The sequence below is a fragment of the Lepidochelys kempii genome, chromosome 6 (assembly GCF_965140265.1).
Source record: "Lepidochelys kempii isolate rLepKem1 chromosome 6, rLepKem1.hap2, whole genome shotgun sequence".
Taxonomy (NCBI): Eukaryota; Metazoa; Chordata; order Testudines; family Cheloniidae; genus Lepidochelys; species Lepidochelys kempii.
Genome location: NC_133261.1, coordinates 95,519,292 through 95,995,895, shown reverse-complemented (window position 1 = coordinate 95,995,895; position 476,604 = coordinate 95,519,292). Strand labels below are relative to the sequence as shown.

The 476,604-nt window shown below is 41.5% G+C and overlaps 1 protein-coding gene across 10 annotated transcripts; it reads left to right on the top strand.

The window, feature by feature from the left end:
• The first annotated feature begins 4,591 nt into the window (after positions 1–4,591).
• CEP128 (centrosomal protein 128) lies at positions 4,592–450,617 on the top strand. Of its 10 annotated transcripts, XR_012159510.1 has the most exons (25): positions 4,592–4,769; positions 23,065–23,225; positions 25,711–25,797; positions 33,970–34,096; positions 34,780–34,901; positions 37,593–37,684; positions 38,845–38,917; positions 54,465–54,581; positions 76,091–76,177; positions 78,337–78,411; positions 81,629–81,761; positions 84,628–84,788; positions 141,342–141,692; positions 154,374–155,024; positions 159,408–159,572; positions 180,976–181,152; positions 186,044–186,103; positions 196,706–196,898; positions 352,150–352,199; positions 379,320–379,343; positions 409,239–409,316; positions 416,246–416,359; positions 423,281–423,389; positions 437,076–437,393; positions 449,903–450,617. XR_012159510.1 is itself a non-coding variant. In XM_073349335.1 (24 exons), the coding sequence occupies exons 2-24, from the start codon at positions 23,079–23,081 to the stop codon at positions 437,180–437,182; spliced, it is 3,300 nt and encodes a 1,099-aa protein (XP_073205436.1). In that variant the 5' UTR covers positions 4,592–4,769; positions 23,065–23,078; the 3' UTR covers positions 437,183–437,419. The 10 variants fall into 10 exon arrangements, 9 of the variants coding, with proteins under 9 accessions (XP_073205436.1, XP_073205437.1, XP_073205435.1 ...); XM_073349335.1 differs by lacking the exon at positions 449,903–450,617 and having other exon boundaries at positions 437,076–437,419; XM_073349336.1 differs by lacking the exons at positions 437,076–437,393; positions 449,903–450,617 and adding an exon at positions 427,778–427,839.
• Positions 450,618–476,604: the final 25,987 nt, after the last annotated feature.

The following is a 476,604-nucleotide window of genomic DNA, read 5'->3' as shown; positions in this document are numbered from 1 at the left end:
GATTGCATATTCGTCAAGTGTCATAAGAATCATCTGTCTTCTCCCTAGTATGCTGTCCAACTGTACCAAGCACACTATCATATTTGGCAAGACAAAACATACATCTCATCTCTGTCAGATTCTACAAACACATAAAACAGTTTATTGAGAGTTTACTGTACGCTTAGCATGAGTGCAAAGATGCTGAGAATCTGATTAATAGTTATACACTGTTAGCATAAGTATAAAGAATACAAAGCCTTCTCAAAATATTTATTGGCCAACAATTTATTGACTCAATAAATGGTGATTCTGTAAAGCAACTACCAATTTGGATTTGGATTTGTCTTACCTAGGATAATGACAATGAACCGTTTTTCATAGACTATAGGAAGAAACACCTTAAAAGTCACCTGGAAGCAACAAGGGATATTGTGTGTCCTATATGATGGAAATAATCTGAGAGGACTCCAGTGTAGACAACCCCAACTGCTAAAAAATCACAAGTCAGGTCCCTAAAACAAGGACATTTAAAAAGTAATACATGTTTTCAAGCTTTTCTCTGCATCTATGATAGCTAGCAATTTTCTTTTTCTTTTTAAAATTAAAGCCAAAATTCTCATGTAATCATATGAATCCAGAAGCTAGATTTTTAAGACTACATACTAGTTATCATGAGACTCATGACAAAATTGTGAGTTGGCAACAATGGAACTCCATTTTTATTAAACTAAACTGGCCCTTTAGTACATCAACTATTTAGAGCTGCTGTAGCTCCAGTTTAGCAATCCTAATCACAGGCATACAGAATTGACTTCCTTGTGCCTTCTTCAAACTTTTTCCTCCTGTAGCTCATACTCCTCCCTCCAACTTCCATGCAGGTTGCTACAATGGGGAATACAATAAGTGAGACAGCAAGAACTTTTAAAAAAGGGAACAAAGCATGCTGGCTTCTCCAAGGTACGGCCCACATGGGCATTATTGGGGCTTAAAGGCAATGGAATGATGGAAGATGTCTTGTTGAGTACTCTAGAGAAATGTTATCCAGGGGATCTTGTGGCTCATCTCAGATGGGTGCAGGAGTATATATAAGGGAGACCTCTCTCCCTAAGACAGGGATGGGGGTGCTTTAGTAATAGCAGGCAGGACCTAAGAATGTATGTGAGGGTTGGGAAGGAAGAGTGGGAGAACTGCCTGAGAAGAGGGTAGTGTGAAGGTTTAAAGAAAAATCAACTATAGTAGAAAGTAGCCTTTAAGCAAACATAGAGAGCAAAATTAACAGCTGCTTAACTTTTTAGGAACATAGTTTACAGCTCAACCAGCTGCCACTGATCTACCCCATATCTACCTTTGAAAAAAGAGTTGTATTTATGTAGGAGGGTATTTGGTGTTTTTTTTAAAGTCCCAGCATCTGGATTCATGTGATTACAAGAGTATCTCTGCTGTTGTTTTTATTTTACATGAACTTTCTAGCCTCAATGGCTGCAGATAAAAGCTTGAAAATGTAGAAGCAAATGCATTGTAATGGCTCAGAAAGGAAATCAAAAGACCTCCCTCCTCTCTTTTTTTAATCTTGTGTTTTCTGGTCTTGATTCATGATTTTGGGGTTAGCAACATTGTTAAACACTTAGTATACCCAAAACAAAATAATAAAATTATCAGCTACAAAAGCCACAAAACTACACTGTAAGCACAGTTTTAAGCCTTTCTTGTAACTTCCATTGGAGGTTTCAGAGACCCAGGCTAAGCTTCCTGTAACAATGACTTGGCATTTATACTGATTTCTATCTTCTCTCTTTCAGACTATGCTGTGTATTAGCCGTTGTATCCTGAAACTAGAAATATTTGTACTTGAACTGTTTATTGCACAAATTCATAATTTGAGCGGATACATAACACCTTTTACACTTGGTGTAAAGAGAACCAAGAGATAATTGACTCAGAAGAGGCAAGGTAGGAAGAATTAAAAGATAACTAACAGACTTTCCTGACTAGAATAATAAAAAAACCCAACAGCATTGATTAAGATTTATTTTCCTCTAAAATGTAGTTTGTATATTTTTTGCTGTAAGGTGTGGCCAGTTCTCTGGAATGCCTTGCTGCACATGAGTATTTTGATTCATACCTGCTTCAGGACAGTTGTCTTTGTATGTGACTTTACCAGCTTGCCATGTTTTTAAAGACCACATGAAATTACTTTTAGCAGTCATAGGATTTGAATATTTTTTTGTCTCAATTGAGCTCCAGTGGACATGCGACCTTATAAAATCACCAAACAGTTTAATGCTCTTGTGCTTAATTGACAGTCTCTGAAGTGGCTTGGCAGTCTAGAGTAGCAGAGATCACAGAGAAACAATTAAAAACAAAGACACCCAAAGGACTGATAAAACAAGCAAAAACACCCAACATTCTAAATGAATCAAACATAATTTTTTTTTTTTGCAGTAGTTACTATGTAAACGCAGGATCTTACTGCTTATTTTTGGTCTTCTTCCCTGACTCCCTCCTATTGTTAAGTCCCTTATGGGCTTGTCTACACTACCCGCCGGATCGGCAGGCAGTGATCAATCCAGTAGGGCTTGATTTATTGCGTCTAGTATAAATCGACTGCTGAGCGCTCCCACATCGACTCCGGTACTCCACCAGAACGAGAAGTGCAAGCGGAGTCGACGGGAGAGCGTCAAGACTGTGAAGACACTGCTGTAAGTAGATCTAAGTACGTCGACTTCAGCTACGCTATTTACGTAGCTGAAGTTGCGTATCTTAGATTGACCCTGCGTGGTAGGGTAGATAAGCCTTTACTGTATCTTAAGTTTATGCCCTGACACTTCTGACCACAACAAACTCCATCATAGACACCAGGCACTGTTTTATTGTTGTTCTACATTAACGCCTGTAGGGCACAATCAAGATAGGGACCTTACCGTGTAAGCTGCTCCATAGGGCTTGTCTACAGTACCGTGCGGAGTTGATCTAAGACAGGGATCTCAAACTCAAATCACCACGAGGGCCACATGAGGACTAGTACATTGGCCCAAGGGCTGCATCGCTAACACCTTTTCACAGTGGTGGATTTAGAGTTAGTGGGGCCCTATGCTCAGCTTCATTTTTGGGCCCCCCCCGTGGGGGGAGCATTCTTCTCTCTTCTTCCCCCCCTCGTTTTTCATTCTTTTTTTCTCCCATCTCCTCCTGGGGCTCAGGGCTGGGGGTGCAGGATCTGGGAGGGAGTTAGGGTATGGGAGGAGGCTCAGGGTGGGGATATGGGGTCTGGGAAGGAGTTAGGAACTTAGGGTGTGGGAGGGGGCACAGGGCTGGGGCAGGCAAGGGGTGCGGAGCACTTACCTTGGGCAGCTCCTGTTTGGTGCGGGAGTGGGGGGGGGGCGTGCAGGTGGCTCTGTGCAGCGCAACGCCGCCCCCATGGCTGCGATTCTGGAAGCCGCCCCCTGCCAGGCAGGGCCGCCCGGATTGCAGGGGCTTTAGGGGCTGCAAGGCCCTGGACTGCAGCTCTAAAGCCCCTTTTGGAATGCGGCCCTACAAACATGGCTGGAGGACTCCGGAGGAGCAGGAGTGGCCGGAGAGAAGCGGCGGTTTCTCCTTCAAAGCGCTGCTTCTCTCCGGCCGGCTGCACAGCCACCCTGTGCTCCTCCTGAGTCCTCCAGCCCGCGTTTGCGGCGCTCCCGCTACCTCCCCTGAGCACGCTGTGTCCCCGCTCCTCCCCCTCCCTCCTGGAAAGTCCTAAGCACCGCCAAACAGCTGTTTGGACGCGGGCGGAAGAGCTGGGACGCAGCATGCTGGGGGTGGTGGAGGCGGGGGAACTATGGCGGGCTGCAGGAAATAACTCTGCGGGCCGCATGTTTGAAACCCCTGATCTAAGATATGCAACTCCAGCTACATGAATAGTGTAGCTGAAGTTGACGTACTTAGATCTACTTACCCTGGTGTCTTCACTGCAGTAAGTCGACAGCTGACGCTCTCCTGTTGACTCCGCTTGCACTTCTCGTTCCGGTGAAGTACCGGAGTCGCCGGGAGAGCGCTCAGCAATTGATTTATTGCATCTAGACGTGATAAATCGACTGGATCGATCGCTGCCTGCCAATCTGGCTGGTAGTGTAGACAAGCCCATAGACACCACATAAGATATTTTTTTCCTACCTCAAACAGATTACTGACCAGCGCCCTGATCTTGAAAGCACTAACATACATGAGTGATATTATGCAGATGAGTAGTTTGGACTGCTTCCCTGTGTTATAAATGACTCAAGTGCAAAATTGTTTGCAGTTGAAAAATTTATAGAAATTAATCACTAAAACTATAATTAAAAAGAATACTTATTCGCATTTTAATTATTTTAATACTGATTTTACAGTTACACTCCTCCCCCAGGTGTAATGTAGAGTCGCCGTCAGGATCAGGTCTTGCTGAGGATACTGTTCTTACACGTCTCCTCTCATGAATGGCCCTTTAAGCAATGGGTGTGGCCTGAGCCTCAGTGGGGCTTCCGTCGCGGATAGTGGCGCCTCATGCAAGCCCTAGCGGAGCAAGCGCAAGGACTTTTGGGAGTTGTAGTCCACTGAACCTTCTCCTATGATGGCGGCGTCGGAGCCTGAGGACTACATGTCCCACAGTGCTATGCGTCGGGGGCCCTGGCGCCTGAGATGCCGCTCTCTCTCCCTGTGGCAAGGCGGCTAGTTCAAGTTGCCATAGCGGCGAGGTGGGGAGGAAGCTGCGCAGAGTTGGGCGGTTGGAGCCGGCGGGGTGGGGGTGCCCTGATGCTGAGGTCTCTCGCGAGGTGAGGAGGGGGCTCGGCCCCCGTTAGGGGCATGTTGGGCCTGGGTGGCTCTGGAGTAGGACGCGGGGCCGAGTGGTCGGAGCCCAGGGGGGGCTACTGGCGACCACTGTAGGGGCTGGGCCCCGGGAGGGCCTGCGGGGCAGTGCATGGGGGCGATGGCTGTCCGGTGGGGGGCTCTGTGGTGCCTGGAGGGCACTGCCGCCGCTGTGGGGCCGGTGGGACTGTGGGGTGAAGGGGCTGTGCAGCTTGTACAGCTTGTACAAATAGCCCAACTTGATTGTCATGCACATTGTGTAAAGAGTTGTCACTTTGGATGGGCTATCACCAGCAGGAGAGTGAATTTGTGTGGGGGGGTGGAGGGTGAGAAAACCTGGATTTGTGCTGGAAATGGCCCACCTGATGATCACTTTAGATAAGCTATTACCAGCAGGACAGTGGGGTGGGAGGAGGTATTGTTTCATATTCTCTGTGTATATATAAAGTCTGCTGCAGTTTCCACGGTATGCATCCGATGAAGTGAGCTGTAGCTCATGAAAGCTTATGCTCAAATAAATTGGTTAGTCTCTAAGGTGCCACAAGTACTCCTTTTCTTTTTGCGAATACAGACTAACACGGCTGTTACTCTGAAACCTGTACAGAAGAGTGGTACTGCAGTGTTGTGTTTAGAAAGCTGGCCTTGAGCTAGACAGAGGAAACCACAGTTGCCAACTTTCACGTGGTAAATAAGCACCCTGATTTACAATAAGCCAAAAATAAAGCCAATCCCATTTCAAAACAAGGCCAAAACAAGCCAGTCCCTAAAGAACCTCAACCCTCTATGTGACTAGATCTCTCCGGCATGCAGTCTGAGACTGTGGTGGGCCCGCTGTGCACCCCTGCTTGTGCGTCCTGGCCCCTGCTTGCCAGGAGCTGATTTAAAAAAAAAAATACAAGCCAAAAACTAGCTAATAATCAACTCATAAACCAAAAACCATCCCAATTTCTGCATTTTTTTTCATGGATTTGGCATGCCTGGAGGAAACCTGCTACCCTGGCGTCAAAAGGTGGTGTAGCAGTGTCTGTGTGTTGCGTAATGGAATGAAACTGGGAGAACCCAAACTCTAAGTGTTGACAACAAACTTAGCCTTGGTCAGAGCACACAAATGATAGTATCATCCACTTCTTTGCCCCAACTAAGAGTTTACAATCTCCACAGGAGACAGGAAACCTGAGGATTCCAGAGCTGGGGATTACCTAATTGGTAGGAGCTGGGAGTCCCGGGAATTTCCCTGCTTCACGGCAGACTTCCAAGCCTGACCTGGGCAAGTCACTTAGCTTGTCTGTGCCTGGGTTCCGCATCTGTAGAAATGGGGATGATACTTCCTAATCTCACAGGGGTGTTGTGAGATTAATTACATTAAATATTGTGAAGTGCTTTGAGATCTCGTGATGAAAAGTGCTATATAAGAACCTGATATTATCATTGTTGCTATTAAATGTTATCAATATACTTGTTTCTTGAGGGAATTTGTAGGGTTTCTAAGTGGCACTTGAAACATAGCTACCTCGCATTGTAGTGTAGTGTGGGAATGTGCTCTCTCAGAATAACAATAAAATGTAGTAATCTCGGGTCTCTGCCTTGAAACATGACAAAATGACAGTGAAATGTGGCATTGTCAGGGTGATGGTTCATGCTAATATCCTACCTCCCTGCTTTGAAATTTGTTTCAATATTTGTGAATAAGATAAGGGCTTGAGTGTGTAACCTTGTCAAAAAAGGAACAATACTGATAATACAGTACTGGGGTCTGTTCCACATCAGGGTCAGTCTTAAAACCTGCAGGGACTTCAAACAAGACTAGAGTAGTAAACTGTCAAATGGGGGTGTGTGTATGTGTGTGTGTGTCTAGCTTCAAGAAACATCTCCTTGGCAAATATCTCTTCTGGCTTTCATCCTGTTTCAGCATATATTTGTACTTTTAATTACCTTGTATTTTATTTTTCTAAGAATTTCTCCTCATTAGGAGTTGAAATTAAAGACTATCATAACCATATTAAAAATCAGGATGTCAGTTATACAAACACTGAATCTCTCTTAAGCATGAAAGTGCTTGCACTTCCTCTTAGCATGCTTATCTGAATAAAGAGGAAGCTTGAAAGCTATATGAAAATCTAGTAGAAAATTGTTTGTCAGTTGAAATGTTCTCATTCAGTCCTTTTTTGTTTATTTAACACTTTATTTACTAGCCTCCTTTCAGCACTGCAGCCACTGCATTTTTTGAGCAAAACCTTGTGTTGAACAGTTAAAAATAAACCCCTTAACCTTCTATGTGGTAAATCTTCATTTCCTTTGTGCTACTTCTAGGGTTGTTTCTTTTTTCTTGACCTCATTTGGTGGAGACATTTCTTGGAACTTTATATTGTTTTTAGCAAATCAACTTCAGTGCTGTTCAGCATTACTTCTATTTCAGTGTTTAAAAAGGTCAGTAAAAATAACTGTGATCAGAACCATGCTTTTGGAAAAAGCTTCTGTGCCAGTTTAAATATCTGAGTCAAAGAACCCAAAGGTGCCTGTCTTGGGACACTTAGGCAAAGTATGATTTCTGCTCCACACTGTCTGAGTCTCTCCTCCCTTCCCACTCAAGAAGGTACATTGCAAGAGGAAAGTCAGCTGCTATAAGGACTGGCAGGAATCAGGGCACCAAATGTTACTTTTTGTTTAGAAACAATCTTGCTTATAGAAGTTAGAGGTAGAAAAGCTCTTATTTCGAAATTAAAAATTATGCGCACAATATTTTAAAATTATGCAAAATTCTGCATATTTTATTTACCAAAATAATTGAAACTGGCACGATTATATTGTGGTGTTTTGATAATTTATTTCAAAATACCTGTCAGCAAATATGTCTCTAACAATATAGACAACAAACAAGATTCAGGATCTGGTTTTTTGACAAATAGATTCCCTACTAGGCATATTAATACAAAATTTTGAGTAACAATTCATTTAAACTACAATACAGAAATGTAAGCCCTCATGTAAGCCCTGGCTGGGATGATTTAGTTGGGGATTGGTCCTGCTTTGAACAGGGGGTTGGACTAGATGACCTCCCGAGGTCCCTTCCAACCCGGATATTCTATGATCCCTCAGAAGCAGTGCAAAGGCGTGGAGGAGTCAGGGGGTAATGGAGGACCTGAGGGAGAGTGAAGTAATTGTTGGGAGTGAATCTGGTGGTTTGTTGGGTGTGCGTGGGAGAAGTGTGGAAAAGGGGTGTTTTTTAGGGGAAAGGGATTGTTAGGCAGCTGACCTTCTCTGACCTCTAGCCTCTCCCATTCAGTCAAGCACATCTGCACCTATCATCATGTGTCCCTGCATCCCCCTTCTGTCCCATCCCCATGTGTCCTTGCACCCTGACTCAGCCACCCCTCACCCCCATTCTCATGTGGTCCAGCACCACAACTGAGCCACCCTTTGCCCCACCCCATCCCCACATGGCCCTGCACCCCCACTCCCATTTAGCCCTGCCCCAGTCTATCTGCCCCACTAGCCCTTGTGAACTCGGGTCTTTGACACCCCCACCTCCCAGCAGAACTGTGTGCCCCATTCTGTCTGTGTCCTCCCTCTTCCCCCCCACCCCATGCCTCCTCACTTGGCCGCATGGGCAGGGCACTGTGAGGAACGCACCCTCTCCTCTTCCCTATCACTGGCTGCTACTGCCGGTGAACAGGCTGCTCTCTGTTCTGGTGCCACAGCAGCCCCTGGGTGGTGAAAGGTGTAACTTCAGTGCCTCTCCGGCAGAATATATTTTCTACAGAGGGGGAAAAAAATCCGCTGGGGACATGAATTCTGCACTTGTGAAATGGTGCAGAATTCCCACAGGGGTAAGATCTATGAGAGCATACAGTCCATCTCCCTGCTAATACAATGATCGTTCCCTTTTAGTACACTTTTTAGTATTTTGTCCTGCCTCATTTTAAATATTTCAAATTATTGAACTTTTTCCTGTAGCTAGGGAAGCGTGATGTGATTATTCCCTGAGTGCTGACTCCTGACCATAGTCGGGATTCTTTGTCTTTAGCTCAGCGGTGCCCAAACCTTTCCTGTTGCACCCCATCTCCCCTTACAGTAATGAAATCTGTCCACATTCCCCCCCCCTTCCCATTACTGAGCAGTCAAGGCTTCCTCAACTTGGGGTGACGGTGGAGCTGGGGGCAGAACTGGGGATGGGGGAGGAGCTGTGGCTGGGTCCAGACCTGGTCTGGGGGTGCAGCTGGGTGCGAAGCGGAGCTGCAGCTGGGGGCAAAACAGGGCTGGGTGGCACTCCCACCCAGCTCTGTGGGAGCTGACCCGGGTCCTGCCATGTGCCCCCCCCCCTGAACATTCCTCAGTTTGGGGACCCCAGCTTTAGCTGCTATGTTGTTGATAAACTTAAAGCCTCCCCATAGGGATTGCCATACCAATGGCCTGTCTAGTTCAGGATCCCTTCTCAGATATCTGTCTGTACCAGATACTTCAGTGGAAAATGAAGGAAACATGAAGTGGGCAATTATGGAATAACCTGCCCATGAGGGAAGTTTCTTCCTTTCTCCATCATTTTAGATGTTGGCATATGCCTTGAAGTAAGAAGGCTTATATTCCTTACAAACTTTTTTTGACATTTCTATCTAATGTATCTGTGGATGTTCTCATTAGCCATATGACTATTCGGTTCTCCTTTTTTGAATTGCCTGATATGTTGTGGCAAGAAGTGCCATGCTGGTTTCTTCTACTTATTTAGGCCATGTCTATATGTACAGTGCTGCAGTGGAGCACATGTGGTGAGGATGCTCTGTGCCGACAGGAGCAGCATAAGCTATGTCGGTGTTAGAAGTTCTCCTGCAGATATAGAGCTGTGCACACAAACCCTTATGTCAGTGTAACGTATGTCACTTGGGGGTGGAATATTCACGCTTCTGAATGACATACATTTTGCCATTGAGCTTCCACAAGTATGTGTACACCAGCAGGGTAATCAGACTCCTTGCTAATAGTGTAGTTATAGCCTAAATGAATACTGGAACATAGTTTCTCTTCATCCTCTCCCCACAGTCCCCCTTGAAGGAATGCTGTCAAATGACCTTTAAAATATTTTCTTATTTTCGCTTTGTCTCTTGATTCTTTCCAATCCACCCTGCCCTTAGATGTGCTTAAAATTAGATAGTTGCAAAGTTTTAGAAAAGTCATTTTCCCTAGTGCTGAAGATAAACAATCAGGGCTGCTATTATTTTTGGACCCAAGATATTGGAAATAATGTGGTGGTGGAGAAAGAAGGATGTGGGGCAAGAATTAGGCCCCAGTCCTACGATTGGATCTGCTAACTTGCACCTCTGCAGCCAGGAAAGCTCCACTTAGGTGAAAAGCTAATTTTTTCTGGTTATCTTATAGGATGTTTCTGTTCTGTGTAACAGTCCTTTTGAGCCAAATGGAAAACATGCTTATTTGATCTTGCATTCCCAAATAACATATAGCACTTCATCTTATGTACTAAAAATAATAAAGAAAACAATTCTAATCACATGCATCTCTTTCCCCTCTGGAGGGGAAGAGCGGATAAATTACATGTGGCAAACATGGATCAACTAGGATTTGTATTAAACAGGCAGCTGTCAGATAATGCTCTAAATTTTAGACCTGATCTTTTCACTCTTACCAGCAAGCCCCATCTATTTTTATCACTAGATGCAGAAAAAGCTTGGGGCAGAGTAAATTAGCAGTTCTTAAAAGATACTTTGGATACATTTGGCTTAGGCCCTAAATTTCAAAATTGGATTTCCATCTTATATTCCAAACCATATGCTGCTGTAAGAGTAAAAGGATATCAGAAAAATGCTACTCCTTTAGACGCACACACCAAGGATGCCCATTGTCTCCTCTTCTTTTTGCCAGATTAATGGAGTCATTCATTAAGTTGATAAGAAATAATCCTTGTATAAGGGGAATTACAAAAAGAAACAGGGAACACAAATTAGCCTTCTACAGATGATATTTGTTATGAATCTCTCTCACACTCTACTAGATCAGAAAGAGAAAACCTTAAAATTTGTCAGTGTCAGGATTTAGTATAAACTATGACAAGTGAGACCTCCTGGGTGTAGGTATGGGCTATGATCTACTGAAAGATATAAAAGATAAATACGAACAGAAATGGGTAGCTACTTCAGTAAGATATCTGGCAATCCACATTTCTAACAGATGGCAAAACTTATGCGCTTTTGATTAAAAATATCAAAAGAGATCTGAAAAATCGGTCAAAATATGAATTGCAGCAGTTAAAGTGAATATTTTACTCTCAATTAACTTCCTTTTCCAAACATTCCTGGTTTTAGTCCCTGGGAATTTGCTTAAACCTGGATTTCTTATTTCCCCAAATGAATTTGCCACTAATTTAACAATCCATGATAAACAATCTACTTTATAGAGGCTGTGGCAAAAGGAAGGATTGGCTCTACCAAACATTAAACACTGTTATCAGGCCAGTCAGATCATAAACCTGATGTACTGGATAACACCGACTGGACCGACTCCTGGGGTATCAAGCATAATGCCCCTGAGGCCTGTCAAGGTTCCTTCCCCACTCTGAACTCTAGGGTACAGATGTGGGGACCTGCATGAGAACCCCCTAAGCTTATTTTTACCAGCTTAGGTTAAAACTTCCCCAAGGTACAAACTATTTTACCTTTTGCCCTTGGACTTTATTGCTGCCACCACCAAGCGTCTAACAAATATATTACAGGGAAAGAGCCCGCTTGGAAACGTCTTTCCCCCCAAAATCCTCCCAAACCCTACACCCCCTTTCCTGGGGAAGGCTTGGTAAAAATCCTCACCAATTTGCATAGGTGAACACAGACCCAAACCCTTGGATCTTAAGAACAATGAAGAAGCAATCAGGTTATTAAAAGAATTTTAATTGAAGAAAAAGTAAAAGAATCACCTCTGTAAAATCAGGATGGTAAATACCTTACAGGGTAATCAGATTCAAAACATAGAGAATCCCTCAAGGCAAAACCTTAAGTTACAAAAAGACAAAAAGAACAGAATATACATTCCATTCAGCACAACTTATTTTATCAGCCATTTAAACAGAACAGAATCTAATGCATATCTAACTAGATTACTTACTAAGTTCTAAGACTCCATTCCTTTTCTGTTCTTGGCAAAAAAAAAAAAAAGAACCACACAGACAGAGAGAACCTTTGTTTCTCCCCCCTCCAGCTTTGAAAGTATCTTGTCTCCTCATTGGTCAGGTGCCAGTGAGGTTATCCTAGCTTCTTAATCCTTTACAGGTGAAAGGGTTTTTCCTCTGGCCAGGAGGGATTTAAAGGTGTTTACCCTTCCCTTTATATTTATGACAGGGCTGGTTTTGTTCAACATCTTTATTAGTGATCTGGATGATGGGATGAATTGCACCCTCAGCAAGTTTGCAGATGACACTAAGCTGAGAGGAGACGTAGATATGCTGGAGGGTAGGGATAGGGTCCAGAGTGACCTAAACAAATTGGAGGATTGGGCCAAAAGAAATCTGATGAGGTTCAACAAGGACAAGTGCAGAGTCCTGCACTTAGGAAGGAAGAATCCCATGCACCGCTACAGGCTGGGGACCAACTGGCTAAGCAGCAGTTCCGTAGAAAAGGACCTGGGGATTACAGTGGACGAGAAGCTGGATATGAGTCAGTAGTGTGCCCTTGTTGCCAAGAAGGCTAACGGCATATTGGGCTGTATTAGGAGCATTGCCAGCAGATTGGGGGAAGTGATTATTCCCCTCTATTTGGCACTGGTGAGGCCACACTTGGAATATTGTGTCCAGTTTTGATCCCCTCACTACAGAAGGGATGTGGACAAATTGGAGAGAGTCCAGCGGAGGCAACGAAAATGATTAGGGGGCTGGGGCACATGACTTACGAGGAGAGGCTGAGGGAATTGGGCTTATTTAGTCTGCAGAAGAGAAGAGTGAGGGGGGATTTGATAGCAGCCTTCAACTACCTGAAGGAGGGTTCCAAAGAGGATGGAGCTCGGCTGTTCTCAGTGGTGGCATATGACAGAAAAAGAAGCAATGGTCTCAAGTTGCAGTGGGGGAGGTCTAGGTTGGATATTAGGAAACACTGTTTCGCCAGGAGGATGGTGAAGCACTGGAATGGGTTACCTAGGGAGGTGTTGGAATCTCCATCCTTAGAGGTTTTTAAGGTCCGGTTTGACAAAGCCCTGGCTGGGATGATTTAGTTGGTGTTGGTCCTGCTTTGAGCAGGGGGTTGGACTAAATGACCTCCTGAGGTCTCTTCCAATCCAAATCTTCTATGATTCTATGAACACCAAACCCTAATCAGGACTGGCTAGAGATATAATGATGAGCTTGTTCTGCAATCAAAGTACAAACGATTCCCCTGGATAAAGAAATCCTATGGGCCAAAATCAGTATATAGCCACCCTTTTATGAAAACAACAATAGAAACTTGGGGTAGCTTTCTAAATAATTTAAGCTCATACCCCTCATCTCTTGTAACCTCAATAAAAACCTGGAAGTGTTAACATTTGGGAACTTACATAAAAATTCAGCCAACTGTTTAGAGACAATATATTTAGATCAACTGATGAAATACAACTAGCAAAAGATACCAACATTCTAGTGTCTAAATACCTACACTTGAGACTTTTCAACCCATCCCTATGAAAAAGCAAACCTAAGCAGAAAATTGATGCAATTTGAAAAACTACTCACTACCTCCACAAAACACAAAGGTTTACTCCCCATTCTGTACAAAGTAATCTCTGGTTTCAGAGTAACAGCCGTGTTAGTCTGTATCCGCAAAAAGAACAGGAGTACTTGTGGCACCTTAGAGACTAACAAATTTATAAGAGCATAAGCTTTGGTGAGCTACAGCTCACTTCATCGGATGCATAGAATGGAACATATAGTAAGATATACAGATAAGTTGGAGGTTACCATACGAACTGTGAGTGGCTAATTAGTTAAGATGAGCTATTATCAGCAGGAGAAAAAAAACTTCTGTAGTGATAATCAAGATGGCCCATTTAGACAGCTGACAAGAAGGTGTGAGGATACTTAAGGAAATAGATTCAATATGTGTAATGACCCAGCCACTCCCAGTCTCTATTCAAACCCAAGTTAATGGTATTTTACATATTAATTCAAGCTCAGGAGTTTCTCATTGGAGTCTGTTTTTGAAGCTTTTCTGTTGCAAAATTGCCACCCTTAAATCTTTTACTGAGTGGCCACAGAGGTTGAAGTGTTCTCCTACCGGTTTTTGAACGTTATGATTCCTGATGTCAGATTTGTGTCCATTTATTCTTTTGCGTGGAGACTGTCCAGTTTGGCCAATGTAGATGGCAGAGGGGCATTGCTGGCACATGATGACATATATCACATTGGTAGATGTGCAGGTGAACGAGCCCTTGATGGCGTGGCTAATGTGATTAGGTCCTATGATGGTGTCACTTGAATAAATATGTGAACAGAGTTGGCATCGGGCTTTGTTGTAGTCTCTGTTACTTACTAGAAACAACTATGTTCATGAAAAGAAGAAAAATTGCCGTAGGAATAGACACCAAAACCGAGGAATGGGAGAACATATGAAGCAATGGTCCATAATGAACACATTAACAAAATAAAACCTTGTTACCATTTTTTATCAATGGTACCTAGCGTCTCTTTAAATTAAATGAATTTATGGTGCAGGGATGGGTAATTGCTGAAGAAAATGTAATGAAATGGAAGGATTTTTCTATATATGGTGGAAATGCCCCCAAAGTAAGGCATTTTAAAATGCAATTGGAGGCAACATAAAGGAGATAACAGGGTGTCAGCTATCAGATAACCCCTTAGTATTTTTATTAAATTGCCCTGAAAACTCTGCATCTTACAAAAGCAATGGAAAATTGATCATTTATGTACTAGTTCATGCTTTAATTACTATAGCAAGGTGATGGAAGAAGAGTGACTCTGCTAAATCTATTAATGGGGATCAAAAAATCTGGGAAATGCTGGTAATAGAAGAATTAACTCAGTTTTTACAGGGCAGAAGGAAGAAAAGAGAACTACTTAGAAACCTGCCAGAATTTTTTGGAGTTTGCTGGAAGAGGGCATTGCCTGCCACCAAACCTGATGGTTTGAGAAGTTTTTTTGACTACTAAGGAAGGGGAAAAACCCTTTCAAACATAGTAAAAGTTAAACTCAAAATAAAGGCATTAAAATAGGAAGAAGGAGAAAAGCTTAATATTGTATAGAGTTTTGATAGGACAACTGATAAATAGACATCTCAATGTCTGAAAAACAGAAGTTTGGACCTAAATATGAGATGAAAGACTTTAATTGACACTATAAAATGAAAATACAAAAGAGGAAGATGAAGAGTAGAAAAGCATCAACCAATGTATGGGATCAATATCACAAAGTTGAAGAAAATGACTAGTAGCAGGTTTTGTCAGTACAACTTTACAGATTTCTGTAGGCCAATTAAAAACTGCAATACGTGTGTGCATAATACAGTTTACCTCTTAAAATTTGTTTTACAATTTAATAAGATTTGTTATAAAAGAATGGATCTATTAATAAAATAAAAAAGAGAAGAGATTATATGTGGTAGATATAAGCTGTTATGAATTTATATTCTGTAAAATTTTACCATATTTGAATACAGTTGTGAAAAATCAAGTTTGCTGAAACAATACTGACCATGACTTTGTGATCAGTGTAGACTAGGAAATCTTTTTGAGCACTGTGTCAATTAATTGTTATCAAATCCTAAAATTTAATGTTGAATGTGATTTTGTTCTCGTGTATACTAATTGCAAAATTGTGATTAGTATAGTTTTGGTGTTAACAGTTTTCAAACAGTGAAATTTTTGTCGCAGTATGTTTATCCTTCTTTGGAAGGTGCTCAGATACTATGGTAATGGATGTGGTGTATAAAAGCCAAAATAGCACGGGGATTAGTCAATGAATTTTTTCTTCACCTACCAGAGGCAGAGATCGGATTGCCTTGTGACTTTCAGGCTGCATGAAATTGTGGCTCCTCAGGTGGTCATTTGTATTACTTATGACTAACACCAGTCCTGTAAGCAAAGCTATTAATGTGCAGTGCGGTAATTGTAGTATGTGCAGTCTTGATCCTACACCAGTTGATATCAATAGAATAAGATTGAGCCCTGTGTAAGATCTACTTAATTTACAGGATTTGCAGGAAATAACATCGTATGAGCAGATTTTTAAAAATACCTTTCTGCAAAAATTATTTGTGGGTTTTTACTCAGACTACTTTGGGTGGAATCCAGGGCTTAAAGACTATACACCTTTTAAGGTAAGTATATTTTCCAGGTTAACTTGACACATGCAGTATCTCTTGGTTAACTGTGTGCACACACTGGACAGACTTGCATTCAGCTGTCTTGAAGGCTTGTTATGAAGCTTACAGTGATTAGAGATTTGTTTTTAAATATATTATATGGTAGTGACCATAACCTACTCAGAAGAGACTAACCTTTCATGGTGGGAGAGAATTCATTCTTGTTGCTTTCTCCATCTAAGCCTCAACAGTATTGTGACCACTGTGCTACATGTTATAGATCATGCTAAGATTTTATCATGGTTACTTTTAGAAAAAGTCATGAACAGGTCATGGGCAATAAACAAAAATTCATGGAGTCTGTGACCTGTCTGTTACTTTGCTAAAAATAACCAGAGGGCAGGGTTAGATGGGGGAAAGAATGGAGTCCCATGGAGGGGGGGCCTAAGAGGCCGAGCCCCCTGCCGTGGTGAGGGACGCAGCCCATACTTCAGTGGCTGCAGAGGGGCACGCGGCCACGGGGGGCACATAGCCCCCACTTCAAAGCTGGCCCAGCTTCGTGACATGGGTTCGCGGCCCTGACTGTAGCAGGGCAGGGGCACACGGCTCTGGGAAGCCAGAAAAGGGGCGCATGGCTCCCGGTGCAGCCACTGGGCTGAGGTGCGTGACCCCAGCTGCAGCCCCTAGTGGAAGCCACGGGCTGGGGCGCATGACCCCGGCTAAAGCCCTCGGCAAGCCTGGGATGCTGTTGGGCTGGGGCGCATGGCCCCTGCCAAATCTCCATCAAGCCCAGGACTCGGGACACTGTGGGGCTGGGTTATGTGGCCCTGGCTGCAGTTCCCGCCAAGCCTGTGGGGCTGGGGCGCACGGACCCTGCCAATCCTGGGACATGGTGGGGCTGGGGTGCGCGGCCCCGGCTGCAGCCTGTAGTGGAAGTTGCGGGGCTGAGGCACAGGGCCCCAGCTGCAGCCCCTGCCAAGCCTGCGGGGAAGGGGTGCATGGACCCTGCCAAGCCCGGCATGCTGCGGGGCTAGGGCACATGGACCTGGCTACAGCCCCTGGCAGAAGCCGTGGGGCTGAGGCTCAGGGCCCCAGCTGCAGTCCTCACCAAGGCTGGGAAGCCATGGGGCTGAGGCACACAGGCCTGGCGGCAGTGCCCAGCGGAAGCCACAGTTCTGGGGTTGAGGGGTCCTGGTTCCAGCCAGCCCCAGCAGGGCAGGGGCACACAGACCTGCCTCCTCCTCATGAAGCCCCAGAAGTCACGGAGGTCCAATAATGTCACGGAATCCGTGACTGCCCTGACCTCTGTGACTAAATCGTAGCCTTAGTTATAGATTTTTTTTTTTATGTGCCTTTAATTTATTGATATCAGGTATTGCTTTAAGTCTCTTTTTTTCCTTTTTTCCCTCCATCACACTAGGTTCTTCCCTTGACCCTCTGTTTTTGGTACTGTATTTTTGCACTTTTTTGCTTCCGGTTATGCCTGCAGATTGCTTCCAAGCATTGAACAGTGGTGAAGGGCTAAGAAGGCACACTTGATTTTTTTCCCAGCAACACTGAGGAAGTATGTCTATTCGCATCCGGAGATGGGCTACTTAATTTTTTGTGCCTCAGTTTCCCCACCTGTAAAATCATCATGGCTATCTTGCTTGGCTTAATTACTGTTTTTAAAGTGCTTTGACGTGCTTGGATGAAAGATGCTGTGGAAGTACAGTGTGTTATCAGTCTCCTCCAAAAGATGTTTAGTTTTCACTGTACTTGGAAGAAGAAGAATCCTTCATGTGCCTCTTGCTTAGCAAAATATGGTCGTACTGGGCCAGCCTTGTAAAATGACTTTTGTCGTTAATAGTGACCTTAAGAGTATTAAGTACAGAAGAATCCCTTTAAAGCCAAAATCAACAAAATTATTTAATTGACGTTATTAGTTTGGAGCTGTTTGTTAGTTGGAGATAGAAAGTCACAGCATTCAAAGACCCTAAGGGTATCTCTACAGTGCAATTAATAAGCTGTGACTGGCCCGTGTCAGCTGACTCAGGCTTCTGGGATTTGGGCTAAAGGGCTGTTTAATTGCAGTGTAGACATTCAGGCTCACATAAATACATTTTGCAAGCTGGATCTGGCCCATGGGCCAAATATTTGTTTGAAATCCCTGTCATAAGTGGCTAGAATGGCTCTTTTCAGGGAAAGATCTTTGTACTCATTTGTGCCCCGGTCCTGCAAGATGCTCCATGTGAGTGCAGATGTCTGCCTGTGCAGAGCGCAATTCAGGATTGTGTCCTAACTCTCCATTGTTATTTCTTCCCTTTATTTTTGAAAAGGTATTTAACTGTAATTTCATGGATGGGGTATGAATTAAACTAATTATTGCAACACTCAATGCGTGGATGAGATGATGGTATAGGGAGGAGAGGTTTAGATTTATTAGGAACTGGGGAAACTTTTGGGGAAGGGGGAGCCTGTACAGGAAGGATGGGTTCCACTTAAACAAAAATGGAGCCAGATTGCTGGCACTTAAAATTAAAAAGGTCATACAGCAGTTTTTAAACTAAGGGCTGTGGGAAAGCCGACAGGTGCAGAGGAGCATGTAATACCAGGGTACAAAATATATCTGAAGGGCAGAATAGGTCGTGTTGGTGGGGGAGTGGTACTATATGTGAAAGAAAGCATAGAATCTAATGAAGTAAAAATCTTAAATGAACCAAACTGTACCATAGAATCTCTATGGATAGTAATTCCATGCTCTAATAATAAGAATATAGCAGTAGGGATATATTACCGACCACCTGATCAGGATGGCGATAGTGACTGTAAAAAGAAAAGGAGTACTTGTGGCACCTTAGAGACTAACCAATTTATTTGAGCATGAGCTTTCGTGACTGTGAAATACTCAGGGAGATTAGAGGCTATAAAAATAAAATACTAATGGGAGATTTCAACAGTCCCCATATTGCCTGGGTACGTGTCACCTCAGGACGGGATGCAGAGATAAAGTTTCTTGACACCTTAAATGACTGCTTCTTGAAGCAGTTAGTCCTGGAACCCACAAGAGGAGAGGCAATTCTTGATTTAGTCCTATGTGGAACAAAGGTCTGGTCTAAGAGGTGAATATAGCTGGACTGCTTGGTAATAGTGACAAAATATAATTAAATTTGACATCCCTGTGGCGGGGAAAACACCACAGCAGCCCAACACTGTAGCATTTCATTTCAGAAAGGGGGACTACACTAAAATGAGGAAGTTAGTGAAACAGAAATTAAAAGGTATAGTACCAAAAGTGAAATCCCTGCAAGCTGCATAGAAACTTAAATGCATATCCGAAATTAAAATACATAGTAAGAGAACCAAAAAAGTGCCACCGTGGCTAAATAACAAAGTAAAAGAAGCAGTGAGAGACAAAAAGGCATCCTTTAAAAAGTGGAAGTTAAATCCTTGTGAGGAAAATAAAAAGGAGCATAAATTCTGGCAAATGAAGATTGTAAAAATATAATTAGGAAGACCAAAAAAGAATTTGAAGAACAGCTAGCCAAAGACTCAAAAGTAATAGCAAATATTTTTTTAAGTACATCAGAAGCAGGAATCCTGCTAAACAACCAGTGGGGCCACTGGACGATCGAGAAGCTAAAGGCGTACTCAAGGATGACAAGGCCATTGCGGAGAAACTAAATGAATTCTCTGCATTAGTCTTCATGGCTGAGGATTTGAGGGAGATTCCTAAACTTGAGCCATTCTTTTTAGGTGACAAATCTGAGGAACTGTCCTGGATTGAGTTGTCATTAGAGCAGGTTTTGGAATAAAATGATAAACTAAACAGTAATAAGTCATCAGGACCAGATGGTACTCACTGAAGAGTTCTGAAGGAACTCAAATGTGAAACTGCAGATCTACTAACTAGGAGTAGGTAGGTAGTCTGTAGCCTATCATTTAAATCAGCTTCTGTACCAAATGACTGGGGGATAGCTAACGTGATACCAATGTTTAAAAAGGGTTCCAGAGGTGATCCTGGCAATTACAGACTGGTAAGCCTGATTTCAGTACCGGCCAAACTATTTGAAACCATAGTAAAGAACAAAATTGTCAGACACATAGATGAACATAATTTGTTGGGGAAATCATGCCTCCTACTCCACTAAAATTCTTTGAGGGGGTCAACGAGCATGTGCACAAGGGGGATCCGGTGGGATTGAACTCACAACCCTGGGTTTAGCAGGCCAATATTCAAACCATTGAGCTATCCCTCCACCCCCTTATGTTGTTAACATTCAGTTATCAAAAATACTTTCAATAATAGTCTCAAAAATTTAGGTCCCAGTCTTATGAGGTTCTGGGAACTTCCTGGGAAGTTGGTAAGAAATGAGTGTTCAGTACCTCTTAGGATTGGTTCTTATTTTGTTTCTACTGACTATTTTTTCTACATTTCAATGACACACCTCTTCCCCCTACCCAGCCTACTTAAAGTATGTTACAGTAGAAAATATTGGATTAAGGGTACTCCGCTTACGTACACAGAAATGGCTTTCAGTATATGATGTGGTGAATTTTGCCTCTCAGGATGGGAGAAGAGATGTATGTTGTTTAATTTATAATGGTATATAAATTTATAAGATTTTAAGTACAGCATTACCATATATTATAATTATTTTATTTTTTAAACCTTAAATAAAGGTGGGCATGAGCTGAAAGCTGCTTTTTTTAAATACCTGAACGTTCCCAAAGCTTGGATCTGGGAATCTGGTTTGGGGCTGGGCCGGCTAATAAGACAACATAATATAAACATTCATCTTCTGTAAATCAAAAAACTTTGCAAAGAATCCATGTAGAGAGAAATTAGAAGGATTCTGTGCATTTATGGAAGCAGTGTTTAGTATTTAGACCTATAGACTGAGAGTCAGAAGACCTGAGTTATACTCCCAGTTCTGCCACAGATTCATTATGTGACCTTTGACAAATTCTAGATTTCATTCCTGCCTTCTCAGTTTCTGCATGTATGAAATGGGGATTTATGGCTCTGTAGGAAAACCTTGGATTAAAGCTGCTGTATAAGTGCAAAATATTATCATTGGTTTTAGTAAAGCTCTTAGGCTGCTAATGTATTGCAGTTATGGAGTTAAAAAGAAGACCTTCTGAAAAGTCAGGGAGTTTGCTTGCATTAATGTATCTAGTAGTTATCACATTATTCCAAAATATTGCTATATCAGTTCTTTGTCTTCTAAAACAATGTAGATTACATGATTGACTGCTACGATGTACACAATTCTTCAACAACAGTGTTATTTTTATAAACACTATTTTTATAATCCAAAACTATGCTAGGTGCTTCACAGAAAATGTGGAAAGACACGCTTCCTGCCCAAAAGAGTGTGTAATATGAATTTAAGATGTGTAAACAGTAGTGTGGCATAAAGTGAGGAAAAACAAGATTTATAGTAGTGGTGATACTCAGTTTAAGTATATGTATATTTTAGTAGTTCAATAAAAATACATAGGGAGGGAGAAATGTGAATATAATTTAATCATTAGCCATAAACATCAAGGAAAAGATTATTCATTTTAGTTAGATTAATATAAAGGGAAGAGAGAGAGTAGGAGGCAGCCTGGAAAAAAGATGAGGTCTTCATTGAAGAAGTGGACAAAGAGGTCGTCAAAGCTGGAGGAGAAAAGTGATAGATGGGTTGATGACATAAATGGTTTTAAAAGACATTAGATATAGTAGAAGTTGCATGTACCACATTGAGAATTTATCATGAAGATGATGTCTGAATAGAAAGACTTTAAAAAAAACTATGTTGCATATTTGATATGAGGAGTCTGAAAAGATATGTCTAATGAAAATTAAATAAAGCAAAAATATTAAAATAACTCTAAAGCTTCTTTTATCTGAAGGTCTCAAAGTACTTTACCACGACTAATTAAAACTTGCAACACACTGCTTGACAGATCAGACTGAAAATTGAGGCATAGGACTTGTCTAAGTGACTTAGCAAGTGACTTGTCCAAAGTTCGTGGAAAGATGGGAAGAGAACAGAGATGTCCTGACTCCAGTAATCTGCTTCCACTAATAGAAGTTAACACTTCTCTAGATTAAACAAAAAATACTAAATATGAGTTCATGCCTCATTGAAAATTTTTGAAATCTATTTCAAGGCTGTTCTGCCTAAGAAATGCTACTTTTTCCTATATATTTTTTTCTGTCGCTTCCTTCTTAAAAATTCTTTCTCGTGATAGCTGCATTTAAAAATATATTTGTTTTGAGTCTTCTTCTCTACCTATGATCACCTGAACTCCTAATTCCTCCTTTGTGGTGTTATAATTTTGTTGCTGTAGTGACAATTATGTTAGGTTTCAGAGTAACAGCAGTGTTAGTCTGTATTCGCAAAAAGAAAAAGAGTACTTGTGGCACCTTAGAGGCTAACCAATTTATTTGAGCATAAGCTTTTGTGAGCTACAGCTCACTTCATCAGGATTATGACTTCATGTTAATCTGAAGCAGGTGAACTTGTAAGAAACAGAGATCTTGGATTTTATGTCAACTTCTATATTTAATATAGAAAGAATCTCCTTCCCACTACATCTGTTCACCTCTTCCTATAAAGAGAGAAAATAGAGGCAAAACTATTTCTATATAGAATGTTTTTCATGAGGCATCAGTTGCTTCTTTAAAGTTCTTGCGTGTATCTATAGTGCAGAGAAATGTATACTGTGTTGCATCTTAAACTATTTTCATGTGCCTGTTTTTCTTTAGTTGTTTCAGCTGGTTTATGCTTCCAGAGTTGTCAGCATTCACTGTAATAGTCATCTTCCTTCACATTATTACAATCAAAAACCCTGATTCATCATAGTTTGCACACTTCTTAATCACCACTCTGAAAAATATATATTTGTGGGCAAATAGAGATGTTCAAGTTTGTTCATATTTCAATGACTAGATTTTATAATATAAGTGTGGTTACATTCAGATCTGTCCTTTTTCCCTGTTCCCCAGATTTTAATACATCAATGGCAGATTCATCCAGTGATTCAGAGAACTTTCTTCGTGGTCGTGTAGGAAGGCGGGGCCCTCTAAGAGCCACTCACAGCAGAGCCCGAAACCATGGTGCTGGAGATGTTACAGAGAAGATCCATACCTTAGCAAGCACTTTACAGGTTGTTAGAAAATGATCAGATGCTGTGCAAACAGATAAGTTATGTTTGTTAAAAGAAAGTGCCCAATATTCTGAATGAGGTGGTCTAAAGTGCTTTGGTAATGGGAAATATTACTTGCCATTTACAAACTGTAAAAAGTATTTGGGAAATAAAGCATGACATGTCTGTGTTTACAGTGAGTATTTTACTGCTATTTCTGACAGCAACATGGAAGCATGATAAAATATTGTTAGAAATGACTCATTTAAAACATTGAAAGGTCTGATAATGTCTCATTCAGTTACAAAGTTGGCAAAATGTGAACAGAGCAATCCTTTTTTTTTTAATTAATTGGAGAATTCCAACAGGATACATTAGGTCTTTGGGGCAGCGACTGTCATTTTGTTCTGTGTTTGTACATTGCCTAGCACAATGGGGTCCTGTGAATCCTAGGTGTTATCACAATATAAATAAAAAATAAATAATTACAGATGGGTGTGAAGACAAAGATCCCTTCCCCACAGATCTGATAATCTGAATAGATACTGTTCAGATGAAGGATCATGGACAGACCAGAGTGCAAAAGAGAGTGCATGTCACTTGTTTGGATGACTTTTTGGGGCAGTGGCTTCTCTGTGGGCAAAAGTAATTCGGTACAGTTGGCATTGTGGGGTTCCATGTTTTATGTATCCCTGACTCCAGCTCAAACTTGCTCAGTTTGCAAGTTAAGACTGCTTTCCAGCTGACAGCCCTGCAGATTCAAGCTGGGTTCTTTCCTTCTTTATGCATCCATCACCAGCAATAAAAATGAGGGTGCAAGTTGGCCTGCCCTGCAGTATCTTTGCTACTGGTGATGTGTGAGAAGGAGAGAACCCACGGTGAGTCTGCGGAGTTGTAACTTTAGAAAAGAAAAATTTTAAATTGAAAACAGAGTAAACTTGAGCTGGAATAAGTGAGATACAACACTGCAGTTTTAATTCTGAGCTGAAGAAGGATCTTGATTTAGATGCACTGTGTTCATCATTTTGATTAATGAATTAAGACTCAATATTTTGGTGTGAAGTATGTATTGTCCTCATTTTGCAGATGAGGGAACTGAGGCATTGAGAGTGAAGTGAATCCCAGCACTGAATAGAATCCAGATCTCTTGACTCCAGTCTTATGCCATAACTAGAAGATCACACTTCCTTTTTACTTGACAGTGTCTTATATTTTTATGTAGCCGTTGAGCCAGACAATATAACAAAAATGCCAGTATTTATTTTCAGTTTATTCAGAGTGCCTACCTATAGCTTCAAGCTCTCTCTTCCTTGTTTGTTGAACTTGACAGGTAGCTTAAGCTGTTTGCCTCTGTAAAATACAGATAATGATTAAGGCTGCGTATCTGTCACGGAGGTAACGGAACTAATGGATTCCCTGACTTTTCATGACCTCTGTGACTTCTGATGCAGCTGGCTCTGTGGCTGCCTGAGCAGCTCAGGCAGCCCCTGGGGCAGCCGCACTGACCATTGCTGGGGCAGTCTTGGGCCACCGCACTCTCCTCCTGCCAGCAGCAGTTTGGCTGTGGGAGGGGACTCAGGGCTGGGGCAGGAGGTTGGAGTGCGGGTTGGCACTTACCTTCGGGGGGCTCCCTGGAAGTGGCCAGCATGTCCCTGCAGCTCTTAGATGGAGAGACCAGGAGGCTTGCGTGCTTCCCCTGCCTGCAGGCACAGCCCCTGCAGCTTCTATTGGCTGCAGTTCCTGGCCAATGGGAGCTGCAGAGCCAGCACTCATGGTGGGGATGGCGCATGGAGCCCTCCGGCCTTCCCTCCCCCTAGGAGCTGCACGGACATGCTGGGTGCTTCCGAGGAGCTGGGCAGAGAAGGGTAGGGAGCCTGCCATCCCTGCCAACCCTCCCCCCTGCCAGCACCAGCAGAGATTTTGGGCCTTATGCTGCTGCCTGCCTCCCAGCACTAGCAGGAGTCCTGGGCCTCACGCTGCAGCCTGCCTTCCCCCAGCACCTGCAGCACCCCCAAACTGCTGCTCCAGAGCACTCTTGGCCCTCTGGCCCAAATTTTAGTAAGGGGTATATAGTAAAAGTCATGGACAGGTCACGGGACATGAATTTTTGTTTACTGCCTGTGACCTGTCCATGACTTTTACTAAAAATACCCGTGACTACAATGTAGCCTTAATAATGATACTTTGGAATCTCAATGGGATTGCCATAATATGAGGCTAAATGATTGCTTTAAGGTCCTTTAAGGTCCAAAATTTGACTGCTTAAACTTAAGCATCTATTGAAAATGATTGATTTGATTTGTTTTCATATGTGCTCGGCATCTCTAGCTCTCACAGACTTCCGTGGGAGTAGTGGGTGCTCAGCCACATTGAAAATCAGATCACTTATTTAGATACCTAATATGAGGCAAAGTATTAATGGTAAAGCTAAAAAGTAATGCATTTTTGTTTCTTTGGAGAGAAGATTTCTAATTTAACATTCTTTTTCCTCAATTTTGTTCTTAAGGATACCAACCGAAACCTGAGACATGTTGACCAGATGCTAGGACAGTACAGAGAGTACAACAATGAGCAGACTGAAGCTATAGCAACTGTGAGCAACTTTCAATGTAACCTTAAGCCTCTTCCTCCTGTATTATTATATAACCAGTTGAAAATTGGTGTTTAGCAGTGGGCAAGCGAGAGAGAGAGAGAAGTATCGGGGGTAGCCGTGTTAGTCTGTCTCCAGAAAAACAACAAGGAGTCCGGTGGCACCTTAAAGACTAACCGATTTATTTGGGCATAAGCTTTCGTGGGTAAAAAACCCACAAGCTTATGCCCAAATAAATCTGTTAGTCTTTAAGGTTCCACCGGACTCCTTGTTTTTATATATAGAGAGAGATTTAAACAGTATAAATCAATCTTTTAATAGTCTTCTGTACTACCACCTTTTGGAAGTAATAGAGTTTCTGAATGAGATTAGAACACTTTTATTACTGGTTGGCCCAGTCTTCTTTGTGGTCCCTTTAGGAAATGGCTGAAGGGCAAAATTAACCATGGTTCAGAGGGCCCACACAAGGCCCTATACACAACTTAAACCTCTGACATGGAATGGTGCTTAAATGTGGTACACAGGCATTTTGCAAGCCTTTACCCCAGGGTGAATTTAATCAGAAATGAATGGGATGATATTTAATTGTAGAGTAAAACAGGAGATGGATAGTGTTAAGGATGAACAAATTGGTTGGTACTCTGGGAGCTGTCAAGATTCCTTCCCCACTCTGAACTCTAGGGTACAGTTGTGGGGACCCACATGAAAGACCCCCTAAGCTTATTCTTACCAGCTTAGGTTAAAACTTCCCCAAGGCACAGATTTCTTTCTTGCCTTGGGAACCAGCTTAGGTTAAAACCTGGTACACTGCCACCACCAAGTGATTTAACAAAGAATCCGGGAGGAGACCACTTGGAGAAGTCTTCCCGCAAAATATCCTCCAAAGCCCTTACACCCCCTCTCCTGGGGAGGCTTGAGAATAAACAAGATGAGCACAAACCAGCCTTGGATTTTTAAGACACTAAAAACCCAATCAGATTCTTAAAAAACAGAACTTTATTTGAAGAACAAAACAAAGATAAAAGAAACACTCTGTAAGATTAGAATGGAAGATAATTTCACAGGCAGTCAGATTCAAAACATAGAGAATCCCTCTAGGCAAAACCTTAAGTTACAAAAAGACACAAAAACAGGAATAAACATTTCCTCCAGCACAGCGAATTTACAAGCCAAAACAAAGAAAACCTAACGCATTTTCTAGCTAGATTACTTACTAACTTTACAGGAGTTGGAGGGCTTGCATCCTTGATCTGTTCCTTGCAAAGGTATCAGACGGACAGACAAAAGCCTTCTCTCCCGCACCCCTCCAGATTTGAAAGTATCTTGTCCTCTCATTGGTCATTTTGGGTCAGGTGCCAGCGAGGTTACCTTAGCTTCTTAACCCTTTACAGGTAAAAGGATTTTGCTTTTGGCCAGGAGGGATTTTATAGCACTGTATACAGAAAGGTGGTTACCCTTCCCTTTATATTTGACAGGAGCTATCAAGTTTGAGATGTTACAGTCAGAGATGTATTGAAACTGAATCCTGTAATATGAAAGGAAATGTGGAAAATGTACTGTTTTGCTTGAAAATTGGCCTAATATTTGAGCACTCTAGTATATATTCATTGAATTCAATAATACAACTTCTGTAAGTTGTGTAAATTCTAGTGAAATATGCCCCTCAGTGCTCCATTGTACTATTACCAAGTACAACTGCACAATACAGATAAGTAGAATATTTAAAGAAATTAAACTTAAATATTTAAATTATGTAGAATTTCCATACTTCTACATTGTAATGTTGAATTACCTGCTATTTTTCTTCTGAAAAAGCAGTAGGAAAATTTTATTCTATCCTAGTAATTAGGAATATAACTATCCCAGTTGGGAAGCGTAGATGTCTTCAATACTAATACAGTACTCTGATTTAGAAGATAAACTTGAGTACTTGTGCCTTTGCTGATATATATAATTTAATTGCTGATTTTTACTCTTAACATTTCTCTTGGACATGGGAGACTCAAATGTAGGTTCACAGTTGGGTTTTATTAGTTTTCACTGTTTTACTAATGGAATTTATTCAGTTTTTTTTTTTTTTTTTTTAGAGAGACACTAACTTTGCAGAGTATAGAAAAACATGATTGGCTTATTTACTCTCAATATACTGGTAGGTGTTCTTTTCAGGCAGCTAGAAGTTGAACTGGGTTTTGGCTGAGCATGGCTGTGTCAGAATTTTATTTTGATTCAGGACCTTCTCTTTTAGCATCTGGATGACTGATATCTTTCTGACTGATATCTTTCTGACTTGATTTCTCTTCAAGTTGAGCAATAAAGTTTTAGGACACCTCTTGTTGGAGACTTAGAATACTAAAGTATAGTCTCCACCCTCTATTAATAAAAAACTTCATCTTCCAAACAGCTCCTGTTCACTTCCCTGAACATAAAAAAGTCATCTTCCATTACCTTCACATCCATATTCTACTTCTTGTGTACCAATGGTCTTATGCTTTCTTCCTGCCTGCTAGCAGTCTCACTTGCTTATTTTGACATGCTGCTGATTTGCTACTATTTATTTCTCATCCCTGGCTGCCGGAACCCTTGATACAATTGTCCCCTCTTATATGGTTCCAAGCCTGCTGGAACAGTGAGGAAGTTTTTGTTGGGTGATGGGAGGCCATACAAGGGAATTAAACATAGGTGTATTGTGTTGAGACTGTGTCCTCACAAGAGTCTTGCTCTGAATCCTAACAGCCAGAAATCTACCTTCTAACTCCACAATTACATGTTACCTCCAGGGAATGATCTAGTTTTCAAAATATCTAAGCTGATCTAGGACTCTGCCGTCTCTTGTTGAAACTAGAGCAAAGAGTAAAAAATATGGTTTTAACAGTTCTTTCCATTCCTGGATGCTTCTATGAGGAAGGTCAGTCCACTTGGAGGAAGGCAGTGTAGCCTATTGGCCGGAGCATGCAGCAGGCCTTGTGGTTGGGTTCAGAGCCATAGTCAGTCATTAAGAGCCAAAACCAACGGTCAAAATCGGAAGTCAGGATCTGGATGCCAGAGGGTCGAGACAGGAGCTGGAGTCAAGGGTCAAACTGGAGGTTAGGAACTGGAGCAAGCAGGAAAGGAGGGGTTCAAGGTAGGGGGAAGTACAGAGGCAAGGCTCGATGCAAGCAGGAGCAGCATGAACAAGGTAATGCAAGAGCAGGCCACAGTGATGGGGATGAGTGTTGAGAAGCCAGCAAGCTGCAGCTGCTGGCCTCTGCAGCCAATCAGGTTGGATGGCTAATCAGTCTGCAGCCCAGATATACTAATGAGGCTGCCTGGAGACTAGCTCTGCTGCAGGCCCTGATTCCTGACAGAGAAATTAGAAGAAGATTATTACAGCATCCTGCTTTGCATAAAAATACTGTAGTCTACATCCTTCTATTTTGCCTGTCGTCAGTTGCTCAGGGGAAGTTTGACTATCAACAATTAGCTTAATCATAATATAGCCATGTCTTGATTGTGAGCTGCTCCTACAATGAATGAATTTTAATCCTGGTTTTCACTTTACTTCAAAAGGAATCTTTGTTTCTTCCCCTTCATTCTCGTCCCTATGTATAAAACATTTAGGTGGGTGAATGAAGGGGGAAATGATGTCTTTTCCTTCCTATGAAGTATTAAGATGTTGGTTACTCTTTGATGCAGGGTAATAGGCTTGATGGCACAGTGATCCAGTGCAGCAAATCCTATGTTATGATAGATTTGTATTTTGCAGTGTTCTGCAGTATCCACCAAATGTAGTTTCATTATGTAAACCTTATTTACAGCTCATTGGTTTTGTTTAGTTTTTAACAAAGTCAGTCCAGAGTTGTTCTTGCACAACTGACTGTACTTCCATGCCCATCTCTTTAAACTCAACAGTTTGCGGTCTATTTGGAAAGAACTCCATATGCTTGTCAGTGACTGAGAGGAGTGAAGGCAAAAGGAAGCCACAGTGCACTACCTAGATGATTGTACTAAATATATTTCAGAAACAGAATTTGTCTGTCAGCTCAGGATGCTCAACTTGACTACGAAAATGCATGTTAGTGGCTCCCCAAGATGCTTCTTTCGTAGCTGTAGTGAAGAAGATAGCCAGGAAGGATTAGATCAGTTCTGGATGCAAGACACATATAGCAAAGACAAAGCTAACCAGGAACAATTAAATGAGGAAAAGGGAGACTCTGTAAAAACCCTAGTTCTTTCCTGTCTCTAATTTCCTTAGCCTGATTGAATCTGGTTCCTTCTAGCTAGTGAAAACATTAGACCTCATGTCCCTATCGTCACATAAGAGGAGGCAGTGTGGTTCACTGGCAGGTAGGAGACTTGGATTTCATTCCTGGTTCTAACCCTACTTGCTGTGTGGCCTCTAGCTAGACCAGGGATGTGTTTGCCTACCCTTGTGTGTCTAATAGCCACTGGAGTTTTCATTATTCTTTTGTGAAAGTCTGCCTTTGTCTTTTCTTAGCTATCAAGTTCCAATTCTTGCCTCTTTCTCTTTGGCCTGGGTAGAATTCAGATGTTTGTAACTTAAACAAACACTCCTGCTTTAAGTATCAGGGGTAGCTGTGTTAGTGTATATCCACAAAAACAACCAGGAGTTCTGTGGCACCTGAAAGACTAACAGATTTATTTGGGCATAAGCTTTCATGGGCTAGAACCCAAATAAATCTGTTAGTCTTTAAGGCACCACCAGACTCCTTGTTGTTTTCACTCCTGCTTTGAATCTCATGTGAGAACCAATGTGTTTGTCTCAGGACAGTCTTAAAATAAGTTTGCTTTTCTTGTAAAGATATGTTTAAAGGTTTTTGTTCCTGCTACTACTATCACTTTGCAAAAAGAAAAGGAGTACTTGTGGCACCTTAGAGACTAACCAATTTATTTGAGCATAAGCTTTCGTGAGCTACACCGCCTGGCCCGCTGGAGCATGCTGCAGCCATGCCACCTGGCCCAGCCTGCTGGAACATGCTGCAGCCACGCCACCTGGTCTGGCCCGCCGGAGCAGGCTGCAACTGTGCTGCCCAGCCTGCTGGAGCAGCTCCAGCCAGGCCAGAGACATCCTCCCCTCGCCCTCCCCAGATAAGGTGGGAAGGGATGGGATGGGGAGAGTGTGGGGATCCTGGGCTAGGGGTGGGGTTAGGTGGGGGGTGGTCACAGGGGTTACTCCTGTAACCCCCAGCTTCTCCCCCTCCCCCCCCCCAAATTTCCCCACCAGTTGCTGTCCCTGCCCATCAGGATAAGCAGCTGGCATGCCAGGACACTTTGTTTACTTAGGTTTACCTCCGTGCCTGCAGACGCTCGAGGTAAACAAACTATCTTGGCACGCCAGCAACTTATCCTGATGGCCCGGGAGCCACAGTTTGCTGACCCCTGAATTACAGGGTCGGTTTACGAATGGGTCATAAAATTTTTCCATTTTTATTTATTCATCTTTGGGGGGTCGGCTTATAAACGAACCGGCTTATGATCGAGTATATGCGGGTAAGTTCTACTGCATCAAGATTTCTCAGTCTGACACATACAATTTACAACAAAATTTTTTTAAAACCCATATCTTATTTGGATGTCCAGTTGTTCCATGACAAGTATTGTACCCAGGTCTTCATCTAACAAATCACCAGAATACAAATAGTGTTGTTTTTACCCTTGTCTTGCAAAAACAGCCATTCTATCTGCTAAAGTGAGGCAATTGATTAAGAGTATGAACAGATATTAGCTATTAGCCTAATAAATGAGTGACTGGATGAATGTACCACTTGTGTTCTACACCTCCTCTAATAATGTGTGTGTAACTTACTAATGTGTGATTATCTTCATGCCTCTTATGACATCTGGTTTCTTTCAGCATTTAACATAGACTAAGTTGATGTTAAACAGAACATTTTTAGGAGTCTCTCTTTAATTCTTTCTGTAGTTATTTCTAAAGGGATTTTGCTTCTTGTTGCTGTGTTGTTGTCCCTGGAGTACTTACATTACCACCTCAATTTCTCTATAGAAACAGTAAAATTAATTTTAATTGGGTGGGGGACTTCCTTTAAAGGTATTCTAAACTCATGCCCCACTTTGACTTGGGATCTTTGACTTTGTGGGACCAGAGCAGGAGCACTGAAGCCAGGTGCACCACACTATTTCATCCCATTGGCATAGTTTTCTGTATGTGCTTTTTTTTTTTTTTTTTTTTTTGGCAGTTTGCTGAGTTACTTCTTGTGTGGTATGCAACTCTGTTCATATTTGAAATATATTGATTGATGATTACTCCATCCCAGCTTCCAGCAGTCGGAGGTTTAGGGATACCCACAGCATGAGATTGTGTCCCTGACCATCTTGGCTAATAGCTTCCTGCCTGTCCTGGCACCATGGACCACTCTGCACCCCAGAAGCGGCCAGCAGCAGGTCTGGCTCCCAGGTGGAGGAGCACAAGTGGCTCCATGCGGCTCTTGTCAAGAGACACCGAGCCTTCCAGGTCCCATTGGCTGGTTCCCGGCCAATGGGAGTGTGGAGCCGGTGCTCAGGGCGGGGGCAGCGTGCACCTAGGAGCTGGACCTGCCCCCGGCCACCCCTCTGCCTAGGAGCCGGATGTGCTGCTGGCTGCTTCCGGGATGCAGTGTGGTGTCAGAACAGGTAGGAACTAGTCTGCCTTAGCTGGCCAACACCGCCGACGGGACTTTTAACGGCCCGGTCAGCGGTGCAGACCAGAGCCACCGTGACCCAGGGCCTTACATTCTGCGACCTGGTATTGGAAACCACTGGTTTAAGTACTTCCTTGTGTTTGCTGCCTATTAATTTCATTGGGTGACCTCTGGTTCTTGTGATAAGTAAAAGGTGTTTTGAGATGGATGACCAGAACTGCATGCAGTATTCAAGGTGTGGTGTACTATGGATTTATATAATAGTAGTAGTATATTTTCTGTCTTAATGTTCTGTTAGCTTTATAACTGCTGCTGCATCTTGAACAGATGTTTTCAGAGAACTATCCATGATGACTCCAAGATCTGTCTTGAGTGGTAACAGCTAACTTAGACCCCATTGTTTTGTATGTATAGTTGAGATTCATGTTTTCCAGAGTGCTTTACTTTGATCTTATAACATTATATTTCATCTGCCATTTTGTTGCCCAGTCAGCTAGTTTTGTGAGATGCCTTTGTAACTCTTCACAGTCGGGTTTGGATTTAACTGTCTTGAGCCACTGTCATTTGATCAGTGTCTATAAATAGCTACCTACATGGGAGAGACTTCCTTTTAACAGAAACTCTTTAATCTAGCATAACAGGATCCAATGGCTGGACGCTTAAGTTAGATAAATTCATCTTAAAATAAGGTGAACATTTTAACAGTGAGAATAATAAACCATTGGAACAACTTACTTAGGTATTCAATGAATTCACCATCACTTGAACTCTTTAAATCAAAATTGGATGCCTTTCTAAAGGATATACTCTAACTCAACTAGAACATACAGGTTTGATGCAGGAATCACATGGTGAAATTCTATGGCCTGGGTTATACAGGAAGTCAGACTAACTGAGCATAATAGTCTAGTCTGGCCTTTAAATTCTGTGAAATTTGAAATAATTGATATTTTTCATTTCCTTCTCAATTCATTTCAAGTTGGTGAGAGTTCTTTGGTCTTGCTGAGACTTTCTCCATTGTCTGATTAGGTTGTGGTGCAGAACAGTCCTTTGTGGTCCTGCTGCACTGCACTTTTTTGTGTGTCCTTTTATTTTAAAGATACTGTACTTAAAATGCTATGAGGCTATCACTCCTGTCTTCTTCAGACCAGTTCTACCTCTTGCCAGCAGGGTTGGAGGACTATTGACCTGTCTCCAAAACTTTCACTTCAGCAAATGTGACGTGAAGTGTATTATGATGTGGAGACATCAAAATATGATGCCTCTTTGTTGCATAGACACTGTATGCAACAAGTTTTGTCATGTCACAATGAAATTACTCTTCAGCTCTAACTGCAAAAACTGGTGTTCCTAGACTGCAACTCTACTTGTGTTTTTAGTCAATTTTCCAGATTTTTCTTTTTTTGGTTTTCAAAGCAAAACCTATTTATTTATTTTATTTATATGCTCATGCGTGTGTGCACATGCACACACTTTTTACATTCATACTTTCTTGCATGTCTGTATACACACCTTTTAACATTTTGTCATTTTACTGCAGTTAAAAGAGACACTGGAACAATCTATAGGCCAATTAAGGAGCCAACGATTGTTCAGAAATTCTGGAATGAGAAGTGCCTCTCTTTCAAGTTTATACACAAGTGACCTGGAGGGTGAAGCAGCCACAGGTAAGTGTTAAGAAGCTCTAGAATGTCACTGCATTGTAACGTTGCTTTAAGGCTAGAGAGTGAATTTACATTAAAAAGAAAAACAAACATGGTTCTACTCCATTTAAAGAAAAGTCATGATTTTAAAAATCCAATGTTTTGGGCCTATTCAGGGCTGGTAGTAAGTGCTATGTGTCTCATTGGGAAGCTGGGAATCTTCCTTTTCCTTTAATATAAATTTGCTTTTTCTAGCCTGAGAGAGCTCTGAAATACTGGACTTTAAAATTGTGATATTTTTATGTATAGGAAAACCTGACATTGCCCAGTATTGAATTTTTTCCTCCCTAGGACTTGGACAGGTGTAATTTTGGGGACAAATGCTTCACTTTTGGGATGAGAAGGAAATATTTCTTTAGGAGGTTGATTTTAAAGAAACAAAACTGTTTGAAATGTTAGACTAAATCCTGGGAAGATGGGTTAGTGGGCAGATGGCAGGTGTTTTGGGGGGAAACTTGAGAGATGAAATGCACAAGCACACAATAAATGTATTTATTGGTTATCTGTGAAATTTATCACATTGTGTCTTTGATTCCTCATATGCCTATATATGTATGTGTGTGTGTGTGTGAAGTTTTTTTTAAATTTTCCCTTTCTGCAGTGTTGTCTTTCCATTTATTTCTTTTTTTACCCCTTATCTTGTAAAGGGAGTCGCCATTTCCAGCCTACCTCACCTTTCAAGGATTATGGAGACTCTCGGAGCACTAGACGTCAGAGGTCTAAATCTGCTAATGTCCGGTTTGTCGATGAGGCTGATAATTTGGACCAGGTACTCAATACTAGTAGGAGATGTGTTCTCAAACTTCCCTTTTGGTTGTTTATTTTAAAAAAAAAAATCTGTGAAATGAGAGCAGATGGACTTGTATTTTGGCTGCTGACACGAAAGTCCTTTCTAGAGTTTCTCTAAGTATTCTTTATGCATAGTGCACTCATGTCACTTGTGAGCACAGCATATTGTGCATGTTTTTGAGGAAGGTCCTCTAAGATTCCCCTTGCTGTAGTTCGTTCACTCTCACCTCTCACTCAAAATACTAACGATGTGGGAACCGTCCTCCTGGCTAAGGTGGGCTCCTTCCAAAACTTGATCGTTTATTTATATAAAGAGTGACAGAGGCTGTGACATGCTGTATATATCCTAAAAGGTACTATTTGAAAATATCTTGATATAGGATTGACATGTAATAAATTAGCTTTTGTAATCATGAGAAAAAGATCTAAAGACTACAGCTCTTAGTGCTTTACAATTCACAATTATTTAAATAAACATCAACACAGAATTAAAACACTAGTCTTGTCCCATGCTTAATTCACCTATGCTTATCTCAAACATGCTGGGACTTCCAGTTCTCAGTCCATCATTCATCTTCATCCCAAATGTCTGCTTAAAGCAGGTCTTGTAGCTAACAGTTTTTAACTTTCACGGGCTTATGAGGAAGCAAGCTCTGGATTCAAGAGCTCCTCTGTGGGATGCCCTAGACCAGCACCATCTCTTTTAAATTAAGGGAGCTCACCTTGAGCTTTTTTAATGACTACAACTGTAGTGAATAGCCCAGGGGGAGAATCTGCTCCATGTGATTGGCCACAATTTTCATATGGTTTCATAATGTACTACACATAAAGCTACATATATGGCAATCCAAACTCATGGTGACAAAGGCATGGTGTATAGTGATATCAGAGTCTTCAATCTTGTTTGGATTAACTTCAGCCAGCTTGCCCTCATTTTCACCCTCTTACATGTAGACATTGAGTTATTTGTCCCATTGCACCAGGCAGGTGAAATGAGATGAAGATTTTGGTGTCAGTTGGTCTGTTGCAGACACCTCAGCCCATCTCTACTCATTAACTCTCCAAACAGCCTGATATACACTTTGAATGGGTAGTATAATAGGATGGATTTCTATTGTACTTCCTATGTGAGAGGCTTCAGCGCATATGAGCATGTACCCCAAATTACTCTCTGGGCTCCCCCGGGTAGATATGAATGGAGCTACTTGAGCGAGTCCCTCTACCTCTGCAGTAAACCACAGTTATGCCAACAGAACCTCACCATAATTAGTATTAAAGACAGCCGATAGATCTAACAAATCAGCATGAGCTCTTTATCTTCATTAGATGCTAGACGATCAGTTGATGTAAAAATGCAACTTTGGTACTGTAATCCAATCTAAATCTTTATTACACGGGATTAAGAGAGCCTGAGGACCCCAGAAACTACCAGAGTTGTTCCACCGTAATCTTTGTAATGACCTTTCCCCTAAAAGAAGAGTTAGTTAATCTTTTCAACAATAAAATATCTGTAATAATAAGCTCTTTGGAAAAACACTGTTTTTGTTGTGTGTATAGACAGCACTTTGTCTTTTTATGGTGCTTTCCAGAATACAAATAAGATTTTTGCATGTATAGTTAAATATCTTTCTGAAATATTTTTGTTTGTTTTGATGGTGTGTGTACATGTGTACACACACACATAGAGTGTCCTTATATGCCAATGTAAGTACTGCTTTGCTTATTTTTATAAAACTACTTAAATATTAACCATATCCTCTTATTTCAGTAAAAACATAGATAAGTTGTTGTTCTCTGGGATGGTTTTTATTGACTATGGCCATAGGCTGAATTTGATTTTTGGGATGAGATGATGCTCAAATCTCACTTACCACATCTTGAATCTTAGTATTCTCCCCTTGCCACGTTCACAATCGCAGCATTCACATTCCCTATGTTTACCTTGCCAGGTCTTCCCATATTTCTTAGATATGACAAGTCATGAAACATATTAATAATTCCACAATCATTTAAATCTGTATAAGTCTAGACTCATTTATAAATAGTGTTTTCTCAGTAGATTTACTTCCTCTCCCCCAGCAGTTTCCTACTCCACCATGCTGCTCTACACTGTAACTATACTGCTCCACGTGCTCAGAGTGGAGAACCAAAGTGAAATTTACAAGAATGCCTTAGAAAGGTAATACAAATGGTTCAGAGAGTTTAATTTCTCCACCTGTCCAGATCTGCTGATTGATTTGGAGCAGGGAGACCAGGATTGGATTGTGAAAGGGTCAGGTAACTGAAATCCATGCGCTGTAAAGCACTAGAATAACCGTGGATTAGAATCTTGTTACTTCATTTTCAGTTGCACAGCTGAGAAGTGTGGTGGTGAGATATGGCTGCTGGGAGAAAAGCTTTAGTGCTGTACTAGCACACCTGCCTAATCCAGCCTTGTACTATCAGTAAATGTTAAATTAGATATGAAATAATATAGTTGTAGTATTTAGAACCGGAAGCAGACCATAGGACCCTCAGGTCTGGAATTGTTTGACACATTTGTCATCTTTAACCTATATGTTTTGTTTAAATGTTTCTTTAAAAAGTTTTAAAATATGTTTTTCCTTTTGAAATGACACTGAAGAAAGACATTTCAAACTTTTGAGCTTAATTTGTTTGTTCTCATTTGCAGCTGCATTCCTTACACCGCTCCCTTCGAGACCTTAGCAGTGAACAGGTTCGCCTAGGAGATGATATCAGCAGAGAGCTTTCAAGAAGAAACCGGTATAAGTAGTATCCATTTCCACATCAGGCAGAAAAGATGAGCTGTTTAAAGAATAAATTAGGAAATGTAATTTAAGGGCTGTTTATAAATATAGAAATTAACTTTTGTTCCATGTTTGCTTTTTTTATATTTTGTTCCATTAACAGTCACAGGAGTACAAAATGGACAATATGCATCCTATTATAATTTTAATAGGAGGAGAGTTTTAGAACTTTCTTCCAAAATGTGCGGGAATCAAAATCTGCATGATAATAAATTATCTAAGTCGCATCATCTTCCTATTCAGTATATAATAAACACAATCCTTCTCAAAGGTAGCGTTTTTCATTGGCTAATCCAGTGGGTTAAGAGTTGGGAACCATTTGTTCTCTTCTCAACTCTTCCACTGGTGGATTGTGTTTAGGACCTGATCAGCAGCCCCCTGAAGTCACTGGAAAGACTACCATTGACTTCAATGAGCTTTGATTGAAGCCTTTAAGGTTTTCTGTAGTATCCAAAAAAAAAAAACCAAAAACCAACAGATGGACCTTGAGCAGGTCACTTATGTTTTCTGTGCCTCATCGTATAGTTCTGTGAAATGGGCATAATCTGCAAAAAGGTGTAGAAAGGATTGTTAATTGTTTGCAAGGTGCTGTCAGATCTCTAAATGAATGACAAAGCAAATATTAGCACTATCTTATTGCAAGTGTATGGGCAGCTAAAACTCAGGAATATGACTTTCTCACTACATAGAATAGCTACTATGTAATGGCTGTGTCCTCCTCAAAATCTGAATCCTAGAACAAAATTATTGCTGAAAGTAACTTGAGAAATGATTTGCATTCTGGATTCTCTTGTTGCTGATTTTTTTACATGTTAGTCATACATTTTATAGTTTGAGTGGTGGTATGTCTCACAAATTAGCTCCCCATTATCTGCACTCAAAGTGTGGATACATTTTAGTATGTGGTTTTGCCACCTGAGTCTGACCGCTGCTTTTTCTAGGAATTGGCAGACAGAGAAGATCTGTTTTTAAAAACTGCCCTAACATGCAGGCATTGCAAAAGCTTAAAACCCCAAATAAATAAATGTTTGTTAAAGGCATATAATTGCTGCTCAGTTTAAATTAACCTATGCTATTAAAATTTAAAATTAATCTTTGCATTTTTTTCCTTCTAAGGACTGATGCAGAAACCAAAAAGATCTTGGCAGACTTGTCTGAAAAGCTCACTGAATCCCAAAGACAAGAAACTGTGAGTGTGTTTTCAGCATAGCTAACTGGGATGGGGAGAAAGGAGAACAGATGTGTTACGTAGCTAGTTCAACATGCATCTTACCAATCAACTTAACACCGACATGTTAATGCGTTCTTAAAACATAGTGAAGTCTGGGTCAGGGGGCTTGAGTGCTTTCACTGTGTAGCAAAAATGTAGCATTTCATCCCTCAGATCCTTGCTAGTTGAACTAAATGGGGGCTGTGATGTTATTAACATAACCTGTGACCATATAGATGATTGGTGCAACCACTGTTATATATTTGCAGCAAATATTGTACAAAGGTTGTTGTGTAAGGTGTCTATGATTTGCTGATTATGATTATGCTAGTTGTATAAATGTATCACTCTTGTATCTGAAACTAGAAATATGAAATATAACTGAGAACCTATTGTAATTATGCAAAGTGTGGGCCATTAATGATGGTTTGGAATCTTGATGGCTCCCATCAACTAGGACAACTGACTGACTGTAGATGGCTCTGTTTACTTGTAAGTCTTCCTGTCCACCTGTGTGCTGGCAAGTGGATAATGAAGTCTTACAGTGATGTGATCATGTCACCTGAACTGGAATCCATCTTTAACTTGGTGCTTTTCCATTTAGAAGGAGGGGTGAGAACCCAGAGAGGGACAAAGAATTCCCGCCTTGTGCAAAAGATATATAAGGGGGAGGAACAGAACAAAGGGGACTGCACTATGAGAAATCCCGTAGCTACCACCTGAGCTTGAACAAGGACTGTTCCAGGGGAAAGGATTGTGCCCAGACTGGGAAGGTGTCCAGTCTGTGATAGAAGCTTATTGAAACATGTCTGAGGGTGAGATTTTTATCTGTATTCAGTTTTCTTACTGTACTAGGCTTAGACTTGCATGTTTTATTTTACTTTGCTTGCTAATTCACTTTGTTCTGTCTGTTATTACTTGGAACCACTTAAATCCTACTTTTTGTATTTAGTAAAATCACTTTTTACTTATTAATTAACCCAGAGTATGTATTAATACCTGGGGGGGGGGGTAAACAGCTGTGCATTTCTCTCTATCAGTGTATAGAGGGCGAACAATTTATGAGTTTACCCTGTATAAACTTTATACAGGGTAAAACGGATTTATTTGGAGTTTGGACCCCATTGGGAGCTGGGTATCTGAGTGCTGGAGACGGGAGCACTTCTTAAGCTGTTTTCAGTTAAGCCTGCAGCTTGTGGGGGACGTGGTTCAGACTTGGATGTGTGTTTGCAGCAGGCAAGCATGTCTGGCTCAAACCAGGCAAGGGACTGAAGTCCCAAGCTGGCAGGGAAAACAGGCTCAGAGGTAGTCGAGGCACATCAGGTGGCAGTCCCAAAGGGGTTTCTGTGACCCAACCTGTCACAGGGGCATTTTACAATTGTTTGGGGTATTTTTTTCTGTTAATTCACAATAAATTATCCTGGGGAAAGCTGGCAGTGCTGTAGTTTGAGCATTAGTAGCAGCATTTTTTAGCAAACAAAATATTCTTCTAAAGCTCTAAAAATATTTTTTTATGATTAAAAGTGCATTTTCCTTTCTCCAGAGTCAACTTGTGTGTCAGTTACCCTTTTTAACTGAGCTGTCCTTTCAAAATAATCATTTAATGTGCTTAGGATGTTGCTGTTATAAGGATTTTATGCCTTACAGTATGTGGTAATAAATAATCCAATATTGCAAAGGTGTAACATCACAGGGAGACTTTGAGATCGTTAGCTGCCTTGATACTGTCCAATTGAGTGTGATACAAAAGCATATTAAACTTAATTATTATGAGGGGAGAAAATGATTTTTTTTTAGCTTATTTCAGAAGGATCACAACCTAAATAAAAGATGCAAAAATAACCTCTGGTTTGTGGAAGGGTCATTCATTTGTAAGGCCCTGATTGGATGCTCCTCACAGCTCCTTTCCTATTGGCTGCTTTTAACACAGCTCCCCTAGGGTTCTGTTAACTCCTAACAGGCCAGTGTGGGGCAGGTGCCCCATCATACACCCTCCCCATTAAGACCAACTGTCACAGGGGGGATATTACCTTCCCTGCTTCCCACACAGCTGTGCCGACAGGATGTCCCTCTCCTGCCTCAGGCTCTTCAGTAGGAGGAGCAATCTGCCTCCCTCCTTTAGGGTCTGAGTCCCTATCGTAGCCTGTTCTGCTCCAGTGTGGGTTCCCTTGTCCGTCTGGGTCCTCTTCATCCATACCTCTATTTCAGTACCTCCATACTACCCCCTGCTGGCAGCTGGCTCCCCACCAGGTCCATGGTCATCACTACCACATCCATCTGGGCAGTCTCTGACCCAGACTGGCTCCCAGACATCCCTTTTCTACCCTGTTTTCTTCTATGGGAGCCTCTATATATGGCCCTCCTTGTGGCACTGAAAGCAACCTCTTTGCCTCCCCTGGGTCAGGGGTCTCCCATTGTCCTTCTCTTGCTCAGCCCTTCCCCTGGGTTAGCTTTGATCCTGTACATGCGGTCCGGGCACTCCCTCTGCAGGTGCCCTTGCTGCCCACAGGTCCGACACACCCATTTCCTTCCTGTTCTCCTCACAGGTGGGACTCTCTTGGGCTTTTGCTTCTTCCCAATCTCTGGGAGAGGCTTCTGTCTCCCATCCTGGTAGGGTCATTCTCCCTTCCAGTGTCCTTGCTGCCTACTGGCATAACAGTCACTTGGCTCAGCCACAGGTCTCCTGGCCCTGGTGTGTTGCTTCCCCTTTCGTTCGCTGCGGCCTCTGTGGACCCGCTCCCCCAGGAGCTTAAGTATATAGAGCTGCTGCTCAGCTAGCTGGATCATGTAGGCCTGCAAGCACTCCTGTGTCTCCCACTGTCTCTGTTGCATCTGGAGTACCTGCAGCAGCAGGGCCTGAAGCTGGCCTTGCTGCTTGTCAGCTCCTTTTCACAGGGTCACTGACTCTGGAGTCCAGTCTGGGAGGGTGTATGAGCTCTTGGCAAAACATGCCCAGTGCGGATCCATTGTCTCTCCACCTTTACTGTCTCTCAGATAGTCTTTCAAATTCCCCTTGTATCAGGGGTAGCGGTCAAACAGTCTCTGAGTCCCTCACTCAGTCCCCTTCCCTCAAGGGCAACTGAATACAGGTGTTTTCCACCATATGTGATGGGGTGCACTCACCACTGCGGCTCCTCCTGCTGGCTGTCCCAGGGATTAGCTCTGCTAGCCAGTGCACCCCCTCTTCTGGTGGTGTCTCGCGGCTGTCACTTCTGCTCCTGGACCTGTGTCGCTCTAAAGACTGTGGTGTCTTCTTCAGGACACAGCCCTCCGGCTGTGCCACACTCTCTGTACCTCCTTCTGGGGGACAGTATCACAGTCCCTCAGTCCAGCCACTTCCTCAGTGGTGAGTGGGGGCGGGGGAGACCTGAGCCCCCCCCACTACTCTGGGTCCCAGCCCAGAGACCCTGCAGGTGGCCACCACTTGCTGCGTCCCCTCCGACTCCTCAGTTCATTTCCCTGGGCCACTTCCCTGCAGCCCCCAGCACCTTCTTCGCCCTTACCTCAGGGCTTCAGCCTGCCAGTCTTAGCAGCTAGCCAGGAGCTCTCTCTAGCTTCCCTGATCCCTGCAGGCAGCACAGCTCTGATCAGGGTGCTGGCGTTTCTTCCTCCTGCTAGGAGCCTCGTCCTCCCTCCTTGAGTTCCAGGCAGCTACTGAATTTATTCTGCCCTGCAGCTCTTGTTATATGGGCCTTCCCAGCCCTGACTGGGTGCTCCTTGAGGACTTTTTCCTCTTGGCTCTGTTTAACACAGCCGTTTCAGGGCTGTATTTACCCCAACCGGCCAATGTGGGGCAGGTGCCCCATCAAAACCATCTCCCCACCACACAAAGGTTAGACTCATACTGGTCTATTTGCACCTAAAATCATCCAGCCTTTCAGATGGCCTACCTGGCTTCCATATCTGCTCTTCATCTGCCAGTGGATGGATTTTCCATTTTATCTCACCCCTCTGGTTTCCAAATTTCTGAAGGGTCTAGTCAACATCTACAGATTATTTACAGATGCTACATCTACCCATCTGTGTCCGATTTGCAGATGATACAAAACTACTCAAGATAGTTAAGTCCAAAGCAGACTGCGAAAGGTTACAAAGGGCTCTCTCAAAACTGGGTGACTGGGCAACAAAATGGCAGATGAAATTCACTGTTGATAAATGCAAAGTAATGCACACTGGAAAACATAATCCCAACTATACATATAAAATGATGGGGTCTAAATTAGCTGTTACCACTCAAGAAAGAGATCATGGAGTCACTGTGGATAGTTCTCTGAAAACATCCACTCAATGTACAGCGGTAATCAAAAAAGTTAACAATGTTGGGAATCATTAAGAAAGGGATAGATAATAAGACAAACAATATCATATTGCCTCTTTATAAGTCCATCTGAATGACCACATTTGAATACTGCAAGCAGATGTGGTCACCCCATCTCAAAAAATATATATTGGAATTGGAAAAGGTAAAGAAAAGGGCAAAAAAAAAATGATAGGGGTATGGAACAGCTTCCATATGAGGAATTAGACTGGGCCTTTTCAGATTCGAAAAGAGATGACTGCGGGGGAGATATGTAAAGGTCTATAAAATCATGACTGGTCTGGAGCAAGTAAATAAGGAAGTGTTATATACTTCTTATCATAACACAAGACCTAGGGATCACAAAATGAAATTAAGAGGCAGCAGGATTAAAACAAACAAAAGGAAGTATTTCTTCACACAACGCACAATCAACCTGTGGAACTCTTTGCCAGAGGATGTTGTGAAGGCCAAGACTATAACAGGGTTAAAAAAAAAAAACTAGATAACTTTCCTGTTCTGTTCATTACCTCTGACGCATCTGGCATTTGCCACTGTCGGAAGACAAGATACTGGGCTAGATGGATCTTTGGTCAGACCCAGCATGGCCCTTCTTATGTTCTTATGATCCAGTACTGTTATGGGACCTCAACCTAGTCCTCTCTAGATTAATCAGTTATCCCTTTGAACTTGTAGTGAGAATGTCACTGTCTTCATTGTCTATGAAAATAGTGTTTCTGGTGGCAATCTCTTCTGCAAGGACAGTTTTAGAACTTTGGTTTTTTTTTAGTGGATCCTCCTTTCACAGTCTTTCAAAGACACAATTTCTTTTAGGCCAAACCCAAAGTTTATGCCCAAGATAATAGCTTTCCACCTGACTCTCGCTATTCATATTTTTTCCAAAGCTGAAGACAAGGTCTGCACTTTAAACATTCACGGGGCTTTGGCATTCTATTTGGATCATATTAAGTCCTTTTAGAGCCTCTCTTAGGCTTTTTGTTGCCTACACTGGAAGATTTAGCGATCAAGCGGTAACAGTTCGGTGTATTTCTCACTGGATTACTGACTACATTAAGCTGTGCTATGACCATGCTAAAGTCTCTCCTGCACCAAGGATAGCAACTCACTGTACCAGAGCTCAGTGTACTTCATCAGCTTTTCTGAGGGCTTGTCTACACTTATTGGAGGATTGACGCTGTGGCGATTGATGCATTGGCTATCGATTTAGTGGGTCTAGTGAAGACCCATTAAATTGACTGCTAATCGCTCTCCCATCGACTCCTGTACTCCACCTGATCGAGAAGAGTAAGGGGAGTCGACGGGAGAGCATCTCCCGTCGACGTCGTATAGTGTGGACCCTAAGTAGATCTAAGCTACGTTGATTTGAGTTATGCTATTCATGTAACTCTCATTGCATAGCTTAGATTGACTTTTCTCTTGAGCGTAGACAAGACCTGCAACATCCATGTAGTGGATATCTTCAAATCAGCAATGTGGTCATCTGTACATAACTTTTCCAGACATTTTACCATCACTCAAGCCTCTAGATTCTTGTCCAAGTCAACAACTTGGTTTTACAATCTCTGTTCAGATGATTAGCAGCTCCCTTCAAGTGGAGGGACTTCAGATGAGTCACCTGCAATGGCATGAATATGTGCACAATCAGTTGAAGAGAAAAAACTGTTCCTTACCTGTACTGTAACTGTGGTTCTTAGAGATGTGTTGTACATATATACATTCCACTACCTACTCACCTTCCCTTCTACTTTGGACATTAAATAAAGCAGTGTGAAGGAATGGAGAGAGAAGTGGCAGATGTGACCCTTCTATGCTCTCACCCAAGAGCACAAGTTGAGCAGGGGTGCATGCTGGCAAAAGTCTTAGTCTCGAGTGCATTTGGGTGCAACTACACTTGCAGTGGAACATATATATGCACAATACATCTCATTTATCAACAGTTACTGTATGGGTAAGTGACTTACTGTTTTTTTCACGGGAAATGGAGTGGAACCATGACATTTGCTGCTAAATGAAATAAGAATAACCACTAACTTCACTGCATTCAGAACTAAATGCAAAACCTGCCCTTTGACTTGAGGTGACTTTTCTGCAGTAGCCCTCAGCAATAACTAATGATACATTAGAATACTCCCTTCATATTTTTTTAAAACAGTCTAACAACTTGAAGCTTTTTTCCCTTGGCTGGGCTGGAATAGAGAATTTGATGTTCACTTCTTGTGGAAAGTGCTAGGATGCCACAGTAATGGTTGACATTATAAAAACTTATTTGGGGTTAGAAGTGATGTATATTCTCCCTAGTGACATCATGTTCAAAGGGCTGGAAAGACATCAGACCAACCTTTTGACCAGTGGAAGACTAAATTTCTTTTATCATTAATGGGTCCTCAGAATAAGATTCCTGGATCTCTTTGTTTAATACACAGGTTTTCTTTGTTCTCATAATTTAATGTCTTGCTTCAGTGGATCTTAAATATTTATTGCAACATTCCCATTAGAAAACACCTCAAGTTTCCCTTCCAGAGAAATTTCTACTATTGTGCACAGTAACTTTTCCTTTAAAGAGGAACTTACACTTAAATGGAAAATATCTTGTTTTGAAACAGTTGATGCTTCTAGTCCAAAGCTTTCTTTTCTCACTTTATATTTCTTTTATTAAGAAATATTTGCATGAAAACAAGCTTTCATTTTTTTCCAAATTCCCCTTACTTTTGCTGTTTCATCCTTATGTGGAGTAATCAGTTTGTTGTTCTCGCTTTCCTATGCTTAGCAAGCAACTCATTTAATGAGGACAGGGTTTCAACTGTAATAGGGAATAAATAGGAGTGGATGAAATCTTCAAAATAGCAAACTCCATTCCATGAAAATCTCCTTAAAGATAAAGCAAAAGGGAAGAGAAGTGCAGAGAATATGAATGAACTGAGATACATGAATTGAGTTTTCTGATGGAATGTTTTTCAAAGTGTTCCATGAGATGAAAGCTGCTTTTTAATGGTGCGAGGATAACAGATAAATTTTCTGATTGTACTTATAGCCTCCGTCGTCTTGGTATCCGAGCCGCTGACAAACATTACTGAGTTTATCCTTCAATACCCTGGGAGGTATAGAAGTAATATTATTCCCATGTTACAGATGTGGATTTGAGGTAGAAGGAGATTGAATGATTTCACCCCAAGTCTCACAGGAAGTTGGTGGCAAAATTAAGAATTGGTCTCTTGAGTCTCATGGCAGTACATAAGTCCACAAATCACCTTTAATTTCTTAGTTATCTGAGAGTTGAACACTATTTTATTCAAAGGTGCTAATACAGGGGAGCCTCTCACTCACCCCAAATCCTATGTTTTTTTCCCCTATAAACTTAGTTCTCTTGCAAGGTATAATATAGAGAAGAGATGGGGTGGCAGCTTCAGAAAGGTGCTTCCTGCTTTAGATGGTATCCACAAGCTAATTTTTTAACTTTTTAATTTTTAAAAAGTACTAAAACAAGCTTCTTATCTCTGTGCCGGGTTCCCCCCGGCGTGCCATGTGGAACTGGGGTACCACTGAGCACCCTGATCCACCATCCTGGGCTCCCTCTCATACTGTACTGCTGTGACAAACTGCAAAGCCCTCTGGCCTGCACTCTCACCAGCACACATACAGGTAGGAACATACCCATCTGCAGTTACATGCAGGCTTGCTGACCAGCCCCTGCATAGGAAGGCTACAGTTAAGGCAACTCCCAGCTCCCCAGGTGTGCACCCCTCTGAAGTATAAACCCAAAATTATACTGTCATGCGCTACACAAGGAACTGTATAATTCATAAAATTTGCCCCCTCCCTCAATGTGGAGAGGAATATGCAACAGCCTTTGCCCTGAATTATGATTGTCACACACTTCACTCCAACTCACTGGTTGAAAAAACTAGTTTATTTAGTACAAAAGATAGATTTTACATGGTTATAAGTTATAGAAAACCGATGAAAGCAGATTACCTAGCAAATAAACAAAAAACGCAAACTAAGCTTAATATACTAAATAGATTGGTTAAGAATAGCAGATTCTCACCCTAAGAGATGATACAAGGGGCAAGCTGCACTTGCTTTACAGCTTGGACTCTCCAGGTGTTTTCATTCACAGGCTAGAAATCCCTTTCGCTTGGGTCCAGCACTTCCCTCAGTTCAGTCTTTGTTCCTCGGGTGTTTTCAGGAGTCTTCTTGTGTGGGGAGTGAAGAACCCCAGATGAGATCACTCCCTGCCTTATATAGCTTTTTGCATATGGCTCAAAAGCTTGTTCCCAAAGCTTGGTTCCCAGACTGGTCTATGGAAAAATACTGACATCCCAAGATGGAGTCTAGAGACATGTGGTCTCATCACAAGTCCTTGTAGAGTCATAGCAGCCATTACTTAGAGGCTATCTGTAGCATTTTCTGGAAGGCTCCCCAGGTGGGATTTAAGCTTCTCCTAAGGTCTATGTTTTTTCCTAATGGCCCATTGCCCTGAATAGGCCCTTCCCTACCCACTATCTAGACTGAAAGCATCTTGTCTAGTGGGCATTACCCAGGTGTAACTACATTTGAAATATAGTTACATTGGCAGTGTCAGGGTTCCCTCCCTACTCTGAACTCTAGGGGACCCGCATGAAAGACCCCCCCTAAGTTTACTTTTACCAGCTTAGGTTAAAAACTTTCCCAAGGCACAAACTTTGCCTTGTCTTTGAACAGTATGCTGCCACCACCAAGTGATTTAGACAAAGAACAGGGAAAGGACCACTTTGAATTCCTATTTCCCCCAAATATTCCCCCAAGCCCTTACACCCCCTTTCCTGGGGAGGCTTGAGAATAAACAAGATAAGCACAAATCAGCCTTGGATTTTTAAGACCCAAAAAACCCAATGAGATTCTTAAACAGACCTTTATTAGAAGAGAACAACTCTGTAAGATCAGAATGGAAGATAATCTTACAGGCAGTCAGATTCAAAACATAGAGAATCCCTCTAGGCAAAACCTTAAGTTACAAAAAGACACAAAAACAGGAATACGCATTTCCTCCAGCACAGTGAATTTACAAGCCAAAACAAAGAAAACCTAACTCATTTTCTAGCTAGATTACTTACTAACTTTACAGGAGTTGGAGAGCTTGCAACCTTGATCTGTTCCCTGCAAAGGTATCAGACAGACAGACAAAAGCCTTCTCCCCCGCACCCCTCCAGATTTGAAAGTATCTTGTCCCCTCATTGGTCATTTTGGGTCAGGTGCCAGCCAGATTACCTGAGTTTCTTAACCCTTTACAGGTAAAAGGACTTTGCCTTTGGTCAGGAGGGATTTTATAGCACTGTGTACCAAAAGTTGGTTACCTTTCCCTTTATATTTATGAGAGGCAGTATTCATAACTTCTGATACAAAAATGATGCATGCATAAAATAGGATAATCATATTCAGCAAATCATAACTTTTCCAATGATACCTCACATGACTTATTTGGCATAAATAGGGTTGCCAACTGTCTAATGAGACAAACCCAAACACCCTTGCCCCACCCCCTACCCTTCTCTGAGGCCCTGCCCTGCTCACTCCATCCCCCCTCCCTCCATCACTTGCTGTTTCCCACCCTAACTCATTTTCACCTGGTTGGGAGGGGGTGCGGGCTTTGGGCTGGGGCCGAGAGGTTCAGAGTGTGGGAGAGGGCTTCAGTCTGAGCCTGAGGCAGCGGGTTCGGGTGCAGGAGGGGGTGCGAGGTGCAAGCCCTGGGAGGGAGGTTGGGTGCAGGAGAGAGCTCAGGGCTGGGGTAGGGTGTTGGGGTGCGGGCTCTTGGAGAGAGTTTGGGTGCAGAAGGGGGTGCAGGCTCTGGGAGAGAGTTTAGGTGCAAGAGAGGGCTCAGGACTGGGGCAGGGGGTTGAGGTGTGAGGGGTACGGGCTCTGGCCGGGTGGTGATTAGCTTGGGCGGCTCCTGGACAGCGGCGCAGCAGGGCTAAGGCAGGGTCCCTGCCTGCCCTGGCCCTGTGCCGCTCCTAGAAGCGGCCGTCATGTCTCTGCGGCCCCTGGGGAGGGTAAGGGGCTCCATGTGCTGCCCCTGCCTGGAGGCTCCACCCCTGCAGCTACCATTGGCCACAGTTCCTGGCCAATGGGAGCTGTGGACTTGGTGATCGGGGTGCGGGCAGTGTGTGGAGACCCCCCGCAACCCTCCCACTCCTGGGGCTGCAGGGACAAGCCAGCTGCTTCCAGGAGCAGTGCGGGGCCAGGGCAGGCAGGGAGCCTGCCTTAGCCCCGCTGTACCACCAGACTTTTAGCAGCCTAAAATCTCCTGGTTTGGCTTCAGTAGCCTCCAAGAGATAGAGCCTGATTCCAGAAGACTCCCAGCAAACCTGGAGGGTTGGCAACCCTATGCATAAAATGAATCATAATTAGGTAATAATCGTATCATAAAAAATCACTAGGAAGAATATGGGGTGCAGTGTCACAACCTTGTTAATTTGCACACTTTATAAACCATTCTAAAAAAGAGCATTCATTCCCCAGTTCCCAGCAAGGATAATGCTGAACTGAGGTGTCTCATAAATACTGTAAGCCTTCATTATTTTTGCAAACTATATTACAGAACATTTATTAGCATATTGTGAAGTAGTATAAATATAATTAAAACTAAGCTGCAGTTGTCAAAATAAAAACTGAAACATTGTGTAACACATGGTTCTTTTAATTTTTGTTTGTACTTGCTAATTTGTAGTAATTAATCATTCTTGATTAAGTCTATGGGTGTTGTATGTACCTGAGGACAGAATCTGGCTCTGTGTATTATGCTTTACCTTGCGTTCATGGATAGTATTTTTTTTTTTGAAAGAACATATCCAGGCTCTGTAAATTAACCATTATTATTATTATTATTATTATCATTATCATCATCATCATCATAATAAACCCAAAGCAAAAACAAACTGTAGAAGTCACATTTCCTCTTACAGAATTCAATAGGGCCTTTCACTAGAATGGGCCTTTAAAGTATTACAGAATTCTGCTGACCAAGAATATAAATAAATCCAGCAGTCAGACCTTTTATCAGTATGCTTAGCTATCTAATCTGTCTAATTACACAGCAAATATTTTCATAGATTCATAGATTCATAGATATTTAGGTCAGAAGGGACCATTATGATCATCTAGTCTGACCTCCTGCACAATGCAGGCCACAGAATTTCACCCACCACTCCTAAAAAAGACCTCACACCTATATCTGTGCTATTGAAGTCCTCAAATTGTAGTTTGAAGACCTCAAGGAGCAGAGAATCCTCCAGCAAGTGACCCGTGCCCCATGCTACAGAGGAAGGCGAAAAACCTCCAGGGCCTTCCAATCTGCCCTGGAGGAAAATTCCTTCCCGACCCCAAATATGGCGATCAGCTAAACCCTGAGCATATGGGCAAGATTCATCAGCCAGATACTACAGAAAATTCTTTCCCGGGTAACTTGGATCTTACCCCATCTAAAAACCCATCACAGGCCATTGGGCCTATTTACCATGAATATTTAATTACCAAAACCATGTTATCCCATCATACCATCTCCTCCATAAACTTATCGAGTTTAATCTTAAAGCAAGATAGATCTTTTGCCCCCACTACTTCCCTCGGAAGGCTATTCCAAAACTTCACTCCTCTGATGGTTAGAAACCTTCGTCTAATTTCTAATCTAAATTTCCTAGTGGCCAGTTTATATCCATTTGTTCTTGTGTCCACATTGGTATTGAGTTTAAATAATTCCTTTCCCTCTCTGGTATTTATCCCTCTGATATATTTATAGAGAGCAATCATATCTCCCCTCAACCTTCTTTTAGTTAGGCTAAACAAGCCAAGCTCCCTGAGTCTCCTTTCATAAGACAAGTTTTCCATTCCTCGGATCATCCTAGTAGCCCTTCTCTGTACCTGTTCCAGTTTGAATTCATCCTTCTTAAACATGGGAGACCAGAACTGCACACAGTATTCCAGGTGAGGTCTCACCAGTGCCTTATATAACGGTACTAAAACCTCCTTATCCCTACTGGAAATACCTCTCCTGATGCATCCCAAGACGACATTAGCTTTTTTCACAGCCATATCACATTGGCAGCTCATAGTCAACCTATGATCAACCAATACTCCAAGGTCCTTTTCCTCCTCCGTTACTTCTAGTTGATGCGTCCCTAGCTTATAACTAAAATTCTTGTTATTAATCCCTAAATGCATGACCTTACACTTCTCACTATTAAATTTCATCCTATTCCTATTACTCCAGTTTACAAGGTCATCCAGATCCTCCTGTAGGGTATCCCTGTCCTTCTCTAAATTAGCAATACCTCCCAGCTTTGTATCATCTGCAAACTTTATTAGCACACTCCCACTTTTTGTGCCCAGGTCAGTAATAAAAAGATTAAATAAGATTGGTCCCAAAACTGATCCTTGAGGAACTCCACTGGTAACCTCCCTCCAACTTGACAGTTCACCTTTCAGTAGGACCCGTTGTAGTCTCCCCTTTAACCAATTCCCTATCCACCTTTCAATTTTCCTATTGAAATTAATTTTCATGTATATGTATTGTATAACATTCAACACATGGGAGGTAGCACTGGTTTAGTGGTTAAAGGACTGGGACTCAAACCTTGGTTCTTTTCCTGGATGTGTCACACACTAGCTGTTTGATATTGTGATATTGGACACGTCTTTTTCCCTCTCATCAGCTCTTCGTGAGGGGGAAAAACTTGGGGACAATTCAGAGATATTTCAAGGACTAGTATAAACTTTGAGACTTTGAGCAAGAGACATGCAAATATTACAAGTACATTCCTACATCTGGATTTTCCTACTTTCAGTAAATTTGTAGCAGAAGTTTAGCGTGCCAAAAAAATAAGGCAGCAGCTAGCTAGCTCCATTTACTAATGGTAACACTGCAAAGTAAATTCTGAAGACAGAGCACGTTGGGATCTTCTCTGGCAGAATATGACCAGGTCAGTGCATCTAAATCAGAGGTGGTCAAACTACGGCCCGCGGAACTGTCCTGCCCAGCCCTTGAGCTCCAGGCCGGGGAGGCTAGCCCCGGCTCCTCCCCTTCTGTCTCATTTCCCCCACCGTGGCAGCCTCAGCTTGCCGTGCCACCAGCACTCTGGCTTGCCGCTGCTGCCGGGCAGTGCGGTGGTGTGGCTGGCTCCGGCCGGCCGATGGGGCTGTGAGTTCCTGCTGCTCTGAGCGGCATGGTAAGGGGGGGAGTGGAAGGGAGGGTTGGATAAGGGGCAGGGGGTCCTGGGGGGGGCAGTCAGGGGACAGGAAGCAGGGGGCGGAGGTTCGGGGGGGGCGGTGAGGGGATGGGGAGCAGGCGTGGGAGTCCCGGGGGGCCTGTCAGGGGGCGGGGGTGTGGCTAAAGGGTGTGTGTGTGAGGGTTGGATGGGGTGGGGGTGGTCAGGGGACAAGGAGCAGGGGGGGTTGGATGGGGTGGGGGTTCTGAGGGGGCAGTCCGGGGGCAGGACATGGGTGGGGGCGGATAGGGGGTGAGGGCCAGGCTGTTTGCGGGGGCACAGCCTTCCCTACCCAGCCCTCCATACAGTTTCACAACCCTGATGTGGCCCTTGATCTAAATCCTCTGACCCAGGAGCTTGCAAATAATCTCATCCTAATAGTGGAAGCACTTTTGTTAGCAATATACCATGTCAGAGGGAGAACAAATGAAAATTACTGAATGTATTCTCTGCAACTTCTATGCAGGAGACAACAGTAATCCCTAGGACCTGTATAATTTAAATATTGGAGTCAGCTCGTAATTCCACAACACATGCTTCTCCAAAAACAAAATTAGTAGTCTTAATCCAGAACCAATAAAGCCCTCAAATAGAAAATATTCTGTTAATAAAGTAGCTAATCTGTTACATCTTTATTTAAAAAAAGAAGACATTTTTGGAGTTCACTTTAAGAGTAAGTACATAGGGCCAGTTAATGAATGAAACCTTAACACGTAGTGTTACTGTATATGTCATTTGGAGTCTTCAGAGCTTTCAAGAGCTACTTTAATCTTATATTTTTTTTTTTTGGTGAGGGTGAATGTTATTGCTTCCATAGTTTCTAAAACTATATCATTTTCTCTCCCATACTGATGGAGAATATCCTATCAATCTCAGCATCTGTGTCCTTGCGACAAAATTCTTTAAAAGATGAAGCTTTTCTTGACTTTATTCTTAGCTGATTAACTTTTAGCTGTATGCCATATAGTTTTAGCCATGTTGGTCCCAGGATATTGGAGAGAAAAGGTGGGTGAGGTACTAGCTTTTATTGAACCAACATCATTCTCTCACCAACAGAAGTTGGCCCAATAAAAGATATTACCTTACCCACCTTGTCTAACCTTTAGCTGATCACTTAACAGGAAATTGATAATTACAGAGTAGTATTTTGTTAATCTGGTGCTTGTAAAACACATTTTTAAGCCTTATGTTCTGTATTCACTACAATTATAGAGAATAAAAAAATAAACTATGTAGTCATGACATCAAATTTCATTGCAGATTGAATCCACGTAGCTCACTAGAGGGTGCTCTCTGCTAGTGGATTCAATTGAAGATACCATAAAATTATTCTATTTTAGTTACTGCACCTGTGATCCAAGAGGGAAGCCAGTTGTTGTAGCAAATCATTTGTGTATTCATATTAGTGCTGACCTAGTAAAGTTTAATAAACTCTGATATTCAGTGATGGTTTAATAAACTCTGATATTCAGTGATGATGAGACCTACCTCTTCTACAGAGCTTTTCAGCAGTAGATCTCAAAGCACTTTACAAAGGAGATTAGTATCATCGACATTTTACAGGTGAAGAAATTGAGGCACAGAGGTTAGGTGACTTGCACAAGTTTAATTCAGTGCCCTGTTGTCTGGACCATGCTGAAAAAGGTGGAAGCTCCATCACTAGAGATATTTAACACTTGACTGGTCAAAGCATAGGTACATATACTACAGAGACAAATTCTGCAGTGATCAGAATAGGGTAGACTGGAAAGATAACGGGTCTCATTCCATTTTGAATCTTTGTGATTTTGAGTAAGAATGCTCCTCAAAGCAGTTTATTTTCCATCAACTTTCAAATCCTATTTTATAAACTGTCTTCCTTTTCTTCTCCTACACCCCTCCACTCAAAAAAAAAAAAAATCCTTTTGATATGTGGAAGAAATGTCTAATTTCCAATTTTTTTTTGTGTGTGTGTGTGTGTGTGTGTGTGAAGGTGTCAGAGCGGGTAGAGAGAAGACTTCAAGAAATAGAACAAGAAATGCGCACAGAAAGGCAGCTGGTAGAAAGACGCCAGGACCAACTAGGACATATGTCTGTGCAGTTGCAGGAGGTATGGAAGATAGTTACGTTAATTTCTTGCTGTACTTGCGAGCCTGGCTCAGACAAGGAAGAAAGGGGTCAGGTGTCGCTTTTCCATGGTTAAAAGTACGTACATTAACTAGCTCTGCTGGATATACCACTGACAGTGATAAGCTATAGAGTCTGTCATTCCCTGATGCAGTGTTGCTAGTGTTAAATGTTTCTTGTTAGTGGCACACAGATCCTAAGAAAAAGTCTGGTTCCTGGGTTTGATCCATTTAAAAGTGTTTATACTGTGTTTTTTATTCTAAAATTGAACTATTTAGTAATAGTGAGCAATCACTTTTTGAGTACTGTTCTATGGGCCAATTAAATATAACGTACTCCACCTTTCCAGTGCTGTGAAATCATCTGCACTCAAAGTGAATTAAATTTGGTGAGCCACAAGAATAGTGCTGAGGAGATGACCTCAATTACTGTTCATTTTAGAAAAGAAAATTAGGAGAATTTTTTTCCCTGACTTTTTTTCCCCCTCTTTCTTTAAAAAATGTACAAAATACACAAAAGAGAGGCAAGGAGCTTGCTTCCAAAACTAATACATGAGAAACCAGGAAGACTGAATATTTTGCATTCTAATTTTTGATTTGACTAAGAGTTTGAGCTATGATTTGGAATACGATTTTTGACTGTACAATGGGGATCACTGCTGATATGAAATATTTAATATTTTGTCACTTTAAGGGGCGACCTGTATGCTTTTAAAAAGGCAACTGTGGATTATACACTGCAGTGGAAACTGAAGTGGATTAATTTATATTGACACTTTCCGTTTTGTAGAGGGCTAGAAATTCTCCTTAATGATCATATTTAAGAAGATAACATACTCTTTTAATAGGGAAAAAAATTATGCTTATCAAAACGTTTGTAGTACTTTGCCGATTGGAAGTCAGTAACAGCTTTACATTTCTACCTCCTCTTCCTGCCTTGTAGATAATGAGAGGTGGGTGAGAGTGCTTCATTAGGATGGGCAGGAATGCTGTCCCTAGCCTCTATTTGCCAGAAGCTGGGAATGAGCGACAGGGAATGGATCACTTAATGATTACCTGTTCTGTTCATTCCCTCTGGGGCACTTGGTACTGGCCACTGTCGGAAGATAGGATACTGGGCTCGATGGACCCTTGGTCTGACCCAGTAGGGCCATTCTTATGCTCTCAGAAGAGGAAAGTATTTCATAGGATTTTCTGAGAGAAAAATTCTTCAAATATTTATACATCAGTGTTCAGACTTTGTTAGTGTCCATTTTGTGGACATACGTTTAATGAGAACTGTTTGATGTATGATTTGGTACTGTTACCTGCTGACATAAATACATTTCCTTTTTTGCCCTTTATAAGGAGTAATGATTTACCTTAAGGACATTTTTGACAGTTGGGAATTAATTTTCAAATTGAAGACTGATGTTTTGCTAATGATGAATATGTTCTGTGTGTATGTTTCCCAAGAAAGATGTATGCTTCCATAATCTTTGTTGCAGCACTTTGGAACAATATTTTGCACTTTTAATGGCTGATGTTAAATTTTATGCTATTGCATCTTCTGGTGAAGGTAGAACAATATAATCTCTAAACACTTTGCTGAGTTAAACAGCAGTTTGGACAAAATGCATTCGAGAATAATTTTGAAAAAGAGCATTTTAGTACTTTAATCCTACTTCATGCTTTGAAATAGTGGTTAGATGGATCATTGGTAGTGGCTCATTGTCAAAGGCCCCAATCCTGAAATGATCTTTGTATGGGTGTAGTCCCCACGGAAGTGTGTAGGATTCTGGACAGGCCAAGGGGTCTCCCTGTATGGAGCTCACTGAAGATTGCCCCTAAGGTGGAAACTGAGAATTCTTCTTTCTCAGATTACTCAAGGGAAAACAGTGGACAGAATAGGCAGCAATATTTCAAGCTTCCATACACTGCCTCCTGGAGAAATTGCCTCACTCATTCTTTGGCTTTTTTGTTGAGACTGACAACAAGACGGCTGATTAAGGACAGTATTAAAGTGGTAGGTTTTGTGATGGACATCTGTCAGCTGGAAATTGTACTGAGATCCCCAATTTATTTCCTAAACTAGACCACAGAATATCCAGCAGATGGTGCTGACTTTTTGCTACTGCTGACCAGGGCTGGACTTGAAGTGAGAGGCTCTTTATCTTGTTACCAGTACTGGAAGAGCCATCCCCCCTAATTGCATATAAAACCTTAACCATCTGTCACAAGGTAGCTGGTCCCTGTAGATAGATGAAGCCCAGTGACCCTGGCCCAAAGCAGGTGAGCCCAATCTAGCTAATTAAAGATGGCTGGGCTATACCTGGGTCTATAAAGGGCTGCTAGTAGACAGCTGGAAGAGGAAGGACCGAGACAGGTTGAGCCCTAGGAAGGCAAAGCCACACGGGAGTGAAGCTAGCTCCTCTAGTGTGTCCTTAGAGCAAGGGGCCAGAAAAGCAGTCCTGTGGCTGCTACTCCACACAAGGAGCGGAGCTGATTGCATCTGGGAACCTCCCAGGATCTGGAGTGCTAGAAACGGCTGGGAGGGGTGGCCCTGAGGCCAAGGATTGAGTTAAGATTGTTTTCTGTTTGTTTGTTAACTATTGTTAAGAAAATAAACCTCCTTGACTGAGACTGGGTATGGCAGCGCATGCTTTGGAGCTGGGGTGAAGCTCCTGCCTGGTGAGATCAGCCTTTATAGGGAGAAATTTCCTTTTGGTGTTGTGTATATTGGTTTCAAAGGGTCAGGCAGGTAATAGTGGGAATGTTTTAGTTTTTTAAGATGTCAGGGATCAGCACTTTTCCACCTGGTCACTGCCAGTTCAGGGCTAGCTCATGAGAAGACTTATTAGTTCCCAAAGTCTTTTTATTGAGTTGCCAATAAACATTTTACAGTAGCCTCTCCAAAATGTCAATTTTAGCAGAATCTGCTATTATTATATATTAATACTTCATAATATGCTTATAAAGTATTGGTGTCCAGTCCTGCAGGAGGGTAACAGAACTATATCACTCTTTTTGCTATATCCTTAGTTTGGTGTCAGAGTAACAGCCGTGTTAGTCTGTATTCGCAAAAAGAAAAGGAGTACTTGTGGCATCTTAGAGACTAACCAATTTATTTGAGCATAAGCTTTCGTGAGCTACAGCTCACTTCATCAGATGCATACTGTGGAAAGTGTAGAAGATCTTTTTATATACACACAAAGCATGAAAAAATACCTCCTCCCACCCCACTCTCCTGCTGGTAATAGCTTATCTAAAGTGATCACTCTCCTTACAATGTGTATGATAATCAAGGTGGGCCATTTCCAGCACAAATCCAGGGTTTAACAAGAATGTTGGGGGGGGGAGGGGTAGGAAAAAACAAGGGGAAATAGGTTACCTTGCATAATGACTTAGCCACTCCCAGTTTCTATTCAAGCCTAAATTAATTGTATCCAATTTGCAAATGAATTCCAATTCAACAGTGTCTCGCTGGAGTCTGGATTTGAAGTTTTTTTTGTTGTAATTTAGCAACTTTCATGTCTGTGATTGCGTGACCAGAGAGATTGAAGTGTTCTCCGACTGGTTTATGAATGTTATAATTCTTGACATCTGATTTGTGTCCATTTATTCTTTTACGTAGAGACTGTCCAGTTTGACCAATGTACATGGCAGAGGGGCATTGCTGGCACATGATGGCATATATCACATTGGTGGATGTGCAGGTGAACGAGCCTCTGATATTGTGGCTGATGTGATTAGGCCCTGTGATGGTGTCCCCTGAATAGATATGTGGGCACAGTTGGCAACGGGCTTTGTTGCAAGGATAGGTTCCTGGGTTAGTGGTTCTGTTGCGTGGTATGTGGTTGCTGGTGAGTATTTGCTTCAGGTTGGGGGGCTGTCTGTAGGGAAGGACTGGCCTGTCTCCCAAGATTTGTGAGAGTGTTGGGTCATCCTTCAGGATAGGTTGTAGATCCTTAATAATTCATTGGAGGGGTTTTAGTTGGGGGCTGAAGGTGATGGCTAGTGGCGTTCTGTTATTTTCTTTGTTAGGCCTGTCCTGTAGTAGGAGACTTCTGGGAACTCTTCTGGCTCTATCAATCTGTTTCTTCACTTCCGCAGGTGGGTATTGTAGTTGTAAGAATGCTTGATAGAGCTCTTATAGGTGTTTGTCTCTGTCTGAGGGGTTGGAGCAAATGCAGTTGTATCGCAGAGCTTGACATTGGGTCCAGCACAGAATATAGCAAGTCCCAGATCTCATAGCTGTGATTTGTGCATTTAGATATGAGAATTCAATACACGCTTTCAGGCACAATAGACTTAGTAATTTCACTAAGGAGTTTTAAATGTTCTTATTTATCTGATTAACCTGCTCGAAAGGTTGAGATATAGAATATCAATATGACTCTTTGGTTGAAATCCTGGCTCTGTTGAAGTCCATGGTAAAACTTCCATTGACTTCAGTAGGATCAGAATTTTTCCCATCATCTTTTGTAAAACAGCATGAAAAACATATAGGAAGTTTTTAAAAAGTTTGTCTCTCAGATGAATAAAAGAAAAAGTCCTTTTTGTTTTCCAAGACACTTTTCAAAATATTGCTATTAAAAATAGAGCCTAGAAATGGGAAATATTAATTGTCCCAAAATGTCTCCATTCAATATTGGGTCTGAATGGTTTTTAAAGGTATGTTACTAAACTAGTTGCAACTGTATAATTTAGGTATTGATATTAGTTCATTCATTAAATTCATTAAATCAAACCAGTTCAAATATGCCTTTCAGCTTTTGTAATTGAGACATCATTTTAAGATTTAAATGTTGATTCTGGTAAATATTGAAGAAAATGCAATGAAGGCAACTGGCCACTACTTGTCAGTGTTTCACCGTCCTACAAAAGCCATCATACTAAATTTAACAAATGCAATTGCACACTTGCAGAGCCTAGCTGAACATGACTAACTTCTTTTCTCAGTGATTGTTTTCCATTTTTGAATGTTCAAATTTATTATTTTTATTCTACCATGTTGCTGTCATTAAATTGTTTTTTTTTTTAAATGACATGACTGTGTGTTATGTAGAATGTATTAGGAATATTTGTCCATCTTCAAATTTAACAGTTAACCCATATTTTTGAGTTTCTTTGTATATGATGTTGTGGCTGGTATGATTAAAATTTATTTTTCTAGTAGTATTTGTTTCCTTTGTTTCTGAGCTACCATGATTACTAATAGTATTTAAACATTTTGTGCATGTGAAGCAGGGTAGATGAAAATTGATGATTTTTTAAAATTTAAATACAGGTTTATTTTTAAAAATCTATTTAAAATTGAATTTGAAATTAACAGCCATTAAGACCTAAATTTATAATCTATTAAAATCATTTAGATTAAACACAAAATATTTTGTACTAGGTTTTAAAAATGTCTAGGTGCCTAAGCACCTAGAACCAGAGTCTGCTGAAGTACTAAATCAGCTTTTCACAGAAGTAGCCTCTTCTGCAAATGCAGCAACAATATTTTTTTCATTTCAGTTTATTCAACTAGTTTAGTTCAATCACTCGTTCATTCAAAGTTAAAAAACCAATTGGGAGTTGAAAAAGAAGAAAAGCTTGTTTTCTTCTACCAATCTGATTAAAAACTCAGTGGGGGAGGATGAGATCTACTAGTTTTAAAATCTTGAAAGACACAGTGACTAGAAATAATCAGTTCAATTACCTAACTACAGGTAATACTTCATTTGTTTAATAAATCAATTAGTTTTAAATGCAAAACATGTTTTGATAAACTTTTGATACTTTTTTCCTTAGGTTACTACTACATTTAAGGTAGTTTTATTTAATACAAAAATGCTGGTTTTGTGCATTTTAGCTGAATTTGTATTTCTATCCAAATAGAGCTTGATGCAAATTACAAGTAAAAAATTAACTATCATCTAGTATATGCTTCATACATGCTTCATACACCATTTTCTAAAATAATAAATATAAAATGAATCAGAATAAATGTAAATAAAGCAACAATTGCTTAAACAAAGTCTTATAGATATCATCTATACTCCTGGTTAGCAAAAAGAAGCACCAAATTTAGCTTATAGGGATATCTAGTTGTAAATCAACTTGTTTTAATGGTTACCAACAAATGAGAATCTACCATCCCTAGGAAAAGAACTAAAAAGTACAAATTCAAAAAATGATCAAAATCAATGGCTTAAATCAAGGTTTCCTGCTTGCTGATTTAACTCATGATTAAAATCCATCCTTGAAAACTTTTTTCCAAACTGTCTTCTTTAGTTAGAAAGAGAAACATAAATATGCACAACTAGTTTTTAGCATTAAGACGATGCATATGCAACTTATATTAAAAATCATATGATCTTTGTTTGGCTGATCTTGTGAGTCCTTACAAACAGAGAAATGCTGTCAAGCTGTTTGTCTAAATGGGAGGGGGGAAGAGAGAAATGGAAGACTTCGGGAGTGGAGGAAAGGAGGAAATAGGGTGCATACAGAGGCCCTGACATGAGGGAGGATATGGGGATGATGCAGGGAGTCCTTGAAGTAGAGGGGGATGGGATGATGGGACACAGGGCATTTGTGGATGAGAATGGAGGAACGCAAGGAGTCCCTGGAGTGTTCAGTGAGCTCGGCCTACAGCAGCAACTAAATGTGCAGTCCTCTAGCAGTTCTTCTTCCCACTCCCACACCACTTGTCCATCTTCACTTACTACTTGCTGCCTTATTGAGAATACAAGCTCTTGGGCAAAAAGACTTGTCTGTTTATATTTTGTTAAAATGCTGTGTGCATCAGTGGCACTGTATGAACCAAAATAGTTCTTCGAGTGCTTGCTCATGTTCGTTCCATGCTAGGTGTGTGCACGCTGCTTGCACTGTTGCTGGTGATTTTTCCCTTAGTGGTATCCGTTGGGTCAGCTCTAGCGCCCTCTGGATCTGCATGTGTGTGCACTGGTGTAACACTCTGTACCCCAAAGCAACACCCTGGCACCCCATATTTGCCATGGTGATATGATTATGATATGTTTTGTACAAAGCATGCCTTGTGAAATATCATTTTAAGTCTTGATCTGTAGAACGTTAATATCCTGTTGGATTGTATGTGCTATCATTGTATGGGAAGTTACGAAGTTTTGCTATGTGTATGTTACTGAAATATGTTGTAAATTGGAAACACCCAAAACCAGCCTTTGAGGTACAACAATGGGGTAGACAGAGATGATGGCCCATTAAGCAGAATACACACACTCAAAGACTACCTCAGGAACTGTATACAATGGAGACCTCTCAGAGAGAGCCCATAGACAATGGAGACTGCTTGACTCATATCATAGCAAAAGTTCTTTCCAGCAAGCTGGAAGAACCTATAAAGGATGGGAAGTACATAATCATTTGTCCTCTCTCCCCTCACAACACCTGGAAACACATCTGGAGAACAAAGACTTTGAACGGGAGAGGTGGTCCCAGGCTGAAGAGGAAAATTCCAGACTGTGTATTAAGGAACGATACCATGAGGGTGAGACACTACTTGATTCAGATCCTGTCTAGTTTATTGAATTCAGATTGCAATTTTACTTTTATTTCTTAGGTAACCAACTTTGAGCTGTATGCTTATTACTTATAATTACTTAAAATCTATCTTTCTGTGGTTAATAAATCTGTTTTATATTTTACCTAAAAGTGTGTTTTGCTTGAAGGGCTGGGAAATCTGCTCAGGAACAAGAACTGATGCATGTCTTCTTTGCAATGAGGGAGGGGAGGACTGGGTGATAAACATACACTGGTTAGGCTTCTGACCAGGGCAAGACAGTACAGCTCTGGGGTCCTAGGCTGGGGAGCTGTGGGGAATTGGAGCCTCTCTATTGTTGGTTCATGAGTGGCAGAGAGATCGTTCATGTAACTCAGTTGGGTGTGTCCCTGCCTGTGGATGTCTGTGTAAGTGCAATACCTGGAGAGGTTTGCAGCTTGTCACAGCATCAAAGTGTAAGAGGGAGCCCAGGTTGGTATGCCAGAAGGCTCAATGGTACCCCAGTTCCAGGTTGCAACCTGGAGAACCCGTCACGGATCGTATAAAGGGCAGTGCTGGCCTTGTACCCTCTCAATTCCGGCATCCGGAAGCAGGAGGGAACAAGTTGTGTCAGGCACCTTCCTAGCACCAGGTCCCCTGGCACCATCCAGGGGCAGGCCTACCTGATCCCGGCATCCCACTCCCCGGCATGCCACTAGTCCCTAGAACCCCAACACCATATGGAAGCGTATGCAGGTAGAGCTGCACCATGGTCCCTGAGAGAGGAATCCTCTTTGGGGTCCAAAGGGGAACCCTATGTACTGCCAAAAGCCCACTACCTGTACCCAGCCTACTCCCCACCAAACTTCACTGCTGGTCCCCCTGTGGGCATCTGGCCAGTGCGTCACTGGCTGATGCAGTGGCCCTACTGGAACCCCTGGGGGTTCCCCCAGAACTGGGGCCTGCTTCCCACCGCTCCTACTCGGTGGCCTCGGAGAGATGGGTTACTGATCTTTCCTGCTCGGCACCAGATCTAGACTCCAGTACTGGCCCCGGTACTGAAATCCAGGAGATGCCGCCAGTGGACATAGCTGAGGAAGAGGAAGGAGCCCCTCCTGTGGTGCAAGCAGCCTCCTCCTCCTCCCCAGATGAGGCTGTTGCAGGTCCCAGTAGCCTACTTCCCCAGGGCTTCAGGGCCCTTCAGGACCTTCTGAAGTGGATCACTTGAAACCTGGGTTTGGAGATAGAAGAGCTCAGTGACATCGCACAGCTTCATTGATGTCCCGATTGCAGCAGCTCCATTCAGAGTGGCCCTGCCCATCAATGAGGCGGTGATGAGACCAGTCAAGGCCCTATGGAAAACTCCTCCTTCTCTGGTTTTCACTTCAAAGAGGCAGAGAAAAAGTATTATGTTCCAGCAAGTGGATCTAATTACCTGTACTTGCACCCTCCCCCGGGGTCCCTGAGGGTGTCTGCAGCTAACAAAGGGGCCAGGCAGGGCCAGTCGAGTGCTACCCTGAAACAAAAAGACACTAAGAAACTGGATCTTTTCAGAAGAAAGGTTTATTCCATGTGTAGCCTACAACTGCATATGCCAATCAGTAAGCTTTACTGGGGAGATACCATTTTAATCTATGGGCCTCCCTCAATAAGTTCAAAGACTTTCTGCCTCAAGAGTCAAAACAGGAGTTTGCAGGTAAGAACAGGCCAGGACCTCTCCTTAGGCGGTTCTGGATGCTGCTGATTTGGTGGCTAAGATAATGGCCTCTGTGGTCACCATGAGGCGCTCTTCCTGGTTCCAGTCCTCCAGCCATCCCCACAATTCAGGACCTCCCATTTGAAGGCTCCTCCCTTTTCTCGGAGCAGACGAGACTTCATGTACTGAAGGACTCAAGGGCCACCCTTTGATCCTTAGGCTTGTACGCTCTGTCTGCCTCCAGAAAAACTTCAGCTCGCAGCAGCCTCCTGGGTTCTCTGGATCTCCAAAACAGGAGCCCTACAAAAGAAAAGGCAGAGGTTATAAATGGCTTCAACCACTCCTGCCTACCTCAGGCTCCCAGTCAGGGCCTCAGAGATACTTTTGTAGCAGGCCTTTTGAAGGTGCGTGTGAGGGTGCTGTACCAGTTGCCGCTTCAGATCTGCCCCCCGCTTTCATTTTTGGAGAGTCTGTCTCTCTTTGACCCTGCTTGGGCATCCATAACATCGGAATGATGGTTCCTGAGTACAGTGACAGTCGGATATATCCTTCAGTTTTTATCCACCACTCCCTGCCACTTTCCACCCCCCATCTTGGACCTGTATCACCTCAATGGATATCTCAAGAAACTGAGGTTCTGCATGGGCTCCCTGGCTTCTATCATTCCCTCCCTGGACCCAGAAAACTGGTATACTGCCCTTGACTTAAAGAAAACATGCTTTCACATTTCTATCTCCTGTGGCCACAAAATTTCTTAGGTTTGTAGTGTGTCATTGCCACTACCAATTCCCTTCCCATCAGCCTATTGGCTCAATCCTTTACCCTGTGTCAGGAGGCCATTGGTCTATGAGACTTGTGTGTGAAACACTCCATTCATCTTGAGGTGTCTCATCTCCCAAGAGCTTGGAATGTATTAGTGATCATTTCAGCTGGTCCTTCTCCTCTCACCACAAGTGGTGTCTTCACCCAGAGTTCATCAGTGTCATCTTCCAAAAGTTGGGGTCTTCCCAGGTGGACCTGTTTGCCACCAGTTCTGTTTTCTGTGCAGTCTCCCTCTCTGACACCTTCCTGCTCTTGTGGGCAGATTATCTACTATATGCCTTTCTCCCAATCCCCTTGGTTCACAGGGTTCTTCTGAAAATCAAATGGGACAAGCCAAGAATCTTCCTAATAGCCCCAGAGTAGCCATGCTGGCATTGATTTGGCATGCTTCTGGACCTCTTGGTGGCAGTGCCACTCTCACTCCTACTCCACCTAGACTTGATTTCACAAGACCATGACCGCTTACTTCACCTGAACCTTGCGTCCCTGCACTTGACTGCACGGATGCTTCGTGGCTGAACCCTGAAGAATAGGCCTGCTTGGAACAAGTTCAACATGTCTTGCTAGTTAGTAGTAGCCTTCCACCAGGGCTATCTACTTGGCCAAGTGTAAACGTTTCACTTGTTGGGCCTCCAAACGGGATCTCTCTCCATCTCGATCTTCTCTTCAGTTGATCTTGGATTATTTGCTCTACCTAAAGCAGCAAGGTCTAGCACACTCGTCTATTAAGGTCCATTTGGCAGCCATCTCAGCCTTCCACCCTGCAGTAAATGGCATATCGATGTTCTCTCACAAAATGATAGTCTGGTTTCTCCAGGGGATTGGAAAGACTCTGTCCTCAAGTTTGCAAACCACCCCTCTCCATGGGACTTAAACCTGGTCCTGTCAAGGCTTACTTGAGCAGTTACCATTGTGCTCACTACTACTTCTCTCCTGCAAGGTTGCCTTCCTGGTAGCGATTACCTCAGCCAGAAGGGTCTCTGAGATCAGGGCCTTACGTCAGAACCAGCTTATCCGGTGTTCTTCAAGGACAAGGGCCAACTGAGCCCTTCCTGCCAAAGGTGGTGTCACAATTCCATAACAACCAAGTCATCTTTCAGCCTGTCTTCTTCTCAAAACCTCAAAAAAGCTCTGAGGAACAACTGCTTCATATGTTGGATGTTAGGCAAGCCCTCACCTTTTATATTGAGAAGACTAAGCCCTTCCACAAATCCACACAACTCTTTTGTAGCTATAGCAGAAAGGATGAGAGAGATACCTGTGTCAACCCAAAGAATCTCATCCTGGATAACCGCCTATATTTGGGCTTGCTACGAGCAGGCAAGCATCCCGCCTCTGGCCATCGTGACCACTCATTCCACAAGAGCCCAGGCATCATCATCAGTGTTTCTTGTGCAGATACCCATCCAGGACATCTGCAGAGCCACAGCCTGGTCGTCTGTTCATACCTTCGTATCCCACTACACCATTACCCAACAGGCCCAAGACGATGCCAGTTTTGGGAGAGCAGTGTTGCAGTCAGCACATCCATGAAGTGCAAGCCCAGCTCCTGGGGTATTGATTGTGGATCACTTAGGATGGACTGGACATGAGCAAGCACTTGAAGGAAAAAATGGTTACTAACCTTTTGTTACTATTCTTTGAGATATCTTGCTCACATTCATTCCATGACCCACTCTCTTACCCCTCTGTCAGAGTTTCTGGCAAAAAGGAACTGAGAAGATGTGGGTTTGACAGTGCCCCTTATACCGGTGCATACACATGCAGCTCCAGAGGGTGCTAGAGCCAGCCCAATGGATACTACTAAGGGAAAAATCTCTGGCAGCAGTGCATTCAGCGTACACACACCTGGCATGGAATGGACATGAGCAACACATCTTGAAGCACAATCGTTTCAAAAGGGTAGTAACCATTTTTTGCTACCTATTCTAGCCCAGGCTAGAGATAGAGGCATGTTTTTATACCACAAAGCCAGGAGTACAGTTTTGGGGCAATGGTCAGAGTCTTCTCTGTTCTTCTAATAAGTGCAGTGGCGTAGGAGGCACAATGGCATATTCATTTGGTAGCAACTTGCATGGTTGATTTTCTTCAGTCCCTTGTAAATAATTGTAATACTCTTTTGGTTATTCCAGACATTTCTTTTTTTCTCACCTAGCTTTAAATTTATGTAAATATTCTGAGTTATAACAGAGTATTTTATTTGGCCCAAATGATAAGTGGTTTACCTACTCATTGTGATAATCTCTTCTCAAATTGGGTTCCGATAGATGATTTATAAGAACTTTCTAAACTAATTCCACCAACTCTGCCTCAAGGAATTCTTTCACAAGAAAAATGTCACCAACCACAACTATCACATCTCCACCAACAGTTATATAAGAAAAAAGAATCATCTGCCTGGACATCTCCAGTGGACAAAACCACACATTGGATCATTACATCGGTTGCGTCAGCGCAAAAAAAAAAAAAAAAAAGATTGTGAAATCCTCAACCAACATTACATTCACCACAATCTCTGCACCACCAAAAAGATTTCTATTCAGCCCCTGAAATTCAGCCACCAGGTAGTGATTGAAGCAACAGACAATACAGACACCATCATAGTCCTCAAAATTCATCCATCTCCTTGTCACCCACCACAACTTTACATTTTACAACAAATATTGTCCAAACCATGGGAAGAGCCGTGGATATTAGGATGGCTCCCCAGTATGACACTCTCTTCATGCCACCTCAAGGAAGAACTTCTGGAAAAATGCACACAAAACCAGCAATATACAGGAGGCACATCAATGATATTTTCTTCTTCTGGACAGATGACATAAACTACCTCAGAGATTTCCACCACTATATCAACAACCACTGCCTATCCATCAGATTCTTTCTAGAACACTCTTATACCAGCATCAACTGGACACCATGATCAGCTTCAACAATGGAACCTACAAATGACTATACAAAAGAAACCCATGTATTACCTTCAGAGATCCAGTAATCAGCCCAGCCACACTAATAAATCTGTTATCTACAGCCAGGCACTCAGATACCATAGAATTTGCTAAGTAGAGAAAGTCTGGGATACATACCTAACCACACTTAAAACTTCCTTCACTAAACAAGGACTCACCATCAGAAAAGTAAATTGCATCATGGAATGGGCCACCCAAATAACTGGAAGAATCTGCTTCAATAGAGGGGGAAAAGAATCCCTAGTGATTGTACACCACTAGTTGTCACCTACCACCCCACACTAGAACCCGTATGAGGTATCCTCAAACAATTACAACTCATGCTTGATGAAGACCACAACCTTAAAAAAATCTTTCCCAAACCCCTCTTCTGGCTTCAAGCAACCCCCACAACCTCACCATCAGAAGCAAGCTCTCCACAGATAAGAGCACACCAACTCAAAGTGATACCAGCTCTTGCCATAACAACAGATGCAAAATCTTCAGTCATATCTCCATTGCTATGATGATCCATACTCACCCTCCCCCCAAAAATACACCTTTTAAGATCCATGGGTCCTACACATGCTTATCACAACGTATGGTGTAACTCATCCAGTGCATCAGATGCCCCAACAACTGTTATGAGACTAAACTGAGACACAAGGCCATCCTTAGGCATATGCAGCATACGCAGCTGCGTAGGGCACCCGAAAATTTGGGGCACCCTGGGTCTTAGTGTCCACCCACCCGCCTCTTCCTATCCTTGTTCTGACCCTTCCTGCAATCTTCAAACACAGCTGGCTGCTGCAGCCTGGTGAGGCTTCCTCCAGAGGGGATCTAGTTCTTAAAAATAAAAAAGCCTTCCTGCCTGCAGACCTATTAGCACAACATTGAAACTGTTAAAGAGCCATTCAAGTGATAATGAAGCCATTTAACAGGCATTTGCTAACAGTCAGGTATATACTGTCAGTTTCTGAATTTACTGACCAAAACAGTTGTGCATTACTGTAATATTTACTCAGAATATGTTAGTCTACAGGACCTTACTTTAAATTTTGTTTTAAAAATATTTCATTAGTGTGTTGCTGAAGATTATAAAATCACATCTTTAAAAAATCTTTGTATAGCTTTTTAGATGAACAATCTGAGTATTCATCTTTAGCCTTAAATGCTTGGATCTTGAGACATATAGTTTGTTTTTAAAAATAAATCCTTCAAAATAAACAGAAATAAACCTAATTGCATCTTTCTAAACATTCCAAATAAGTTCCAAATGAGTAGTTCTAGGTATGATCTGATGATTTATGATCATACCTGACTTAAAGCTTCTCATAGCATAACTGCCCCCTATTCCCCTCTTTCCCAGAGAACACAACAGACACAAAAGGGAAGATTTTTTTCCCCCCATTTTAAAAAGTTCTAGCCTTCCCATTGGCTCTTTTGGTCAGGTGCCCACTCCCTTTACCTGGGGACTTTTTTACCCCTTTACAGGTAAAGCAAGCAGAGAACAGCCACCAACAAGGACTTTATAGCTAACTGGTTTCAGAGCAGCAGCTGTGTTAGTCTGTATTCGCAAAAAGAAAAGGAGTACTTGTGGCACCTTAGAGACTAACCAATTTATTGGAGCATAAGCTTTCATGAGCTACAGCTCACTTCATCGGATGCATTCAGAGCTGTAGCTCACGAAAGATTATGCTCAAATACATTTGTTAGTCTCTAAGGTGCCACAATAATCCTTTTCTTATAGCTAACTGGCGGCTAGGTGTCCATAAAAGGGGGCTACGCCCCTTCATTTATCACAGTATGTTTTGGTAAATTGAGATGGCATATTGATTTCTAGGTTGTCTTCTGTGGATTAAGGTGCACTGCTGACGTAAAGACACATACTATCCACTCTCTAACCCCAGATCAGTGTTCCTGGCATTAGCAGTGTTGGGAGCCCTAGTGTAGACTTACTGTGAACAGACATGTTTTCAGCAGACTACTGATAATTGATACAGTGTTGACAGGCATCAGGCTGCATACACCAACTTCTAATGTTGCTAACACAGATGAAGCTGATTTGGGGTTAGTGATGGTAGGAGGTAAGCAGACAAATATTCAAAATGCACAGTAATGGATATAACTAAAAAGGAGGGATTTCCCCCCTTGAATTCGTCAGAAAAGGGTCAAATTTTGAAGATTACCTTAAAAAGATTTTAAAATGTTGGGCCTTTGTTCTTTATACTATATAAAGATGATGTCAGAGCTTTTCTTTTTTAACCTTTTTTTTTTTGGAAACCTTAATACCAGGAATGTCAGCTCTGTTCTTCCCTAGTTTTGCTGGAGAACCTCTTTGGGGCAAGGTGGGAAGAGGGGAGTCATAGAGCATGTGTGTAGTGAACTTCTGCACTTTCAGTTGAAAGGCTTGGGATGTTGAACCTTTAACAAAGGTATTTGTCCAGTGATTCATTAGTCAGTGGAATTGATGTTAATACTCGCACAGTTTTACAGTAGCTGATTAAACTTCAATTTCAGTCCTTTGATTCTTGTTATGGCATAATTTCCTCAGTTTTCCAGTCATCATAACTTTATTCCAGCATCTGAATTTTTAATATATATTTTTTAAAACAGGAAAATACACCAATCTATTTTGATTAAAAACCAAAAACATAACTTCCAAGATTTTGTATATATCATTTGGAGGAAAGGGGGAAGGGGTTTAACACAATCCCAGTTTTTTCCCTCTCTTTCAAGTTACCTTTTTAAAGTCAAAATGTAAAAGGAAAAGTTTTAAGAATGAAAACCAGGCTCAATTGAAGTCCATTGTAATTTTTCCATTGGCTTGGATGAGGCCAGGATTTCACACCAAAGGTATAGTGAGGAAAATAGCGTTTCAGGCGATTGGCTGCAGTCCACAATAATCAGAGTGGGTGGGTCCCAAAAGCTAAACAAATATTTATGGATCAGGAGAGATTCCTTAAATTGGGAAATAATAGTGTGGCCCAAGAAGAACTAAAACAGGGTTGGAAGGGTTGTTTACTGCTGGAAGGGCTCTCCGCTCTTGGAAGCGGCTGGGAAATGGATGTTTTGTACTGGAAGGGCTGTCTGTTCCTGGAATCTGTGGTGGATTCAGTAAAGATAGTTGGGAAGATGACAGATGTATGAAATCTAATAGAACCCTGGATGTTGGAAGAGTATAATGGGGAGTTATTTTGGAGCTGTAATAAGCCAGCTAGCTTGGTGACAATGCAGGGTGAAGAAACACTGGTTTACAGCAAAGGAGCAAACAATTATTGATTTAAGACTTGATTCAGAGCAAGTCATATCAGTATAGTTAATTGATCTACCGAGCAGAGTCCCCAGGCAATATGTAGGGTGGGAGGGTGGGTGACATCAGTGGGGTTGCAGAGGATGGAATTTGGATATGAATATGTGTGGCAAAATGTGTGCACTAGTGTAAATAGTATCTATGATGTATACTGACATGCATGCTTGTTTTACTGTGATTCTGATCTCATACCATAGGCTCAGAGTTAAAGGTAGGAAAGATCTATTCGATAACTGAGTGTGTTCTCTTGAAGGACAGATATAGTCCCCTGATAGTCCCTATTTCCTCACAAAATTAAAAAGACATCACAACCACCATTTCAGGCACCTGCAGTCTTGTAAAACACTTTCCCTAAATTTTCAAAAGTGATAAAAGAATTTTGAGTACACAATTTGACATACCTTAGAGATCTGATTTCCTCCCCCTGCCCTGAGGTGGGTGCTCATCAGTTTCTGAAAATCAAGTCTCCTTAAGATATTTCAAGTTGGAGATTCAAAAATCAAGACACCCAAAATCAGTAATCACTTCTGAAAATTTAGGCCATGCATGTTTACACACAGATGTTTCTAACATCGTTCATTTTGGACAAGAAATACAGGTGTTGCAGCCAGTCCTTTCAGTTCAGTCTCAACCCTCCTGTAACCGCACTGATGTCTGCTCACTGAGAATCTTCGCTATTCCTCTGTACACACAACAGGCCTTAGAACAGCCCGGTCTATGCCTGGGTGATCTTCGCTCTACCCTCTTATCCCTGTGCTCTCTCTGGGTATCAGTGAGAGTTTTACTAGAAAAAGATAATGGGTTTGGGTGTGCAAATAAGTTACATATAAAATATAATATTTACGTGGAGATAGCTGTATGATAAACCGCACTTATTATACACCTGACTGCACATAGTCCACTATTTTATCTCCTCAAGCACTACAATAATTCTACATCAAACCTGAGTTTCAAACAGCTGCCATCTTTTTTTAATCAACCTGTGATAAAAATGTTTCCTTCTTTCTCCAAATATAGACTTTCTCCCCTTTGCCTTTCTAAGACAGCCAATATTCAGTTTTTCACTAGCGACAGGTTTAATATTTGATATCTTGTGATCATGCAGGATTAGAAATGGGAGCCTTACGCCACTGGAAAAGTGAGTCTCAGTTTGAACATTTTTTTGGATGAAAGGTGTTTTATATATTTATAAATTATTACAGTATACTTCTCATTGGTATACAACCAGTCAGGACTTTAAAATACCATTTATCTGGGATCATAATTTTAGTACTGCTGATATAGTACATGTGTACTGGCAAATTAATTTGCATTATTTTAGAGGGAAGAGAACTTTATACAAAGGGAAAGTCAATAAAGATAAATGTTGGATGATTATGAAAATAGAATAAGTGACAGTTGTGGGGACACAACAAAATGCTACATAGGTAATTAAGCAAAACTGTATTAAGTAATTGAGACATTATAGGGGCAGAATGAAGTTTACATATTCAGCTTTAGCTGAGACATTTCTTAACATTTGAATACTTACATTGCATTAACTTAGCCTTTTGTCTTCAAAGTCTATGTGCAGATACATCATTATGGCAGCATTTGAAGCAGTTATCTGAAAGTGGTCGATCTGGAAATTAATTTTTTAAAATTGTAATTTAAAACAAAATTAGAAGAAAAGTATTTTTAGAGAATATGTAAATGTGAGATTTCAGATTCATCAACCTTATGTTTACATTAGTGTAATATTCAACAATTTGAGTTGTTTATAATGGAAATATGCAAATTTAGAGAAAAACTGTCATTAAATATTTAAATATGCCCCAGGGGCCTTGCATTAAGGCTCTAAGCTGTTGCTGTAATTTAAAGGATTTTAAAGACAACATGCATATCAGATCAGGGCACACATTGCTTTATATCTTAACCACTTTAAAGTAAAAACAAACTCTAAAGGGAAAAATAATACATAAACTCCTATTTTGCTTTTGCTTTGTTTTGTACTTACTATGAGTTTGTGGGATCAGTATGCAAATAAATAGTATCATATAAATGAGTGTTATCCATATTAGCTGCATTTTTATGAAATGCCTTGAATTGCACAATATCTAAGGCTTTACAGTAGCATAATTTTCAGGATCCTAGTTCTCTTGTAGATCAGTCAATTATATTTTTCTATCAGTTTTAGTATCTGATGTCTTATGCTTAACTATCTGTCCCACCTTGTATTTAGCTGTGACACTCTGATTACTTTTTCCAGACCTGAAGAAGAGCTCTGTGCAGCTTGAAAGCTTATCTCTTCCATTAATGAAAGTTAGTCCATGAAAAGATATTACCTCACCCACTTTGTCTCCAATATACTGGGACACCACAGCTACAATAACACTGCAAACAACATATCTAGTTTCTTGTCATTTTACTTTCAGAGGAAATGGAGAGGAGGAAGTTTTGGACTATAACCAATGGGTAGACGGAGTTCAATGACACACACAACCATATTTTGAATGTTCTAGGAAAAACAGTTGTCCCTTTTTATAGTGAAACTCCCCACAGGAAAACTTAAGTTTCTCTTTTAGAAACAAACCAAACATACACATATGCGCGCACACACACATACTTGTCTCTGAAAAGGCAAGAGTTTGCCCTTAAAACTTTTCAGTTTTCTGCAATGAAAATTAGGGAGTTGTTGGTAGTGTTCCGAGTAGCCTCTGGGGAGGGAGTTGCAACCTCTGCTCCTCTCTCATGTTGACTTCTCCATTAACATAGCTTTTAGTATTTAATTTTTATTTTTAAAAAATACAAAAAACATACCCACAGTTCAGTGATTGAACATTAAAATGAACACAGCGATGCAAGATTCAGAATGCACTTGAAACATGATCAGGAAACAAACCCTTTATGTACAATAGAAAATAAAGACTGTTTCTTTAAAACTTTTGTAATAATTGATACTATTTCTAATAATACTTTACACTTATATTGTATCTTTTCCCTAGGATGGATTTTTAATACCTTCTGAATCTCACAGTGTGTAATTTAACCTTTGCTTTTTGAAAATATAAAATGCAAAAGCTATATTGTTGCAATGTTATATTTGACCAAACTCTGTAAATATAAATAAATCCATATGTTACAGGGTATGCTTCCCCTCTAGTGACCCCGGCTTGCCTAGGGTGGGGAGGAGCCTTGCAGGTACTCCCTTCCTCTCTCCCTCCGTTTCCCTTCTTTCAGGGCTCCTTAAGAGCTCCACTGAGGTTCAACAAGAATTCCCCTGCTGGGATTCTACTTTATTAAATACAAATAAACTTAAAATAAAGTCTCTGTCCTAGGACTCAGGGATTGCACAGCCTTCCTCCTCAGGCTTGTGATTCTCTGGGAGCTCCTCTCTAGTAGGAGAGCTACTCTCTCTGTGAACACTTCCCTGTGGGGGGAGGGATAGCTCAGTGGTTTGAGCATTGCCCTTCTAAACGCAGGGTTGTGAGTTCAATCCTTGAGGGGGTCATTTAGGGATCTGGGGCAAAAAAAAATTGGGGATTGTGCCTGCTTTGAGCCGGGGGTTGGACTAGATGATCTTCTGAGGTCCCTTCCAACTCTGATAGTCTGAGTCCATAGCTGAGCCTGATGGTCATTTTCAGGCTGAGGTGCTTGTTATTCAGTTAGATACCTAGATAGGCTTGTTCCCCTTAAATTAACTTGTCATGGGTAACCTCTGCTGGGACTCACCTTTAAAGGAGCCATCGACCCTGTGACACCATAGTTGTAGATACTGAAGCTATAATAATTATGTCTTGCTGTGTGTGCACTCATGCATGTCTGTATTTGTGTGTGTAACAGCATATACAGTCTGAAGTAATGCACATTCACAAGGGAGTTGGGTTATAACTGCTGTGGAAACCTTAGCTTTGAACACCTAACTCTTGTGTGGATTTGAACTCTTAAGTAGATTGCATGAACATATTTTTTGAATTGATATACTGCTCAGTATTTGTCAACACTGATCCGGTCACCATTGTACCTAAGTATCTTTTTAATTTAAATACAACAAACTTAGTCTCCTTTTCTCAGCCAGTAAAATAAATAGCTTGATTAACTCTCAGAATTGTTTTTATTTGTCATTGTGTGAATGGGCTTTTTTGTGTGAATGAAGAACTTTTTGAGGGAAAACTAAGTTGAAGAAATGAATTCTTAAAGTGGTAAAGTGTGTGATAATTCTTCTATCTTGTTGGAACGAGTTTCATAGTCTAGATCCAGCTGCTGTGAAAATTTTCTTTCCACACGCTCAAGCGTTCTACTGGTGGTCATCAGTTTCATTGTTCTGGTTGTACACAGCTATTGTAGGAGTTCATGGTCACCTTAGAAAGGCTTTGAATATGAAGATAGAGACCTTGAAATGACCTTTTCATTAGTTCCACAATGAATTCAGAAAGCAGATGTTTGTGGTAAACTGTTACTAAGCAGAATAGCTACTGTATCTTTGGATTTTGTAGGAGGTAGAGCTTTAGATTGGGTGTCTTCATTCCAAGGTACAAGTTGAAATTATCAACCTTTGAAGTAATGAATATGTGGAACATTGTGGCTGGGTCTGTATTTGATAGAATAAAATGCAGGCATCTGCCCAGTTACAGATAGAATTGGGTATCTTGCCATGATTCAGGTTCAGCTTTGGTATCTAATAATGACAGGTTTCAGAGTAACAGCCGTGTTAGTCTGTATTCGCAAAAAGAAAAGGAGGACTTGTGGCACCTTAGAGACTAACCAATTTATTAGAGCATAAGCTTTCGTATCTAATAATGTTTTCCTTAGTACTGGTCATAATTAATGCAGGTACATAGTTCTTGCTACTATCAGCATATTTTGGTGGGGTAGTAGATTTTCCATGTCAAAGAAAGTCTTAATATTTGCAGGAGAACCGTGCTTCTATTCTTTTTCCATGCACGAAAGGCCAGGGTCAAACTTTGGAGTCTGGAAGTTTATAGATTAGAAGAATGCCAAGGTTAATCTGGTCTCTGCACTCATAAATATTTGGCACAGCTGTGTGAGAGAGAGAGGAAAAAATAAATCTCTCCCAGCAAGAGAGATTATATTGTTTTTGTTTAGAAATATTAAGCATAGACAAAATACTTACAACATATTTTTTTTCTTAATACATGTACCAGGTGATATTTTATTTGATATTTCAGCAGATTTTATAAATGAGGATTCGGTAACTCTGCTGTAATTTCACAATATTTTCCCCCTCTAAGGCTTTAAGGAAACGAGATGCTAAAGCTGATGAAATGGAAGGACTAATGCAAAATAAACTTTTGAAATCTGAAAATGAAAAGAGCAAAGTAAGAATTTAATTTTCTGTTTTTTAATTATTTTTTTAAAAACAGTTTGTAATCTTTTTCTGTTTTGATGGTTTCCAACTGCTTGTGGTCTAGAACAATGTTTCTCAACTCATTTGTTACCAGGGACTGGCTTGCTGCCTTCCTAACCTATGTCAGGGAGATCTCAGGGACCGGTGCCGGTTCACAGACTGTCATTGAAAAACACTGGTCTAGAATGTCCAGTTTCTTATGTTTTGTTTAAGGCCACGTCTTGTAAGAGGAATTAACAGCGTGAAACCCTGTGTTTTTAGTTTTTAAAATGGCAAGGTACTTTTTAGCACCATACACTGCAAACAGCCAAAACTGAACTCCTTATCTTCCCTACAAAGCCCTCACTTCTACCCTTTTTTGTCATTGTTGACAAAACCAGTAACCTCCCAGTCAGTCAAGGCTGTAGCTTAGGGATTACTTTGACACTTCCCTTCACCTTGCCCCACACAGCTAAACCATGTGGAAAGTTATTGGCTTCCTACTTCACGGCATCTCTAAGATCTAACATATTCTTTACATCCTTGCAGCTCACTCTCTCATCTGGATTTTTTCCCATTTTAATTATTATAATCTCCTCTTCCTGGCCTCTCTGACGCCCATATAACTCTCCTATAGTCCATAGAAATGCTGTTCTAAGATTAGCTTCCTTGCTAGTAGTTTTGACCATGCCGCCCCTTTTTGTATCTCTCCACTGGCTACCCTTTCTCCACTGCATAAAGTTCAGATTTGTTGTCAATGCCTTCAAAGTTTTTGCTCTTCCCTGCTATATCCACGCATTTATTGTTTCACATTCTCCTACCTACTCTGCTCTGCCATTGATACCAGGCTTGTTGCCTATTTATCAGCTTCTCTGATTAACCTTTCTGTGCCACCCTCCCTGCTGCCATTTATGCAAATACAGTGTTCTCTATCCAAAAATAACTTTGTCCCCAGAGAGGGTCTCAATAGAGTAGTTGCAGGGATGAATTAACTGAACCATACACAGACGATTAAATGCATTAATACTGATGGAAATTGAACATCCATTTGATAATGATTTCTGGTAGTGCCCATAAAGCGCTGGCTTCCACTTCCTATCATCCTATTTACAGTAGATATTTTAATTGCATAGAAGTCTGGACACTTAAATTTAAATTTTCAGGCTATTATTTTTTTTTCTCTTCTGTATTTGAAACATTAGGAGCAGAATTACAAGAGTAATTTAAACCCAGGTTTCCCTCAGAACCCTGCAGAGCACTGTCAGTAGGCCATCAGGCGAAGCATCAACTAGATTCAGTCTTTAAAGTTTTTACAAGTGAAGCATGCAGCAACAAGAATTTTCATTTTTAAAAGTCATTTTCAGATCATATCACACTATCAGTCTATTACCTTTCAGTCTAAAATGTTACACATTTCTTCTTGGCCCTGGAGCAATACTTTTTTTTAAAGCTTGACTAAAAACAATTCAGCGTTCTCTTGTTATCTACCGGATAGTATGGAATTGCACAGTCAAGGTAACAAAACAGTTTAATGACAACATGAGGAGAAAAAAATGGAACCCATCCTCCCAAGCCTGGCCTTTCTTTAAAAATGAGTATCATATTATCTTGGACCAAGTTCTGTAATATATCAGTCATTATTCCATAGTTATTGTGTGGTATGGCTGAAAGGCAGAACTGAAGTGGTTTGAGTGCCTTACCTGTGTATTTTCATATTTTAACATGTTTGGATGTCTTTTAAACAATCTTTTATTTTGAATTTCCTGAATTTTTAATGCTTATTTTTTTGGACAATTGCATCATCTTTGTAAGGCAATTTACCCTAAATTAGCGATATGTGCTCTGAGTTTTAACTTCCATTTTAATGCTGTTTTGGTTTGGGAATGCATATGCCATTTTGTAGCCACTGGTGGTAGTACAGAGGTAAATGATTATATGATGCATGATAAAATTATAAATTTATTTTAATAATTGTAGATATGTTTGTAGCATCTTATATTACAGTTTGCTTTACATGTTCAGGGTTAGAGGTATAAGAAATTATTTTTATTTTATTTTTTAAATATAAGTTGTTAGTTTTAAATAGTTAAAATATTTTAGTACCAGGATGAATGCATAACTTTGTTTCTTCATCCTTAATCAAATTATAAGCTTGAGCAGGAGTTGAAGCGGTCCCAGAGGAAGTTAGATCAGTCAGAAGGCAGTCGAGAAGCTCTTCTGCATCAGGTAACAACTTTCATGCCATGAAAATCCTCCTCCTTTCATATTAAGCTAGGCTCAAGCCTGTCTCTTTAATCTTGCTGTCAGTTACTCTAATAACAACATTTTGTTTGGGAGAGCAAGGAAGGAAATGTACAAAGCAATGCCTACTAGACTGATCTACATAAGATCATATAAAAATGGGAGCTTCTCAGCATTAAAAATAGTCACTAAAGCCATTCCTTCAATGGCATTGTGTCATGTTGATATCTACCAAAGCTCCTTCAGATGTGTGCTGTAAAAATAGACTGGATCAAGAAGACAAACTGTTCCCGAGAGCTTCATTTGTTGCAGACATCCAGCTGGGGGATGAAGAAATATATATAATACATAATGTAGGCATTTGCATTTGTAAGTGTCTCTAAATGCATTAGTGTCTCAAACACACTTTTGTGTGTGTGTACTTTTTATCCTCCAACTTTTCAAATTAGTTGACTTTACATTGGATAAACACATGCACTGTTCTAGCTGCATTTCATAGTGTGTTTTTGCATATTGTGTATTTGTAACTGTTCTGTGATATGTGGTACATAGTATTGTTGATAGTCAGTGACTCCAGACATCCAGAGTGGTATAGAAACACTTGCTACAATAGAAATATAGTAAAAGTACTATGCAAACTGTCTATATTTGGGCCTGAACAAGGCACACTGAAACTGTTGAATCTGAAAGACCCGGGAATCCAGTATAACATCAGAAACAACGAGGAGTCCGGTGGCGCCTTAAAGACTAACAGATTTATTTGGGCATAAGCTTTCGTGTCCTCACCCAGAACCATTTCAGATTTGGGGACAATTTATACCTTCAAGTCAGCGGTACTGCTATGGGTACCTGCGCGGCCACACAGTATGCCAACATTTTTATGGCTGACTTAGAACAACGCTTCCTCAGCTCTCATCCCCAAGCGCCCCTCCTCTACTTGCGCTACATTGATGACATCTACATCATCATATGGACCCACGGGAAGGAGGCCCTTGAAGAGTTCCACCATGATTTCAACAATTTCCACCCCACCATCAACATTAGCCTGGACCAGTCCATACAAGAGATCCACTTTCTGGACACTACAGTTCAAATAAGTGATGGTCACGTAAACACCACCCTATATCAGAAACCTACTGACCACATGCCTCCAGCTTCCATCCAGGACACATCACACAATCCATCCTCTACAGCCAAGCTCTAAGATATGACCGGATTTGCTCCAATCCCTCAGACAAACACCTACAAGATCTCTATCAAGCATTCTTAAAACTACAATACCCACCTGGGGAAGTGAGGAAACAGATTGACAGAGCGAGACAGGTACCCAGAAGTCATCTACTACAGGACCGGCCCAACAAGGAAAATAACAGAACACCACTTGTCATCACGTACAGCCCCTGGCTAAAACCTCTCAAGCGCATCATCAACAATCTACAACCTATACTGGAAAAAGATCCCCCTCTCTCACAGGCCTTGGGAGGCAGGCCAATCCTCACTTACAGACAGACCGCCAACATGAAGCAAATACTCACCAGCAACCATACACCATACCAAAGAAACACTAACCCAGGAACCAAACCCTGTAAGAAATTCTGTTGCCTTCTCTGTCCCCATATCTACTCTAGCGACACCATCATAGGACCCAGCCATACCATTAGGGGCTCATTCACCTGCACTTCTACTAATGTGATATATGTCATCATTTGCCAGCAATGCCCCTCTGCCACGTACATTGGCCAAATTGGACAGTCCTCTACCTAAAAGGATAAATGGACACAAATCACACATCAGGAATGGTAACATACAAAAGCCAGTAGGAGAACACTTCAATCTCCCTGGACATTCAATAACAGATTTAAAAGTAGCTATTCTTCAACAAAAAAACTTCAAAAACAGACTTCAAAGAGAAACTGCAGAGCTACAATTCATTTGCAAACTTAACAACATTAATTTGGGCTTGAATAGGGACTGGGAGTGGCTGGCTCACTACAAAAGCAATTTTCCTTCTCTTGGTATTGATACCTCCTTCTCAATTATTTGGAGTGGACCACATCCACCCTGATTGAATTGGCTTTCAACACTGGTTCTCCACTTGTAAGGTAACGCCCTCTCTTCATGTGCCAATATATATTTATGCCTGTATCTGCAATTTTCAATCCATGCATCTGAAGAAGTGGTTTTTTTAACCCACGAAAGCTTATGCGCAAATAAATCTTTTAGTCTTTAAGGTGCCACTGCAATTTTCAATCCATGCATCTGAAGAAGTGGTTTTTTTAACCCACGAAAGCTTATGCGCAAATAAATCTTTTAGTCTTTAAGGTGCCACCAGACTCCTCGTTAGTCTGTATCCACAGAAACAACACAGCTACCCCTCTAATTCTTTATAGCATCAGAAACTCTCCCTATTTACTCAGTGCTTTTTCTCTTTTTTTTTGGAGAGCTAGAAAAAAAGATGAAATTGGTTGAGGGGGACTTGGGGCTCAGTTCCATTAGCATTCATTGTTTGAATTTGTTAACAGTACAGATTTCTGAGTTGAAAATGCTGTTTTATTTTGAATTCACCCCATTGTGTGTAGGTACCTCAGAAGACGTTATGTCTCATACATGCTGAAATACCTAGGCACAGTGGGGTGGATTAAGAATATTTTTTGCTTTAATTCTGGTTCTGTGCTTGCCTTGTTTTAACATACACATTAATGGTGCTCTATCAAATGTTCTTTGTATTGTTAATATTGTACAGTATTGTTAATATGTGACATACAATATATTCAGAAAGAAAATGAAAGCGAGCTGCAGAATCCTCTTATACTAAAGAAGTATTGATTTGTACATATCACACTTCTGATGACTGCAATCTTTATTTTCCCCCCACCCAGAATCAGATATAGAGATAAAATAAGCCAATTACAGGATGTGAAAATGATTAGAACATGGCTTGGTTTAGATTAAAGCCTTTCCTTGCAACTGGCAATGTAAATGATTTATACTAGCTCACATAGTATTTTGGTCATCCCTTTCTGACCATATCTAGGAATGAACTTTCGTTTAGTTTATGCTTGCCCTCTCTGAGCACTAAGGGATCTGCTAAAGAATATCAAGACTATATCAAGTCTTTTAATGTTTATGGTGTTTGGTAGAATTGAATTGTTTGCATTTTTGTTTTGTTTTATTAAATGTTTGGTACTTGTCTATTTGTTAGATTGAGGATCTCCATTCCCAATTACTGAGAACGGAAGCGGACCGCATGGATTTGCAGCATCAAGTTTCACAGGTTGCCCTGCACCGCCAAAGCTGCCATGATGAGCAAGAGGACAACAGGAGAATTAGATCAGGTACAGCCTTTTCCTGTTTTTCGGGACATAAATTTATGACTTTGCAAGAGAATGATCTCTGTCTTTTGAGTTGTAATCTAGATCCTCTGTTGGTTGAACTAAATACAGCTAGTTATCGTCTTGGCTCAATTAACTTTTGTTCGTATTGGTGTCAGATGTTAGTAGCTAAGTAGTTAAGAGAAACAAAAGTTATGAGAAGACTGAAATACATTATCTTCATACTGGTTATTTTTTAAAAAATCCAAAATGTATAGGATTATTCAGCTGAGCAGCATCAATGGTTTCTTCATTGAAGAGAAATTTTGAACCGTTTTTATAGTATCAAAAGATTTACTGTAAAAATTTTGATAGTATTTTTCTGAAATGTTGGTATTTCTACCTATCATGAGATTAACTCTTGCCACATTGCAGCGCAGTGCAAGATTCACCTGCCTGTGTAGATTTTTCCTTAATTAAGAAGGTTGCTAAACTGCCTGTTAAACCTCCAAATTATCCTTCAGAAATGACAACTTATTCTAGGGAGAAGTAGAGAATATAGTCTCAATCACATTCAGTTAATGCTTGTATTTGTGACACCTTACAAATGTGAAAATAGGTCATGGTATTCAGAATTTAAAAAATACATTTAAAATCTGAAGAGGTAATTGCATAGTAGGCTATAATGTCTCTAAAATATTTTTGGATAAAAAATTACAAATTGATCTGTACTTGAGCTCTCTAAATGCATCTTGACTTGTGTGTTTTTAAAAAAGTCAATATCTTCTGGAATCACTATGGTCTATCATTTATAGTGACACACTTCTGTGTGATTTAGGTGGTATGTAGGCTAGGTTCAATATCCCAATGAATCTTTCATCAGCTTGCTTAAGTCCTACTATCTATTTTTGTAACTTCATATTACAGCTGCTTAATTCCTCTTACATCCAGACAGAGTCTCATGGTCATTAAAATGGAATTGTGATTCCATGTTTTATAAAAATCTTCCCTTCCTCAGAAAACTGAAGACTCTATAGTCCTGTATCAAATACTTTGTTTTTTCAGAAGACGGTGAATTGTTAGCCATTTTTCAACCACCTGATAAGGTGACCATTTTGCTTAAAATTGAACTTATTTGTGACAATAGTATGAGAGCTTTATATTGCACATTTAAAATTCCTTTTCCACCACTTGTTTTGCAATTATAATAAGTATGCTTGTCAAGGTTCCTCCCCCACTCTGAACTCTAGGGTACAGATGTGGGGACCTGCATGAAAAACCTCCTAAGCTTATCTTTACCAGCTTAGGTCAAAACTTCCCCAAGGTACAAAATATTCCACCCGTTGTCCTTGGACTGGCCGCTACCACCACCAAACTAATACTGGTTACTGGGGAAGAGCTGTTTGGACGCGTCCTTCCCCCCAAAATACTTCCCAAAACCTTGCACCCCACTTCCTGGACAAGGTTTGGTAAAAAGCCTCACCAATTTGCCTAGGTGACTACAGACCCAGACCCTTGGATCTTAAGAACAATGAACAATCCTCCCAACGCTTGTACCCCCCTTTCCTGGGAAATGTTGGATAAAAAGCCTCACCAATTTGCATAGGTGACCACAGACCCAAACCCTTGGATCTGAGAACAATGAAAAAGCATTCAGTTTTTTACAAGAAGACTTTTAATAAAAAATAGAAGTAAATAGAAATAAAGAAATCCCCCCTGTAAAATCAGGATGGTAGATATCTTACAGGGTAGTTAGATTCAAAAACATAGAGAACCCCTCTAGGCAAAACCTTAAGTTACAAAAAAGATAGACAGAAATAGTTATTCTATTCAGCACAATTCTTTTCTCAGCCATTTAAAGAAATCATAATCTAACACATACCTAGCTAGATTACTTACTAAAAGTTCTAAGACTCCATTCCTGGTCTATCCCCGGCAAAGACCCAGCATACAGACCCTTTGTTTCTCTCCCTCCTCCCAGCTTTTGAAAGTATCTTGTCTCCTCATTGGTCATTTTGGTCAGGTGCCAGCGAGGTTACCTTTAGCTTCTTAACCCTTTACAGGTGAGAGGAGCTTTCCCCTGGCCAGGAGGGATTTCAAAGGGGTTTACCCTTCCCTTTATATTTATGACAATGCTATAAAATGTTTCTGTAAAAAATGCAAAGAAAGAAACAAAACCTATCCTGGAGCAATTTTACCAAAAAGAGGAATAGAGCTTTAAGCAAATGTTTCAACAGTAAGTAGTCTGGGGATAGAACAGAGAGTCATGCAAAGGGTTAGGGACTGAGGTTTTCTGAATTTCTATTGAGTTATAAACCGAAGAACCTTGATTGTCAGCTGAGGAACTGCTGATATAATTACTGCAATTTTTAGATAGAAATTTACCTTACAAGTTCTGGATAAGAATGGAAACTTCACATACTTACCTAGATATAGTAAAAAGTGATACATCCTGACAATTTTTTATAAAGTACTCTTCACTAATGGTATAGCATCCAGATCTTGCAACTGTGCCTTAATGTGGTTAAATTTTGGCTCTGTTGAAGTCAGTGGTAAAACTCCCATTTCATCCATGTTTTTTTCACTCCTATATGAAAACTGCCTACAAAGGAGGAAGAGAACATGAAATGGCTTGGCTGCAGTGAATAGAAGGCTAATATTTCCCTAGCTATGAAATCATACTTTTAACTTTTAGTATCTTCCAGTTGTATACTGATAAAATCAATAGCTGTGGGATATTCATATGTTCCCATTAATACCCCATAATTTATATGGGAAGAAGAAAATAGTACTGCAAAGATAGGAATGAGAAATTTAATTTCTAGATTTTAGTGCTTTCACTTGGCATATCAATTCTGTTTGTTCACAAATGGCTCACACTATTTCGTAGTTGTTGAAAGGTCTGAGCGGGAGAAGCAAGAGTTGGAGAAACAGATCCTGGAGTTAAGAGCAAAGCTGAATCATAGTGCTGTCATGTCAGAGGTAGAGGAGCTGAAGCAATGCATAGAGCACAAGGACAAGGAGAAAGCACAACTTGCAATGCACATAGAGGTAACCTTTTTCTTTATAAGTGGTTTCCCATGTGTTGTGATTGGTGATGGCCTAGGTTCGGTGGTGATGTAAATCTCCAAAACAAATATTTCCAGTGATACTCGGACCTTAGTGGTTCAGGAGCCATATTAGTGGTCAACGTTACACAAAAGAGTCACAGTAATGTGAATTCATTGTTTCATTTACTATTTTTATGTATATACAGGGCTGGCCCTAGAACAGATGGTGGCCCCCCTCCCCTCCATTTGTTAAACTTTTGAATACCTTATTTTTTATTGCATTTGTAGCCCATTTCACGACTTTGATACATGATTTGCATGCATGATTTATCCCTGTCTCATAAGATGATAAATTTGTACGCTAGGATCTGTAAGTTATGCCCTATGTAAGCAAATAAAAATAATTGTTTATAGAAACTTTTTTTAATTTTAAGAATAACTGAAATATTCTAACATGAAGAAATTGAACTGTGCACCAACATTGGGTGGACCAATATTAAATAGTGTTACAGAAGGTGACAGCCTTAGAATGTTAACCCTATCCTTCAGTTCAAAAAGTTGCTCTTCTCACCTTTTGCCCTCCCAAACTGAAGCACAGCATTAGAGATCCAAAGACTGGCCAATGCCATTTTCAAGCAATAGAATAGCAAACAATGTCAGTTTTTTCATTGGCCATCGTCAATTGAATATGTTTTTATGAGCCTGAGCTTCAAAAAGCTGCGCTCACCTCTTGTGACTATGACCAGCAGCGTGAGCAGAATCCTCAAAGTATCCGCACATTAGGAAAAGTGTTCTCCGGCTCTGCATCATGACAAAATAGGAGAACTTGAAGTGGAGAGTGCTTCCTGTATTGCAAAATGTGATTGCTGTTGTCCAGTTCAACACAGAGGTTTTCATCATTGACATCTGAACATTCTCCATGTGTCAGAGTCTGGTGAAGGTCCGTACAACTGTTCAAGTGTTTTCCTGCTTACTAAGGTCATACAAAATCCTCTAGGTCTTTTCATGGTGCTTCATTTATCCAGACCTTTCTTTGATGGACACTTGAGCAGTGTCAATGAGCAACCAAAAAACCTCCTCCTTGAATTTTTCGTCCAAGCTTCTGTGATAGACGCAGGCCAGTTGGGTACAGCAGAGTAGTAGAAGGCAGATAGTAGAAGGCCACTGGATAAACAGTTTTCTGTTCCCTGACTGACCAGAGCAGGGCTTCTCCAGGCTAGGGTGGACACATGACTCCAGTTAGCCTGCAAAGAATCAGGTGAGGCTGTTAAGCTAATGTGAACACCTGACTCTAATTAAGGCCCCTCTGATACTATAAAAGGGCTCACTCCGGTCAGGCCAAGGAGAGCCAGGGAGCCAGAGGAGAGGAAGTGTGACTGAAGGGCTGGGTAATGAAGACACCCTCAAGCCACTGGAAACGCAAAGTAAGGGTGAAGAAGGCGTTAACAGAGAGAAGCAGGAGAGCGGTAGGGAAGTGGCCCAGGGAAATGTATCAACTCTGGCAGTGAAAGGTCGGCTGCCAACAGTTGCTGCCATTAGGGTTCCTGGGCCGGAACCTAGAGTAGAGGACAGGCCTGGGTTCTCCCCAGCCCACCACTACAGAAACACCTCCTGGGAGGGGAAGACAGGCCCCTGTCAGGACAGGAGGCTAAACTGTTCTGGAATAAGCCTGTAGGGACAACAGAGGCTGTGGGAGTTCTCTCACCAACCTCCTTGCTGGCTTATGATGAAAAAACTGTAACCCTGGCATTAGAGAGAGAAGGGCTACGTGGAGGGTCCAAGTGAGCCTCTGATGCTAGCATAAACCTCCTGGAAGCACAGGACCCACGGGGACAAGGTCGGAGCTCTGCCACACTTCCTATCACCATATCTCTGACCTTGTAACCAAGCTATTTCCTCTTATGATGAATATGAGTTTTTTTAAAGTCAGGCTCAACTCCTAAGTTTTCTGTCATTTCTTTGGCAGCTGTGATGGCATGTTCAAATCCATTGTTTCTGTAGGCCACAATGAAATCAAGTCAACTTCTAATCAAAGTAGCAGTGGTCGCAATGTCCATCTACTGAGTGTGTAATGCCTTACAACATTGACTTGGAACGGGATATCATGCCAAACCACAATTGAGAGCAGAAATTTGAAGTCAGCGATCTGGTTTACCGGGCTTTGTGTCTCGTGTCAGATTCTGGCCTCTACTCAACTGTGCCAGTTCCATCAGGGCGTCATAAACAACAGTCACATGGTACCTCACTGACCTTATGTTGTCAATGCAGCTCTCTCAGCAGTGGCTTCATGGTCAGATTTACCTTGACCTTATGTTTTCAATGCAGCTCTCTCTTAGTGGCTTCATAGTCAGGTTTGTGACATTGACTGTGATATCTTCCACCTGATAGTTGATGCTGAAAACAAGACATATATCCTTTGCAGTACTCTGAAGAGAGATACTGAATCTAAAGAAGAGGACACTGCATCTGACACAACTAGGTTGAAGGAATAGCAGCCACAAGGCATAAAAAAAGCTCTTGGATTCAAGGCAAGCATCCTTGCGTGGACACCACTGTTTCTTCCTTTCATGTTTGTGCCATTGTGGTAGCCTTGGCCATGGAAATCCTGAAGCTTTATTTTTTTCTCGTTCAAAATATTCATAAACAGTTCTGGTAGGCCTTTTCCAGTAGAGTTGTCCAGACTGGAAACAGATCAAGTGTTCCCTTACTTGGATACACCCATCCTTGTCAACAAATCTTACTGTAAATGACATCTTTTACTGTGACTACTGTCAGGAGTGCAGTCCATTATTACAGTGTAGTACTTTGCTTTGCTGAGCTGCATCAATATGTTGTTAAGCACTTTCCTTGCCATAAGGTTAATCAATTCATTTTGAATTGTTTTGCTGCAGTAATGGTCCATAGCTTCTTTACAAACTAGTTGACGTAGGTGCTTAACATGATATTGTCATATTTCCCAAGGAGCTCTACAAAACCAAGGAAATGACCTTTATGTTCAGTGAACAATGTATCAGACGAGCCCCAGAAAGCCAAATTATTCTTTGCAAGGAAAAAGGTAATTCAGAACAGATGCTTGAACACGTTCCTCCAATGCTCAGTTTCTACACTGGATAATGTACTGTTTTTCTGCATCTTTGCATTTATTCAGCTTGAGCGTGGACTTGACTCATGTCCATTTGGATTGGGCTGTAAAATGGCCAAGTGACTTTTCATGTTGCTTCAGAGCATCAGCTAAGTTATGCCAGCATTTGTACCCAGAAAGCACAAGCCATAATTTGCATTCTTGTCAAATATTTTACAAGAAAAATAGATCAGTTTGTCGGTTGATTTTGAATAAACTAGCCAATGCCCATTCTGTATCTCACTCTTCTTGAGCACTCTTTTGCAGTGTGACTTTGAGAAGAGTCGCTTCTGCTCATTTACTGGAAACGTCATATTCTCGATTTTGCCTGTCTTGTTCAAAATTGTATGATTAATATTGGCAGAGTTTAGGATCACTGGCCATAAAGCAGGATCTGATGTATCAATTTGTGGTGTGCAGTTTTTCTCATTGTTGTTTCTGTCATCATGTGTGGCTGATTCTTCATCATTTCTCTCCTTTTCATGTAAACCAGATTTTTCTTTGTCATTTCTCTCCTTTTCATGTGAGCCAATTCTTCCCTATCATCACTCTCCTTTATGCCACCAGGACGATGGACGATTCTCCATCACTTTCTTTACATTTCCATTCTTTATCATCAGGAAAATCTGCTAATTCCTTAATAATAGGAATTCCATCATTTACGCTTCACTCCTCAGTTTTTTCTGCACTGGGATGATCGCTACTGCCTAAAGCTGGTCTATGTTGTTCTGTTTCAGATATTTTCCCCTTGCTGCAAACTAGATTGCAACTGAGTTTTTCGTTTCCTACTGAGCTCCTGAAGGCTTCTTTGGGGGAAAACAGACTGTATTAGGGACAGCAAAAGTCTGTTCCACAGTGTTAGAAAGTAATCAAACATTATGTATTGCACATGCCAAAAGAAGTAACAGTATTTCTTTTATATTGTTGCGTAGATAGGGGTTCATTAGATATCTCTGATGTCTCATTAAAAATGTCCTTCATTAGTCACTACTTACATTCTTTAAGTCTTAAAACACAAATACACTTTCACAATTACACAATAAAAAAAGGTTTAGAATATCGAGCGCCTTATATATTCATGAGGGCATGGCTGACAACATTCTAGGAGGTTCAAGAAAAATGTCTGGAAGGTTCCATGAGATTCTACAAAGGTCCAGAACATTTTCGGGGGTTAGTGAAAAATGAATGCATGTACAGAACACATAAAACATTTTACTTCAAATGTTCTATTTTTCCTTTTGTCGCTAACAACAAAAACAGCACCCTGTGCCCGGCATTCCCCAAGCCCGGCACCCCAGGTGGTCGCTGGGGTCATCTGCCCCTAAATCCAGCCGTGTGTGTGTGTGTATTTCTATTATTCTCGCAGCAAAATGACTGACCAAGTATTATTTTATCAGCTACAATTGTTAACATAGTAAAAAGCATCCTGATTAGTTAATAAATTAGATTGGTTAATAATTAAATCACAGTGTTTTAATATGTGCTGTAAAAAGCCACAGGATGCACATTGAAGAGGCACTTGCGGCTTGCGAGCCTCAGTCTGAATATCACTGAAATAGTCACTCTGACCCAACTCTGATATCCATTCTCTAAACCCCTTTGAACAGTGTTTTGACCTTGCAGAGTTTTCACCTGTCTTATTCTCCTTCTTTTGGCAACTGAGTCTGCGCCATTGCCCTTGCTTTCATTATCTGGTTTTCTCCTTCTCTTCCCCCTTTTTTTGCTCCTATGGTTAACACCTATTACAGTGACACATCTTTGTGCAAATATAGATCTGACATTCTCAAAGGCTGCTATCGTTGCTCTGGGGAATGATTCTTGGGCGTGTTTAGAGATCTACTGCTTCTCCCATTTCTCAGACCAAAAGCATCACGCCCAGCTCCATAATATTTTTGACCTAAAACTGGACTCCTGAGGTACCTTGTTATCTGAGATGGTACCTTCTACTACTGCTGTACTTCTGCTGAACTATAACTACAATTAACCTTTTAAGAATTAAAGAGTAGAAATTCAAATTTGTCTTTCAAACCGTAATTCTATGTATGGAAAGTATCAGTGCAATTATTAATCATCTGTATATAGTGTTTTATGTGTGCATGGTTTCTTGCTAAAGAATGAAGACACATTTCAGAGTAGCAGCCGTGTTAGTCTGTATTCGCAAAAAGAAAAGGAGTACTAGTGGCATCTTAGAGACTAACCAATTTATTTATTGTAGCTCACGAGAGCTTATGCTCAAATAAATTGGTTAGTCTCTAAGGTGCCACTAGTACTCCTTTTCTTTTAATGAAGACACAGTCCTTCTGTCAAGGAGTCTACATCTAAGTAGAAATTTGCAATCTATGAATTGAAAGTTTTATATTGATTGATTACTAACTGAAATCTCCATCCTTAGAGGTTTTAAAGGCCCGGCTTGACAAAGCCTGGGCTGGGATGATTTAATTGGTGTTGGTCCTGCTTTGAGCAGAGGATTGGACTAGATGACCTCCTGAGGTCTCTTCCAACCCTAATATTCTATGATTCTATGAAATGTCATGATATCATAAATTTTTAGATCCTGAGATCTGTATTTTTGAACTTACTCCAATTTTGTCACTTCTGGTAAAGTCCCTGAAGGATAAACTGTGTCTGTTATGCCAATCAGGAGAAATAAGGGGTACATTTTAAAAACATTACAAAGGCTTTTAGTAGTCACTTGACATTCATTGACTTAAATGAGAGTCAGTCTTGGGGCTAAAAATCCCTGCAGTGTTTTTTGGAATTTAGAAAAGTATCTTTTAATAGGTATTATTTTATCTAGCATGTAAGCCATAAAGGGACATAATGTATGTAAATTCACTGACAGTAAATTAAGATCTTTATTAGTGAGAGAATTTGGAAAACAGTATCAGACAATCTCATTTTAAATGGAGAACATAAGATTGCAAAATATAAAATCTTCTTATCTAGGAACTTAGCTGCTATTAGTGATTTCATGTGGAAGGTGTTCAGATGTTATGGTGATGGGTGGCAGCTAGCGTATCTGAAATATATTGAGATGTACTGAATTATTAAATTCTGTATAAAAATAATTTCATTCTATTCTTCGGACTCCTGGGTCTGGTACATCTATTAACTGAAAGCTAAGCCATATTGCCCAGCTACCAACTATCAGCATCAGGTCTCACCTCTCCCACCTACAAACAATCAGCTTCCATTTGCACAGAAGGGTCGGTAGACACAAGGAGCTAAATGGTTATGAGGTAACAGGGCAGAACAGGAAAATATTCATAGTTATGAGGGACATTCTAATGATGAGTTTTCTGCTCAGAGGTAGAATTCTCTCCATGGATCTACTACTGGTCTGTTTCAGACTGACAATTAGGGCAACCAACAAGGACAACCTACTCGTTTTTACACTATATGAAGGGGGTGGCCAACCTGAGCCTGAGAAGGAGCCAGAATTTACCAGTGTACATTGCCAAAGAGCCACAGTAATACGTCAGCAGTCCCGCATCAGCTCCCCGCCGCCAATCCATTCCAGCGCCTCCCGGCAGCCCTGCCAATCAGTGCCTCCCCCTCCCTCCCCACACCTCCTGATCAGCTGTTTCATGGTGTGTAGGAGGCTCTGGGGAGGGGGAGGAGCGAGGGCATGGCAGGCTCAGAGGAGGGGGTGGGAAGGGGTGGAGTAGGGGAAGGGCCTGTGGCAGAGCCAGGGGTTGAGCAGTGAGCACCCCCCGGCACATTGGAAAGTTGGCGCCTGTAGCCCCAGCCCCGGAGTCTGTGCCTATGCAAGGAGCCTCATATTAACTTCTGAAGAGCCGCATGTGGCTCCGGAGCCACAGGTTGAACACTCCTGCTATATGAAGTTACAATTTATCCTCCAGGCTGAAAGTACTCATGTCCTATATCATTAAGGACTTTGATATATCAATAATGAGTAACCAGTTAGATCCAGAAGTATATAACACTTTCAGAAAGCTAGATAACAAAGTATAAAAATAACTTGGTTCAGTTCTTTAAAAAATACTTTAAAAACCTGTCTATTGCTCTTTGAAGTGCCATACACAAGTGCTTATATTAATCAAGTTTAGATAGCATAAATGGGAAATAATAAGAGCTGCAGGATTAAAATCAATATAGGATTGTATCTGAAATAAACTGCTTAATTTCCATTATTATTGTGTAATCAAATTATATCAAATATGGATGCCCTTCTCAGAAAAATAAAACTTCCATTTTTCCCAGGACCTGTTTTTAGTAATGAATTTGTCATCTGTAATTAGAAGAAGTACTAGGTTGAGGGCTTCTCTAAGCTAAAATGGGATGGTAAGATATCTTGAGGCTCAACTGAATGTTCAAAATGCTTATATTTATAAAACCAGATGAGAAATATTTATTTTTTGTTGCTTGTGTTAACATATTTCTGGATCTCACTCAAATAGGTGCTAGCAAAATTTGCTTTAGAGTGCTGTATTTAGGATAAAATTCCCAGGCTAATGAATGATACATCCCTCACCCAGGTGCCTCAGGTTCTGGGAAGAGATTATTTCCAGTAAAAAATACTGCTTTTCAGATCTGTGGCTCCATAGGTATTCTCAAAAGTCCTTGCAGTGGTAGCCACTCACCTCCACAGACAAGGTATCAGAATCTTCTTCTTGGAGTGCTTGCTCATGTCCATTCCATTCTAGAAGTGTGCACACCCATGTGCACAGTCGTCGGAGATTTTTGCCTTAGTGGTATCTGTGGGGCCAGTCATGGTGCCCTCTGGAGTGCCGTGCTAATGCGTCTGTATATTAGGCACCACCGGCCTTACTCCCTCTCAGTTCCTTCTTACCGCCCATAACAGTTGGTCGGAGCTCCTTCCTCTTGCTTTGTAAGTGGTCAGCGGTTTTTCCTAGTGCTACTCTGCCTTCTTTTGTGTATATAGTTGTTAACACCTGATTACTAACTAGCTACTGTAAAGTGTAACAGTTAGTTAATAAGTTAGAGTCCCCATTGTGACTTTGCCCAGAGGTGGGGCATGCCCCAGTCTCCAGGTTTTAAGCAATAGACCTGTGCCTGTTAGTGACCCCCCCCAGAGCAGCTGCTTAAAGTGCTTGGGAGAGTCGCACGTAAAAGGTAAGTGCCACGTTTGTAAGAACTTTTGACCAAGAACTCAAAAGGAGCGGGATATTCATTTATGAGGCTGTGCTTTGCCCTGCGTCGGAGCCTTCCTGCTCGGATCCTACTCTCGGCACTGGAGAGGAACACGTCGGAACCGAGCTTCATCTGGCACGGATCCCCTTCACCGACGCCCAAGAAGTGTTTAAAGAAGCGAATCCCTCTGGAACCGAGCAAGGAAGGGCAGGGGGCTTTGGGCAAAGGACCAAGTACAGGCCATCTGCCCACACCAGAGCTGCATGGGGGTGCATCACCGCTTGGATGACTCAGCCCTCCTAGGGATCCGCCTTTGACTCCTGGGAATGGTAGGGGATGCAGGCACCCGATATTGCCTCCTGCGACTGAGGTGGCTAACGATCAGCGAGCCCCCCTAGCCCTGGTGCCACATACATTGTTGGAAGTGACAAAGGCTCCCCACTCTAAGGCCAAGCCGAGTTCAGGGCCATCTCAGAGGGCAGTAGTTTCCAGACCAGAGGCAGGCTCCGCATCGTAGGTCCCCGGTTAGAGAGCTTAGGATGCCGGCACTGCGATCCCAGTCTCCGTGGGCACGACGGAGGTCACCTGCAATGAGACGTAGGTCCCCCTACATCCAGCATGGTTTGCCCTCCCACCTGCTGACGCTGTGGCACAGGTCTCGTTCCCCACCATCATGAGACTGCTTCTTCTCACGGCACCGGTCTCCACGTTCCCAGCATCGGTTCCCTGCAGGCATCGCTTGCCCCACTCAAGGCAGTGTTCCCTTACGCCGAGGGTCAGCCGCCACACTCAGGCATTCACAGCCCTGCCCTGGTCAACGGAAGGGGACTCTTTGGAGTCGGAGCGGGACTTTAGCCCCTCGCCAAGGTAGCTCCAACCTCAGTGGGCCCCGGAAACCATCTCAGCTACTACAGTGCCGGCATGGCAGCAGGGCCAGTGGCCAGCCCAATGGCCCTATTGGAATGCATGGGGCATGCCAATGATTCTGGTACTGTTCTCACATTAGTGTTTCTTTGTTGCTTTGGAGAGGCATCGACGGTACCGGATTTGGTACGTGGAGCAGACTCTGACATTTGAGGAGAGGAGCAGGTGCCCACTGTGAAGTAGTGGGAGACTGCCTCAGTCCCTCCCCCAGTAGTATAATCATCATCCTCATCACAGAAGAGGCAGTTGCGGGACCCTCAGTGGCCAGCTCTCCCAATGACTTTAGGGAGCCCCAAGCCCTGCTGAGGAGGGTGGCTTCAAATTTGGGCTTGGAGGTGGAGGAAATGGCAGATGTTCAATATTCTTGTGGCATCTGCCCCCTCACAAGTCGCATTGCCCATGCATGAAGGGGTTCTCAAGATTGCCATTTCCCTCTAGCAAACCCCATTCTCCATCCCACCAACCTCCAAGCGAGCCAAAAAGAAGTATTTCATACCTGCTAAGGGTTTTGAATGTCTATATACCCACCCCCCTCTTGGTTCGCTTGTCGTTTCTGCAGCTAATGAAAGGGACAGGCGAGTTCCACACCCCAAAAATAAAGATGCCCAGAAGCTGGACCTATTTGGGAGGAAATTTATTCAACCACCAGCCTCGAGTTTCAGATGTCAAATCTTCAAGCCCTAGTGGGCAGATGCAACTTGAATTTGAGGGACTCCCTAAAGGACCTGTGCCAGGAGTTTGCCACCATTTTGGAGGAGGGTACTGCTGTGGCGAGGAGTTCCTTCCAGATGGCCTGGGATGCAGCTGATTCAGCTGCCAGGGTCGTCGCCTTGGCTGTGGTGATGAGGCGCAGTTCCTGATTTCAATCCATGGGCCTGTCCCAAGAGATGCAGTCTTCCATCCAGGATTGCCCCTTTGGGAGTGGGTTCTTCTTTTAGCAAACGGATTCGAGGCTGCATGGACTCAAGGACACTCGGGTGACCCTCCTCTCACTAGGGCTGCATATGCTGCAAGCGGCAAGAAAACCTGCCTCCTAGGCCTTGGGCTCCTCAGCAGAGCTTATCTAGGAGAAGAGACCAAAACTGTGGGTTTAGCCATCGCCCCTCTGCCTCCCACTCGCCTGCCCAGCTAGGCCCTTCGAAACACCAAGGGGGCCAGAAGCGCTCATTTTGAAGGTGCACCTGAGGACGGCACCCCAGTCAATCCTCAGGATCCACCCCCCTACTCATTCCTCAACTGTCTGAGTCCCTTCAGATGGGCTTGGTTGCAAGTAACCTCAGACCGCTGGGTACTCGACATAATATCTCAGGGCTACCCCCTGCAGTTTTTGGACTTCTCTTCCTCTTCAGGGACCCTTCTCACAAGTGATTCCTCGCTCAGGAAGTGGAAAACCCCCTATGGCTGGGAGTGGTGGAGGAGGGTCCTCGAGAGATGAGGGGAAGAGGGTTCTACTGCCGCTATTTCTTAATCCAGGGGTTCTCTAACTTCATTGCACCATGACTCCCTTCTGACAGCAAAAATTACTACGTGACCCTAGGAGTGGGGACTGAAGCCTGAACCTATTCAAGCCCTGCTGCCCTGGGCGGGTGGCCAGAGCCAAAGCCCAAGTCCGCCTGCACTGTGCGGGGCCAAAGCCGGTGGTGCCTTATATACTGACAGATGAGCGCGGCACTCCAGAGGGCGCCATGACTGGCCCCACGGATAGCGCTAAGGCAAAATTCTCCGACTGCGCACGTGGGCACGCACCCACCTAGAATCGAATGGACACGAGCAACATATCTCAAAGAACAATAGTTACGAAAAGGTAGGTAACTGTTTTCCCCCTATCTGGATGGTTGCTTAGTCAAAGCATCGACTCGAGAAGAGGCACTAGAAGCTCCCCAAAAGACAGTAGCTCTCTTCACACAGCTAGGTCTACAAATAAACTAATACAAAGCAGCATTCACACCTGTGCGGAGACTGGAGTTCATTGGGGCCTACCTTGACTGTCTGGAAGCTATAGCCTGCCTGCCCCAACACAGATTTATCACTGTAACCAATCTAATCACCATAATGCGAGTTAGTTCACAGACACTGGCCAGGACCTGTCTCCAATTGTTAGGCCATATATCAACAATGACATTTGTCATCAAACACACCAGACTGCACATGAAATGCTTGCAGAGCTGGCTCAGGACAGTATATGTTCCATGCAAACGTCTTATGATGCCAACCAAAGTAAAAAATTATCTATATTAACTACACGGTGTTTGCACAGGAGTTCCCTTCACACAGACCCCACCATCAATTATACTCACAATGGACAGGGGCACACCTGCCCAACCACACGATCCAAGACCACACATAAATATATTGGAGCTGTGGGCAGTCCACAATGTATGCTCACACTTCCTACCCAGGATCAGGCACAAGGCCATAAAGGTGCTGACAGATGTCACTTGTATGTTTTATATAAACTGATGGGAGCGGGAGGGGATGTTCACACTCCCTAATGCACAGAAGCCATACACCTATGGAACTGGTGCATCTGCTACAACATCGACATCTCAGCCTCCTACCTGTCAGGATGCCAAACACCAGTGCAGATGCACGGAGCAGAAAATTTTCCCAGGATCACAAGTGGGAAATGAACACCAGGGTACTATAGAACATACTCATACACTGGGAGTTCCTTTCCTACTATATATCTCTTTGAGACAACCCAGAATGCCAAGTGCCCATACTTTTGCTCCAGAGTGGGACTGGGACCCCGTTCTCTACACAATATTTTTCTCCTCTAATGGGATGCACATCTATTGTAGGCTTGTCTCCTGACCCCTCTCCTAGTCAGGCTCATACAGAAGATAAGGATCAACAACTCCAGATTCATCTTGTTAGCCCCCACGTGGCTCAGACAAACATGGTTTCCTTACCTCTTGAAGATGGCTGCATGCCCACCACACACACTTCCATTTCTACCACATCTCTTGCATCAAGATGCATGCCAGGTCTACCACCAGAAGCTGGCAAGACTGCACCTGAGGACACAACTACTTCATGGCCTTGAGAACAATTAAATGACCTGTTCAGAGGAGGTAAGGGACATCTTTTAAACAGCAGAAGGTCTACTACACGGCATACCTTCCTGTGCAAATGGAAGAGATTCCATTTATGGAGCCAGAGTAAGCAAACAATGGCAACTACTTCTCCTTTACCAGTGGTATTGGATTACATATTGGAACTCAAGAAATCTGGTCTCTTAATGAGCTTGATCAGAGTATACCTAATGGTAATCATGGTGTTCCATCATGAAGTGGACGAGTTCTTGATCTTCGCCCACCCTACCACTAGACGCTTCCTCAAGGGTCTCCATAACTTTTACTCTGAAATATGAGCCCTTCCCCAGCATGGGACCTCAATCTGGTGCTTCGATGTCTTATGGGGCCCCCTTTTGAACCATTAGTAACATGTTCACTTTGCCACCATTCAAGGAAGGTGAGTTTCCTTGTCGCTGTCACATCTGCCCGATATGTAGGCGAACTGGGGGCCCTCATGGCACCCCCCCAACACAATATTTTTTTTAAAAAAGTTACTCTAAGACCACATCTCAAATTCCTATCTAAAATAGTTTCATCATTCCATTTGAATCAACCCATCCATCTCCCATCATTCTTCCCAAAACCTCATGGGAACAAACAAGAAGCAACCTGGATATCTGAAGGGCACTAGCTTTTTATACTGAAAGGACAAAGTCACCACAGGTATTTGTTTCCCTTACGGAACGATCTAAGGGAGATGCCGTATTCAAACAAAGGCTGTTGCAATGGATCTCCGGCTGCATTGACTTTTGTTATCGCCATAAACTGCTACACTCCCCCCACTGGGGACCCACATGCACACACTCCACCAGAGCACTATCTACATGGATAGACTTCCTCAACAATGTGTCTGTTATGAACACTGTAAAGCCACAACCTGGGCGTCTGCCCATACGTTCACACAAAACACTGTGCCATAGAGCAGCACTCATTACATGTTCTACTGGGACTTGCGGTTTTCTCATTCACCATGACTGCAACTCTGAAGCCCATTCCTTCCACAGCGGGGAAACTGCACTACAGTCACCTAAAGTGGAGCACCCGCAGGGACGCTCTTCAAACAAGAAGAGAAGGTTACTCACCCTGTTCAATGATAGAGGTTCTTAGAGATGGCTGTCCCTGTTGGTGCTCCACTACCCTCTCTCTTCCCCTTTACTTTGGAGTTTTTTCGCATAGACTCTGCAGTAGAGAAGGAACTGAGGGAGTGTTGGTTGCACAGTGCTATGTAACCGCCTGAAATAGTGCGAGATGGAGACAGTGCTTGTGTGACCCAATCAGGCACTGCTACTAAAAATCTCAGATTACAAGCACAGGGGTGCAGATTCACCTAAAATGGAGCACTCACAAGGACAGCCATCTTGAAGAACCTCAGTTACTGCATAGGATGAGTAACCTTCTTTTTTGTTTATTATATCTGCCTGAGTCCCCTTGCTAGTTGTTATGGCTTGTTAGAGTTCAGTTTAGATTATTGATTGAGATACTAGCAGAGATTAATTGGGTTTTATTAAGTAAAACTAGATCAGTACAATACAGAAAGGGTTAATAACTTAATTAGTCCAGGGGCTCAGATTTACAGCTTTATGTCTGTTCTGAATTGGTTATAATTGAATGGGTTTTTATACATTATTTGTTAATCTCTTTCTACAGTTTGCATTTAGCTGCACACCTAGCGCCATCCACTCACCAGCAAATGTTCAACCTTGCTAGTAATGGTCTAAAGTAGACAGCTGCATATTAAGTCATAGATTCCATTACACTTTAAGTTGACAGCTTGACATCCCTGAAAAAGATTGTAATAGTTTTGCCTGTTTAACAAGAAAGTTTATGATTGTGGTTAGCAGCATAATGCTTCTTAACCAGTAATTTTGCTGTGCCCCGTGCAGTTGGTTTTCGTACTTGCTGTCACAGTATATGGCAACTGGACCTGTATTTTCTCTCCATGGTCCAGCAATGGCATCCACTCTTAGGCTTCTGGCTCGCCCAGCTGTCACCTCTCTTGGGTGGAGACATGTCTCTTTCCCTCCTGACCAGGGTATTTCCAGGCTGCACAGTTCCAGGCTAATACAGTGAATTCCCCAGCAAGTCAGATTGCCTAAGCAGACCTGCTTTATATTCTATAAACAGCATAATTGTCCACAGTTAAGTTACCACACAGTTCTTTGTAAGCAAGCATATTTGTTCTTAAATTAAAAGTATTACAGAGAAAACATTAGAAACAATAAAAGAAGCTGTGTACATGTTAACAAGTTGACCAGAGATTTTACTCCACCTCCAGCAAGACTTCTGGCAGGTGAACAGTCCTTTAAACCCTACACAGGTTTTTCTGTGGTTACAAGTTCATAACACCTTTGCTCACAACAAATACCACCATAAATAGGTCAAGTCCTTCCAATCCTTCCCAGGAAGGGTTGGGGCTTCCTTTGGACAGAAAGGCCTTTCCATTTGCTGGATTAAAAAGAAGGCCTTGAGTCAGTTTAAATTCAGCCTATTTATCCAAAAGTGCTTCCTTCATTTGTTTGGTTTTTCTAGAGAATCCAGTCTGAACCAGTATATGCAAGCTTTTCCAGGTGAGGGTACTTTGCAGGAGGTGTAACAAGTTGAGTGAATTTGCTTAATCATCCCCCTCTATTCTTAGTTCCTGGAGGGTGGTAGTCCCTCTCCCCCAAGGAATTGCATACAATCCCTGGTCCACAATGATACATAAAATTAATTCAGTAAGGTTTGTGCAGGACATTACCATATCTGTTATACTTGCGTTATCCTGTAGTTTTTTTAAATTTAAATTGAATGTAATAATTTAGTAATTAAAGTACCATGGGTTCAGCTCTTGTTGCTATAGTTTCAAGCTCAAGCTCAACAGAGCTTCTGGTGCTTTTCTCAAATTTGGAGACTCCAGGAACATACAAAGTCCAAGGATAGTGACCGCAGACAGTCATAAATACGAAATCTTATCTGTACTACAAGTTGTTTTAAAGCAATAAGTAAAGTTACAATTACCTATGCATCTAATCGTACAATCTGTATAGCATACATTAATTATATATGAAATATCATATAAATTGACCATAATACCACATAAAACAATGATAAATGGATGATAAAATGAACTAATTGGCTACAATTCATTCATATATGAATGTCATATTTGTGGTTAACATTTCCTATACATGGGCAGGGTGAATCATGTTCCCTCATAGATGTCCATTCTGTACACAATAAAAAGCTCATTTGAAGTAATTTTTCATTTTTTCTATGCAAAGTTTCAGGTTTAGTAGTTAATTCAATTCCTCCAAAGTTGTCCACCTACTTAATCCTTTTTTGTGATTTAGATTACAATTTCATAACTTGTTGTTCATGTAGCAGAACCAATCACATTTCTTATCTGCTGCAGTTGCTAGCATGTATGTTGTTAAAAATTACCCTATGCAGTTGTGTAAAAGTTGGTTATGAAAATAGATCATGACAGAAATAAATTTCCATTTTTTTTAAGGCACATCCTATATAAGCTGAAAGCAAAATTTATCTTTTAGTTCCCTTGACATAACTGTGAGAGATTCTGGCAGCACTAAGTTGTATGGCAACGGGCTTTGTTAACCAAATTTAAATACATATTCTTAAACTGTCTTTATTTTCCTCCATGGACCCTCACAAAAATAAGGGAAACCTCATTTACTGTCTGTGGACAACAGTGAAACTGACTATCCACAAAATATACCAATTGGAAAAATATTTCTCTAATCTTTTAGTTGTAGTAAACTTGTGTGCTACTTTTAAAAGTAGTAGGTGAATGAATTCATAGAGATGTGACTTTCCAAAATTTAAATTACTCTCTTGCAAATCAGGGATCATTAGAATGTGTCTGGAGCTTAGTATTCCATTGTAAAAACTGTTCATCATCACAGAAGAATTGCTTTTGCACTGAAGGTCACTTGGTAACCCTATGAAAGAATGTATGGTTCATACGCACAGTGGATGAAATTACTTGATTGACTGAAGGTTCCTAACTCTCTAATCTTGAAAAAAATGGGCCTGTTGAACAGTGTAACACTGTTGAACATTGGACCATTCCACTATGACTGTATTGGGTTTTGGAGGGGAAGGGGGAAGGTTAGATTGCTGTACTTTTGTTCTAGGATTGCCTCTTTGGGTATGTCTACACAGCAGTTAAACATCTTTGTCTGGTCCGTGTCAGCTGACTTAGATTTGCAAGGCTGTAAAATTGCAGTGTAGACTTTCGGGCTGGAGCCTGGGCTCTGGGATTCTCCTCTCCTTCACAATTTTCCAGCCTGAGCTCCACAAGCCTGAGTCAGCTGACAAGTGCTAGCTGCGGGTGTTTAATTGCTATGTAGACTTATTGTTTGTTAATATCCATGTTTTCAAACTTAAGAGAAATTTGTAGCTTCTGAATTAATTTTGTCCTCAGCTAAAATTCAGTTAATGGCCTTCCCTTTTACTCATAAGAGGGTGGCATTCAAATAGAGAATAATTGACAACTAATATAGATCAATTAAGAGGTCTAAAAATCCACAAACATAGTTATTTTAAAATTGCTTGCATCAAAGAAAGATAGCAAGTGGAAAATCCATTTATAATCACTGACCAGCAGGCACTGCAGGAACTGTATTTGACTAGGTCTTAAACATTGAATTAGTGTTCTATAATAGTGCATTTTGATAAGGTTTATATATATTTTTCTTATGATATTTGCTTAAAAACACAAATTATTCCTGGGAAGTTGAAATCTTTTAATGGATATTAGCTCTGTCTTTGTTACTGCATAAGCTTTTGCCCAATAGTACAAGCAATAGTTTAATGCTGGAGAAAAATCGAGAAGGTAGTGTTTTCAACCGAAATTAGAAGAAGCTAACTTGAGTTTTCATAATGTACCTTTCAAAACTTACCAAAGACCTTAAATCCCCATATATACTGGCCATACAAAATAAATTCTTCTGTTCTTTTAATGTCAAGTTGAATCTCACTAACTTTGGTTAGGGATTTTTTATTCATAAGAATACCAAGCATCCTTGATCAGTGGTTCTCTCTTTTCTCTTAGCTTGGAGTTAGTCTTACTGAAATAAACTAATATTTGAATTTTGCATTCACTGAAGAAACTTAAGGAGAGAAATAATAAGATACAGAATTTTAGATTAAATGGTGATAGAGTGACAAGCCATAACATTTTCACTAGAAACTGGTGACTATTGCCAAGATACTTGTGCAGGAAGAGAAAATAACATAGAGGAAATTCCTTAGATGACTAATATAATGGATGAAATGGGGTGAGATACGCCTCATTATGATTGTGTCAGCATAGAATGTTTTTGCTTACAGTAGCTAACTCTGGTATAAGGAACTAGGTTTGATTTTTATAGTAAATTGTACCAGATGATTTATCCTTATGCCCACTCCAACTTCAAATGTTCATAAGTATTTTGAAGAGTGATGCATTATAGTTGAATTTTATATACCTAAAATTTATTTTTTGATTTCAAGTTTTATGGTCATGTTGGTGGGTTTTTTTTAAAGTGAGGGTCTGGAAGTACAGAGCAGGAAGGAAAATGTACTATGTCCCATAAACCAGTATCTAAATTTAATAGTTCCTTATAGATGCTCCAAATATTTTTAGTTGAAATCTTCTGCACAGAAACCTGGATTAAAATGATGGATGTTATTTTGGTGACATAAGAGTTAAGATCAATATTCCAGTGCCTTTTCCCCAGTTTTGTTAAGAGTACTACACTGTGAAACTGTTTAAAAAAAGTAATAATAAAAATGAATGTGATTAGAGAAATTGGGACACAATGTAATGTACTGTAAAGTTTTATAGGCTGAATATGTCTCTAATTCCAGTGTTCCAGAACAGGCTGACCAGTTACTGTGTAAAATATGAAAGGGATAATGTAGACTTGGCTTAATAGGCTTTAGATAAGATTACAGAGGTTACAGGGTTTGGTTCTAAAATAAAACTAATAAGTATAGGAATATTTAGCTTTATTTATTAATAGTTAAAACTATTGTTAATTGTTAAGACCATTGTTACACATGGAAATAGTGAAATATACATATTCTTATGAACAAAGATGAAATTACTCATTCACTCATATTAAATGTTGTGGAATTGAATTGAAACTATTGTAAATTAAGTCCTTAGTGGAAATACAGTAGATAAGTGCACTGTCCTTTTTGCTTTGTTTGGGTTCAACTCTTGACTTGGGTTTCAAATTAAAACACAGCTAAAAGAATGTAATGACAATGTGTCTAAACTCTGCTCTGACATTCGCTGTTATTCCATATAGATCAAGGGGATCCCTACAGATAAAAAGGGATTGAAGAAGAAAGTAATAAATATGGAGCCAATTATAAGTACAGTAACTCCTCACTTAACGTCATCCCGGTTAATGTTTCATTGTTATGTTGCTGATCTATTAGAGAACGTACTCATTTAAAGTTGCCCAATGTTAATTTATAATGTTTGGCTTCCGCCTGCTAGTACAGTACTTTGTCCACTACTTGCGGGATTCTCTGGAAGAGCAGCCCGTTGGAGCTAGCGGGTTGCTGCATGGAACCAGGGTGGGCCAGCAGCCCCCTGCAAGCTCCCCTCCACCCTCCCTTGCCTCCTGCCCACTGGCAGGCCCCGCAGATCAGCACCTCCCCTCTCCTTCCCCGCACCTGCAGCAATCAGCTGTTTCACAGCATTCAGGAGGCTGTGGGGAGGAGGATTGGGAGAAGCGCGGACGCGGCGCGCAGCATTCTCTCCCCCCACCACGCCTCCTGTCCACAACAATCAGCTGTTTCGCAGCATTCAGGAGGCTTGGGGCGGGGGCAGAAGTGAGGACGTGATGCGCAGCCTACCCCCTCCCTCCCCACGCCTCCTGTCTGCAGCAATCACCTGTTTTACAGTGTTCAGGGGGGAGGAGCGAGGATGCGGCGCGCTTAGGGGGCAGGGGTGGGAAGAGGTGGAGTGGGGGCGGGACAGGGGTGGGGCCTTTGGGGCAGGAGTGGAGTGGGGGTGGGCCTGGGGCAGAGCTGGGGGTTAAGCATCCCCGGCACTTTGGAAAGAACAGCAAGAGGAGCAGCCGGATGATCCACCCTCTTTTACCCTCCGAATCCACCACCTCAACCAAGCTTCACACTCACCATTGCTGAGTACAGGATTAAATTGTTTGTTTAAAACTTTATACCTGTATTACATTGTTTAAAATTGTTTAAAACTTATACTGTATATGTATATAATGTCTTCTGTCTGACAAAATTTTTTTCCCTGGAACCTAACGCCCCCTATTTACATGAATTCTTATGTGGAAATTGGATTCGCTTAAAATCATTTTGCTTAAAGTTGCATTTTTCAAGAACATAAGTACAACGTTAAGCGAGGAGTTACTATAATTTTTTAAAAAATCTGTTGTGGGAGGAGGTATGTGTCTAGGCATGACTATGTTTTAAGGTGTTTTTTTAAAAGTTTAGAGTGTGCAGACTAGGGAGTTATTATTGGCAGAAGATGAGCTCCATATTCGTGGACCACCAGAGCAAAGAGTATCACTTGCCTGCTGACTTAACCCACACTGGTGGGATCCCTAAAAAGGCAGGTGGTGTGTGAATACAGATTATCATAAGGGCGGAATTTAAGGAAGAGGTCTCAGATGTAGCCAGGATTGCCACTAAGATTTTATAACCTAGAAGTGCTAACATAAAATCAGTGAAGGAAGCCAATATAAAGAATTCAGGATATGAGTGTTGTGATTGTGTGCCAAAACCTGTAAGCAAACAGGCTGCAATTACCAGAAATCTTGCTGAGAGCCCTTGTAAAAGGATTACCATATGGGCAGTAGGTCATTGTGTTGGTGCCAGTCATGGAATCTTCAAGGGCCCCTGTCAAAAGAAGATTGAGGTAGGAATCCTATCCATTAGGGATGCTATGTTTGTTAGCCTATATTAGGCCAGTAGAATCTCTCATTCTATTTTAGCTATATTTATGGCCCCCCATCACTGTAGTATCTGAGTGCCTCACACTTTTTGATGTAATTATCCTCACAACACCCTGGTGAAGAAGGGAAGTACTATTATTCTGTCAGAAACTGGGATGGAGATGGTCCTGCCTAGTGGTCAGAGCTGGAATCAGTCTGGGGTGGGGTTGGAGCGATGCTGGAGCAGGGCAGCAGCAACAGTAGGGCTGAAGCAGGACTAGGAACAGAGCTGGAGTGAGAGCAAGGCTGGAGTATGCTAATGCTTGGGGAGTCTGTTGCCACCCTAAAGCAGAAGAGAGTTCAAAGCGCTGGGGTGATGTTGAGCAGACTGAGCTGATGTTCCTCTGTGGGTCTTATGTACCTGGTTGGGGAATCACATGACTTGTGGGATTGGCTGGAGCCTGTCACTACAATCCATTGGTGATCTTCCTGATAACACCATCCTGGCCACTATGGATGTAGAAGCCCTCTACACCAGCATTCCACAGAAAGATAGACTACAAGCCGTCAAGAACACTATCCCCGATAATGTCACGGCTAACCTGGTGGCTGAACTTTGTGACTTTGTCCTTACTCATAACTATTTTACATTTGGGGACAATGTATACCTTCAGATCAGTGGCACTGCTGTGGGTACCCGCATGGCCCCACAGTATGCCAACATTTTTATGGCTGACTTAGAACAGCGCTTCCTCAGCTCTCATCCCCTAGCGTCCCTACTCTACTTGCGCTATATTGATGACATCATCATCATCATCTGGACCCATGGAAAAGAAGCCCTTGAGGAATTCCACTACGATTTCAACAATTTCCACCCCACCATCAACCTCAGCCTGGTCCAGTCCACGCAAGAGATCCACTTCCTGGACACTACAGTGCTAATAAACGATGGTCACATAAACACCACCCTATACCGGAAACCTACTGACCGCTATTCCTACCTACATGCCTCCAGCTTTCACCCTGACCACACCACACGATCCATCGTCTACAGCCATGCTCTGCGATACAACCACATTTGCTCCTACCCCTCAGACAGAGACAAACACCTACAAGAGCTCTATCAAGCATTCTTACAACTACAATACCCACCTGCGGAAGTGAAGAAACAGATTGATAGAGCTAGAAGAGTTCCCAGAAGTCTCCTACTACAGGACAGGCCTAACAAAGAAAATAACAGAACGCCACTAGCCATCACCTTCAGCCCCCAACTAAAACCCCTCCAACGCATTATTAAGGATCTACAACCTATCCTAAAGGATGACCCAACACTCTCACAAATCTTGGGAGACAGGCCAGTCCTTGCCTACAGACAGCCCCCCAACCTGAAGCAAATACTCATCAGCAACCACACACCACACAACAGAACCACTAACCCAGGAACCTATCCTTGCAACAAAGCCCGTTGCCAATTGTGCCCACATATCTATTCAGGGGACACCATCACAGGGCCTAATCACATCAGCCACACTATCAGAGGCTCGTTCACCTGCACATCCACCAATGTGATATATGCCATCATGTGCCAGCAATGCCCCTCTGCCATGTACATTGGTCAAACTGGACAGTCTCTACGTAAAAGAATAAATGGACACAAATCAGATGTCAAGAATTATAACATTCATAAACCAGTTGGAGAACACTTCAATCTCTCTGGTCACGCGATTACAGACATGAAAGTTGTGATATTACAACAGAAAAACTTCAAATCCAGACTCCAGCAAGAAACTGTTGAATTGGAATTCATTTGCAAATTAGATACAATTAACTCAGGCTTGAATAGAGACTGGGAGTGGCTAAGTCATTATGCAAGGTAACCTATTTCCCCTTGTTTTTTCCTACCTCCCCCCCTCCTCAGACGTTCTTGTTAAACCCTGGATTTGTGCTGGAAATGGCCCACCTTGATCATCATACACATTGTAAAGAGAGTGGTCATTTTAGATAAGCTATTAGCAGCAGGAGAGTGGGGTGAGAGGAGGTATTTTTTCATGCTTTGTGTGTATATAAAAAGATCTTCTACACTTTCCACAGTATGCATCCGATGAAGTGAGCTGTAGCTCACGAAAGCTTATGCTCACATAAATTGGTTAGTCTCTAAGGTGCCACAAGTACTCCTTTTCTTTTTGCGAATACAGACTAACACGGCTGTTACTCTGAAACCTGTCACAGGAGTGACTCATCACCTCACATATTCTTATTTTACAGATAGGGAGTTGAGGCACAGAGAGACTAAGTGACTTGCTTTAGAACACACAGGAAGTCTGTGACAGAGTAAGGAATTGAGCCTAGGTCTCCTGAATCCCTGGCTAGTGCCCTAACTACTGGACCATTCTTTCTTCCCAGAGTGCATAAATGCACTTCAGACCATTGACATGAAGAAAATGGCAGACAACTCAAATCTTTTCTCTCGAAGACAATTGAGGAAAAAGTGTGTTCTCCTCTGTGGATGTTTCTGCCACAGTCTCCACCTTTCCTATGAGAGCTGAGTATCTAAGACACTGATGGCTAGCAGGAAAACTAGCCAGTGTTATTGTACGCTGTTCTCCTGAAGAGCTGGGATTCATTCAGTTGAAAGATTTATCAGCTCCCTCTGTAACCCCTCATTCCTCTTTGAATACACTTGGTATAAAATATTCTTTTGGGGTTCTGTTTGACATAAGCTAAAACCCTTAAAAAGTGCACCCAACTTAATTCATTTAACACTGTTTCCCTGGGCAATGTTGTCATTAAGATGACCCTGTCTAAATGGCTGATTGCATTTCAGACTGTCATGGTAAGGCTGGTTTAAAATTAGAAGACCATATCAAAGCTTATTCCATCCAAGGCATTATGGCATGTTTTTATCTTCGATATATGCAAGATGGTTACATTGTCCTCACTCCAAACAGTTACAAAATTATTGCTTAGATTCAATTTCTGGGATTTTGAAGATGTGGGTTCTGTTTTCAGCTTTGCTTCAACTCCCACTGTGACCTTGTATAAGTAATTACTCTCTTGGATCTTCACTCCTCATATGGAAAATGGGGATAATAGTACGTCCTTCCTCCCACCCTTTTTCTGGCTTTAGATTGTAAACTCTCTGAAGCTGGGATTGTTTCTACCTATGTGATTTCACAGTTTCTAGCAGAATAGAGTCTTGATCTTGGTTGTCGCCTCAGGACGATACTGTCATATAAATAGTCAAGGAAGGAATCCTGCTTTTGGGTCCTTGGTCCTGCAGGATCTATTTCCAAAGTAGGGGAGCCTGAGCTCTCCTGCTTTCTGGAGTTTTATTTTTATACTATTTTACACTTTTTGTTAGAGTTGGCCATATTTTTTTTTTTTTTTAAGTTTTTTGGGCAGTATCTTCTAAAATGCTCACCTCCCTGGCTGGGGTGTGACTTTGGGGATAGGAGTAGTGGAAGCACTGCTGGGTCTGAGAGGGAGAGCTCTTAACTGGGAGCCACTGAGGCAGTTTCCAGGTGCCCCTTCTGCTTTCTTTTCACTCTCCTCCCTGCATTTTTTTCCTTTCTTTCAGCATGTGGGACCTGCTGATTCTCTCTACCCCATTGCCTCCATCTGTTCTCATGCCCAGTGTGTGGAGGCTGTGTGTTTTTCACATGCTTCATCTGGGGTCTGGGCCCTGGATTCGGGACCTGTCCCACCCACTGTTTTTGCCATTGGTTGGTGTGGATAGAGCTTTGGCTGAATGATTTGCTCTCAGTTTGGTGGTAGAGTGTAAGGGGAGGTGGCTGTAGTTTGCTGCCATTTTGGGCTCCCTGTTCAGCCCCACCCTTCCCATCCTTAATCTAGTTGCTGGATCTCTGGTGACGCCAGGCGATAGGATAGGTTGATCCTCATTTTGGAATCTGGAAGGGATTTTGCCCATAAAGCAGAATTGGTAAATTGCTATGTAGGTTTCCCCTCCATCCATCCAGCATCTTGGAAATTTGGTTTTGGGGGATTTAAATTACAATGGGTGAGTCAGAAAAGATGCAGTTGAAGTCCTTGTAACCCAGTGGACTTCCTGGACATTGGTTCTGGGCATGACAATACATAGTGAGGGTGTAAGCCTCCATATCTTGTGCAACTTGTAGCTCCTCTCTTCTTTCCCACATCCTGCATGGGAGAGAGGAGCAGGTCAGGATTCTGGCTTTGAGTAAGAGTCCCTTGGAAGGCCTGAGTGTGTAGTAAAGGCCTGACCTTCATACTCACCCTTAGGTTCATAGCCCGCCAGGCCCATTCATGACCATTGACAACCACAATGCAAGCAAGATCCCTACCAGGTAGTTTGGGGTGGTTAACTAAGGTAAGTAGTAGTTTTAAATAAACTGCATTTAACCATATTATAATGTCTCTGTCTCATAGTTTCTGTGTCCACATCAACAGCATGTTGCTGGTAGCTAGATTTACTTGTGGAGGAGCCTAAAATTCCAGGAGAGCAAGACAGATTCTTACTCTTACATATTTTCCTAAAATGAGACGGGATTGGGGAAAGAAAATCTAAAGGTCATTTAAAAGGCACCAAAAAACGCAAGCTTTATATTACAAAGCTTTGCCTCTGAAAGTAGGAGCTTTAACAAGTAATAACCACAAAGCATCTAAAAAGATAAATTTCACTTGAGTTGAAAATGTCTTTAAAAAAAGTTTCACATTTAATTGATTTGTCTGCAGCTTTTGCTCTATGCTAAAATAATAAAAATCTGTGTTCTGTTTAGTCTTCTTGTGTATTTAAAGTAATTATAAAGATGACTAATATCTTTGTGTAAAAGCTTGAGGCACAAAGCCAGGGAATAGTTGTGTTCTTATAGTATCAGTCGCTCTGATAATGACTTAGTCATTTCTTGACTACCACAAATAACATTATGAAGGGAAATAAGCAAAGATTTTGGAATAAAAAAGTTTAATTGTTCATGCATAATTTCAGCAAAGTTTACAGCTAACTTGTCACATGATTTTAATTTGACAGCATATCTTCTTAAATGGCAAATAATTCTTTCCTAGGTAGTATTTGCTTTAAGGCAGCCTTCCCATAATACATTTAAAAAAAAAAGATTTTATTTGGCCTAAAAAGAGTGGAGAAATAAAAAATATTTTTAAAAAATGCTGAAATCAAAATAAACTAAATTTGCAGACAGCATTTTAATCTTAACATCCATTGTCAGAACATTTTTTAGTTAAATAACTTACGACTATCTAACTCCAAAGAGAAAATTGAACTTCTTATAAGATTTTGTATAAAATGTGTAATATACTTTGTATAATGATTGTGGACTATAATTTTGCATATATGATGCAGGGTGTGCAGGAAATTGCTTTTTCTTGTACACATATACCATTTACAGCAGGTGATACAATACATTAAGTGACAAATATTTATTTCTGTGCACAATTTAGATATATGTTCATTGATTCCAATGCCAGAAGGGACCATTGTGATTGTCTTGTCTAACCTCCTGTAGAACACAGGCCATACAACTTCCTCAAAATAATTCCTGGAGCATATTTTTTTAGAACAAACATACAAACTTGATTGAAAAATTGGCAGTGATGAAGAATTCACCATGACCCTTACTAAATTGTTCCAGTGGTTAATTAACCTCAGTGTTAAAAATGTATGTCTTATTTCCAGTCTGAATTTGTCTAGCTTCAACTTCCAGCCATTGTATTGCATTGTACCTTTTTCTGCTAGATTGAAGAGCCCAATATTAAATATTTGTTCACTTTGTATTGTGGCAGAACTCCAACCTTATCCCCATAGGTCCTGCGCTTCCAGGTGGTTTATGCTAGCTTCAGAGGCTCACTGCAACCCTCCACGTAGCCCTTCTCTCTCTAGAGCCAGGGATACAGTCTACTGAGCCCTTTTCATCATAAGCCAGCAATGGAGGTTGGTGAGAGAGTTCCCACAGTCTCTGTTGCTCCTACGGCCTCAAGCCAAAACGGTATAGCCTCCTGTCCTGACAGGGACCTGTTTTCCCCTCCCAGGAAGTGTTTCTATAGTGGTGGGTTGGGGAGAACCCAGGTCCGTCCTCTACTCCGGGTTCCGGGTAGCAGCCAACCTTTTACTGCCTGAGTTGCTACATTTCCCTGGGCCACTTCCCCACAGCTCTCCTGCTTCTCCCTTACCAATGATTTGAGGGTGTCTTCATTAACCAGCCCTTCAGCCACACTTCCTCTCCTCTCTGCCTGACTGGAGTGAGCCCTTTTATATTATCAGAGGGGCCTTAATTAGAGTCAGGTGGTCACATTAGCGTAATGGCCTCACCTGGCTCTTTGCAGGTTAATTGGAGTCAGGTGTTCTCATTAGCCTGAAGCAGCCCCTGTCAGGAAACAGAAAACTGTTAATCCAGTGGCCAGTATATCTGCCTTCTGCTACTCTGCTGTACCCAACTGGCCTGGGTCTATCACAGTATATACTTATAGACTGTAATCATGTCATCTCTTCACCTTCTCTTTGTTAAGATAACTAGACCGAGCTCTTCAAGTCTATCACATTAGGGCATGTTTTCTAATCCTTTAATTATCTTGTGGCTCTTTTCTGAACCCTCTCAAATTTATCTGCATCCTTCTTGTATTGTGGGAACCAGAACTGGACATGGTATTCTAATGCCAAATACAGAGGGAAAATAACTTCTCTACTCCTGCTTGAGATTCCCCTGTTTATACATCTCAGGATCGCATTTGCTAATTTGGCCACAGAGTCAGTGGAAACTCATGCTCAGCTGATTATCTACCATGACCCCCAAATCTTTTTCAGAGTCACTGCTACTCTGGATATAGTCCCCCATCATGTAATTATGGCCTACATTCTTTAACCTAGATGTTTACATTTAATCATATTACAATGGATATTGTTTGTTTGTGCTCAGTTTATCAAGCAGTCCTGATTGCTCTGAATCAGTGACCTGTCTTCTTTTTTGTTTACCACTCCCCCAATTTTTGTGTCATCTGCAAAGTTTATCAGTGATGATACTATGTTTTCTTCCAGGTCATTGATAAAAATATTAAATAGTGTAGAGCCAAGAACTGATCCCTGCAGGACCCCACTGGAAACAACCCCCCACTTAATGACAATTCCCCATTTACAATTACATTTTGAGATCCGACAGTGAGTCAGTTTTTAATCCATTTAATGTGTGCCATGTTAATTTTATATCATTTTAGTTTTTTAATCAAAACGTTACAGAAGCCTAAGTATAAGCCTTACAGAAGTCTAAGTATATTACATCAACACTATTACCTTTATCAATCAAACTTGCAATTTCATGAAAAAAAATATCAAATTAGTTAGACAGGTTCTGTTTTCCGTAAACCTATGTTGATTTGCATTATTTACATAACGTCCTTCAGTTCTTTATTAATCTAGATCTGTAACAGCTGCTCTTTTGTCTTGTTTGAGATTGATGTCAGACTGACAGGGCTGTAATTATGTGAGGGCTTGTCTTCACTACTGTGCTAAATCGGCACTGCTGCGATCAATGCAGCGGCATCGATTTAGTGGGTCTGGTGAAGATGCGATGAACATAATTACTCCACCTCAATGAAAGGTGGAAATTATGTCAACGGGAGAGCATTTCCCACCTACGTAGCATGGTGTAGACACGGCGTTAAGTCAATGTACATTATATTGCTCAGGGGAGTGGAGATTTTTACTCCCCTAAATGACTTAACTTATGTCAACTTAGGCAATAGTGTAGACAAGGCCCCAGTCATCCTGTTTACCTTTTTAAAAACTGGTACAGCATTACCTGTCTTCCAATCTTCTGGAACTTCTGCAGTGCTCCAAGATGTATTGAAAATCAGCATTCAGCCAGTTCTTTTAAAACTCTTGGATGCAAGTTACCTAAATCTGCTGGTTTTAAAAATGTCTGACTTCAGTAGTTTCTGTTTAATTTCCTCCTGAAACAATGGTGGAATGGAAACACTATTATCACAGTCTGATGAGTCTGTACCATCTGTTTATTTTTCTTAAATACAGAACACTGTGTTTTCTGCATTATTATTGAAAATTCTACCATTTTTATCTACTAATGGACCAATATGATTGGTGGGATTCTTTTTTAGTTCTTAAAAAATTCCTTCTTATTGTCCTTAACTCTGCTAACCGTAGAGTTTTCCTTGTGTCCCTTTTACTTCTCATATTAATTTTCTACCAGTCCCATCTTCTGATGTATAGTCATTACTATCAACTTCCCCTTTCTTCCATTTGTTGTTATTTTTTAAATTTATTATAGCTGCTTTCACTTGCCCTCTAATCCAGGTCAGGTTTTTTTAAACCAGTATGGCCTATCTTGTGCATAATCTGTTATGACGTTAATCCATAAGCATTCAAGATCATTTTTTTTTTCTGATTTATCAGTGACTCAGAAACACATAATGCCATTTTGGACATATGTCATAATCATACAGCGAAGGGTAGCCTAGAATTCCTCCTTACTGTAAGGGGTTAAGAAGCTCAAATAACCTGGTTGGCACCTGACTAAAAGGACCAATGGGGAAAGAAGATACTTTCAAATCTGAGGGTCGGGGGGGGGGGGAAGGCTTTGTTGGTGCTCTTTGTGTGTGTTCCCTGGGGAAGCAGAGAAGCATCAGGTCTGAAAATTCCTTCTCTTAAAATCATCCTAAAATGAGTCTCAATATTGCAAAAAGAGTAAGTAAATAAGGCAAGGCACGTTAGATTATCTTTTGTTTTTAGCTTGTGAATTTTCTCTGTGCTAACAGGGAGGTTTATCCCTGTTTTTTTGTAACAAAGTTTTGTCTAGAGGGGAATCCTTTGTGTTTTGAATCTGATTACCCTGTAAAGTTAACTTCCATCCTGATTTTCTTTTACTTTTTTTTTCTTTATAATAAAGTTCTGTTTTTTAAGAATCTGGTTTACCTATGTGGTTGGTAGATTATTTTCAAGCCTCCCCAGGAAAGGGGGTGAAGAGGCTTGGGCGGATATTTTAGGGAAACAAGAACTCCAAGGGTTCTTTTCCTGAACCTTTGTCTAAAACTCACTTGGTGGTGGCAGCAGTACCCATCCAAAGACAAGGAAGGATTTGTGCCTCGGGGAAGTTTTTAACCTAAGCTGGTAGAAATAAGCTTAGGGGGTCTTTCATGCACGTCCCCACATCTGTACCCTAGAGTTCAGAGTGCGGAGGGAACCCTGACAACATAGAGTGCTGCTCCTCCTCCCCTTTTGTCCATTCTGTCCTTCCTAAATAGGTTATAACCACTGATTTTTAACATTCCAGTATTGTGACTCATCCCACCAGCTTTCAGTAATACAACTTGATCAAATTTATGCTCATAAATGAGCAATTTCAGTTCTTCTTGTTTACCCAGGCTACTAGCATTGGTTTAGAGAAGTAGTCTCCAAACTTTTCATGGTCATGCCCCCTCCCCTAGGGAGCTGGGGCTGGGAGTGGGGCCACAGGTTTGGCAGGGATGAGGCTGGGGTGGCGGATGGGAGTGGGTCTGGGGCCAGGAACGGAGCCATGGCCAGGGGTCAAGGCTGGGGGCGGAACTGGGAATGGAAGCTGCAGCTGGGCCACAGGTGGGCCAAGGCTGGGGGTGGAGCTGAGGCTAGAGCAAGGGGCTGGGCCGCAGCAGAGCTGGGGGCAGACTGAGGCTGGGTGGTGGTCCCTCCCCACCCGCCGTGGGGCTTGCCCGGGTCCTGCCATGCCTCCCCCCGAACATTCCTTTGTGCCTCCTTAAGGGGCTGTGCCCCACAGTTTGGGGAGATCTGAGGTAGAATTTCTTCCCTTTGTGTCCTTCTGGTTCCTTGATTAATTTTATTCTCAACATCTTGATTTTGTGCTGAATGCTCATATCTTCCCTCTTCCATCCTCTTTTGAAATTAGTTTAGCCCCCTCCTATCTATGCTAGCCAGCCTGTTCCCAAGGAAATTGGTCCTCCATATACTGAGGTGGAGGCCATTCACACTACACCGTTCCCCACAGAAGGTAGACCAATGTTCCAAAAAACCAAAACCGTCTATTCTATGCCACTTACCTAGCCAGCAGTTTATTTCAAGTATCTTCTGCCTTCCTTTACTTGTGAAACAGGAAAGAAAGCTGAGAAGACTGCTTGGACATTCTTCTTCAGCATGCTTCCAAGTTTCCTGAAATCATCTATTATCTGCGAGATATCCTCTGACATAGTGTCATTAGTGCCAATATGAATGATGACCAGTGGATCCTTGCCAATTGATTTCAGGAGCCTGTCTGATCTCAGATTGACATTTTGTGTCTTGGCTGCGGGAAGGCAGCACTCCATTCTGTTCTCCACTTATCCCTTGCAAAATGTTCTTTCGAGTCTTCTGAATATTGAATCTCCGACAAGGATCATGTATCTTCCTTGGACAGTTGGAGAACTCTTTGTGAGCAAGCTTACACCTGTATGTCGCGTGCATCTCTCTGTTTCCTTGGACCTGCTGTATCTCGAGAGGTGTCTTCCATAGTTTCCAGATTGAGTACCTAGTATCAATTTGAAACTTCTAGCTGTGTGGAATTCCTCCTCCTTCTCTTCTTTCTGGTTGACACAGTCTGTGTGTTTTCCTCCAGCCATGTAGAATGCAACTGTGACCTCTTGTGGTTTCAAACTGCCAGACCTCCTCTCTGATTTTCTTTGTCTCTCTGATTTCTTGCTGGCCAGCTCCATACTTCCTTGGATCTGGAGTACTGGTGTTTCTTGAACCTGGGCATCTGAGAACCCCTCAACTTCTTTGATTGTCAGTAATGTCTCAACTTGCCCCTCCAATGCAAGAATCTTTTCTTCCAGCGCCGCCACCAATTTGGACTTCATGCACAGAAAACACCTTTCTGGCTTCAGGCAGGAAGGAGAACATGGCACATCTACTGCAGGTCACCACAGTGGACAATAAAGGGAAGGGATGCCGATTGGGATAAGTAAAGAACACATCAAGGATCTTCAGACCAATTTAAATTCATATCAGTGGGGCCAGATGCTATTCACCCAAGGATACTGAAGGAATTATTTGAAGAAATCTCAGAGCCACTGGCAATATTTACAAACTCATGGATGATGGGAGAGATCCCAGAAGACTGGAGAAGGGCTAATATAGTGCCCATCTTTAAAAAAGGGGAAAAGGAGGAACTATAGACCAGTCAGCCTGACTCTGATCCTGCAAAGCTACTAGAGCAATGTATAGAACATTCAATTTGTGAATACCTGGAAGATGAAGTGGTAATTATGAGTAGCCACTATGGATTTACTAAGAAATCATGCCAAACCAGCTTGATTTCCTTCTTTGACAGGGTAGCTGATTTGGTGGATGGGGGTATGCGGTGGACACAATATACCTGGACTTCAGCAAGGTTTTTGCCACAGTCCCACATGACATTCTGATAAGTACGCTGGAGAAATGCTGGCTTGCCAAAACTACCATTAAGTGGATACAAAATTGGTTAAACAGCTGCCAACAAAAAACTAACTATAATGGAATGATGTTGGATTGGAGGGAGGTCTCAAATGGGGTTCAACAGGGATCTGTTTGGATCAGGTGCTGTTTAATATCTTTATTAATGACCTGGATGTAGGAGTAGAGAGCATACTGATTAAGTTTGCGATGCCACAAAGCTAGGGGGGGTTGCCAACACTTTGGAGGATAGAGCTAAAATTGACAGGAATATTGAAAATCTGGAGAACTGGGCTATATGGGCAACAAAATTAAATTAAATGAAAACAAATGTAAGGTTCTACGTTTAGGGAAGAAAAACCAAACGCACAAGTATAAAATGAGGGATAACTGGCTTGGCAGCCGCACTGTTAAGAAGGATCTGAGAGTTGTAGTGGATCACTTCAACATGAGTCAGCAATGTGATGCTGTTGCCAAAAAAAAAAAGCAAATGTAATTTTAGGTTGTATTAACAGAGGTATAGCTTGCAAGTCATGGGAGGTGATAGTACTGCTCATATTTGGTGCTTGTTCAGCATCAGCTGGAGTGCTGTGTTCAATTTTGGTCAGCAATTTATAGAAAGGATGTAGAGGAAACTGGATCCAGAGGCGAGAGACAAAGATGATCAAAGGGATGGAATGCAAGCCAGATGAGCAAAGGCTGGGTATGTTTAGTTTGGAAAAGAGGAGATTAAGGGGGGATATGATAGCAGTCTTGAAAGTCTGCCATAATAAAAGATGGAGAAAAGTTGTTCTCTCACCACAGAGGGCAGGACAAGAGGCAATGGGTTCAAACTACAGCATAACCGATTTAGATTAAATATCGGGGAAAAAATTTCTAGCTGTAAGAATTGTAGGACAATGGAACAGACTGCCTAGGGAGGTTGTAGAAGCTCCTTCACTGCAGGTTTTCAAAAGGAAGCTGGATAACCATCTGTCTGGGATGGTTTAGACACTGCAAATTGTGCATCTTGGCAAGGGGTTAGACTAATGACCCTTGTGATCCCTTCTAACCCTATGGCTCTGTGATTCTATGAAATTGTCACTGTAAAATTTAAATTAAAAAAATAAGGATGCTAAACTAGTATGTGTAATTTCATACAAAAATATCAGAAGACTGCTAAGATTTCGTGGTCAAACACTTACATATCAGAGTGAGTGCTTGGGCTGTTTCCTATGTAAATATGTTGTAAGACAATCTTTAATTACATAGTAATATGTTATTTCCTAATACAGTGTGTCAAGGTTCCTCCCCCACGCTGAACTCTAGGGTACAGATGTGGGGACCTGCATGAAAAACCTCCTAAGCTTATCTTTACCAGCTTAGGTCAAAACTTCCCCAAAGTTAAGTCAAAACTTCCCCAAGGTACAAAATATTCCACCCTTTGTCCTTGGATTGGCCGCTACCACCACCAAACTAATACTGGTTACTGGGGAAGAGCTGTTTGGACGCGTCTTTCCCCCCCAAATACTTCCCAAAACCTTGCACCCCACTTTCTGGACAAGGTTTGGTAAAAAGCCTCACCAATTTGCCTAGGTGACTACAGACCCAGACCCTTGGAGCTTAAGAACAATGAACAATCCTCCCAACGCTTGCACCCCCCTTTCCAGGGAAATGTTGGATAAAAAGCCTCACCAATTTGCATAGGTGACCACAGACTCAAACCCTTGGATCTGAGAACAATGAAAAAGCATTCAGTTTTCTTACAAGAAGACTTTTAATAAAAATAGAAGTAAATAGAAATAAAGAAATTCCCCCTGTAAAATCAGGATGGTAGATACCTTACAGGGTAATTAGATTCAAAACATAGAGAACCCCTCTAGGCAAAACCTTAAGTTACAAAAAAGATAGACAGAAATAGTTATTCTATTCAGCACAGTTCTTTTCTCAGCCATTTAAAGAAATCATAATCTAACACGTACCTAGCTAGATTACTTACTAAAAGTTCTAAGACTCCATTCCTGGTCTATCCCCGGCAAAGACAGAATATAGACAGACACACAGACCCTTTGTTTCTCTCCCTCCTCCCAGCTTTTGAAAGTATCTTGTCTCCTCATTGGTCATTTTGGTCAGGTGCCAGCAAGGTTACCTTTAGCTTCTTAACCCTTTACAGGTGAGAGGAGCTTTCCCCTGGCCAGGAGGGATTTCAAAGGGGTTTACCCTTCCCTTTATATTTATGACACAGTGTTATATCATAAAAATTGTTCTGCAACCTTACAAAAAGTGTACTTGGGCTGAGGTGTGTTGTTTGTTTTTACAGGGGATGGATCACTTGATGATTACCTGTTGTATTAATTCCCTCTGAAGCACCTGGAATTGGCACTGTTGGAAGACAGGATACTGGGCTAGATGGACTTTTGGTCTGACCCAGTATGGCTGTTCTTATGTACTTTATCCTCTGTGCACCTTAAAAATGGTGTGTGTACTCTTCTGTGTTTACACATGCACACAGTATTCTTCCTTCGGTTTTTACTTAAGAAAATGAGCAAGAATACACACCTTTTTCAGGAGAGTTCTGGAAGTGCATGTGTTTAAGTACAGGGGAGTCTGATAAGTCTCCATTGTGCCCAGGAGATAGGCAGCTGGACAGTGGGTTCCACAAAGGGGTGCCAAGTAAAAGTTCTGCACCTGAGAGTATACTTAAAGGCCCCAAGATTGGGGCAATGGCTGGACTCCATTCAGGCTCTGTAAGCTTAAAACACCAGCGGGTATCCAGATACACAAAGGATTGGATTCCCCTCATAGCAGTCCGGTGGGTAGATGCAAGGGGGCACTGAGCTGGATGTGTGACGTCATCTCCTTCCACATCCCTTTGTATGGATCCTTCTCACAAGAGCCTCTTGTAAACAGAAAGAAAAGGAGTACTTGGGGCACCTTAGAGACTAACCAATTTATAATAAATTGGTTAGTCTCTAAGGTGCCCCAAGTACTCCTTTTCTTTTTGCGAATACAGGCTAACATGGCTGTTACTCTGAAACTTGTAAACAGAAGTGTCCTTGTTACTTCATCTAGAAGCCATAGAAGAGGTTCCACAGGATTAGAAGAAGAGGTTTTTGCGCCCTATATTAGAATCATAGAATCATAGAATATCAGGGTTGGAAGGGACCCCAGAAGGTCATCTAGTCCAACCCCCTGCTCAAAGCAGGACCAATTCCCAGTTAAATCATCCCAGCCAGGGCTTTGTCAAGCCTGACCTTAAAAACCTCTAAGGAAGGAGATTCTACCACCTCCCTAGGTAACGCATTCCAGTGTTTCACCACCCTCTTAGTGAAAAAGTTTTTCCTAATATCCAATCTAAACCTCCCCCACTGCAACTTGAGACCATTACTCCTCGTTCTGCCATCTGCTACCATTGAGAACAGTCTAGAGCCATCCTCTTTGGAACCCCCTTTCAGGTAGTTGAAAGCAGCTATCAAATCCCCCCTCATTCTTCTCTTCTGCAGGCTAAACAATCCCAGCTCCCTCAGCCTCTCCTCATAACTCATGTGTTCCAGTCCCCTAATCATTTTTGTTGCCCTTCGCTGGACTCTCTCCAATTTATCCACATCCTTCTTGAAGTGTGGGGCCCAAAACTGGACACAGTACTCCAGATGAGGCCTCACCAATGTCGAATAGAGGGGAACGATCACGTCCCTCGATCTGCTCGCTATGCCCCTACTTATACATCCCAAAATGCCATTGGCCTTCTTGGCAACAAGGGCACACTGCTGACTCATATCCAGCTTCTCGTCCACTGTCACCCCAGGTCCTTTTCTGCAGAACTGCTGCCTAGCCATTCGGTCCCTAGTCTGTAGCTGTGCATTGGGTTCTTCCGTCCTAAGTGCAGGACCCTGCACTTATCCTTATTGAACCTCATCAGATTCCTTTTGGCCCAATCTTCTAATTGGTCTAGGTCCTTCTGTATCCTATCCCTCCCCTCCAGCGTATCTACCACTCCTCCCAGTTTAGTATCATCCGCAAATTTGCTGAGAGTGCAATCCACACCATCCTCCAGATCATTTATGAAGATATTGAATAAAACCGGCCCCAGGACCGACCCCTGGGGCACTCCACTTGATACCGGCTGCCAACTAGACATGGAGCCATTGATCACTACCCGTTGAGCCCGACAATTTAGCCAGCTTTCTACCCACCTTATGGTGCATTCATCCAGCCCATACTTCCTTAACTTGCTGACAAGAATACTATGGGAGACCGTGTCAAAAGCTTTGCTAAAGTCAAGAAACAATACATCCACTGCTTTCCCTTCATCCACAGAACCAGTAATCTCATCATAAAAGGCGATTAGATTAGTCAGGCATGACCTTCCCTTGGTGAATCCATGCTGGCTGTTCCTGATCACTTTCCTCTCATGCAAGTGCTTCAGGATTGATTCTTTGAGGACCTGCTCCATGATTTTTCCAGGGACTGAGGTGAGGCTGACTGGCCTGTAGTTCCCAGGATCTTCCTTCTTCCCTTTTTTAAAGATTGGCACTACATTAGCCTTTTTCCAGTCATCCGGGACTTCCCCGGTTCGCCACGAGTTTTCAAAGATAATGGCCAATGGCTCTGCAATCACAGCCGCCAATTCCTTCAGCACTCTTGGATGCAACTCGTCCGGCCCCATGGACTTGTGCACGTCCAGCTTTTCTAAATAGTCCCTAACCGCTTCTATCTCCACAGAGGGCTGGCCATCTCTTCCGCATTTTGTGATGCCCAGCGCAGCAGTCTGGGAGCTGACCTTGTTAGTGAAAACAGAGGCAAAAAAAGCATTGAGTACATTAGCTTTTTCCACATCCTCTGTCACTAGGTTGCCTCCCTCATTCAGTAAGGGGCCCACACATTCCTTGGCTTTCTTCTTGTTGCCAACATACCTGAAGAAACCCTTCTTGTTACTCTTGACATCTCTGGCTAGCTGCAGCTCCAGGTGCGATTTGGCCCTCCTGATAACATTCCTACATGCCCGAGCAATATTTTTATACTCTTCCCTGGTCATATGTCCAACCTTCCACTTCTTGTAAGCTTCTTTTTTATGTTTAAGATCCGCTAGGATTTCACCATTAAGCCAAGTTGGTCGCCTGCCATATTTACTATTCTTTCGACTCATCGGGATGGTTTGTCCCTGTAACCTCAACAGGGATTCCTTGAAATACAGCCAGCTCTCCTGGACTCCTTTCCCCTTCAAGTTAGTCCCCCAGGGGATCCTGGCCATCCGTTCCCTGAGGGAGTCGAAGTCTGCTTTCCTGAAGTCCAGGGTCCGTATCCTGCTGCTTACCTTTGTTCCCTGCGTCAGGATCCTGAACTCAACCAACTCATGGTCACTGCCTCCCAGATTCCCATCCACTTTTGCTTCCCCCACTAATTCTACCCGGTTTGTGAGCAGCAGGTCAAGAAAAGCACCCCCCCTAGTTGGCTCCTCTAGCACTTGCGCCAGGAAATTGTCCCCTACGCTTTCCAAAAACTTCCTGGATTGTCTATGCACCGCTGTATTGCTCTCCCAGCAGATATCAGGAAAATTAAAATCACCCATGAGAATCAGGGCATGCGATCTAGTAGCTTCCGTGAGCTGCCGGAAGAAAGCCTCATCCACCTCATCCCCCTGGTCCGGTGGTCTATAGCAGACTCCCACCACTACATCACTCTTGTTGCACACACTTCTAAACTTAATCCAGAGACACTCAGGTTTTTCTGCAGTTTCGTACCGGAGCTCTGAGCAGTCATACTGCTCCCTTACATACATATTTTATCATTCTGAAGAAGAAAGGAGCCTTTGTCCTATCCTAGACATGAGGTAATGATAAAAAAAAACATATGCCATCTCAGATTCAGGATAGTAATGCTTGCCTCCATGCTCAGGACTGGTTTGTAACTTTCGCCTTACAGGATGCATTCTTCCACCCAGCCCATAGAAGTACCTGAGATTCACAGTGAGGCTGAACCATTATCAGTACAGGGTGCTGCCCTTCAGAGGCAGTCATGAAAAGCCAAGCCATTGTGGCAATGCATCTAAAGAAGGACATGCACCTCTATTTGTATCTGGACAACTGGCTGATCAAAGGAAGATCACATCAGGAAAGCTCTGACAGGCCTCAAATGTGTCTTCTCCTTGTTTTTGCGGCTGCGCTTTTTGGTGAACTCTGAGAAGTTGTCTGTCACTGAATCCCAGATGATAGAGTTAATAGGAGCCAAGACAGATTCCACCATAGCAAGGGCTTAGTCACCTCAAGGTAGATTCATTGTTCTTCAGTCATTACTGAATGCAGCGATTTCACACACAGCAATGGCAATATGGAGCTGCCTTATGTTAGGCCGTATGTCCACGTATACATATGTGGTGCCACTTGTCAGACTTTGCTTGAAGACTCTATAGCTCTGGTTCAGGTCAGTCTACTCTCCTGCAAAACATTAGGTGACCAAGTCAGTTGTGGTTCCACCCCACACATCTTACACTGACCTGGTGGTCGCTTCCTGACAATGTTCAAAAGGGGTGCCATTTGTGACTCCATCACCATTTACAGCATTAATAACAGACACACATGGAAAGAGTTGGAAAGCCCACCTGGATCATACAAGGGACTTGGTCCTTAGAAGAAATGAAACTACACAAACACCTTAGAACTCAGAGCCATGTGACTGGGATGTATGTCATTCTTCCCTGTCCTGTGACACTCAGTAGTGCAGATCCTAAGAGATAATACATCCATGCTGTACTACATAAGCAAACAAGGGGACACCCACGCTTCCCCAGCACCCCTCTGCAAGGAAGCAATTGTGCTGTGGAACTAGTGTTCCCTACTTAGCATAATTCCGACAGTCCTGCACCTTCCAGGGGACAACAATGACATAGCAGACTTTCTGAGCAGATGATCGGCCACAAACCACGAGTGGTCACTGCTGAAGTCCATCACTAAGTCAGTATTCCATCAGTGAGGAAATCCAGGGTTGGGATGGTAAAACCTGTTTGCCACCAAAGATCTAAGTGCCCAAACTTCTGTTTCAGAGGAGGCACGAGCCCAGAATCTTTACCAGGTGCCTTCCTTCTTGATTGTAATCAGGGCATTGTTTTACGCCTTCCCACTGATCCCCAGGATGATTGCCAAAGCCATACTAAATCGGGTGAGGCTCATCCTCATAGCTCCCTACTGCTTGACACATTTCTGGCTGATGGACTTGCTATAGATGTCCACACAATCACCAATTCTGCTCCTGGACTGCCCAGACCTATTGCAAAACCAGGGTCAAGGATTGTCATCTAGAGCTGAAGCTGCTGCTGCTGACAGCCTGGATGTTGGCTGGCTGAACACCATGGAAAGGGACTGCTCCTTGTGTTCAGGAGATACTGCGGCAAGAAGAAAATTATCCATGAGGAAAACGTAATCCTCTAAATCAGGGGTTCTCACACTTCATTGAACCGTGACCCCATTTGGACAATAAGAATTGCTACATGACTTCAGGAGGGTGTACTGAACCCTGAGCCAACCCAAGCCCGAGGTGTGGGGGCCAAAGCTGAAGCCCAAGGACTTTAGCTCCAGGCAGGGTGCCTGTAACCTGAGACCTGATGCCCAGGGCTGAAGCCCTTGGGCTTTGGTCCCGGACCCCAGCAAGTGTAAGCCAGCCCTGGAGACCCCATTAAAATGGGGTCATGACCCACTTTAGGGTCCCGACCCACAGTTTGAGAATCGCTGCAATAAAACGGTTCTTGATGTGGGTGACCTAACATGACCTAGACATGTGCAGCCCCTGCTATCAAAGATTCTGGGTTACTTGCTTCAGTTGCAACACTCTGACTCACAAATTGATTTAAGGTAATTTTGGCAGCAGTATCAGCATAACATTCACCACTACTGTTGTTTTTGGTCTTCTCTCACCCCACAGTATCCAAATTTCTTAAGAACCTTATGCACACTTACCCATTGTCTAGAGACAGTGCTTCAGCATGGGACATCAATATTGTCCTTCACAGACTTATGAAGTCTTGTTTGAGCCCCAGAATTCCCATTGCCATCACTTCAGCTAAAAGAGTCGGTGAGCTCCAGAGGCTCATGACAGAACCTCCATATACCTTCTTTCATAGAAATAAAGTGGTACTGAGACTTCATACAAAATTCCTCCCAAAAAATGTTTTCAGAAATCCATTTGAATCAGTAAATCAATCATTTTACCTGTGTTCCACATTCAGCACAAAGGAAGAAGCAGTTGCAAACATTGGATTTTCCAAGAGTTTTCAGATTCTGCAGTGATAGGGCCAAATCTTTCAGGGCCTGTGATGGGGTGCTTCACTCACCGCTAGTCTGGTGCCTCCTCCTGGACATTCTGGGGATTAGCTGATAAGATTGATGCCCCTTCTCACAGTTGCACACCATCACTCCATTTCTTTCACTGGTGTGCAGCCCCTTTCTCTCCTCCCTCTCTCCAGGGAGTGATGGCTACCCCAGCCTGTAGCCAGGTTCCTGGGTTTATAAGACCTGCCTCTTCCTTCTCAACAGAGCTTGCTTGCAAGCAATCCCTGGCTCTTCCTCCAGGTTCAGCTTGTGGAGTTAATAGGCCTATCTGGCCACCTTAACCCCTTCCAGCTCTTTGTGGGGTGGACACCCCATCACAGGCTCCATGTGTGTTTGTGGCTACAGTTGGGATTTTCAAAGGCCTAGCCATTTCATCTCACAGACTTTCAAAATAACACATCTCGCTATGCTACCATCTGCCTGATGTCCCTCTCCTATCACAAGCACATATTCTATCAGAGCGCAAGCAGCATCTTCAGTATGCTTTTGCAATGCACCAATATCTGAAATCTACAAGGCTATTGTGTAGAGCAGCTTTCTCATGTTTGTCAAGCACGATGCACTGGACTTGGTTGGTCGATCTGGTGCAAAGTTTGGGAGGGCTTGTACTCCAGTCTTTGTTAGACTGATGAGGATACTGCTTGCTAGTCACCTACAGTGTGAATCCACACTGACACATACTCAAAAGACTGTATGGGTATTTAGCCTGCAGTAACTGCATTGAACTGTGAAGAACTGTGTTCTTTTAGATGTTCTTGTTGGTGTGAATCTCGTGACCCACCCTCCATCCCTGCTTTTGGAGTCTTCAGGTAACATGGGTTTTGAGTTGCAGGGGAACTGAGGGAGGATCAAGGCCATTTTGCCTTTTAGGCCCTTGCATGAGGAGGCACAGGGTGTAAGCACAGTCATGACGGACGCTGCTATTTAAAAGACTCCAATCTTGCATCAGTGAGGCTCATGTGCACCTATAGTGGGATCCACACTGACAATAGTGTTTCAAACACTGTTACTGTATGGTAGGTAACTGTTCTTTTCTACCTCATGTCCACTGTGCAGCAGTTGGAAATAAATTGTTGCTGTTTTTCAAAGTTCTTCAGGGCAGGTGCTATCTCTGTTTGTGTCTAATACTGCATTTGGCATGATGGCACCCAAATCTTACGATCATAATAAAAAAATAGTAGGGAAAGTGGTGGAATTGTTTTGTGGTGGTGGGGGGGTGGTTCCCTCTCTTCCCCCTTCTCCCCCCAAACTTTCAAATAATGTTTCTCTTCAGGCAGAATCAAAGTCTTGACAAATGGAGTTTGAAAGGTCTATATTTTTTTGTTTTTTGTTTTTTATTTTTGAGCTACCTTAAATGGAAGGATAGACACAGTTAACTCTGCCACAACTTAACTCTAGTAGTTGCTCTGCTTCTGCCATAATAAAATATACCTTTGGTTTGTATAATGCTTTTGTTACAAACCGTCAAATATTGTAGAGTTAGATAATAGCAGAAGGCCAGAGCCTGAGAGGTTCTTATGTGCTTACTTCAAGCTTTAGTCCTGTGAAGCTGCTAAGCTCTGTCGGAACAGAGCATCAGGCTGAAGTGCAGCAGAATTCTGGGTCGCCACATGGTTGAAATGACAACGGAGATCTTGACATCTGTAGATAAATTGAAATGACAATTTTTATAATACTTTAAAATCCTAAAACTAGAAAATTAAAAGAGAAAACAGCAAAAGTTCTGTTTGAAAAGTACAATACTATGTTTCCAACTTAAATACCAACTATTCTTTGTTTAAAAAAAAAAGTTAAAGTAAGGAAATGGAAAACTAAGAGTATACGCACTGCCATAAAATAAAATACACTCTTCCAATGATAGCAGTCATCAACATAATCATTTTCACATTCACATTATCAAAACAAGCTTAACTCACATAAAAATAAAAATTAAGGATAAAAACATTACATTATCATTTAGCTTTAGTAACACCACATTATACACATCATAGTTCTTATATGCTCTATCTACCTAAATAGCTTTCTGTTTAAAATTCTTTAAATGCAGCCTATTAACAGGCCTACAATAAGCATAGACATTACAACATACCTTGCTAAATAGGATACCCCATTCAAGCAATCACTCCTCAGAAAATGAGTACTATGACTTGTTTCACATAACATTTCCGATCAATAAATCAAAATTACATCAGATTTAAGATTGTTTTGATAACATGAATGTGAAAATAATTTTGTAGTTGTTTGCTGTCATTGGACTTTGGTAGTCTGTTTTATTTGATGGCAGTATTTATGTCCTTAAATTGTCAGTTGCTTAGTTTTTAACTTTTTTTAAAAAAAATGTGGACTAGTTATTTATGTTGGAGATGTAGCATTGTACTCTTCAAAACTTGAAGTTTTAAAAGTGTTTCGTTGCTTTTCTTTTCTGGATTTAAATGGGTGTTACATATTTTTAATTATTTTTATATATTTTTAGCTTTGGATTCAGGATGCAAAAATGATAATTAAGGGTTTGTATTATTGCTGGAAAAATTATAGTCACAAGCTATATTACTGTAACAACCTATTAGTATATTCCAGTTAACTGGTTTGTTGGATAATTCTAAAAAAAAAAAAAATGGTCAGGAGTACAAAACCATTGGCCATGATACATTATCATATGAAAAAACAGACCATAGAACAAAAACAAGTTTAAACCGTACAGTTGAGAATACTGTCCACTTTATATAATTTCTCTCAAGGACCCTCTGGTTAACTTGTATATCTTTCAGCTGAACAATATTCAAATATCACGAGGGAAGACAATGCTAGTAACAAAGAACCCTATAAACATATGAAGTTCAATTTTAGCTTGAACAGAGCCTATCAAATTGAAAATTGTAGTTTTATAGCCAGTAATGTAGAGTCAGATTCTATCATACAGACCGATCAGATGTTACGTTGGTATTCAAATGCTCTATTAGTTTCTCAGCAGATCCTGATAAAGTGGTTTCCCATATTATTTTACTTTGTGTTTTGTAGGTTTTGGATCACTTCCTCCATTTCTTTCCTGGAAACCCCCCTTTAGCTGAAGAAAAGTGTCCCATCTTCCTTATTTCTAAGGACATGGTATTCTGCAAAATCAAGATTTTCTGTTCATTTCAGTTCAGGTCTTTAGATAGAAATCTTTTATCACAAAAGTCTGTCAAGTGCATGATCGTGGGTTGGTTAGCCTCGCCCATTCAGGTGAGGCATCTTGGGTGCTATATAGTAAGCCACATGCACACCAGAAGTCATACTACCCTTCCCCAGGGGCTTCAAAGTCCATTAATTCACTCTGTTCTCTAGTTTCAGAGTAACAGCCGTGTTAGTCTGTATTCGCAAAAAGAAAAGGAGTACTTGTGGCACCTTAGAGACTAACCAATTTATTTGAGCATGAGCTTTCGTGAGCTACAGCTCACTTCATCGGATGCATGCCGTGGAAACTGCAGCAGGCTTTATTTATACACAGAGAATATGAAAAAATACCTCCTCCCACCCCACTGTCCTGCTGGTAATAGCTTATCTAAAGTGATCATCAGGTGGGCCATTTCCAGCACAAATCCAGGTTTTCTCACCCTCCACCCCCCCACACAAATTCACTCTCCTGCTGGTGATAGCCCATCCAAAGTGACAACTCTTTACACAATGTGCATGATAATAAAGTTGGGCCATTTCCTGCACAAATCCAGGTTCCCTCACCCCCCTCCCAAAAACCACAAACACAAACTCACTCTCCTGCTGGTAATAGCTCATCCAAAGTGACCATTCTCCCTACAATGTGCATAATTAAGGTGGGCCATTTCCAGCACAAATCCAGGTTTTCTCACATCCCCCCCACCCCCATACACACACAAACTCACTCTCCTGCTGGTAATAGCTCATCCAAACTGACCACTCTCCAAGTTTAAATCCAAGTTAAACCAGAACATCGGGGGGGGGGGGGGGTAGGAAAAAACAAGAGGAAATAGGCTACCTTGCATAATGACTTAGCCACTCCCAGTCTCTATTTAAGCCTAAATTAATAGTATCCAATTTGCAAATGAATTCCAATTCAGCAGTTTCTCGCTGGAGTCTGGATTTGAAGTTTTTTTGTTTTAAGATAGCGACCTTCATGTCTGTGATTGCGTGACCAGAGAGATTGAAGTGTTCTCCGACTGGTTTATGAATGTTATAATTCTTGACATCTGATTTGTGTCCATTTATTCTTTTACGTAGAGACTGTCCAGTTTGACCAATGTACATGGCAGAGGGGCATTGCTGGCACATGATGGCATATATCAAATTGGTGGATGTGCAGGTGAACGAGCCTCTGATAGTGTGGCTGATGTTATTAGGCCCTGTGATGGTGTCCCCTGAATAGATATGTGGGCACAATTGGCAACGGGCTTTGTTGCAAGGATAAGTTCCTGGGTTAGTGGTTCTGTTGTGTGGTATGTGGTTGTTGGTGAGTATTTGCTTCAGGTTGCGGGGCTGTCTGTAGGCAAGGACTGGCCTGTCTCCCAAGATTTGTGAGAGTGTTGGGTCATCCTTTAGGATAGGTTGTAGATCCTTAATAATGCGTTGGAGGGGTTTTAGTTGGGGGCTGAAGGTGACGGCTAGTGGCGTTCTGTTATTTAGAGCCAGAAGAGTTCCCAGAAGTTACCTACTACAGGACAGGCCTAACAAAGAAAATAACAGAACGCCACTAGCCGTCACCTTCAGCCAACCTTCACCCAACTAAAACCCCTCCAACGCATTATTAAGGATCTACAACCTATCCTGAAGGATGACCCAACACTCCCACAAATCTTGGGAGACAGGCCAGTCCTTGCCTACAGACAGCCACGCAACCTGAAGCAAATACTCACCAACAACCACATACCACACAACAGAACCACTAACCCAGGAACTTATCCTTGCAACAAAGCCCGTTGCCAACTGTGCCCACGTATCTATTCAGGGGACACCATCACAGGGCCTAATAACATCAGCCACACTATCAGAGGCTCGTTCACCTGCACATCCACCAATTTGATATATGCCATCATGTGCCAGCAATGCCCCTCTGCCATGTACATTGGTCAAACTGGACAGTCTCTACGTAAAAGAATAAATGGACACAAATCAGATGTCAAGAATTATAACATTCATAAACCAGTCGGAGAACACTTCAATCTCTCTGGTCACGCAATCACAGACATGAAGGTCGCTATCTTAAAACAAAAAAACTTCAAATCCAGACTCCAGCGAGAAACTGCTGAATTGGAATTCATTTGCAAATTGGATACTATTAATTTAGGCTTAAATAGAGACTGGGAGTGGCTAAGTCATTATGCAAGGTAGCCTATTTCCTCTTGTTTTTTTCTAACCCCCCCCCCCCAGATGTTCTGGTTTAACTTGGATTTAAACTTGGAGAGTGGTCAGTTTGGATGAGCTATTACCAGCAGGAGAGTGAGTTTGTGTGTGTATGGGGGTGGGGGGGATGTGAGAAAACCTGGATTTGTGCTGGAAATGGCCCACCTTAATTATGCACATTGTAGGGAGAATGGTCACTTTGGATGAGCTATTACCAGCAGGAGAGTGAGTTTGTGTGTGTGGTTTTTGGGAGGAGGGTGAGGGGGTGAGAGAACCTGGATTTGTGCAGGAAATGGCCCAACTTTATTATCATGCACATTGTGTAAAGAGTTGTCACTTTGGATGGGCTATCACCAGCAGGAGAGTGAATTTGTGTGAGGGGGTGGAGGGTGAGAAAACCTGGATTTGTGCTGGAAATGGCCCACCTGATGATCACTTTAGATAAGCTATTACCAGCAGGACAGTGGGGTGGGAGGAGGTATTTTTTCATATTCTCTGTGTATAAATAAAGCCTGCTGCAGTTTCCACGGCATGCATCCGATGAAGTGAGCTGTAGCTCACGAAAGCTCATGCTCAAATAAATTGGTTAGTCTCTAAGGTGCCACAAGTACTCCTTTTCTTTCTGTTCTCTAGTGAACAACATATCTACTGCATCTTACCCTATATTTTCCTGTTTCAGGCTTTCTGGTGTTTTGGATTGGCTTCTGGCTTCAAGATAAATCAATCTGGTTCTGTCTTGATGTACTGTCTGGCTTTTCCTCCATGTAATGTAACCCTTCTGCCCGTCAGAGTTGGCAGCAACAAGGGCCGGGTTCAATATCTAGGGGTTCCATTCCAATAACACAATGCAAACCGGCTCGAGCCCCCACCCAGTGACCTGGGACAAATATATACCACCCCCGCTGGGCGCCTCCAAGAGGCAATACTTCCCCTCTCGCAAGCACATAGTCTGAGTGTAGCAAAAGTCTTTTAATAACAGAGAGAAACAATGTGGCATTATGTTGGGGAAACACCACCAACCGGATTCATAACACAACCCATGAGCAAAAACAACCCCACCCCAGGCAAATTGGGGCATGCCCTTTTCCCTTTGGTTCTTGAGTCCAGCAACCCCAAAAGTCCAATGCCCCAAAAGTCTCTGTCCCTGGTCAGGGCAGCCCCAGAGTTCGGAAGTTTATCGGCGGAGCTTTACCTCCCAACCTGGGTGGAAATGGGACGGGGGTAAGAGGCACCTTACGTGATCTGAAGCTGACCGCCCCATAGCTCCATAGCGGCACTCCGCTCCGCCAGCCGCCCCACAAAACTCCTTCGCGCAGCTGCACTCCGCTCCACCAGCCGCCCCACGAACTCCTTCGCTCAGCTGCGCTCCGCTCCGCCAGCCGCCCCACGAACTCCTTCGCTCAGCTGCGCTCTGCTCCGCCAGCCGCCCCACGAACTCCTTCACTCAGCTCCACGGCCCACAAGCAGCTCCTGCCATCCACACACTGCTCCGTGTCGAACTGCTTCACCAGCCGTCCCGCAAACTGCTCCACAATATATCTTCAGGCTCCCCCACTACTTAACACAACACTCAGTGATTTCAGCTCTTAGGTGAATTCAGCTTATAGTAGGGGAGCCCCAGTGCTGGTGCACTGTCAGCCCAAAGTGAGCTCAGCAGCCTATAACTAGACTTCTAATGAAATCAAAATTAGCTCTGATATTTCACAGTGGAGAGAGGAGGAAGTGCAATCAGCATGTAAGGCCCTCACCAAGGGGCCCATGCCACCAAGTATTAATACTTGTCCCCAGCCTCTCTCCCTTCACACAGTTTTGGAACCCATGACCCTTGCCTAGCGAGTGCTACTTAGATGATGGTGAATCCCTCCATCGTAACAAAAGGCCACGTACAGTTCCAAGCACAGTTCCCATAATCAGGGTAATAACAATTTATTCTTCCTGCCCCAATAACAGAGACACTGGGGATCCCACAGCAGCCAAAGTGACCATTTGGGCAGCTATGGTCTCATTCTAGGCGTGGTGGGTGTGCCTATGCAAATGAGATCGGCCCCTGAAGTTCTTTTCCACAACTTGCCACACCTCACCACCAGATGTCAGGGTGGAGCTCATCCTGACACTGCTTACATAATAAGCTGGCCTTCTCCCCCTCTCACAAAGGACCCACTGCCACACCCAGAGTCTCTTTCCAGGCAATTTTATTTATTGAAACACAAGCGAAACAGAGAAAATCAGTTCCTCAACCCATCCTAGGCTATAGCTCCCAGTGTTTTCGCCCCTTCAACTCTGTCCTTCCTGCTTTTGGGCTTCTTGCAGGAATCTTCTTTATGTTCACTGAGCACTGCCAGCTAGGGCTTTCTGCCTGGAGGGCCACTTTTTCCTGGCAGATTCCTACTGCCTTGTCTCCCAAGGGACTCTGGCAGCCTCTTCTAGGAGCTTCCTGCTGTGCCTGCTTTTTTCAGCTCTCTGGCTCTGACTCTCTGGGTTTCTCTCAGCAGGTTCCCACTGCCTTCCCTCATAGGGGACTTTGGCAGTCACTCCCAGAGAACTTCCTGATTCAGGTCTGTCTGCCTATTCCCAGGGAGCTATCAGTGAGAGCCCTATGGGTATACCTACACTGCAATTAGATACCCACAGCTGGCTGATGTCAGCTGATTCAGGCTTCTGGGGCTTGGCTAAGGGGCTGTTTAATTGTGGTGAAGATGTTCGAGCTTGGGCTGGAGCCCGGGCCCTAGGACCTTGCAAGGTGGGAGGGTCCCAGAGCCCTGGTTGTTTCCTGAGCTTGCAAGTCTACACTGCAATTAAACAGCCCCTTAGCCTGAGCCCTGAGAGCCTGAGTCAGCTGACATGGGCCAGCAGTTGGTTTTTAAATGCAATATAGACATACCCTATGTCTGCTGTCTTTGCCCCTTTTCAGACTGACTCTCCAGCCTGATTCATTCATGCTTCACCCCTCTAAGGCCCAGGTGTCTTCTCTTGTAGCCCAGTTGGGGTCTGCTGACCAGGCATAGGTGCACTTGCCTTGCTCCCTCATAAAGGGCCAATGTCACCTTGTGTCACCCTCAATGTATTCAATAGCTCTAATGGTAAATATGCAAAGCTAATTCTTCCCCTCAGGCAGTTCCTATTGTGCTGAATGTGGGGATGGGTTGAATGACTATCTTGGCAGAACCACAAAAATAAATATAAAAAAATGAAGTAAAGCAAGACTGGTTTATTTATTTCTAGATAGAAAGTTCTATTTCACTTGCAGGAATTGTTAAGTAAAATGTAAGAACATATGTTTGAATTAATTCTTTAGATCCACAGGCCAGATTTTCCCTGGTAGAAATCAAACTGGTTGCTGGTGTCTATAAGATAAATATGTCTCTTTGTGCATAAGGATAAATAATCCAAAGAAATGTTTCCCCACAGTGAATATTATTATTTATAAAATGGAGGTTAACATTTTACTTCTCCACAGTGAGATGAGTGTCTTCAATTAATTGAACATTGTTTTCTCTACTTTGCTTAAGCTTAGAATAATGTTTCATTAACAAGTACATGGAAAATGTAGTTATATGAACAAGATGTGTTCTCTTATGGTTTGTGGAGAAATAATTATTTTTAATGACCCAGAAAGTTTGGAGAACCTATTATTTTGGACTCGCATCCCTTATGCTGTCACCAGAGTCAGTAAATGGAAAGCGATAACAGCATATGTAATCAAATATTGTTTGGTACATGAATCAAAAGGTTAGCCATTGTATAAAAGCTGTGGAAGGGTAGGCGTAATGATTTCTGATGTTTTATTTGGCTGCTTTAATTTCTACCGTGTTCCAAATTTGAATCCATAGCCTTCAAAGGTTACGTTTAATATGCATCTTCCCTTGAAATTAAACTCATTTGGGTATATAAATATTGCTGCTTAAGTATCTTTTTTTTTTAAATTCTCTTCTCAGGCAGATTTTACAAGTTTAAACAGTTACTTTTCTTGATGAGCCAAAAATCATTTGTGTAATAGGATAGTAGAGCAAGTTTGTGATCATTCTCTATATTTACACTTTTACCAGTAGACACATTCCCATTTTACTTTGTTGATATAGCTGTAAGATTTAGTTTGGTATTCTTATTTATTATTTTAATATTTGTACAACAGTTGTGCCTAAGGGTCCCAACTGAGATATGAGTCTCATTTTTCTCATCTTTGTACAAATACATAATGAGAGACAGTCACTGTCCAGAAGAGCTTGCAATCTAAGCTGACAACACAGACAGTGAGTGCAAAGAGAAAAACTGGTACAGAGAAGGAAGTGACTTGTTGAAGGTCACACAGCAGGTCATTTGTAAAGTTGGGATTAGAACCCAGGTTGACTTTCAGTGTAGTGTCCTATTTACTAAATCACCCTGCCTCTTCATACTCATTACAAGGAATGCCCAGAGAACAATGCAAAAAGTAATGTAATCTTGTTTAGTTGTCAGTCAATTGTAAAATAAGGGTGACAACTTTGTTTTGATGGTGAAGGAGGGATTCTAGGGCTTTCCCCATTTTTACCCACTTATCATTTTGCTCCTCTCCCAAGGCCTTGCATTAGGCTAGCTCTTGCTTCTGGCAAAGGAAGACTGAATGCTGCTTCCTCTGAAATCTAACACTATTATTTTTAGATTAGCCCGAAGGAGTTGCTCAATAGTTATATGAGGTACTCTGCCAAAAGAGGTTAAGTACATTGCCTCTAACTTGGTACTTGCCCTGTGCTAAAGACAGGAGTTAAAACCATTCATGCTTATTGTTTTGTAAATTATTAACCTGAGTAGACAATGACATTAACAAATCATTGCCTGTCTCATTCATTATTCTTAAAGCATCTCATGAGTAGAAAACTGCTACTTCATAATCCATACCTTGCCTAGTTCTGGGTTGTTCAGGGTCTCTAACTCTTACTAAGGTTAATTGTATGTGCATGCAGTGAGGGAAAAATTCTGTTTGAGAAAGGCAGGACTATAGTAAAGAGATGTTGCTGTTAGCACCTGCCCTCCTCCTCTTAATGACTGGTTAACCAATATTTATATATTTAGGATTTTTCTTTTTTTTTCTTTTTACAAACTACAATAAAAGAGCATACATTCAATGCTCTGTGCACTCTTGGCAATCACTTTTTAAAATACACTAATAAGGAAAAAGACCCGTCAGTTACCGGCAATCAAATCAAGTAATGCAGCAAGAGTATAAATATAAAAAGAACTTATCAACCTGCCCACACAATCTGGAGTCCCATACCACCACTAACCAGCCCTACTGAACGCTCCTCTCCTCACAGGTGAGGGAGTAAAAAACATGTGCCCTGAAGGCTAACAAACCGGGCTATCAGAGGCCTGTGGAAGAAACAAGTTAGTGGTCTGGGGCCTTAGTGTAGAATGCCCTGCTAGCAACCCTCTCTTTCTTCACAGTGGGGCTTCCTCTGAGATGCCTTCACTGACTACAGCTGTGGCAGGATGTCATGAGGAGAGAGGATTTCTCTTAACCCTGGTCTACACTACAAGTTTAGGTCGAATTTAGCAGTGTAAGGTCGATTTAACCCTGCACCCATCCACACGACCAAGCCTGTTTTGTCGACTTAAAGGGCTCTTAAAATTGATTTCTGTACTCCTCCCTGGCGAGGGGATTAGTGCTAAAATTGACCTCGCTGGGTTGAATTTGGGGTTGTGTGTATGCAATTCGATGTTGTTGGTTTCCAGGAGCTATCCCAGAGTGCTCCATTGTGACCACTCTGGACAGCACTTTGAACTCCGATACACGAGCCAGGTACACAGGAAAAGCCTCGGGAACTTTTGAATTTCATTTCCTGTTTGGTCAGCATGGCGAACTCAGCAGCACAGGTGACCATGGAGTCCCCCCAGAATCATAGAGCGTAGAATGTGACTACGCTCCCCCTGTCATCTCCGTCCCTAAGGTTATCGCAGATTAGAAGGCGAAAAAACTGCACTGGCGATGACATGTTTTCTGAGCTCATGCAGTCCTCCCGCACTGATAGGGCACAGCTTAATGCAGGGATCGGCAACCTTTGGCATGTGACCCGCCAGGGAAAGCCCCCTGGCGGGCTGGGCTGGTTTGTTTACCTGCCGTGTCCACAGGTTTGGCTGATCGCGGATCCCACTGGCCCTGGTTCACTGCTCCAGGCCAATGGGAGCTGCGGGAAGTGGTGGCCAGCACAGCCCTCTGCCCACACCGCTTCCTGCAGCCCCCATTGGCCTGGATCGGCGAACCATGGCCAGTGAGAGCTGCGATTGGCCAAATCTGAAGACGTAGCAGGTAAACAAACTGGCCCGGCCTGCCAGGCAGCTTCCCCTGGCCTGCCGCGTGCCAAAGGTTGCTGATCCCTGGTAATGCATGGAGGCATTCAGTGGTAGAGGCCAGGAAAGAATTAAGTGAGCATGAAGACCGGAGGCAGGACACGATGCTGAGGCTAATGGGGGAGCAAACTGACATGATGAAGTGTCTGTTGGAGCTGCAGGAAAGCCAACAAGAGCACAGACCCCTGTAGCATCCACTGTATAACTGCCTACCCTCCTCCCCATGTTCCATAGCCTCCTCACCCAGACGCCCAAGAACGCAGTGGGGGAGGCTCCGGGCACCCAGCCACTCCACTCCAGAGGATGGCCCAAGCAACAGAAGGCTATCATTCAAACAGTTTGATTTTTAGTGTGGCTAAAATAAGCAATGTGGTCTTGTCCTTCCCTCCTCCCCCACCTCACCTGGGTTACTTTGTCCGTTATCTCATTTTTTTTAATTAATAAAGAAAGAATGCATGGTTTCAAAACAATAGTTACTTTATTTCGAAGCGGGCAGGGTGGTTGGCTTACAGGGAATTAAAATCAACAAAGGGGGCGGGTTTGCCTCAAGGAGAAGCACACACCACTGTCACACCGTAGCCTGGCCAGTCATGAAACTGGTTTTCGAAGCCTCTCTGATGCACAGTGTGCCTTGCTGTGCTCTTCTAATCGCCCTGGTGTCTGGCTGCTCAAAATCGGATGCCAGGCGATTTGCGTCAACCTCCCACCTGCCATAAATGTCTCCCCCTTACTCTCACAGATGTTATGGATCACACAGCAAGCAGCAGTAACAATGGGAATGTTGGTTGCGCTGAGGTCTAACCAACAGTGCCAGCGAGCTTTTAAATGTCCAAAGGCACATTCTACCACCATTCTGCACCTGCTCAGCCTATAGTTGAACTGCTCCTTACTACTGTCCAGGCTTCATGAGCCATGGGAGCAAGGGGTAGGAGCGACCACATGGTGCTGCCGGCTGAGAGAGCAGCCTGAGGCAGAAGCCTCCAGCTCGCAGGAGAGCAGAGTTGCGGCAGAAGTGGTGGAGCTGTACACCATGCCATGGAGGTTGCTAGGTGCTGGGCAGGGAAGTTGTTCCAAGAACCCCTGGCCAAGCTACATGTCCGACGAGGACGGCTACCAGTCCTACTGCACTGTCTGTTGCAGAGTTGCAGGAGAGCAGAGTTGCAGTGTAAGCTAGCCATGGTATGGCGTCTGCACGGGTAACCCAGGAAAAAAGGCACGAAACGATAGTCTGCCGTTGCTTTCATGGAGAGAGGGAGGGACGACTGACGACATGTACCCAAAACCACCTGCGACAATGTTTTTGCCCCATCAGGCATTGGCGCTTAACCCAGAATTCCAATTGGTGGCGGAGACTGTGGGATAGCTACCCATAGTGCACCGCTCTGTAAGTCGATGCTAGCGCGGTAGTGAGAATGCACTCTGCCAACTTAATGTGCTTAGTGTGGACATATGCAATTGACTGTATAAAATCGATTTCTATAAAATCGACCTAATTTCGTAGTGTAGACATACCCTTAGGTAGGTTCCAAGCCACTTAGGACTTTTTATAGGTCAAATAGTCATAAAATTTAATCCAGAAATAGACAATTACTTTGTTCAGTGATCTCAGAGTGTGTTGTTGGGAAAGCCTGGAATCCAAGAGTGGCTTCATCTACGCTTTAAACTCAGGATTTTACCAAGATAAAATAGCACTGTGTGCTTCTTTTTCTTTGTCTAGTTAATCTTGAGAATAAGCACCAAGATAATGATGCTTTGTCAACAATATTATGAGATCATCCACTTAATAAGTGCCCTGTGCTTTGCTTGTGGCCTTTGCTGGATTGGTATATCAATAAGATATAGACAGACTGTGTTTACTTGAATTCAGATGGAAATAAGTTATAAAGTCTTAGTATTGGTGGGTAGAGAATTTACATTATTAGATGATTGATAATTAATAGTAATATTTAATTAAAAGGTATAGTTGTTTATATATCTCCGTAGCCCCATGTTGATGCCTCTCCCACCTCTGAAGATTAGCCCTTCACATCACAGAACCATACAATTTGACATACCAAAGCAGATGAATAATCCATCAAATCTGGTATCCAGCCTCTGGTATCAGCCAATGCCTAAAGTTTTGTAGAAAGGCAAGTGCGCTATTCTAATGTGCTTGGTCAATAGTATAACAGTGTACATGGAGGAAAGCAGGGAAATTCCTTCTTGGTGTCCTGAAGCATAGGAGATGACATACGCACATTACTCTGAGAACCCTTAAGGATAATCCTTTTCTTTTTACCCATCCTCATGCCCTTTTTGCATGGCAATCATCCTTCCTGCTGACAGCATGGGAAGACTCTTACAGCTCTTGAACATCTCCCTTTCGTCATCTGTAATAGAACATGGCTTCTTCTGGAGGCTCAGTGTTGCAACTGTATTGGCTAGTGGGGTTAACTGTAGAGTCATAACAGTCAGATTTCTCTTTCTAGAAGCTGAGCCTATTGCCTCCCCGTGCTCTTTCAGCATCTGCTGTTCTCTGAAAAAGAGGTGAAGGTCTCAAAATCCGATGTCAAACATTCTAGAACATAAAGTTGCCTCTGGACCCATGAAGGCAGCCAGATTGGGTGAACACTAAAAATCAAGTTTCTACAAACATCACTGAAATGGGGGAAACAAAGATTACATGATACATAAGCAAAATTATTGCTAATAAATAGAACATATGAACGGCCATACTCTGTAAAACCAAAGGTCCATCGTGGCCAATGCCAGGTGCCCCACAGGGAATGAACAGAACAGGTAATCATTAAGCGATCCATCTCCTGTCACACCATCCCTGCCTATCCTGGCTAATAGTCATTGATGGACCTATCCTCCATGAATTTATCTAATTCTTCTTTGAACCCTGTTATAGTCTTGGCCTTCACAACATCCTCTGGCAAAGAGTTCCAGAGGTTGACTGTGTGTTGTGTGGAAAAAATACTTCCTTTTGTTTGTTTTAAACCTGCTGCCCATTAATTTCATTTGATGACCCCTACTTCATGTGATATGAGAAGGAGTAAATAACATTTCCTTATTTACTTTCTCCATGCCAGTCACGATTTTATAGACCTCCTTACTCGTCTCTTTTCCAAGCTGAAAAGTCCCAGTCTTATTAATCTCTGTTCGTATAGAATCTGTTCCATACCCCTAATCATTTTGTTGCCCTTTTCTGTATCTTTTCCCAATTCTATAAAATATCTTTTTTGGGATGGGCCGACCAAATCTGCATGCAGTATTCAAGATGTGGATGTACCATAGATTTATATAGAGGCTATGTGAAATTTTCTGTTGTCTTATCTATCCCATTCCTAATGATTCCCAACATTCTGTTAGCTTTTTTGACTGCCACTGCACATTGAGTGGATATTTTCAGAGAACTATCCACAATGACTCCAAGATCTCTCTCATGAGTGATTACAGCTAATTTAGATCCCATCATTTTATATGTATAGGTGGGATTAGGCTTTTCAATGTGCATTATTTTGCATTTATCAACATTAAATTTCATCTGCCATTTTGTTGCCCATGCTATTTCATGAAGCATTTGTGGAGCTTTAATATACAGAAAGATGGTTGTATAAATTGGAGAGGCTGCAGACTCATTTATGTAGAGAGCGATGAATGTCAGAATATGTAAGAAGTTTAAAATTACATTTCCTTTTGACCTTTCTATATTAAAATTAAAATAGAAGGAAAGCATAGATCAGGGATCGGCAACCTTTGCCATGCGGCCTGTCAGGGAAATCTGCTGTCAGGCCGTGCCAGTTTGTTTACCTGCAGCATCCGCAGGTTTGGCTGATCACAGCTCCCACTCGCCGCAGTTCACTGTTCCCAGCCAATGGGGGCTGCAGAAAGCGGCGTGGGCCGAGGGATGTTCTGGTCACTGCTTTTTTAATAAAACCCTTGTAACGGGGTGCAGACTTACCCAGCAGCGCCTCCTACTGGCTGTCTGGGAATTAGCTCTTTTTACCAGCTCCGGAGTGCCCTCTGACAGTGTCTTGCCATCACTGGCCCCTGTGTCCCTCCCGGACCCCGGTGTCCTTTTACCTGGGGTGCTGCCCCTCCAGGCAATACCCCACAGATCTGGGTCGCCCCTCCCCGGGAAACCCCCCACCTTCTATCGCCACCTTGCCTCAGCCTATGGACTACTGCCAGTCACCATCTAGCCCCCTTTCACTCGGGCCGACTGCAATCTGTATAAGCCAGTCGTCATGGGGTTTGGACCTGATGCCTCCGCCTACTCTTGGGCTGCCCTGTTACAACCTCAGTACCCTGTCTTAGGCCGTCTGCCAGTCCTGCAGCCTGGGGCTTTTCCAGTCTGGAGCCTCCCCACCCCTCTGGCCTTCCCCAGCCCTGCTTCACCTCAGGTACCCTGGTATGCTCCCCAGGAGCCAGGCCTGTCTCCCCCACAGCTAGAGGAGACTCTGTGTGCTCCAAGCAGGGCCCTGATAAAGCCAGCCGTGGCCTGACTGGGGCATGGCCCCCAGCTGAGGCTGCTTCTCCCAATCAGCCCTGCTCTTCCTTCCCTGCCACAGCCCTCTCCCTGGGCTGTTTTAAGCCTTTTAAGGCAGGAGCGGGTGACCACCCCGCTACAACCCTTTTAAAATTTTTTTGTCTGCTTATGAAACATTCAGGAACAGGTGGTTGAGTGAGGGAATATTTGACTTGTGATTAAGTATTAGATATTGGCCTCAGTCACAAAACTTAAGCCAGGATTTTAAGCACCAAAAGGGGACTATTTGGATTCCAGGTACTTACAGTAAAATTCAAGATAATATAAATGTACTGTTTGTGCCCTCTGTTGGAGCACTAAGAGTTGCCATTATAGGGAGATGTATTCTGTGATATAACAGGTTTTTCTATCTTTAGTTATAATGATCTTCTAAGTTGTTGCACATCATCTATAAATTGGAAAGTGATTTATTCATAAGCTACACTGTATGTTGCTTTACTACTATTTCATATTGTGTATCTCTAAGGACTGTACTTTTATAATACAATATGTTTGTATACAGGTGTTAACATCTGACTTGGAAAACAGGGAGAAGCAGCAGCAAAGGATGCTGGACCAGCTGAAGGAGATACAGAGCTGCTACAAGGCCTGTGAGAGTGAACGTAGGCAAACTGAACTCCAAACTGCTGAGCTGGCCAAGCAACTTGAAGAGTCTACTAAGGAAGCAGATCGGTACCTTGCTGAATTCAGGAAGTCTGAGACCCTTAGGCTAGAGACTGAGAAGAAGAAAGAAGAGTTGAAAGTGAAAGCTCAGGAATCCATTCGACACTGGAAGCTAAAATATAAGAAACTGGAACGTGATATGGTGAAACAGAATGAAACCATCAATCAGCTGATGGACAAGAGCAATCAGGTAAGAGCAGAGCCTTTATTTTTCCTCTCCTTTCCCTTTTTATTTTAGAAGTGGAGAGGAGGATGTGACATATGCACCTGCCATCTAACCACTGCACTGTGACTTTACATAGGCCACAAACCAAAAACCGGTATATCAATAAGATATAGACAGACTGTGTTTACTTGAATTCAGATTGAAATAAGTTATAAAGTCTTAGTATTGGTGGGTAGAGAATTTACATTATTAGATGATTGATAATTAATAGTAATATTTAATTAAAAGGTATAGTTGTTTATATATCTCCGTAGCCCCATGTAGATGCCTCTCCCACCTCTGAAGATTAGCCCTTCACATCACAGTACCATACAATTTGACATACCAAAGCAGATGAATAATCCATCAAATCTGGTATCCAGCCTCTGGTATCAGCCAATGTCTAAAGTTTTGGAGAAAGGCAAGTGCGCTATTCTAATATGCTTGGTCAGTAGTATAACAGTGTACATGGAGGAAAGCAGGGAAATTCCTTCTTGGTGTCCTGAAGCATAGGAGATGACATGCGCACATTACTCTGAGAACCCTTAAGGATAATCCTTTTCTTTCTACCCATCCTTATGCCCTTTTTGCATGGCAATCATCCTTCATGGCAGATACTAATGACTTTCTGTTGACCTATGCTGGATTCATACTGTCAGCCTAGAAGGAAAAGGAGGGGTTTAGATTTAATAGGAACTGGGCAAACTTTTGGGAAAAGGGGAGCTTGCACAGGAAGGATTGGCTCCACCTAAAGCAAAATGGAACCAGGTTGTTGGCACTTAAAAAAGTTGTTGAACAGTTTTTAAACTAAGGACTGGGGGAAAGCTGATGGGGCAGAGGAGCATGTGGTTCAGACAGAGGCATCCCTTAGGGGAGGAGCTATTAATGGAGATTCTCTATGTCCTAGTAAGGGGGAAAGGATGGAAGATGATAAAATACGGATAGGATCTGATGAGAAACAGCAAATGAAAAAGAGTCCCATTCAATTACATCGTGTAATGGCAAACAGCTAAAAAGTGACAAGTTTTAAAAGTGCTTATATACCTATAATGCTAGAAGTCTAAATAATATGGGTGAACAAGAGTCCCTTGTATTAAATGAGGATATTGATATAATAGGCATCACAGAAACTTGGTGGAATGAGGATAATCAATGGGACACAGTAATACCAGGGTAAGAAATATATTGGAAGGACAAAACAAGTCGTGCTGGTGGATGAATGGCACTATATGTGAAAGTAAGATTTTTACTTCATTTGATTCTGTGCTTTAATGAACCAAACTGTACCATAGAATCTCTATAGATAGTAATTCCATGCTCAAATAAGAAGAATATAGCAGTAGAGATATATTACTGACTACCTGACCAGGATGGTGATGGTGACTGTGAAATGCTCCAGTAGATTAGAGAGGCTACAAAAATAAATAACACAATAATAATGGTGAATTTCAGCTATCCCCATATTGCCTGGGTACATGTCACCTCAGGACGGGATGTAGAGATAAAGTTTCTTGACACCTTAAATGACTGCTTCTTGGAGCAGCTAGTCCTGGAACCCACAAGAGGAGAGGCAATTCTTGATTTAGTCCTAAGTGGAGCACAGGATCTGGTCTAAGAGGTGAATATAGCTGGACTGCTTGGTAATAGTGACCATAATATAATTAAATTTAACATCCCTGTGGTGGAGAAAACATCACAGCAGCCCAGCTGTACCATATCATGTCAGAAAAGGGAACTACATAAAAATGAGGAAGTTAGTGAAACAGAAATTAAAAGGTACAGCACCAAAAGTGAAATCCCTGCAAGCTGCATGGAAACTTTTGAAAGACACCATAATAGAGGCTCAACTTAAATGTATACGCCAAACACAGTAAGAGAACAAAAAAGTGCCACTGTGGCTAAACAACAAAGTAAAAGAAGCAGTGAGAGGCAAAAAGGAAGTTAAATCCTAGTAAGGAAAATAGAAAGGAGCATAAACTCTGACAAATGAGGTGTAAAAATATAATTAGGAAGGCCAAAAAAGAATTTGAAGAATAGCTAGCCAAAGACTCAAAAGTAATAGCAAATATTTTTTTAAGTACATCAGAAGCAGGAACCCACGGGGCCACTGGACGATCAAGATGCTAAAGGAGCCCTCCAGGACAATAAGGCCATTTCAGAGAAATTAAATTAATTCTTTGCATGGGTCTTCACGGCTGAGGATGTGAGAGCGATTACCTTGGAACGGGTCCCATATGAGGAGAGATTAAAGAGGCTAGGACTTTTCAGCTTGGAAAAGAAGAGACTAAGGGGAGATATGATAGAGGTATATAAAATTATGAGTGGTGTGGAGAAAGTGAATAAGGAAAAGTTATTTACTTGTTCCCATTATATAAGAACTAGGGGCCATGAAATGAAATTAATGGGCAGCAGGTTTAAAACAAATAAAAGGAAGTTCTTCTTCACACAGCGCACAGTCAACCTGTGGAACTCCTTGCCTGAGGAGGTTGTGAAGTCTAGGACTATAAGAGTCTTTCAAAGAGAACTGGATGAATTCATGGAGGTTAAGTCCATTAATGGATATTAGCCAGGATGGGTAAGGAATGGTGTCCCTAGCCTCTGTTTGTCAGAGGGTGGAGATGGATGGCAGGAGAGAGATCACTTGATCATTACGTGTTAGATTCGCTCCCTCTGGGGTACCTGGCATCCCGTTGGTAGACGGGATGCGGGGCTGGATGGACCTTTGGTCTGATCCAGTTTGGCCATTCTTATGTTCTTATGAGGTTTTGGAACAAATTGATAAACTAAATTGTGATAAGTCACCAGGACCAGATGGTATTCACCCAAGAGTTCTGAAGGAACCCAAATGTGAAATTTCAGTACTATAGTTTGTAACCTATCATTTAAATTCACTTCTGTACCAAATGACTGGAGGATAGCTAATGTGACACCAATGTTTTAAAAAGAGCTCCAGAAGTGATCCTGGCAATTACAGGCCGGTAAGTCTGACTTCAGTACCAGGTAAACTGGTTGAAACTATAGTAAAGAACAAAATTGTCGGACACATAGATGAACATAATTTGTTGGGGAAGAGTCAACATGGTTTTGTAAAGGGAAATCATGCCTCACAAATCTACTAGAATTCTTTCAGGGGGTCAACAAGCACGTGGACAAGGGGGATCCAGTGGATATAGTGTACTTAGCTTTTCAGAAAGCCTTTGACAAGATCCCTCACCAAAGGCCCTTAAGCAAAGTAAGCTGTCATGGAATAAGAGGGAAGATCCTATCATGGATTGGTAACTGGTTAAAAGATAGGAATCAAAGGGTAGGAATAAATGGTCAGTTTTCAGAATGCAGAGCAGTAAATAGTGGTGTCCCCCGGGGTCTGTACTGGAACCAGTCCTATTCAATATATTCATAAATGATCTGGAAAAAATAGTAAGCAGTGAGGTGGCAAAATTTGCAGATGATACAAAACTACTCAAGATAGTTAAGTCCCAGGCAGACTGTGTTGAGCTACAAAAGGATCTCTCAAAACTAGGTGACTGGATAACAAAATGGCAGATGAAATTCAGTGTTGAGAAATTACAAGTAATGCACATTGGAAAACCTAATCCCAACTATATATATAATATGATGGCACCTAAATTAGCTGTTACCACTCAAGAAAGAGATCTCCGAGTCACTGTGGATAGTTCTCTGAAAACATCCACTCAATGTGCAGCAGCAGTCAAAAAAGTGAACAGAATGTTGGGCATTGTTAAGAAGGGGATAGATAGTAAAACAGAAAATATCATATTGCCTCTATGTACATCCATGGTATGCCCACATCTTGAATACTGCATGCAGATGTGGTCGCTCCATCTCAAAAAAGATATATTGGAATTGGAAAAGGTTCAGAAAAGGGCAACAAAAATGATTAGGGGTATGGAATCGCTTCCGTATGAGGAGAGATTAATAAGACTGGGACTTTTCATCTTGGCAAAGAGACGACTAAAGGGGCATATGATTGAGGTCTATAAAATCATGACTGGTGTGGAGAAAGTACATAAGGAAGTGTTATTTACTCCTTCTTATAATGCATGAACTAGAGGTCACCAAATGAAATGAATAGGCAACAGGTTTAAAAGAAACAAAAGGAAGTCTTCACACAACACACGGTCAACCTGTGGAATTCCTTGCCAGAAGAAGGTATGAAGGCCAAGACGTAACGGGGTTCAAAAAATAATTAGATAAGTTCATGGAGGATAGGTCCATCAATGTCTATTAGCCAGAATGGGCATGGGTGGTGTCCCTAGCCTTTGTTTGCAAGAAGTTGGGAATGGGTGACGGGATTGATCACTTGATAAATACCTTTTCTGTTCATTCCCTCTGGGGCACCTGGTATTGGCCACTGTCGGAAGATAGGATACTGGGCTAGATGGATCTTTAGTCTGACCCAGTATGGCCCTTCTTATGAGTCCATATTAATTACTTGTACTCTAAGCTTTTCAGTCTCCTTTCTAAATTGGTATGATTTGTTAACAACACTTTAGCTTGTGAAAGCAAAAAAAAAAAAAAATTACTTTTCACCATTAATACTGTTTTTCCTTTTGCACTTCTGTGCACAGCTTAGATGGGGAAAAGGAACTAATCAGTTTCACTTTTTGACTGGTGTAAATTAGCTTCTGCTCCAATATTTGGGTTGCTAACACTGCAGAAAAATGTTTAAACCCAACCCCCCCGCAAAAAAAGTCAGTGTACATCATTAACATAATGCAGTATTTTAGTGGGACGGGAGATGGAGAATGATTTAAACTAAAACTACAAGGGGAGTTTTTTAATCAAGGCAGAATGTAACTTAAAAGATGGTTTTGGTAATTGCTTATCTGCTCTGAGGGCTGTATTGTTCTTTGAAGTTCTGTTTTGTCATCCCTTCTGCTCATAGAATCATGGAATATCAGGGTTGGAAGGGACCTCAGGAGGTCATCTAGTCCAACCCCCTGCTCAAAGCAGGACCAATCCCCAACTAAATCATCCCAGCCAGGGCTTTGTCAAGCCTGACCTTAAAAACCTCAAAGGAAGGAGATTCCACCACCTCCCTAGGTAACGCATTCCTGTACTTCACCACCCTCCAAGTCAAAAAGTTTTTCCTAATATCCAACCTAAACCTTCCCCACTGCAACTTGAGACCATTACTCCTTGTTCTGTCATCTGCTACCACTGAGAACAGTCTAGATCCATCCTCTTTGGAACCCCCCTTTCAGGTAGTTGAAAGCAGCTATCAAATCCCCCCTCATTCTTCTCTTCTGCAGACTAAATAATCCCAGTTCCCTCAGCCTCTCCTCATAAGTCATGTGTTCCAGTCGCCTAATCATTTTTGTTGCCCTCTACTGGACGCTTTCCAATTTTTCCACATCCTTCTTGTAGTGTGGGGCCCAAAACTGGACAGAGTACTCCAGATGAGGCCTCACCAATGTCAAACAGAGGGGAACGATCACATCCCTCGATCTGTTGGCAATGTCCCTACTTATACATCCCAAAATGCCATTGGCCTTTTTGGCAACACTGTTGACTCATATCCAGCTTCTCATCCACTGTAACCCCTAGGTCCTTGTCAAGGTTCCTCCCCCACTCTGAACTCTAGGGTACAGATGTGGGGACCTGCATGAAAAACCTCCTAAGCTTATCTTTACCAGCTTAGGTCAAAACTTCCCCAAGGTACAAAATATTCCACCCGTTGTCCTTGGACTGGCCGCTACCACCACCAAACTAATACTGGTTACTGGGGAAGAGCTGTTTGGACGCGTCCTTCCCCCAAAAATACTTCCCAAAACCTTGCACCCCACTTCCTGGACAAGGTTTGGTAAAAAGCCTCACCAATTTGCCTAGGTGACTACAGACCCAGACCCTTGGATCTGAGAACAATGAAAAAGCATTCAGTTTTTTACAAGAAGACTTTTAATAAAAAATAGAAGTAAATAGAAATAAAGAAATCCCCCCTGTAAAATCAGGATGGTAGATATCTTACAGGGTAATTAGATTCAAAAACATAGAGAACCCCTCTAGGCAAAACCTTAAGTTACAAAAAAGATACACAGACAGAAATAGTTATTCTATTCAGCACAATTCTTTTCTCAGCCATTTAAAGAAATCATAATCTAACACATACCTAGCTAGATTACTTACTAAAAGTTCTAAGACTCCATTCCTGTTCTGTCCCTGGCAAAGACGACTACAGACAGACCCAGACCCTTTGTTTCTCTCCCTCCTCCCAGCTTTTGAAAGTATCTTGTCTCCTCATTGGTCATTTTGGTCAGGTGCCAGCGAGGTTACCTTTAGCTTCTTAACCCTTTACAGGTGAGAGGAGCTTTCCCCTGGCCAGGAGGGATTTCAAAGGGGTTTACCCTTCCCTTTATATTTATGACAGTCCTTTTCTGCAGATCTGCTGCCTAGCCATTTGGTCCCTAGTCTGTAGAGGTGCATGGAATTCTTCCATCCTAAGTGCAGGACCCTGCACTTGTCCTTGTTGAACCTCATCAGATTTCTTTTGGCCCAATCCTCTAATTTGTATAGGGCCCTCTGTATCCTATCCCTACCCTCCAGCATATCTACCTCTCCTCCCAGTTTAGTATCATCTGCAAACTTGCTGAGGGTGCAATCCACGCCATCCTCCAGATCATTAATGAAGATACTGAACAAAATCGGCCTCAGGACCGACCCTTGGGGCACTCCGCTTGATACCGGCTGCCAAGTAGACATGGAGCCATTGATCACTGTGTGATTCTTCTAGAGAAGATACAAGACCAAATGGGCTGTGGTGCAACGAGCCATGTGCATTACATTCAGCTCTGTGTTGTGTCTTTGTCAGAGGTGAGTGGTATAGTGTGGGCTTTTTCAATGTCTAACTAACACTAGGATCTGTATAAGGCCATACTGACTGAAACTCTGGAGGTGATGGGTAGTGGGCTTTGGTTGGCTATGTCACAGGTAATTTTTTTCACTGTTTTTAGTGGGTTTGAACATCCTTTATTCAGGAAGTTTGGAGAGAGGATTGAATACTCTGTTTCTGAAATATCAACTGGTGGTGCTGGACAAGAATGCTCTGAGCAGAGTTAGGTGACACTGATTATAATAGTGGTGGCTGGTCTTCATTGGAGCTCCTACTGGTGGTAGTGATAGTAAGAAATTCTCCTCTAAAACAGAGCAGCATAGCTTTCCTTATTTTCACTTTGCGGGATTGGTGGCTGATTTAGAAGGAACAGCACTACCTCTTCAGTCGTCAACACAATTTCTTGCAGCACTTGGGATTTTTTTTTGGAGTTCTCCCTTCCAAGTTTTCATTATCATCTCACTCTATGCAATTTTTCAGTGCTGGTGGAATTACAACCCAAGGAGGGTGTGGTTACATGCTTAGAGTGGTATGATTAATGAAATTTTCATCTTTCAGTAATTGGCTGAAAAAATTAGCATTGTAATTGCAATTATAGAGTCATAGATTTTAAGGCCAGAAGGGACCACGAGGTCATCTAGTCTGACCTCCTGTGTATCACAGGCCACCCAGGATTCTCACATTAACCCCCAAACCAAAATTAAACCAAAGTATTACAGCTCACAGAAACGTAGACTGTTATGTGCCGGGGGCAGAGAATAAGAGGGACTGAGGTGCACTAGTGCCCGAGGTCCCCCCCCATGACAGGCAAATGATTATGAGATACACCCAAATAATCCTGGCAAGTGACCCACAACCACACAAGACCAAAAGAGGAAGACCAAAACCTCCCAAAATCACTGCCAGTCTGTCCTGGGAGAAGCCTCCTTCTTGACCCCCCATATGGATATCAATTAGACCCTGAGCTTGTGAGCAGAAACCAGCCAACCAAGTACTTGAGACAGAGAATGCTCAGTGCTACCTCAGAGCCCAATTTTGGTCAGTATAATAGGCCTTGGTCTCAGTAAAATGTGTTTTGAATAATAAAAGTTTAAAAAACAAACATGTAACCTGAAATAATTGAAATGTGATCAAACCGCATTTGTCCATCAGCAAACCGCTTTAACAGAACGTTACGGTTGGATGGGTTCAGCCTAAGATTTAAAGCTGAGGAAAAGCCAGATCAAAGATTGCACATAGAACTTTAACTCTTCCCTGTTGTATGTGTGCATTACAGTATAATCATTAATATGAACACTGTGGCAAATGGCTGACACTATTGTGGTGGGTCCCATGCTTTTCCTTGGTGTGGTGGGTCAGTGTGCTGCCCCTTGCCCTTATTCTTGGGCATTGATGCCTCCACTAGTGCCCTGGTGAGGGAGAGAAGGGGAACGGGGAAGGGACCCGGGTCCGTCCCCTACTCCAGGTCCCAGCCCCTTCAGTTTCACTGGCTCCTTACCGTCTTTCCCCTTGGGCAGGGTTTCTCTTGGTCCTCTGTGTGGGAGAGTCCCTCTGCTCTGCTTGGGCAGCGTTTGTCTTCCCCTGGTACTCCTCCAAACTACAGTCAGTTCTCTTTCCCTTCTCTTGTCTGACTGAATAGGGTTTTTTAAATTAGGTCTCTGGCTTGGTCTTAATTGGCTCCAGGTGCTCTAATTAACCTGTAGTAACCTCTCCTCAATCCATGGGAATAAGGCCCTGATCATCCTGGGGCTTATATAGCTCCCATCGAACTTATATAGCTCTCCTGCTGCCCTTTGGTCTTTATCACAACACACACACTTTCTGTGTTGTACGATTTGCCCACAACCATAGACACATATATTACATGTGTATTGTATTGTCTGTGCTAGAAAGACCTATGAAAGCCCTGTGCACTATACAAGATGAAACTTACGAAGTTGTAAATACTTTTAAAGCTGTTTTGGAGGTTTTGAGAAATAGTATGAGATGGAGCTTTTGTGCATGTACATACATCATTAAAGACAGTAATGTAATCTATATAGCTAGAGTAAAGGTTCTTCATGCAATCTTAACAGGCATTTCCTGGCTGTTTTTTAGTAGTGGTTCTGAGGATGAATAAGTTGAAAAAATTTCCATACTTTCCAAAACTTTCCATAGAACAGTAAGGCAACCTTCTCTGAAGAGAGGTATCTCCTGTTAAAATGTCAGCATTTTGTCCAAAATTAAAAAAACAAAAAACAACATACTACCTAAAGTTAGGCTCTGAAATGCATATGTAGGTATCTACATAAATAGCTAGATTTTCAAAAACTGATGGGCACCTGTCATAAAAATAAAGAAAAGGGTAGCCACCTTTCTGTATACAGTGCTATAAAATCCCTTCTGGCCAGACGCAAAACTCTTTCACCTGTAAAGGGTTAAGAAGCTAAGATAACCTCGCTGGCTCCTGACCCAAAATGACCAATGAGGGGACAAGATACTTTCAAATCTGAAGTGGGGCGGGGGGAGAAACAAAGGGTTCGTCTGTCTGTGTGATTCTTTTGCCGGGAACAGATCAGGAATGCAGCCTTACAACTCCTGTTAAGTTAGTAAGTAATCTGGCTAGAACATGAGTTAGATTTCCTTTTGTTTAATGGCTGGTAAAATAAGCTGTGCTGGATGGAATGTATATTCTCGTTTTTGTGTCTTTTTGTAATTTAAGGTTTTGCCTAGAGGGATTCTCTATGTTTCGAATCTGATTACCCTGTAAGATATTTACCATCCTGATTTTACAGAGGTGATTCTTTTACCTTTTCTTTAATTAAAATTCTTCTATTAAGAACCTGATTGGATCTTAAGAACAATGAAAAATCAAGGGTTTGGGTCTGTGTTCACCTGTACAAATTGGTGAGGATTCTTATTAAGCCTTCCCCAGGAAAGGGGGTGTAGGGCTTGGGGGGATATTTTGGGGGAAGATGTCTCCAAGTGGGCTCTTTCCCTGTTCTTTGTTTAACACGGGTGGTGGTGGCAGCTTAGGGTTCAAGGACAAGGCAAAGTTTGTACCTTGGGGAAGTTTTTAACCTAAGCTGGTAAGAATAAGCTTAGGGGGTCTTTCATGCAGGTCCCCACATCTGTACCCTAGAGTTCAGAGGGGGGAAGGAACCTTGACAGCACCCAACAGCTCTCACTTACTTCACTCTCCTTGCACTAAAAGCAGCCTAGCCTTTCCAAATGGTCCAAAAAAGCCCTACACCTTTGGGCTGAAACCAGACCTAGAAAATTTCTGTGAAGGTTTTAAAGCTCCTTTATACGTGCTAATCAACAGCTCTGTCAGGAAAGTAGTATCCCAATTTTATAGTTGGAGAAAATTTGTGACCTAGAAAGGCTAAATGAATTGCTCAGGGTCACAAGTCAATTGGCGAATGAGGGAATCAAACTACCAGTTCCCCACTGTAACCATTAGACCAGAGTCCTGATGCCATGTCTTTGTACAAAATAGCATCATAGGGTGTGGTATAGAGGATAGAGCAGTGGATTTGGACTCAGGAAATCTGATTTCTATTCCTGGCTCTGCTGCTCACCTGCTGGGTGACCTTGGGCAAGTCATTAACCTGCGTGCTTTAGTTTTCCCATCTGTAAAAAGGGTATAATGATATTTCCCTCCTTTGTAAAACACTGAGATCTGTTGAGGAACAGCAATAACTAGGTATTACAATTATTATTCACATTTATAAAGCACAATAGGATAGGGCTTTACTCAAATTTTAAAAAAATTCCCCTACCCTGAGAAGCTTAAAAATTTAAATGAAATCAATGTAGAACACTTAATCTAGACAAAGGAAAACAATAGAGAAAGGAAGGATGAGGGTTAAAACAAAGATAACATGAGTTGTATCGAAAGTGAATAATGTATGTTTTGATATTTTAAAATAAAGATGGAGATAGAGCAAACAGTGAAGAACAGTATGGGAGTTGAATACATGAAAAAGAAAAAGGAAAGAAGGAGGTTTGAAGCTCAGTTACAAGCCCACAAAACTAGTTTTTGTATAAAAGGATAGAGAAGCACAATCTTTGTGATGGCAACTCAAATAGTGCTGTAATGAGATTGAATCTTCCTACAGATATTGTATTTAAGGTTGTCTGACTTGGATTTTTCTCTTTTAAGTTTTAAATTTTCCCCATTAAAGGTGCGTAAAAATGCTAAATGGTACTGGTATGGTTTTATCCTTATTTAAAAATCGGTTTAAATCTTGTTTTCCACATTAGAGGTTATCAGCACTTTGTTAACAAGTTTGACAGATGTGTGTGACATCTGAAAAAAACTTTTTACTAGTAGATCTATAATATAAAATAAACTGCATGTCATTATGGGGACAAAACACAAATATCTTGTATGTTTTTTTTTTTTTAAATAGTGACACACACACACTTTGCATCTGAGGGTTTTAGAAACTTAGATACAGCATTTATCATGAGCTTCAGGGAACTAGTTGAAAATCATTTGGGCATCTTTAAAAATTTACAAACATAATGATCTAGTGTCTCAGATAAACTGGGATTTTTTTAAAAATACAGCATGAAGTCCTTGCTTTTGATACATTTGTTGAAAGTGATGATTGAAAAATATCAAACTTGAATTCTGAACATAATTTACAGTTATCTGAGTTTTTCCAAATATTTGCAAGCTTCATTTGCACATTGGTTGTAGCAGGCTTCCCTAGATGTAATTTTCTGCTGAGTTATCAGGATAGTTTAACAACGTCTTGGCCATGTGGTTAGCCTTCCACAGGATGTTGTTTCATTTTCTAGAATTTTTAAATTGTTATTCCTTTTCTTCTTAGCTTTCATATATTGTCTCGACAACGAGAAAGTGTATAATACATATAAAACATAGAAATATAAGTACACATTTTTAAAGTTAATGCAATGAATCACCATTTTAAATACTTGAAAAGGATTTAGGATAAGTGCTAAATTATTGTTCTTGAATACAGTCCTGCAGTCAACATGCAGTTTTAGAAAGGCTAGAACACTGATGCACTCCCAGATAAAAGTTGCTATGGTTGCTACTCTATTTTTAAATCCATATTTAACATATGTTTTATTTATAAGTAGACTCTTGTATTGATATTTGATAGCCTCTCAGTATAGTTTACTGTCAAACATAAACAAATCTCCTTCACTACTTTTAAGAATTAAAAAATCCAGTAGTGGATCTAATGTAATATAGGGAAATCTCATGCAGGCCCTTATCATTGTCTCATCTTGGTCCATGAATGTAGTGACACTCCTGATTAATAGCAGAAAGTATCGTAAGTTCCCATATACTTTGGGAAAGGAATTTTTAAAAATTATTTTATAATGCAAACAGATACTGGAAGAAGAAACAGGGGCGGTGTAAAATTATTGATCAAACAGCATCCCTGGCAAGCCAAAATACTGAAGGATAAATATTCAGGTGCCCATAAGGTAGTTTCTCTGCCTTGTTGCTGTTTATTTCTTTTTCTTCCATAGTACTATCCCGTAGAAAGCAGTATATTTCAGACTGCAAAGAGGGTGGGAAAAATGGAAGATTGACTCAAATTGGCCCCTATTCAGTGAGTTACTTAAGCACGTGCCTATCCTCAGGCTTTCGATTAGTCCCATTGACTCAGCGCAACTACTTGCAAGTTTAAAGTTAGCTAAACTCCCAAGTGCCTTTGAATCAGGGCCATAATCTGTAAACATTTTCTCGTCTTACAGTATAAAGTTTGTTTCTTGCTTCCAAACAGCATAGTTTGCACCAAATTTTGATCTAATAAATTTTTAGGTAATAATCTTTTTTTCATATTACCTAGGTCCTTAAAGAAAAGGATGACTTGAAGGCTCAGCTTCTCTCTGCTATACATCAAATAGAAAACCTTCGGAAGGAGCTGAGTGATGTGCTTACAAAGAGGGCCCAGCAAGAAGAGGAACTCCACTGTAAGGAGGTGAAGCTCAGTGAAACCAAGTCTCAACAGATAGTTCTTGAGCAAGAGATCAGGGAAGTCCAAGATACAGCAAATAAACTGGAGAGTGAGTTGCAAAAGCAGATTCTGGTACAGAACCAGATGAGAAATGAAAAAGAACGTTTAGAGGAAGAGCTTGAAACAGCTAACACGATCAATGAAAAAGACCAGGAAAGATTCTTAGAGATGCAAAAAGATATAAAAAACTTAAGTGCTATTCGAGCAGAGCTGACAAACAGAATAGCAGAGGAAGAGAAAGCCAAGAAAGAGATTCTCAAGAACTTTTCAGACCTTCAGAAACATCAGGAGTCTAAGCAAGAAGAGATGACTACAACTAGTTGGCAGCTGAAGACGGAGAGAGATGTTCACCAACAGGAGCTGGCAGATCTTAGATCAGAGTTGCAGAATGTGAAAACAAAGCATGAGAGAAATGTTCAAGAGCTGATAAAGCTCTTTAGGCAAGAAAAGGATGAGGCAGAGAACCACATTAGGAGGCTGAAGGTAACTTTTGTTGAATTCTGCTGTTGATTTTTTTTTCTATTAGGCCATGAACTTAACAAAGCATGAACTTTTAAAGATTTTTATGTATTTCTGAACACTGCAGAAAAGATAAAGCTAACAATAAAGGGGTTCATACATATTTAGTCTGGTTGAAATGGATTATAGCAAATTAGGGACTGCTTCTGCATGATCACTGAAGCCTTTTAAGAAGAATTCTGGAGTTCCAGTAAAGGTAGTGTGACAGGGTCAGGCCAGATGGCTATAGGAGAGTAATAGAAGGCAGATATATTAGCCCCAGGCTAAGTAGGTCCCTTTTCCCTGGGTAAGCTAACAAGGAAGGTTCCAGAAGAATTAGGAACCTTCTGGAGACAATTAAGACAGGCTGATTAGAACACCTGTAGCCAATCAAGAAGCTGCTAGAATCAATTAAGGCAGGCTAATCAGGGCATCTGGGTTTAAAAAGGAGCTCACTTCAGTTTGTGGTGTGCATGTGAGGAGCTGAGAGTAAGAGGCACTAGGAGCTGAGAGTGAGAATGTGGACGGTTGGAGGACTGAGGTGTACAAGCATTATCAGACACCAGAAGGAAGGTCCTATGGTGAGGATAAAGAAGGTGTTGGGAGGAGGCCATGGGGAAGTAGCCCAGGGAGTTTCCAGGAGGCACTCTAGACAGCTGTATTCCACAGGGCCCTGGGCTGGAACCTGGACTAGAGGACGGACCCGGGTTCCTCCCAAATCCTCCCAACTCCTGGTCAGACACAGGAGGAGTTGACCTGGACTGTGGGTTCAGAAAAACGGCCAAGCTGAGGGCTGCCGTGAAGCTCCAAGGCAAGCAAATCCGCCAATAAGCGCAAGACCCACCAAGGTAGAGCAGGAACTTTGTCACAGTAGATATGGGATAGATAACCTAAAACAGGACATATTTCAGAGGTATAGAGGTTGAAAGATCTGGGTGAAGCCCTATTGTGTCCATAGTAGCTTTAAGACAAAAGCCCTCATTAGTACAAAAGTAACTTTGGTAAATTAGATTGTTGGCTGCGTAGAACGCATTGGAGTTCTAACACTTTGATACTAACCTCTCTGACTACTGTCTTTATCACTGTTACCCCTGCTATACTGTGGACCTATCATGTCCCAGAGATGCTGCATTTCTGGAAGTGTGTGTATTGCACAATAGCTGAAACAGTATCACAGGCACTCCAGGAACAGTTTCTGAATATGAATCACAGTAGCATGTCGAATTTGCAAAGGTTAGTTTGAATGACTCCTTGTATTTTAAAGCATTTCCAGAGTGTACGATTTCCATATCATTTACCTAAAAAACCACCCAATAACTACCGTAAAAATATTTTATGAAGCAGATTGTTACATTTATTTAGAAATAAGTTCACATTTTTAGTGCAACTCATTTGCTGCTGACTCCAGGCTATATGACTAAAAAGGAAGAAAACAAAAGCATTTTATATTTCATAAGGCTGATCTGAATAAAACCTAAGAGTATTTAAACTGAAATGGATACTCGAAACAGCCTTATTAATTTTCAACATTTGACTTTGCAGCCGTATGATCAGTCATCTATTACATTTTTTATTGGTGTAAACTAGTGTAGGATAAGAATAATTTGTATTTATTAATAAGCATTTCCGAAGTGCTACCAGTGTACACAGTGGTTTACAAAATAGTTTGTAGAAAGTAAGCTGTTTTGGGTAAGGGATATGTCTGAAACATGTAGTACATTAAACTTAAACATACTCTTCCCAAACTGAATATTTTTTTTGTTAAAAAAACAAAAACAGGCCTCTTAAATGAATATTCTATCAATGCAACCATAAAAAAGCCAGGACATTCCTAGTTAAATCTTCAGCTATCTTTTGCAACCTACAACCCTGATTTTGCCTACTCCAAGTAACCTTATCCTCATCAACCTCCTGTAACTTGCATGGTTCCTTCTTTCTTTATACACAATGTGCAACTTCTAACTTTAGCCATGTGGAGTAGTTAGAAATGGATATTTTTTTCCTTGCTTAGAAATTTGAATTGGTGGTAATTTGAAGTATATGGTTAATGCTTGCTGTGCCAAATTTTGAAAGTTATGCTTAAGTGTTGGTTGATATGGAAGGTGTTCAGATATTAGTGATAGATAGCAGTATAAAACCTTAAAATAGGTAGATGACTGTTAATGGAGGGAGCAGAGGGAAGAGGTGTGTGTGTGTTCTAGGTGCTAAATTCCTCAGAATGGAGCTCCTGGTGACTGTTTTCCTCAATCCAGGCAGTTCAAACCCACAGTGCAGATCCTGCAGTAAGAGGCTTGGTATAAGAACCTGAATAGAACAGAAACTTAATTTTTTCATGCTGCCTCTGCAGAATCCAGTTTTACCAGCACTCTTCACATTCTTGCTGTTCCCTCCCATGTTCCCTCTACTTAACCACTGACTTCTTCCTCCTTTCCCCCTCCTCCATCCTCTTTGGCTTCCATGGAGCTGCTGCATGGTGTGTTAGATAAATGGGGAGTGAGTAGCAGGAGTAGTGAGTAGTAGTGTGTGTGTAGCAGGAGAGGCACTGGTGCATGGGAAATGTTGTGTGTGTTTATATGAGGGAACCTGGCATGGGGCAGGCTGGAGTGTGTGTGTGTGTGTGAGAGAGAGAGAGAGAGAGAGACTTGTGCTTGGGAGGAGCCCTCTGTCTCTGCACTGAGGCATCAGTTCTTGAAGGGCTCCTGTGCTGCAGAAGCAGTAGGCTTTTAGTTCTATTTTAAATAGAAATTGCAATGCTACCTTAATCATGTAGTCACTACCAGTGTCTCCATTCTAAACACAAGTAAGCCGAGGCCCAGGGATTTAAGTGGCTTGCTCAGAAGTCCCTTGGTGAGTCTATTACACACTCAGAAATAGAGCCCAGGAGTCTCGACTCTGTCCTCAGTCAGTTCTTATCCCTCCCGTCCCCTTTCTGCTTCTAAAATAATTATTGTACTTTTAGAATAACAACATGTAGCTTGCATACATAAGACATTCTCAGTGATAACTACTTAAAGAATATACACAGTGTAATTTACATACACACCACACAGATATGGCTTTTGGCTTTTTTTCCCCTCCTCCAGTTACTGTTATGGGGTCATCTCAGGTCTGGTAAATTGACATCATACCTGCTTTTTCAGTCTCAGAAATGATTGAAAATGTTGATTTTTCTTCTCTAGAGTCTTTGTGTCTCCTTGTTCTCTGATACTCTCACATTTAGTAGAATGCAGAAAACCAAGTTGATGTTGGAAGGGATTGTCTCCTTGATTGTCTCCAGCTGTATAAATCTTTAATACAGTTGCCATGTAGGGAACATAAGAGGTTGACACCATGTTGTGCTTGCACGTAAAATGGAATTGGATTCTTGCTTTCTCTGATGGGATAATTTACTTTTCAAGTTTGTTGTGTGCCTGAATCCCAGGCTCCATGAAAATATAACTCTTCCCCGAGTAGAGTGGCAATATGGAACAAGTGTGGTTTCCTTGTTAGCTTTGCATTTTTTTTTGTAATGTAGATTTTTCTCTGCAGAATTTTTCAAACCCCTCAGTGCCAGTCAAGTTGCTATTATCTTTATTGCATGCATCAACTCTACTTATTTCAGGAAGGAGAAGTCTCAATATTTTTACACTAAAGGATAACCCATTTTATTCAATCTGCCCCACCTAAAAAAATCTATTAATCTTAAAGCTAAAGTTAAAGGGGCTAAAGTTATGTCTCTATTTGTACAATAGCTTTCAAATCACAGAATTCTAGAAATTCTAGGTGAAAAAGACCATTAAATCATCTAATTCATTTCCCTTTAAGCATAGGAGTAATCTGTGTCATTGATCCTGATAAAGGAAATAATACATTTTTAGTGATTTAGTAGTGGAATGAATTTCAGTAATAGAATGTTAATTTGTTTAAACATTGAGCTTTTCATACAGAGCTATCAAATTGTACAGGATCTTGCAAGATCTTACCGAATCCCACGAAGTACACTGCAGGCATCAGCATTTTTTTTTTAGCTGATTGAACTGGTTTTGCTGTTACTCTTGTGTCGTGGATAAACAGCATGACAGATCCACTTTGTAATGGAAAAACCTTCTTTATGTTTTAACTGTTATGCGGCCAGTGTTGAAATCATATCATTATGAGTAGAGAAGCATTGCTTAGTGGTCCAGTTTCTATGTTATATATTTATATATGTACAATGCTGATGCTTATTTTTAGAAATTTAATTCCAATAAAAGTGTAACAAAGTCTTATTGATTAAATATTGGTATCTTCCCCTAATCTTTTCTGCATGGATCTGGGGCTATGCAATCTGGGAATGTTCATAAAGAACTTCTATACTGATTGTGTCTTCTGTTTTCCTACTACCATCAGACAGAACTTATAGATGAGAAAAATGTAGTAAAAGCTCAGCGTCGACAGGTGGAGAAGATGAAAACTGAATGTGATAAGCTAACAGAAGAGTTAACCCAGGGTGAAGAGGAAAACACAAAACTTAGATGGAAATATGAGTTTGTGAAACAGGAACTGGAGGAAAAGGTAAACAGGCATCCTAATCTTATTGGGCATCTGATATATAAGGGCCAGAATCCATCCAATTTCACTAGATGGTTTAGACTGCCAAATAATATATGTACGCTTTGGGAGAGCACTTGCAGCCATGCTACTTTAGGCTATGATTGTGTTAGATCAAATAAGGTAAATAAGGCTGCATGAGATAAATACTTTCATAGCACATCTCCAAGAGAAGTGTTGGTGATTTCAATAGGGAACTGCCTTCTCTTAGTCAAAATTGTACCAATCCCTGGCTTGGTATTAGTGTGCACTATACAATGGTGCTGACAGTACTGTCTTTCAAATACACCTCTAACCGGATATAACGCGGTCCTCGGGAGCCAAAAAATCTTACCGTGTTATAGGTGAAACCGCGTTATATCGAACTTTCTTTAACCTCGAGCATTTCTGTTATATAGTCACTTCCCTCCCCTGACTGACCCCTCAGAACTCCCAACCCATCCAACCCCCCTACCCCCCGCTCTCTGTCCTCGACCGTTCCCCCAAGACCCTCTGCCCCTTATCCAACCCCTTGGCCCCAGCCCGGCACCCATAACACGCCGCTCAGAGCAGCTTGTCGGAGCCAGATACGCTGATGCGCTGATCCACTGGAGCGTGCAGCCCCGCCCCCCAGAGCACTGCTTTACCGCGTTCTATCTGAATTTGTGTTATATCTGGTCGCATTATATCGGGGTAGAGGTGTATGTTAAAGTGAGTTCCTGACCATAAGTGGCCATCAAAGATGGCATTCTGCAAGAGTAGAGATATCTGTCATCGCATCCTCCCAGATTCTGATGTGGATAACTAACAGCTCTGTGTCTAACTCTTCTATTGCTTTGAGTGGATAATTTATTCTTCTTCACTTTGTCCTTAAATTGTTGTATAATGCTAAGAAGTCCAGGGAAAGTTTAAAAGTTTTATAAATATAAAGTTATCTGAGCACAATAAAAGGAATTAAAAATAACTTGGTTAAAATATTTTCATGCTTGACTATTTGAAGCATGACAAATGGAATTTTGCTCAACTTTATAAGAAAAACTCACTTTTGAGTTCAGAAAGAAACAGGAGGAAATTCAATTCAAAGGATAACTTTCTTGAAAAGCTGTAAGTGTCTGAAAATGTGAACTTTGTAGTGGGAGTAACTTCTCAACCATAATGGTGATTTCACCAAATGGAAAAGGTTAGTATGTGGCAAAGGATGTGTTTTTAAGTGGTTGAGCATCAAGTATTTTTTTCAAAATTACTAAAAACTGGTAGTTTAAAGAAACAAGAAATGACAGGTTAAGTCTTAATTGTCTCTCTTAATGCCAATTCAGTAATGTGACTTCCACTATTTTAGAGAACCCTGGGGGTTCACAAAATGTTACAGGGGGGTTCTCGGGGGAAAAAAATCCCTAATGGGAGACATAGCTGTCCCTAGGGACTCTGGGTGGAATGGGGCCAACAGCCCAGAGCCCCTGGACTTCCAAGAGCTAAGCAGATCAAAGCAAGCATATCTATCACGCTGAGGATATTTAAACTTCAAGACTCCTTATAAGGAATGGAAAGGGAGGTGGATATTTTTTGCTGTTTTTAAAATTAAATAGGTAGCTAGTATTGTTTTTAAAATTATTATGAAGAACAAGTTTAAATTTTGTTGTAATGTGTGTTGTTTGCCTGGACTGCTCAAGACCTCAATGCTTGTGTAGGAGGAACTCTTTGAGTTGGTTTCTTAAATATCTTCATGATGTTTCACATCTGATACTCCTTGATGAAACGTAGGAGCCTTGTCTTATAACAGGTTTATTCAAAGTGATACAAACTATGAAAGTGAGATCTTGGAAGAGTGTTGTCATTTTCATAATGTAATAAAAATACTGTAATTATCAATAATAATTAGTAATAAATAGTGTGTAATAAGCATGTCATAAAAACAAATTGTATATTTCCAATATCATTGCTTTTATAATTTATACTCGGATAAAGGAGAAAATCCCTAGAAATAATCATTTTTAGGAGGGGGTTCGCGAGACTTGACATTTTAGTGAAAAGGGTTCACAGGTTGTTAAAGTTTCAGAACCACTGAATTAGAAGTAACAAAGGTCTTCTATAGAATGTTTTCCAACCTTAAATATTCTCCTTAACATTTGAAGAATATTGACTTCAGAGTGTTTATGAAAGAAACAGTTCCAATAAGAATATGCCTAAATTTTTTGAGGTTTAAACTAAGATTTTGCTCTATTAAGGGGGAAGAAGGCCCATTTTGATGATTTGTTTTATTTCTCTGAGAACACATCCTGATTTTTACTCCTCTTCAATAGAGAATAGCCTTAACGTTCTTTTAAAGTCAGGATTCTGAAAGATATTTATGTCTATAAGGGGAGGGGAAGGCTGTTTTCTTGAGATAAGATCATCTCAATACAAAACAAACTTCTTGTACAAGGGGAATAGCCTGATTTCTGATAAGACAATCTCATTGGTTTGTTTGCCTGTAGACCAAATGGTTTCTTGATTTACGACCCACCCTTTATAGGATTTACAAGTTAGGATTAGACTCCTGGTAAACACTCTATACAAAGCATGAGACACAATTACTAACAGTGATATACACCTTTCAGAACATATATAAAGGAGAATAGCATAGAATGTTACAGCAAAATAGAAGTTAAAGTTGTATTTCAGAGCTTGTGTAAACACGTGTGGACTTGTATGACTGAGGAGGTGGTATTTTCCTTAGCTTGAAGATTTCATTTAATGAGAGAACTCACAAAATTACAGTTTTGGTTACTTATCTGATTCTCCAAACATCATGTGAGCTGTAGCTCACGAAAGCTCATGCTCAAATAAATTGGTTAGTCTCTAAGGTGCCACAAGTACTCCTTCTCTTTTTGCGAATACAGACTAACACGGCTGTTACTCTGAAACCTGTATTTAGGTTGTAATATCTTCAGAGAAGGGATTTCCTACTACCGTGTTTGTATAGTGCCTAGGACTGTAGGGCCCCATTCTTGGTTGGTTCTTATACACTATCATAATAAAGAAGATAAAAATAATGTATATGAAAGTAATTGCAGGTATCTCCTAAAATTCAGTAAAGATGGAGGCAAGTTTGTAATAATCTAAATAAGAATAAATTACAATTTTGTTAACAACTTTTGCAATAGCATTTAGATTTACACCTACATTAATGTGTAGACTTGTGTTCAGTTTAGCAAACTGGAGTTGATGTTTGAGAGTCAGAAAAGGCTTCAAGTTATGCTAAAGAAACTTATCTTGAATCACTTTTGGCCTTCTTTTATTTTTGTATCTTTCATTTGGGGTTTTGGCTCTGTATCATGTCCCACATTTGAGCTGTAGAAGGTTAAAGATGTACTGAAGGTTAAAGTATTAACAGCAAAAATCTGAAGAGGACATAGGAGAAAGCAGTCTTTAAAAATAAGGCTCCAGTTCTGCAATGCACTGAAATATGTGCTTAAGTACATGAAGAGTCTATTTTGACCATGTCACCCCTCCTTTTGCATCCCTCCACTGAGTCCTTGTTCTCTAGCATATCAAACTTAAGCTACCTGTCTTCACTTTCAAGGCCCTTCATGGTCTATCCACACCCCACTTATTATCTCCCATTCAGTATCAAAAAGTCAGCTCCACTCTCTAGTCAGCCCTTGATGCCAGCTGACCACTTGCTAAATTTTCAAACAAGCACCTTCTGGGTTTCTCCCATATGCCCCTCATGCTTGGAAGGCGCTCTCTATAAACCTCCATAAAACGAATTCCTCCTCGTCCTCCTGATTCCTCCTTAAAACTCTTGTTTGTCAAGAAAACTAAAAAAAACTTGACAATGATTAGATTGATGGTGTGATGAGACCACAGACTATTCTGTTGACCAATGTTGTCTCCTTGTTTCCTTGCACTTTCCCATCTGCCTGTCTGTATCCATCTGTTATCTTATATTTAGATTGTAAGATCTTCGGAATGGGGACTTTTTTTTTCTATCTTTTTCATAAGTTTTTTTTTATAGTGCCTAATATAATGGTGTCCAGGGCCAAGACTGCAGCCCCTAAGCACTATCCTAATACTCATAATAAAAGTCAGTGTTAGTTTCCAGTAAGAAAGAACTGAGTGGGATCAGGGTGGCACCATCCTTTATACTATTGCATAGCAGCATGACGCAGCAAAGGGCAGATGTGCCATCATGGTAGATACCATTAAGAGAGAAATTTTCAACACTAGTGCACTGGGTGCATACATACCTGAAGTAGGATGGATGTGAGCAACACATCTCAAAGAACAACAATTTTAGAGCCAGGGTAGTAACTATTTTTTTCACGCAATTGTCCAAAACAATAAAGGTGAGGAAGAAAATGTGATCAAATAGATTTTTTCTGAATTAAATATTTTTCATTTTCCCAAATAAAATTGATAGCTTTTTATTTTTTGGACTGACAAGGTTTTATTTTATTAAAATATTGTATAAAGTTTTCCTGATCAAGGAAATAAGGGATTCGTAATTCTGGGCAATATTACGAAGCATAACGTGAGCTAGTCCTGTGCAAGTGTTCTTGATTCAGCTCTTTTGATCTGCCTGAATTCTGACCTGCTGCATCCCCTGTTGTTTCAGTTTTAGGCTACACAGTGTATGTCTCCAGTTAAACACCTGCAGCTGGCCCATGTCAGCAGACTCAGGCTTGCAGGGCTCAGGCTGTGGGTCTATAAAACTGCAGTATAGACATCCAGGCTTGGGCTGGAGCCCAGGCTCTGAGACCTCTCCCCACCTCGCGAGGTTCCAGAGCTCTACACTGCAGTATTATAGCTCTACAGACTGAGCCTGACTCAGATGACGCAGGCCAGCCTTGGGTGTTTAATAACAATGTAGACATAGCCACACAGTTCTGCCAATGAAACTGAATCCTAACTTGCAAAGGTGAGAGAGCACCACACGCACAATTTTGAAATGGATTTGCCATTTATTACACTGGTCTACCATAAAACTATTCTTACAAATGGTGTCTCTTTTCAGTAAGAAGTCAAATACCAACTGTAGGCTTGTAAATGTTAATTTAATTTTAAAACTTTTTTCAGATGCAGTTCATACGTTAAACACAAGGATGATCACTTTGTTTCAAGGCAAAATTATGTTCTTGATACTGGGTTAGCGTTGAAGTAGATTATTCTACGCTTCTTTCTTCTGTGATTTTTAAATATTTTTAAATATTACTTAAGTCAAGTGAATGTAAATTGTTTGGTGATGAACTAGTTCCTGGTAGACATTGTAAAGTGGCTTCTCAGTGAGGATATTTAAATTTCATTGCTGGGTTCTATATCAAGAGCTGAAGATTAGAATCAGGGCATGTTGAGACTGATATGGAGAGAACTATTAGTCCTGCAGATCTTTGTCACTGATCATCATTTTATGATGATGACATTCAAAAAATAACTTGTTCTCTAGTCTCTGAAAAGATGTTAGGGTGCTGTAGGCTTTTTCAGAAGTTTCTTATGGACTACTATGACTTGAAGACACTGTGAGAGGCAAGGCAGGTGAGGTAATATCTTTTATTAGCCCAATGTCTGTTGATGAGAGAGACAACCTTTCGAGCTTACACAGAACTCTTCAAGTTCTTTTTGACAAGCTCTGTGTAAGTTTGAAAAGTTGTCTCTCATCAGCAGAAGTTGGTTCAATAAAAGGTATTACCTCACCTGCCTTATATCTTTAATATCCTGCGACCAACACAGCTACAACAGTACTGCACTGAAGACACAGTGTTAGTTTCTATCGATTTACACTTCAACAACAAATGACAACTCATCCTAAGTTCTGAGTGTCCTTGGCTGTCTTTAAAAATGTAGCATGTAAGTAATAGACTTCTTCAACTGCTTCAGAGCACAATACACCAACCATAGCAAAAATATACAAAACATAAACCCTCAACCAAACACCCATCATAGTTACGTCACACTAGCCAGGCTCACTGGTCTCCCAGTTTTCATGAGCCAGGAAGAAAAGATGGGCCTTGATGTTCTCCCTGAATCTAATTAACTTTGGCTGTTATGGGCCAAAGGATGGAAGGAATTCTCAAGGTTTGAGGATCTAACAGAGAATGCTGTGCCAGAGTTACCAGCAGAAGTCCAGCTCAGGCTCCCCTGCGGAGTACAAACATATCAGTATCTCATGGGGGGCAAGGTGATCTCTGAGGTAAGTAAAGCCCTAAATGGCCTGAGACCAAAGTTAAACACAACCAGGAAACCAGTAGATAGCCAGTGTAGCTCAAGGATCACAGGTGTCATGTGCTCAAAACAAAAACTAAAACAGCGCTTGAAGAAATGACGTTTAACAGACATTGTCAAATTTTACACGAGCTTCAGTTTCTGGGTGGACATAAGATTAAACCATAAATTGACTTCCTGGATTCTTTGTGGTTGTGTACAACTTTTTCCTCCTCAAAGAATCTGATTGTTTTCTCTTTTGGTGTATCTGAATGATATTGAATGGAAAGCAGGACATTTATCTTCCTGTTCTGCGGTTTCTCTGTTGAACTGGCATTGTAAATCCAGAAGTACTCCTGACCACCGTCAACAACAGGTTAATGTTTAGTTTGTGCATGTATACTATTAAATATTCACATGCGTTTGGACTGTTTTAACATTTTATCACCATTCTTTTGTAAGTCTATGAAGTTTTTTCTGTACTTTCCAGAGTTTTTTCAAACACATAATTGTCAGTCTTCAGCTTCTAAAGTCTTTTATTACATTGTCTTCTGATTTCTCCATTTTGGCTTCCAATTTCCTCTTCACACTATCATGGCTTTTTAATGTATTCTTCAGCAACAAGTATATTCCAGTCAATGCTGTTGGTATACCATGAGAGAGATTTCTCTCCTTGTTCTCATTCCAGGACACTGTATCTTCAAAGAGAGATTTCGTTGCACAGATGGTGATTGAATTTATCTTGACCAGTGCCAAGTACTTTGTCAGAACTTAAATTAATATTATGTTCTAATGGCAAAATTGTAAATGGAAGACTTTGTTCCTAATTTTTATGACATAAAAGTTAATCTCATGTATTAAGATTCACAAAAAGTTAAAAGGAAATAAAGTAGCATCCCACAGGAAATTACTTAGGATTTCGAATAGTCTCCAGCCCATTATGCAACTAAAATGATGCTAAAATCATTGGCTTACAAGTCTCATGTCTTATTGTTTCATGAGAGTAACTTTCAAATCTTGTTATGGCAATGTTTGTTTGGACTGCAAATGTTAATGACAGACACAACTCTGTTTGCCACATGGACGTAATTAAGAAAGAAAGAAAGAAAGAAAGAAAGAAAGAAAGAAAGAAAAAGAAAACATGAGAACTCCAAATTGACCTTTACCAACCTAAAAGATTTCCCAGGGGGAAAAAGTTGATTTTTATCCTTACTGCTGTGTTCTTTGGATCAAATCTGACCAGCTGTTCAGGATTGCTAATCCTTTTACAATGTTAAAAAAATATCAGTGTGTCAAATGTCCTTTTCTGTGTACAGGACATTCACTTCACTACAGAATCAGAATCGAGTTCACTGTGATCAAGAGTTGTCTAACTCTCGTTAGATGAATTTTACCATAGTCTAGTCAAAACTGTAGGAATGAAAAAAAAGTTCACTAGCAAAAAGGAAGAAAGAAAAAGAAATGAACCATTGACCCCCCTCCCCACCCAACAAGAACATGAAAGCCAAGGTCTTTGGGCTTTTTTCCTTTGGGCTGGACTGTACTACTTGTCCCTTTCACACAGTTCCGTACAGACAAAACAGCATGTAAAAGCAATGAGCAAATGTTACCACAAATGTATTTGTCTGGAATCAATTTTAGGTCATCTTTTCCATCCCGCATTAGCTTCTACTAAAATTTTTTAACATTGTCCAATATGTGATAATTACAAATCTCTAAGTCTCCATTTTGAGTAAGGCTGATAAATGCTATAGAATTCCTCTATGTCTTAATTCAGGCTCTCACACACATCTTTATAGACAATGTGATACAGGAGGGCCAGGGAGCAGTGGGAGAGGGGAAATATATAAACCCTAGGCTAATTAAGGTGTAGTTCCCTGTAGACTAGGGAGGGTTGCTACAAGTTAATTGGAGCAACTGTAGTCAATAAAGGCCCTGCCAGGAACCTAATAAAAAAACCCTGCTTCAGGCAGACAGGAGGAGGCCCCATCAAGGAAACCGCAAGGTAGCACGGACCAGTGGAGACCCAGAGACTGCCCCCAGTAAGAACGGAAGCACCCCAAGGGAAGGAGGGGAGACCGATCCAATAGAATCAGGCCAGATCGGTCCTGCACATGAGTGTTTTAGGGAGGACCAAGCCTATGAGCCACTGTATGGGAATGTGAGGGAGGAGGTAGTAGAGGTAAATGGCGTGCCAGTAGAAGGGAAAACCAGAGGCCCAGGGCTATACTATATAATCAAACAGTATCTGTGTTGTACTGGGTAGTGCCAATACGGGGGCAGGTGGTAGAACAGCTCTTGGTGCCTCGGCAGTACACAAGGGCTGTATTAGAGTTAGCTCACAGTCGTTTGTTCGGGGGACATTTAGGAGCAGATAAGACCCTGGATAGAGTCCTAAGGAGGTTCTACTGGCTGGGGGTAAGGGCAGAAGTCCAGCACTATTGCACCTCCTGCCCAGAGTGCCAGCTGCATAGCCCCCAACCTCAGTTCAGGGCCCCGTTGGTACCCTTGCCTGTAATTGAAGTCCCTTTTGAAAGGATAGCCATGGATCTAGTGAGCCCACTAGAAAGATCGGCCCGGAGCCACCGAAGCATACTTAAAAAAAGAAAAGGAGTACTCGTGGCACCTTAGAGACTAACAACTTTATTTGAGCATAAGCTTTCATGAGCTACAGCTCACTTCATTGGATGCATTCAGTGGAAAATACAGTGGGGAGATTTGTCTACACAGAGAACATGAAACAATGGGTATTACCATACAGACTGTAACAAGAGTGATCAGGTAAGATGAGCTATTACCAGCAGGAGAGCGGTCGGGGGTGGGAGAACCTTTTGTAGTGATAATCAAGGTGGGGCCATTTCCAGCAGTTGACAAGAACATGTGAGGAACAGTGGGGCGGCAGGGGAATAAACATGGGGAAATAGTTTTACTTTGTGTAAACATACAAGCATACTTGTCATCCTGGACTAGGCTACATGGTACCCCAAAGCCATTCCTCTAAGAAACCCCTTGTCCAAGGTGATTGCAAAAGAACAAGTCCAGGTTTTTGCTAGGGTAGGCATGCCTAAGGAGATCCTGACAGACCAAGGGACTCCCTTCATATCGAGAGTAATGAAAGACTAATGTACCCTGCTCTGCATCCAAGCCTTGCGGACCTCCGTCTATCATCCCTGCTCTGCATCCAAGCCTTGCGGACCTCCGTCTATCATCCCCAAAAAGATGGTCTGGTTGAGCGATTTAACCACACACAAGCATGATCCGAAAGGTGGTGACCCAAGACGGAAAAGACTGGGATGCCCTCCTACCGTACCTGATTGTGAAACAAGATGTTCCGCAGGCAGCTACTGGATTCTCCCCCTTCGAGCTACTGTATGGATGCCACCCACGTGGTATATTAGACATTGCAAAGGAGGAATAGGAGGAACAACCCAACCCGGGGAAGAACGTCATTGCACACGTGGCTCAGATGAGAGAACAAATAGCCCAAGTGACCCCCATACTACGAAAGCATTTGGAGAAAGCACAACAGGCCCAGTGAACCTATTACAACTGCTGGGCAAAAACACGGAAATTTCAACCAGGATAACGGGTGCTGATGCTGGTACCAGCAACAGAACTCAAACTCCTGGCCAGCAGGTGTGGACCCTATGAGATCGTGAAAGCCATTGGGAAGATGAAGCGGCCAGAGTGCCGAAGGCCAGAGCAGATCTACCATGTCAACTTACTGAAACTGTGGCTCCAGTGGGAGACGTGCCTGGCTGTCCTGCCGGCTCCACCCCAGGCAGATGGCCCACTAGGGCAGGTAAGGCTATCCTCCGAATTGGCCCCAGAACAACAAACAGAGGTCGTTGAGATGATCCAGAGGAATCAAGACGTGTTCTTCACAAAACCAGGCCGTACAACACTGATCCAGCACCACATCATCACCTGTCCTGGAGCAAGGATGACAATAAAACTATATCGCATACCAGAGGCAAAAAGAGAAGAACTTAGGGCAGAAGTAAGGAAGATGCTGGAACTTGGGATGATTGAGAAATCCCACAGCCTGTGATCCAACCCTATTGTGTTGGTCCCCAAGCCTGACGGCACCCTGAGGTTTTGTAATGACTTCTGGAAGTTAAACGAGGTATCCTAATTTGGTGTCTACCTGATACCACGTATCGATGAGCTGGTAGATCAGTTAGGCAAGGCCCAATTCTTGACCACCTTGGACTTGACAAAGAACTACTGGCAGATCCCTGTTGCTGAGGACACCAAGGAAAAAAAACGCTTTCTGTACACCCGACAGCCTCTTCCAATATACCATCCTCCCTTTTGGGCTCCATGGGGCCCCCGCGACTTTCCAGCAATTGATGGACAGATTACTTCGACCCCATGCCAAGTATGCTGCTGCCTATTTAGACAATGTGGTAATCCATAGCCCTGACTGGGAGATGCGGCTGGGGAAAATGGAAGTGGTACTAGATGCTCTTAGACATGCTGGCCTCACCACTAACCTATCCAAATGTGCAATAGGGCTAGCTGAGGCCAGATACCTTGGGTATGTAGTCGGAAGGGGCCTGGTGAAACCGCAATGTAACAAAGTGGAGGCAATACAGGAATGGCCCTGCTGGATTCGCAAGAAGCAAGTCAGAATGTTCTTAGGGATCGTGAGATACTAATGCTGGTTCATCCCGCACTTTGCCACGAGGGCAGTGCCTCTGACGGACCTGATAAGAGCTTGGGGCCCGGAGATAGTTAAGTGGACCAAGGCAATGGAAGAAGCTTTCACAGATCTAAGGATGGCCTTTTGCAATCATCCAGTGCTCATAGCCCCAGATTTCAAGAAAGAATTAATCCTACAAACAGACGCCTCAGAGGTAGGACTTGGGTCCATCCTTTCACAGATGGCAGGGGAGGAGAAGCACCCGATCCTTTACTTCATCCAGAAGCTCCTGCCCCGGGAGCAACAGTATGGCATAGTAGAAAAGGAATGCCTAGCGTTTAAATGGGCCATGGAGATTTTACAGTACTACCTACTTGGGCGCCGGTTCACTCTTGTGATGGACCACTCCCCACTCCAATGGATGCACACAAACAAGGAGAGGAGTGCATGAGTGACTAGATCCTATGTCTACAACCTTTCTACTTCCGGATACAGCATAATGCCGGAAGCCAACATGGCAACGTGGATGGCCTGTCACGACACCCCGGTCTCTCGCCCAAGTAGCCCAACCCCAGGGTGTTGAGGGCGGGGGAGATATGTGGTACAGCAGGGCCAGGGAGAGTGGTAGAGGGGAAATATATAAACCCTAGGCTAATTAAGACGTGGTTCCCTATAGGCTAGAGAGGGTTGCTATAGGTTAATTGGAGCACCTGTAGTCAATTAAGGCCCTGTCGGGAACCTAATAAAAACCCCTGTTTCAGGCAGACAGGGTGTGCGAGGAAGGAGAGAGGACTGGAGTTTGGAGTTGTGTTGCTGACAATTGAAAGACCAGAGAACCGGAGGAAGGAAGACCCTGCTCTAGCAGGGCAGGGAAACTCCCTTCTCCAGTGTCAAGGACCAAGAGTAACCCTGCCCAAGTGGAAGAGAGTAAGAAACCTACAGTGGTTGAGAGGGGCTGGGGCTCAGAGTGAGGAGCAAACCCAGACCCCTTCCCTGCTTCCCTCCTCTACCACCTTCCTGGGCCACTAGCGGGGCCCTTGGTGCCCCAATAGCAGGGGCAAGGGGTGTCATCCTAGACCCCCGCCAAGAAAAGCGTGGGATCCACCATACCAACATTGGCCATTTTGCCACAACAAATAAATAAGCTTTTTAAAAAATTGTGTATTGTCATTATTGATTTGTGGAGTTATTGGAGAAGCTCTCATTTTCCCATGTAGTCCTTCACTTTACTTTCATTTGCTTGAATATGCTGTAGCATTAGTTCTGATATCTCATTTCTGAAGCTGATTCTTGGACTTTTAACTTCTCATTGTGGACAATTTTCCGTTCAGCTCATGTGTCTAATATGTATCTCTTTATTAATATATTATACAGATTTAAGAATGTGTGATATAATCTGAATCCAGATTATTTCTAGACTGCTGCATTCAGTCTTTGTCCTCGTTAGACTGTCATTTCACTTTATAAAATAATGTTTTTAAATTTTTCAAACCGTTAATAAATCTCATGAATTCTAGATAAAATTTACATAGTCGCCGGGCAGAGTCAGCCATGGAGGCAGCATCACTTTTCCCCACAATGAATAAAAACAAGTCAAAATACCAAACACAACTATTTGATGCACACCTTGCTGCAATCCTGAAGGTTTCAACTGTTCAGTCACTGAGGCCAAACATCAACAAACTGACAGAACTGAAGCGTTACCGGGTATCTGGCAAACACTAAAAACTCTCTGGCAGGCAAAGAATTGTATAAAGTTGTATGGCAGTTTTATTATTTCTAAGAAATTCGAAATAAAAAATACAATATAAATGTTTTCTTTTCTGAACACCATCTTCAGTGACATTATTGGCCCTCTGGGAGAATTTGAGGACTGGCACTGGCCCTAAGGTAAATTGAGTTTATAGACCCCTGGTCTAATGTATCCATTTTCCCTGTCGGAATAGTATATGTGTGCCTGAATTCTGTGCATAAACGACAGCGTGGAAGAAGTAATGGAAATGTCAGTGGGAGAGAGTTAAAGGAAGTGGTTAGGTGTGAGCTGTAGGCAGAGTGAGGGGCAGGTAGTAGAGAGAAAGTAGAGCAGAGATGTAGTCTAGAGCAGAGCTATACAGTGTCTTGAGAATGGGAACCAATATCTTAAACATGATATGGAAGGAAAAAGGGGAGTCAATGGAGGGTTTGAAAAGGAGGCAAGAGAGGTAACAGGTTCGCAGTGGGTTTGCAGAAGACTTCCATGGATTTTGGACAGACTATAGAGAAGCAAGGTGGGAATTGGGGTGGTTAGAAGAGGGGAAGATTGAAGTAATCTAGTCTAGAATAGAGGTAACCAGATAAAAGTTACTGCCATTAACTAGCAAAATGTATAGTTTATTTGATATGTGAATTTTTACTTTAGATATTGCTATGCAACAGAAATCAGTGGGTATAAATGAGAACAGTTAATATTTTCATTTGGTAAATAGATTTAAAGTAATTATGAAAACTTCAGCTCAGGTATTAAATCATGCCATCAAAAATAAATGAATCCATACATTTATCTTAAATTTGCATTTAGCTTTGAAATGTGAGTGAATATCTCCAACAGATTCTTGCCAGTACATGTGCCATTCTTGCTTTTCACTAGTAGTTCTTTTTTGGACATTCAGTCCCACCAAACTATGTCTCAGCAAAATGGAGATACACATCAACGGGGGTGGGGAGGAAGGAGTTGGAAAAGGGGGGAACAAAGAACCCTTTTTTTGTTTGTGAATGCTCATGAAATTAAAGTATGACAAAATCGGCTAGAGTCCAGGCACTGTACAGGCTAGTACTCTGTAGGATTCTCCAAATAGCTTTGTCAATTTGCATCAGTCTTGGTTTGCATTCTTCTTTCTATTTCAGACCTGGGCCTCTCCTGATCACTGCTGACATTGATTCAATTTGTGCACTTTTTTTGTGTGTGGACAATTATTCGTACCACCAAATAGACTTTCACTTACAACTTGAAGCAGGATTTCAAGCCATGTTTTCAGAAGCAAAACTGGAGTACTGATGTAGGAAAAATAGGGTGGTGTTTTAAGTTTTTAAAATGGTAGGATGGGTTCAGAAATTTTTAATTATTCCACCTTTTTCTTCTTCATAAGTTACTTTGTGTTGAAGTTTTGAGAGATACACTGAACTGGTTTATCTTTTATAAATGAATTAAAAGATTAAGCAAGCTGTTGTAAAACAAATAAGTGAAATATGTTACTAGCTAATTTATAGTTTTTCTAACCTAATGTATAAAGATGCAAGTCAAATCAAGGTTATAATCGAAATATAATCAAAAAGGCAATGGTTCAATTCATCTGGCTTACCAATTACTACAATAAGTAATTAAATAAATTACTACGAACTAGTTAAGGAAAACAGTTGTCTTAACATTGTACAAGAAGGTTAAGAGGAGAAGCTGTTTCCTTTGATTTAAGCAATTTAGCTAAGAGTCTGTTAAAGACAGAGGCTATTCCTTGCCTTGGTTTTAAGGAAGTACAGCTCTTAAAATGATTTCCTGGTAACTTCTTTCTTTTGGCTGCTTCCTTCCATTAAGCTTCACTATTCACAAAAATCACACCAAGCTTTTCTTTATCTAGTCTATATCCCCATCTTTCTGGCAGTTTGACACAGATATAAAATAATTTCCAGAGTCCCATGCTTATCCCTATTTTAGAATGGCACTAGTTTAACACAGATGTGTCTTACTATTTAGATAACAGATTTAGGGTTTTACTGTCTATGCGGAACAGTTAGAGACACACACACACAGAGGCATTGGAGTGATTTGAGCATCCTCGAATTGCTATACAGAAGGATTTTCATGCCTCCTTCTTCTCCAAAGTCTTTAGCTCTTGTGATTGGTCTTAGTTTGGAGCTATGTTAATGTTTGTTGGTATTTCTATTGATGGTAGAATGAACTTGTAGCTTTTTGTATCAAAGGAGGAGTCTGGTTTTTTCTCTCTCAGTTGTAGACTTCAGGCTCAGTTGAGCTGATGGTGAGAACCTTTCACCTCTCCTTCTTTCGAGGGCTGGTCTCGGAAAGACAATAGGATACGATTCAGGTGTGGTCAGTGTTGTGAGAGAGCCCCTGCCACCTTCTGGATGGTGAAGGTGTTTTGTAGGTGTCAGTGTCCCCTTATGCTGCCTCAGAGGACACCCTCACGTCTTCAAAGGCCAAAAAAGGATTACAGTCTTGTAGTCATTGGGTAAGGAATGGTGTCCCTAGCCTCTGTTTGTCAGAGGATGGAGATGAATGGCAGGAGAGAGATCACTTGATCATTACCTGTTAGTTTCACTCCTTCTGGGGCACCTGACATTGGCCACTGTCAGTAGACAGGATACTAGGCTGGGTGGACCTTTGGTCTGACCCAGTATGGCCATTCTTGTGTTCTTATGGGGGCAGAGTCTAGGGCAAGCAAGTAACCTCACCCTATAATAGCCTTTTGTCTCCAAGCCAGAAAGCTGCTTCTAATATCCTTTTAATACTATATTTCATTAAACATTTGGCCAAGCAAAGTTAATCTGCTCTACCTCCAAATATGGTCAATATTTCCTAAGTTGATGTAAATATCTCTCTGTTTTTTTGGACTTCCTCTCAAACAAACTAAGTAGTTTTGATCCTTTTTACCCCTTACATGTTGTCATTGATTATACTTTTCTTCTGAAGTTGGATTTCCTTGTGCTGCACTGAAATATGTGAAATGTGATCGTGTCCAACTGCTGCCCATGGTTTTTACAAAAATTAAATGTGTATTTCCTAATAACATTTCACTGGAAAAAATAAAAGTAAATTAAAAAATGTGTGCAATTTAACGTAGATCCGTGGTCTGATTCTGCTTCATTGAAATCTGCAATGAAGTTGACTTCACTTGGAAAAGAATTTGGCTTATACTTTAAAACATCAATCACCTAGAGAAGTTTGACTTGAACTGGATTTCATAGCATGCTGTTTAACAGGCTAAAATGTTGTTGTTACAGCCCATCATGTTCTCTAATAATTATTTTCTTATGAGCAAATCAAAAATTGCACCCTATGCATTCATGGCTATTATGTGAACTGTATAACAGAGCAATTGTTTTGTTTTTTATAATAACACTGTAATTAGGTTTAGGGGGAAAATAATTCTGCCTTTTTAATCATTTTTAAGCTCTCATAGCCTCTTCCATCAGTATAAAAATTGTGCTCTGAGCTAAGCTCTCATGTGACTGGGAGGAGGCACTTTTCAAGTGGAAGATGTCACCAGTTGAAAACATACCTTGGTAATTAAGCATAAAATGATGTGTTAAGTGATTGTGATTTTCTTTCTTTGGTTCTAATTCAACAGACTTTGAGTTTGGTTCACTGCCTGAGTTCTGTTGTCTTGTACGGTAGAAAGTTTGCAGTGAAAGTTGGGGATTGCGGCTGTGACAGCCGCTGGGGGGGAGGAGGGGGCAGGAACCTTCCCCAAAAACAATATAAAACAAAAAAAAAACCACCCCACCTTGTTACAGTGGAGGTGGGAGCTGTTCTGATGCTGTCCAGATAGTGGATGAGAATTAAGGAGAGAGCAAGGCCAAGGTATCTAGAAGATGTACTGGTTCAGCACGCTCCTAGAAGCAGCCACTAAAAGGAATCTTAGCTATAAATTAAAGTTGCACTTACTTTGGTGGAACCCTGGCCAATGGCGGAGACTGTGCTGCCGCCTGTTCTTCCCGTGGGTTGAACTTCATTTTGGCACAACTTCCCTTTGTGAGTGCAGAGAATGCAAATTGCACTTCGTGCACCTACAGGGTTGACTCAAACCTACAAGCTTACTACTTTTACTTAAAAGTCAGTGTAAATGGCAACACTTGTAAGTGCAAGTGTATTTTCTACAGAAAACAATTAATCATACACTCTGTATGAAGAGTCATACACTCTGAGTTTGCATTCAATCTTTTGGATAAGAATTGTGCAAACATCTGTCCCTTCTACTTCAGTATCATGCCTAAAACCTAATCTGGAGAGATCAGATCATTCTAGGGATAATGGGGTTGTTGAGTTTTCATACTCATTGAGTTCTTTGACTCTATTGGGACCGCCAACAGAGTACCAGCTGTAAAGACTATGCTTTTTGTGATGTAGACACTTAACCTCTTATACTGCAACTCACAACACACTGGCCATTGAATAATCATTGGATAACTCTTGGTTGCTACATACAAGTTAAAGCTACATTTAAGTTGCTGCATAAAAAGTTAAAAAAAAAAACTTAGACAAGATAGATGTCTTGAAGTCACCAGGGCCTGATGAAACATGCTCAAGGAGGTGACTGAAGAGGTATTTGAGCCATTAGCGATTATCTTTGAAAAGTCATGGAATACTGGAGAGATTCCAGAGGAATGGAAAAGGGCAAATATAGTGCCCATCTGTAAAAAGGGAAATAAGGACAACCTGAGGAATTACAGTCAGTCACCTTAACTTCAGTACTCGGAAAGGTAATGGAGCAAATAATTAAGTAATCAATTTGCAAATACCTAGAAGATAATAAGGTGATAAGTAACAGTCAGCATGGATTTGTCAAGAACAAATAGTGTCAAACCAACCAAATAGCTTTCTTTGACAGGGTAACAAGTGGTAGATGTGGTATATCTTGACTTTAGTAAGGCTTTTGATACTATCTTGCATGACTGTGTCATAAACAAACTAGGGAAATACAACTTAGATGGAGCTACTATAAGGGAGGTGCATAACTGGTTGGAAAACTGTTCCCAGAGAGTAGTTATCAGTGGTTCACAGTCAAGCTGCAAGGGCGTGTCGAGTGGGGTCCCACAGTGATCCAGTTCTGTTCAATATCTTCATTAATGAAGTAGGTAATGGCATAGAGAGTATGTACACTTACAAAGTTTGCAGATGATACCAAGTTGGGAGGGGTTGCAAATGCTTTGGAGGATAGGATTAAAAATCAAAATGATCTAGAGAAATGGTCTGAAGAAAATAGGATGAAATTCAATACAGACAGATGCAAAGTACTGCGCTTAGGAAGGAACAATCAGTTGCACTCATACAAAATGAGAAATGACTGCCTAGGAAGGAGTACTGTGGGAAGGGATCTGGGGGTCATAGTGGGTCACAAGCTAAATATGAGTCTATGGTGTAACACTATTGCAAACAAAGCAAAACACATCCCAGAATGATTTTAGCAGGAGCGTTGTAAGGAAGACATGAGAAGTAATTCTTACACTCTACTCCAGACAGGCTAAAATTAGTGTAATGGGCTGAAACATCTCTCCTTGCTTGCTGGCGTTGATCCTGCTGGGAAAGGGTTAAGTGTCTTCTGGTTAAACATTGAGGCAGTTGCTTACCCCAACTTGAGATAAGGCTGTGTATGCAAGTGGCTTTCCAGAGAAAGACTAAGGCAGTGGACTGAGTAATCAAGCCTGGACAGAGTGTTTGGGCTAGATTTTGTTTAATTTTGAGTTCCTTATGACTAAAGCGAAAAACCAAGAAGGGTGTCAGTTGTGACCAACTGCAGTTCTGTGGATTACCACACTATCTTAGTCTTCCAGTATATCCTTTCCTCCCCCACTTCTTGTCTTTTAAATTGTCTTTATTATGTTTCATGTTAATGGGACTCAGAGGGCCCACCTGGGAAGATCCAATTGCAGGATCATGCCTTAGTTGACAGACCCCATACCTCACTATCAGTGCCTTGCTTTTTATTTTGGTTTCATTCCAACCAAGAGAAAGAGTCTGTTCAAAATCTTATACCTTAGGACTCCAGTGAGACTCGGAACAGATGTATAGATCTGCCTAAGGAGATCTCTTTGGAGGATTGGGGCTTATTTTATTAATTTTGGACCATTGTTCTTTCTTTGATATTTTAAATCCCATCTACTTGATTTTTGGGGAAAAAGTCTATTTAAACCTGGTCTAATTTTTTTAAAGTAATATCTTTTGCTCATCTGTTTTATATTATCTGTCTCCGCATTCCCACCAGACAAGAATCAGTGAGTTCAATTTGGATAAGTAATTGCAACATCACCAAACCATTGACTTTGTGAAGGCTGCTTCCAGAGACTTTTTTCAAAAGGATTTGTCCATGAATTTCCTGCTTTATGTGGGCTTTTGGGAAATTGGACTGGTGGTGAGGCACTGGGACCCAGTGTGTCCTGCTGGGTCCTAGTGCAGGATTGCTAGGGGGACAAAAAGAGGAAAGGGAGAGCTAGAATGCCCTCTGTTATTATATCATTGTCTTTTCATTATAACTGGCTCTCATTTTAATAAGACTATTATGCTGTCCATGCTTAAAAATGAGATAACATTTTTACAGCCACTATGACATCTATTTTTATCAGCACTGAGTCTTTTGAAAAGGAAATATATTATTTTTCCTTGATACTGTAATGTGATAAATATCCTGCTGCACATGTGCAGTAGCTGCTTATATTTTAGTAGCACCATTTATCCAGAAGGATCCCAAAGTGGTATTCCATAAAATATGGGAATTATTTCGTCCAGCACTGAAATGCAGTCTATGCGTGGAGAAGCACAAGACACCTGTTTAACAGTGCACAACATCACAGCAAGAAGTGTAAAGTACTGTATCCAGTTGAAACTGCAGGAGAAATTAAATAGGTAAAATGCAAGGGCACCAGAGGTAACATTTCTACTTTCACACAAAAAAATAAAAATGCTGTAAGATCTCTTTAATGACCATGCATGGTTAGGTTGTTGGATTCGTTGATTATGTAGCTCACGTGCATAGGGTGTTTCAAAGGTGGAAAATACTAATATAAGTGCTACATATTATTTCATATCTCACCTTGAAAGACTGTGGCTTGAACAACTACACAGTGTATCCTGACACCTGACTAGGGCATTGATTCAGTACAGGTAAGAGTATCACTTTCTGAATCACCCACAACATTTACTGCAACTCATAGTTCCTCCCCTCCCGCATGGCTGGAGTTCTCTGAAAGTGTTTGTATAGGAGGAAAAGGGTGATTTATTAATAGTAACACTCTTGATTTTGACAATTATAAATCCAGATAAGATGATGCAATTAATATTGCTGGTATTTGTGTATTGGATCCTCTATACTCTGCATTTGGAGTAAGCCAAATATTGCAAGAACTCCACAGCTAATATTAATTGTCATCATTATACATCTTCAGAAATGTGACGCGCAAATACATAAAGTAAAGCACCTTGTGTCTTTTTCTTTAGTGAAAGCCATTTTTTCTATAATTCTTGAAGAAATATTTATTAATTTTCTACCTTTTCTCCATCTGAGTGTAAATTTCAGTGTAAAGAGGTATGGCATATATATACATAAATAGCTTGGTTATTTTTGAAGGTGAGGATGAGATGATAGAAATCTCTGAACAATCTTTGTCCTTTTCCTTTTCCCTTCATGCATATCCCAGTTAACCATGACTACTTCCTTCCCCTTTAGTCCCTGAAGATATTAGAAGATGGGGAACTGCTGGCTGCTTGATCAAAAACAAATAGATAAAGGAAATGTAAAGTAAAATTTCAAATTAAGGAGTCATTTCTTTAAACAGGTTGGATTTTTTGGAGTGTAGTGTGATGTTCCATATTCACTCTATACTGAGGTGGCAGAGGGTACTGCTATTATAAAGCTAAATAATGCAACCCTATTACCTGCATTCATAGTAACATAGATCATAACAGTACAATCAACACTGCTGTGCTGGTAGTATGTAATACACAAAGACTAGTAACTCTGCATAGTAAAATCCTTGTGATGATTTTGATTTAAAGTAGCTGCTGTTTGTTTAATTTGGGTATTTCTATATTACAAAAAGTCAGGCTTCTCTGCGGGACACCTGTCAAATTTGTTAGCTCATCTTAATTTCATAAAACTGTTGTAATTTTTTTAATTCTGAAAGTATAATGTGTAGTGTAATACATGAACATATGTGTGTATACTGCATACTACATCTAAGTCCTATGTATATATGTGGATATTCTGTTTAGAGGTTGCCTGAGATTACGGGAATCCCTGTTAAACATAGTGTGTGAACAACTCCCCTTGCTTCCTCTCACGGGTTTTGCTGAAATTGAATTGGCAGTAGCTGTTATTTTTCTGGATTGGGTGCAAGAAAATACCAATTTATTGGTCATAATAATTTGCCACATTCTATATGCTCCCTTGACTTAGAAGGTTTAGTGAGCTTTATATGCTCAAACTGCATATTGAAAGGCAGATTTGCTATGGTCTGTTAACAGAAATGTGTTTTAGCATGAAAGTATTTTTCCCCATTTTTCCTAATTATTTGGTTAAATTATTTCAAGTCTCCCATCTAATATGGCAATAACTTGCCAAGGACATAGGTCATTAAGGCAAGCTGCTTTATTTGCTAAAAATCTTCACATTTCCTGCCTATTTACTATGAAAGTTATCCTTTTATGTTTTTTTTAATAAAGTTCTGAGAGCTATCTGGGGAAATGCCCCTTTGCATTCTGAAAGCACAATCTTTAATAAAAAAAAAAAGGATACTGGAGTTATATTAATTTAATAGTAAATCTTTTTTTTTTATTGTCGTTTCATTCTTTTGCCCCAGGATAAACAGATAAGCAGTGAAGAAGATCATTTGAGGAGGATGGAGGAGTCCAGATTACAGTTTAGGGATCAGCTGCGTTGTCTAGAGACAGAACAAGAATCCATTCTCACCATGATAGGAAGTGAAATTGATGCAGCTTGTGAAATCCTTTCCAGGGACTCTGTGGAGAAATTCAAAGTAATTATTAGTTTTCAATCTGCCTTAGATTTTTAGTTTGCTACCTAATGGATAACTATAAGGGAATTTTTATGCATGACTGCTTGTATTCACATATCCAGATAGTTTCTTAAGTAAAATATTTCAAATATGACAGGTGACACTATTTAAGAAAATATGGTATTAAGCGTATTATGGAATTGTGGAGTAACGCATGTTGCTGTGTATCTTATAAAGAGATAACATAAGCCCCCTCCCGTGCATCACCAGAAGTTATTTTCAGTTGCCAGTCTTTTTCTTCATAAATAATGGTTTCCGATTATTAGTGGTTGATGTGAAATGACGTCCCTAGTTGCAAACTGCATCACATTGGCTCATTGTTTGACACTCAACATTAACTTCCTTACTGTTTTGCTTGGAAACGATGTTCAAATCTTAAAATTGTGGGTCATACCGGTAATTCATATTGTGTCTCGTCTCTCTCATATGACAAGTGGTTAAAAGAGAAAGTGTCAGTATATTTCAACCCCTAGGGTATTTATTAATAGACCTCAGCATGCTGCTCTAGCAAATAATGAAGATAATCTTTGGTAAAAAATCTATAGTTTCTGAACAAAGATTCAGAAACTCAGTTTAATAAAGTATTCTTTCTTAAATTCAAACTAATTTTTTATTTTAAAAATTCAGTTTGTTTAATAAGATTGGTAGTACAACAGAAAAAATGTCTTATGTTTATTCTTGTGAACAATGTGTTTCAAATTTAAGTCATATTTTCTAGTATTACAAAAATGGAGAATGGAGATAGTTATACTTTATATGCTTTATACTTTAACACACATTCTTTTATCACTTAACACTATGGTTTTTGAGGAGTGTAAATGTTGCTACTGCTGTAGTGTACTTTCTTAAAAAAAGGGAAAATAGACATTTTTTCAACATGGAAATTTCTCTAAATATTTTAATGCTATTCAGACTCTGGAGTAATGAACTGAGTGTGACATCCTGGCAGACAGACATCGATCTGTTTAAATGTTTCACCACATAATAAAGAGCAAATTTCCTAACTTTCCTCCTTTTCTGAACTCCCAAGTTTTGATTTCTAAAGTCTACTGAGCAGCACAGATGGAATTATTGTTTAAATTTACATGGTTCCTAGAAATTACAGTTAACTTGGAATTTAAAAGTAATGCCAAAGTATGGAGGTTTTGTTTTCATTTTAAAAGAAAAGTTTGCATGTCAGCTTCTCCTGGCTCATCCAGTTTCATCAAACCCCTTAAGTTGCATGCCATTGGCAAGTTTAAAACATATTTGAGCCACTTGACCTTTGCTTTAGCCCATGAAGGGGACATCATTTTTATTACAGCAAAATAATTTCTTGCTCTCTTCCCATGGGTACTGAGTAGAGGTGTTGTATGGAGGCAGTGCAGTTGGCCTTGGGAGAAGTAGGGAAAACATGGCTCTCATTGGACTTCAGTGATGCTCCTCTCTCCAGCACTATGGGTTCTGTCAAGGGCTCTGGAAAAGTTTAACTCAAGTCCTTTTCTTCTACGAGTATCACTGCAATCTTGTTGTCTTGTGAGGGTTTAAGAGGAAGATAATGGTGCTATTGGAGGAAGCTAGAGAATCTCTAGTCTTCATCCATTGAATTCTCCTGAAAGCAAAAATCTGACCAGATTTGCTAGTTGTCCCAAAGTGGAGTTTTAACTTAAAGAATTCTAGATAAACAGTTGGGATTTTTTTTTCAAGCAGTCTTTTGCTGCCACATGAATTCCCCTCTGCTTCCTCTGCAAAAAAACCCCCCAAAACCCTTAAGTATTTTGACTTTCTCAATATACAAATCAGTACAAGAAGTACTGCTTGTGATCTTTTCATTTTGGCATCAGTAGTAGAACCCACTTAATAGTGTTAAAGGAATAGATTTCTTACAAAAACATAACTTGACTTGCACAAAAGAAGACCCAAAAAGGCCTTTTTGCATGAATATCAGATAAAAGTATCCCAGTCCAACAAGTATTGTAAATTAAACAATAAATAAAGTCATACCACTTTGAGATGGAAAAGAGCAGGATATATAAGGCATGATACAGGATTGTTCTCTACAAAAGAGGATATATCAGATGTTAAATGGACATTGAACTTAACTAGACTTCCATTAAAAATACAGATCTGTGCAAAACACAGATTTTTCTTCTACTTCTTTAAAAAGAAGTAATGAAAAACAACCCACTAAAAGGAATAGATTCATTAAATAAAAAATATAGAGATTAGGTATAATAATTCCTTTTTAACACATTTTAATTTGTGGTGTAGTTGGCTTTAAAAGGGATTGGTGGAAGAGAGGCCTGGCAGACCATCTGATGTATGATTTGCTAATGAAATACACAGTACAGATTTATCTTCTGTCTTAATTAGTAATTTTATTACCTTAATATTCAAGAAGGGATATGTAAGAACTTGAAATCATCAATCTCAAATACCTGAAGTAAGTATGGTATTTTCTTATAGCTGGAATGGAAGATACCATCATCACAATAGAATAGCAAATATTGAGTTTTTATTGGTGCCCACTGTACATTTCTCTCACTCTTTGATAAAGCGAGAAAAGTGTAATTAAATAAAGCAGTCAAAATCTCATGTTCTATTCCAGAAGAAAAGCCAAATTGCTAACAATGAAATCACAAGTAAGAATAGCCTGTACTACTTCTGTGCTACACGATGTGGTGCCATACAGTCTGGAGGAAATGAGGTTGGATGACTCTGAACCTAGTCTTTTTAAAAAACAAACAAACAAGTGAAGGACATAAATGTAGAGGTCAAACATAGGAGTTTATTATGTACAGTGCTGACGGAGTGTCACCTCGCTTATTAGGCTCAGAGACACTGTCAATCAATATTTTCCATGGGCAGGGAAAGTGATGGGGTAGGCAGTCCCACACCCCCAGATAGGTTTAGCTGCAAGGCATGATAGCACAGTAGCCAATGGTCAAAAGGTTACATAATGTCTCCGCCCATGGTCTCAAGTTAACAAATTAACATTTAGCATTTAATTAGTACTTTAATAAATGTATTAGTATAGAATATATGTTGGATTCAGTTTGGGGTCCATAGGAATGAAGTAGCTCCTTTGTCCAACAGATACATATCTAGGGGTAAAAGCAAAGAAGCAGTGAAAGTAAATGGCAATAAAGATTGTCTTTCAAGTTGCTTATTTGGGTTTTAAGGCAGGTATTGGTTCCTGGGAAAGGGAGGTGGGAGGAGGCCATATCTTATACTAACATGCTTGAACCTTTCATAAACTCAAGGTTGGATGTGTGGGAAGAACATCTCCCTACAGAAGAAACTAACGGAACAGAAACAGGGCTTCTTTGTTCTGTTTGCAACTTTGAATAAGACACAATTATTGCCCCCAACATCTGGCATTTTGCTGACCAGGCATATCTTAACAAAAACAAGGTTATCTTTGGTTATTCTGCTTTCTCTTAGCTAATCACTATTTGCTAGGCCTCTGACCTCTTGACCAAACTCTGGACTTTGGGTCTGTACACAAATCCATATACCAGGTTATTACATCAGCAATGGATTTTAACCCTTCAACAGGCATTTTAACATGTGATTCAGATCAATAGTTGTAAATTGCATTTCCCTGTAAATTAAACATAATTTTCACAAAGGGGCACCCAGAATATAGAATCATAGATCATAGAATCATAGAATATCAGGGTTGGAAGGGACCCCAGAAGGTCATCTAGTCCAACCCCCTGCTCGAAGCAGGACCAATTCCCAGTTAAATCATCCCAGCCAGGGCTTTGTCAAGCCTGACCTTAAAAACCTCTAAGGAAGGAGATTCTACCACCTCCCTAGGTAACGCATTCCAGTGTTTCACCACCCTCTTAGTGAAAAAGTTTTTCCTAATATCCAATCTAAACCTCCCCCACTGCAACTTGAGACCATTACTCCTCGTTCTGTCATCTGCTACCATTGAGAACAGTCTAGAGCCATCCTCTTTGGAACCCCCTTTCAGGTAGTTGAAAGCAGCTATCAAATCCCCCCTCATTCTTCTCTTCTGCAGGCTAAACAGTCCCAGCTCCCTCAGCCTCTCCTCATAAGTCATGTGTTCCAGATCCCTAATCATTTTTGTTGCCCTTCACTGGACTCTCTCCAGTTTATCCACATCCTTCTTGAAGTGTGGGGCCCAAAACTGGACACAGTACTCCAGATGACGCCTCACCAATGTCGAATAGAGGGGAATGATCACGTCCCTCGATCTGCTCGCTATGCCCCTACTTATACAATATATCTTAGACTCATAAACTCATAGCTATTAAGGTCAGAAGGGACTATTATGATCATCTAGTCTGACCACAATGCTGGCCACAGAATCTCACCCACCCACTCCTGCAATAAACCTCTCACCTATGTCTGAGCTATTGAAGTCCTCAAATCATGGTTTAAAGACTTCAAGGTGCAGAGAATCCTCCGGCAAGTGACCTGTGCCCCATGCTACAGAAAAAGGCAAAAAAACCCCAGGGCCTCTTCCAATCTGCCTTGGAGGAGAATTCCTTCCCAACTCCAAATATGCATTGTTGTTGATACAGTAAACTGCAATCTAATAATAAAACATTTAAGCATTTTGAGGATGTTCTAATCACATAGTGTTGTAGTGATCATATGGATAAAGCAGGAAAAATAACAGAATTACTATGTACCTGAGTTGCATTTTAAACAAGAATTATACTGATGGCACTGCATTCCTTATCCTTTAGTGTGACCGATATAAAATTAACAGCTCTTTAAAATATTTAGGAATAAACCTTCCAATACTGATCTTTAGTCATGATTTTTTGAATTAGTGTGCTCATTTTGTTCAGTAAATAAGAAAAAATTTCCCTCTGTGTCTAAATTTTTTTTCCAGGCAATATCACTTACACCTGGGTTAAAGAATGACCCTCATCGCTGGTTAGCAGAAACAAAGGTAACTTCATCTGTTGGATATTATTGGATAAAATAATAATAAGCTGGTTTTGGTCACTAAAAATGGTATTTGAAAATTGCAGTTAAAAAGGGGTTGAGAGAGAGAAAAAGAAAAAGTTAAAAATCTGTAACATTTCTCTGATAGGTATATTGATATTTCCAGCGTGGTGACTGGCCTTTCAAGCCAATAGATGGTAATGATTTTTTTCAGCTGAAGGTCTTTGGCAATCTCTTGCTGCGTAGCAGTAGGGGATTTCCAGTGTGAAGTGTCACCATATTTCTGAAGAGTATCAGATTTTAGCCTTTTTATTGGCCCTTTTATTGGCAGTTATGGTACTTAGCATCAATAAGCGATAGATATTTGTAGAGCCAAATTTACAGCATTTCTCCCTTAATTGTGCTCACTAAATTTGAGCACACCCAAATTCTGAGCACCCAGCAAAACGAGTGCATTTGTGGGTGAAATGATGGAAGCCTGCTGCAAATATGACCCTTTGGTCCTGGATTGCCTTTTCTCTTTTATCAATTCTTTTGGAGTAAAACAAGGTAAGTTTATAGTCCACAGGCATGCTTCTTTCTATAGGGTTATAAGAAAAGCCAAGACATGTTTTGTTTTAAGCAGTTTTGGTTTATATCTAAAGGCTTTTAGACTGGATTCTTGAAAAATGTGCTATTTTCCTTTTACCCTTCTTCTAAAGCCTATGACCCACATCATGTGAGTACACACATACTTGGAAATCTCTCATGAGCCTGCCAACCCTGGCATGTGAGCATACTGTAAGCTTTCATTTCTGTGCCTCAGCTTAATGGTTCAAAGAGATGACTGGTAACTTCTAACCCTTGCTTTTTACTTTGCAAGCTCTGTAAGCAGTCTTATCCAGTATCTTTTAATAGGATTAAGCTTCTCATGATTAAAAATAGCTTTTATACTGCATGAAACAAACCTTTTCCTCTGCAGTGTAAAAGGGTCATGACAGGGGAAGAAAAGTTGACCAATTGACTGAGGAGAAGTTGAATCTGTTTGCTAGCAAGGTGGCTTGAGGTTATTGATGGGCTAGCATGTAATATACATAGATCAAGAGTGAATATCACTATAAATAACAGAGATAAGATTTTGAATCAGAGAACAAGAACTTTATAGGAAACAGTCTCCTATTCAGATAGGTGCTGCTGACATCCTAGGCAATATTAGAAGGACCTTCCAAAGGGCATTTAGTAATTGTTTTCATAAATCTGCCAAATGAGTTTCTTTACTTATTGGTAGAGAAGACCTGAAATGAAAGGAATAGAAATACTGCAGTTCTGTAGATTTGCACGTTATATATAAAAGATTATATTTCTGGGCTGAATCTCTGATCACCTGGAATCACTTCAATTCTACTTCCAAGTCACTGCAATTGCTGTTGAATATTGTAAAGATGGGGACTTTGGTTTCTAGCATTTCTGAAATCCAAATTTTGTGTTTCCTGGTTGTTCTTTGAATGATTGCATATATGTATTCCACTCTTAGTATCAGTGCACCCAGTGCATGGCTGTCAGAAACTTTTTCCCTCAGTGGTATCTGTTGGGTGGTATGTAGTTATAAAGGGAAGAACTGCCTTTAGCCCGTCAGTTCCTTCTTACCACCCCTAACGGTCATTAGAACTCTGTTTTCTACCAGAACTGTTATTTCTCTCAGCCTTTTTGAATGTAGTGTAAGTCTAGTCTTAGTAATGTTATGAAAGTAAGTTTTAATAGTATTATAGATATTTTTTTAAAAAAATTTTTTGACTTCTTGTTTTCCCTGTTCAGGGTTTTTTTCTATGTATGACGCTGAGGTATGCCCTGGTCATCAGATTTCAAGCCATGTGTTTCTGGCTCCAGGCCTATGCCCATGAGTGACCTGCACAACAGCTGCCTAAAGTGCTTGGGAGAAGCACATATGAGGGACTGGTGCCAGGCTTGCAGGGGGTTCAAACCTAGGGTGAAGAAGGATAAGGAGGCTAGGCTGAAATTCCTGTTGATGAAGGCAGTGGTCAGGCCACTGTTGCCACTGTCCTGATCTGACTCGGTGCTGAGTGCTGCGATTTCAGAAAGCGGTGCACCTCCAGCTTTAGCAGGATCCTGGCACTGTTCTCCCTCACTCATACCGAGGAAGAAATACAGTGCTTCCACAGAGGCACTGGCCAGGGGAAAGTCTCCACCCTCTAAGTTTGGTAAGAGGGTCAAGGAGGAGTCAAGTAGAGTGCACCTGAAACCTCAGCATCCTCCTCCAACTTGATGCCTAAATCAGCACAGTCAGCTCTGGCTCCACAAGGAGAACTGTTGAGTGCGGTGTTGGAAGTAGCACCGCCAACTTCCTCAGCACCGCAACAAGCGGCCATCTATGTGCCTCCTACCTAGAGGCATTTGCAGCAGTAAGAAACCCGCTCTGCCTCTCAGTGCTTTTGACTCCTTCCTTACAGGAGTCTGGTCCCTTGGCACCACTGCCACTTTTGCCAGCAATTCAACCTCTTGTACTCCAGTTGCCTTCTTCACAGATAAGCCCCAAGGGGAAGTGGGCTTTGATGGTGTTGCTCCATCCACCAGTAGGCCCTCGGCACTGTTCCCTGGCACTGACTGGATCAGCCCCACCATGGTCAAAGGAAGGGAATTCTCATTGTCTAACTCAGAGGGGGATTTAATATATCACAGTGCTGAAGCAGGACATGCCGGTCTCTGCAGAGATCCTTTCTTTCCACCTACTGCCGTGACCCTTGAATGGGACCTGACAATTGGACCCTGCCCTGGTTCAGTGGCCATTTTGGAACTCTTGAGGGTTTCCCCCAGCTTCCAGACCTTCCCAACACTGTGCATACTCAGTGCACTCCTCTAGAAAGGCTGAGTCTACACACAGAGTGGCTCTGTTTCAAGAGGCCAGCACCAAGACTGGTATCAAGCATTAAGAGGAGGTTCCAGATCCAGAGCAACAGCTGGTAGACGAGATTCTATCCCCCCCGGTCTTGGCTTCCTCTTCAGATGAGGGCATTTGATCTGGCACAACTTCTCCTCCTCTTGATGATTTTAAGGTTTGTCAGGAGTTATTGAAAAGCGTTGTTGCAGGCTTAGGTGCACAGGTCAAAGAGGTCAGGGAGCCCTCGAGTTGTCCTTTTATCATCGGTGGGGCCCTCCACAGTATCTCTGCCAATTAACAAGATGATATTAGAGCCAATAAAGGCTTTTGGGGCAGAGTCTATCCTCTTTGCCTTGAACCTCTAAAAAGGTGGAAAGAAAGTACTATGTACCCTCCCAAGGGTTTGAGTATATTCACCCACCTTTGGGCTCATTAGTTGTCACAGCAGCTAATGAGAGAGAATGAGAGGGATACCAGGCTGCCACCTCCAAATCAAAAGATGCCAGAAGGCTGGACTTATTTGGCAGAAAGATTCATTCGACAGGGTGTTTGGAGCTACATATTGCTAACTAACAAGCTTTGTTGGGACTTCGTTTGTGCAAATTTGTTCCATGCAAAAGTTAAAGGAGCTCCTTCCAGAGAACGCTAGGCAGGAGTTCTCTTCCCTGGTCTGTGAGGGCAGACTTATCATGGGAACTTCGCTGCAGGGGGGGCTGGACGCAGCAGACTCTGCACGTAGAACCATGGCCTCTGCAGGGGCCATGTGTAGATCATCCTGGCTGCAGTTTTCTGGTCTTCACTATGAAGTCCAGACTACTATCCAGGACTTGCCATTTGAGGTTTCCTTCACTATTCTTGGACTAGATAGCCCATTCCACTCCTCTTCCGCAGGACCTATCAAAAAAGAGTTGTAGGCGTACGCCTCCCTCTCCTGCTGATTTGGCACTCGGCCCCTCAAGACACCCAGGAATCACAAAACAGGTATTTTTATGAGCCAGTTGAGGTTGTCATACCAGTCTCTATCTTTCCAGGCCTGAACCCTGTCTCTCCTACTTTTGCAGTGCTTGGTCCTGGATTACTTGGGACAAGTGGATCTTGAGCATGGTGGAAGTGGGATATATTCTCTAGTTTGCTTCTACTAATCCCTCCCACCATCCCTCCCTTTCCCTCTTCAGGGACCATTTTCATGAAAAACTCCTTATCCAGGGAGCCATAGAGGAGGTTCCATGTGGTATCAGAGGGAAGGGGTTTTATTCCCCATATTTCCTAATCCCCAAAATGAAGGGGGTCTCAGGTCAATTTTAGACTTGTGTCATCTCAACAATCCTTAAAAAGGATAAAGTTTTGCATGTTCACCCTAGCTTCTATTATCCCTTCCCTGGATCCCAGGGACTGGTATGCTGCCCTCAATTTAAAAAATCCCTACTTCCTTGTGGCAATCATTGAAGCTCATAGGAAGTACCTCTGATTTCTGGTAAATCAAAATCATTAGTTCATCATAGTACCTTTCAGCCTGTCCGCAGCTCCCAGGGTCTCTTATAAAGGTCATGGCGGTAGTAGCTTTACCCCTACTTTGTCAAAATCCAGTCCAAACTGCAAGTGCAGAGCAGTGTTGCCCCTAGCCAGTCAACATTCAATCCTCTGGAGCTGTTAATCAACAAAGAAAAAATATGCCCTCAAGTACAAGACCTCGTTTCATCGTGGGATCTAAGCTTAATATTGTCAAGATGTATGGGTCCCCCATTTGAATCATTGACTACTGCTCACTGCTGCATCTATCAATGAAGTTGGCCTTTTTGGTAGCTATTAGCTTGGCCAGAAGAGTAAGGGAGCTGTGGGCATTAATATCGGGATCTCGACATACAATCTTTGTTTAAGGACAAGATTTACCTACATCCTCATCTGAAGTTCGTCCCAAGGGTGGCTTCCTCTTTCCACATCTACCAGCCAAATTATTTGCCTGTATTCTACCAGAACCACATATGACCAGGGAAGAAGAGCATTTGCATGGCTTGAACATCAGAAGAACCTTGGAGTTTTACCTGAATAGAACTACACACTTTTGTAAATCCTCACAGCTGTTCGTAGCTGTGACAGGCAGAGTAAGAGGTCAATCAGTCTCCACCAGAGAATTTCTTCCTGGACCGCATCCTGCATACACATGTGCTATGACTTGGCTAATGTTGCTCCACCTGACAGAATCACAGCTCGTTTGTTGAGGTCACAGTTGATCTTGGCAGCCTTTCTGGCACAAGTTCCAACTGCAGACATTTGTAGAGCAGTACCCTGGTCTTTGGTCCACACATTTGCCTCTCACTATGCTGTGGCTCGAGACTCCAGAGATGATGCTAGAGTGGGACAAATTGTTCTCCAATCTCTATTGAAGTAGACTCCGATCGCACCTCCTGTCTGAAAGTGTGTAAGTCACCAAGATTTGAACGCACATGTGCAATCACTTGAAGAAAAAAATATTTACTAACCTGTTCCATAACTGTTGTTCTTTGAGAAGTGTTCCCATGTCTATTCCACAACCCGCTCTCCTGCCCCTTTGTATCAGAGTTACGACAAGAAGGGAGGGGCTAGGGATGGCTCTGCTCTTTATACCTGTGTGAGGACAACAGGGAGAGCCTGAGCCACACAACAGGTACTGTCTTGCGAAAAAGTTTCTGATGGCTGTGTGCTGGACGCACCAACACCAAGAGTGGAGTGAACATGTGTAATGCATCTCAAAGAACAACAGTTATGGAACAGATTAGTAACCATTTTTTTCATAGCTAGCTGAGGAGAAAATAGATAAAAATTGTCTGGGTTCTGGGGGTGTGTGAGTGTTTGAATGACAGAGCAACTATTCAATAATTGAGGTTACATCAAGATTTTCCCTTAGAGCAGGACTAAAAATTGACTCTGTTTCATACTGCAGTGGTTGAATTTAGATTCCACATTTGGCACAGTAATTCTTCGTTGGACAGTTGAATTTTCCATGCAATTTTTTCCACGTTTTTTTAACTAACTTTTGCAGAGGCACTGTTTTAAAATGCTCCCTTTTTGAAATTTGGTTTTGTTTTCCTCATGTATCATTAGGTTTCTGAAGCTCAATAGTCCCCACAAACTACTCCCCCACAGACATACTAATAACTTCTCAGATATAGATTGCTTTTTGAACTTTTAAAATGAAATACACAGTTTATTTCCCTTATTTGTCATAACCTAGATGATCTTCCTTTCCTGACTACAGGTGTATTGATGAGAAACAACAAATTTCAAATATATTAGGAAAGTTTATTTTAATTTTTCATTGAAACTTTGTTTTAATGGATGTTTTTAACTATTTCTCTCCCCAGTTGTGGTCTGTACATACCTCTGGTAAGGTCTGTTCATACCTCTGGGCAGCAGAGGTATATGGGGGTGGACTCTGGGGGAGGTGGTGGTGCTCTGGAGATGCATGTGGGGTGAGTAGAAATGTTGAAGATAGAGCAGGGAGTGGCGGGAAGCCGGAGAGAAATGTACTTGGATCCATGTGTGCTTCAGAAGGGCATTTGGAAGAAAGGGGATTTAACAGAGGTATTTGGGACATGTGTGAGGGAGAAGCTTTTGCATCAGGAGTGAGATATGTGGGTGTATATAGGGGCCATGGGCTGGGCAGATGAGGTTCAGTGTCCCTATGCTGCAGCCTTGCCACTTGTTCAGGGGCTCTTCTTGATACTACTGCTCTAGCTCCGTGGTGCCCCAAAGCAGCATCACTGAGGAGATCTCTTCAAGCACTGACTGATGCCTCGCTTGAAGAGACTCTGCATCCTCTGGCACTGCTGCTTTGGATCTCTGGAGCACCAGGGAAAACAAGAGTCTCACAGCCAAAACCCTGTATTCCTAGTTAAACCGCAACTTGGTCCCTCAATAACCCCAATCGCTCAAGTGAACTGAAACGCAAGTGGTTAAAATATATTCAAGTCCTGGGCTTTTCTTATTTTTAAAGTGGTTGACACCTTAAATATTTAGCTATTAGCATAAAAGCTGGTTGTTTTTAATGCTTTAAAAGTCATCTCTCAGATCACATCTTAGTTCTGAAATGATATTTTTGCTAACTGCAAATGGGATTTCTGCTTTTTCTGTTCAGTTTTATTTAAATTATGTGTATATATATTGTGACGGGGCAAGGCCAGATGGCTATAGAAAAGTAGTGGGAGATAGATATATTAGCTCCAGGCTAAACAAATCCCTAGTACCAGGTTAAGTGGAATGGAAGCTGCTCCAGGTGAATTAAGACACCTGGGGGCAATTAAGAACTTTCCAGAAGGCAGGGAGAATGCTAGGTTGATTGGGACACCTGAAGCCAATCAGGGGCTGGCTGAAACTAGTTAAAAGCCTCCCAGTCAGTCAGGTGGGTGTGGATGTCAGGAGCTGTGGAAGGAAGTTGTGCCATTGGAGAGGCTGAGTAGTACACACCATATCAGGCACAAGGAAGGAGGCCTTGAGGTAAGGGTGAAGTGGAGCTTGAGGAAGTGAGGGAAGTAGCCCAGGGAATTGTACATGTCATGTTTCTAAAAGGTCAGCTACCATAGCTGATAGTATTAGGGTCCCTGGGCTGGAGCCCGGAGTAGGGGGTGGGCCTGGGCTCCCCCCCCCCAGCTTTGCCCCCTGATTAATCACTGAGACTGGGAGACAACAGAGACTGTGCAAGGAAGGATAACTTCTCCTCACCTCCCTTGCTGGATTATGATGAAAATGGCTCAGTAGACTGTGACCCTTTTCTCTAGAGAAAGAAGGGTTACGTGGAGGGTCACAGTGAGCCTCTGAGGCTAGCGAAATCCGCCAGGAAACATGGAACCCACGGAGGCAAGCACAGAGCTTTGTCACAATATGTATGTATTATGTACAGCATTCTGTAAAACCTCACACATTTTCACTTTACTAATATGCAAATCTGATGATACTCTCACAAAACCCAGCAGTCTCATCCCATTTCACAGCAAAGATTGTAATGTAGTCTCAGCTGCTGCAGCATCAGGGACTCAGGTATGGGGACATATCTCTTGACCGCAGTCAAGGGAGGGGTAGATGGGAAATGATTTTGTGGTTCATGTGGCTGACACTGAAGGGAATGTGGTTAGAGCTGCAAGTGTTGGAGTTAGTTTTCACAGTCCTTCTATAATCATGACATTGTCATCTTTGTATAGGCTGTGCCTGAAATTGGTGATTTTTGGCTCATTCAATGGAGTGGCTCAAATTCCATTTTTAATTATGACCTGAGGCTGGAGTATGAATTCTGGACATGTTATCCTCAATCCCCATGTATGAGGACAGAATTAAACTAGTCTTTAGGTACTGAATAAAGTACTGCAGTACCTACAATTTTAAATTATTTGTTCTGCATCCTGTTGTCACATTCACTATCATTCAAGGTGGAATCTACTCCCCTTTAGAATCATCACTTTTTCTGTCCTATGTGTCTCTTCCTTCCCCATCTTCTTCTCTCTGTTTCTTCCCTTCTTCTTTAGTTCTGGGAATTTATGAGTGTAGAAATGGTTTTGTTCAGGTTTAACTCTTAAAAAATCAGCTCTTAATTGGAGTGGAGACTGTGGGAATAGGCCTTTTTTTAATTATTATTATTGTAGTTTAATCCATATACTTTAATGGATTCTTTATGTGAGGCAGGTTGGGGAGTAAATATTTTTTCACTGGACAATGCATTATGTGGTTTTCAATTAAATGTTTTTTTCACCCAAAGCTATAGGCTGACACACGTACATAGAGGTGAAATGGTTTCTGACCTCAAATTGTGAGTGGTGAAATGGTGACTTGAAACTATTACAGTCACCCCAAACCTACCTCTCCATTTGTGGTGTCCAGACCCTGGTCTGTAAGTGGTAGACCATAGGTCCACTCTTAGTATTTTGAGTTTCATAAATTTTAAAATAATAGATTTCTTGTTAGATACTTGAACTCGCCCACGGCAATGATGTGGGTGCTGTATCGATCTGTGGTACATTGCGCCATCTTGAGCTTAGTAAAAGCACAAGAGTTATTGGAACTTGCAATCTCCATACGCCCCAATTTAATACAAAGATTTAATAATTTTTTTTAAATGTACTGGGAGATATAGAAAGGTTCAGGCCAAAGCTGTATTTGCGAGTTCAATAGCTCATGTGTTCCTTCTACTGTTGGGACAACCAAACCATTTGAGTTTGGGTCAGTTTAGAGCTGGGCATTTTTTGCTTAGAAGCTCTGGTTTCAATGTTAGAGCCAGATTTTGGCAGGGCATTTTGTGTAGGTACCCTTCCCAAAAATCAGTGCCTCTGCGATGGAAATATGGGGCAGAAGTCATGCATCCCATTTGTTGTTTCCCTTAAATTTGTTCAGAGAATATTTTGGAAGTTGAGAGAGACTTAATCAAGCAAGGTGAATGAACAACATGATGGTAATTGAAATTTAATGTCAATAAATGCAAAGTAATGGAAATTGGAGGGGAAAATTAAATGGCTTATACACATTAGAGTTCTAAATTAGCTGTATAATTTCAAGAAGGGGACCTGGGCTTCATTGAAGACATCTCAGTGAAGACCTCTGTCTGGTGCAACTGCAGTCAAAAAACCAAAAAAGATGCTAGGTTTCATAAGGAATGAGGAATATGGGAATAATATAAGACCTTAGATAAATTAGTGGCATGACCTCATCTTGAATATGGTGTGCAGTACGGTTATCCCATCTCAAAAGGATATTGCAGGACGAGAGGGAGTTTAGGAAAGTGTGAGAAGAATGCTTAAGTACCTGGAAAAGAACCGAAGACAAATTGAAAAGATTGGGATTATTTTCCTTAGGAGATAATAGAGGACATGATAAAAGTGGATAAAATAATAAATGACTTAGAGAAGGTAGATGGGGAAACTTCAGCTCACCCTGTCTCATAACTCAAGAACAAAGACATTTAATGAGTGAATGGTGGTAAATTCATAACTCATAAAAGGAAATACTTTTTCACACAATATGTAACTAACCTGTGGAATTATCTGCCACAGGAAGACATTTAGGCCATTAACATAATAAAATTCAAAAAGGGATTAGACATTTATATGGATAACAAGATTATTGAAAGTTGTTATAATTAATTATAACAATGTTGTGGAAGAGCTATTAAACCTCATGCTTCAGGGGATAATCCAGTCTCTAACTGCTAGAGATCAGGAGACCTTATGTGGGAGGCAGATTTTCCCACGTTTACCTATTGCTTGTTTCTTACCCCTTCCTCTGAAGCATGGCCATGTTGCTGGCCGCTGTCAGATAGAGGTTCCTGGACTAGATAGCTCTTGGGTCAGATCCACTATGGCAGTGCCTATGTTCCTCTGCAAACCAAGTGTTGCAGGAATCATGCCATCGCATTCCAGGGTAGGGCCTGTTCACCAGGCTGCCTGTATACCCTCTGAACCAGCAATGGCCAATAGACTCTCAGCCTACAGGATTATTCTCCTGGAAAAAATAATTTACATGTTTGGCTTGAGCATGCAGTTGCTGCCAACCAAAATATATGTGCACATTTTGAGTCCATTTGCATGTTAAGTCAGAATTTGTCCTTTAATATATTTTTAATATTTCTTTTTAAACTTGTATAGCAATAGCTATTATAAATCAATAGGGTGATTCCAAATGTTCTTGTTTGTTCAGTATAGAATTTAAGTCCTAGTATTTTTATTAGAATGCTCTCTCCTTTTAGTGTTATATAAATTTGTTCTTCTCTAGACTAAACTTCAATGGATGTGTGAAGAGGTGAAAGAGAGAGAAAGCAAGGAAAGGAAGCTGCGGCGCCACCTATTGCAGAGTCGAGAGCAGCTTGAGCACTTGACACTGAGCACGGAGTGTGAGCGTCAATCTCTCTTTGAACAAATAAAAAATCAAGAACATGTCCTGGAGGAAGTTAACAGAGAAAAGAGAGGTAAGTTGACCAGTTCATTTTTGTTAATGAAGGAAGAGAAAGAAGGGAGAAATGCTGATCTTGAGAATTACCAAAGTACATCCAAATCTGCTTTATCTGGTAGTCATTAAGAAATCCAGTTGGTGGTTGCTAGTGCTAACTAGGGAAACAGATTTTTGTTTCCCCTTGGTTAAGTTGGCTTATTTTGCCAACAGCTATATTTCAGTTCAGTAAATGTCTGAAGAACACATGGGTTTGTGAAATGGGAAGTAGACATGCCAATTAGTCTTTCAGTTCTCATATTTAAGGCATATCATGACCAAAAACATTACTAGAAATTATAGAGGAGAGATAGGAGACAGCATTGCTAGGAGCTTACATTGTCTTTGCCTTCATCCTGCTTTTATCTGTAAAATAAATTATTCTCAAGTAATCTCTTTTTTGTTATACAAAAATATGAAGAACCTGTTTTGGAATTTTCCCATTTTTTATTTTAATGGTCATAACTACTTTTTGCTGTCATGAACCACATAAATAGTATTGTTGTTTGTCATAATGATGGCCTATTAAGAAGAATGGAAAATACAAAAATGGTAAATGTCAGAGGATGTCCTGAATTCCTTTTATGATGGTCTAATGAAGCCTGATTACAAGATTTATTGGTAAATGTCTTGTCTCTTACACATGTTAAAATACTGAAGAAAATAAGCTTTGCATTATATAAAATGAGTTTTAACCAGTCACATGTGGGATGAAAAAATACAAAAATAAAACGGGAGAATGTATTTTTTTAAATTAACTTTGCATGTTGGAAAATAGGCATTTAACCTAATTTAAACCAGGACATTTTTTTAATGGAAAAGAGTCTAAGGAGCCTATCTAGTCAAATGCCTGATTGTGCTGTTATATTATTAGCATTATTGTTGGTACCCTTCTTATTCCATTTTCTTAGGCCTATGATGTCAAGCACATTTGAGGGCTATTATCTCTCTTCTCTTTGAGCTTTTTCTGTGTTTACATACAGATACCAAAGAAACAGCCAATGAGGTACCTCATTACTTTTGGGGGGTTTACCTTGTATTATGATTACATTGTTTATATGTTTTCTCTCTGGCTAATTAATATTTCTTTCTGGTTCAATAATCTTATTTCAGTTGCCTCTTTCTTTTTAGAAGATTCTGTGTTGGATTTTTTGCCAAGTTATTGGTGAGTGAAGCTGGTAAAAATAGTTTGGAAGGATGGTCTTGTGATTAAGGCCTTAGAATGGAACATTGAAGATTTTGGTTCTGTTTCTGTCACAGACTTACGTGACCTTTTGCAAAACACTTCATGTCTTGGTGCTTCCATTGTTCATCTGTAGCATGGAGTTAATACTTTGTTATTATATCACAAGGATTTTGTGAGGATAAATTCACTAATGAATGTGAGGTCCTCAGGTCCTGTGGTTCTGTCACTGAAAAAACAATATGCAAAAATGCCAAACACAGGCAAGAAGAAAAGGAAACCAACACCAGGACCTAAAGAAATGTATATTTTATTTTTTGGATCTGTATTACTAACGTTTGTTCAATATTTTTGAGAGAGATCTTTATTAAAAAGATCTTGCATTTATATAGCACCTTTAATCCTGAAGGGTCCAAAAGCAACGTATAACACTGAAAAAAGCAGCAACCTCGGGGTTAGAGAGTAACAGAAAAGAGCTACTCAACAATATGTGGCAGGAACTTTTTTGGCAAAGGATACCAGACCTATGCCAACAAAAAATATCTTTACATTTTTAAAGTCTATGAAGAAATTGTGTTTTTTAAGGTGTTGACCACAATAAATTGCATAATACTCAATCTGGCTACTTCAGAAAGATGAATCACACAACTGACCATGCTTGGATTTGGCCCTTCTGTGATTTTTAACCTGTGAACACTAGCAATTTGAAACTTGAAAACGGAGAGGTATATTAGCTGAGTTGAACTATTAGAATGGGAGGATGAGTGGTTGCATTTCAGTTTTGTACGTTGCTTTGGGATCTCAGGATGAAAGGTACTATATGAAAGTAAGATATTATTTACATGATATTTCTCAGCAATAATAAACAAAAAAAAATATTGTTACATAAGCTTTAGCGGTATTGGAATGATAGTGCTTACAGCTCACTTAGGAAGGACCAGATGGTACATGGCCGTCTAAAAGTCTGTCTTGTTTTTGAGTAGGTGCATTTTGTTCATGCTGGAACAAAGTTGAAGGAACAATTTAAGGCCCCAAGTAAACCGGTCCAGAGTCCAGTTTCAGTAGGTCTAATAAATAACTTTGTCAATGTGAATGAACAGATTGAGAAGAGAGGAACTAATCAACAGAGATGTAAATCGCCCAGATAATTTGTATATAGTGCCACATATTCAGAATTGAGATTTGAATACTTTTTTTGTGGGTGAAAGACAAGCACCCATTAATCTCACAAAGGCCAATCCATTTTTATTCCTATTTTTTTAAAATAAAATCCAAGATATTCCACCATGGTAAGTTCAAGTGATCAGAACTGAACCAGAACTTTGTGTTTTATCAGGCATATGCCATCCACTACTTTAAAGTTGCTCCTACAGCTTTCTGTTCTTTCATCTCATAATATTCTCATAACTTTTGGATTGTTAACCTTTGCATAGGAATCATGTCTTGTGTGTTATGTTCATGTTCCTGAAAATTCTCCTGTTCACACCAATTTCCAGCTATTCAAATCTGTTCTTAATATGTGGCTGATTCCATTTTGTCCTAAGGAAAGATGAGTTAGAAATCTCACAATTCAGTACTTTTACTCAGATTTGTTTCTTTGTAAGTTAATGGTTCCAGAGTAGACCAAAACTATTTCAGTAGCTTGTTCTCTTGTGCCATTATGTTGTGTCCTGACACACTGAAGTCGAAATATTCACAGGACTCAACCACATCATACTATGTAAAATTGAATTCCAGATCGCTTCATGTGTCCCTTCCTGTGCCCAGTTGTTCTTTCCTTATCATGAGTAACATGATGCTATGCTTCTTAATGCTTTACTTTGCCTTATCTTTGGACCCTTACAGGATAAGGAGATGTTTATTGCCAAAGTGTGTGATATTTATTACCAAACTAACGGACCTCTTATTTACCATACTTTGTTTTATACCCTGTACTATAGATATTGCCTTTCGTGATGTGGTAATCTCTCAAAATGGCCATATTTTTCATGTGGGTGCCTAAATTAGGTCTCTGCCAAATGGGCAGTTTTAGCCGCAATTATTTGTTTTGTGTTTATTGCTTTAAAAGTCTGCCTTCAACATCCACGTTAGAAAATGTAGACTTAATGTCTTCTCTATTAATTTGGCTGAACTTATTAGAAATCTTGCATTTTTGATTTGCTCAATTTCTGTATTATGTGAGTTTTCCTGGGGGCTGTTTTCATTGAAGAATTTAGGTAAATTCATTCATTCTGTAATTAGTCACCCCAAGTTTCATGGCAGGTATTTAAGTGTTTCACATGTGTGTTGAAGAATAGCTCTCTTAAAAGCACACTTTTTTACGGTACCCATTAATCTTTCTTTAAAAGTTCATTAAACTATATATAATAGCAACCTCAGATTAAATCTGGAAATAGGGAGTGTGTTCTTCATTTCTTTGTGTTCTTCTATCTGTAGAAATATATGCCTAAACTGGGCCTTGGTGAACTATGGTTTTAAATTGAGTTTGGATATTGAACAATAGGCCCAAAGCGTGTAACCAAAAAGAATAAGATCATGAGAAAGAGGGATTGTTTGTGTTAAACTTGTAGTGACCCTTGAAATACCAGCATTATCTTATTTAAGGTTTGAGCTGAATAATTCCTAAGCCAGGGATCAAATAAAGAAAAAATGGTTAATTGGTTACCAGGTACAGTAAATAATTAGTTATATAAGTTTGCTTTAAAAAAATCTTTGTGTAATAATTAAAGAGAAATATAGTAAAGTAAGATGAGATGAAAACCTTGAGAAGAGTAGGGTTCAGCCCTAAACTTCCTCATCTGGCTTTGGCTAAAGTCTAACAACCAGGAATGACATCACTTTTTTTGTTATAGCATATAAAAAAAGAGACACTTTTTTTTTTTGTGGAGGTTCTTTCTCAGAGCTTTCCCCAACCCCCTCGGAGTCACGCCATGATGGGAAGCTTCTTCTCAGGCCTGGTCCTGTTGTGAGTACTTTGGCTAGTATTTTTAACTTATGCACTTCTTTAATGACGGGTTTCAGAGTAGTAGCCATGTTAGTCTGTATCCCCAAAAAGAAAAGGAGGACTATTTTCCACTGAATGCATCCGACGAAGTGAGCTGTAGCTCACGAAAGCTTATGCTCAAATAAATTTGTTAGTCTCTAAGGTGCCACGAGTCCTCCTTTTCTTTTTACGCTTCTTGAAGTATCCTCTGCATATTTCCACTCTTGGGGTTGGCCAGCCAGGTGCAGCTAGGACAGTGGAACCTTCTAGTAGCAGGGTGGATAGGGGTGCCTCGCCCCTCCCTTCCTTGCCTCCAGTGTTTGAGTGCATTAGGATGGCATGCCTATGAAAAGGGCGTAGAGCCCATTGCTGCCTCAGTTCCTTCCAGCCACAGCAATGATAAGACATGAACCTCTCTAGCTCCTCAGATCCATAGTTAAGTGCCTTTAGATTAGTTGTTGTTTGAAGTTAGTGTAGTTAATAGGATAAGTTCATTTTAGATAGTAGTTATAGTTGTTAAGTAAAACACTGAGCAGTTCTGACATGGCAGATCCCAATGCAAAGATGCATGATTTTAAGAGGTGCGTGTCACGTCCATTGGTTTTCCCAGCATCTGACATACACATTCAGTACCTGAAGTGCTTAGCCAAGAATCATTCACTGGCACATGGTGTTACCTGCAGCACATTTACTCCTTGAGCCTGGAAGGAGAGACAGAATAAACTTCAGGCTCTTCTGTTACAAGCGGCCTTGTCAGACAAGCTTCAGGGATCTGATAGTTCTAAAGGATCTGAAAATAATGAGAGGAGACTTCAGTTGGCTCTGATTATGTCCAGATCCAAACAAGCATAGACAGCAAAGGCTTTAGATTCAGCATCATGCTCCTGTTCCAAGTTAACTGACCCTTTGCTAGCCAAGTTCTCAGATCCAGTTCAAAATGGGGTACAGTCCTAAGTGGGACCAATACCAGAAAGACAGTCTGAGACTCCTCAAGACTTACCAGAACCAGCTATCTTGGTTCTGAGGAAGAAATAAGCACATCTCGAGTGGCTCCTCGGATTATTCACATTATATGGATCCAAGAACTTTGGATTTAGGACCTCCAGATTGCTGCGAGAATATGCATCTGAAGAAAAGATCATCAGATCCAGTCATGCCAACCCAACCACATAGAATAATAGTTACAGCCCAAATTCTTTTGGATCCACACCTGTTAACGGATCTGATTTAACCACAGTGCTTGCCTGGTAACAGAGGATCATGAGGGCTCTCCTCAGTCAATATCCTCCCGCCTAAGACTCCAGCTGGCTCACTGGTCTCTATTTTTCAGATCCTGCATCAGTTAGCTCACCTATTGCTTCAGGATTGGATCTGCAATTGGATGTTGAGCCTGATCTGAGGCTCTTACCAAAACCCAAATAATTCCTAAGCCAGGGATTGGCAACTTTTGGCACGTGGCCTGCCAGGGTAAGCCCCCTGGCGGGCTGGGCCGGTTTGTTTATCTGCCGCGTCTGCAGATTCGGCTGATAGCAGCTCCCACTGGCTGTGGTTTGCCGCTCCAGGCCAATGGGGGCTGCAGGAGGCGACAGTCAGCACATCCCTTGGCCCACGCCGCTTCCTGCAGTCCCCCTGGCCTGGAGGAGAGAACCGTGGCCAGTGGGAGCTGCTATCGGCCGAACCTGTGGATGCTCCAGCTAAACAAACCAGCCCAGCGCACCGGGGGCTTACCCTGGTGGGCCATGTGCCAAAAGTTGCTGATCCTGTCCTAAGCAAAGTCTTCCACTTGAAGTAATACTTCTGTATCAAGTAGATGACGTTGCCAGACTGGGGAATTTGGCAAGACTGATTCATGCCATCTTTGGTGCCATGGCCATATTGGCTATCTCCTACTTACCACTACCATGTGATAATCTGGTGCTGGATTCATCTTCCACTGGAACCTACAGATCTGAGGTGTACGGATCTGAGAGGTAGGAAATGTTCCCCTTCTTTGGCACAGGATGCTCTTTTGGAAGAGAAGTACTGGGAAGGATCTCCACTTGATGAATCCCAAGATTTCATGAAACCAGAAAGTGGTTCATGTCCTGATGGCAATGTGAGAGTAACAACAGCATTGTCTTCTTCAGAAGATGCAATTCAGTTTCATGAACTAGTTGATAGAATATCCATTTTAAAAATACCATCAGTGGCTTTGGAGGAGGCCACACATCCAGTTTTTAACATTTTTGGGTCTACTGCAAAGGATTAAATTTTGTTGCCTATATTAGAAGGGCTCTGGCAACCAGATAAATCCATTTGGTCTAATCTGTCATTGTGCCAACCAGTTTCAAAAAAGGCTAAATTACACCAAATACCAAAATAAACTCAGGAGTCATACCCTATGACTGGAGAATTGTTTACCTATTTTTAAGAAAGGGGGAAAAATTGATCCTGGAAACTACAGGCCTGTTAGTTTGACCTCAATTGTATGCAAGGGTCTTAGAACAAATTTTGAAAGAGAAAGTAGTTAAGGACATAGAGGTAAATGGTAATTGAGATAAAATACAACATCGTTTTATAAATGGTAGATTGTGCCAGCCCAATGTGATCTCTTTGAGAATATAACTGATTTTTGACACAGGAAATGCAGCAGATCTAATCTAGCTGGATTTCAGTAAGGCATTTGATACAGTTCCACCCTAAGAAATTATTAGTTAAATTGGAGAAGATGGGGATTAATATGATGATTAAAAGGTGAATAAGGAGCTGGTTAAAGGGGAGACTACCACAGGTCATACTGAAAGGTGAACTGTCGGCCTGGAAGGAGACTACTAGTGGAGTTTCTCAGGGATCAGTCTTGGGACTCATCTTATTTAACATTTTTATTCATGACCTTGGCACAAAAAGTGGGAGTGTGCTAATAAAATTTGCGGATGACACAAAGTTGGGTGGTATTCCAGTACAGAGAAGGACTGGAATATCATACAAGAAGATCTGGATGACTTTGAAAACTGGAGTGATAGAAATGGGATGAAATTTAATAGTGAAAAGTGCAAAGCCATTCATTTAGGGACTAACAACAAGAATTTTTGCTGTAAGATGGGGACTTAATCACTTGGAAGTGATAGAGGAGGAGAAAGACCATAGTGTATTGGTTTATCATAGGATGACTTAGAACTGCCAATGTGATGCAGCTGTGGGAAAAGGTTAATGCAGTCCTAGGGTGCGTCAGGTGAAGTATTTCTAACAGAGATAGGGAACTGGTAGTGCTAGTATACAAGGCACTGGTGAGACCCCATCTGGAATACTGTGCCCAATTCTGGTCTCCCATGTCTAAGAAAGATAAATGCAAACTGGAAGAGGTACAGAGAAGAGCTACTAGGATGATCAGAGGAATGGAAAACCTACCTTATGAGAAGAGACTCTAAGAGCTTGGCTTGTTTAGCCTAACCAAAAGAAGGCTGAGGAGAGAGATGATTGCTCTCTGTAAATACATCAGAAGGATAAATACCAAAGAGGCAGAAGAATTATTTAAGTTAAGCACCAATATTGACAAAAGAAAAATGGATATAAACTGGCCGTCAATAAATTTAGGCTTGAAATTAGATTAAGGTTGCTAACCATCAATGGAGTGAAATTTTGGAATAGCCTTCCAAGGGGAGCAGTGGGAGGAAAAACCAAACTGGCTTCAAGACTCATCTTGGTAAATTTATAAAGGGGATGGTATGATGAGACGGCCTACGATGGCATGTAGCAGATCTGCGACTGCTAGTAGCAAATATCCCCAATGGCTGGTGATGAGACACTAGATGGGGAGGGCTCTGAGGTATTACAGAAAATTCTTTCCTATGTGTCTGACTGTTGGGTCTTGCTGAAATGCTCAGGGTCCAACTGACTGCCATATTTCAAGTCAGGAAAGAATTTTCCCGCAGCTCAGATTAGCAGAGACCTAATGGAGGGGCTTTCACTTGCAGGTTTAAACTAGAGCAAATGGTGGATTCTCTGTAACTTGAAGTCTTTAAATCATGATTTGAGGACTTCAGTAACCCAGTCAAAGATTGCGGGTCTATTATAGGAGTGGGTAGGTAAGGTTCTGTGGTCTGCAATGTGTAGGAACTCAAACTAGATGACCATGATGGTCCCTTTTGGCCTTAAAATCTGAGTCTATCACCTCAAAGATGGGGTTTTGACACAGTAAAGGAATGTTATGTTATCCAGTTCAAATCCCTTCTTTCATGCATCCTCTCTTTCCCCTCCCTTTCCAGTGACCCTTCCTAGGAGAGATTATTAAGAGTGGAAACACAGATTCTGCTGCATGCAGTGGCTGTAGAAGTAGTACCATTAATTCACAGAAACAAAGGATTCTACTGTCATTACTTTTTAATCCTAAAAAAGAATGGAGGTGTTCAATTTTAGATCTCAGAGCTCTAAACAGATATGTCAGGTTTAAATTCAGAATGCTGTCTCTGGCTTTGATCATTCCCTCCCTGTCTATTCTGGATTTATTTGCTGATCTTGATCTCAAGGATTCATATTTCCATATCTCAATAATATAATCTCCCTGAAAATATCTACATTTTGTTCTTGATTCAGAGCATTTCCAGAGCTTACCCTTTGGCCTCTCCACTGCACCCAGGGTTTTTACTAAACTCCTGGTTTTGGTAGCAGCTCATTTGAAGAGGCAAGGGATTTTCATCTTCCCTTATTTAAATGACTGGGTGCAGAAAACTCCGTCCAAAAAGGAATTAGAGCCATTTAGATTACCTGTTTTCTGTCTGAGAACTTTACTCTTCTCATAAACAAAGTCTTCTGATTCCATCTCAAAAGGTTTAATTGGGGTGATCTTCAACTCCATAAAAGAAAGGGCTTTCCTGCTGGAAAAGAGGTTTTTGAAAATATCCATCACCATACAGACACTCCTTTTACAACCCCCTTAAAGAGTGATGTATTTTCTGGCATTATTAAGCCTCATGGCATCTATAACATACATGACTCATTAATAGTCACCACAGATTTATCTGACACATCTCTACACCTTTTCATCTGAGGTCTGTTGGGCTACAGAGATTTCCTGTTACACATGAATATGTGAGAACTGAGGGCCATCCATCTGGGTCTCAACATGTTTCTTCCACAGATACAGGATGCAGTAATTCAGGGAGGCATGGACAACATGTCTGCAGTATATTATTAGAATAAACAATCATCCCAGCTATTCAGTGAAGTGATAAAGCTTTGGGACTGGTACATCCTATACGACATTTACCCAATTGCCTTGAATGTCATGGAGAACCCAACAAGGTCAGAGATCTTCTGGACAGGGACTCCTACCAGATGCACTAGTGATCTCTCAAGGAGTCATTGATTGGGGTTGTACTGTATGACTGGAGAATTGCTAACATAGTTCCTATTTTTAAGAAAGGTAAAAAAAGTAATCAGGTAATAGGATGAAATTTAATAATGAAAAGTGCAAGGTCATGTATTTAGGGATTAATAACAAGAATTTCTGTTATAAACTGGGGACGCATTACTTGGAAGTAACAGAGGAGGAGAAGGACCTCGGAGTATTGGTCGATCACAGGATAACTATGAGCCACCAATGTGATATGGCCATCAAAAAAGCTAATGCAGTCTTGGGATTCATCAGGCGAGGTATTTCCAGTAGAGATAAGGAGGTGTTAGTACCATTATGCAAAGCACTGGTGAGACCTCATGTGGAATATTGTGTGCAGTTCTGGTCTCCCATGTTTAAGAAGGATGAATTAAAACTGGAACAGGTACAGAGAAGGGCTACTAGGATGATCCGAGGAATGGAAAACCTGTCTTATGAAAGGAGACTCAATGAGCTTGGCTTGTTTAGCCTAACTAAAAGTAGGCTGGGAGGAGATATGGTTGCTATGTATAAATATATTAGAGGGATAAATACCATGGAGGGAGAGGAATTATTTAAGCTCAATACCAATGTGGACACGAAAACAAATGGATATTAACCTGTCATCAGGAAGTTTAGACTTGAAATTAGACGAAGCTTTCTAACCATCAGAGGAGTGAAGTTCTGGAACAGCCTTCCAAAGAAAGCAGTGGGGGAAAACCACATATCTGGCTTCAAGACAAAGCTTGATACGTTTATGGAGGGGATGATATGATAGGATATCCTAATTTTGACAATTAATTGATCTTCGACTACTAGTGGTAGATATGCCCAATGGCCTGTGATGGGATGTTAGACGGGGTGGGATCTGAGTTACTACAGAGAATTCTTTCCTGGGTGTCTGGCTGGTGAGTCTTGCCGACATGCTCAGGGTTTAGCTGACTGCCATATTTGGGGTCGGGAAGGAATTTTCCTCCAGGGCAGAATGGCAGAGGCCCTGGGGGTTTTTCACCTTCCTCTGCAGCGTGGGACACAGGTCATTTGCTGGAGAATTTTCTGCACCTTGAAGTCTTTAAACCACGATTTGAGGACTTCACTAGCTCAGACATAAGTTAGGGGTTTGTTACAGGAGTTGGTGGGTGAGATTCCGTGTCCTGCGTTGTGCAGGAGGTCAGACTAGATGATCATAATGGTCTCTTCTGACCTTAAAGTCTATGATTCAGAACTTCTTCAGCCTTTGGGGGTTTCCGGCAATAGATCTGTTTGTCACCGGATTCAATATGAAATGAAATATGATTTTGCTCAAGAGCGGCCTTGAACAGTCTATCATTGAGGGATGCATTTCTCCTAGATTGGGAAACAGGTTTGATGTATTGCATTTCCCACATTCCCTCTAATCCTCAAAGTTTTAAAGAAAATGAAACAAGATTTGGCCAGGGTAATTTTGGTTATTCCAGCATGACTGAAACAACAGTGGTACACTGAATTACTCTGTTTATCCAACAGCAAATACAAGATGCTTCCATTATTGACAAACTTACTACTCCAGCAGGAGGGGAAGGTTTTCCACTCGGATTTCCAATCATTACACCTAATAGCTTGGGTGATAGGAATTTAACAGATTTAGAAAGATCATGCTTTGTTGTTGTGGTGCAGCAAATTCTTATTAATGTTTAAAAAGCATCTACCAGAAAAAGCTACAATTTTAAATGGAAAAGATTTGTTATCTGGGCAAATGATAGGAATGTTGACCCAATCTCAGTCCCTATAACGCTTGTTTTAGAAACAAGGGGTTTGTCTCTCTCCATTAAAGTCTACTTAGCAGCAGTAGCAGCATTCCATATTCACATTATGGAAAACCCATTTTCTTGCACAAGTTGATGAGAATTTTTTTTTTTAAAGCTGATTGCATTTGTATTTCCTGGTATAGGATTTGGCCCCTCTATGGAATTTTAACTTAGTTTTAACACAGTTTATTGCTCCCCCATTTGAATCTCTAGCGAGAACTGATCATTGTTTTGTTCTTCTATAAGGACAGGTTTTATAATAGCAATCACTTCCACTAGAAGAATAGTGAGTGGCATGCATTGAGTGAACCTCCCCTCCCCCATGCTACTTTTCAAAAAGTCAAAGTTCTTAGACCATACCCTAAATTCCTTCCCAAGGTGGTTTCAGAATTTCATGTTACTCATAGAATCAGTTTAACTGTATCTTTTCCTAAACCTCAACAAGTAAAGGGGAAACAAGTTTCATTCCTTAGAATGCCATTGTATTATTTGGACAGAATGAGGGACTTCAGGTTGTCTCCTAACTTATTTATCTTGTATGCTGGTACTTTTAAGGGTTAGGACATTTTAGCATAGTCCCTGTCCAGATGTGTATTGACAAAAGTGTTACAGAGGACACCCTCTCCTCCTGTTCCTCTTAGAGCCCATTCTACTGAAGTGGTTGCTAAATCTGTAGCATTCGCTAAACATATTTCCCTGATTGAGATATGCTGGGCTGCTAAGACATTATGATTTGGATGTGGCAACCAGAGCTGAGGTTCAATTTGACAGAGCGGTACTTCAGTCATTGTTTATTTAGTAATCTGCTCCCTCCTTCCAATTCATGATACTGCTTCCAAATTATCCTAGGAGTGGGAATATGCAGAGCAGTCTCAAAGAAGATAAAAAGGTTGCCTACTTGTAACTGGAGTTCTTCAAGATAGACTCTGCTTATTCACAGTTCCTACCTGTCTTCTCTGTGTCTGCAAAGTTCTACTTTTAGGGTTAATTGGCATTCCACTTTAGCTTTTGGAAAAAACCTGAGATAGTCACTAGCTCCATGCCCTGTTTATAACCACGCCTTCAGAATGTGCTCAACTGTTTGGAGAGAGTGAGAGGCAAGGAGCCCTAACTAGACTAGAAGGTTCCACCATCCTGGCTGCACCTGGTCAGCACGTCCCAAGAGTGTGAATATGCAGAGTCCATCTAGAAGTCCATCTAGTTACAAGTATGTAATCTTCATTTGCTAGGATGTAGTATATAGATGTGTGCACATTCTTATATTTGTAATTTGGATTTTACCAACAGTAAGTGGCCTTTGGACTAATAAAGGAATGCTTGTGTGGAAATTCAGTCATAATAAACCTTAATAAAATTATTATTACAATTATTTCCAACATTATCATTCTGCCTTCCGTATATGCACAATTTCACTCCCAGATTCCAATGAGAAACTGCTGAGCTTGAATTAGTATGCAAGCTAGATACCATTATCTTGGGTTTGAATAGAGACTGGGAGTGGCTGGGTCGTTACACATATTGAATCTATTTCCTTAAGTTAAGTATCCTCACACCTTCTTGTCATCTGTCTAAATGGGCCATCTTGATTATCACTACAAAATTTTTTTTCTCCTGCTGATAATAGCTCATCTTAACTAATTAGCCTCTCACAGTTTGTATGGTAACTTCCAACTTATCTGTATGTATATATATAATCTTCTTACTATATGTTCCATTCTGTGCATCCGATGAAGTGGGCTGTAGCCCACGAAAGCTTATGCTCTAATAAATTTGTTAGTCTCTAAGGTGCCACAAGTACTCCTGTTCTTTAATCTAATGTTTGTTGTTAGTGCTTGTGCTCTGGTGCTCTGACTACAGGAGTGCTTGTGCTCTGACTACGGGAAATGGCTTCACCAATATGGTCAGATGTGTTTTGTTGAAGATAATCTGTCATTTGAATAATATGATACCAAAATTATCAGCCTCCAAAAGCTGTCCCTTGTTCCAAGTTTCCATTTCCCAGCAATAGAAATTTCTTGCTGCACCTACAGACATCCTTTAACATGTTAATACAGCAAGAATTCACAGGAGCGAGACTGGGTATTTTATTGCTACTAATTGCATTTTACTTATGGTGCACTAGACATATGCAAATATATTGTTTTTCTAATAACCACACATGCTATTTAACATAAGAAGAGTAGTATTTACATTAGTTGTTTTTCTTCTTGTAATCCTCTCATTCAAGAATCTTCTACTCTAGGTCTAATGCTCACTGCTGATCTTTCTTCCTCTCTCTTCTTGTCCCTGTTCAACTTTTCTATTGATTCTAGATGACAAGACTTAGAATATATATATTTTAAAAGAAGCAAGTAGTACGATGGATAGTTGTTTGTTTTAGTATTCCCATACAGACTGAGCCTAGAGAATGAAAGCTACTTATTGAATGGGTAATAGTATAAGTGATACTGACAGACTGAGAAAAGCATACAGCTCTTCTTAGTGGTTAGGAGTAAAGCAAACAGTAAATATCTCAGATTAATCTTCTAAATAATGGGATACATATGAATACTTCCACCCCAGGAAGGAGTGGATGGATGCTTTCTGACTGTGGTGCATTGTATTTTAATGACGTAATATCTACTCTTGTTACTGGGAAATACATTTTTTACTGTGTTTTTATTTCTACTGTACACACAACTGTTTTAAGCAGTTTGCAGAACATATAAAAAGGCATGTTTCCTGTCCCAAAGAGTTTATAATCTATATGTAAACATGGTGATGGGTGAAATCTTCACGTAAAAGTGATAATGGGTGAGAGCCTATAGTAGGGGAAAGGATGGGGAGAGGAAGGACAAGTGTGAGAAAGTGACTTTCCCACCTGCTCTAAAACAGTTTCTTTGTAGAGTGGCGTTGGACTTTATTAGTATTGTTGTTAATTAGGTAAAGTCGATGAATTTCTGTTCTTGTGCACAAAGTTCTTATTTTGTTTCTAAAAGTTTAAATATTTAAAGCTTGCCCAAAAGATGTATTGCCATAACTGCAAAGTTAGGTGATATAGAAGGAGATGCTTTTTTGGCCTGGTTGGAAAAAGCAATCAGATCCCAGAGACACTTGTGAAAAGGATGTTGGCAGAAATAGAAACAGCAGCTTTCAACAGATGCTCTCATAACAATTGCAACTAATTTTCCAACTGAGATATCACTGTAATGTAAAAGCATATTAGTAGAATAAAAAGCATAATGCAAGTGATGGTGCCAAGGATAATGAGAAAGTTTGTGTGCTTAGATTTTGAAAGTTTTAAGTTCTTTTTTTAATCAGCTAAACACCTCATTTTGTTAGTGGCATCAGGTTGCTAAGTGGTATTAATTTTTACAGATACAAAACCAGTAATTTAAAACTACAAATTAAAGGAAATCTAATTCCTTTAAAAAATAAATCAAAACATCCTTGTCAAATAAAATTGCATTTAGATGTATTATGTTGTGCAGCTTTTAGAGATTTTTCTGGCCAAATGACTTTCCCTCTTACAGATTTCCCATCTTCAAGTGAACTTTCCAGGTCAAACAAAAGTCTATTCTTAAATAACAATTTAGCTCTCAAGTTCCAATAGTTCAGTTGCTACTCGTGCATCTTTCCTTCTATTTTCTTTATATTTATTAGTTTGTATGATTATATTGTTTCTTCCCCATGTCTATCTCCAGTTCATATTGGGCTCAGGTCAATAGTAACCAGAAAGTATTGTCATGTGATAGATGCTTGCTGCTTTTTGTGAAATAAATTGGTGGTCTCAGTTCAGTTTCTAGTACATAGTTGTTCCTATCACAGAAACTGCCAAAGTAGTTTATAGTAGTTGGAGGTGTCTTCGCTGAGGTTAAAGAACATGACGTAGAGTGGGGTATGTGTGGTAGAGGTAGGAGAGATTCCACGCAAAATCAGATTTGTTGCCTTTTGGTGGAAGGTATTTTTAAAAAATATACGTTGTCACTACCCATGTTGTACCCCTTCTTTCGATAAAGAGAGGTGGTTGTTCACTGCTGTAAATTATGCACCTTTTCTCAACACTAAATAGACTTTTTGAGGAAGCAAATATATATGACATTAAAGCATAATTTTTTTTAAATCCTAGGGCACTGTGTGCCACGTGAAATTGTCATACTCACAATGGTCAATGTAACTGACCTGATGGTCAATGTAAAACAATCCAGTTTTCTGCGCACAATTATTATTTAACTCCAGCAGTGTACTTAGCATTTTATAGAATAGGGGTGGCCAAACCACGGCTTGAGAGCCACATGCAGTCTTTTACAATTAAAGGACAGCTTATGGAGCACCCCGCTCTCCCATTCTCTACTTACCAGACTAGGGTGGTGGGGCTTAGGGCTTCAGCAGGTGCGGGGCACACCTGCCGGGGCTTGGGACTTCAGCAGGAGCAGGGCTGAAGCCCCAGCAGGTGCACCTCGTGGGGCTGAAGCCCAAAGACTCTCCTCGCCACAGGGCAGAAGCCCTGAGCCCCACCACCCCGCTGCAGGACTGCAGCCTCGTTCTGGCAGATCTCCCCCACTCTCAAACTCTGAAGATTGTCTTATGCAGCTTGGAGGGTCAGTATATTTGATCACTTCTGTTATAGAACATAGATCTAAGCTACATTCCATGAATGAAAGGTTCTGAAATTCCTCCTAAGACAGTAATGTTTCAAAATAGGGAAGAAGGGAATTATGTTGAAAAGCATACAAATAATGCTGAAATCAAGTCTTAAAAACTCCAGTGCCATTTAGCAAAAAGAAAAGGAGTACTTGTGGCACCTTAGAGACTAACCAATTTATTTGAGCATGAGCTTTCGTGAGCTACAGCTCACTTCATCGGATGCATACTTGCTTGTCATGGTTTAGAACGGTTTGTCAGTTGGGGTGGTCAATAATTTTCCATTAAAGTTGTTTGTTGAGGCAAAATTGTTTTTTTGGAATTTTCACAAACTTTTTTTTTTCCAAAAAGAGTTTTCTTTCCATGATTATTATTATTATTTTTTTTTACTTTTTTGGATGAAAACATTAGTTTTTTTAAAAACAAATTGAAAATTTCTGTGGGCGGGGAGGATTTCTGCCTAACTTTACTATCGGGGTTCACTTTCGCTAAATAAATTTTCACTGATGGAAAGCAACATGATCTAGTGGGCTCAGAACAAATGAGGGAGCCAGAAACTTCATGAGTTCTAATGTTAGCTCAGATTCTGGTTCACTCTGTGATTTTTGGATGATCGCTTACTCTCTGTGTGCCTTAGTATTTTCATCTGTAAAACGAGGATGATAATTGCATACCTCAAAGTGGTGGTGTGAGGATTAAAGTTAAGAAAGCAGTTTGAAAATGCTAAGTAAAATTATTTATTTGTAAACTTGAGAGGAATTTGAATTAAATTTGTTTTTTTTCCTACTATTTTTCCTCTTTCATTGTTAGAACACTTATTATTGTTCATGTAATTGTTAGCCAGCTTGTGAGTGCAAAGTTGTTGGTATAAATTTATTTTTTACTTGACTGTGTAACCATGGTAAGATTAAGGCTTTTCTTGCTTTTTTCAATGGAGCTCCCTACCATACCTTTGTTGGGGACACTGGGGCATGGCCACTAGGTAACTCGAGGAAATAAAAAACCACGAGTGTCAATGAAGCCCCCTCGCACTAGGCCCCGGTGTCCTTGGCCCCCCCGTCCTGCCTGGAGGCACTTGCAGCAGCTCTGCGTGCTAGGCTCAAGTGTCCTTGGCCCCCCCGCCTGGAGGCACACACAGCAGTTATGCTGAAAATCTGCAACAGTATGCTGCAAAATCAAACTGCCTAAAACTAAGCAAAGCCAAACTAAAAAAACAATGCTAAATAAAGCAGCTTTATATATAGTTTAACAAATAATACAAAAAATCAAAAAACTAGCTAAAAACTAAATTGGCTGGCTATATAAATACTTAAAGCAGCTTGCTATTAAATAAATATGCTAAAAAAATATATATATATAAAAGCCTATGTAACTTTCTGCTCTGTTGTACAGGATTTGAAATTCAAATCTCCCTGTACCTTTTTGAAGCTTCAAATAAACTTTTCTGCTTCTCCACCCCGTTGTAATTATTGGGTGCAGCACACCGGGTAACGAACCAACTCAAGCTGTTGTTCAGCCTCTCGGCACTGGGTGCCGGCAACAGCTTTTGGCGTCCCTGGGTGGGCTCGAGGCTGCAATTTAGCCTTGCCCGGACCCCTCCTGGAGGTCGAGGATTGCGGCGAGAACTGACGCCCAGCGCGCACCGGTGAGTTCATCAGGGGCCTCGGAGGAGACGCGATTTGATTGACCCCAGAGGGCACAACGGTGCAACGCACTCATATAGTGGAGAAGCACCTTTTTTTTTTTTTTTTTTTTTTCCCTTAACAGCAGCTTTTTTATCTTCACATCGCGAGGAGATCTTCCATACCCTTGCAGTACTTGCGGGATTCCCTTGAAGGGGAGACGCAAACTTCTACCACTGGCTTTCCCACAACTAGCTAACTGCCTCACTCAGTTGCTCACTGCCTCTTTTAACAAGTTGATCACTCTCCTCTTCTGAAGAACATAGCAGACACTGTTGTCAGCCTGCTTTCTTGTAGGTCAGGGTCAGATGAAGAAGATTCCTCCAATTTCAGCTTTAGAGCACAATGTAAATCTGAGAAATATACATATATATCACAAATACCTGCCATTCCCTATAGCAGTCCTGTTCTTTTCATGGTAGTTCCATAGTAGCAGCAGTGGAAGTTTCTAGAATGGAATTTCCTTGGATATAGTTATGCCCTGTTTTAAAAGAACATGTAAAACACATTTAGAAATAATATGAACACTCAACCAGATATAAGAAAAAAAAAGTTTGGAACTGCTATCTTCTACAGTGTCTGTTTTAATCTGCATATTCTTGTAAGTGTATTTTTACCAGAACAAAGGGGTCTCATAGTTAACCTTCATTTTGCAAAAGATCATTGCTCTGTTTGACTTAAATTTATAATAGGAATGTTGCTGCCATAATGTCTGTTATGAGCATCTGTTAATTATATAGTTGTCTCATTCTGGTTTCAAAAATTTCAAATATCTAAAACATTCCTCATACCACATTAATTCATTTTACAGCGGAGCCTGATGTGCAGCAAGGTTAAGAAATTTTTTGGGTTGTTTTTGACCTTCAAAATTCAGTCAGTTGTGGTGTATAGGATATAATATGCGGATCTTTCAAACATGCCTTTTAAATTTTCAATCTTCCATAGCGAGCCTTGAAGTGGAATTGTCAATTCATTTTGTATTCAATTTAAAACAAGTAAAAGCAACATTAAAGAAAAATAAATCTTCCAAGCTATGTAACTTTTAAAAGCAGCTTAGTACTAAAAAAAGGAAATATAAAAATAAAAAAGGAAAAGGAATAGTAAATATTCTCTTACTTGATAACCAAAATGAAGAATAATTTTTGACTACTAATAATTCACTAATTGGGTTAGAGTCTTCTGTTCAAAGGGGATTTTCAATAGCTGTAGCACCATTTTCTCTTTCATTTCATCCAGCCCCATCATTGAAGGGCAATTTTCTCTTTTTGAGTCTGTAATGTGGATATCTTTCTTGTTCTGAATGGAATTCTTATTGATGCCAACTGTATGTGGAACAACTATAGATAGATAGATCCAAAGTGAATTAGTTAAGAGAATTTGGCCCTCCAACATCTTTCAGGATTAGTTAATCTGATTTTGTTAATTGTTGAACAAGTCCTGTGCAGTCATTGTTGTCTTGTTTTTTTTTAAAAAAAATCCTATAAATTTCTGGTGATCAGAGGAAACCTTACTACACTGCACCAGTGACAGAAATTTGGGGCTTGTTTACACAGCAAGCTACTGTGCATCAGTTTGTGACTTGTAAAATTAAAAAGGTCATAGAGCAATTTTTAAATTAAGGGCTGGGGAAAAGCCAACAGGTATGAAGGAGCACGTGGTTCGGATAGAGACATCCCTTAGGGGAGGATCTATGAATGGAGATTCTCTATATCCCAGTAAGGAGGAGAGGATAGAAGATGATAAAACACGGGTAGGATCTGATGAGAAGCAGTCAAATAGAATCCCAGTCAATTACTTTACATAATGGCAGACAGCTAAAAAGTGACATTTTTTTAAAGTGCTCATATACAAATGCTAGAAGTCTAAATAATAAAATGGGTGAATGTGAGTGCCTCGTATTAAATGAAGATAATACTGTAAAAAGGCATCAAAGAAACTTGGTGAAACAAATATAATCAACGGGGCATGATAATACCAGAGTACAAAATACATCGGAAAGATAGAATAGGTTGTGCTGGTGGGAGAGTGGCATTATATGTGAAAGAAAGCATAGAGTCAAATGAAGTAAAAATCTTAAATGAATCCAGCTGTGCCATAGAATCTCTAGGAATAGAAATTCCATGCTCTGGTAATAAGAATATAGCAGTAGGGACACACTAACAACCACCTGACCAGGATGGTGATGGTGACTGTGAAATGCTCTGGTAGATTAGAGAGGCTATACAAATAAAAAGTTCAGTAATAATGAGGGATTTCAACTATCCCCATATTGACTGGGTACATGTCAGGATGGGATGCAGAGATAACGTTTCTTGACATCTTAAATGATTGCTTCTTGGAGCAGCTAGTCCTGCACCCCACAAGAGGGGAGGCAATTCTTGATTTTCGTCCTAAGTGGAGCACAGGATCTGGTTCAAGAAGTGAATATAGATTAACTGCTTGGTAATAGTGACCATAACATAATAAAATTTAACATCCCTGTGGTGGAGAAAATACCAAAGCAGCCCACCATGGTAGCATTTAATTTCAGAAAGGGGAACTACAGAAATATGAGGAACTTAGTTAAACAGAAATTAAAAGGTACAGTGCCAAAAGTGAAATCCCTGCAAGCTGCATGGAAACTTTTAAAAGACACCATAATAGAGGCTCAATTTAAATGTATATCCCAAATTTAAAAACACAGAGACCCAAAAAAGTGCCACCGTGTGTAAACAACAAAATAAGAGAAGTAGTTAGAGGCAAAAAAGCATCCTTTAAAAAGTGGAATGTAAGGAAATTTTCCACGAACATGTGGACAAGGATGATCCAGTGGATATAGTGTACCTAGATTTTCAGAAAGCCTTTGACAGGGTCCCTCACCAAAGGCTCTTAAGCATATAAACTGTCATGATATAAGAGGGAAGGTCCTCTCATAGATCAGGAACTGGTTAAAAGATAGGAAATAAAGGATAGGAATAAGTAATCAGTTTTCAGAATGGAGAGAGGTAAATAGTGGTGTATCCCAGGGATCTCTACTGGGACCGGTACTGTTCAGCATATTCATAAATGATCTGGAAAATGGGTAAATATCTGGCAAAATTTGCAGATGACAGAAAACTACTCAAGATAGTTAAATCCAAACTTGACTACAAAGAGTTACAAAAAGGTCTCTCAAAACTGGATGACTGAGCAACGAAATGACAGATGAAATTCAATGTTGATGAATGCAAAATAATGCACCTTAGCAAATATAACCCCTACTATATGTATGAAATGATGGGATTTAAATTAGCTGTTACCATTCAAGAAAAAGATCTTGGAGTCATTGTGGATAGTTCTCTGAAAACATCCACTCAATGTGTAGTGGCAGTCAAAAAAGCTAACAGAATGTTGGGAATCATTAGGAAAGGGATAGATAATAAGATAGAAAATATCATTTTGCCTATATATAAATCCATGATACACCGACATCTTCAATACTGCATGCAGATCTGGTCACCCCATCTGAAGAAATGTATATCGGAATTGGAAAAGGGCAACAAAAATGATTAGGGGTATGGAACAGCTTCCATATGAGGAGAGGTTAATAAGACTGGGACTTTTCAGTTTGGAAAAGAGATGACTAAGGGAGGGATATGATGGAGGTCTGTAAAATCATGACTAGTGTGGGAGAGTAAATAAAGAAGTGTTATTTACTCCTTCTCATAACAAATAACTGGAAGTCCATAAATAGCTATTAGCCAGGATGGGCAGAACCATGCTCTGAAGTGTCCCTAGCCTCTGCCAGAAGCTGGGAGTGGGTGACATGGGATGGATCACTTGATGATTATCTGTTCTGTTAATTCCCTCTGAAGCACCTGGCATTGGCACTGTCAAAAGACAGGATGCTGAGCTAGACGGACTATTGGTCTGACCCAGCATGACCATTCTTACGTTCATCAAGGCAGTGTGTGAATCTACCACTCACCAGCTTGCCATGTAATAACATCCCATGGCTACACTGCAGTGAAAGTCCATGCAGTAACTTACTATGGAGACAAGCTGTTAGCTAATAAAATCATTACTGTGTAGTATCTTTACACTTTTTCTCTAAAGAATCTGCAGGTGTTCATTGTGTTAGTTTTCTTCAGAAAAAATATTTTTATTGAAATGTTGAGATGTGAAATATAGAAACCTAAATTGTTCTTTGATTGGACTTTCATTCTTGTGGCTTTTACTATATGTGCCTGAGTGCCCAAGGGCGTCTGCCTTTTTAAAGCCTGCTAAGAAAGAAATAATTGCTTTTGAAGGCAAAGTAGGGAAGAAAGAGTTCTGTTTCTCAGAGTAAAACTGATATCAGTTTTGGCAATAGCATTAGGCAACATAGGTTAAATTCAAATCTTATCTTTGCTGGGTTTATATTCATTAAAGCTTTGTATAGTTACTTCACGTCAGAATTCTGAGCAGCGGTTGAATAACATTCAATTAAACTGATGTTTTAGAGGGAAATTATTCCTGCTAGTGTTTGTTCTGTATTTTGCCATGCTATGGCATATAATGCACTCAATTGGTATTTCTAGTAGTTCGCTCTAGTAAGGTGAAACTTCAACTACAGAGATACTCTCCACATGATGAAGCTCATATGATGGCATGAGAAAAAAGCAATACAGCAGGAGGCTGAAAAGACGTATGATTAATTTCTTTAATATAATATTTCCTGTTATAGCTTTTTATTTTTCAAAATTACTTACAAAACATGAGTGAAGCTAAAACATCATAAACTCCTTGGAGTTGGGACAGTATTTTTTTGTTCTGTGTTTGTACAGCACCTAGCACAATGCGGTCCAGGTCTGTGACTGGGGCTCCTAAGCGTTTATGGTAATGCCAATAATAATAAATATGTAAATCAGTGTGATATTTTCTATTGCAAAGAGTTATGAAGTCAGTATTTCACTTTCTTGCTTTGTATCTGATAGTATTAGTTAGTCAGATACAGTCTTTGGGCCTTATTCCACAAGCTGATTCTCACAAGCAGACCCCTGAACCTGTGTGAAATCTACTGATTTCAAGATACAGTCCCTCCTACAAACCCCATCCAGGGCCTTCGAAAACTCCATCTACAGTGCATGACTTTCATTTTCATGTATTAATGGGGCAGTGGGTAGGAAGAGTTATACAATGATTTAGGAAGTGCTCTGTTAGTAGACATTTGGACGGCTTTCCAAGAGGGTGACAGAGAAAGGATATGTACAGTGGAGCAGGAGACATTATTACTGAGTGCTGGAGTTGGGCATATTGTGTGGCCTCATATCAACGATCATTCATATAGTCTTGTTTCCACACCACACAGCAGAAATGCCTGATGGCCCTGGAGAACGTCTCTCCAGCTAATCTCTTCTTGATAAACCATTCGTGGTTCCTCCATTGGAGACTTTCAGACAATGATCCACAGGGAGCTTGGCAAAGTTGGCTGCTGTCAAAGTTGCCAAACAGATAGCTGCACTGCTCAAAGCTCTTCAACTCCCTCTCTCCTGTTAGGTTTGTCAGAGAGAGACTGGGATGTGATAAGAGTGTGAAGTTGTGCTGCTTTCAATCAATGGTAAAAGAGAATGTATGATAAAAATCTGTGTAGCTTATTTGTGTGTGGATGAGAGAAATAAGTGAAAACCTTGCTTTCAGTTGCTCCAGTCATCTCTTAGACCATGGAAATGAATAAGTTTAGCTAAAATAGTACGGTTTCAGAGTAGCAGCCATGTTAGTCTGTATTCGCAAAAAGAAAAGGAGTACTTGTGGCACCTTAGAGACTAACAAATTTATTTGAGCATAAGCTTTCATGAGCTTCATTGAATGCATCCGATGAAGTGAGCTGTATCTCATGAAAGCTTATGCTCAAATAAATTTGTTAGTCTCTAAGGTGCCACAAGTATTCCTTTTCTTTTTGCTAAAATAGTACCTATCCCTTTGTCCTTGGAAATTTTCAGACCTATCAAATGTTGGTTCCAGTATGCAGTCATTGTTCCCATCTTTAACAAGTTCACCATCTCTTTACCTAGCTAGAACCTTAAAGAAGGTTTAGAAGAATTCTTTTCTAGATTAGAAATGTATATGGACCCTGTGGTAACTGTTTTTTGCCATTAAGTTTTCTTTTTAAAGTTTGTTTTCATAGTCTTTTACTTGTTCCTTCACTTTAAACACCACATTCTAGAGAAATCAGTAATACCTTTTCTTTTTTTCTTGATGTTGAAGCAAATTATATCTGCAGAGTCCTTAAGGAATCCTCTTGTCTCATTCTAAAGTTCATGTAAGAGGTTAATAGTAGGTACTTTTTTTTTAAAATTCAGCTAAGGCCGTTCATTGGATTACAGCATTAACATCCATAATTGTTAATTGTAATAACTTCTGTCAAATAAGGTGCTCAATTATATATTATGATGCATCTGTTGGTGTTATGGAGGCACTGGTTGCAAATTCAGTTAAGGTTCACTTCCATTTTGCACTTAATACAAAGGTTGAATTCCCTGCTTTATGAGAGGCAACATACAGTGCATCTCCCTCAAACTTAAAGCACTTACTCTGAATAAATTCACTAACTAGTTTCAATTAAAATTAAACTGGGTCTTTTAAGCTGTACAAAGAGGGAAAATCATCTCCTTATATTAAAATTTGAGGTTGAGAATGAGCAGCGAAAGCAGCTAAACTCTTAAGAAACAAAGATCCTATTTGCAGACTTATGTCTCTGATTAAAAAAAAAAAAATCCTAAAAACCGTGGAGAGAGAAATACAGAAAATTTGACATGTATTGAGAACTACTTCTTGCTAGAGTTGGATTATAAATTTTCCATTTCTTCACTTTATCCTTTGTGTCAAATTATGATTTGGAATCTTTGATTTGTTCTGGTTGTCAAACTTTGCACAGAACTTTGCATCCATCTTTCTCCGGGTCATCTCAATTATTTCCCTTACCTGTTCCCAAACAGAATACCTCTAGAGTTAAGAAATGCAACCTATATTTAAAGAACAAAAGCTTTAATTTTCAAAAGCACTTTGAGAATAATAGTTAGGAAGCAAAATACATTACAGTTATCTCTGGACCCCAGGATCTCAGTTAAATAAATGTGTTTTCATAGAATGTAAATAATAAATGTATTTTCATCTTCAAAAAAGAACTAGATAAATTCATGTAGGATATGTCAATGGCTATTAGCCATATGGGCAAGGAGGGTGTCCCAAGCCTGTGTTTGCCAGAAACTGGGAATGGGCGACAGGGGATGGATCACTTGACAATTACCTGTTCTGTTCATTCCCTGTGGGGCACCTGGCATTGGCCGCTGTCGGAAGATAGGTTTTGTGGAAAAATTAACCACGCCTTGTGTTTGGATCAGAACAAAGCCTGAGGGCCTCTTTATTTAAGCATGCACATACAGAGAGAGTCAGCCGGAGCTGCTCTGCCGTAAACAGAAAATACAGGAGCTTATATAGCTGAAAACCACAATCTGTTAAGCACACTTCCTTTAACAGCATTTTCTTTATTTGGCAAATAGTGCAAGCTTCAACAGTAGCTTTGCCTTATTTGGAATATAGCAAAACAAGTTTTACCTGTTACTGACAGGTGCTTCCTTTGTGGTTAACAGTCTTTTCTAACTTCTAGCGGTTGTGGTTACATTTTTAAGCTGAGCTGTTGCTATTTGCCTCTTAATGGAATTTTCCTTACCCTCTTCTTATGCTTTATACACACAGTTAGCTTGACCAAAGTTTTAGGCCTATTAGTTTAGGCCTAGTAGATTTTCCTCCACATTCCCCCCTTTGATGTCTTTTTTGGCACCACTAGTTGGGCCTAAACTTCCATACCCATGGGCCTGTTAATTTCCTCCTTTTAGTTCTCATATTCTTCTGCCCAAACTGTGTCATACATTTCATTTACCATCATTAGTGCCACCTGCTTCCTTGCACCGAGGCTGGCAGGTTTAGGGCTGGACAGGCAATGGTAAATATATTTTTTATAGCAACAATAACACAATCCTATGCTAAACAGCAGTAAAAGCAACAACATTCCCATGGCGATAATATGATGTGGTTGGGATTGCCGAATAGCTTTAGTCACAAAGCACAATACATCAGTTTTGGTACACAAAGGAGACATTCTGTAGGCAGTATAAAAGGCGTTCTTTTCAGCGTGTTATATGTTTTGAAGCATGTGAATTTGCCCCTGTTGTTCGGAAATTTTTTGAACCTCCAATAGCAGTGAACGCAGATTTTGGAATCTGTCAGATACTAGAGTAGTCCAGTTAAAGGGTATCTGGAACCTTAGGGCAAATTGTAGAGCTTTATCTGCAGGCCAATACATTTTATGATTGCCTGCAGCTGTGGTATGTATGTCATTTAAGGTGGTGGTCTCAACATGCACACAGCTATTATTAGCTTGGAAAAGTAAGCATCCTGTCAGGGTAGTCCCGTGTCCCATACCCTCCCAACAAATCTTGTCATGAACAGTGACAACCTCTCCTTGTTTTAGTTTACGTACACACTGAAGTTGAGGAGGTTCTAACGGCCAAAGTGTCCATTGGCTTCCAACCCCTAGCCAAATGTCGGGCGTTATTCCAGGAGCACTGACTATGAATCGGTTGGGCAGACCAGGTAGTTTAAGTTCCCAAATGTTTCGGTGAACTATCCAATCCCACATGTATCCTCGCCATGGACCCAGCAGGATTTGGTAGGTGGAAGTCCATACCCCTCCGACCAGCACATATGCTTGGAAGGAGCACTGTGAATGTCTGCATCTCCACTCAGAAAATCTCCAAGTATGTTTCCACAGCCACAGATTAGATGGAACTCCTGAGGTATTTGTAAGGGCAATAGGCCACACCTGATGCTCAAGATCCTTCTGAATGGCCGTGAGCTGGTCATTCAGAAAATCCTGAACCTCCGAACAAGCTAGATCCCACTGCAATGCCTCTCCATCGTTGGTGATACCCAGTATCATCTCTGTTAACAGCTTTTTGGTCATTGAACTAAGGGCAGAGATAACATATAATTCACCAACACCAGCCTGAACCTGGGTTAGCTGTGCTCCAGTAATAAGACCTGTGGCTTTTTCCAACTGTCCCAATTTTTCCTCATGCTGCTGACCTTTATAGATATTACAGATTGCAGCCACGCTATTTGCACCATCCAATAGGTGTCCAGTCAAGTGCCTTTTTTTTTTCTAGCGGAAGCCTAGGCCTGCTGCTGTGCCAACCTAATGGCAGCTCCCTTTGAACAATTAGGATATAAGAGGTAATCTGAAAACTAGATAAGGGCAGTGTAAATTTTATAGTCCGTTGTCCAGGTTCATTCCCCACTCTTAACTCCAGGGTACAGATATGGGGACCTGCATGAAAACCCCCTAAGTTTATATTTACTAGCTTAGGTTAAAACTTCCACAAGGCACAAACTATTTTACCCTTTGCCCTTGGACTTTATTGCTGCCACCACCAAGCGTCTAACAAATATATAACTGGCAAAGAGCCCACTTGGGAAACGTCTTTCCCCCCAAAATCCTCCCAAATCCTACATCCCCTTTCCTGGGGAAGGCTTGATAAAAATCCTCACCAATTTGCATAGGTGAACACAGACCCAAACCCTTGGATCTTAAGAACAATGAAAAAGCAATCAGGTTCTTAGAAGAAGAATTTTAATGGAAGAAAAAGTAAAAAGAATCACCTCTGTAAAATCAGGATGATAAATACCTTACAGGGTAATCAGATTCAAAACATAGAGAATCCCTCTAGGCAAAATCTGAAGTTACAAAAAGCCACAAAAACAGGAATATCCATTCTATTCAGCTCAGCTTATTTTCTGAGCCATTTAAAGAAATCATAATCTAACGCATATCTAGCTAGATTATTTACTAAGTTCTAAAACTCCATTCCTTTTCTGTTCCTGGCAAAAGCATCACACAGACAGAGAGAACCTTTGTGTCTCCCCCCACATATAGCTTTGAAAGTATTTTGTCTCCTCATTGGTCATTTTGGTCAGATGCCAGTGAGGTTATCCTAGCTTCTTAACCTTTACAGGTGAAAGGGTTTTTCCTCTGGCCAGGAGGGATTTAAAGGTGTTCACCCTTCCCTTTATATTACAATTACCTGAAAGGGGGTTCCAAAGAGGATGGATTTAGACTGTTCTCAGTGGTAGCTGATGACAGAACAAGGAGTAATGGTCTCAAGTTGCAGTGGGGGAGGTTTAGGTTGGATATTAGGAAATACTTTTTCACTAGGAGGGTGGTGAAATAGTGGAATGCATTACCTAGGGAGGTGGTGGAATCTCCTTCCTTAGATATTTTTAAGGTCAGGCTTGACAAAGCCCTGGCTGGGATGATTTAGTTGGGGATTGGTCCTGCTTTGAGCAGGGGGTTGGACTAGATGACGTCCTGAGGTCCCTTCCAACCCTGATATTCTATGAATCTATGACATCCCTAGTGTAGCATTAATTATAGTCCATCGAAATTCCAACTCATTTTTCTCTGATGAAGTATAGTACCACAATTGATGGCTGAACACCTTTATATGCTTTTGAGAGGCCTCAGCATCAATAGCATAGGACGGGGCGTACTGCAATGTGGTACAGTTTAAATTATTAGTTATTTGGACATTTTCAGTACAGGAAATTTTTTCAGCAGCAGAGCAGACTTTTTGGGTACTTGTTTGATTTACCAGTTGGGTGACCAGATAACAATGGGGGCCTTTTTGATTTATCATGCTACAAACTCCGGGAATGGCCATCATATCTGTCCTGCTACGAGCCCCATCAATTTCAATTTCTGACTTTTGGGGCTTCGTAGCAGTGATATGATATATTTCTATTTCCACCACCCCGTCTGTTCTCCACTCAATCATTTGCTCATATGAACGGTCCTGAACCTTAAAAAATAATTTCTCCGAGCAAAATTTCCATAAATCACTTAAATGTGAAGGTTTTGGCCATTGGGCTTCATTTGAATATACGGTATCGTCTACATTTGGGTAGGTTGTGGGGGCGGTGGTGAGGCCAATGGAGGAAAGGATGTTGGATTTGGTGGTTATGGTAGCAAGGCATTTTTGATATTCATTGTCTGGAAGCCAATTAGGGAGAGCAAGGTGAAGGCACTTGTCCAGAAACACAGGGTGCAGCTTGTGGAATAAACCCCAATACCTAATCAATACCACATTCCCAAGAATGGTACCCACAAGTTCCTCCTTGCCAGTTTACAACACTCCGTCTTTCCACCAGGGCCAGTTCTTAATGTCTTTTGTGGTCAGAAATTCTTGTACCTTGGCTTCAGTAGAGTGGATGTTCCTTTTCCTTTCTTGGAACGTCGCTGGTTTAACATTATACAAGGGAGAGGTTACTGGCACTGCATCCACTTCCTCAAAGGGGCCTTTCATTGGAGCATCTTCGCAAGCAGGCTGGCTAACCTAGTGAGGAGGGCTTTAAACTAGGTTCACTGGGGGAAGGAGACCAAAGCCCTGAGGTAAGTGGGGAAGTGGGATACTGGGAGGAAGCACGAGCAGGAGCGCGTGAGCGGGGAGGGCTCCTGCCTCATACTGAGAAAGAGGGAGGATCTTTCTCAGTATGTGAGAAGTGACTAGTGAGTTATCTCAAGTGCCTATACACAAATGCAGGAAGCCTGGGAAACAAGCAGGGAGAATTGGAAGTCCTGGCACAGTCAAGGAATTATGATGCGATTGGAATAACAGAGACTTGGTGGGATAACTCGCATGACTGGAGTACTGTCATGGATGGATATAAGCTGTTCAAGGAGGACAGGCAGGGCAGAAAAGGTGGGGGGAGTTGCATTGTATGTAAGAGAGCAGTATGACTGCTCAGAGCTCAAGTATGAAACTGCAGAAAAACCTGAGAGTCTCTGGATTAAGTTTAGAAGTGTGAGCAACAAGGGTGATGTTGTGGTGGGAGTCTGCTATAGACCACCGGACCAGGGGGATGAGATGGATGAGGCTTTCTTCCGGCAACTCGCGGAAGTTACTAGGTCGCAGGCCCTGGTTCTCATGGGAGACTTCAATCACCCTGATGTCTGCTGGGAGAGCAATACGGTGGTGCACAGACAATCCAGGAAGTTTTTGGAAAGTGTAGGGGACAATTTCCTAGTGCAAGTGCTGGAGGAACCAACTAGGGGCAGAGCTCTTCTTGACCTGCTGCTCACAAACCAGGAAGAATTAGTAGGGGAAGCTAAAGTAGATGGGAACCTGGGAGGCAGTGACCATGAGATGGTCGAGTTCAGGATCCTGACACAGGGAAGAAAGGAGAGCAGCAGAATATGGACCCTGGACTTCAGAAAAGCAGACTTTGACTCCCTCAGGGAACTGATGGGCAGGATCCCATGGGAGAATAACATGAGGGGGAAAAGAGTCCAGGAGAGCTGGCTGTATTTTAAAGAATCCTTATTGAGATTACAGGAACAACCCACCCCGACATGTAGAAAGAATAGTATATATGGCAGGCGACTAGCTTGGCTTAACAGTGAATTCCTTACTGATCTTAAACACAAAAAAGAAGCTTACAAGAAGTGGAAGATTGGACAAATGACCAGGGAAGAGTATAAAAATATTGCTCGGGGATGCAGGAGTGAAATCAGGAAGGCCAAATCACACCTGGAGTTGCAGCTAGCAAAAGATGTTAAGAGTAACAAGAAAGGTTTCTTCAGGTATGTTAGCAACAAGAAGAAAGTCAAGGAAAGTGTGGGCCCCTTACTGAATGAGGGAGGCAACCTAGTGACAGAGGATGTGGAAAAAGCTAATGTACTCAATGCTTTTTTTGTCTCTGTCTTCACGAACAAGATCAGCTTCCAGACTGCTGCCCTGGGCAGCACAGCATGGGGAGGAGGCGACCAGCCCTCTGTGAAGAACTTACACTTACACGAGAGGAAAGTGATCAGGAACAGTCAGCATGGATTCACCAAGGGAAGGTCATGCCTGACTAATCTAATCGCCTTCTATGATGAGATTACTGGTTCTGTGGATGAAGGGAAAGCAGTGGATGTATTGTTTCTTGACTTTAGCAAAGCTTTTGACACGGTCTCCCACAGTATTCTTGTCAGCAAGTTAAAGAAGTATGGGCTGGATGAATGCACTATAAGGTGGGTAGAAAGTTGGCTAGATTGTCGGGCTCAACGGGTAGTGATCAATGGCTCCATGTCTAATTGGCAGCCAGTGTCAAGTGGAGCGCCCCAGGGGTCGGTCCTGGGGCCGGTTTTGTTCACTATCTTCATAAATGATCTGGAGGATGGTGTGGATTGCACTCTCAGCAAATTTGCGGATGATACTAAACTGGGAGGAGTGGTAGACACGCTGGAGGGCAGGGATAGGATACAGAGGGACCTAGACAAATCGGAGGATTGGTCCAAAAGAAATCTGATGAGGTTCAACAAGGATAAGTGCAGGGTCCTGCATTTAGGACAGAAGAACCCAATGCACCGCTACAGATTAGGGACCGAATGGCTCGGCAGCAGTTCTGCAGAAAAGGACCTAGGGGTGACAGTGGACGAGAAGCTGGATATGAGCCAGCAGTGTGCCCTTGTTGCCAAGAAGGCCAATGGCATTTTGGGATGTATAAGTAGGGGCATAGCGAGCAGATCGAGGGACGTGATCGTCCCCCTCTATTCGACATTGGTGAGGCCTCATCTGGAGTACTGTGTCCAGTTTTGGGCCCCACACTACAAGAAGGATGTGGATAAATTGGAGAGAGTCCAGCGAAGGGCAACAAAAATGATTAGGGGTCTGGAACACATGAGTTATGAGGAGAGGCTGAGGGAACTGGGATTGTTTAGTCTGCAGAAGAGAAGAATGAGGGGGGGTTTGATAGCTGCTTTCAACTACCTGAGAGGTGGTTCCAAAGAAGATGGTTCTAGACTATTCTCAGTGGTAGAAGAGGACAGGACAAGGAGTAATGGTCTCAAGTTGCAGTGGGGGAGGTTTAGGTTGGATATTAGGAAAACTTTTTCACTAGGAGATGAAACACTGGAATACGTTAGGTGAAACACTAGGTGAAACACTGGAATGCGTTACCTAGGGAGGTGGTGGAATCTCCTTCCTTAGAAGTTTTTAAGGTCAGGCTTGACAAAGCCCTGGCTGGGATGATTTAGTTGGGGATTGGTCCTGCTTTGAGCAGGGGGTTGGACTAGATGACGTCCTGAGGTCCCTTCCAACCCTGATATTCTATGATTCTAACTGGTGGTGGCTTTGTGCATCCGAAAGAACATAACAGTATCATGAAAATTCAACAATAGTAGGAAGAACATGATAGGTTTCAGAGTAGCAGCTGTGTTTGTCTGTATCCGCAAAAATAAAAGGTGTACTTGTTGCACTTTAGAGAGTAACAAATTTATTTCAGCATAAGCTTTCGTGAGCTACAGTTCACTTCATTAACACCCGCATTTTACCTGTAAGGAAACCTGGCAAGCAGACTTGGTGCTTTGTCCAGGAGTTGTCAATGCTGCTGTTCTCCCTACCTACCCAGTTGTCCCAAACCCTGCTACTGTTCTCTCCTATATTCCTTCCTCTGCTGTTTATTTCACAGTTGTTGACCTCTGCTTGGCTTTCTTCTCTATCCACAGAGATTGTTAATATCTGTTTGCTTTCACCTACCAGGGGTGTCAATACACTTGAACCAGGTTACCCCAGTGTTACATCGAATCGCCCACCTTGTTCTTGCAGATCCTCAAAAGAAATCGAGTTCAAAATGGGGTCCACTCTATTCCAGTACGTAGACGACCTGCTATTGGCATCACCGTCTTTAAAGGCCTCTAAAACTGATTCCCTTACGCTATTGCAAGCTCTAGCCGAGAAGGGTCGTAAAGCCTCCAAGTCTAAACTGCAGTTCTGTCTGCCAGGGTCCACTATTTGGAACATGATATTTCAGCTGGAGAGAGACACTTGTCCTCTGCGCGAATACAAGCCATCCTCCAGGTCCCGAAACCAACCACTAAGAAACAAATGCGTGGCTTCCTAGGTATGGCCAGGTATTGCCGACAGTGGATCCTTGGGTATACAGCTATTGTTAGGCCTCTGCAAGAATTAACCATTGACAAGGTCCCTGAACCCCTTCCATGGACCCCAAAAGCCGAAAAACCATTTAGTAAGATTAAGGAGGCTCTTACCAGGTCCCCTGCCTTGAGCTTACCTGACTACCAGAAGCCCTTCACCCTTTACTGCCATGAGAAGGAGGGACTAGCCTTAGGGGTCCTTACTCAAACTCACGGTGACAAACGACGCCCCATAGCATATTATAGCTCACCTTTGGACTGTGTAGCAGCTGAACTCCCTCCTTCTCTGTTGGCGATAGCTGCAGCCACTTCCCTTGTGGAGGCTTCTGCTACTCTCATTTTGGGTTCCCCCTTACATGTTGCTGTCCCACATGCTGTGGCCGCCCTGCTTCTAAAAAGCAAACCCAGCATCTCTCTAACTTCAGATTAGCTAAGTATGAAATGCTGCTTTTAAATGCTTCAAATGTAACTCTTACTCACTGTCCTGTCCTTAACCCCGCTTCCCTACTTCCCACAGCAGCTGAAGGAGAACCCCATGACTGTTTAGTCGAGACAACAGAACTCTCCACTCCTAGGATTGATCTAAAGGACACCCCGCTTCATAATCCTGATCTACTATTCTATGTAGATGGGTCCTGCCTCAGAAATCCTGCTGGCCTGCTTGTGGCCGGCTGTGCTGTTTGTTCCCAACACGAGCCTGTGGAGGCCCACTGCCTCCCGGGAGCACGCTCAGCCCAAGTCGCAGAGCTTGTCGCCCTTACCCATACTTGTACTTTAGCCAAGGCCAAGTCTGTTACCATCTACACAGACTCTCAATATGCCTTCAGGGTGGTTCATGATTATGGGCAACTATGGAAACATTGAGGATTTCTCACTTCGGGGGGTGGGGGGAGATTAGTAATGGGCCTTTTGTTGATGCTCTTCTCTCTGCCCTTCAACTCCCCTCTGCCATCGCCATTGTAAAATGTACTGCTCACCAGAAACCTTATGATGATGTTACCAGAGGAAATGCACTGGCAGATGCTACTGCCAGACAGCCCTTTCTGAGTCTCCAGCTCCATTTGATTTTATTTTCTTCAATTCACAGTTCCCCCCCATGCCTGCTTCTCTCCACGATTTAGCTCTTATGCAAGATTCGTCCCCAGAACCAGAGAAGGACAGATGGAGGCGGGATGGATGTACTTTGCATCCGGATGCCTTGTGGCACTCCCTAGACGGCCGCTTGGTGGCGCCCAACGCTGTGCTCCCCTATCTCGCCCATGCGTCCCATGGATTGGCGCATGTGAGCAAAGGGGGGATGATTGCTTCAGTACTGCGTCATTGGTATGCCCCAAATTTCTCCATTATGGCACAGCAGTACTGCCATTCTTGTCCGATCTGCCTAGCCCACAATAGCGGCAGACCAGTTCAGACAAAACCCGCTGCGCACCGTACTCTGTGGGGACCTTTTGTAAATATGCAAATTGATTTTATCAACATGCTGAAATGTTGTGCTTATGAATATGTTCTTGTTTGTGTCTGTATGTATTCTGGTTGGATAAAGGCCTACCCTTGCGCCAAGGCCAATTCCCTCACCGTAGCAAAAAAAATTGTTACAAGGATTTTATTCCTCGGTTTAGTCTACCTCTCTCTATTAACAGTGACCGAGGTACCCATTTCACAGGCCAAATCATGCAACAGATTTGCAAGGCTCTTAACATCACCCAACACTTGCATTGTGCTCATCACCCCCAGAGTGCAAGGGCGGTTGAGAGCAAAAATGGGGAACTAAAGAACAAAATCTCGAAGATCTGTGCTGAAACCAACCTTAAAAGGCCTGATGTCCTACCCCTTGCTCTCATATATATGAGGAGCACACCTACATGCAAACATGGCCTATCCCCATATAAAATCCTTATAGCCAGACCCATGCGTATGCCGGCATCCCCTCCCCCACTCCCTTGCCCATTGGACCTGCAACTAAACAATGATACTGTTATGACGTACTGTCAGACGCTAATTCGTTGCATTAGGTCTATCCACTCACAGGTCAAAAGTGCCCTGGTGGAATCAGCGGACACACCATGCCACACTCTTCAGCCTGGAGATTGGGTTGATAATAAGGTATATCAAAGAAAGACTTTGATGTAGTTTGCATCCAGATGCCTTGTGGCGCTCCCCAGACGGCCGCTTGGTGGCGCCCAAGGCTGTGTTTCTCTATCTCGCCCGTGCGTCCCATGGATTGGCGCATGTGACCAAAGCGGGGGGATGATCGCTTCAGTACTGCAATTCTTGTCCGATCTGCCTAGCCCACAATAGCGGCAGACCAGTTCGGACTGTAGGAATAATAACTCCTCGCCGAATTAGGGAGGTAATCACTGGGCGGATTCCCTCTTCAGCCTCCCTTGAGAGAGGGTATTGCTGAACTCTAGGAAGAGGTTTTGCCGGATCTAGGCGAATTTGAACTGGTTGGGCAGTCCTGATGCACCCTACCTGGTCGGCATGCTCGGCCCACAAACAGGGAGGAACCTTGGCCAGCAATTCCTGTTGCAACAAGGAAGGGCTGGGGTCGGTCTCCTCCTCTGGAGCACCCAATTGCAGGACTGCCAGGACCTCATTTTGACTGGGATCAGGAACATCCAAATACACACCGTCTGGGGTACAATAAATAGTACAATTTAATTTGCACAAAATTAAGTCTCTTCCCAAAAGGTTAACAGGTGAGCAGGGGCTGAGGAGGAAAGCGTGTTGCTCAGAGAGAGGACCGATAGAGACAGTCAGAGGTGAGGAGACAGGATGGGGAATAGGAGTGTTGCTCACTCCTACTGCGTTTACTATTTCTGAGGTTACTGGAAGGGAAGGGAAGTCGCTCGCGCGGAGGGTGGACCGCGAGGCACTGGTATCTAGCAGGCAAGAGGTAGGTGTGCCATTAATTATACAGTTTACATATGGTCCTGTTTGGTTTAAAGGGACAAGCGGAGAGATGGTGTTACCTGTCTCCTGGCTATCCTAATGGCTTTGAGGGCACAAGGGAACAGGGGAAGAATATTGCGGTGCAAGGGCACGGTCGATTGACTGGTCAGGGCGATTGGGACAATTGTTTTTCCAATGGCCTACTTGTCCACAATTGAAACAGGTATTATTAATTTTTCCCTGGGTAGGGAGACAGTAGGGACCTCTGTTGCGTCTTTCTCCTCTTCCCCTTAATGGGCAGTTGCTGTGGGGTTTCTGTATATTCTGGATCTGGAGGGTCATTAATTTAGTTTTGATGTCGTCCTTTTTCTTTTCTAACTAATGGTAGTAATGCTGGGTGACTGCCAGAATTTCATCTGGGTTTTTTCCTTCCCAATCTACGATACCAATTTTTAATTGGTATTCCAATCGTGGATTGAATCCTTGGACAAAACTGACCACTATGGCTTGTTTAGCATCTTCCTCTGCATTATTTATGCCAGAATATCTCTCAAAAAGCTGTTTAATACACTGCATATAATCAGCAGGGTTTTCTCCTTTATTTTGTTTACAAGAACTAATTTTAGTCCAATCCGCCTTTTTGGGGCAGATTTTAAGAACTGCATCCAGCAGGTTGTTCCTGTCTGTGTTCAAGTTCCTATTATGGCCTTGGTCATCGTTGGGACACTGGGCCTCTTGTAGGAGGCGATTTAATGTTTCCCTGGGCAGGACTCCTCTTAGGAGTTGATTTAAATCTGCCCAGTTAGGGTTGTAACAGCTTATGACTGTCCTTAATTCTTCTTGAAATTTGATGGGGTCGTCCCTTATTTTATGAAATTTTTCAATCAAATTATACAAATCCGTGGGAGACCAAGAGGAATGTACAGTCACCAGGTTGCCTGACCCCAAGCATCAACACTTGGGCCTGGGAGTTGGTGCAAGGGGAACTTTGTTTCATGATGGGGAGACAGGGGCTGAGGGCTGAACATGAAGGACCCCTGGGATCATAACTTCTGTTGTCTAGTATTCCCTGCTGGCGGTCTGGATGAATTTTCCGGCAGTCCATCTAATCGGTCACATAGGTATTGGTCCGAGTCTGCTTCGGTAGTGATTGGTCTTTTTATGGGATTTGAGGGTGACTCAGGGGAAGGGTTGAAGTAAATGCTGACATTGGTGTTACTGCTTGGAGCGGGAGTCCCTGGATAGTGGAGTCAGCCTCCAGACTGCAGCCTGGTGGAGACATGTAGTCTGGTGGAGATGTGTGGGGTCCTCTGCCTGCTTGATTTGTTCTGCCCTGAGTGGATGGACCTGCACTCGCCTGTCTAGGTGTTGTAGGGGCAGTTAGCTGTCTGCATTCTAAGTATAACTCTATAAGATCTGCGGATGGGGCCTAGGCGATTTTTTGAAGAGATCTTGAAGGCTAAAGGGGTATTTGCTGGCCAGGTGAGGTTTGGGGAAGAGTTAATTTCTCCTTTGCCTCTTTAAATTGTGTTTTAAGTTTCTCCTCAGAGTCCTTGAGACTCCTCATTTGAGATTCACAACACTGTTTTTCTGTTTCCCCATACCAATCGAAATATGCATCAAACTGACCTTGTCCGACATTATTGGCAAGAGGTGTGCCTCTGAGGTGCACAATCTTGTCAAGGTTGAAGCTTCCCTCTAAGGGAAACTGCAATTTCGAATCATCCCTAGTATACCCGTTCAATTTCTCTAAAATCTTGCAAGTGAAAGGACTATAATTTGCGCACATGTAGTACGCCGGGGTGCCTTTTGGTGTGGCGGTGATCCTTTTTGGCTCACCGGCCCCCATCTTTTTCTGGCAAGTGCGGGAATCCCTTTTTGGACCCCCTGGCTCCCAGAATCCCTATGGATCTTTCATACTCGTCACATTCACACAGGGAAGGTTTTGTTTAGGGTCTCCATGACTGTCTTACAGCCTTCCTTCAGCAAAGAGCATCGGCTGGTGCCGCATACTCTGTCGCTTCAGGCGAGGTGATCAGATCAGTCAGTGGCTTGTCAAACCGCCTTTGGGGCGGGAACTAGAGATGGGAGGAAAGAGAGTACGGAAACAGACCGTCTGAGGATGGAAGGGATGGGATCACACACACCTCGACCCAGACAGGCCCCTCGCTGGTCATGCCATGCAGAGGGAAACTGCCAAGGTCTGGGCATTTATTGCGATGCCCATTAGATGGAGTCCCAGGGCTTGCGTTAGGGAGTCCTCTGCTGTGCAGGGAGCTCTGGGCATCTTCTTGTGACTCACATTCACACCAGTTTACTGACCTTCACTTTCACACTGGCACACGGAACCAGGTCTATCCATGACCTGCCCAGCCACACCCAGTGGCTCTTCCCAGCGAAACCAAACCTGGATGGGACTCTAACCCATCCCAAGGGCGTCAGGCGTGTCTGGCAGCAAAAGTCCGGATAGAGTGTACAACTCACCCATTCCCAGAGCCTACGGGCAGTCCTCCACTAGAAACCCAATATAGAGATTTCAAAAGGTCTCTTACCTTTCTGATGGGCCTGGGGTCTGGTGGGGAACAGCTTGCGGTCGTCCGGCTCTCGGGGGGTCACCGTCTATCCGAGTCATGGCACCAAGAATTGTGGTGGAAAAATTAACCATGCCTTGTGTTTGGATCAGAACAAAGCCTGAGGTCCTCTTTATTTAAGTATGCGCATATAGAGAGAGTCAACCGGAGCTGCTCTGCCGTAAACAGAAAATAGAAGAGCTTATATAGCTGAAAACCACAATCTGTTAAGCACACTTCCTTTAACAGCATTTTCTTTATTTGGCATATAGTGCAAACTTCAACGGTAGCTTTGCCTTATTTGGAATATAGCAAAACAAGTTTTACCTGTTACTGACAGGTGCTTCCTTTGTGGTTAACGGTCTTCTCTAACTTCTAGCGGTTGTGGTTACATTTTTAAGCTGAGCTGTTGCTATTTGCCTCTTAATGGAATTTTCCTTACCCTCTTCTTATGCTTTATACACACAGTTAGCTTGACCAAAGTTTTAGGCCTATTAGTTTAGGCCTAGTAGATTTTCCTCCACACAGGGTACTGTGCTAGCTGGACCTTTGGTCTGACCCAGTATGGCTGTTCTTATGTTCTTAAGTCGTTAAAATTTTTTGTTTTGAATCGAGCATGCAGTTGTACCATGTGTTTTCTGGCAAAAGAAAATGCAATTTAATAATAATTCATGGTATTTGCTATCTTTTCTTTTTTGGTGGTGTATGTTTGACTTTGATATCTGACAAAAACTGAATTGGAAATCTATACTTTATCCTGGGCTGAGGCTGCTGCACACAAAACTTATTCTAAAAAAGCTTTTATATAAATAACCTTTTTTCATTTTAAAACAGTGTGTTGTCCTGCTTAAAAAAAATATCTGTTGGGGAAGTTGAGATAAATTAGAACCTTTTTTCTTTTTTCAGTTTTGGGAAAACTAAGGCAAATTCTAGACAGGACATAAATACCGCTTGGCTCAGCATGCCTATTCTCTTATAAATTGATCTAGACTCCATCACCATGACACTGGGCTCTTCATTCTCCATCCCTCCTTAAGTGTCCAGCTGATTTAACATCATATTCTGTGCTTTTATTGGCTTGTCAGTGAAATAAGTCTGCCTGAATCCCCTGTTTACTGTTAGCTTGGTAATTTTAGGGTTCATTCCCCTCTTCCTCCCCCCCTTTTTTTAATATTTCTGCTAGGATATCTTGCAATTTTCTGTTCTATGCAAATAAATTCAGTTTCAGTACCTTAACTATCTCAGACCTGAGTAATAGAAATTAGAGATGTGAAAAAGATTTACTAGAAGGTCAGATCTAGTCAATATATGGTGACCAGGTGTCTGGGTTTTGACTGGAACACCCGGTCACAAAGGGACCCTGCAGCTCGGGTCAGCACTGCTGACTGGGCCATTAGAACTCTGGTCGGCGGTGCTGCAGCACTAAGACAGGCTATACCCTAGCTCCATGGCTGGCACCACGCTGCACCCCGGAAGCGGCCAGCCAGTCTGGCTCCTAGGTGTGGGGCCACAGGGCTCCGCACGCTGCCCCCGCCCCAGCACCGGCTCCGCACTCTCATTGGCTGGAAACTGGCCAATGGGAGCTGGGGGAGAGGGGTGCCTGTTGGTGAGAGCTGCCCGTGGAGCCTCCTGGCCCTTCTGCCTAGGACCCGGACCTGCTGGCTCTTTCTGGGGTGTGCAGAGCTCAGGGCAGTGCCAGGACAGGCAGGTAGCCTACCTTAGACTGCCCACTGTGCCGCTGATTGGGAGCTGCCTAAGGTAAGCCTGTGCCCCAACCCCCTGCCCCATCCCTGAGCCCCCCCAAATGTGGAGCTCCCTCCTGCACCCCAACTGCCTGCCTCAACCCTCAGCAGCTTCCTGCACTCTGAATCCCTCGGCCCCACCCCCAGTCTGGAGCCCCCTCCTGCACCCCAAACCGCTCATCCCTGGCCCCACCTCAGAGCAAGCATCCCCTGCCCAGAGCCCTCACACCCCAACCCCCAATTTGCAGCCCCCTTCTGCACTCCGAATCCCTCAGCCACATCCCTCCTGTACCCCAACTCCTCATCCCCAGCCCCACCCAAGAGTCCACACCCCAAGTCAGAGCCTGCACCCCCAACTCCCTGCCCCAGCCCGGAGCCCCCTCCCACACCCTGAATCCCTCATTTCTGGCCCCACCCCGGAGCCTGCACCCCCAGTTAGAGCCCTCACCCCCTCCTGCACTCCAACCCCCAGCCCAGTGAAAGTGAGTGAGGGTGGGGGAGAGCGAGCCATCGAGGGAGGGGGAATGTAGTGGGCGGGGCCTTGGGGCAGAGGCAGGGCTAGGGTGTTCAGTGTTGTGCAACTAGAAAGTTGCCAACCCTAAGTCCATCCCCTCACCTTTCTAAGGGAATAGCAGCCTCCCAATGGAAATACTATTAGGACCAAGACTGTTAAAACATATTAACCAGTGACTGACTTGTTATTAATAGGTTATAATATTAATATAGCACCCAGAAGCCTCATGGGACACAGTTGCACTGGGTGTTAAACTCATAGGGAGTGAAACACATATTCTGCTGACAAGTACATTAACAATATTACTTATGGACTGAAACACACCTTTTTATAGTTGTACCTATATCTTTTTTTACTGCAATTTTACAGTATGTAGATGGTTTCATATATTTTGTGCATTGCATTGTATACACTTTGAGTTTGACCCCAGATTTATTTTTTAAAATTGGGCACCTTTAAACATCTTTTTCACTTCCCTGGTTACTTAAAATGCCTAAATCCTGTTAAATGTGGTTATACTGTTCCTCTTCATTTGCTGTGTCACAGATTGAGAAATAAACAGTGAATTTACATATTTTACATTTGACTTTTTTATTCCAATTACTGTGGTATAAATAGGAGCAGTTCAAACTAACAATTGCCTCATTTTGTCTGTTGTTTCCAAGAGGAGAGTTATGATTTGCACTGAACTACCTGTTTTTCTGTTTAGGGGTTGGGGGTCAGGGCTGAGTTTCTTCAAGTACTGAATTTCTTTTGCATAGGTTGTCTTCCTATGGCTGGAGTAATCAGTGAGGCTGGCACAGAGGGAAACTAAGTTCTGTTGATATTTAACATTTTGGCTAATTGAGCAAGGGAAAAATAAAATAAAATTTAGCTTTTCTAGTATCGATCTTTTTCTGGCCCGGCTATTTGTAGATACAAACTGAACAAGTTAGTAAAGGTAAAATAAACACACACTGATTCTCAGAGACCCATTTGCAAGGCTGGCATTGTGGTATTGACCCATTGTCTCCACGCACAGTGAATGCTATTTTAGCTGCCTGTAAGTTGCCAATATCCATTTGTCCTTGTGAAATGGTTTCCTTGTGTAACATACTGATATCTTTTTGTGGACAACTGAGCATACAATTAATTCCCATTCCAAGCCACTTTTATGGGGCATTGGCAGGAGAACTACTACTTAACCAAACATGTCCAGCCTTTTTGGCTGGCTGGGCTTTTGTCCCATTCATTTAGGAAAAAGCAGAATATAATTTTACAGAAAAACTTGGTATATTTTTAGTCTTCTCTTCCAAATAAGTATATAAGACAGATTTTGAATTTATACTCCATTAATCCTGTTAAAGTGTAATTGTCTTTAAAATAAATAAAAAAAAGGCAATTAACATTTGTAGAAATCCCATGCAAAAATATCACTGCATATGATCTTTTCTTTGTGGTTATCAAAAAGTGAGGTCAAGTGACCTCTGCTAACATAGAGCCTCTGGGGGGATTAGAATACTTACTTGTGTCAGTGGAGTGAAGTATAGGAATTGAGTGAGGATGGGAAACTCTTATGGTGGTTCAAGCAAGTGTGACAGGCATGAGCCTTTGTTATTGTTCTGGGAAACCTTTTCCTTTATTTCTGCTCCTACAATTGTCTATTGTGTTAGAGGTCTAGTCAAGCCTAATCTTAAAGCCCAACTCAAACCTGACTAGACCACAGCCGATCTGAGCCCAAAAATGTCAAGTCATTGTAGTTGGGTCTCATTGGGTTCTTGTCAAGTTGCAGGGTCAGGTGTAGAAGTGCAGAGCTGGAGCCTGCGGAGCAGCATGACCAGGGCGCTGCAAACAGACCCACGTGCTTCTGCCTTTCACAAACTTGCCCTACTCATGCTCCCCACCCTGCATCCTCTCCAAGAAGTCTGGGGCTGCCCACATCCCAGTGGGGCCACAGCCCACTAGACCAACAGCCGGGGCAGCCAGGTGGCAGGCAACCTCATTGCCATATGGTCAAAGGCTAGTCTTCCTCCTCCTTCCCCTCCACCACCACCTCCCATCAGGCCCTATTGCAGGGCTGTGGGTGTGGGTGGTGTAGGCCCAGCAGGGCAGAGCATCACAGGGTCATGTCGACCTGCAGAGCCTCCCATCACCTGTTTTTCGGATTTCATGAAGTGCTTCACTGAGGGCACCTTTTGCACAGGCAGCATGCTAGGAGGAGTACAGGAAAGAGGGTGCCCGATGCAATATCCCAGCTGGTTGCACCATTCTGCTTATAACTGAGCCATGCTGTGTGTGTCTCAAGGCAGGAAACAGCTGGTGTGAGCGCAGTACTTGCTTCCCCAGTGACATAGCCTGCACCAGCCACTGGCCCATGTAAATAATGGACTATTTGTTGCTGCCCCAGCCTCTCTGCCTGTGACCCCATGTTCACCCCCACCTATCTTTAAAGCCTGACCTGAACATGTTGCACATTTTCATGCCTGATCTGAACCCAATGCTTCTAGTTCAGTCCTGCTGTGTGCAGGCCCGGGTTGTAACAAAGCTCTCTGCTGCTATTTTATGGCCTCTTTGTTTCCAAGGAGTGGAGAGAGATTGATGAGCTCTTTTCTCACTGCCTTAAATAGAAAAATCAGTATTTTGGTTGTCTGTGCTGGGGAGTAACTCCTAAGCATTACCATTATTAATTTTATCTGGATTTCCAATAGTAGATTTTTCTTGCCTTCCCTTTTCTTCACATGGTCACTTTAAAGGTCTTGCATCAACTTTACACCTCTAGATTTCTGCATAGCTTGGGAGATAAAACTCTACTACTCTGGCATGTGCAGATCCTTCTCGTTGCAGAGGCAATTGTAGGCTCCCAGGCAAATGTCCCTGTCTTCCTGTAAAGGACTTCTTGGGTCCAGTGCTGCCACTGGTCAATTATCAACTGCAGTGTTCTAGTAAGATTCACTTGAGTTAATATATTATCTGTCTAAAATTCTGTCACCTTAATTGGATAATGTATTTTTGTTTCCTGACTCATAGGTGGCTTTGGTGCCATTGTAATGACTACTGTGTTCCACCCCAGAGATAACTGCATCTTGGTGGTCAATGTAATATATAGGTTTTTTATACACAGACATACACCAGGCTAAAAGAACATTATTACAGTTGGGAAGTCAATCACTCAAAAGTTAGGAAATGCCAGAATCAAAGTTGTCAGTGCAATCTTAATTCAACAGTTTTTGCATGTACATTATGATAGAGTCTTTAATTACATGATCAGATACTGTTTTTTCCCCCACGGGGCTCCTGCCTCATTCAGTGCCTGGGATGGACTGTGCTCATGTAATGACCAGCTACTCAATATTTTGTCTTATTCTCATTGTTCAATTGGTGGACTCATGCCTTATTGACTATACTCTATTTAAACACAGCTCTGAAAACAGAGTTTTTCTCTGGAGATGAATCATGGTTGTGTAATAAAGGAGACTTGCCTGTAGGATCCCTGCCTTATTTGTCATGTATAGTGTATGAGGCAAAAGATTGCAGGAAGAGAAAAAATAATCTCATAGTTAAGGCAATTGAGCGCTGCTCTGGACAACTAGATTCTATCTCTGCCTCTGTCACAGAGTTCCTATGTGATGCTAGACAAGTCATTTAAACCAAACTTTTCACAGGTAATTGTGTAAAAAGAAAAGGAGTACTTGTGGCACCTTAGAGACTAACCAATTTATTTGAGCATAAGCTTTCGTGAGCTACAGCTCACTTAATCGGATGCATACTGTGGAAAGTGTAGAAGATCTTTTTATACACACAAAGGTTGAAAAAATACTTCCCCCCACCCCACTCTCCTGCTGGTAATAGCTTATCTAAAGTGATCACTCTCCTTACAATGTGTATGATAATCAAGTTGGGCCATTTCCAGCACAAATCCAGGTTTTCTCAACCCCCCTCCCCCCACAAACCCACTCTCCTGCTGGTAATAGCTTATCTAAAGTAACCACTCTCCTTACAATGTGTATGATAATCAAGGTGGGCCATTTCCAGCACAAATCCGGCGTTTAACAAGAACGTCTGGGGCGGGGGGGGGGGTAGGAGAAAACAAGGGGAAACATAGGTTATCTTGCATAATGACTTAGCCGTGTGTTCTCCCTCAAGTATATTCCACTCAGATGTGTGCGTGCCCAACTTGCTGGAGCCCCAGAGACTTTTTTTGCAGCAGTACTCATTAGGGCAGCACACACATCCTACACATTGTTGTGGCCTCTCTCAAGGTTATATAAGGGTGGCACCACTCAGCTCCCCACAGTTATTTCTCACAGCCTATGTCCTGAGTTGGAGCTCTCCATGAGGTTTACTTCGTGGTTTTCCTCTGTGTCACTAGTGCTAGTTTAGCTTTCTCCTTATCTGTAAATAGTTAGAAGTATAGTTCTTGTTTTATTTTTTAAAGCTTGTTTTATTATTGTAGTCACTTTTCTGTGCTGGGCACTGTTGGTATGCAGCGCTCTCTGGGCTTTAAGCACTGCTCATCATGAGAGGTGTCTATCCCAAATAGAAGCGCCCATACGCAGTGCCTTTTGTGCCTTGGTGAGGAGCATGTTACGGAGAAGTGCAGTCTCTGCTGCTCTTTCAATAAAAGAATGCAGATTTCTGGAGACCTGTGATTCAGACATCATCTCCTGGAGCAGGTGATGAGGACTGCTGCAGCTCTGGGCCCCTCCTGTACTCAGGGTACAAGTATGTCTGAGGTTGTATCAGACATACCTTGGACTCTGTTTCTTTCCATGAAGAAAGAGGGGTCAGTCTTCTTTTCTAGGATGTCCCCAGAGAAGGACACACAAGACAGACCGTGATCACTCAGAGTCTGAGAAGAGTTCCTTGTCTTGGAAAATGAAGCCAGAATGTCATTAATACTCACCTGGGACTCAGGAAAGAGGTGGGTCATCAACCCATGATATTCCAGTACTGCCTTAGGAGGACTTCAGTATTCTAGAATATCTCCAGCACCATCTGCAAGACAATAATAGAATCTGGTACCAATGGATGCTGTTTCATTGCCAGCCTTTTCAGTAACAACAACACTGGAAGTTTATAGGACAGTAGGGGGTTTGCTTTGTTTCTCTGTTCCAAGACACTCCTGTAGTCAGGAGACAATTGCTTTGTCAGCACCTCCGTTGGTACTGGGTCCATCTGTCTCTTCAGCTCTGATGCAGAAGCAGTTAGTGATCCAATGTCAGGACCACCTAAGAAGTATGGCAGGGGCTTAGCTCATTCTTCAGTACTGTCTTTGACACTGGTGCTCACTATGTCCGCATCGGTACAGTTCTAGGCCTGTGTTTTGATGTTGGACTCTTTTTTGGCACTGACTGTTTCGGTACAGTAGTGAACATCTACTTGTGTACTGACTCCAGTTTCTACCATGTTACCGACCATGAGGCCTTTCCCAGCACCATCTTAAGACAATATACCATCAACGTCTCATGAAACCTTTACAGTATTATCATACCTACCTTGATACTAATGTTGACCTCTTCACAATGGGTTAGAGATTGATCAGGTTGTGTAGTGGACTTATCAGATTTTGCACGCTTGATGCCTGATTCTGGTAACTCCTTGCAATCTGGCTTGATGTCTTCCAACAGTTCACCATCCCCTCCCAGACACAAATGGCCTAGCAGATCATCCAGGCTGCCTCCAGAAAGGGAGTATTAGTCCCAAAAGCAGGACAGATCATACAGGACAGATTCATGTTACTTTCTGATTCACAGATTAAAAGGAGGTCTGAGACTGGTTCTGGAGTTTTGAGATCTTATCCAGTCCATCATATACATATGGTTTTGCATGGTCTGTCTATCATCGATTATTTCTTTCCTAGATCACAAGAACAGTTTTGCTGCTCTCAATTTGATTATTTCCATGTAGCAGTTTTGCCAAGTCACAGAAGTTTCTAATGTTTGTGACGTCAGGACAACATTATTGGTACAAAGTACTTTCCTTTGGCCTGTTGTTGGCCCTGCAGGCATTCACAAAGTGCACAACAGTGGTGGTGGCCTACCTGAGAAGGAAAGAAATTCACGTTTTCCCTTACCTGGATGATTGGTTAGTTTGAGGAAGATCTGAACAACAGATTCTTCACAACATCCAGTACATTCTTCATCTCTTGGATCATCTGGGACTCATACTGAACAGGGGAAAATCTGTTTTAATTCAAATGCAGAAGATCGAGTTCATTGGGGCCCCACCACAAATTAGACTGCCTATCTCCCTTATGCGAGATTTCAAACCATTCTCCATTCTGTGTGTGTCTGACAAGTGATACCACCACCACCACCACAGTTTGGTCCTATCTAAAATTAGTAGGCCATATGGCATCATGTACTTACATGACTCAACATACCAGGCTTCCCTTGTGCATCCTCCATAGGTGGCTGAAGTCAGTCTATCAAATGATTAGACCCCCCCTTAGACAAGTTGGTCAACAAGCCTTCTACAGTTCTAGCATCTTTTAAATGGATGGACCAGAATAACCTGAGCAGGGATGCTCCATTTTCTTGTCCCTTTCCATCCAAGACAGTTATCACTGATGCATCCATGTTAGGGTGGGTGGCTCCATGGAAGGGTTTACGCATACAAGTGTTATGGACAGAACAAGAAGCGTCCCTTCACATCATTGTTGTCAAACTTTGGGCAATTCGCAAGGCCTGTTATTCTTTTCTCCCTCACATCAAGGGATTGTAGGTCCAGATGCTGACTAACAATACAATCACAATGTACTGCCTAAACAGACAGAGAGGGGCACCATCCAATCAGCTTTGTTAAGATGTGATGAAATTCTGGGACTTTTGTATGGAGGAGGGCATTACTCTCATTGCCTTCCTCTTACTGGGCTCCTTAGAACCTGTTGGCCAGTCATCTCATCAGGAGATTTTCCCAGAACCATAAGTGGTCTCTGAAGAGTAGTACGCTCAGAACCATTTTCCAAACCTGGGTTATACCTTCAGTTGATGTATTTGCAACAAAATGACAACAGGAAATGTCAGTTCTGCTCTCAAGTAGGTCACAGCCCAGGCTTGTTGACCAAACAAAGCCTCATATATGCCTTTCCTTCATCCCCCTCATCCCACAAGTGATCCTCAAGTTGAAGCAAGACCATACCAAAATTATTATTCTGGCTCCAGTATGGTTGTGACAGTACTGTCCTCAGATCTTCACAGCCTCTCTGTTAGACCTCTATGGATATTCCCTCCACTCCCAGATTTACTGTCCCAATAGCCCGGGCAGCTGTTCTATCCAGAGCAAACAACCTGCACCTAACAGCATGCCTAGTGAGTGGCCTGATGAAGCAGGGAAGGTGTCAAGACAGCTGGGTGACTGGCCCTGGCTGGAGTAGAGGCAAGAACAACCACAGGGTGGAGGAGGCAGAGTCCAGGCAGCTGGGGATTATCCCAGACCAAGGTACTGATGTTCAGCAGACTGCCTTCATTAGGTGCCTATATACCTGCCTTGGGTGGTCACTTGATCAGAACCATGCTTGTTCATTAGCTGGACCTTTGGACTCGCAGGTAATTAGCTGAGATGTCTCATCAGGCTCAGAACACTCAGGTTTAGGGATGACTCATTACAGAAGCACTGTTCAGTGTCAGTTCAGAAGATATTAATTAATAGGAGGAAGCAGTTCACTAGTTCTGCATATTTAACCTAGTGAAAACCGTTTTCAATCTGGTCCATTCTCCATAGTGTATCTCTAGCAGAAGCTTGGATTCAGGACATTTTAAAGCACCATTTTTAATCTTTGGGTCTTTCTTTAGCTTCCCTGCAAGTCCATTTAGCAGCAATTTCAGCAATTCACCCACCAGTCCAGGGAAGATTGTTGTTTTCCTAACCTGATGGTTTCCAGTTTTTTTAAAAGAACTGTGTGGCTTTTTCCTTTTGGAGAATGATGCATTGCCTCCTTGGAATTGTAACATTGTGTTAGCTTCATTAATGTCCATATGAGCCAATGTCTACCTGTTCCTTGTCTCACCTGTTAGAGAAGACATCATTTCTCATAGCAATCACATCTGCCAGAAGAAGGGGTGAGCTTCAAGCTCTCATGGCAGGACCAGTTTATCAAGTCTTTTTCAAAGGCAAACTCTCTCTGAGGCCACACCCAAAATTCATGACTAAAGTTGTATCTGCTTTCTATGTGAATCAGATGATATACTTACCCAAAACAAGACCCACACAATGTCAAAGAATGCCTACATACTTTAGATGCAAGATGAGCATTAACTTTTTATTTGGTTAGGACTAAAGCTTTCAGATTGTCATCTTGTGTATTTATTTCATATGCTGAGAGAAAGAAAAGACAAGCACCTATAGCCTAATTTCTAGATGGATTAATTCCTATATTACCACAGTTTATGGGATGACAATCATCCTTTCTCCACAAGGGCTGCTGGCTCATTCAACGAGAACTCAAGCTACTTTGGTGGTTTTTCTCAAGAATGTTTCCGTAGTGGAAATTTGTAGGGCTGCCACCTGATCCTCTGTATGAACCTTCGCTCATCATCATGCCATCATGATTTCCTTGAGATCTGATGCAAACTTTGGGGAGTCCGTGTTGCAGTCACTATTGCAGCAGAGTTCAGTCCCCACCTCCTTATGATACTGCTAGGGAATCACCTGAGTGGGATACATGCATGCAGTACTTGAAGGAAACAAAAATGCTTGCTTACATGTATTGTATCTTTTGCTCTTTGAGGTATTGTTGTACATGTATTGCATGATCCATCCTTCATTCCCTCTGGGCTGGAGTCCTTTTTGCCATGTTTCTGGTGCGAAGGAACTGATGGGGGTTGGGATCAGTGTAGCATCGGGAGTAGCTCTGAGGATGCACAAGTCTATCCTTTGGCCTGATGGGTACTGTTGTGAAAACGCTCCAGCATCCTGGGTGCGCACATACACTTGTGTGGAATACACTTGTGCAATATCATCTTGAAGAACAGCAGATACAATATAGGTAAGTAACTTTTTTCCTCATTTTCTGGGTGCCCAATTTAATATCCTGAGGTATGATTTTCAGGAGTTCTGAGCACGCAGTTGCATCTGAAGTCAATGGGACCTGTGCTTTGAAGGTATGAAGTGCTGTAATAATGCTACTTTGAAAAACTAGATTTGCTTGTCTCAAATTGGGCACTCTAAATTAGTGGATATTTTGTCTTAACCTCTCTTTGATTCAGTTCTCTATCTATAAAATGGGGATACCACCACCCCAGGAGCTCACAGCGATATTCTGAAAACAAATTAATATCTGTGAAGCAATCAGATATTACAATGATGAGCACCATAGAAAATCCCAGGAGGAAATTAGTAAATTGGTATGCAGAGCAATTTTTGAATAGTGTGCAGTAAATGTCGCTACACACTGAACAATAAGCATAAAGCTAAATATTGAGTAGTGGCTCAATAAGAAATGCTGATTTAAAAAAAAAAAAGCTCCAAAGGCAATCATGGCAATTACAAGCTGGTAAACCTAGCTTCAGTACCAGGCAAATTGGTCAAAATTATAATAAAGAACAGAATTGTCACAAACATAGATTAACATGATTATGATGAGATCCCCAGGGTATAACTTGGAACTGTGGGACACTGTGCCCCCTTAACTCTACAGCCAGGGCTGTCTCTCATGATGCTTTGCTAGTGACAAGCAGCAAACCCCTCCAGGTGCTGTTATCACTCAGCCATCAGCATCACACACCCAGCTAAATTGCATGAATGCTCTCTAAGCCACTCATGGACCATACTCAGGAAAACACCAACAAATCCCTCCAGCCCCCAACCTTGTCCCCCAGAAATATACCGTTTTACGCTGCTCAAGACCTTCTCTTGAACAATGTAAGTTCATTAATTAGTTTGCCACTTCATCAAAGGATAGTGGACATGCACCAGCCTTTATAATCTGAGCAGATTCCCCAAGCACTATAGACAAACTCACTGGTAAAGATAAAACATTACAATAAGTTTATTGACTATAGAAAGATAGATTTTAAGTGATTATAAGCGGTAGGCATAAAGGCCCTAGCGAATTACCTAAGAAATAAAAGTAAACATGCATTCTGAATCCGAATCTTTATCAGACTCAGTAAGATTTGAATCAAACAGCTTTTCTCACTCCATGGGATGTTGCTGGCGGGTTACACTTCTTAATACACAGGCTGAATTCCCTTCTCAGCCTGGGACCAATCTCAGTTCAAAATCTTTGTCTTCCCAGCAGTCTTGTTGCCTTCAGAGTAGGTGGGGGAGGAGAGAGGTGGTCTCTTGATGCCACTGTCTCTTATTTTATACTCTCAGTTCATGTCCCTGGAAAAATACTGGTCCAGACATGTCCTGGTGGGTCTTGCTGAGTCACAGAATTGAGCAATCCCAATTATGCTGTGTTTGTGCAACTGTCTCCTATAGAACTGTAAATCTCTTGATTACAGTTCCCCTACTGGTCAATAGCTGGTGATGGTTGTTTAATGCCCACCTGGGTACGGGTCTCCTCCTTTGTTGCTAGCTGTGGGCATCTCCTAGCCTCACAACATACTTTAATAATAACCATATAGCAAACTCTCATAACTTCATACACAATAACGATATACATACTTTGACAAAACAATGAGTTTCAGCAGATAAAGACCTTTCATATGTTACCTTCAAGGCATGCTTTATAGGAAATACCACAACCATATACACATGATTAATATGGGGGTTACAGAGTGCTATTTTGAGGTACAGTGCATAACAATAATATGGTCAGGAACAGTCAATGTGGCTTTTGTAAAGGGAAATTATACCCCACCAATCTACTAGCATTTTTTTGAGGGTGTCAACAAGTTTGTGCACTAGGGTGATCCAATTGATATAATGTACTTGGACTTTCAGAAAGCCTCTGACAAGTTCACACACCAGGGGCCCTTAGGTAAAGTAAGCAGTCCTGGGATAAGAGGGAAGGTCCTCTTATGAATCATTAGCTGATTAAAAGATAAGAAATAAAGGTTAGGAATAAATGGCCAGTTTTCACAAGGATCTGTACTGGGACTTAGACCATTCAAAATATTAATAAATTGTCTTGAAAATGGGGTAAGCAGTAAGGAGGCCGAGTTTGCAGATGATATTAAATTAGTCAAGATAGTTAAATCCAAAGCTGACTACAAAGAGTTCCAAAGGAATCTCACATAACTGGGTGATGAGGCAAGACCATGGCAGATGAAATTCATTGTTGATAAGTATAAAATAATGAAACTGAAAAAAATAATCCTAACTATACAAAGTGATGGATTCTAAAGAAAGATTTTGAAGTCATCATGGATAGTTCTCTGAAAACATCTGCTCAGTATGCGGCTGCAGTCAAAAAACCTAACAGAATGTTGGAAGCATTAGGAAAGGGATAGATAATAAAACAGAAAACATCATAATGCTACTCTGTAAATCCATGTACACCTACACCTGAAATACTGCATGCAGTTCTGGTCGTCCCATCTCCAAAAACATATATTAAAATGGGAAAAGGTACAGAGAAGGGCAACATAAATGATAGCACTCCCAGCTATCTTCGAGGCACCACTGACTTCCAGAGGAAACTACAGTCCATCGGTGATCTTCCTGAAAATGCCATCCTAGCCACTATGGATGTAGAAGCCCTCTACACCAACATTCCACTCAAAGATGGACTACAAGCCGTCAGGAACAGTATGCCCGATAATGTCATGGCAAACCTGGCTGAACTTTGTGACTTTGTCCTCACCCATAACTATTTCACATTTAGGGACAAAATATACCTTCAAATCAGCGTCAGTGCTATGGGTACCCGCATGGCCCCACAGTATGCCAACATTTTTATGGCTGACTTAGAACAACGCTTCCTCAGCTTTCGTCCCCTAATGCCCCTACTCTACTTGTGCTACATTGATGACATCATCATCATCTGGACCCATGGAAAAGAAGCCCTTGAGGAATTCCACCATGATTTCAACAACTTCCATCCCACCATCAACCTCAGTCTGGACCAGTCCACACAAGAGATCCACTTCCTGGACACTACGGTGCTAATAAGCGATGGTCACATAAACACCACAAACCTACTGACCTCTATACCTACCTACATGCCTCCAGCTTTCATCCAGACCACACCACACGATCCATTGTCTACAGCCAAGCTCTTTGATACAATCGCATTTGCTCCAACCCCTCAGACAGAGACAAACACCTACAAGATCTCTATCAAGCGTTCTTACAACTACAATACCCACCTGCTGAAGTGAAGAAACAGATTGACAGAGCCAGAAGAGTACCCAGAAGTTACCTACTACGGGACAGGCCCAACAAAGAAAATAACAGAACGCCACTAGCCATCACCTTCAGCCCCCAACTAAAACCTCTCCAACGCATTATCAAGGATCTACAACCTATCCTGAAGGATGACCCATCACTCTCACAGATCTTGGGAGACAGACCAGTCCTTGCTTACAGACAGCCCCTCAACCTGAAGCAAATGCTCACCAGCAACCACACAACAGAACCACTAACCCAGGAACCTATCCTTGCAACAAAGCCCGTTGCCAACTGTGTCCACATATCTATTCAGGGGACACCACTATAGGGCCTAATCACATCAGCCACACTATCAGGGGTTCATTCACCTACGCATCTACCAATGTGATATATGCCATCATGTGCCAGCAATGCCCCTCTGCCATGTACATTGGTCAGACCGGACAGTCTCTACGTAAAAGAATAAATGGACACAAATCAGACGTCAAGAATTATAACATTCAAAAACCAGTTGGAGAACACTTCAATCTCTTTGGTCACTTGATTAGAGACCTCAAAGTTGCAATTCTTCAACAAAAAAACTTCAGAAACAGACTCCATCGAGAGACTGATGAATTGGAATTAATTTACAAACTGGATACAATTAACTTAGGCTTGAATAAAGACTGGGAGTGGTTGTGTCATTGCACAAAGTAACACTATTTCCCCATGTTTATTCTCCCCCACTGTTCCTCAGATGTTCTTGTCAACTGCTGGAAATGGCCCACCTTGATTATCACTACAAAAGGTTCCCCCCCACCCAGTCTCCTGCTGGTAATAGCTCACCTTACCTGATCACTCTCATTACAGTGTGTATGGTAACACCCATTGTTTCATGTTCTCTGTGTATATAAATCTCCCCACTGTATTTTCCACTGAATGCATCCGATGAAGTGAGCTGTAGCTCACGAAAGCTTATGCTCAAATAAATGTTAGTCTTTTAGGTGCCACAAGTACTCCTTTTTCTTTTTGCGGATGCAGACTAACACAGCTGCTACTCTGAAACCAATAAATGATTATAGGTATGAAATAGCTTCCATATGAGCAGAGATTAAAAAGGCTGAGACTGTCCATCTAAGAAATGAAAGAACTAAGGGTGAATATGATAGAAGTCTATAAAATCATGAATAGTGTGGAAAAAGTGAATGAGGAAGTGTTATTTATAACACAAGCACTAGAGGTCACCCAATTAAATTCATAGGCAGCAGGTTTAAAACAAACATAAGGAAGTACTTCTTCACACAATGCAGTCAATCTGTGAAAGTAATTGCCAGGGGCTCCAAAAGAGCTAGCTTCTGAAGGCGTCCAGAAACTGCTGAAAATAGGTGAAACTTTACCAGATAGAGTTAGAAAGGAGATCATTGGGGGAGACAGAAGATGACAAGAGGGAGGATCAGAGATGCCAGAAAGAGGAGCAATACTATATAAAGCAAAAATGTGAAGATGGTCAAGGCCAGAGACATGTCTAAGTGGCAAACAACAGGTATTTAAGACCAGAGATTCCAATATTCATAGAGCTCCTTCTGACAAAGTTATCTGTAAAAGAAATAGGCTTAGTTGACGAAGTATGAGACAGCAGGGATGGCCTGCCAGTTGCTTGAGATTCAGTCGATAATCCAGCTGTATGCTACCTGTTGGGGAAGGCACAAAAGGCCAATGGTAGCCTGACTATACCGCAGGCAGATAATTTCTTGTGAGGAAAGGAAGTAATCTTGTTTTCAAAACAACATTTAAAAAAAATATTTTGTAGATGGTTCCAAATATATTGCTACTAGCAGGCAAATGGACCTTGAGAAGTTGGGACATACCTTATTGAAGTAATAAATGGATGCAGCATACAAGCAAGGCACTGCTACAGTCTATTTTGAATCTCTTTATGGTAGCACATTGGGCTACTTCTTAGACATCTCAGATTGTCATTGCTCTTATTGAATCTGGGCAGCAACAGTAAGTTGGTTGTGATTTTTTAACTTGTAAAGGCCAATAACTTAGTAGGATTCACAAAATAATTATACATTTATATAGTTAATGAGAACATCCATAATTGCATTAGTTAGGATAAATTTTTATGAGGGATGTACCATTTGGGATTTGGAAGAAGAAATTTCCCTACAGGGTTTTTTCCCTTTTCACTGAAACATGTCGTACTGGCTAGTGCTTAGGGTACTGGACATGATGGACCTCTAGTCAATTTAATCAGATTACAACAATTGCTATTTTCTAAACATGATGGCATTAACTGTGTTGGACACAATTGGTGTGCATTCAGACTGGACCTTGGATTCACGTGTACGTTATTTGTCACAGCCTCAGGTGGCTCACTTTTTAAATTTCTTAATTATTTTAATAGCAGTCTGTGTTGCTGAAAATATGTGTATAAAACAACCCAGATTATTTTCTTTACAGGAACAGAGAGATCTTAAATTCCGGTCAGGATTTTCTACTTACCCTTTTGTATAAAGAGCTTTGACAGAGAACACAGCTTAATCCTTCAAGCTTGAATGTTCCCATTGTGATCCTTTATTTGTCCAAAACGACGGACGGATGCTGAGACCTTGATGTAATCTTAGTAATAAGTTTTAATGATCTTGAATTACACAAGGCCTTTTTCAAATGATCTCCCAGAGTCCCTTGCTGCCCTTTTAAATTTAATTGTAAGAAGCAAATTAGGCTTTTTGTTTTGTTTCATGTTATAGCAGCACATGCTTTGGTTAAGGCTTTGTCAGAGTTTCACATCATAACTCCTTTTTATTTCAGGAGTTATAGCTACCTTGGAAAGTTTCTGTGGGGGAAATACTAAACCCCTCCCACAAAGAATGGTTTTCCCTGTGATTGGTATATCTGTTAAGAAAGATTAATTGGTTTTCGCTGTTGACCAGGACATATGTCTCATGTTTTCTGTACTTATGTGGAACATTTAGTTTGCTTTTTTCAAATTTGGCTGATATTTTGCATACAAATGATGCCCTGTATGTGGCAGCATAGAAGAAACAACAAGGAAGATGGGTGGGGAGGTTTAGGTTGGATTGTGGAGGAGGTTTAGGTTGGATATTAGGAAAAACTTTTTCACTAGGAGGGTGGTGAAGCACTGGAATGCATTACCTAGGGAGGTGGTGGAATCTCCTTCCTTTGAGGTTTTTAAGGTCAGGCTTGGCAAAGCCCTGGCTGGGATGATTTAGTTGGGGATTGGTCCTGCTTTGAGCAGATGGTTGGACTAGATGACGTCCTGAGGTCCCTTCCAACCCTGATATTCTATGGTTCAATGAATGGGGTATTGAGACTAGCATAATTTTCATAATGGAGGGTATGGAATGTGAGACAAAAAGCGAAACATTTATATATTTATTTACATTTAAATAATAAATGTACAGGCACCTTAACACCATAAATATGGTAATAAAATAATATATAATTCCAGCAACATTAAAGTAATCTTTTCAACATGAACTCAGTCCACTATCTACAGAAATGGCCTTCTGCCTCTTTCATCATTGTGGGAAGCATACTCTCAACTCTCTCCAAAGATCCTATCAAACAGCAAAGTGTATCTGTGAATGGGGTGGGGCAGAATTGCTATAATCCACCTTCCAAGTAGATTTTCCTCCACCAGTGGCCCTGCACCCAGAGTTACTTAAGAATTCACTGATTATGTAAGAAAATATATTTGCTGCCAGCAATTCTATTTATCTTTATTTGTTGGGGAGAGGGAGGGCGCGGGGTGGGGTGGTGTTGGCAGGAAAGAAGCAGTTTAGTCCTTGATCCTGCAATTGAATCCATCCAGGTGAAAGTCTTTCTGAGTGGATCCAATTACAGGGTCAGGGCATAAAATATATTACTAGAAAATCTATTGTTTAGATTTCTGTTTTTAATAATTGCTGTTAATGCAGCTTCATAGATTTTTGTATTTCTGTGGGAGTAGGAAAGGGGCAAAAGTGTTCATACTTATCATACGTTTCGCAGCCAATCAGTTCTTCAGTTCTAGTCCATCTGTAATGTTGTCTTACCAGGTCACCCAGTGGCTACATATAGGTGTTGAATAATGTAGGGGAGAGGACTGAGACTAGTAGAACTCTGCCGGTAAGAATTTTGGGGAGTGGAGGAATAGGTGACCATAATCACCTATTGGTTCAGGTTGAGAGGAAGGACCAAAGCCATTTCATGACATTTCCATTCATCCCTGCAGTTTCCTGGAAGTGGGACAGTTTTATTTGTGATTTCCAGTATCAAATACTGCATAAAGAGCCAGAAGGCTGAGTATGAGGTGTAATCCCCTTGTTGCTGGACCGGGGATGGTCACTCACTAGAACAATAAGAACTGTCTCATTACTATGCCCTGGCCTGAAGATTAATAGGTGCTGTTGGGAACTTTATTTCTTTGTAAGCTTCTTGATTAGCTTGCTTAGAAAAGGGAAGGCTGGCTAGATGATGGATAGTAGTTTTGTATAACATTGAATGGAAAGATATTGCACATAGTAGAACATGTTAAAATATTGAATTTTTTTAAATCTGAATTTCATCTGCATGTTCTACAGTGTTTTTAATACTTTTATTTCGGGGGGGAAACAATGACTAGACTACAAATCAGATCAATATTTGTATTTGTGAGCTTGTGAGATTCAAGTGGAAAGAAATGAGTAAATGCATGGCTGCTAGTATGTGAGATTCAGAAATTAACTAGGCTTTTCGTTTTCCAAGAGATGGACATTTTGTAATATTTCCCTTCTGTACACATTTTGAATGTTTCAAATTATTTTCTTTCAAAGGTATAGAAATAGCAGAATCTCTGTACAGACAAAAGGATTTAAATGGAGCATTGCAAGAGCACTTTAGGTCTCTCTTAAGTGAGCATTTTTTATGAAGAAATCTTCACTATAAATATTGTTTGCTCTCAGACATCTGCTATTCAATTTCCTGAGAAAATACTCTTACAAAAGACTTGACACTTAAAATTTTCTTTTTATAAAATGCCACTAAAAATCAACCACAAAGTCTCTTTAGGACAAGCCCAGGAAAATACCAGCAATGTAAATAAACACTTCTTAAAATTAGTGATAAGTGACTTCAAAATGAAACTTGAGAAAGATTAGTGAAATTAGAGCACCAAATACACAGTAGAAATTTTGAAAAGGGTAAGGCTGTGTGGTCTAACTTTCTGTCAAGAACAAGCTGCCAAGCTAATAAAAAATATAGCTAAACAACTCAAATTAAGGATGCTTTAAAAAAAAGTAGCATGTATAATTTTGTTACAGAACCATCAGGAGTTTACATTATCTATTATGGATAAAGCCCAAGTACAGAATCAAAGCAATTAAAGATGGGACAGATCAATTATAATTAATGCTGTCAAGCGATTAATCGCACAGTTAAACAATAATAGAATACCCATTTATTTTAATATTTTTGGAAGCTTTCTACATTTTCACATATATTGATTTCAATTACAACACAGAATACAAAGTGTACAGTGCTCACTTTTTATTTATTTTTGATTACAAGTATTTGCACTGTAAAAAAACAAAAGAAATAGTATTTTTCAGTTCACGTAACACAAGTATATAGTGCAATCTCTTTATTATGAAAGTTGAACTTACAAATGTAGAATTACGTACAAAAAATAACTGCATTCAAAAATAAAACAATTAAAAATTTTAGAGCCTGCAAGTCCACTCAGTGCTACTTCAGCCAATTGCTCAGACAAACAAGTTTGGTTATAATTTGCAGGAGATAATGCTGCCCACTTCTTGTTTACAATGTCACCTGAAAGTGAGAACAGGCGTTCACATGGCACTGTTGTAATTGGTGCTGCAAGATATTTACGTGCCAGTTGTGCTACAGATTCGTATGTCCCTTCATGCTTCAACCACCATTCCAGAGGATGTGTCCATGCTGAGGACGGTTCTGCTCGATAACTATCCGAAGCAGAGTGGACTGACACATGTTCATTTTCATCATCTGAGTTAGATGCCACCAGCAGAAGGTTAATTTTCTTTTTTGGTGGTTTGGGTTCTGTAGTTTTTGTATATGAGTGTTGCTCTTTTAAGCCTTCTGCAAGCATGCTCCATACCTCGTCCCTCTCAGATTTTGGATAGCACTTCAGAGTCTTAAACCTTGGGTCAAGTGCTGTAGCTATTTTTAGAAATCTAACATTGGTACATTCTTTGCATTTTATCAAATGTGCTGTGAAAGTGTTCCTAAAACGAACATGTGCTGAGTCTTCATCCGAGATTGCTATGACATGAAATATATGGCACAATGCAGGTAAAACAGAACATGATATTATACAATTCTCCCCCAAGCAGTTCAGTCATAAATTTTAATTAATGCATTATTTTTTTTAACAAGCATCATCAGCATGGAAGCATGTCCTCTGGAATGGTGGCCGAAGAATGGAGGAGCATATGAATGTTTAGCATATCTGGCATGTAAATACCTTGCAATGTCAGCTACAAAAGTGCCATGTGTACGCCTGTTCTCACTTTCAGGTGACGTAAACAAGAAGTGGGCAGCATTATCGCCTGCAAATTTTAACCAAACTTGTTTGACTGAGTGATTGGCTAAAGTAGGGTTGAGTGGATTTGTAGGCTCTAACGTTTTACATTGTCGTACTTTTGAATGCAGTGTTTTTTTGTACATAATTCTACATTTGTAAGTTCAACTTTCATGATAAAGATATTGCACTACAGTACTTGTATTAGGTGAATTGAAAAATACTATTTCTTTGGTTTTTTGCAGTGCAAATATTTGTAATAAATATAAAGTGAGCACTGTACACTTTGTATTCTGTGTTGTAATTGAAATCAATATATTTGAAAATGTAGAAAACATCAAAAAATATTTAATAAATTTCAATTGCTATAACAGTGCGATTAATCACAATTAATTTTTTAATCACGATTAATGTTTTTGAGTTAATCATGAGTTAACTGCGATTAATTGACAGCCCTAATTATAATAGATGAGAATCAATCTTTCACAGAATCACAGAATATCAGGGTTGGAAGGGACCTCAAGAGGTCATCTAGTCCAACCCCCTGCTCAAAGCACGACCAATCCCCAACTAAATCATCCCAGCCAGGGCTTTGTCAAGCCTGACCTTAAAAACTTCTAAGGAAGGAGATTCCATCACCTCCCTAGGTAACGCATTCCACTGTTTCACCACCCTCCTAGTGAAAAAGCTTTTCCTAATATCCAACCTAAACCTCCCCCACTGCAACTTGAGACCATTACTCCTTGTTCTGTCATCAGCTACCACTGAGAACAGTCTAGATCCATCCTCTTTGGAACCCCCTTTCAGGTATCTGAAAACAGCTATCAAATCCCCCCTCATTCTTCTCTTCCGCAGACTAAACAATCCCAGTTCCCTCAGCCTCTCCTCATCAGTTATGTGATCCAGTCCCCTAATTATTTTTGTTGCCCTCTGCTGGACTCTTTCCAATTTGTCCACATCCTTCTTGTAGTGTGGGGCCCAGAACTGGACACAGTACTCCAGATGAGGCCTCACCAATGTCGAATAGAGGGGAATGATCACGTCCCTCCATCTGCTGGCAATGCCCCTACATATACATCCCAAAATGCCATTGGCCTTCTTGGCAACAAGGGCACACTATTGACTCATATCCAGCTTCTCATCCATTGTAACCCCTAGGTCCTTTTCTGCAGAACTACTGCCTAGCCATTCGGTCCCTAGTCTGTAGCGGTGCATGGGATTCTTCCATCCTAAGTGCAGGACTCTGCACTTGTCCTTGTTGAGCCTCATCAGATTTCTTTTGGCCCAATCCTCTAATTTGTCTAGGTCCCTCTGTATCCTATCCTGACCCTCCAGCGTATCTACCTCTCCTCCCAGTTTAGTGTCATCTGCAAACTTGCTGAGGGTGCAATCCACACCATCTTCCAGATCATTTATGAAGATATTGAACAAAACCGGCCCGAGGACCGACCCTTGGGGCACTCCACTTGATACTGGCTGCCAACTAGACATGGAGCTGTTAATCACTACCCGTTGAGCCCAACAATCTAGCCAACTTTCTATCCACCTTATCGTCCATTCATCCAGCCCATACTTCTTTAACTTGCTGGCAAGAATACTGTGGGAGACGGTGTCAAAAGCTTTGCTAAAGTCAAGGAATAACACATCCACCGCTTTCCCCTCATCCACAGAGCCAGTTATGTCGTCATAGAAGGCAATTAGATTAGTCAGGCATGACTTGCCCTTGGTGAATCCATGCTGACTGTTCCCGATCACTTTCCTCTCCTCTAAGTGCTTCAGAATTGATTCCTTGAGGACCTGCTCCATGATTTTTCCAGGGACTGAGGTAAGGCTGACGGGCCTGTAGTTCCCAGGATCCTCCTCCTTCCCTTTTTTAAAAGATGGGCACTACATTAGCCTTTTTCCAGTCGTTCAGGACTTCCCCCGATCGCCATGAGTTTTCAAAGGTAATGGCCAATGGCTCTGCAGTCACATCTAGCATTCTCGGATGCAGCGCATCCGGCCCCATGGACTTGTGCTCATCCAGCAGGTCAAGAAGAGCTCTGCCCCTAGTTGGTTCCTCCAGCACTTGCACCAGGATATTGTCCCCTACACTTTCCAAAAACTTCCTGGATTGTCTGTGCACCGTCGTATTGCTCTCCCAGCAGATATCAGGGTGATTGAAGTCTCCCATGAGAACCAGGGCCTGTGATCTAGTAACTTCCATGAGTTGCTGGAAGAAAGCCTCGTCCACCTCATCCCCCGGTCCGGTGGTCTATAGCAGACTCCCACCACGACATCACCCTTGTTGCTCACACTTCTAAACTTAATCCAGAGACACTCAGGTTTTTCTGCAGTTTCATACCAGAGCTCTGAGCAGTCATACTGCTCTCTTACATACAATGCAACTCCCCCACCTTTTCTGCCCTGCCTGTCCTTCCTGAACAGTTTATATCCATCCGTGACAGTACTCCAGTCATGTGAATTATCCCACCAAGTCTCTGTTATTCCAATCACATCATAATTTCTTGACTGTGCCAGGACTTCCAGTTCTCCTTGCTTGTTTCCCAGACTTCTTGCATATGTGTATAGGCACTTGAGATAACTCACTGATCATCCCTCTGTCTCAGTGTGAGGCAGGAGCCCTGCCCTCTTGCACGCTCCTGCTCGTGCTTCCTCCCAGTATCCCACTTCACCACTTACCTCAGGGCTTTGGTCTCCTTCCCCCGGTGAACCTAGTTTAAAGCCCTCCTCACTAGGTTAGCCAGCCTGTTTTCGAAGATGCTCTTTCCTCTCTTTGTTAGGTTCCGTCTCTGCCTAGCACTCCTCCTTCTTGGAACACCATCCCATGGTCAAAGAATCCAAAGCCTTCTCTCTGACACCACCTGCGTAGCCATTCGTTGACTTCCATGATTTGACAGTCTCTACCCAGGCCTTTTCCTTCCACGAGGAGGATGGACGAGAACACCGCTTGTGCCTCAAACTCCTTTATCCTTCTTCCCAGAGCCACATAGTCTGCAGTGCTCCATTCAAGGTCATTCTTGGCAGGATCATTGGTGCCCACGTGGAGAAGCAGGAAGGGGTAACGATCCGAGGGCTTGATGAGTCTCAGGAGTCTCTCTGTCACATCGTGAATCCTAGCTCCTGGCAAGCAGCAGACTTCTCAGTTTTCCCGGTCAGGGCAGCAGATAGATGACTCAGTCCCCCTGAGGAGAGAGTCCCCGACCATCACCACCCGCCTCCTTCTCTTGGGAGCCATGGTCGTGGAACGCCCCACCCTAGGACAGTGCATCTCATGCCTTCCAATCGGCAGAGTCTCCTTCTGTTCCCTTCCCACAGATGTATCATCTAGTCCACTCTCCGCATTAGTACCTGTGGAGAGAACATGAAAATGGTTACTTACGTGTATCTGCGTTGCTGGTACATGGACGCTCCCCTTTCTCCTTCTGGAGGTCACATGCTGCCAAATTTCTTCACCGTTGTCCTGTCCCTGCTGCGCAGCCTGCTCTGAATCTTCAGAACGTTGTGCCCGTAGAAGCATATTCTGACATCTGTTCAGGAAATCTTCAATTTCTCTTATGCAATGCAGGGTCGATACCTGTTGCTCTAGACCTTGAACCTTCTCTTCCAGTATGGAGACCAGCTTGCACTTTGTACAGACAAAGTCGCTTCTGTCCTGTGGAAGAAAGACAAACATGGCACATCCAGTGCAGGTCACAACAGCTGAATACTCCCCATCCATATTACCTTCCTTCTACGAGCTTCCTCAGGAGTTGTTGTAACTACTCAGAGAAGCCGGCAAGATGTAAGCCTCAGCAGGCTCTCCCCAGGCAAACTCCCTCAGCTGGTTCGCAGCTGACTGGCTTTTTATACAGTCAGGCCCACTCAAGGCTCACCTGGAACAAAGCACTCCCAATTCACACTTTTCAAACCACCAATCAAGCACACGGTCAAACTGTCCCCACAACAGACAGTGATAGACGGTGTGGTTTATTAGGAAGGTTTATTTATATCTCTGTAGATAAAGATGATGGTATTCAACAAATAAATCACTTAAAGTGAAACACTTATCCTAACACATAACAAGATACAATGTAAAATGAGTCCTTGGGTTTAAATTCACTTGGAAGCAGATAAAAGATAAAAAACAAGATGGGAAAAATTTACTACTTTAACAATTAATTTGTTGATGCCTCTCCTAAAATTGTTAAATATTCCAGTGGTGTTTTTGTGGGAAAGAGAAGAAAGAGGAAGCAAGGTTCATGGTGGAAATATATGAGCTAGGTAGTAGTATTATTTAGTGTCAAACTGCTGCATTGAGGGCCGTAGCCACATTCCAGGAACCTTTACCAAATTTAATACTGTGAACTTAATTGCTGTGTACTCTTCCTGCGTTTCCTTCCCCATCTTGATTCCTTTCCAAAGTTTCTGTGAGTAAAGAGAAGCCTTTTCATTTCTGATCTGCTGGCTCCTCTTTATGAATTTCTTCACATAAGAACATAAGGGCAGCCATGCTGGGTCAGACAAAAGATCCATCTAGCCCAATGTCCTCTCTTCCAACAGTGGTCAATGCCAGGTGCCCCAGAGGGAATGAACAGAAGAGGTAATCATCCCTCATCCCCTGTTGCCCATTCCCAGCTTCTAGCAAACAGAGGCTAGGGATACTAACCCTGTCCATCCGAGCTAATAGTCATTGATGGACCTATCCTCCCTGAACTTATCTAGTTCTCTTTTTAATCCTGTTATAGTCTTGACCTTCACAACATCCTCTGGAAAAGAGTTCCACAGACTGACTGTGCGTTGTGTGAAAAATACTTCCTTTTTGTTTGTTTTAAATCTGCTGACTATTAATTTCATTTGGTGACCCCCTAGTTCTTGTGTTACGAGAAGGAGTAAATAACACTTCCTTATTTACTTTCTCCACACCAGTCATGATTTTATAGACTTCAATCATATCCCCCCTTAGTCGTCTCTTTTCCAACTTGAAAAGTCCCAGTCTTATTGATCTCTCCTCATACAGAAGCTGTTCCATACCCCAATCATTTTTGTTGCCCTTTTCTGAACTTTTTCCTATTCCAATATATGTTTTTTGAGATGGGGCGACCATCTGCATGCAGTATTCAAGATGTGGGCGTATCAGGTTATTTTCTAGAGGCAATATGATATTTTTGTCGTCTTATCTATCCATTTCTTTATTGTTCCCAACATTCTGTTCGCTATTTTGACTGCCTCTGCACATCGAGTGGATGTTTTCAGAGAACTATCCACAATGGCTCCAAGATCTCTTTCTTGAGTGGTAATACTAATTTAGACCCCATCATTTTATATGTATAGATGGGATTATGTTTTCCAATGTGCATTATTTTGCATTTATCAACACTGAATTTCATCTGCCATTTTGTTGCCCAGTCACCCAGTTTTGTGAGATTCCTTGGTAAATCTTTGCAGTCTGCTTTGTACTGAACTGTCTTGAGTAATTCAGTATCAGCTGCAAATTTTGCCTCACTGTTTACCCCTTTTTCCAGATCATTTATGAATATGTTGAATAGGAGTGGTCTCAGTACCAACTCCTGCAGGACACCACTATTTACATCTCTCTATTCCGAAAATTGACCATTTATACCTACTCTTCGTTTCCTATCTTTTAACCAATCCATGACAGCACCTCCCCTCTTATCCCATGACAGCTTACTTTGCTTAAGAGCCTTTGGTGAGGGACCTTGTCAAAGGCTTTCTGAAAATCTAAGTACACTATATCCACTGGATTCCCCTTGTCCACGTGCTTGTTGGCCCCCTCAAAGCATTCTAGTAGATTGGTGAGGCATGATTTCCCTTTACAAAACCAATATTGACTCTTTCCCAACAAATTATGCTCATCTATGTGTCCAACAATTTTGTTCTTTACTATAGCTTCAACCAGTTTACCTGGTACTGAAGTTAGACTTACCAGCCTGTAATTGCCGGGATCACTTCTGGAGCTCTTTTTAAACATTGGCGTCACATTAGCTATCCTCCAGTCATTTGATACAAAGCTGATTTAAATGTTAGTAGTTCTGCAATTTCACCTTTGAGTTCCTTCAGAATGCTTGGGTGAATACCATCTGGTCCTGGTGACTTATCACTGTTTAGTTTATCAATTTGTTCCAAAACCTCCTCTAAATACACCTCAATTTGGGACAGTTCCTCATATTTGTCACCTAAAAAGAATGGCTCAGGTTTGGGAATCTCCCTCACCTTTTCACCTGTGAAGACCAATGGAAATAATCCATTTAGTTTCTCCACAATGGCCTTATTTTCCTTGAGTCCTCCTTTCACATCTTGATTGTCCAGTGGCCCCACTGGTTATTTATCAGGCTTCCTGCTTCTGATGTACTTAAAAATTTTTTTGCTATTACTTTTGAGTCTTTGGCTTGCTGTTCTTCAGATTCTTTATTGGCCTTCCGAATTATATTTTTACATGTCATTTGCCAGAGTTTATGCTCCTTTCTATTTTCCTCACTAAGATTTAACTTCCACTTTTTAAAGGATGCCTTTTTGCCTCTCACTGCTTCTTTTACTTTGCTGTTTAACCACGGTTGTACGTTTTGGTTCTCTTACTATGTGTTTTAATTTGGGGTATACATTTAAGTTGAGCCTCTATTATGGTATCTTTAAAAAGTTTCCATGCAGTTTGCAGGGATTTCACTTTTGGCAGTGTACCTTTTTAATTTCTGTTTCACTAACTTCCTCATTTTTGTGTAGTCCCCCTTAATTAAATGTTACAGTGTTGGGCTGATGTGGTGTTTTCCTCACCACAGAGATGTTAAACTTATTTGTATTATGGTCACTATTACCAAGCGGTCCAGCTATATTCACCTCTTGGACCAGATTCAATGCTCCACTTAGGACTAAATCAAGCATTGCCTCTCCTCTTGTGGGTTCTAGGACATTTTAAGGTATCAAGAAATCATAATCTCATCTATGGTGGAGAACTGACAAAGAGGCTGAAAAATGGAGGGGAAAGAAAATAAAGAAAAATACATTTAAGTTTACTGTGGGGACTCAGAACTGTTTGCAAAGTACGTGATCTGTAACTAATGATTTCTTAACAGTAAATGTGACATGGGTTAAGGAATTTCTTGGCTAAGCCTGCATTCCTTGCTTGCATGTTACGTTGCCCCTGAAGGATTAATTGAGACACTTAAGGTGCATAGCAAGATGGAACTCTGAGGGAACATGTTTAGACACGTGGAGGCTCAAGTGTGTTTCATTCACAAAGAAAGAAACTGAACCACTTTGAATTGAACAAGTGGAACTTTATTAAACCCTGTTCAGTGTTCTGTCCATGTAGGTGAATTACTTTCAGTTTAACTCTCTACATTCCTAGTTCTACTGCTGTCCAATCAATAATAGTACCTCTAGGGAACATGGGCCCTCTGACTCCAGTTTCACTGATCATAACATATCTTCTGTATTTTACAAACATTTTAATATAAACATTAAAAACAAATAATTGATGTGCAGACCCCCACCCTGTATTCCTTTGGTCAGAGATTGCTAGCACATAGGCAATTTGGAGTCTCGTCTTTACCACTGACTTAGCTGGTGACATATTCTGTTTGATAACCTACTCCTCAGGTTATTCTGTGCCACAGCATGCGTGCAGAATTAATGTTCCCCCACAGATTTCTTTTCTTCCCCACAGAAAAAATGTCTTCGGACATGGAAGTAAAGGGAATCCACAAGGGCGGTCACGCGCTCCTCCCTGGCAGCACAGCCATGTCAGTTCAGGATCCCAGAGGAGACATATATCACTGCCGGAGAAGAGCTGGACATGCATGCATGGGGAGATGTCTGTCACCACTGGGGAGGGGACAACTGGGCAGGTATGCATGCGAGTGAGAGGAACTCTGTCCCTCTCTCTCGCTATTGCGGCATGCCCTGTGTGGAGGCGCACGGCTTTGGGGTTGTCATAAGTATAAAGAGAAGGGTAAACACCTTTAAATCCCTCCTGGCCAGAGGAAAAACCCTTTCACCTGTAAAGGGTTAAGAAGCTAGGATAACTTCGCTGGCACCTGACCACAATGACCAATGAGGAGACAAGATACTTTCAAAAGCTGGGGGGAGGGAGAAACAATGTCTGTCTGTGTGATGCTTTTGCCAGGGACAGAACAGGAATGGAGTCTTAGAATTTAGTAAATAATCTAGCTAGATATGCGTTAGATTATGATTTCTTTAAATGGCTGAGAAAATAAGCTGTGCAGAATGGAATGGATATTCCTGTCTTTGTGGCTTTTTGTAACTTAAAGTTTTGCCTAGAGGGAGTCTCTATGTTTTGAATCTAATTACCCTGTAAGCTATTTACCATCCTGATTTTACAGAGGTGATTCTTTTTACTGTTTCTTCTATTAAAATTCTTCTTGTAAGAAACTGAATGCTTTTTTCATTGTTCTGAAGATCCAAGGGTTTGGGCCTGTGGTCACCTATGCAAATTGGTGAGGATTTTTATCAAACCTTCCCCAGGAAGCGGGGTGCAAGATTTTGGTGAGGATTTTGGGGGGGGGGGGAAGACGTTTCCAAACAGTGCTTTCTGAAAAATAAACCTGGTTAGACGTTTGGTGGTGGCAATGGAAGTTCAAGGGCAAAAGGTAAAATAATTTGAACCTTGCGGAAGTTTTAACCTAAGCTGGTAAAAGTAAGCTTAGGAGGTTTTCATGCAGGTTCCCCACATCTGTACCTTAGACTTCAGAGTGGGGAAGGAACCTTGACAGGGGTGCTTTATGAGGAGATAGACATAGGAGGTTCTGTACCCTCAAGCAGAGCAGAATGTAGCCGTCTGCCCTCTTGTTGAATTGTTCCCATTGTTCTTAGTGAATTCCCCCAGGAGTATAAAACAGGTGTAAAAGTTTTAAGGCTCTTTTACATTTCCAGAGTGGTGTAAAGGAGCCTTATTGTAAATGACAGTATGGCCTCATAAATGCTTATGGTGCTTTAGTGATTAGAACTGGCCTCATTTTTTGGACTGAAAAATTTGCCTATCAAAATGTGTTCCATGAACTATTCACTACTGACTTTTCTAGAGATATAGATTGTGAGTTTGATTCCCCAGTCATCACATGTTCTTCAGTTGCCTATGAGGTAATAGTAAGCATATGGCTGCATATATTTGTTGACTAATAAGTAGAAATAAAGGTCAAACCTAGCTTTATTATTATTAGACAAAGGGGGTTTGGGGATTTCCTCTAGTGCTCCCCACTGCCATTCTCTATCCATTGTATTATAGTTTAAATAAATTAGCAAACTAATTTAAACTGGTGTGATTATATTCATTATTTTGACAAATAAAATGTACAAAATTGTGCAGAATTTTAAAATGTAGTGTGCATACTTTTTAATTTTTTGGTGCAGAATTCCCCCAGGAGTAGAGGTAGTTTGGTATCCTCAACGGATGACCATACTGGGAGTTACCTGTCTCCATCTCCCTGGCACTTGTCTCTGAGTCTAGGAAACTCTTTGCAGAGTCAGTCTTCCTGTGGCTGGCATCTGGCTGATTTTCTGCCTCTTTGTTTTGTGATGATCTCTGTACTCCACCTACGTGTTGTGTTTGCCAGTTTGTAAAATGTCTCCAGTTCCTTCAGATCACTTGTCCCTCTTGCATAGTTACCTTGTATGACCCACATGCCACTGCACCCCTCGTGATTTCTTTAGTCTGGTCCTACTGTTTCTCCAATGGCTGGATCCCCTCAGATAGCTCTTTGGCTGCCTGACATAAATCTAGTGCCTGCTTTCTCTCTACTCTCAATGGTGTCCCCATCCTCCTATCCGTAACAGGCCTCCCTCACTGGTAACAGGGGTTTGGCCCTTTGTCCTATCTGTGCCTACACTGGACTATTTCAGTACTCCTATGATTTGGTATTCATATGTGCCAAAAATGCTAACACAAGGGTTTTGAATCAGAAGAAGCAGTCTTGTGTAACAATCTCTTAGCTGGTTTCAGAGCAGCAGCCGTGTTAGTCAGTATTCGCAAAAAGAAAAGGAGTACTTGTGGCACCTTAGAGACTAACAAATTTATTTGAGCGTAAGCTTTCGTGAGCTACAGCTCACTTTATCGGATGCATTCAGCTGTTTAGCATTTAGCTGTTTTCATGGCTAATTCCAACTTAACATTACTCTGTGGGTATGCTGGCGAGGAGGATGGTAGTCAAACTCCCCTTTCACGTGCAAATACCTGGAACTCTTTGGTGTCAAATTGGAGTCTGTCACCAGTGAATACAGTGTCCAGAATGCCATATCTGACAAAGTGGGCCTTCAGTTTGCCTATCAGTGACTTGCTTCTTGTATCAGGCAGGGCATCGACCTCCCCAAATTTTGAGTAGTAGTTCATTGTAATCAAGTGCTGCTTTTTCTTCAAGGTAAATAAGTCCGCTCCCATCTTTTCCCATGGTCGGGTGGGCAGCTCTTGTGGTAACAGTGTCTGTTTCTGCTGGTGGTTATTAGATGGTATGTCACCTTTCTGTCAAGGAGTGGAATTGTGTATTCATTACTGTTCAATAATCTCACTCTTGAGCCTGTCTGAGACAGCTGTGTGCCCAGATATGAGGTATATATTTTTCGCATGACATCCATAGGTAATGAGCTTTCTGTCCTCAAAATATTATTTCATCCTGCACACTCATCTTAATTTGAAAATATGTTTCTGCTCCTGCCACAACTTGGCTTTTGTCTTCTGGCCACCCTCTCTTTCTCTTGAATGCCTGTTGTTGGATGTTCTTTTCTGTAGCCTCCCTGACTTCCATCAGCTTCACTGTTGAAATGGTGAGATTGAATCCATTAATATGTTGCACTATGGTCTGATCCCCTTCCCCCAACTCAATGATGCTGGGCGTACATGCCCTGCTTAGGGTGTCAGCTAACACCAGTAGTCATCCTGTACAATATCTGATCTCTACCTGCTAGTGCTGAAGGTGCATCAATATCTGCTGCAATCTTTTTGGAGCACTAAGAAAGGGCGTTGCCATGATTGTCTCTAGTGTTGTGTGGGTCAGTTGCATTATTTCTGGGTGGCCAAAGGTGTGCCGCTGGAATTGCTCTACTCCAAATACCGCACCCAGAGGCTCTTTTTTAATTTGGGCATACCCCTGTCCAGTATCTGACAGGGCTCTGCTGGCATAAGCAACTGGCTGCTCCTGCAGAAGAGCGACACCCAGTCCTTTCTCTGATGCATCATACAGGTGTGTCAGTGGTAGTACTTCAAGACGGTGGCATCCATTATCATTTGTTTCAAATGCTTACTGTTGGGGTCCTTCCCAGTCCCACTCAGTGTCCTGCCTTGTGAGCTGACGTATGGGTTTTGCTACTGCAGTCAGGTGTAGGCAGAACTTGGACAGAAAATTTATCATTCTTACGAAGCATTCTACCCCTTTCAGGTCTCTTAGAGCAGTGGTTCTCAAAGCCGGTCCACCGCTTGTTCAGGGAAAGCCCCTGGCGTGCCGGATCAGTTTGTTTACCTGCCGCGTCCGCAGGTTTGGCCGATTGTGGCTCCCACGGGCCACGGTTCGCCGCTCCAGGCCAATGGAGGCTGCGGGAAGGGCGGCCAGCATTTCCCTTGGTCTGGAGCAGTGAATCGCGGCCCGTGGGAATCACGGCCGAACCTGCAGTTGCGGCAGGTAAACAAACTGGTCCGGCGCACCAGGAGCTTTCCCTGAACAAGCGGCGGACCGGCTTTGAGAACCACTGCCCTAGAGCAGGTATGTCTCTGACTGCTTTGATCTTGTTGGGATCTGCTTTCAGTCCCTCTGTTGTGAACAGATGTCTAATAATATATGTCACCTCACGCTGTTTGAGTCAGATTTTTTCTGGGTTGAGTTTTATGTTCTTGTCCCTGCATCACAGTAGATGAGCTTGTAGTTTTCTATTCTGGTCTCATTCAGCTTCTGTATCACTGCTCCTTTCATCTGCAATTTACTTTCAACCCAGGCAGTCATTCCAGCGCTTGGATGAGTCTTCTCTACAACACCTCCCATGCTGGGTTTATGTCCATTGGCATGCACAGTCATCTATAGTGACCAAATGGTATCACAAAATTATCAGCATTCTGGGCTCTTCATCCAGTTTTATGTACCAAAACCCATTCTTCACATCACAGACTGTGAGGATTCTGGCTTTGGAAAGTTCCGTCAAAGTCATCAATTGTGGCCACAGGCTAGTGGCATCTTTCCAATGCCTAGTTCATTTTGGGTCTGTGCAGATGTGTAACTTGCCTGCTGGCTTCTTCACCACTTCCATGCTGCTCATCCAAATCGTATTGGCCTCTACAGGTGCTTTGATATCCTTGCTCTGCAGACATTCAAGCTCCTTGAGATTATGTAGTGCCACTGGTAAGCACATGAGTTCCATTTACAGCTTTCCTTTAAGGCACCCATTGCCATATGTTTTAAAATAATCTCCTTTTTCCCTGGGACTCCTCATTTGCTTCTTGCACTATAGCTATAAAATTCTAATCAAATCTGTATGACTGTATTCTCCAAGAGGGGTCTGTCATGCTTACCGTCTGCCACCACAAACTTAGTATCATCTTATTTTTCGGGGTAATTACTAAGAGGTCACTTTGTCCTATGGGCTCCATTATGCTCTCATAGATTGCACCTGCTCTTTGTAATGAGTGCATCAGAGCACATAAGATCCAATGGTTGGGTCCACTCAAACAATCTCTGTCATCTGTTAGGGGATGAGCTAGGTTGTGACAGTAACATTATCTGGAATAACTTGTGTAGGACTATCTATCTTTCTAGCTCTGTATCCAATCTATCTATTTTACTTATATGTCTCTCATTACTGTAGTATCTGAGCACCTCACAATCTTTTCTGTAATTATCCTCATCACCCTTGACTAAGAGCCAATTATTTTAAAGGTATGTAGATGCCTAAATACAGAGACTGGCACCTACCTGCATTGATATGTACTTTGATAAAGTTCCTCCTCTATCTTGGAGGGTCTTGCACTTATTGGTGGACTTGCTCACCTTGGAGCTTCACGGCAGCCCTCAGTATGGCCGTTTTCGTGAACCCACAGTCCAGGTCAACTCCTCCTGTGTCTGACCAGGAGTTGGGAGGTTTGGGGAGAACCCGGGCCCACCCTCTACTCCGGGTTCCAGCCCAGGGCCCTGTGGAATGCAGCTGTCTAGAGTGCCTCCTGGAACAGCTGTGCGACAGCTACAACTCTCCATGGCCTCCTCCCAACACCTTCTTTATCCTCACCATAGGACCTTCCTCCTGGTGTCTGATAATGCTTGTACTCCTCAGTCCTCCAACAGTATGCGTTCTTGCTCTCAGCTCCTAGCCCCTCTTGCTCCCGCTCCTTACATGCGCACCACAAACTGAAGTGAGCTCCTTTTTAAACCCAGATGCCCTCATTAGCCTGCCTTAATTGATTCTATCGGCTTCTTGATTGGCTGCAGATGTTCTAATCAGCCTGTCTGTCTTAATTGTCTCCAGAAGGTTCCTGATTGTTTTGGAACCTTCCCTGTTACCTTACCCAGGGAAAAGGGACCTACTTAAGCTGGGGCTATTATATCTGCCTTCTGTTACTCTCCTGTAGCCATCTGGCCCGACCCTGTCACAGTACCTAAATACCTTTAAAAGCTGACTCTAAGTGATTTGCCTAAGGTCATATAAGAAGTTTATGGTGGAGCAGGAAATTTAACTTGGGTCTCAAGTCCCAGGCTACCATCCTAATCAGTGGTATTGCAAAATTATAAAGGGTTCAGAGAAGAGCAATACAAATGAAGTAGGGCCATAGAAAAACTCATATGAAGAGGGATTAAAAAGTTTGGGATGGTTCTTTTAGAAAAGAGAGGAGAAAAAAGGGATATTCTAGAAGTATATGAAATGAAGTATATGAAGCCTTTGAGGCCAAAAATGTAGTAAGAAATGAAAAAAAAGGATGGGATAATTTATGTGGATAACAAAATTATCCAGCGTTTGTATAGCATGCTAACAAATTTTTGGGAAGTGATCTTAAACGACATGCTCCAGGATTTAGCCAACATCTTACTACTAGGGATTAGGAGGTTTCTTGCACCTTACTCTGAAGTATCTGGTGCTGGCCACTGTTGGAGACAGGGTACTGGATTAGATAGATCACTGATCTGATCCAGTGTAGCAATTCTTAAATATGAGCTGGTTAAATTAAATATGGTGAACCACAATTCAGATTATTTTTCACCTTTAGATAGAGGTGAAACAGATACAGTATAATATAAAATAGTGTTTTTTCATATTTTATTTTCAAAGAGGCATGAACAAACACAATTGTGAAGACTCGTTTATAGATATTGCTGCAATGAAGGGACATCTGTATCTATTAGTATTGCTTTTGTGTGAGACTCTATAATTTCTCATTTTATTTAAAGAATCTGCCTTTAAAACTGTGGACTCATAGCAGCTATGTGATGTCTGACCCTCTGTAGAATCTAAACAGTTTTTTAATTGCTGAGCTGCAGATGATGAATCTTTCATTTCAATCTAAGTTCCAGACTTAAATTGTATAGTAGCCAGCCTTTTGTTGGAATCCTCATTTGAAGTGAAAAATATTTCTACACATGTAACTTCTATCAAATACGATTATAAAGATGATTGGAGAAAACAATTGACTTTATTATAGACCTGAGCCATTTAATTTAAACATCTTGTTTTCTATTACACATTGAGTTAATTGGCATTTTTTGTATATTTACAGATTTTGATTTTACTTGTCCCATTCATGTTAGGGTCATATTTATCTGGTACATGAATGACTGTAGATGTCAGTAGCATAACCTGATTGCTCAATTGTATAATGTGCTCCAAAATGAAGTATTTTTCAGCTTTGCATTTTGAGCCCACTTTTAAGAATCAATATAAGTTAAATGTCTTCTGTTCCCCTTCTAATCTGTTTGGTGTTTATGTGAGTACCTGTTTTTCTCTAGTAGTTGTAGACTTCTTGGATACTCTGTATATCACATTATGTCATTGTTGAAATATCCTGTTTGATTTGTTCATATCTAAAAATGTAGATCCTGTTTAACTTAACTAAAAATGTGAGGAAGGCTCCTTTGCAAGTAAATTCACCACTCTGTTTTATGGCGGGAGTGCATTATAATGAATAGCACACACAGCTGGAAGTCTACGTTCTACTCTTGCTTCTGACATTATTGTGATCTTGAGCTATGCCTTACTATGTCTTCTTTTCACCATGGAAAAGGGGATAATTAGTCTAATTCTCCTTTGTAAATGCTTTGGGATCTGTGGATGAAAAGCATTGCATAAATGCAGAGTAGTAGTACTATTTGTGTCTTTCATATGAACTATATCACAGAATCACAGAAGATTAGGGTTTGAAGAGTTGACCTCAGGAGGTCATCTAGTCCAACTCCCTGCTCAAAGCAGGACCAACAGCAACTAAACCATCCCAACCTGGGCTTTGTCAAGCCAGGCCTTAAAAACGTCTAAGGATGGAGATTCCACCACCTCCCTGGGTAACCCAATCCAGTGCTTCACCACACTCTCCCAGTGAAATTGTGTTTCCTAATATCCAATCTGGACCTCCCGCACTGCAACTTGAAACCATTACTCCTTGTTCTGTCATCTGCCACCACTGAGAACAGCCTAGCTCCATCCTCTTTGGAACCTCCCTTCAGGTAGTTGAAGGCTGCTATCAAATCCCCCCCTCACTCTTCTCTTCTGCAGACTAAACAAACCTAGTTCCCTCAACCTCTCCTCATAAGTCATGTGCCCCATCCGCCTGATCATTTTCATTGCCCTCTGCTGGACTCTCTCCAATTAATCCACATTCTTTCTGTAGTGGGGGGCCCAAATCTGGATGCAGTACTCCAGGTGTGGCCTCACCAGTGCCGAATAGAGGGGCATAATCACTTCCCCCGATCTGCTGGCAATACTCCTACTAATGCAGGCCAATATGCCATTAGCCTTCTTGGCAACAAGGGCAAACTGCTGACTCATATCTAGCTTCTCATTCACTGTAATCCCCAGGTCCTTTTCTGCAGAACTGCTGCTTAGCCAGTCAGTCCCCAGCCTGTAGCGGTACATGGGATTCTTCCGTCCAAAGTGCAGGACTCTGCACTTGTCCTTGTTGAACCTCATCAGATTTCTTTTAGCCCAATCCTCCAATTTGTCTAGGTCACTCTGGACCCTATCCCTACCCTCCAGCATATCTACTCTCCCCCCAGCTTAGGGTCATCTGCGAACTTGCTGAGGGTGCAATCCATCCCATCATCCGGATACTTAATAGAGATGTTGAACAAAACCGGTCCCAGAACTGACCCCTGGGGCACTCCACTTGATACTGGCTGCCAACTAGACATTGAGCAGTTGATCACTACCCGTTGAGGCCGACAATCTAGCCAGCTTTCTCTCTACCTTATAGTCCATTCATCTAATGCATACTTTTTTAACTTGCTGGCAAGAATACTGTGGGAGACCAGTACCTTAAAATGCTTTACAGAATTCAAGAATACAGTGAAATGATAAATTATAGCACTCTGTAAGAAACTGAGTGAGTGGTGTACAATCCTTACTATTTATTTAAAATGTGGACATTAAAGTGTTTCTTCAGATTGGGAAACTGGTTTATATCTTAAGTATTGTAAAGTATTTTATTTTCATCTTATTCATGGTAAGGACTGTTTTCTACCTTTTTAAATATCTATATTGTTGGGCTGAGTTAAAAAGATGGAAATTTCCTTTCAAGACAGGAAGTGAAAGTTCCTGTCTTAAAATTAGGATTGTATAGAAGGTGTTTTCTCAGACTTTTAGGTAGCTCATATAGTAGACGATGTAGATAGCATTTCTTGTCTTTTTCTGCAGTCCTGCTGAGTTCCTTCAATGTTAGCTTCGAATGAAAACATGTTTTATGCTGACTGCGCTGTATACATGCTATTCCATTTCATTTTAATTAGTATTCTCTCCCCTCTCCCCCCCCCGCTCCCTCAAAAATCACCTGCAGAAATTTTGTATTTAGTTTATGGTCAGTTCTTGTGAGTTTATATTGCTCATTAAAAATATGGGAGATATCTGTATTATTTTAATGAACATTATATTTACCTCTGTTTGTTTGATTGTTGTCTGCCATGCGGTGACTAGAAGGTTAATTCCTGCAGGAGTTACCCAGATATCCCTAGGAAAGGAATTCAGTGTCTTTACATATCCAGTCATCTACCAGCACTTACAAGACAGTAACTGGACTGTTCTCTTCAATAGTCTACCTCCCTCCACCCCCTCCAGTATGCTCAGCAGATGAGTTTGGCAAGAGGAAGGAGGGCCCAACTTATGGACAGAGAACAAAGGTGCCTGCTTGGTTTTAAAAAGAAGCTCTTTCTTATGCTCAGGGAAGACTATCACAGAGGCAACATCTGCAGGGAGACAGATTGGAATCTCAGGTCTCAGAAACGGGATAAGTTCAACCTGCCCAAGCTTTGAGGGAAATGCTAAGCTTTACATAAGAAATATGCATATAGGCCTTTTGTTGTGTTAACCTTTTTCTCATTCCTATGGGTAAATAAATAGTACTTTGTTTTGAAGAAGTTACCTGCTGCTCCTGAAAGGAAGTTTCTTTCAAGTTCCAAACCCAGTTGTACCTGCTCAAGAAACATGGTTAGTAAATGAATGCTGCAGTCCGGTACCCAACCAGAGAATGGAGGAATTCCAAGATTCCACCCAGAGAAGAGTGAAAGCACAGGGCTTGTCACTCACTGGAAAGGGTTCACTAAGTTAGGGAGATATTTAAGAGGGTCAAAGATGCAGCTTGCCCTGTAATTGTGACACTGCTATATACTTTTCTGTTGAAGGTATCTTTTTTAGCATGTCATTCTCCCAAGAGTTTCTGTGCTGAAACCTATTTATTATTATTTATATTACACTAGCACCTAGAGGTTCCAAACGAGATCAGATCCTCGTTGTGCTAGGCACTGTAAAGGTGCATAGAAAAGAGAAGTCCCTGCCCCCAAAAGCTTACAATATAAATAGACAAGTTACACAAAGGGTAGGAGGAAAAACCGAGGCACAGAGAGGTGAAGTAACTTTCCCAAGGTTGCAGAACTAGGAACAGAGCTCACATTTCTTGGGTCCCACTCCAGTGAACTACATTGCATGTCCTAAACATGCAACAGATAGCAATCAGTTTATTTAGAGTATGTTAGTAAAAGGAAGCCAGAAAATGATAAACTTTTTGTAGTCTTCTGACTTGCTGTGTTAGATCTCACAATGTTTATCCTTGAAAATGTAAAAGTTATAATAGAACAATTTCCTTATGTTCCCTGGGAAAAAATAGTTTCCTTTGCTGCCCAGTGCCCTTAAATCACTTTCCATTTTCATTCCTTTCTAATTCTGAAATTAGTAAGCAATAATATCAAACTATCCTTTGTGTGTAAGCAATGCTGGTTTATTTTTCTTTGTCTTTGTTGTATATTTAAATCCTTAACTTCTGATTATAATCAGGCTTAGCAATGTTTAGCTTGTCTTAGATGTGAGCTGTGGTTCAAATAGCCTTGGGAGCCATTGTCCTGGAACATCTCATGTTTCCAAAAAAAAAAGAGAGAAAGAGAGAGAGAAGTCTGGTAAGTGTTTTAAAAACACTGTTTTACTGAGTTCAGGCCACGACCTTATTTATCAGTGCCCTCTCTTGATCCTTTCACCTCACTTTGCTTTTGTAGGACTTTACCAGCTTTAGACATGCACTGTCTGTGTCCCAGAATGTTTGTAATCTGCAATTTTGTTCTTGAGACAACTGATCCTGCAAACAGAGAGCAGTTAAAGTAGATGCTGATTGCTTAATTAAAAGAAACAGTGAGATGAGACACTGAAATATGCCGGAAAGCTTGGTATGATATCACTTAGACATGTTTAAAATGTTGCATTTGATTTGATTTGACCAATGTGATTTAAAAAAAAGGGTTAGTCATGTGGTATTGGTCAGATAACAAGCATGAAATGCTTACATATAAACCTGCTTTTAAACTCACAAATATGGGCCATAGTCTTATTTATACTAAGGACTGTACACTGCCAGAATGGAGTGTAGGGAACTTAGTGTAAAAAAGACTCAGGCCCATAGTCCTGTTTAAGATCACATTTTGAACATATTGGTGAAAAAAATCTACAAAAAATACTGATCAAAGTTGTAGTATTTTTATACTTTCAAATGGAATAAAGGATAAATGGATAAATTGCCTGAACAAAAATAATTGTTAGGCTTTCATAAAAGTATTTTACCTAGTCCTTTAGTACAATTTAAACAGTTCTTTCCCGTTCATGCTAACTTCAGAAAAAGCTGCTTTAGAAAAGATTTGGACCCTCACCCAAGGTTTCCCTGTGTGTTAATGGAGACCTTTTCTGCACTGATTTTTTTTTAAACCAATGTTGTTCTACCAATCCAAAACTCTATAGTGAATTTGCTTTTTTCTAGTGCAGCACAACCTGCCCTGATGTTGCTTACACCAAATCTGTAGCATAGACTTGATGCGAACGGTGCAGCTTACATACAACCGCAGGTAAACTATACTTTATATCCGTTCAGTGCATATACAATAGTAGTTTGCACCTGTGCAACTATCACTGTGTTGCTACTCTAGTGCAAATAATTCTGTTTTAGCTGAGGTCTAAGGCTGCTAGTGATTTCAGTCATGATCTGGAGAATTGGTTCTTTAGACATTTTTACATGCCAATTGAGTTTGTGGCCCTTTTCTCTTAGCGTTGTATTTATCATTCATTGTATTTTACTTGTCCCAAAGCAAGGGGTTGGAAAAGGCAGAACTCCTCACATTGTCATCCACCAAACTGACCAATATTTTCAAATTAATTTTAGGGAGATTTGTCGTGGTACTCTGTCATGGTGGAGGGGCAGCCGGGCCAAACCTGAGCAATGTTGAGAACCCATGCACCAGGTCGTAATGCCACTCGCTCAGATTTGGCACAGCCACCCCCCATTGTGATGTCAGTATTATTACTTTCCTCATGAGCTTGTGTCTGGGGGTGAATCATGGTTGTGTAAAGCAGACTTGTCTGTAGGACCTCTGCCTCATTTGTTGTGCATAGTGTATGGGGCAAAAGATTGTGGGAAGAGACAGGATGGTCTCATGGTTAAGGCAGTTGAATAGTGCCCTGGAGAACTGAATTCTATCCCTGCCTCTGCCACAGGGTTTCTGTGTGATGCTAGGCAACGCCCTTAAACCAAACTTTTCACAGGTGGTTCCTAATTGTGTGGTGTTCTTCAAATGGATGCATATGTGTATTCCATTCAAATGTGTGCACACCTAACTTGCTGGAGCCAGAGTTTTCTGCAGCAGTATCTCTGTGGGCAGCACATGTGCCCCCAGACATTAACCTGCTCCTCCCACAGTTACTTTTCACTGTCTGTGGCCTAAGTTGGAATTCCCCAGGTGGTTTATCTCATGGTTTTCATCTGTGTCATCAGCTAGTTTAGCTTTCCCTTTATCTGTAAATAGTTAGTTACCAGTTAGTACCTGTCAATTAAAGTTTTTTTTTATTTTTTTAAGTTTGTTTTATTGTTCAGTGATTTTTCTGTGCTAGGCACAATTGATATGCAGCGCTTTCTGGAGTTTAAGCACTGTACGTCATGTGAGATCTCTTTCCTGAATAGTGATGCCCATACGCAGTGCTATTTATGTCTTGGTGAGGGGCACATTAAGGAGAGGTGAAGCCTCTGTCACTCTTTCTTTCAAGAGAAGAATGCAAATTTCTAGAGATACCAGATTCAGGCACCATCTCATGGAGGTAGGTGATGTGGTCTGCCTCAGCTCTGAGCCCCTCAGGACACCACCCAGCCTTCCATACATAGGCTACAAGTATGTCTGTGGTTGTCTTGGACAGACCCCTGAACTCATTTTCATTTTCATGAGAAAAAGAGGTTGGTCTTCTCCAGGGCCTCCTCAAGAAAAGGACATAACAAGAGAGATGGCTCACTCACAGCTGAAGAAGAGTTCTTCTTTGTGAAAGGAATCACAACATCATTGGTAGTCATCCAGTACCCAGGGTAGAGGTGAGCCATCAACCCGTGGCTCCCCGGTACTACCTCTGGTACTGAAGTACTCCATGCTGTTGACTCCAATACCATCTGCAGGATGATCATTGAGTCCAGTAGCAATGGATGCTGTTTCATTGCCGGCCTTTTTGGTACCAACAACCCTGCAAGTTTGTAGGGCAGTACAGGGTTTGCTTTGTCTCTCATGCGTTCAGGAGATGATTGCTTTGTCAGCCCCTCCTTTGGTACTGGGTCCGTCTGTCTCTTCAGCTCCAGTGCAGAAGCAGGTTGTGGTACAATGCTAGGACCAGCTAAGAAGTATTGCAGATGCTCGACTCATTCTCCAGTACTGTCTTTGATACCGGCACTCACTGTAAGCATCAGTGCAGTCATAGGCCTCTGTTTTGGTGTTGGACTCTTGTTCTTCACTAACAGTGTCAGTATTGTGGCAATCATCCACTTTGTTACCAATTCCATGGTACTGAGTACAAGGTCTTTCCTAGCACCATCTCAAGACATTGTACCATTGTCTTCTTGTGAGGTGTTTACAGTACTGACTGTCATACCTGCCTCGGTACTGATGTTGATGTCTTCACAATGGGTTCAAAATTGATCAGGTCATCTAGTGGACCAATCAGACTTTGTACCACTGGTGCCTGATTCTGGTGACTCATTGAAATCTAGCTTGGTGTCTTCCAGGAGTTTGCCATCCCCCCACAGACACAGATGGTCTAACAGATCATCCAGACTGCCTCCAGACAGGGAGTATCAGTCCCAGGAATAGGACAGAACATACAACAGGGAAAGATCACTCTGGCCAGATTCTTACTGGCCCCTGATACTTTATACTCTTCCTAAGTGGCCAATTTGGAATGCTTGGGGTGTCTTTCATCCCCACCCAGAACACATGATGACAAAACTTCCAGAGGCATCTGTTTTTGAAGTACGGAAAGATACTGTTTCCCCCAGAGCAGCCAGTGTACCAGGTGGATCCCTTGCCTGGGGAGTAGAATTTATCACAGGAGGATCCATTTGCTCCCGTAAACCTGTCTTCTTCCTTGCCTGATGACTTGGTGATCTCAGAATCTTCTTCACTTCTAGATGATTGTCACTTCTGAGAAGAATGGCTGCATCTTTGGGCATCCAGGCAGAGCTTAAGAAAGAAAACACTCACGAGTTTTTAGAAATTTTTGGGTTTCTGTCCTTGCAAAGGTAGCCATCCCAAATAATGAGGCTCTTCTAGAACTGAAGACTTGTAGTCAATCTGACATGTATTGCAGCACTGTAGCAATGACAGCCAGAAAGTGCAATAATTATAAACTCTGTGAAAATGATGAGTGTGTTTTCATTATCCAAATTCACAGAAATGCAAAAAGAAAACAAACTGCATAAGTAGTGAAAAATAAAATATTTTAAAATATTTCAAGTTTAATAAGCTATTATGATTAATAGTAAAGCAGGTGAGCTACTTTAGAATATAATTTTAACCTGGTAGTGTCCCTTTAAGATTATTTGATTTTTTTTTTGCATGTGACCTCATGTTACCTTTTTAAAATGTCAACACAATCCTTTCCATGCCAACAAATGGGATGGCATAGACACATTCTGAGATTCCATATTATTGAATTGCTGTTGGAAGCATCCAGTGAGAAAAGGTCTCAGTCTGTGTGGAATAAATAAATAAATAAAATCGATGAGACTCTAAGGAAACTGAATAAACACTCCATAATAAGTACTACTGATGCTGATCCACAAACACATCAGAGGTAAATGTAATTTCTGTTCAAACAACCTATTAATTTTTATAGTGGGCTTGCTCTTTAAAAGTGTGTGTGTGTGTGTTTTGCTTTGTTTTTGTTGTTGGGGTGTTAGGATTTTTTTTTTTGGCTCTTTTTGTTTGTTTTTATTGTGACTTCTGAGTTATTTTAAAGTTTGCTGAAAAGAACCTAGATTCAGAGTATTAGGGGAGTGGAAATCAACCCAAACCATTTGGAAATCTCTAATGTTGATGTAGTGGAAGAGTAGAGAGATCAGTTCTTGGATGCACTAGCCTAATATTTATACAGTTTTGTCTTTGCTTGCCATTGTTTTTATGCAAACGTAAAAGTATGAAAGCCAGGGTGAAAAATGAAAGGTAAGATGTTTGATCAAATTATATCTTACATACTGCTTTAAAACCTAAGTTGATTTTCTTTCTTTCCTGAACCTGTTTTATAATTAATGATTATCTCAAAAATATGGACTTATGATAAGCTAAGGAGGCATGATGTGTTCTTTCAGTTTTCTATGTACATTAATACCAAGGGGATATCATAATTAATTTTTATCACTTGGTTTAAATACACTTGCAAGAAACTAGATCAAAATGAACAAGAAAAATTTGGAAGAGGGGAATTTAATGTCTAATATTTTACTAGTTCTCCTTTTGTGAATTGGGACTTGTTTTAAACCAAGCTAAAAAATTAATGATCTAAGAAATATTGTTTCATTTAAAACTGTTGAAATGGTGTTGGGACGTATGTGTATGTATATGGAGTTATATACACAGTGCATAAGGATATTTGGTTTTTCTTCTGCCTAACGAGGAAGATCTTGTAAACAACCATGGTACTTTATCAGAAAAGAAGACTTGCAGGGCACAAACGTTTCCACACTTTGAGGAAGTAATGAGGGAAAAATCACTGATTTACAGAAGAGAAGAAATTGCAGGCACACTTTTTACAACTTTTCTATTCTGAAATTTGAATTATTTGCCTGAACTGTGTTTAAAGGAAATATGTCACCTTTGACTTAGCCTTCATGAGATGAAAATACTTATTCTTCATATGTAACTGTCTAACCAGTGATAAAATGTCCGTTTCATTAAATATACTCTACCCTTTTTGAAATTAAATTAATAAAATGGCTCCATGATCTTCCCATTACAGATGGGGTGTTAGACACATTTGTATAAGAGAATAACAAGTAACATTGTAAATTTGGCTAGAATAAACAAGAAAATCATGTATCTAATAGGATTTGTAAGTGTAAAAGATGAAGTAAAGGCTTGAAACAGTGAAAAAAAATTATGTTCTGAATACTGTTTGTTACATTAACATCTTTAAATTTTAGTTACTGTATCTTCTTTTCTTACCTAGCTAGGGGATTGTCAGGCCCTATTATAATACATGTAACTCATTGTAATTTCTCTATATGTGTATCTGACAGCTTTAATATCCTATTAACTGACATCCTTGTTCGGTTGAAAACTCTCTTTTTGTAAAAGGAGTGCTCAGATACAGAGTTTTGCAGCATATTCTGGGAATTGAAGTTTTAGTGCTTTGTCTGGTACCAGAGCATTTTTGTCTTTGCTACAAACATCAGCACCAGGAAAGCCTATGCTCAATGTTGATTGTGTAGTACAGTATACTTTTAATTATAGTTTCAAGAATATAAGCTGAATTCCTAGAAAATGATGAAAGGGCAGCTGTTTTTCTTTACGAATATTATTTTTAACAAAATAAGCTTCAGCTGGCTTGGCTTATTTTCCTTCCAGTTTTGGAGATGCACAAGTTTAAATCTGGCAAATTGCATAGACCTCTAATTAATGTAGTCAAAGTTAAATAAAGCTGTAAACCTCTTATTCATAATTGGTAAATTGCTGTACTTCAAAATCAGATTTTATCAGTGGCACCTCTTTGGATTGGATCTGCTATCTTTGCATTTATCAAATGGGGAACTGTGAAGGGTGATTTTGAACCTCAAACACCTATCAGTTTTGATATGTGGGAATAATTTTGAGGATTTTTTCCATAAAACCAATCAGGGCAAACAGATAACTGTACAGATAATACAATAAGGGATTAGTGGTTGTGAACAATAAGCCACAAAGTGATATCCCATATAGTCAATCAATCCTTCTTCATAGTTAATAGAATTAAAAGATCCAGTTGTCCTCTGCTTGCGAAAGGAGTAATACATTCTAGTGAAGCCTGTTCATGTATTCAAATATTAATTTGTTTACTATGGAAAGGAGAGTGTTAGTGTAGTTTTTACTCCCACTACATCAGTTTAACCTTTAGGTTAATATGATAGCTGTTTTGGTCCTTTTGTATGTGTATACTCTCTTACCTTGTACATTAAAGGAGCACAGTTGCTAGTTTTGTGAGAGACAGTGGTGTTGAATGGTGTTAATACAACACACAAGTCCATTTCTGAGGTCAGATTATGTATTTAAATTATGTATTGGCTTTTCGATGCTGCTTATTGCCCTAATATCTGAGCAGCTTACAAATAGCAAGAGATTTATTCTCATAACATCCCTGTGAAATAGGGAAGTGTTTTCCTTACTGTACAGATGGGTTAACTGAGGCACAGAGAGATTGATTTACCTACAGTCATACAGGAAGACTGTGGGAGAACTGGGAATAGAATCCAGGTCTCCTGAGTCCTGGTCTAATGCCTTAAGCAGGAGACTGTCCTTTATTTTCCAAACTATGTATGAACTGTTTTAGAAATCTGTGAGTTTCTATTTGTCCATCCCTATGGTATCTCAGCACCAGAGTGGCCTTTTCTTGCTTTGAACAACAGGTGTACTAACTGTGACTAAACATGATTTAACACAAGCCCTTTAATGTACAAGATATTTGCCACATTAGATACTGTAACTTCTCACTATGCGTCTTTCAAATAAGACTCCATTTTAGGTGTTCTGAAATATAGACTATAAGTCATTGTATCTAGCAATAAATTAAGTATAAAAACCAGGCAAACTCACTTTGTTTAAAATGAAACAAATACATGCTCAACTGTTTATTAAATGTCTGAACAAAAAACAGTGCCTTTCTGAGCCCAACTGGTGGTGACTTACTGCCTGTAAAATATTACTATCTATATGATTCTCAGGCTATAGGCTATAGCGTTTTCTGGAGTGAAAATTTAGTAAGGCCCTGTCTACAATGGCAAGTTTCTGCACAGTAAAGCAGCTTTTTGCGCTGTAACTCCTGAGGTGTACACGCTGCCAAGCCACTTAGTGCGTAGAAACTGCTCAGTTGTAGCACTTTAAAAAACCACCCCAAGGAGAGACGTACAGCTTTCTGCACCGGGGCTAGAGCGCTGCACTGCCAGTATAGACTCCGAGGCGATTACAGTGCTGCAATTGGCCTCCGGGAGGTGTCCTGCAGTGCCTTTTGTCACCTCTCTGATCATTAGTTTGAACTCTACTGTCCTGCGCTCAGGTGACCAACTGTCATCCCCATCCTGTAAATTCTTTTGGAAATTTGAAAGTCCCCTTCCTGTTTGCTCAGTGATGCACTCAGTGGTCTCAGCGCATCTTTCCAGGTCACCGTGCCTGCTCCACACACCAGGCGATCCCCCCTGGATGCCCCCTTAGAGCAATGCCGAGCTGCTGGACCTCATCAGCATTTGGGGAGAGGAGGCCGTCCAGTCCCAGCTGCGCTCCAGCTGTAGGAATTATGATACCTTCAGACAGATTTCACGATGCATGACAGAAAGGGTCCAAGACCGGGACGCATTTCAGTGCAGGGTCAAAGTGAAGGAGCTGCAGAACACCTATCACAAGGTGCAGAAGACAAACCGCGGCTCCGGTGCTGCACCCACAAGCTGCCAGCTCTACAAAGAGGTGGACAAAATACTCAGTGGCAACCCCACCTCCACTGTGAAGGCCCCTGTGGATAATTGGGTGGCTTGTGTGCCAGTTGACAGTGGCCCAAGCCAGGAGGACGAAATTGTGAATGAGGATGTGGAGGGGAAGAGGGACCCAGAGGCAGAGGGATGACTTGGAGGCCAGAGATGCATGCAGCCAGAAGCTCTTTTCTATCCCGGAGGAGGGTAGCCAGTCACAGCTGTCGGAGCTTGACAAAGCACAAACAGGAGAGGAGGCCCCTGGTAAGTGGCTTTGATTTTGGGAATCGCTGAAGCGAGTTGTTGGGGACAGGAGGGTTGCAGAAAGCAATCTTGTCTCCCACCGCATGCCTAGTCTGAGCGGCGGAACAGACTGTTGATTGACTCCCTCACTTCATGGGAATCTCCCTCAGAGATTTCCAGGAAACTCTCATAGAGATATCGGGCAATCTGCTGCTGCAGGTTCTTCGGCAGAGCTGCTTTGTTTCTTGCCCCATTGATGGTAACTTTCCTGCACCACTGTGCCATCACAGGGGCAGAAGGGGGGATCATTGCTGCACACAGGCGAGACGCATAGGGGCCAGGGCGGAAGCCACAGGCTTGGAGAAGACCCTCCCTTGATTCCCTGCTCACCCTCAGCAGTGAAATATCTTCCATAATGATCACATTCTATGGAAAGTGTGGGGGCAGGAATGATTGTCAGCCCCCTTCTCCCACTGCCTACAGTGCTAGCTCTCCCCAAGAGCAATGTGCCCAGTGTACAGCAGGATCCAGGAAGAGAGATTTACCCTGCCTATGCGGCTACTCACCATTTTGGGGTCCTGTGGCTCATTTGTGCTTGCCTGGGGTCAGCCAGTTAGTGACAGGTGTGTGAGCATTGGCTGTGTTTTAAGTCACTGAATCAGTGTTATCTGTGTTGCAAACAATACTGCTTCTGTTTAAATGTTGCATTTAAACTTCACAGAGATGACCGCTTTGTTATCGGCGGCTGGACGGCTGCACAGAATTAGAAAGTGGCCAAGAAGAGCTAAGGAGGACTTTCTGCATGATGTTATGATGCACTCCGCTGCCAAGAAACAGGAATTGAAGGAATGGCGGGACAGTGAGAAGAGGGACCGAAAGGAGAATGTGGCATACCAGAATTAAGCCACGGAGCGGCTCTTAAAGGTTAGGTAGCGCCAAGCAGACACAATACAGGCGATACTAGCTCTTCAAACCGAGCAGCTCCATGCCTGCCCTTCCCTGCAGCCTCTGTCACAAAACTCTTTCCCATGCACCCTCCAGACACCGCCAATACACTCTTATCAACCTCCTGGCTCCAGTCTATACCATGGCATTCCACTTCTCCTCCCTCACAGTCCAGCATTGTGGACTCCCACTGCACTCAACACCCATCCCTCTGCAGTTTGGTTCTGCTGAAGTACAGTACCTGCTGCAGTGTACTCTAAAGGAGAAGGTTGGATATGATCCCTGGACATATACAAATCTTTAGCTGTCCCAGGACCACTCCTCCTCCTGGGACCTTCCCTTCCCCCATTCCCATCCCTGCTGACATTTTTTTTGTTTGACTCTCTCCTCTGGTTGTTGTCTTTTAATAAAAGAATTGTGTTGCTTTGCAGGGCTCTTTTTGCTTTTAATTAATAGACCAAAGATTGCTTTCAAACCAACATACAATTACGTTAATCTCTCTTATTGCATCATATGCACCAGTCACCTCCTAGCATTACAAGCACTGCAATCCCGAGCATAGCAACAAATATTAGTGGTTTTCAGCTTCAAATAGCAGTTTCCCCATGCTGTGCACCTGTAATAGCCCTGGTCTTTGGCTGTTCAAACTCAGCTTCAGGCGCTGAGCCTCTGTGGTCCGGCGCTGAGTGAAGTTTTCACCCTTCCCTTCACAAATATTATGGAGCGTACAGCATGCAGCTATAAGCATAGGAATATTGTCAGTGGCCAGGTCCAGCTTCCTATCGAGGCAGCGCAAGCGGGCTTTTAAACAGCCAAAAGCACACTCAACAGTCATTTTGCATTTGCTCAGTCTATTGTTGAACCACTCCTTGCTGCTGTCAAGTTGCCTCGTGTCAAGGTTCCTTCCCCACTCTGAACTCTAGGGTACAGATGTGGGGACCTGCATGAAAACCTCCTAAGCTTACTTTCACCAGCTTAGGTTAAAACTTCCCCAAGGTACAAATTAATTTTACCCTTTGCCCTTGGAATTTCCACTGCCACCACCAAACTTTAACTGGGTTTACTGGGAAACGTAGTTTGGACACGTCTTTCCCCCCAAAATCCTCCCAACCCTTGCACCCCACTTCCAGGGGAAGGTTTGGTAAAAATCCTCACCAATTTGCATAGGTGACCACAGACCCAAACCCTTGGATCTTAGAACAATGAAAAAGCATTCAGTTTTCTTACAAGAAGACTTTTAATAGAAGTAAAGGAATCACCTCTGTAAAATCAGGATGGTAGATACCTTGCAGGGTAATTAGATTCAAAACACAGAGAATCCCTCTAGGCAAAACCTTAAGTTACAAAAAAGACACACAGACAGGGATAGTCATTCTATTCAGCACAGTTCTTTTCTCAGCCATTTAAAGAAATCATAATCTAACACATACCTAGCTAGATTACTTACTAAAAGTTCTAAGACTCCATTCCTGTTCTGTCCCTGGCAAAAGCAGCATAGAGACAGCCACAGACCCTTTGTTTCTCTCCCTCCTCCCAGGTTTCGAAAGTATCTTGTCTCCTCATTGGTCATTTTGGTCAGGTGCCAGCGAGGTTACCTTTAGCTTCTTAACCCTTTACAGGTGAGAGGATTTTTCCTCTGGCCAGGAGGGATTTTAAAGGGGTTTACCCTTCCCTTTATATTTATGACACCCCGTGTATAGTTTCATAAGCCACGGCATTAAGGAGTAGGCGGGGTCTCCCAGGATCACAATGGGCATTTCGACTTCCCATCTTCTGGTGATCTTCTGGTCCAGGAAGAAAGTCCCTGCTTGCAGCTTCCTGAACAGGCCAGTGTTCCAAAAGATGCATGCATCATGCACCTTTCCAGACCAGCCTGTGTTAATGTCAGTGAAATGGCCACGGTGATCCACAACCGCCTGGAGAACCATTGAGAAATACCACTTGCGATTAGTGTATTTGGTGGGTAGATGGGCTGGTATTAGAATTGGAATATGCATGCCATCTATCGTCCCTACACAGTTAGAGAAGCCCATTTGTGCAAAGCCATCCACAATGTCTTGCACGTTGCCAAGAGTCATGGTCTTTCAGAGCAGGATGCAATTAATGGCCCTGTGCACTTCCATCAATATGAGTTCAATGGTTGACTTTCCTACTCTGAGCTGGTTAGCAACCGATTGGTAGCAGTCTGGAATAGCCAGCTTCCACAGTGCAATCGCCATGTGCTTCTCAATGTTGCACTTCTCTTGCCTTTGTAGTCTAAGGAATAACTCCACTGCCACTTGTGACGTGTTATTCAGAGCAAGCAGCATACTGGTGAACAGTGCAGGGTCCATTCCTGCAGCCCGAAGAGGCTGGGCACGCAGTACACAAACCGTTGAAAGATGGAGCCACATGTGGACAGAAGCACAGGGATTGCTAGGATACGAAGCGTTACGTCATGGGGCATTGGGACAGGACCCAGAATGCCCTGTGACCCCCTCCGCCTTCCCACAAGTCTTAGCAGCGGAAGAGAAAGAGGTGCTCTGTGGAGTAGCTGCCCAGAGTGCACCGCTCCAAATACCGCTGCAAGTGCCACAAGTGTGAACACGCTATTGCGCAGGACAACAGCAGTTTCCGTTCAGCACTCTCTGAGAGGTGCTGTTGCCAGCACTGTAACTTTGCCAGTGTAGATGTGCCCTAAGTTAAATGCCCAAATGACTCTCCTTTCTTAAGGTGCTACATCAGATACAAAATGCTTTTGCCTCTACCAAAATGTGCTCAAGCAAACTTAGAGTACATGTTTGGATAGACAGCTGCTAAGGTTGTAACGTCCATACTCCTGCTTCAGCACAATCTGTGGTATACTATCAACATTTCTTTAAGTTACGCTGTGAAACTTGGAATGTTCAGATTCTTAAACTCATAGGGAAGCTTTTCATATTTTAAGCTAAGTGGAAATTGTCCTTTCTCTAACAGCTTATGTTCCATAGAAGAAATGCTATGGTTGTAGTTGTGCATTTATAGTGGGTTACTCAACATAGTAATTAGGCCCCCATTACATAATTCAGAAATACAGTTCCTCACAAAAGGTGATTGTGAAACACAACTTTTGTCTCCATATTGTGATAAGGCAATCTCAAGTTGATAATACTATGGGTAGTCGATTATAGAATTTCAAAAGGCCAGAACATATCTGAGTCTTGCATTGTTCCCTAGGGGAGGGATGACAGTGACTGAGGAGGATCTTCAGAAGCAGTAAATTCCACAGCCCTCCACAAAAACTATCCTCTCCCTATAAGTTCCATGCTGGAGACAATCAACAAAAGTATGCCTTATTGATTACAGCAGCAGCCTGTTGATTGAGAAGATATCTTTGCAATAGTCAGATCTTAGCGCATTTAGGACTTTGAATAGATAAATATTAGAGCCTTCAAAGCCAGTGCAGGTAATGGTGCTTTTAAAGTGTTTGACCTATTGGCCTGTCTAGAAGGTCACCTACTCCACTCAGAACCTGCTGCAGTTTCTGAGTGGATTACAAGTGCAACAGTAGGTTTAAACACTTTCTGCCTGGATGTGGACAAAGGCAGTTGTATAGATTAGTATCCAAGATGAAGGAGTAGTCTTACTCTTAAAAAAAAAATTCTTATTTTTTTTTTATTTTCTTCATCCTTTTGTGGTTCCCATATTTTTAGTCCATGTCATTGAGAATTCTGGTTTATCATTGGTTCAGAGATCTGGATCTATCCTTGTTACCCATTTATCTTCATATCAGAAGAAATGGAAATTTTCAAGAGCTTGAACCCGAAACTTAAAGTGAACCGTAAGGGCAAGAGTGGGGGGGGGGTAAGGGAAGTTTAACTAACTTTTTCCCGACACCCTTTAAATTTTGTCTGTGAGACAAACTTGTAGTGCTCAGTTTGCATAGTGTTTTGCTACCTGTCAGTTAATTTTCAGGAGCACTAAAGAGACTATGGTATGTATTTTTAAAAAGTAGCTTCTTAAATAAGAGTGGAATATGAGTAACTTATTACAGGAAAATCCCCCTTAAGTGTTGAAGTCAAGTTAAAAATGTATTCTTTATTCTTTCACAACTACATATACACAGACAGACTCCCTGCTCATGACATTGCAGCGTAGATTACAATGGAATTCATGCTGCTAGGAAAGGAGAAAAAATAAGAATTTACCAAGAACTTACTTGGAATCTTTAACATTTCTTGGAACAAATATTCTGAGTCAGGAATCAAAACATTCCATCTCTCTTTGCCATATATGAAAGAGGGAGAGAAAAAGCACTCTCATGGCATGATAGGAGATCTAACTGAAGGAAGATGAGACTCTAAAACCTAAAATTTATTCTTGGTTGATTTAGTTGTGCTTAAAACAAATCCATTTTAGTATTTTATATGCTTACTATGCACTACAGCTGAAACTTTTATTGCTGATGTAGACTTCAGCACCTTGACTCCTAACTTATGTAAATGCTATTACCATGTAAAATATCTCAGTAGTCTTGTTGAAGGTAACAGATTAATTTTATTAGATTTAATCAGATTATTTTTTCAGAGTAATGAATTCCAGTAACATACAATATTACTTCTTAAAAATGAGAATCAGTGTTAGTTTGCAGATCATTCAGCAACATTGAGTACTCTCCAATTTTTTCTTTGATAGTCCTGTCCTCAGTGTATAGGTGTCATTATGGTATTCAATTTGAGAGCTAAAGAACAGGAGTTAGAGTAAATAGAGCTTGGAGTGTCCCCAAAATACAATACCTTATTGCCTTAAATCATAGATTACAAAGTAAGTGTAGCTTAATTTGTTTGATTATATAACTCATTTTTGTTCCCACATCCAGTTTGAACAAATTTTTGCAATTAACTTTTCTTTATTAAAATTAAAAATCAATCATTAATTTAACTTCTTGGTGAGTTTATCCAAAGAGATCTAAATTGCTGTTTGTTAATCACTTGAAGTGGTAATTTGCCATCCTTCAGTAATGTAATTTATATATTATATGATTGATATAATTGAATAGCATTAGAATATTGGGCCAGGTCCTGGGGACCAGTTATGTTGCATGCATCCTAGTTCTGGAGGGAAAGAGCCGGGGAGCTGGTAAGCCAAAGTAGGCTGCTGGTAAATCACACTGGTATTGGGACCAATTATACGGTCCCTGACACAAAACAAAGCAGTCTCAGGACTCTTTTGTCTTATTATTGGCTGCCTATGACCCCTTTCTTCCTCCCCTATCCCTCCATGAGTTGTGTGGCAGTTGGGGATTGGATGGAAGTTGTAGCTCCCTAGCCACTATCCCTTTCCTAGCCACATCTCATATTGTGGGGACAATAAAAAGAGACTATGCTTGCTCTATGCCTCCTGAGCATTGCTTAGGAAGCCAGTTAAACTGGTTTTAAGTCTACCTTGCACTGCCAGAGCAGTGCAAACAAGCCTCAGTAAGTCCAGAATCTAGCCCAGTGTTGTAACCATGGGTCAAATGCCATTAACCTTCAATCTGAATTTACCATAGTTAGCAGGTATACAAGATCAGCCCCTACCTTGATGACTTTACAGTCATTAAGACAATAGACAAGACAAGATAAAACAGTAGGTGAGCTGATTCAGAACACAGGTGAAAATATGTATTTTAATAACTGAAGAGGATTAGAGTTTGTGTTTTGTGTGGTAGAACTGAGTGAGCCTTTACAACATTGAATGTGGATGAGTGGGTATTTGTTGCACTGGGATTGGAAGATTATTCTAAGCGTAAAAGGCAGCATTGGAAAAGGCACAGTATTTAGGTAGCTTTGACTCCATTGTATAAACATAACTTCTGCAATTTCAAAGGTAACGTCTGCTAAATGGCTGTCTTTGATATTTAGGTTCGGTATCTTGATTGTTAATTGGTAGTTGTTCACACAGAAAAAAAATTTCTTCCACATGTTAAATAAGATCCCTTATGAAATAAGTGTGCAGGCACCAACGTCACCATGTCATAATTACATGAAGTTACACCAGATACAAGTACTGGAATTAAATTACAGAATGCATGCAAAGGGATATGGTCTTTTGGAGAACAGCCAGAAGACAAGTATATAAAGCAAAATCAGCTTTTCACTCTGGTTATTTCCTTGTTTGCTGAAAGAAAGGTAGTGAGGTGCAAGACCTCATTTCTCAGGTTTGCTGTATACCTACCCTGTAAATTCCCATTACAGAGTTGAAAAAAATTCCCAATTAGAACTGTTTTAGGAACAGAAAAGCTCTCAAATTGGCTGATTCACCAGTTTGGCTGCCTATAATTCTCTTGCTGATGAAATAGGGTGTCAGACTCTCAGCGATCTTTTGGGTAATTAGTACCAGAGTCCTGCTTAGTGTTCAATACCCATGGCAATGTTTTTTTTATATGCTCGTTTGTTAGCATAGAAATAGTTTTCTGATATGTTACTGTGGGGCACACAAATACAAATGTACTGTATAGAGTACAGTATTTCCATAAACCATACAGGGAAGTAAGATCCTTGTTCCATAACTGTGATTAATTGTCCTGTTTACCCACTTGCTTGTTCCGCTCCATGCAATAAAATATGACCATCTCCTTCCACTGATCTTCTGTCTTTGATCTGATGTTAGCTATCCTGTCCATAATGCAAATCTAGTGGATATCTGCAAATCACAATACGTTAGCGGCCCACACAGCCCCCTTTATAATTTGTAGGTTTCTTTCTTTACAAAATTCTCCACATCTGAGGGTGAGGAATTTTCCTTTTATCCCCAAAGCTTGCATATTAAAACATATAGGCTGGTCCTGGAAAAGCGAGTCTTCATATATTGTAATCATAGGACTGGAACGGACCTCGAGAGGTCATCTAGTTCAGTCCCCTGCACTCACGGTAGGACTAAGTATTATCTAGACCAGCGGTTTTCAACCCGTGGGCCACATGAGGCCCAATTAGCATACAGCTGTGGCCCATCTCAGCTGTGTGCTAAAGGCCCCAGGTGTGCCCGGATTCCCAGGTTCCCAACTGCCCGGGGGGAGGGGTCTGGGCTGCCCCGCTGCCTAGTTCAAGGGATTGGGCTCCCAATGGGACCTGCAGGGTTGGGGGCTCAGGGCTCCCTGCTGACCCTGGGGGTTTACAAGTTCTGGGGTCCAGGGCAGCCACCTGGCCCTGCAAGTGCCGGAGGCCAGGGCAGCTTCGTGGCTGGGGACTGGGCCAGGCAGCCGGACCGCCCTGTGTGGCAGGAGTCCCACGCGCTCTGAGATCTGGAGCATCTGCACAGAGGGGGACCGGGGCGGGCAGTCAGCCGGCTCCCGGGTTGGCGGCAGCGGCCCATGCGGAAAGCGTCTGGGGCTATAGGGTCGGGGTCTGGGCTGCCACTGCCCGGCCCCTGCGGCCCATGTTACACATTGTGGGCCGCATATGTGGCCCACAATGTGTAATATGTTGAGAACCACTGATCTAGACCATCCCTGACAGGTGTTTGTCTAACCTGCTCTTAAAAATCTCCAGTGATGCAGATTCCACAATCTCCCTAGGCAATATATTTCAGTGTTTAGCTACCCTGACAGTTAGGAAGTTTTTCCTACTGTCCAACCTAAAGCTCCCTTGTTGCAATTTAAGTCCATTGCTTCTTGTCCTATCCTCAGAGGTTAAGCAGAATAATTTTTCTCCCTCCTCCTTGTAACAACCTTCTATGTTCTTGAAAACTGTTATCATGTCCCCTCTCAGTCTTCTCTTTTCCAAACTAAACAAACCCAATTTTTTCAGTCTTCCCTTATAGGTCATGTTTTCTGAACCTTTAATCATTTTTGTTGCTCTTCTCTGGACTTTCTCCAATTTGTCCATATCTTTCCTGTAATGTGGTGCCCAGAACTGGACACAATACTCCAGTTGATGCCTAATCAGCGCTGAGTAGAGCGAAATAATTAATTCTCATGTCTTGCTTAAAACAGTCCTGCCAATACATCCCAGAATGATGTCTGCTTTTTTTGCAACAATGTTACACTGTTGATACATATTTAGCTTGTGGTCCACTATGACCCCCCAGATCCCTTTCCGCAGTACTCCTTCCTAGGCAGTCATTTCCCATTTTGTATGTGTGAAACTGATTATTCCTTCCTAAATGGGGTACTTTGCATTTGTCCTTATTGACTTTCATCCTGTTTACTTCAGACCAATTCTCCAGTTTGTCCAGATCATTTTGAATTTTAATCCTATCCTCCAAAGCACTTGCAACCCCTCCCAGCTTGGTATCGTCCGCAAACTTTATGTGTGCTCTCTATGCCATTATCTAAATCATTGATATAGATATTGAACAGAAATGGACCCAGAATCGATCCCTGTGAGACCCCATTCATTATGCCCTTCCAGCATGACTGTGAACCACTGATAACTACTCTCTGGGAATGGTTTTCCAGCCTGTTTTGTACCCACCTTATAGTAGCTCTATCTAGGTTGCATTTCCCTAGTTTGTTTATGAGAAGGTCATGCGAGACAGTATCAAAAGCTTTACTAAAGTCAAGATACACCACATCTACTGCTTCCCCGCTATTCTCAAGGCTTGTTACCCTGTCAAAGAAAGCTAAAAGATTGGTTTGACATGATTTATTCTTGACAAATCAATGCTGACTGTTACTTATCACCTTATCTTCTAGATGTTTGCAAATTGATTGCTTAATTATTTGCTCCATTATCTTTCTGGGTACAGAACTTATTTGGTTTTTGGCAGTAAGGAGATGGAAGTCAAAGAAGCAAAATATAAAACCAGTTGGAATATAGCAAGCTTCCGGGATGCCTATTGAGTGTTCTAAATGGAAGATACAAGTAGCTCTTCTTAGATTGTAAGCTCCTTAGAGTAGAGACTTGGTATCCTGTGTGTTTAAATTGACACCTCCTCATCTATTGTTGGGAGTGGACTACATCCACCCTGATAGAATTGGCCCGGTCAACACTGGTTCTCCACTTGTGAGGTAACTCCCTTCTCTTCATGTGTCAGTATATTTATGTCTGCATCTGTAACTTTCACTCCATGCATCTGAAGAAGTGAGGTTTTTACCCATGAAAGATTATGCTCAAATAAATCTGTTAGTCTTTGAGGTGCCACTGGACTCCTTGTTATAAAAGGACTATGATACTTATTCGGGCTTTTAGATACTACTCTAATACAAATGTTTAATCTATATTCCTCTATTGATTCCTCAAAGAATCAATCCTGAAGCACTTACGTGAGAGGAAAATGATCAGGAACAGTCAGCATGGATTCACCAAGAGAACGTCATGCCTGACTAATCTAATCGCCTTCTATGATGAGATTACTGGTTCTGTGGATGAAGGGAAAGCAGTGGATGTATTGTTTCTTGACTTTAGCAAAGCTTTTGACACGGTCTCCCACAGTATTCTTGTCAGCAAGTTAAAGAAGTATGGGCTGGATGAATGCACTATAAGGTGGGTAAAAAGTTGGCTAGATTGTCGGGCTCAACGGGTAGTGATCAATGGCTCCATGTCTAGTTGGCAGCCGGTGTCAAGTGGAGTGCCCCAGGGGTTGGTCCTGGGGCCGGTTTTGTTCAATATCTTCATAAACAATCTGGAGGATGGTGTGGATTGCACTCTCAGCAAATTTGCGGATGATACTAAACTGGGAGGAGTGGTAGATATGCTGGCGGGCAGGGATAGGATACAGAGGGACCTAGACAAATTGGAGGATTGGATCAAAAGAAATCTGATGAGGTTCAATAAGGATAAGTGCAGGACCCTGCACTTAGGATGGAAGAACCCAATGCACAGCTACAGACTAGGGACCGAATGGCTAGGCAGCAGTTCTGCGGAAAAGGACCTAGGGGTGACAATGGACGAGAAGCTGGATGTGAGTCAGCAGTGTGCCCTTGTTGCCAAGAAGGCCAATGGCATTTTAGGATGTATAAGTAGGGGCATAGCGAGCAGATCGAGGGACGTGATTGTTCCCCTCTATTTGACATTGGTGAGGCCTCATCTGGAGTACTGTGTCCAGTTTTGGGCCCCACACTACAAGAAGGATGTGGATAAATTGGAGAGAGTCCAGCGAAGGGCAACAAAAATGATTAGGGGTCTAGAACACATGACTTATGAGGAGAGGCTGAGGGAACTGGGATTGTTTAGTCTGCAGAAGAGAAGAATGAGGGGGGATTTGATAGCTGCTTTCAACTACCTGAGAGGTGGTTCCAGAGAGGATGGTTCTAGACTATTCTCAGTGGTAGAAGAGGACAGGACAAGGAGTAATGGTCTCAAGTTGCAGTGGGGGAGGTTTAGATTGGATATTAGGAAAAACTTTTTCACTAGGAGGGTGGTGAAACCCTGGAATGCGTTACCTAGGGAGGTGATAGAATCTCCTTCCTTAGAAGTTTTTAAGGTCAGGCTTGACAAAGCCCTGGCTGGGATGATTTAGTTGGGGATTGGTCCTGCTTTGAGCAGGGGGTTGGACTAGATGACCTCCTGAGGTCCCTTCCAACCCTGATATTCTATGATTCTATATGAATTGTCCAATCCTGCTGATTGTAGAAGGGGGAATCTCAGTGATAAATCATCACAGTGTCAGTTTTAAGGCCTGATACTGTAACTCTTACTCATAGTTATGCAGGTTTCCTTTGAGGATGAGAACTGATAGGTCAGATATAAAGTGACCGTTTTGTGAAGTGTTCACCTACAGGTGATGTGGTGGTTTTGTCTTTTATCATTTTCCTGTGTGAGTTCATCTGAGAGAATAGTGATAGTCTGGTTTCACCCACATAATTGTTGTTGGGCATTTTGTGCACTTATCCTCAAAGGAAATTTGCATAGTACTTTCAAAAGACAAGCCTGGAAGCTTAAATTCATAACTTTGCTTGACACTAAAAATTAGGGTCTTAATAAGGACACTAGACTTATGGCTTATTACAATAATCTGTAACCTACTAACCCTCCTTTTTATTTTATGACTACCGGGATGTTAACGGGTCACTTCACTTTGAATGGTTCCTTGTAATATGTGCTAACTACTTATGCTAAACTATGTGTTTGATCTTGTATTTAGCTATGACACTCAGAATACCTTGCTCAGACCTGAAGAAGAGCTCTGTGTAGCTTGAAAGCTTGTCTCTCTCACCAACAGAAGTTGGTCCAATAAAAGATATTATGTCACCCACCTTGTCTCTCTAATATCATGGGACTGACACTGCTACAACATTAGAATGGGCCATTTCCTGTGGAGCACACTTGTTTTTCCCTTCAGTGGTCTCTGAAAGGAAAAAGGTAGTATTCTTCCACCAGTTTTGTCTGGAAACGTTAACTAGATGTCTGTGAATGTGCAAAATTATATATTGTTTGGATAGTGACAATAGCAGATTTATTAAAAAAAACTTAGGGTACTTCAAGGCTCTGATAACTCTTATCATAGAAATTCTAATGCCTGTGAATAGCAAAGCCAATTTTATGTTGTGAATATGTAAACTGCCCAGTTGCTCTTGGATGTGAATCTCTCCATGTATCCTCTATTACATTTGTGACAAAAATCCTTTATTACCCTGTTTCACACTGAAGGCAACATAGTTCCTCTGGTTATGTGTCTGTCAGTTCCTGCTTGCATTTTAGGAACTAGAATTGTATTATCAGACCTATAAAATGTCTGTAATAAACAGAAAATGGATTACATACAACAGCAGAAGAGGAAGAGACTGGTGGTACTGTGATGCTGAAGTTGCAAAATCTCTCCTATACAAAAATTTCTGAAATGCAGAAATTCCTCTGCAATGTGCAGTAGGGCACATTTTTGTATAGCATCTTTCATGCAAAAGTTTCTTCATATGCAGCCCAGCCAATTAGTCTTCACCTGTGTGTACGAGCAGAGTGTGGACTTCACAACATCAAATATATTATCTAATAATATATTATTAGGATTTTAAAAATAATTGTTTATGATGTGCAATAGAGCTGATCCAGTTCCAAGAAACCTTCGTGTCCTTAAGGCAAAAAGTTCACTTTCTCATTTGAGAGTAGGGAATTTGGATAGGATTATAATATAACTAAGAAGTTAACGATTACATATTCTTGATGATAATCTTTATATAGCTCATATCTAGTGGCTGCGTAATCAGCTGTTGACCAGAATTTGCCACAAAGTTTGAATCTGTGATCTCTGATATGCACTCAATAAACACAGTCTTTATCATATGCTGTGTGGCTTGGGAACGTTGCAATTAAAAGAGACTCTATTCTGGCTATGTCGGGTATTGTACTTCAGTCAAGACCTCTGAGACAACCTGATACAGCACATATGGTAGTCTGAGTGCATTGCTGTAATTGGGAGATACTGGGGTGCTGATTTGTCATATAATTACACATCCAACTTTGGAAATATGTGTTACTATTACTTAGAATGACTATACATTTTACCATAATAAACCAAGTGCCACTAATGTCTATCTGTTTGCTGTTGCTTATAATGCAGTGTCTAGTGAAAAGGTTGTGATATTGGTATTGTTCCTTTCAATGAAAAAATACATTTTCAGAATAACAAGGTTAGCTAATGTTTAATTGCCTTGTGCATTCATCACATTATTTAACTTTAATGTTTGATATTCTTCTTTTTTTTTAATCTTTCTCTTTTCTTTTGTGCTCGGAGGGAATCTTTCCTTACTACTAAGTTTAGTATTGTAAATCTGGTTTGTATATGATATTCTGCATATTTTACTTGGACTGTTATGTTGTGGTTGTTCCACAAGATTAGAAAAAAAAATCTGGTTAAGTTAATTGGGCTGCCAATCACCGCACACCTTAATATTTGAGAACACAAGCCAACCTCTATCTGAGGCAGTTCACAAGAAACATGTATTATGATAGTTTTTCGTAATTGCCCACTTTGGTTTCTTGCATTTTTTCCCCAAAGCATGTGGATGCTGACCACAGTTGGGAGATAGGATACTGCACTCCCTCTAGTCTGATTTGGTATGTCAGTTCCTAAGCACTGGCAGTTAATGGCTAGCTAACAATTATGGGAAAACTTCTATTAGCGGTGGCTTCTATCTATGTGACTAGACCTAGAGTGCCATTTGGGGAGGGGAATATAAAGAAGAAAGCAAGGACTTTGAGAGAAAAGAAGGGGAACAAAAGAAAAGACTATAGTTCAGAAATAGTTCTTTATTCTTTCTCACTGTAGTTGCAAAACTGTTGGTTTGGGTGTTTTGGGATATTTTGTATGTAATTTGGCCAACTTGTATGTATGCATTATGATACTATCTTCATAATCACATACTACATTTTCCATAGGACCTTTGCTTCCTTCAGTGACGGGATGGATGGTGTTCACTATTCAGTATTTCTTTTATCCTCATCATTCAGCATGTGGCTTCAGGCATTATTAACTACTTGTTATTGAAACCCTGCACAGAATTAAGTACCATTTATTTCTTCTTGGACCTTTCCATTGGGCTGTCATTGTAGTACCATAGTTCTTTACAAACATTAAAGAATTTATCTTCACAACATCACTGTTTAATTGAATTGGTATTATCCTTATTTTTCAACTAAGGAACTGTGGCACAGAGATTAAACCCACAACTATTAAGTATCCACTAATTTTGGGTGCCCAATTTGAGATGTATGTGATCTGATTTTTCAAAATACTTAGTATTTTTATAGCACTCTGTGTTCACAGCAGAGTAGCAATTGACCTGGAGGAGCTCTTCAGACACTAGGTGTCTCAAGTTAAGTACCCCCCAAATGAGGAAAGTACAGTGGCTATGTGTGAAATATTTTGCTTCTATGACTTGTGCAAGATCACATAGAAACTCTGTGGCAGAGGCAGGGATAGAATACCATTTTCCAGGGTGATATTCAATTGGCTTAAACAGGAGACCATCCTTTCACTTCCTGCATTTCCTTGTCTTATTTTCCACACTCCTTTCAACTTCTGCAGTAATTGAGGCAGGAGTCCTACAGACAGCCTCCTTCAGTGCACAACTCTGATTCATTCCTGTGCACTGAACAAGGTGGGGTCCAGTGGAGAAAACAGTATGTGATCATGTAATTAAAGACTGTGTCAAAATGCATAGGCACAAAGATGCCAAATTAAGGCTGACCATGCATACTTCTGGCATTTCCAAACTTCTGAGCATTTGATTTTGCAACCTCAACATTCTTTTAACATAGTTATTTGGATGTAATTTCCTATGTCTTTTAAAAACGAAAAACTGAAAAAATTCCATCATATAGAGCCATAACAACTCCTAACTTGGCTCATCAGCAGAACTGGGATCTTTAGATCCACAGCACAATCCTCTACTGCATCAATTCTCAAACCGTGGGTCGAGACCCCAAAGTTGGTCGTGATCCCATTTTAATGAGGTCGCCAAGGCTGATTTTACACTTGCTGGGGGCTGAAGCTGAAGCCTGAGGGCTTTAGCTCTGGGTGGTAGGGCTTAAGCTTCAGTTTCAGCCCTGGGCAGCGGGGCTCACGTTACAGGCCGCCTGCCCGGGGCTGAAGCCCTTGGGCTTTGGCTTTGGCCCTCCTGCCCGGGGCAGTGGAACTCGGGCTTTGTCTCCCCTCTCCCCGGCCTGAGGCAATGGGGCTCAGGCAGCCTCAGGCTTTGGTCCCCCATCCAGGGGTCATATAGTAATTTTTGTTGTCAAAAGGGGGTCACGGCGCAATGAAGTTTGAGAACTGTTGCTCTACTACTTGAGGTAACAGAGTAGAAATCTTCTATGTGAATATGCTGCTAAAGAGGAACAGGGAGACACTTTGCCAGTGGATTTCACAGCTTCTTGCTGCACAGCAAAGTAATGTTGACTCAGGAATCCTTAGTTCAATTTCAGATTCTGTAGGGGAGTGTTCCCCTCTCCCATTTCCGGCCCTAGCTCCTCTAGGCTTCTATCCCCACCCTGGATCTCTTTTCCCTCCCTGACCTGTTTCTCACCACTCTGCATTTGAGTTAGGCACATTCCTCCTTCCCCTTCTTCTCACTGCCTGGGCACCACCAGGGCAGCACTGAGAGCAGAGGAGAGAGAGTCTCCCAGCTCTGAGTTCCTGTGTCTGTGTTGTTTCCCCCACAATCTAGAGCAGCCATTACGGGAAAGTCCAGCTTCGTTCTTGTAGCCTTGGGCTGGAGCATGCTTTTGTTCTGTGCAGATGGTTCATATGAAGTTCAGTCAGCACATAGGAGTTGTGAAGGAATGGAGCATGTTCAATGTAGATGGAATTTTCTGAATATTTAGCTGTTCAACTCTGCAAGTCTGTACTGAGTATGTACAAACTGAGTTGTTGGGATTTGTTTTGTTTCGTTTTTAAGAGGCTCAGAACTTGGCCAAAATAGGACAGTTTTTCACTGGTAAAGCAAAAGGCACTTTTATAATATCAGAGTGCCCCCTTGCAATATTTCAAGTCCATACTCTAAAGTGTGCGGTCAATAGCGATGCTTAATGAGACAGTTGCAAGACTTTCTTTTACACGGGCAAAACAATGCATTTTTCCCTAATCTTGTTATCAGAAGTAGCTGTACCATTTTAGCTGAAACATCCCCCTAAAAATCAGCTAGAGGGAGACACTTGGCATGAAAAATTTCAGCCGAAACAGGTTGCTTGGAAAAGTTTCATAATACCCTGTTTTCAGTTGCTTATAATAAAGTGTTGGGCAACTTCAACTGTAGGTGTCATTACCTTCTCTGCCTATGGGGGGTGTGTGTGTGTGTGTGTACCTCACTTACATGTGCATGATGGGGAGAAGATGACTAGGGGAAAGAAGCAAACTCCTCAGGAGAATGTTTACAACCCAAACATTATAGTGTTCTGCAAATGCTTGAAAACAAAATAGACTAGAATAGAGGATGAAACTATTTGGTCAGTTTTCATTATCCAAGATGGATAAAATGCAACATGGAAACAAATCCCCTAAATGATGACAAATAAATTAATCTCCAAATTATTTGTTTTATATATCCAACATTTGAATATTAACCTTACATTCAAAATCATCCATTTTCTTGCCTATGTATTAATTTTAACCTGATGGTGTCCCTTTAACTCATGAACTTGTGTTCACTTTAACATATTAACCTATCTGTAGCACTGAACATGGGGTTTCCAACACAACTTCCAAGTGCTGTGGGGAATGTTTTTCTTGCTAGTATTGACAGTGAGCCAAGTTCAATCTTTTTAACAGTATGGTTGACCCTAATAAGGGTCAACCATGGCTTCTTACAACAGATGTGGAACAAAACCTAGCCTATCTGTGGCAACAGAACAACTGTTTTCAGCACTGGCTGTAGGGTGGTGGTAGAAAGAAATCATGTTTGACACTTGATATAAAAATCAGCTGATTAAGTTCTGGAACAGCCCCAGATAAGAAATAACTTCTTTTACTCCTTTCAAACTATATTTTGCTCTGCTGAAAGATACCAGAGTATCATCCCCAGGAAACTAAAGTCCTTTCTTTAACATTATGGAACAACTAGAAAATGGGCAGCAGCGGTGCTACTATATGGATGTGATGTACTGACCACTTCTGTTTTCAAGCCAATGCAATCAACCCCTTTGGAATGGTTGGTTCCTACAAGCCTTGTTTGTGCTAAGTGGTAACATTTAATTTATTTTTAAAATGTTGACTCTTTCCAAGAAACAATAAAAATAGACTCTTAAAGGAAGGGAACTAGAAACCAGGTCTGGCCCTAGGCATTTATCAAGTGGACAGCCCCACAGAGCCCTATGCTTTTGGGTTCTTTGTTCCTTAAGTACTTTCTCAGAGCACACAACCTATTGCATTACTTTCTTTCCTTGTCTGGTGTGACCCTCCTTCTCATGGAATGATTTATGTGTGGGCCCAGAACCTTCCAACTTCTCGCAACAAATGCCCCAGTCCAGCTGTTTATACTCTAGGCTGAGTGTGTTGCAAATGGATTACTTTGCAGTGATTGGCAGCCCAATTAACTGCTGAGCTCCAGAGAAGTTATTCGTCCAAAAGTATGAAATGCCCCTAACCAGAAAAGCCTCCTGTATCCCCCAAATGATAATCTTCTTCAACAAGCCCAGTTATGAAGCTCTTCTCCTCCAGATAAACTGCATTGGTTACTGAAGTGTGTTTTTTGGTGCCAAAACAAAGGCCAGCTGATAACAAGTCTCCTAGAAAGCAGCCCTTGCTGCTGAGCCCAGGACGAGCTTTGGTATATTCTTGGGAGTAGAGATAAACAGCTGCCATTATGTAGCCAAGAGGAAATTTGCTGATGTATAAATATGGATAGGGCAATAAAGCATGCAGACAAAACAAAACACTATGATATTAAGACAGAAAACTTATGACAGAATGTAGCATTCAATTTCCTGTCATGTCATTTTATATAAACCATACCGAAATTCTTATATAACAGCCATGCCCATAAGCAATATCATCATCATTTTCTAAAACCAGAAATGACAAATTACCTTTTTAAACTTATACTAGGTGAATTAAAACAAATTAAGTTTTAATTTCTTTCTCCTTGTGCTTGGAGGATTTAAATCATCTGGAAAGGAAATTTAGCTCCATTTGGAAGAGAGCTTTTTAAAAATTATACTATGTGCAGATTCACAAAATAGGATGCTTAACTAGACTTTCTACTTAAAATGTAGGCTATTTCAGAAGTATAGCTTTGAAAACCGTCCTTGGTATATTTAATTATCCTACTTAATGTTAATTCACTAGTTTTCCTTCTTGGTTACAAGTTCTTTCATGTTACTATGAATCATATACATAGCAGAAAACACCAGCGGCCAGTTAGACTCTTAATGAAAGAGGCTCCTGACTTCTCTTTCCCCCACCCTCACGTAAACTTTTTGTTTATTTTCAAGCAGTATGAGGAATTATTTGTTTAAACTTCATGTACTGAGACTTTGTCTGCAATAGGAACATTTTTACTTGTGTTCTAGCAGTGGCTGACAGTGTTGCTGCTTTGCTGCTGCTAAGCAATGGTATAAATAATAGTGCATGGCAGACAGGATATAATCATTTTTACTCTTATCTCATGAAAACTTGTTATAAGCTGCACTTTTGCTGATATCCATTGGAATATAGGTACAATCTTTTTTTTTAGAATGGATGTGTCATGAAAATTTATGCTTTTAAACATGCCTTGCTTGAATTATAGCAAAAATGATTTCCATTAGCTACTACTATAACAAAATTATAGAAATAGATTTCTTGTTTCATAGATAAACAAGGAGCATTCATTATTTTTCTATTTCGATCTGTTCTTGGTTAATAGATAGGTAAAAACATGCCAGCATTTTCCAAAGTAGTTTCCAATTTTTGGCATCTCAGGCTTGGGTGCCTAACTTAAAACACCTAGAGTCTGATTTTTTTCAGGATTACCATGCACCTTTGATAAGTCCCTTGGCATCCAAAAATTGAGGGACCTCAAATTAAATGGTGCTTATGAAAATTTGGCACTAAACATTTAGGTTTTGATCTAGTCCAACTTGACTGAACTTGCTCTTTAGACTAGAGAACCTAATTTGGTTCTTTTAATTCTTAAGAAAAGTTCAATTTTAGGCTGAGATGAGGGCAGCTGAGAACAGGGAATTTCTGTCAGTGTCTTCGTGACTTGGGCCAATCTAAAATGAATGAAAATCTGCCCTTTCATGTTAACTGCAGATAAGAGAAAATCAGCAACATAGAATATTGTTGTCTTGCAGGTTTGGTCATGAAGAACAAAAAACTATGTTTACCATTTTTTAAAAGCAAAAGTAGCCTTGGTTTCCAGTTTCCATACTGAATCCAGGTATAGATGTGTTTAGGGCACTATGTATAGGGCAGGTAAATTTTGAAATAAATCATTTGCACAACTAGTAAATAGAGGTCAATGCCTTCCTTCTTAAGATATATTTTCAGGGTATCCTTATACAGAGGAAATGCTACAAGGACACCCTGAAAGTATATCTTAAGAAGGGAGGCATTGACCTCATGAATTGGGAAGAGCTGGCTGGCAATAGACTGCAATGGCATTGCATCATACAACAAGCCTTAGCCCATTTTGAAGAGAATCACCCTACTCAAGAGGCTGAGAAATGGCAGAGGGGGAAGGAAAGGGTACAGCATCCTGGCCAGTAGTTGTGCTCTTTCCAAGCAACCACCTGTCACATATATGGAAAAACCTAAATTACGAATTGGACTCCTTAGCCATCATAAGTCTCACCAATGACTTTTCCCCCAGCAGACATCAGCCTTGTATTGAGGGATAGCCGATGAAATGGAGGTGTACAGATAGTTCAGGGGTCTGGGTTGAATGGAATCCACTGACTCTTCCCCCCCACCCCACCCCACAGGCTAGAAAACCTCTACATCAGTGGTTACCAAACTTTAACAACCTGTGAACCCCTTTCACTAAAATGTCAAGTCTCGCAAACCCCCTCCTAAAAATGATTATTTCTAGGGATTTTCTCTTTATCTGAGTATAAATTATAAAAGCAGTGATCTTGGAAATATACAATTTGTTTTTATGACATGCTTATTACACGCTATTTATTTTTAATTATTATTTTTAATTACAGTATTTTTATTACATTATGAAAACAGCAACACTCTTCCAGGATCTCACTTTCATAGTTTGTATCACTTTGGATAAGCCTGTCATAAGACCAGGCTTCTATGTTTCATCAAGAAGTATCAGATGTGAAACAGCATGAAGGTATTTAAGAAGCCAACTCAAAGAGTTCCTCCTACATAAGCATTCAGGTCTTGAGCAGTCCAGGCAAACAACGCATGTTACAACAAAGCTTAAATTTGTTCTTCATAATAATTTTAAAAACAATACTAGCTGCCTATTTAATTTTAAAAACAGCAAAAAAAATCCACCTCTCTTTCCATTTCTTATAAGAAGTCTTGAAGTTTAAATCTCCTCAGTGTGATAGATATGCTTTGATCTGCTTAGCTCTTGGAAGTCCAGGGGCTACGGGCTGCTGGCCTTGTACTGCCCAGGGTCCCTAGGGACAGCTCTGTCCGCCATTAGGGAATTTTTTCCCGAGAACCCCCTGCAACATTTTGCTAACCCCAGTTTCGGAACCACTGCTCTACATGGATGCTGCTCCCTCTTGTGGCAGCTGTGATCCATGGGTGACAGCCCTGCACTCCATTACCTCCACAAATACCTTCCTAGAAGTGGAGTTGTGCAAAACACAGCTTCATAACCAGTAGGGGTTGTGCTCCTTCTGCTTTAGCTCTGTGCAGCCTGCATGCCTTCTCCACACAGGTGAACTGCTCCAATTCTTCTTCCATTTGGGCAACAAAGCCCTGTGGACAAGGGGTGAACTGAACAGAAGTATTTGGGTCTAATTTTCTAAATAAGAAGGGAGAGAATATATTTCAGTGAATATAAAGATCAGCATTCTAGAGCCAGGCTGTCTCTGTTGACTTCAGCTCTTCTTAGACTGTGGTGTTCAATTGTACATCAACAAATATCATATGCGTGCTATACTGATGCATAATATTCAGGTGCTGGGAAGATGAGGGCCAAAATAGCTGTCTTCCAGGATTGAGCATCTGCTCCCCAACTGGTCCTGGATAGCTTGTGGAATATATTGTTCTTAGCCTTTATCTTAGCAGCAGTCTTTGTGGGATGTTGGCAACATGTGAGGCTGTGTTCTAGGATCACTGCAAGAAATCCTTTTGCCTGAGTTTCATGTTGCAGAAGGTGACATATAGGTACTTTTTTACATGTTGGTTGCTCAGGTGACATGCGGAAACAGCTATTTTTTGAGGGTGTGATTGGAGTTGACATAACCAGTGGTGGTACTCTAGTTTTTTCAGCTCTTCTGTTGGGATGCATTCCACCTGGGTGAAATTGGTTGCTTGGATGTTGAGCATAAGATCATCCACTTATCTAAATTTCCATGGCTAGGTCAATGGCATGTCACTGTTATAAATATTAAATAGTAAAGGTGCCAACTCAAATCCCTGTGGGAGCTCATTGTTCAGCAGGTGAAGTCTGCTGGCCTGTTTCATTAGATGTACATGAAATTTATGATTTGTGAGCATAACAGGACAATGGCAACCTTCACGCATTCTTCCCTGCTAAGAGCTTTGGCATGACCACTGCCATCAACATGGTGACTGAACATTAACTGATGGCCTTGCAATCAAAAAATTAACTCAAACAATGATTCAGGTGATGAATGGATCTCTTGTGCCCTTCCTATTTTGTACTACTTTAATCTGTCAACTGCTATAGGGATATTTCTTATGTAACCAGACAAGCCCTCCCTTAGCTCTTACTAATCAATTGACAGCTGCTGTTGACGTTTCAGGTATGTCCAGTTAAAATGTATTTACTGTACCACTGTGAATATACCAGATATTATACAATTTCATACTGTGAAAACTACAGTGTTGCAAATTTCAGTCTTAGGTTTATCTACAGTCTTTCCTAAATCTAACTGGAGAGAACTGAGCGCTACACATTCTACATTTTAATCAAATTCAGTGCATGCAAATTCAGCACAGCCCTTTGGCTATGGGCATGTTGCCAAAGTGGCTCTGGGCTGGACAAATGTGTATGCCACTGACTCATCACGACCTTTCCTGATAAAAGAAATAATAAAGGCTAAAATAGCTGAGGAAGGAAAAAGTGTATAACAGAGATAGTACAAGAATGCAGACTAAAGCCTTTAACTGAGCATATTATACAAAGAAATTCTCTGTTACACCAATACACACACACTACATTCAATATCAAATTGTTGCTTCTGCAAACTTCCGTGGCACGTATATGAAACTAGCTGAAAGCATTTAATTTTCTGATGCACTCTGAGTGCATATGATCACACACCAGCTGACTTCCACACCTTCCAAGATGCTTTGATAGATGAATGTGTCAGAGGAAATGTTTTAACATTTGCTCATCCTTTCACACTTCACTGGAATGGACATTGGCAATGATGCATTCTCAGAGGGTGGTATTATAGTTTAGCACCTCATTAGAGATCTGTTTTGTTTTTTTAATCTTGGGTCCAGCTGTGACCCACTTTTATAACTCAGGCTGCCTCTAGCCTACATTACATGTGACAGAAACATATATTACAAATTGTATAGGTATTCATATGGTGTATTTTTTGTCAAACTCCCCTTTTTGCTTTATTACAATAGATGATGAAGCACTTGATACTGTAAGAGTAATCAAAGAAGGCACTGTCAATTTATGTGGGCTTTTATTATTACAAATGAAAATGTTAAACAAGTGATTTCTTATTGTGAGTTTTGGGAGATCTGAGGTAAAGGAATCTGATGTCATGTCAAAAGCTTAGAAATATGTCACTTGTTTTGTAACTTTCATAAGAGGATCTCTGCACTGTACAAACTTTAATGAATTAAGTCTTTAAGTCCTGTGATGTAAATCAAGTATTAGCCCCAGCTCTCAGACAGAAAGATTACAATGCTCACCCAAGATCACAGAGGAAACGTGGCAGACCTGGAAATAGAATCCAAGTCTCCTGCTGCACAGTCCTGCACATTAAGAACAAGATTATCCTTCCAATATGTACTGAATATCCACTTTATTTTTCTCAAGCCATACAAAGGCCTACTTGTCCTATGTTGTTTGCTAACGTCTCTGAATGATGGACCAGCATGCACTCTGTGCTGCCATGACATCCATCAAAGAATGCTGTTGGAGCCAGCCTAAAACAGTCTTGCAAGTGTCAGGTCTTTTCAATATGGAACATGTTTGCACCAAAATATTCTTTAGAACTTGTGTGGTATGCAGTAATGCTAAGATCTTTGCAAAAATGCAGGCTATTATGTAAATAGTCAAATAAAACTTAATTGCTTTAGAGATTGCTTCCAGGCATCAGCTGGACACTAGGTTCTGTGACTGATGTCACATCGCTATGGTGGGAGACAGCAAGCGTCAGTGGATACACGAACACAGCACGTGGCATCAAGTCTCCAAGCCCAGGTCAATAGGCTCAGGCTCATGCTACTGCGCTAAAAATAGCTGCATAGGCATTCTGGCTCAGGCTCTGAAGGGTAGACACAGGCATGGGCTTCAAAGCCCAAGTTCCAGCCTGAGCCACAACTTACAGGCACCGTCTACACAGCTGCTGTTAGCGTGGTAGCATGAGCCTGACTCTGTTGATCATGGGCTGCTACTGTCGGTGTAGACATACCCAATGGGACTAGATATTATATCTAAAAGACGAAAAATGAGGTTGTTTTAATTATGAGTACCCATCCTAACCTTGTATTAAATTACTTGATGAATACTAGTATTATAGATTTATGTGCAGTAATTATATTTATAGCTCAGTATTCCCCCTCCCTCAATCAGATCATAAGTCCCCCAAGTATAGCATCTGCCTTTAATAGGGGCTTGATGATTTAGATGGGTACTTCCTCTCCTTCCCTCCACACCACTCCAAGTAAATGCATCTTTGGAATTATGGAATTCATTGCATGAGTGAAAAAAAATGTCAGCAGAATGAGTAAATAACTTTATTATCTGAAGTATAAGATTTCATTCCCTTACCTTAAAATGCATAAGTAGGGCCAGCTCTAGGCACCAGCAAAACAAGCAGGTGCTTGGGGTAGCACATTTCTAGGGGCGTCATTCCGGCACCGGCCCTGCTGCCCCAAGAAATGTGCCCCTGCTCGCCTCTGCCTGCTCCCCTGAGTGCGCTGCTGCCACTCCGTTTCTCCTCTACACCCCCCAGGCTTGCTGCGTGCCAAACAGCTATTTTGCGCATCAAGCCTGGGAGGGAGGAGAAGCCGAGCGGTGGCGCGCTCGGTGGAGGCAGCGGTGGTGGAGCGGAGGGGAGCTGGGGTGAGGAGCGGTTTCTCTACCCCGCCCCACATTATTTCTTGCACTCCCCCCCACCCTCACTCACCTCCGCTCCGCCTACTCCCCTGAACGCGCTGTCTCTCCCTCGCCTGAGAGGGACGGGGGAGAAGCGGAGCGGTGGCACGTTCAGGGGAGCAGGCGGAGCGGAGGTGAGCGAGGGCAGGGGGTTGCTGTGCGGGGAGCCACAGGAAGCAATGCGGGGGGGGGGAATGCGGCACACCTGGTGGAGGAGGCAGAGCCGGGGATTTGGGAAAGGGGTGGGGAAGGGGCGGAGCTGGGGGCACAAAAAAAAGCGGGGGCGGCCAAAATTTTTTTGCTTGGGGCGGCAAAAATCCTAGAGCCAGCCCTGTGCATAAGCTACACATGTCCATTCTGATCGTAAAATGTATCCTGTCCATCTTTTAAATCTAGCTGCAGTATTTGATTCTATGACAAAACACTGCATTAACTTCTACACGAGTTACAGGTGCTAGCATTTTTGTAAATCAGACTGCTTTTATTTAGATGCTTAAGTTTATGCCATTACACTGGAAATTTATGGACAACATTTAGTAAGTAGTAAATCCATAGCCTACAACTGCTAGGGTGAAATCCTGGCCCCACTCCAGTCAATGGGAGACTTGCTTTTTACTTCAGTTGGGTCCAAGTTTTCATCCATAGGTTTTAAAATTATGTATTAATCTGGAGTAAAATTTGCTAAAGCAGTTTAGAGAAGGTGAACCTTGAAAAAAGAGAGGTTCTGACATTGATGTTTCTAAGATGATGGCTGTGAGGAGTGAAGGAAAAACTGCTTTCCAAACTGTTCTGGTATTTCATGCTGCTTTGTACTATGAAACTATTCTTATGCACGGAATTTTATGCTGTTATGTCCTAGTGCTTCTCAGTGTATTATGTCTGTGTAGCAAAAATATAAATTAGAAACAAAATTATAATGTGATATCTGCAATCCTATGTGACGTGATAAGGTTTATGTTCTTCAATTCAGAACTGTTTGGCAAGACAGCTGGGTATTTTTTTTCTTCTGGTTTTCTTTTTGACTATACCATTGAGGATGTATATTCTCCTTTGAAAGAAGGTATACTGCCCAACCAATTAAAACATAAGAATGCCCATACTTGGTCAGACCAATAGTCCATCTAGACCAGTATCCTATCTTCCAGCAGTGGCCAGTGCCAAATGCTTCAGAGGGAATCAACAAAACAGGGCAATTATCCATCCCCTGTCATCCAGTCCCAGCTTCTGGCAGTCAGAGGTTGAGGGGCACCCAGCTGTGTCCCTGACCATCTTGGCTAATAGTCATTGATGGACCTATCCTCCAGAACTTATCTAAGGCCAGGTCTACACTATTAATTTATATCGATATAGTACATCACTCAGGGGAGAAAAATCAATGGCCCCTGAACAGCACAGTTATACTGACCTAAACCAGGGTGTAGACATCACTATGTTGACAGGAGGCCTTCTCCCAACGACAGAGCTACCGTGTCTTTCAGATGTGGATTAACTGTGCCGACGGGAGAAGCTCTTCCGTCGACATACGAGCATCTTCACTAAAGCACTACAGCAGCACAGCTGGAGTGTTTTAGGTGTAGACCTGTCCTAAATTTTTTAACCCAATTATTCTTTTGGCCTTCACAACATTTAGCAATCAGTTCCACAGGTTGATTGGGTGTTGTGTGAAAAAAGTACTTCCTTATGTTTATTTTAAATCTGCTGCCTATTTGTTTTATTGGATGACCCTTTATCCTTGTATTTTGGAAGAGGTAAATAACACTTCCCTATTCACTTTCTCCATACCATTCATGATTTAATAGATCTTTATTATATCCCCCTTCAGTCATCTCTTTTCTAAGCTGAACAGTCCTAGTCTTTTAAATCTCTCCTCACATGGAAGCTGTACCATACCTATAATCATTTTTCTTGCCCTTCTCTGTACCTTTTCCAATTCTAATATATCTTTTTTGAGATAGGATGACCAGAACTGCATACAGTATTCAAGATGCTGGTAAACCATGGATTTATTATGATGTTTTCAGTCTTATTATCTGTCTCTTTCCTAAGAGTTCCTAAGATTGTTAGCTTTTTTGGCTGTTGCTGCACACTGAGCAGTTGTTTTCAGAGAACTATCCATGATGATGCCAAGATCTCTTTCTTGAATGGTAACAGCAAATTTAGAGCCCATCATTTTTTATGTATAATTGGGATTATGTTTTCCAATTTGTATTACTCCATAGTTATTGGTTTCAGAGTAGCAGCCATGTTAGTCTGTATCTGCAAAAAGAAAAGGAGTACTTGTGGCACCTTAGAGACTAACAAATTTATTTGAGCATAAGCTTTCGTGAGCTACAGCTCACTTCATCGGATGCCATCACCTTCAGCCACCAACTAAAACCTCTCCAATGCATCATCAAGGATCTACAACCTCTCCTGAAGGATGACCAATCACTCTCACAGATCTTGGGAGACAGGCCAGTCCTTGCTTACAGACAGCCCCCCAACCTGAAGCAAATACTCCACCACACAATACAGCAACCACACACCACACAACAGAACCATTAACCCAGGAACCTATCCTTGCAACAAAGCCCGTTGCCAACTGTGTCCACATATCTATTCAGAGGACACCGTCATAGGGCCTAATCACATCAGCCACGCTATCAGAGGCTCGTTCACCTGCACATCTACCAATGTGATATATGCCAACATGTGCCAGCAATGCCCCTCTGCCATGTATATTGGTCAAACTGGACAGTCTCTACGTAAAAGAATAAATGGACACAAATCAGATGTCAAGAATTATAACATTCAAAAGCCAGTCGGAGAACACTTCAGTCTCTTTGGTCACTCGATTACAGACCTAAAAGTCACAATATTACAACAAAAAAACTTCAGAAACAGACTCCAACAAGAGACTGCTGAATTGGAATTAATTTGCAAACTGGATACAATTAACTTAGGCTTGAATAAAGACTGAGAGTGGATGTGTCATTACACAAAGTAAAGCTATTTCCCCATGTTTATTCCCTGCTCTCCCCCCCCACTGTTCCTCAGATGTTCTTGTCAACTGCTGGAAATGGCCCATCTTGATTATCACTACAAAAGGTTCCCCTCCCCCGCTCTCCTGCTGGTAATGGCCCACCTTACCTAATCACTCTTGTTACAGTGTGTATGGTAACACCCATTGTTTCATGTTCTCTGTGTATATAAATCTCCCCACTGTATTTTCCACTGAATGTATCCAATGAAGTGAGCTGTAGCTCGTGAAAGCTTATGCTCAAATAAATTTGTTAGTCTCTAAGGTGCCACAAGTACTCCTTTTCTTTTTATAGTTATCGACATTGAATTTCATCTGCCATTTTGTTGCCTAGTCACCCAGTTTTGTGTGGTCTCTTTGGAACTCTTTACAGTCAGCTTTGGACTTAATTATCTTTGACACATTTAGTATTGTCTGCAAATTTTGCCACCTAACTGTTTAGCTCTTTTTCCTGATAATTTATTAATAGGTTGAACAGCTTGGGTCCCACTACAGATCCTTGTGGGACCCCCCCCCCCCCGCCATTTACCTCTTTCCATTGTGAAAACAGACCATTTATTCCTACCTGTTATTTCCTATCTTTTAACCAATTATTGATTCATGAGAGGACCTTCTCTGTTATCCTAGGACTGCATACTTTGTCTAAGAACTTCTCGTGTGTGATGTTGTCAAAAGCATTATGAAAATTGCAGTACACTATATAAACTGGACCCCCCCCCCGCCCCGTCCACAAACTTGTTGACAATCTCAAAGAATGCTAATAGATCGGTGAGGCATGATTTCCCTTTACAAAAGCCATGCTAACTGTTCCCCAACATATTGTGTTCATCTATGTCTCTGGCAATTCTGTTCTTTACAATAGTTTCTGCTAATTTGCCTGGTACCGAAGTTGAGGTTACCAGCCTGTAATTGCCAGGATTGCTTCTGGAGCCTTTTTAAAAAATCAACATTACATTAGCTGCCCTCCAATCATGTGGTACAGAGGCTGATTTAAGCAATAGGTTACATACCGCACTTAGTAGTTCTTCAGTTTCATATTTGAGTTCCTTCAGAAGTCTTGGGTGAATTTCTTCTGGTCTTGGTGATTTATTACTGTTTAATTTATCAATTTGTTCCAAAACCACCTATACTGATACCTCAGTCTGGGACAGTTCCTCAAATCTGTTACCTCTAATTTACCTCAGGCTTCCTTATCAATGTACTGTAACATCGGGTTAAAGGAAGTTCGCTCTCTATGCTCATCGATTTGCAGGCCTTTCTACTGGCATGACCAGTAAAATGCCAATTGTTATCGTGGTTTGTCCACTGACAACTGGACTTAGATAACCAACTCACTTGACGTAGACCACTGAACAGTCTACAGAGTGACACATCTTTGCTGTTATTAACCTGAATTGAATTCGAACCAGATACATATTGCATTACTAATTAGTTCTCTGAACTATCTTGTGCTCTACTAATGTGCTCTTCAGGAACTGTAGGTTAAAATAATATTAAGAACCTTAGTAGCTAATTGTTTCTGTTAACTGTTTCACTGCTGATCATTTTAACACTGATGTTTAAATTTAAAACTCTGAGATGAATGTGGCTGTTAAATGTGGCTCTCAGGACTATTAGGTCAAATCTTAGTATAACTCCACAAGTATCAATTGAGTATTTCTATCTGCAGACTCAGTTCAGAAGGTTAAACTTCACAACCAAAAGGTCTAGAAAACCTAGGGCTCACTTATGCAAAGTTCTGAGGCTTTCTTAAGAGGTATTGAATTTTCAACTCAGAGCCAACTTCATTGGAGCTAAGAGTGCTCCTTAACTTTATTGAGGTTCTCAGCATTTCACAGAATTGGACCCTTAGGGTTTTTTTTTTTTAAATTTTCAAAGAAAGCGTAAATTCTTCCAGGAAGAATTAGGGCCACCAGAGCAGTGCTGGCACTCTACTACTGAGTGCAGTCTGACTTCTGGCCTATAACATGATAGACAAGTTTCAGAGTAGCAGCCGTGTTAGTCTGTATTCGCAAAAAGAAAAGGAGGACTTGTGGCACCTTAGAGACTAACCAATTTATTTGAGCATGAGCTTTCGTGAGCTACAGCTCACTTCATCGGATGCATACCGTGGAAACTGCAGAAGACATTATATACACACAGAGACCATGAAACAATACCTCCTCCCACCCCACTGTCCTGCTGGTCACTTTAGATAAGCTATTACCAGCAGGTCAGTGGGGTGGGAGGAGGTATTGTTTCATGGTCTCTGTGTGTATATAATGTCTTCTGCAGTTTCCACGGTATGCATCCGATGAAGTGAGCTGTAGCTCACGAAAGCTCATGCTCAAATAAATTGGTTAGTCTCTAAGGTGCCACAAGTCCTCCTTTTTATGATAGACAAGGAATATACTGGGAATACCTCTTCAGGGATCATGCAATGTTCAAGTTATGGACAAATTGGTAAGTAATAAAAATGTCTTTTCACTTCGCTACTACCATCCTTTTGAACGTTGCAGAGCACTTTGCACATATTACCAAATTAAGTCTCTCAGAAACCCTGTTAGATAGGTAAGTATCATATATTAGCATTTTAGAGATAAATTGAAGAAGAGGTATTTGCTCAAGACCGCACAGTTTAGCCTTTAGTAGAGTTTTGTTTAAAAGCCAGATTTCTTGACAGATTGAATCTGACTTTTCTTGTTTTTCTCATGTTAAGTCTGTCACTTAATTTTTGTACACAAAATTAGTTTTTTTCTGTTGCAATGTAATAATTGCTAGACCAGTCTGGTGGATAATATGAGTTACACACATCATGAGCCCTAATTTGCTTGCTTGAAAGATCTTAACCAATGTATTAAAAATTGAGTTAGGATGCTTTACAGCTTTGGCATTATTGGGTGATGGGAGGGAATTCAGTTACGCAAATGCTTATATTCCTAGGTGAAACATGAGTGCACCCACTACTTGTCTTAACTTGCCCCTCATCTTTCACTCCAAACCTTCTATTTAGTTGTTATCTAGAAGCACATCATCTTCTCTTGAACATTTTGCTATTGCTTGCTTCAGTGACTCTTTTTGATAACATATCTGCACGTTTGTCCTCTATAAAATATTGCTTTGTCTGAACTCTTCTTCTGAACCACACCTTTTGAGTGTTTCTGCAATAATGAAGAGATGATTTGGATTACATTTGTATAGTAACTTCAGTTAAGTATTGAAAAAAGCCTTTATTTCAGTGAGAATAATTTGAAGTTGGATCTTATTACTTGATAAAATGCAGAAAAGTAGAATTTGGATTTAGATTTTGCTTTTGAAAAAGGTACATAATGTGATTTACAAATGGTCATGGTGGATTCTCCATCACTGGCAATTTTCAAATCAAGATTGGATATTTTTCTAAAAGATCTGCTTTAGGAATTATTTTGGGGAAGTACTATGGCCTGTATTATACAGGAGGTGAGACTAGTTCAGCAGTTCTCAAATGTATTTGATTGGGCCCCCATTCTTTATGTCTGTTGTTTTTTTACATTCCCTTCCCCACAAGTACATATACTGCCACCCAGATCTAAAGGCAGAGTGGAGAGCAGCGGCTGCTGGCTGGGTGCTCAGCTTTGAAGGCAGCTCTGTGCCAGCAGCAGATCAGAAATAAGGGTGGCAATGTGAAAGTTATCAATATCACTTTTCACAGCAGTCTGAGTACCCCCATTTCCACCTTTACTTTTGCGCTGCTGCTGCCACCCTGGAGCTGACAGCCAGAGCCCTGCTGCCTCCCAGTGAGGGATTTGTGGGGAGGAAGGAAGGAGAGCCTGAGCCTGGATTGCCTTCCAGTGAGGGACTGAGGAGGAGGAAGGAGAGCCCAATCCCAGGTGGTGAGGCTCTGGCTGTCCCTTTTATCCCTGCCTCCCAGGTGAACACGGCCCTTCAGCGTGTACCCCAGCCACCTGGGGTTAATATTAACCCCAGCCACCTGGGGCTAACAGCCAGAGCGCATGCACTCTCTCTCTCTCACGCACACACACTCGCCATCCTTGGGAGGCCTGCCCCATAGTTGGAGAACTGCTGGACTAGATGATTACAATTGTCCCTTCCAGCCTTGGACTTTATGAATCAATGTTAAATATTGGGAGGGCTGCCCTGAATGTAGTAGTAATACTAATAAATTAACTTTTAGGATGTTAAATGCTTTATCAGTGATTTATGATGACTCATGGTTACTAGCTATTGTGAGATTTGGCGTTTTACTTAAAGCCTCAGCCTCTGAGACAAGTGATTACATGAGAATCTCAGCTTTCATTTAAAAAAAGAAAAGTTTCTGTCCTTTATGGTTGTGGAGAGAAGTTTGAAAATGTGACCCAAGTTCACCCTAAAACCCAGAAAGTAAATGAAAAGAACCCAAAACTTGAAAAACAAACAAACAAAACCGCTCATGATTTCTCATTATCTGGGTCCTGACTCATGATTTTTGAATGTTTGGGATTGGCAATATTGATATTATGTATTGTTCATCACACTTCTGTGAAAAGTCATGCCCCCTAGTGAATCATTGCCTTTTTTGGAAACCATTGTGTTCCAATAGTCTCATATTGCTATTTACACATCTGATAACTTGGAGGCACAGATCTGTAATTCCAGACTTTGGTGACCCACATAAACAGCTGCAGGTAAAGGGCTTGCTGTATGCCTCCAAGGAGGACAGCTTTTGCTGCCCAGCCCATGCTGAGTAGCCTCTACTGTCATCTTCCTTCATTTGAATCTGCCTTCTATCAATAGAAACTTAAAACCATCTTTTTCAAAAATAGTAAGTGTAATTAACTGTAATACACATGATTGTATGGTCACCATGCACACTCATATGAACTACAGACTGATAAAATTGATGCTGAACTAGTTATTGAAATGTTATCTTTACTTTAGCTTAACTGTTCATTCACTTTGGTGGCTTTTTCAAATTATAGGTAGGCATCCGCTTCCTTCAGCTTGTTTTGAGATATGGAGTGTTTCTAAGCAAGTTTTTTTTTCTCTTCTCCTTGTTCCACAAAGAGAAGATTCAGTTTTCCTGCTTCTTTCTCCCACAAAGATAAATTAGAGATCTCTAATTCTAACTCTTGAGATTATATGATGAATTTTTGCCTCTGCCTTGATGTGTAAAATGTCTATTTGTAAATGATGATTAGTAAGTATAGGCCAATACTGTCAACAGCATTGTAAATGATCTGTTAGCTAGTGTCCTTACACATAAGTGTGCCACATCTTTTGATGTAACAGTGCCACCCAGCACTTTCTGTACTTTATTACAGCTTTGAGAATAGGTTGAGAATAGTTTTACCGATACCTAGGAATACTATTTTCTGGCCAGTATGCCTCAACCATATTGTTACACAATGGAAAAAAACCTTGAATTAACCTTCTTTGGAGGTACTCAAAAATCTGTTACACCATGATTTATTAGGAACTGTTTAATGATAAAGCACCCTTATTGAGGGTGATATGCTGAATAATAAAAATTTTCAATGCATTTTAAAATATCAAATAAAAGGGCACACTAACATTTGTAAACAACCGGAAGGTAATAAATATGGGCCAACATTCTTCATACAGCACCAGAAACACCTTTGGAATAAAAAAGTTTAAGAATTTTTTTTAGCAATTATCTATAATGCAATGAGTTTAGGTATTTAGATTTTCCAACTGAACTATCAAAATATGTAGCTCACAAATATCAGAAGAAGTCTTTTATCCATCCTTAAACTATGTCACCCATAATCACACTTCTGAGGCAAAAGCCTACAAGAAAAAAGTATGCTCCGGAAGCCAACAAGACCGCCTCTCCTGGTGCAGTGAGAAGCAAATTCCAAATCAGTGGACTTTTCAGTGAAAATGCCCTGTCGACAACCCCTACTCAAATGCCCTAGGCTATTTCAGCTGCTGCAGTTGTAAGCTGGGAAAGAGGCAAACTCTCAAGCAACCAGTATGCAAACTATGCAAAGCTTTACAGAACAAATACCATACATTTCTACAGCCCAGCATCTCCCACAAATTTGGATATCTTGGTTGTTCTCCTTCTCTGCAGCTCACAGAAGCAAATCAATGTTCTGTTAAAGCACGATCAGGCCATGCCCCTCTGTTCCTGTTGGGTTCCAGATTCTCTGCCTTTGCTCCCACCCTTACTCCTCCTCCCTAGATTGTTAATCCTTTGAGAGTTTAACTAGGGTGACCCATATGTCCCATTTTGGCTGGGACAGTCCCTTTTTTAGGCCCAGTCCTGGCCGACCCATCTTTTTTGGCAAAACTGGGCATTTGTGCTGTTTGCTCTTGCCAGCTGATCATCAGTTGTCAAGAGCAAATGGGACAAATGCCCAGTTTTGCCAGAAAAGTGGAGTGGGACCCTTAGAGGTGCATGGAGGAACATGCGGGTGTGGGGGAGTGGCAACACCAGCCCTGCGCTGGAGGGAGGGCTAGAGAGAACATCTCAGGCCAGCCTGAGCAGGGAGAACAGCCAAGAAAGCACCAGCTCAAATCCAAGTGCTGTTCTTTTTGTTAGGCAGCCTTCCCAGGCTTCGCTGACTGCAAGTTGAGCCCACCCTGCACCCAGCCCTCAATCCCTAACTCTGTTAGGGATGGGGTTATGAGCAGTGTTCCCTCTAATTTTTGACAGGCTGTGTGCACAAAAAATTTCTTCTGTACAAATTGTTGTGCTTCTGTGCAAATTTCTGTGCGCGCGGTGTTTCGCCATGTGCGTTGGCTTTAGGATCTGTGTGCGCGTACACACGCGCACAGCTTAGAGGGAACAGTGGTTATGAGTCAGACAAGAAGGTGGGGTCCCCTACCTATTGAGGCAGCTGTAAATTCAATGAGGGAAAAATGGATCTTGAACCTCAGTGCAGAGCAAGTAGAGGTTCCAAAAGCAGGGTGAACCCTGCCCACTTGACTCAAGGGACCTCTGCAGAACAAAGAGGGAAGACTTGTGGGGCCATAAGTCTACACCACCCCAGCGTGGGTCCTGACTGTCCTCAGGACAGAAGCAGAGGTTCTAATCAGACCCTTCCCTCCCAAGTTGGCCAAGAGGGCTCTGACAACAAGTCCACCCCTCCCAGGAGGAATGGGACGCAGTAGGAGAGGATCCTGAGACAGACCCCTTGAGAGGGCTCCCATCCCAAAGGAAGGCATGCTTCTATGCTCCCAAAGCATGCCACAAAGGTTTAAAAATTTCAAGAGTAAAAATGGACAGTAAATGCACAAAAAATCCAGGTGATATGAATCCTCTGACTCCTTTTCCTCCTCCTCAGAAAGCAATGTTTTTGCCATTTCAGTGAAAACTGTTTAAGAATTATCCGGGAAGACAGACACATTCTGAAACCCACAGCATGTCTAATGGCCAGTGTAATGGAGTATACCAGACCCTCTGAGGCTCTCTGCTGGAGCCCTCGTACCCCTGCCACACCCTACCCAACCCCCAAAAAGGGCAGTGGAGAGGGTCCTCCAAGTTGCCTAGAGTGGCTGTGTGGGACACAGCAAATCAGGTCCCAGCAGCCTAATGTAAGAAGAGCTGCAGGGTCAGAGGCAGTTCAGTTCTTTGCTGGAGCTGTAGAAATGTGGCTGGTGTACGGCTCGTTGACTCAGATACAAAATCCTGGACAGGGCAGTGCTGCCAGAAGCCGGGGAGAGCAAGAAGGAGCCCTGAGCTGGTTGCTGGGACTCCATTAGGACAAGGCCCTGAGGGAAGTGGCCCTGCGGGGAAGTGGCCCAGGGAATTGGAGAAGCCATGTGACATAGTTAAAGGGTCCCAGAAGACACTTCTATCTACAGGGTCCCTGGGCTGAGACCTAGAGTAGTGGGCGGGCCCATGTCTCCCAACCCCCCATTACCCACTGGGGACATTGAGGCACCCCAGAGGGGGAACTGAACTATAGTGGCCCACCTGGAGAGCTGTAGACAGGAAGTCCAAGAGAGTGAAGACATTGTCTCCAGGGGGCGAGCTGCTCTGTCCCGGGGCGAGCTGCTCTGTCCCAGAGCAGGGACAATCTGAGAAAGAGTGTGCAGGCACACGCAGTTGGCGAAGGGGCTGCTCATGAGAAGTGAGGGCACCCCATTACAACCAGTTCTCCTGACCAGAGAAATAAGGCTCTCTTGATGGAAACCTGTGATACCACTTCCCAATATGGCCTTTGACTGTACATTTGTAACATTTTCCACCTAGGGACATTTTTTTATTCTGATACCATGGAGAGTCCTAAGGGGAATTTTTCATTGTGCTATCCAGGCCAGTAAAAATGTACTACAAGAGTAAGCTCTCTGATTACCTCTCTTTTTACTGTCTTCTTGAAAGGATGTGACACTTGCAGTACTATGAGCACCAAGCCTACTTGAGAATGAGAAGACGGAAGCAGAAGAGAGGAAAGCTGAAGAAAAAAGGGTAGCCAAGCAAATTCTTTCTGTGGTAGACAAGCACACATTTTGTTAGACTTAACACACACTTTAGGCATTACACTTTTTGGTATACAGAGAACAGAAAGGAGTGCAGAATAGCCAGACATTACGAAAGTGGTTCCCAATTTTTTCAGGTACATTGCATTAGTTTGCGGGACTACATTCATATATCTCTGAGGTGCACTTTACAAGAATTATGCGTGTTGCCTTTGCAACTTCCGGATTGGATTATTAACTTCCAAGTTGGATTTGCAACTTCCAGATTGGATTACTTCCGGACTGGAAAAAGGCTAATGTAGTGCCAATCTTTAAAAAAGGGAAGAAGGAGGATCCTGGGAACTACAGGCCAGTCAGCCTCACCTCAGTCCCTGGAAAAATCATGGAGCAGGTCCTCAAAGAATCAATCCTGAAGCACTTGCATGAGAGGAAAGTGATCAGGAACAGCCAGCATGGATTCACTAAGGGAAGGTCATGCCTGACTAATCTAATCGCCTTTTATGATGAGATTACTGGTTCTGTGGATGAAGGGAAAGCAGTGGATGTATTGTTTCTTGACTTTAGCAAAGCTTTTGACACGGTCTCCCACAGTATTCTTGTCAGCAAGTTAAGGAAGTATGGGCTGGATGAATGCACTATAAGGTGGGTAGAAAGCTGGCTAGATTGTCGGGCTCAACGGGTAGTGATCAATGGCTCCATGTCTAGTTGGCAAGCGGTATCAAGTGGAGTGCCCCAAGGGTCGGTCCTGGGGCCGGTTTTGTTCAATATCTTCATAAATGATCTGGAGGATGGTGTGGATTGCACTCTCAGCAAATTTGCGGATGATACTAAACTGGGAGGAGTGGTAGATACGCTGGAGGGGAGGGATAGGATACAGAAGGACCTAGACAAATTGGAGGATTGGGCCAAAAGAAATCTGATGAGGTTCAATAAGGATAAGTGCAGGGTCCTGCACTTAGGACGGAAGAACCCAATGCACAGCTACAGACTAGGGACCGAATGGCTAGGCAGCAGTTCTGCGGAAAAGGACCTAGGGGTGACAGTGGACGAGAAGCTGGATATGAGTCAGCAGTGTGCCCTTGTTGCCAAGAAGGCCAATGGCATTTTGGGATGTATAAGTAGGGGCATAGCGAGCAGATCGAGGGACATGATCGTTCCCCTCTATTCGACATTGGTGAGGCCTCATCTGGAGTACTGTGTCCAGTTTTGGGCCCCACACTTTAAGAAGGATGTGGATAAATTGGAGAGAGTCCAGCGAAGGGCAACAAAAATGATTAGGGGTCTGGAACACATGACTTATGAGGAGAGGCTGAGGGAGCTGGGATTGTTTAGCCTGCAGAAGAGAAGAATGAGGGGGGATTTGATAGCTGCTTTCAACTACCTGAAAGGGGGTTCCAAAGAGGATGGCTCTAGACTGTTCTCAATGGTAGCAGATGACAGAACGAGGAGTAATGGTCTCAAGTTGCAGTGGGGGAGGTTTAGATTGGATATTAGGAAAAACTTTTTCGCTAAGAGGGTGGTGAAACACTGGAATGCGTTACCTAGGGAGGTGGTAGAATCTCCTTCCTTAGAGGTTTTTAAGGTCAGGCTTGACAAAGCCCTGGCTGGGATGATTTAACTGGGAATTGATCCTGCTTCGAGCAGGGGGTTGGACTAGATGACCTTCTGGGGTCCCTTCCAATCCTGATATTCTATGATTCTATGAATACACTGTACATGGGGCTCGTCATGGAAGATACAGCTAGAGTAGAATGTAGCAGGGTGGTAGTGTGAACCACTGGCATTATATTACACCCACTCTTTAAGAATGATGGTGCACCCCAGAGGTGGTATTTGATTACAAGGGAACAGAAAATTTCTTACTGATGATTTCCTTTCTAGAAACATCTCCCACAATTCTAGTTGTCTGGGCTGGTCTCCTCTCTCTGCAGCTCATAGAGGAGAATAAGCATTTTGGTACTGCCCAGTTTTGCCAGGCCTCCCCTGCTCCCACTTGCTGTCAAATGAGTTATTCCCAACCTGTAAAATTCACAAAACATCATTATTAATAAATATTCCAGAAAACAAAATAGCTATGTACATTAGACCAAGGAAAACAGTCATATGATAACAATTCTGCTTAATATCTGACCCTTGATTCATAAGCCATGCAGGGTGGGTAGAATTATGGGAGACACTGCTAGCAAAAGGAAATTATTGGTAAGAAATTTTCCATTCTGTAGCCCAGAGTTTCCCACAATTCTGGGTGTCTGGTTGTCCATAGGGGTTCCCTTCATTATCATGCCACCCATAAAGATAGTAGGGATGCCTTTCTGATGGGAGAGTACCTGGATAGCCATACACCTTAGATTCCCTGGACTCTACAAGACTTGAGATTACATATCAATCTTCTCAAGCTTCAGGCCATACACAAGGCATGCAAGATATTCCTACCCTTCATCCAGTTAAAGATCTTGTCCAGGTCAAGTTAGATGACATGACTACTAGTTATTCTATAAACAAATAAAGGGGAGCAAGGTCTGCCCCATGCTGCAGAGAAACAATTGAGCTCTGGCACTGGTGCATCCAACATCATAGTACCCACTCAGCAGTAATGAACTCCCTGGCGGACAGTGTCAGCAGGCATTTTCACAAGGATCATTAATGGGAGCTTCGCTCTTTGGTGATTCAGTATATTTTCTGGCAGAGGGGATTTTCCTCAGACATCTTTGAAATCAAAGAAACAAGAAGTCCCCATGTTATTGCTCTCAAGTCAGCTCAGGCACAATTCCAGGGGTGATGACTTCCTGGTACAGTGGTTGGACCCAGAGATTGAAGTTTTCCCACCCACTCCTCTACTACCTCAATACTCAGAAAAATCAAGCAAAGCAAGGTAACAGTAATTCTCATAACGCTGTGGTGGTCAAGGCAGTTCGGGTTCACCGCTGTCCTAAAGGTGGCCTCTTTCCCCTACATACACCTCCAACTGAACTAACTGTCTCAGAATGGAGGCAGAACCATCCATCTCAGCCCAGCATCCCTCTATTTGTAGTCTGCTTTTTGGATGGACAACAAATTTAGAGAGGTCATGCTCACAAGAGTTATGATCCATTCTTAACAATAGCAGGAACCCTCAACAAGGAAGTGCAAAGTGGAAGCAATTCTCCATTTGGTGTCAGCAGCATCATTTACCTCTGAGGAGTCTGGGATCCTTCTTATCCTGGATTATCTTCTCTCCTTGAAGACACCAAGCCTATCTGTCTGTTCTATGTGTACATTTAGCAGCTGTTAATGGCTTTCAGTCTTTGGTGGAGAACTGCTCAGTTTTCATCCAGCCGACAACCATGAAATTCCTGAAAGGCATTATCAGAACATTCCCTCCAGCATGAAAACCTGCTTCTATCTAGGATCTGAGCCTGGTGGTATTGGCACTTATAAACTTGCCATTTGAGCCTTTGGCCTCCTGCTCCCTCCTACACGTCTATGAAGGTGGCCTTCCTTATGGCAATAACCTCGGATAGGAGAGTGGGTGAGCTCTGTGCTCTCATTACATGGTGTATCACAGGGATAAAGGATCTGTGAGGTTGCATCCCAAGCTCCTCACAAAGTTACCTTCTGAATTTCACCTAAGCCAGATTGTTAATCTGCCCATCTTCTACCAGAAGACTCATGATAACAGGGAGGACAGGAAGCACCACTTCCTGGATGCACATAGGGCCTTGATCTTCTATTTGCACGGGACAAAGTCCTTTAGGAAATCTATGAGATTATTTATTTCCATAACCAAAATGTTGACCAGGAAAGTAATTGCTTTCCAAAGACTCTCTAGATGTATTTTCAGCCGCATCCTCCTTTGCTATAAGTTTATGGAAGTGTGTCCTCCTCAGTATGTCAAGGTTCAATCAACCATACCCCCAGCTGCCTTGGTGATGTCCCTACAAGGAATCTCACTCTTCAAGATCTGCAGGGAAGCAGCTTGGGGCTCCATTCACACTTTCACTAATTATGCCTTAGTTCATGCTTCTGCCCAGAATGCTTCGTTTGGTTCAGTAGTCCGGGGATCTGTGGTCCAGAATATTTCCACGCACCTTCCTCCTGAATGAGCATAGGGACCAGTGCTCAAAAAAGAAAGGAAGGTTACTTACCTTATAGTAGCTGGAGTTCTTTGAGATATGTGGTCTTTATGGGTATTCTATAACCCGCCCTCCTTCCCCTCTGCTCAGATCCTCCCTTGATTTGCAATAGAGTAGGAACTGGTCAGGTGATCGGTCTACACTGCCCTTTATACCCTCGGTTCAGAGCACGAGGAAGTATAGGGCACAGGTGCTGACCAACAGACACTGCTATTGCAGAATCTTCTGGTCCCACAAGCACGGAGCGTATGTACGCACACAGTGAATCCCATAGGGACCAAACATCTTGAAGAACTTTGGTTACTATCAGGTAACTAACCTTCCATTGAGATGTTGTCAGTGTGCATCCCATGACTCTCCCTCCATCCCATGCTGTTGGAATCCTCAGCAAACACAGGTTTTGAATAGCGAAGGAACTGAGGGATGGTCGCTGCTGCTCCACCTTGCATACTCTTACACAGGAGCATGAGGAGTCACAGGATGTAGCTGCGTCCCCAGTGGGCACTGCTGTTCAGTTGATTCTGATGTTGTATGGATGAGGCTTGTGTGTAAATACAGTGGGTTCCATGCTGACACAGCATGTCAAAGAACCACAGTTACTGCAGGGTGAGTAACCATTTCTCCCTAATGCAGTAGTCTCTGACAGACTATTGCTGAATGATTTTCTTACACTTAGTAGGAATAGGGCTGTAGTGTATACTACACGTATTGCTTCTGTTGCTCCTGGCATTGGCCTACACACATAACTGTAGGATGCCTACTGGGTGGGAGGTTTCCAGTAGCACACTTGTCATTGTCTTCAGTGAATGTTGTGCTTCTATTAGTGCCTTTAGGTTTCTTGAATGTTTTAAGTTTAATTATATTTTTAAAAAGCCTTTGAGCTCAGTATCTCCCTTGTGCATCTCCCTCATTTTAACTACTTTTCTTTTTATGATATTAATCCTTAGTTTCTATCACTTATCTTTTTGCTTTAAGGTAATTGGAATTGATTTTGTAGATGATTCAGTCAGGTTAATTGCTTTTGAGATTTTTGCAGAGGAAGAACTTGAACACACACACACCCAGGAGACCTAGTCATTAGTCAGGTAAAGACTAAGCAAGCATCAAAAGCCAAGGGCTGCAGATCTATGGACATAACCTTTCTAAGGGCTATTTTGAAGGGTTTCTGGACTCTCAGGATGCTGGCAGTTTCCAGATTACAATCCAGAGGAACACTGAGAGTTTGTATACACAGGATATTAGTGCATGGTAAACCAGGGTGTGAGTCTGAAGTGTACTAGTTTGATGTCCAGTTGTGTCTCATGTAGACACTATTATAGCACACTAAAAGTTATGTAGTTCACTTTAACATACTTCCATTTCAAAGTATGTCAAAGTGCAGTATTGAACTTTTAGTGCACTTGTATCACAAGACATTACTGCACTGCAACCTAGAGCACTGTAGTTTCACATCCTGGTTTGGTGCACACTAATGTTCTATGTAGACAAGCCCTATGTGTTTAAATGGATTGTAATCTGGAAAATGAGAGCATTCTGAGAGTCCAGATATGCTTCAAAATAGCAAAAGGATAAATGTTTCAATTTTTTTTAATTGTATATTTTAACTTTCCCGGTGTGCTGTTTTTGTCTGATGTGTCATACTATATTTTAAAATAGACAAGGTGGATGAGGTAATATCTTTTATTGGACCAATTTGTTGTTGGCGAGAGAAAAAAACTTTTGAGTTTACAGAGCTCTTCTTTCAGTTTGGGAAACTATATATTTTAAGATGGCAGAAGTTAGGGCATTCAGAAAAACTCTCAACTTACTGAGGCTATTTCCTATAAATCTACTATTGTTTTGATTTCATGTACCATATTTATTTCTGTTTTTATCTTTCACCAGGGACATTTCTTCTTTCTACTAGAATAATTCTTGAATTACAAACATATATTTATATGCTATATTAATTTATAAACTCATTGAAGTGAAGATGCTAAGACAGAAAGATAGTTGGTAGCACAGTATTGGTTTACTTTGGAAAACCTAGATTTAAAATCCAGTTAGTGCTCAATTAAAAACTGACTTGATGGTCTCATCCTAGTACATTAACAGACAGTAGAAGGCCACAACGTCATTTGCAGTATCTCATAGTCTCTGTCCAGGATTGGAATAGCAGGCCAGGTGGCAGGTCAGGATTGAGGTTCATTGACTAAACTGTTTGGGAATGCAGAACTGGAATACCAGGGGTCTTATTTGACATGATTTAGATACTTTTGCATCTTTGTTGGAGAAGGTTTACTTTGTACTTTGTGAGCATTGCTCTGTCTCTTGAAATTGCTGTTAATTTCTTACTTTCCTCAACACTAACTTCTGTTTTGAGCAAATCTGAACCAAAAAATCTGATGTCTTTCTTTGTCTTTCTTTCGAGTAATCATTCTGATTGATTGTTTGATTTTTAATGTCAGAGGAAATAAAGATATCTTTTCTAAAATCTCAATTTATCAGTACTATTTTACAAAATTACCCTTTTTTCTTGTTTTCAAATAGTTGTAATGATACAGATTAGACTTAATGGCTTCCATCCCGTTTTCTAAGATCACTAGCCATTATCTCACTAGCAGCAGGTGCTTTAATTAATTTCTAAGCTTTTAAGAACAATGTTTACTGGCTTCTACATACTTTACTATGCTCAATGTTCTACTAATATTTAACAATTTTCTCCCAGAGCAATGCTTTAAATGAAGCTGTCATTTTGTCAAGATGTTAATTTATTTAAGGAAATCACTATACATCATATACCATACTGAAGTTCATGTTACTTTGAATCATCCATGCAATTTACATTAGGTTTCACTGCTGATTTGTTTGGCCAGAATCCATAATTTGTAATTATTTTTTCTTCTAAATTCATAGCTCACATGCATGTTGAATGCTATGGAAGTCTGCAAGTCATTTACACTTTCATTTGGTTGAGGCATTACTTGGTACTAGGATTTGATTGAAGTGGTAAATGTTGTGGGTTTTGTTTCATCTCCAGCGTTGCTTCTCACGTTAACTTAAGCCTTACAACAACTCTATGAAGATAGGGAAATATTTCCCTGGTTCTTTTTTACAGAAGAATAAAATGAAGCATAAAGACTTAGTGATTTGCCCTGAGTGATGCACTGAGACAGCGTCAGAGCCAGGAATAGAATCAATGAGTCCTGTTCGACTACTAAAAAATAACCATTTTCCTCTGGATGAAGGCCTTTTTTTCAAAATATCACAAGAAATTCATTACTCTATAGTTGTTGGTCAGCTGTTTTGTAATAAGTAATGCCTTTCTTTTCTTTTTTTCTTTTCTTTCTAAGTAAAATTTTCTCTTTACTTAATTTACCATATTCCAAATACACAGTATTCCAGGGCAAGCACATTTAAGGCTAGTCTACATTAGAAGCGCTACATTGGCGCAACTGCTCTGCTGTAGCGTATCTAGTGAAGATACTCTATGCCGATGGGAGAGAGCTCTCTCGGTGACATAATAAATCCACTTCTGCGAGTGGTGGTAGCTTTGTCGGTGGAGAAGCTCTCCTGCCAACAGCACTGTCCACACCGGCACTTAGGTGAGTGTAATTTATGTCATTCCGGGGATGACTTATTCACACCCCGAACGACGTACATTGTACCAAAGTAAGTGGTAGTGTAGACCTGGTCTAAGGATGTAGGTACTGCATGTAAACATATTGTGCACTGAAATTGTGCATACTCAAAAGTAAATTTGTGTTCACTTCAGGGTGTAGAATATGGTGCCATGCTCTGTGCCAAAAGCTTGTGAAATTTCATTTTGGACATCTCTGTATCATGAAGTATAATTAATTTTGATGTGGATTTTCACAGCACTGTCTTATATGTGTAAACTTGCTCCATATTTTGTAGAATTTACAATCTAAGGCAAATAAAATAACAGTTCCGGTAAGGACAGTAGAGCGATTAATGGTGAGGATGGCAAATTAGGAAGGATTCTTGGAAGAAGTGGGCTTGAAGATGACAGAGAGGATACTTAATAAACAGGGAATGGGAGACTAAGTATAATTGGCTGTGTGAAACAGGTGTGAAGCTGAATGGGAGCTTAAAGGAACAGTGCAGAGCATAAGGAACAAGAGGGGAAAAAGAAGAAAGGTGGTCCAAAGTTGTAGGTGGAAATGAGTTTGTGGCAGAGAGCCAGTAAAAGTGGGAAGGAAAGATGACTTTAGGAACAGCGGTCTTGAAGGGATAGAGAAAGAAATGTGGAAGCCATCAGTGTGAAACATGACCAAGTCATGGCCATGGGTTTTAACAGTAGAGATAGTGAGAAAAGAAAGTTAGAGACAGAGCTGGACAAGATGAGGAAGGGGAAAAGTTCGATGAAAAGGAGTGGGAGATAATGGAAGAAATCCCCTACTAGTCAGGTTTATGATTTTTATGTTTGTTTTTTGAGATAACTTAAACTATTCCAGGTCGTCTCCCTACGACCATCTCAGTCATAGCTTAGCTAAGCTATATGTAGTTAAATTATATGTGATGAATTGCAGCTATATTTGTACAAAATGTGAATTTTGATTAATATTGTCAAATTGTATTATGAAAATCTGTCCCTGTTCCAAGAAGTGTTAACAGACTGAGAGTCAGTGCCCAGGAAGTGTGCCAGAAGGGCTAAGGGAGGAACCTGTGCTACTGCCTGCCGGGGATGTAGAAGCTTAACACTCCCCAGGAATCCAGAGCACAGAGACTTGGATTACCCTTTCAGCAGTCCTAGTGGGTGGTTAGAGGGGGGAGCTCACTAGGATCTGTGGCACTCTACATAAAGGAAAAAGAGATTTATGTGTATATTAAATTTGCCTGTTCTGTGTTACTTTTGTTTTTTTCTCCAAAAAAACTGATTTAGTTGCTTTTCATATGAGGGAGATATAGAGTAGGATGGCATTCGAGATGTGAAACTTTAAACGTCTGTGTTTAAAAACTGTCAAACCTACCTAAGCCTGAGGGATTAGAGAGCAAGTACAGTACATTCTGGTTCCTGAACAAAGATAAGTTTCTTCTTTGGGGAATCCAAACAATGACTGTTGTCCGTTTCTATCCCCAGATTGAGAGTTTAAACTCCTCCTTTTCTGTTTGTCTGTTATGGTTATATGTGCTTCTTCAAGTTAATGCAAACAAAGCACATTGCTATAGAACAGTGGTTCCCAAACTTGTTCCACCGCTTGTGCAGGAAAAGCCCCTGGGGGGCTGGGCCGGTTTGTTTACCTGCCGCATCCGCAGGTTCGGCCGATCGCGGCTCCCAGTGGCTGCGGTTGTCTGCTCCAGGCTGATGGGAGCTGCTGGAAGCGGTGGCCAGTACGTCCCTCGGCCCTCGCCGCTTCCAGCAGCTCCCATTGGCCTGGAGCAGCGAACCGCAGCCACTGGGAGCTGGGATCGGCCGAACCTGCGGATGCGGCAGGTAAACAAACCGTCCCAGCCCCCCAGGGGCTTTCCCTGCACAAGCGGCAGAACAAGTTTGGGAACAACTGGTATAGAAGGTTGGTTTCAAGAGTCTGGCAAAACTAAGCATTGTTGGTCTATAAAAACACACTTTTAGTCTGTAAAGCATAAAACTCCTTGAATGTTGAACATGCAGCTGAATGGTATATGACAGAATCTAATACACTGCTACATTTTATGTTAAACTTTGGGGATTTTGTGGGGAGTGGGGTAAAGGGTTACTTTTCTGACACAATTCTGCGTATGTGTGTATTATTCCTGTGCACTGATGGGAATGCTATAGGCTCAGCCTCAAATAAACTGAACTATTTCTTTCCTCAGTGCTGTCACTGCTTACAATGATGAACACTAGGGGGGAAAAGTTAATTAAAATCTATGAAATAGAGCCAAGGAAACCTTTAAAGATAGGCAGTGCAAGGTGGGCAGTGTTAATACAACAATTTGTTAATGGACTAGACAGCTGTAATCAGTATTAAAAATTACTTGAGGCTTTTTATGTTTAGCAAAAGCTACTAATTAAAGAGAGCAACGACCTGTGAGATTGGCCATGAAAACCATTAGCCATCTGAATATTACTCCAAAGAAAACATTAGCTTTGGAGGCTTCTCCCAGCTGTATCTTTCATACACACATTGGAAATTGTTTCACTTTTCTTTGCTTTCTCTGAACAGCAGTTGCACATTTTTTAATTCTTAATGCTTAAATGAAAAATGAATTTGTAATTCTCATTAATAAGAAAGGATGAATGCAGCACAAATTGCAATCCTTCTTTATATTCATTCATGAGCTGTTACAGTTTGGAAAGCTGATATGAATTTGTGTCTGGCTTCAGGAATAGCTCATCTACTTTTTTTACTTATTACTATTTATTTGTATTGTAATTATGCTTAGACATCCTAAGACAGTCCCTGCCTCAAATAGCTTACAGTCTAAATAGGGAGAAGGACTATGACAGGTAGGTGTATAACACAATGAGGTGAGAGGACAAGGACGAATGTAATAGGAATGTAAGGCTCCATATACAATTTGGAGGCCTCCTGAATAGTTTTTTCTCTTAATAACTGAACAACCAAATGAGGAAAGAAATCCTGTTACATAATGTACTGTGTAAAGGAATATTGGATAAAATTCACTTCCACTGGAAATAATTGATTGAGATAGTTTAGAGGGATTTTAAAGGAGTTTAGATCAATGTTGTGGAACTTTTAGATTATTTTTAAGTTAATTAAGCTTCACAACCCACATACAGTAGGTGAGAAATTGTTTCCCTATTTTACACACACAGAAAGATGGCCACTCACAAGACGATACAGTGAGGCGATGGCAGATTCTAGTCTCTTAACAATACAGTGCTATTTCTAGGTCTCTCCTAATTTGAGCCTTGTCTACACTAGAGAAACTTACCATTCTAATAACTATTTGTTCCTACTAGGTCCCTGTAAAATGCTTCATGTCTACATGCAAAAGTGTTCTAAATAGTTTACGTGCATGCTAAATACTGTTTGGATTAAACTTTATAGAATCATAGAAGATTAGGGTTGGAAGAGACCTCAGGAGGTCATCTAGTCCAACCCCTGCTCAAAGCAGGACCAACGCCAACTAAATCATCCCAGCCAGGACTTTGTCAAACCGGGCCTTAAAAACCTCTAAGGATGGAGATTCCAGCACCTCCCTAGGTAACCCATTCCAGTGCTTCACCACCCTCCTAGTGAAATAGTTTTTCCTAATATCCAACTTAGACCTGTCCCACTGCAACTTGAGACCATTGCTCCTCAGTGGTGGCAGATGACAGAACAAGAACAGTTGAGCTCCATCTTCTTTGGAACCCCCTTTCAGGTGGTTGAAGGCTGCTATCAAATCCCCCCTCACTCTTCTCTTCTGCAGACTAAATGAGCCCAGTTCTCTCAGCCTCTCCTCATAAGTCATGTGCCCCAGCATGCTGATCATTTTCGTTGCCCACCACTGGACTCTCTCCAATTTGTCCACATCCTTTCTGTAGTGGGGAGCCCAAAACTGGATTCAGTACTCCAGATGTGGCCTCACCAGTGCTGAATAGAGGGGAATAAACACTTCCCTCGATCTGCTGGCAATGCTCCTACTAATGCAGCCCAATATGCCGTTAGCCTTCTTGCAACAAGAGCACACTGTTGACTCATATCCAACTTCTCATCCACTGTAATCCCAGGTCCCTTTCTGCACAATTGCCGCTTAGCCAGTCGGTCCCCAGCCTGTATCAGTGCATGGGATTCTTTCTTCCTAAGTGCAGGACCCTTCACTTGTCCTTGCTGAACCTCATCAGATTTCTTTTAGCCCAATCCTCCAATTTGTTTAGGTTACTCTTGATCCTATCCCTACCTTCCAGCGTATCACTCTCTCATTGTAAGGAGAGTGATCACTTTAGATAAGCTATTACCAGCAGGAGAGTGGGATGGGAGGAGGTATTGTTTCATGGTCTCTGTGTATATAATGTCTTCTGCAGTTTCCACAGTATGCATCCGATGAAGTGAGCTGTAGCTCACGAAAACTTATGCTCAAATAAATTGGTTAGTCTCTAAGGTGCCACAAGTACTCCTTTTCTTTTTATCTCTCCCCACCGCTTAGTGTCCTCCATGAACATGACATGGGTGCAGTCCATCCCATTATCCAGACCATCAATGAAGATGTTGAACAAAACCAGCCCCAAGACCGACTCTTAAGACACTCTGCTTGATACCAACTGCCAACTAGACATCGAGCCATTAATCAATACCGGTTGAGCCTGACGATCTAGCCAGCTTTCTAGCCAGCTTATAGTCCATTCATTCAATCCATACTTTTTTAACTTGCTGGCAAGAATACTGTGGGAGACGGTATAAAAAGCTTTGCTAAAGTCAAGATATATCACATCCACCACTTTCCCCATATCCACAGAGGCAGTTATCTCAGCATAGAAGGCAATCAGGTTGGCCAGGCATGACTTTCCCTTGGTGAATCCATGTTGAGTGTTCTTCATAACCTTCCTTTTCTCCAAGTGCTTCAAAATGGATTCCTTGAGGACCTGCTCCATAATTTTTCCAGGGACTGAGGTGAGGATGACTGGTCTGTAGTTCCCCGGATCCTCCTTCCCTTTTTTAAAGATAAACATTAGATTTGCCTTTTTCCAATTGTCCCGGACCTCCCCCGATCGCCACGAGTTTTCAAAGATAATGGCCAATGGCTCTGCAATCACATCAGCCAACTCCCTCTGCACCCTCAGATGCATTAGATCCAGCCCCATGGACTTGTGCATGTCCAGCTTTTCAAAATAGTCCTTAACCTGTTCTTTTACCACTGAGAGCTGCTCACCTCCTCCTCATAACTGTGCTGCCCAGTGCAGCAGTCTGAGAGCTGACCTTGTTTGTGAAGACTGAGGCAAAAAAAGCTTTTTCCACATCATCTGTCACTAGGTTGCCTCCCCCATTCAGTAAGGGTCCCACACTTTCCCTGACCTTTTTGTTGCTAACATATCTGTAGAAACCCTTCTTGTTACCCTTCATATTCCTTACTAGCTGCAATTCCAATTGTGCTTTGACCTTCCTGATTACACCCCTGCATGCTTGAGCAACATCTTTGTAGTCCTCCCTAGTTATCTGTCCAAGTTTCCACTTCTTGAAAGCTTCCTTTTTGTGTTTAAGCTCACCGAAGATTTCTCTGTTAAGCCAAGCCATATTTACTATTCTTTCTGCACATCGGAATGGTATGTTCCTGCACCCTCAATAAGGTTTCTTTAAAATACAGCCAGCTCTCCTGGACTCCTTTCCCCCTCATATTAGCTCCCAGGAGATCCTGCCCAACAGTTCCCTGAAAGAGTCAAAGTCTGCTTTTCTGAAGTCCAAGGTCTGTATTCTGCTGCTCTTCTTTCTTCCTTTTGTCAGGATCCTGAACTCGACCATCTCATGGTCACTGCTGCCCAGGTTGCCACCCACTTCTACTTCCCCTACCAATTCTTCCCTGTTTGTGAGAAGCAGGTTAAGAGGAGCACAGCCCCAGTTGATTCCTCCAGCATTCGCACCAGGAAGTTGTCCCCAATACGCTCCAAAAACTTCCTGGATTGTCTGTGCACTGCTGTGTTGCTCTGCCAGCAGATGTCCCTATATTCTTTCATTTTCAACCATTTTAGTGCCAGTGTGGATTGTGGTTGCTTGCATAATATTTCAGACTGTTCAAATTCTCCTCCTGTTGTTTTCTCACAGTGTATCTGTGGCCTTTCAAAGTCTACCAGAAGCCACTGCAAGATCTCTGGTATAGATATTCAGAGGGCATTGCAACAGAACAGCACTAATGTGGATACATGGTAAAACTGCAGTGGCACAGAATGAGTATGGCTAGTGTAGACATACTAAACTGTTTGTGCTTAAACTGGTTTGTCATACTGGTTCAATTAGGAATGGCTTAGTTCTTTAAGGTAGACAGGGCCTTAATGTTAGAGTGACAATGTGAAAGGGAAAATGTACAATTGGCATAACATATGATTCAACTCTGCTCTGCAGATTTACACAGGATGGTTAATTGCTAGCTGTGAGAAACTAGTTTATTCAGCTGCTTGGAAATTCCAGGACAAATGCACTTCCAACACGATGGAAAAACCTGCTTGGCTGCCTTGGGAACCTACAGGAACTCTTCACAAACTGCTTGGAAAATTTGTAGGCTGCATATCAAAGTAACAATTCAAAACTGCAGAAGTATGATGTATGTCTGAAGCTAAAATGATTAAACCTGAGGTAACCTATTGACCTACAGCAATTTGTGATCAAAACAAATTTAAAATTAAAATGGTCAGAGAATCTAGTCAGGTGTTTCCTAATGAAACAGTTTGTGCCAAGTAATTGCATAAAATGTAAGTTTCTCATTTTCTTCATATTGAAAATATGGAGGTCAAGAGGTCATCTCTGTCTTGGTTCAGTGATGGATAGAGTATACCATTACTATTCTCTGATTGTGCCAGTCATGTCAGGGAGGGGTAGGAGCCAACATCAGAACTTCTTGTTTGTAATAGCATGATGTGTAATAGGATTGTGGTGCTCTGTCTTTGTGAACCATGGGGAAAACTTGCAGAGCTTCTAGCTGGTACTAGGAGTCCTTCTTTTTTTTAGCACTGAAATTATAGAATTGTTATCTATTAATACATAACACAGATATATAACTCACATATACTATAAAAATATGTTCAAAGCACTGTATAAACATTAATTATGCCTGATCACCCCTTGTGAAGTAGGTAATTAAGTACTTTTCATTTTACAGATGTAAAAATTGAGACACAGGACCGAAGCAATCCCTAATATAACTCTATTACCTTTATTGTAGTTACATCAAACCCAGGAAGGTTAAGTGACTATGTTCATATAATCTGTGATAGAGCCAGGGATAGAGCTCAAGAAGTTTTGGCTCCCAAATCCTTGGTTGGTCCACCCGGCCATGCTACTTCTAAGTACTCACCATCTGTACACTCTGGGTGCTACACAGACCATATTAAACATACAGTTATCACAGTACCTTAACAGTATTGATTAAAACACGTTATAATGTGGTAAATAAGAACAAGTACCAAGATCCTAAATCCAAATTGAACACCATCATTGAGTAAAGGGAAGGGGCAAGGATTGCTACATATGATCTTAGAGTGCTATGATTTTTTAAATGGATATTTTCTGAGAAAAATACTTAACATTAATTAATACTGACAAAATGTTGATTGCCTTACTTTGGGTACAGTTTCATATCGCTTTAAGCTCATATGTAGGAACCCCTACTCCACCTTTTATTCCCTTTGTTGTAGTTTCTGTTACTCAATTGATAAAGGGATACAGATATGCAGAGCACCTGCCCAAGGTATATTCTATCTTCCATTTTTAGTTTCTAAAGAGGAAAATCATCATGCAAATAGTGACCCTATAATCTTAAAGTGAGAGTTTTGAATCCAGCCCCAGGTGGACAATGATTGAAAGTTGGGTGTCCCATCTGAAGTGAGCGGGTGGTTTCAGTTCAGGTCCCATGGGCAGCTGTTCCACTTCACAGAGAATACTATCACAGTTGACTTCCTTGTCAATAGCCTCAGCATAGTGACCATGGACTGAACTGCCTTTTCAATACTCCAGAACTGAAGTATGGAATATTAATGAAGTAGCCAGTGTAGATAAGCCTGGACTGCTGCTGTCTGTTTTATATGTAAAGGATGTTAGTCTGACACTGTTCACCAACAGTGAATTCACTGAAAATAGAAACTCAAGAGAAGGAAAAGCAACCACTCTGAATAACTATACAATTGTTTTTCACACACACAAGATGTATGATCAGCTATAAAATCCTCATTTATTGGGTAGCGTGGAATTTGTCTGCAGACTGCCATGTTGTTTCAGTGTCAAAAACAAACCACAGAGGGTATCCATTCTTCTGGAACGTTGTTTTAAATTTTAACGTGCACATTTTCTGCAGTGACTTCTGATCAGGGACATCTAAGCTACTGTGTTATAATATCTAGCATACCCAGCTGTGCACCAGTGGGTGGCAGTAGACTGAGACATAAGCTTAGATTATTTAGTTATGCACAGTAGTTAAGCGCTCTTTGAAGGCAATACATTAGGCCTAGGTCCAACATACTTCTTTTTTTTTTTTTTACAAGTTTTAAAATATGATCCCTTATTTTTCCACACAGTATCCTGAATTTGCTATTGATTTTGGTTGATATTAAAAAACACCTGAAACTCGTGATTGTTTGGAATAATTTGGGCTTAAGCAGGGGTTTATTATAATAGTGTTTGATTTTTATTGGTCTAATAAAGAGAAGAAAAATGTGCTAACGAATGTTTTATTTTTAAAACTCAGATCAGTTGCCAATCCTTTTAACTCTTACCAATGTGTGTCCTTTTCTGAATGTTAATCTTATACTGTGGGAGAAGCAAGCCATATGTGAAAGTGCCCTCATGATGGCTTTCCACTAATGCAAACTCTCCTTTAAAAGTAGTGAATTGATGTGTATTTCACAGTGCATGAGTGTCACAGCCGGCTCATAGGCAGACAGTGGTCAGAGACAGAGACTACGGTTGACAGGAGTCAAGAGTCAGGCCAAGTCAGGGTACCAAGGGGTCAGAGGCAGGAGACAAACTGGAGGTCAGGAACCACAAGCCAGACACCAGGAGTCAAGCTGGGTTGCAGTGCCAGGAAGCCAAGCTGGGGGATGGGGAGCGGGAGCAGGAAGCCCAAGGCACACAGTCCCGTGCAGAGTAGAGTCTAGTTGTTTTGACAGCTTTCTATTCCTGCTGCTGGCTTCAGTAGGGGCCAGCGGGCCAATCAGCTGCTCTGGGACTCTGCCAGTTAGGACCTCTGGGGTAGAACCTCAAACTGGGACTGGGCTTCATGGGTCCTAGATAAACAGTTGTCAGCAAGCTGCCAGGTGGAGAGTTGGAGTATGGCCACTCCCCTGAATCCTAAGGACGTGAGTTTAAGGTCTGTGGGTCATGACAGCTGTTCCTCCCCTAGGGGATCTCTCAGGGCAATGTAGGTCAAGGTTTCTCAGGGTGGCTCCTGTGGAAGGCCCAAACCAGGGCAGGAGCATGAACATTTTCAGCTGGCTCCCAAGTGCTTTCCTCCAGGCCATAACCTTCCCAGTCAGTCAGGTACCATAATTTACCCCTCTTGATCTTGGAATCAAGGACTTTGTGAACAATATATTCCTCCTGATCTTGTACTTGCACTGGCGGGAGTGATGATTGGGTTGTACGGGCCAATGTGTTCTCAGTGTAGGGTTTTAGAAGTGAGACATGGAATACAGGGTGGACTCCAAGGGATTCAGGGAGCTGGAGCTCGAAGGTGAGTGGGTTGATTTTTCATGAAATCTGGTACAAGCCAAAGGTACTGGTATTCTAATTTCTGAGAGGGTGTGGAGGTGTTCAATAGACAGCCATACCTTTTGTTCTGTGAAGTACATGGGCCCTTGTTGCTTACGCTTCTCTACCTGCTTTTTGTAGTCCTCCTTTCCCTTCTCAAGGTGGTCCTTCACCTCCTCCGGGAATGTGATGGATGCATTGTACTAGGTCCAAGGCCAATGGGTTGGGGGAGGATGTGGGTAGTTCTGAGTGAAACTGGGGATAGTATCCGTAGTTGACAAAAAAGGGGCTGTGGCCCGTGGATGCATGGTCTGGATTATAATGTGAGAATTCAGCATATGGTAATCGGGAAGACCAGTTGTCCTGGTGATGGTTGATGTAGCATCAGAAGTATTGCTGTAGGATCTGATTGATTCTTTCCCTTTGGCCATTTGACTGAGGGAGGTATGCAGAAGACAGGTGCACGGAGACCGCTAATAAACATAGGGCTTTGTGCCAGAAATGAACAGTAAGCTGGGCCCCCGGTCAGAGGTGATGTAACCCAGGGGGCCAGGAAGACTGATTATATTGTTTATCCAGAGCCAGGTGGTTTCCCCTGTGTAAGGTAAATCATGCAGGGAATGAAGTGGGCCATTTTAGAAAAGTGATCCACCATGGTCAGAATGGTTATGAAACCACTTGATTCTGGTAGTTCCACCACAAGGTCCAAGGAAATGGCCTGCCAGGACTGAACAGGGTGTTCAGAGGCTGGAGGAGATCACAGGGTTTTTGGCCTGGGATCTTAGTGTGGGCACACATCTGGCAGGAAGTGACAAAAGTCTTTATAGTGGTGCACATAAGGGATCACTAAAAGTACCAGGACATTAATCATTAGGTTTTATATCTCCCCAAGTGTCCTGCACTGTGGAGTTGTGCCACCTTCTAATTCATCTTCTCTCAGCAGTCTTATTACCAAGACCCTTGCACTGGTCAGAGGCCTAGATTTTGGGATTCATCAGAAACAGAAGGTAGCATTGGTTCGTGAAGCCCCAGAACCACTAGTGGTTCCCATTGAATTGTTTGGGCAAGGGTACTGCTCCTCTGTGTTCGGGGCAAGGTGCTGTAGGCTTTGTGTGCAGCAAGGTGTTCTTGGCGCTGAGCTGCCTCACTTGCTCCTGCAACCACTGGTTTCCCCAATGAGCTGCACAACTTGGGCCTGCAGTGTTTGATTATCCTCCTGGAGGCAGAGGGCCTATTTGGACGAGTCTGATGCTTATGGTGGCTGTGGTGATGCTACTGGGTCCATCTTTCTCACACCTGTCTTGGTCCCACATGGATATTGTGATCCAAACAAGCTGTCACAGTCTGATCATGGGCAGTGGTCAGAGCCAGAGTCCACAATTACAAGACAGGAATCAACAGTAAGCTGGGTCAGGATGCCAGGAGATCAGAAGCAGAAGATAAACTTGAGATCAGAACCACAAGTTAGGAGCCAGAGTCAGGCCGAATCAGGATACCAAAGGGTCAGAGGCAGGAGACAAACTGAAGGTCAGGAACCACAAGTCAGACACCAGGAGTCAAGCTGGGTTGCAGTGCCAGGAAGTCAAGCCAGGGGATGGGGAACGGGAGCAGCACCAGGAAGTACAAGGCACACAGTCCAGATCAGAGTGGAGCCCAGTTGTTTGACAACCTCCTGCTGCTAGCTTAAGTAGGGAGCCTCAAACTGGGGCTGGGCTTCATGGGTCCTCGGTAAACAGTTGTCAGCAAGCTGCCAGGTGGAGGGCTGGACCTCTCCCAAGAAACACTGTGGACCCAGGTTTGTGACCCATAAGTCATGACAATGAGAGTTCTGATATAGCACCTTTTTAACCATTAGATTACATCAGGCCTTGAAAATAAGTGATGGTTTACTAGGGTCTGAAATCTGGGAATTCATAATATTGGGCATCTTCCTTTCAGCAAAAGTGTTGTTAGAGCAATACTGACATTGTTCACACAGGAAGTGGGAGATAGGGGAGAAGGGGGCACAGAGAGCTTTCTCTATTGGCTCTCTGCAGGATGTCCTTGTTTGACTCTTGATCCAGTTGTTAACTCCTCAGACTCGTGGTAGCTTGAAGTTCTACTCAGCCAGTGTCTTTGTGAGGAGGATGTGCTGAACACCACCACAGTAAATAAACTGAGTTGATTTATTTTACAATTTATAAAATATTCCCATGCCTAAGTAATTGGGCAAATATACACATCTATAAATCTGCCCAGAAAAAAACTATGTTAAAATGGATTGAAGGTTGAGAATACGTCTATCAGTAATTTAGGGTAAAATACATTACAGGGATGTTCCGATATTAATATCATCCAGGATCCTGCTTTTGAGCAGGGGGTTGGACTAGATGACCTCCTGAGGTCCCTTCCAACCCTGATATTCTATGATTCTATGATTGCTATTGTCTGATACCAGGTGCTATATTTCTTAAAGGACCAATTTTTAAATTAATTTTAAACATATTTTTTACAAAATTTACTAAATTTAATTCAATTTAACCAAATGAAAAAGATATTTGTAAATTTTTGGAAAATTCATTGTGTTAAAAATTACAACACTTGCTCTTTGAGATCACATTCTGTATTTTTCCTACATAACAGAGGCTGAATCACCACTTTAAGTGCAAAAGTCAACTCCATCTTAACTATGGAGCTGCAAGTTGCACCTCCATAATGTAGATATATAAAATACAACAAAAAATCATATTGACCATGGTCAGCGAAACTAAATTTCTTTAGTACAAGAAAGAAAGAAAACTTTACACAGTGTCCTAGGGTCAACCAACTTGGACTTTGGATTGACAAAGGGAGTAAATTCCAGACTTCTCTCACTTCAGGCACACACAATTCCGATCCAGAGGCTGTTAGCAGAAGCTTGCCTCAGCTACCATAATGATTTGGAGGACTCTACAGGGGTTCTCATTAAGTGTGTTTTATCTAGAAAGGTGGAGTCTGTTTCATGAAGTCTCAAGTGGTTCAATATAGTTAAAACAGCATTAAGTGGAGCATAGTGGGAACCTGAGGGCTCCAGTGAATATGTGGAAGAATCCTCTCACCTTCTCCCCCTTTTCTCCAATAAAGATTTTAAAACAGAGCCAGTATTCCATAATCATTTTGTACCACCTCAATTACAACACTAGATAACACCAACAAAAACATGCAAGTCAGATACTCTCCAAACCCCAAATTTTCTCGTTAACTAATGTTGATGGAAGTGCATTTAGCTACAGTAATTTGCATGGCAGTTGAATCATTGTATTGAACAGCATACCTAAGTATAATCAAGAAAACCATGAATATGCCAATAAAGAGTGGGAATGAAGAGACAAGCGTCAGCTCTTTCAATGCAAAGGAGGTGCAAGGTCATGAAGAATGAACAGCAACTAAATTGGTCTTTGTAACAAGTGATATTAATTCATTTCTGTTATAGACTCAGCTCTGTATACCCATACGCCACCTGAATTGTATCCCCTTCTCCTCCTAAGTTATGCATTAGTGTTTCAGGTAGGTCTGTAGCTGTACTTTTACATCACTTCATTAGTGTACATGTGGTCTTCTATTCCATAAGCATATTCCAGAACAAAGCAGCTAACAAATATATGTAGTGGAAACAAACTTCTGTAACCCAATTATTGGGAGAAAACAGTGTCATTAATGTGCCTTGCCATGAACTGTCCACATAAAAGTATAGAAACCCTTATGGGGAAACTTCCTGGCATTTTTCCCTAATACTTGTCAATGGGGAAATTCTATTCAAATCTCTGTGTGATTGGGTGGAAGGATCATCTAGTGTTTGGCAGAAAGAGTTTTAAAGCCTTATCCCTGAAAAGGGAACTGACAAAAGACTGTCTGCTGGGGAAACTAGTCAGTGAGAAATGGAATAGGGTCCGGTTAAAAACTGTTACGCACATGGAACAGGAAAACTGACTATGAGAAGGGGGAAAGGTATGACTCATTCTCTTGCTGGGAGTTGAACTTAACAGATCATAAGGACTGGACTCCCCAAGAAACAGGGAAGCAGGAATATTAAGACACCTGTTGAAGGTACCACACCACTTTCTCTGGTTCAAAGACTCTGGCTGTTTCATTTGTGTTTTAAAAACCCAGCTATAGGAAGCCAAATTTCCCCTCCAAATATGAGGCTTCTGGAATCCTAATTCTTTTCTTGATTGTCTTTTCAAAGACCCTCACTTTCTGTTCAGACTCTTTGCATAGAAGAGACCATTTTCACTTGCATTGGCTGTCTGAGGAAGAGCTGATTACTTCCATGGACTGTTAGGGGACTGGTCATGGTTATTTATTACTTGTGCCACTGACTTCAGTCAGGTTTTGTGGAATTTCTGATTGTTCTAAATGAATTCTCCATGACTATGTCAAACTGCTGGCCATGAATGAGTTAAACCTAGTAAAAGGTAATAAGAGGAGGTTCTATAAATACGTTAGGAATAATGCATTATATGCAAACAGAATAAAGTCCAAGCCAGTAATATATATGTTTGATGCTTCAGTAGGACCAATTTTACAAAGCTGAAAACCATTATTAGCCAAATCAGCTCGGAGAAAGAAATTAATCAGAAAAATTTGAATGATAATTGAGAATCATTTAACACCTTACTAGATGTTCCAAAAAAAGCCATAATTAAGGGGGGAAAGTCATACTGGTTTAAAAAACTGACTAGGTTTAGAGAGGAGGAGAAGGCAGCTGTTTTTACTTATACACACACATGCACACAAATAGAAGAATGCATAAATTGATGATAATGAATATAAATCAGAATTGTGGAAAATTGATAAGGGAAGCAAAGGCATATGAGGAGAAATCTCTGGTCAGAGAAGTTAAGGACAATAAGGAGCAGGTTTTTACATTGTATTGGGTCAGGAGGAGGGGTAGATTCCAGACAATGGTATTGATCCATTACTCAATGGAATAGTAAAATTATCAATAATAATGCAGATAAAGCAGAAGCTTTCAATAAATATTTGTTCTATATTAGACAGCAAACCTCTCCAGATGCTGTTATAATTCAGCCACCAGCATACAGAGCTAAATTGCATGAATGCTCTTTAAGCCACTCCTGAACCATACACAGGGAAACACGAGCAAATCCCCCCAGCCTTGCATCCCAGAAATGTACCGTCTTATACCGCTCAAGACCGCCTCTTGAACAATGCAAGCTCATTAATTAGTTTGCCACTTTGTCAAAGGATAGTGGACATGCACCAGCTTTTGTAATCTAAACAGGTTACCCACGCACTTAGACAAACTCACTTGGTTAAGATAAAACATTAAAATAAGTTTATTAACTACAGAAAGATAGATTTTAAGTGATTATAAGTGGTAGGCATATAGGACAAAGATGGTTACAAAAGAAATAAAAGTAAAAATGCAGTCTAAATTCTAAACTTTATCAGACTAAGCAAGATTTGAATCAGTTTTTCTCACCGTAATAGATGTTACAGGCAACTGACAGTTCTTAATACACAGTCTAAATTTCCTTCTCAGCCTGGGACCAATCTCCTCAGTTCAAGTCTTTGTCTTCCCAGCATTCTTGTTGCCTTCAGCATGGGTGAGGGAGGCGAGAGGTGGTCTGATGATGCTGCTGTCCCTTGTTTTATACTCTCAGTTCATGTCCCAGGAAAGATACTGGCCCAAATATGTTCTGGCGAGGCTTGCTGAGTCACAGAGTTAAATAATTTCCATTGTGTGGTGCTTGTGCAATTGTCTCTTTTTGAACTGTATATCCCTTATTTACAGTTCCCCCACTGGTCAATGACTCGTGACGGTTGCTTAACACCCATTTGGGTGTGGGTCATCACCTTTGTTGTCACTGGAGAGCTAGCAGTGGGCATCTCCCAAATTCACAACACATTTCAATAACAACCTTATAGCAAAATCTCGTAACTTCATACATAATAATGATATATATATATTTTGACAGAACATTGAGTTTCATATAGTATCTTAAACCTGGCATGCTTTTGTATGAAATATTGCAACCATATGATGAATTTGGGGATTACAGGGTGCTAGTTTGAGGTTCAGAGTGTCACACACATGTTTATGGAAAATAGATCCTCTCAAACTAACGTGATATGTTATTGATGAGATGAAAAGTTTGGTTGATAAAGGTAACAGTGTTGATGTAATATACTTAGGGTCTGTTTACACTGCAATAAAAAACCCACAGCACTGACTGTCAGAGCCCAGGTCAGCCTACTCTGGCTTGTGGGTCCTGGGCTGCGGGGCTTAAAAATTGCAGTGTAGATGTTTGGGCTTGGGCTGCAGCCCGGGATCAGAAACTCCATGATGGTGAAGAATCTCAGAGCCCTGTCTCCAGCCCAAGCCCAGTGTCTACACTGCAATTTCTAGTCCTGGAGCCTGAGCCAGTTGACTCAGCCTCTGAGACTTGCTGCCGCAGGTCTTTTTTGGAGTGTATACATACCCTTAGATATCTGTAAAGCATTTGACTTGGTACTGCATGACATTCTGATTATAAAATCTAGAATGATAAAAAAGTCACACATTAAATGGATTAAAAACTGGCTAATGGATAGGTCTCAGAATGTAATTGTAAATGGGGAATCGTCGTAGAACATGTGTTTTTAGTGGGGTCCCACAGGCATTGGTTCTTGGCCCTGTGCTATTTGACATTGTTATCAGTAACCTGGAAGAAAACACAAAATCCTCACTGGTAAAGTTTGCAGATTACACAAAAATTGGGGGAGTGGTAAATAATGAAGAGGACAGGTCACTAGTAAAGAGCAATTTGGATCACTTGGTAAACTGGGTGCAAGCAAACAATATGCATTTTATAATGGCTAAATGTAAATGTATACATTTAGGAGCAAAAAATGTAGGCCGTGCTTATGGGAGGGGAACCCCTACTCTACAAATCAGTAACTTTGAAAAAGATTTGGATGTGGTGGTGGATAATCAGTTAAACAAATATCACATTGTGCCCAAAAGAGCTAAAGCAATTTTTGGATGCGTAAACAGGGGAATCTCCAGGAGGAGTAGAGAGGTTACTTTATCACTATAGCTGGCACTGGTTCAACTGTGGCCAGAATACTGCATCCAGTTCAGGTGCCCATAATTCAAGAAGGCTGTTGATAGATTGGAGAGGGTTTAAAAAAGAGCCACAAGAATGATTAAAGGATTAGAAAACATGCCATACAGTGATAGACTCAAAGAGCCAAATCTGTTTAGCTTAACAAAGAGAAGGTTATGGGGAGCCTTGATTAAGTTCTATGACTATCTACATGGAGAACAAATATTTAATAATGTGCTCTTCAATCTAGCAGAAAAAGTTCTAACACCGTCCATTTATAACACAATCCAGCGTTGAAGCAAGACAAATTCAGACTAGAAATAAGGTGCAGTTTTTTAATGGTAAGGGTAATTAACCATTGGAACAATTTATCAATTATTGTAGTGAATTTTCCATCACTAGTAATTTTTAAATCATGATTGGATGTTTATTCTAAAAAATATGCTCTAGGAATTATTTTGGGGACGTTTTATGACGTGTGTTACACAGGAGGTCAGTCTAGATGATCACAATGGTCCCTTCTAGCCTTGGAATCTATGAATCTATAAATGAGAGAAAGATGAAGGCAAGTGTAGGTTCACTACTTAGGGCGGAATGAGAGCTAATAACAGATGATATTAAGAAGGCTGAGGTGTTTAATGCCTTCATTTTAATACCTTTAATTTTGTTGGTCTCAGTCTTCACTAAAAAGTTTTTTTTTAACTAGCTACTTAACACAATTAAATTAGCAAGGGGGGAGGAACAGGTTAAAGAATATTTAAATAAATTAGATGTATTCAAGTTGGCAGGTCCCGATGAAATTCACCCTTGGGTATATAAGGAATTAGCTGAAGCAATTTTGAAACTGTTAGCAATTATCTCTGAGAACTCATGGAGGATGGGTGAGCTCCCAGAGGACTGAAGAAGGGCAAACATAGTACCTATCTTTAAAAAGGAGAATAAAGAGAACCCAGGGAATTATAGACCAATTAGCCTAATTTTGATACCTGGAAAGATACTGGAACAAATTATTAAACAATCAGTTTGTAACCACCTAGAGGATAATCAGGTGATAAGTAATACCAGTATGGATTGGTCAAGAACAAATCATGCCATACCAACCTAATTTCCTTTTTTGACTCGGTTACGGGCCTAGTAAATAGGGTGGAAACTGTAAACATTATATAGTTTGATTTTATTAAGGCTTTGATACCATCCCACATGACATTCTCTTAAGCAAATTAGGGAAATATGGTCAAGATGAAATTACTATAAGGTGGGTGCACAACTGGTTGAAAAAATATATTTAAGGAGTCATCATCAATGGTTCCCTGTCAAACTGGGAGGACGTATATTTTAAGATCATAGAATCATAGACTATCAGGGTTGGAAGGGACCCCAGAAGGTCATCTAGTCCAACCCCCTGCTCGAAGCAGGACCAATTCCCAGTTAAATCATACCAGCCAGGGCTTTGTCAAGCCTGACCTTAAAAACCTCTAAGGAAGGAGATTCTACCACCTCCCTAGGTAACACATTCCAGTGTTTCACCACCCTCTTAGTGAAAAAGTTTTTCCTAATATCCAACCTAAACCTCCCCCACTGCAACTTGAGACCATTACTCCTTGTCCTGTCCTCTTCTACCACTGAGAATAGTCTAGAACCATCCTCTCTGGAACCACCTCTCAGGTAGTTGAAAGCAGCTATCAAATCCCCCCTCATTCTTCTCTTCTGCAGACTAAACAATCCCAGTTCCCTCAGCCTCTCCTCATAACTCGTGTTCCAGACCCCTACTCATTTTTGTTGCCCTTCGCTGGACTCTCCCCAATTTATCCACATCCTTCTTGTAGTGTGGGGCCCAAAACTGGACACAGTACTCCAGATGAGGCCTCACCAATGTCGAATAGAGGGGAACGATCACGTCCCTCGATCTGCTCGCTATGCCCCTACTTATACATCCCAAAATGCCATTGGCCTTCTTGGCAACAAGGGCACACTGCTGACTCATATCCAGCTGCTCGTCCACTGTCACCCCTAGGTCCTTTTCCGCAGAACTGCTGCCTAGCCATTCGGTCCCTAGTCTGTAGCTGTGCATTAGGTTCTTCTGTCCTAAGTGCAGGACCCTGCACTTATCCTTATTGAATCTCATCAGATTTCTTTTGGCCCGTCCTCCAATTTGTCTAGGTCTCTCTGTATCCTATCCCTGCCCTCCAGTGTATCTACCACTCCTCCTAGTTTAGTATCATCCGCAAATTTGCTGAGAGTGCAATTCACACCATCCTCCAGATCATTTATGAAGATATTGAACAAAACCGGCCCCAGGACCGACCCCTGGGGCACTCCACTTGACACCTGCTGCCAACTAGACATGGAGCCATTGATCACTACCCGTTGAGCTCGACAATCTAGCCAACTTTCTACCCACCTTATAGTGCATTCATCCAGCCCATACTTCTTTAACTTGCTGACAAGAATACTGTGGGAGACAGTGTCAAAAGCTTTGCTAAAGTCAAGAAACAATACGTCCACTGCTTTCCCTTCATCCACAGAACCAGTAATCTCATCATAGAAAGCGATTAGATTAGTCAGGCATGACCTTCCCTTGGTGAATCCATGCTGACTGTTCCCGATCACTTTCCTCTCATGTAAGTGCTTCAGGATTGATTCTTTGAGGACCTGCTCCATGATTTTTCCGGGGACTGAGGTGAGGCTGACTGGCCTGTAGTTCCCAGGATCCTCCTCCTTCCCTTTTTTAAAGATTGGCACTACATTAGCCTTTTTCCAGTCATCTGGGACTTCCCCCGTTCGCCACGAGTTTTCAAAGATAATGGCCAATGGCTCTGCAATCACAGCCGCCAATTCCTTTAACACTCTCGGATGCAACTCGTCCGGCCCCATGGTCTTGTGCACGTCCAGCGTTTCTAAATAGTCCCTAACCACCTCTTTCTCCACAGAGGGCTGGCCATCTACTCCTCATGTTATGATGCCCAGCGCAGCAGTCTGGAAGCTGACCTTGTTAGTGAAGGCAGAGGCAAAAAAAGCATTGAGTACATTAGCTTTTTCCACATCCTCTGTCACTAGGTTGCCTCCCTCATTCATGAAGGGGCCCACACTTTCCTTGGCTTTCTTCTTGTTGCCAACATACCTGAAGAAACCCTTCTTGTTACTCTTGACATCTCTTGCTAGCTGCAGATTCAGGTGCGATTTGGCCCTCCTGATTTCATTCCTACATGCCCGAGCAATATTTTTATACTCTTCCCTGGTCATATGTCCAACCTTCCACTTCTTGTAAGCTTTTTTATGTCTAAGATCCGCTAGGATTTCACCGTTAAGCCAAGCTGGTCACCTGCCATATTTACTATTCTTTCGACTCATTGGGATGGTTTGTCCCTGTAACCTCAACAGGGATTCCTTGAAATACAGCCAGCTCTCCTGGACTCCTTTCCCCTTCATGTTAGTCCCCCAGGGGATCCTACCCATCCGTTCCCTGAGGGAGTTGAAGTCTGCTTTCCTGAAGTCCAGGGTCCGTATCCTGCTGCTTACCTTTCTTCCCTGTGTCAGAATCCTGAACTCAACCAACTCATGGTCACTGCCTCCCAGATTCCCATCCACTTTTGCTTCCCCCACTAATTCTTCCCGGTTTGTGAGCAGCAGGTCAAGAAAAGCTCCCCCCCCAGTTGGCTCCTCTAGCACTTGCACCAGGAAATTGTCCCCTACGCTTTCCAAAAACTTCCTGGATTGTCTATGCATCGCTGTATTGCTCTCCCAGCAGATATCAGGAAAATTAAAGTCACCCATGAGAACCAGGGCATGCGATCTAGTAGCTTCTGCGAGTTGCCGGAAGAAAGCCTCATCCACCTCATCCCCCTGGTCCGGTGGTCTATAGCAGACTCCCACCACTACATCACTCTTGTTGCTCACACTTCTAAACTTAATCCAGAGACACTCAGGTTTTTCTGCAGTTTCATACCGGAGCTCTGAGCAGTCATACTGCTCCCTTACATACAGTGCTACTCCCCCACCTTTTCTGCCCTGTCTGTCCTTCCTGAACAGTTTATAACCATCTAGATCCCGCAGGGGTCTGTCCTGGGTCTGGTACTATTCAATATTTTCATTAATGATGTGGATAATGCAGAGGAGAGTATGCATATAAAATTTGTGGATGGAGTTGCAAGCACTTTGGTGGACAGGATTAGAATTCAAAATGACAGATTGGAGAAATAGTCTGAAATCAACAAAAATTCATTAAATCAAGGGCAAAGTACTACACTCAGGAAGAAAAAATCAAATGCACAAAAAGTGGATCATAACTGGCTAGGCAGTAGTACTGCTGAAAAAGATCTGGGGTCATAGCAGATCACAAATTAAAAATGAGTTGTCAATATGATGCAGCTGCAAAAAAGGCTAATATCATTCTGGGACATATTAACAGGAGTGTCATATGTAAGCCAGGAGGTAATTGTTCTGCTCCACTTGTCACTGGTGAGATCTTAGCTGGATTCCTTTCTCCATTTTTGGGCACCACACTTGAAGAACGGTATGGACAAACTGGAGAGCATCCAGAGGAGAGAAACAAAAATGATAAAAGATTTAGAAAACTTGATCTATAAGCTAAGGTTAAAAAAACTGGTCATGTTTAATTTTGAAAACATAAGACTGAGGGAGGACCTGTTAAGCGCTGTTATAAGAGGACTGTGATTGTTCTGCAATATCCACTGAAGGTAGGAGAAGTAAGGAGTGTAACCTGCACCAAAGGAGATTTTGGTTAGATGTTAGGGAAAACTCTCTAAATATAAGAATGGTTAAGCACTGAAATAGGCTTCCAAGAGAGTTTGTGGAATCCCTGTCATTGGGTGTTTTCAAGAACAGATTAGATAAACACCCACCAGGGATGGTCTCGATATACTTAGTCCTGCCTCCATGCAAGGGGCTGGGCTAGATGATCTCTTGAGGGCCCTTCCAGCCCTATGTTTCTATGTTTCTCCAAGGGTCTAAGCAAGGAAACTCCCAGAGGAAAATATTCTTTAAGTCTTTAGACCCTTGTATGTTTAGGTGGAAGAGGATATCACCAGAGCACCACTGCGGTCTGCCTTTTCTTGGCTAACACAATAGCCATGCTGCTCTAAATTATGGAGGAGACAAAAATAACCCAAGAATATGGGGTGGTGAAAAAGTGGAATAAAACCACCTTTGCCCTTCACTTCTTTTCCTGCACCAAGTAGGATGTTAAATAGAGCCCTTGGCTTTGTCTCTGTCTGGAGTTATTACCAAGGTGTTGCAGCCTATGTCAGGATTGGATGGCTTGAATCTAGTTTTCCACATACTTGCTTTTATAGGAATGATTTGGGTGTTTGTTTCTTGAATGGCCTTTTTCTTAAGAAAGCTTGGATTAGCAGGTTGTATAGGAATGAGTAGAAGGACTGTTACTAAAACCATTGGTATTTTGGTAAAATACCTCAAGACTGTCATTAGGACAAAAGAGAAGGCTTTTTGCTGGAAGAGTCCCTTGTAATAGTAGAAGCATATCTACTGCTAGTGATGCTCCGGTATGGGTATGTTGAGAGAGACTTGCTATTATGGGTTTTAGAGATTCCATCTGAAATCTTGCCTTCGTGTGTATTTTCTGAATGATGTTAGTCCTGTCCAATTTTCTCATCCCTTTTTTGATTTTGGACAGCAACGGTCTCTGTGGTGTTATCAGAAACCCCATCTGAACTGTGTGAAGCACCCCATCGATACCAGAAATTCATCTCCCTCTCCTCTAGTGTGACCCTTTCCCTAAAGGTTGTCCTCCCAGAGTCATGCAGTGGTTTGATTGTTCTTTGATTGGTCTGGAATACTACTCTCTGTAGTATCTTCTTCTGCAGAATCTATTTCATCAGGCCATCCCAAGGGGGTAATCATGGTTTTGGGTTGGAGGTGGGTGATGGCCACCAAAAAGTCTTCTGTTCCAAGAAGGCTTTTTCCACGTCCCTTTGTGTTCAGTGTAACAGTAGTATGTAGCAAGGACAAATTACTGTTATACTCATTCTCTCCTGGATTATGATTCCTCGTAACTCTCAAGAAACAGTGGCAAAGGGGGAAATTGAGAAACTTTTACTATGTGTAATACTAAATACTGTGGACTGAGTAAGAAAAATAAGAGTACCAAGAAAAGAAGGAAAGCTCTGTTGCATACAGGAAAAATAATTAAAATAGCTCTCACTATGGATGCTTTTGGTTCCTTGTTGCCCAGTGAACTATGTGCAAATGAAGCTCTAAGCACATAAACTCCGCCCTATACTGGAAACCTACTGACCGATAGACTTACCTACATGTCTACAACCTCATTTGCTCCAATCCCTCAGACAGAGACAAACACCTACAAAGTCTCTATCAAGCATTCTTAAAATTACAATACCCACCTGCTGAAGTGAAAAAACAGATTGACAGAGCCAGAAGAGTTCCCAGAAGTCACCTACTACAGGACAGGCCCAACAAAGAAAATAACAGAATGCCACTAGCCATCACCTTCAGCCCCCAACTAAAACCTCTCCAACACATCATCAAAGATCTACAACCTATCCTGAAAAAGATCCCTCACTCTCACAGATCTTGGGAGACAGACCAGTTCTTGCTTACAGACAGCCCCCCAACCTGAATCAAATACTCTCCAGCAACCACACACCACACAACAAAAACACTAACCCAGGAACCTATCCTTGCAACAAAGCCCAATGCCAACTCTGTCCACACATTTATTCAAGTGACACCATCATAGGACCTAATCACATTAGCCACGCCATCAGGGGTTCATTCACCTGCACATCTACCAATGTGATATATGCCATCACGTGCCAGCAATGCCCCTCTGCCATGTACATTGCCAAACTGGACAGTCTCTACACAAAAGAATAAATGGACACAAATCTGACATCTGGAATCATAACATTCAAAAACTGGTAGAAGAGCAATTCAACCTCTGTGGCCACTCAGTAAAAGATTTAAGGGTGACAATTTTGCAACAGAAAAGCTTCAAAAACAGAATCCAACGAGAAACTGCTGAGTTTGAATTAATATGCAAACTAGATACCATTAACTTGGGTTTGAAGAGAGACTGGGAGTGGCTGGGTCATTACACATATTGAATCTATTTCCCCATGTTAAGTATCCTCACACCTTCTTGTCAACTGTCTAAATGGGTCATCTTGGTTATCACTACGAACGTTTTTTTTCTCCTGCTGATAATAGCTCATCTTAATTAATTAGCCTCTTACTCCACCTTTTCGTGTTCTCTGTATGTATATATATGTATATATATATGTATATATATATATATATAATATAAAATCTTCTTACTATATGTTCCATTCTGTGTATCCGATGAAGTGGTCTGTAGCCCATGAAAGCTTATGCTCAAATAAATTTGTTAGTCTCTACGGTGCTACAAGTACTCCTGTTCTTTTTGCTGATACAGACTAACATGGCTGCTACTCTGAAAATTGTATGAATGGACTCTTTCTCCCACTAAGTCTGCATAGGTGCTTTTGGAGATCTGACAATCCACTGCTCCTTCCCTGAGCGGTATCAGGGGGGAGCTGTGCATCTTGAGACTCCATTCGTACTTTCCCACAAAGCTATTGTGGCAGTTGAAGTTCTCTCAAACTAACGTATTTCCTCATCCCAGCATATTGGAGCACAACTATCTCTGACTTTGTTGGGATACTCTTTCTGTTTGATGCCAGACTCTGAACTGAGATTTTTGTCAGTTACAGTAGTTAGAAAGAAAAATGTGTTAGAATAGTCAATTCTGTTTTTCTTGAGGACTTTGTGAGGTCACCTGTCAAGCTTTCCCAGATAGAACTGTGAACATCACACACTATATCCTGAGTTTAATTGTATTCCCAGAGTATGTGAGTGAAACCAAGAGTAGTGCAACTCATGTGACAAATCCTATATGGAGCTGCAATTGGCAAGTGCACAACAACATGAACTGTCGAGTATATTTTGGTGGTTGTTACATAAGTGAATATCAAAATGTAAGGTGTCATGGTGCATAGACTGCAAGAGAGTGAGTTCTCCTCTGGTGAGTACTTTTCCTGTCAGGCGCTGATCTTTCAGGGAGATTGTCATTTGCATGATCAAATGTTTTTTTCACTCCCTCCTGGTGAAAGGTGATAATTATTGTGACTGTGATTAAGACTGCACTTCTATTAATAAGTGTCCTTTTCTTCAAGGGGTTGTAACTTGGCCATAAAAATTTACTCCAGAGTGAATGATGACATGTAATTGAATGTCTTTGATCTCTTTCCTATTTTTAATCAGTTTTCAGAAAAGATCTCTTTGGTCGTTTCCGATACAAGTGTTAAAATAAAGAAAAATTAGAAGTAAATATATCTTTTTGTCTGAATTAAACTCTATCCCATTCAGTGGCTTTCTGAGTCAAATTGCCTTCTTATATATAGTTTTTAATCACTTCAGCAGCCCATGCTTGGCAGCATTCTTATCAGTGACACATTTCAGTTTCACAGGGCACATTTTTATGACATTTCATACAAAAACTTGACATCTTTATTACAGGTTTTCTTTATCAGGCGCTAACATTTCAAGTTGAGCTTAATAACAAGTAACTCAGTTCTCATTGCTTTGTGTTTTGTGTCTTTCTTACAGATCTGCTGGAGAAGACTCACAGGAGAGAGGAAGAAATGAGAGCTCTACAGGTATATCTACTAATTAGACTGAAGAAGCTTTATTTTTTGGTAACCTTCCTCCTTAATGTCTTTCTCCTAAATCCACATAGAGGAAACCCACAGCCACACAGTGACTGCTCATCAGTAAGACCACACTGCTGCGTTGCTTCCGGCCAGCCAATAGCTAGACTGATAATAAAGCAGACTTAACTGGCTAGCAGTCTTCCATCTGGTGGTTGTACTTCCGGCTGTCTATTCTATTCATGTTACTATAGCCACCAGTGAGATTCAACCCAATTACTCTTGTGTTCTGTAGGTGGCAAATGCAGTTCATCAGCAAAACAAGTGCTTTCCCTTTGGAGTGAGCCAAGCTGTACTGAATTTGTCTCAGTTGGCAGTTGCTCTGTTTATATTATATGTTTGGCCCCTCTCCATGTGGGCACATATATAAGGACAATGCAAGTGCCGGGGGAAATGTATGAAAGCACTTCTCAATTTTCTTTGCCAGGAAAGCAAATTCCATTATTTAGAAAAGTTCCTTGAAAGACCAGATGTTTCAGAAGAAAATTATAGAGCTATGCACACATATGTGATGTAATATGTATATATGTGTGTATATATTTTTGTGTTTTTACTCTAGTTCATTAGGTTGATTCATCTTCTTGGAATATATTTGTTTTTCCCATAACACTGAGTAAAATCTCAAATTTAGGTACAATTTTCATCCCAGCTAGCTTTGGAAATCTCCATGCGGCTACTGCATGTGTGTGTGTTCTGGCAGCAATTTCCAATGAAATGTCCATTCAAATAAATGAAGCATTGGAGTGTGCCAGGTATGGTTGAATTTCCTATGGCAAACCCTTGCTAGATGTACAGAATTTAGTATGTCATCCAGCAGTGAAGTGGTTAACTTTATTAGCACTTAGTGGTTTACATTAGTCTTCAAAGCTCACATTTTTTAACCTTAGACCCAGCACTGGAATACTATTGAAGCATACTGTAACAGTCACAGAAGGCATGCATTCCTTTGAACTCAAAAGGAATAGGAAGGCAAGAAATAAACTAGTATGGCTAAATGATGAGGTTCAAGAGGTTTATTCAAGCAAAGCAGGTGTCTTTCAGAAAATAAAAATCAAACCCATATGAAAACATTTGAGAGGAGCAAAAAGTACACCAGGCAACATGTAGTATGGAAGTTAAAGGGCTAAAATAAAACGTGAAAAGCAAATAGTCATAAATATAAAAAACAAATAAGACATAATTAACTATGTTAGAAACAGGAATATTGTGAAAGAAGCTCTAGGTCTGTTGCATTAAAAGGTAGTAAAAGGAGCAATGAAGAAGAATAAGGCTATTGTGGAGAAGCTAAAGACTTCTCTGCATAAATTTTTCCCACGGGGTAGTTAAGATATCTACTCTTTTTGGATTGCAAAGATGAGGTACAGTCAGAGGTTGAGAAGTCAAAAGTAGTAGTACAGAATCAAATTGTTAAATTAAGCAACAAGGTACCAGGCCCATATAGTACACCCAAGAGTTCTGAAGGATTTATGAATTAAGTGTCTGAACTCCAAAATTATCTTTTGACTCTTGAGCTTTACTAAGTTTTATACTTTTGTTGTTAACTTTATTCAGTGGCTCACAGTAAACAGGATAGTACCAGTGCTGGTCCTTTTCAGATTTTGTGACAGGTACACTAGCCTCTTCACGTTTTACCTTGATGCCAAGCTACTGTGCTGTGCCTTCATGATTCTCCTGCCCACTTATTTTTCATTTTCATTTTCTTGGACTGCAATAGATACTCCAAACTGTAGTGTCTTTTGAACAAGTCAAGTTCCATTGTGCGTAGGAGAATGCACAGTTAAAAGGGAGGTTTTGGACAATAAAGCCAAGATCTTTAGAAGGTGGTATTTTTATTGATAAACTGGAACAGTTGCCTGAAGAGATTGGGAAACAATAAAAATGTAAAATAATAATAAATTGTAACAACACATGTCAGGGTGTCTTTAAAACACAACCGTACAATTATTAAACTCTTCATTGCAGCTTGGGATTCTTGTTCATTTTTTGTGTCATTAGTTTTATCCCCGGTGTTTCGTTTCTTGCATCTACAATAGTTGTCTATTCTCTTTAGTAGTAAGAAGAAAAGGAGTACTTGTGGCACCTTAGAGACTAACCAATTTATTTTGAAAGCTCATGCTCAAATAAATTGGTTAGTCTCTAAGGTGCCACAAGTACTCCTTTTCTTTTTGCGAATACAGACTAACACGGCTGTTACTCTGAAACCTCTCTTTAGTAGTGTTATTGTTTTTAAATTTAAATGTTTTGTAAAGTATCATAGTTCCATTTGCTTAAGGGTTTATGAACTAATCAAACAGCTAAATCCCTTCTCCAACCCACTTCAGATCAACTGGGGCATTGAAAACATGACTTGAGGGGAGCATTTCCTAATTCAGCATAGCAGCATGAGTGCAAATGGACCCTTGGAGTTGCTTTTCCTTTTCAGACAGATCAAGGCAATGAAAACTTCCTACAGAATCTTCCAGTCTGACTGCATGTCTGATCTTGATTTACAATATTTATCTTTGCAAAGTCAGTGCCTGGGAAGCACTGCTGAGGGGTCATAGTGCTGCCTAATTGTTAAAGAAGCCAAGCCATTGGTGGTACTCAGCAGTTGTTTACTAAATGTCTGGAAAAATCTATTCATGTTTAAAAAAGGTTTGTTAATCCTTTGTGCTGGTGGAGATCTTTGTTCTAACTTTATTTGATATAGCAACATGACTTTTTTAAAATGCATATTTTTCCCATAAACATACAACAAAATAGAAATGTACAAAAAGAGCAGATTAGACAAAGCACTTTGTGTTGTGAAAACAATTTTCCTCCTCTTCCTTTTCCTCCTGGGCTAGAATCCAACCTCTAATGTCAGGCTCGGCCCATACTACCAGGATTTTTTTATCCACTCTGAACAATTTATTCATGTAGAGACCATAGAGAATTAACCATTAATTACATATAGGAAGGCCACCATGGATTTCTCAGAATTCAGGTTCTAGTTTCCAGCCCTCAGTCTAGCTTTGTAGCTTCATTTGCAGGAATTGGCATGTTATATTAAATTATTACTGAGCCAGGCAAGATAACAAGGTGTCCTGTGCTTTTAAAAAAAAAAAGAAAGAAAGAAAGAAACATGCATTCCTAGTAGCTGACTGATAATGAAGTTATAAAGCCTCGGTTTTTTCACCTTGCTATAAAAATGAAGACCATAAGCTCTAGGGATGGGGCAAATATTGAGATAAACTAGCTGACTGAGATCATGAGACTATTATTTTATCCCCACTAGTATAGAGAGTGGAAGTATTGCAGATGCAATGGTCTTAATTTTTTGAGAGACCGACACAAGCCCAGGCTGTTCTCATCATTCCTTCATAACCATCCAAGATACAACAACATTATGGGAGCCTTTGGAGAACTGACAGGAGGATATGTGTCATGTAGGCAGAGTTCGGAAAGGGCTGAAACTTAGAGGGAAAAAAGCTGGGTGAAAAATTAATGATCTCATTTTAATAGTTTACAGAGAAGCTCACTAGACTTGGGCTCTGGATTGTGAAGGAGAGCAAATTCCAGAAACAGGGTCAATTCTATCTGGCCTTGGAAAGTTTTACTTTAGAATCTGGTTTCAGAGTAGCAGCCGTGTTAGTCTGTATTCGCAAAAAGAAAAGGAGTACTTGTGGCACCTTAGAGACTAACAAATTTCTTTGAGCATAAGCTTTCGTGAGCTACAGCTCACTTCATGGGATGCATTCAGTGGAAAATACAGTGGGGAGATTTATATACATAGAGAACATGAAACAATGGGTGTTACCATACACACTGTAAGGAGAGTTATCACTTAAGGTGAGCTATTACCAGCAGGAGAGCGGGGGGAACCTTTTGTAGTGATAATCAAGGTGGGCCATTTCCAGCAGTTGACGAGAACGTCTGAGGAACAGTGGGTGGTGCGGGGGGAATAAACATGGGGAAATAGTTTTACTTTGTGTAATGACCCATCCACTCCCAGTCTCTATTCAAGCCTAAGTTAATTGTATCCAGTTTGCAAATTAATTCCAATTCAGCAGTCTCTCGTTGGAGTCTGTTTCTGAAGTTTTTTTGTTGAAGAATTGCAACTTTTAGGTCTGTAATCGAGTGACCAAAGAGATTGAAGTGTTCTCCAACTGTTTTTCGAATGTTATAATGCTTGACGTCTGATTTGTGTCCGTTTATTCTTTTACGTAGCGACTGTCTGGTTTGACCAATGTACATGGCAGAGGGGCATTGCTGGCACATGATGGCATATATCACATTGGTAGATGTGCAGGTGAACGAGCCTCTGACGGTGTGGCTGATGTGATTAGGCCTACGATGGTGTCCTCTAAATAGATATGTGGACACAGTTGGCAACGGGCTTTGTTGCCAACTAGACCATTTGCTCAAGAAACTCCCTGAAAAAGCACAAGAACAAATCCGCACAGACACACCCCTGGAACCTCGACCAGGGGTATTCTATCTGCTACCCAAGATCCATAAACCTGGAAATCCTGGATGCCCGATCATCTCAGGCATTGGCACCCTGAAAACAGGATTGTCTGGCTGTGTAGACTCCCTCCTCAGGCCCTACGCTACCAGCACTCCCAGCTATCTTCGAGACACCACTGACTGCCTGAGGAAACTACAATCCATCGGTGATCTTCCTGAAAACACCATCCTAGCCACTATGGATGTAGAAGCCCTCTGCACCAACATTCCACACAAAGATGGACTACAAGCCATCAGGAACAGTATCCCCGATAATGTCACGGCAAACCTGGTGGCTGAACTTTGTGACTTTGTCCTCACCCATAACTATTTCACATTTGGGGACAATGTATACCTTCAAATCAGCGGCACTGCTATGGGTACCCGCATGGCCCCACAGTATGCCAACATTTTTATGGCTGACTTAGAACAATGCTTCATCAGCTCTCGTCCCCTAAGGCCCCTACTCTACTTGTGCTACACTGATAACATCTTCATCATTTGGACCCATGGAAAAGAAGCCCTTGAGGAATTCCACCATGATTTCAACAATTTCCATCCCACCATCAATCTCAGCCTGGACCAGTCCACACAAGAGATACACTTCCTGGACACTATGGTGCTAATAAGCGATGGTCACATAAACACCACCCTAAACCGGAAACCTACTGACCGCTATTCCTACCTACATCCCTCCAGCTTTCACCCTGACCACACCACACGATCCATTGTCTACAGCCAAGCTCTACGATACAACCGCATTTGCTCCAACCCCTCAGACAGAGACAAACACCTACCAGATCTCTATCAAGCATTCTTACAACTACAATACCCACCTGCTGAAGTGAAGAAACAGATTGACAGAGCCAAAAGAGTAACCAGAAGTCACCTACTACAGGATAGGCCCAACAAAGAAAATAACAGAACGCCACTCGCCATCACCTTCAGCCCCCAACTAAAACCTCTCCAACGCATCATCAAGGATATACAACCTATCCTGAAGGACGACCCATCACTCTCATAGATCTTGGGAGACAGGCCAGTCCTTGCTTACAGACAGCCCCTCTACCTGAAGTAAATACTCACCAGCAACCATACACCAGAACCACTAACCCAGGAACCTATCCTTGTAACAAAGCCCGTTGCCAACTGTGTCCACATATCTATTCAGGGGACACCATCATAGGACCTAATCACATCAGCCACACTATCAGAGGCTTGTTCACCTGCACATCTACCAATGTGTTCCTCAGATGTTCTCGTCAACTGCTGGAAATGGCCCACCTTGATTATCACTACAAAAGGTTCCCCCTTCCCCCTCCCCACCCCCCCTCTGCCCTCGTGCTGGTAATAGCTCACCTTAAGTGATCACTCTCCTTACAGTGTGTGTGGTAACACCCATTGTTTCATGTTCTCTATGTATATAAATCTCCCCACTGTATTTTCCACTGAATGCATCCCATGAAGTGAGCTGTATCTCACGAAAGCTTATGCTCAAAGAAATTTGTTAGTCTCTAAGGTGCCACAAGTACTCCTTTACTTTAGGATCTGATCCTCTAGCCTAGTCATTTTAATTGTGTATGTTGTTATTCACGTCCTCTCTTAGACTCTGGTGTAGAGTTTGTTTGTGCTATTAAATAGTTGCTCTAGTTTCACAAAAGATATGACTGTCCTTTAGAGATAGATGGAGTGATTTCCATATAGTACATGATTTGTGAAGGGCTCATGGATCCTTTGTAATGATGGGTGCTATATTATCAATAACAAAATGGTTACCATCTACAAGTGTTTAAAAGGTATAGACAGAGAGAAGGCAGTGAAATAATTTAGGGTAGCATAAAGGAACAGAACTAAAAATATTTGAATGATATTAAGCAAAAGTAAATTTGAACAAAATCCTGGGGAAAAATTCTAAACACTGAGATCTAGGAGACTGTGGCACAGTCTGTCGAGGCTGGTGGTAGGTTCCCTGTTATTTGTAATTTAAAATTGAACTAGACAAAGTTATGGGGAACATACTGAGGAAATAAACTTTCATTGGTTTGGAGGTGGACTAGATGTCCTAATAGGTCTCTTAATCTCCAATTTTGATGAAGGTGAAAAGGCTAAATCTAACTTTAGGATGTAATCTTTACCCAAGACTGAAACCTCATCATTTTGCAACATGGTCAAATAGCACCTCAGCCAACTAGAACTGTACTTCTCAATTTACTGTGCTGGGAGATCTCAGGAGCGCAGAGAGATGAGGATAGTAAAACACCTTTTCACTTTAAGTTTTAGTGGTGGTTAAATTTTATCACTCTATTTTACCTGAAGTTTGTAGCTTAATTTTGAACCCAAATTTATTACAAATAAGCCTGAAAATAAGATGCCCTGAGAATAATGTATCCTTCAGCTAATAATACTGAAGTTCAGCAACTGAATCATCTTCTGTGAAAGTATCAAACAGAAGCTCAATTTCAATGTCTCTTTGACTCATCAGAATAACAGATGATAGTAGAGGGTGTCTCCCTGGATAGTGACAGGATGTCTTCAATAAATGATAAATTACAGGGTTCCCCTGCTGCTTAGGGGAAATATTATTCTGTTATAGTATGGATTACTCTGCATATGAATAGTGAATTTTTTAAGCTAAACATTTACTTGGAGAATTAGTACAGTTGTCCTAATATTTACTCTCAGAACCATCCTTGTATTTCAGAAGTAGATGGAACGCACCTATATCTCCAGATATTATCATGTGCACACTTGAAGGACGTTGAACTATATTGATAGGTTTCAGAGTAGCAGCCATGTTAGTCTGTAGCCACAAAAAGAACAGGAGTACTTGTGGCACTTTAGAGACTAACAAATTTATTAGAGCATAAGCTTTCGTGAGCTACAGCTCACTTCATCGGATGCGTAGAATGGAACATACAGTAAGATATAGATATATACACATACACACACACACACACACACACACACACACACACACACACACACATACAGATAAGTTGGAAGTTACCATACAAACTGTGAGAGGCTAATTAGTTAAGATGAGCTATTATCAGCAGGAGAAAAAAACTTTTGTAGTGATAATCAAGATGACCCATTTAGACAGTTGACAAGAAGGTGTGAGGATACTTAACATGGGAAAATAGATTCAATATGTGTAATGACCCAGCCACTCCCAGTCTCTATTCAAACCCAAGTTAATGGTATCTAGTTTGCATATTAATTCAAGCTCAGCAATTTCTCCTCAGAATCTGATTTTGAAGCTTTGTCCTCACCCACAACTATTTCACATTTGGGAACAATATATACCCTCAAGTCAGCGGCACTGCTATGGGTACCTACGTGGCCCCACAGTATGCTAACATTTTTATTGTTGACTTAGAACAACACTTCCTTAGCTCTCGTACCCTAACACCCCTAGTCTACTTGCACTACATTGATGACATCTTCATCATCTGGACCCATGGAAAAGAAGCCCTTGAGGAATTCCACCATGATTTCAACAATTTCGATCCCATCATCAACCTCAGCCTAGACCAATCCACACAGGTGGTCCATTTCCTGGACACTATATATCTTACTATATGTTTCATTCTGTTCATCCGATGAAGGGAGCTGTAGCTCACGAAAGCTTATGCTCTAATAAATTTGTTAGTCTCTAAGGTGCCACAAATATTGAACTATACTGTTTGTTGATGCTGATTAATAGAGCAATATGGAATGTCATCCATTTTAAGGACCAATCCAGCAAACACTCATGCATGTGCTTAACATGTGAGTTGTTTCCTTGAAGTCAAATGCTGGACTGTGGTGTTCATACATCATCCTAGCTGTTCATAACTCTTCCAGACAAAAGATACAGTCTCTGCCCAAAGAGTTTAGAACCTTGGGACCAGATCCTGCAAAGAGTTATGACCCTATTCATTTAGTGCCTGGTACAGTGGCCGTTTAAATCAATGAGACAACTGACTTCAATTGACAGTGTGTCAGTTTGATAGTTGTTGTTTATTATTTGTATTACAGTAGCATCTACAGTCCCCAACTGAGATTGGGTTTTTGTTGTACTAGGCACCTTACAAAGAATAAGTGTCAGTCTCTGCCCCAGATTGTTTGCCATCTAAATAGACAAGACAGACAAAGGGTGGGAGGGGAAATAGAGTCACAAAGAGGTGAAGTGACTTGCTCAAGGTTACATAGCAAGTTAGTGGCAGAGCTGGGAATAGTAGAACCCAGGTCTCCTGACTACCAATGCTTTATTCACTAGCTCACACTTCCTTCCTCTCATAATATGAATCCCATTGATATCTGTGGGACAGCATGAAGGTAACTGGATCATTCCTTAAGCTAGATGTGATACAAAAAGAGACAACAACAAATAAGTGAGTTAGGCAAGGGAGGGAAAAGGTTTAAACAGAATAGAACTGTGATATTATCTGTGTTTACAGGACGTGCATAAAAATAATTCTACTGGGTAGTGTTTCCTTAGTTAAAATTTTAAAATATTTTAAATTCTGTTTGTATTAATTTGGCAAAGAAATATGGGTCAGCCTTGGATAGAGGCTCAAAAGAAGAACGCTGGAATATGCAGCATGGAAGTATAGACAAGAAACGTCCTACATAAATTATACAGGTCTACAAAAGCAAATATTATTCATGTCATAATGACTTTCTGTTCTAGAAATTTCTTGTTTGGTGTATAATTCTGGGTTGCTTTTGGAGAGCGAACATAGTCATTGTCTCTAATCTAGAACATGTTCATATTCAAACTGCTCTCTTCAGCAGGTAGAAAAGGTTCTATATCAAATTTGTAGATGTTTGAAAAAAACAAACATGGAATAATCCTAATAGTCTCAGCTTAAAGTGTTCTTGAAAGGCTCTGTCCCCCTTCACTACACGGGATAGGAGGAAGTTAACTCTGTGACGTTAATACTGTGCTTCTCTTCTGCTTAATCCTGCAGAAGTTCCTCTGCCCGCTTTCTGTGAGGTCAGCGCTTAGTTGTTGTTAGGTGGGCATGCCACAGAGCATCCTTGTGGAGGGAGGCACTTGCCCCACCTCTGTTCCCCAACCATTGAGCATTTCTTCACTGAATATAATGCTGACTAGTCAACATTATCTCTCATGGGTTCTTCCTCCATATGGGTAAACTCCATCTTAAAGGTGGGTGGCCTCAGAGCAGCCAGTGACAAGGGAGGACTGTGCAGCACAGATCCAGAAATCACTGTACTGCTATGGAGGAGGGAAGTCAGGGAGGCCCTGGGATTCTATGCTAGTGCTGCTACCCCAAGTGGAAGTTTCATGATCATGTGGTTGGAAGAGACCTTCAGGAGGTCATCTAGTCCAGTCCCCTGCTCAAAGCAGGACAAATCCCCAAGTAAATCATCCCAGCCAGTGCTGTGTCAAGCCTGACCTTAAAAACCTCTAAGGTCGGAGATTCCACCACCTCCCTAGGTAACCCATTCCAGTGCTTCACCACCCTCCTAGTGAAACAGTTTTTCCTAATATCCAACATAAAGCTCCCCCACTGCAACTTGAGACCATTACTCCTTGTTCTGTCATCTGCTGCCACTGACAACAGTCTAGTTCCATCCTCTTTGGAAACCCCTTTCAGGTAGTTGAAAGCAGCTATCAGATCCCTGTGATGGTGCACCCCATAAGGCTTTATGGAAATATGCTTATGAAGGTATATATGACATAACTGAAATATGTTTTATGCTCCATATGCCATTGTGACATATCTCTGTAAAGGTTATGATCTACTGAATCTATTCATCCTATTTGTATTTAGGTATCATTTTTGTATTCAAAGTTATGAATATTGGCTCTGTACTTGCTTGATTTGTAAGTAGCCTTAGTAAGCATTTGGTCAGCTTCTTGAGAAAGCAATGTGCAAGTTAAATGCCCAATCAAGAAGCACTTAACGGACAATGGATCTTGAAGATGCTAATCCACATATGAGCTTTCCCAGGAATGTGACTTGGCTGGTAAGAAACTCAGTCATACATGGACATGTGACTTGCCCATGTGACTCCAAAACTCCATTTTGTAGCTGGATTCTACACGGGGGAAGGAGGGGTGTCCACCCACAGGAAAAAGTCTATTTAAACCCCTGGGAGACCCGTCCATTTTGTCTTCAGCTTGCTCAAGAGATAGCCTCTCCACCCGCAAGGATACCTGAAGGAAACTGGAACAAAGGACAGTAACTACAGGGGGTGTGAGTGATTGCTGGTCTCAGACTAGAAGGAGACTAGTTTGTAAAAGGAAGCTTGCTGGGTGAGGTTTTTATCTGTATTCAGTTTTCTTGGACATAGACTTGCGTGTTCTACTTTATTTTGCTTGGTAATTCACTTTGTTCTGTCTGTCACTACTTGGAACCTCTTGAATCCTACTTTCTGTATTTAATAAAATGAGTTTTTACTTAATTAATTAACCCAGAGTATGTATTAATACCTGCAGGGGAGGGGGCAAACAGCTGTGCATATCTCTCTATCAGTGTTATAGAGGGCGAACAATTTATGAGTTTACCCTGTATAAGCTTTATACAGAGTAAAACAGATTTATTTGGGGTTTGGACCCCAATGGGAGTTGGGCAGCTGAGTGTTAAAGATGGGAACACTTCTTAAGTTGCTTTCAGTTAAGTCTGCAGTTTTGGGGCATGTGGTTCAGACCCTGGGTCTGTCGGAGCAGACTGGCATGTCTGGCTTAGCAAGACAGGGTGCTGGAGTCCCAAGCTGGCAGGGAAAGCAGGGGCAGAAGTAGTCTTGGAACATCAGTTGGCAACCCCAAGAGGGTTTCTATGATCCAATCCGTCACAATCCCCCCTCATTCTTCTTTTCTGCAGATTAAATAATCCCAGTTCCCTCAGCCTCTCCTTTTAAGTGATGTGCTCCAGCCCCCTAATCATTTTTGTTTCCCTCCGCTGGACTCTTTCCAATTTTTCCACATCCTTCTTGTAGTGTGGAGGAGTATTCCCCATAGACCTAAGGAAATCAATGGATTTTAGTGGGCCTTGACTTCTGCTCATTCTGCTATGGTGAGATGGGCATGAGGAGGTAAACACCACCCCATTGTCAAAAAATTTGCAGGAAATGGAATGAGTTGAAACTAAGGTTTTTTTTATCCCCCAGCAAAGTTCTTCCCATTTAGGGAATGATTTGTTTACAAGTACTCAGCTGAGAGAATCAGAAGGTAACCAATATTCCTGCTGTAAATACAAATAGTTACACTTCGTGCTTTTTATGTTTACTAATCTACAAGGCCATCAGCTGAAAAGTATGAAGGACAGAGGAAAAATAGTTTGCAGTGTTGTAGGTGTGTTATACCCAGAATATTCGAGAGACAAGGTGGGTGAGGTAATATCTTTTATTGGACCAGCTTCTATTGGTGGAAATGATGGGCTTTAGAGCTATACAGAACTCTTCTTCAGTTAGCCCAGTTTTGTTGGGGCCATCGCATGAAATTTGCATCTGTTAGGTTGGATTTGCTCCACTAGGAAAGGAAAATATCATCCTGTGTGTTTGGACTGTGACTAACATGATAGGGCCAAAAGTCTGTTATTCGTAATAGTTTGCTTAGCAGATGAAGTGAATCTTTGCAGGCACATATCACTATTTGAATCCAAGAAGCACATTGAAGAATTGCCTAGTTCTTCAAGAGTTTGCTCATGTTGATGCCATGTTAGGCGTGTGCATGTGCCATGTGCACCATCGCCGGAGATTTTCCCCCTAGTAGTATCCGTAGGGCCGGATAGTGCCCCCTGGAGGCCTGCGCTCATGTACCGGTATAAGGGCTGCCTCCAGTCCCGTGCCCTTTCAGTTCCTTCTTATCACCCTTGACGGTTGCTGGAACAGCCTTCTCTTCCTTGCGTTTTCAAGCCTTCTCTGATGGTTTACAGATTCAGATGTGGCTTGCATTGGTCTACTCACCGAGCAAGCACCATTTGGACTCAATTCTCAGCATTCCAGAATCAGTTCTGGCTTCTTGACATGGTGGTTAGACCCAGTCTCGGTTCTATCCAGAGTGCCTTTTGAGTTCCTGCAGCCATCGATAATGTTGGTGTCCAACGCATCAGACCTGGGGTGGGAAGCCCACCTTGGCAAACTCAGGACCCAAGGTCTCTGGTCAGAGGACGAACTATCCTTACACATAAATGTGAAGGAACTCAGGGCAATTCTGGTGGCCTGTGAAGTATTCCTTGCCCAGTTCTCAGGCAAAAGTGTGCAAGTATTTCCGGACAAAACAGTATCAATGTTTTATGTCAACAAATAGGGAGGTGCCTGCTCCATGGTCCTCTGCCCAGAGCCCTCGGGCTGTGGGATTTCTGCATGAAGCATTCCATTCACCGAGAGGCATTGCATCTCCCTGGGAAGTTGAACGTTTTAGTGGATTGCCTCAGCAGGTCCTTCTCCTCTTCTCCTCTTGGATTCAAATAGTGATATGTGCCTGCAAAGATTCACTTCATCTGCTAACCAGTCCACCCAGAGGTCATCAGTGTCATCTTCCAGAGGTTGGGAATGCTCTAGGTGGACCTGTTCACCACCACAGAGAGCAGGAAGTATCGCTGCTTTTCCTGAGGCTCTCTCTCCGATGCCTTCCTACGGTCATGTCGGACAGCCTTCTGTATGCTTTCCCTCTGATCCCCCTGGTTCACAAGGTCCTCCTGAAGATTAAAGGGGATAAGGCGAAGGTCATCCTGATGTCCCCAGCATGGTGTCAGCAGCATTGGTTCGGCATGCTCCTAGACTTCTCAGTCGCAGCCCGGTGGACGCTCCCTCTCAGACCAGACTTGATCTTGCAGGATGATGGGCGACTCCTCCATCTGAACTTCACAGGTCTACACTTGTGATAAATGAACGGGGGAGGTAGCTCCCTTTTATGGACAGCCAGCCAGTTAGCTATAAAGTCCCTCTTGGTGGCTGTTCTCTGCTTGCTTTACCTGTAAAGGGTTAAAAAAGTCCCCCAGTAAAGGAAAGGGAGTGGGCACCTGACCAAAAGAGCCAATGGGAGGGCTAGAACTTTTTTAAATTGGGGAAAAAAAACTTCCCTTTGTCTGTTGTTGTTGTGGTTCTCTGGAGAGAGGAGAACAGGGAGCATTTATGCTGTGAGAAGCTTAAGCCAGATATGAAAAATCATCAGATCATACCTAGAAATTGCTTACCTGAAACCCCAGATATGTAAGTAAATTTGGTAATGTCTAGAAAGACACGATTAGGTTTATTTCTGTTTATCTCGAATTGGCTTGTGGACTCCTCTGTGCTAACCCAAAATGCTTTTTGATTTGCTTGTAACCTTTAAGCTGGACCTCAAGAAGGTTATTCTTGATGTTTAAATTTTGTAAGTGGGTTTTTTAAATCTAGCAAAAGCCTAAGTTCCAGTTGTATTTTCTTTCTTTTTGTTTTTAATAAAATTTACCTTTTTTAAGAATAGGATTGAATTTTTGGTGTCCTAAGAGGTTTGTGCATATGCTGTGAAATTAGCTGGTGACAACAGCTGATATCCTTTGTTTTTCTTTCTCAGCTCTTCCCCAAAGTAGGGGTGAAAGGGCTTGAGGGGACCCCACAGGAAGGAATTCACAAGTGTGCCTTTCTGGTTTCAAAAGGGTTTTTTGCGTTTGGGTGGTGGCAGCAAAAATGTAACCTTGGGAGTTTAATACAAGCCTGGAATGGCCAGTATTACTTTTAGAAACCTTGAGGACCCCCACCTTCTGCACTCGAAATACCAGAGTGGGGAATCAGCCTTGACAGCACTTGACAGCATGGTTGCTGCATGGCTAAATCCCAAGAAGAGAGCATTCCCGGAGCAGGTCCAGCAGGTTTTGCTAGGTAGCAGAAAGTCCTCTACACGGCCAAGTGGAAACACTTCACTTGCTGGGCAACCAAGTGGGGCCTTTGCCTGGTGCAGGTGTCCATGCAGTCCATCCTAGAGTATCTCCTTCATCTGAAGCACCAAGGTCTTTCACTGTCTTCAGTTAAGGTCCACTTGGCAGCTATCTCAGTGTTCCATCGCCCGATCCAAGGCAGATCTTCATCCAGCAGCTGATGAGCAGATTCATTAAAGGGTTGGAGAGGCTCTAACCACAGGTTTGTGACCCAATCCCACTTTGGGATTTAAATCTGGTCCTGTCCAGGCTCACGGGGCCACCTTTCGAGTCCTTGGCATCTTTCTCCCTGCTGCTGCTCTTGTGGAAGGTTGCTTTCCTGGTAGCTATCACTTTAGCCAGAAGTGTTTCAGAACTTCAAGCTTTGACCTCGGAACCTCCCTATACTGTTTTCTTCAAAGATAAGGTCCAACTGCGTCCCAACCTAGCCGTTCTATCCAAAGTGGTGTCGCAGTTTCACATCAATCAAGACATCTTTCTGCCTGTCTTCTTCCTGAAACTGCCCAAAACGGAAGAATGGTGTCTGCATTCTCTGGATGTTAGAAGGGCCCTACCTGTTTTTATTGGCAGGACAAGACCCTTCCACAAATCAGCGTAGCTTTTTGTTGCTGTCGTGGATAGAATGAAAGGTCTCCCCAGAGGATCTTGTCCTGGATCATGGCCAGCATCCAGACCTGCTATGAACAGGCAAAGGCCCCTCCTCTGGCCATCGTGAAGATCCATTCAATGAGAGCACAAGCGTATTCAGCAGTTTTCCTGGTGCAAATACCAATGCCAGGCATCTGCAGGGCAGCGACATAGTCATCAAGCCACACATTCACATCCCATTATTTGGTCACCCAACAGGCCAGAGATTATGCCAGTTTCGAGAGCTGTGTTACAATCAGCATGCCCCTGAACTCCTAGCCCACCTCCGGGTGTATTGCTTGTGGGTCACCTAACATGGAATAGACATGAGCAAGCACTCAAAAAGAAAAAAAACGGTTACCTACCTTTTGTACCTACCATTTGTTCTTCGAGATGTGTTGCTCATGTACATTCCATGACCCACCCTCCTATCTCCCCATCAGAATTGACGGCAAGAAGGAAATGGAAGGGAGCGAGGCCAGTGGCGCCCCTTATACCAGTGCACGAGTGCAGGCCTTTAGGAGACACTCAAGCCGGCCCTCCAGATACCACTAGGGGAAGAATCTCTGGCAATGCTGTATGTGGCATGCGCACACACTTAACATGGAATGGACATGAGCAACACATCTCGAAGAACAACAATTACGAACGGTAGATAACTGTTTTTTCCTAGGTGGCAGCTGTGTGTAGTATGTGCAGTGCTTTGATGCAAAATAAAATAAAATGAATACATAGAAGAGAAAAACTGATAACTGTTACATAAGAGTTGTGGTTCCTCTAAATCGTTATGATACACAATACATGGTTCAGCTTGCCACCAAATGCAACATATTTTGGGGGTGGTATAGATACAGTTGGAGCAGTTTCCAGCTTGGAAAGCCAGGATATGATGTTTGCACAGGTGTCAAGGAATCAGCCCTAGAGGTGTTGAGGAGCTGCCATCTGCTCTGTCATTGAGAAAATTATAGGAATATTTTTAGATGTAATTTTGTGTTAATGTAAAAGGTGAGTTTGTCAATTTGAATATGTGAAACACCTGTACTGCTCATGCCCAAGTCCTCTGTGTCAAATCTCTTCATAAATTACACCGTAATCATTGAAAAATTATGTTTGAAGAAATTTTCAAAGATTATTCAACAGCCAAATACCTCGTAGTTCAAAACTAGAGGCATACATCTAATTTTAAAATGTAAATCCTTTTGAAAATATTGTTTATTTTCCAATATTGGGGTCATCCTACTACCACTGTCCCCATGCAAAAGCTACTTTTTGCTTGGCAGTCCTCATTTTAAATTAGACCATGTCTAAGCTACAGAGTTAAGTCCACTTAAGTTACGTCAGCTATCATAAACCACTGTAATTACAACGCTTGTGCGTGTTCACACAATGTTCCTTATGGCAGCGGAGCACATCCACAGTCGGTGCTTTAGCACCAACAGAGAGAGCAGTGCACCGAGGGTAGCTAGCCCACTGTACAAATCACGATCTTTTGCTTCTAGGAGTTCTGGGAATGGATTGCAGTGTATCATGAGGGCAGAGGTGCTCCGCCGGTATGTAGGAGCTGGCCCTCAAAGGCACATCTGCAGAAGCAAAAGAAACAATACAAAGAGTCAGTACTGTGAGTGCACTCACAGCCTTGAATCATAAAAGTTACATTTACCTCTTTCTCACTTTCCCTTGGCAAGCACGGAGCACGGTGAAAGCCATAAATATGGTGAGTTTGGCCCAGGCGGGGAAGGTGCAAAATAGAACAAAGGGTGTGGGTGATTTCAGAGGGGGATCACAACAAGCGTCTCGTGACACTATTCTGAATACTTGCACTGTTTTCCATAGGTGAGTGTGATCAAAGCTGATATCTCATTACTGAGGGTAAACAAGGATGCAAAGGTGCATCTCTGCATGCATGCGGCTTCAGATCGGGTCCATTTGATTCCTACTTTGATTCCTGCAGAAGTAGTTGCCGATTGACACAGCAATGTTTCCTACAGCAGGGAAGAAAAAAAGCAGCTCTTCCAAGGAACCTTTGGCAGAGGATTGCAGAGTACTTTTAAGAAAGTTTCCTAGAGATCTCTGTGGAGGATCCTGGGAGAGCCCAGTGTGCATTAACAAACTTTACCGCAGCGTCCCCATTGCAGAGCTGCACAGGGGAATGTGAAGCAGATGCAAACAGTACCCAGTGTTATTTTCTGTCCCTTCTCCCACTTGTACCATGTAACAAAATAAAGGACACTTCTCCCTCATGTCACCGTGCAGTATTGAAGCAAAATGAGTACTTACCGGAGCTCCCTTCTCCTAGTTCAGGTGGGCAAGAGCTGGAGTACTGGGACTGGCTAGACCCCTCTGCTCACTGTGCGCCAGATGACCCTGTCGCCTGTCCCACAAACTCTTCCAACTCAACTTCCTCATCTGCCACTTCGTATTCAGGGTTGACTCCACTGACTGCTGCCTCCAGTCCTCCCAAAGTATCCCTGGGGCTCTTGGTGGTGGGAGTGGGGTTGCCGCTGAGGATGGCGTGTAGTTCCTTGTAAAAGTGGCATGTCTTTGGCACTGCACCAGAGAGATGGTTGGCCTCCTTGGCCTTCTGGTATGCCTGCCTCAGCAACTTGATCTTAGCATGGCATTGCTGTGTGTCCCTTTCATGCCCCTTCTCCTCCATGCTATGAACAATCTGCTTGTAGGTATCCGAGCTCCTACAACTGCGGCTACACTGCCTCGTCTCTCCACGGACCCAACAGATCCAACAATTCCGGTATACTCCAGGTAGGAGCATGTTTGCTGCAGAAAGCCAGCATGGTCAGCTGGGAAGAAGCAATGTGAGCTCTCCACACTGAGCAAACAGGAAGTGGAATTGCAAAAATTTCCATGGTTTTAAAGAGGGGGAAGTGCATGCCTGTGTACTTGGCTGCATGGTAGTGGAGTTGAAATTGCTGACCAAAGTGGTCATGATGGGCATTGTGGAACATTTCCCGGAGGCCACTTAGGGAGACATAAACAAACGCAGTGACTACGCTGACACTGCATCGCTCTACCTTGGTCGCAAAAAGCTCTATGCTTCTTGTCAAGGTGGTTTTATTATGTCAGTGTAGCAGGAGAGTTAAATTGGTGGGAGAAGCATTGTAGTGTGTACACCTCCACTATTTTGTCAACGAAAACTGACTTTTGTCGACAAAGCTTGTATAATGTAGACAAGGCCTTACAGAAATTGTCATCTGGATTGCCACAAACCACTCTCACAGCCTTTATTAGATATGTAAATATTCTCTTGGTGTTCCCAATCGAGATGTGGCTCATTGATGAGAAAGCTCTTGAACAAGTGTGTGCTTGTAACTACCACTGCAACTTCATAGAGGAAGTGGGCATTTCGAAATGGATGTTGTATCTTTTTTTACATTATATTTTGTTTAACTGATTTTTGTGTCACAAGTTCAAATACTAATCAGATGTCTCAGACATGCTTGCAAACCACAACCAAGACTCTGTTTAGACTAAAGTCCCAAAGGTATTAAGGCAACTTGTAAGATTCTTTTATTATTATTTGTATTATAGTGGTACCTTGATGCCTTAACTCAGTTTAGGGTCCCTTTGTCCTAGGTGCTGTATAAACAACACATAGTAAGAGGCAGTACCAGCTCTACAGAACCAAACAAGCTCAGTGTGGAAGAAATTTAGTCTTATTGTTCTGCTGATGAGCTGAAATACAGAAAGATTAAGTGACTTGCTCAAGGAAGTCGGTAGCAAACCTGAATGTCCTGAATGTCCATCCAGTGTTTTAAACACAAAACCATCCTTTCTGTTTTCAAAGGATAGCAACTTAATAATTACACTTCTGGTTTTTTTATCAACTATTATCAAAGGTAAAACCTAAGATTCCTATACCTGAAACAAAGGAGAGACATTTTTCTCTATTTTCTCAGGGTTTTTTTTTTCTTTCAGCATTTGACAGCAGTTTGTGTCGATTTCACCATTTTACTACTGTAGTTAGTAGTGTCTATTTGTTGTGGGCATTTCACACAGCTTCAAGGGAGAGAAAAATATTCTAAATTGGAAAATGTAATTCTAAAACTACAAAAATTGAGAAACACAGTAAACTTGAAATGTACTAGATTTCAAGTTTACTGTGTTTCTCTATTTTGTTCAGCCATACTGTTCGTATGGTTTCAATGTCAGCCAGTCTTACTGATATCCATTTTTACTGGCAGGAAATCAGCTATAATTTTTACACAGTTGTATTGTAATACTGTGTTTTGGATCTCAAATATGCTAATTTGCACACTTTTTTGTGCCAGTTTTCTTTTTCCTAGCTTCTTGAATATGTTTATACACATTCACTCTCTCCAGTCTTCTATGAGCAATTCTGGCATGGTTTGCACGTTTTCAAAACCACATGTCACTTGATTTTCTTGGATTTTTCACTTTAATTTGATAAAGCTGTTTTTACTGGAATATGTTGTCTATTTTTCTTTCTGCCCCTTGAAGATGTCCAAAGGAGCTATGATTGTGGTTTAAGGCAACCTGCCGACAAAAATACATGTCAGTACTGTAATGAAGGGTGCAACTACTGTACAGTGCTGATGCAAGTTAACTTTATTTCAACCCCAACATCATATAGTGGGTGTATGTGACAGGTTGGATCACAGTAACCCCCTGGGGGCTGCCACCTGATGTGCCAAGACTACTTCTGTCCTTGCTTTCCTGCCGTGGCAGCTTGGGACTTCAGTGCCCTGCCTGGTTTGAGCCAGACCCTCTAGTCTGCTGCAAATCCAGACCCAAGTCTGAACCACGTCCCCTAACAGCTGTAGGCTTAAACTGAATGCAGCTTCAGAAGTGTTCCTGTCTTTAACACTCAGATGCCCAACTCCCAATGGGGTCCAAACCCCAAATAAATCTGTTTTACCCTGTATAAAAGCTTATACAGGGTAAACTCATAAATTGTTCACCCTCTATAACACTGATAGAGAGATATGCACAGCTTCCCCCCCCCCCCCCGGTATTAATACATACTCTGGGTTAATAAGTAAAAAGTGATTTTATTAAATACAGAAAGTAGGATTTAGGTGGTTCCAAGTAACAGCAGACAGAACACAGTGAATTACCAGCAAAATAAAATAGAACATGCAAGTCTGTGTCTAATACAGTACGAAAACTGGATACAGCTAAAAACCTTACCCTCAGAGGAATTCCAGTAAGCTTCCTTTTGCAGACTAATCTCCTTCTAGTCTGGGTCCAGCAATCACACCCCTGTTGTTACTGTCCTTTGTTCCAGTGTCTTTCAGGTATCCTTGGGGGTGGAGAGGCTATATTTTGAGCCAGCTGAAGACAAAATGGAGGGGGTCTCCCAGGGGTTTGAATAGACTTTCGCTTGTGGGTGGATACCCCCTCCTCTCTCCTATGCAAAGTCCAGCTCCAAGATGGAGTTTTGGAGTCACATGGGCAAGTCACATGTCCATGCATGACTCAGTCTTTACAGGCAGCAGCCATTGTCCACATGCTACCTTGAAGAAGTCATGTAGACTTCTTATGTGGATTGGAGCCTTCCAAGATCCATTGTGCTTCTTCATTGGGCACTTAACTTGCAAAATCCTTTCTAAAGAAGCTGACCAAATGCCTTACTAAGGTTATTTAAAATCAAACAAGTATACAGCCAATATTCATAACTTTGAATACAATAATGACACATGCATACAAATAGGATGAATAGATTCACTAGATCATAACCTTTACAGAGATATGTTACATGGCATATGTAGCATAAAACATATTCCAGTTATGTCATGTATACATTCAGAAGCATATTTCCATAAAGCCTTATGGGGGGCACCGTCACAGTGTATTTCAGATGTTTTCAATGATAATAAAGGCATATAGTGCTCTGATCCCACGGAAAGATTAAAATACATTAATCTTAGTATTGTTTGATAACATCAGTGGCAACTGATATCTAGTCTTACACACTGATTTGCTAATTGATTCAGCTGTTCAGTCAATACAAATAGCCATTCCTATTAGGTTTCCTGATACAATAATTAAAAATTCTTGATGAGCTCTTTCTGCTCACTGTCATCCTGACGTAAAAAGAAATTGCTTTGATAGCAACACATACAGCAAGATCAGTTTTTGGATCCTGATCTCTTACCTTTGTTGAAGACAAATGAGCAGCATCTCTGTTCCTGCAAATACTGGGGGCCCTTCAGTCTTGTCTATGTGTCTCTGGGTATGTCTACAAATGCAGTTAAAAACATGCAGCTGGCCCATGCCAGCTGACTCGGTCTTGTGGTGCGTGAGCTAAGGAGCTGTTTAACTGCTGTGTAGATGTTCGGGCTGGTGCTGCAAACTGAGCTCTGGGACCCCAGGGCTGTCCCAGCTGCTGCTCCTGCCTCGGTGACTGTCCCAGCCTCGGCCGCTGCTCCTGCCCCAGGAATTGACCCAGCCTCGGCCGCTGTTCCTGCCCCAGGGATTGACCCAGCCCCAGGCTGCTGCTCCAGTCCCGGGCAGTGACTGCTGCTGCTGTCCTGCTGCTGCAACTGGGTGGGGGCTGACAGCTGCTCCAGCCCCACCACTGTAGCATGCTGATGCCACAGATGTCATGGAGGTCCATTCAAGTCACGGTATCTGTGACAGTATCGAATCCTTATTCATGATCTATCTGGTTAAACCAAGAACATCCAGCTCCCTGTATCTCTTTTCTGGTCACAGTCACATTGGCAAAGAGAGTCTTTGAAATCTCTGTTCTTAATAATACTTAGCTCTTATATAGTACATTTTCCAGAAGGACAAGATATGTCTGAATCATTCATAGCCAAGGTTAACTCTTCCTCTTGTACCTCAGAGGAGGAGAAATTCTTCATTCCTTTAGCCCAAAACTTTGTTTCTTTCAATTTTAACTTCATGGGCCTGAAACCATCCAAATACCACATAGTTAGGATCAAGTGCTGCATCACTTGAGCACATTCAGCTGCAGATAATCAGTTTCCAGAAAGGACCAGAGCCCACCCAGTGTGGCACGTGACAGCCTTGTGGGCAGAGAGGGCATCGCTGACTATCCGGCCACCTGTTCATCTACCAACACTTTTATAAAGCACTTCATCTTGAATTTCATTCCTCTGAGAAAAACATCCTTCAGACATCCACATGGACGCACCCTCAAAGCCCCGACCAGAGGTAGTCTATCTGCTACCCAAGATCCATAAACCTGGAAACCCTGGACGCCCCCTCATCTCAGGCATCGGCACACTTACAGCAGAATTATCTGGCTATTTGGACTCTCTCCTCAGACCCTATGCTACTAGCACTCCTAGCTTTCTTCGAGACAGCACCGACTTCCTGAGGAAACTACAATGCATTGGTGATCTTCCTGAAAACACCATCCTGGCCACCATGCATGTAGAAGCTCTTTACACCAATATTCCACATGAGGATGGACTACAAGCTGTCACAAAACAGTATCCCTGATGAGGCCACGGCACCCCTGGTGGCTGAGCTTTGTGACTTTGTCCTCACCCACAACCGTTTCAGATTTGGAGACAACTTATACCTTCAAGTCAGTGGCACTGCTATGGGTACCCTCATGGCCCCGCTGTATGCCAATATTTTTATGGCTGACTTGGAACAACGCTTCCTCAGCTCTCGTCCCCTAGCGCCCCTCCTCTACTTGCACTACATTCATGACATCTTCATCATATGGACCCACAGGAAGCAGGCCCTTGAAGAATTCCACCTGGATTTCAACAACTTCCACCCCACCATCAACCTCAGCCTGGACCAGTCCACACAAGAGATTCACTTCCTGGACACTACAGTGCAAATAAGTGATGGTCACATAAACACCACCTATACCAGAAACCTACGGACCGCTGTACTTACCTACATGCCTCCAGCTTCCATGCAGGACACATCACATGATCCATTGTCTACAGCCAAGCCCTAAGATACAACCGAATTTGCTCCAATCCCTCAGACAGAGACAAACACCTACAAGATGTTTATCAAGCATTCTTGAAACTACAATACCCACCTGGGGAAGAGAGGAAACAGATTGAAAGAGCAAGATGGGTAGCCAGAAATCACCTACTACAGGACAGGCCCAACAAGGAAAATATCAGAACACCACTGGCCATCACGTACAGCCCCCAGCTAAAACCTCCCCAGCACATTAACAACGATCTACAACCTATCCTGGAAAACGATCCCTCACTCTCACAGACCTTGGGAGGCAGGCCAGACCTCGCTTACAGACAGACCCCCAACCTGAAGCAAATACTCACCAGCAACTACACACCACACCACAGAAACACTAACCCAGGAACCAATCCCTGTAGCAAACCTTGTTGCCTATTCTGTCCCTATATCTACTCTAGCGACACCATCAGTGGACCTAACCACATCAGCCACACCATCAGAGGCTCATTCACCTGCACATCTACTAATAAGAAAAGGAGTACTTGTGGCACCTTAGAGACTAACCAATTTATTTGAGCATAAGCTTTCATGAGCTACAGCTCACTTCATCGGATGCATACTGTGGAAACTGCAGAAGACATATACACAGAGACCATGAAACAATACCTCCTCCCACCCCACTCTCCTGCTGGTAATAGCTTATCTAAAGTGATCACTCTCCTTACAATGTGTATGAAAATCAAGGTGGGCCATTTCCAGCACAACCTGGATTTGTTGTGGACTACATCCACCTTGATCAAATTGGCCCTGTCAACACTGGTTCTCCACTTCTGAGGTAACTCCCTTCTCTTCATGTGTCAGTATAATAATGCCTGCGTCTGTAATTTTCACTCCATGCATCCGATGAAATGAGTTCTAGCCCACGAACGCTTATGCCCAAATAAATCTATTAGTCTTTAAGGTGCCACCGGACTCCTTGTTGTTTTTGTGGATACAGACTAACACGGCTACCCCCTGATCCTTCAGAAGGAAAGTGCTCCAACAGTAGTCCCAAAATAGATTAATTCTACCAATTTTAGGGATGGAGCAAGTTTTTCCTCTGCCTTACTTATTTCTCCTCAGAACTAATTTTTCCATGCTGCTTCCTACCTCCCAGTCTTGAGGTCTTCCTACCTCCCAGTCTCAATCCAGTTTGAGATTGGAAGACAAAAACAGAACCAAAATAGAAAATTTGTTACTTGATTACTTCCTTTCTGGACTGACCTGTCCCCATTCCTTCTCCACCTGAAAAAAATTCTGTGTGTGTGTGTGTAGCTTCTTTAGTCTCTGTGTATAAAGAGAGTACAGTTAGCGCATAATTTATAAATTATGCTTAATCTACTTATAAGAATTAAGTGTTTCCTTACAACTTTGGAAACATTGATCTCGCACAGGAGCAGAAGAGGGCATAGCCAAGCCCCAGAGCGTTCATGGATGAGTCTGAACTGCTCCAGTATTTGCTAGATGAGAAGCACAGCTCATTTGTCTTGGACTAGAGGAGAGGTCAGTCCCAGAAAGAAAATCATGAGGAAACAAATATTCCATTGCATATATTATCAGTGTACTAATAGTAGATAATATCAGGGGACAAATTTAGAAAGTTCAGTGTCAAAGGTGTGTCACAAATGTTTTTCTTTTCCAAGATCATATCCAGTAGATCTTTATGGTGTCCTGGGGGTACTAATTTTCAGGGTGTCTTGTTTTATAAAGTGTTCTGGTTTGATCTATATAGTATGATAAAGTGAAGCTGTGTGGATTTTTCCCAGATAAATGGTGGTACATGAGAGACACAATAATATAGACAGAAAAACCCTCTAGGCACCTTATACAATTTTATAATTCCAAAAAACTCAAACCTCTGTCAAAACCAGTTAAGGTTGCTAAGTGAGAACAGTGTAGTTATCTATCACATCATTTATAAAATCCAAGCACTTGAAGCAGCAAATAGATAGTTACAGTAATCGTAAATATTGCACAATCCATATAATGAGAACATATTATTTAGTAATAAAGAAATGCATATTCCATCACAGCACAACAAACGTGGATCAAGGGACTGTTGGCTTCTTTTTAAAAAAGAAGTATTTGTGGCACCTTAGAGACTAACAAATTTATTTGAGCATAAGCTTTCGTCAGCTACAGCTCACTTCATCGGATGCATTCAGTGGAAAATCTTCCACTTTTTGGCTTCTTTTATATTTTATATTTTATGTTTTGTTTTTGCACTATCCAAACATTATTTTCGTAAGGATACTCTTAAGTGGGAAAATTTCAGTTGACTTATTTATCACTAGACAGGATTTTCAGGTAAAGTTCTTAACTGTTTTTGTTGATCAAAATTAGAATGTCTCTTGTGCAAATCTGCCTTATACAATGCACACCTGAAAAGATGCACATTCCTGAAATAGTGAAATTAGCCGTGCATGCAAGTGAAGCAGGCCTACTGTCTTACTCTGAATGTGCTAAGATGTGCTAAAAGAAAAACACAGCAAATGGTGTCAAACACTACACTAGAAGCTGTGTCTTTTGGTTTCACAGCTAGTGCCCAGACTGCTAGGTCACAGTGCCTGTACCAGCCTCTGAACCTCATCGTGTCTTACTTATCCATCTTAAAAATATGGTAATTATGTAGTGGTGATAAAGCTTTGTGCGTACCTAACACTTTTTTCTCTGTAGATCTCAAAGCACTTTACAAAGGTGAGTATTACCCCCATTTTACAGTTACCCTACCTAAGTATAAAGATTTGAGTGAACTTCGGAGGCAGTGTGCTTAAACAAGAAGGCACTGGACTTAAACTCAGGAGGCTCAGGTTCCATTCCCCACTCTGACACTGGCAACAAGTGTCTTTGGGCAAGTCACTTCCCCTCCCTGGGCCTCAGCTTCCCCATCTGTAAAATGGGATAATGACACTGACCTTCTTCATAAGGAGCTTTGAGATCTACAAATAAAAAGCACTATATAACAGCTAGGGTTTTTTTCTTAATGTATCAGAGGCAATGTGGTCTACTACCTCAGTTATCAGGTTTCTGTTCGTAGCTGTGCCACGTATGTCCTATATAACTTTTGTCAAGTCACTTAAACCACCAGTTTTTCAGTTACTCATCTGAAAGATGGACCCATGCACATTATCTGTAGAACAAGGGGGCACTTTAGTTGGAAATGCAGGAGGAAGAATAATTTTTAACAAATGTTGAGATTTCTTTTCTCTTTTTGAAAACAAGCCCTGGCTAGTTCAGAGGCCAATGATGAAAATATTTTTTCTCTGTGTGTGTGTGTGTGTGTTTGTTTTTTACCAGCAGCTTCATTTGACAGAGAATGATGTCTACATGCAGCAATGGTCAAAAAAGCAGACAAAATGTCAGGATGCGTAAGAAATACGGTAGAGAGTACTGAAAATATAACACCACCATATGAAATCAGGAGTACACACTCACTTGGAATTTGTGTTCTGATAACCCCATCCCAAGAAGGACATTAACAGAAATGCAGTGGGGTGCTTGAGGCTATAAAAATGGGTTGGTGCATGGAGAAACTCTCACATGAAGAGTTTTGAATGATTGAAACAATTCATCTTAGAGAAGAGAGGAATAAGAAAGTGCACAATAAATATATATATAATATAAAATAATGAATGGTACAGATAATGTAGATAGGAACTTCTTTTTACAATTTCATATGATGCAAGGACAAGAACAAGAAGGCATCCATTAAAATTAAAAGATGGCAAAAAGGAAATATTTAATGTAACACTCAGACAATGGAACTCATTGCCATGGAGGCCAAGAATTTATCAGGATTCAAAAAAGGATTGGACATTTACATAGTTAAAAAAATATTCAAAGTCATGATAATAAATACTTCAAAAAATTTCTATCATCTCTCCTGCTTCAGGGCAGAAGCCAGCCTCTAATGGGGGTTAAGAAGAAACCTTTATTTTTTGCAAGTTCTTTCATAACTGTTTTCTTCCACCTTCACTAAAGCAACTGCTAAAGACGGGATCCTGAACTAAATGGGCCACTGGCCTGATCAAGTATGGCAATTCTTGTGTTCCTATATAATAAGTTTTTGTACAAAATGTTGTATGTGCTAATACAGCAAAGACAAAATGAAGCCCTTTCATCATGGTCAACTTGTTTTTTCTAATTATGTATTCTCCTTTATTTGCAGGAGCGTATCATGGCCTTAGAAACAGTAAGTTTCTCTTGTTCCTTTTCAAACCCAATTCTAGTTCTTAAACAGATTTTCATATAGTCTCAAAAGGGAAAAGGTCCAGGATGTGTGAAAGCAATTTTCCAAACACTAACCCAATTTCCAAGAGGTTTTTGTTTGCGAGTTGACAAAAATGAACCAAAGAATAGGTGAAATTATCAACTAGCAGTGAGTTGGCATGAGGTCATTTAATGGACATATGTCGGTAAAGTCTAGCATATTTTAAAGGTCAAAGCTCTATAAATACTAATTAGACGAACACTGCCATTTATTGAATTTGTTTAATTTGCTTAAGTTTAATGTAAAGTATATATTAGTATCTCTTTACCAGCAGTTTCGCACTTGGACGGATGAAGTGAGCAAGTAAATTACAATTAATACTTCTGGGGAAATTCTGCACAAAAAAAATAAGAATTCTGCAGGCAATATTTTAAAATTCTGCAAAATTCTTCATATTTCATTTGTCAAAATAACACTATATAATCATGCCAGTTTCAATCATTTTGGTGATTTATTTCAAAATACCTGTCAGCAGCTATGTCTGTAGCAATACAGAGACACAAAAAGTCCCCAAAAGTAGAGAGTTAAAGAAACCTCTACGACAACCTAGTTCCTGTTTTTCTGCCCCCCTCCCCCGCCCCTGAGCCTAACCGGGGGGTAGGGGGGGAGACATCCATGCCCCCTTCCCCCGGAGCCCAGCCACGAGGCACCCTCCAGCCCGGACACCTGCACCTCCTACCCCCCAGACCTCAGCCACATCAAGCCCAACCCCCACCCCAGATCCCAGCCACGGGGCACCCCATGAAAATCACCATGAAAATCTGCCCAAATTTGGCCAAGTTATAAGCCTTTAAAAAAACACATTTTGTTCAGTAGAACAGTGGTTCACGGGCCGCACAGCTGCAGCCCAGCTGTGTGCTAAAGTGTGGTGGGGTCCAGGACTGCCAGGGGCTGCCACGCAGAGAGGTCCAGGCCACCCAGCCCCACACATCAGCATCCAGGGTCAGGGCTGCTGCACAGCCCTGCACAGCAAGGGGCTGGGTCAGGGTTGGTGGCAAGGTTGGGTCAGGGCTGACGCCTGGCCCCATACAACCGGGTAAAAGTTCCCTGCTGCCCAACCCCACCACCAGGGCTCCGCTCCTGGCCCCACTCTGTGGAGGAGTCTCTGGCCTGGGGGTGCTGGACATAGCAGGTTGGAGGGGTTTGGGGGAGTGCTGCGGTTCTCAACCTGCAGCCCAGGTAGCACATTGTGGCCACATGTGCGGCCCACAACGATTAGTTGGTTGAGAACCACTGCAGTAGAGAGTTGGTAGAGCTTTGCAACTAAATTCTCCAAAAATTCCATCTGCACAAATATTTGATAGCAATATTCTCTAATCAAAAAGATCCAATAACAAATTGACTAATGTGTCAGTTTATTCCAGGTAAACCCATGGTAACAGTTTCCATATACCTTGTTGATTGTAAGAATAAATTAAAAATACCTTTTTCTCTGCTATGCGGGACAATCATGTTAATCAATAGCCACACTTGTGTTTGCCATGGCACTTCCTCCTCCTTCTAAGAAAAATAACCAGATAAACACATCCTCTACCTGCATGCCTGCTAGAGATCTTTTCTTCTGTGCTGGGTGCCATTTGAGACAAATCTCTTGATTATTCACTGTCCCTAATTTAAAAAAAAAATCTTTCAAATGTGATTTAAAAAGCAAGCAGTAAATGTGCCAAATAATAAATTTCCGAGCATCAGCCATTATATTTTGTTCATTCATAAAAAATCTGCATGCTAAAATATACTGTTGCATACAAAATAGTGTATGTCAAACAATTTAGTCCTTTCTTAAGCAAAACTATCATTAAAAAGCTATAGGATTTGGCCCTATGTTACCTTAACACAATCATTCTGACTTAAATGAAAGACCAGAAAATTCTATTTGAGATTAACTCTTCATTAGTTTACCCCATTGGGCCAATGTGTTACATCTCCTTTGATGTCTATTATAGCCTGCTGTTCTCATGCTCATCAACAGAAAACACGGAAGTTGAGGAAAAAGTTACTCTGAATTCTTGGCTCTTGTTAGATAGGTTCAGACTCCTAGGAACGGTTTCTTCTCTCTTTACAGTAGTGTAAATCTAGAGTAACTCTGTAGATTTATGCCAGTATCATTGACTGGTCCTGAATGTTATGAAATGGTTTTATATATTTTTCAGTATTAGTGTTTTTTGTGTTTTGTTTTAAATCATATTGCATGTGCATGAAAGTTAAGGCTTTAAGCATCAGTAAGGCAAGTTTCTCCCTGAGGCCTTGAACAGACACAGAAACTGAAGAGATTCTCTACTCTTCTTCTCCATTAGGAGGACCAGAGTAGAGTCAATTCTCTGTTCAATCTCCCCTTCCAGCAGTTACACTGCAAGGGAGACAAGGATCACAGTGCATCAGAGAAGGGTCTTGTGACCATCTCCGACCCCTGAAATTTAGAGGGGCCGGCAATATTTTTAAAACTTGGGGTGTCATATAGTACTAGGCAATTCACTCTCATGCCTGTTTCTTGGCTGTCGTTCTATGTGTCTTTGAGCATTTAGGAACTCTTTAATCTAAGAGTTTATAGTCCCCTCCCTTTTTGGTATGCTACTGTAGTGTCATGCCAGAACTGCTCTCACATCAAAGGGTTTGGAATGCTTCTGGAACCAAGCAGTCTTTTGATGTTACAAAAATGACCAGGGAAGGGAACTCAAAGCTCCTCCACCCTGCCTGCCTTACCCCTTCCTTTCCTTTCATCAACTAGCTAGCATACCACTTCCTCTAGCCAGTGATACGACCCTTGCCCAAGATTCCCTGCTTCCTTCCTTTCTCCCCAAACCCAAGACCTTTGGTGGGCAACTACTGCAGCTACCACTGCCAGAAGCATTCCCAGTTACGTTTCCCTTCAGTTTGGGCTCCCACCTGCCTCTTTCTTCCAGGTTCTTACCTTCCTCCTCAGCTACTTATTTACATTCTTTACTCCTGTCTGCTTCTCTCATATAGGCTATTGCTCTTGCCCAAATCCCCTTATGGTTCTCTAGCCTCTTCTATGTCTCTTCCCTTGTCCTTCAGTTCGCTACTAACCTAGCCCCCTTAATAGTTTCCCCCACCCCCCACCCTGTTTTGATGTTCCTCCTCCTTTTATTGCTCAGTGACACACATTTGCCTCCAGCACCTTCCGATGACCCTTTGTCCCAGCTATCTCATATTTCCTGTTCCTTACCCCATTGCTGCATTTAAAAAAAAATAGGATTGAAAAGGTTACCGTAATAGATTTATAAGGATACTTTAAACTGTACTCATCTATAGTATCTAGTTTACATACATAGACTCTGCAAAATAAAACTTTTGTATTCAAAGTTTGTCCCCCAACTCTATTTCCCTTAAACGTTGCACATCATCATAAAATTCTATACAAATTTGTATTCCTTATTCTGGAGTAGTGTATTGCTAGTTTTCTGTTCTTAAAATGTAGATCCATTTTAGTATTTTAAAATAATGTGAAATAATCAGTTAATATTTTTAATGGGAAAAATGAATATGCTTGTGTTGAGACCTTGAAGGCCAAATATGTGGCCCAGCATAATCTGAGAAAAGTAGTGTTCTACCTTGCATGTAATAAAAAATGTTTGAAGACAGTGGCACTAGAAGACATTATATAGAATCATATAAATGTACAGCTGGAAGGGACCTCAAGAGGTCATCTAGTCCAGTCCCCGATACAGAGGCAAGACCAAGTATTCCTAGTCTAACCTGTTCTTAAGATCCATCAATGACAGGGATTCCACAGCCTCTCTTGGAAGCCTATTCCAGTGCTTAGCTATCCTTACAGTTAGAAAGTTTTTTGTAATACCTACCCTAAACCTCCCTTGCTTCAAGTTAAGCCCATTTTCAACCAGTTATGTATCCATCATATAGTAATTTCATCTAGACCACATTTCACTAGTTTGTTGAGGAGAACATCAATTGGGACTATGTCAAAAACCTTACTAAAATCAAGATATCATCTATACAGCTTCCCCCCATCCACTAGGCCAATACCCTATTAAAGAAGAAAATTAGTTTGGTATGGCAAGAGTTGTTCTTGACAAATCCATGTTGGCTATTACTTATCCTCTTATCGTCTAGGTGGTTATGTAGACTGATGGTTAATAATTTGATCCGGTATCTTTCCAGGTATTGAAGTTAGGCTGACTGGTCTATAATTCCATGGGTCCTCTTTGTGACCCTTTTAAAAGGTAGATACTGTGGTTGCCCTCCTTCGAGTGATTGCACATGTGCATTCTACTCTTGGAGTGTGCGCCCCCATGCACAGTCACCAGAAATTTTTCCCTTAGTGATACCCATCGGGGTGGCTTGAGTGCCTGCTGCTGGGATCAGTATAAAGTGCCCAGCCAACTCGAGTCCCCTCAGTTCCTTCTTACTGTATCTGATGGTCACTGGGACTGCTCTCGTTGCTTCTGCAAGTACTCTCAGTGGACTGGTTTCAGAGTGGTAGCTTGTGTTAGTCTGAATCAGCAAAAAGAACAAGGAGTACTTGTGGCACCTTAGAGACTAACAAATTTATCTGAGCATAAGCTTTCGTGGGCTAAAACCCACTTCATTGGATGCAGGCAGTGGAAAATACAGTAGGAAGATATATATATACACACAGAGAACATGAAAAAATGTGTGTTGCCATACACACTATAATGAGAGTGATCAATTAAGGTGAGCTATTATGAGGGGCGGGGAGAACACCAGTCAGAGAACACTTCAATCTCCCTGGTCATTCGATTACAGACCTAAAAGTCACAATATTACAACAAAAAAACTTTAAAAACACTCCAATGGGAGACTGCTGAAGTGGAATTAATTTGCAGACTGGATACAATTAACTTAGGCTTGAATAAAAACTGGGAGTGGATGGGTCATTACACAAAGTAAAACTATTTCCCCATGCTTATTCCCCCCACACACACACACTGCTACTCTCACCTTCTTGTCAACTGCTGGAAATGGGCCATCCTGATTACCACTACAAAAGGTTTTTTTTCTCCTGCTGATAATAGCTCACTTTAATTGATCACTCTCTTTAGAGTGTGTATGGCAACACCCATTTTTTCATGTTCTCTCTGTGTGTGTATATATTATAATAGTATATATTATATATTATACTTTCTTATATATAACTTCCTACTGTATTTTCCACTACATGTGTCCGATGAAGTGAGTTTAGCCCACGAAAACTTATGCTCAAATAAATGTGTTAGTCTTGAAGGTGCCACAAATACTCCTTGTTCTCAGTGGACTGTATTCACTTGTAATTTATTTTGAATAATTTAGTGTAAGTAAGTTTATTAGTGTTTAGTTAGCTAGGTTTTTACTTCATCTGATGGTTTCACTTGGTTCCGAGTGCCAAGGTATGCCTCTGTCATCGGGCTTCAAGCCCTACATTTCCTGCAGTAAGGCTTTGGCTGTGAGCTATCTGTGCTCAAGTTGCTTTAAATGCCTCAGGAAAGCTCAGATCAGAGATCATTGTCAAATTTTCAGAGACTTTAAGCCCCTCATGAGGAAAGATTGTGAAGCCAGGCTAAAGTTTCTACTCTTAGAGCGTTCCTCGGACCTCTATCTGAGGTCGATCAGACTCAGCACTGGGTGTCTCGGCCTCAGTAAGGACTGTGTCTCCTACCATGCCTGAGTCCTGTCACCGTTCACCATCCGCAGTGCCCAAGAAGAGGCATAAGAAGCAGAGTGCAGAAAGGGGGAGATCCCGGCACCAAAGACTGCTAGTTACGGGGTTAAGAGTAGTTTAAGTCTAATCGCACCACTGCTTCAGTATTGCAGAAGAAAGCACCATTGACCCCAACTTGTAGGAAAGTACCATTGACTGAGTAGCCAGAAGAAGCACCTTCCACATCTGTGGTACTGCACCGTACCAACCCGATCTCAGTACCAACTATGCCATAGGTATTTGCAGCTGCTAGGGACATCCTGACCTTAGTGTTGATGCTCTTGGTGCTGGAGGGCATGGGAGAACCAACAAGATTGCTACAGCTCTCAGTACCTTGCCAGTCTCATGTACTCCGGATAGCTCACTCTTTGGTACTGTCAAAGGGAAAACCCATGATGCTTACTTCTCTGCAGGCTTCTCCACATAGGCATCATACGGAATTGCGCCTCCTTGGTGAATAGGAGAGTCATCTTCTTCTGAACAGGAGGTTGGGTTCTACATTTCCCATGCTCAGAGCTGCCCTTGCTAACCCACCTCCAGATGTTTCCACCCTTCCACAGATCCTGTCACAGAAATGCCATAGAGTGGTTGGCCAGGAGGTCACTGGTACCTGTCCCATAGCCTTTTGGAAATCCCTCTTTCCCCCTGTTTCCAGATCTGATTCCAAGCTCTTCTATTTGATTGCCCTGGAGAGGCGTGCAGCTCTTACTCACCAGACAGCATCTGTTCCTGATTCTGGTACCAACCTCATATCGGACATCAGGAGCTGGCTCATCAGGACCTGGCAGATCAAGAAATGAAAGAAGAGCATCTTCAGCCAGTTCTGGCCTCCTCTTCCTCTTCCCTTGATGAGGTAGTCTCAGAAGGGGTCATATCGCCTCCTCCAGATGACGATAAGGCACACCAAGAACAGTTAAAGATGGTTGCCTTAAGTTTGGGCCAAACACAAGTATTGTGCACCTGACCAAGGTTATTAGTTCTTTTACTCCCATCCTGCCCCCTGGGGTTCCTGGCAGTTTTGGGCACTAATGATAGGAAAAGGCAGGGGCATCAAGTCACAACCCCAAAATCAAAAGACTCAAAAAAGCTAAACCAGTCTGATAGGAAAATTTATTCTACCTGAGGGGTTGCAACTCAGGGTTGCAAACCAGCATGCACTTTGGGGCAGGTATGACTTTAACATATGGGACTCTGTGCTAAAATTTAAAGAAATGCTGTCAGCAGATGGTAGGCAGGAGTTCTCCTCACTAGTGAGTGAGGGAATCTCGGTGGCGAGGGCCTCGATGCAAGCTGCCCTGGATGTGGCTGACTTGGCTGCCATGTCTGTGGCCATTCATAGGGTTCTGGTTACAGTTCTCTGGGCTCTCGCAGGAGGTCCAACAGACTGTGCAGGATCTGCCCTTTGAGGAATCCTCCTCCTTTTTGGAGCAGACTGACCCTAAGCTCTGTGGGTTAAAGAACTCAAGGGAAACCTTAAAGTCCCTTGGGTTGCACACCCCAGCCCCTTCCAGGAATCACTTCAGGCCTCCATAATCCCTCTGGTATTCTGCTCCAGTTGTCCAACAGGACCTGCAGAGGAAACTGAGTAGAGGTGATTGGAGTAGGCTTCATCCTTCTTCTACCTCTGTATCAATGCCTGTTCCACCTAGACATCTAGGGAGTTCTAAGCTGGCATTTTGATGGGATGCTTGAGGATGTCATACCAGTTCCCAGGTTGCCAAACCCCATTTTCCTCTATTTGCAAACTGCCTTTCCCATTTCCTCAGTGCTTGGTCCTGTATCACCACAGACCTTTGGGTGCTGAGCACTGTAGAAGTGGGATACATTATCTGGTTTATTCCTACACTTTATTCCCACCCTCCCTCCCTGTCCCTCTTCAGGACCCCCTCTCATGAAGAACTTCTGGTTCCAGACATTCAATCTCTCCTTCAGGTGAGAGCCATAGAGGTGGTTTACCAGAATTTAAGAGGGAAGAGTTTCTGCTCCCAGTATTTCCTAATCCCAGAAGCAAAGGGAGGTCTCAGACGTATCCTAGACCTGTGTCAGCTCAACAACTATCTGAAAAAGATAAAGTTTTGCATCATTCCCTCTCTGGATCCAGGGTATGTCAACCTTGATTTTAGAGACGCTTACTTTCATGTGTCAATATATGAAGGACACAAAAAGTTCCTCAGGCTTGTAGTGAAGCATTCACATTACCAGATCACAGTGCTTCTGTTTGGCCTCTCTGCAGCATCTCAGGTGTTCACACAATGCATGGCTGTGTAACAGCATTCCTGAGGAGACTAGCAGCGCAGGTCTACCCTTATCTGGACAACTGGCTAATCATGGGCTGGTCCAAGTTATATCCAGTGTTGTACTCATTTTACTCAACATTCAAGATCCTAAGGCCTATTGATCCATGCAGACAAGTCTACCCTTTGCCCGTTACAGAGGATAGAGTTTATAGGGGCAGTGTTGGACTCTACCCAGGTCACAGCGTTTCTCCCAGAGTCAAGGTTCCAATTTGTCTGATCGTTAGTGACACACCTCAAGTTTCATCCAATCACAACAGCCCAAAACTATATGAGGTTCCTAGGGCACATTTCTTCATGTCCATATGTAATACAACATGTGAGACTGCACCTCAGATCCCCCAGTGTACTAGCAAGCCGTCTTCATCTGGACACTGTGCTCACGGTACCTTCTTAAGTTCTGGTTTCACTGAATTGGTGGTTAGATCCTCTCAATGATTCTGTGAGCGTTCCCTTCATCTGCCCTCAACCATAAATTAGTCTGGTCTCAGACACATCGCTTTAGGATTGGGGCTCACCTGGGACCCCTCTGAATTCAGGGTCTTTGGTCCTTAAGGGAGCTCTCTCTTCATATCAGTGTCCAAGAGCTACGTGTGATTCATCTTGCCTGTGAGTCTTTTCTACCTCATGTCAGAGGGAGAAACCTGTTTGTTCTTACAAAAAACACTGCAGCTATGTTTTATCTCAACAGACATGGAAGAGCTCACTCATCGCTCCTTTGTCAGGAAGTGGTTCACCTATGGGACTTTTCTAGCCCATTCAATCAACATCAAGGCCTCTTATCTTTCAGGGGTGCAGAAAAAGCTATCAGACTGCCTGAGCAGGTCATTTTCAAGTCACCACAAGTGGTCTCTTTGTCCGGATGTAGCCAGATGCATTTTCCAGCAGGGGAAGGAGGGGGAATTCCTCAAATAAACCTATTTCCAAACAAGTTCAACAGAAAATGTCACCAGTTCTGCTCTCTGCACGGCCACAGTCTGGGCTCAATCACTGTTGCCTTCCTGCTACCCTGGACAGAAAAGCTTTGCTACAATTTCCACCAATCCCAGTCAGACACCGAGTGCTACTGAAAATCAAGCGGGATCACACCCAGGTTATATTAATAGCCCCAGCATGACCCTGCCAACACTGGTTCTCCACGATACTGGACTACTTAGTGACATCTCCAATTTCAATACCATTGCACCTGGCTCTCATCTCCCAAATCCACGGTTGGCTGCTCCACCCGAACCTGCAGTCCCTTTATCTAATGTCCTGGAAACTCCACAGCTAAATCCCAGAAAACAGGCTTGCTTGGAGCAAGTTTGCCAAGTCTTATTAAGTAGCAGAAAGCCCTCCACCGGGGCCTCCTACATGTCAAAATAGAAGCGGTTCTCTGTCTGGGTCTGTCAAACTGGAGTCTCACCAATGCGTTCATCCATCCAACACCTACTTAACTATGTGCTGCACCTGAAACAGCAAGGCTTAGCAATTTCCTCTATCAAGGTTCCCCTGGCAGCAATATCAGCTTTCCACTGTTGGGTGGATAACTGTTCTGTTTTTTCTAATGACATGACAATCAGACACCTTAAAGTCCTGGAAAGGTTTTATCCTCAATTAAGCGAGCCTGTTTCCCTTTGGGATGTGAACTTGGTCTTGTTTAAACTGATGGGACAACCATTTGAGCCTTTAGCAATGTGCTCCTTACTATACATTTCCTGGAAAGTGATTTTCCTAATTGCCATAATTTCTTCCATAAGGGTCACTGAACTGTGTGCCCTCACATCTGAACCACTGTGTACAGTCTTCTTTAAAGATAAGGTTTACTTACACCTTCATCCAAGTTTTCTCTCAAGTGGTTTCAAATTTTCATAACAATCAATTAATTTACTTTTCTGTTTTCCACCCGAAACCACGCGCAAAGAGGGACAAGCAATGGCTACACACGCTGGCCGTTAGATGAGCACTAGCATTCTACTTAGACAGGACCAAACCATTTCCACAATCCATCCAACTGTTCATTGCAATAGCATACAGAATGAAAGATCTTCTAATCTTCTCACAAAGAATTTTGTCTTAGATAACTTACTGCATCTGTGCTTGTTATGATTTGGCAGGCATTTCACCACAAGTCAAATTGACTGCTCACTCCACAAGATCATAAGCATCCTCAACAACGTTCCTAGCTCAGATTCCTATCTAGGATATTTGAAAAGCAGCAACCTGGTTATCAGTGCATATTTTCTTCTCCCAGTATGCCGTCACCCATTATTCTAGAGATGATGCCAAATTTGATCAAACTGTTCTACAGTCTGTTTGTACAGGAACTCTGATCCCTCTTCCTATACTAGTGCTTGGGAGTCACCAAGGGTGGAATACACATGTGCAATCATTCAAAGAAGAAAAACAGTGACTAATCTTTCTTAACTGTTGTTCTTCGAGATGTGTTGCTCGTGTCCATTCCATGAGCTACCCTTGTACCCCTTTATACTGGAGTTTCTGGAAAGAAGGAACTGAGGGACTTTAGGGTCAGCTGGGCCCTTTATACCAATGCCAGCAGCACGCTGCAGCAGAGGACGCTCAAGCCCCCAGTGGGTACCACTGAGGGGAAAATTTCCGGCGACTGTGAATGGGGCATACACACACCAAGAGTGGAATGTACATGTGCAACACATCTCGAAAAACAACACTTATGAAAGATTAGTAACCACTTTTTCTCTAGTCCTCTGGGACCACCCCCATCCTTCATGAGTTCTTGACGTTCATTGCTAACCATTCTGCGATTGCTTCAGCTAGTTCCTTAAATACCCGAGGATGAATTTCATCAGGTCCTGTTGACTTAAACACTTCTAACTTATATAAATATTCTTTAATCTTTTCTGTTCCTGTTCTGGGTTGTGTTCCTTGACCCTAGATATTAATATTAATTGTGTTAAGTATCTGGTCACAGTTAACCTTTTTAATGAAGAGTGAAATAAAATAGATGTTAAACACCTCAGCCTTCCTGATGTTATCCATTATTAGCTCTCTTTCCCTGCTAAGCAGTGGACCTAAAGTTTCTTTCATCTTTCTCTTGCTCCTAATGTATTTATAGTACTTCTTCTTATTGCCTTTTATTTCTTTTGCTGGGTGCCTTAACCTTTCCGATTTTGACCTTATATGCTTGTGCTATTCTTTTATACTCCTTCTTAGCTTTTTCTCCATGTCTCCACTTTTAGTAGGATTCCTTTTTGATTTTCAGGTCAGTAAAGAATTCCCCAAGGAGCCATATTGGCCTCTTACTTCTCTTCCTATCTTTCTTTAACATCAGGACTGGTTGCTTTTGTGCCATTAATATTCTCTGCCTAAGTAACTGCCGACTCTCCTGAACTCCTTTTTTCTTTAGATTTTCTTCCCAGGGCATCTAACTTACCAGTTCTCTGAGTTTGCTGAATTCTGCTTTTTTTCAAGTCCGTTGTCCTTTTTCTGCTCTGCTCACTCCTTCCTTTTCTTGGAACCATTACATTTACTATTTTATTATCATTTTCACCCAAATTTTCTTCATCCTACAGAGTCACAACTAAGTCTTCCCTGTTAGTCAGAATCAAGTCTAAAATGGCAGCCTCCCTGGTTACTCTCCCCATCTTCTGAAACAAGATGTCACCAATACATTCCAAGAACTTATTTGGATATAGTGTGTTTTGCTGTATTACTTTTCCAGCAGATGTCTGGATAGTTAAAGACCCCCATTACTACCAGGTCTTATGTTTTGGATAATTCTCTTATTTAATATAGAAGTGCCTCATCCACCTGCTCCCCCTAATTTGGTGGTCTATAGTGAACCCCTACCATGATGTTACCCCAGTTTTTCCTTCACCAGAGACTTTCAGCTGCTCTGCCTCTCACTTTCTCCTGGACCGCAGAACAAGTGTATATATTCATGATGCATAATGCAACACTTCCTTTCTTTTTATCCTACCTGTTCTTCCTGAAGAATCTATAACCCTCTATACTAATATTCCAGTCATAAGATTTATCCCGCCAAGTCTCTGTGATGCCAATTAAGTCATAATTTAGTTTATGTATTAATACTTCCAGTTTTCCTATTTATTCCCGAAAACCTTGCATTTGTTTATAGACATCTAAGATGTTGATCAGATTACTCCACTGTTTTCCTCTTGTTGCTCCTATGACCCAATTGTAACTTTTCATTCTCTCTCTTTCTCTCACTCACACTCACACACACCTAGTCCTCGGTTAAGGTCCACGTTTTTTATACATACCTATGGGCTTTTGTCACCTGCACCCTTTGAACCCCTTGCTGAACTTCTTATGGAAAAGACATTACTAATGAAGGTAGATCTGCCCAAAGAAGGGTTAAACTTTATTAAATCAGTCCGTGTTTGGAGGTCAGAATGACAGCTTCATATTTGGTTGCTGATAAGTAGTCATCCGGTTTGTCTAACTGCCTGGCTTGATAATGTGTTTTATAGTCTGGCTCAGAATGCTATCAGTACATAGTGCATTCTCCAGGTAAGAAGCTGTCCTTTGATTTTGTGAAGATAATGTGAGCTTGTTCTGCAGAGTGTAAGGGACTGAACCCTGCTGCAAGATTTTAATATACAGAAATGTTCTTGGTTTCCTTCCAGGGAGAGTGGAAATCTACAAATCTCCAATGTCAGGGGCTATAATTTTTTCTAGATATCATCTTTCATTTCTCAGAGACCAAGCACAAGTGCTGATATACAATGATCCTCAGTGAGGCAGTTTATTGGGCACGGCACATACTATAGAACTGCTTAAAGGGGTTGATCTGTATTCAGTCCATAGGATTTTCTTCAGGAATATTACTTTTTCTGTATGTGAAATGTTTTTCTGCATATTTCCATACACAGTAGTAAAATATGCCAATAAACTTTGTAAATAGGCCATTCATATGTTTTTGTAAGCATTTTATTTGAAATAACCACCCCATAAGGAGGTTTTGTCAAAGTTTAAAAAAACATAGTTTTAATGAAATCTAATAATAAAGGAAGTTTCTAATGTGTTGATAGTTTTCACTGTAGTATCCCATACATTAAGATTAACTCTTTACAATCAAATCCATAACCCTAAGGAGTACACAAATACCAACTGCATTAAATGGTGAAACTGCAGACACTTTTCATGCTACGTAGTAGTTAAGATGGAAGAAACTTTGAGTCGGGACTTCTGAGTTCTCCTCCTAGCTCTGCCCCTGATTTGCTGTGTAACCTTGGGTTAATCACATAGCTGCTCTGTGTTTCAGTTTCCATTATCCTTAAATTGTGGGTAATGATGCTTTCCTCCCTCTCTATGAGAGCCAGTTAATTAATGCTTATAATGCTCTTTGAGAGTCACTGTTAAATTATTTTAGAGTACAAAATGTTAATTTAAATCATAAGTGAAAGATTTCAGCCTGTAACAACCCAGAAAAATTGATTGTCCCTCATGATTGGAAATCCTTGTTAAACCTGTAGTATGTGTATTGAGTCAGGCTCTTTCCACACATGCTTTCAAATAATTATTTCCAAAAGTATTTTCATTGACTGCAGTGGGCATTGGATCAGATCTTAGTAAATTATGTTAAACTGAGTTTCCCAAATGTGTGGCCCATGGACCACTAGTGGGCCCACAGAGCACTAGCTAGTGAATTATAGAGAACTGGTTGGCTAATACAGTGCTGCTGCCTCCTCAAGTCCAGCTGCTAGTTTGCATTAAAACAGCTCAAAATGCCTGAAATACATTCATAATATTACTTTTTCCATGTAAACAATTCCTGTCGTTACCACAGGGATGTTATGTGATCATGAATGTGAGGGGAGTTGGTCCATGCAATTGCAAATAGGAGGGGAAGTGTCCATCAGACAATATCTTAATTACAATGTGGTCCACCCCATGCTAAACATCTGGTGTCTAGATTGAAAGTTCATTTTTTTGGCACGTCCAGTTATTTCTCATTCAGATCCCCATGTTAACAAAGATCCATTGTTTTTAATGTGTATGAATACAGTTTTTGCGTAACAAAAGTTCCAAGTCATTTAAGCATCAGTGAAAACAATCCATTGTGACAAATGCCAGTTGAACTCATACATTGTGTAACTTCACAAGTTTCTATGGAGAGTTGTTTATCTTCACTTTCTTGCTCTTTCTTTCACTTATTTTAAAGGTAAACTGCACTTTTCAAAATCAATTGTACTATTTTGTGCTGAAATGCACAATTAAGATGAGTAAGAGGGGCTATTAAAGTGTAGTGAACTATATTTTATTTCCATCGTGGGCTCCTCCTAAACTCATGGGTCACTGGGTCATAGCATGTCTCAGCTACCATGGAACTTGTCTGGTGCATGAGCTAGCCTATAAGCAGTCAGGTACCTTAAGTGTAAGTTTTTACATTGTGTGGTGTATTTTTGCAAAATCCCGTCTTTCCTATCCCCATTGTTAATTAGACTCTTTGTGATCTGAAGCAATGGGAAAGCTACAAAACCACATCATATAGTAAAACACCATTTACCTGGCATATTTTATACTGGGTCTATGATCCAGACAAGTTCCATAGTGGATCTGAGACATCATCATCCTAGTGCTAGCTTAGGTGTTGGATCTGGCACTCTACAATTTTAGGGGTCTTTAAATGGAAAGAAAAAGAGACCTTCAAAATCACACGTGTGTTAGGTGCATTTTGCTATTCGGGTATTCAACATGCAACTTTACACTTAGTTCATTTTAACAAAAAACTCCTGTGGGTCACCTTTTACATTATGTCTTCCAGATGAGTTATAAGTAATTGCCTGCTGAAATACATGGTGTCACTTAAAATTATGCATACATTTAATCTTTTTTATGGATAGTCTTTGGGGATTAACTAACTGGTGCTTAAATTGTCTCTAATTTTTTTTAAAAAAACTCTAATTCTACTGATTGGTCATTTGTTTTACCTATCTCAGGAAAGAAAGCAACACTAAACATGACAGTCAGTAAAGTTTTATTGTGTGTGTGTATTCAGTGTATTAGCTATTAAACCAAACTTTAGGTGGAATATATACAAACCTGATTTGATTTATTTTTATGTTTATCACTGTGGCTTTGAGACTAAAAATAAAATAGAGTGTCTGATTTTGATTTAGATCTGTCCCTGGGGACAGCACACAGCTGCCTATCACCGAGGATACATCAGTGTAGGAGGATTAACTGTTCACATGCACTTTAAACATCAAAGTGTTTATATGAAGTCATGGAAAATGAGTAATTCGTTTTATCATACTCTGTCTGAACTTAATGCCTCTTAAAAAATAAATAAACTTTTATTTTAAAAACAGAAACGATTAATATCATTAACTGAATGGAACAGTGTGTTTTTAAGTAAATTAACATGGATGCTGCTTCTATCAGTACAATTGGAGTTCTTTCCACTTATCAGTACCATCAGTGCACTGTATCAGTACCCTCTGTTCCCTGCTAAATAATGAGCAGACAGACATGATTGCTCTCTTCAGGATTACTTGTATGCATTATGGCACATAGTTTGCTGCTTTCTGGAAAATAATTAGCAGCATTTAATTGCCCTCTGTGTCAGGTGTTTCCACCATTCTTTTTAGCATTTTGTTCTGTGTGGCTAAACTCTTTTAATAGAGAAGAGTGTAGTCATTAATGATATAAATGCAGCACTTAATCCATATTATGGAGGTTACTGTGCATATTATTAAATCATTGTCACACCACTTCTATGGGTCAGCTAAAAGCTTAGCCTTCTTTTCTTCTTTCCCTCCCTCTCTTTGACTTGTTCTTTGTGCTGCCTCCCTCTTTATTGCAGTTCTCCCTCTCTTTGGTTTGTTTATTTTGCTTTTTCCATTCCCCCATCCCCAAAATGTCTTCCTAGGGTCTTGTGGGACATATGTTATGTGCCTTCTGTGCCTCAAAATGAGATACATTTGGGAGTGTACAAGTTATCCTATGCAACTCAGATCATAAATTACTCTGTGGAGTTTGAACTTCTTTTTAAATTAACATATATAAATTGAATGCTGTCTTGAGGGCTTTTAAAATGAGAATCTGAGTTTTCATTTTTTTTAAAAGTATAAAACCGTTGTGGATGCAAAGTAAAGCTTTAAAACATGAAGAGAGTATAACTGCTGCCTGCCTGAGTCTGCAAACAGTCTGAAACATGAGATCCAAGACGTGTGAACTGCCCTTTCTAAAACTTGCTGCCACTCCAAAGAGGTGCAGGATAATGGCATAGGCCTGATGTTAAGGGGGCTCCATGTGAGCTGTGCCTAGGACCCCCAGTGAGCTTTAATTCAGCCCCACATGAAAGTTAAATCTCAAATGAAAGCTGCTTCGCTGTTTGGAAGTCTAGTACTTCAGGAAGATAAAGGAGTTAACGTATACAGTAAACTAAAGCTTTTTAAAGTTTGATTTGGCTTGTAAACCAAGAAAACAAAAGATGTTTAATTTTGTAAGGTGTTTTTGTTCAAAGTCAGTAGTTTTACAGTCCTTTTCATGTGATGGGATGTTCCTGAAAGGTATTGTTCCTCTAAGGGCTTGTCTACACTGGCAAGTTTCTGTGCAGTAAAGCAGCTTTTTGCGCTCAAACTGCAGGCGTGTACACCCTGCCAAGCCACTTTGTGCGCAGAAGCTCCTCAGTTGCAACGCTGCAAAACAACCCACCTCGATGAGAGTCATAAGGCTATTTGCGTAGAGGCTCCAGCACTCTGTTGCCAGTATAGACACTAGATTGCTTTCTGCACTGTAATTGGCCTCCGGAGCTGTCCCATAATGCTTCAAGTGACTGCTCTGCTCATTGTTTTGAACTTATCTGCCCTGGAGACATGCGCCCCTCCTCTTTCAAAGCACCGTTTCTGACAACTGTTGAGTGCTGTGCTGATATGCTCCAGAACACAAAGCAAACCACTAATGTGGAATGCTTGTGCTGTTGAACACAGAGGGGTGTGTGTGTGCGAGAGAGAGAGAGAGAGAGAGAGAGAGAGAGGTGGGGGCCGATGTCTGGGTTTCCCCCACCCCCTACTTCAGGACTGGTTGCTTCCTGCCGCTGTCTGAACTTACAGCATGCTGACACACACTTTGTCCCCCAAAACACACTGTCTCTCTCCTCCTCCCTCCATATACAAACACACTCTCTGTCACACACCAACACCCACCCACACACACACACACTTCAATTGAAAAGCAGCTGGCAATGTAGTAGGATGCCCATGGAACAATGGGATTGGGAAACCTGCATCATGTGACACTGTGCCTGCCCCATGAGACATTGCAAACCCTTCCCAAAGCACCCTATGGCCAGTTGCACAGTGGGATAGCTACCACAATGTACTGCTGTGTTTGCCGTTGCAAGAGCTGCTAATGTGGATGCGCTCCAGCGTCACAAGGAGCACAATGTGGACATGTAACAGCAGTTTAATTACATCATTTTAATAAAAGTGGTATAACTTATGGTGCAGAAACTTGCCAGTGTAGACATACCCTAGGATGACTGCTGAGCAGTAGGGGCTGATGTTTTGTTTCACACATAGTTAACTTTTCCATTCATGAAAGCTGGCAGATAGATGGCTGGTGAGAATCTGCTGTGTCTTTCACATATCCCTCCACCTTTCAAACCCACATACAGACCAGGACCACAAACTACTCTGGGAAGAAGTAGCAAACCATGCAACTCATCGTAAATTAATGGAGTGGAAAATCAAGGCTTTGATGAACATAAGGCTACTGTAAATGAAGCATGCAGTATGAATGAGTACAGTTTCATTGTGGGAGAGGAGCAATTGTGGGCAGTTTAATGAGGGAGATGCTTAGAGATTGATAGATACTTCTGGGCAATTTTAACCTGAAACAGAAAGGTATAGTCAGACCCAGTTTGAAAAACTTGATTTAGGTATTTTACAGATATAAAAACAGTTCTACATTAAAATCTGTGGAAAGCACTTAATCAGGATGTGATTACCATATCATTGTTTGCAGGGTGGAGGTATAGAGAACAGAGTGTGCTTTTGATTAATTTAATTTTTGCAAATTATAAGAGTTTGAGCAGTAAAGAACCAGATGTGGTGTATGAGGAAATAATTCCTTTATTTCTTTAACGTGTTCTTAACGTGAACTTTGAAGGTAAATCAATAATTTGACTTTAAAACATTTTCAATAGGACTTAATAAATTAAATTACAAGACATTCATCTGAAAATAAGAAATATACAATCCAGTTTTGTCTAGGCTTAGATAAGCCTTGCAAAATTATCATGAAAATTTACCAGCCAGGTTCAAAATCTGCTCACTCACCATTCCCATTTTGGTGACGATAAAGAAAGAAATGTTTCACTTGTTATCAAAAATATTTCTCACTTTGGGTTTGAATTTTGCAAGACCAACTTTTATTAGCTCACTGTTCAAAGATAATTAGAATCAGGGTTTAAATTCAGCCAGAGCTGTCCAGGGCAGAGCTCCAGTAAATATTTTCAACCCCCCTGGAGTTTTTATAGCATGTTGTGGGAGGAGAGGGGCACCTCCGGGAAATATTCAGTAAGAATTTTACACCTGATTAGAATGAATATACACTTAACTTTCCTTTCCATCTCTTTGGTATTATCTCTTCTAAACAATTTGTTATGGTAAGTTTTCAGTCTCACAGTTCACCACTTTTCTTTGTATTGTATGTCCTCAAATTCTTCCAGCTTCAAGAAGTGGCTCACTTATCTGAGAGCATTTTTTCTTGTATAGGTTTTTCCATATCTGTACCCATGGTGCCTTTCAAATAAGATTTTGAAACTCAGGCAAAATAATGCAACAGTAATATCAGGTGAAAAGACAAAATCCATGGTTTTAAATTAAAATGTATCAGATTTACTCTGAGCAATTCAATTATATTGATTTTAGCAGTTACTTAGATTTCTTGCTGGAACAAGTTAATGTGCATCATCAACTGCATCTTCATGCATGTTCCATCCTGCAGCTTAATTCAGAGGTCTACAAGTGATAGAAACAGAAGAGGGAGTATTCCACTTTTATTTGACATGTTGAGTTGCAACAAGCATGTTTTCTGCAAATGTTTGGCCCACTTTCAGCAAATTTGTTATATAACTTTATTGAAACATCTCCCTGGTGAATTTTATACAACTGCATTTGCCTCTAATCACTGCAAACTGAAAAGGTACATATACCATAATGATTTCATCCTACTTCACCATGGATAATTATGAATGTAGGTCCTTTATTATTCTTTGTCCACTTCTAAGGTATAATTTATATCTGGTCTTCTTTACAAATAAGCTCAAATCCTTTAAAAAATTAAATGAATACACCACTTAAGATCCCAAATCATTTACAGATTGTTTGTAGATTAAACACTTACAGATACATTTTGTGATTTGGAGTCAGCAAAACGACAGTGTTTTTAGCATAAAATGTGTAGATTCAATGTATGAATGAAAACACCCTCTGATGTGCCCATTTATTGATACTAATAAAAACAAATGCTGTATGTGTAAAGTCAAAATATGGACTTTACAGTCTGAACTCACTCTGATTACTTAAAGAGTCTATGCTTAGTCTTCCCCAGACAGTGGTCCCCAAATTTGCTCTGCAGAATCATGTAACACCTTAAACATATTAAAAATATATAGTAGTAAAGTAGTTTATTTTTATTATTTTTACTGATATTTTTTAGTTTTTTAAGAGCCCACTGTATTTTGGAAAACCTGCACCAAGACTTGATAAAACATCTTTAATTAAGCAGTTTATCTAGATTTATATTGTAAACATTTACGTACCTTATTTAAAAAAAACAAACACCCTTTTTAGGCCTATAGCAGACAGGTTATTTTTCACATGTTGATATTTCTCCTCAAAGCACTGCCTTTCAAAGGGCTACTCATCCTCACCCTCACCAGTTTACTCCTTCTCATCGGCATTGAGCAGAGATGCCTCTCCCTTGCCTTCAGAGGGGGACACCTGGAACAGTATTGATGGTTCCTTGCCAAGAGTGCTGCCCCAGGCTAAATAGGAATGGCACTGGGCCAGATTCCTAAAGCGTGCCATCTTGACCATACCCACCTTACTGGGGACCATCATTGTACATGCCCTAGAGCAGATCTCTCTCTCACGTATCCAGAAAAAGGGTGAGATCCTACTGTCCATCAGCTTTCCTGGACAGATCTGTAATACCAGAGCCTGATGTTACCCTCCGGCAGATGGAGTTAATGGAAAGCCAGCAGTGATCCTCAGCTCCACCCAAAGTTGTCATCTTCATCACCTGATGAGGTAATGACACCAGTCCCTACCCTGCCGGGTGATGACTTCAAAGCCTTCCAGGAGTTTCTATCCTATATAGCAGAGACCCTGTGCATCAACAGAGTTACCCAAGAGAAGTCCCACCAACTGTTTGGTATTCTCAGCTGCACTACTTGGGCCAGGATTGCCCTGCCCATCAATGAGGGTGTAATGGAGCCAACTAAGGCACTGTGGCAAACCCTGGCCACTCTTCCTCCGACCTCTGAATGCCTGCAAAAAGGGATATCAGGAGACTCTAAAAGGCTTCAAACATCTTTATGTCCACTCAAACACAAAGTCCTCACTAGTATCTAGAGTCCAGCAGAAATCCAGATCTTCATAAGATACTCCTAAGGGCACAGACTCAAATAAATTAGACTTGTTTGTGTGCAAAGCATACTCCTTGGCCTCATTTCATCTCCAGGTGGTGAACTACCAGGCCTTGTTCATGAAATATAACTTCCTCATGTGGGAGAGGTCTCTCCCTTCCTGACAAAGGTCCCACCTCAGTACAGGGAGGAGTTTAAAAAAAAAAAGGTCAAATAGTTGCAAGCATGGCACCGCAAACAGCCATGGATGACATGGCTATGAGGTTGATGGCCACAGATACCATGATGACATGGATGCTTGGCTGCTAGTGTCAGCGATACCCAAAAGGAACAATCCACCATTGAGTTCCTGCCTTTTGAGATCAAAGAACAATGAGGTGCTCCATTCCTGAAAGACTCAAAGGCTATGTTAAGGTCCTTAGGGATTTACACTCCAGCTCTCTACCTGAGATCTTATAAATATCAGCCCCAACAGAGACAAAGGTCACAGTCATACTCTATGGGCCTACAACCTGAATGTCAGCCTCCTGAAAGATCCCAGTACTTTCGCAGACATCCATCCTTGACTTTCTCTGTTACTTACCTGACAGTCATAGAGGCAGCTGCTTTGATAAGAGTGTTTAGAGACACACCAGAGCTGATCGAAACCCTCTCTTTACCCTCCAGAGCCATCTTGCCCCTTTCCACTGAGCTTGGTCCACTGTGATATCAGACACATGGGTTAGAGACATCATCAACAAGGCAATGCTGTTCATTTCCACTTTACCTACTACCCACCTCCCTTCCCCTTTCCTCTTCAGAGACCCTTTTGTGATGCTCAGATGTTCAACCCAGACAGTAAGAGGTTGTGTCACCACCTGCCCTGCAACTCTTGGTTCCTTAAATGTAATGCAGCTGTGGCTCACACCCTGACACTAACAGCCAGCATACAAGCATGCAGGTCACATCCTGGCTTCTACTGCCCAGTCACTTTTTACAGGGTGACCGCAACACCCGCCAGTCCCAAATTTCCCCAAAACCATCTGCCCTGGAGTGTCCAGCTCTCTCGCTGAACGCGTGCAGAAGTTAAGTTCGCTGCTCCCGTAAAAAGAGAGCACCCCCTGGCTGATTACCTTAACTAGGGTTAACAAATAGTCTGTTTTAATCAAAGCACTGAATTGGTTTATAGAAAACATAAAGCAAGTTTATTAAACAAAAGGTCATAGGTTTAAGTGATAACTAATAAAAGGAATAAATATAGAAAGTGTTAAAAGAAAACAAAAGTAAAAATACACTTCTAAGAGTAAAACTTAATTATATGATCCTTGTTCACGATGGTTTCCCTACTTACAGCAACTTTTCCAGCATGACTAGCTGTTGCATCCAGGATCCACCCTTACAGAACCAGAGTGCTGGTTTCTTTGTTCCTTCAAGAGATGGATGCCAAAATGGCTTTCTGTCCTTGTTTATATCTTCCCAAAGTCATTGACCCTGCTTCAAGAGGCAGGGAAGGCTTCCTGGAGTTGCAGTCTCCATCCCCATCAAGATTATTAGGTGGTCAGTTTTTCCCGCTTGCTCTCATGATGGCTTTGTCTACCTTGATTGTAAATGTGCTTTCATGGTCTGTGCCTGATGACCAGGTTGGTCAGACAAGTAAATATGCATTCCTATGTCTAGGGCAGATGGGGCTTATGCATTGCTTGTCAAACACATTTAAAGAACATAATTCTATCACATATTTATAATTCATTGTGCACATCCTTCACATATATTACACAAATATTAAGGATCAGTGAGTTAGTTTTCCAGTGAGATATTACATGCCACTTTTTGGGTATATATCATGACAACAACGTGTTAAGTGTAATGAGTATGTCAGGCCTGACAACAGTTGCTGACACAGAGTAGTGAACCACCAATGGGCCTCTTGTTTCACACCTCACGACAATCCAATTACATACAGAAGTGGCCTCATTGCTTTATCTCAGCACTTTACAGGTATCACAGGAGTACAAGGGAAAAGGCTTCTAACTCCTGATACTTCATCGTCCCATCCTCAAACAACTCCAAAGCAAATACATATGCCTCCTCAGGTTCAGGATGGTAACACTTGCTTCTGTCATTCCATCTCTCCAGGGTCAGATTGGTTATTGGCTCTCACCTTACAGGAAGCATCCTTCCACATTCACTTGGCCCGCAGGAAGTACTTGAGATTCATACTGGGGCCAAATCATTATCAGTACAAGGTACTGCCATTTGGACTCTTCAGAACACTGAGAGTCTTTACAAAATATTTAGTCATGGTAACACCCCACTTGATAAGACACTTCCTAAGCAAACAACCAGTGACCAATCATGCATGGTCCCTGTGGAGATCCATCATAAAGTTGAAATTCCGTATTTGTGAGATTTCCATGATAGACCAAGGATAATGCCAGAATATCTTTTCCAGGGGGGGACAGGAGCCAGAGCTCATTGCCTGATGCCTTCCTTCTGCAGTGGAACCTAGGCCTTCTTTATAACTTTCCACTGATTCCCTTGATTCATCGGGTGATTTCCAAAATCAAAAGAGAACAAACCACAATCATTCTTGTGGCTTCATACCAAGAGAGATGGCTTTGGATAATACACCTGCTACAGATATCCTGTCAGCTGCCAATGCATCTCCCCCACTCCCTGGATTTGCTTGCACAGCACCAGCCTGATAGCCTATCCAGACGCAAAGTCACTGCATCTGATTAATTTGCCCAGATGTTAGCTGGGTAAGTAACATAGACAGGACTGTTCTAGAGAAGTCCAGGAGATCCTGTTATAGAGCAGGAAGACATCCACCAAAAGGACTTGTGCATCAAAATGGAAGAGATTCTTGATTTGGACCTCTCCATAGGGCATGGACCTTAGGCAGGCTACAGTACCAAAGATCTTCCATTGCTTGCTGCATCTGAAACACTCTGGCCTTATGGTCCACCTTCCAGCAATCTTTGCTTACCATATGCCAGTACAGTCATGCTTGTTCTTCTTATACCCCAGAGCACTGAAGTTCCTCAAGGTCCTGCTACATACTTATCCACTAATAAGAGAACCTTCTCTTGCCTGGAATCTCAACATTGTCCTCTTGAGATTCATGTGCTTTCCCTGTGATCCTCTGTCAGAATACATCTTACTTCAGCTCACTCTGAAGATGGTCACCCTTGATGCTGTCACTTCAGCTAGGTGAGTGATTGAGCTCCAAGCACTTCTGGCTGACCCCCTCTACATGATATTTCATAGATACAAATTGATGTTGTATCCTCACCCTAACGTCATCCCCAAGATGGGGTCTCACAGTTCCATCTCAATTAATCAATCAATTTGCCTGTCTTCTTCCCAATACCCAATTAACATTGAGAGAGAAGTTACAGATGCTCGACGTTTCCAGAGTCTTACTTTACTACATGGACAGAACCAAACTAATCATATTGTCTCCCCATTTATTTCTCGCTATAGCCATCCATTCCAAAGGCCAGGCCACCTTATCACATCTAATATCTAAGTGGATAATGCAACATATCTTTCTGTGTTGCCAGCTGGCTGCTGTACCTCTCCCACTGAACATCAAGGGTCATACCACCAGAGCTCAAGCAACATCCTCTGCCTGCATCAGAAATGTGCCAAATTCTGAAATCTGCAAGGTGGCAACACATAGTAACCCACTGACCTTTGTCAAACATTATGGATTGGACTTAGCCACGAGGGCAGATGCCAAGTTTGGGAAAGCAGTACAACAATCATGGTTCAGCTGATGCAGCTGATAATGCTTCATCCCACCATCCAGTGAGGGTGCTACTTGCCTATCACATACAGTGGGATCCATGCTGGCATACACTCAAAGGAGAAAGAACACTTACTTACTCTATAGTAATTGCGGTTATTTGACCAGCCCTCCATTTCCTGCTTTCAGAGACCTCAGTGAACATGGGCTTTGAATTGCAGGGGAACTGATGGAGGATTGCAGCTGCTCCAACTTTGATGTCCTTGCATTGGAGCATGAGAAGCCATGCAGTGCTTGCAAAGCCCCAATGGATACTGCTATTCAATAGACTCTGATCTCATGCTTGTGAGACTTATATGCACTTACAGTGCGATTCGCACTGACAGCAACATCTCAAAGAACCACAGTTACTGTAGGGTAAGTAATCATTCTTTTCTCTGTTTCGGATAAGTTTTGAATATGGCTTTAGTTGAATTATACAGTTGCTGATCTCCTGTTTGGCTGACACCAATACACTGATGAGGGTCACAGAAGACACTTTGTTTTTCTGAGGGAGAGCTATTACTAGTGTGCTTTCTATGAGCTGAGCAGATGAACATCCTGGACTTTTTTCCAGATTTTTTTAAATTGAGCAAAAAATAATAATTTTATACCCTGAAGACTGTTGTTATTAGACCTAGAAAGTGAGTTTTTGAGCATATACCACACTTTGTTTTTATTTGTTATATGCAGTTTCACAAAGAGAAACAGTACTCTGAAAAAGATGAGACAGGCCTGCTTCCCTTTAGAATATTGCCTTGTTAAATCTGTTTATCTGTATAGTTAGGAAACTGTTGCACATTCTATTTTTTGATGTTTTCGTCTTCACATTATAGTAAGGTTTGGTACTACTGAGATTTTAAACTGTCTGGGACAGGAACTGTCTTTTGTTGTGGGTGTACGGTGCAATGCAAATAGCAACTGCTTTCGGGCTGCCATCTGAGTGTGTCTTCCATTGCTCCTTTGTCATTAGAGACCCTTTTATCTCTGTTAGGTGATTGAGGTTTGACTCCAACTATGCTGTTGAAGAACTGCACCTTTTGCTATATTTCAGTCTGATACAGATTGATTCTCTTTGGGAATAAAGGAGGCTTGTAAAGCCATATTAAATCTCTGTTTGACCAAGGAAGTGTACCTTTTCCTTCCTAATGCTGACCATATAAAGTTTTTATGCATTAGTTATTTTGCTTCTATGACTTTTTGGGTGACCTTTCATCTGATGTAGATTGTTGCCTTCTGGGGCAGGCTGCACTAAACATGTAATAGCCCTGCTTAGAGCTATCCACTTGTTTCTTTCTTTGTATCTTGGTAAAATTAAAGGTGTCACTGTCACTCTAAAAGCTTGGTCTGGGACCTAGATAGGATGGTCTTGCCGTCTGGTGAGCTGAACTCTCCAGGATGAGCAGCAGAGCTTCCTTAGTTGAAGGCCTTTTGCCCAGTTTGCACAGATTTCAGAGCATGTTGTCATTTGACTTTGTAATTGATTAATTTTGTGTGGCTTGTGGGGTTTTACTTAGTTTTGGTTTATACTTCAGCTTGCAGCAGCAGTAATAAGGTTTATGGTTCTTTGCAGATTAGGAACTAGAGTAAAAGAACCCGATGCAGAGTAATGTACCGGTAATTTATACCTCCATGTGCCAGTGAGACCTCTTCTGCCAAAGGAAGTATTCACTCAAAAAGCAATGTTGCTTCTACGTGTCCTTCAGCAAGTAGTGAAGGGACAGCCTTTGAACTTCCAGAGGAACCTGGTCAGTAGGAAGGCTGAGGAGATGCTCAGTATTATTGCATGCACCATCTAACCTAGCCACACGCCTTCCCTGGATCTTACCACCCACTTGTTTTCAATTGTGCTCAACTTGCTATAGGTTAGATTTGAACCATTGACGTAGAGATGAAATGCTGCCTATGTATCCTGCTATTGATTCACTGCCCGAAACTTTCTGCAATATTTAGTAGATATATTTCTACTGCAAAAAATATAAAATTTTGACTATACATATTCTTTGCATAATTCTTAACTGTAAATGTTTCTATTTATGAAAAATGACTGTGGTTCATTCCTCTTGGGGGTGGGGGTGTACATACACACACACTTCTGTTGCAGATATACAAAATAATATTTTTGTTAAATCCACTTCACTATTATAATTACAATACAAAGAAATTGTAGCTTCTTTCTGCATAATATCACTAAGATATGGCCTATTCTATCCAGCCACACATCAAGTGCTTAAAGAGCTCCGAAAAAAGTGGGAGGGGATCATGATCCCCACATCTGCCCATCTCCCTGCCCAGTGCTCAATTCTGACCCCAGTGCCCAAATCAATCCTGTCCCTTCAGCCCTCCCATCTGTTCTGCCCCCTCCAGCCTCATCTCTGCTCCTCCTGCAGCCCATGGCTTTTTTCACATCCATCTTCTAGGCCTAGTGGGGGGCCTGCAGCAGGGATCCCTTCTGACCCTTCCAGGCTGGGGGGGCAGCTCCAAGAATTCTTCATCCTCCTCTGCCCTTTCCAAGCCTCATGTTGCAGGGAAGAAGAGGGGAGGAGCAGAGGAGCCATCCAGTTGTTCCCAGGAGAGGCTGGGGAGGTGGGAGCGTAGCTGCTCTGAGCTACTGTGCTCTTTCTGCTCTTCCCCTCCTCCATCAGAATGGTGTGGGCTTTTGAGGGGAGGGGCAGCGAGCTCTGCCTGCTTTCTGCACTAGCTCTGATTCACTGCTGTACTCCAGGAGGTGGGCAAGTAAGTGGTGAAGGCAGCTAGTCATAGAGGGTTTTCTCCAGTTTGTACTAAAAATGTGCACCCTTCAGCAACCCATAAAAAGAATAGGAGGACTTGTGGCACCTTAGAGACTAACAAATTTATTTGAGCATAAGCTTTCATGAGCTACAGCTCACTTCATCGGATACATTCAATGGAAAATATAGTGGGGAGATTTTATATACACAGAGAACATGAAACAATGGGTGTTACCATACAGACTATAACAAGAGTGATCAGGAAAGGTGAGCTATTACCAGCAGGAGGGGGTGGGGTCGGGGGAACCTTTTGTAGTGATAATCAAGTTGGGCCATTTCCAGCAGTTGACAAGAACAGTAGGAGGGGAAATAAACAAGGGGAAATAGTTTTACTTTGTGTAATGACACATCCACTCTCAGTCTTTATTCAAGCCTAAGTTAATTGTATCCAGTTTGCAATTTAATTCCAATTCAGCAGTCTCTTGTTGGAGCCTGTTTTTGAAGTGTTTTGTTCAAGAATTGCCACTTTTAGGTCTGTAATTGAGTGACCAAAGAAATTGAAGTGTTCTCCAGCTGGTTTTTGAATGTTATAATTCTTGACGTCTGATTTGTGTCCATTTATTCTTTTACGTAGAGACTGTCCAGTTTGACCAATGTACATGGCAGAGGGGCATTGCTGGCACATGATGGCATATATCACATTGGTAGATGCGCAGGTGAACGAGCCTCTGATAGTGTGGCTCATTGTGGATGTTATTAGGCCCTATGATGGTGTCCCCTGAATAGATATGTGGACACAGTTGGAAATGGGCTTTGTTGCAAGGATAGGTTCCTGGGTTAGTGGTTCTGTTGTGTGGTGTGTGGTTGCTGGTAAGTATTTGCTTCAGGTTGGGGGGCTGTCTGTCAGCAAGGACTGTGCTGTCTCCCAAGATCTGTGAGAGTGATGGGTCATCCTTCAGGATAGGTTGTAGATCCTTGATGATGTGCTGGAGAGATTTTAGTTGGGGGCTGAAGGTGATGGCTAGTGGCGTTCTGTTATTTTCTTTGTTGGGCCTGTCCTGTAGTAGGTAACTTCTGGATACTCTTCTGGCTCTGTCAATCTGTTTCTTCACTTCAGCAGGTGGGTATTGTAGTTGTAAGAACGCTTGATAGAGATCTTGTAGGTGTTTGTCTCTGTCTGAGGGGTTGGAGCAAATGCGGTTGTATCGTAGAGCTTGGCTGTAGACAATAGATTGTGTGATGTGGTCTGGATGAAAGCTGGAGGCATGTAGGTAAGTATAGCGGTCAGTAGGTTTCCAGTATAGGGTGGTGTTTATGTGACCATTGCTTATTAGCACCGTAGTGTCCAGGAAGTGGATCTCTTGTGTGGACTGGTCCAAGCTGAGGTTGATGGTGGGATGGAAATTGTTGAAATCATGGTGGAATTCCTCAAGGGCTTCTTTTCCATGGGTCCAGATGATGATGATGTCATCAACGTAGCACAAGTAGAGTAGGGGCATTAGGGGACGAGAGCTGACGAAGCGTTGTTCTAAGTCAGCCATAAAAATGTTGGCATACTGTGGGGCCACGCGGGTACCCATAGCAGTGCCACTGATTTGAAAGTATACATTGTCCCCAAATGTGAAATAGTTATGGGTGAGGACAAAATCCAGCCACCAGGTTTGCAGTGTCATTATCGGGGATACTGTTCCTGACGGCTTGTAGTCCATCTTTGTGTGGAATGTTGGTGTAGAGGGCTTCTACAAAACTAACACTCTCATCCAGGTTCTTATCATCTCACATCTCAGTTAGTGCAATGTCCTTTTCTTGCCTCACTCATACCCAGTCAGAATGCTTCTGCAGGGATCATTTTCCTAGCATGTTGCTTTAACCTCATCACCGTTCTCCTTGCTTCCTCCTTCTGGCTCCCTCCTCTCTGTCACATCAAACAAGCTAGTTGTTTGCGCTTTCAGGACCCATCCCAACCCATCCCTACCCTGCCTATCATCTCTCATTCTGTATCAAAAGATTGACTCGCACCTCATTTGGTCTATGATGCCAGTCTCCATTGTCTGCTTGTTAAATTTTTAAACAAGCTCCGTCATGCTTTCTCCATGCAGCCCCTCATGCTTGACAGGAGCTCCCTGTAAACTTCCATAGAGCTATTACATTCTCCTCTTTCAAAACCCCCTTAAAACTTTCCTTTGTTAGGATGCCTACAAAAGCTGTACCGTGTTTTCAGCTGTTGGGGTCCTGAGACCACAACCTATCATGCTGACCAATATTGTCTCATTGTTTTCTTGTATTTGTCAGTATTAATCTATTGTCTCTTGTCTTAAAATTAGCTTTTAAGGTCTTTGGGGCAGGGACTGTCTTCTGTTTGTACAGAATCTAACACAATGGGGTCTGGGTCTATGTCTGCTAAATGCTATGGCTATGATGATGGTGATGGTGATGATGATGATAATTAATAATAAGATGAAAATCAGAAATTACAGCCCTTGTGAATAAGAATCATTGCAATCAAGAAATTGATGAAAAATTATTTATAGATGCTCATGATAACAGAGCAATTTGTTGACAATTGCATTACTGTTGTCATTTTTAGCTGTAAGTAGACATTATTTTTACACTGAGTAGTTTAATGACACAAACACAGATATTTACATAAATCCTGGAGGCTACAACATGTAAAGGGAATTTTAGTGTTTCAGACTTCAGAATAGGGTTGAAAGCATTTATCAAACTTTTATAATGCTTCTTTTTTCTTGTGTTCTATTCTTCAGAGTACCCGAATGGCCTTGGACCATCTAGAGTCTGTTCCTGAGAAACTGAGCCTTTTGGAAGATTTCAGAGATTTTGGAGTGAGAAAGTTTTCACTTGTCTCTCAGTATTTCTGAATTGTTGAGAATAATTGACAACTTCCTGATGTGCAAAGAGAAATCTATCACCTAAAGGACATACAATGAAATCTAAACTACAGTATTCCAATTTTAACTCATATAGTAATAATGGGGTTTATTTCCTACTCTTGAGGAATTAGTTGAAAATCGTGGAATTAGTTTAACTTTATACTGGTAAGGAAATACTGGAATAAGAACAGATTTACAAATTTTATTAAAGCTAACATTAAAAAAATTATATAATACATAGGTTGGGAAAAGAGTGTTTGTACATTGGGGTATAGTGCTTAGATTAGCCACAAATATAAAGTTAGTTTTTAAGTTATATGACTACATTATGAAACTTTCAGTTTAGGCAAGCCAAGATAATTGAGTAAACTATTTCAAGGACTGTTGCTATAGTCTTTACTGACTTGTTCAAAATAGGTTGATGTGGTGCCTTTTTTATTAGTGATTATAACTTCTGCATCAATAATTAGAAAGAGGCAGGTTATTGTTTGATTTTTGTATAGACATAACATCCTGCTGAGTGCCTGTGCTTTCATAACTCAGGTCATTTATTGATAAGCCTGTGAAAACTGCATAATAAGCATAAAAGCTGTTTGAGAGTCAAGTTTGTTCATTATGTTAGGTAGATACATCCTCATATATTGAGGGGAAAATCAAGCACGAAGTTCAGTATGCCAAATTGATGAACATTGTCACATCATCTTGAACATCAAATGCTATCATTACTTTCTATTAATGTATACTCCAATGTTTAGGAGTGCAACTCTTACATGCAAAGTGCGTTCTTTGGAAGGTTACAATATGTGTTCCAGATCTTCCACATTCTGTTTGACAGTTCCAAGGTTCAAGAATGACTTAGGTCACAAGGCACCAATTCAGCAAAACACTTAAGCATGTGCATAAGTTCCACAGAAGCTGATGAGCTTTGCAGAATCAGGTCCCAGCAGAATGAATGTAGTGGTCTCAGTCTCATCCTTAGACTGTTTGCAGCATTGTGCTATTCGTTTTTCCGGCTTAGTGGTGTATTAACAGAGAGATTGTTGTGCATGATGAAGGGAAATGCATTAGTAATACAGAACAATGCAATTTAATGGCCAAAACCTGTTTGCTGTACTCAGGCAAGTAGTCCCACTGATTTTAATAAGACTACTCTTTTGAGAGAGGTAAGCAGAATCTCACTTTATTTTATGTACTTCACTTTTTATCTCAGACAAAACATTTCCTAAAGCACTTTACAGAGTTAAATTGTAGCACAAAAGGGAGAGAGAAGGGAGTTTAGAAATTATATTTGAAGGTTGAAGAGCAATTGGTAATTGATTAGCTGTAACGATACGGAGAGGCTGAGTGGAGTTGTAATGCTTACATGCTAACCTGGCATACAGCCTGGGTTATAAATTCTTTGGCTTACACAGCCCTTGCCATCATCTTTTGCATGTGAAGCACTACACAACTTTTTGGCATTGTAGGAATAATAATGGGTCAAATCATAAAGTCCTTCAGATTTTACTCAGTTACTTGATGATTTCAATAAGAATTTTGATTGTGTAAGGACTTTAGGATTTCAACAAATAATAACAACAACAGTAATACAGTTAGCTCTTATTTAACCATCATCTGTAATAATTCACTTTGAATTATTAAATCCATTCATCCCAGTTTTTAACATATCTTCCCAACAAATCCAGAAAAGTGAGTAGAAATAGCTGATGTTTGCAGTAAATTTCCTGTATAGTTTCTATACTTGGTTTCTGACCCAATACCTAGAAAAGTGTGTTTTTTTTCACAGCACAGCTGTCAAATAAAGATATATGGTTGTCTTGACTCATGGGGACATACTGACATTGTTAAGAGAGAGCCTGTCAAGGCTGGTAAGCCTACAATTAGATCTTTTGGGGCTTAATGGCTAAATTGCTGTGCTGTAATTCTTTTACATTCATGAGAGCCACACAAAATTAGGAAGTTCTATTCTGAAAACCTGTTGTTGTTTTCGAAAGTAGAGTTGGGAACCCAATAGCTCAAACAAACTTTCAAATCTGAATTATTTAAAACATCCATCAGTGAAAATGCATATTAATTTTCATTTATTTTCTATATAGAATCTTTCATACTGAGAGATCCACAAGCACTGCACACATTATGTTTATGGGGGACACTGTATTCTGGTCTTTAAAGCACAAGGCTGTGAGTTAGGAGACCTTGGGGCTGATTCAGACTTCATCTTGGTTTTACATCAGTGTATGTCTGTTGTCTTCAGTCGAGCTCTGATTAGAGCTGGGTGAATAACTGATTTTTTTGGTTCATTGGCAGTTCCTCCTTCTGATGTGGAACAGGAATTTGAACTTGGGTTTCATGCATTGCAGGAGAGCACCCTAGCCACTGAACTATAGGATATTCTGGTCTTTCTTAGTCTCTCCCTGTTGAAGTTCTTCCACTTTTGATGAATAATTAACTAGTAATTGGAGTAGGGACTTGAACTAGAGTCTTCTATATCTTAGGGGAGTGTCCTAACCACCAAGCTATAGAGTAATTCTCACATTTTTTCACTGGCCCAATGACTATTCATTGTTATTCATAGTAGCAATTCATAGTATTTCATAATTTGTTTATAAAAAGTGGAACACCTTCAGTGGGAGAGAGTGAGAGACCCACAACAGAATATCCCATAGCCTAATGGTTAGGCTGTCTCTTGCAAGTTGGGGCTACTCTAGTTAAAATCCCTTCTCCACATTAGGTGGAGGGGGGGAATTGAACCTGGGGCCACATCTCACATGATTGTACTAACCACTGGGCTAAAAATTATGAAGAAGTGCACCAGCAACACCACAACCACCACCTCCTCTGGTAGTTTTGTGAATGGCACCTTACGCTCCAAATATATTTGGCAAATTCAAATCAAATTTGCAAATAGTTTCGGTTCAGCCCAAACTGTATTTTTTGGTGAATAAACTATTTGCTCTGAAAATTTTGCTCTAGCTCTAGTTCTGATATACCCCAGCATGAGTAAGATCAGCATCAGACTCCTGAGCTCTAATCCTGGCAATGTGATTTGGGGCAAGAAACTGCACCTCTCTGTGCCTCACTTTCCTTGTCTGTTAAGTGAAGCTGATGATACCTATCTCACAGAGGAGTTGGAGTGGTTGGGCAATTAGTATTTGTAAAGCACTGTGAGATTACCAAAGGGAAAAGCATTCATTCCAATTATTGTTTCTGATATTTACTCACATCAGCACTGAAATGTAGCCAGTGTTGGGGTGGGGGAGCAAACCCTTCTGCACAAAATGTGAAGAGGGAAAATTTTAGGGAGAGTCACCAGGGCAGACTTTTCAGACAAGTGAAATAAGTTGGGTAATATCCACATAGAACAGTCAGGACCTCCATTTTTAAGGTCCTTTCTGAAGAACCTCTACCCAGTAAACTTGGTGGAACTCATGTGGTCCAGGAAAAATTAGTTTTTTTTTTTTTTTAAAGTGTAGCTGTGCTCTGAAAAGTGACATTATAAAAATGGCTTTGTGGGGTTCTATGTATGTTGTTTCTCAGTCACTTCATAACAAATTTACCGAGTTTACAAATCTGATTTTTTTTTTGTAACTACCAGCTTTGAAAATTAAACCTGTGTTCTGAATGTGAAATTGAGTTCCTTCTGACTCGTATAATCATCATCATAAGTACTGAAGGTTCTGAGACTGGAACTTAGTTAATAAATCTTTGGGTGAAATGTGTGCCTGATTAGACCCTAGCTTACTCTTCAGTAGCTGTGTTGACTCTGCAAATTCACCTGTGAGTAAAGGTGGGGAAAACTTTGCTTTTTTCAGTCAAGTATGTAGAGAAATGATGAACTTGTGGTGAAATCACTGAATAAGGATTCAAAAGATCTGATTTCACTCAATGCTTTGTCACAAACATCTTGTGTAATTGTGGGCAAGTCATTTAATCTCTATGTGCTTCAGCTCCCCATTGGTAAAATGCGGGCAGCATTACTTAATTTCTCCTTCCCTTTGTCTGTTAGATTTTAAGATATTTGGGGCTGAGGCTGTCTCACTATGGATTTGTAGAGCACCTAGCACAATGAAGCCACTAGCTTTGGTGAGGATGTATAGTCATGCAAATAATAAATAGTTATAATGATATCATAATTAAGGCTACGATTTAGTCATGGGTACTTTTAGTAAAAGTAAATGGACAGGTCACCGGCAATAAACAAAAACTCACGGCCTGTGACTTCTCTATGACATATACGCATGACTAAATCTTAGCGAGGGGGGGGGTGGCAGCGGCACTGCTTGGGGGAGGGACCCCGGGAGGGGCCCGGGGCCAGCTGTACCAGCTGCTTGGCTGCTGTAGCCGCCCCCAGAGCCACCCACTCACCGCTGCTTCATCCGTCCTGAGACCGCTGCTGGGGGCTGCAAAGAAGTAGCTGCTCCAGCCGCCCAGGACCGCTGCTCAGGCAGTCCCCAAGGTCAGCCGCACTGGCCACTGCTTGGGGCTGCCCAAACAGTGGCTGGTGCGTCTGGCCCAGGGGCCGCTGCAGCAGTGACTGGTGCAACTGGCTGCAGAGCCGCTCCAGCACCAGCCATTGGGCTGTCCCCAGAGCCACCTGAGCAACTGGCCCTGGGGTCAGCCACGCTGGCCACTGCAGAAGTCACAGAGGTTGTGGAAAATCAATGAATCCATGACAGACACGGAGCCTTAATCATAATAGATGGACTTTAATTCAAGGAGAACCTCGGCTGAGTAAGCATTTTTGTGTAGCCGTTTTTCTGACCATAAATATCCACCCTTATTTCCCTGACCCAACACCTCAAGAAAGAATGGTTACAAATACTGGATTTTTAAGAAAAAGCCTCACATATTTACTAAGAGTGCATTTTCCAAGACAGAGAAGTGCTCTCAAAGGGATATTTCTGCTGTACTACAACTTTATCAGATCCTACAAGCTAAGCAGTGTCGTTTCTGATTTGTATTTGAATGGAGACCTCCAAAAAACACCAAAGTACTGTAGAAAATGGTGGTCGTGGGTCTGTATATAGAATTCTTCCTTCCAAGTCAATCTGCCATGGATTGCAGATACGTAATTTAGATCTGCTACTCAGGGTTCAGTCCATATCCAGATTTTTAGTTCCGGCCTATCTCTAGTACTGTATGTCTATATAACCCTGTTTGAAAACTTGCCACTTGGTACAATTTGAAGTACAAATTTCAAATATGAATTTGGCAGTATTTGGTCCCTTATGCTGGAGGTTTTTGATTATTTTATATAGGAAGACAAAATTATATTTATTAAATGTGAGTTCTGTCATGTTTCCTACTTGGTATGCCATGTAGGTGGTGGTTGTCATTTAAATGCTTGAAAATTGTGCTTTTATTGAGTGTTTTCCGACATTAAGCCACAATAACTATCTGACTGCAGTATTATAGAGAGCTAGATTTTTATCCCTTTGCTGTGAAGGTAGGGTTTGATTTGAGGTTCTGTTCGTATTTCAGTTTGAAATGATACATTTGAAAATGATGCTTCCATACTATGGGGAAGAATCTCTCTTCTAGATCCTGCTAAGTACAGCAGAGTCCTAGAATATTACAGCACACTTCCAGCAAATTTCACTTTGCTGTAGGATGAACAAGTTAAGCGCTTCAACACTGTTTTTCTCCTTCCAAGGTTAATGTTAGTTGTCCCCCATATGTCAGTGGGAGGGTGGGGTTGGGCAAAAGTAGGCACTTCTCTTTGTAATTACGGTTCACAGCCTCTGTTGCACCCCACTACACGGACTCATTTACGTAGTGCATTGGCTGATTTATCACGTCTGTGTTGCTTTTTTTTTTTCTTTTCATTTCCAAGGCATTGTAAGATAGTACCCTCAGAACATCTTTCTTATTTTTTTATGTATTAAGGGAAAGTTACAATAAAACATTAACATATGACATTGTACTTTACTTATTCAGGATCAGGGTAATATTCAAGGAATTTGACTAAAGATTATGGCTTGCTGGCAGGGGAGCCCTCCTCCTCTGAATACTCTAAAAAGGGTGACCACATTTCTAAATACCTATCCTCTTTTTGGAGCTTCTCTTGTGTACATACTTTCTGTGAAAGTTTTTCCATTATAAGGACACTCCATATTTTACTATACCACAATTCCCTAGAAGGAGAAGTCACATTTTTCCAATATTGTGCAATACGAAGTCTAACAATAAAAAATAAATTAATTTATTGTTCCATTTAAAATGTAGATCCTTTACTGGAGCATTAGGTAAACAGATATGGGGATCTCTAGGAAGCTGGCATTTTGACATGAAGTGAATCTCTTCAATAATTTCCTCTCCAAACTGTCTAATTCCTGGACACAACCACCACATGTGCAAGTATGTTCCCTTTTCCCCACAACCTCTCCAACAGAGCTCCTCCCTAGCAGCAAAAATATGATGGATCTTAACTGGAGTCGTATGCAATCAGTACCGTAATTTATAAAAAAAAAATTCTTTCTGAGCTACACAAAAGCAGCTTTATCTAAATACCCCTAACTAATTTTGTTTTTCCCCCATGAAAGAAATAAATTGAATTCCATGATATGATTTAGTGTTTGGGGAAAGTTGTAAGGAATCATTGATTAATCAATATTTATTAGCAAGGGGGAAAAAGCCTTTTATTTTTTAATTTGATTGTTTTCATCTTAACATCCGGGTTCTGTAGAGAGTCTCTTACACCTTTATCACCAGCAGTGCAATAAAGTTCCTATATTTCTAGCCCTGAATGCCAGTATTTAATCAGCCTTTACTGTTTTGAATGTCTATTAGCGATACTCTTATTTACACGAGTAGACTGGGTTTCTTTCTTTAGGTACTCTTTCACCTTACAAAAACAGTCAGACCTTTTTATGTGTTTCCAGGAATCTCATCGTCAGAAGGAGATAATTGAAGAGAGATACACTAAATACAAGGAAATTGTGGGCTCTCTACAGCAGCAGCTGGAGGATTCAAAGCGCAGAATCAAAAACTTCAAAGTATGTCTGTCTCCTTTCTCTTGTGTTGTTCCCTCTTGCATTCAGTTACCAGCAGATGCACATTTTATGGAGATTAGCTCAAGTTTCAGGCATTGACTAAAATCCTATATGAGCAATGTTTCTGCTTCAGTTATCAGGCCTCGCCTGCCAAGTGTGCAGCCAAATGGGCCCCAGCTCTGTCAGCATTTATTCCCTAGAAACACCCCTTTGCACTTTTTCTATTTGCTTTCCTTCTGGTCCTCTAACTTAAAAGGTAAATTTAGAGATCTAATTTTCCCCAATTCCCCAAGTGAAAAGTACCCTGATCCCAGAGGTGAAAGTAAGCCGGTACGCAAGAGCTGGTGCACCATACCGGAGCAGCCCGGCTTCCCCAGGGGGCAATTTAAAGGGCTTGGGGCTCCCAGCAGTGGCCTCCAGAGCCCCGCTGCTGGAACCCTGTGGTAGCGGCTGTGGGGCTCTGGCGGCTATTTAAAGGACCGGAGCAGGAGAAGCAGGGGAGCCCTGGGCCCTTTAAATAGCCCCCGGAGCCCCGGTTGCTGCTGCTATCCCGGTGGGGGAGGGGAGAAGGGGGAGGAGAAAGAGTGGGGGGGGCACTTACCTCACAGGGTGGGCTGGGGCTGGCTCCGACCCACTCAGCCCCTCCCCTTCCATCCTAGGCCCCACCCCTTCCAGGGGCCTGAGCTGGCCCCAGCGTACCGATAAGTCACTCGATTTACTTTCACCCCTGCCTGATCCCCTCTCTCAGCTACCAATCTTATCTACTTACAGCAAAGTGCTTATTCATAATGTCACTTCTCACTGGTTACACTGCTAATAGCTGCTTCCTTTAATTGGAAATTGAGAATTTCTTGTGGCACAGTGTGTCAGGGCAGCTTCCTGCGCCAGTGAAGGAGTTAAAGAGCTCATAAATCTTTTAAGGATGGATCCTCAAAAGGAGGGATCCAGGCTCATGCTGGGTGGCATCTGGTAAAAAAACTGCACTAGAGTACAGCGCTCCCTGGTCCCAGGCAACAGGCTGTCTACTGAGAAAACTGCTTGAGAGCACCAGCCACACTGAGCCCTCTGCTGAAAAAGAGGGACCAGCTTTTCCTTTCTTTTCTTTGTGAATCCCTGGGATTCAGCCAGGGTTGTTCGGACATGCAAGGGATAAGGAGCCCAGATCTTCCTCCCAAGGACTATTGGGCTTTACCCTACATGAGGCTGCAAGGACCCGGCCCATTTGTGAGCCATGGATATCTTTTGCCTTTTTCTTTTGGATTATTTTAGCCCCAGCCAGAAGAGGGCAGACTCCCTAAGAGTTATGTATCCCAAGTACATAACACAGACTACAGTCATGCTGCCATCCAGAGAAGGATATCCAAGATAAGAGAGGGGCACCTCCCCCGCTTAACCCAGGGGGCAGTCAGAGAGATACAACTTATCACACACAGAAACAGGCAACAGATGATGGCAAAGACCAAAATAAAACAAAAGGTCCTTACCAATATTCTCACAAAACAACAGAGACAAAGTGAAACTCCCTTTCTTTCAACTATTTTTCAGGCCAGTGGTCAAACTCTAGTCAAGTTGCCCATGCTCCTCTTGACCTGCTGCTCACAAACAGGGAAGAACTGGTAGGGGAAGTAGAAGTGGGTGGCAACCGGGCAGCAGTGACTGTGTGATGGTCAAGTTCAGGATCCTGACAAAAGGAAGAAAGGAGAGCAGCAGAATATAGACCCTGGACTTCAGAAAAGCAGACTTTGCCCATCAGTCCCCTAAGGGAGTCAGAGTCCCCTGGGAGGCTAATATGAGGAGGAAAGGAGTCCAGGAGAGCTGGCTGTATTTCAAAGAAGCATTATTAAGGGTGCAGGAACAAACTATCCCGATGTATAGAAAGAATAGTAAATATGGCAGGCAACCAGTTTGGCTCAACAGAGAAATCTTCAGTGACCTTAAACACAAAAAGGAAGCTTACAAGAAGTGGAAACTTGGACAGATGACTAGGGAGGAGGATAAAAATATTGTTCGAGTATGCAGGGGTTTAATCAGGAAGGCCAAAGGACAATTGGAGTTGCAGCTAGCAACGGATGTGAAGGGTAAAAAGAAGGGTTTCTACAGATATGTTAGCAACAAGAAGAAGGTCCGGGAAAGTGTGTGAACCTTACTGCATGGGGGAGGCAACCTAGTGACAGATGATGTGGAAAAAGCTGAAGTACTCAATGCTTTTTTTGCCTTGGTCTTCACAGACAAGGTTAGCTCCCAGACTGCTGCACTGGGTAGCACAGTATTGGGGGGAGGTGAGCAGCCCTGGTGAAAGAACAGGTTAGGGACTATTTAGTAAAGCTGGACATGCATAAGTCCCTGGGGCTGGATGCAATGCATTGGAGGGTGCAGAAGGAGTTGGCTGATGTGATTGCAGAGCTATTGGCCACTATCTTTGAAAACTCGTGGCAATTGGGGGAGGTCCAGGATGATTAGAAAAAAGCAAATATAATGCCCATATTTAAAAAAAGGAAGAAGGAGATTCTGGGGAACTACAGACGGGTCATCCTCACCTCAGTCAGTGGAAAAATCATGGAGCAGGTCCTCAATCCATTTTGAAGCACTTAGAGGAGAGGAAGGTGATTAGGAACAATCAACATGGATTCACCAAGGGCAAGTCATGCCTGACCAACCTGATTGCCTTCTATGATGAGATAACTGGCTCTGTGGACAGGGGGAAAGCGGTGGATGTGATATATCTTGACTTTAGCAAAGCTTTTTATACGGTCTCCCACAGTATTCTTGCCAGCAAGTTAAAGAAGTATGGATTGGATGAATGGACAATAAGGTGGAAAGAAAGTTGGGTAGATCGTCGGGCTCAATGGGTTGTGATCAACGACTTGATGTCTAGTTGGCAGCCAGTATCAAGCGGAGTGTCCCAGCGGTTGGTCCTGGGGCCGGTTTTGTTCAACATCTTCATTAATGATCTGGATGATGGGATGGATTGCACCCTCAGCAAATTTACAGATGACACTAAGCTGGGGGGAGAGGTAGATATGTTGGAGGGTAGGAATAGGGTCCAGAGTGACCTCGACAAATTGGAGGATTGGGGCAAAAGAAATCTGATGAGGTTCAGCAAGGGCAAGTGCAGAGTCCTACTCTTAGGATGGAAGAATGCCCTGCACTGCTCCAGGCTGGGGTCCAACTGGCTAAGCGGCAGTTCTGCAGAAAAGCACGGGGCGATTACAGTGGATGAGGACCTGGATATGAGTCAACAGTGTGCCCTTTTTGTCACAAAGGCTAATGACATATCGGGCTGCATTAGTAGGAGCGTTGCCAGCAAATCAAGGGAAGTGATTATTCCCCTCTATTCGGCACTGGTGAGGCCACATCTGGAGTATTTCATCCCATTTTGCCCCCACCCCCCACTACAGAAAGGATGTGGGCAAATTGGAGGGAGTCCAATGGAGGGCAACGAATATGGTTAGGGGGCTGGGGCACATGACTTACCAAGAGAAGCTGAGGGAACTGGGCTTATGTAGTCTGCAAAAGAGAAGAGTGAGGGGGGATTTGATAGCAGCCTTCAACTACCTGAAGGGGAGTTCCAAAGAGGATGGAGCTAGGCTGTTCTCAGTGGTTGCAGATGACAGAACAAGGACCAATGGTCTCAAGTTGCAGTGGGGGAGTCTAGGTTGGATATTAGGAAACACTATTTCACTAGAAGGGTGGTGAAGCACTGAAATGTGTTACCTAGAAAGGTGGTGGAATCTCCATCCTTAGAGGTTTTAAGGCCCATCTTGACAAAGCCCTGGCTGGGATGATTTAGTTGGTGTTGGTCCTGCTTTGAGCAGGGGGTTGGACTAGATGACCTCCTGAGGTCTCTTCCAATCCTAATCTTCTATTACTCTATGAAGATTCCAAGCTACGTTCAATGATTTAGTTGTATTTGGGGGGCTTAGTTTTGTTTTGGGGTAGTATGTAATGTCTAATGTCTACAGATTCTGAGCACATAAGCATGGAATTATTTATCTATTTCCTCCGGCAGAAAAATAAGAGAGGTGTTCTGGGCATTGACTTTGCAGCTGACAGTGTTGCTATAGTAAGAAGCCCATGACTTCCCTGACATGTCCAAGCTATACTTCTTGCACACTAACAGGAAGTATGCAAGGCAGCATTCATTTCAGTTCAAGTGCTGGAGATAACCTTCAACTTCCCCCACTTCTCATGTCCCTCCACAGCAGTTACCATCAGCAATTACCAGATTTCAAAACCTGTTGAAATGTTGGCTGGCAGCAAGGCCTGCATCAGCTGAGAGTGTAATGCAATATTGCACTAAGATGACCAAGCTCACTGTGCTGGCTTGATCTGAACTTATATTAAGAACCCAATACTTGGATTATTCCAAAATAATAATTTCCCCTTTCTTTAGACAACAGGAAACATTTAATGGCTTCCCTTTAGTCATTAGGCCTAATTTGGTTTTTGCACAATATAGAGTCTTCTTTGCTGTCACAGCTGTTCCAAATAGAACAGAATATTCAAAGCAGGTAACAGAAGGGTGCTAATCTGATTTCAGTGATCAGCGTGGCTTAGTTCAAGAAATCGCTCTTTATTGCTTGCATTTCTTACCATGCACTGAATTGTCTTATCTGCCTCAAATACACTATTGTTTTGCTTCTTTATGTTATTGTTACAATTTATCATTAGCAATTCTATCACTCAGCCTTATGGAAGAGAGGGAGATCGAGAGAGATCAAAGTTCCTGCTTGCTAACCGTTTCAATTCACACTTTATATACAGTGCAGTACTCTCACTGTATAAAGTAGCCAAGTATTTGTTAAGTGATAAACAAGTGTATGTTAAAAGAGAGTTTTTATAAAGAGCTTCTGTGGTGTGCAGTAGCCTTATATCAACCTTTTTACATACAGCTTCTTGCCTGAGTCAGCCTCCCTCCTCCTGTACAACCTTCAACCCCTTCCTCACCGAACGTACTTCTTTCAGCTTGCTTTCTCACATTAATCTCAGAGAAGGCTCTATTTGGTCTCACTTTATGACCTGATTATTTTATTTTAAGCAACAAAAATAAAAACAAACACAAACCAGAAAGTTCATGATCACTCTTTGTAGACTGCTATCCCAAGATCAATTTTGCCCTGTCCCTTTGTTTTCAGTTGGCTCCTCTCCTTCTCACCTCCCTCCCATACTCTCTGATTTCATCTGTTGAATTTAGGCTCATGACAGGCTCTAAAAACCTGATTGCTTAGAAGAGCAGGACAAGTTAGTTATAAGTACTATCTGGACAGATTAAAATGTCAGATTTCCTGCAATGGGGGAGGTGGGGAGTGGGCTGAGTAACATTATGCATAATACTGAGCTGTCAGTCAGGGGGCTGAAAGATAGTGGAGAAAAGAGAACTGAGGGTAGGGGAAGGGAGCAGGAGGAAGGGCAGAACACAGGAATAGAACTGATGATAAAACAATATGTAGAATAACAAAATGAAATAAGAGAGAGAAAATTTACAGTGATGGGCACTATGCTACATAGAACTGAACGTTTTAAGAAAAGTTCCCTGCCCTGAACAGCTTACAACCTAAATATGCGAACAACACCAACAAAAAGCAAAACCATGAAGAATGTGGGGAAGGGTGTAACAGAGAAGCTGCCAACTCTGCAAATGGAGAGGCTTCTTGCAATGCAGAGATTGCAGGTGAAGTATTGGCCCCAAGTACTGCTTGTTAATAGGTTCTGTTTTAAGATGGGATTTTTGGAGGGAGTGAAGATGAAGGAAGAACAGCTTTACAGTTCCATATTCAGGGAAAAATCCTGAAATTTGGTTTTCCTTTTAAAGTTTATTACTGTAGGGTGTATATTGTAGGTACCAAGTCCCTCGTTGACACACGAGGGGATTAATGTGTGTAATTCCCATTAGTATTAATAGGAGCAAATCCCCTGTACATTAATGGGACAAAAGCTCCCTTTTAGTCTCTAAATTAATGCGGGGGGGACAGTTTCCAAAGTGTAATACAAGAATGATAAATTGCAGGATGCTTTTAAGAAAATCCCCTGATGCTGTTTGTGAGGAAATTGAATAGCAAAATATAATATTCTATGAACTAATACATGCGTGTTATCATCCCTTCTCATCTGAAGAAATAAAGTAATTTAGAAACTAAGCCAACCTGTTAATCTTGTTTTGGTGAGCAATATATCTAAAGACCCCTTGCTTCAATGCTAAAACAGATTTCCAGATATTTTTGGTTAAATTGCATTGTTTAAATGTTCTACTCTAGCCGCTCAACCAAGTGCCTCCTCTCAACAAAGTAATATGTTGTATGCACATATCCAGATGCTCTTTACTGTATAAATAAGAACAGCATATATGGGATTTTACTTTATTTTAAAATTGGGAGGAAAAATGGAAAAGCAATTTCAGGTTTTCATAGGTGAAATATCAAACCTGTATTTAAAAGATAAAAGTTTTGGATTTAATTCATGGGAGGGGAAAATGGATTTGAGTTTTGCAGTTACTTAGATTTCTTGTTGGAACAAGTTGATGTGGATCAGTGTTCAGTTGTGTCATCAATGCATGCATGCTCTGTCCTTCTGTTTCATTCTGGGGTCTACATGTGATTATACAGGAAAGGAACCATGCCACATTTATACAGCTTGTTATAGTGGCAAGAAGCAGCCAAGCTCCCTGGGCAAAGCAGGGAAAGTAGCTTCTTTCCAGGAGTTACGAATGTTGACAAGGACAAGAAATTTGGGACAAAATCAGATTTAAACCTAACTACAAGATTTATGTTCTGTGGATTGGAATCAGAGTTTATTAGTTTAATGCTAAAAAATACCATCTCTGTGTATAACCAAACTGGAGGCTGTTTTTAATCTCAGTAAATAAGGAGATATATAACTTAAGTACTGCACATTTTTCACAGAAAGCATGTTCATTGCCTTTCTTAGGATGAGAAAATGGATGCTGATGTTTCTGACATACAAGCGGCAGCTTTCTCCTCCAACTGGCGGACTAAAACCAGCTTTATGTCCAGCTCACTGCTTTCAGATTCAGGCTGTAAGTATTGGGTATCCTCTGTTTTTAAAACTATTTTAGTGGAATGATCGAGACCCCATTGAAATCATCATAGGATTCTTGCTGGCTTTCAGCTTCAGGCACTGAATTTATCCTGTAGTTAGTGCTATGTCACACTGGGATTTTTTCCATTTGGAAATACTGCATTTTGTCAGCAAAGTCCAGAAGAAAGAAAATTACATGCATTGTAATATGAATCCTGGAAGTGGGAACCTTAGCTTTAAAAGACACTGCATTTCCAGGCCACATGCAAAATACCCAACCAAAGCACCCCATGCAGATTCCTATTAATTATTCTGTCTGACATTAGAGCCAGTGGAGTGTAACAGCAGAAGTAGAATTCCCTATCCATGACCTCCTTTTTGGAAAGTTGCTGTTTGGTTGCAACTTCTAGCCCACGAGTCTATGCATAACGGGTCACAAGAGGCTGCAGCGGTCTCTCAAAAAGGTAGTGATGTGATGAATGGGAGACTCTGAAGGGATCTTAAGCTCCAACTCTGATGAAGTTGCTTCTTTTTTGAACACTACTAAACCATCTCTGCCACAACTGACTTACAAAAATACCTCTGAAGAGATTTTTTGTTCTCTGGAACAGGCCAGTTTGCAGCAGGCATCAGATATTTTTTTTAAAAATCCTGAAACACAATACTACCCCTGCAATTTTGTCACACACACACCCCCCAAATAATTTCAACATATACAGGTTGAATGCTGTACTATATATTTGCAACATTGTACTCTGTATTTTTTCTGAAACAGTGTCACAGTTCAGTGTTACCTGCACCTTTCATCCCTCTTTGGTCTCTCTGAGTGGCCCCAACACAGGTGTCAGAACAACGCTTCCTCAGCTCTCGTCCCCTAATGCCCCTACTCTATTTGCGCTATATTGATGACATCTTCATCATCTGGACCCATGAAAAAGAAGCCCTTAAGGAATTCCACCATGATTTCAACAATTTCCATCCCACCATTAACCTCAGCCTGGACCAGTCCACACAAGAGATACACTTCCTGGACACTACAGTGCTAATAAGCGATGGTCACATAAACACCACCCTATACCTGAAGCCTACTGACCGCTATACTTACCTACATGCCTCCAGCTTTCATCCAGACCACACCACACAATCTATTGTCTACAGCCAAGCTCTACGATACAACCGCATTTGCTCCAACCCCTCAGACAGAGACAAACACCTACAAGATCTCTATCAAGCGTTCTTACAACTACAATACCCACCTGCTGAAGTGAAGAAACAGATTGACAGAGCCAGAAGAGTATCCAGAAGTTACCTACTACAGGACAGGCCCAACAAAGAAAATAACAGAACGCCACTAGCCATCACCTTCAGCCCCCAACTAAAACCTCTCCAGCACATCATCAAGGATCTATAACCTATCCTGAAGGACGACCCATCACTCTCATGGATCTTGGGAGACAGGACAGTCCTTGCTTACAGACAGCCCCCCAACCTGAAGCAAATACTTACCAGCAACCACACACCACACAACAGAACCACTAACCCAGGAACCTATCCTTGCAACAAAGCCCATTTCCAACTGTGTCCACATATCTATTCAGGGGACACCATCATAGGGCCTAATCACATCAGCCACACTGTCAGAGGCTCGTTCACCTGCACATCTACCAATGTGATATATGCCATCATGTGCCAGCAATGCCTCTCTGCCATGTACATTGGCCAAACTGGACAGTCTCTACGTAAAAGAATAAAGGGACACAAATCAGACGTCAAGAATTATAACATTCAAAAACCAGCTGGAGAACACTTCAATCTCTCTGGTCACTCGATTACAGACCTAAACGTGGCAATTTTTCAACAAAAAAACTTCAAAAACAGACTCCAACGAGAGACTGCTGAATTGGAATTAATTTGCAAATTGGACACCATTAAATTAGGCTTGAATAAAGAATGCGAGTGGATGTGTTATTACACAAAGTAAAACTATTTCCCCATGTTTATTTTCCCCCCCTACTGTTCCTCACACATTCTTGTCAACTGCTGGAAATGGCCCATCTTGATTATCACTACAAAAGTTTTTTTTTTCTCTCATGCTGCTATTAGTTCACCTTACCTGATCACTCTCATTACAGTGTGTGTGGTAACACCCATGGTTTCATGTTCTCTGTGTATATAAAATCTCCCCACTGTATTTTCCACTGCATGCATCCGATGAAGTGAGCTGTAGCTCACAAAAGCTTATGCTCCAAATAAATTTTTTAGTCTCTAAGGTGCCATAAGTACTCCTTTTCTTTCAACATAGGTGACAGGCCTTGAGTCCTCACCTCCTCTATGTGGAATCCTGTCGTTCTGTCACTCTTAAACTGTCACACAGGGGTGCTGCACTCTCTGTACCAACTATGATTGCTCAGCAGACACAATGTGTTTGGCTACCTTGGTTCTTCCCTTCTGAGCCATGACCAGTGGTAAATAGTTACCCAAAACAACCTTTTTAAAACCAAGTATTGTTTAATCACAACAGTAGATATACAGCATGTCATGACAATAGGTTTTGAAACACAATAAGAGGTCTACACACATATCTGTTTTGTCTGTAGGCTTAGGTAGGCAAGCTTATCCCAGATACCCCAATCTCTGGGAACTTGAAGTTCAGTCTGCTCCCCAGAGGAGTTATTTAAGTTAAGCACCAGTGTGAACACAAGAACAAATGGCTATAAACAGGCTATCAACAAGTTTAGGCTCAAAATTAGGTGACAGTTTCTAACCATCAGAGGAGTGAAGTTCTGGAATAGCCTTCCAAGGGGAGCAGTGGGGGCAAAAAACCTAATTGGCTTCAAGACTAAACTTCATAAGTTGATCGAGGGGATGGTATGATAGGACTGCCTACAGTGGTATGAGGCCCATCAGCGACTGCCAGTAGCAAAAATCCCCAGCAGCCAAAGATGGGACAGTAGATGGGGAGGGCTCTGAGTTACTACAGATAATTCCTTCCCAGGTATCTGCCTGGTGGGTCTTGCCAACATGCTCAGGGTCCAACTGATCACCATGTTTGGGGTCAGGAAGGAAATTTTCCCCCAGTCAGATTGACAGAGACCCTGGAGCGGGGGGGTTCACCTTCCTCTGCAGCATGGGCACAGGTCATTTGCAGGTTTAAAATAGTGTAAATGGTGAATTCTCTAACTTGAAGTCTTTAAACCATGATTGGAGGACTTCAGAAACTCAGCCAGAGGTTAGGGGTCTATTACAGAAGTGGGTGGGTGAGGTTCTGTGGCCTGCAATATGCAGGAGGTCAGACTAGATGATCACAATGGTCCCTTCTGACCTTAAAGTGTATGAGGTAAATGACCCCAATATTATCTTTTAAGTACCAGCAAGTGGAGCTATCTGAAGCTATTGTTCTCTTTCCTGCACATGTGCAAATAACCCCTGCCTGAATTAACCTCTTGCAATCCTATAGCATGAAACACAATACCAATCAACCACAATATATAATATTCATAAAATATTACAGGCATCCCCATGTCCTTCATACAGAGTAGAGATATTCTCTGAGTGGCATTTATAGGAGTTTATTAGCCAAGTAATTTTTACCTACTTCAGCAGTTGTGGTTCTGAAAAACAATTTTGGAAAGTAAACAAATAGATTTACCAATCCCTTATTCTTCCTCTCTGACCCTAGACAGGGCTTCCTGCAGACTAATATAAATACAATGTTTTGGTTGGAACCCTTTGTTAAAATATTGGCAGACTGAAGGTTGCCAGACCCTGAGTGAGGATTATAGGCAGGCAGAAAGTGATGAGGGGATGGGAAACAATTTTATATTCCATCCCTCTGTGTGTGGAGTGGGGGTAAAATAGCTATGTAGAGAGGGAATTGGATTGCATCCACTTATGTTACCTGACAAAGGGCCTTGCAAAACTATGGGCCATCTCTGATCCTGTAAAGTGGTAATTAGTGCTTCCATAGCAATCTTCAATTTTATAGCACTTAGAAATGATATTGATTGTATAGGTTTCAGAGTAACAGCCGTGTTAGTCTGTATTCGCAAAAAGAAAAGGAGTACTTGTGGCACCTTAGAGACTAACCAATTTATTTGAGCATAAGCTTTCGTGAGCTACAGCTCACTTCATCGGATGTATGGGATTATCATCTTCCTTTCATCATACTACTTCTGTTACAGTCCTTGGTTATGAATCCTTGACAGTCACCTCTTAATTTAGTATCAATCAGATGACACTATAATATACTTCTGTGAAACCCTACAGAAAAGCTAACAATTTATTCCCCCTTGGTCTGCTGCTCCAGCACATCTGAGCTCTTATATCTACACAGCACAAGGAATCTCGCCACAGAATCAGCAGAGATACCCTTTTTTTTTTTTTTAGGTGGAAGTCCTGACACAGTCTGTCTTGCAGTGCAATCTAGTAACTACCTCTGACATTCTATCAACTATCTCAGTGTTGTAATTGAAATCAATATATTTGAAAATGTAGAAAAAAATCCAAAAATATTTACAATAAATTTAAATTTGTATTCTATTATTGTTTAACAGTGTGATTAAAACTGTGATTAATCAAAACTATTTTTAATCTAGTTGATTTGTTTTGCATTAATCACTTGAGTTAACTGATTAATTGACAGCCCTACTTTGCAGTGATGGGAATAAATACAAACGTGGAGTCTGTGTTTGTGTATTATTACATCTATCCTTGATTAAATTTGATTTTCTTCCAAATAAGAACTGGAATCACAATTAGCAACAATCATTTTTATAACATTAATGGATTTCTGTATGGGAAGTAGCAGTGGTCTACCTGATTCAGGGGACTGGTAATGGGATAAAAATTCTATCACCTCTAGATCACTGGTTCAAGTCTACGTCAATAATGGTGAACACCATGAGGTCCTGGACTTCTGTCCAGTGCCTAGTGAAAAGGGGCCATATCAAAATATCACAACCACATGAGGCAAAGAGAGCAAAAATTGAATGGGTCCTTGAAATGGAATTCTTCTTCAACCATTAGAGGAGTGGTTCCACCAGGGTAGAGCAAAATGATGGTGTAATGTGGGGTAAGCTTGAATGGCCACTCCCCACAGTGTACATGTTTTTTGGATGAACAGTGAAATTCATTTTCTAGAGCTAATCAAAAGACCTTTCAGCGAAACTAAATGCTCTGGAGGGGAAAAAAAAAAAGCAGCTGCTTGATAAGAGCATTGATCCCACTGTAATCGTTATGGTATATCTGCATTCAACATCATATGGGGAAAGTTCCTTTCTAAGTACATAAATGTGGCTGAAAGATTGTTGCTTACTGAGTTTTTCTTAACTTTTATAATTGATTGGGGTGGCATTTCCCATATGGTCATTTTGGCTAACAACCCATCCTTGTAGATCTGGTGGTAATCCTCTCATGAACCTGTCCAGCACTATGAATCTTTTCTTTTTGTGCTCCTTTTTTGCTAGTTGATTCTGAAGGAATACATTGGAGCTGCTCAGCGACCAGCTTTGGTTGCGGGGGGCGCAGCTCCCCAGACCCGCCACTGGCAGGCCCCCCACAACTCCTAGCCCTGCAGGTTGTGGGGAACCCTCCCAGCCACTGGGCAATGGGGTCACTGTAGCTCCTAGCTGCTGCCGGGGGGACAGGGTGCTGTATCCTCCTCCCTCCCTATTTTGTCAGGGATGTTTTTAGTAATTTTTGTTTAATGCCCGTCATCTGTCCATGGCTCCATGACAAAATCATGGGCTTAGCCATCACCATTGAAAGGCAGGTAGTAAATCAGTCATTGGAGTCACCTCAGTGGCATACACTCCATGCACTTCTAATTTCAAGCAGTGATATTTATCAGCACTAATTTAAGGTTTTGACAATCATATCGGATTTTCTTTTCCTGAGCCCTAGGGTATTTAATAAAATTGACAATGAGTCTCTCTTATTTTGTCACTCATTACCTGTGGCTAATTTATCTCCTTGCTTGTTCAGAAACAGAAGACTAGACTTTAGCCATATGAACCAATAATATTTTCGATCAGTCACTCGCAGTAGCTGTGTGCTAGACCTTATAACATTATATTTTTCTTCCTATATTCTGATGAAATATAGACAGATTGACAACATGGGAACTGAGGTCTTCTACAGAACAAAAACAGTATAGCCAGTAGCACTACAAGCTTCCCCTATGTTTCCCTGCCAGTGTGGTTCAGCCCTGACTTGGAGAGATCATTGTAGGGAGGAGAGAAGACAATTTTGATATAATTTAGAAATGAAGGAGACTCTGGAATTGAATTCAACCTTGATCTATGTAAAATTGTTGGAGGGAAAGAGAAGAAAAGAAACGATAAAAAGTGAATAAACTGCAATCTGTGTATTTATAGATATATTTAGTATGGAGATGCTAATTACAGCAGTCACTGAAAGGGATAGCAATTAGTCATCTGCTTCATGGCTGGTCTTCATGTTTTTGTTATAATTTCTACAATTATAATATCTTTTCCATAACCAGCTATTTTATAGAGTGCTAGTTTTGCTTACTATACGCATGTTCTTAGAAAGGAAGAGGTTTAACTGAGAGCATAATTTAGACAAGAAGGCATTCATTAGATACATAGTTTACAGTCCATATTATTTTCAGCTGCGACTGAAAAAAGATTAGTCTAAAAAAAATCAGCTACTGGCTGTTATCTATAGAATAATCCTCAGAAATTGCTTTTTTCATGGCCACTGTGTTTTTCTGCAGTTTTATATTACTAAGCTTCTAACAATTGCAGATGCTTTGCATTAGTTCTGTAAATTGATTCCTGTCCTTCTGTTTGTACAGTTTATCATTTCAAGGTTTTGACCTGGAATATTTCCCAGAAGTCATATTGCTTCTCGGCTTTATATTGTTGATCGGTGTCTCTATCCCAGGCTTTCGTACCCTAAGCCTGCAGAGAGAGGAAAATAGTGGTTAGTCTTCCTGATCTCATAAAACTGGGATCACAGCATTCCATTACCCATTGGTTTTGCGGATACATAGCACTCTTATGTCACCATGGTATATAGTAGGGATGGACTAACCACTGGGCAAAATAAGTAATCCTGAAACATTGTCCTTTCCACTATAACACATACACGCTCACCCCACTGTAGTGTTGGCTTTCTCTATTCCTCTAGTCACAGGCCATACCTAAGCATTGCCAGACAGTAGTGATTTGTTTGCATCATAGCAAAGATAGGTTTTAAGGAGGGATGTAAAAGAGAATAAAGTGGGAAATTTGCCAATTTTGATGGAGAGTTCTTATCAAATATAAGGGACAGCATGGCAGAAAGCACAAAGGCACATGTGAGGAAAGTAGGCAAGCTGTGATCAAGACAGACGTCATGGGCAGACCAAAGTCAGGGGATGACGTTTCAGTAAGAAATTAGATTTGAAGACAAGTTAGGACTAAATGGTGAAAGGCCTTATATGGTGTAAAATTGGGGATGGGGGATGGAGAGAGAGTGGGGTGAAAAGATGGGAGTGAAGTGGTTTGAACAATGTGCCAGGAAGATGAGCCTAGAGACCACATTTTGAAAGAACATCTCAAGCACATGGTGATAGCTGTTAACATTTTTATCTTAAAAAGAAAAGGAGTACTTGTGTACTTGTAAGGAGTACACCTTAGAGACGAACAAATTTATTTGTCCAGTTTTGGGCCCCACACTACAAGAAGAATGTGGAAAAATTGGAGAGAGTCCAGCGGAGGGCAAAAATGATTAGGGGACTGGAACACATGACTTATGAGGAGAGGCTGAGGGAACTGGGATTGTTTATTCTACAGAAGAGAAGAATGAGGGGAGATTTGATAGCTGCTTTCAACTACCTGAAAGGGGGTTCCAAAGAGGATGGATCTAGACTATTCTCAGTGGTAGCGGATGACAGGACAAGGAGTAATGGTCTCAAGTTGCAGTGGGGGAGACTTAGGTTGGATATTAGGAAAAACTTTTTCACTAGGAGGGTGGTGAAACACTGGAATGCGTTACCTAGGGAGGTGGTGGAATCTCCTTCCTTAGAAGTTTTTAAGATCAGGCTTGACAAAGCCCTGGCTGGGATGATTTAATTGGGGATCGGTCCTGCTTTGAGCAGGGGGTTGGACTAGATGACCTCCTAAGGTCCCTTCCAACCCTGATATTCTATGATTCTATGATTCTATTTGAGCATAAGCTTTCATGAGCTACAGCTCACTTCATCGGATGCATGCAGTGGAAAATACAGTGAGGAGATTTTATATACACAGAGAACATGAAACAATGGGTGTTACCATACAAACTGTAACAAGAGTGATCAGATAAGGTGAGCTATTACCAGCAGGAGAGGAAAAAAAAAAACCTTTTGTAGTGATAATCAAGATGGGCCATTTCCAGCAGTTGACAAGAATGTGTGAGGAACAGTGGGGGTGGGGAGCGGAATAAAGATGGGGAAATAGTTTTACTTTGTATAATGATACAATAATTAATTTGCAAACTGGACACCATTAAATTAGGCTTGAATAAAGACTGGGAGTGGATGTGTCATTACACAAAGTAAAACTATTTCCCCATGTTTATTTTCCCTCCCTACTGTTCCTCACACATTCTTGTCAACTGCTGGAAATGGCCCACCTTGATTATCACTACAAAAGGTTGTTTTTCTCTCCTGCTGGTAATAGCTCAACTTACCTGATCAATCTTGTTACAGCGTGTATGGTAACACCCATTGTTTCATGTTCTCTGTGTACATAAAATTTCCCCAATGTATTTCCCACTGTATGCATCCGATGAAGTGAGCTGTAGCTCACGAAAGCTTATGCTCAAATAAATGTGTTAGTCGCTAAGGTGCCACAAGTCCTCCTTTTCTTTTTGCGGATACAGACTAACACGACTGCTACTCTGAAACCTATTTTTATCTTAGTTACTTCAACTGTAGACTCAACTCTTAGTCATAGGTGTCTAATCCTTTTTAAATTTTTGCTGAACTTTTTGTCTCAATATCCTATGGCAACAAATTCCACAGGTTAATTATACATTGGATTAAAAGAGGATTTGTTTTATGTGTTTTAAATTTTTTGCCTCTAATTTTATCAGGAGCCTTCTAGTTCTTGTATTACTGGAAAGGCAAACAGAAACTGTCTACTGTTACATCTGTATAAGTCTATATACCAATTCCTTTGTACTGGTTACCAGCTGGTAGTGAAAATAATGTGTATTGCAAATCCCTGCTTTTAAGACCACCTTAGCTTTCTGGAAAAACACACCTGAAACATTCTGTTAAGCCATTTTTATCTGTGGGGTGATGAAAAAAGAATAGACTTTTTCAACTGTAAAATAAAAGTTTACTATATTTTTATCAACCAGACAACTCAAAAGTGGCTGAACTCTGAAATCTGGTGTGTCAGTAATACTCTGCTAAATGGTTGAAATTAACAAAGACAGGAACATTTTGAAAATTGCATACTGAGGGCAGGTCTATGCCACAGATTTCTGCCGACAAAGCTATGTCAGCCACAGATGTGATGAGGAGTTATCTCTCATAAAATTGGGGGAACCGTGCCGCAGAAGCCCCTACTGTAGATACAGCTATGCTGGCAAAACTGCTCGTTTGCTAGTATAACTTGCTTTGCTCAGGTGTGGTGGAATATGCTATACTGGTAAGAGTTCCTGGTATAAGTATAAGCTGTGTCTACTCTCGGAGCACTTTGCTAGTATCATATACCTATATCTAATCTTGTAAAGTGTTCCCTATGTAGACGTGGCTTGAGTTTGTAGAAAATGTCATCAACTTTGCAAGTATGTAGTTCCAGAGAGATGAACTGTGTTTGCAGGAAGAGTGCTGGAAGTGTACTCTCTTTCTTACAAACCAAAGGAGACGTACTCGGCAGTGTGTCTATGCTCAGATACCACTCACTGTGTGTTTTCCCCTAGTATTCAGGTTTTTGCTGTAGAAGATTCTTAGTGTCTGAAACTTACTGCTCCCTGAAATCCATCTGAGTCTATCACTTCCTGCTGTTAATAAACCAAAACAAAAAAGCCCCAAAGTGTTGCCCATATATTTATTATCTTTCCCATTTTCTTTCTTTTTCTGCTCAGCTTGTAGTGCTCATGGTGTGGTAGACAGAATGGTTTACATGTTTCCCACATTAGTGGGAAAGATGGAAAAATCATCGTTTTATTTAACTCTTCCTTATTGCAGATTATTATTTTATTTTATTATTTATATTATGATTGCCCCAAAAGGTTCCAACAAAGACTGGGCTAACCTCTATTCAAACACAGTGACATAGACTCTGTCCCAAATTGCTTACTGTCTAAATAGACAAGACAAAGAGTGGAATAAAAGAAATAGTATTATCTCCATTTGGGTGACAGACATGAAGATTAAGGGTGAAATTCTGGCCCGATTGAAGTCAGTGGGACTAAGTGACTTTCAAGGTCACACAGGAAATATGTGGCAGAGCCCAGTTGAACCCAGATTTACTAAGGTCCAGTGCCTTAACCACTATACCATTCCTCCCTCCTAAAAAATGAAATTAGCTTTAATGTGAAGAGACCAGTGAGACAAAGCCCTGAATGTGATGAGCATTAGAAAATGGTCAGTTTTCAGAATGGTGAGAGGTAAATAGTGGTGTCCCTCGTGGATCTGTACTGGGACTAGTGCTGTTCAACATATTCATAAATGATGTGGAAAAAGGGATAAACAACAGGATGGCAAAATTTGCAGGCAATACAAAATTACTCAAGATAGTTAAATCCAAAGCAGACTGTGAAGCGTTACAAAGGGATCTCATAAAACTGTGTGACTGAGCAACAAAATGGCAGATGAAAATCAATGTTGATAAATGCAAAGTAATGCACACTGGAAAACATAATCCCCACTATACATACAAAATGATGGGGCCTAAATGAGTTGTTACCACTCACGAAAGAGATCTAGGAGTCATTGTGGATAGTTCTCTGAAAACATCTGCTCAATGTGCTGCAACAGTCAAAAAAGCTAACAGAATGTTGGGAACCATTAAGCAAGGAAACAGAAAATGTTGTAATGCTACAATATAAATCCAAGGTTTGCCCACACCTTGAATACTGCGTGCTGTTCTGGTTACCCCACCTCAAAAGAGATATATTAGAATTGGCCAAGATACAGAGAAGGGCAACAAAAATGATTAGGCTGAACAGCTTCTGTAGGAGGAGAGATTAAAAAGACAGAGACTTTCAACCTTGGAAAAGAGAAGACGAAGAGAGAATATGATAGAGGTCTATAAAATCATGACTGGTGTGGAGAAAGTGAATAAGTAAGTGTTTTTTACTCCTTTACATAACCCAAGACCCAGGGTTCACCCAATGAAATTAATAGACACCAGGTTTAAAACAAACCAAAGGAAGTATTTCTTCACACAATGCACAGCAAACATGTGGAACTTGTTGCTAGAAGATGTTGTGAAGGCCAAAACTATAATAGCATTCAAAAAAGAATTAGATAAGTTCATGGAGAATAGGTCCATCAATGGATATTAGCCAAGATGGTCAGGGATGCAATCCTATGCTCTGGGTGTCCCTAGCCTCTTATTCCCAAAATCTGGGAGTGGATGACAGGGGATGGATCATTCGACAATTGTATGTTCTGTTCACTCCCTCTGAAGCACCTGGCATTAGCCAGTCAGAAGACAAGATACTGGGATAGATGGACCATTGGTCTGACCCAGTGTAGCTGTTCTTGTGTTCTTAGGTCTTATGGGAGGAACTTGATACGTGTTTTATTTTTATTTTCCCCAGACAGCTGCAAAAAATGACATTGCAAAAATTTGTTTAATTTTACCAGCAGGCTCTCTGTAATAGCTTTTCTCTTTATTTGCCAAAAGAAATTGCATAATGAATTAGGCATTTCTAGTTTTCTTAGGAGATGAGCATTGTAAATGTTCAGAGAATAAATAGTACCATGACTGAGAGATTAGTGAAAAATGTGCTCTTCATGTTTCCTGCCAACCTCTCTTAGCCTCACACTGAGGGGGGGCGGGGGGGCGCTGTGTTTCTATCCAAAACAGCCCTTAGGTTTTTCAATATTATCATTACTCCTTTGAATTGTCTAGCACCAAGGGGCCTCTTAATTTTATGTTCTGCAATGGGAGTCATATCACAGATTTGGGACTCCTTAGCTTACAAAACTGAATACATTGTAGTACTTACCTTTTGCTTTTCGTCTGCAAAGCCCTTTTACAAACAACAAAGCCTCATAACCTTGCTATGAGGTAAGTAGTATTATCCCCATTTCATTGATGTGCATCCAGTAGTAGTTAACTTATGACTAGCCTATGGTCACTGGGAGACAGCAGCAGAGCCAGGATTAGAATTCAAGAATTCCTGTCTTCAGTCTTGTGCTCAGATTGCTAGACTGTGCTTCTCTAATATGGTCTATGGAAATTTTCCAGATCTACCTGGGAGTGGAAGAGAAGAGGGTGTGCATTCAGAAAAGAAGTTTGTGGCAAATAATGATGGTTTCACGCTTAGAAAGCTAACACTGTATAATTCTTGAGAGAATTCTAGTTTCTTTGGTGCAGAAAAATGATAATTCAAGGATTTATTAAGGGCTAAGGAATCAAGATAGTGATTTTACTTTCACTTTTGGAAATTGAAGAATTCTACATTAAAGAGTGAAGATTTGTTCCTTGGTACATGGTTCCCAGATGGGAGCTGCTAAGTTATTACAGTACCGTTTGTAAAAAGTACACTAAGCATATTTATAACAAACTGCCCGGTATGCCCAGCATTCTGACACTTTCGTGATGCATGTGTGGACAGTACAAGAATGACATTTTGTAGAACTAGAAGCCTGATGACTGATTCTGTTTCATGACTTGGTGCCTCTGCCTCTTGTCAAGTCCTTATCATCCAATTAGTGTTCTTTTTACCAATGGATAATTACTAGATGCTGCATCTAGTTCATATTTACTTTGGGGCTTTGTGCTATATCATGCACTCAAGCTAAGTTTGTGGAACTACCCAGAACCAAGAATTTAAAAAATTACACATGCACGCCTAAAGTGCATATACATTAATTCTGATGTCATAAAAACACTGGGGACAATACAATTTGTTCCTCTAGAATGTTCCACTAAGAAGGGTATTTTCTTTGGGGATTTTCTGGGTTTTTTCCCCTTATTAAAAAAACTACAAAATTAAATGCAAGCGAAGTGTAAATACAATATAAAGGGCACATAATTACAATTCTTAAATGTCAGGTAAAGTAGAAGTTAAGGCTTCCTCTGTGTAACAAAGCTGACTCAGGCAGGTTAATCATCGATGGACTTAAAAAATCTGTTTTTCTTGACCAATAAGCACTTATATTACTCTCTGTGTTGATAAATGTATACCATAGTATGTTGCTGTATGAGCACCATCATTACTCGCATTTTCTGACTTTAATATTTTAAATGTGTAACCAAAATGTTGTATTTAACATAGCTTTTTGCATGTAGTACTATATCAGGCAAGTATGTACAAATTCTGACTGTGAAGAACAGCACAATAGTGAGATTACTGTAATATAATATGATTTAGCACACCAGCTAAATTGACCAAGGTCAAACTTATGGTAGCTGCCCCTAGCAAATCTATGTACACTACTAGCTATTGATAGTATTTCTTTGCAGATGGTTGATTGGTCCCTCACACTCCTTTGTTCTTTCCTTTCCAGCATTTATGAGAAGAATGGTTCCTTTCGATTTAAATACAACCAAGGAAGATCCCATTAGTATTACTATCAATGAAATGAAGTCACACGCAGAAAAAGAGAAGCACTAGAGCAGCTAAAAAATTATGCAAAAACATGGCAGCTTTACTTGCTGGAGGTTCAATTCTGCTCCATTGTTTTAAAACAGTAATTCTGTCTGCAATCAAGCACAGCTGCACTTATAGGAGTGATGCAGCTTCAGTAACTCATCAATTGCCAAATATTGACTGAAAGTTCATAGTTGTTTCAGGGGAGTGAGCCTTTTTAAATCTGAAGATAACGGTATGTATCACATCTGCGAAAGGGTTTCATGGCATAAAGCTTTGTCCTCTTTGCATTCGTTTCTGTAGTTCGCCTGACTAAAGTTCATTCTTGCTTATAGCATACATGGATTCTAGAGATTACTATCTGAAAAACTAGTACACAAACTTTTACTATGAGCAAAATTACAAGTGTAAGGAACTTTGGGTGACACTTAAATTTAGGCATCATTTAATAATGATTAATAATCAAGAAACAATTACTAGAAATGACTTTTGTCCCAATACATTATAAGAGGCTTTATAATATGTTGCAGCGAAATGTATACATGATTTTAGGTATTTCAGTTTATAAAAACCATGTAACAGGTCATTAACTATTAGAAAAGAATCCAATCAGCAAAGTTTAAAACTTATAACCAAAGTTCCCCAAAGTTGGAGAGAATTTAGATCATAGTTTGGTGCAGCCTATCTCTGTTGTCGGGGTTTAGAATTATTTCTAAAATATAATATTTTATAATCCGATGGTATGGCAAAAAGGCATTATTATCTAATGGTTAGAGAATGGCAGTCAGAAGACTGGTTCTCAGCTCTTCTCCTAAGTCACTGTGTGACTTTTTGCAAATAACTTAACCTCTCTGTGCCTCAGTTTCCTCACCTGCAAAATGACCTGATGATGCCGATCTTTGTTAAGCACTTTGAAAACCTTCGATGAAAGGTGATATATGAGCATGAAACATTGTTCATTTTTAAAAGCAACTTCTAATAACCACTTAGTTATTCTTTTTTATTTTATATTAAGTATTTTGAAATTTCACCTTAATTTTAAATTGTTACTGATTATTCATAATTCTGGATGTCCTTCTTGCTTCTGATGATCCCATTCCATTCAAATCTGATACATTTCCTAGCTTACTAAAGTCCCCAACAAACCACTATTGTAGCATCTTCCACTATCTCAAGAATCTTAAATATTTGCACAAGTCCTGGTTCAGTTTTATGATACATGCCTATCTTTAGTGTTCCAGGTTGAGTTTCCACTAAAGTGCCTTACTGGCCAAACACACCAGGGAGTATCAGAGTAATATGAATTACATTGCAATGGTTCATTTATGTCAGCCTTTTCTTGTATAGAGAGCCCTCTCCTTCTTTGAAAGACTGTGGCACTTTTACCAGCAATGTCAGTAGAGATGGAACCTTTAGTAGCAGTTTCCAGGTCATTATGTGCCAACTAAGAAACAGGCAGGCAGTGCTTTTAAGGAGTTTACTGCAGACAGATTCTGCTCACAGCTGGGACAATGGGGAGTCTGTTGGAGCAAGCCCTTTATACTCAGCATTGTTCCAAGCATACCTTATTGCTGAGAGTATTAACAGCATAGACTCCACAGAAAGGGAGATGAGAAGATACACTCGATTATTGCTTTGCATTAATTTTATGTGCGTATGGTAACTTCTTTGTATGAAAACAGCTATTGACTATTTTTCTTATGTCTCATAAAAGACTGGCTTAGCCTTTCTGAAGACATTCTCTTTGCCTTCTAGATGTGCATAGTGTAGGCTGTAGCTGTGCTGGCATTAGCCCTTTACAGATTGCGGGCGCATTTCCTACCTCGAAGGCCCAGAAAAGCATAACAGGGTCATCCATCTCTTCCAATCCCAATGGCTGTGTCAGAGCCAGAATAAAAAAAACTACACAAAAGAACCCTCTCTACTAGTGAAAATAAGGTTAATGAAAACTTGTTTCTGTCATAGAGTAGGAAGGAGCATGGACATCATGAAATATGGGATTAACTCAGTCCATAGTTGCCCTAAACTAAACCAACTGTAAATGTATTCAGCATTTGTAATTTATTTTTTTAGTTAAATCAGGTAACAGCTGGAAATTGGTGTTTAAAACACTTCAGCCAGTTTGCCTGGTGAAATGTTGGAAAATCAGAAAATAAAATATTCCCAGTTTCCAGAGTTTATGGTGCATACAGATAATGGTTAAAAGAAATATTGGACGGTCAATTTAAAATAAAAACTGTTGTTTTGCAACACAGTAAATTGTGACCTTAAAATAGACCACATTGCAAGATCTTTTTTAAAAGAACCCCCTACAGTTTGAATTGCTGGATAGATAGATGTGTATCAACCACCTTTTACTGAATCTGGAACAACTTCCATGGTAAATGCCTTTTTGTAAGTGGACTAGGCTGAAACCTGGCAACTGAGAGCCTCATTTCAGGAGCAAAATTATTATTTTTGTAAAAATAAAAATCTCTTCGCTTTTCCTAAGGAATGTGAAAAAAGCTGGATATTCATTGCTTCTGGCTCTCTTGGCTTGTATTTATTATTTCTTACTTGTGTTTACTAAAAGTAGTTTAGTTAGTTTTAATAATTGTGTTTTTCCATTCTCTGACTACTACATTTAAGCAGTCTAAGCTCCAGGACATGCTTTCAAAATGCTCTATAAATACATTCACACAATAGAATGAAAATGACTATAGGGTGAATTATACTGGCTTTAAAACTCCTTAAATATGTTAATTCTTTACAAATTGGGCCATGTGATATCTTCTCCCAAGCAATTTATTTCCTTTTTGTAATTTATCAAGAGGGTTGGGAGAAAGAAATTAAACCACAAAAACATTAAAGGAACTTTTTAATGGGTTGGTGTAAGCTTTCCAAACCCAGGAAATTCTTTCCTAAACTTACCCTCTTGGCATTGCAGCCCAGATAATGTATAACATCGGCCTGAATTCTGCCTTAGATAGAGGATCATATTTCCTGCAATACCTCAGTTGTAATACAGTGAATTAATTTCCTTCCTAATGAGGGTTAAAGTCTCTTTCCTGACACTATTTAAAAATGTCCTTTTGTGGTTTAATAAATGATAGTTTTTCATCTTGGCAAAAATATTATTCCTCCTGACCAGTTTCTGATTCTAAAGTAGAAAATCAGATTGTTCATTTGAAACATTTTGTGCATTCACTATCCTAAAATTACTAGCCATTTCATTCATCATAGATCCTCTGTATATTATTTAATTCATTAATGGTCTAATCCTTGCACACATGAGCGCTTTCAGTATGCAAGAAAAACACCACATGTTGTGGTATCCAAGCATCTTCAGTTGAATTACTTCAGTTTTACATTGTCCCGCAGTTCTCTAGAGCTTCATCTGGAACCTTATATATTTTCAAGCTTTGGCAGCCATGTAATCCAGTGATGCCTGCTTAATGGTAAACTTTCTTCTACTTGAATGGGCAAGTCAGACTCCTAGTACACCTATATTTAAAAACCTTGCCTATTGGATGTAATCATTAATTAGTCAAACAGCTGATTTTTATGCTCAAATTAGGTTCTTCTAGAAACAACTGCAAAGAAAAAAATAGAGCTAGGCACAGAGCACCATGTCTCCCTCTTGTGGAGCGAAGAGTAGAGAGGGCAGGGATAGATCGCCACATGGAGAAGCAATGCAGCCTTTTTTCTCCTCAAATTTTTCATGGAAATGAGAGGTTTCAACAGGAACGGTACTGAAGTTTTATGCATTCATCCATCACCCACATCTCTTCTACTCCTTCCAGCTTTTCCTCAAAACAGATTTGAATGGATTAGAATACCCAGGCCCTAAGAAAATACAGTCATCTTGTTCCCTACAGTCCTCTTTTGGGTGGGAGAGTGTTTGTTCCCACATCCCATGTTTTTCTCGTGGACATGTTTCCACAACATGGCCTCTTAAGTGACCCTGCACTAGATCAGGGATTCTCAAAGCCAGTCCGCCGCTTGTTCAGGGCAAGCCCCTGGCAGGCCGGACCGGTTTGTCTACCTGCCGCGTCTGCAGGTTCACCTGATCGCGGCTCCCACTGGCCGTGGTTCGCTGCTCCAGGCCAATGGGGGCTGCAGGAAGGGCAACCAGCACATTCCTCGGCCCGCATCGCATCCCAGAGCCCCCATTGGCCTGGAGCGGCGAACCATGGCCAGTGGGAGCCGTGATCGGCCGAACCTGCAGACACGGCAGGTAAACAAACCAGTCCAGTGCGCCAGGGGCTTTCCCTGAACAAGCGGCGGACCGGCTTTGAGAACCACTGCACTAGATAACTGTGTTTCCCTGGAAAAACTGGCTTTTCTGCATGAAAATGACAATATTTTGGCCCAGCAGTGTATTCAGGTATTTTTATAACAATGATCTTAGTCTTTATTCCTAAAGGAAAAAATGGAGAATTTTTCACATCTGTAGCTGTTGCAAGAATATAGCCATAGACTTAAATTGCCTCTTTTTGTGTCCTCTGCTTTGTGTGTTGTAAACAAGAGAGTTAAATCTTACCCCCTTTTTGTAAAACTCTGACCCTTTGGTCTACAAGTCTATCATCTATAGTGTTAGTAACCTTGTCCCCTCTCAGCTGGGCCCTGTTCTGCCCCCACAGGTGCAATTCTCAATGAAGTCTATAGGAGCTGCACCCATGTGTCTAGGGGCATAGGCAGGTCCAAATGAGTATAATGTTGCAAGAACAAATTCCTGTGTCTTTTAATCTGGTGGAGGTGCTGATGATGAAGAAGATATGATAAAAAAAAATTTAGAACCAAGGATAATATGGAGGAGAAGGGTCCCTCTTCAGGGAATAGTTGTGCCATTTTATCTGAGATCTGTCACCAGGATGAATTTCCAGGTGCTGCATATTTTTGCTATTGTGTTTAGCTCTTATCAGCATTTAAACAGAACGGTAATTCAATGAGTAAAACCCGTGGATTAACAATGAATCTTCAGAACACCTTCATCATTAATTCAAAAATCTCTACGGGGATTTGAGCACATTTTCATGCAACAATTGTGGGTTTGAACTTTACTGCATTACTGTGTGGAGGCATAAATCAAATTTTAAAACTTAGCAAAACGTGTATTATAGTTGGAAGTACAGCAGAAGCAAAGTATAATTTGGCAAACTGGGTCTTGCAAAATCTGGAACCCAGTTTTTCTGAGAATGTTGGTAGCAAAACTGAAAGCGAAAAGAAAGTAATTGCTACTGTGATTAAAATACAGAGACATCCACCATATATCATCTGTACTAGCAACAATAAATAGTCATATTTCTAAAGTTTCAAGTTACTAACCTGCCATGCCTCAGCCTGCAAGAATGAGACTCTGGTTATTGGTTTTTTTGTTTTGTTTTGTTTTTGTTTTTGTTTTGTTTTCACTTGGCAGATGTAAAATTTTAATGTCACGCACGCATAACTTGAGAAAATAGTCAGTGGTTTGGATTTCAATATAACAAATATAAAGCAAACCCACTTGTTTCATCGACTGAGATTTCTTGACACCCTATACTGCAGGTTATTTCCAAGGGAAATTTCTGATTAGCCTTTTAATTTAAACAAACAAAAGAAAGTGAGTGGGGGACAATGTATATTTATTAAGTGCAATTTTCTGTCATGTCAGCACAGATATTTTACTGAAATAGAAAACTAAATGTGGGCCTGAAGCAAAATAAGTTTCAACTGTTCGAATGGATATTAAAATTACTAATAAGTCAAGCTTATAATTAAAAATCAAACAAAGGCCAATTCTCCTGTGATTTGGTAGCAAGGGAGGAAAAATTAGGCTCATTAATTACTCTCAGGGTGTTTGTATCTTTTTGTAAAAAAATTCCTGCCTTTATTTTTAATGAAGGACTTGACTCGGGGGGCAAACAGAAACTATACAAAAAGCAGTCAACTTTGTCAGCAATTATTGTCTCTCTCTTCTCTGTGCTGTTACTGTTAAAGGTATTTGTATTTTGAAGTAGTCTAGTGGCTGCACCATGAGCCGGTTGCCATGAAAAGATAATATCCTACGCTCATCAGTGTGCTTTCATTGCAAGACCAAATAAAGAAAAAAGAAGGAAATCCACTCATCATTCCCTGTTGTGTGATGAATGGATCTTAGAGCAATTAGAAATAGGTATATAGCAGGCCAGCTTTTTCCAAAGTGCTCAGTACCCAACATATCCTGTTTTCAACAAAAGTACTGATTACTTTTGAAAGTCCGGCTACTTCATTTCAGTGCCTAATAGGAACTATTAAGGGCTAAGTTCTACTGAATATCTGGTCTTTCACGTGATTAAATATTGTATAAAAATAACTCATTACGGATCAGATCTTGCCATCCTTACTCAGGCAAAACACCCATTGAAGTCATTAGCTTCATTCAGGGGTGAAAGTAAGTTAGAGGACTTACCGGTTCGCCGGAGTCCTGAACAGGGGGCGTGGCCTCAACTGGAAGAGGCGTGGCCTCAACCAGAAGAGGCAGGGCCTTATATCCCCAGGCCCTTTAAATCTTCCAGCTGCGGTAGTGGCGGCTGGGAGCCCAGGGCTCTTTCATCTCTGGCGTCAGTGGGAGCTTTGCCTGAGTAAGGACTACAGGATTTTAGCCCTCTCTCTTTACACTGGAGTTGTTTTGATCTCAAGCTGCTTTATTTGTTGCACTTGTATATCAGGAGAAATCATTCAGCTGTTCTACCATCACCACATCATTTAGCTCATGGGATCAATTTCAATAGCTGATTTGCCTGTAGGGTGGTAGCATCATAAAAGGGAATGCTTTCTTATAATCTCTTTTCACGAGGATTTTGTAACTCCAGTTGTTTGCTAAAATAAAAGCCATACTGTAAACAGGCTAACATCAGATCACATGCTGCTTAATTTTAAAGATCATCTCCTGAGCAGGAGCAAGTACATCTGAATGTGGTGTTGTTGAGTTATTATACTGAGTTATTATCCAGATGTGCTGAGTGCTACAATTTTCCCCCCAATCATGAGTGGACTAGTGGAAAGGAGGAAGGGGGTGGAGGTGCTCAGAGATAGTATAATCAGTGTTGAGTACAGTACGTAAGTCATGTCTGGAAAATAAAAGATGGAGACTGTTTACTTAAGAGAACTGCACCCCTGTTGCTCAGTACAGAGTTCTAAAAGCTCATACCCTGAAAGGTAATTTTTGAACATGTGTCAGTTTCAAATTATCATCTCTGTAGCCATTTGCTAACAAATAAAATACTGCTGAAAAGTTATACTGATACTTGCTAAACACAGTCCCAGTGTCAGTTTGCACATTTGAGTTTTGATGTTGCTTGTGTCATTATTAAACAAGCATTAAATTGGGATGTGAGCCTAGTTTTTGTTCTGGCATTGAGCCCCTCACGTGTTCCACCAGTGTCCCAAAAGATGTCAGTTGCCTTACTGCAAAAACATGGTTATTAATTAAAAACCATAAAGACTGGGTATGCTTTGCAGATGGCCCGTAGAACTGTATGCTGTACTGAGCACGATGGGTGCATCATTTTTAATGAGGCTTTTGCTGCCACTGGCAACCCTGGCAACACCACCTCATTCAAACAGCTGCAGATTTGAAAACATCAGGTGGTCGGCAAAGTTTGTTCATTCTGTGTTTTGACTGATAGAGTAGCCAATAAATCCAGTGTGTACGGTGGATTTGTTTTTTCTTTTTTCGACTGGAGAAGTCTTTAGTGAAGTCATCAGACCGTAAGAACAAGAAGCCGTAGTCAGAGTGAGCACCGGAGAGTGCAGAGTGCTATGTAGGGGTATAGCAGTGGTGATGTTCACCAGTGGCAAAATATGCATCTGTTAGCATGCCATATGTTGTTTCTTGAGAGAGTTATATGTGCAAGTGAGAGCTTTTAGCTAGCCCACCATCAGATAAATAAATAAAGGTTTGCTAGCACCATATCAGGTGACCAAAACGCCTTCTCTTCGTTGGTAACAAAATCTTTTTCTCACTCAGCTCAATTGGGTCTCAGGTGTAATTATGTCAGAGCAGGATATGACAAATCATCTTCAAGAAGAGTCAGGAAACACTTTCCTCATAGTGTTTCCTTTCCTGTGTTCAAGTAATTTCTTAATCCCATCTTGAGTTGCTACCTTTTGTAAATCATCTTATGTTGCGTCTTTACAACAAAATTGTACGTCATTTCTCAAATTTTTGAAAGCTTCAGGGAAACAAAACCGGTCAGTCTCCATGTGTTGTAAAATGCTCACTTGTCTTAATGTATACATAGAATCATAGAATATCAGGGTTGGAAGGGACCCCAGAAGGTCATCTAGTCCAACCCCCTGCTCAAAGCAGGACCAATTCCCAGTTAAATCATCCCAGCCAGGGCTTTGTCAAGCCTGACCTTAAAAACCTCTAAGGAAGGAGATTCTACCACCTCCCTAGGTAACGCATTCCAGTGTTTCACCACCCTCTTAGTGAAAAAGTTTTTCCTAATATCCAATCTAAACCTCCCCCACTGCAACTTGAGACCATTACTCCTCGTTCTGTCATCTGCTACCATTGAGAACAGTCTAGAGCCATCCTCTTTGGAACCCCCTTTCAGGTAGTTGAAAGCAGCTATCAAATCCCCCCTCATTCTTCTCTTCTGCAGGCTAAACAATCCCAGCTCCCTCAGCCTCTCCTCATAACTCATGTGTTCCAGTCCCCTAATCATTTTTGTTGCCCTTCGCTGGACTCTCTCCAATTTATCCACATCCTTCTTGAAGTGTGGGGCCCAAAACTGGGCACAGTACTCCAGATGAGGCCTCACCAATGTCGAATAGAGGGGAACGATCACGTCCCTCGATCTGCTCGCTATGCCCCTACTTATACATCCCAAAATGCCATTGGCCTTCTTGGCAACAAGGGCACACTGCTGACTCATATCCAGCTTCTCGTCCACTGTCACCCCTAGGTCCTTTTCCACAGAACTGCTGCCTAGCCATTCGGTCCCTTGTCTGTAGCTGTGCATTGGGTTCTTCCGTCCTAAGTGCAGGACCCTGCACTTATCCTTATTGAACCTCATCAGATTTCTTTTGGCCCAATCCTCCAATTTGTCTAGGTCTTTCTGTATCCTATCCCTCCCCTCCAGCGTATCTACCACTCCTCCCAGTTTAGTATCATCCGCAAATTTGCTGAGAGTGCAATCCACACCATCCTCCAGATCATTTATGAAGATATTGAACAAAACCGGCCCCAGGACCGACCCTTGGGGTACTCCACTTGATACCGGCTGCCAACTAGATATGGAGCCATTGATCACTACCCGTTGAGCCCGACAATCTAGCCAGCTTTCTACCCACCTTGTAGTGCATTCATCCAGCCCATACTTCCTTAACTTGCTGACAAGAATACTGTGGGAGACCGTGTCAAAAGCTTTGCTAAAGTCAAGAAACAATACATCCACTGCTTTCCCTTCATCCACAGAACCAGTAATCTCATCATAAAAGGCGATTAGATTAGTCAGGCATGACCTTCCCTTGGTGAATCCATGCTGGCTGTTCCTGATCACTTTCCTCTCATGCAAGTGCTTCAGGATTGATTCTTTGAGGACCTGCTCCATGATTTTTCCAGGGACTGAAGTGAGGCTGACTGGCCTGTAGTTCCCAGGATCCTCCTTCTTTCCTTTTTTAAAGATTGGCACTACATTAGCCTTTTTCCAGTCATCCGGGACTTCCCCGGTTCGCCACGAGTTTTCAAAGATAATGGCCAATGGCTCTGCAATCACAGCCGCCAATTCCTTCAGCACTCTCGGATGCAACTCGTCCGGCCCCATGGACTTGTGCACGTCCAGCTTTTCTAAATATCCACATCCATGCACTTCGGAAAATTCTGATGTGCATAGTGGTATATACAGTATTTAGGGCTTGATCCTGTGTGTCCTCTGTGAAGAAATTCCATTGATGATGTGGGTGTTCTGCGCATGGAGGACTTGCAGGAATAGACTCTGTGCATTTTCTGTGACTTGTCACATGTTGAAATTTCAGCCTTAACATTACAGTAGCATAAGTTTTTAAAAAATTTATTAGAGGATGGAGGGAGACAGAGAAAATAGATAAGCAACATTTATGCTGTAGGTAATGTTGCAAGATAGTTTACATTCTATATCTCAATTTCCTCAAACATTCAGAAACTTCCATGATTGATGGCTGCAAAAAGTTGATTTTTTTGAGTACTTGAGTAAAATCCATTTAGCCATTTTTGAGTTCATGGCAAGTGAAGCAAATACATTTTTCTAAATTTTCAAATAACATTCTGGCCACTTACTTTCTTTTTAATTTTGGGTTAATTAAAAACTGGCTAAATTTTAAGAACTTGAAACCTCAGTTTTGAGGTGAAATCCTGGCCCTGTTGAAATCAGTGATAAAGTTGCCATACATTTCAATGGGGCCAAGAGTTCACACTTGATTGTAATTAGACCTTAATGAGCAGCACGGGCTTTCTGTTTGAAATAACCCTTTTTTGAACATGTTGACTGAGCATGTATAGCAGACAATATGTGCAGTTATCAACAGCTCACTTTAGATCTGATTCTGCAAGGGGCTTAGTGCAATCTTTGAGGTACCAATTGACTTCAGTGTGAGTTTTGGAGACCCACTACCTTAAAATAGGTAATCAGCTCTTTACCAGATTAGTCCCTTAAAGCTGGACAAGTCACAGTCATGTATGTCTAGTCAAGTGTGCACTTGCATTTCACAGAAATTACAAACACAGCTCATAAAACTAACTGTTGCATGAGATACTTTACCTTCTGATTTTGTGTCTACTTAATAAGAAAAAAAAAAGTAAGAAGCTAAATGCAAAAAAACCCTAGCATTGATGCAGAGTGAATCTTATGCACTTACAGCAGGAAATTACAAAAATCAAGGTTTGTCTAGCAGTATTATATTGACAGTGTTACACTTATTGGGCAAGATTCTCCAATCCACTAATGCCACTTTGCACTGCTTATGTAGTGCAAAATGGTTTTAAAGCATCCAGAGAAGGCAAGTAGAGAATTCCCCCTGTGCAGAAGGACTGGTGTGAAGTTGTCAGAGGTGGTTCCACCACCTCCTAAAACAGCCCCTCCCACAGCATATGGGGAAGAGTCTGGCAGAATGAAATTAAGCTATGCTTGGTTCTTCAGTAGCATAAAGTCCCTTAGGGACCTTATGTTTGTGATGTATGTTAGGGCTGCCTTTTTGCAGCTCTAATCTGCACTGAGGCTGAGTTGCCTCTTATCAAGGTGCTTCCTGTGCCACCCTGTTCACTACAACTGAGCTTTGCTCTCAGTGGATAATCTGGGGCCACTGTGTAGAACTTTCCATTCCTCTTTCCTTTGTAAAATATTTTATCCTCCCTCATAGGGTTTTTGTGGAGATTAATTAGATAATGCTTACAAAGCACTAGGAACATGCAAAGTGCTATATTAATGTCTCTATACTATAAAATATATAGAACATGCAACACAGCCAAGCTAACATTCCTGAAGCAATCTTCACTCTTGCAATTTCCTTTACATTAGAGTGATTGATTTCATAATTTTTTAAGGTTGTATTAAAATATTTTAATTTAATATGTACATTTTGTATGTTGATATAGATACATTTATCTCTTTTATATTCACTCATGTGCATGAACATGAACACACATGCATCATTAAGCTTTATGTTTCAAAGAAAATATTATGCTTTAGGGGTGAAGTCCTGACCACATTGAAATCAATGGGTTTTTTTCCCATTGCTTTAGAAGGAACCAGGATTTCATCGCAGGCTATTCTAAATGTTTTCTAAACACAGATTTATGTGGTAATTTTTTGTTGGCTCCACATTTTTGCAAGACCATAAATAACTGTCAGACTGATGGGCAAACAAATACGTATTCAAAAGAACATGGTTTCATCTATATATTTTCACGACAGACCATAATGACTCAGAATAATTCAAAGTTACCTAACTTTGCCACGTAGGCTGTGTTTTGAAAATACAATAACTGGATATTTACACAGTATGGTTTCATTATGGGCCATTGTTAGACCTTAATCCTATTTTTTTCAAGAGATTAAAAGGAAACTTAAATACACAATCAAACCCACTGTACGTTTACATATCATTAATACAAACCAACAAAAGTCAGGAAGTTTAGACATATAACTACCCTGTCTTTGTTCCCTCTGTTGTATGATGCTATTATAGGGCTCTCAGAATAGTGCATCCCTGCTACAGCAGGGGGTGGAGAGTGGATTTCAATTGTAAAAATATACTCAAGGAAATGGGGGTCAAAAAGAAACCCTGCATTTCACACTGTATGTTGAATTTTCTGTTTCATGCTGTTTTGCACAACAAAATTAACCAGAGACATAGAGAGTGTGTTTGCACGTGTGTGCTAATTTACAAGTAGTCAGGATCTAATTACACTCTAAATCTAAATACTTACATATTGATGGGATTATACATTTGAAGAGGATATTAACTAGTTAAGACCACTGTGTAGTGAGATTCTCTTGTGATTTATCTTATTCTGTCAAAGATCACCCAGCTTCTGTGATGAGACTCTTGCTTTGTTTGTCAATTGATGGTTTTATTCCAAAGTAGTCTCATCATAGGATATTTTCCCATTAGACACTGTCTTCAAATAATATCCTTATAGGGCTGACATTGAGATTTGTGAAATTAAATTACTGCTATACATAAATTAACCTTCACTCCTCTTATCTTCCTGAAGTTTACAGTTAAAAATTTTTAAAAACATGTCTTTTCTCTTTCTAGGAACAAAAGGTTTGCTAGGGAAGTATAAAGGCAGGAACTTGGTAATGTGGATATTCCTAACCATGGACCATTCACAATCTGTGGAGTTTGTGATAGTCACATTGGGCCTGATTCCAATCTCACAGCTGCTTTTCCAGGGCGTAACTTCATTGGCTTTAATTAAGGTATACCTGATCTACACCAGCATGAGATCAGAATCAGTCCTGCTGTTACCTTACCTACTAAGTGCAATGTCTGAACCTAGGCAGAACACAGTTATGATCATTACAACAGGAACTTTAAGATGGAAGTTTTTGAAATCTCTAGTATCATGCCCCTGAATATGTTGATACAAACTAAATGCCTCATCCAAAGTCCATTGAAGTCAGTGGGAGTCTTTTTATTAATTTCAGTGGGATTTGGATCAGGCCCTAAATGAAATGTCTGTAATAATGTCTGTAATTCACATAATGCCAACATTTATACCTCTGTAGTAGTCAAAATGTGGAGGTCTTTATCATATGTTAACTATGCTGACTTTGGGCCTAGTACAGCAAGGCACTGAGTGCCCTCAACTCCTACTGAAGTCAGTGTGAGTTGGAAGTGCTCCTCACAGTTCAGGAGGTGCCTAATACCTAGCAGGATCAAAGCTACCAGCTTTTATTCACCACTTTAGTGTAACACAAAACTTTACGAAAATTTTTGTAACTTGGAAAATTAAATACTTTTTTTTCAAATAAGGCTTGATATTGTATACACATGTTTTTTAACAAATACATCTGTCTTATACTTTTCAAAAGAGTTTTGATATCTTTTAAGTTTGTGTGTGTTTAGATCAGTTGATTTCCTTATGCTTTGTGTGAAATCTTGAGGCATCTGATATGGATTTATATTAACTGTTTTGTTTTTTGTTTTTTATTTTGACACTGGAAGAAAAAAAGCCTTTTGGTCTTCTTGTGTTTAATTTTAAAAATGTTTATTTGAAATGTTTTTAAATCTGTTAAATATTCAATTGTGATGTGTGTTTTGATACAGTTACGAGCCCTAAATAGGCTTCCTCAAAAAGTGTTTATTGCCATTTATTTAAGAAAAAATATACTTGCATTACTAATGGAGGAAGAATGGAGCATTTTCCCACTGCAACATGTTACTGTGTTTGGCCCCAAACCTGTGACCAAATCAATACAAACAGACCCTTACACTTGCTGTGAGTCCCACTGAAGTCAGTGGAGGCTCCACAAGTGTGTGACTGTACAGATCAGATTGGAGGATCAAGGCCTTTGTGTGTACAGCCAGGTAAGCTTACACATCATCCTTCATGGAAATGTGGGACCAAATTCTTAATTGATGTAAATGGCAAAACTCCACTGAAGTCAATGGGAGCTGTACACATATAAACCTTCAGATAGTTTGGCACATTGTGTAAAGTTTCTAATCATTCTAAAATAAATTGTTGCTGAAAATTCACATAGAACTAGAGACATTTCAAACAGAAGCAGAGCCTTGTATTATGTTCAGAAAAATAACAAAATTCTTACACATGCAGCAATGCAATAACAAAGAAACTTGCACATTTGGGTTCTTGTGGAAAACTGCCCAGGCTCTGTTTTCATAATGCCATGAGAATTCTTCACTGAAAACCCATAATTATATCACTAGCTCTGTTGTCCTCTATTACATTGTTCTCTGTTGGGTTTGACATTTTTTATAACCCTGTGTCAACCCAGCTGTCTCATGCAAGTGTCTCTTACATGACCCCATCCCTGCCAATATGTGGTCTGTCATTAGTATCAGACAGCTGAAGTCAGTTCTAGTCCCTCCCTCATAATTCAAGTCATGCAAAAACCATGACTAAGAAAGTTTAAAAAACAGCTGATACTTTGTTCAGTGCCTGAGGCTTGTATCACCCTAGACTACTATCCCTTCATATATCACAAGCTAAACAGCATCAATCTGGATCACTGTTTGGCGAGGAAGACTCCAGAAGGAATACATAGGATTTGCTAGGCTGAGCCAATGGAAACAGTACAGAGGACAAAACTTCACAGTGAATGTTTTGTTGCTGTGGATAGATACTGTTTTACAGAAATATACTTTAAACATGAAACTTCCTGCATTAAAAATAAAGTTTTTTAAACCTACAGTCTAATAAAGCACACCGAGTGAAGATTTCATCTCTTTTTAATGGGGCTTAAGTAGTGACCTTTGGCCATTGCCACCCACTGTTGATCCCTTTTGTTTGAGTGGGTTGCAAGGAACCCACAAAGCAATAATTTTGCCTGTCTTTCAGCTGAGTCTAAAAATGAGGATCTTGACCACATGTGTTTATCGGAGATCTCCTGGCACTTTTCACCAGAGTCTGGGATTGAGCCCAGATGTCCTGGACAGGTTCCAGTTTGGGTTATTACATACATTCTGCCTACCCTGTGCAATTCCAGTTGGATATGGGCTTCCTCTTCATTTCCTGCCTTAAACTGTTGTAGCATTTCTATGCAGTGTTAAACAACTGCTGGCTTTTTTTAGAGGGGAATGGTGCAGAAAGATTAGAGAACATAGGCAAGTGGGGCATGTGGCATGTGGAGCCATACTATCTCCACACCCTACAAATCTATTCCCACACCTGTGGGTAAACCAGTCTGTAGATTATTGAAAGCTGCCTGCTTTCCTATTTCTGTACTTGCGCCTAACATATCTCACAACAAGAGCAGCTTACAATACAGGGCCATAAGCTTTTCATCAGTCTGTTGGTCTAAGTTTTGCATCTTTGCTTTCACAAGGAAGCTCATCTACAAGAGCATGTGTGCTCCTGTTTCACAGGGCCACCAAAGGTTCTAGAGCAGTATGTAAGTCCTAATGAATGGGAAGCAACCAACAACAGCCAGCAAAAAGGCAAAGGAGCCTCAAAATGAAATTTTTTAAAAGGGAAGAAAAAAGAGAGGAAGAAGACAGAAAAGAAACTTTGAGCAGGAAAAAACAATTTAGGGAGCAAAGGAGAGAGAAAATGGGTTGAAGAAAGAAGAGATTTAGCAGTATTGCAGGGCCTAGTGTGGAAGAATATGTGTTGAGGGGTGTATATCTGCCAGTGCATGATCAGAGGTTTCCCACAAACATAGCTGGGAATCTCTGCCAAAGAAGCAGCAAGTTTAGGAGCAGCTGTTGGGTAGAATGAGTTCCATTAGGGTTTACATAAAGCACTTATTAGACAAAACGTGCCATGTGAACCCAAGAGCTTATGATATAATTATATTATTACTGCAAGTCCACACACTTTTCCCTATTTATATTATGCAGATAGATAATTATCTGTGGCAGTACATAGTGAACTTATTTGTGTTTTTTCACAAGATAAGAAAGAACCATTCAGTGATCACAGGTTTTTGTAATGATTTTCCCTCAGGTAAGTTTGCAGTTGGTATGGTGTGAGTATGAACATGTTTTCTAGAGGTTCTAAGAAAAAGAAAAAAAATACACCCGAACAGATTATCATTTTCAAAATCTTTCCACTGCTGAAGGTCAGATTTTAAGTACAAATCAATTTTTTTGTTTTTTATAATTTGTGTTGGCTGGTATTTTCATATTGCAATGGAGTAGGGAAAAGTTTTAGCTCAAAGATGTCTGCCTTTGCCAGATTTTTAAAGAGGCGGAAATAAAAATAGTGAATTTTTTTATGTGTCTGTACAATGTATCATTAAAAAGACTATAGACTTTCATATGCTACTTTTGTCAACTTATTTGTGTTGATTGCTTACTTTCAACTGGTGTCACATGCACATGTGTAAGCAACTTACTAAAGTATTTCTTGGTTCCCTTGGAGACTTGGAGTAGAGGAATTAAAATTTTATTTTTTTTAATTGTTCAACGGCCGATACTTGACTACAATCTCAGACCTTCTTGGCTACAATCTTAGACCCGCTTTAGGGAAAGATAATGAATGTTGCTGATAGCTAAATCTAATTTATGAAGAGCTAAAAGGAAACAGACATGAGAAAATGTAATAAATAATCCTAGGACAAGCAATATACAGGTCCAGTGGAACATAGAGTAGATGCCTTTAAAAAGTCAGTATTTGTCAGCTGCTATCACAGATCTCTCCTATTTTAATTATAGGATAAATCTGTGCTAATCTCAGAAACCACTCTGTTGTAAGGTTGGCAAATGCAAACTTTTAGAGGTAAACACTATTACAGAAACTGATCCAGTAGTCTGGAAGAACTATTTTGTCCCCTTTCAGAATCCAAAAGAATTCAGAATGAAAGCACTTAGATATTGCAAAGTTCCTCTATTTCCTGCCTTTTCAACAAGGCAGGAAGATGCAAACATTCTCGCACTGGTTTTCCCATTGCCAGTTGAACAGGGTTTTGGTGGCAGTTCCTTGTCCATCATGTGTGTGCTTTAATGTGGATTTTGTTTTCACCAATAACAGACTGAGTCCCTCTTTCTTGGTCATCATATGGATTGCATTTGGTCTTCTAAAGTTGTTGGATCTTCATTTGTATCGATGGATAGTATCTCAAGGGTCTCTAAACTCATTACAATTCTTCTGAGATTCTGGGAGTTCAAGAGAAAGGTATTCTGAGGGAGCTAATGATTCCTCTCTGCATTTACCAGCTGCAAATTCTGAGATGGTGACAACACTATACTCCAGTGGTTCTTAACCTGGGGTGCGCACACCCCTTTGGGATGCGAGATGCCCATTCTGGGGTGCAAGACATCCCAGATCCTTGTGCCATTTGCGACTACATACATGTGTGAGATAGGATTTTCATCACTCTTATACATCAAAACAAAGGCCAGAAACCGCCTAAATGCGAGCGATGACATGCGTGTGGCTATTTCAAAAAAAGTTCCTCGTTTCTCAAATATCATTGAACAAAAGCAACAGCAGAAGAGTCACTGAGCCGGTAAATTTTTAAAAAAGTGTGTAATTTTTCATGTATTACTGCAAAATTAAAATAAATATATAATTCTATCTCTTTCATTCTATAGTTATGATATATGTAGGTTTAAAGAACTGACCTACTTCAACGATTTTTGATAAGCAGTGCAAGAACGTAATTTGAGAACCAAAGGGGTGCAGGCTGCAGTAAAGGTTAGAACCACTGCTATACTCTAACAACCATAATAAATTGCTGCAGTGAACAGATGTGTAATGAGCTGGGTTAAAAATTCACTCCTCTGTTTTAACTTAAGCTTTAGGGCATACTTGTGGGGCTTAGAAGCAAATTTCCTTCCATGTTAAAAGTATTACATAACTACTGTTTCTCTCCTCTTTTCTCTTTATAGGTATTTTGGATAGGCTACTTCCAGATGCAGGAGACTAAACAGACAATCCGTCTGTAGTAATTTAACAGCTGTTGTATTACTGTTAATGTCACAGGTTTTAACATATAAACCCTGAACTCTTAACTGACTCACTGTGTGACCTCAGGCAATACACTTAGGGCTGAACGCTTTACATCTTCAAAACACTGTACAAATATAAACTAATTAACTCTCCCAACATTCTGGGAGGTAGTTCAGGAGAACATATGGAGAACTGAGGCAGAGACTCATTTTCAAAAGCATCCACTAAATTTGGCTACCTCCACTTTTGGTTTTCTAATTTGAGACACCTCTGCTTTGATTTTCAGAGATGCTTAGCAGTCATTGACTCCCAAAGTCAAAGGAGAATATGAATGCGTATCACTCTAAAAATCAGGCCCTACATGTTCTATTGCGCACCTAGAGCCAGAGGCCAGTTTTTAAAATATGGCCCTAAGGGTATGTCTACACTACGAAATTAGGTCGAATTTATAGGTCGTTTTTTTAGAAATCGGTTTTATATATTCGAGTGTGTGTGTCCCCACAGAAAATGCTCTAAGTGCATTAACTCGACGGAGTGCTTCCACAGTACCGCGGCTAGAGTCGACTTCCGGAGTGTTGCACTGTGGGTAGCTATCCCACAGTTCCCACAGTCTCCACTGCCCATTGGAATTCTGGGTTGAGATCCCAATGCCTGATGGGGCTAAAACATTGTCGCATGTGGTTCTGGATACATATCGTCAGGCCCCCGTTCCCTCCCTCCCTCTGTGAAAGCAAGGGCAGACAATCATTTCACGCCTTTTTTCCTGAGTTACCTGTGCAGACGCCATACCACGGCAAGCATGGAGCCCGCTCAGCTCGCTGTCACCATATGTCTCCTGGGTGCTGGCAGACGTGGTACTGCATTGCTACACAGCAGCAGCAACCCATTGCCTTGTGGCAGCAGACGGTGCAATAGGACTGGTAGCAGTCATCGTCATGTCCAAGGTGCTCCTGGTTGCCTCTGTGAGGTCGATCAGGAGCGCCTGGGCAGACATGGGCACAGGAACTAAACTTGGAGTGACTTGATCAGGTCATTCTCTTTAGTCCTGCAGTCAGTCCTATTGAACCATCTTATGGTGAGCAGGCAAGAGATGAGGATGGCTAGCAGTCCTATTGTACCATCTTCTGCCGAGCAGCCATGAGCTGTGGATGGCATGCAGTCCTTCTGCACCGTCTGCTGCCCGCCAAAGATGTAAAAGATAGATGAAGTGTATCAAAACAAAAAATAGACCAGATTTGTTTTGTACTCATTTGCAACCCCCCCCCCCCATCTAGGGGACTCATTCCTCTAGGTCACACTGCAGTCACTCACAGAGAAGGTGCAGCAAAGTAAATCTAGCCATGTATCAATCAGAGGCCAGACTAACCTCCTTGTTCCAATAAGAACAATAACTTAGATGCACCATTTCTTATTGGAACTCTCCGTGAAGTCCTGCCTGAAATACTCCTTGATGTAAAGCCACCCCCTTTGTTGATTTTAACTCCCTGTGAGCCAACCCTGTAAGCCATGTCGTCAGTCGCCCCTCCCTGCGTCAGAGCAATGGCAAACAATCGTGCATCTGAGTTGAGAGTGCTGTCCAGAGCAGTCACAATGGAGCACTCTGGGATAGCTCCCGGAGGCCAATACCGTCGAATTGTGTCCACAGTACCCCAAATTCGACCCGGCAAGGCCGATTTAAGTGCTAATCCACTTGTCAGGGGTGGAGTAAGGAAATCAATTTTAAGAGCCCTTTAAGTCAAAATAAAGGGCTTCATCGCGTGGACGGGTGCAGGTTTACGTCGATTTAACGCTGCTAAATTCGACCTAAAGTCCTAGTGTAGACCAGGGCTAAGTGTATTGCCTGAGGTCACACAGTGAGTCAGTGGTAGAAGTGGGATTAGAACTCATGGAGCTATGAGAGTTTTTCTTTTTGAAATAAGCAGAGTGGGGAGAGGGTTGTCCTTAGACTCTTCTATTCCAAAAGAGAGACTCAATTCATGTTCATATAGTCAGATAAAAAATATTCCAGGTAATGTGGTTTTCATCCACACCCCAGTAGTGTCTATGTTACAAAAAGCCTTTACTTTAATTGGCATATTTGTCAGCAGTCTCAGTAGTGAAGCAAAGGAGGGAATTGTTCATGGAGATTTGAATTACCTCAGTCATCTCCAAAAACAGTCCCTCCAAGTCATAATTGAGACTTGTTGGCAGAGCAGTATGGAGAACTTCACACTGCCACTGTCCAGACTGTTTCCCCACAGATAATCAAAAATGTCAGTTCTCTAGAGTGGTCAACATTTTTGTTCTGAAAATGTTAAGGATTTCAGAGAATTCTTCGTGATGACAAAAATATCATTGACATGCTGAGCCAGATTTGTGAGTGCTGTAAGTAAGAGTGGTGTTTCTCTATTGAAGTAAGTGAAACTAAGCTGATTTTCATCATTAGAGGATCTGGTCCAATATTTCGACCAAGGATGGCAGAGTTTGTAGTTTAACACCTTTCAGACCAGCCATGAATTTTTTTGCAGAAATTGCAAAAACAGCTGATTCTCTATCATTTCCCACATACCACAGTAGTGTTTAATAATATATGCAAAATAAGAGGTTACTAAAATTTTGAACTTAGAGCAGCTTTTTTGTTTTGTTAATAGAATTTATATTTAATTTCTTGATTTAAATTTTTTTAAAAGTAGCAGGAGACTCAGAGAAATTTCTTCAGTGGTTGATTTATTTTAATATATTGTGTACCTCTGCAGTAGTCCTGCTCACCAAATCATGTTTATGTATTTATTTAAGAAGAATTTGTTTACTAGGGTTGGGTAGCATTGCTTACATTCCTGCAGGACTGTCATGGAAGGAAAACGTATCTGTGGTCTTATGCCCATAGTCATTCATCAGGTATTGATACAGGTTTGTCTGAATAGTGCTAGCCACTACTGTAATAGAATGGCAGATTGATTTAACTCTAGTCTCCCTCCAGCCAAAAGCATCCATTGTGTTGTCTAACTCTGAGAGATGCAAAAGATTGCAACCAATAATTGTGATAATGATTTCTGAAGCAATCAGTTGATTTTTGTTATCTACTGGGTGCTCTTCCCTAAGAGTCAGTACTGATCCCAGGCCCTAGCATGCTGCTAGCAGTATCTGTACTAAAGAGAGTGGTGTGGGTGATACAGTAGGAGCTGCTCTTCCCTCAAATCCGTGCCAATAACAATGCCCCAGCATATTGCTAGGAGGTCGTGTGCCAGAAGGAGTGATGCAGGTGACTCAGTAGGGACTGCTCTACCATTTGAATCAGAGCTGAAACTATGCCCCAGCATGATGCAGGAAGCGGTGTCTTGGATGAGACGTAAAAACCTCCTTTTCAGTGCTCTGTTTACTGTTTGTGTTTTTCTTTTGTACATCTTATGAAGTCTTAATATATTTATTATGTTTTTTATTTCTGTGCTGCATGCCAAGTACTCTGGGCTGGGGTGAAAAATACTTAATGCTAATTATTTTATTCATAATGTATAAGATTCATGAGTATAACAACTGGCATTTTACAAACTGAGTCATCTCACTGGGTTAGTACATATACAAAATCTTGTATTATTCATCTTACTTCCATAGCTTCCCCCATTAGAATGCAGTAGTTAATTAGCCCTTATGCTTCCTATGAAGCAGGTAAGTAATGTTATCCCCATTTTACAAATGTGGAAACTGAGACAAAGAAATTAAATGACTTGACCAAAGTGGTGCTGAGTCAATGGGTAAACCAGGAAGAGAACCTAGGAGACCTTTATCTCAGTCCCCTTGCTCTAACCATAAGACTCTCTATCTACAATGTAATCTACATAAGATACTTATAGCCAAAATATTTTAGAGAACTAAAAATCACATTTATACTATAACAAGTTGCCTTTGTGAATGGACTAAGAGGCATGAGAGAATGTCTATTGAAGACTTTGCCTGACTGATTTTGAGTCCTGTGCCTGAGCACTGGGAAAGCACAATAGTACCAAACCCAGAGGAGATCTGGACATATGGCAGGCGGTAGCGAGCTAATCAACACACGCCAAGCTTTGAAAGGAAATGCACAAGTCAGGGGGAGGAAAAATACTTCAAAAGCCAGGAGTCAAATGACTGGTCACAGCTGTCAGGAAACATCAGTCCTGCTCCCAATCTTCTTAGCTATTTCAGGAAAGAAAATAAATCTAAAGAATTTAATTTTAATTTTATAAAATAACATGCTAGGGAAGTTGAGCATGCCAGAGCCTACCTCATATCTAATGTCTCACATAAGTTGCCTGCTGCTCTGGCAGAGAGCTCCCATGCATGCCTATCATGTGAATTGCAGTCCCCCAAAGCTTTGGGATTATTCTGCTTTTGTGCCATAACACTCTGTTCCTGTTGCTTTAACCCTGATTAATTAATCGGAAGTTGGGTTGATTAGCACTTCAGGTATCGGCTCAGAATTAATTCTCATAATAGCTTTCACAAATCCTCTTGCTGTCCTCCTATTTCCTCAGGAGGGGAAGGGGAAAAGTAGGTCAAACTTGGGGAAGGCTTTGTATGTTTTAATAACCCTACAAACTAGGTGCATAGTGTGCAGCCAGTGCTAATAAGGTCTGGGGAAGGGAAAACTGGAACAAGTCAATCCTCCAGTTGAATTCTCCTGGCCATGCCAGGGCAAGTTCCATAGCTGCTGAGCCATGCCAAGCATGCCAAGGCATAGGTCTTGGCAAGTGAGACTGCAATGGCAGGATACAATTTATTGTTTAAAAAAAAAAAAAAACACCAAATACATAGGGGTGTCTTTGATACTTCCAGATGTGATCTTTATGCAGCATAAGATCTTTCTTGTCCACCTCTTACATTAAAAAAAAAAAAAAGTCTTATAAAGACATTCATTCACAAATGTACCGTAACCTAACCTGGTTGCGCAACAGTGAGAGTGATTTAGAAAAGCCATAATGATTAAATCATCTTTCCCTGCTGTTTCCAGGTGAAGTTTATTTTCATGGGGACACTGTAAATGGAGCAGTCGAAAAGCTGCACCTTGGCATTTTCTAGATACATAGATTGCACTAAGTCTTTCTAAATGGATTGTCATATTTGAATGAATGGGGAGAAATATCCGATCTCACTGAGAAACAAAAGAGTTAAGGGCGTGAAAGCACTTAGAGAGATGAAGAATGGTATACATGAAGAATGACTATGAAAGAAGATGCTAATTACCATTGCTTCATCCCTCCCTTTCCCCTGGGTCAGTATACAGAAAGAACCAGAATGATATAAACACTAAACAGATTGGATGTTTCAGAAGTTGTTATTTTTAAAAAGACATTTTAAAATATAAATCTCAGAATTCCAGGAGAGTTGTCTCCTTTTCAAACAGTCTTTTTACTCCTGTTTTAGACACTGCATGCACCTGAACAACAATTTATCAACTCTAATGGAGAGAGGCTGGATGTTCCATTCACTAAGCAATGTCTGGCCATAAACATTGATCAAAACTGAGGCAGCTCTCCTTGGAAACAAGTTTAAGACAGGCATGGCTGGCTAGTGATTAGAACAAGGAAATAGGTTCCATTCACAACTCTGCCGCTGATTCACTACGTGACCTTTTTCAGGGAATCATGCGCTGAGGTAAAGTGGTCCAGAAGGTGTGGCCACACTTCAGGATTTTGTGCCTCATAATTGGGAGGGCCCTCCAGCATACATTAGGTGTAACGTGCTGTACAGGACACTTAACTTTCTTGTGCTAAAGTATTCCCCATCTATATAATGTAGTAATAGTACCCATGTTTGGAAAGCACTTTGAGTTAATCAGATAGAAGGTAACATTTAAGTGCAAACTACCATTTGAATTAAAAAATAAAATAATTCAACTCAAATTGTGTGTGTGTCTATGTGTTTTAAAAATGCATGTGTGTGCTTAAGGGCCATTACTTTCTACTGTATATACATTTAAACCAGATACAGTGTGTCCTAGGCTGTTTGTTCAGACTCTGTGGTCATTTCTCCATAAAAGCTTCAGACTACATTACAGCTCCATATAATGTCAAGTGTGTAGCTTCTGCCAGCAAGCTAGGCATAAACACATAGACCTGAAAAGTAAAAGGGTGTGTGGGGGTGGTGTTGGGTAGGCAGTGCCACATTTCTGGAGTTTGTGCCTCATAATTCAGAGATCCTACAGCATAATTTAGGTGTAATGCACTGCATAAGATACGGCACCTTGAGCATAATTGTCAACTGTACATCTTGTTTGACCATTTTATAGCCAGAGCATGCTTCCTTGCCTGCCTCTGATCCTGTATCTCATGGGGCCAGTGCACTGTGAATATAGCTGCTCTAAACTGCTTTCCTGGACTCTGAGAGGTGGTATCAGAAACACCAAATGCATCCAATGAAGTGAGCTGTAGCTCACGAAAGCTTATGCCCAAATAAATTTGTTAGTCTCTAAGATGTCACAAGTACTCCTTTTCTTTTTGCGAATACAGACTAACACAGCTGCTACTCTAAAAACTGTCAGAGAGTTCATCCTCTCTAAGCCCTGGCCAAAGGCAGAATCTTCAAAGTAGCATCTCTGTTCTACTTCCTGGTAACTCAGCAAGGGTCTGATCCTGTGCCTACTTAAGTCAATGGGAATCTTTCTGTTGATTTCAGTTGGTGCTGTATCAGGCTACAGATCAGGCTCTTTATGCATCAGTTTCACTCTACACATTAAGAAGGAAAAAAGAAAGGAGGCAAAGATGAAACTAAGGTTGAAAGTCTGGGTGGGTGGGAGAGAAGTGGGTGAATAATTATAACCACAGGTTATGACATGCTAAACTGTTAACTATGATGCATCAAAGAGATGAGCTCTTGGGCAGATGGTGAAAGATCCCAGACAGAGAAGTACGGTAGATGTCCACAGAGATATCACAGTAGAGCACAGAGGAAGAAGAAGGAGAAGGATCCTAATCTGGAATCCTGGGGTCTCCAATAGTGATGAGGGAAAGAGTTGGTGGAGGAAGCCCAAAAGTAATGCTGAAGGACTGATTAGTCAATGAAGCCAGAAGAGACCCAGGAGTAAGCAACACCTTGCAAATGTCAGTAAGGAGGCAATAGGGTATATAGTCATGACAGTGCCAGCACATAGTTCAAGGAGAACAAGAGTGCAGAATGGGCCTTGTTCAGGAGAAATGTCTTCAAAACATTGAGAACTGTTTCAGTGGAATGCAGGATACAAAATCCAGATAGCAGGGGATTAAAGAGATAAAGAAGTTGGAAGAATAGTTAATTCTTCAAGGTGAGTTTATAGGCAAAGAGGAGGAAGGAAATGGGTCGTCAGTGGTTGGAGAGCCAAAAAGAGTCAAGGGAGAGGTCTTTCAGGATAGAAGGTGGGGGGATACTTAAAAGCCCTTTGACCTCACAAAGAGAGGAAGACATCTGAGGGAGAGGAAGGTGGTGGGAGGTACAAGATAAAATATTCAGGTTATGGGGTGAGATGAGGACAGGAAAAAGTAGATTTGAGAATTGGAGTTGGGAAAGAAGCAGCAGCACAAAGTGAGTCAGACAGTGTCATCTTTGCTTTTGAAAATCCTGCACACTGTTTCTTAGAAAGGGTGACCACAGGAATACAGGGAAACAGCAAGAGAGCTTAGGGGATAATGAAGAAATACTGCAGGTTAGAAGTGTCAAAGTTGTTGAGGGGAGGGCAAGTAAATTTGTTTAGTGAGGCAGCTGATACAGGGAAGAACAAGCTTGTACTACTATCCCTTTCTTCAGAGATATGCAAAGTTTTGGGTCTAAGTGGCAAAGGAGAAGACAGAGCCAAAGTTGAAGGTTAGATGGGAGGGTAGAACTCCAATAGAGCAGTAAAGGTATCAAGTACTGAGAAAGGAGAAGAGTTATGGAGAAACTGGAATCAACAGAGTGAAGTGCAAGTTGCGGGGAGCCAAGAGCAAGAGAGCGGTTGCGGGAGGTTAGTGAACTGGAGATCATGAGAGGCAGGGAGAATGAACAATGTTAAACAAGAGATAATGATGAATGAGGAGAGAAAATTTACAGATGGAAAAGACAATAGGAGAGAGAGAAAAAGTACATCTTGTATTAATATCTACAACAAAAGTGTGTGAGAGACGGGGGATATAGGAATTGGTGCACTGTTTGTGATCAAAGGAGAGAAGTAGAAGCAATAGGGTCTGGGGTTGGATCCAGGATCAAGATGGAGTAAGAAGTAAATGAGAGAGGCAGGCATTGATCAGAGGAGGTGGACAGAGGAGATCAAAGGAGACAATAGATAACAGCAACTCAAAGGAAAACCAGACAGAGCAGATCTCAAAGCAATATGCTGTGTGAGAGGCAGGAAGAAGGGCTGAAAGTAACAGAAAGGGAAGGGAGGCACCAAATGTAGTCATGTCTTCTTGGGTGGTCAGTCAGAGGATAGCTAGGTTTTGATGCAAGTGGGTAGAGGGAGCAAGATATAAAGAAGTCATGAACAACACTTAGTTTATTGGAGTAGCAGGAGCAAGTTCCAGTGGGATCAGAAGTAAAAGATACCTCCAGAAAATTAAAACTGCACTGGCATGTTATAGCATATTCCTACCTACTCTCATGCCACCATCATAACCCAATATCTCCCAGATTTACCCACAAGGAAACAAAGTGGGCAGAACTCCTGCATAAATGTCATGGGTCTCTTAGCAACTTAATCCCTCTATATGAGTGCAATTTTTGTTCATGAAATGTTACATCTTAAGTGGTGCTCAAGAAAGAATAGATAAGACTGGTCCAGATCCTCAGCTTCACTGGAGGAGTGCCCATTTGCACCAGTTGAGGATCCGGCCCAACAGTGACCAGAGAGAAAAGAACCTGCAGGTGTTAAATATTTTGTTTTTATTTTTACATTTTCTTTGACGGTGCCAAATACCCTCAGAAGTTTTGGCAGCTTAGTCTAACCAGGCCGTGGACGCTTGCATAGGCACTGAACAAACAGAGCAAGATGGAGAGGACTGTACATTATGTTCAGACATTATTAAACACAAAGGGCTGCCAAGCTGAGCAAATGTTAGTTTTCCAGATTAATGAACAAAACTTGACATGCTTAAATGAAGTTGATTAGACAGTGCTTAAGCTTGCACCTTTGGGTAACTGCTTTATTTAGGTAGTTTTGCTGGGTGTTATTCTTAATTCCCACCACTTCTGTTGTTCAGTTGCAGGATGATGAAATGAGATTGGGGAGGGAGTGGAGAGGAGTCCTGACAAGTTTGCATATCAGCAGTTTCAGCAAAACCTCCACTTCTTCAGCCAAACAAGTAGAAGAGATATTCAACTTAACTTAACCCTCTGCAACCTGAGAGGAAGTGTGACCTTACGGTTAAGGCATTAGATTGGGTTTTGAGGGAGCTGGGTTCAATTCCTGGCTGTCTTAGATGAACTGTGGTTGAAATCCTAGCCTCATTCAAGTCAATTGCAAAGTTCCCATTGAGTAGGACCAGGAGTTCACACTGGACAAATAACTTAGTTTCCATGTGCCTCTGATGAGACTTCCTATCACTCAACTTTTGTCTGATTAGATGGTAAGCTCTTTGGGACAGAGAGACTCTCGAAACATGTTTGTAATAGCATCCCACAGTACAACTAGTTCCTGATCTCACTATTGCAATAGTAATAACCCAAAATACTATTATAGAAGTAGGAACTGAGAATAATATTTCTTCCTGCCTTTTGATACATACTTACGGATAGACCGGGACTACAAAATTTGGAGCTTAGTTCAGATTTTGACCACCCCAAAGCTATGGGGCTCTTGGATCTGGTGTTTTGGCTTGGGCCTTTCTCTCATTCAAACACAGAGGAGTTCAGTCTTGACTGTACACTTGCAAGTAGCTTAATAGTCTTATTGCTATTCCATTTTATATAGAACATGCCTTTACAGTCCTGTAGGTAAATAACTTCCCTACTCCAAAGGCCTTAAATCTAAATAGAGGTAGTGGGGTGGATAGTTTATTAGGGATGGGTGACCTAATTTGTGTAACTTGTGTTTTGGGGAGGCTTGTGAATCTTCTTTAGCTGAAATCACATTAAAGTAATTATGTTTTAATGTGTGAGTTTTATAAACTGAATACCTATGGATAGTATTCTTCCTATTTAACGTTTATTTTGAGATAGAAACCAACCAAATTGGGGCACCATTGTTCAAGGTACTGTACAAACACACAAAATGACCCGTCCCAAAAGGCTTATAGTCTGAAAGACAAGGTATAACAGATGGATGAGACTAAAAAGTGGATAGGCAGATGGGAAAACAAAATAAAATGAGACTTTAATACAGACTAGCGATGCACACAATTTCTTAGCCAAACAGTAATCAGAACTTACCACTTGTCTAGCTGTTGTCAGATGGCAGTTTTCTATATTTACTGTTACAAAGGTGAGTTTTGAGGGGGGACTTGAAGGTATTACTATACAAAATAATAAAGGTGCCCATCAAAGTAACATTTGGGCACATTACATTGCAGATGGTTTAGATTAAGAGAAAAGATCACCTCCAAAATATAGGGAACATATGCTCTCTGACCCACAGCAACATCTGAAAGGAGCAGAGTTAGGGTAACTCGGCCAGCCGGCTAAATAGAAGGGGGGTTCTGTCCTATAGTTAGCCTGTAGAAAGAGATCCATTTTAACACATGGCCCTGTTTGTGCTCAGACATACTGTGTATCCACTAAGAATTTGTTCCAGAAGCCAAGGTCTACTACTGAGAATGGCTAGCTCCCAGCTCCATGTGTTTAGAGACTGCAATAGATACCTCTTATAAACTGAAAAAATAAATAAAGATTGACCTAAACCTTCACTCTCGACTTTGACTCACTTGAACTTTGGATTGAAATAAGTTCAATTAACTTCTTAAAACAATAAAGTTTCATTTTCACATGCGTTTGCACTTCCTGGTCCAGCCAGGATTGGAACTAGAAGCTCTAAGATTCCATGAGAAAGGCTTTTCTCCTGATTTTTCTAACCTCAGCAGAAGTAGGGAGCACTGGAAATCTCTTTGCAAGATTTCCAGTTCAGTTTTGCTGGTTTGCATGAAAATACTAAATTCTGAGTTGGCGATTTCAATAAATATCCAATTCTTCTGAGATGTGTGTATCACTAGCAATTATGGAATTAATAGCATTGTAAAATATTCTCCCCCTAGATGTAGGATACTGCTCAAATACTCAAAATAGACGCCAGCTTATCATGAATTTACCATGGAACATACATGATGCTTAGATTAAAGGCTTGCTCTAGCTTAAGCTTCCCAGCATGAGTTCTACCCTTGAACTAAATCAACATGGACTTGATTCTCCATTGTTTTGCAGTGGAAAATGTAAATGAAAACAAAAGAGAGAGGGCAGTGAAGAATCAGGCTCCATAAATCAAAATTACACAGGATCTTATGTCTGATTTAGTGCTTTCCTCTCATGCCGGGATCTGAAAGAATTTGTGGTTTTGTTCGGCTGTTTTTTCCCATATCAGAGATGCCCTCCTGGATAGGGCTGGTGGCTGGCTTAGGAGATGACAGACCTTTTTATTTTTTGGACTGAACTTGGCTTCATTGTTACCTAAATGTATTAGTATCTGATGAGTGTTTGGCTAATATCAAATGGTTTCCTCTGTGCCCCGCTGGGGGTCACACCCTACTTTTTGGCAAAACTGGGCAAAAAAGTGGTGGTATTGATGGTCAAACAGGGACATTAAAGATACAGGGCTTTTTGGACATTGCCACCAGTGTGAGAGGGACTGGCTATGTGTGATGATCCCATTCTGTAGAATAAATGTGCATCCCAGGGGCTGAAGGTGAAGTAGCTGGAATTTCATGACTGAACACAAGTCTCTAGGCTAAATGTTTCTTAAGATGCATGGGTTTGACCTCTGCCTTTTTGTTTTTCTTTTGGATGGGGAAATCTCATACAAAATTACAACACTGTTTGTGTGTATTGTAGCTAAGGGCCGTGCTAACTGATGTGTGAAGTACAGATCCACAAACACAGCAACTCAAACCACAATTTTTGCTTCCTCACTTAGAAATGGAAATTAGGAGCTGAAAATAGCATTTGTCAAGTCACCAATTGATGGGTCTAATCCTGGCTGTGAGAAATTTTTTAATCAGTGTTGTTTACACTCAGTAATGGAAACAAATGTGTATCATCTCTGAATTTTTGACCACACTGTCTGCTTTCATTGTTGCAGAACGCAGTCATATGGGAGACAAACAGTTGTCTTCTCTACTTAAGTTTCAGCCTGTGTTGTACACTGACATTTTATAACTGCTGGGAGAGTGTTGAGCTGTGATGTATAAGTTAGATCCATGTCTCTCCTGGCAGGTAAAAGTCAGCAGGGAGCTGTTGGAACCATTGTTTGGATGTTATTTTTGAACACCTCCCATCTGGGGCGCAAGGTGCCAGGTTCCTATCAGGAAGCAATTGTTAGACTGTTGCTCAAAAAGCCACCTCTTGATGCTGACAAACTCTCCGATTACCATGCTGTTCTGAATCTTCTATCTTTATGGATCATGAATGTGAAGGTTATGATGGGATAGCTCCAGGAACACCTGGATCCCTTTGGTCTCCTCAGCACAATCAACCAGAGTTTAGACTACGTATGTGTCACAGGGCTGGCTCTTTAAGGGAGTCAGCCTCCCAACTACCTGTGACAGGCTCCACTGAAGAGAATGAGCCAACCCAGGTCCACTTGGGGATCATTAGCTGCCTAAGTAGCTGGAAGTATGCAATATTGTTGTAGCCATGTTGGTCCCAGAACATTAAAGAGACAAGATACGTGAGGTATTACCTTTTACAAGATCAACTTCTGTTGGTGAGAGGGATAAGCTTTCGAGCTACACCAAGCTCTTCTTCAGGTAGCTAGAAGGCAGTTAATTAAGTAAGGAGAACCTGGGCCTGATAAAAGGCTAAGAGTGCTCAGTTGAAAAAGGCTCCTGAGGAGAAAAGAAGCTCTAGAGGAGGGGAGCCCAAGCTAGGCTAAAGCTTCCCAGGCTGTGAGGCCTGGGAGAGACCGTGAGCCAATGGGAGAGACTGCAGAGCTCTCTGGGTGGTGGAGAAGCCTGAAGGTTTACAGCAGAAGTAGCTGCTGCTGGAACATAGACACTTTTGTTGTGGGACTTTTAAGTTTTATCTGGGCTCGGAGGAAAAAGCTTTTAGACCCTTGTATACTGGGGTCCTTTCAGAAGGCTTTATTAAAGAGAGATATACTACTGGAAAGTATAGTGTTTGACTTCTACGTGACCAAGCTGTTTTAGTGACCTCATTGTTAACTCATTAAGGAGGCAAAACTGAGGAAGGCCACAGCAGAGACACACTCAGCCGCAAAGAGTCCTGGGGAGGTAATGGTGCCCCTTCTGTTACAGACATTGTGCAGGATACGCTCACTAGTGAACTGTCAGCTGCCTTCAACACCATTGACCACAAGGTGGCATTGGCCCACCTACAGACCCTCATATAGTGTGAATGGCGTCACTCCTGAATAGCTCCATACTTTCCTTGTGAGTGTTCCCAGATGGTAGTACTGAGCAATTGCCCAGATTGGGATAGTTGATTCCGTATTTATGATGTGCACAAAAATTGTCTCCTCTCTGGTTGCTTCCCTTACATTTCATATGCCACTTGTCTTCCTAGCCTGTAAACTGTCTCAAGCAGTGAGCATGTGTCTGTACATGTTGGGGGCTACTTTAACATAAATGATAAATATTAAGAAATTGGTAAGATTTTAATTATCTTTACTCATGCACCTAGAGCAGACGGTTAAGCACATTTAAATATCCAAATAATAAATCAAGATGGGGAACAGTCTGCTGGCTCTTTTTACTAGAAAACGGAGTCACTTGCTAATATAGTCAGTCAGACTCTGGCTGCTGAAGTCACTCTTAGCTTCCTTGCTTTCACCTTTATCTAGCAGATGCTATCAAAGTTTTCTATAAATATGTCAAGGGAACTGTATGAGTGCTATCTGTACCTGGTTTAATAAATAATAATGACTGACATTTATAATAGCAACTGAAGATCCTACACCTACAACCTTCTACAAACAGGATATCATACAAATGAATTTACCTTTTAACTCCTTCCCCCACTAAAATGCAGCCACCTCTGGGATTAAAGGCATCAGTAATTTTCAAGCACACAGCAACATCATACAGCAGTGCAGAATAGGATATGAAGATTCCTCTAACCCACTGAAACTGCAGGGGGAGGCAGAATGTAATGACCTGGATTGGGATTAGCTATGATTTCACTCTGACTCTCCTCTATTATTTTTATTACAGTGGCACTGAGAGGTCCCTAAGGCATAATACATGTGTACAAGGAGAGACCCAAAGAATTTACAATCTAAACAGACTGAACAGTCAAAGGGTGGGAGAATGGAAGTGATATCATCTGCATTTTACATATGGGGAACTGAGGGGCAGAGAAATTGTGGCTCGCCCAGAAGGACACTGGAAGTGTGGGCAGAGCTAGAAATTGAACCCTACTCGCCTGAGCCCCAGGCCTGGTCTACACTGCCACTTAAATTGATGTGAATTACATCACTCAGGGGGTGAAAAAATGACCCCTCTGAGCAATGTAGTTTACATTGACCTAACATGGTGTCTACATTGCGCTATGTTGGTGGGAGATGCTTTCCCGCTGACTTAGCTTCCACCTCTCGGGGAGGTGGAGTAATGAAGTCGATGGGAGAGCGCTCTTATCATGTCTTCACCAGACCCGCAAATTCACACCGCTGCATCAATCGCAGCAGCACTGATTTAGCGGGCTAGTGTAGACAAGCCCCCAGTCTGCTGCCTTAGCCATGAGACCCTCCTATCTCTTTCATTCTTATGAAAAGTGCTACATCCAGGCAAGCTCAAAGCCTTTTGTACACAATGCTTTTTTTTTACCTGTGTCTTCACGAACAAGGTCAGCTCCCAGACTACTGCACTGGGCAGCACAGCATGGGGAGGAGGTGACCAGCCCTCTGTGGAGAAAGAAGTGGTTCGGGACTGTTTAGAAAAGCTGGACCAGCACAAGTCCATGGGGCGGAACGTGCTGCAGCTGAGAGTGCTAAAGGAGTTGGCAGATGTGATTGCAGAGCCATTGGCCATTATCTTTGAAAACTCATGGCGATTGGGAGAAGTCCCGGACGACTGGAAAAAGGCTAATGTAGTGCCCATCTTTAAAAAAGGGAAGAAGGAGGATCCTGGGAACTACAGGCCAATCAGCCTCACCTCAGTCCCTAGAAAAATCATGGAGCAGGTCCTCAAGGAATTAATTCTGAAGCACTTAGAGGAGAGGAAAGTGATCAGGAACAGTCAGCATGGATTCACCAAGGGCAAGTCATGCCTGACCAACCTGATTGCCTTCTATGATGAGATAACTGGCTCTGTAGATATGGGGAAAGTGGTGGATGTGATATATCTTGACTTTAGCAAAGCTTTTGACACGGTCTCCCACAGTATTCTTGCCAGCAAGTTAAAGAAGTATGGGCTGGATGAATGGACTATAAGGTGGATAGAAAGTTGGCTAGATTGTCAGGCTCAACAGGTAGTGATCAATGGCTCCATGTCTAGTTGGCAGCTGGTATCAAGTGGAGTGCCCCAAGGGTCGGTCCTCGGGCTGGTTTTGTTCAATATCTTCATAAATGATCTGGAGGATGGTGTGGATTGCACCCTCAGCAAGTTTGCAGAAGACACTAACCTGGGAGGAGAGGTAGATACGCTGTAGGGTAGGGATAGGATACAGAGAGCCCTAGACAAATTAGAGGATTGGGCCAAAAGAAATCTGATGAGGTTCAATAAGGACAAGTGCAGAGTCCTGCACTTAGGACGGAAGAATCCCATGCACCTCTACAGACTAGGGACCGAATGGCTAGGCAGAAGTTCTGCAGAAAAGGACCTAGGGGTTACAGTGGACGAGAAGCTGGATATGAGTCAGCAGTGTGCCCTTGTTGCCAAGAAGGCCAATGGCATTTTGGGGTGTATAAGTAGGGGCATTGCCAACAGATGGAGGGACGTGATCATTCCCCTCTATTCGACATTGGTGAGGCCTCATCTGGAGTACTGTGTCCAGTTTTGGGCCCCATACTACAAGAAGGATGTGGACAAATTGGAAAGAGTCCAGCAGAGGGCAACAAAAATAATTAGGGGACTGGAACACATAACTAATGAGGAGAGGCTGAGGGAACTGGGATTGTTTAGTCTGCGGAAGAGAAGAATGAGGGGGGATTTGATAGCTGCTTTCAACTACCTGAAAGGAGGTTCCAAAGAGGATAGATCTAGACTGTTCTCAGTGGTAGCAGATGACAGAACAAGGAGTAATGGTCTCAAGTTGCAGTGGGGGAGGTTTAGGTTGGATATTAGGAAAAACTTTTTCACTAGGAGGGTGGTGAAACACTGGAATGCGTTACCTAGGAAGGTGGTGAAATCTCCTTCCTTAGAAGTTTTTAAGGTCAGGCTTGACAAAAGCCCTGGCTGGGATGATTTAGTTGGGGACTGGTCCTGCTTTGAGCAGGGGGTTGGACTAGATGACCTCCTGTGGTCCCTTCCAACCCTGATATTCTATGATTCTATGATTCTTCTTCTCATCAGCAAGACAGCATCTTCATTAGGGCCATGTCCTTTGCAGCACTGGGAGTAAAACGTGGTTGAAATAGATCAGAGCAATGCTGATGGCCTTCAAAGGGCATTCTGTGAAGTCCTTTTTAACCAATGTGGAGTTGAGAGAGAGAATGATTAAATGGAGGAGAGTGTTACAGTTCCAGCTGCAATGTGCAGGGCCTCTGTCAAGAATGAAAGCAGTAACGTGAGTGGGAGTGTATGACATAGGGATAGCACTCTGTTTTTCTACTTTAAAAGAGACAGATCTCATCACTTTTGTATTAGTGAGGATTCCACACCACCAGATGCAAGTAGTAGTGGAGGTTTAGAAAGGGAACGCTAATGGGTTGTGAGAAGATATACTCACCTGTCCTAGTTAACCAACTCCGTGCAATCTCTGGGAATGCTGTTTGAAGAAAACGCAGAAAACCAAGCAAACAAAAACTGTTTATCCTAAATTATTACAATAACAATGCCTCTTACAGACTTACTGAACAAATAAGACTCTGTTATCCCCTAGTTAAAACAGAACTCCTGGGTTCTGTTCCTTGCTCTGCCCCTGACCAGCTGTGCTGCCCTGGATAAGTTACTTCACATTTCTGTGTCTCAGTTTGCCCATCTGTAGAACTGGGGTAATATTACCCACCTCATGAGTGGTTCTTGTTCTTTAATTAATGTTTACAACATGCTTTGAGATCCTCAGACTTACAGTCTTATAGACATGAAAAGTATTAATACTTTAGCGTGTTCTCCATTGCACATATCTAGTTTCCTTCTTTTTAAGATACAAAGCTAGCTGTTGGTCACACTCATATTTGACCTTTCTGGTCTATTTCTGACAGTAATAGGCAAACTGCTAAGTAAATGTTAAATTCACACTGGTTATGTAAATTTGTGTTCTGTGCTCCTGGGAAACATTCAATGCCTTCCCACTGTTTGTAAACTCCACTGTGTGGAGTTCATCTGTTTTTTGTGTTAATTTATACATTTTAAGGAAAAAACATATTCTTACATGCATATGTTATTAAAAAACTGTGAACATTAAAAAAAAGTTAAGTGATGGCACTTTCATTCATTTTCTGAACTATTCTCTGTGTGCTTGAGCCTTTGTGGTTTTTTGATACAGTACAAAGGACACAGATTCACCCCCAGATCCTAGTCATGCTCTGTAAGTGGTAAGTGAGTGCTGTGAAACTTAGAAATTTGAGCTTTTACCAGATAAAATAAGAGACCTTCAACTCTTTGAATAGTCAGAAGCTGAATCTATTTTAAATCCATTCTAGTTAATGTTAAAAAAAAAAAGTCAAAAATCTATACTACCTGGAAGCCAGTGCAAAGGTTTGGAAGAGCAGCAGAGATAAGATAAGTTTCTTCTGTGTGAAACCCTTTCACCTTTGTGGAGTTTCATTTATATCATGCATTTCCAATGTAAAGTGTAGCAGCAGCTGATGTAATGTTCTGAGTGGGTGAAGTGGCTTCCCTTCTCCACTCCTCTTTCACGTGGCGGCCTATTGTACTCTGCTGTCCAGTATGCCAAAGATCAGAGAGCTATGAATCTAAAGTGAAGAAAATAAGGATTATATTCCAGGCGCTCTAGACATAGAAGGCCAGAACAGATGCATGTCCTTACCACTAGTAGAAGTCGGGACATAACCCCCACAATTTAATGTTGATCAACTGTCCAATGCAATATGAAAGTGTTTTTCTTTCTTGGACATCTAGTGTAGGACCCTGCTGGGCTAGATAGACCATTGTTCTGTTATGATGTGGAAACTCCTATGAGAAGACATAGTACTAGTGATGAAATAAGGGAACACATTAAATAAATATATAACCTAGCACCTGTGAGTTGGAAGGGATTTTGCTGTTTGCTTTTTGGATGAGCTTTCAACAGAATAGACTAATATTTAATCTTGTCTGTAGTTATTTATCAGGATAAACTGTTACATCACCTGTACGTTGCTTCCAAATGCTTAAAAAAGCTCAGCAGTTTGCCCTGAAACTTGAGTGCTGTCCAAATGTTAAAATAAGTCTCTAAAAGCACTGTTAATTCTAAAAGGCCATTCCCTGTGGGACAAGTACCAAGGCACCCAGTGCCCTACATTATGATTATCTGCTGGCTGTGGGTTCTGGGCAAAAGGTTACAGAATCATTGTTCTGTGGCACCATGGGGGAGCTGAGTATAAGCCAGGTTGGTCAGTGGTAGGGAGGCAAGGGATTGGAAAGGGAAAAGCAAAACAGAGAATGAAAATAATGATATGATTATTGAATAACACTTCATAAGCCAATCCTCATAAAGCATCCCCCAAACTTCTGATGCTAAGAGTATAGAAAAGGGTCCTCATTAGATGGTGGTGAGGAAAGTGTACTGTGCTCTGTAGAAGAACATTGCTATACAGTATTAAGCATTTACTTCCTGGGGCCCCCAACCCCCCTGTGGGTTATTAACCTCATTCTACAGAGGGGAAATTGAGGCACAGAAAAGTGGAATGATTTGTCCAAAGTAACACAGAGTAAGTGGCAGAGTTGGGAATAGAACTTGGAAATTCCTGTCTGCTAGGTCAGTACTCAGTGCCCCAGAAACCACGGTCTGTTCGGCACTCTCACTGCCCACACTGGAAAACAGAAGGAATGATATATTGATACATGATGGATTTTGTTTATGTGAGGGGGCAGGGAGGAAGTAGGCAGGAAACACTGCCTTTTATGGTAAGAGTGTCATTTCTTTCTCTGGTGACTGATCCACTTAGTCAACTTGACCCACTCAAGAGACAGAGCTGTTGTACCACAGAGACACTCCAGGGGGCATGTGTGTACCAATAGACTGCATGTGGGGGGGTTCTAAATGATAGAAAATTTCTCCTGGGTGAAGGCACTGATATGGTGCCCCAGAAGAGCGGTGCATTTTCATGGAATAAGTTGTGTGAATTTATTTTAACCTGTCTATTCTTCCTATTCCTCCACCAAAGAGACCATCTTGCTAAGCCCTTTTCAGTTTTACTTTCATGGTAACCTTTTTACAGGGAACATACAAATGAAAAGAATCAGTTAATATGCAGGAGAAATGCAGTTATAGAAATAAAAGTTCTAACAGTGATGGTAGGGAACCTAAGTCAAGTTTCTTTTCTGTCAGTGCATGACAGAAAGCAGTTCCCAGCAATGCTCATGAAAGGTATACCTAGTCCAATCTACGTGAGATATATACAGCATCTATCACCACAGTAGCTAAACACTGAACCCTGAATATGCTGAATGCATAACAACCCAAGAAAGAACCCTCTCATTTTCCAAAGACCTTTGAAACCAATTTCTCTTCAGGCGTCTTTGGAAACAGATGATAAACACAAGGTTCTTTCTGCTTATCAAAAGGAGAAACAGATTGACTTTTGGTTCAAGTGCAGGACTAGGTGTTGGGGTATCTGGGTTCTACTCTGGACTGTGACACAAACATGCCATGTGACCTAGGGCAAGTCACTTTACTTCTCCGTAACTCTGTTTCCTCCTCTGTCAAATGGGGATAATAATGTTAACCTGCCTCACGGGAGAACCTGATGATTGAAATTCATTATGTTTGAGGTCCTTGGATGAAAGGTGTTAGAGAAGGATGGTGCATCAGGAATCCAGATACTAAGGCAATGGGACAACAAAAGTACTTCGGCTAGAAATGCATTGATAGACTGATAGACATCCATAGTAGCTATTGTCCAAATGAGATTTAAGGATCCTGGGGCACTTTGTTGAGAAGAGGATTACTACTGGTGCCCTGGCTAATGTTCTTTTCCTCTCACTAAGTCACCATTCAGCATCCAAAATTGTGAGTTACTGTTAAGCTCATCATGGTTGCAGTTTTGTGATCCTGCCATTACTAACTCATTTTGGAAAGTGCTTTTAGAGAGCTTGGAAAAGAAAAATGAAATTCAAAACCTACTTCTATTCTTCAGCCCATGCTCAAGCAGACAAAATTAATGCAGAGAGTTCTCAGAGAGGTACTCTAAACTGTGCTCTGATATAATATCATCCAGGCTTCTGAAGTTAAGGAAGAAAGACCCTGATAATGATCAAGGCCCTATATTGCTCGGTTCTGTACAAACACATAGTAAAAGATGGTCCCTGCCCTAAAGAACTTACAATCTAATTTGAAAGAAGAAACAGTGAATATATTAAATAATAGGAAGAAAGAGGGGGCAAGGACCAGGTTAAAGTGCATATCATCACAAGGCTTCATAGGATGTGCTCATTCTGATGGTTCAAAACATAAAAGTAGTTCTTAGCTAGAATATGTTAGAGCATCTATCTGAAGGCTGGGTAGCTATGTGAATTGGTAACAGACTGATGGAGTCTTTCTCAACTAGTTTGCCAGTTGGCAATGGCTGAAAGTTACCACCGCCTGACTGCTGGTTGGTAGCCTTTGTGAAATGAGTTGGTGATCTCAGTCCAGTTCCTAGTGGACAGGTGGACCTAGTGGACCACCATAGTTTGCACCTTGGTTGGCAATCTACGCAGATAGCCCAGCAAATGGAAGAGCACAGAGTAATCCACTCATCCATAGAAAAATAGGAATTACTCCACTGGATCAGACCGATGGTCCATCCAGTCCAGTATCCTCTCTCAGACCATGGCCAGCGCCAGAGACTTGAGAAGAAAATGCATAAAAAACCCAAACAACCAAACCAAACCCACCAACAATCCTATACTCATAAATAAAGTTTCTTACTAACCGTTGCCAGTTAGTGGTTGAGCTGTGCCCTGAAATGTTAAGGTTTATATCCTTTATACAGTAGATAAGAAATTATACAGTT

Coding starts and splice junctions, on each gene's coding strand:
- CEP128 (XM_073349334.1), top strand. CDS start 23,079: ATGGCAGATTCATCCAGTGATTCAGAGAACTTTCTTCGTGGTCGTGTA. Junction 23,226..25,710: donor CCTTAGCAAGCACTTTACAG/GTTGTTAGAAAA, acceptor TTTGTTCTTAAG/GATACCAACCGAAACCTGAG. Junction 78,412..81,628: donor GAGAAGCTCTTCTGCATCAG/GTAACAACTTTC, acceptor TCTATTTGTTAG/ATTGAGGATCTCCATTCCCA.